Source organism: Bombyx mori, chromosome 17, assembly GCF_030269925.1.
Source record: "Bombyx mori chromosome 17, ASM3026992v2".
Classification (NCBI taxonomy): Eukaryota; Metazoa; Arthropoda; class Insecta; order Lepidoptera; family Bombycidae; genus Bombyx; species Bombyx mori.
This window is the reverse complement of record NC_085123.1, coordinates 6,130,441-6,707,156: the sequence shown is the minus strand read 5'-3', so window position 1 is coordinate 6,707,156 and position 576,716 is coordinate 6,130,441. Positions and strand designations below refer to the sequence as shown.

Below are 576,716 nucleotides of genomic sequence, written 5' to 3'. Positions count from 1 at the left end.
CCAATGGCCATGCTAGCATCTCAAGAAAATTTCTTGGACAGCTCTTTTTTATTTTCATTTTAGTATCATTTTAGTAAACTTTGTTGTCACCACCAGAAATAGTGGCCAGGTTCCTACATGTCAGTTAGTAATTAAACGCATTTCTAATATAATTCAATGCGCATAAAGCGAGTTGCAGACTTGGCAGTTAATAGGGCTAAGTCCACTCACATTTGCAGTAATGTATTGCAATTTGTATGTTTTATTAATGTCGCCGTGCTGACATGACAGGGCTGACCCACTTCCTATACTCTTAGATAATAGAGAAATTATGAACGTAATTACATTCATGAATTTAATCGTTCTTAAATGTTTTCGTAAGGCTGAGAGGTTGATTTGAATATCGTTTAAAATTATTTTATTTATTTCATCATTACTTTAGCATGTTAAATGCTAAAAAAAAGGATAAAATAAAATTAAAAGATATCTGTATGGAAATAAAAATGGCGGATGTATCATACACATTAAAAAAAAAGTGGAAATGGATAGGTCATTTATTAAGAATAGAACAGAATAGTAAAGTTTAAAAAAACTAAAAAAATACGCTTTTATAGAAACGTGGTTTTCAGGATATTATCGAAATAACCCTTCTAACTTATATCTGTTCATAAAATATTTGTAACTATTGATACCATACACCCCGCGCTTTTTTGACAATAAAATCATTTTTTCTTACACTATTTGTAATTCAAATTTATTAGTTGGATTTTCTATAAAAGCGTATTTTTTACATTTTTTAAACTATTATTTATTTTTCATTTTTTAGTTGAATTTAAAATTTTTTAATGAATCAGTCGGTAACTTATCCGAGAAATAGGTGATCGGCGCGCCTGGTAGTGTCCATTCTTGGTCTTGACGCAGACACTCCGGATCTCAGAAAAAATCATGTTCAAAGATTCCGTTACATATTAACATACGTGTGAAGCTAATAAAAGCGTATTAAAAATGGGCTAATTTAGTAACTTACCTCCCTCAAGAGGGAGGTAAGTTAAGAGGACGACCGTTCCAAGGGTGGGTAGACGACATAGAGGTCGTTGCGGGCTCTACGTGGAAGAAGAAATGCCACGACCGGGACTTATGGCAGGTTTTGGGGGAGGTGCATTCGAAAGCAAAACAATCTTTGCCGAGGTCAAATGTTTAGAATTTTTTTTTTTTTTTATTTATTGCTTATATGGGTGGACGAGCTCACAGCCTATCTGGTTTTAAGTGGTTACTGGAGCCCACAACCACCTACAACGCAGATGTGTTACCCACCCTGAGATATAAGTTCTAAGGTCTCAAGTATAATTACGACGGCTGCCCGACCCTTCAAACCGAAACGCATTATTGCTTCACGGCAGAAATAGGCAGGGTGGTGGTATCTACCCGCGCGGACTCACAAGAGGTCCTACCACCAGTAAACATTAATATTATGTACCTAAATATGAATTAAGATTATTAATATAGACTTCTTTATCTTATAAACTTTTTTACCTACATTTCAAACGGAAACGCATAATGGATTCGCAGTAGAACTGCTAAGGATTTTGGTTCTCACTTTTACGGGCTTCTAACAAACCGCTATTTTTGGGGCAGAAAGAAATCGTCGATCTTCCACCTATGCAGGGTAGGGTATGTTGGGATTGAACCGACTAAAGCCCCAAGTTTGCTCAACAACCCTAGTTAGTGCGTCAGTTAAGGCAGAACACATTCGTGGCAGGCTGGGGGTAGAATAAATCATTTCGCAAAGCACATATCTCCCCTTTACTTCGCCTCAACAGGACGTCGAAGCGGTGGTCTTTGGGGAGTACGGTCAACCATCACACGGTTGCTCGCAAGACACATGTACAGCATACGTGTCGTCTTCTTAGCTCTCCTCGCCAATCCCGAAACCGATATACGGAGGGGAACCGGTTTTTTTACAAAAGTCCTAGCTAATAACTACGACAAGAACTAGGCTTAGAAACTAAGGAGCTAAGTTCTAAAATAGGTGATAATATTGATACTGTGCTCGCTGATGACAAGCTATTAATAGCTGATAAGGCGACTGTAACTAAGTTTCTCGGCCAAAAACTTTGGCAATCACTTTAAGAAACCATTTCACAGTACACTTCGTGTGCGTCCGTGACCTAAAAGATAAGAAGTCCGTTGTCCTCGTATCGAACGATGGGCTTGTGCCTATGTTCAAATCCTATAGTCTACGTTTAAGGAACCGATTTCTAAGAAATACTACTTAACTAACGAACAACTTCCGAGATCAAAGATTAACTTTTTTTTTTAAAACAAAAAACCCTTAGTGTTTGCGAAACGACGTTAGATAGGGCATATTGTAGACAACCACGATTATCTACCACAATTCAATATTTTTCTGCCGTATAGCAGTGCGTTCCGGTTCCATGGGTGGGGTTATGAAGAGTGAAGTCATGGATTAAAAGTATTGTCGTTCTATTCGTAAAGAAAAAGAAAAAGAAATTACCCATAAACAACGAGATGATGCGAAAGGATAATCAATTAAAAAATACTTACGCGAGCGACATAACAATAACATGAAATACAATTACGTCACATAAACAAATACACTTAAGAACACTGAACTTGACCGCTTACATAAATGTCAAAATGTGCGCTGGTTATAAAGTTTCGTTTGACTAGAAAACTGACATTGTATGAAACTGGCATTTTCTGGAATAGGCAAAAGTAATCTATACATATAAATAAAATTGGAGTGTCTGTTTGTAATATTGAAATAACCGCTTTTTACTACATGCGTATGATTATATAATATACGGTACATACACCAAAATAACATTTTTTACAATTTTTGTCTGTCTGTCTGTCTGTCTGTTTGTTCCGGCTAATCTCTGGAACGGCTGGACCGATTTTGACGGGACTGTCACTGACAGGTAGCTGATGATATAAGGAGAAACTTAGGCTACTTTTTTTAGACTAGCTTCGCCCCGCGGCATCACCTGCGGCGCGACAATAATCGCGGGTAGCATAGCGAGACTCAGCTATTACTAATAAAATTTAATGTTTCCGAAGCGAAGCGAGGGCGGGTCGCTAGTCTTAGATAAAGATATGAAACATGCGTGATACCAAATCAAAGTAATATAAAAATTAACATTTAATAAAACTCTGAATGAAGTTGATGAAATAAAAATCTCTATTTCTTAACATTACGACCATGTTTCATCCAAGCTCTGGTCATTTAATCTGGTCATAAATCTTCATACAGACCGCTTTTTTTGCTGCTATCTTAAATAGACGAAATGTCCCTTAAGAGCAGAGAATCTGTATACCGAAACGTATCCCCTTCAAGGCACAAGATTCTGAGCACTGACAAGAAGAGTCATTGATCTGAGGGAACGCCAGTTCACTGTACAACATGATTTAATACTCATGAGGAAAATATAGCTCTGGAGACGCACTATATTTGAAAAGGTTTCAGACAGTCAGATGATGACGATGAACTCAAATCAAGTGACAAGTAATAAAAGTGAAGTATACTTACAATATAATACAATAATATAATTTGGACAAAAGAATGAGATCTTTTAGTTATAAATTGTTATGGTGGACGAGGTTCAAGACGCTACTGGTGATCCAGTTTATCTGATGCGATGTGGTTACCATTTCGAGTTAAATTGTCTGTCCCACAAGGAACGCATGACTGCTTCCGGCAGAAATCGGCAAAATAGCGGTGCCAATACAGCCTAACAATACGCCCTACCACCATTAATTGACAAACCTCATTCATGTGTATCGCACTAAATCAATCAGGCAGTCATGTCAAATAAAATAAGTTTGGTATTTCCGGATAGGCGAGAACAAAGTAGACACTTTTACCGTATAATTAATTATAATATATTAATAATTACCATTAATTACAAAGGAAAATTAACGAAAACTAAACTAAAAAATCCGAGAGGTACATATGGAATACATACATAAAAAAGGTATAAGCAATAAAATCATGTAAGTAGACAGGTAAAATAACAAAGAGCTAAACACGTTATTTAATTATTCAAATGAATACTAGGCGTTAGTAATCTTTGGTTATATTTAATTATGAGTAGAGACACTTGATCACCGCACCACACTAGAGATTTTCACTGGTGGTAGGACCTCTTGGGAGTCCGCACGGGTAGGTAGCACCACCCCGCCTATTTCCGCCGTGAAGCAGCAATGTGTTTCGGTTCGAAGGGTGGGGTAGCCGTTGTAACTATACTTGAGACCTTAGAACTTGTATCTCGAGGTGGGTGGCGCATTTACGTTGTAGATGTCTATGGGCTCCAGTAACCACTTAACACCAGGTGGGCGGTGCGCTCGTCCATCCATCTAAGCAATAAAAAAAAAAAAGATCCCATTCCACGACGCCCTTCATGCGGCCAATGATCGGAGGCGCTGGCGGGACATTACAAGGAGCAAAATCCTGTCGACATATAATGGTCACGACCCTCAGCAGTGTGGAAACGACGCGAGGAGGAGGAGAGACACTTGAGTCCTAACTACTAATCCGTTACTGAACACTATTTGTAATCCCTTAAAAAGACACCAGAAAGTCTAAGAAAATATTAAAGAATACAGACAGAATTATCAATAATAACAAAAAAAACAATTACATAGGTATAAGAGCACAAAAAGAAACACGGTAAAATTCAGTGTATTACAGATCTCTAGATATGTACTAAAGAAATCCTAAAATAAATTTCCTTTGCTTAGCCCCATACCCTGCACCAGGACATCGAACGAAACAGGTAGTCCAAGCTAGATTTCGCCGGTGGACACTATATAGACGGGCAACAAGTCCGCGGGCGCCTTATTGCAAGCCGTACCGCGTGTCTCGCAGTACGCAAACTCCCGCGCTAAAGCCTTCACAAAAACACGCGTACAAACTCTGTGACTTACACATACCTATGGTTCATAGTGGTTATTGTGGATTAGTGAAACAAACAAAATGTTGAGCGGGTGGCGGTTAATATTGTCTAAACGTGAGTTTTACATAATTTTATTGTATTCGCTGGTTTTAATGGTAGAGGTTATAAACGCCGCTTTTAATAATAGAATGACAGTAAATTGGCTATAAAAACAAAACCGGGTCCAAAATGAAATTTGAAGTTCTCATGTGTTTATATCATATACATAATTACTAACTAAAATTAGAACTCCGCTGTAATTAAAAAAAACATTAATATGTGCGAGTTAATTTAATTGTTAATGAATTATTTTACTATCTTAAAATTAAATAATAAACGCGAGATTAAACTGGAAAAGCAGTTTCAATTATATCTTAAAGTGGTCATTTATCTAAAAACCAAATGACACGTTTAATTTTGTAACTAAAATTATTTTACTTTAGTCTTGACTTGAGTGTAGCTACGAACTCAAAAAAAGTAAATCTAAGTTGAAAATTTTACTACTATATTGATAAACTAATTCAGGAAGAGACTATTAGCGATAAGGAAGGCCAAATTACGAAAGTTGCAGGCTTGAAACGATGAACTAAAACATTTGATCTGTGTCAGTAGATCACTTCCTAAAGTAACAATGTTACTGCATATATCGCGCGCAGTAATCAAACTTTTTTCTTTGCATTCTCCGACAGCCAAATCACATGGAAAACCGTATTTTTAAATAAAATTTTAAAGTAAGGATCTAATTACGGTTACTCAATATGTATATTAAATAAGTAGACATTAGTTTTACTAAGCACCACTGCAGATAATTTGAATGACTTGAAACAGCATGTTTCGTGAATTCAATCACGCCCTTAACCTGAATTATATAATTTCGGTTCATAAATATTCAGTACAGAAATATCATTGTTAAATATGAACCTAATTATTTAAATTAATGATCGTAGAACTTATTCTATTGTCTACTTTTTGTTTAGACAACTCTATTTACAAATATTGAAAACGTGTTGTGATCTGACGAGCATTAGGCATGATTTCGTGACTTTTATTGTAATCAATGTTGTTAATCAATAAATTAAAATACAATATAAACGCTAAAATTTTGAGTAATATATAATTAACTGACATTTTTACAACAAGCCTTAAGTAATTTGTTTTAATGAAACCAAGAATAACTTAAATCAGCTACAATCTATTGGATGATAGGATGTACTGTCAAAAAATATTCTGCAAGCCGTTTTTACTATTTGTATTGTAATCTTCGACTATCACAGTCCTAATTTTGTATTGCTTTATGAATTATTCTATTTTATTAATACAAACCTGTATACCTGTATAATATATTTTTTTTATATCATTATTGACATTCATGAGCTAACTATAAAAAAAATAATTGTATCTACATATTTACAGAGCAAAAAACTTTATCATTTACTACTGTTTATAAATAGTACGCCTCGTTACAATAATATCTGTAAGTAAACAAAAAAATAATTATTTAATTTAAATTCCCGCCGATCATTGTGCTCTATTCACATTTTAATTCAAACTGAGATCTAGAGATAGGTTTTTTTTATTAATTGAAATACATAATAAAGTTGAAATAGAAATAAATTATAATGAATTTCGAAAAGAAAAAGTTAATTGATTATACGGTCAAATTGTAGTATTCATGGTGAAGACTCTTAAATAATAAAAATATGTTACTCAATGAGGAGTGCTCTGAGGAATTGTTCGAGATGATACCGGCATCTCGTTTTTACCATCGCACCGCCCGCCACCGGAGTAGAGTTCATCCGTACTACCTGGAGCCACTGCGGTCATCCACAGTGCGTTTCCAGAGATCTTTTTTGCCACGTACCATCCGGCTATGGAATGAGCTCCCCTCCACGGTGTTTCCCGAGCGCTATGACATGTCCTTCTTCAAACGAGGCTTGTGGAGAGTATTAAGCGGTAGGCAGCGGCTTGGCTCTGCCCCTGGCATTGCTGAAGTCCATGGGCAACGGTAACCACTCACCATCAGGTGGGCCGTATGCTCGTCTGCCTCCAAGGGCAATAAAAAAAAAAATCAATGTCCTGGGAATACCTAGAATTAAATGTTATGGATTATTGATGTATGACTGAGTAATATTTGTTACTCAGTCATACATCATTTTTTTAATAATTATATTAAAATTAAGTATGTTTTTGAAATGGATTAAATCATTATTTTATTCTTGTTTGTGCCGTAATATGCATTATTGCAACAGCATGCCATTATATCGCATCATAACCAAAATCAGTTACTTATTTGGGCAACAGAAAATTGATTTTACTGTTTTTTCTTTAAGAGAATTGTAATAAAACAATTTAAGAATTATAATTTGGTATACAAACACTTCCTATTGAAATAATTTGATTGGAGCCGACACCTTTAATTCGACCAAATCATTTCCTATAATGTAGAACGTGATCATTTATGAATGCGCAACGAATGATAATTGCCGTTTGCGATAGAAAACCGCCCTTATCATGATTTATTAAAGAAGATAGTGGATATTTTAGAGAAAAAAAAAATTCTATATTGCTACTGTATTTTTATCTCTGCTGCGGTTTCCGGCTGAGAGTATAATTTTTCAGTTTGCAGAAGAAAAAAAAACACAAATACCCTTTGATACACGCTTTTAATTTCATGTTCATTTTAATTTTTTTATTAAAGTGGTAATTATTGCAAAACGTAGGATAGTTAACTAAAATAAACATGTAGAGACAATATGAGTTTAAGTCTTAATTAAGTGCTAAAACAAAAATAATTGAAGTTCATTACTTATATAATACTTACATACGTATACTTACAAGTTGGTCTCAATCAAAGAAGTAATAGTAGTAGTAATAGTAAAGGAATAGAATAAAGATAAGTTAGTACAGCATTTAGCGCTGATTCTTCACATGGGTATGGGATCTCTTTTGGAAACTGTGGTCTACTTAAGATTCTACAAGTGTATGAATTTTAAACCTTGGCTGTGGCTAGTAAAATCATATACCTGGTGATACAACGTCGTCTGGTGCGGCGGCGGGTCGAAATGCGCCCCCAATGATATTTCCACCAGTGCGTGGTAGGTGGTAAAATGCTATAATTTTGCGAAAACATTCTGCATACAATTTATAGTATATAGTTGTCGGTGTCAAATCATAATATGAAGTAACCGGTTGGCACCGGCGAGAAGGATATAGTTTTCTTCGTTCGCCCCAGCTGAAAGTACCGGGGTGGGTCGATATGGGCCTATTCCGCACTGAAGGTGTTAAGTTGAGGTAAATAGTAATTCATTGAAATATCTCTGAAATCGGCGATTTTCATATAGGCAATATTTGATGTAGATAGTTAGCGTTTCTGGTTTCAACAGTAAATTTATTTATCTATATTATGATTTTTAATGTCGTCCTCGGACGGATAAGATACCCCGTAAAGTTCATATTAAGCGATAGTACTATGCCGGTTTACAAACGTCACACGGAGTTACCAAGTTTTCTAAGAAAATATTATATACTTAACACGTGCTCATCAAAATACTTCCACAACGATTAAAGAAATGCCATTGTCAATACTGTTTTTCTCATTAACTTTTGTTTTTCGCCCGTAAACACGAAAACTGTAATGGATTCCAAACTTCCAAAATGATATAATAACAATAAAAAAATGCAAAAAAAAAGATGTGTGGTGTCGTGGAACACCGGATAGGAACGAAGTTCCTTATTATAAAAATATTAATTTTAAGTTCTATTCGAGGTATAAAAAAACAGTTTTATTTTCTTTCTTGGAGGTTTCGCAACAACCCACGGTCATTCGGCAACGTGCGAACTTATTGTGGTACACTTCAGTCACGGTTGTTTGCATACGAGTTAGTGTATTGCGCAAACGAACGTTCTGAGATCGTGGTCAATGAATGATAAAAAAATTGTTATTTTTTGTACGTTATTACAAAGTTAAGTCGTACACTATGTGCATTACTAATAAAAATCTTGCGTTACGGACGTTTTTTCCCGGTTAGGGTACCCCTCCGCATCGTCCCATAAGGAACTTCGTTCCAAAATTACTACATAACATTGTGTTAAAATCAAACCCGCAAATTTATAAAGTGCAATTATGCTGATATTATGGTTTATTTTGGTAAGGCTTAGGGTGGACATCACTATCCCGTTCATGTATATGGCGAAGCAGTTATGCGTTGCTGTTCAAACGGTGGAACAGCCAGTATATACGTGTATAACAAGATTCATTTACTAATGTCTATGGGTTGTCTATGGTAAACGTCGTGTGCACAGATAATGATCAATTTTTTTTTGGTATAACCGGAAACTTTGACTGAAAAGAATGGCGTTTAGTTCTGTTTGAACATTTCTTGGTCTTTACACAACTGCGTTTTGGAATCAGGCAATATTAATAGCCTGATAATAGACAATTATTGATAGGCAATGCCAAAAATTTGAAAATAGCATGAAAAAGTTCCCCGTTTAAAAAAGTTAAACTAGTGTATTCCCCTAGGTTATTGTTCCTTCCTAGGTCCAGGAACTTCGCGACATTAACCGTCAATATTCGTTGTAGTCAATACCCGACTGGAAATCTTCCGTCACTAATCTTACAAAGATAAATTGAAAAACATATAATACTTATCCGGATACCTACATTTTACGTACAATTTGTCCTCATAAGAAACAGCATTCTACTTGTTTAGTATGAGCAGCCAAAATGGCGTGGCTCGCATTTAAAAGAGCGTTCGTGGCCAAAGCACGCATGCCTCCTATGTGACAAGCAACGGGTTCCACTATGCTGATGCCGCTTCGGCTCGGCCGCCATTGCGGGCTTTTTTTTTTATAAAGTATTCTGTTAATATAATCTGCTTCTCATTGTTACATCGCTTTGTATTAGGTACGATTATTTAAATTAACAGTTAACAGGTGTTTCTGCAAAGCGTCACATTCATAATAAACAACGTAGGTAATACAAAACATTTCCACAATTTTCCGTCAATGGGCCGACGCGACGTGCTCTGTTGTGAAATGCAATGCTTATTATTATTGTTTATTACATTAGGCTGAAGTAACAGCTGTAGTGATATCTGTCGGCGATAAATCAATCTAGGGACAGCCTGTATGATGTTAATTTAATAATATCGAAAATCTTGCTAAAATACAAACAAAACACAAACATTTCAAACAAAACGGAGTATCGCTCTATGACAGCCGCTGGATGGAAGGAAGATCTTCCCTTTAGTATTACGAAACGCCGCATTAACGTTTTCTAAAGCACATGTTTAACTATTCAAACCGGATATCATTAACGCATTGCAGTAGAAATAGTCAGGATGGTGGTAAACCGTGCGTGCTATCTAATATAATTCTAGTTTCCTGACCATAATAAAGAAATATCTCTCGATACGCTATTCACGCGTTGTTAACATGATTTAAAAAAATATATAAATGTTGTAAACATTAAAATAAAATTTGCTTCGATATTCGAACGATTTGATCGCGTTCTAAGCATGCATTTTGATGTTTGACATTTGCACTGTATTCAATCTGTGCGCGTTATAATAATTGTAAAGAATGACATTAATTGATATCACGTTTACTGCGAAACGATATACGAACACGTGAGCTGTGCAAAGTATTACGTAACTATAGCAATATACTATTTCGTAGCCGCCTTTAGCGTCTTCCGAATCGCCTATAATTTTGATTCACACCCTGTGGTCCACTTACACACTTGTTTCAATGGAAGAACTATTTAGAAATATGTAAGTGCTACTCACGCTCAAGATTTGACCGTGACCATCAATGAAAGTTCAAAAGGAACAGCTTGGACTGTTTGTTTTATAGCACAAAAAAAACTTTTTAGAGTTCCGCGATGAAATGGCAAAAACAAAATCATGAGAATTTTGTCCTATGCGTTTATCAACCGCTCACAGTACAGTTTATTAAATGTATCGAAATTTAAAAGATAAGCCAGGGATGACCACCTGGACATATAGCTGAACTGAAATTTTTCGATAAGCATTAACGTCAAAGCATTAAAATTAAAATCTCCGACGACAATGATGTAGTTTACGGCGCTTATGGACATCAGTAGTGTCAGGAGCATAACCAAGTTGTTGCGTACTGTTACTTAGTTACTTCGTTTGAATGAATTTCCCTGTAACATCTCCTTCGTAGTTTCTTCTTCCACAAGACACTAGTCTAATGTTAGCTGGAAAAATTTGTCTTTAAAGATTTACCGGTTACCAGCCTTACTCCGTCTGAAGCATCGTCACATCATTCCTCATAGTACATCCCACGGAATCTACGGTAGTATAGTACGGTACGGTATGAAAGACCGACGTAGAATCAAATTTTAACGATGTTCATTCACGCGTCCGTTTACGGAACCCTTTTTTTGTGTAATCTAAAGTACATACATACTTGCCCAGTTTTTTTTTGTTTTCATAGTGATTTCGGCTGCATTCCGGTTTCCGGAATCCGGTTTTGGCAAGATTATTTAAATTGACTCGTTTGCTCGTTTATTGTAACAAAACTTAATCAGGTTTTATAGCACCAAAAAGGCCAGGAGTAAAATTATGGAAAATTTTCTGTCGCGTCTTATTCGTTTGTAAAGGTGAATATTAGTAGCTTTTAACGTTTACACTTATCTTATGCATGTTTCAGCTTAATCGGATGGTTGGAATGATTTTTTTGAGCTAATGTTGGAAAAGGAAGACCTAAAATTAAGTAGTATCAAGTTACGATAGGCGACGTGTGTGTAGATTTAAAATAAATATTTCAAAAAACTACATCGCGTTAGTGAAACGTGACGTCTTACTAGTAAACAATTTTGTACTTAATTTTTTTGTTGGCTATGTTTTCGGGCCTCACGTACAAATAATCCTAGCTAGCACCGTTTCTATTTCTTCCATATGTATTTAAAGCTCAGCTCTATCTACATTAGTCAACGGCTGAACAAAAGTCGCTCTCAATTAGTATTCATAAGCCGGATTCGACTCTGCTCGACAATTTCTGTTCACGAAAAAAATATAATAATATATGTATACTAGCTGACCCGGCAGACTTCGTAGTGCCTCAATCGATAAATAAAAGACCTCAACTTATGTATAAAATAAACTTAAAACAAACAAAGAAATCCGTCCGACGGGGGACACATCAAAAGAAAAACAAAATTGTTGTTATTTTTATTTAATTCCGACCATTTTTATATTTATCTACCTTTTAAACCTTCTCTGGACTTCCACAAATAATTCAAGACCAAAATTAGCCAAAACGGTCCAGCCGTTCTCGAGTTTTAGCGAGACTAACGAACAGCAATTCATTTTTATATATATAGATAGATTTTAATGTGTCCTTGCCTATTAAATTGCAGTGAAGACGCTCGTAAATGATAAATTAATTTGAAAACATGCACAAGCGGATGAAACACGTTGTTCTTAAACTTAAATTGTGTTGTAACACAATGGACGGTACATAGGTATCGACATAAATAAAATTGTTTATAGTAAATTTAATGAATACATATTGCTTCAGTATTATGCCCACAGCCGTAAATTGAGTAAGCTATGCTAGATTCCGCCGTCCCAGGAGTACTTTAAATTTACATTAAATTTTTTTTCATGCACCAGGTGATTTGGTATACTCACGCCCGGCTCAACGTTAAGTGAACTTTGAAAAGTGAGTTAGAAGTCTCGATTGTATCTTTTGTGTAACGGATATCCCACGCTTTAACTAATTTAAATCGTAACGTGAGACTGAGCAGGAATCGACAAAATTGTGGTAAATATCAGCGACTTATTCATCCTGCTAGTGCGCTGTATCTGCGGCTATATACTGCTAGTACGCAAATACAAAAATTCTGCAGGCTTAGTTTTTATTAGACCATGTTTTTCTTTCATCTTGGCAGTCTTTCGTGACTTTTTAGGTATGTACCAATTTTTTTTTGGGTATGTACGAGAGGCGTACGTACTAAATACGTATACATTTTATAGAATAAAAAAAAACTATTTGCGGAATTTGAGTGCAATTCAACTTCGCTCAGGCAGTCAATAAGTTTTCTATTTTAGCGTGTTAATGTTCCAAATAATTAATTCGCCAAAAACCAATCGGTTTTCATCATTCAATTGAAACTGTGAAATCCAAAATTATTCACGCTTTGAACTTTAATTCATCGGCGTATTTCGAACAATATCAACGTAAATCACACTTAGGAAATATGAAGTAGCATAGTTAAAAATACTTTAAGTAAATGTTGTGGATCTGCACTTGAACATCTTAAGGTTGGATGAATTGAAATTAATAGAAACGACATTTTTTAATAGTTTAACAAATCGAAGAAGAACGAATCATTATTGTAAAACATGTGTATTTTGAATACATTCTAGTTCATTTGATCCATCTATCTGAGTAACACAATATTTCAATCTAGTTTATAGCAACTTAAAGAAGTTCAGTTGTCTTGAAATTATGCACGAGTTGGATGAAAATATAATAATTTCATTATTTTGACGTAATAATAAATAAACTGAGTGAATTACCAGGAAAAAAATAACTATAAAACTTAGTTCGGTTTGCTATTAAAGTGTATTTTTAGTTAGTTAGCATTCGTGTTTTTAGTGTAGTTTAAATCTTTAGTTCGGTATCTACGAAGAGATAGTAAGGTGTTTTCGAATAAAAATGGTTAAATCATAATTATTAGAGACTGGCACATTACTTTGATTTTAAAATAGAAACTGTTGATTCACTGACACTTGGTTTTACTGTTTCTAAATTGTAAGTAAGCTATAAAAATGTAAAATATAATAGTAACTTGACATCATCTTTTACCAAGGATAATTACAGCTTAATGCCATAGTTAAACACGATTGACGTGCAACTTAGCTGAGTCTGATAAACAGCGGCCGTCCAATAATTTATAATTGGCAATTAAATGTTGAAACTGAGCTTGCGACAACTTTTGCGATTCCTGTACTTTTCTATAAAATAGGTATAGTCGTTTATAGATTGTTAGCGATCATAGTGAAAGGGCTCAGTTATCGGTGGGATCAGATAGATTACTTGAAACTTTGTAACGAATACGGGAAATTGCGAGTAATATAAGTTGGAGAGGTACGAGCTAAGGAACTGTAATACGGAACTAATAATCTCTAACAGTATTTTTATTTTACAATAGCGATTCCTGTTAGTTTCTTTCATATAAACATAAATATATAACAGAACGAATTTAATTAGGTTTTTCACAGTGAATTTTTACGACATGTTTTTTTCACACATAAGATATTTGTTCTGAAAATAAAGTTTATGTAGTACCTACTTAATTTGTTTTTGGTAGAGAATGCCTGAGAATAAATCGAAACAGTCCATTACATACTCTCAATTACAAACGCGATTGCAGTTCTTACGAGTTTTCTGGGAACGGCACATTGATTATACCTTGAGCAACGCGGCACCGATGCGAAATTACCGCCAGCTTGTCTGGCGTTGACACCGAGAACTGGTTCAGTCATTGGACGGCGAGGATCGTACGACACTGGAATGCACAACCAATCGACCAGTCCAATAGAAATCTTTTCGCCAACAGCCACAAAAACTGTCAGTTCTAACGAGTTTCTCGATTCCAATGCCAAATTAGGTAACCTACGTTGTTGCGCGGGACTGGCGTCTTGCATTTATCATATACATTTTTATGGCGGATTCAATTTATTCGGCCTATACTGCATGCATTTCAGTTTGATGTGTTTGAACGGGAAATTTAACGGGTCACTCGCATTCATATCGTATATGTATTCTATTAGCGATGAAAGAACGGAAATAATAAAACCGCTTTCGGAAAGCCGTAATTATGATTCATTTCAATTGTTTACAATATGCAGCATTGTTATATAATTATTTTAGTTAAATTTTAAAAGGCTTAATATCTTTAGATATTTCACTGAGCAATGGAAAGTATATAAGTCTTTGATTATTCAAAACAGTTGCGAGCAAAGCGCTCAGTGCTTGTAATTAGTGTGTCAATAGAAACACTAAGTTTAACACAGCTGGAGGCACTTAGCTCATTAGCTGTTCATTAAAATACAGAAAGTATCTGCGTAACATCTCAAATAAATGTTCAAAATACGAATCACTTTCTCGGTTTCTTTCAACTTCAGAGTATCAAATTTAATGTTCCCGAAATGTAGTAAAGCGATTAACATTCTGTAAGCCTGACAGATTTAAGTTATAATCAAAATGACGTCACTTGAATCTGAACCAGGCCGGATTAATCGACAATAGGTATCTTCAACACTCCCAACTTCCGTTACGGTCGCCGCACAGCAATGTGGATGACAAAAAAATCACCACAAATTATTATCCATACAAATGCTTGATTTGATATGCAAAATACCTTGTATATGTATTGTGTGTGAGAATGAAACGTAGTGTGTGTAATTACGTTGACACATCAGTGTTTTGTTGCAAAAAAAAATGCATTGTGTACGGAAATAATGTTCGGTTTTTAATTGTCACACGATCGTCGGTAGTGCCGGGTAAAGTACAAATTAAATATGAATACAATGTACAAATGTGTACGAGTAAAAGTTCTTCAGCTTCTCACATAAAATAAAATGTGCCAAGTATCTCTTTGTTCTAGAAATTTCTTGTATATTTTGAATTATACTCCAAAATAAGAACTCTCAGCACTGTCTGGACCATTAGAACTAATTTGAAATTTAAATGATGCTACTTGTATCAGTTTTTTTTTAAATACCTACCTTTTTATCGTTTGCCTACTAATGAATAAATACATTCTTTGAAACATCTCGGTAGCACCATGACACAGATCTTCTTTGAAGCGCCTAAATCAACCCGTAACAACTGTTTAGTTTCAATTCAATCAGATTTACGGCGCATTTTAGCACATAAAAAATGAACTCTTCTTTTTCTCCACCTTATCCCACTAGGTGGGGTCGGCACAGCTAATTTTTCTCTTCCATTCTCTTCTATCAGCCGTCATCTCAACACTCACTCCATATAATCTCTCTCTCTCATATCGTCATTCACACACTCCATCCATGTCTTCTTCGGTCGACCTCTTCCCCCTCTACCTTGCACTACCATTTCCATACATCTCCTAGTCACATGCAAAATATAAACATAAAAAATGAACAACAAAATGTATCCTTTGACTTGGAATATCTATACTTTATAAAATACGAAAGCAAAATAGTTCGTCATTTATAAACGATACTTACTGAATTATAATGAAGGAAGTTTGTAATTATCTCCTAGATATATTATTGTGATATCTATAATTAGATAGTTTGTTAGGCCTTAACGGTCAGTAAATCCGAGGTCCTGTACTCGTTTATATGTACATATATATCTGATTTGTTTGTATTTTGTACAAAAAGAACCCATTGTGAATATACGTACAAAGAAACATTCAATAAACACACTAAATAATCAGCAAAATTCAGTTTTGGCTGCCCGTTGAAGGTAATTCCTTTATAGTTTTCAAGGAAATCACAATCATTGGATGTTTTGATTGAATTTATTTCGTGGGGTACGACTTTGGCTTCATTGAGAAACCATTATCAAAGGTTATTAGATTTACGTATGATTGTACACAGCGTAGATTTTTCAAGGGGACGTGAAATTTCCTTAAAAGAATATTCATTAAAATTTGATTCAAGTCAAAGTGCCCTGACTAACAATTCGACTTAATTTTTAGAATTATACCCATAGACAAAGCCCAGGAGTCTTGATGTACTTGTTCGCGACCCATATAAATTACACTTCGATAAAGCGGCACGACACGAGAACCCTCTCATCGTGGCCGCCGGCAACTACATTCCCGATCCTGCGGAAAGAATGGAAAGCAGTCGATGTCGCCCAAAAAACGTCATTTCGGATCCTCCCGATCCATTAACGATGCTTTTAGGTTCTTCAAGCACCGGTCACCATTCGAGCCCTTCGTCGCAAGCGACGGGTTCGACGAGTAAATTAACCTTCAGACAGCCCACTGAGTTTCTCGCCGGATCTTCTCAGTGCGTCGCGTTTCCGATCCGGTGGTAGATTCTGTGTAGCACGGCTCTTGCTAGGGATCGTGTTAGCAACGTCGTCAGGTTTGAGCCCCGTGAGCTCACCTACTAGTTAAGGTTACGCTGGAATAGCCTCTCAAGGCTACCAGCTTAGGTAGGAAAAAAAAAAAACAAATATAAATTACAAAAAAATGCTTTTGAAAAGTTTGTGAAATCTGTTAAGCCTTGAACGCTTTAAATCATTTTACAATCGGTTTCTGAAAAGACATCGGGCGCATTTTTAACAATTCACCGCCTGTTAACTAAAGAGAGTTTAAGAGTTTTTTTGCCGTAACTAGTATTAATTTTCGTAAATTTCATATAAACGTTGATCACTTTTTTTATTGCTTAGATGGATGGGCGAGCTCACAGCCCCCCTAGTGTTAAGTAGTTACTGGAGCCCATAGACATCCACAACGTAAATGCGCCACCCACCTTTAGATATAAGTTCTAAGGTCTCAAGTATAGTTACAACGGCTGCTCCACCCTTCAAACCGAAACGCATTACCGCTTCACGGCAGAAATAGGCAGGGTGGTGGTACCCACCCGCGCGGACTAACAAGAGGTCCTACCACCAGGACGATACTAGAAGAATTCCGTTTTATCAGTTGATATAATGAAATAGCTACTACAACATAATACTAGAATGAGATCGGTTATGTGATTTCGACTAGCAAATAGAAAATCCTTCAAAAGCGAAAAATTGTTTCCGTTCCGGCAGAAATAAGACTGTGATAACAACATGAGCGTGCTCCAGTAGCTAAAAACTCAAATTACTAGTTTCCTTTTATTATGCAGCGGTGTTCTTTTATTGCTATTGCATGGCTATAAAATCAGAACCAGTTTCAGGACTAGATTCGCGTTGGCCTCCCATGATTGATGATGACTATAATAATCCCGCAATGGTTTGAAATATTAACTACTGCGGAAATACGTGCTGGAAAAAAAAACTCGGTGGTACTTTCAGTAATTAAGATTGTCTGCATCAACAATAATTAGTCAAAGCATTTCCTCGTTCAGCGATAACACCTTAGGATAACAATGGTAGTTTCAAAATCGCAACGACGAACTAAGTCTTTCACGATGACTCAATTGCATTCTTCACGCAGTATTGTACAACAAAGTCAAGGTCATTGACACGTTGTTACTTATGATAATAACTAAGGAAATTGCTCGATGCAAATTGGTTAGACCCTTAGTTCTATTATTCAATGTTTCTTTTTTATGTTTAGTATCTACTAGGTTATGTTTTTAATGTTATACATTGGATATTGAAGATTTTTTAAAACACCTATTTAAAAATCTTCAAGATGAATCTCTTAAGGTTTTTATTGCATAAAAAAGTCAATGCCCTTGACGCCATAGTCAAACTCTTAAATATTCTCCTTTACCTGATTTAATGAAACACGCCGTAGCGTTAAGAAAAAGCTGCGGAGAGAAGTTAATTCCAAAGAAGACTTATATATTTTTTCAAGCTTCTTTTTTCTTTAATGACCGAATCAGTTATCTTATCGGTTATTCTATTCCAGTATTCTTCATACCACAAAGATGGGTGATGGCAATAATGGGTTTCCTGGCGGTAGCCAACGCGTACACGATGCGAGTGTGTCTGAACATCGCCATAACGCAAATGGTGAGGAGGCACGCAGAGTCCAGAGAATACGAAGAAGGGTCCTGTCCGGGTGAAGCTCATGACATGGCTTCTGAAGCCGCGGTAAGTTACCTTACAATTAGCACTTCGTTTAAGTAAGCCGAATTTTAATTTTCTTCTAGAGGGGTGGACAAGCTCACGGTCCATTTTTTTTCCTACCTAAGCTGATGGCCTTGAGAGGCTATTTCAGCGTAACCTTAACCTTAATCGGTTACCGGCGGCCTCGATGAGAGGGTTCTCGTGTCGTGCCGCTTTGTCGAAGTGGGATACGACGGTCTATGTTGAAAAGTGGTTATCGGTACCCACAAAAAACAAAGTCCTAGTCTCAATTGTATTGTAGAACGGTTATCAGAAATAGAGAGGAATGTAGTAACAGTCCATGCAGGCTTACAATATTCCGTACCACATATAAAATACAGTGCATTTTAAAGATGTTAAATAATTTATTAATTAAAGAATACGAATAAAAAATTTAATTTAATTAAAATTACGGGATTTTTTAAATAATGTTTTCGTTTCTAGAGTTATTGGTATTTTTGCAAACGCGAAACGCCGAACAGTTTGATGACGCTGACGCAGCCAAGTATACCAAATTTATTTATGTTAAAATATTTTAGGAAGTTACGGGCTTCGACTGGGACGAGGAGACACAAGGCATAATTTTAAGCTCGTTTTATTACGGGTACATAGTTACTCATCTGCCTGGAGGCATGCTAGCAGAAAGATTCGGCGGAAAATACTCTCTAGGATTTGGTGTGCTTAGTACTGCTGTGTTCACTTTGTTCACTCCCTGGGCAGTCAGTGCCGGTGGTGCTACTGGACTAATTATCTTAAGAGTACTGGAAGGTCTTGGAGAAGTAAGTTTTAATGAAATGGAAAAACAAACTTCGACTATATAATCATCGTGAAACACAACTTCTATATGGATATTTATTTTCTAGGGCACGACCTTCCCAGCCTTAAACGCGATGTTAGCCAGATGGGCTCCCGTATCTGAACGAGGTCGTATGGGCTCTCTCGTGTTTGGTGGTTCGCAAATTGGAAACATTGCCGGCACATATCTTTCTGGGTTGGTGATCAAGGAAACCGGAGAGTGGGAATGTGTGTTTTACCTTTTCGGGGCCATTGGAATCTTGTGGTTTATTTTATGGGTGAGTCGCACTGAAATAATTGTTTTATAGGAAATCTTTGTTTTTCGAAATTGTAATGGTACCTGACCGATAGTTAATAGAGATTAATAGATACCTCCTTGAAGATTAGTTGGTAAATAATTTTATAAAGCATCTTTTCTTTTCAGGCATTGTTATGTTACAACGATCCAGAATCGCATCCGTTTATCTCGGACAAAGAAAAAAAATATTTAGAAGAGGCTCTCGGTAGGCATCATTCCAGTCAACCATCAGCCATTCCCTGGAAACCGATCTTTATGTCCGTACCGCTGTGGGCGTTAGTTTGTGCGCAGGTATTTTCTATACGATTTCTACTTTTTTTGTGTTCAAAATATATTTCGGTATGGCAATCTTACTCTTCTTCTTATCTTACTGTGATCGCACCAGGTAGGCTCAGAATAAAATGGATCCTTGCTACAGTTTAATTTGGCTAAGAATGGCCACAGGAAATTGCACGCAAGGGTGGCTGTTTTTCAAAAAGCTACAGCTATTACTACTACTACCGAATTAAATGTTTGGCTTCAAATAAAAATTTAGGTAAACCGCTCAGTAAATCTGTTGAGTTGAGTACTCACAAAATAATACATTCCTAGCATAATACTAGGGTATTAAAATAAATACGTTTATCTGATGATTTCAGAGTTATTGACTAAATCATTAAGGATGGCTCATTTAGATACCAAAATTATTTGAACAACAGTATTATCTCTTGACTCATTTCTCATCGCTCATCTATGGACTCATTCGTTTTTATTCACAGATTGGACACGATTATGGATATTTTACAATGGTAACAGACCTGCCTAAATACATGACAGGTGTTTTGAAATTCGACATCCATCGCACGGGTACATTGGCAGCCTTGCCTTACGCTGTAATGTGGATAAGTTCTATCGTATTCGGTTGGATCTGTGACAAAATGGTGAAAAGGAACTGGTTGACTGTTACTAACGCTAGAAAGACGTTCACCACTATCGGTGAGGATTTTATAGAGATACACTTAAATAACACCTAGCTTAACAAATACCTATAGTTAGTAGCACGGACGGGAGTTCCAAGACAAATTGAATGTTGTCCACTCGATTGACTTAATTGGTCCATTTAACTAACTTGGATTAACTATTAAATTCTATTCGAGCAGGATCGTGATGTTCCTGACATACTGGGCAGATTGAGATATTTCTAAGCTATTGCATAGCTTTTATCGCGGTCTTCGAGCGCGGCAACCGAATCAAGAAATTCCGTAACGAAAATAAAACCTAACACCCCCACTCCGCCTACCATGTAGCTCGCGTACAACACATTCACACGTTGCACTTGTATAGTGTTTGTGAATAAGCACGCGGCGTGACGTCACAGTGCATGCGCATCATGAAAAGTCTGTTCATCTCGCTCTCGCGCGGTCTATCTTATGAAGGGGACAGTTAATGTTTTGCTTTTGTTGATGTTTATAAATATAGCGTGGTCTTATTTTATTATTGTTTTAATATTAAATTATTATTGTCTAATTATATTTGCATAAGTTGATAAAAAATGCTATGCAATAGCTTTACCGCGGCAGTCCCCGAGTGTCACGCGTGTTTTTTTAATTTGTAATTCTTTGATTTTAACGTCGAGTGGTTGTTGTCGCTGATGGACTTCAATAATGCCAAGGGCACGATCCACTGCCTTTTTTTTTTTTTTTTTTTTTTTTTTTTTTTTAACGCTATGGGTTAAGACGATCCACTGCCTATCGCTGCTGTTGTTATCGTAATTAGTGAACAACAAATAAAAATTATATTTTTTTGCAGCTTCCGTTGGTCCTGGGATATGCATGATTTTCGCTTCATATTCAGGCTGCAATACAGAAGCGGTAGTGATTCTGTTCACTGCCTCTATGGGCCTGATGGGCGCCTTCTATCCAGGAATGAAAGTAAATGCTCTAGACCTGAGCTGCAACTACGCGGGCACTATAATGGCGATCGTGAACGGTATCGGGGCCATAACAGGCATCATCGCGCCGTATTTAGTGGGCCTTCTGACACCTGATGTAAGTGACATGTTTTGTGTTGATTGATGGCCTGTGATTCGCAACTTGGCTTGTAGTTTTGTAGGTTACTCGGTTATGTTGTCACTTGTCGGTCATGTGGGTAATAATAATGTTATGTTAACACCTGTAACACTTTTAATTCACTGAAATCAAAATCTGAGAATTCAGGTTAGGTTGATTTTGTACCAAATATCGTACCAGAGATTTAGTTCTCATTCTTAGTGATTATGTGGGGTCGTGAAAATAAAATTACGTACATTCTTAAATATTCAATAATGGCTTTGAAGTTTTTATTTGTCATTTTTATTTTATTACGATTGATCTGCCCATCTCGCTACTATTATGATTTTAAGTTATTGTATAAATGCCGCCATTGACCCTAAAACATTACGTGTCAATTTTAATGAATAATCAAACGAGCGTGCGATGGTTTCGCTGCAAAAATAGGCAGGATGGTGGAAAGTACCTGCGTACTGACAATACTCCGGACGACCATTTATTGCTGAGTTCTTTTTTATCACATTATGTAATTCATTCATCATGTAATTGTCACTTGTCAATACGTGATAACTAATTCTAAGGAAGAATCTACGTGCTCGCTTAATTTGAATTAGACAGTCAGATCTCTCGACACGAATGTACCGATGGTCATATTCTTTAAGCCACGGACGTTTAAAATAAGTAGGTTGTTGCATTAATTATAAGAAAAAACATACTTTCTTTTTCAGAGTACCTTAGTGCAATGGCGATTGGTGTTTTGGATAGCTCTCGCCGTATTCATTGTAACAAATCTAGTATTCGTTGCCTGGGCGTCAGGCGATGAGCAGTGGTGGAACAATACTGCTCAAGATCCAAAGAAGCAGCAAGAAGTCGAAGCAAATACTAATCAAACGGTCACTGCCGAAGTAAAGTTATAATTAGGAAACTATTTGTTTATACGAATAGAGGCTGTTGTTGTTGGTTCCATGTGGAATTCAACTAGATCCATTTCTAATTTCGAGTGCAGGACAAAATGGCGCACGCATTGTTTAGAATGATTTACGTAAACGCTTTATGGAAAAATCAGACGTGCGTTTTTTTAATATTTTTAAGTATAGACTCCTAAGCCACAGATTACCTAGTTTAATTTAGGACTGATATTACTAATGAACTCGCTTCTTAAACTTTATGTAGGCAGACCTACCTACATTAGAGTTAAAGTGCGTTTTTTTGTAAATAGTTTTTGGTCTTTTATTATTTATAAATATACATCTAGTAGGTACCTACATAAACGTTGTTAGAAATATTATTGTGAATTGGTGATCATATTCTAGATGACCAGCCAGTGTTATGTGATAGTAAAAATATTTAAGTATTAATTTAAGTAATTCATAATATTTTAATCATACTCTGTTATAATAGATAGTTATTAACAACTTTTCATATTTAATTCAAGGCCACGAAATATGTTCTTTTTTGTTTTGGATACAGGAAATATCCACAAATCCGGGAATCAAAGCCGGATGCAATAGTCAATAAGGTCACACTAGATCAACGAATTAATCAAAATAGATTTTATTTATATACATTTATTTAGAGACAATTATGTAATCCACTTGAAAATCGATTTCAATGAAGTAAAATAGGAAAATAAGCGATATCATTTAAAAAAATATCTGAAATCTATTAAAGAGAAATATTTTTATAAAATAAATATCGTTCAAGTTTTTTTTTTATTCAATCGAAAATAAAAACGGCTGTGAACAATAATTAACTGTTAAGTATTATTCTCGTATATTTCAAGGTGCACTTGTGCCATTTGAACATGTCTCTTTGAGGAATTATTTGTTGAAAGTACGTAGTAGTATACATTATCAATTTTTAAAGCATATTAAACTGTACGCAAGTGTTATTTTTATAATGCTATTATTAACGCAGCATTGTTAAAAGACATAAACAGTTTTTAAATTGTTTGATGTTTTATATGCGTTTTAAGTACGCGTGTCTTATCAAGAAATTTGTTTTGGATTTTTTTTTTTTTATTGCCTTAGTAGGCAGACGAGCATACGGCCCACCCGATGGTGAGTGGTTACCGTCGCCCATGGACTTCAGCAATGCCAAGGGCAGAGCCAAGCCGCTGCCTACCGCTTAATACTCTCCACAAGCCTCGTTTGGTTATTTCATTTAATGAAGTACATTCACTTTGTGTAACAATCAATCTTTTAAATAACGTATTCATACGATTCATGTTTAGTTTAGTGACGCTGTTACAAATTAAAATATATTTTTTTTATTGTTGTGCACATTGGAACGGTACGCGCCAATTTTTTTTTTTTAAATTTAATCAGGTATATTCGCGGGACAAGTAAAAGACATAATATAAAATAATTTAAAAATAGAATAATGATCTTAACACAAACGAAGCATTTCATTTTTGAGAATAATGAATACGTTTTGTCTACGTATGTACATACTTTCATTTTCCGTCAACAAAAAAAAAAAAATCTAAAGCAATAGGTAGCTGCTGTTTGCTAGGTCCACACCGCTATGAGTCGCAGGAGCTTTAAAATAAGTATCACAATATAAATAATCACAATAAAAAAATTAATATATTTTGTGTGACTAGCTTTGCGCAAGTAAACTGAATCAGACTAAACTGAAACATTGGTAGTTTTCCAATTACAGAGCATAATGCGACTCGGTGACGCACAATGCCGAATTATGCTGAAGCTTAATTGGAACGTGAATTAGTTTTCAAATGCATCAGCAGAGTGCGCTAAGTTAGCACAGTTTTAAATAACATTGATTATTTCTAAGAAACTACGACGAATCGAAAGCCTTAAAATTTTTTTCAACATTAAATAACATTACTAACGATAATATAAACAAAATTTCGATCAATGCCAACTTAAAGAAAAAACACTTGTCAATTTTCTGTCACTGAGTCGGTATCGATCGCGAGTATCACGCGAGAGCAGTACTTTTGAGTGTGCTCGATTGTGCGAAGCGTTGCTGTAGTTGGAACATTCAACGTTGAGCATTATGCCGCATAATGCGCTCTTGTGCTGTAATTGGAAAACTACCATTAGGTACTATCTAAATAAGCATGGCAACATTATTTTACAAAAGTGATATTAGCAACTGTTACATCGCTTGCTGTATTTAATGAAAAACTCAAGAACTATCAGAATGATGATTCCTTTCGTATGTGTGTGTTACAATAGTTTTGTTAGTCGAGAATTAATTGTGAATTTTTTCGTTTTTATCTATGGTACGTTTTTAACTTGACTTGAAAAAAAACTACGCCATATATGTATCTTTTTATTATTTTATTCCCCTGCCTAACCTCGGTAGTCTAAGAGTCTATTCCAACTACTCACGGACCGATACGTGTGCTCACGGGCTCAACCTGAGAGAATTTGATAACACCGGCACTAGCGAGATCAGTGCGTCACTGAATCTACCATAGGATAGGAATAAAAATTCTTAAAAATCTGAAAATAATCATCCCAACGTTAAAAATATTAAACTTTTTTGTTTTTCTGTATTAAACTTAAGAATCAATATTATTTGAATTTAAGTTTTGTTGACGAATCACAGTTTACAGTTAATATATTGTAGTTACTATGTTGGTTAAATTTTGTATGTAATTTCATTTTAATTTTTGTACAAAATAAATATGTTGTTTAATATAATAAAAAGACATCTCTTGTTTATATCCTTATTTATTTCGAACAATAATTACCATTTTACGAAGTTCATGCTTTAAATGCGAATATTTTAATATAAATAAAACCTAGGTCACATTTCTCTTAATAAAATCACAGAATATAAACAAAGTATAATTAATTTCATTGCATACTTTAAAAAAAAAAAAAACAATAACAACAGCAATATTAACAGATTATCATGCACTTAGCTTAAATATTTCAATGATCAAATATTACATATCTCACGCTTCAAATCGGAAATCTACTACAGCTATTCCTTATCAGCTACAATTATTAATTCTTAAATCCAGAAAAAAGACGAAGAAATGCCCAAACCCCCCTCTGAAAATTCAATATCATTCACAAGGATACAAATTCCAAGTAAGAATCGAACTCTGACCCCGTGAACCAGTAGTCGCAGTCACTCGCCACTCGACCAACGATCCAATTCGACATACCCCACGGTTTTACCCGCTTTATATCTGTAATTCAGGACGAGTGAAACATGCTGCAAGTTCCAGACAACATATTAGTCATATAAAATAACTGCATAGCAAACATTGCTAGCGTTGCCCGGGCCATGTCTTTCGCCACGCCAAAAATAGTACATTGTGCACCGCGGGAGAAAAGTAGGACATTTCCTCCCACGCGGGATGAGATGTCCTACTTTTTCCCGCGGTGCACATACTATTTTTCTCCTAGCAGGCCGAAAGTTCGTGGAGTACCGAGCCGGGGTCCAGGAGCGAAGCCCTGGCCGGAGGTAGGGGGGGGCGGAGCCCCCCTTTCTCATAATAAAACAATTTAACTGTTTTAATTTAATTTTTAAATAAACTACTACTAATTGAATAAGAACTGTCTGATCAACTCATCTTTACAGCCGGTGTTTATGGATTTATAAGACGTTATCACGTCAAAAATATAAATTAGCTTTGTGCGACAAACGTTTGAGGAGTAGGAAGTGTTTTTATTGATTCAACAATTATTCTAACAAATTCAATGCTTCATTTTGTAATAAATGAGTGTACTCCAATAACCGAAACCGACACCGAAACATTAACAGCATGCATTTATTGTTATGATTATTACAATTATCTTTTAAGCAGGAATCTTGTTTGCTCGAATCTTCAATTCGACATAAATATTATCTGAATAAAACTAAAAAAAGACGACATAAATTTCAAATGAAGAAAAATCGAGCTGAATAGATATACTTTGTTGGTTTTAGTAAAGAAGTCGCCGTGGCCTAACAGCCTGGCCACGGGACATTCGCCGATGCGAATATTCGCGCGGTGCGAACGGCGAAGCGTCTAGCGACTAAAACAAGCGCATAGAAATGTACCTAACAAGCCACGCGCACCGGCGACCGGCGAAGCGACCGGCGAAATGTACCGAGCGAATCGCGCGATGCGGCGGGCGAGCAAAACAAATGCATGAATACGGACGGCGCGAGCCACGGAGTCGAGCGGTAGTCGCGGCGAATAGTGCAGTGATTAAATGAGTTTAGTTGTTTTCGCCGCGAAAAATTAACGCCGAAATTTTTATATTTTTTATTTATTTTTTATTTTATATTTTTAAAGTCGTCGTGGCCTAACGGACGTCCGGTGCAATCGTGTTGAGCGATGCACCGGTGTTCGAATATCAGGCGGGTACCAATTTTTGTAATGAAATACGTACTCAACAACACTCAACGTTCACGATTGATTTCCACGGTGAAGGAATAACATCGTGTGATAAAAATGAAATCTTCAAAATAATAATTTGCGTAATTACTGGTGGTAGGACCTCTTGTGAGTCTACACGGGTGGGTACTACCACCCTGCCTATTTCTGCCGTGAAGTAGTAATGCGTTTCGGTTTGAAGGGTGAGGCAGCCATTATAACTATACTTGAGACCTTAGAACTTATATCTCAAGGTGGGTGGCGCATTTACGTTGTGGATGTCTATAGGCTCCAGTAACCACTTAACACAAGGTGGGCTGTGAGCTCGTCCACCCATCTAAGCAATAAAAAAATAAAATAGCTGAAATACTAGCTAGACCAGCTATTTGGAAGTCTAGCCACCCAAAGTATTTCTCGTACTTCTTGTGGAATTCTCCATCTATAGGTATACTCCGATTCTTATTCAAATCATGTACTTCACAATCTTTTCCAAATAATAGGTCCTGAACCAAAAAACTATTAATTTGTAAGCAATATCGAGATAATTTCGATATAGACATTTCGCTGTCGGACTTCCTTACTAGTCGCGGCGGCGAACGTGAGTACCCGTGGCCTGCAAACGGTGCTGCGCGAATGGTCGCCTCGCCCACCGCTTCGCTGTTCGCACCGCCGATCCCCGTGGCCAGGCCGTAAAGGATAAGACGCTCAGTGCATTCGTATCAAGCGAAGTGACTGAGCCGGCGTTCGAATGCCACAGGCAGGTACTAAACTTTCTATTGAAATACGTACTAATCAAATATTGACGAATGAATTCCACGATAAAGGAATAACTTCGTGTAATAAAAATCAAACCCGCGAAAAATATATTTCCGTAATTACTGGCGGTAGGACGTCATGTGAGTCCGCACGGGTAGGTACCACCACCCTGCCTATTTCTGCCGTGAAGCAGTAATGCGTTTTAGATCGAAGGGTAAAGCAGCCGCTGTACTTTAAAATCGATACTTAGAAGTAATTTCTTAACGTGGGTGGCATTTATGTAGTTAATATCTATGGACTCTGGCAATCACTTAATGATGAGTCGTTCCACTAGTCTAAGTAAAAAATACATAAATAAAATTCATTTTTAATTGATTCAATATTTTTAAAACACAATAGAATCCAGAAAACCAAATTGGTACGTCGATTACTATTGGTTGCTTTACCGGTATCCTCTCTCGAACTCTCAGAATAGTTCCAGCACAGAAGCTGCGCTGTTAGTGTCGCACAGGTCCGTTCTCTGGTTCAGTATCTGTAGTGCTTCCATCCCTGTGATCGAGGTAATGCCCTGGTTGCCCAGAAAGTCTCTTGCCAGCTCCGGCTTCCTCTCCAGCATGTCGCGGAGACGTCGAGCGTCCTCGTAGTCCTGGTTCAGGAGTTTACAGGACTCGAGCAACCTACGACAAATTCAAAGCAGCTTTGTCTCCTTATTTGCTTTAGATTGGAAGGGCTCTCGGATCATGTGGTATTTAGTGATCACAGCCAAAATTAATTAAAACGAAGCAATTACGAGTTGCACAGAAGACATAATACAGCAGACGCACGAGTTCATGTCCATCCTGAGCAATGCGGTAGTGCTGTGACCTAGTTAATTATGGTAATGTCGATAATAACTACCGATTTAGTCAACAGCTGTCAATTTGGTTTAATGTAACTTAAGGTAATCTTGCAAATTATGAAATAAAATAAATGTGGCAAGTAATTACTTATTAGTACTTAGTAATTACTTAATAGAGAAAAATATTTTTTAAATTCCAATTCAATCACTATCAAATGAAAAGACAACCGACAGATCAGAGTCGGAATCAGTATGTATCTTTTTTCAGTAGGTTTTTCGTTTCTACCTGAACTTGTTGGAAGCGGAGTAGTTATGGTTAAATTACACAATACCGTTTGCGTAAATTTTCGATATCGATAAGCGCGCGTCACAACCGTCAAGGACAACACTCGACGTCAGACAAATGCGGGGAGGTGGGGCGAGCTGTCCCCCGCGCGTCGCCTCTGGCCCCGATGGACATGAACTCGCGCGCATACTGTAGATACTAGTGGACTTACAGACGGTGTTCTGCATTGAAAATAGAACTAAACTTAAAGCCTGTTTTTTTTATTGCTTAGATGTTTGGACGAGCTCACAGCCCATCTGGTGTTAAGTGGTTACCGGAGCCCATAGACATCTACAACATAAATGCACCACCCACCTTGAGACATAAGTTCTAAGGTCGCAGTATAGTTACAGCGGCTGCCCCACCCTTCAACCCGAAACGCATTACTGCTTCACGGCAGAAATAGGCAGGGTGGTGGTAACTACCCGTGCGGACTCATAAGAGGTCCTGCCACCAGTAATTACGCAAATTATAATTTTGCAGCATTACTGGCAGAGTCCAATTGTAACCAAAAACTAGACAGCGACCCACACAAATGCAGACAAAAATTTCATTAAAATCGCTCCAGCAATTTAGGAAGAATTCGCTGACAAACCTACGTATAGAAGCATTATATATGTATATATATAGCCTTCAACATTTCTTCGATCCAGCTTGTGAAGAGCCTACCCATGTGAAAAATAATTATAAAATATTAGATGACAATTACTCAGATCTGATATCTCAAGGCTGGCAACGGCATTTACGTTGTTGATGTCTGTGGGCCTCCTGTAATCACTTAATACGAGGTGAGCCGTGAGCTCGTCCATCCTTCTCCATCTTGACAATAATAAAAAAAATATGAAAACTTACTTGGGCAATTGGTTCATTTGCGAGGCCACTTTGCTCGGCGGAGCGAACGTAGGGACTAAATTTCGTTTCACGTCAAACGTGAATTGCATAGTGCCGCCGGTGTTGAACCAATTCTCTAGTACCACCGTCTATAAAGAGTATTATTATATTATTATTGTTTTTGATACGAGGTTTTTTCTTTAATTTACTTAATGTAATAATCTTATAAAGTTTATTTAATTCTGTGACACTTGACGCTTTATCTAACGCACCTGAATGTCTGTAAAACCCATTCACGGACCGAGCCGTGAGCTCGTCCATCCATCTTAAGTTTTTATTGAAGTTATACTTCTTTAGGCGCATTATGAAAAATTGATGAGAGTGAAATTTTACGATGCGCGCGCACTGTGACACAAAATTAACAGAATGAAGTCGCCCACTAAATCGATCATTACAATATGACCAACGTAACTTGGCGAGTCTGAATATAGGCGCAGGTGAACTTTCCGAACCGTACCGAGAACTACCGAATTTATACGATGTCAAGAAAAGGGATGTCCAATATGCGTGTTTCAATATGTTGTTTAATCGATTTTTTTTCAAATTGATAATATTTAAATAAAAAAAAGAAATAAATTTAATAAAAATAAAGTATAACTTCTTACGCGCGTACATAAGTACACGCACCCTTTTTTTTTAAAAAGCATTAGAATGCCGCCCCAGAAATATCAGTAAAACCCAAGAAATTATGTTCAAAATTCGATTCAAATGGGTAAGTTTGATTAAACCCATTGCGGTCATATTCATTCACTCGTACTTGTCTAAATTGATTTGCGTTTAACAATTTGAACATTATATTACACAGTGTACGTTCATTATGTCCGGAGTACCCACATTCTATTATTATTTTACTGTACACTTTTGAAGTTATACTTCTTTAGGCGCGTTATGAAAAATTAATGAGAGTGAAATTTTACGATGCGCGCGCACCGTGACACAAAATTAACAGAAATGAAGTTGCCCACTAAATCGGTCATTACAATACGACCGACGTAACTTGGCGAGTTTGAATGTAGCCGCAGGTGAACTTTCGCGCATGTACACTCGTAAAAAAAGTGTTATTAGCATTCATTATTTAGTAATATAAATGACAAAATTATTATTTAATATAATTCATACTAAATATTATTAAATTATTAACGTTAAATATTTATTATTAATTATTTAATATTTAAAAAAAAGAAATAAATTTCATAAAAATAAAGTATAGCTTCGCTTACGCGCGTACATAAGTACACGCACCCTTTTTTATATATAACTAGCTGTACCCGTCTGCTTCGCTGGGCATTTAAAATTAATATTATTATTTCTCATCCCCACAAAGATTCTCATCATTAACGCCCCCCAACTGGTGTAGGGAGTCCAACACTTATATAAATATTAGCCTATCCATTAAGTATATGTATTTTCTAAATGGATACCATGTTTCAAGTCAAACGGATGCATGGTTCAGTAGTTATAACGGAACAACCGTAAAACCACTGTAGATTTATATACATATTAGTATAGATTAGTTCGCTTTATAAAATAAAGATTAAGAACAATAGTAGATAGATAACTGGTAACCTTTTACTGGTGGTAGGACCTCTTGTGACTCTGCACGGGTAGGTACCACCACCCGGCCTACTTCTGCCGTGAAGCGGTAATTCGTTTCGGTTTGAAGGGTGGAGCAGCCGTTGTAACTATACTTGTGACCTTAGAACTTATATCTCAAGGTGGGTGGCGCATTTACGTTGTAGATGTCTATGGGCTCCAGTAACCACTTAACACCAGGTGGGCTTTGAGCTCGTCCACCCATCTAACTAATAAAAAAAACATAAAAAATATTAACCTCAAACAAACATCGGTCGACGTTAGTGGCTAATTGCGCTCGGAGTCTCACGGCGAGGCAGGGAGCCAGCCGCGCGCTCACGGACGACAGCCGCGCGCTCAGCCCGGACAGCGGCGCGCACAGAGCCGGCGACACCGTCAGCGCCAGCTCCTCGACTACGGGCAGATTGTGCCACCTGTCCGACAAACAAAGCAGAATTAAACATTTCTTATTCTTATATGTTTAAACGAGCAATCTATACTAATATATGTCGTGGATAACGACTTTAGTAATATTAAGACATTGTTTTGAGTATTATTTTAAATGATAAAATGTTGTTTTGATAAATATCACAAAAATGTAGGGTAGACGGCGTAACGCCAGAGTATAAAATGGCGGTACGTGGACAGTCAGTCAGTCTCAGGCAGTCCGTCAGTCGCAGTCAGTCAGCCTGTCAGTCGGTCAGTTGAAACGAAACTGTCGGTTTACCCTGTCATTGCGAAAATGATTTGGTGAGAGTTTCAATAATTATATTTCAAAAAGTTTTATTGATTTTTATTGCAATAAACTAAGTTCAACCGAAAACGAGTGATAACGGAATCTGCCGCTCAGCCATCCCTGACGCCGTCATATATAAATCTACAGTGGTTTTTGGATGGATGTTCCGTTATAACTACTGAGCCATGCATCCGATTGACTTGAACCTTGGTATCCATGTAGAAAATACATGTACTTAATGGATAGGCTTATATTTATATGAGTGTTGGACTCCTTACACCAGTTGCGGGGGCGTTAATGAAGAGGATCTTTGTGGGGGTGAAAAATAATAATGTTAATTTTAAATGCCCAGCGAACCAGACGGGTACAGCTAGTTCTTGTATATAAATATATATAAAATTTGAAACTCGGAAACGGCTCCAACGATTTTCATAAAATTTAGTGTACAGGAGATTTCGGGGGCGATAAATCGATCTAGCTACGATTTATTTTCAGAAAATATTATCAGAAAATATTGTTTTATTCGTGTTTTAAATAATCAACTTTATCGATAATCAACTTAAACATAAACGTTTTTATTGAAAGAACATAACAAATAACATTAATATCAATATTATTTAAATATAATTTCTAAAATAACACAATTTATAAAAAAAAAAACGAACAAAGCTAGGTCATCCTGTAGTATTTATGAAACGCGTTATTTTTATCAACTTTACTTTTTATTTTGATTGATGATACAACCTACGATTTTGAAGTGAAACTTCTTTGCGCGCGTGATGGTATTTTTTTTACGGATGCAACGCAATAATAATAATATTAGTGACACGAAAATGTGGGACGTTTTTGTCCAAGAAAAGGGAAAGAGCGATCGAGACCGATTGAGAGAGAGTGAGATAGAGCGAACGTCGCATCCCGCAGTGCCATGGAGCGAGAGGAGGCGGAAATCGCGAGAGAGAAAGGGATATCGAAAAAAAAAATACACGCTATTGGTTGATGTATTCGTTTAGTAGTTAGAACTTTAGATGGCAATTCTATCGCATAAAGTCTTGTACTATAGTAAACGCAGATATTTTTTTATTTATTTACATTATCATTACTATGTATACAGTGTGTTAACATTGAGTTACATTTATAAATCTTTCACTTCTGACATGTGAACTTTGTACAGACGCACTTCTTTTTTTTTGGATTCATTTACATGTTTAACTTAAATCCATTTCGTTTCATTGTATTAAGATATCGATCAACTTACCGATGAAACAAACATACATGGTGCGACCGTGAATTATATCAACTGTTTTTAATCTAAAAATAAAATTTCAACATATGGTTACTCACTTTTGTTTCTTGTAGTCCCTTATACTGGCCTTGAATTCTAATGTTATGTGTTCAGAAATCGCGTCTAAGGCTGCATTAAGTAATCGAGATAGTAAGGCTGGTGCTTCGGCGAATACTCCTGCTTCTTCCATATCCTCGTCACCTGACAGAGGTTCGGTGACGGCGAGGTTTGCTATCGGAGCAGTCTATGGAACGATACACACACGTTTGGTATATTGTAAAAAAAATTGGACATTTATAATGATGTTCCTTGATATTGTTTATTGCTTTCCAGACAGACGAGCATAGGGCGGGCCCGATGGTGAACTGTAACCGTGGTTCATGGATGTCAGCAATGCCGTGGGGTGCAGCTAATCTGCTGCCTATGTTGTGATAACTAACTATTATCTATATTTTAATACGTGAAGCCAACATTTCGAATATATTATTATAGTGAAGGAGTGCAGAACGCATTTTTTTTTAAATTATGCATTAATAATACATTAAATCAATAAAATAAACAAAACATTACACACACTACCATGTATTTGACATACACACGCATGCATACTATTTAATTTTGTTTATTGTCAAATTTTTTCTTATTGCATAGTCTGTGGTTAAATTGAGAATAGATTAAATATTGTTTGTCTTTATTAATATTTGTCTAGTTCAGTCTTGGCGAAATCTGTGATTATAGAAATAGGTATCATAGTTTTTTTTTTCTTAGTTGGGTGGACGAGCTCACCTGGTGTTAAGTGGTTACTGGAGCTTATATACATCTACAACGTAAATGCGCCACCCACCTTGAGATATAAGTTCTAAGGTCTCAGTATAGATACAATGGTCCTACCACCAGATCATAATAGTGTACAAACTTATAATTTCAATTAATTGTAGTCGAATTTCGACTACTGCGGGACCACTAGTTATTTTAAATTACGCACGAAAACAGTCTTAGCTCCAATGTTAATCATTGCTAAATATAGAATCAAATTGGTATTTCGGTTTTGATTTAATTGCCTTTAATATGCCTCGTCTTCCAGCTAATAAGTCGATAATAACGTCATGGTACTCACGATGTCGTACAGTTGCTCGTGTATCATCGAATCCCTCCGGATCATTTCATTCAGCGCGAGCTTCTTCGCTCGCAGTTCGACTTCTTTTAAGGACATCGTTTCGTCTGTTTAATAAAAATCATAAAAACGTTTATTAGTTCGTTACAATGATAACCAGTCGAACTGTCTTGTGACAAAATAACGTCAGATTTTAATTGCTAATAACTAAAAGAGTAATAAGGAATTAAAATTGTTTAAGGGCGCAAAGAATGGACCTTTAATAACTAAAAGAGTAATAAGGAATTAAAATTGTTTAAGGGCGCAAAGAATGGACCTTGCATGTACGTGTTTGTCTAATTCTTGTTTTGTTGGTTTTGCGAATTTGGATGTCAATGTAAAGAGCTCAAAGTGCAACCACGAACTAAAGCGAGACAGCGAAAACTGCCCAGGGATAAGTAATATTAACAAATAACAGTAATCAGTGAAACTTTTATAAAATAATTAAATTGATATGTTTCGTAAATCTTAGCAGTTCAAACGAAATGTCGGTTAAAATTCAGGGCCGATCGAAAGGGGGCGGTTTATTATATTTATGTAATTTTAGTATTAATTAAACTTATAAAATTATTCAATTTATAAAATTTCGATAAAACAAAATTTAGCCCATAAAAACAAGGTAGTTTTTCTTATTAAAAGCATAAATCACTTCACACACACACATCCAATTTACATTATTTCCTGAAAATACCACCAAAAGCAATTTAAATGTGCAATTTAAAGAGTTTAATTTAAGTGCACTATTTAATAAAGAAGACGTCTTTGTAGTTTTTTTTTGTCGAAAACCGCAAAAAAAGCGGGTTTATTGGGTGATAAACCTTTTTTTTTTAATTTTTGATAAATAAATTTGATATAGGTCTCCTTTCTCAAGAAATTCATCAATTACTTCCAAATTTACAAAACTTTCAGACCTTATCAAAAATTGCTTTAGCAAAAAAGTCAATTGAAATGAATTTTGCTTTGGTGAATACATGGGGTACCTGCTCTAGAAGCTTTCTTAGTGTGTCCTTCGCTGCTGTCGTCATCGTCATCATCATCATCAGAGCTTGAAGACGAAATCGAGCTATCTTCATGATGCTGCTGCTGTGTGAAGTGCTGGAACTGCCGCCTGTAGTAGTGCAACTGGAGGTAATGCTGTTAAATAATTAATTTTATTAATTAGACTGGAAGTTGTTTCGATGCACTTACATTTAAGGAGAAGTTTGTGTGCATTATTTCAGTGAACCGTACTCAATGCAACTTCAAGCAATACCAAATGATTAGAATTTTTAATCTATTGATTGTTATTGACATGCCAACACATTTTGATATATGAAACGCTTGATAGCAATAGAGAATATGTTGGTACCAAACCATACGAATTCTACCGGTATAGTACAATAAAGATGGGACCCACATTGTGCTGATTCTGCTTAATCGGATAAGGGCAAGAGAAAATTACCTAAGGTATTAAAGTAAGCGTTAAGTTATTAACGCTTACTTTAAGTAACTAAAAGTAAGCGTTAAGTTAGTAAGGCGTTTTTGTTGTTGTTGATGAAAGCAAATATATACTTTTATTAAATTTCGATGCTATTAACTACATTGAAATTTAACAAGATGCATTTGTAAATATTTGAATATAACTATTATAATGAGAAGTAAGATAACTTATGACAAAGAGGTTTTGAGTAGAACAGTACCTATATAAATATAATATATAACTTTATATGTAAATGAAAGCAAATAAGATGTCACGTGTATTTGTAAAAATGTAAATTTGTTAATTGTTAGTATACAGTGAATATCGGTTATAACGACGGCGGAAGGGGCACTTTAATGTCGTCGCTATATTCAAAATAATAAAAAAGCATGTACTTAAGTATTTACTTATCATTTATTTAATTATGGTATACACGGGTGTTATTGAAAATACGTGTTATAGTGCACTGTTTAAGTTTAGTTTTTTCTGCACGCTGGAAGGTGTATTCCATTGTCATAATTCTTAATAGTTTTATGAATGACTCTTTGTGCCTTTGCCTCAATAGAAATATGCGTAAGGGATTTCTGCGAATTTCATAAATGATTCATAAATACAACTCGCTATACCCGAAATTGACGCTATATTCAAAGTCGCTATAACCGAATGAATTTCTTAGGAAACTATGCTTTAAATTCAAGGGATGTAAGTTTGACGTCACTATAACCAAAAAGTCGTTATAATCGAGGTCGTTATTAACGAAATCCACTGTAATTGTAAGTTACCAATGAGTTAGCCCACTGCAGCAGCACGATCCGCGAGTGATGGGCCGTATTGGTGACCGCTATGAGAGGATGCGACGTGGGTCCTGGCGACAGGAACGTTTCAGGCACCAGCGAGTCCATGGCCGCACTGAGCAGCTGCGTTAAACGGATGCGCCACTCCTCCAGCAGTTCTAGCTGAAGTTCTAGAAACTGTAATCTGAAATAATCAAAAGTTCCAGTTCATATAAGGTTCCCCCGACATTACATACCCCCGACATACAACCTTCAGATATTAGTTCTAAGGTCTCAGTATAGTTGCAACGGCTGCTCCACCCTTCAAACTGAAACGCATTACTGCTTTACGCCAGAAATAAGCAGGGCGGTGGGACCTACCCGTGCGGATTTACAAGAGGTACCAGTAATTACGCAAATTATAAGCTTGCGGGTTTGATTTTCATTACACGATGTTATTCCTTCACCGTGGAAGTCAATTGTGAACATTTGTCAAGTACGTATTTCATTTGAAAAGTTGGTACCCGATTGCGGGATTCGAACACCGTTGCAACGCTAGATAATATTGCACTGGACATCTTATCCTTTAGGCCACGACGACTTCATAAACTTCTCTGTATTGTACAATACTGACCTGTGTCCAGGCTGTGGCAACACAGCGTATCTGTCCTCGATAGTCTTTAGTAGTGTGACGAACCAGTCGGCAGCCCGCGGCACCCACAAGATGGCGCCCGTAGCCACGCCCGTCCCCGTCACCACGGGCTCGGTCCACTGGTCGCTGCCCAATATCTCATCCATTTTACTTAGTGCATCTGTAATCATCATATCGTTGTTAACATGTATCAACTATCACTAGATCAAATAATAGATCCCAATATAAATTAATGAAGTCGTCGTAGCCTAAAGGATAAGACGTCCGGTGTTCGGATCCCGCTGGCACGTACCAATTTTTCTAATGAAATACATACTCACCAAATGTTCACGATTGACTTTCACAGTGAAGGAATAACATCGTGTAGTAATAATCAAACCCGAAAAAATATAATTTGCGTAATTACTGGTGGTAGGTCGTTTTGTAAGTCTACACGGGTAGGTACCACCACCCTGCCTATTTCTGCCGTGAAGCAGTAATGCGTTTCGGTTTAAAAGGTGGGGCAGCCGTTGTAACTATACTTGAGACCTTAGAACTTATATCTCAAGGTAGGTAGCGGCATTTACGTTGTATATGTATATGGGCTCCGGTAGCCGCTTAACACCATGTGGGCCGTGAGCTCGTCCACCAGCCTAAGCAAAAAAGTTACTCTTACTTCGCTTAAAACTGCTGCCTTTTACGATAAACCAATCAAAATACCAATTACGTCCGTTTTCTTAGCAATAAAAACCTAATCACTCACATTTCTTCTCAACAGCCAACCACCTTACAAAAGTCTCCGCCTTAGTCAGCACCGAGAGTATACTATTTATTTCTTTTCCGGTCAGTGTACTCAGTTCTCTATTAAATCCTAGTATTTCGTCGACAGCATGTGCGAAAGCGGCATCTGCATCGACTACCTCCCTTTTGGTGCCTTGTGTATGATACAAAGCTATAATTGTGTGAAGTCTTTCTGCAGCTAGCGATATTAGACCAGCATTGAATTGATCCTTAAATAATATTGTCGATTACAAACAAAGAACATAATATATTAAAGCAGCAAATTCCATAACTTTAAATTTAAATAAATTTTTAATTCATATAATCATTTTTACTTCAACAATTTCACTTAAACAGTTTTGTTATATTTTTAACAGCTTATAAGGCTAAATTTAATGCTATTTCTAACAATAACTTTCTTGGTGACAAATCTGACATGAAAAAACAATAAAACGTAGACAAAGCAATGTAATTAAATTTATAAAAATACTCTATGGTTAACTTAAGCTGAATAGAATTTCGAAAAGTATTCTATTTTTAGCAAAATAATGCCAAAGGAGCAAATAAAAAATTTAAGAAGTGTCAAAGTACTTGATATTTCTATGTTAATTTTTTTTATTCCCAAGCGAACTTTGTTTATGGCTACAGATGTATATAAGGAGCAATAAATCTTGGTAGGATAGAAAATAAACACACCACTGCATTAACATTGTCCAGTTCAAGTTTATCAGCAACTGGTTGTACATTATTTTGAACAAAGTTCTGATGGTCCTTTATCCAGGTTAATGTTTGAGTGAGAAACCACTCTGGTCGATCAATGCGAGCTGTCTGTCTGGACCCCATGAAATGAAATGCAAATCTCTTCTTTAACGGCCTTAAGAGAACACGAACAGGCAAACATGGGTTTAGTTCTGTGAAGAAATGGTAAATTAAATTTAATGCTTGTAGAACTTTCATTTGGATATGACATTTAACAAATTTGGTGAATTGAAATTATTGAAAAAAAGATATAGAGAGTAAGCTTTTATGAACACAAAAGCTACAAAATTTAATTAATTAATTTTATGAGATATTTCACATAAGAAAACAAACCTTGACCAAAATCTTGGGCAACAGCAGCATTTATGTTTAAGTCTTCAGGTTCTTCAATCAAAAACAAATATCTAATGAGATTTGTGAACTTAATCATAACTTCTTTGGGAGGTGGGGAATGTTCAGCTCCACTTATAAAAGGCCATTTCAGTAATTTCATTACCTCATCAAAGTGTCTGCGGAAATTGAAATACTTAATAGTATTTAGTATGACAATGTGATAACCATACATTCCATAAATATATTGCCTAAATTGAAGTGAAATAATTAAACTGCATAGATTTTTTGGATTTTAAGTATTATTAAGTATCTTACTGTGTCAGTTTATCTTTTAGCACATTATGCCAATAGTGAGTGTATTCCTTTACATAGTTTCCTCTGTGACCCTTCTGGTATAATTGGCACATATGCTTCAGTTCACCATATAGTAGCACAAGTTGTTCATCATCACTACTCTGTTTCATTTGTCGACTGAAACAACACTAATAATTAATACAAATTCTAATCTCAACAGCCCTAAGCTAGGGTTTTCTCCTGTACTATAATGACCCTGTATTGTATTATGAACTTAAGATGGCATTAAAGACTGAAAAGGTTATCTAAGATTTTAGTGTAGGCATAGACTTAGAAATTAGAACTTTAAGGCGTTCTAAATGATGACTTCAGTCTTCTTATGTTTTGTACTATATGTTTTATAGAGAGTACTTAGTAAAGAATTATTTAAGATGATCCTGTCATCTCATTTTTACCATCGCACCATCCACCACCAGGGCAGAGTTGACTTATGCTACATTTCCAGAGATCTTTTTCTACTTATCTAGATTTGGTGTGAGTTTCCCTCCACAATGATTCCTGAGTACTATGTCATCTCTACCTTTGAATGAGGTTTATGGATTAGCAGACAGACATGGTTGTGTTCCTGACATCACTGACGTCTATAAGGGATGATATCTATTTACCATTAGGCCGTATGCCTACAATAAAAATACATAAAATGTTACAAACCTTAAATCATCTACTTTCTCAAAAGATCTCAAATATTCAATTATTTCATATAACTTATTTATAGCATGAAACTTTCTTTCCATTTCAGCTCGTAATGGTTCTGTCTGCTCCAAGAATACTGCAACTCTTTTTCTCAACTCATTACTTATTACTTTCAAGTTTTGTATTTGCATTGAATTAACTTCAGCATTTTTAATTGCAACTGATAATTTTGTAGGCACCTCATTGTTGGCCACCGTTAGCTGAAATTATATTTTTTTAGGAAGACTAATTTGAACTTTTAAGTCAGATAAATCAACGAAGTCAAACATATGGGTGTAAAAGACGAGACATAGAACTTTAAGTGCGAGTAAACATAAAAAACGTAACAGCTCGATTTGTTTATATATTATGCATTTATTTAAAAACTTTTGGCATCGTATATTGTTTATTTCATAAATTAAATATTGTTTAATTATATAACTTACACAGCTTAAAAGTTTATCTCTTTTATCAGCTAACTCACTTTCCAGAGCAAATGTACTACCCAATTCGTTAATATCACTTCCGATCTTAAAATTAAGTTCTTGAATAATAGCATTTTTCTCATCATCATTCATGATTAAATTTTTAACAAAAAATTGGATTTTGTATGTAGTAGTATGTACACACATTTAAGTACCGTAAAATGGGGCGATTAGGGACAAATTCCAAATTTATGAGCAATTTTAAGGTAGTTGTTGATGTATAAAATGCTATATAAGGATCAAAATGATTGAGTCTTGGGGGCATCTTTGTTGTCTAATTTAAAATTATGCAACTAGCATTCCAGTTTAAGCAAAAAATGCAAAAATAGGTGTAATCCCTATTTACCCGAAAATTGCGGTTAATTGGGACGAAATGAGAAATTTGCTAGGGTTGGCACTACTTTTATTTTTATATATAGTTTTAATTAATTTATTTATTTAGTTGCACCAACAAAGCGACCATCAATAAAAAAAATTGAAAAACTGACAAAAGTACATGGCAGACATCACCTCAATTATAGGTGCAATCGACAGTGCTGATATTTCTATCTGGGTTAAGAGATTAGGTGTGTCGGTTATTCCATGGATTAATCAGATGAATACCCCTACTCTGAACAAATATTAAATATTTTATTATGTATTACTTAGACATTTTTGTCCACCTTGAGATTTCATTGATCTTGTTACATGTCTCTGCAAAATCGACTTACTTATATTAAATTGCTTATCTATTTCAACTAAAGACTTATTCCCAATTTCGCTTCGAATAAACCAGATTTTTACCAACAAATTTAAAAAATATTGTTATAACTACATAGACAACCCTACAAACCTGTACCTATTTATACTTAGGTCGTTTCCATTTCACGTATTCTCATCCCAATTGACCCCTTTTTCGTTGTTATTTGTACCTAAGACGTCCCCAATATCCCCAAAAACAACAGATTTTTACATGTATTTTTATTTAATCAAATACATTAAAACCAATAACAACTGAGACTTACCTTTAATATATATGCTGGTTCAAACACTAAATAACGTTTATAAATCATAGTCGTCTTCTATTATTATCAAATAAATCAAAGAGAGCAAAGTTTCTAGCACTAAAATAATTACCACCACAGGAAGTTAATTTGAAACGCGATTTTTTATAAGTTAGCAGCTATTATCATGCATGTTCAGAGTTGTTTTGTGAACTTTCAACATTCTACTATTAAACTACAAAAAATGGAAGATTTTGCAACGAATATAAAACTTATATTGAGCATCGAAAGATTTTCCCGGTTTTTTCCCGATTCGCCTCTCAATCCCTAATCGCCCCATTTTACCGGTACAGTAGTAGTAGTTTTATTTTTCCAAATGGAAAGGCAAAGGTATCGACCATACAGCCTAATCTTATATATATATTTTTATGAAATATTACATGAAATGAAATGAAATGCAATGAACTGAGATGATATGATATGGGATACTTTTTATGAGAAATGATAATATGGAGTGAAATGAAACGAAGATGATTAATTTGAAACATTAGTCAACTGGGATGAAATTAAATGATGATATTTAATATGAGATGATATTTAAGGGATGAAATATAATCCCAGTAAAATTGTGGTCTCTGGTGGTTTCTTCAGGTTTAAATGTGTAATAACCGTGGTTTAATAACTGTTTAATATCTGTGAAAGTGCACAATTGTGGGAAAATGAAAGAAAGCCGTTGGACGTAACTTCTCTGGATCCTCCAAAAAGTCCACTGAAAAAATCTCAATAAATGATCACCATTTTACTGAGATTATATTTCATCCCTTAACATCTCATCTCATTTCATGCCATATTTCATAATATTAATCAACTTCATTTCATTTCACTTCATATTATCATTTGCAGAGTTAACTACTATTAAATTACTTTTTCAACCTAATTTATCTGTATCGTCCCACGATAATTTAATTCATAATTACACTGATATTAATAATGGCCAACACGGACAATTTCCTTCGTTTTTTATTATCCATAAACTGTAAATAATTAAAAAGGCGAAAAAATCTTCTTATTACTTGACCCTAGGTTTCGTACTTCAGTGCTTGACACTGGCTAATGCACAAACCGTGCGAGCTACATTAAAAAAAAACACATAATATTTGACTTGACTGATGCTGCTAAATCACAAATAATTAAATAAATTTAATGTAATATTATTTCTGAATTGTGGTTTAATGCATCACCACCAAACTAGTGTTTTTTTACTTTCTAGGCGCTCTGTTTCGATATTGTTAAAGGTTTCAAAATAATAAATTAATCTCACCTTCAGCAATCTAGATATTTACTTGCTATCGGACCGTGCTATTCTCTGATCTTCCAATAAATTTAAATAACAATGATTGGATTCATAACAAAAAACATTAATGATATTATATACCTATCCCTTCTGTTATCCAGTGTTGTAGTCGGACCTTATTATAGAAGTATATCTACAATCCTATTAAAGAAATGGACAGGTACATTATTAGGGCTAATTCTAATAGTGACTGTGTCAGGATACAGTGCTATTCACCCTATTCTGTCAGCAACAATAGGAATTTTAGCAATAAAAGCAAGTACTGTAAGGTAATTGATTATAAACTAATTTACTTTAATGAATATTACTTATATACAAATTTTCAAGTGTTAAGTCAAGGGCTATTAACACTACAAAATAGTAAGCACTAAAAAATTAGGAGTTCATTTACAGTTGGCCTCAAATTTAATTATGGCATCATTTGAAGCATGATTCCTGGGGTACATACTTTAAGTGCGTTCTTTGTTCCATAATTATGGTATACAACATTTTCTAAGTCAATATGTATCCAATGTTTGTGTTCATAATTGACTACTACAAACAGAATTTATGATTTAAAGTAAACCATACCAGTTGTGGGGAAATGCTGTCAGCTTACGTAGTTCAATAAAAAAATAAACATTTGTTGTCAGTAGATATAATTGATTACTATTTTATTAATTTCAAATATGTATTGTTACAGGTTTTGTCACATAGTCACTTTTTTTTTCATGTTTGGCTATTTAGTCTTCTTTCGATTGGCTGATAAATTTGGTTTCTCACTGTCATCTGGTCAAACTAATTTAATAGAAATGATAATAGTATTGAGAGTTGTGGGAGTAGCATTTGAAATTAATGGTTCCTGGCTTGCGATGAAGAATAAAAAAGAAGAAAGTATCAAAAATGAGAAAGAGAAAGATGATGATTTTGTGGAAATTATAAATCCAGATCTTTCGGACTTGTTTCATTATTCATTTAATTATATTGGTCTCTTGACAGGTTTGTATTAAGTTGTATTTCCTTAAAATTTATATTTAACTTCATTGTAGTGGTTATAGAATACAATTAAGTACTATTAAATACTATCAATTACTATTCATTATTTGGCAATAAAAATATACTATTTATTGAAATGTCAAGTGCTACCTATCATTAATTGAAGGTATGTTATAAATCTTCACTGGCACACCAACAGTTAGGATGTTTCAACTCGATTAGATCAATAATGTAAATGCATAGAATAAAAACATACAAATTAACAATGCTCTATCTTACATAATTGGAATATAAACAAATCTTTTATTACATTAGTAGAAAGAATAATATTCTTAGAGTTCTAAACTCTCTGATACTTGATTATATAGAGATAGAGCAATTTTCTTATAAATGTTGTTATTTTTTGGCTTACTTTATACGTTTCTAAATTATCCTATTACACACACCGAAAATTTATAATTATATTCGCATTTTAATTTTATTTTCAGGACCATATTACAGATACAGGACATTTGATGACTATTTCTATTTGCCATTCAGTAAGAATGCTGATTGTTTTGGTGCAACAATCAACACTTTGAAAGCTGTTCCGTTATACATTTCACTGTATTTGGCATTTTCGAATATATGGCCTTTAGAGGTGAGAAACTTTTATTAGAATTTCATAAAAATAGGATATGACTTTTTGGAAAATAGGTTTTAAAGTTTGAGATTTTAAGTATTTTACGCTCATATGAATATAATATTAGAGTGGTATGGACATGTGATGCATAGAGAGAAGATGCATGTAACTAGGAAATGTATGGAAATGGTAGTGCAACGTAGAGGGGGAAGAGGGCGACCGAAGAAGACATGGATGGCATGTGTAAATGACGATATGAGAGAGAGAGAGGAGTGAGTGTTGAGATGAAGGCTGATAGAAGAGAATGGAAGAGAAAAATTAGCTGTCCCGACCCCATCTAGTGAGATAAGGTTGAGAAAAAGAAGAGAAGATGAATGTAATATATTCAGATAATGTAAACTGGTTAATATGAACTGACCCTTAGCTATGACACTCCATATAGTCTACTTTTTAGATGCTCTTTAGATTCTTTGGTTTTTGGTCAAAGAATCTTAAACAACAGTCTGTTAGGTACATGTTTGTTAAGGAAATGGTAGTATATTAATTAGCAGAAATAAACACTATTATGTTAGTCTTTTGGCCTGTACATTTGTTATGTACAATAATTGTAAGAATGTAAAAGTAAATGTTTAAACATTTTTTTTTAGTATGTCTTAACCGAAGAACATAATAGCAGACATATCATATACAGAATGCTATATCCGTGGGCTCTGTTCGCTGCATTCCGCCAACGTATATACGCAGGTATGACTTTAGCTGAAAGTGTCTGCAATTCAGCTGGGCTGGGTGCATATCCTGTACAAGGTCGAAATAGGACTGGTCATGGACCAACTGTGGGATACATGAAATTAAAGCAGATGTAAGTATACAGAGTGTAATTGGATGGCCATTTCCCGAAGACAGTGCCTGAGTGACTACTCCAATGCAAAAAGCAATGATTTGCTAAATAATGCATAAAACTTTTAGTTTTACTAACCTCCTTTATTAAATAACCAGTAATGTAACATGAAGATAGCTCAGTCACCCCCAACATTCTCTTGAGGACCTTTATCCAATTTTATTAGTAGATTTTAATTTAATTACTTTATGAGTATCATTCTCAAACGTATGTTAATATGTTAAGAATCGCTAATACGACTACCATCGTTATGAGGAAGACATCAAGAGTAGACAAGTAGGTCTCAATATGAATAAAACACAGAAGTCTCCTTAATAAATATACTCTTGGTGTTGGTAGGGAGTATTGTAAGCCCATATGGGATGGAGATACCGTCAACCTGCTTATAACTTAACGCGAAGCGGTGTTGAGTATTGCCGCCAGCCATTTCAGTTCAGTGTGTCGACTCAGATACAGCAATAAAATGTACATATTATGAATGCTAATTATGTTTATAATTAGATTAATGTTTAATTTTAATGAACATTATTAAATCTTCAGGTCCGAAGAAGAAGCCAAGAATTCATTGTACGATTTTAATACAGTTGAGTCTATGGACGTATGGGGTTGTGAGTCAGTCGTAACTTTGCGTGATTCTATGAAAGTTTGGAACAAAGCAGTGCAGTATTGGGTAGCAATGTTTGTATACAAGAGATTCCCGATAAAACCTTTGAAGTGAGTATTTATTATTTGTCTATAGTCTGTTGAATATAGTAGATATTATATTTTGTCATAGTTGGTCAAGTCAAGTTATTTAAACATTTGTAATAACGAATAACAAAAAATATAAATACATTCAAAATTATTGAATAGACTTTCTAGTTCTAGCTTTCTAAATGTTGTTCTAGAAATTTTAGTGATGAGTTTCCTTGTTCAAATTTCTGTATGTTGTCTAAGGAATTCAGAGAACAAGACTTTATTTATATATGTTTATTTCTTTACAGAATCCACGCGGCATTATTTATATCTGTGATATGGCATGGTTTCCATGCTGGATACTTTTTCTGTATATACTTCTGTCCGTTCTACTTGATGGCCGAAGATATCTATTACAAACTGTACTACAAGAATGCTACAGGAATGGTGAGCATTAATAATTAATAAGGCTTAAGAGATTGAATATTTTCTGGCATCCATCAGAGAGACACCGTTAGTAGGAAAACGGAAAAGACGAATCAATTCGATAAGCTTAAAGAATCGATATTTTTTTTGTTTAGACGGGTGGACTGACTCACAGCTCACTCAATGTTAACTGGTTACCAGAGCTCATAGATATCAACAACGTAAATGTCGCCACTCACCTTGAGATATGAGTTCTAAGTCTCAGTTTTACAGTTGCTCGACCCTTCAAGCCGAAACTAATTACTGCTTTACAGCAGAAATAGGCAGGGTAGTGGTTCCTACCTGTGCATTCTCACAACCGTCCCTAAGACAGTTCCAATTACAATTTTTTTTTTCCATCATATTGCTATCACTGTGAGTTTTATGACACAACATTTCGGATCCTTACGATCTATTAACGGTGCTTTTAGGTACCTTAAGCACCGGTCACCGTTCTCGTCGAACTCATCACTTACGACGAAGAGCTCAGCGAGTAAACTAACCCACAGACACAGCAGACTGATTTTCTCGCCGGATCTTCTCAGTAGGTCGCGTTTCCAATCCGGTGGTAGATTCTGCGAAGCACTGCTCTTGCTAGGGCTAATGTTAGCAACGTCGTCAGGTTCGGTTACGCTGACATAGCCCTCTAAGACTACCAGCTTAGGTAAAAAAAAAAGTTATGTTGTTCCACTTTTATTTAGTTTTCTGTTAAGTAACATTACTTGTCACATTTTTTTAGGAAGGCAGAGTTATTGTCGGGAGGAGAAATAGATTAATAATTGTTATAACTACTGTTTTTTTTTCTTTCAGAAAAGGAACGTGATCGGTTTCGTAATGTGGTTTCTACGTTCGCATTCGGAGTCTTACCAGGCGGCCGCGTTCCTGCTCTTGACTTTTGATCGTATATGGATATACTATTCATCCGTTTATCATTATTGGTACGGCGTTTGGCTGGTCTTTTTATTAATAGGAATTGCGTTGAATCAGTTTCATAAAACAAATAGACCGAAAAACTCTAATGAAAAAAAAGTAGATCAAATAAAAACGGAATAGTTTAATTTAGTCAAGACTATAATGTGCAAGGTAAATAATTAATGTTGCTCAATTGATGTGTCTTCGAACCATGAATTTATTTGGGAATCAATACCTCTTTCAAGATATTGTTTAAAATTTCATATACATTACCATTCAGTACAGAGACCTGAACTTGTATTTATATTATATAGTAGCGATCCGCCATCGCTTCGCTTCGGAAACATTAAATTTTATCATTAATGATAGCTGAGTATCGCGGGGCGAAGCTAGTATAAATAAGTCTAAGTTACTCCTTATATCACCAGCTACCTATCAGTGAAAGTACCTTTAAAATCGGTCTAGCCGTTCCAGAGATTATCCGGAACAAACAGACAAACAAACAAAAATTGTAAAAAATGTTATTTGGTGTATGTACCGTATATATATTCATATGCATGTACCTAGTAAGAAGCAGTTATTTCAATATTACAAACAGACACTCCAATTTTATTTATATGTATAGATAAAGATAGATAGAGATAATTATACGGAGATGTTAAAATAGTTTCATTGGTTTATAATATTGAAATTATACTTTTTTTCTATTGTATTTGTGAATATAATTTTAATGATAACAGTCGCACTTTATTGGAGTCATAAATATTCGACAATGTTATGAACCAAACACAAATTTAGTTTCCTGCTGTGGCCGGTGAAGTAGTAGTCCAAAATTGAGTTGAAATTGTGATCGGACAGAGATCTGGAGTTTATTTTTTATGCGGGAAAAGGTTCTTAGTTTCAGGTCATGGACTTCGTGGTCTACTCTCATCTGAATATATTACTGAAGTAGCAAACTGTTGAGTATAATGGCTAAATAAAGATCTAGATAGATTATTGTCAATTCTGAGATTTGTGTGATATGAATAAGTTTTTATTATTATTTTGTATTGGGTTCTAGTCTTATGTAAGTGGACTAAAATAAATTAGGTACATAACTGAAATTAATTTCTCGTTTTCTTCAAAATGCTCAATTTTATTTTAAAATCCTTTTTCTTTATATTTATTATATATTATTGTTGTATTATTTATATTTTAATTTGTATATTTTTGCAATAAAATATTGAATATAATGTAGGTACTCATATACTTGGTGGGAAAAACAGATAATATACTACAGATTAAGTACCAATTTTTATGTTGGATGTTAAGTTGTTAGACACAAAAAGTTTCACTGAAATGGGTATTTAGTGTAATTAACTGCAGTTACAGTTGTTTTAGTAATTACATTGGAAAGGCGTTGAAAACGAAATTTAAATACGGCTGTATCTTTCTTACATTTTCGATGTTAGAGTACGTTCACTGTCACACCTTTATAATTCAAAGCGCTCGTGGTCAGTTACTCGTGGTAGGGAATTTCCTGAACCCGTGCTGGTGGGTTTTTTTGGTAATTAGTCGCCGCTGCTCATGGACTTCAGTAATTCCAGGGGTACATTCAAGCCACTGTTATACTATACACGACTTTTTTTTTTTTTTTTTTTTTTTTTTTCCTACCTAAGCTGATAGCCCTAGCGGCTATTTCAGCGTAGCCTAACTTTAGTAGGTGAGCTCACGGGGCTCAAACCTGACGATGTTGCTAACACGAACCCTAGCAAGAGTCGTGCTTCGCAGAATCTACCACCGGATCGGAAACGCGACCCACTGAGAAGATCCGGCGAGAAACTCAGTGGGCTGTGTCTGAGAGTTAATTTACTCGTCGAGCCCTTCGTCGAGCAAGCGACGGGTTCGACGAGAACGGTGACCGGTGCTTGAAGTACCTAAAAGCACCGTTAGTGGATCGGGAGGATCCGAGATGACGTGTTTTGGGCGACGTCGACTGCTTTCCATTCTGTCGACCTGGGTACTATTACTCTGCACGTCTGACACAAAGCACTTTTTACTGGTGGTAGGACCTCATGTGAATCCGCACGGGTAGGCACCACCGCCCCGCCTATTTCTGCCGTGAAGCAGTAATCCGTTTCGGTTTGAAGGGTGGGGCAGCCGTTGTAACTATACTGAGACCTTAGAACTTATATCTCAAGGTGTGTGGTGCATTTTACGTTGTAGATGTCTATGGGCTCCAGTAACCACTTAACACCAGGTGAGCTGTAAGCTCGTCCACACATCTAAGAAATAAAAAAAATAAAAAAAGCAGTCGTGCGTTGTGTAAAAACAAACCGCACATATTGGTTCAAAGTCGTGATAGCCTTTATTTAAATGAGAATAAAGATTATTACGGTCTGGAACTGGAACGCACAATGCTTCACAATAGAACATAAATTTAATTTTTGTTTAAGCTGTAAGACCCAAAATGTATGGAGCGTTTATTTAGAATTATGTACTCTTTTCTAATCAGCTACAATATTCAGAAGACAGTACTTCTACTTTGTCATATTTGCACGCTCATTCATAGTTCTCGGCATTAGTTAAATCTACTTTTTGCTGGATCTTAGAATTGTAAGTAGTTTTTTTTGTCTTTTTATCAGTGTCTTGACTGCCAGACTAAAATTTTTAGAATAATTATAACTATATATGTCTCAAATTAAAAGAAGTGTGTGAATGTGAATTTATAGTAGTTATACCGGTCTTAAAAATAATTAGTACCTAATGGAGGAAAAGGAGTCTTAGAGATTGCAAGAGCGTAAATATTTATCGATAGTTTGGTATAACAATTTTAATTATTAACTTTCATCACTTTGAATAAAATTGTCAAATTATAGATACCTTACGATTACATGCGATCTTATGAAGTCTCAATAAAAACTCAGAACTGTTAGTAAAAATACTATATTTTAACATAAATATCGAATTGAATTGAATAACAAAAAAATATATACAACATACATTTCTAGTCGAAAAAAAAAACAGATCTGTTATTGCTTTCAAAAACAAGCATATAATATAATAAACTATATATTCATAAAATTATGTCCGTATAATATTTTGAACATATTGATGTATCAGGTACGTCAAGACCACAGTCACACTGAAAATAGAAATTAAATTCAAAATATATAATGTTTAATTCGATGTGTTAATGCGTAAAATAACGAAAACATTGGGATTATAATGAGTATTATTATTAAATTGTTTGATCAGCTGGTTTATAAGATATAAGACAAAATGTTAATAAATTGACTATTTTGCTGACTGTATATTATACAAATTGAATATTAGGAAAAAATAGAAATTAAATTCAAAATATATTATGTTTAATTCGATGTCTTAATGCGTAAAATAACGAAAACATACGAATTATAATGAGTATTGTTATTAAATTGTTTGATCAGCTGGTTTATAAGCTATTAGACAAAATGTTAACAAATTAACTATTTTGCTGACTGTACGCCGTATACGGCATATATTCTATTAGGAACATTTGACCTGGGTTGAAAAATAATTTTGCCTTTCCTAATAGCGTCACTAGAAACACTTTATTTAAAAAGAAAAAGAAAAGCATTAACTTCGATTGGACTCGCTTCACTTTGTATGATATTCGTTCCAATCTGATTAAATTCGACTAAAAGCAAAGGTTTGCTTTTGCAAAGTACATATAAACGTGTGCATACGCTTATGAAAGCTTTAGCATAAATTGAGATGAAGGGTAATATATTATAGCATTTTACTGGATGTGTAATTTGATTGTAGTATAGCTTCATCTGTTTACCATCACAGATAACAAACAGTCACCACATGCATGTTATAGTGCCAAGTTATATACATTTTAAATACATTAATTTAGCCTCTAAAACGTTCACCATTCACAAAATATTTACAATACGTTATTTATTATGTATACATTTTGGTTAATATTTTTTTTATACATTTAAGATATTTTTTGGCTGTAGTTTTTTTGAGTTAGTGATTTAAAAGTTAATGGAAAACAGTGAAGGTAGTTCAAAAAAAAGCGAGGTGCTTGTGTGCCAGCACAGTAGAAATCCAACGAAGCTCAGCACTACATATGTTAAGACTGTTTGCTTTATTTACCTAACGGTCCACCCGTAGCTGACGGGCTTACGAGTGGTAGCCCAGTTGTGTTGCGCATACGTTTGTCTATAATTTTTGTTCTGATCCTGCGCATGGTTCTGTTGATAGCCTGACGGATAAGTTTGCGGATTAGAACTCCTCGAATTGGAGCTGTACGAGGAGTAGTTTGGATTCTCCATTATCGGTCTCGTATTGACAAAGCCACTGAGACCATTCTTAGAGAGATTGGTGAGGAGATTGCCGAATATGTTGCCAAGTCCTCCGCCGCCACCGCCACTGCTTCCTGGCGTACCACCTCCGATACCCCCAGCGTAATTAGTCAATGTATTAAATATGTTGTCGAGTGGGCTCTTGCCGCCTGATCCACCAGTGCTAGGCGCGTATGGGTTGGATCCGCCGTGAGAATTACTTGCGTAAGGACTGTTGCCACCTCCGTAGTGTGAGTTTCCACCGTGAGGCGAATTTCCGCCATACGACGAACTTCCTCCGTAATTGTTATTGCCGCCGTAGGGGTTATGCCCTCCTGACGATCCACCTGGATATTGATTGCCTCCATATGGATTGCTACCTCCATAGGGGGATCCTCCGCCTGTTGAACCTCCATAGGGGGATCCTCCGCCTGTTGAACCTCCATAGGGGGATCCTCCACCTGATGAACCTCCGTAGGGGGAACCTCCATGTGAGGACGTGCCGTCATATGGTGAGTTACCGCCAAAAGAAACTCCGTTGCTGGGCGGAACCGGGGGTTTGTAGTTAGGGGGCGAGTCGAAATCAAGAGTTGGTGTTTGCGGTTTTGGAGCCATTGGCTTAGGTTGCGTCGGTTCTGCTGCATGCGATCCTAAAAATAGTAACCGAAAACCGTGTCAATTTAACTAGAGAAAAAGCCTAGATATTCTACCAATAATAAATTTAAAGATTTATTTTATTGTCCTTGCAGGCATACGAGCATACGGCCTACCTGATGGTGAGTGGTTACCGTCGCCCATGGACTTCAGCAATGTCAGAGGCAGAGCCAACCCGCTGCCTACCATCGAAACCATTGAAACCAAACCGTTTATGTCATTGTTTATTTTATACCTTCGACAAGGGACTTCTTCTTGCATGTAGGATATGTGCCGCAGTTGCTTGTGTGGCCAAACGTGCACGGATCTTCGGCAAGCACGCAGACTTCGCTGTTAAGGCATCCTATATCTCTGCACGTACGCCCGTATTCTAAAAAAAAACATTATTCACCATAAACGTAAAACTATTTTTTAATTTATTCACCGCGTGGATCTAGCCGTAAATTTCTGGTGCTTAGTGAGTTTGATCGCTGAACGTTGGAGTACGGAACCTCTTAACGGTTTTTTCTAAAAAAAACTACCCTCGGGATTTTAAATGGAAAACTTTTTGTTAAAGTTCATATATTTTAAATGTTATGTTTTATGAGATTAAATTTCAATGACAGGATTTAGCTAATGGCAATAGATTTAATCTTTATTGAATTGAATAGTAAAAAATTAAAAGCGAACGCTATAAGAATTATAACAATAGTCTATCCGGGTATTATGAAAGGTATGCATGCGACTTGCGACTACGACCACTTGCAATTGATTTAACTGAAGAGACTTCCAATTCATCTCTTAAGGCGAGGGGCAGGATTGAAATTGTGACATCTGGTAACCACTACATTTTTTATTTATTTATTGCTTAAATGGGTCAGTGAGTTCACGGTCCTCTTGGTGTTAAGTGGTTAACGGAGCCCATAGATATGTACTACGTAAATGCCGCCACCCACCTTGAGAAATGAGTTCTAAGGTCTTAGTTTATTTACAATGCCACCCATCAAACCGAACCGCATTTCTTCACGACAGAAATAGGCAAGGCGATAGTACCTATCCGTGCTGACTCAAGACATCTTACCACCAGTAATTAATTACGCCAATTATTTTTGGGGGTTTGCGTTTTATCACACGATATTATTCCTTCACCGTGGAAGTCAATCGTGAAAATTTGTTATGTATGTATTTCATTAGAAAAAATGGTCTGCCTGCGGGATTCGAAAAGCGTTGCATCGCTTAATACGCTTAAGCGAATGTACCCGTCGTCTTATGTTTTAGGCCACCACGACTTCAATAAAAAACAAGATTTTTATGTTTTTTAGGTCGTACAAACGGCTGCCATTTGCACAGGCCTGCTCTAGTAAATACAGTGCTCTAGTAAGTTCTTACGATCTCAGTGTGTTATGTCAAACAAATTCGTATAAAACATTTTCAGATATCTAAGGACGTCCCAGCTTAGCCTTACAATCGTTCTGCACCCATTTTACGGAATAATAAAAAGGATTCGCGCAGGCAAAAAACGTGTCCGACAATGAAAAAAAAACCTCTTTAATAACGTATGAATATATTTTATTCAACCGTGTCTCCGTGAATTGCGCCGTTTCCATAACCGAAAAGGCGTGACGGAGTAAGAATTCGGCTGTAAGGGAACAAGGATAATTTGCATATACAAGATTATATACTTAGATTGGATTCTCCGCCTACGAGAGTCAATATCACACGTAATAGAAGCCCAGTGAGCCGCGAAACTTTTTGCCCTCGAATTGTTTTCCACTACATAGACTTTGGTTATCTATCATAAGACTTCTCATGTGTCAAAACGTGGAAAATAAACGAGACAAAAACGAGAATCTAACTTTAGATAATTGGGTCAACCATAGAAGCCGCGACGTTTTAAATCTAGCGTAATATTGAAACGAATAACAATTCAACATTTAGGGGTGCCTCGTACCAGATGTGACGTTAATCATTTCTTAAATGAAAATGAATTCCGAAGACGGTAAAACTTCGTGGTGGCATTTGAATATTCCGTGGCGTAACTCCAAAATTAGTTCAATTCAGTAAGTATCCTCTTTTCGTATATTCGTAGAAATAAGACCATGACAGACAAACCAGACCAGAAGACCAATGACATGAATGTGGTGAAATCGAATTATATATATATATACTCAACACCTATGATACCATAAAACTCTTAAATATTCCTTTACATTGACTGATTGATAACAAAAACTGTTACTAGCTTCAAACTATACACTGGTGGTAGGACCTCTTGTGAGTCCGCAAGGGTAGATACCACCACCCTGCCTATTTCTGCCGTGAAGCAGTAATGCGTTTCGATTTGAAGGGCGGGGCAGCCGTTGTAGCTATACTTAGAACTTATTATATCTCAAGGTGGGTGGCGCATTTACGTTTGTAGATGTCTATGGGCTCCAGTAACCACTTAATACTAGGTGAGCTGTGAGCTCGTCCACCCAACTAAGCCATAAAAAAAAACACGTGTGGCACTCGGGGACTGCTGCGATCAAGCTATTGCAAAGCATTTTTTATCAACTTATGCAATTACAATTCGACAATAATAATTTAATATGAAAACAACAATAAAAATAAGACCACGCTATATTTATAAACATTAACAAAAGCAAAACATTAACTGTCCCCTTCACACTCATAAGCTAGACCCCGTGAGAGAGAGATGGGCAGATTTTTCATGATCTCATGCAGCATTATTTTACTTTGTTACGATATCCAAAGCCGTATTGATGAAAAAAACAAAAACTGTATTTATAACCGAAGCATCTGACCGTTATAATCACAAAAAGACGTACATAAAATACTATGCCTAGGATGCATTGGTAGTTTGGTTATTTCAGGATAATTGACGAACAAGGTTCGATAGAGAAGACTGTCAATTCGATGCTAAACTATGTATAGAATGCCTATGCATTAGGAAAGTTTAAAACACATCTGAGTATTTTATTGTTAAAATAAATTCCAAGGCGACATTTAAGTTGGACCGAGGACTTAAAATTACGTAGTATAAAACCCATGTCTTGCGAAGGGTTGAAGTTAACTATGCTGCATCACAACATATTACCTTTTAATGTCTGCTTAGATAACATGGGTAAAGGGAAAATTTATTTAGATCCTAAAATTTTAACAAAAAAATAAATAACATAATATTTTATTTATTTATTTTTTATTGCTTGTATGGGTGGACGAGCTCACAACCCACTTAGTGTTAAGTGGTTACTGGAGCCCACAGACATCCACAACATAAATGCGCCACCCACCTTGAGATACAAGTTCTAAGGTCTTAAGTATAGTTACAACGGCTGTCCCACCCTTCAAATCGAAACGCATTACTGCTTCACGGTAGAAATAGGCAGGGTGGTGGTACCCACCCGCGCGAACTCATAAGAGGTCCTACCACAAGTACAAAATAAAGAAATACTTTTGTTATTTGCAATTTATTATGACTCTGAGTAGTAAGTACTCTGACGAAGAGGGTTCGTTTATACTGGATATACATTAGAAGTTACATAGCAAATAATATTGATAATACTATACCGGTTCTTTATTTCTTAGATATTTCTTTTAACTTTATTGGGTCGCTTTATTCATTACAGTAATAAATTGTTTGAGGATTCTCAGCATCACTAGTTTACGATAGTGTATTTAATATCTGTAAAATCTATATGTATTTTAGATTGAAATCGTAATATCGTACTGTTATAAAGACGGCTCTGCATCCTTTACTGCTGATGCACCACTGTGACCCTGCTCAGTCAGCATTTTCAGTGGCATGCAGTAAACCATAGTTCCTAATAGTCCGCAGTCCGCAGTCCAATTTCGATCTCCGTCGCGACAACACGCTTGTTGGTTTAACAATTAATTACAAAGCCAATAAAAATCTTATTTTGTGAAAACTTCTTTTTTTTTTAAAAGGGATAATCCTGAACCCTTGTAACAGTACGTTAGTAACATAAGTCATTAACTGTTTATTTTACTATCCGTTTTTATATCTTGTTGTCTATGACGACTGAATTTATTCGAATGTATTTTAAGTGATGCATGGACGGGCAATGACTTGGGTTAGCCTTTGTTTCACATATCATTGGGTGGACGAGCTCACAGCCCACCTTGTGTTAAGTGGTTACTGGAGCCCATAGACACCCACAACGTAAATGCGCCACCCACCTTGAGATATAAGTTCTAAGGTTTCAAGTATAGTTACAACGGCTGGCCCACCCTTCAAACCGAAGCGCATTACTGCTTCACGGCAGAAATAGGCAGGGTGGTGGTACCTACCCGCGCGGACTCACAAGGGGTCCTACCACCAGTAATTACGCAAATTATAATTTTGCGGGTCTGATTTTTATTACACGATGTTATTCGTTTATCGTGGAAGTCAATCGTGAACATTTGTTGAGTACGTATTTCATTAGAAAAATTGGTACCGGCCTGGGATTCGAACACCGGTGCATCGCTCAACACGAATGCACCGGACGTCTTATCCCTTAGGCCACGACGACTTTGAGTATGTAACTTAAATAAATAAAAAATACTTGAAAACATTTCAGGATTGTTTATGTTTGATAATGTAGAATAATTTGTGATTCCATACATCTGTGTTTAGAGGTAATAAAATCACACACACAAAAAAAAAAAAACGTATCATAACTTCGGATCATAACTCATTGTTTTGTTACTCTCTCGGAGGGTGCTTCGTTTTATGCGAACATTAGGTAATGGATTCGAGCCATATCTTACGGCAATCTGCTTGCTCCGTACGTGCCTTCAGGCAGTACTCGTCTGAAGTCAAGAGGTTCCCGAGATGGATCGTTACGAATGGGCATGCCAAGTTATAGAATAATGTAATTTATGGTGGGCACGCTGAATTTAGGCACACACGAATACAGTGTAACTCACTTAACAGGAAATGTTTAAATGTGACCTCGCTGTTAGACGCGCGAATTTGTACATTGTGATCATTATTAACGGCGCCTATATATTTTAGAGAGAATTAAGTTCGTGTACCTCAAGTGTACTTACTTACTGGTTGAACTTGGAATACACAGGATAATTTGTAATCTCATTCTCGTAGCGAAATAAAATATTACTTTGTTGTCTTTTTTATTGCTTAGATGGGTGGACGAGCTCACAGCCCACCTGGTGTTAAGTGGCTACTGGAGCCCATAGACATATACGACGTAAATGCGTCACCCACCTTGAGATATAACTTCTAAAGTTTCAAGTATAGTTACAACGGCTGCCCCACCCTTCAAACCGAAACGCATTACTGCTTCACGGCAGAAATAGGCGGGGTGGTGGTACTTACCCGTGCGGACTCACAAGAGGTCCTAACACAGGTAAAAATAAAAAAAAATCAAAAGAAACAAATCGCCAATATCTATCGGATAGTTTGTTATAGGATGTTCGAAAAATACATAGCACACAGAGAAAACAAAAAAGTTCAGTACCAATTTGATCCAATTGAAGCTTTTTTTGGAATTATCTCCTATAAACACCAACATATATTAAGATGTTATTTTATATTTAATTAAGAATAAGATAATTTATAAACCTGCTCAGTAACCTGTTTATTGGTACTATAAAAACTTGTTTCTCTTCACAATTTACAACTTATCGCTTTATTTTCGATTCTTCGGTCTAATTTTTACTTACTTGAGTATCCATCGGCGTAGTATATTATGGCGAAAAGAAGAACAGCAGTCTTCCAATCCATATTTATCTGGAAACAAGAATAGGATTTTAATTGTAATTATTACAAATCTATATATATAAAAATGAATTGCTGTTCGTTAGTCTCGCTAAAACTCGAGAACGGTTGATCAATTTGGCTAATTTTGGTCTTGAATTATTTGTAGAAGTCCAGAGAAGACTTGAAAGGTAGATAAATGTGAAAATGGTCGGAATTAAATAAAAATAACAGTTTTGTTTTTCCTTTGATGTGTCGGACGGATTCCTTTTGTTTGTTTTAAGTTTATTTTATACAAAAGTTTAGGTCTTTTATTTATCGATTGAGGCACTACGAAGTCTGTCAGGTCAACTAGTTACAAATATTTTATATTAAACATTCTTAATTTATTTAGTTACTTGGATGTGATGATTTTACATAATTATGTTGTTCACAGTTCGTAATCAAATAAGATGGTCGTCTGGCACTTTCGGGTATCGTTTATTAACTACGTGTCGACATTCTGCAAAACGTTAACAAAGTCCGAGATGAAACAACCCGAGTATTTCAACGCTGCACACGTCTCATATGGTCGACAGCGTTTCTCAAAGTTTATGACACCTAGCTGACACACCCTGAGCAATTTCGCCTGAAACTGTTCTGTATAACCTCGTTACCAACTACAGCGCTGCCAATGTACGAGAGTAAACGTTTTGCGGGAAACGACAGGAGTTGTTTCTCTTTATTGAAAACACTTCGCCTTCTGGAGTTGCATGTATTCTTACTTCTGCTTCGTACAAGTTTCGATATTGCCACTGTTCCGTATTTCGCAAATTTCGACTAGAACTAGACTGGAAATATTGTCTTCTAGCATTAAAACTGTATAATCTCAAAACTTACTAATTTTACATGAGTGTTTTAAATGTTTAACATGTAATATTTTTAATTTTAATCTTAATTGCAACATTTATTTTTTACCAGTTGCATTATCTGTCTTTTAAAGTAAGATAAAACTATGTATTAATTTTGTTAATAGTAGTCAAAACATAGGTATATGTATAAAAAAAAAACACTAAATTACGCTGTTTTGACAGTAATTATGAGAAAAATATTGGTGATACCAAATGTTTACGCATATTAACTCAATTGCGAACATTTATGGAAATTGTTTTTTACTTACACTTTTAATGCAAAAAAGGCGGTATATTACAATAATTGGCAATTGGTTTTTTTATGGTTTATTTGTTATCTAGAGAACTAACCTCACATTTACGATGGACTGGCCGACTATCATTCACCGACTTACCAACTGAATATGTCAGATTGTTAGTATCGCCCCCACAATAGCGTAACTATCAACGCAATAGACTGATTCGAGACCCCTGTGTGTTATATCAGCAAGAACTTATTGGTTTGACCTTTACATCAAACTAATGTCACACAGTTGTAGCTTCACTACGCTGCAATTTTACTACACTTCAATTACCTAGTTTCATGTAATGAAATACGAAGAAAATATCCGACTAATGGAAAACCTGTGAGTCAACTAACGGATTTATAGGGGATGGATTGGGTTCACCCCTATAGAAGGCGTTATTTGAAGGTCGCCGGGGTCGAGGGTTGGGCTAGTCACGCAACTAAAGTTCAAATAACTTGATACAAGCATAGTTTGTACGAGATAAATAAGTTTAGTTCTTGTAGGTTGGTGAATTTTAAATTTATTATCTAATAAGTCCCTACTGTTAAATTACCTTTAATTACCTTTAAATCTTACAAATCAAAAGTGTCCGCAATGCTAGACATGTAAATTATTATTTTTTATTTATTTGGGAAACAAAAAGTACAATACAGACATATAATATTTTAAAAAATAGCTAAACAATCACCAAATATGTTTCCACAATCAAAATCACATAAGTGGAAAGTGAACAGAGAAGAGAAATTTAGAAATTTAGGTTACAAAAAAACAAAAGCAACACAATACGCACTTATTATTATGTACATCAACTTACACTATAAAACTATAATACTCATCGGACTAAATCACCTTATAAATATTTTAAAATAGCTTTTCTATATGCTACAAGTGACAAGCAAAAGATGTCAGCATTAGAGAAATTAGCATCATACAACCTACAAGATCTACGGACAAAAGAGTTAGAGGCATATTTCGTTCGAGCCATAAAAAAGATAAATGTAAGCATTTAGGTGGGTGGCCCATTTACGTTGTAGATGTCTATGGGCTCCAGTAACCACTTAACACCAGGTGGGCTGTGAGCTCGTGCACCCATCTACGCAATAAAAAAAATTAAAACTCTCTACATACAGTCTACGGGCGCAGCAGAGTCAACGCAGCATCAATCGCGTTTGAGTGGCAACCGCTTGGCACGAGAAGGCCTGGTCGCCCTGTACATACTTGGCGACGCACCGTGGTGAGTGAGATGAGGACTGCCAACGTGCCCTAGAGTGATGTCAAGGAGCAAGCGTAAGACAGGGTCAAGTGGAGACAACTTGTGAGGGCCCTATGTACCAGCGGGGTACCCTAGGACAACAACAACAACATTTAAAACTATGAAAAATTCTTATAGCTTTTGGTGGTAGGACCTCTTGTGAGTCCGCGCGGGTAGGTACCACCACCGCCCTGCCTATTTCTGCCGTGAAGCAGTAATGCGTTTCGGTTTGAAGGGTGGGGCAGCCGTTGTAACTATACTGAGATCTTAGAACTAATATCTCAAGGTGGGTGGCGCATTTACGTTGTAGATGTCTATGGGCACCACTTAACACCAGGTGGGCCGTGAGCTCGTCCACCCAACTAAGCAACAAAAAAAAACTTCAGAGGTGTCAAGGGACACCCGGATGGAACGAAGTTCCTTTCGATTAATTAGTGAAGGAATTGTAATATTTTTTTTTAAGTTATAATAATAAATTACGGCATTATGAAGAAGAAAAAAACAATACTATGAACTAAATTACTATTGTTGAAACGCTATCTCGAGAAACTGTACTCATTACGCGGACCAATCGGATACGAGCAATGTCACGCGATAAGCGCCTACACGTTGATTGGTCAGAATGACGGATCTAAAGTGTCGTGACAACTTTTCGTAAGAATTTTTTCCGTCTAGCCCCCTTTCACAACGCGCGATAAGGAACTTCGTTCCAAAAAAAAAAGAAGGATTAGAAAATTAAAAGACTCTCCATGGGGATATTACAAGCCATAAAGCAGAAATTGGATAGCGATACGAGAGATATATTGTCAGACATAAAGCCGTGCTCGGTAACTTTCTACCCATTTCCGCCAGCCCACTTGTGAATCGTATTTCGGTATCCGTTTTTATCTTTTTGCGGACGCCGAGCGGCAGCGGAACCGTGAAGTGACAGCGGCACCAAGCCACTTCGCAGCTCATATATCACTTGAGCCTGTTACGGCCCTGTTAACGGTCCGCCTGTCACCTCCGCGTTTCAGCCGTCCACTGCCATCTCCCTCGCTGTCTATTGTCTGTTTAATGGATTTCTAATTCTCCTTGTCTCTTTTCACCGGTAAAGTTCATTGGTCAAGACATATATATGAAAATCTTATTGTCATAAAAAAATATATAGGTGTGTTGCTTTAAATTTTAGTTCAGGAAGTGTGACATTTAGCCGTGTTATATACTTTTGTTCGGCACGTATCGAAACTTAGTATTGAAATTATAGTTACATCTATACTAATATTATAAAGCTGAAGAGTTTGTTTGTTTGAACGCGCTAATCTCAGGAACTACTGGTCCGATTTGAAAAATTATAGCCCATTTATCGAGGAAGATTATAGGCTATATAACATCACGCTAAGATCAACACAAGCGGAGCACCGATAAAGCGTGTTTCAAAATCGGGGTTGTTTTTACCTTTTGAGAGCTTCCGCTGCGTGCGCTGCAGAAACGGTTAAAGTTTCGCTAAAATAATGTATGTCAGAATTGTTCCCCTTTAAAAGATATAAAAAAAAGTCTGCGACAGCATATGTCTATATGTTAAAGTTGGCTCACTATAACGTTTTTTATGCTAACCAAATTTGTTCTAAAATAAAGCATTATTTGTGAACTATTCCACGCGGACGAAGTCGCGGGCAAAAGCTAGTAAAATATAACCTTAAATGTAAGATGGTTTATGTTTCTTTCAAACACTGCATCTATAAGATTATCTTATTAATATTAAAAAAGTCAGATATCGGCTACTTTTATCGCGAAAAAAGTCAAATGTGCATACATAGCAGATCTCCTATATTCGTTGATTCATGATTCCTAAATAGTTTCGTATCCATTTTTCAGTCGAGTATTGTGCCTACATTCATACAATTAAATATTGACCGAGAAAATTGTATATATGCGTCTGGCCTAAGGCTTGAGAGTTGAGGGTTGTTGTTTCAAAAATTTGGAACTCACAATGCTCTACTCCCGGACATGTAATAACTTTGGAACACGATCTCAAAATTCATTGTTCTTGGGATCCGACCGCCGCGCCGAGTTTAAAGCAACGATGTTTGTTGGATGTCTGGATATATCGATGGATATTCTGTGGTGTTTGCAATTCTTGTTTGCTGAGTTTCGTATAAGAGTTGGATTCTCAGAGCACCTTTTTAAATTAAGTTCATTTCTGGTTCGTAAGCCGTCACGCGTTGCTATATGAATAGTAAGACAGACGTTGTTGTATTTGAACCTTTCTTGACCTTATGTCTGAAATTATGTTATGTTTTATGATGAAGTTAAAAGGGGTATTTTTTTGCTTACACAGATGAACGAGCTCACTGGGCACTTGGTGTTAAATAATTATCAGAGTCCACAGTCATCAACAACGTAAATGCCGCCATCGACCTTGAGACATGAGTTCTAAGTCTCAATTCTATAGTACAACCCCTTCCTTAAAACCGGACCGCATTACTGCTTCACGGAAGAAATGGGTGTAGTGTTGCTCATTCGGGCTCACAAGATGCCCTACCGTCAGTGATTACGCAAATTAAATTTTTTAGGGATTAATGTTACGATGCTTATCATTGATTGTGGAAGTCGTTAGTCAACATGTATTTTAAGCATGTACTTCATTGAAAATTTTGGAATCTGCCTGCAGGATTCGAACATCGACACAGTCACATTGTTCAGTACCAATGAATCCGGGCGTCTTATCCCTTAGTCTACGACGTTTTCGACCAAAATTCATCACGTAACAATTATTAGGAATAGATTTTTTTTTTATTGCTTTGATAGTTGGACGAGGCTTACAGCCCACCTGGTGTTAAGTGGTTACTGGAGCCCATAGACATCTACGACGTAAATGCGCCACCCACCTTGAGATATAAGTTCTAAGGTCTCAGTATAGGTACAACGGCTGCCCCACCCTTCAAACCGAAACGCATGGCTGCTTCACGGCAGAAATAGGCGGAGTGGTGGTACCTATCCGTGCGGACTTACAAGAGGTCCTATCACTAGTAATTACGCAAATTATAATTTTGCGGGTTTGATTTTGATTACACGATGTTATTCCTTCACCGTGGAAGTCAATCGTGAACATTTGTTGAGTACGTATTTCATTAGAAAAATTGGTACCCGTCTGGGATTCGAACACCGGTGCATCGCTACATAGGAATACACCGGACGTCTTATCCTTTAGGCCACGACGACTTCTAATAGAGGGTCCAAATGCATTGGAAGACCATACATACAGAAGGAAGGAAGACTGAACTGATTATTTTGGAAATGGTCAGCTATCACCTGTTATGTACGCTTCGTCTTTGTCTGAATTATTTCCAAATATACTCAAGTAGTATATTGCTCACGATTTCGTTTCTAAATATAGCACGTGACCTGTTCATGAAGATTTTGATTTTCTGGAAGGTATGACGATCTGTGAAAAAAATGTCTAAAGCAACAACGTAGTCGGTTTACACAGTCAGCGATAATGATTTTAGTACTGACGTAATGCGTGGTGAGACTTAAATTACTCACACGTGTTTGCAGAAAAGTAATAGTAAAGTAAAGTGCGAAATATTTTACATCAACAATGTTGGCAAAAATATTTGTTATAATTCTTACATACGTACTGTTTTCAATCTATATATTAATACGTGAAGCAAAAACTTTGTATCCCTTTTTACGAAAATTGCTCGGACGGACGAGTATGAAATTTTCCACACTTATAGAGAATATAGAGATGAAGTGCATAATGCTAATATTTTTTTAAAATAATGCTTAAAAGATACATTAAATCAATAAAGAAAACATTAAACACACTACATACCATGTATTTGACGCACACACGCATGCATCTATTTATTGTCAAACTTTTGTTCTTGACGTCTGTTGTCAAATTGAGATTAAATATTGTTTGTCTTTGTTAATATTTTTTATAGTGTAGTCTTGGCGAAGATTATAGATGTATAAAATACAATCATAGTAGTGTAGGTACAAACTTACAATTCCAATTAATTATAGTCGAATTTCGACTACTGCGGGACCTCTAGTATTGAATTGAATGTCATATGATAAAAGAAGTTCAGTGTGTTTGCGAATCGATAAGAATCATTATATTGCTATTATAGGTTAATATCCAAAATTTCTTATCATTTTTAGTATTGATTTACAGAAGAGGAGAAATTAACCTTAAATAATTTGAAGTGTACAGTGCTATGCATATGTGCTGCATAAAAGAAAAATCATTTCTCCTTATGATATTTCAGAGTAAATAAGAACTTGATTTCTAAGCTACAAGCAGATTGTTTTGTTAAAACAGTGAACGTCCTAAGAAACTTAACGAATAAACACTTTTAGGATAAGACCTACCTCACACATGCAGTTTCCATATACGGAATATCGTGTTCGTACGTGATCTCCGATACGCGTTTCATAAAATTCATAATTTGTTCTGTACGCGGTAAACTTACATGATCACAGATTTTCGGAAACCGTGAACTAAAAACTACAATTACTGATATGAAACTTTCGATCTAAGGAACGCTAAAATCGTCGTGTACCTAAAAAAATATATATATACATTGCATTCTTAATTTTATTTTAGTATCTTACTGGTGGTAGGACCTCTTGTGAATCCGCGTGGGTGGGTACCACCGCCCTGCCTATTTCTGCCGTGAAGCAGTAATGCGTTTCGGTTTGAAGGGTGGGGCAGCCGTTGTAACTATACTTGAGACCTTAGAACTTATATCTCAAGGTGGGTGGCGCATTTACGTTGTGGATGTCCATGGGCTCCAGTAACCACTTAATACCAGGTGGGCTGTGAGCTCGTCCACCCATCTAATAAAAAAAATAAAAAAAAACTACTTACGGCTGGGGTAGATAGGTGATCGTGCAAATAGATATGAAGCATCGATCGAAATAGAGCTTATACTAAAACAGTATTTCATTTATCGTTAAAGTAGAAGATAAATTTTAACTATTTATAGACGATTCTGACTGTTTCTGGATTACATAACAGCACGCTTGAGGCAATTACTGTCCAAACTTTCGCAGTTAACTGACACTACAGACAGATTAATATTCCATAAACAGGGCTAAATTATTATCGAGCGTAATACAAGTTATCGAAACTCGGTCAAAGGGCGTGAGGTCGTAAAACACAAACCGATCCAAGTTATCCCACATTTTAAATACGCCGTCTTTATAAAGTATTATGGTTTTGCACGTTGCGTACTTTGGGATTATATACAAGAGAGCATTAGTGCAGTTAAAATGAAGACAACAAACAATACATTAAGCTATCCTCCTAAATACTATTAACTAATCGTGCGAGAATTGCATTCAAATCATGCTGGCCTTTCCATTTAAATTAGAGTCTTCGATCACAGTACTATTATTGATCGAAGATTAGAGTATTATAATTTAGTTACATTCGTTGCGATACGGTAGGCAGCGGCTTGGCTCTGCCCCTGGCATTGCTGAAGTCCATGGGCGACGGTAACCACTCACCATCAGGTGGGCCGTATGCGTGTCTGCCTGCAAAGGCAATAAAAAAAAAATGCCTTTCTTGTAACGAGGCTTAAGAAGAGTTTTGAGGGGGTTAGTGACGCGTCTATGTCGGTGGTGTATTTGATGTCCAAGGGCGACAGTATCGTTTGTTTACTGAGGCGATGAAAAAAAACTAAGCGAACTTATCTTCGATTATATTAACTAATGAACATTAATAGCTCTCTAAATTCTTTGGCATTTTGCAAAATCTTTAAACGCTTTGCTACCAGTCACAGTTTTACGTTTCAAGGTGCAAATACAACGTTCACTTTAAGATCAATGAGCTGCGCTTACCATCAAGAGAGCATCTATCTATGCTATACCTATCAACACTAAAATGAGATTTAAATGTGTGTCTTTTTACCGAGTAGTGCAATGAAGAATTTCCAACGGCCGGTCATTTAAATCAATTTTATTTTCAAGCGCTTTATCGCAATTATTGTGAATTCCCGTGGCGTGAGAAAACCGGTTGTTAGTAGAAACCACATGATGTAAACATCCTTGAAATCGGTCATTGGTTAAGATAAAGAACGATTGTATTCTAAGAGTTCTTCGCTAGGGTTTTTAATTATGTTTAATTTCAATCAAAATAGTTGTATTTACCGAAACTTAAAATAGAACTGTCCTAGAATAAGAACCATTGATGGGGTAAATTCCATAAACAATTAAATAATAGATGCACATGCATAATGACGTCACCCTTCAAATTACGAGCGTGCGAAAGAGATAGCCACATGTCTTTAGTTTTATATTTAATCGTTTTTAATTTTAGTGTTTAAAATGAATTTCGCTCTTTTTCACAAATACGTTTCTCTTTAAAAGTATTTACTGTTGCATAAAAAAATAAAGTACATAATTATTTAACTGCATGTAATGATTTATTTTGCTTATTTTATTTGTGTTTGATTATAGCTTTAGTGATAAGAATGTTCCAACATTGTGATCGAATCTTTGTTTTGGTGTTTTCATTACTACCTGACATATAATTATATCGTTTATTTAACCTGGTTTCCTTCATAGTGCCAAAGCCAATAGATATGTGCTATATTTGTCAAATGAATTAAAACAAAAACAGGGCTTTATCTTAACTCAACTTACTGTTAATAACACACTGATCGACCAGTGATGCGTAATTTCCTACCGTAGATACAAGTAAGGCTCGTATACTGGGAATTTTCCGAATTCTTAGGATCAATGTAGTGTGAGTAATAATAAAATTTATTTAGCTTCCTGTTGTTGAATTTGGTTTTCATTGTCTCTGATGAAACTTTGTGTAACACGTAGGTACGTAATGTGAATATTAGAACATCACGAATTAAATACGACAGACAACAGAAATTGTATAAAGTACCTATCTACTTTTTTGCACGTTTAAGAATCGGACTGTGTTGATCTCAAATAGTACTTCTTTTTCTCCTTGAATATTAATACATTGAAGCATATTTGCTCCATTTCTTCCCTCGCCATGTAGGATACCAATATGATACTTAATTAAACCTACTTTTACGGTTCAATCTTGCGTTTATTATTTCCATTCGTTGGAACTAATATTATATAATGTAAAATAAAAACAATGCGAGATTAAGTCGTAAAAGTAGTTTTAATAATGTTTATGATTCGGAAAACCGAAGAAAATACTATAATTTAATGAAAACTTTTTAGTCAGTAAACTACGAACGTATTTTATGAGTCAATAACATAAATATTAGTGTTTATTAAATTATTTAAAAAAAAATGCTGGCTGATACAGGTGATTACGAAATTTCGAACGAGACTCTTTTAAAAGGTAATTTCAGTTTGGCCGCTGTTGGATCTTTCGCGAACTTTCAGATACTTGAGGACGAAATTACAAGAAAGTCATTTTTAAAACCTATTCTTTTTTTTTAATGTTTTGATGGGTGGACGAGCTCACAGCCCAACCTAGTGTTAAGTGGTTACTGGAGCCCATAGACATCTACGACGTAAATGCGCCACTCACCTTGAGATATAAGTTCTAAGGTCTTAAGTATAGTTACAACGGCTGCCCCACCCTTCAAACCGAAACGCATTACTGCTTCACGGCAGAAATAGGCAGGATGGTGGTACCTACCCGTACGGACTTCCAAGAGGTCCTACCACCAGGGATTACGCAAATTATAATTTTTGCGGGTTTGATTTTTATTACACGATGTTATTCCTTCACCGTGGAAGTCAATCGTGGACATTTGTTGAGTTCGTATTTCATTAGAAAAATTGGTACCCATCTGCGGGATTCGAACACCGGTGCATCGCTACATACGAATGCACCGGACGTCTTATCCTTTAGGCCACGACGACTTCTACGACGTAAATGCGCCACTCACCTTGAGATATAAGTTCTAAGGTATCAAGTATAGTTACAACGGCTGCTCCACCCTTCAAACTGTAACGCATTACTGCTTCACGGCAGAAATACGCAGGATGGTGGTACCTACCCGCGCGGACTCACAAGAGGTCCTACTACCAGCAATTACGCAACATATATCTCAACATATATCTTTTTTATCATGTTTATTATCATTTAATGATCTTGATTGTTTGCTAATATAAGCTACTAAATCAGCAAAAAAGCCTAACATACTTTTACAATACACATTACTTTTTGCGTTTAAAATTTCTTCGCAAATACAAAACTGTTCACGCAAATTAGAAATAGAACGAACATTTTCTTCTGATTATAAAGCATCTAGTCTAAACAAATGGACGATGAAAATACTATACGATCAAATGCCAATAACTTGTTCACAAAGTCGCGTCCTTGCCGTTAATGATGAATTTCCGGAGCAATTCACATGGGTACTGTCTATGTTTACACAATATCTCTATCACTAGGTGCAGCTTCATAAAACGTGACTTACAGGTATAATGGCATATATGTATGTATCTTATTTATTTTATTTTTAAGCAAAGGATTAAATACAATAAGTACATATTTCATACTCATGCTAACAGTTGAATTTTAGAATAAACTATCTGTTAGTTCTACCTGTAACTTCGCTCGCGTTTTTCCCGTGGGAATGAGATGTTTCTTCGTCATAATATATGAGTCGTCTATTATCAAAGGCGGCAATCTGTACATTTGGACAAAAATTTTTTATTGATATGTCAATACAGATTTATTTGAATATAATCGTCTCCTTCAAAGAATACGGTTCAAAACCTGCATTAAATAAAGGTTAATAGTTAACCTGTTTTGTGTTGTCCAGCTGGAGCACTGGGTATGAATACTCCAGAGGGTCCCACAAACAAGTTCGAAAAGGAATGGTAGCGAGCGAGGTGCGGACGTATTCTCGTGTGTATGCTTCGGTGGTTGCGGGTGAACTGTCGGCGCCAGTAAAGGCGCACGCGCGGCTTGCCAAAAGGAAAGCCCCTCGGTCGCTACTCTTTGAATCGCGCCGGGAGCCGACAACGAGAGTCCCTGATTGGTCGCGGCGCGCGATCAGACGCGGCTGCCGACGCGGCAGGCGTTAGGGTTGTTATATACTCCCCCTCTAGTCCTGGAGAACGCCCTCGCTCCTGGACTAGGACATCTACAGCTTTAACTGGGCGTCCACGTTTCCTCTTAGGAATCACAGGTTTGGGTAAGGAGTCTTTGTTACCGTGGTAACAGGTAAGGTCTTGGGTATGGTATTTCCCTAATATAATATCAGGCGGTTTCTTCGAAGGATTTAAACAGTATGGGAGTACTGATATTGGTGTATGCTCACCTGTTTCGATGCGATGCTCAGCAAACGGAGTTGGACCTCCCCCTGCTCTGAAGATGTGTGCGTGCCTGTCCAGTACGTCAGCGAGCGCTTGCCGCTCAGCTGGCGTAAGGTGAGTACCTTCGTCATCCCTAAGGATGTCTGTAGCGGCGCAGGAAACTTTGCGCGACTTAGGTTCGAAACACAGATTATATTTTACCATCGCATCATCACTGAAGAACCAAACCTCTTCTTTGAAGTCGATTACTACTCCAGCTGCGGTAATAAAATCTATTCCTAATAACGTTTCATTATTGGTGGATTCAGGAAATATGAGGAATGGAGTGGAAATAATTGTCGTCTCTAGGCGTACATCGAGTGTGGTGGTAAAAACGTCCATAATGCGCACCACACCGTCGGCAAGTCTGACTCGTTGAGAGGAAACGCGGAGAGGGTGGTTGTTCTGCTGGAGGAGAGCGTATAGCGTATGACCCGCGATGCAGTGTTTTGCAGCTGTGTCTATTAAAGCGGTGCCGTCAAAACCCAGTATATTTATGTTAAAAATCGGCCGTACGTCACGACCAATAGGGGGTCCCGTAAGATCATCATCTCCGCCGCAACCATAAAAACAATCAAATCCCATTACATCACGCTTATTCCCATATTTCGGAAAATTCGGGTTTATCCCGTTTTTATCACAATAATTTTCAACTAATGGTGTACAAATATTACTGTCGCCCGGACATCTTTGATGAACAAAATTTGAATCCTCTGCGACCGCGCAGGTTACTGTTTGACATTGCCAGTTTGCATTGGCATTGCAGCAAAGATGTCCGTCGACGCCAGAAAACATATCTAAATGAATACTTTTGTTTAAAAAAAAATTATCATTTTTAGGTTCGACAACCAAAGAGTTAACATTTTCAGTTGTGGCGGCTGAAGGGTTAACATGAGTAATGTTTTCGCTCAGACTATTATTATTTTTGCGATCGTCACTCGATCGATTACATGTTATGAATTTCGTGTTGCATGCAGTGATATTGTGGTTCTTTTCTCGAGAAGAACCTGGGCGATCAATACGAGCTCGATCGGCATTATCACTGTTATCAGTAACCTTAAACCGCGAACGATTTGAATTATGGGCAGCAAAATTATAATTTTGTGGAATTCGCCGCTGTTTATACTGTGTGTAGGTATCAGTGCATGCATCACTATTTGGCAAAATAGGTATACAAGTTTCATGCACTAAATTAGAACTATGAATACGGTCTTTTACTGATTTGTCGTTTTCAAATTTAAAACACACTTTTGAATCGACACAATAAAATGACTGATCACTTTTAATTTCACTTTCACTAGATTTTGAGTGAGTTTTATTTTTAGATAAGTTAGTATGAGATTGATCACCTTGTTTTGAATCTAACTTACGACACTGGTTCTTCTCGTGACCGAAGAAATGGCAATACGAACATTTCGGGCGTCGCTTCCTTTCGACGGAGTCAAATACACGCGGCGTTCCGGGAACGAGCGGCGGCTGCGTCGCGGGCTCGTGGCCGGGGGCGGCGCCGCTCGGAGCGCACGCGGCCGTGCGCGCTGCTACTGCTGGCGGAGGGCGGGTGCGTCCGGTGCCGGTCGTCGACTCGTATGGTTTTCTTGCTAATTCTCCCGTCGGTCTTGAGGCATCGTGCTCGTAGCGAAGTTCGTCCGTCGCGACTTCAATTTGGCGCGCTCTTTGCAAGAGCACGTCGAATGAACTTACTTCGTCGCGGCGAAGTCTCTCCCGTACGCGGCGGCTGAGGAGTCCGTAGATCATGTCCAGCTGGACTTTCTCGCTTAGGTCGCCGGCAGGTAGCTTCGCGAGAAGAGCGCGCGTCGCAGCGATGAAACGGTCCGTTCTTTCGTTGTTTTGTTGACTTCGTTTGAATAGTTGAGCGTATATACGGTGTGGAGGTCTGCGATCACCGAAAGCGTCTCGTAGGGCTGATACGGCATCGCACCACGAAGATATGGAGGACTTCACACCCAGCCACCAGACGGCGGCGTCGCCGCACAACATCATGGACAATCCCCGGACGGCGTTCTCATCCGAGATGTCGGAGCAGTCGCGATACGCCTCAGCCGCATCCAGGAAGGCATCAAGCGACTCATCTGCAGTCCCACTAAAGCGCGCGGTACATCGGGCGAAGTTCGCGTGTGCATGTGATGCGGGCACTGGTGTTGATGTGTTGTGCCGTATCGTTTCAAATAATGATTTCAAAACCTCTGTTTGGCTCCGCTGTAGTGCCTCTACTATTGTTGACACGTGCTCGCTGGAGAAGGTGGCTTCGGCGGGGGCCACGTGGCTGTCGCCGGATCGGTTGTGGTGATTGGAGCGCGAGGCGTCAGCAGCGCCGATTTCGCAGGCGGGAGACGCGCTCGTAGATGCTTCTCGAAAGGACTCGTAGATTATGCGCGAGGCGTCGCCGGCGCCATTTTCTTGGGCGGCGGACGCGCTCGGGGAGACCGATCGCGGGACGCGGACAGACGATGGGTCCGTTGCATCATCATCCCTGCGATTTCGGCTAGCACGGTTATCACTTCGAGTGTTCACCATGATCATGAGTTCACAATTTTATTGGCAAAACCGGTACGATTCGTCGACTCACCGCTAGATTTTCCTTACCACGTTGAGGCGCCAGTTTTGTGTTGTCCTCTTTACCACGTTGAGGCGCCAGTTTTGTGTTGTCCAGCTGGAGCACTGGGTATGAATACTCCAGAGGGTCCCACAAACAAGTTCGAAAAGGAATGGTAGCGAGCGAGGTGCGGACGTATTCTCGTGTGTATGCTTCGGTGGTTGCGGGTGAACTGTCGGCGCCAGTAAAGGCGCACGCGCGGCTTGCCAAAAGGAAAGCCCCTCGGTCGCTACTCTTTGAATCGCGCCGGGAGCCGACAACGAGAGTCCCTGATTGGTCGCGGCGCGCGATCAGACGCGGCTGCCGACGCGGCAGGCGTTAGGGTTGCTATACCTGTTATTTATCTAAGATGTCGTTCCGAAGAGTTTTGTGACTGCCAATGGAATACAAAGTCAATAATTCGTTTTTCTGATTTACCTTTTTTTTTTTTTTTTTTTTCCTACCTAAGCTGATAGCCCTAGCGGCTATTTCAGCGTAGCCTAACTTTAGTAGGTGAGCTCACGGGGCTCAAACCTGACGATGTTGCTAACACGAACCCTAGCAAGAGTCGTGCTTCGCAGAATCTACCACCGGATCGGAAACGCGACCCACTGAGAAGATCCGGCGAGAAACTCAGTGGGCTGTGTCTGAGAGTTAATTTACTCGTCGAGCCCTTCGTCGCAAGCGACGGGTTCGACGAGAACGGTGACCGGTGCTTGAAGTACCTAAAAGCACCGTTAGTGGATCGGGAGGATCCGAGATGACGTGTTTTGGGCGACGTCGACTGCTTTCCATTCTGTCCGCAGGATCGGGAATGTGATTTACCAATCATTGTCCAAAAGTCAGATTGCCGCCTTTGATAATAATCGACTCATATAGTCTATTTCACTCTACTGACATAACAATATCACTTTAAAAAAACAATGCCCAATCTTTGTTTCATTTTGATTCGAAAGAAGGATACTTAACTTGTTATTCACTAAACACACTTCTATATTTTACTTTATTTGTAAAAGTATGGAGTATCGATAATTGAGCCAACAAGTTAACACCATACAAAAAAGTATATTATATTAATGAGCGGTTTTCCTTGTCGACGTAATTTCAGAGGTTTTGATTCTCATAGTCATTATTGTAAATACTAACAAACCAGCGTTAAAAGCAACTAGGGGAATTCTAATTTTAGAATGTTGGCAAAATGCCATAGCAGCACCATCGGGGCTCAGAATTGGAAGGGAGTCGTATCTCACATGTATTATGGCTTACTGTGGGAACCATGATTTAAAATAACCAGATCATTTGAAAAATTCATCTGAATCAACAATATAATTTTAATTAGGTATATCTGTTATATACATTATGGGTGCTTTTAAAAAAGTGGTAACTGCAGGCTGCAACTTGGCTGTGCTACTAGTTTTGTTGATGTCCATCAGTGACAGTGATTACTTACAAGAAAAAATGGGTAGGATCCGGTCCATTTGACGGTTGGTGATCACCACCACTCATGGCCAAGCCTTGCTTACAGGCTACCATTAAGACCCAAGTCCTAATTATTAGGTTTAAATTTTCTGAAGAAATTAACTCCCTGTCATTCCATAGTTTAATTTTTTTTAATTATAGATATGTCGAAACTTGTTTTATTCTGCCTCTCCTCTCTCTGCCTTGAAAGTTTTGTTAAGAATAATTTCCTTCATTTCCTTCTTCAAGTGGTATTCCCATATTTCAAATAACTGATTATTTTTGAGTTCTTTGATAAGACTCATAAAGCTTTCTTATAGCTTTAATTAAGCAATTCAGTTACACAGCAGCTCAAAGTCAGAACTAGTGTAAAGCTGTTAACTTATTCTGAAATTGCACTAATCTGGACGACATTGCTTAACAAATTTGCTCCACCACATTAACTGCAACAAATTGCAGGATATTTCAATTTTCCACTTGGAAATATCACCACTATACATCCTTGTCATGGAAGTGATCCAATCACATCTTATTATTGGTTTTAATTGGTCAAACTCTCAGAAAGAAATATTCTTTGATTACGATATTTTAATTTATAAATACTGGGAGTAAATAATAGTATTTCTGAAGATGAACTACTATACTAATATAAACAAAAAACAATATTAGTTTATCAAGCTAATCATAAATAGTTATATTCTTAGTAAGTCGTCTTTTGTTATCTCTTAATGGTGGTACTCTTTGCTGGATATCAAAATTGTTAAACCTTAAGGTTCCAAGATCCCAATAGGCCTTATGTTACAGGCAAACAATACATGCAATTAAAACTACTTTCAGAGTTTCATTTTCCATTTTTATTCTGCTAATATTATTTCTGATGTCTGAAATACTTTAGTTTTCGTGGACCAACAGAATTAAGTGTTTATTGTCGACATTCAAATATTGTATTTTTATTTTACTAGTAATAATGAAACAATGACAAAAATTAACACAAGTTTAAACTGTAAAGGTTGCTTTTTTACTGGTGGTAGGACCTCTTATGAGTCCGCATGGGTAGGTACCACCACCCTGCCAATTTCCGTCGTGAAGCAGTAATGCGTTTCGGTTTGAACGGTGGGGCAACCGTTGTAACTATACTGAGTCCCTAAGAACTTATATCTCAAGGTGGATGGCGCATTTACATCATAGATGTCTATGAGCTCCAGTAACCACTTAACACCAGGTGGGCTGTAAGCTCGTTCACCCTTTTAAGCAATAAAAAAAAGCTTTACTTATGTCTGTGACTGACAAAAATTAGGAAACTACTATAAAATGCATACAAAAACTATTACAAACATACAATGCAGGGCATATTGTGAGCTTGGATATGTCTTGTGATTTAAAGTCTATGATGCCATGCACAAATACAGACAAGACCTCAATTTCAATCTGAAGGTACCGGTTGTTGAATCAAACCTACTTTATAGTTTTTATACACAACTCTGTTTTATTCTTTTACTTGTCACTTCAACTTTGTCAATTCTCTCCCCATAAAAATAAAATGTTAATTGTTTTACTTTAATTATCGTTTATTTTAAAATCCACAACACCGGTCACCAAATATTAATACATAGTCTCGTAATATTGTCACTGGGCCTAATTACTACTATTTTATTATTTTAATAGTTAATCTCGTTTTTAAAATATTCTGTTTGTGATAAAATAAATTGTTGCCGAGTTATAATGAAAATAAGGAATTCGTGTGAGTCACTTCCTTTAGTAATTTTATTATAACATGGTAATGTTGCAAAAAATTTCCTATTCAATAAAACTTGATTTAAGAGTAGGTACGTTTACACATTTATGTTATTTGTAAGCTTAAATAGAAAAAAAAAAGTAAAAGCACAAAATTGAACACTTACCTTGTGACAAGATCCCTTTAAGACGAAACGTGAACTTCCAAATCCAATATTTCAACAATCTACTTTTGTTTCTAATCTACAAACAAGGTCAATCTGAATTGTCAGTTCATCAGGAAAGGATACTTGTAAGGAAAACGTACCTAATCACTGAACTGGCGTAACGTTAACGTTTATCATGTTCATTAGTCTGTTCGAAGTGAACAAACTGCGAAAAAAACATGAATGTAATAATTGCGATTTAATGTTTTGAATGAATGTTTTGATATTAAGATAAAACTGGTTGACATTTGACTGCAGGATAGCTTATTACTTTACTTGTAGGATAGACAGAGATGGCTAAATTAGTCGGAAAACATGTGTCAGGGTAGGTTTAAAAAAAAACTCAGCGACAGATTTGCATTTTTTAAACTTATTTTTGGCCTGGGAATAAGTCTTTTGAGCCATTTGCCCTTAATTATAACAGAAAATATACTGACAAGAAGTCTAAGACAAGAATAATTGAAAATAGGACATATTATTGAAAAAATTTAGCAAAGGAGTTGCCTAAGCTGTTGCACCTAGAGTCGAGAGTTCAATTCCCACATCGGACAAACATTAATTGTCTGGGTGTTTATTCTCTATGTATATATTCTTATATATTATAATATTAGTATGTATGTCAGTCTCTGGCACCTATAACTCAGAGAATTCTAATTTGAGGCCGGATGACCGAGTGTGACTGTTTCCCGGATATAAAAAAAGAGACGAAGATATTTAATTTGAGATTTTTATGAATTGGGATACAATTATTAAATTTTAATGAAACGAGAATAAAGTCTTAGTAAATTGTGGTTATATATTGAGACGTTTTAGAAGAACTCGTGGAGCTCCATCTAGTGCGGATTGTTTCATTTTTCCGTATCTGTGCATTTTCATTAAGCAGCTAACAAACAACTGTTATTACATATTTAAACCTGAAGAAACACTAAATAACAAAATAATTCACACAACTATGTTCCTTGCGTTTCTATTAAAAAGTTTCCTCTTTTTGCAATGAAATGACAACATTGTCATTTAACATATACCTACACTTTTTTAAATTTTAATTTGCATTATACTTTTTTTTAATGCAATTCAGCAAATGTAATTGATGCTCACTTGATGGGAAATGGTTATTTGGATTAATTATAAGTTATAATAAGTTATAAGATATAATAAAAGACACTCCATTCATTTATTGTTTTAGATGGTTTCATGATTTAACGGCCTACTTGGTGGTAATTCGTTCCTAGAGCTTACAGCATCAAAATATTCTGGAACTTAAGATGAAACCTGCATTAAAGAATCGCCGAATGAGCACCTCATGTGTTGGGACTGTGGACTGACACGTTGATGTTGAACCTACTAAGTATGAAGGTTAGAAGCAAGGAGCACCATCACACTGTATTAAAAAGTATTCGCTGAAAGGGAGGCAATTAAAGTGGCACCATAGTAGCAACTGGAAAGATTTAAAAACAATGCTTTAACCTAAAGTAGGATATAACATTAAGAAGGAAAGAAACACTTTATTTTAATTCTCTTTATATACTCTACTGGTGATAAAGCGAGTGATTTGCAATTACATATATGCCACACATATTACGATTCGACAGTACATCTTTTTTTAAATTTCTGTTTGAATGGGTGAACGATCTTCCGGCCCATCTGATATCTGATGTTTAGTGGTTACTGAAGCTTAGTGACGTCACGACATGAATTTCGCCACCAACTTTGAGACGTGAGCCTCAGTTGTATAGTATTTAAGACGGTTGTCCCACCCTTTCATGCTAAACACGTTACTGCGTTAGAAACAGCAGGGTGTTGTTAGCAATCAATGCGAGCTCATATTATTATGAAACCATATCACCAGTAGTTATGCAAATTTTAATTTTTATAATTACGTTTTTTCTTTCCTGATTTTCATCATTAGGATTGTGGCGGGTGGCTACCATACATCATACAACGCAAGATAATTGACAGATGTTCGATGAGTGTCACTTCCTTTAGTAATTTTATTATAACATGGTAATGTTGCAAAAAATTTCCTATTCAATAAAACTTGATTTAAGAGTAGGTACGTTTACACATTTATGTTATTTGTAAGCTTAAATAGAAAAAAAAAAGTAAAAGCACAAAATTGAACACTTACCTTGTGACAAGATCCCTTTAAGACGAAACGTGAACTTCCAAATCCAATATTTCAACAATCTACTTTTGTTTCTAATCTACAAACAAGGTCAATCTGAATTGTCAGTTCATCAGGAAAGGATACTTGTAAGGAAAACGTACCTAATCACTGAACTGGCGTAACGTTAACGTTTATCATGTTCATTAGTCTGTTCGAAGTGAACAAACTGCGAAAAAAACATGAATGTAATAATTGCGATTTAATGTTTTGAATGAATGTTTTGATATTAAGATAAAACTGGTTGACATTTGACTGCAGGATAGCTTATTACTTTACTTGTAGGATAGACAGAGATGGCTAAATTAGTCGGAAAACATGTGTCAGGGTAGGTTTAAAAAAAAACTCAGCGACAGATTTGCATTTTTTAAACTTATTTTTGGCACACAGGAAGTGACACGATGCAGGATCTCGCTTACGACATTTTCAAGATAAAGCGCATATATACAAGTTCCGAACAACAACATTAGGACCGTGAGTCTACCGAGCAATATCACCCGCTCGGTGAAAGATCTTCCCTTTGTCGTTAAACTTTCCAAACTGGTGACCTGCGACGGAACAATTGCAGCCTCCACACTTCATCATCAGCGCATCAAGAACTTCGGCTACCACAATTCCCGCATTCTCGCAGATAAAAGCAAGTTATCGACAGGCGTCCCACAGCAAACCAGCATCGCAGCCTTAACAGGACCATCGCAGCCGACTCACGGCGCTTCCTGGTCCTACGGCACGCACCTACACTGCCTCATCACGCAGCATTCAAGCTCAGTCTCGACTCACCGCAGACGTCGAGTAGCACTGGCGACAATCACGCAGCATTCAAGCTCAGTTTCACTCACCTTTTTTTTTTTTTTTTTTTTTTTTTTTTTTCCTACCTAAGCTGAGAGCCTTGAGAGGCTATGTCAGCGTAACCCTAACTTTTGTAGGTGAGCTCACGGGGCTCAAACCTGATGACGTTGCTAACACGAACCCTAGCAAGAGTCGTGCTTCGCAGAATCTACCACCGGATCGGAAACGCGACCCACTGAGAGATCCGGCGAGAAACTCAGTGGGCTGTGTCTGGGAGTTAATTTACTCGTCGAGCCCTTCGTCGCAAGCGACGGGTTCGACGAGAACGGTGACCGGTGCTTGAAGTACCTAGAAGCACCGTTAGTGGATCGGGAGGATCCGAGATGACGTGTTTTGGGCGACGTCGACTGCTTTCCATACTGTCCGCAGGATCGGGAATGATCACTCACCGTAAACTTCGAGCAGCACTGGCACTTGCATGCTAATCCCAGCACGAACAACGCTAACTAAAATGACATGACCTCCGGTCTCGGAGGAGAGTGATGTAGCGGGTACTTAGCCATCATACAACGCAAGATAATTGACAGATGCATGAATCTCGCTTACGACATTTTCAAGATAAAGCGCATACATATTTACAAGTTCCGAACAACAACAATATTAGGGCCGTCGGTCTACCGAGCAATATCACCCGCTCGGTGGAAAATCTTCCCTTTGTCGTTAAACTTTCCAAAAGGATCATTACAGGTTTAAGCTTCTCAATTCTAATGATCATTAATATCCAAATTTGCCTAAATTTAATCCGATCTCTGTTAATTTACCTACTTAGTTAAAACATTCATTTAAAAAATCACACAAGTAGGTACACTACTAATTAGATAATAAGTTTTTTATAAATCGACGTGGCAATTAAAATTTACTTTTAACTATAATTTTCTTTTTGGCTGGCAAGGTGGATATTAGTAGGTACTAAAATATGTACATACATATTAAACATGGCTGCCTTTGAGCTGTTTGGTGTTTACACAAACTTGTGTGCCAGAGTCAAGTGAGGCAAAGAGTTTAAAAGGATCCATATTCTTTGAGCAGGAGGTTACGATCGATCTCGAAAAAACATTTTCGTTTTAAGCGAGAAACGCTTATTTCAAAATGTTTTTCGCTAGTTCTAATTACATGTGATCAATCTCAGTGTCGTAAGAAGTCTTATAGAGATTGGTCTGTATAAAGATACACACAAACATCTGTTATATTTGCTGTAGAATATGATATTATATACAATACAATGTAATATATCAAGCTTAGATGGAGAAAGCTTTATTTATAAACGTGGATAATACAGGATCTATTTTCCGTGTGTTGCCTTTATGCCTTTACGTAAAACGTCTTATGAGCCCGCACGGTTACATACCACCCTGCCTATTTCTGCCGCGAAGCATTAAAGCGTTTCGGTCTGAAGGGTGGGGCAATCGTTGTGCTATAGAACTGAAACTTCGAACTAATGTCTCAAGGTGGGTAGCGGCATTTACGTTTTTGGTAATTATAAGCTTCAGTGACCACTTAACACCGTATTATCGGCCGTGAGACGAGTGAACGATAGTACTATGCAATTAAAAAAAAATCAGTAATACCTACGTATGACACATCATGTTCCCGCGGCCTTCCAACAGTGGAAATATATGATGGCTCCTCTTCACAATCGGCCATGATGGGCGATTATAAATACTCACGATAGTGTAGAGGGTATAAATGTCTGTGATCGGCCATCATCGTGTATGATCGTGCACAATCGGCGTTGTGTCGGTAGATCAAAGGAACGATGGCCCATGATTGTGTGCGTGTCCACACCATCTCCTCGATTTCCATCTTCGATACCCAGACGTCTTAACATATCAGTAGACAGTCAGTAAATGAACGTTCACGATTGTGTGAAGAGTTGCCCGATCATGGCGGCCATGATGGACGATCATTTGTCGGCCCATCATGGCCGATTGTGAAGAGGAGCCGTGATGCCAATGTTGACATTGTCACACACAGCTCAGTGCTTACCATAGATTAAACACTTATAGGTAGTATGTACTAGGCACCGACATTATCGTTTGAGCCTTCGTCACTCAGAGGTGTCGTCAAGAATTTCGTCAACCTGTACAAAAAAGTATTAGTGACAGCCAACTTAGTAAAAAGTCCTATTTTCAATAATTGTGCTGAAAAATTATTTATTTTAAATATAAGAAAAGTAAAAAAATAATTCATCAATACTTTCTGTTGTTTTTTTAATGTTATATAACATAATTTTTATGTTATGTTAAAACAGCTTTATTCTTGCTGATTCATAAGTTTCTATTGGGAAAGCGTAATACCATAGTTTCTTTAATAATGTGTCAGGTATTAATTAACAATATCTTTGGACGGCACCATTCATCATTCTGTTTGATATCATAGCTTAGTCATCGTTAGAAATACGATTTGGTTCCCTTTAATTTAGTTTCTTTCTTTCGGCTCGCAGCATAATATTATTAATATCCTATATTATTATATTATATATATATATATATATATATATATATATATATATATATATGTATATATATTTATTAATTTATTATATAAATAATTTATTACTGGTGGTAGGACATCTTGTGAGTCTGCACTGGTAGGTACCACCACCCCGCCTATTTCTGTCGTGAAGCAGTAATGCGTTTCGGTTTGAAGGGTGGGGCAGCCGTTGTAACTATACTGAGACTTTAGAACTTATATCTCAAGGTGGTTGGCGCATTTACGTTGTAGATGTCTATGGGCTCCAGTAATAATTTAACATCAGGTGGGCTGTGAGCTCTTCCACCCATCTAAGCAATAAAAAAATAATATTGCATAGCATAATAATTCATTCAATAGTAAATAATTTAATATAATATGAATATGTATATAGTTTGCGTTTAAAAAAAAAACATTGGGCCGCTGGAACTGAGTTCAGCAGATTACGTGGTGTGAGCTTCGAAGAGAGGTTTATTCTCATGAGAAATTAACCGTTCCATTAGTTTTAATTCACACGCCGTCTCAGAAGGACGTTTTTATCCGATATATATTTTATAAGAAAAAACACGAAAAAATTGCAATCATAAATTGCAAGAACAATTAGGTATTTAGGACTGTAAATTTAAGAATTAATCTAGTTCAAGTTTTTTTTTTTTTTTTTTTCTTTTTTTTTTTCCACAGGAGAAAATCGCCGGATCCCCACCCGCGCGGCAGGTGGGGTATGTGGGAGTTGAACCTCACTAAAAACTCCTGCCGCTCACAACCGGCGCCCTACCTCGGACCGGGCCAGAGCCCAGTCGGGGCTATTGAAACGGCGGGACAGGGTTGACGCAGAGCACATTACATCCATCCCACCGTCCCACGGACGCCGGACCGGTGGCCGCCAGCGAAACGACCACCGGTTCCCTCGTTCAGCGGGCCGAGAGCCCGCTTTGATGGCGCCGCGTTACACCTTCCCCCAGAGCGGTCGGGGGAACGCGGTCTACCATCACCCGGCTTCCTATTGCGGGTGAGCGTGCAGAGCACGCCACCCCTCGTCTGGGTCCCTCCCCGCACAAAACGGGTGGGACCCCTAGCTCTTAGGGGGCCAGGTCACGGATACGACCCCGGTCCCGACCCCCTGCTCGGCGGCGGCGGGTTTCTGCGTAGTGAGGAGAGCTTTCCCTCACTCGCCCCGCCGCCTCCTTCTGCGAGATGGTGCACTCGCAGAAGTCGAGCATAGCCTTCCATGACTCATCGCTGCCAAGCATCGACGCCACGACGCCAGGCAGCGACAAGTCAGGTCCTATCTTTGCGACCAGGACACGGCGCTGCACCTCCCAAGCGGGGCAGACAGCGAGCGTATGCTCCGCCGTGTCCAGGTCGTGTCCACAATGGTGACACCTCGTCGTCGGCTCAGCCCCTATCCGGCGCAGGTACTTCCCGAAGCATCCGTGCCCGGTCAGCACCTGCACCAGACGAAAGGTGAGACGTCCTTCGCCACGATTCACCCAGTCATCAAAGACCGGGTAAACCGCCTCGACGGTCCGTAGCCCCCACGTGGGGTTGGCCAATCGCCTCGACCACGACTCGAGCACGGACCGCCGAGAATGGGCCTTCCGCGCCCGCAGCTCACTCTCGGGGACACGCGCCACGCCCCGAGCACGGAGCTCGCTGCGCCACCGATAGTCGGCAGCGAGCGACTCCGCCTCCAGCTCCCATGGCGGCGTCCCCGCCAAAACACACGCCGCCTCGAAGGAGACGGTGCGATATCCGCGGATGACCCTGATGGCAACGGTGCGCTGCGGCCGGCGCAGGAACCGAGCCATAGTGGCCCGGTTGCGCGGCTCAGCCCACACAGGTGCACCGTACAGGGCCATCGATCGCACCACCCCCGCGTAGAGGCGGCGCACAACCTGATCCGGTCCCCCAATATTCGGGAGCAGCCGGCTCAAAGAACCGGCCGTCCCCATCAATCGGGGGACCAGCTCCGCAAAGTGAGCACGAAAAGCCCACCGGCTGTCCAACACGAGGCCGAGGTACTTCAACTGCACCCCGACCCCTATCCGGACGCCTCCAACCACGATGTGGGTGTCAACTGGTGGCGCCCTCCGCGGCCCGTGAAACCACAGAGCCTCGGATTTACTGAGCGCCACGTCGAGACCCAGACTCCTTATCCTTCCGACGACGAGGGCCACTCCCGCTGTGGCGAGACGGGCAGACTCCCTAAAATCGTCCCCCCGGGCCACGACCAACGTGTCGTCCGCGTAACAAATAACGCGGAGGCCCGGGAGGAGGGCGCCCCTCAGCACCCAGTCGTACCCGATATTCCACAAGAGGGGGCCGAGAACCGACCCCTGCGGAACACCACGCACGACCGGAAAACGATGAAGGGTCCCACCGTACCCGGTACATACGACCGACCTGGCCGCCAAATAGGACCCAACCAGCCGGCGGAGGTAGAGGGGCACTCCATGCCTCTCCAGTGCCCCCCCTATCACGGTCCAGGGCAGAGTGTTAAATGCGTTGGCGATGTCAAGAGACACCGCCAGCGCCACCCCACCCCGAGAAACGGCCTCGTCCGAGAGGGACCGCACGCGAAGAATTGCATCCACGGTCGAACGGCCCTCCCGGAAGCCATACTGCTCCGCCGACAGGTCAGGCCCCACCCCGACCAGGTGCCGAACGATGCGGGCAGCCAGAATACGTTCCAGCAATTTTCCCGCCTCGTCCAGCAGCACGATAGGACGATACCCAGCGGCTGTATCCACCGGGCGCCCCTCCTTCCTCAACAACACAAGTCTACCCGTCCGCCAGAGCGACGGAAACCGTCCCGACTCCAAGCAGCCATTGTATAGCTCAAGGAGCCGGTCCCCCAGGGCACCGAGGGCCAAGGCCAATACCCGGCCGTGTACTCCGTCCGGGCCGGGGGCCGTGTCTTTCGCAGTCATCTTGACAACGGCCACCCGGAGCTCTGCCTCGGTAATACGGGGCACCTCAGCAGGAGCTTGGCCGTCGACGGTGTCAGACGGCCCGCCCATAGCGGGAGGGACAAAACCCTCCCGCTCCTGCGGGAACAACGCCGAAACGATGTCCCGCAGCTGCTGGGGCTGGAGACGCTCAGTCATAGAGGGGGCCCACGGGCGCAACTTGCCGCGTACCAATTTGTATGGGCTCCCCCACGGATCCGCCTCGAGCGCCTCCAAGAGTCTCTCCATGTTCTGCTCCTTGGCCCGCCTGATGGCCAGCCGCAGGGCGTCCTTCGCAGCGCGATATTCGCGGTGCAGCCGAGCTTCCTCCTCTGCGAACGCGACGGGCTCGTCGCGCCGCAGGCGGCGGCGACGGCGGTGTCTAGTGCACCGGCGGCTCGCCCGAATGGAGACCGCACGCAGTCTTGCAATTTCGGGCGACCACCAGGGCGACTGTCGCCGTCCAGAGTGCCGAGAGCCGACCCGGGGCATCGAAGCATCACATATGCGGTGCATCGCGCCCCGGAACCATTCGGCCTCGGTTTCCACATCAACAGGTTGTGGGCGCTTGGGCGCCCACGCCGCCACCATAGAGGCCTCCACCAGGAGCTCCCTGTTCAGGAGCTTCAGTGCCCACCTAGGGAATGACCGGGATGCACTCTGCGGGGGGTCAACCCCGCGGGCACCTGCAGCCGGCGTCGGCGCAGGGGCAGAAAGATCGTACCGGATATACCGGTGATCGGACAACGATTCCGCCCCCACCACCACTCTCCAGCCGAGGATGCGCCGTGCGACGGGCGAGCTCGCGAACGTCAGGTCCACGATAGACTCGCCCGCCCACCGCACGCAAGTCGCGATCGAGCCCCTATTAACGATACAGAGACCGACCGCGACCGCCCACTCCTCCAGCAGCCTACCACGAGCGTCCGTGAATGGGGAACCCCAAGCGACAGACTTCGCATTGAAGTCCCCCGCCAGTATCACTGAACGGGGAGCGAGGTGACGAGCGATCACCTCTAGCCCGTCCAGGAACCGCTCGAACTCGACGGTAGGCCGATTCGGAGAAAAGTACACCCCGATCACGACGATATTTTCTAACTGTACCGCGACGATCCCGGGGCCCCTGGTCACCATCGCCAGGGGGGGGACCATCGCGGTTCTTCTGATATGTATGGCCGTCAAGCCATCAACGTCCCCAAACCAACAGTCATCCGCTGGGGGAACGAAGTATGGCTCGGCGACCACAGCCACGTCAATTGACCACTCCGCCATGGTCTGGAGCAACATGTCCTGAGCCCCAGCGGAGTGGTTCAAGTTTCCCTGCAGGAAGCGATAGGTGTGATCCATTAAGGCTGAACCACATCCATCGCTCCCTCCCCTACTCCATTGCCCCCGCTATCGGGCGCGAACGCCTCAGCGGGGGACAAAGTGCCGGCCGGTGCTCCCCCGGCCAACCGCTTCTTTTGACGCCGCTTAGCTTGGCGGCGCCGATTTCGTTCAGCATTCTTGCTGGCCGGAGGGCAGGCCTTGCCCCCGGCCCGGTGGTCAGCCTTGCGCCCGGCCGCCGCACACAATAAGCAATGCGGCGCAGCCGAGCACACGGCCGCCTTGTGTCCCGGCTGACCACAGCGAAAGCACAATCCGCTGCGGTCAACCGCACTCGCGCATTTTGCGAGGCAGTGCCCAGTGCTGAAGCATCTGAGGCACCGCCAGGCGCGTGGTTCGAGAAGGCGCACGCGGGCCGCTATCCAGCCCACGCGCAACCTGCCCGGTTCCCCCGACGGTCTCCCGGGCGGAGGAGCAGCCAAGGAGGTGGCCGCCTCTACCGGGCAACGCACCCAAACAGAGCCAGCCCCGGTATAACCGAGGCGCAGCTCGCCTACAGTTATATTCTCCAGGGCGCAGTTGCCCCGGGCGGCAATAGCCGCCGCCACCTCATCCTTAGTGGTGCAGTCGTCCAGGCCGGTCACTCTCAATTCAGCCATTTTGACCGGCCTGTGCACTCGAACCTCCTCCTCAGGCAGAACCGTACGGAGCTTCGCCGCCAGACGCTCCGCGATGCCGGAACTATCGGCACCGGGACACTCCAGCAGCTTGGCCCCATTGGCCGTCAGCCTACAGCGGAGGCCCTCCCCCGCCCCGATCTCGTCCAGATCAATAGCCGCGCGCGCCCGGGAGACTACATCTCCGTATGACACGCCCTTGGCCTCGGCGGCCGGCAGCAGCGTTAAGACCACTGCCGCCGACCGCGGCGCGCGCGACGACTTCTTCTTCGTCTTCTTTTTCTTGTTGGCGGCCACAGGCGCTCGACCCTGTTGGGGAGCAGCCTGAGACGCCGCAGTGGCCGGTGCTCCACCCACTTGGGGAGCTGTCGGTACGGCCCTCTTGGCACCCCGCCGGGCCACCACATTCCACCCCTCGTCCATGTTAGACGGGGGCGGGGGCAGCGGACGGGGTTGAGGCGCTTGCGATGTGCACTTCGCGTTAGCGCCGCCCCCCCGCTTGGCTCTGTCTCGCCCCGGGCCCGCCCTAGTGGCTGGAGCCTGTACGGGGGTGGAGCGGGTCACTGCAGCACCCGACACCGCGGCATGTGTAGACGCAGGTCGTTCAGCGTCACTAGCGACAATACGTTTCGCTTCGAGTGCCGCCAGCCCGCCACCCAGCCTTTCCATTACAGCCTGGACGGTGCGATCGATAATCTCGTCCAGGCTGTAGCAATTCGGTTCCGGCAGGCCCACGATCCGTGGCCCCGCGGATCCCTGCTGCCGCTCGACGGCCGTCGCCTCCCTAGACCGCGGCGACGGGAGACGCGAACGCCGCTGTACCGCGCGCGATGGTGGCAGCACGGGCCACGGGTCGCCAGCCGCCGCTGAGGGACAGGGACCCCGAGGGACCCCGGAGACCAGCGGCGACACCGCCGGCACAGATGCCGGAGGAGTCCGCGACCCAGCGGCACGCGGCAACGCGGGCGACGACCTCGTCGCGGCTACCCGCTTGGTAGCAGCAACCTTGTCATCGGGCCGCCGCTGCGCCTGTAGCTGTGCTCGGAGTCTCAAATTCTCCGCCATCAGCTGCACCACCTGGTCATTGGCGGAAGCAACCGAAGGCAGAACCTTCGAGACTCGCGAGACGACTTCCCGCAGCCTGCGGCCAGCAGCTTTGGTTTTGGCACTGGTCGCCGCATACGACTTGACGGTCTTCATGGCCCTGCCTATGACCAAGGCAGGGTCCCGAAGACCGCCCTCCTCCTCTTCTGTCGTCCGCCCGTCCAGCGAGGCGACAGACATCGACGCCGATGACGGCGCCGGTGACGGTGCGCCCTTCCCCCGAGCGGGTCTCCCTTTAGGGGGCGGCATCTCCTCCGCGGCAGAGGCCGAATCGGAGACTACCACCACTTTCTCCGGTGGGGCATCCGTGTCAGAGGACGACGTTAGCCCCCCCTTCCCTTCGCGGGAAGAAACTCCCCTCGATTTCCTCTTCCGCCTGACTTTCCCTTTCGGGCCAGCCGCCTCGCAGTCGCTGACGAGCGCAGAGCGCGTCGAGCCAGCGCTGGCACACCTCGGTTCGACGGGTTTTCCGCTGCCCGTCGCACAGCCCCCTTCATCGTGGCATGCTTTGCCCCCCCCAGAATACGTGGGGCAGCATGCTCCCACCGAAGTGGAAGCACGGAGGGATTCTCCACCTAGAGTGGTACCCTCCTGGGGTAATGTTTTTTGTAAGTTTGCCATCATTCATTTTGTTCCTTTGTTATTTAACCAGGGGTCGGTCCCCTGGGACGGCCCTCACGACTGGACACCCTCCAGCCACTCATCCCATCACCGGGCACGTCACAGGCTTAGGATTAGGGCATTTTTTATAGAGGTTTGCATCCTCGCGGCCCCTACTAGGCAGCGGCCCCCGCCCCCCACCAAGTGGGGATTACGGTATGGGACAACCCTTGGGACTAGACTCCCTCCAGCCATTCATCCCATCGTCAGGTGTCAAAAACTTGGGATTGGGGCATTTTTTATAGAGGTTCGCATCCTCACGGCTCCTGCTAGGCAGCAGCCCCCGTCCCCTACTCGGTAGGGATTGCGGTGTGCTTCTTCGAAGCCACGCCGGTAAACCGGTACCCCCCTTTGGGGGGCCTTCCCCTGTAGCCGCCAAGAGGCAGCCGGGGACATGGCAACCAGCGACCGGAAGGGAGTGCCCTCCGGTTCACTTCTCATCCACGTGGGGTCTACCATTACTGACAGACCCACACGTCTGACCACGGTGTGGCCACGCCGGCGTACCGGTACCCTCCTCTGGAGGGCCTTCCCCTTTAGCAGCCAAAAAGCTGCCGGGGACATGGCCTAGCATTCAAGAGGGCTCCAGAAGGGAGCCATCTCCCGCTTCACGCACCCTTTGTCCAGCAAAGGTGGGAAAACGGGAACACGGTGTGCAGTCCTCTTTGTTCACGGCACCCCTGTGCAGACAACGCTGCTCCACGGTATCGGGGTGCACGCTTAAGCCCCACCGCCGCGACAAGGCGAGACCACGTTCGGTGGGGAATCTAGTTCAAGTTGGCTATTTGTTTACTTGGTTTGGTTTTTTTTATTGCCCTTGTAGGCAGACGAGCATACGGCCCACCTGATGGTGAGTGGTTACCGTCACCCATGGACTTCAACAATGCCAGGGTCAGAGGCAAGCCGCTGTCTACCTTACAAATGTTTTATTTTTATATTTATTTTTTATACGCCTAAGAATTCAATTATAAAATTAAATTAAAACCCAGGTAATTTACGTTTTCTATCCAAATTCAATGTTCACGATCATAAAAACAATTAAGGCCACTCGTCGAAGTAACCGTTAAAACCAAGCATTAAGGTCAAGTTACGCCGGCAGTTAGAGTAACCTAATATCTGGATCAGGAAAACGGAACTGAACTTCTCTCATTTCATTAAACGTATAATTTTTCCCGTAGCCTCATTACTTCGGTCAGGCGAGAACGGGCAGCGACCGGCACCTCGGTCCGTGTTTACGACCAGCCAGCAATATTGTGCGTGGCAACTTAATGAAAAGGAAACACTACCCTCTGTTATACATACATACATGCGCTAAAACAACCTTCGAACAATACTAATATGCGGAGATTATTTGGTTATGCAACAAGAAAACATAAGTGCTCGGGCTCTGGCAATTGCTTGACTCTTGTTTGTTTTTCGCGTATTTAATATACTTATGATGAATAATAAAGATTGTTGCGTTTGGGACACGACGTCAATTTTTTTTATTGGACTGGAATAACGGCCATCTTACTTTGGCCACATCGTTTGGCCAAACGCATCACAAAAGAACGAAGTCGCATTTTGATTTATACCTACCTGTGTGGCCTCAGAAGATGCCCTATTATGAATTTAATTAAGATGAATAAAAAAAAAAAGTAAACGTTCCAGACCTCGAACTACAGCGTAGCTGTAGGTATGCCTCAATACGACCGCTTCTAGAACTTTTTAGACGATGTTAAATCTTCATCGTGAAAGTTTTCTGAATATTTTATATGTACTAGTAGTACATAATAATATGTTTAAGATTTATGCAATTACAGTAAAAGATGGATGGATTTCGTTTCCTGCGAGTCGTCCACTGTAAGTTACTGAGCCGGATCAGCAAAACCGTTTATTTACTTTTGTAGTTGCTTAAGAATCTACTGTATTAAAATTACTAGGGCAGAGTGGGCAGACATTTTCAATTCTTGTGTCAAGTTGATAGCATGCTATTCAATTTTTAGTGTACGCCATATTGCAATTTACCTACTTATATACAATAATGGCATACCTATAAGTTTGCATAATTACCGTGAACTCATTCATGAGACTAATAAAACTAGTGTTTCAACGTGTGCTTATAATTTATTTTGTGAGTTGCGATGTTTTAATTGTACGGCCGCGGCAGTTCGCAGATACTGCTACCAATGATCGTATTTTCAGTTTTTTTTTATTGCTTAGATGGGTGGACGAGCTCACAGCCCACCTGGTGTTAAGTGGTTACTAGAGCCCATAGACATCCACAGCGTAAATGCGCTACCCACCTTGAGATATAAGTTATAAGGTCTCAGGTATACCTAGTTACAACGGCTACCCCACGCTTCAAACTGAAATGCATTACTGCTTCACGGCAGAAATAGGCAGGGTGGTGGTACCCACCCGCGCGGACTCACAAGTGGTCCTACCACCAGTAAACGAAAACCGAATGAATTGTAAAGTTAAAAAGCAAAATAATCTCCTGCCAAAGCAAACAGAAGCGTTTCAAACGAAATCTTTTTATAAAGTAAAGTAAGTCCAATAATTCAACACTTCGTCGCTCTTTAGCGGTCGAGAGATATAAAATGAAGAAAAACGCTCCTAATTCAGTTTGCCCGAGCAACGGTGTGCGCCGAAGCCGGGCCTTTACGTTGAGTGGAAGAGGAAATAATATCTGTCGATGAAAAGAGACTTTAAGTACATTTGGCGCGCGAAAACGACGAACTCGCTTATTCACTATAATGGTAGCGATCGTACCGGTATATAACTTCGATCAGCCTTTTTTTTGTTCCGTTACAATGTTTGATGGTTCCATTTCGATCCTCGTTGCTGCGACGGTTTGGGGTGCCGTAAAATTAAGTTTCTGCGAGCCGCCACTGTGTCGTGTTCGGTCGTAAATTAATCTTTTTCGGAACGAGACAAACTTTTCGCAAGAATAAATAATGCGAAGCGGTACCTGTCTAGCGACGTGGTTGAATAAACAATGGAAGACAGACGTGATGCGTCTTCATTTTATTTGAAGCTTTTTTTGGTCAAACTGGCTCTGGTGTTTTAAATTCAAGAGGAATAGAGTACATATTTACATTGTCTATTAATTGTACTTGGCTTAACTCATTGTTCAAAGGCGTAATTTATCTGTGTGCGTTCAGTAAGATGAGGGAGAGCATTGGAGTGATTTTTATGCATCCGCCGCCACGGAAAAGGTAGCGACAGACAACGCTTCTAGACTGATTGCAGACCCCATAGGTGCCTCAGGGTTTTTGTTTGGAATTTAAGTTTAGGTGATGTGAAAATTTACATAAGAAAATCGTTTAAAATTTGAAAAAAATTTATCTGGTATGCTTGTGTTGCGTGCAACGAAACCGCGTGTATTAACTTAAAGTTTGATTATTCAAAATCAAACAATTTTGAGTTTTTTTAAGAGGGTACGTTTGTCTGGGGTTTGTTGTGTTATTTAATGTAAGCATTCTATCGAGGTGAAATCGATTTTTGAGAAATCGGCACATGCCATTTTAACATCATCATTCGAGAAGCATAAGTGTGAAAGTGCTTAGAATTCAGTTTTATTACAATTTACATAGCCATAGCTTTTAATCTAGATCCATGCATCCTATGAGATAAGTGTAACTCTAATTCCTTATTTTCAAATGGAATTTTGTTTATGCTCAAAGCTACATTCCGAGATCATTATAAAAGTTATGAACTTATTAGTGTACCACAGTGTATCTGTAACAGATTGTTGTTTGTCGAAATTTCGGTATACTTATTCCAAATACGTGTACCCACAACACAGAGTAAATCTTAGTCTCTTGATATTTTTATATCAAAACTTTATAAATATACATAGGTGCGCGGTCCCACAAGAAATTTGGCCTAAAATTTAGTAAATACAAAAGCAATTTAGTCTTTACATACGACCGAAAAGTTAGTTTCGGTACTTTCGGTATCCATTATTCGCTGGGAAGTTTGGTTCAGTCGCGTGGCGCATCGCTCCTAATCTCTGCGATTACAGTTTGCTCAACTTTAAAACTGACCACTGTGAACTAGCTCTTCCCTCGTAAAGGTATTATAATTTGAATACAAAGTGCATCAAATACATTTTAGAAGTCGTCGTGGCCTAAAGGATAAGTCTTCCGGTGCATTCATATATAGCGATACACCGGTGTTCGAATCCCGCAGGCAGGTTCCAATTTTTCTAATGAAATACGTACTTAACATTTGTTCACGATTGACTTCCACGGTGAAGGAATAACATCGTGTAATAAAAATTAAACCCGCAAAATTATAATTTGCGTAATTACTGGTAGACCTCTTGTGAGTCCGCACGGGTAGGCACCACCGCCCCGCCTATTTCTGCCGTGAAGCAGTAATGCGTTTCGGTTAGAAGGGTGGGGCAGCCGTTGTAACTATACTGAGACCTTAGAACTTATATCTCAAGGTGTGTGGCGCATTTACATCGTAGATGTCTATGGGTTCCAGTAACTACTTAGCACCAGGTGGGCTGTGAGCTCGTCCACACATCTAGGCAATCAATAAAAAAAAAGGAATACATACGGCATTTTGTTTTCGCTGGAACACATTGATCGTTATTTAACAGGCCTTAAAGAATTTTGTGGTTCATTAAATTTTAGCGTATGTCCAAAGAAACGATTACTAACAAATGTAACTTCTATTCAAAAGTAATTCACCGATGGGCCGTACGCGCATCTGCTTAAGAGGGTAAAAAAAAAGCTATACGTAATCTGTCTTTAATAAATGTTCCGAAGAAAAAAAGGTTTCATTTTAAGATTGTCTAATATTGTTATGAACGATTTTTCAACACTGTAAGTCATTCATGATTTAGGTTCAAAATAAAAATACTAAATTAGTTCGATCGCGAAACGAAACGAAATATTTGCTTAAAAATTATAATTGATGACCGAAAGGCTTATTCCTTCTGAAATTACGCTCTCCAACTTAAAGGAATTATGATAGTTGTTATCCGAATGCAACTGAAACATTAATCTTTGATCTAGTTTTGAAGTCGCCGTCGCCTAAAGGATAACACGTCCGGTGCATTCGTATCAAGCGATGCACCGGTGTTCGAATCCCGTAGGCGGGTACCAATTTTTCTAATTAAATACGTACTTAACAAGTGTTCACGATTGACTTCCACGGTGAAGGAATAGCATTGTGTAATAAATATCAAACCCAAAATTATAATTTGCGTAATTACTGGTGGTAGGATCTCTTTTGAGTCCGCACGGGTAGGTTATTTCTCCCGCCTATATCTCCCGTGAAGCAGTAATACGTTTCGGTTTGAAATGTGGGGTAGCCGTTGTAACTATACTGAGACCTTAGAACTTATATCTCAAGGTGGGTGGCGCAATTGCGTTGTAAATGTCTATAGGCTACAGTACAGTCAACATCAGGTAAGCTGTGAGCTCGCCTACCCAATTAAACAATAAAAAAAATCTCATTTCTAAAAGTTGGGATTCGTGTTGTGTTTTTATATAAAAAAATGCACCGACACGGTTTTCCCGTCAACGCAAATAAAAAATGCGTAAACATATTTTGTTGGAGAGTAATAGTAAATAAATTACGTAATGAAAACACACACGAATATTTATTTGCTTCAAACGAAGGCCCGACGGGTTGTTCTTTTAGAGATCCTTAATCAATAATAAATCGATCCGGCTTTACTGCACTTATTGAGCATCTGTTTTTTTTTTTCTAATAAAATGTATAATTTTCGGTATAATGTAACCAAATCGATGAAGATGTGTTTGAAATCAGAACTTACCATTGCTTCTATTGATTGTGAAATTCCTGATCAATCCGGTGACTTATCATTTGGCAGGTACCAACCATCTTGTCAACCGAGACTTCGTTACATGTATTAATGATTTTCACGATGTAGGTAATAACAGTACCGCTTAAACAAAATATAGAAATAAATAAATAATAATAATAATAAATAAATATTTACTAACAATCACGCCACGTTAACTGGTCCCGTGAAAAGTCCGTAAAGAACTTGTGTTACAGGTACCAGATAACGGATATAAATGTAAGATTTTTATTATACACATACATATATTTAATATACATCCATAACCCTGGAAAAGACATTTATATTTATCATACAAATATCTTCCCTTGGCGGGATTCGAACCCACGACCCCCTTGTGTAGTGACCATGTCACTTACCACTACACCAGACCACCATTTATAGTAGATTTTTTTGTTGCCTTTGTAGGCAAACGATTAATCGAGCCTGTACGGAAAGGAGTAACGTTGTGCATTGCAATTTCAATAGAGCAGGGGTTATACAAAATAACTTGAGTCATTGATCTTGGCTTGATCGGTAACGGTATTCATGTCCTTTCATCCATGAGCTCAAGTAACCACTGGAAATATAGTGGCCAATTCTTAATGAAACTAAAAAGTTATATATTTTTTTATTATTCTTGGAGATAGACGTGGATACAGCCAAATTTATTGTGAGCGAAAACTGTCATGGACGTTCGCAATGCCAGGGACACAGACAAGCTACTGTGCACGAATAGCCATTATGTTTATATGTCTGTTGTATGACACCTACAACATATGCAGCTATCGCGCTTAGATTCTATTTCAAGTTGTTTTTTACGTGATATTAGAAAAACTTTAAATTTATAAATTTGAAGAAAAGAAAACAAGATTATTCCGTTTTTTGTGTCCCTTGTCCCCTGAAAATGGCACGACCGGATTCGAGAGGAGTTGTTGAGTTTAGAAAGGAAAAATAACGACTAATTGCTATATTAAAACATTTTGCAAAACTACAGAACCCTTCGGAATGTTACAACACACGTTTGTTCTAAGTTCAGAACGACTCAACGTCCCATTACAGGATTCTTGAACGAAAGCTGACTCCCGTTCGTTCCGTATATTTCTGTTTTCCCGGATCTCACGTTTCCTGCTTCGACACAAACATTATGTAACGTTATTTTTCATGATAATGCTATATAGATATGCGGTATTATTGGTTTTAGGGTCCGGTATATTTAATTTTGATTATGGTTTCACTGGTGGTAGGACCTCTTGTGAGTCCACGCGGGTGGGCACCACCACCCTGCCTATTTCTGCCGTGAAGCAGTAATGCGTTTCGGTTTGAAGGGTGGGGCAGCCGTTGTAACTATACCTGAGACCTTAGAACTTATATCTCAAGGTGGGTGGCGCATTTACGTTGTGGATGTCTATGGGCTCCAGTAACCACTTAACACTAGGTGGGCTGTGAGCTCGTCCAACCATCTAAGCAATAAATAAAAAAAAGCTTGAGTTATTCTAGTTTCAAATACAATTTTGTGTTCTGTTTCTGTTGGCAAAAACATGTATAAAATTTGAGAATATATGACATGTGTATAGAGTAGATAGCTTGGAGTTGGATAGTGAGAGAGAAATAAAAAATTAAAACATGTTATATGCAAAACAATTTGAATAACTTGAAACACTTGATGATAATCATATTAAATTCCTAACTTTCTAACAAATTACGCCCAATTAGAACTATCATTTGTACATATTTTACTGTCCATAGAGAATATTTTCCGGGAACTGTGAGATCTCTGCGTCCATTTATCATCATATTAGTCGCCAGAGTTTGGATGTACATACTTGTTTTACCTGATGTCTACAACTATTCACTTCGGCTATATATTATTTTTTCTAAGAATTTTCTCGCACGCACATATGTTGGAGCTTTGGAACGAAGTCTTCTTTGTAAGATTAATGGCCATATACATCTTTGTTCAAATGAGACTTGAGAAGGATTTTTATGTAGTATAAAGTGATGAGGTGGTATACCTAATATAGTTCCTGTTCGCGGCCTGAAGCATTTGTGTTGCATTATGTAGGTCACCTGTTTATATACCTTAAAAAAGGCTGCTTGCTAATCGTAGGTACTCGTAAATCAATGACATATCGCGTACAACAAAAATAAAAGTTTTTCGATAAACTTCATTTTATTTTATTTTATTATTATGCGTGTTGTCAGTACCCTGTATTAGAAAGAAGATTCAAGTATCATACCATCAGTTCGGACATCTTTAATTTTTCTTCATTTAAGCATTCGAGCACACAAAAATATTTTTTTACGTTGAGGGTAAAAATAGAAAATACACCAAACCTCAAAGTTGGAAAACAAAAAAATCAGGCAGGCACAGTGTCGGATAGTAGCCGGTTGGCTCCCGACATATTCCCTATATTTCCGTTGCGGCCGTCAGACCCACCGACAGTCGGTTAAAAGCCGCTAATCCATTTGCCTTTTATGCCGCAGCTTGGAAAATGCACAGAAATGTTTCACGGCATATGCGTCGTCAGTAAAAGCGTTGCCCCGATTGTATTTTACTCATTTTGGTTGGGCGCTTTCAAATAGCATACGACGCGAAACAACATTCAGTGTTTCAAAACATTCGGTATTTTAAAAGTTTACTTGAGATAATGATAAGCCAATAATGACGATACTGAAATGAGAAAAAAATAGGAGAGAAAAAGAACAAAAAAAAATGTGTGCGTGTACTAGTGTACACACGTAAGAAGTGAAACTTATTTATGGCCTTATTTTTCGAAAAATGATCTACATGCAACTTTCTAGAAATTGGTTAAATAAAGTTAAATTAGATAAAGTTTAAACAAAAGGATTTTATTATCATAGACATGAATACAAAAAAGTTAAATTAGATAAAGTTTAAACAAAAGGATTTTATTATCATAGACATGAATACAAAACAGATGGCGCGTAACGGAAAAATGTGACGCGTAACCGAAAAACGTGACGGTAAATTTTTTTCCAACGCCGATAAGGAAGTTTCACTTCAAAAAGCTGTTCAATATATAAATACTGTTTCATGAAATCATAATGGGATTTCGTTTTTTACGCTTGAACCACAAACGTGGCAAAGCAGTCAAACAATGTCACAAAAAAAGCATGGAATTTTAAGATAGGTCAACAAGAAAAGGGGGATAAAATAAGATTCTAAAATCCATTATCATAGGCAGTCGCTTTTGTATTCACGCACAGCGATCCACTTACAACGAAACCAAGACGACGACAGTTTACTGGATCCAATATAGCCCGTTTTTATTATTCACTCTCACTCTCCATATTTCATGATGTTGGCGTTCTTCACGGTTAACTTAAAATGAGCGAACGAAATGAGACACGTCTTCTAATAGACACTTTATTATGTCATGAACGTAATCGTGTATGGCAATTGTAATTGTATTAACTAGAGGTCCCGCAGTAGTCGAAATTCGATTATAATTAATTGGAATTGTAAGTTTGTACACTATTATGATTGTATTTTATATTTCTATAATCACAAATTTCGCAAAGGTTACACACTATACAAAATATTATTAAAGACAAACAATATTTAATCTATTCTCAATTTGACCACAGACGTCAAGAACAAAAGTTTGACAATAAATAGTATGCATGCGTGTGTGCGTCAAATACATTGTATGTTGTGTGTGTAATGTTTTCTTTATTGATTTCATGTATCTTGTATGCATTATTTTAAAAAAAATATCAGCATTGTGCACTTCTTCTCTATATTCTGTATAAGTGTGGAAAATTTCATACTCCACCGTCCACGCAATTTTCGTAAAAAGGGATAGAAAGTTTTTGCTTCACGTATCAATACATTGATATCGAATTAAGGCAATTTTTGCAAATTAAAAAAAACCATTATATTGGTATTTAAGTTTCTCTAAATAATTTGTCATTGAGATTAGGTCTATAACTTTTTTTGTATACAATTATTTGGAGGATATTCTTTCTTTATCCCAAAGAAATCCCCAAAGCCCCTAATTCTGGTCTTCATGGTAAAGAATACCGATAAACAGATAAGGCCCCTATGTTCGTTACTTAACGCCCTTCAGCTCGCATGGGATTAGCCCATTGGACAATGGGAGGTTACAGAGTAACTTTCCCGTTAACTCACCAACTTTGACTCCCACAATGAGAGGAAATATTTATTTGGTTTGCTATAAATCAGGATATTTTCTTGTCAGACGCCCTCTTGCCTTTTGACATAAGGCCGTTTCGAAGATTAAAGGTCAGTTTCAGATAATAATATATTGGTCTACTGTTGTGAATAGTTTGGCTGTTAGTTATTCGGTTCCAGACTATTGTTTAGATTGCTCGGCTGAAATCTTTATGAAAAAATGTAGTAAGTGTTATAGATGCATGTAAGTAAGTGTTTGCACTTATAGTTTCTGTTAAGTTTTTAGGCTTTAAAGTGATTCAAGGTTATGTAGTTGTATCCTGTATAATTAACAATTAAATTTATACTTTTAAGAACTAGTTTTCTATAAAATTAGACGAGGGCCTTTTACAAGCTGTTTTTTAATACTAAATTTATTTTTAAATGTTATTTAAATAAACTTTTGTTATATTTTATATCTGACTGGTAAATACCGTTCAGGTTGCGGTGTGATTCTGTCTAATTACATGAAATATATCAATTTGATGAAACGAATCCCATAATAGCAATCGTTCCTGGATGATACTGTAGTTATAACTTCTATAGCACTTTTCTATGGGGCTTTTATAGTGCTGTGAAATTTCTGGGTATTATACCAGTGTCTTGTTATATTATCAAATTGTCATTTCTGGTCGTATTGCAAATTGTCAGCCTGCACGGGTAGACATCCTGTCAATTTCTGCCACAAAGCAGACATGCCTTTGGGCTTAAAGGGTGCGATAGCCGTTAAACAATAAAAAATATTGAAACTTTGATGTCGTGTCATAAGGTGTCATAAGGCTTTGGTAACGATTTGGTTGGATTGAGGAGGACCGTGACCTCGTTCCAACCTCGATCATTAAGGTATATACAATAAAGACGGCAGTAGTATGATTTAATAATTTTGGTACCTACGTCCGAACGATATCATAATATCCTATCACAATATCCAATTGAAACACATTTTTTTCCCGGCCTATGCTGATAGTCTTGAGAGGCTATTTCAGCTTCGCCTTAACGTGTAGGTGAGCTCACGGGGCTCAAACCGGAAGTGTTGCTAACACTGGCCCTAGCAAAAGCAGTGCTTCGCAGAATCTACCACCGGATCGGAAACGCGACCCACTGAGAAGATAGAGCGAGATACTCAGTTGGCTGTGTCTATAGGTTAGTTTACTCGTCTAGCCCTTCGTCGCAAACGACAGGTTCGGCGAGGACGGTGACCGGGAAACACTATTGCTTGCACCTAGTACCTAGTTGTTGTTGGTAACAATTAATGATTCAGAAAATTTCTGTTTTATATTAGTCTGAATTTTTATTTGATTTAATAATTAATTTAATGGTTGATAGTAATGTTCACATTATGGAGTTTTCGTTTATAACTCAAGTAAATTTTTCCCAGCACTAACCAAAGTTCATACATCGCCCACGTGTTTACAAAATTTTATGAAAATTATGAACATAATAAATTTAATGTACGTTCCAGAAGTTTGAAAGCAGTCGTAGATCCAATTTGAGGCGGTACAAGAACACGTAGGGTTGCCCTGCGCGACATATCTTTTCATTATTACAGCACAACACCAACCGCGGAATTTATAGCAGTTCCCGCTACCTTCGTTGTCTGCTATTATTAAGTTGTGGTAATGCTGAAATATTTTGTTAGAGCTTTTTAAGCATATTTAGTTTACTGTGCCTCTGCATTTTTATGTTAGTTGTGTATTTTTATTACTTTAGTGTAACATTAGTGTTGCACTAAATTCGTGCGGTCGTAAAATCAGCGAAGTTTATAACGACTCCCTGAAACCACAAAAGTAGTGGGATGCAAATATGATTGTAAGTAGAGTAGATTTATGGGTTATAATAGCTTAAGCGTGATTGTGTTTTGTATGGAGTTTGACGAATCTAAAAACGAGGCTCTCTTCATATGAGGCTTGAAGAGAGCTCTAAAGCTATAGGCATTAAGCCATTGCCATTGCTGATATCATCATCATCATCATCATCATCATCAACAGCCCACAGTCGTCCACTGCTGGACATAGGCCTCTCCCAATGCACACCACTGAGCCCGGTCTGCGGCTCTCCTCATCCACTTCTTGCCGGCCACCGTGCGGAGGTCATCGCACCACCTAGCCATATTTATGCTATGATATGATTGCTATATGATTGCTGATATGCTCGAATGATATCTCACCATGAAGTAGTTATGCTCATCTGCTATAGAACGAACAAAAAAAAAAACGCGATTTACGATGTTATAATAAATATGGTAGCTTCATTCATTAAAAAAAAAATGTCAATGTCAATGTCTCTCACCAAACCTGAAAGGAAAACTTTAATCTATCGTCCTTTATACATAAAATTGAAACATTTTACGTGAATTCGTGGTCTCTGTAATTTTAAATAAGCTTCAAGTCAAGACAAAGCACTCGCATGTCTCAGGCATAGAATAACGTTGCCTAATATTATGCGGAGCGTGTCAGATGAAATGAGAATAGATTCAGTGTAAGTACATGAAAAGGATCTCATTTATAAGTGGTTACACGAGCGGGCGGTTTGTACATCGTCCGCCTTCTTATAATCTGTCATGTCACGCCTCTGTTCCAGAACGATATAACGTATACAAAACTTTTAAATATGAATTTATATTTTAAATCTTTGCCGAGTTCGACGAGTATGATTACCTGGGTCCCTAAGCCTAGTGTTAGAGCTCCTATTGTTAGAGAGTCTAATGCAAGACTCATTGGGTCGGTCATGTGTCGCGTCGATAGTGACTGACTCCTGCGCGATCAGGATTCGTGGAGTAATCAATAGAGTAATAAATTAGAATGCTTATCTGATAAAGTGCTTGGTCTTATTATTCTTTATTGTACACACAGTTGATACAATACAATAATTGCGAAAAGTTATAAAAATGGCGAGCTTAACTCAACAATTGAGCTATCTACCAGCTAACCGTTCTTAAACAGGGTGAGCTTTACATAGGTGGGTAGAAAATAATGTTTAAAAATAATGTGTAATGATTAAAGTGTTAAGATTAAAGAGATAGTTCAGGGTTATTGTAGTTGTTGCAATTTTCTTATTGCACTCAAGGGTTCCCTTGCTGAAAAATGCAGAGTCCATTCCGATTACAAAATGTGAGTTCTGTCTTTCTTTAAACGTGCATTTGAAATCTCAATTTTATTGTGAAAGACTGCCTTATCTTTCAAATATGAACGCATGGCTGTTTTGTGGCAAAACTATATGTGGCTATAGCCATTAGACAATGCAATATATTTGACAGATGCCTGAATTTCGCTTATGAAATTTTCAAGATAAGCTTACATATATACAAGTTCCGAATAACAACATTAGGACCATCGGTCTACTGAGCAATATCAGCCGCTCCGTGGAAGTACTTCCCTTTGTCGTTATCCCCAAACTATACAAAACTGTCGTACTTACACGTTACTACCAGTAGAGTAGACTAATGGTAATACCAATATCATCCCTTGTTTTCCCATTAAATTTTCTCATTTATAAACGTCGTGGCTCTTACTTATACTCTTATAAGTACAGGTTTTAAGTAGCAACTTCATAAGTACTGGTTGGTTACAAATGATCATTCTAAAGCACAGTTTAGAACCGAAAATAAATAAATTGGTAGTATGCGTGGTCATCACCATCCTGCTTATTTCTGTGTGAAGGACAACAACTGCCTTTATTTAACTGTAACTCATGTTTCGAATGAGCGGCGGTTCTAATATATAGTACATAGTTAACATCATTTGTATACCTTTTTTTATTTTTATTGCTTAGATGAGTTGACGAGCTCACAGCCCACCTGGTGTTAAGTGGTTACTGAAGCCCATAGACATCTATAACGTAAATGCGCCACCCACCTTGAGATATAAGTTCTAAGGTCTCAGTATAGTTACAACGGCTGCCCCACCCTTCAAACCGAAACGCATTACTGCTTCACGGCAGAAATAGGCAGGGCGGTGGTAGCTCCCTTGTGAAGTCAAGTGGGCCTGTCCAACGCAGCTATATGAATAAATAACTAAACAATAAAAATGAAAGTCGATTTCAATGTTTGATACGGCAACAAGTAGGACATAAAATACCGATGACCATTTGTAGGGACAGAGAAGTACGAACGAACGTTGCGAGGGATTTGTGAAATAAACATAAATAATTTCGAAGCGGGCGTGAATCGTTGTGTTAAAAATGATAAATTTGTACACGCAACACGTCCGCGAGCCCGTCGTATCGTCTGAACAAAACGCCGCAACGCTCCTAATTGCAGTAATTATGAAACTCTTCGCCCGTTGATGAAAGTAATTTTTCTGTAGCGACTACCAATTAGGCGTTACCAATTAGTGCGGAGAAGCGTAATTTGTAACATGAATTCAAATTTTGCGGCACAAATATTTATGTTCAATTTTATCGCCTCAGGAGAATGTCTTCATTTTTGTTTTGTATCGAATTTGAGCAGAAACAACGATACTTTCAGGCGTATTTATGCTTCAAAGTTCCCGATACGATCTTGTTCGGGAGTTCAACCTTTTAATATCTAATGTCACAGTTTAATTAATACTTAAATTTTTAAGGAGGAAGAAAATTCCTGACCTCCTCCTCCTATACAAACGCAGATTTTTATGTTTGAATATAAAAAAAAAATCCATTATGTGAATTATACGAATGAATGAATTATATGAAAGTGAATTAAGGCTCTGTTGAAAATGTCCACGTTTCTACAGAGTTTTAATTCAAATAGTTCGAAACGTGGAATTACTGCCGTCCTATAGCGCAATATATCTTTTTGCGTCACGTATTTATCTCAGACTAGCGGACCGCTCCGGCTCCGCTCGGGTCTTTAACAAAAATTTTAACGATATTTGACGTTGTTGTTGACACTTATTGCGGCATAACTATAATAGTTAGACATAAAACAAAACAAAACAAAACAAAACAGTGTTCAGCGAGTGGGCCACCACCGGAGTGTACAAAAGTAGAAAAAAGTTATATGATCTGTACTCTGAAAAAGCCTATAATAATGATGAAACATTTCATCAATATGTCAGGAACTATTCAAAAGTATTTAGAAAATTTTGTTTAGCGGCAAAATCTTTACATTTAAGTGATTTAATAAAAAATGCCCCTGACAAGATAAAGATGACTTGGAACATCATTGGTAGAGAAAGTGGAAAAGTCAGAAATAGCCACCAAGAATTCTCATTAAAAATAGATGATAAATTGGTAACTAGTCATATAGATGTGGCTAATGCTTTTGAAAAGTTTTTCTCTGACATTCCAGTTTCAACTACCACTTCTCTAAATTCATCCCCCACAGCAGCTGAAATATTATTGCATAAACATGTCAACAAATGTAATGAAATTTTTAAATTTAAGGAAATTAATTCAAGCAATATAATAAAAAGTTTTAATAGCCTTAATGTAAAAAATACAGCTGACTTGTGGGGAATATCAGTAAAGGTTTTGAAGTCTGTAATAGACATTATTGCTCCTCATCTTGCTAATATTTTTAATGATTGTATTAGGTGTGGTGTATTTCCTGACTTAATGAAACATAGTAAAGTGATTCCTCTTTTTAAATCTGGTAGTACTGATGACCCCTCTAACTATAGACCTATTTCAGTACTCCCTACGTTGAGTAAAATCTTTGAAAAAATAATTTTGACACAACTTTTAGAACATTTTAATTCAAATAACCTGCTTCATAATAAACAATTTGGGTTTACCAGGGGTCGCTCTACAACTGATGCAGGTGCTTATCTAGTCAAAAATATTTTTAAATCTTGGGAGGAATCACATGATTGTCTTGGAATTTTCTGTGACTTATCCAAAGCATTTGACTGTGTTGAACATGAAACATTGGTGAGGAAACTACATCACTATGGTATTAGGGATGGTGCATTGGAACTTATTACTTCCTATTTATCAGGACGGATACAAACAGTAGATGTGAAAGGTTTTCAACAAGGTCTTCAGGTACCTTGTTGAAAATGGGTGTACCTCAGGGTTCCATTTTGGGTCCTTTTTTATTTCTAATATATATAAACGATTTACCTAGTTTTATTGAGTCCCGACACGAGGTCGTATTATTCGCAGATGATACATCTTTATTATTTAAAATTAAACGACAATTACAAGTCTATGACGAAGTGAATGATGCGATTTCGTGTGTGGTTCATTGGTTCCGTATCAATAACCTATTATTGAATAGTAAGAAAACTAAATGTATTAAATTTACTTTAAAATGTATTAAACCATCTTTAAATGTGAGACAAGTGGATAGTGATGTAATTGTTTCTGAGGAATCATTGGAGCTTGTTGAGTCAACCGTATTTCTTGGTATAACAGTGGACTCCAAACTGCAATGGGGACCTCATATTCATAAATTGGCGAGTAAGCTCAGCACTGCAGCATACGCAGTAAAAAAAATTAGAATGTTAACAAACGCGGACACGGCTCGTTTAGTTTACTTTAGTTACTTCCACAGTGTCATGTCCTATGGCATTTTGCTATGGGGCAATGCGGCCGATGTAGAAACGATATTTATTCTGCAGAAAAGAGCTATACGCGCTATTTATAACATGCACTCAAGGGAATCCCTGAGGGAGAAATTTAAAGAAATTAAAGTTCTCACTATGCCATCCCAGTACATTTTTGAAAATTTGATGTATGTTCGTAAACATATTGAGGAGTTTCCTAAAAAGTCGGACATACATAATAGAAATACTAGGAACAAACACAAGCTTGTTGTGCCGATGAGTAGGTTACATAAGATACGAAATTCATTCGGGTGTTTGTCTGTGCGCCTGTACAACAAAATCCCACAAGATGTTCAGAACCTACATATACATAGGTTTAAGAAAACTGTTAAAGAACATCTGTGCAATAAAGCTTACTATAAAGTCAATGATTATCTAGAAGATTGCACAAAGTGGGAATGAGTTGCTCGCTCCGGGCATTTCAATATTGTAGTAATTGTTACGTTATAATACTCATTGTAAAAAACTCATATTTAAAAAAAATAATGTAATATTAAAAAATTAATAAATAATAATTTATTAAAAAAAAAAAAAAAACATGCCCGCTGAGTTTCTTGCCAATTCTTCTCAGGACGGAGGCTAGTTCTTGTGAATTGGCGGTAGTTCTTTTGACGTTCAACAAGTATGTACTTTCATTTATGTTGAACAAAAAATTTTTTGATTTGATTTGATTTGATTTGATACGCTGTTGCGACACTTTTTTTAAATAATAATATGTTCTACAAAGTCGTAGCACATTATTTTATTCTATCATCAATAGTTTTCGCAGGGCACGCGATGTAAATAATATTTTAGGTAATTTTTTTACACTTTGGGTTACATTATTGGAGTTTCAGTAAGGATCCCTAATTTTTTTCAAAAAATCGTTTCAGTAGTTTCACAGCCTATTCAATTCAATCAAACAGACAAATCTTTCCTCTTTATAATATTAGTAGAGATAGTAGAGACAATGCACTTCTGTGCGCTTGTTACTACTCGCCCGGGAATACCGGAATACGAACTGAATTGCTTTTCGTTATCGAGCTTGAGACATGTTACACTATTGATTTCCAATAAAATATAATGAAAACAAAGACTAAACAATCAGCCGAATCGTCTTAGTTAGAAATATGTTTAGTGCATTAAAATTGATATTTATGGTGTGCATGATGTTGTATAATGTTAGTTTATGTTCTTTGCTCGTTATTTAACAGATTTTCTTGATTTTGCATTTCATTTAACTGTTCTAGATATTCTAGGAATTCTAGGCTAATAAGTCAATGTATTTTTCCTTGTCTCCGGCCGGATTTCACTAGTGTAATTAAATATGGTCTCATGAGAATAATTAACGAGAACATATATTTTCTGCGTCTGTTAGACGAATGTTCTGAAGGCTATGCGCATTATTAGGATATTGCCCACAATTTTCTAAATCTAAACACTTTCTAACGTATTTGAAGATAGAAAACTTAATAAGACTGTAACTTTACTGAGACCTTAGAACTCGTATCTCAAGGTGGGTGGCGGCATTTACTTTGTAGATGTGTATGGGCTCCAGTAACCACTTAACACCAGGTGGGCTGTGAGGTCATCCGTTTTTTATTGCTTAGATGGGTAAGCAATAAAAAACTAGTATAAGAGTTACGTAAGGTAGGCACCACCTTACTTCCTATTTCAACTGCTTCTACAATGAAATGAAGACTTCAGCTTATGTCTCAATTTACGTGGCTGCTTTCCCGTTCAGATTCTAATGAGCTTCGGTAATCAGTCAATACCACAGGGACCCTAAACCCAATCACTCATCTAGTGCAAAAATCAAAACTCCTTGACTATTTAATGAAATGGTCGGCGCATATACTCAAATACTGATTAAATAATTTCGTTGATCTGAATAAATTTATTAGAAAAATAGCCGTGGCAAATCATTTCCTTCTTAATAAAAAAAATAAGTTTACTTCATACGCCTATTATGTATCTCAAATAAATTAAAAGGTAGGCATTAATTTGTGAAGCTGAATAATAGTGACAATGACAAGGCAATGTAAGTATGGATTCAAATAACTTTATCATATGGAGATTCCAATGAGCTTCAGTAATCAGTCAATACCACAGGGTCCCTGAACTCAATCACTCATCTAGTGCAAAAATCAAAACTCCTTGACTATTCAATAAAATGGTCGTCTCTCATACTCAAATACTGATAAGATAATTTCGTTGATCTGAATAGATTTATTAGAAAAATAGCCGTGACAAATCATTTCCTACTTAATAAAAAACAAATAAGTTTACTTCATACGCCTTATGAACCTGAACAATACTGACAACAACATGGCAATGTAAGTATGTTTTCAAATAGCTTTATCATATGGATGTTTCCCTTTCATATTGCCATCAATTTCCAAGACCCTAGGTCCAGTCTAGTCTGGGAGACATCTGGACAATGAATATTCATGTCTTGTAATATTGCCTTGAATGTTTCGTCGGACATAATGTTGATATTGGAGTTTACTCCTTTAGAATCGATTTACATATATAGGCCCGGTGTATGAAAATTATGGGGACCAAAATCGTACTAGCATGTCACACGAAATGCGTTATGCGCCTGCGCCGGCAGTCCGCCACAAAGCCTCGTACTGATCGCGCGTTTCTCTCATTATTGTATTTTCATATATTTGTTAGTCGTTTGTTTTGTGTCTCGTTAATTTGTTAATAATCTGTAGTGTATCGTGTTGTCGTAATATAGAACTATTTCTCGTATTGTTTCGTTTAATTTTTTATATCCAGTAAACTCCAGTCGTGCGTCGGAGCGGACACACACACTTTTTTTTTTTTTATCAAACCGATTGTTATTGTGATTTATATATTGGGCATCTTGTCTGGTGCTAATTTCTTTGACTAGAAATACCGCTGGGTTAAAATACAAATATATTTGACTAGCAACCCGCCCTCGCTTCGCTTCGGAAACTGTAATTTATTATTGATTTCTCCACTATTTAATGGATGTTATTATACATATAAACCTTCCTCTTCAATCACTCTATCTATTAAAAAAAACCGCATCAAAATCCGTTGCGTAGTTTTAAAGATTTAAGCATACATAGGGATATAGGGACAGAGAAAGCGACTTTGTTTTATACTATGTAGTGATTGATCAAGCGCCTAGACGGGCATCACCTTTTTTTTTATTGCCGTATAGGCAGACGAGCATACGGCCCACCTGATGGTGAGTGGTTACCGTCGCTCATGGACGTCAGCAATGCCAGGGGCAGAGCCAAGCCGCTGCCTACCGTTTAAACCTGTATTCCTATTCCATTATATAGTGGTGTTTGTGATTTTTGCCTACTTTCTTTTTATTTAATTTAAAATACAATAATTACTGGTAGGACCTCTTGTGAGTCCGCGCGGGTCGGTACCACAACTCTGCCTATTTCTGCCGTGAAGCAGTAATGCGTTTCGTTTTGAAGCGCGGGGCAGCCGTTGTAACTAAACTGAGACCTTAGAACTTATATCTCAAGGTGGGTGGCGCATTTACGTTGTAGATGTCTATGGGCTCCAGTAACCACTTAACACCAGCTGTTAGCTCATCCACCCACCTAAGCAATAAAATTTTTTACAATAATTACAAAATTGTATTTGTTGTGTTGACTGTAATAATCTTGCAATGATTCCGAACGTCATGTAATGAAACAAAACCGTATTGTAATGGTGAAGGCGTGATAATTCGTCGAAGTTAATTTAAATTTGACAAAGAAGTTTTAGGTACTTATGTAGGTTTTTCATTATGTCGACAATTTCTTTTATTGAGCGGCGAGTCTCTGCAAAGCGACGACAAGGGACATGTCCGCCGAGGGCCGGCCATTAAGTTAAAACGCTTCTCGTCCTTTGTCTTTAATGTAATTTCTCGCAAACTTGCTCCTAATTCGATAAGGGCCACGGAATAAACAATGGATGGCCTGGCTTAATGTTATACGGTTCGACATTAATAGCCGGAAGGTAATTACGAGTTTGCGCTTGTTTGACTTGCTCGTTGCTGGCTTTGATTCCTTGATTCCTTACTGAAAACATTTCAAGTATTATGTGGCCAATGTATGGAGCAATTCTATAAACCCCTATCTAGACTATCGATAGACTATATATATCTTAAAGTATATTTCCCGCAATAAATTCCTTCCTTAGCATAAAACCCCCTTCGGTTGCTGCGCGCAAGTGACTAATGTGTCACATTTTTCCGAGTAGTAGACATTTATAAGGATTTTGTCGTTGTTTACTATCAGCATCCATTGAAGGAAGGATCAATTCGTATGTCTTAAATTGAATAAAATGACGCTCGGAAGAAGTTTGATATCGAGATTGGTGAGAAAGCTTATGGCTATCATGAAGTTAAGTGGTTTCCGGGTAACATTTTTTTTTATTGCTGAAATGGGTGAACGTGCTCAGAGCTCACCTGGTGTTAAGTGGTTACTGGTGCCTATAGACATTTACAGCGCAAATGCGCCACCCATCTTGAGATATAAGTTCTAAGGTCTCAGTATATATTACAACAGCTGGCCCACCCTTTAAACCGAAACGCATTACTGCCTCACGGTAGAAATAGGCGGGGTGGTGGTACCTACCCGTGCGGACTCACAAGAGATCCTACCATCAGTGTGTTACATAGAGATCAGGAGACAAGGTGAATGCCGATAACCACCTTGAGACATGAGGGTCTCAGTAAGTCAGTTGTAAGGAACAATGACTGTCCTACGCTTCAAATCAGAACACATTACAAGTTTAAGGCAGAAATAGGCAGGACGGTTGATCTTACCCGAACCCACTCAGAAGAAGAATGGTATCTAACTGCGAGATTCGACGGTCGCTATAGACACATCGCTCAATTCGAATGCACCTTGCGTCTTATCCTTTAGGCCATTAGGTCGTTGAAAAATTAGTGCCTGCTTGCAATATTTGAACACTCGCATAGTCTCATCTTATCTAATAATATTAAATCCTTCAAAGACGCGTCTACAATCCATAACATAAATTTTCATACAGATCATAGAATGGTCCGAGCTACCTTGATAAGCACCCGCCCAAAAAGGAATAGAAGATGGCAAAGCGCCAGCCCCGCCCTAACGTGTATTGATAACAACGATATCATTATCTCAAACTTAAAACTACTAGTTGAACAATTTCGGAGCAAAAACATAAATATTGGGGAAAAATACAAAAATACTATTAACATACTAAAAACAGAAATAAAAAAGAAAATAAACATAGCAGACAAACGAACAATTTCTATTGAAACGAAACAGCTGCTACATGAACGGAAGATACTGCTACAAGGAACACAGGACAAAGATAGCCGTGCAAAAATAGCAGAAATTAGTAAGAGGATAAATGAAAAGATCAGGAAAGACAAGAAAACAAAAAGACAAAACACCTTAAAAAAACACATTCAGAGAACCGGCGGAATAAAGAAGGCAATAAAGGAATTAAAAATTAAAAAGGACTGGATGCCACGCGTAAAAACTAAAAGTGGACACGTAACAAGTAAAAGACCTGAGATCCTAAAAACAGCTTCAGACTATTATCGCAACTTATATAAAAATATCGATCCTTGTCGAAGTCTTAATCCATGCAAACTAAGTGATATCGAGCCCGTACCGAAAATATTGACAGAAGAAACAGCAACAGCAATTAAGACGCAAAAGGCTGATAAAACACCCGGTTCAGATCAAATAACGAATGAACTTCTCAAATCTATTTTACCGACTATCGCGCCTATATTAACAAATATATTTAATGAAATTTTGGAGACCGAAGACATCCCAGATGACTGGACAAGATCGACGATAATACTACTGCACAAAAAAGGGGATAAAAGCGAAATCGGGAACTATCGACCAATTAGCTTAATGTCGAATATATATAAAATTTTTTCAAAAATAATATTAGCTCGTGTAACAATAAAACTAGATGAAAATCAGTCAAAGGAGCAAGCTGGATTTAGAAGCAAATTCTCGACAATAGACCACATTCATGTTCTAAGACAAATTTTACAAAAATATCAGGAATACAATAAAATCTATTATCTAGGATTCGTAGATTTCAACAAAGCTTTCGATTCCTTAGAACATGAATATATATGGAGAGCTTTACACAGTCAGGGAATAGAAGAAAAATATATAAGTATTCTCAAAAAGGTATACTCCCGGAGTACCGCACAAATTAGATTCGAAAGAACTGGTGAGGAATTCCCAATTGAACGAGGCGTTAGACAAGGAGATCCCATATCACCTAAGCTATTTTCAGCAGTTCTGGAGATGATATTCAGGGATCTCGAATGGAATGCAAATAATGGACTCAATATAAATGGGGAAAATTTAAACCACCTTCGCTTTGCTGACGACCTGATTCTATTTTCAGAGTGCCCGAAAAGATTAGAGGAAATGCTACAGCAATTATCAGATCAAAGTGCCAAAGCCGGGCTCTCAATAAATCCCACAAAAACGAAGCTTATGACAAATTCTTCAAAGGCATACAACGTAAAATTAAACTCTAAACACATAGAATACGTTGACGAGTATGTCTACTTAGGACAGTTGATCTCTACCACTGACAACATGCAAAAGGAAATTGATAGAAGAATTGCCAACACATGGAAGAGGTATTGGTCCCTTAGTGAAGTTATGAAGGACAAAGAGATGTCCATAAAAGATAAAAGAAAAATCTTTAACTCGTGCATCCTACCCTGTTTGACGTACGGTTGCCAGACATGGGCGTTAACCGAAAAATTAACAAATAAAATACAGGTATGTCAGAACAGCATAGAAAGAAGTGTCATTGGTGTCAAGAGAAGAGACAAAGTAAGATTATCGGAAATAAAAAGACTTACTAAATTTAAAAACGCTATCCAAATAAGTAGAACGCTGAAGTGGAGATGGACAGGACATATCTTAAGAGAGAAATACGAGAAATGGACCAAAATAATTACAGAGTGGTACCCACGGGATGGCTGTAGAAAAAAAGGAAGACAGCCAAAACGTTGGGAAGATGAAATAAGGAGTGTCGCCGGCCCGCATTGGAGTCGAATGGCCAAAAATCGAGAATATTGGCAATCTTTAGAGGAGGCCTTTGTCGAGAGACAAGCTGTTTTTTAAAACCACACCGAACGCCGAACGGAATAATTGATATTGATTATAAGTTGCACTTAAATTTAATTTATTATTAAGTAATGTATTAAGCTAGTAAAACAGCAATAAAGGCTTATTATTATTATATTATTATATTATTATAGTCTCATCATAGAGCAAATCTTAAACGAGCTGGTGTCGGAAACTGGAAGGAGAAAGTCATGAATAGAGGAGTCTGGAGAGACATAGCGCACCAGGCTGTAAGTCGTCGTGGCCTAAGGGATAGGATGTCCGGTGCATTCGTGTTGAGCGATGCACCGGCATTCGAATCCCAGGCGGGTACCAATTTTTCTAATGAATTACGTATTCAACAAATGTTCACGATTGACTTCCACGGTGAAGGAATAACATCATGTAATAAAAATGAAACCAGCAAAACTATACTGAGATCTTTAGAACTTATATCTCAAGGTAGGTGGCGCATTTACGTTGTAGATGTCTATGGGCTCCAGTAACCACTTAACACCAGGTGGTCTGTGAGCTCGTCCATCCGTCTAAGCAATAAAAAAAGTGCTGTAAGGCCTAAAATGATGATGATGATGATAGTCTCACCGGAGGACATTAGTACACACGGCATCTTATAAAGCTGGAACACATAAAAGCGGTAGAAACAGGCAGGATTGTGGTAATTAACCAAACCGGTTCAGAGTAAGCCATACCATTAGGTTATTTACGGAGCCAGTTACAAGTGAAGCTAATAAATGTCAGTTACAAACACAATTTATTTAAAACGAATAGGTACTTAGACACATAAATATACCGTAAGCAAGTATATGCGCCGCTGAAAAAGTGAAGAATTCTAAGATTAATGGAATGCAATAAGGAAACGTCGTGCGTTCGCATTTCATTACGAACCGCAGAGAACATTGATCTCATCGGCTGACAATGGTAAATAAACGTCATGTTACCCAATGTTTATGTATCTTATGTACTCACAATCAATAGCTATGATTAATCAACGTTAATTTGATGAATAGTTCAGTTAGATATTAATTTGATTGGAACAACGCGCCTAAATCACCATGTAGGTACGTGTATTTGTATTTGTAGGAACAATCTGGAGGTCTTTTCGGTGGCTAGTGCTTGAGCTGATTTCTTGGAGAATCAGTTACCATTCTACCTAGTGATAGGGAGATAAAAATGCCGTAAAGTTAATGGAGACTGGATATTCTTACAAGTTACTTACAAATATTAAAGCTTCTAAATCTAAGTTTAAGTCTTACTTTTCTATTAGAGATAGTTAATATCTTGTATTTACGTTTGGTGACTGATACATTTGATATGAAAAACTATAACGGTAACATTGGGTTTTGAAGAAATTTTTAATTTAAAGTTTTTTTTTTACTATTAATAACTTCATTTAATTTGCTTTTTTTTATCGTTGTGATGTAATAATAAATATTCTCCTTTCAAATTTAGCTTATGAAGAAGAGACAGAGTTGCGCGTTTTCTTATCCATGCTTACAATTTACTCAACTTAAAACTTTCGGGCGAAAGTTGGGAGTAAAATATGGTTTCATTAAACTGTTCTCCTAGCTTTGAGGAGGGCTCCTGTTTAAATTTCAGACGTAGCTATTTTATTGTTTCATACCTTCTAGTTTACTTGGATATTGGATTACCCATTTGTTTTACGTTAATTTGTCTGAAATTCCATCGTAGCGATTAAACAAGATATTAGATGAAATTTCTACTAAGAATCTTATTTAAAACAATCATTTTCTAAGTACAAGAATAGCAGAAAACTAATGGAGCAGTTTTTCAGACGTTGATGTTTTAAGGAATTTTAAATTATCATCATTAGAATAAGCCATAAAAGTAGTTATAATTTTATCTGCGACTTGCGAAAACCAAAAGACACTATTATTATACTCTATTCCAATTACGAAGTCCCATGAAACAGATGCTATTATTATGTTATTGTGTGTGTGAATTAATTGTATAATGATTTAGATCGATTGCGTATTTTTTTAAATGATCTTTACGACCATCAACAAAAAATGATTGTTATTTCAAATGATGCGAAACGTGAAGAGTTACGTTCTAAGAAGTGTCAAAAGGGACTTCGTAATTGGAATAGGGTATAATAATAATATTTATTATTACCAATTATTAAAAAATTGTAGTAAATACTGACAGATAATCCATTTTTTCAGTAAAATAATCGGCTTAAATCAATATGGCAACGATTCAAGAAAATAGATCGTGAAAATCGCACAAGTATAGAAGTAAGTCTATCACAATTACAATAAAATGTAAAATAATGAGGATAGACAACCCACAGCTCGCTAACTCCTCGGCTGCGGCTCTTCCGCGAAATGTTTAGTTCAGCACGGAATTACTTATAACTTTAATTTGTAAGAGACGGCTAAATACGTATGTTTGAAACACAAAGCTATAAAATATAAGTTAAAAAATGGCTCTTCGGATAAATTCATTTGTGTGTTATCTATATTTGGCTCTTTTGGTTGACCTGGTTGCCAACCACTGGCGTAGATTTAAAAAAAATATAGGGTTTGAATACCAATATCAGATACATAATAATATAGTGAGATCATAGATATTAGTTATTTTTAAGCGATAAATTCTTACATGTCTTTTTTTCTATCAAAAAGGTTATGTTATGCAAATGCATTTTTTTTTACCAACACTTCGTATGAGGTACGTTACTGGAGGTTAGCGTGCTGGTACCTCATAATTTTATAATTCAGCGCTACTACGTTAGCAAATTCTCTCAAGTTGAGCCTGTGATTCTTACCTTTCCGTTCGAGCGTAGTTGGAATAGAGATGAACGATTAACGAATTTAATGAAGTTAGGGCAAAAAATCGATAATAAAATTTCAGAAGCAAATCAGAACCTGTGTTTACTAATCGATGGACCGCTCGGCAAAGTACTCTTACTAAGAAGCTGTAAAGCCGTTGGAATATAGATTTTAACCATTTTTTCTAAAAACCTATAAAATGATTTTAATTGTAGAATAAAAAATGTACGCATCGCTTGGGCATTTTAAAAAAACAATTCGTAATGTATAAATAACACAATATTTTAAAATGTATATGAAATTAATAAACATTGAGTCATATAAAATTTGTCAATATGCTTCAGTGAATTACAATCGTGTAAAAACATAATTATCTTCCATTTATTTATTATAAAAAAAGAACACAATATTCCTAACCTAAAAGTACATGTTATTATCCGCAACATGCTTCGTCAGATTACAGAAATAAAGTTATCAGCAACAAATCGTGTAAAATGCTGTGAAAAAACTTAAGTTATTTTAACAACTTAGAAAATTTAAAAGCTAAGATATTGTTTTCTGATTTACAAGGTACAAGTGAAGTCATGTATTAGACAGGGTCAGTTGTTTCGCAATCACCAACTGAAATCACAAGTCGGCCAATATCTGGAAATGTATCTAAAACAAAGGCAGAGAGTTAAATGAGTGCCATTTTATCTGTGTCCCACGACGCTGGGCATAAGGGCAACAAATTGAATAATTATACCCGGGTATTGTCCTCGCTGCGTCGGTAATCGTGGGTCACCCGTGTCTTTTGTTGGGAAGTACTTGTGCACAGTGAGCCGATGTGATTTCAGTGACCCTTAAGCTAAATTGAACGGCTGCCATTGATCGATAGCTATGAGTCTCAGTTAAATAAAGGTGACGAATATTATGAATTTAGTTTAGAAATTATTGGATACATTGACATAACAGTATTCCAGTCACACACAAAATTAGGGTAATTAACTCCAGGGTAACCGTTTAAAAGAATTCGTAGCATGTTCCCATATCCCTAATTTTACAGGTAGCTTCATTGTTTCACGAAAATTAATTTCTTTTGAAAGGTAAGTTGTAAGCCTACCTAATATGTGCAAATATTAACTATGGTGTCTGGAATAGACATCCTTTTCTTGGATATAAATGTAGGGCAATGTCGAATGACTTCTTTAATTAATTCTCCATAATTAGAGACGATGGAAACGTGCTAGCTGCAGTTATGAATTAGATGATCACGTTTTTATAATCAGAGTATCTTTATCTTTTCTTTAGGGTATTTCTTTTTTTTCTCTATCCTTAGACTTCTTTATTTTTTCTTCATAATTCTCGAGTACCTTTAGTGAAAGATGCCTCTTTTATTTTATTTTATTGCTTAGATGGGTGGACGAACTCACAGCCCACCTGGTGTTAAGTGGTTACTGGAGCCCATAGATTGTAGATTACAACGTAAATGCGCCACCCATCTTGAGATATAAGTTCTAAGTTTCTCAAGTATAGCTATAACGGCTGCCCCACCCTTCAAACCGAAACGCATTATTGCTTCACGGCAGAAATAGGCGGGGTGGTGGTACCTACCCGCGCGGACTCACAAGAGGTCCTACCATCATACTGACCCATATTTAGCTATGTAACAATGGAATCATTCAACGTAATTTTTAGAGATTCAGATTTAAAACAGAAATACATGGTACATACTTCGAAAATAGTGTTATGTTTTGCAATATGGAAAATTGCACGTTAGAGCGATGTCACGAGCGCGCCAGTCTCAGCCACATGCAATCGACTTCGTTTTATTAAACTAATCTCGTTTGAATATCTCTTGGCTTGTGAAAATAGCTATCGTAAAAGTTGGAAGCAAGAAGACTGCATCTGAAAGCTATAACTGAAAGTAGTTCTGAAAAAAATAATTTTTTTCTTCTACATGAGCTTTGAGAGCATAAATCATTTTTGGAATTTTAAATAAACTTGTGGTCCCACGGTAGTCGAAATTCGACTGTAATTAATTGAAGTTATAGTTTGTACACTATTATGATTCTATTGTCAAAGAATTATTATACTTTTATAATCGCAGATTTCGCCAAGACTACACTTTAGTAAATATTAATAAAAACAAACAATATTTAATCTATTCTCAATTTGACCACATACGTCAAGAACAAAAGTTTGACAATAAATAAATAGTATGCATGCGTGTGTGTGTCAAATACATGGTAGTGTGTGTAATGTTTTTTTTTATTGATTTAATGTATTTTTTAGGCATAATTTTAAAAATTATTAACATTCTGCACTCCTTCTCTATATTCTCTAGAAGTGTGGGAAATTTCATACTCCTCTCTCCGCGCAATTTTCGTAAAAAGGAATACAAAGTTTTTCCTTCACGTATTAATATATAGATTATAATGTGTCAGGTGCATTGCGTGATCATATTTATTTCAATACTAGCGGCCCGCTCCGGCTCCGCTCGGGACTTTAACAAAAATTTCAACAATAAAAATAATACTTATTGCGGTATAACTATAATAGTTAGATATACGCTGTCGTGACACTTTTTATAAATAATAATGTGTTCTACAAAGTCGTAGTACATTATTTTATTCTACCATCAATAGTTTTCGCAGGGCACGCGCTGTAAAGAATATTTTAGGTAATTTTTTTACACCTTGGGTTACATTATAGGAGTTTTAGTAAGGATCCCTAATTTTGTTTAAAAAAATTTATAGCCTTTGTCACTCGGGAATAGTGTAGCTTTCAAATAGTGAATGAATTTTTCAAATCGGTTAAGTAGTTTCGGAGCCTATTCAATACAAACAAACAAACAAATCTTTCCTCTTTATATTACTAGTATAGAAGTATAGATATACTCGCTTGGTTTTCAACATACTTTAATGTGTATAAATGTTGATTAGGGAACAAAATACTTGTTTTAAAAGTTACTGTTGTTTAGTTTCAAAGACCAACAGACGGATAGAATGGTAATATGATCAGTATCACCATTCTCAAACTGGAGCGTATATCTACTTTGTTTCAAAATAGACAGAGCGATGGCACCGACGCGTGAGGACCGTAATTTAACATTATCGTACAAGTCCACTCACTCTAAAACGCCAAGCGGTGTATATTTTGCTAATAGTCAGAAAAAAGACTGTTGTATATTCCCAAAAATTCTATGTTTGGGAACTATTTTTGTTCAGACATTGTACTCGTTCTAAGTTTGTTAAACATTAGGCTTATTTTTTATTCATTTTAAAAATGTCGTCGGGTACACGAAAATCCCTTCTAAAAATGTTTTTTAAACTTACAAAATCAAATTTCACGAGACCTGTAAATGCTCTGAATGAAATGTAAATTGCGGGTCCTGTTAAGCCGGATCATCTGGATGCTAACCGGTGTTTACTCAGGATGGTTGTTCATATTTTTTGACCAGATTTGAACAAACAGTGAAATAGACTTGTCTTTGAAGATGAGTGAACCAGTTTTATAATTGGATTTCATATTATGGACCATTTTTAACGTAATAGTTGGGTATAAAAATTGAAGTGTCAATTTATTTGAATTATTTAGTAAATTATAAACCGACACAAAAAAAATTACCTACAGCTTACAATCACTATTCTTTAAAATCATTGTAAATCACGTAATATGAGTCCATTCACAATAAAATCCATGTAAGTCCATGTAGGGAAAATGGTTAATTATTCTCATACTTTGCATTTGAAATGTATTTAATTGTTCGTACTTTGAACTTTAAATAGCATAAACTGTAAGTATGTTTGTATTATTAATAAGGTGATGGATGCAAAAATTGCTTTCAGTCAGAAATCGTTTTGACTTAACTTGTATGACGTAAGTTTTTTTTTTCCGCAGGAGAAAATCGCCGGATTTCCCCCACCCCCGAGCACGAAGATCGCTGCGCCACCTATAATTGGCAGCGAGCGACTCCACCTCCAGCTCCCATGAACACACACGCCGCCTCGAAGGAAACGCTGCGATATCCGCGGATGACCCTGATGGCAAGGGTGCGCTGCGGCCAGTGCAGAAACCGAGCCATAGCGGCCTGGTTGCGCGGCTCAGCCCAAACAGGTGCACCTTACAGGACCATCGATCGCACCACACCTGCGTCTCGCGTAGAGGCGGCGCACAACCCGATCCGGCCCCCCGATATTCAGGAGCAGCCGATGACGTAGCACGTAGTTTTTTCTTTTTACACCCAGTTAGTTTCAAATGCATAGTTTCGTTCTCGTAAAAGAGGACCTAAGACAATACTAATTTTCTTCAATTAACGAAATAAACGGCTGATTGCCATCACGGCCCGGGTCAGTACTGGATAATCGTTCATAAATAACAAAATAAATGACACGACCTATTCTTTGTCTCGAAAATATGCAACCTGTTTCAATCTTTCTGAATTACTAAATTAACGCTGGTGGTAATATAAGCAATAAAAAAAAAAACGCGGTATGCGTCTAGCGCTTAAAAACAAAAGTGAAATCTTCGCATCCTACTACAAATTACTTTGACGATGTATTGTTATGTCACTCTAGTACATACCGAGAAGGGATTGGCATCATCTATCATTTCACGTCATCCCTCATCACGCGACAATCTTTCAATCTCAATCCAATATCGCTGAAAGTGTCGTTCATAATTCTTTCTAAAAGTAGTGGCGTATGTCCTACGTATCTTGAACTAAAAATACATTTTAACGCAAATGTGTTTTTGTTTATTGTGGGATTACTAATGTACAGTATTATTATGTGATGTGCTAGTGGCCTATGAATAAAGCACCCGGTGTGTTTGTATAGAAGATCTATGTAACTATATCAGAGTTCGCATGTTGCAGGCAAAGGAAATGTGCACCTGCCTAAAGCGTGTTCATGAGAAACTTCCACGATGAAGCAATGAAATCGGGAAATCTGAGTGAAATGTGCAAAATAAATTTGCATAATTACTGGTACGGGCGTACTACGAGCTCGCGCGAGTAAGTACAATGATCCGATAAATTTCTGCCGCGTAGCAGTCATTTTGCTAAACAATTGAGACTTCAATATGATATCTAACTGCAGGGCGGCATTCACGTTTGTCACCGCTACAGACATCAATAATTATTCAACACCAAATGGGCCATGAGCACTGAGTGCAAAAAAATTTTCATCATAGTGTTGCTTCATAAACTTACGTAACGTAGAAGAGCTATACAAGCCGGATGTCAAAAGCATTTTTTATCCTCAAAATTAGTTTTGTTACCAACTTCAATAAGCTCTATCGCCTTACAAAATCAATATCGAACGTTCATCAGTCTTCCAAAAACAAGCGAACTTTGCCAAAATTCCTCCAATATACATGACACATCGGCATCGGAGCCACTTTATAGGAAAGCCAGCTACCGCAACGCGTGGATTGACTAACAATGTACATCTGACCAAGACTACGCAAGCAATATCAAATTATGCGCGTTAAGCATCATAACGAGCTACAGAGCAGCTGACTTCTACAAACTGGATTATACTGATGAAAATGTATCGTCGCGCCTTGATCCGGATAAGGACTCCCTCGGAATGCTTTGGCTGAATAATTTTGTCACTAAACAAAGAGTGACGGATTATCTCCTTGATCTACTTAAGGCATCTTCTGTCTTTTTATAACGATCCGCGATCGTTGTGTTAGATTAAGGACGTGAAATTATGTTAGATTATATTAAAGAATGCTACAGTTGTAGGTACGTTCGCTCTAAGAAAATGAGCAAATAATAAGACGTATTATAATATTTTTATTAAATACGCGCATCTTCTTTAGGATAGATTTTGTTCATTATTACGGAGATTTCGTCGTCATGTCTAAAAGTGGTGGAGTTGGATATTGTTTTTTTTTTGAATTGCGTAAGTGTTTGAACGAGTCCACGTAGAGTTAAGTGGATACATAAATAATTCGGTTGGGGCTTAGACCTCATCTCTTAAAGTCAATGGCGGCATTCACGTTTATTTATTTATTTTATTTATTTATTTATTGTTAACATAGAAGTAGAAACACAATCATAATTGGCATCTATGCTTGAACTAGGTGACAAAACCTGGATCTCAAGCAGCAGTGCTCCTCGCACAAAGAATACAACAGCTTTACTTCAGATACAAAAAAATACATTATTACTCGAAAAAAAATAAACTGAAATTCATGAACGTTGTGATATCTTTGTACTCCGGTAACCATCTAACAGAAAGTGTGCTGTAAGCTCAATCATCCATCTAAGCAATAAAAAAAATCATTTACATTGCTGTGCTAACTACTGTTGTTATTCGATTTCCAGTCCCAACCTGGATATATATATATGTATGTTTTTTTTTATTGACAAATCCTAAGTCCTATCCTAATTGATAGACACGGTTGACATAGTCGAGCAGTCTCGATGGAGATTTTGATCTGACCGCCTAACAGTTCTCAACGCATCTGCTCATAGTCTAGCTGACTGATTGCAAGATAAAGAAAAGAAAAAAAAGACAAAATCGCTTAGATGGGTGGACGAGCTCATAGCCCTCCTGGTGTTAAGTGATTACTGGAGCCCATAGACATCCACAACGTAAATGTGCCATCCACCTTGAGATATAAGTTCAAGGTCTCAAGTATAGTTCCAACGGCTGCCCCACCCTTTAAACCGAAACGCATTATGTACTGCTTCACGGCAGAAATAGACAGGGCTACGGGACTACTGCCGTTGTTCGATTTCCAGTCGCAGTCTGCATATATATATATATATATATATATGTATGTTAAAGGTAATTCACATACAAGATATGATTTCGGGATCGATATTATCGATTACGGATTAATTCGAATGTAAAATAATTTAAGAAATTCTCACAACGTGAATGTTGTCCCATGTTTTTATGTACTGTATTTTATCAATGTTTTATTATTGTCTCGATATCTATTCAATAGAAATTATTTGGTGAAACGTCGATTTATCTCATTTCCCGAATCGGTGTATACAATGGAAAGTTTCGAACTGTGGCTGGCCAAGATTCACTTCGACAAATTCTTTTTTACGCTCTATTTTCTGATACGATTGCCACTCAAGTACTTTTTCCACTTCAACTTTTATTTGTCTCGAGAATACTCTTATATTTTTGTCGTGCACAATTTAATGTACCAGTATTACGAATTGTATTTCTTTATGTTTTTATACTATTCTAAATATTTAGTAGCCACTAATAAACATGAGTCCAGTTTAAGGTAGTAAAATGTGTTTTTTTTTTTTAAATCTCGCTTTTATCATGCTAATTCTATTTTAGTTTATTTCTGTGTCCAATCTATACATACATATAAATAAAATTGGAGTGTCTGTTTATATATTGAAATAGCCGCTTTTTACTACATGCTTATGAATATGTGTTACGGTACATACACCAAAATATTGTAAAAAACATTATTTACAATATTTGTCTGTCTGTCTGTCTGCTAATTTCTGGAATAGCTGGACCGATTTTGACGGGACTTTAACTGATAGGTAGCTGATGCTATAAGGAGTAACTTAGGCTACTTTTTTAGGATAGCTTCGCCCCGCGGCGTCACTCGCGGTACGATAATAGTCGCGGGTAGCTTCGTGGGACTCAGCTAGTACTTAATAAATGCTGAAGTTAGCATAATATTCAAATATCGACGAATAAAACATTAGTTTTCCACATGACCACGAGAAATGTAAATATTCGGAACGTCGCAAATAATTAAACGAAAAAACGATAAACGCCAAGTTAAATTTAAAAAGTAGGATAATGATGTCTACGGTACGTCAAAACCACAGAATTGTGAAATAATTCAAATGTTTGAAGGAATTGTAAATTTTTTGATCTTTATTGAGCTTGACTGCTGTAGTGGCAACATATAGAAAACAAATGACAATTGGCTAACCTACTTGCTTCAAGCCGAAGAACTCGAGACACAATAGTGAAATGTATTTGATGATTCCCGTAATAGATACATGATAGTATGCAAACACAAATCGGGATCTAAAATATTGATTTATATCTTACTCTTGTGATATAAATCAAACCCGCAAAAATTATAATTTGTGTAATCACTGGTGGTAGGACCTCTTGGGAGTCCGCACGGGTGGGGGTAGCCGTTGTAACTGTACTGAGACCTTAGAACTTATATCTCGAGGTGGGTGGCGCATTTACGTTGTAGATGTCTATGGGCTCCAGTAACCACTTAACACCAGGTGGGCTGTGAGCTCGTCCATCCATGAATGCAATAAAAAAAATATATATATAAGACTTTTATCTCAAATAGGTTCAAGCATAAACTGGAAATCGGTAATTTATGAATTTTGGTGGCCGCGCTGGTCACATCTGGTTTTCGTTCTTGAGTATTACGACCGCAGTTTGCATGTTCATCGTAATATCAAACGTGAATGCAGGCCACTTGCATAATACAAGCTTTCGACAGGTGATACGAAATGTAGGTATCTATCTACTCTGGCATCGCACAAGATCGGGCGCGTGATGTCCTGAATGCTAAAACAGGTGGAGCGGAATTTCAGCTTATTTGCACGAGTATATTATAAAATGGTAAGACAGTATTTTAGTAAAGTATTCCTATGTAGCGATGCACCGGTGTTCGAATCCCAGACGGGTGGGTACCAATTTTTCTAATGAAATACGTACTCAACAAATGTTCACGATTGACTTCCACGGTGAAGGAATAACATCGTGTAATAAAAATCAAACCCGCAAAATTATAATTTGCGTAATTACTGGTGGTAGGACCTCTTGTGAGTCCGCACGGGTAGGTACCACCGCCCTGCCTATTTCTGCCGTGAAGCAGTAATGCGTTTCGGTTTGAAGGGTGGGGCAGCCGTTGTAACTATGCTGAGACCTTACAACTTATATCTCAAGGTGGGTGGCGCACTTACGTTGTAGATGTCTATGGGCTCCAGTAACCACTTAACACCAGGTGGGCTGTGAGCTCGTCCACCCATCTAAGCAATTAAAAAAAAACATACTAATAAAAGTAACAAACATTGTTTTATCGGAATGGTGTAGTTGATCAAATAGTTATATATAACTTAATATTCTGATGATGAAGCGATTACTCAATTTTGTTTCGGCTCGATACTATTCTTTGTGGTAAAAAAGAAATAAATGTATCTAATTTATTGTTAATTAATTGATTTATTAATGATATATATTTCAGGGAAATGTTAATATCAAATTATCAAATTAAACGCTTTTAATAATGTGAAATAATGAATAGCAAAGCAAAGCAAACCTTATTCTATATAATAAATAATACCTATATATACCTAGCATTAGTGTTGATTCACTTTTTTCCTAAATCGTTGTCATTATTTTTGTTTACTGTTTTCTTGTATGAATTTTGTAAAATAATCAAATAAACATTTCTACACAATCATCAAGAACTTCAAAACTGTTTGTAAAGGCTACGATTTTTGTCTATGTCTTAAACGATTGTCTTTTATTCTCTAAAATAAAAGACTGAGGCATTATTATCCGTTAACTAATGCATTTTAATAAAAACATTATTGTTGCCAGTGCTGATTAATATGTTCATGCAATGAATTAGTAAAGTATCAGCTCGCTGAGTTTCTCGCCGGATCTTCTCAGCGGGTCGCGATTCCGATCCGGTAGTAGATTAATTCGCGAAGCAGCTGCTCTTGAGTTGTTAGGCCTCCTTGGGAGGCGCTCGGGTAGCTGTTAGCAAATTCCACCCCTCCTGGCTGAGCCTTTACTCGCCCACCTGTCTTGGTGAAACTGGAAAGGCCTCAGGGCCACCAGTAAACTCTCAATCATAAAAAAAGTAAAGTACTTAGTGTTCGATTAAGATTGAAAAAAAAAACATTGAGTTAGATTGATTTAAATGACAAAATAAAAAACAAATAAGAGCTTCGAGTGGGTATTAGACCGACTAAGCATCAAGTTTTATTTTATTTTTTATTGCTTAGATAGGTGGATGTGCTCACAGCCCACCTGGTGTTAAGTGGTCACCGTAGCACATAGACATCTACAACGTAAATGCGCCACCCATCTCGAGATATAAGCTCTAAGGTCTCAGTATAGTTACAACGGCTGTCCCGCCCTTTAAACCGAAACGCATTACTGCTTCACGGCAGAAATAGGCGAGGCTGTGGTATCTACCCGTGTGGACTCATAAGAGGTCTTACAAGTAAAAAGTATATTTATTAAGTTGTGATACTGTTATCTCTACGTAAACGGTACCCAGAAGTCTCGTATAAGGTTACAGCAGCGCAGAGGCTTGTCTGCATCTGAATAAGCCTCGCCATAACTGAATACTGGATACTATCCAGTTCCAGTTGGATTGAACCAGTTAAATTATATCGATTCTCGTGGTTTTTATGTTGAACGAACGAAGACATTTTAATTTTCTTTTTGAATTCGATTTTTAAATTAACTTTAAATTGTGTATACTCACTATGTATTGCTTGTTCTCGCCTCAACAACAACTTCTGTAGAAATTCTCAAGCGAATTGCTGTAACGCGAGTGTATGGCACACGAACAAACAAACATACTCTGCCAAGTTTTTTTGTAATCGAAGTTTAACTTTAGCATGATTGTGGTGATACTTAATAGTTAGACAAGGGTTATGTATAAAATCGATAATCGAAATATCTACGATGTAGACTTTATGGATTTTTCAACATATTGTTTATTTTTTTATTTACCCATTTGAGTGAATAAGTTCCCAGCACACCTAGTGTGAAGTTAGATCTGGATCCCAGAGATATCACAATGAGAATGCCACTTTAAAAAAAGTTTTAATTGTATAGCATAACGGCTAGCCGACCCTTCAAACTGGACCGCAAGACTCCTTCGCGGTAACTATTCGAGTGGACGTACAACATGCCCTACCAAGAGATAGGGTATGGTATATTTCTAGGTGACACAGTAGCTAGTTTACTAAGCAAGTTTTGGTACCCTTTTGCGCAAAGCAGATATCGGGAACCAAGAAAATACCTAGTTCCCGAGAACTCATTATTGATTTTTGGTAAAACAGTACCCATTTTGCGCAAAGCACATACCTATCGGCAACCAAGAAAATACCTAGTTCCCGAGAATTGAGTATTGATTTTTGGTAACAGATTAAATATTCGAAGGTAAATTTCGCAGAACATTCGTGAGCTTAAGATTTCCCAGAAACAGATACAAGCCGGCCTTCAATTATTTTTGTAATTCAGTAGACACCCAATTAATTGAACATCGTTAAGTATCGGTTTCCTAAAACACCATCTCGTTTTCTTTACAATGGCGCAGTCGATTTCCGTGTCAGTTCACAATACGAATATTTTAATTAATGGTAATTAAGGAATACAACAGTGGAATTGTGATAAATTATTGTTTTAGGCGTTTCGGGCTCACGGTCCCTTGGGACGTTAAGTAATTTATTTGTCTACTGTTTCGATAGGTTGTTTTTATATTGGGAAAGATGGACCGACGAACTCGCGACCTACCTGATTTTAAACGGTTACTGGAGTTTATATACTAACTACCGTCTCTGCTCTTTTAATCGGAAAGTAGTAATGTTTCGCGGAATTAGTGAAGGAGGTAGAATTTAAGATATAAAGTACGCAATTACCTCCGTTTTTTTGTCTTGAATGACTATCGAAGCTTGAGACCTGGGGTCAATTTTATAATAGTTGTCTCACCCAAAATACTAGTGGCTGTACGGGTGGACTATTTTACATCTCCACTAAAAAAATTAAGGTTAGAAGAGTACGCGTTGATGTATTTGTATCCCCACAAGGATGAAGTACTGGGTGTGTGTAAATATAATTATTTCAAATTATTTAGTTTGTAGAATCGGAGCTATTTTTATTTTTTATTTCTTAGATGTGTTTAGGGCAATCTTAAATTTGAAGTTTTGTATGATTGTTTTTGAATGTGGGAACATACTAAGAAGTGTGGCAATACTGTTAGTAAGTGACAATAAAAAATTCTGGTCGTACGTGCACGTGTTGTACCTTAAAGAAAATAAAAATCCTTCGCTCTGAATATAGCTTTATTGAAGCGACCAGTCCAAAATACAGTCCACGCACAAGATGCATGGACAGGAAGGGATGAAGGAACATAGTCCTAACAAAGGTGCTCCGTAAAGGTCACGACCCTCAGCACTGGGGAACACGACGCACGGAGGATGAGGAAATTGATGGTTGAGCTCACGGCCCAACTGGTGTTAAAGGATTAATTACCCTTTAGATATTAACAGCGTAAATTCCAATTAAAAAATAATTCTAGTATTCATATGAGCAGATTTAGCAATCATTGCCGTGCGTTAAGCTTTAAGTGCTTGTTCACGTAGAACGCGCGGGCGCGGCGGCGGGTGCGAGTAGAGTAGCGAGTTCGTGTTCACATTGGCCGCCAGGCGATTGTGACTGATTTCAGAGATTGAAAACATGGACTACGATCTTTTATATTTATAACCGAAAAATCATTTTTACTGATGGTAGGACCTCTCGTGAGTCCATACGGGTAGGTACCACCATCCCGCCTATTTCTGCCGTGAAGCAGTTTCGGTTTGAAGGGTGGGGGTAGACGTTGTAACTATACTGAGACCTTAGAACTTATATCTCAAGGTGGGTGGCGCATTTACGTTGTAGATGTCTATGGGCTCTAGTAACCACATAACACGAGGTAGGCTGTGAGCTCCTCCACCCATCTAAGCAATAAAAAAAACCTAGAGTGGGAGATGATAAAAAATAGAATTGGTGTGCATGAAATTAGTAAAGAAAGAGAACGATATGGTGAATTTCATACTTTATTCATATTTCTTCTGTATACATGATACCGTTTCCAGCGACAAGTTCAAACTGATTGAACTTACCTCACGTCGCGAATGAATCGCGCGCTTCGCCGCTAGTTCGACGTGAACACACCCATACAACTCGCGCGTTTGATATTGCCGCGAGCGCATCGCGGGCGCCAATCGCTAGCTTGCCCGCTACTTAGACCGCGCGTGCGTTTCGTACGTGAACACTCGTTTATTTCTGACGTCTCTAGTACGTTACAATTTTCTTGGTCACTGACGACTCGGGTGTTAGTCGTCGACATTTGAATATTGTACAATCTACCATCTAGTTTAGTAAAAAAATATATTTAGACTTTTACCTTTTATTTCATACAGAACAAACTAACAGCATTAACTTGAGCTCGGGCAGTTTGCTTGACTTGGATTTTCATCTTCACGATAAAAGAAACAGGTCTTAATATTACGGCATTTGTTTGATATTTCGTGACCGCGATCGCCACCTCGCCCGCGAGTCAACGTGAACAAGCACTAAGCTATCACGATATTGAGACCCGAGCCGAATCACAGTAGGCTAGTGAATAAATGATCCTCCATGGACGCGTTTATCTCCGAACCGGTCTGAGTGCGGTATAGGATTACCTCTGATCTACCGGATAGGTACTTCAATACTTATCATACCTGATTTGCGTACGCTTTGGCTGAATAGAAAGACCACTTAGCGGTCGATATCATAGGTAGGAGGCGAACTGGTGATTTAGGAATAGGATCATGGATAAATTGACGAATAGATGCACTTAGTTAGATGGTTACTTCGAGGTTATTTAAATATAATTTTAAAGTTTGACTTCAAGGCTTGTTTTATTTACTAAAGGCTCATGTGCGTGTTTGTAAAAATCAAAATCGTGATTTCAGTAGAAAATAAAACGAATGATTACATATATTCGAAGCGCAAATATTTTGACCTTAAATGTTTAATATTGTTTGTCCTAAATTTTTTTTTATTGCTTAGATGTGTGGACGAGCTCCTAGCCCACCTGGTGTTAAGTGGTTACTGGAGCCCATAGACATCTACAACGTAAATGCGCCACACACCTTGAGATATAGTTCTAAGGTCTCAGTATAGTCACAACGGCTGCCCCACCCTTCAAACCGAAACGCATTACTGCTTCACGGCAGAAATAGGCGGGGCGGTGGTACCTACCCGTGCGGACTCACAAGAGGTCCTACCACCAGTAATTACGCAAATTATAATTTTGCGGGTTTGATTTTTATTGCAGGATGTTATTCCTTCACCGTGGAAGTCAATCGTGAACATTTGCTGAGTACATATTATTATTTCATTAGAAAAATTGGTACCCGCTAGCGGGATTCGAACACCGGTGCATCGCTCGATACGAATGCCCCGGACGTCTTATCCTTTAGGCCACGACGACTTTGTTTCATAAAATATCAGCAGTAGATATAACTATAACTATAGTACGCTGGATGCATTAGCATATTCGTTCGGTTTTTGTTAAATTTAACTTTTAAACGATAGGATTCATAAAGCCTATTATTGAAAATCAAAAACTTAGTGATTTAATAACAGATTCCAGTGTAAACTATAGTTATCTATGCTACACTCCAACATTCGGAAAACGAATAAGAGTAGTAGGTTATTAATCCCTAATCGATTTTTTTTTAATAAATTAATTGCATGAGTGTCATCATATGTCAATAATATATATTCAATACAGTATTATATTTAGAGTTTATAATTTTGTGACATCGCCTTTTTGGAATCTAATTAATCCTTCTTAGAAGGCGTAGGAAATTCAAATATAGATTACTAAAGAACATCATTTTGAATTTGGAACTCATGCCCGCCACATTCGCATTGCTGCTTCTTAACGCGCAACACGTAACAATAAACTAAATTAATAAAATCGAAATTAAGCCCACTTATTTTCACATCTATTGCATTATATGAGAAATAATATTGTGAAGTGTTCGTCTCTCGTTCGCCGCTGAGAAACCATTAAGGAGCCCTACCGCTGGAGAAGAGGAAGCCTTTGAGAACATTAGGTGAGTCGCGCGTATTATATTCTCTGATGTCTTTGTTGTGTTGCTCAGGCTGTGTTTTCCCAACTTCACCGCGCTCCAAAATATAACTACCGCATGCGCATCGCATCGCATTGCATAATTCTGTACCATCCGCACACATGGTGTAGCTATTCACACGCCACAATTAGTACGGATTTACGTTAAGCGAAGTATGTTATACTAGCGGCTCGCTCCGGCTCCGCTCGGGTCTTTAACAAAAATTTCAACGATATTTGACATTGTTTTATTTTTTTAAATTAAAAAACACTTATTGCGTTATAACTAATAGTTAGACATTCGTTGTCGCGACACGTTTTGTAAATAATAATGTGCAAAGACGTAGTACTTTTTTTTTTTTTTTCCTACCTATGCTGATAGCCTTGAGAGGCTATTTCAGCTTCGCCCTAACGTTTGTAGGTGAGCTCACGGGGCTCAAACCTGACTATGATGCTAACACGAACCCTAGCAAGAGTCGTGCTTCGCAGAATCTACCACCGGATCGGAAACGCGACCCACTGAGAAGATCCGGCGAGAAACTCAGTGGGCTGTGTCTGAGAGTTAATTTACTCGTCGAGCCCTTGTTCTCGTTCGACGAGAACGGTGGCCGGTGCTTGAAGTACCTAAAAGCACCGTTAGTGGATCGGGAGGATCCGAGATGACGTGTTTTGGGCGACGTCGACTGCTTTCCGTTCTGTCCGCAGGATCGGGAATGTAGTTACCGGCGGCCACGATGAGAGGGTTCTCGTGTCGTGCCGCTTTATCGAAGTGGATTATTTTGTTCTATCATCAATAGTTTTCGCAGGGCACGCGATCTAAAGAATATTTTAGGTAATTTTTTTCACCTTGGGTTACAATATTGGAGTTTTAGTAAGGATCCCTAATTTTTTTCCATAAAAGATTATAATAACCTATGTCTCTCGGGAATAGTGTAGCTTCTAAAGAGGGAAAAAATTTTTCAAATCGGTTCAGTAGTTTCGAAGCCTATTCAATACAAACACACAAACAAATCTTTCCTCTTTATAATATTAAGTATAGAAGTATAGATATAGATTATAGCTTTAATATAATTGTTGTGTAAGAGCTCACGTCACAGGATTAACTTTAAAGTTGAATTGGTTTGGCGGGTAAGTTTAAACGAATTCATTTTGGAGTTGCAGGTGTGCTGTCAGTTGCACCCGAGATAGGAAACCAGCGTAAAGACGTTGTTTCAAATAAAAGAAACAAAAATAAGTTTCTTAAATTTTATACCAATGAAGATAAAAGATGATATTAAAAGAATACATTTTTGAAAATGAACTTCATTGTTCTGATAACGAAACTAGATACAATAAAAAGCTACAGAATCATTTTTTTAGTAATAGCAATTTTTTTTTGGGAAATAAATGAGTATATCTTAAAACGTATATATGATACTCCGACAATTCTCCAGTGAATCCCTTAGTCACTTTTACGACACCCACGGAAAGAGATGCGATGGTAGTGTTCTTATCATTAAACTGTTGGAATGCTGCGAATGCTGTTGGAAAAGTTAGCGGAATCGTCATGAACTTGATGAAGTTATTTGTTAAGGAAATTTATTAATATATTCCTTTTAATACTGTATAAACTATTATATGTATGTATGTGTGTATATATGTATGTATGTATATGTATATGTGATTTTGTATGTATGTAGATATACTTTTTTTGTATGTATTCGTTACCTAATATAAATTTCATTGCACCTACCACTATTTACTCTGCACTACCTTTGGTTGACTGGTAGAGAATGCCTTAGGCATTAAGTCCGCCAATGTAAATTTTACATGAAGTGTAATAAATAAATAAATAAAATAAACTGGTATATAAAATTATATTTCGTAACGTAAAGCTGTGAGGACTGAACAAATAAGCACATTAGTATAGCCAGTAGAATTATGTTGTGTTTCATTTTGCCGGCTACTTTGCTATCGTAGATCTCTTGATCTCGCGTTATGTTGGTTTAGGATGACTTATCTACCCGACTTCGACAAAATATTATTCAGTACGGGGCTTTGCTTGGACCCGCGATCTTCCAAAAATTCGATTAGGTACTTTTTTACTAGTCTTTTGTTTGTACGGGAACAAGTATTTGGTTTTTGGTATAAAATCGATCTTATGATAGCTTACAGTGTGAAAAATAATCGATGTTTATGCCCCTAAAGCAAATCATAAGATTTTAATAACGACTTTTACTCGATTTGGAAGGTTTGCTGAAAATTAAAAACTATTTTGCTTTTGCAATATTTTGGTTTATTGGTTTAATTCGATGTCAAATCGTATATGTGCTATCTAGAATAGTACTATATTGTCTCGTTCCGCTGGAGTCGTAAAGGTCACTAAAGTTTTCACCACAGAACAGGTAGCAGAATTTTCAGGACATTACACGAGCGTACTGTGCGGTATTTACTCGTAGTAGGTAGCGGCTTGGCTCTGCCCCCGGCATTGCTGACGTCCATGAGCGACAGAGACCACTTACCATCAGGTGGGCCGTATGCTCGTCTGCCTACAAAGGCAATAAAAAAAAAATTGTAAGCCGTTTGGGAAGTTGCTTATGTAAGTAGTATCATCCAGTCTGCCACGAAGTACTCAGATGGTGAAGAGTTGGGACAGTCTTAATGTAATACGATTGAGGTTTCGACCTCAAGTTTTAAGATGGGTGATCTCATTTACTCAGTCTCGTCTATGGACTACGGTAATAACACCGTGTAGGCCGGGATTTCCTTCATTCATTTGCCCAAAACAGAAAGAAAGTGTGGCGTGAAAGAGTTACAATTCTATTTTGTAATTGAAAATAAAACAAAATAGTAACTCCGATAAGAAATTCCACTCGATATTTGACAATTGACAGGACTCGAACGAAATCACTAAAAATTCCAAGGCCAAACGTAATTCAATAAACGGGAGGCAATCAACAATAAATAGCTTCAGTTCCATCAACGAAACAATTTTTCTGTTGCTCACCCTTCAGTGGGGCTTCAGTGGAAAAATGCTATTACCCGACCCCTTTGGGCAACAGCACTCCGTAGCCGACGTTTCAATCCAATTGAACGTGGCTCACTCGTGATAGACTCCGTTCTGAGAAGACAGCCTTGCAAAAGATACATTTGTATTGGGGTACCGTTCATCAACGGCTGAATCCTTTAAGTAAACCACAATGACGTTTACAACAAGCACCCCTTGTTGAAACTCAGTTGCTCTTTTCTATTAACCGTGACTCCGTTTTCTATCAATTCACTTTTGTTTGTGCAATAATATAGCCTAGCATACGAAATTGTAGATAGGAAGCAGTTTAGATGTTCACATATAAAGGATTTGGAACAATTAATATTTTTGGAATGTTTCCTCTATTCAAAGACAGATAAAAAGGTATGTATTTTATCTTTCGATTTAAACAATAGGGCAATTAACTGTTTTAAATAAATTTGTTTGTTTTGTATGGTAGCTCGTTTCGGTATAGTTGTTTGGAAAGTCTGTATTTAACTGGAATTTTTAATCACAATTCAGTTTCGGGTAGGCCACGAAAACTTCTTCATTGTCTTGTGACGTCACAAACTAGTTAATTCACTGAGATTGTGTACGATTCGTATTTAGAAATCGTTATCGTAATGAAATATTAAATAATTATTAATGAGCAATTTGAAAGATTACCATAAAACAATCAGATTTAAATTATGAAGGGTATTATAGAAACTTTGTTGAAAATGAGAGTCGGTGTACTCGGTGGTAGAGTTGAGAGTTACTGAGACAATTATCACGAAAATATCGATTGTAAAATTTATCTCTAAAAGTTTATTTGCGTAGCACGTAGTGTCATAAATAATTACATCAACTGGAGGCACTCGGGCTGTCTTCACAAAGAAAGCGTGGTTTGATCTTAACAAACAGAGCTTAGTAGCTACACATAGAGGATTTTTATAGTGCATTTAAAGTCATCATTTCAGATGACGAGTGATCCTATAGTACAATACATATTGTTTTCATTGCCCAAATAAGCGAAGAAGAAAAGTCGGTCTATTTTATCATCATTGTAATTTTGCCTGACTGGGTAATGCAGTAATTAGCCCACTTGACAGCTGGGCCGAGAATCGTGGGTCCGATTTGGGAACTCGCAGTGGGCAGCAGGCAAACATTCGAGTGATGAACAGACTTGTTAGCTTTACAACTTTTATTTTTTTATTTTTTTATTGCTTAGATGTGTGGACAAGCTCACAGCCCACCTGGTGTTTAGTAGTTACTGGAGCCCATAGACACCTACAACTTAAATGCGCCACCCAACCTTGAGATATAAGTTCTAAGGTCTCAGTATAGTTACAGTCTGGGTGTTTAATATCTATATATGTATGTATATATTTGAACGTATATAACTAATTATTTCAGATTACAGTTCATAGTAGGAATCCTAGTTTAGAGCCAGATGGCCGTGTGTGTGTGATTTGAACCCGACTATTATTGCTTTAAGGCAATGCCGTATCGCCCATACAACGAATCACCTTAAGCGGTTTGTCAGAGCAATAAAGAGTAACACCTAATAACAGTTTAAAACTGAAAATTTCCTACAGATCCTTATACAATAGAAATAAAACTTACACACACACACATCGCTTTTAGTTGTAAGGCAATGGACGAATTCGTCCCTAATTATATTTGTCTGCGTGGGCAGCGAGACGGAGATACTTTTTTCCTATGGAAACCTTTTTCAGGCGAAATTCCGATGTTTTGTCTTGTAAATTACATTACCAGATTATGTTAAGCCAAAGGACACGGTGGTGTCCGCAATACAATAATAGAAAGTAATAAAGGAAACAAAACAGTATTGTCGAGGTTCACATGACATTACTTTGTTAATTTGTTTTCACCATGTGCGCATGGGTTTTGTTTTAATTTTGAATGTAAAAAAAAAACTAGGGCGTGACAAAAACCGAACGTTAAAAATCCCGGCGTTTTATTCGTTTGAGTAATAGGCACACAATTCTAATTTTTAAATGTCGTTTTTGTTAAAAAAATAATCAACCTATATACTAATATACTTAGTCTGGCCATATATACTGCTACAATTAAAAATAAACAAAATATTACATTTGAATTTGGAATCTGTCATTTTTATATGATTGCTCATTGAGTTTTTTCATTTTGGTGCCAATACATTGTACAATATTTTGCGATATATGGAGTGGGGTGATAAAGAGAACCGAATCGCTGAATTTTTAAAACTCTCCATACGCTGTATTAGTAAAATGTTTTTGTACCGGGCTATTAATAGGTGCAATGAAACCTCCTCTGTTTGTGACAGAAAAAGATCTGGCCGTCCACATAGTGTTCGTACGAAAAAGGTGGTCAAAGCAGTAAAGGAAAGAATTCGAAGAAATCCTGTCCGAAAGCAAAAGATTTTATCTCGGGAGATGAAGATAGCACCTAGAACCATGTCGCGTATTTTAAAAGATGACTTAGGACTTGCAGCCTATAAGAGACGTACTGGTCATTTCTTAAATGATAATGTAAAAGAGAATAGGGTGGTAAAATCGAAACAACTACTGAAGCGGTACGCAAAGGGAGGTCATAGGAAAATTTTGTTTACGGATGAGAACATTTTTACAATTGAGCAACATTTTAACAAACTAAATGACCGTATTTATGCTCAAAGCTCTAAGGAAGCTTCCCAATTAGTCGACAGAGTGCAACGTGGGCACTATCCGACTTCAGTGATGGTTTGGTGGGGTATTAGCTATGAAGGAGTGACTGAGCCATACTTTTATGAAAAAGGTATCAAAACATCGGCACAAGTGTATCAAGATACCATTCTTGAGAAGGTAGTGAAGCCCCTTAACAACACCATGTTCAATAATCAAGAATGGTCCTTCTAGCAAGACTCGGCGCCAGGTCATGAAGCTCGGTCTACGCAGTCTTGGTTGGAAACGAACGTTTCGGACTTCATCAGATCTGAAGACTGGCGTCGTCTAGTCCCGATCTTAATCCGCTGGATTATGATTTATGGTCAGTTTTAGAGAGTACGGCTTGCTGTAAACGCCATGATAATTTGGAGTCCCTAAAACAATCCGTACGATTGGCAGTGAAACATTTTCCCATGGAAAGAGTGCGTGCTTCTATTGATAACTGGTCTCAACGTTTAAAGGACTGTATTGCAGCCAATGGAGACCACTTTGAATAAGCTTTTAATACTTTAAATTGTTTTATATTTATGTATTAAACTAACACACTGTAAAAGTAATAAATGTTATTTGCAATAGATTTTTTTGGAGTTTACTCCTTAAGAATCGATTTACATATATAGGCCCGGGGTATGAAAATTATGGGGACCAAAATCGTACTAGAGAGTATAGCATGTCACACGAAATGCGTTATGCGCCTGATTGGCCATGGTGATGCGTGCGCGCGCCAATCAGGAGCCAACGCGCGGCCGCGTTATCGCAGGTGACGCCGGGCTGCTGCGCCGGCAGTCCGCCACAAAGCCTCGTACTGATCGCGCGTTTCTCTCATTATTGTATTTTCATATATTTTGTATTTTCATATATTTGTTAGTCGTTTGTTTTGTGTCTCGTTAATTTGTTAATAATCTGTAGTGTATCGTGTTGTCGTAATATAGAACTATTTCTCGTATTGTTTCGTTTAATTTACCGACATCGTTTTGCTTGTGGCCGGACGCCGTTCGGGTTCGATTCCTGAACGTATCAACTGTTAGTGGGTTGATACCCGAATATAACCCGCTACAAATCATTTATTAATAAAGCTTATTAAATATAAACAATTCCTTCTATCAGTGAATGGACAACTTATATATTAATTGTAAAAGTGAATTATATAGATTTACTTAATTACCGCATCCACGTGTTCCGCAACTCCCGGATCATTCTCACTAGAATACGTAACTTCCATATTTTACTGTATTCAACTGACACAAATTTATATTTATATCCAGTAAACTCCAGTCGTGCGTCGGAGCGGACACACACACTTTTTTTATTTTTTATTGTAGCAGTATTTATGGCAAGGTATATAAATTTACAGTGGTTTTTACGGATGTTCCGTTATAACTACTGAACCATGCATCCGATTGACTTGAAACTTAGTATCCATGTAGAAAATACATGTACTTAATGGATATGCTAATATGTGTTGGACTCCCTAATAATAAGGACAATAAATAATAATGTTAATTTTAAATGCCCAGTGAAGCGAGCAAGTACGGCTAGTCACCTAAATGTATAATAATTTACTTACGCCGGCGACTTGTCTGGCGGAACCGAGCTCTTTGCATTTCGGATTATCTAATGTTCAGTATACAAACCGTCTAGAATCGCCAAAACTCGCCTACAAAATTAATTCAATTTTTGAAATTCAAGCACGGATATAACGATATTTTGCGCGAACGAAATCGGACCTGCACGGTATGTAACTTAATAACATATTATCCTATTTCTTTATTACGATTTATATATATTTTTTCTGAATAAGCGTTCATTTATAATATTTGATGTTATAATAATTTTCATTATTGTCAGATCTATTGCTTTAAGGTTTTAGACGGCATACAAGACCACGGCCTATCTGCTTTAAAATAATTATCCAAGTCTATAGATAACACTACGTAAATGCCACCACGGGCCGTGATGGGCCTATATTCTAAGCAATAAAAAAAGACGAGAATAATTAAAATTAAAAATGAAATCCTTATATGATGGACGAAACAAAGCAAAGAAAACGTTTATGTATCTTGTGAGAGTGGCAAACCATTTTTTGTCCAACATTAGGGAAATCTTCACGAGCCCTATTTAGGAAATTGCCTTCTTTATCGCGCTCGTGGCTAACGTTGCTCGTTCGACCTCGATGTTACGAGTGTTCGCTTTAACCTACTTAAAAACTGAGGGATCATTGAATTGAGAAAATTTTAACTTATCCTCGTGTATGCCATATGTAATCCAGTACTCTTTGGGGAGATGAATCAGAATTAATATTTCTTCTTCTTCGTCGCTTCCTCATTACTGAGGGTCGTGAGCACCTTGGTCTAGTTTTGGCACCAGCTTCCTCCAATGTTGCTTGCATTCGGCAATTAAATATTAATTAGTTAATTCAATATTTAAATGACCTTAAAAGCTAAAATTTTTCATGTTATGGCTGCCAGAAACTTCCACATGCCTATAAAGTGTATTCCACCCGGAATATGCGCCCGGACTCTGTGGTGTAGAAATAAGAATAAATTACCCTCTAAATTAACTAAACTAAAAACGGAGAACGAATTTCGCACAAAGATAATTTGCAACCGAGATGCGTTCTGAAATAATTTGTAATCAAACTTGTTGTTGTTCTAATGAAAAACTGAAATCAGCTGAAATTTATAAGCGTCTGCGCGCATCTGTCAATAAATCGATCTAAAAATAAACGACGGTTTTCGTTTCTATTACTCTAGCGCTTATATGCGTTTTAGGATTTTTATAATATATACTAAACTAAAATCGGGAGCACCCGAAGGATAGGTTTATACGTGAAAACTTGTATTTAAGCTATTGAAGTTTAATTGTATTTTAAAGCTAGTTAGGAAAACTTTTTGAAAGCTTCAATAATTAGTCTCCAGTTAAGATTTAGTTACAAAAAAGTAGAATAGCGTACGTATTATTTTAGACCACCTGAAAACTGCTGGGTAGATTCTAATTTTAAAGAGTTTGTTTCAGTATAAATACTTTTTTTTTTCGTTTTCCTATTTTTATTCAAAAATTTGTGATCATATACCAAACAGACCAATAGATGTGTCTATTTAATCATTTTATTTAACTAGTCCTACACTATTTTCGTGAGAACAATACTTACTTATGCAGTTACATATAACCTTTTTTTGCCCAGAATAAATAATTTTCAATCTCATTTAGCTGTTTCCATTATAAAAATACATTTAATTGTTTATTGAAAATAAATTTGAAAATTAAACGTTCATTGTATCATTGCCATTTTTTATTATTTTTTTATTATTTGGTGTTCCGTTTCCTATTAAATGAAAAGTGAACGAAAATGAAAACAAATCTCCAATACTACCACGCTTAACCTCTAAAACTGAGACGGAAAGAGACAGTTCAATGAATTACTTATTATAGTAGTTATAAGATTTTCCGTCGATATGACTTTGACAAGTTTGATTTAAGAACTTTTGAAAATTTTGAATTACTTCTGAGATTGGACAAAACCCATTTAACCCTTTATTGATGATTGAGCAATTGGTTCAAAAAATTTACGGGCGTTCCAGCCACAATGGACTCTGCAGTGATAGGAAAATTTTACACAAAATTGTAAATGCAGAAATTAACTTTTTAAACGTCAAACATCCTTTATTTATTAATAGGCAAATTAAATTGTCATTGATGCCTAATATAACTTGGCTTACATGTAGTACACAATCAATTTATTGTAATTCTATCCTACTGTAAGAATTACCTTGGATCTTCCTCGACCTCGACTCAATGGAATGGAAATTGGATTGTGGAAATATCACAACTATTCCAGTCTATCTCAATAATCGGCTCTTTACATGAATTTACACAATAAGTTTTTTGAAGTTACTTAAGGTATTAGAGTTCTAAATTCTAAAATTGTCATACGCCCTGATTGTATGTCCCTTACGTTGTTGCCTGACCTCGACTGAGGAAAGATATTGAACGATGACAAGGGAATACTTTTATTTTTAAGAATAAGAGTTGCCTTGGATTTGCTTAACTATTAAAAAAAACTTCCTTAGCACCGAGGAAGTTTTGAGATAAATCTTTAGAATACGACTGCTAGTAATTGAAGATTACAAAAACTATAGAGCAATCGAAACCTATTCCTAATAAAACTTTTGTTCAAAAAATTAAATCAAATCCTCGTAATCTGCTAACTTCAGCTTATCTCCTATGTGTATTGAACATTGGAAGTATCTTTTATATGTTTACAATGTTTCTTATAATTATTTATTGCGTCATAAAACTACCGAACGACTTTTTTCCCTGTGATAAAATAATAAAGTAGAATGTTTCAACAATAAAACAGAGATAACGGCTTTTCTCATGTTTTTGTGTACCACAACAAATGTGATTGGTTCAAAAGTGTACGTCATTTTAAACGCGATCATAAGCGGTAACTTCCATTAAAAAAAAAATTGATGATGATCAAGAATAACTCTATTAAACTTTTTGTTGCTGTAAACGAATAATTTAAGGTCTACTTAATGTTAAGTGGAGAGGCAAATATGATTTAAAAAAAACCCATTAATGTTAATAAAACCCGCATTTCCGATGCGGGTTGTTGGACGATAGGGAATTTTAGTCCCCAACACGTACACCCAAATCTGTCGATTTTCTCCAAAAAAACACATTCTTCTTCTTCTATATTGCTCCCTCACTACTGAAGATCGCGACCACATGTGACGTTCTTCCACTGTGTTCGATCATGGCTGGCATGGACCGCATGGTACAGACTACCACCAAGTGTTTCTCTGACTAGATCTGGCCATACGGCTGGTGTTCTGTTCACTAGCTCCTTCCTAAAGAACTGATAAGTATCAGGCAGCAACTTGCAAGGCAATTTATAGCAACAGATGCGATAATATTGTTACGCTGGTAAGAGCAACAACGAATCTGTCATCGAATAGGAGAAACGAATATCAAAAGGACTAGTAAAATCGAGAACGCGAGAGAAGTACAACGTCATCTATTGTCAAATAGTGGAAACACATATCGAAGCTACTCGACCTGTCAGGAATGTTCTCGATATTCCTAAGGATGTCGCATCGACTAGAAAAGCGTTGCAGTGATGACACGAAGGTAGTTAATAATCGGATCTACTCCAAGCGAAACAACGAACGGATCACCTGAAGCGAAGCGGAAGAAGTGAATTACGAAGTGTAAAGTGTTCTGTGTTTTAAGTATGTATTAAATAGAGTTTTAATTTTTACTTCGGTGAAAGTTTTATTTATCCCGAACCCGAGTGCGTAACAATAGAATTTTTTTAAGACATGCTTGACACCTATTAGTGAACGACTTTTACTAAGGCCCGTAATATCAATCGGAGTTTAAACAGCAATCGCAAGTTTAAACGGTCATTGGCGATCAACTCGTAATTTCAATCATAGTTGAACTATCTTTTGAGTTTAAACTATCTCCAAAGTTTAAGGGGCCACGAAGGAGCAGTTCAATTATGAGATTGGTTTCAAACTGTTCTTTTCAAAGTAGTGATATCTATGAACACCTTTTCATGCTTTTTATTTTTTAATATATTCGCGTATTGTCTCACAAAATTAGCTAACAACTAGTATCTTTGCAGAATTAGTAGTCTTTGTACATTAAATCTCTTTAGTTAATCGTTAAGAACATACATAATTTTATGAAAATATAGCAAACGAATAAATCTGATTTTGTAAGTCAGTTAAGCTTCTGTGAATAATAGTTTAATGCAATAATAAGTGAATGCAAGCGATACAGGCTATAAATTGTTATATTTGCAACGCTGTCAACGTGTTTTGCTTTATCATAATGTATAGCGCTTATTCTGTGATTTACATTTGCAACTGTAATTAAAAATAACCTTATTTTTTTTGCAATTACATTCATTTCTAATAGAATAATGCCATTGAAAATACAATTCAACTTTATTGAAAATGATCAAGTATTTTCAACACCTTTTGGAATATTAGAGGTATGTACTTACCTTAAATTATAACGAAAACTCTTATTTGATACAATCTTTTATTTAATTTAATTAATACGCATTGCATGGAAATAATTTAAATCAGCTTATAAATTTCTCACCAAAGGCTTGATAGTTTTTGGAGAGAATCGACCGAGAATCAAATACCTATCAGATCTAATTCCATTTCAAGGAATTAATCATGAATAAGAAATTTGGACAACAACTCGAGTTTTGACGTTTGAGGTAAAAATTGATCAGATGTACATATTAAAATATTTCTATATATTCTCTCGGATCGTTTGGAACCTCTGGGTCTGCGGAGAGACTTCGGTTCCCTCTGTATTTTGTACCGTATGTTCTATGGGGAGTGCTTTGAGGAATTGTTCGAGATGATACCAGCATCTCGTTTTTATCATCGCACCGCCCGCCACCGGAGTAGAGTTCATCCCTACTACCTGGAGCCACTGTGGTCATCCACAGTGCGTTTCCAGAGGTCTTTTTTGCCACGTACCATCCGGCTATGGAATGAGCTCCCCTCCACGGTGTTTCCCGAGCGCTATGACATGTCCTTCTTCAACCGAGGCTTGTGGAGAGTATTAAGCGGTCGGCAGCGGCTTGGCTCTGCCCCTGGCATTGCTGAAGTCCATGGGCGACAGTAACCACTCACCATCAGGTGGGCCGTATGCCCGTCTGCCTACAAAGGCAATAAAAATAATAATAATAATAAACGGCTTAGATTGGTGATTGGTATAAAAATAATAAGTTGTTAAATCGAGTTACTCAAAATAAAATAACATGGTTCCTTCTTCTTCTTCTTTTTATTTTTCCCACATTATTTGTGGTTGGTACAGCGTATCTTCTTTTTCCATTTATCATAACCACATACAGGGATTTTGCGTAAGTTTACGACCGGCCGCTTGCCTGATGTCAACCCTACATGGGAATGATATCGTTGGCCTACGACGGTAGCCAAAGGAAGTTAATATAATACAGTTTATCAGTGAATATTCCTCAATAGTTGATCGTTTGGATATTACCCGAACACCCTTATGGGATGAAATCGTGGGCTTACTTGGGTTCGAAAAGAGGGCTAAAACCTTTTATACAGTCACGGTAGGGTGTTGAAAATATTATTTATACGTAATTTAAGAAATATTCAGTACATTATCGAAAATGTTCAGTGATTTACCTAGAACTCTTTTGATAGAGTAACTTTTTAGGCAGTTATGGTGTTTGTTAAATACCGTTAAACTTAGAAAATGTTGTTGTTTTTACAAATCTGCTTTTGGTTGGCGTGTTCTTGTCTTGATTGCGTGCATTTTTGATGACCAATAATTACACAAGTAAAAATAGTTTAGAAAAATATTTAAAAAGTTTACCCTTATTATAAACTTTATCGGCTCGCTTGTATTCACTAGCGGTTGATATTCTAAGTCGTATATTTGACGAGTAGCCATTTCCCTATATCATGGATTCAAATTGACATTTGCTTGTTATATATCGTGCAAGGAAATCTCAGTGAAACTACGAGGATATTTTATTGCTGTCAACCGTCAGTGTGGTAAAATTGGCAGCTGGCATAGGCATTGTGGTGGTATCGACTGATGTGGCTTCACAGTAAGCTCCGTCATAAAGTCACTTGATACTTGTCAGTTGAGTCACATGACTGTTAGATGGGCTCACGTTACACCTGATGGACACTGGTGGTAGGACCTCTTGTGAGTCCGCGCGGATAGGTACCACCACCCTGCCTATTTCTACCGTGAAGCAGTTTTGGTTTGAAGGGTGGGGCAGCCGTTGTAACTATACTGAGACCCTTAGAACTTATATCTCAAGGTGGGTGGTGCATTTACGTTGTAGATGTCTATGGGTTCCAGTAACCACTTAACACCAGGTGGGCTGTGAGCTCGTCCAACCATCTAAGCAATTAAAAAAAAAAAACGCGGTTGCACCTAAATATTTTTATACTTATGGTTACCGTTCATACGTTACTGAAATAGGCAGAGGTGTGTGCTCACTATATGCACTATAACTAGTAAGCTTCTGCTACATGTTGCCGATTTTGACACCTGCCATCATTTTACTTGTTTCACTTCCAATCATGTTATATTGAGCAGGGATCCCTTGGCTTAGTGAGCCAAACGTAACGTCTATCTTCATCGAATTGCTGACGGTATCCAATGAGAAAGTCCTTCTCAATTAATACAAAACGCTCTGTCTCAATCACAGTGTGAGAAATGGGCTGACAAAGGACCTTTACAACAAGAGTCTCGGTTGGTAACTTCGAAAAATAAAATTGCCCGCTACGGACTTTCCCCCGATTTCATTACACGATCTCGCGAAAAGTTGAAACTTTTGACAACTCAGCTCATGTTTTCCGACGTAGATTGATGTTAAACTTAGCATAAGAAATAAATATTAATCAGGGAACACATTTTTTGCTGGCAACTTTCTTAATTTGCGTTTTATTCCTGAGTTCTTTTGAATATGGCTCAAGTGGTTGGTCGGATTTTACTTTTGTATAAAAATTATATCTAATGCTGGTCTAGTCATAAACAAAAGTTATTAGGAAATAAGTCGCACTGAATTTTGCTGTTGTATTTTGAGGATCAAAGTTCACAACATTCTATAGCGTAAAATAATTTACTAGATACGATTATGTTTTTCCGAAAACACCCGCAGAAAAAATGGGTTTTATTTGACACGCGCAAAAATTCACTTTAACGATCGCTGGAGATTCGACGTCAGCACGAATAAAATAAAATTGTGAGTGTGGTGATTTTCACTCATGTTGAAATTGCATGAAAACGATCGGTCATCTCTTATTTTGTCGGGTGCACATCCCATCACTTTGTAATGAACGCTGCGGGCATAAGGATCAAAGTCCACCAACGAGGCGCAGCGTGATCGTGAAAACAAGGTCTTACTAAATCCGTTGAAAGTTCCGTTCCGATCCGTTATATGTACTAGTAGTCCCCTGGTAGTCAAAATACGACTATAATTAATTGAAATTATAAGTTTGTACACTATTGTGATTTTATTGTCAAAGACTATTTATTATACTTCTATAATCACATATTTCGCCAAGACTGCACTTTAGACAAATATTAATAAAGACAAACAATATTACTCTATTCTCAATTTGACCACAGACTTTAAGCAAAAAGAAAAGTTTGACATTAAACAATTATTATGCATTTGTGTGCGTGTCAAATACATGGTAGTGTGTGTAATGCTTTTTTTAATTGATTTAATGTATTATTTATGCATAATTTAAAAAAAAAATTAATATTCTGCACTCCTTCTCTATATTCTCTATAAGTGTGGAAAATTTCATACTCCTCCGTCCGCGCAATTTTCGTATTAATATAAAGATATATTTGGCATTTCTGAGTAATTTAGTCCTCGCAGTTTATTCCATTATTTGCACACAGCCAACCTGAGCACTAAAATATATAAATATTTATAGCATGGTTTATACGTTCTGAACACAGTTGGGTATAGGTATAACCGACTGGCGGTGAGTTAGGGCCTTTCTCTCTTACCAAAGTTTTTAGGGTTCTTCGCCTTGAATGTATAAGGTGTTTGACTGTGCTCAGGCGGTCTTTGTAATCAATTGTACAAAGTGCGAAGTCAATTAACTTATAAATGCAACACTTGTCACAGGTCACATGATTATTAATGTTATTATATTCTTATCTTCAATAATAATGACATTTGCAGTTGTATTCTTTGAAGATAAATAGAGAATTTTGGTCTGATTGGTTTGTTCTGTTAAATATATGTGCCAATAAATAATTAAACAAAAGTTGCGTTGCAAAATATGTTTTACCATTCTGTCGTGAAGCAGCAATGCGTTCCGGTTAGAAGGGTGGGGTAGTCGTTGTATGGAATTGCTCATGTCTCGAGGTGGGTGGCTGCATTTACGTTGTTGTTGTCCATGGGCTCCGGTAACCACTTAAGACCAGATGAACTGTGAGCTCGCTCACCTATCTAAGCGATAAAAAATACAGTAAGTTGTCTTTTATAGACCTATAAAAGCGATCGAAAGAGACAAAGCATACGCTTCTTAGACTATGTTATGTATTATTTCATATTGAAAACGTTTTTCACTTTAAGTTGTTAGTGGAAGTTGAGTCTAAGCCAAACGGCACACGTCCGTGCAGGTTATACATCATGACGTCACCTGGTATTAACCCTACGTGATTCGCATGGAAAAAATTCTATCCAATTAATTAGGTACTTTGAAGGGATTCCATCCGGTTCCGGTTATTACCCGGAAAATTAAGGGAAGCTCGATTGATTGTTATTGTATAGGTAAACGATTAGTTAGATTGACGGTCTGATGTACCAGGATCGATACTAACATATTATTTTAGATAGGTATACTGGTAGGCGAGAAATGATCAGGATTAGACATAAAAATACTAGCCTTGCGCATGTTTTTCCAGAATTGGAAAATAATAAAGATACTTTGGGAATTGGTGCTCGATTTATCAAAAAATATATGAATAGTTTTACGAGTTCCAAAATAAAAACGACGTATTATTGACAACGTTTACACATTGATTTTAACAATGACATTAATGACTAATATTTTATTTAATTATGATACATAAACTATGAGGTTTTCAATTCAATTACTTTCAATTAAATTTTACATTTCGGTCCATTTCGGAATAAAAACGTTATTCGCGGAGCTCTAATACTTACAGCGGTCACTCTAATTTCTGGAAATACCCTTAAGCCAAATACTCAATAAAAATCACTAAAACCCTGGGCCGAGAGAGGGTGTCCCTATCGCTTCGTTAAATCGACCTCGTACAACTCTATTTGACACCTAAATACTATGAAGCGAAATCCTTCGCCCGGCCGGAAAGTCGGTAAATGCTGAATAAATCGCAACGTAACACAACGTAATGGTTCTGAGGGGTACAACGAAAAACTTCCAGAGGGCTATTAACTTTATTTAATGGTGTTATAAAGCGTTTTCAACGTTATCAGGATCCCTTGAGCCTGGTTCGGTATGTCCTTCGGTCCTTAGAGATTTGGAGTATGACAATGCACGAATCTACGAGAATACTTTTACTGGTGATAGCATCTCTTGTGAGTCCGCACGGGTAGGTACCACCTTGCTTATTTCTGCCGTGAAGCAGTAATGCGTTTCGGCTTGAACGGTGGGGCAGCCGTTGTAACTATACTGGGACCTTAGAAATTATATCTCAAGATGGGTAACGCATTTACATTGTAGATGGTAACTACCTAACACCAGGTCGGCTGTGAGCTCGTCCACCAATCTAAGCAAAAAAAAAATTACAATTAAGCTGTTGATATACTAATGTTTCAGTGCTATTTATTTTAGGTCCTTGCTCAATTATGTTGCTATATGTACGCTTACATGTAATCGTAGATTTTTAGCTTCAATGTAGCCAAAAAGTATCTAAACAAAAACATGTTTCACTAGCAAACAAGTTGTGAACAAGTTATTGCATATTTTCGAACCAGAATATGATTTGTTCATTGATACGAAAGCATGTAACATATTTTGTAAATGTGTTTTGTTGGGTTGTCCCTTTTTTTACGGAGCATGGACCAACGTATCAACATTATTATTTGCATAGAAATAGTTTATGGAGGCGAAGACTGACATAGCTGATAATTCAGCGTACCTATCTTATTATTTTCGAATTGCATATTTGACGAGGTTGTTGTTGTTGTACCAGGGAACATATCTAATGATTAATATGCTACCTTCTCCAATTTTTGTTTATGTAATACCTACTCTATGGTATTAGTAATATTACCCATTTATCCCTCGGTCGGTCACTGGCGAGCGTTTTCGATTTTCTATTACCGAAAGTAGTAAAGGTCAATAGAACGAAAGCGGAGGACAATCTTAATTCACTTTTGTCCCGAATGGGGGCCGGACATCATAGGTACCCGGAAACGATGGGAGGTAGAAGAAAATTTAATGCCTACAGGGCAGGCTGACAACAAATGCAAGGAAATGAGGGACTTCCTACTATTGGCACCTCGATTCAATTTACTTTGAACGCGTGGAGACCTTCATTATGCCTGTTTATGTCCCTTGCTTGTTGCGTAATAAAGTTACGGGAGCATGTGAGTTTCGTATGTTCCAAGTTTTTATAGCGTCATGATTTACAGCCACTTCAACGTTCTAGGTAAATTAAAACACACTTGAGATCGTGAGAATAAAGCCGGAAAACAACAAAAGAGACAGTAAAACGACATGATTATTAAAAGATAAGTGCAATTATGGTGTTTTAATATAACGCGAGGAAGTTTAAACGTAATAACTTGTCTTTTAAATATTTTTTTAATGAAATGGCAACTTAAAAACGTATTTGATTGCTGAATACAAAAAAGGAATGAAAATTATTGACCTTAATATTTGTAAAGAGGGGACCCGTGAAATCTGGTTTGAAGAGTTGTTAGAATTAAGAAACAAGGGTAAAAGACAATAAATATTACCGTTTAGACGCTTTTAATTTTCTAAGTGAATTGCTTTTTTTGGAGTACTCTTAGGAGCATTGGTTCTTTTACATAGTTTCGATTTGTTTATTAAGTGTATAAGTAAATGCAAGAGAATTGTTCTTTTAGTGGATAAAAGGAAAACAATCATTTTCCAAGCTTATTCTGTGATCGCACGTGCATTAACCACTATCATATCAATGTCTATCGCGAAATTTTATGTTCCAATTTAAAGTAAGCATCGTTATAAAATACAATTGAGACACCGGCCTCATGTTTCAAGGTGGATGACGGCTTTAACGTTGTGGTTTCTATGGGCACCGGTGAATGCTTGTGAACTGTGAAATCGATTGAATAGTGCCATAAAAATTCAGTAAAGACCTTTAGGATGTTGGCTTGACTCTACCTCTGGCATTGCTGAAGTCCATACGCGACGGTAACTGTTCACCATCAGGTGGACCGTATGCTCGTCTACTACAAAGGTAATATAAAATAAAATAAAAATTTTTAGGATATTTTCTTATTTTTTATCATACGCGTCATTGATGGTCGCCGCATGATATCGACGTTGGCATGAACATGATGTATACAAGATATGTTAATTATTCCCGATATGCAGCTCATCCTGCCACCGTCGAGATTTGCAGGCACGCCCATATCTATAGTTTTGTAAGTGTCAGTAGCCACTTTTCAGAAACTCTGGAGTTGTTACGATAATAAATATTTCTATAACACCAGTCTCACGAAATGTCGATTATATTTTTCTAAGAAAATAAAAAAAAAAGTATATCGAAACAACGTTTATAATGGCAGCCTTAATCCCGAACCTAATAACACAGTTTACGAGAGAACATTTTCAATATCCTATAAAGAAAATATAGAAGAACGTCTTAGTGATATGGGTTACCCTCGAATTGACGTAACAGGAAACGGTGGGAGGAAACGCAATCAAAGGGACATTTCTTAACAAAAACCTATTTTCGACATAGAGTTATTACTTTTTAATCCCAAACCTTTAGTTAATTCTATATTTGTATTGGTGTATTTATTTTATGGAATCCCTTGACTAGCATCCAAAACTTCTACTTATAACATAGTTGTTCTAAATTTAAAGTATACAAAGTAAAACTAAACTAGGCAGTTTGAATAAAAACTATTTTTACGTTTAATTTACCGCTTTGTTTTTTAACTCATTTTTGGACGTTTAATCATTCATTTTATTATCAATTGGATTAAATTAATTATATTACGTGGAAAATAATAAACAGAGAATAATTAATGTGCGATTAAATCGTAATATAGTTTTAGTTGTATATCTACGACTCGTGAAAAGCAAATAGACTAATATATATTATACAGTTTTATATACATTATCTAAGTAACAAAAAAAAAATACAGCTTTATTTAGACGTTTGGGTTAAATATTTCGGTAGGCAGCAGCTTGGTTCTGCCATGGGCGACGGTAACCACTCACCATCAGGTGGGCCGTATGCCCGTCTGCCTACAAGGGCAATAAAAAATAATTTTTTTTTTTCAAAACTCTAAACTATCATTAAACATTGCAGACAATTATACAAACATTACAATGTAACCGAGATCAAAAATATATTCAATTATTTAAAACTTTTCAGCTTATTTTCGCGGCTTCTATGATCATTAGGCTTACTTAATTACGCACTAAATACGTTTGCGAGATCAAAATTATTTAATTAATCCGCTACTGTTTGCGAGTACTGCCAAAGAAGGGTCGGGATCTTGGAATGATAGGAAATGTTTAGGAATATTAAGCCCCGAACACAATGAAGGAAAGTAAACAGTATTTAACAATTGAATGTAATTAAAACGTCGTTCAAGTTTTACACAATGGGTGGGACTTTACTTCATTCCAATAAAGATAAATTGTTTTGTAATTGAATTGTGTTAGTAGATGTATCGTGTATTTAAATAATAATGTGTCCACTCCATCAGCTTATTTAATGTGATGTATAATGTACATCCTGACTGCGACAGGGAATCTAATACAGATATGTACATAAAGGTAGCAATAAAAATTTAAACTAAAAATTATTAGCTATTAAAATTAAAACAAAATTATAACTTTTACGGTTTATGGTACGGCTTTTTGAAGTTATACTTCTTTAGGCGCGTTATGAAAAATTGATGAGAGTGAAATTTTACGATGCGCGCGCACCGTGACACAAAATTAACAGAAATGAAGTTGCCCACTAAATCGCTCATTACAATACGACCGACGTAACTTGGTCAGTCTGAATACAGCCGCAGGGGAACTTTCACGTATGTACACTCGTAAAAAAAGTGTTATTAGCATTCATTTTTTAGTAACATAAATGACAAAATTATTATTTAATATAATTCATACTAAATGCTGTAAAAATTTTAACGTTAAATATTTATTATTAATTATTTAATATTTAAAAAAAAGAAATAAAGTTAATAAAAATAAAGTATAACTTCTTACGCGCCTACATAAGTACACGCACCCTTTTTTTTAAGCTTCATAGTTTTAATTATTCCTAGATGTCTCACTTGTTTTAAACAGCTTATCGAGACACATTGACATAACAGCAAAAATACAGCTGCCGTTTCTGAGACAAAGGATAAAACTTTAAATTGTATAAAAAAGAGGTCTCTAGGTATGAAGTTGGCGTTTTACAATACTGGCTATTTGAAACTAATTTATGTAATAAATTCTAAATTCAAATGAATTTTATTTAAAAAATGGAATGAAATGTAATCTATTTTCATATTCAGTCATTTGTTTATTGATTAATGTTTTGTTTTCGCTACATTTGCATCTCTTTCACCATTACGGACACAAAAAATACGAGTAATTATGGAACGCGAGTTCCGTCGCAGTATCAATGCTGCATAAATGGCTCACACCATGACATAGGTATACGGACTGAACACTACTAACGCACGCACGGTACGTTATTGGTTTGAACGCTTTGGGTATGAAAATATTGATATAAAAATGAAACCCGTGGTTGCCCAAAAACTAAAGTCAACAACAACAAATTATTAGCGGAAAGTGGAAGATGACGCTAGATGATCTATTGCTGAGAAAGCAGCTAATTTTAAAGTAAGCATCAAAACAATATTGGTCCACGCCGGTCAAATTGGCAAACTTGATAAGCAACAGAGATAAGATTTTATGAAGTCGAAAGCCAATTATCTCTTTCTAAATGTTTAATATTGTAATGCAATATTTATCGTCGATACTGCATTTAATATATAAATTTATTTATTCCACTTTTAAATGTATGAATACATTCACGTTTATTGCGTATGTAAGTACTCATATACATCACTTCGAGTAGTACTGGTTAGTCGACAGGGTAGTCGCATTTCAAATTTTTTGTTGTCCTAAATACTGTTTTACTTATATTTTAGCTTATAGCTTATTCCTGCTTCAGCACAATCCCTTTACACCCTTCATTCGTTTACGATTGCGGTACTGAAACTCCTTCACAAGTGGCATGTAATATTTGAGAGCACACATTACTGCGAGGGAACTCATGACGACCGAGGTATTTCAGAGCGGCTGTTGATCTTTCGCACCCAATCTACCGCGGCGCGAACTTGTCATATTACAACGATTCATTGTTTACTCGCTGGAGACGTGCAAGTCACGGAATCTTTTATTTATGAAAGGATCTTTTTTTTTTTTTTTTTTTTTATGATTGAAAGTTTACTGGTGGCCCGAAGGCCTTTCCAGTTTCACCAGGACAGGTGGGCGAGCAAAGGCTCAGCCAAGAGGGGTGGGATTTGCTAACAACTGCCCGAGCGCCTCCGAAGGAGACCTAACAACTCAAGAGCAATTGTTTCGCGAATGAATCTACTACCGGATCGGAATCGCGACCCGCTGAGAAGATCCGGCGAGAAACTCAGCGGGCTGATGCATGGGTTAGGTTGCACGTCGACCTCTTTGTCGAGTTCGACGAGTACGGTTACCGGGGTCCCTAAGCCTGCCCCTAGTATTAGAGCTGAAGGCATCTAATGCAAAGGTTATTGGATCTGATGGATCCGTAAGGACGTGTCTAGGGCGTCGACGGTGACTGGCTCCTGCATGATCAGGATTCGGGGAGTAGTCAGCGGCGGCAACGATAAGGCGATTATCATGACGCATAGCCTTATCGAAGTATCGTTCCGACGCTGACTTCATGTATTTCCGAATTGATTCGAGGCCCAGGTCGTCGTGTAGGTCAACGTTCCTCACGAACCACGGAGCCCCGACAGCTAACCTGCAAAAGCGGGATTGTAGGGATTGGAGGGTGTCTATGTGTGTGCGGGCCGCGTGAGCGAACACCACACTCGCGTAAGTCATGACGGGCCTTATGCAAGTTTTGTAAAGTGTCACCTTGTTCCGAAGGGACATTTTACTCCGCTTACAGATCATGGGGTAGAGTCTACCGAGAATAAACGCGGCACGGTCACGGACTGATTTTATATGCGGGCGGAATGTCATCGATGCATCCAGGGTAACGCCCAGGTACTTGACCTTCCTGGCCCAGGGTATGGGTTGTCTAAAGAGAGTAATCGGGGGTGTGAGATTCCTCCTCCTAATCCGGGAGGAAATCCGTGTGGAGCTTCCCCTCTGAAATAGCACCGCAGTACTTTTCGCTGGGTTGATGTCTATGCGCCATTTTCGGAACCACTGTCCTAGGGCTAGGGCTGCGCTCTGAAGCTTCTTCGCGATTAGGGACTTATTTCTACTAGAATAGTAAACAGTCGTGTCGTCGGCGAATAAAGCTAAATGGGTCGGCGGCGACCGGGGAATATCGTTGACGAATAAGCTAAATAGGAGGGGTGAGAGGACAGAGCCTTGCGGGACTCCAGCTGTGAGAGGTCGTGGGGAGGAGCGGGTTCCCTCGACTCGATATCGAAAAGAGCGGTTCGACAAGAAGTCCCGTATGATGAGCACGAGACTATCCGGCACGCCCATGTTGAATAGTTTGAAAATCAAACCATTGTGCCAGACTTTGTCGAACGCTTTTGCGACGTCGAAGAAGAGAGCTCCCGTGTATAACGGTTTTGGTCGATTAAGCCCCACAAGAATGTGCTCCGTGAGGCGGTGCACCTGTTGAACGCATGAGTGATTTGTACGGAATCCGAATTGTTCATCGATAAGAATGCCCTTGGATGAGACGAAGTCTCTGAGGCGTTTGTAGAGCAGACGCTCATACAGTTTGCCTAGAGACATGAGGAGGCTAATCGGGCGGTAGCTCGTCGGATGATTTTTTGGTTTACCGGGTTTATGTATGCCGATAACGTCCGCTTCTTTCCACACCGCGGGAAAGATACAGTTCGCCATAGCGGCATTGAAAATAGATGCCAACATCACGATGAGTTGGACGGGTAGAAGTTTAATAACGCGGTTGGATATACCGTCGGAACCGGGAGCCTTGCGAGGACGTAGGTCTTTGATCAAGTCTTTAACTTCCATCGGGGTGACGGGTGGTAACGCATCAGAGGGTGGCAAGGAGGCTCTGCGTTCTACCTCACTGTCTACTAATTCTACATGAACAGGGTCCACGGATTGAGTGCTGGGCGTGCACTGGGTTTGCAATGTATCGGCCAGCAGCTCTGCTTTTTCGTCATCATCGAACGCCGCGAGTCGGCCTGAGGGGCCTACGAGGGGGGGCATAGTTACTACCGTATCCGATTTGAGAGTACGAGCTAAGCGGTAGTAAGACCTTTGAGAGGGCGCGAGTCCTTCTAAGAAATCAGACCATCTGGCATCTCGGACTTTGGTGATGCGAGACTTTACGTCGCGTTGTAGGGCACGCATTCGAATACGATTTTCCGCGGTAGGATACCTATCGTACGCACGGATCGAGGCGTTCTTAGCTCTAAGGAGTTCCCTAATATCGTCGGGCAATTTGAAGCGGTGAAGGAAGTCCTCCGCTACAACTTGCTTCGATGACCTATCTAATGTCGAGGTGATGTGTGACGTTACGATGTCTATGGCTTCAGCGGTATCCTGAGTAGACGGGATAGAGTCCGGACTAAACGGAAGCGATGGTGGATCAGATTCAGCCAGGCTGATGCCCAGCGTGTGCCAATCCACCACAGTCCTCGTGACGGGAACGGAATCGGGAGCGCGACCGAGCTTCATAACGACGGGACGGTGGTCTGAATCTAACTCTGAAACTACTTCGATCGAGTGTAAGCGCAGAGTTACGTTTTTTAATAACGCTATGTCGAGTATATCCGGGCGATGCGCGATATTTAGCGGGTAGTGAGTCGGGGTTAGCGGAGCGACGATATCGAAGGCGAGATCATCGACTAACGCGTCAAGCCGCCTGCCATTCGGGGTTGTGGTGTGTGAGTTCCACCTGATGTGTTTACAATTTAGGTCGCCCGCCAGAATGACAGAGCTCCCCATACCGAGCAGCGCCTCGATATCACTGCTTAGAACGATCTTATCCGGTGGAAGATAAACGGACGCGATAACGATCGGCGCGTGTCCCGTCAGTGAGATTCGGCACACTGATGCTTCGATATTAGCGAGCGCGGGAGGATCGAGCGGGACGCAATGCAGGGCTCTTCTATAGTAAATGACGGTACCACCACCACGGGCAGAGAGCCTGTCGTTCCTGACCATGTTATAGTTCGCGATTTTAGGGTCACGGCGCGCGGGCTTAAGTAGGGTCTCCTGCACTAAAAAGATATCAATTTGGTGGTCACGCAAAAAGTCAGAAACCTGATCACGTTGATTTGCGAGACCGTAAGCGTTAAAAAATCCTATCGTTACGGATAGGGGCTTTATTCTACTTATATACGCCATTGATTACCGGCGGAGTGAGGGGAGGACGTACGTATTTAATGACGCGTATACGTCGGCGTATTCCTGCACAACGGCGATAAAGTGTTGTGCAGTCGAGGCAGCGCGAATGGCGTCGCCCAAAGCGTTAACGCGCTCAAAGTTGATCGACTGAAAGAAGTCGATCGCTAAAGCGAGATTGTCGGACGCGGTCGGAGGGCAAGTCGCGGGAGAGGGACGAGTCGCGGGGGCGGGACGAATCGCGGAGGAGGGAGTTGTAGCCGTGTTCGTGTACGGCAGCGGTTTTGCCCAGGCCGAGACACTGGGCACCGCCGCCGGAACGAACGCTGGCTTAGCCTGCGACGCAGAGGGTGCCGAGGCTTTGATGTCTGGGCCGGAAGCTCGGAGGCGGTTTTGGCGGGCGACGCGGCGATTTATTTTAGGGGCTCGGGGGCAACCACGGTAATTCGCGGGGTGACCCTGTGTTCGACATAGGACGCAGCTAGGCGGTTCCGTCGCGGTTTTTTGGTCGCGAACGCAGAGGGCCGTGGCGTGATCGCCCAAACACTTAACACATCGGGGGCGCGCGTGACAGTTACGGGAAGAGTGCCCGTACAATTGACAGTTATGGCACTGGCTAGGAGTGCCTTTTTTATGGGGGGCTTCGACAGCGATACCAGAGAGCCTACAGACGGTCTGTGTGTTAAAGATTTTCTTACCCTCGGGGGTAGGCTGGAGAGCGACTAGAACCATATTATATGGCTCCCTACCGCGACCGGTGTGCATACGGTGCACAGAATTCACTGGTAGGCCTTGTTCTAACAGGTCGGCTTTTACGAGCTCTACATCTAACTCTTTAGGGATTCCGCGTATTACAACGCGGAGTTCGCGCTCCTCCTGGAGCGTATACGTATGGAAACTTATACGCTCCTTACGGAGGTAAGAAGAGAGGGCCCTATGGTCGTCGGGTGTTTGAACCTTAATTTGAATGCCGTTCGCGAGGTTACGGGCATTCGTGAAATTTATATTTTTGGCCTTAAGGGCCAGGCAAACTCGATCCCAAGCTGCCTTCTCCTGAAGGATAACCGGGGGAGGGGTCTGGGTTTTATTTTGTGCCACCGGACGCGGCGACGGAGTGGCACGGGCTGGGGGCGCAACGGGAGTCTGAGGGCGGGGGCGCGACGCGTTCACGGCTTTGCTAATTTTAGCGGCCGCGGGAGCTCGAGACTCCGCGGCACGCTTCTTACCCTTCTGTACCAGGGTGAATCCATCCGTCGATGAGGCGGGGGCGAGGTCGACCTCCATGTCCGAGTCAGAGTCGGAGCACGAGGAGGCGGGTGCAGGCGACCTACGAGCAAGTGTAGGTGTTTTAGAGGGCGCGACGGAGGCCGCGGATGATCGCTCAGCTGAAACGATGGTCACGGCGGACGACGCAGCAGCTTTTCTCGCCAGTATAGGCGACACGGGAGCGGCAGGCACGACAGAGGCTGCGGTGCTCAATGCAGAAGCTCTGCACGCAGGTACAGGCGACGCAGGAGCAGCGAGCGCGGCGGAGTCCTCGAGAGGGCTCGCAGTGTGATTGGCCTTGAAGGCCAAAAACTCCGAGGCGAGCTGTGGGTGGCGAAGTCGGAGGAATTCCGCGAATACAGCGTCCATGATCGCTGAGTACCCAGGTGGGGCGGCCCCGGGTCTTGAAAACACTCGCCTTGCGGCGAGGCCCCAACTTCTCGGACCTGAGCGGTTCTATTGAACACAGGTGGCAATGCGGCGCGATTACTACAGGACAAAGAAAAAGCACAACAAAACAGAAATTACGAAAAGAAACAAAACAAATAAATACTTGCAGGAAACCACTTTGTCGGCAGATGTACCACGAACACAGAAACAACAAAAGGAAACAAAACAAATAAAAACTTCCAGAAAGAGCACTTAGTCGGCAGATGTACCACAAACACAGGCCGCGCGAACAATGGCCGGGCTAACAAAAGCCGGGCGAACAAAGACCGGGCGATCGAGTGGACGATGAGCACGTCCGCACGTGACGGGTGCCTCTATCGGAATGAAAGGATCTTATTTACGCAACGATAAATATATTGCGCGATCATGTTTTGACAGTACATATTTTGATTTATTGTTACGATTATTTTAAATTTCGTGCTGAGTTGTAATTTGTGTTATCATGTAATTTAAGCAAAAAAATAACGAACAATCTGAATGTTAGATATTACTTGAGCACTTTTAAAAAAGTAATGATTTTCTTTTCATAACGTATGCAGACTTTAGAACTATAGACATTACAATGCCATGACGAACGAGCCCTAATATGTTGACTATTTAAGCCTCCAGACCGAAATGTATGATTACATAATGGCAGCAATAAACATGATGGCGTGACCTACTCGTTTAGTTTATATGTACACAGTGTATCTCACCATCAGTAAAATTAACAACAAAGCTTAAATTATATTTTAGCATTTAAGTATAAAACACTATATAATGAATAATGAAGCCAATTAAACATCTGCCTCTCACTTTTGTTTTTTAGTTACGATAAGGCAAATGTGTCACTGAAATTTGGATCTGTCGCATTTATTACCCGGAGGAATAAAAAACAAAACTTTTATGAGAGCTAGAGAGAGACTACTAAGTTATTTTATGAAATTAAATATGTATATACATAATTACTTTTACGGACTTTTGATCACGAGCGACCGGTTCATTAACACGGAAACTGTATTTGAAATGGAGGAACTAATTGAAAGACAGTTAAAAAAATTCGATAATAAATTATAACTTAGAGAGAGAGAGAGAGAGAATACACTTTATTGTACACCAACACAATTTACATTAAAAAAAACAGTCAAAAAGCATTTGTACAATAAGCGGTCTTATCTCTAAAAGCGATCTCTTCCAGACAGCCGTTTAATTTACAGAAATTCTGAAAAATATAAAAATATAGCAGGTATGTTGCGGTTAACTTTATTTATTTATTCAAACTATTGATTCAGCAACTTTGGGTGCATGCAAACTTGAGCATGTATACGAAAGGCTCGTGGTAAGCGGTGTGAACTATCGCCTTTTTAGTGTAGTCGAGTGAACAGGACAGGATAACACGACACATCGACACGAGCCATTAAGCAGAGCACACCTTTGAGGCGGGTCAGGCGCCGCTGGCTCAAAGGGCCACTCCATTCGTCGTCTTTTCATCTCCCCTCGCACGTCATCACACAAATTATCCCTCCTAGAAGGCAATGATAACGAATAATCATAAAGCTACGTTCAGTTTATTTTGAAATAACATTATATTAATTAACATTATTAAGAAGTCGTCGTGGCCTAAAAGATAAGACGTCCGGTGCATTCGTGTTGAAGCGATGCACCGGTGTTCGAATCCCGCAAGCGGGTACCAATTTTTCTAATGAAATACGTACTCAATAAATGTTCACGATTGACTTCCACGGTGAAGGAATAACATCGTGTAATAAAAGTGAAACCCGCAAAATTATAATTTGCGTAATTACTGGTGGTAGGACCTGTTGTGAGTCCGCGCGCGTAGGTACCACCGCCCTGCCTATTTCTGCCGTGAAGCAGTAATGCGTTTCGGTTAGAAGGGTGGGGCAGCCGTTGTAACTATACTGAGACCTTACAGCTTATATCTCAAGGTGGGTGGCGCATTTACGTTGTAGATGTCTATGGGCTCCAGTAACCACTTAACACCAGGTGGGCTGTGAGCTCGTCCACCCATCTAAGCGATAAAAAAAATAAAAAAAAATGGTCCCGGTTGTCCGTATACAAGACAACGTATTTACATCCACTTGGAGACCAAACAAATTTAATATGTATTAATAAGAGTGGTTCGATTTGCGAGGGCTCCATCTGACAATTAATGCGCTTAAAAATGAGGTAAATAAGTTGCTATTATGAATGGATGATGCGGAGATGGTGCTTTTTATTTTATTACGTAGATGGGTGAACGAGCCGTGGTGCAATGGTGTTAAGTGGTTACCGGAGCCTATACATTATAATGTGGACGTTGCCACCCACTTTGGACTTTTTTTTTAAATTTTTTTTATTGCTTAGATGTGTGGACGAGCTCACAGCCCACCTGGTGTTAAGTGGTTACTGGAGCCCATAGACATCTACAACGTAAATGCGCCACACACCTTGAGATATAGTTCTAAGGTCTCAGTTTAGTCACAACGGCTGCCCCACCCTTCAAACCGAAACGCATTACTGCTTCACGGCAGAAATAGGCGGGGCGGTGGTACCTACCCGTGCGGACTCACAAGAGGTCCTACCACCAGTAACTACGCAAATTATAATTTTGCAGGTTTGATTTTTACTGCACGATGTTATTCCCTTACCGTGGAAGTCAATCGTGAACATTTGTTGAGTACGTATTTCATTAGAAAAATTGGTACCCGCCAGCGAGATTCGAACACCGGTGCATCGCTCGATACGAATGCACCGGACGTCTTATCCTTTAGGCCACGACGATTTCAAACGACGGACATTTTTATTTCGTTTGCAGACAGACGAACATGTATGTAAATTTCAATTTTATTATACATATAACGGGAGTCTCACCCTTCAAATCGGAATTCATCAATGTTTTGTGGCTTTAATAGACAAGTACTTACCGTGTGGGCTTACAGATACGTCCACCAGTAAGTAGCTCTACAGTCATCTCTTATTCACGTCCGGGAAAACCACTATTATCTAAGATCCTCTGGATTGTGGTGGGTTCTAAGCCGCAGATTTTAGAATGGTCGCATCCTCTACTGCCACGCGTACAATTAGTAAAACGTCATCGTCACTGTTGACTTCATACAGAATTAGCGCGTGTTTATATCGCGCTCTCTTACATATACACAGCTATGTTAAAATCGTTTGCCCGGTGCGCTGCGTGTAAACTTTGAGAAGGCGGCACGACACGAAAACCCTCTTGTCGTGGCTAAAGGAAACTACATACCTGATCCTGTGGACCGAATAGTAAACAGTCGATGTCACCCTAAACACGTCATTACGGATCCTCCCAATCCCAGTGCTTTTAGGTACCTCAAGCACCAGTCACCGTCCTCGCCGATCCCGTCGTTTGTGACGAAGGCCTCGGCGAGTAAATTAACCCATAGACACAGCCCACTGAGTTTCTCTCCGGATCTTCTCAGTGGGTCGCTTTTCCGATCCGGTGGTAGATTCTGCGAAGCACTGCTCTTGCCAGGGCCAGTGTTAGCAACACCTCCGGTTTTATCCTCGAGACCTCGCCTACATGCTAGGGTAAAGCTGAATAGCCTCTCAAGGCTATCAGCATAGGTAGGAAAAATAAAGAGAAAAAAAGCTGCGTGCTCAGTAGCTATGCCGCATTTATCCTATTCTACACCTGCCCATTCATCTCGCTCGTCTAGCTGCTGCGTTTTATAGTGATGACTAGTTCTATTTTGAGTTCGAAAGTCCTTAAAATAGTTTAATACCTATGTATATACAGTCAAAATCTGTTATAACGACATCGAAGGGACTTCTCATATTCAGTCGTAAAAACCGATAGTCGTAACAACCGGTGATGTTTAATGTGTATCGTGCAAGTACAAACAAATCGATAGGGAATTATGTATTGGAAAAATATATTTATATAATACGCGCTTTTTCTTCAATATTAATTTGTTTTATTTTTCTTTGCGACATTTTGAAAGTTTCACGAATAACTCCACAAAGTTTTGGTGCGTCTTGTGTATAGATAAGTAACAAACTAACTGAAGAGATATGAAGAAGCGGGCTTTGACTACCTACCGCATGCACGTGTTTTGTTTCTAAGAATTAGAAAAGACCCTACACTACTACACAAACTAAATCCTATTGTTTTTTTTCCTGATTTTAAAAGCCATTGAAGACAAATGTGGATACCTATTCAAATTGTTTACAATACAGCTTAGCCGGTCGTTCTAACAGATCTAATTCTCCGAAATATTAGTTAAATGTGGTCGTTTTATGAGGTATGTCGTTATTACCAATGTCGTAGAAAGCAATATTTTTAATAAGGCGGTCATATGGCATTCAGCCGGGACCTTTGTTCTTGGTTATTATAACCGGTATGTTGTATTAAACGATGTTGCAGTAAACGGTTTTGACTGTTGAATGATGTAATTAGAGTTCAATTTGGTTTGCGTACTATCCGTAAAGAAAAACTGTGTGTGGTTGCAACGACATTTATTGTGCGACTGACTTCACTTTTGACAAGTAAAAATATCGTAATTAGCAAAGAGTATAAGGTTAGTAACAACATACCGCCCACCATAGGACTACTAAGTTCTTTCTAAATCTATTGCACTAATTACAACGTCAAGGTGACTTCAAAACAATATTCTACAAAACGAAATAAAGGTTGCTTAAATACTAGACATCATAATACAATATGCTTAACTTGCGACTTAGTATAATATTGCTACAGTGACATTGGTAGAGAATCTTGACAAAATTACAAGATGACCTTTCACCGAGTGGAATCCACCGGCAAACGACATAATTTTGTTATTGATTTTGCCCTTAGGATCCAATATTTTGATCTGAGATAACATAGCATTAACTGAACCCCTCCATGTAGTGTCTTGATATGGGCGTCAGCAACGATCAAGTGTACTAGGGTGTTCTTGTTTCCAAGAATAATTGGGTGTTTTCGGTTATCAGGTAAGTTAGTATGTTTAAGGCGACCGCCCACCCTGAGGATATGATTCTCATCCAGGTATGGGTTTAGCGATCGTAATTTACTTTTTCTTCTAACTTGTTTCTTATCTCTTAGCCGATCTATTTCTTCTTTGAATTCTTGTTGTACTAACTTAATGCATGTGATAAGCGCCTCTTCAAATTCTTGTGTAGTTATTTCCTTGCTCGTACTTAAATTACTTTTGTATCTTAAAAATCTTTTACAGTAAATAATCGTTTTTAGTAATTCTGGTAACGTATCAAAATCTTCAAACTGAGCGGTTAAAGGTTTTAGTTCTTCTGCATTGTGGTAAGTATTTAATTTTATTGGTTTCATTTCCAATTCTGTTTCTGTTATTCCTGGCTTACTGTATATTATTTCTTTTTTGCATAACCACTTAGGCCCTGTCCACCACAAGTCTTTCTGTTTCAAGTCCGCCAGCAGCATGCCCCGCGACCCAATGTCTGCAGGATTCTCTTCCGAAGCTACATGGAACCATCGGTGTGTGTTTACATTCTCTACAATTTCTACGACCCGGTTCGCCACGAATGTCTTCCATCTATGAGGATCACCAGATAGCCATGCAAGAACAATTGAAGAATCTGTCCATGCATAGATGTTAGAAGTAGGTATACGCATTGCATTTTCTATTTGCTTAAGTAACCTTGCTAATAACAGCGCCCCACATAACTCCAGGCGTGGTAGAGACACGGTACGGAGTGGTGCCACTCTAGTACGGGCAGCTAATAGATTGGTGAATACTGAAGCATCTTCCCTCTTCAAACGAATGTAAGCCACCGCGGCATAGGCTTTCATGGAAGCATCACTGAAACCATGAACCTCGATGTTTTCCATCTGTGTGCTTACTGTGTTTAGCCATCTTGGAATACCTATCTCTTTTACATGTTCAAAGTCTTCTCTTATTGTCAGCCAATTGTGTAACAGCGATTGGTTAATCTCGTCATCCCAGCCAATCGGTTCTAGCCATAGCTTTTGTATGAGTATCTTAGCCAAAATTAAGCTAGGGGCGATCCATCCCAGTGGGTCAAAAAGTCTTTGAATATCAGATAGTATGCCTCTCTTTGTAATACTCTCTTTGTAATAATCACCCAATTTAAAATCCAACTGTGCTCGAGATGTACGTTTGTTTGGTTCGATAGATTTCAAAAATTCAGCAGAATTGGATGACCATTTTGATAAAACAAATCCACCTTTCTGTAGAATATTATCTATTTCTTGTGCTCTCTTTATGGCTTCAGGAGCACTGCTCTCCCCTGACATTAAGTCGTCCATGTAAAAATCTTCTTTAATAATTCGAACAGCCATTGGATGATTTCGACCCTCATCGTCAGCTACCTGGTGAAGCGTTCTTACAGCCAGGTGAGGGGCCGCCGCTGTACCAAATGTAACACGAAGCATACGATATTCTTTAATCGGGTCTGTATCATTCTCTCTCCACAAAAGGCGTTGATATCGATCGGCGTCTTCTTCATAAAGTAATATTTGCAGGTACATCTTTTGTATATCACTTGCATAGCAAACACGATGTAATCTCGATCTCATAAGTATGTTCCTTAAGTCCTCTTGCAGTTGCGGACCTACAAGCAATTCATCGTTTAGAGAAACGCAGTTAGAGCCCTTCGCTGAAGCATCAAATACTACGCGTGTCTTAGAAGTTTCTCTGTCTGCGTGTACCACGGCGTGATGAGGTAAGTATACTGATTTTCTCTCATTTATTTCATTCTTAGTTATTTCTTCCATGTAGTTAGCTTTTATGTATTCTTGCATGACCTTTGTATAATCTTCTTTCAGTTTAGTTTCTTTCTTAAATCTTCTTTCTAGTTGAAGTAACCTTTTTCTAGCTATTTCCTTCGTATTTCCTTCAATCGAAATTGGATTATTTGTATTAAATGGCAGCCTTACTAGATATCTTCCTTCACTATTTCTCGTATGTGTGCTTTCATATATTGTTTCACATAGCTTTTCTTCCTTTGTTAATATTCTCTTTTTATCATTGTCAATTTCCCAGAGGGATTTCAACATATGATCTATATGGACTTGATGATGAAGGACCAGAAATGATTCATTTTCACGGTTATTATCGATTTCTCCGAAGAGGATCCACCCCAGGTTGGTTTCTTGGGCACATGGAGAACCTGGAGGGCCCTTAATAAGTGTTGGTTGCACAATCTGTGCATACTCTTTAACACCAAGAAGTAAGTCTATAGAACCTGGTTGGAAGTAGTCTGGATCTGCCAGGTTGAGTCCTTCTAGATGTGGCCAATGTGTGACAGTTACAGCTTTGGAGGGGATCTTCGTGGTCAACTGTTTACTCATAACATATGCTTGTATGTTGATTTCGAAGCTTGGGTTCCAGCGGGAGCCAATCTTAAGTTGAACCACGTGATCAACATTAGTCCTAGTAGATCCCACCCCGATAATATTTCCTCTCGCTGATTGCCTGGTAAGTTTGAGCATTTGAGCCGCCTTCTCGCTTAAAAATGAAGCCTGCGAACCTTGGTCTACTAGCGCACGAAGAACAACGGTTTGGTTATGCTCGTTCCTCGCTAAAACCATCGCTGTGGCTAGTAGTGCTGTGCTTTGCTTAGTACTGTGATGTGACGCCACCATGCTATTAATAACCTCTTCTTTCTCTTCTACCCCGTGGTGAGATGCACTCGGTTGATTCCTTTCCTCAGTTTGTGCCGATTCTTGATGGCGGTGGAGAAGAGTGTGATGCCGTCTTCTACATAAGCGACAGGACATTTGTAACTTACACTGGTAAGCAGAATGCCCAGGTACCAAACAGTTAAAACACAGATTATTGGTCTTGACATAATCAGATCTTTCTTTAGGTTGCAGTTTGGTAAAATTCTTACAATGACATAATGTATGTTTTTCTTTACAGAGCACGCAAGTTCTTTCATTTGGCTGTGACGTGGTGGCTGTGGCAGTTACTAAGTGTGAACGTTCTCTTACAGGTTTGTCACGGCTGCTACAAGTCCCTGACACGGACAATACAAGTTCTAAGGTACGGTATCTTGACTGCAGGAAATCTTTTAAATTCTCCCAAGTTGGTAGTTCGTCCTCTGATTTTGAATAAGCTGTCTGCTCCCATTCTTTGTGAGACTCCGGGTCTAACTTTTGTATCACAAGGAATATCATTATAGGATCCCAGGAGCTCGTAGGTATGTTTAAATTTTCTAAATTATTCAAATAATCTGTCGTGACGTCTAATAAATTTTTTAATTGATTTGCAGACTGAGAACTAATTTTCTTCTGATTAAATAATTTCTTCAACACTGAGTTAATTATTAATCGTTTATTTCCATACCTTGACTTCAAAATATTCCATGCTTTTTTATAATTGTTTTCCGTGACTTGAATAGGTTTTAATAATGTTTCTGCCTCGCAGCTGACTGTACTCTTAAGGTAATGTAACTTTTGTACGTCACTTAAAGCCGGGTTCTTATCCACTAAGGAGGTAAACAAATCTTGAAACGTAGGCCAATCTTCATAGTTTCCAGTGAATTTCGGTAATTCGATTCTCGGTAGCCGAACAAGGTTTTCGGTATCCGCAATAATCGTAGAATTATTTGGTGAGGACGTTGAAGTACTCGGCGCGGCTGCTTGTGTGAAAGATTGCAAAAGATCTTTTAAATCGGCTAACAAGACGAGATACAAATCTTCGAACACGAAGTAATCTTCATTTTGAAAATATGGTAACTCTTGTCTTTGTTCTTTCGGTGTTATTTTTACCAATTGTAGATGCGTTTGCTTAAATGTAGTCCAATATTCTTCGATACATTTGATTCTTGCTTCTACATAACCTCTTGTCAATCTAGCTTTTGGACATTTCTTTAAATTAATTTGAGTTTTGTTTAAGAGCGCAGCGGTATCTTCTAAAACGTTCAAAAGTTCATCCATAGTACCGTCCAACCAGAAAACGGAATAAAATTGTAATATTTATAAATTATGTATAAATTATTTGTCTTTAAATCACTGGAATGTGGTTTACGGCTTACTGGAAAACAATATTTTCACTGACCGGCGTCCATCTTCGATAGCTTGTATGTTCAAAAAAATCCGCTCGAATTTGACCAATATGATTAATGTAATTAAGGTTCAATTTGGTTTGCGTACTATCCGTAAAGAAAAACTGTGTGTGGTTGCAACGATATTTATTGTGCGACTGACTTCACTTTTGACAAGTAAAAATATCGTAATTAGCAAAGAGTATAAGGTTAGTAACAACAACTGTAGTTTTAATATAAAATATAATACGCATACAGAATATACTCCTACTGAAAATGACTTTCACCCAAAAATGCGCTGTGAAATCTTTGGCCCTGTCGAGTGTCCCCAAAGTCGCATGTAGAATTTTTGCGAACTTTTCAGACTTAGTCATTGTCGCTAAGGGTGTCACATAATACCAATATAGAGAGAACTCGGCTGATGTTTAGAAATGTGCCAACGAAAACTTCGATTGTATTATTCTGAAATATAAAGTAGAATCGTTAGCTTAAGTTAGTTCTTAGTGTTATCTATACTAATATTATAAAGCTGAAGAGTTTGTTTGTTTGAACGCGCTAATCTCAGGAACTACTGGTCGGAATTGAAAAATTCAAATTTCAGTGTTATATAGTCCATTTATCGAGAAAGGCTATAGGCTATATAACATCACGCTAAGACCAATACAAACGGAGCACCAATAAAGAAGAATGTTGCAAAATCGGGGGTTTTTCCTTTTTGAGAGATTCCGCTGCGTGCGCTGCGGAAACAGTTAAAGTTTCGCTAAAATAATGTATGAGAGAATTGTTCCCCTTTAAAAGATCTAAAAAAAATCCGCGACAGCAATTGTCTATATGTTCAAGATTGCCTCACTATAACGTTTTTTATGCTGACCAAATTTGTTCTAAAATAAAGCATTATTTGTGAACTATTATTCCACGCGGACGAAGTCTCGGTTCTGGCCTTCAAGGCCGATCACACCGCGAGCCCTCTCGTGGACTCCGCCGAGCTCGCTGCTCCTGCGTCGCCTGTACCTGCGTGCAAAGCTTCTGCATCGAGCACCGCAGCCTCCGTCGTGCCTGCCGTTCCCGCGTCGCCTATACTGGCGAGTAAAACTGCTGCGTCGTCCGCCGTGGCCACCGTTCCAGCAGCGCGATCATCCGCAGCCTCCGTCGTGCCCTCCAAAACACCTGCTCGTAGGTCACCTGCGCCCGCCTCCTCGTCCTCCGACTCTGACTCGGAGATGGAGGTCGACCTCGCTCCCGCCTCATCGACGGATGGATTCACCCTGGTACAAAAGGGTAAGAAGCGTGCCGCGGAGTCTCGAGCTCCCGCGGCCGCTAAAATTAGTAAAGCCGCGAACGCGTCGCGCCCCCGCCCTCAGACCCCCGTTGCGCCTCCAGCCCGTGCCACTCCGTCGCCGCGTCCGGTGGCACAAAATAAAACCCAGACCCCTCCCCCGGTTATCCTTCAAGAGAAGGCAGCTTGGGATCGAGTTTCTCTGGCCCTTAAGGCCAAAAATATCAACTTCACGAATGCCCGTAACCTCGCGAACGGCATTCAAATTAAGGTTCGAACACCCGACGACCATAGGGCCCTCTCTTCTTACCTCCGTAAGGAACGTATAAGTTTCCACACGTATACGCTCCAGGAGGAGCGCGAACTCCGTGCCGTCATACGTGGCATCCCTAAAGAGTTGGATGCCGAGCTAGTCAAGGCCGACCTTCTCGAACAAGGCCTACCGGTTAACTCCGTACACCGCATGCACACAGGTCGCGGAAGGGAGCCATATAACATTGTTCTCGTCGCCCTCCAGCCTACCCCCGAGGGTAAGCAAATATTCAACATCCGAACGGTCTGTAGCCTTTCCGGAATCGCCGTCGAAACCCCACACAAGAAAGGCACACCTAGCCAGTGCCATAACTGCCAATTATACGGGCATTCTTCCCGTAACTGTCACGCGCGCCCCCGATGCGTCAAGTGTTTAGGAGATCACGCCACGGCCCTCTGCACTCGCGATCAAAAAACCGCGACGGAACCGCCTAGCTGCGTCCTGTGTCGTACACAGGGTCACCCCGCAAATTACCGCGGATGCCCCCGAGCCCCGAAAATAAATCGCCGCGTCGCCCGCCAAAACCGCCTCCGAGCTTCCGGCCCAGACATCAAAACCTCGGCACCCTCTGTGTCGCAGGCTAAGCCAGCGTTCGATCCGGCGCCGGTGCCCAGTGTCTCGGCTTGGGCGAAACCGCTGCCGTACACGAACACGGTTACAACTCCCTCCTCCGCGATTCGTCCCGCCCCCGCAACTCGTCCCTCTCCCGCGACTTGCCCTCCGACCGCGTCCGACAATCTCGCTTTAGCGATCGACTTCTTTCAGTCGATCAACTTTGAGCGCGTTAACGCTTTGGGCGACGCCATTCGCGCTGCCTCCACTGCACAACACTTTATCGCCGTTGTGCAAGAATACGCCGACGTATACGCGTCATTAAATACGTACGTCCTCCCCTCACTCCGCCGGTAATCAATGGCGTATATAAGTAGAATAAAGCCCCTATCCGTAACGATAGGATTTTTTAACGCTTACGGTCTCGCAAATCAACGTGATCAGGTTTCTGACTTTTTGCGTGACCATCAAATTTATATCTTTTTAGTGCAGGAGACCCTACTTAAGCCCGCGCGCCGTGACCCTAAAATCGCGAACTATAACATGGTCAGGAACGACAGGCTCTCTGCTCGTGGTGGTGGTACCGTCATTTACTATAGAAGAGCCCTGCATTGCGTCCCGCTCGATCCTCCCGCGCTCGCTAATATCGAAGCATCAGTGTGCCGAATCTCACTGACGGGACACGCGCCGATCGTTATCGCGTCCGTTTATCTTCCACCGGATAAGATCGTTCTAAGCAGTGATATCGAGGCGCTGCTCGGCATGGGGAGCTCTGTCATTCTGGCGGGCGACCTAAATTGTAAACACATCAGGTGGAACTCACACACCACAACCCCGAATGGCAGGCGGCTTGACGCGTTAGTCGATGATCTCGCCTTCGATATCGTCGCTCCGCTAACACCGACTCACTACCCGCTAAACATCGCGCATCGCCCGGATATACTCGACATAGCGTTATTAAAAAACGTAACTCTGCGATTACATTCGATTGAAGTAGTTTCAGAGTTAGATTCAGACCATCGTCCCGTCATTATGAAGCTCGGTCGCGCTCCCGACTCCGTTCCCGTCACGAGGACTGTGGTGGATTGGCACACGCTGGGCATCAGCCTGGCTGAATCTGATCCACCATCGCTCCCGTTTAACCCGGACTCTACCCCGTCTCCTCAGGATACCGCTGAAGCTATAGACATCTTAACGTCACACATCACCTCAACATTAGATAGATCATCGAAACAAGTTGTAGCGGAGGACTTCCTTCACCGCTTCAAATTGTCCGATGATATTAGGGAACTCCTTAGAGCTAAGAACGCCTCGATACGCGCCTACGACAGGTATCCTACCGCGGAAAATCGTATTCGAATGCGTGCCCTACAACGCGACGTAAAGTCTCGCATCGCCGAAGTCCGAGATGCCAGATGGTCTGATTTCTTAGAAGGACTCGCGCCCTCACAAAGGTCTTACTACCGCTTAGCTCGTACTCTCAAATCGGATACGGTAGTAACTATGCCCCCCCTCGTAGGCCCCTCAGGCCGACTCGCGGCGTTCGATGATGACGAAAAAGCAGAGCTGCTGGCCGATACATTGCAAACCCAGTGCACGCCCAGCACTCAATCCGTGGACCCTGTTCATGTAGAATTAGTAGACAGTGAGGTAGAACGCAGAGCCTCCTTGCCACCCTCGGATGCGTTACCACCCGTCACCCCGATGGAAGTTAAAGACTTGATCAAAGACCTACGTCCTCGCAAGGCTCCCGGTTCCGACGTTATATCTAACCGCGTTATTAAACTTCTACCCGTCCAACTCATCGTGATGTTGGCATCTATTTTCAATGCCGCTATGGCGAACTGTATCTTTCCCGCGGTGTGGAAAGAAGCGGACGTTATCGGCATACATAAACCCGGTAAACCAAAAAATCATCCGACGAGCTACCGCCCGATTAGCCTCCTCATGTCTCTAGGCAAACTGTATGAGCGTCTGCTCTACAAACGCCTCAGAGACTTCGTCTCATCCAAGGGCATTCTCATCGATGAACAATTCGGATTCCGTACAAATCACTCATGCGTTCAACAGGTGCACCGCCTCACGGAGCACATTCTTGTGGGGCTTAATCGATCAAAACCGTTATACACAGGAGCTCTCTTCTTCGACGTCGCAAAAGCGTTCGACAAAGTCTGGCACAATGCTTTGATTTTCAAACTATTCAACATGGGCGTGCCGGATAGTCTCGTGCTCATCATACGGGACTTCTTGTCGAACCGCTCTTTTCGATATCGAGTCGAGGGAACCCGCTCCTCCCCACGACCTCTCACAGCTGGAGTCCCGCAAGGCTCTGTCCTCTCACCCCTCCTATTTAGCTTATTCGTCAACGATATTCCCCGGTCGCCGCCGACCCATTTAGCTTTATTCGCCGACGACACGACTGTTTACTATTCTAGTAGAAATAAGTCCCTAATCGCGAAGAAGCTTCAGAGCGCAGCCCTAGCCCTAGGACAGTGGTTCCGAAAATGGCGCATAGACATCAACCCATCGAAAAGTACTGCGGTGCTATTTCAGAGGGGAAGCTCCACACGGATTTCCTCCCGGATTAGGAGGAGGAATCTCACACCCCCGATTACTCTCTTTAGACAACCCATACCCTGGGCCAGGAAGGTCAAGTACCTGGGCGTTACCCTGGATGCATCGATGACATTCCGCCCGCATATAAAATCAGTCCGTGACCGTGCCGCGTTTATTCTCGGTAGACTCTACCCCATGATCTGTAAGCGGAGTAAAATGTCCCTTCGGAACAAGGTGACACTTTACAAAACTTGCATAAGGCCCGTCATGACTTACGCGAGTGTGGTGTTCGCTCACGCGGCCCGCACACACATAGACACCCTCCAATCCCTACAATCCCGCTTTTGCAGGTTAGCTGTCGGGGCTCCGTGGTTCGTGAGGAACGTTGACCTACACGACGACCTGGGCCTCGAATCAATTCGGAAATACATGAAGTCAGCGTCGGAACGATACTTCGATAAGGCTATGCGTCATGATAATCGCCTTATCGTTGCCGCCGCTGACTACTCCCCGAATCCTGATCATGCAGGAGCCAGTCACCGTCGACGCCCTAGACACGTCCTTACGGATCCATCAGATCCAATAACCTTTGCATTAGATGCCTTCAGCTCTAATACTAGGGGCAGGCTTAGGGACCCCGGTAACCGTACTCGTCGAACTCGACAAAGAGGTCGACGTGCAACCTAACCCATGCATCAGCCCGCTGAGTTTCTCGCCGGATCTTCTCAGCGGGTCGCGATTCCGATCCGGTAGTAGATTCATTCGCGAAACAATTGCTCTTGAGTGGTTAGGTCTCCTTCGGAGGCGCTCAGGCAGTTGTTAGCAAATCCCACCCCTCTTGGCTGAGCCTTTGCTCGCCCACCTGTCCTGGTGAAACTGGAAAGGCCTTCGGGCCACCAGTAAACTTTCAATCATAAAAAAAAAAAAAAAAAAAAAAAAAAAAACGAAGTCTCGGGCAAAAGCTAGTCTGTAAAATAAATCTATAATTCATTTGTTCGTACGATTTTATTGGATACATTGACGAAGGAGTGGATTGTAACTTTTGTTGCGTGAAAAGACATTTTAAACAGTTCCACAGGCTTGGCTTCTTATTTAAATACGTATATTATGTTTCTTTTTTACAAGCCTTAAAACAAGCCTTCGAACTTTGTTGATTTAACATTTTGCTAACATAAAATGAGACTGGATCGTTTCGTGACTTCATTTGTAAAATAATTAAAACGAAATTATCTTGAATACCAAAGGAAGGCACAACTCAATGAGTTTAATGAATTAAAATTAAATAAACGTAACCTGGACGCCGAGTTCGAGCGAAGTCAAAATCGATAAGGTCTCCGCACATGATCTGAAAAACATTCTTTTTGAACGTCCACTTTTCAAAAATTGCAAGAATTGGAATATATTTATGTATTTATGTACGGTACGCTAAGCTGTAAGCAATGAATACTACTATGAATTTCAGATATACTTAGTCTGGCAAATAAATACTGTTACAAATACTGTTACCGGTAGGCAGCGGCTTGGTTCTGCCCCTGGCATTGCTGAAGTCCATGGGCAACGGTAACCACTCACCATCAGGTGGGCCGTATGCTCGTCTGCCTACAAGGGCAATAAAAAAAAAAAAAAAAAAAACAATTAAAAATAAACAAAATATTACATTTGAATTTGGACTCTGTCATATTTATATGATTGCTCACTGAGTTTTCTCATTTTGGCGCCAATACATTGTGCAATAATTTGCGATATTAAAATGGAGTGGGGTGATAAAGAGAACCGAATCGCTGTGATTGCATTACATAAAGTAGGTATGGAGCCAAATGCAATTTTTAAAACTCTCCATACGCTTGGTATTAGTAAAATGTTTGTGTACCGGGCTATTAATAGGTGCAATGAGACCTCCTCTGTTTGTGACAGAAAAGATCTGGCCGTCAACGTAGTGTTCGTACGAAAAAGGTGGTCAAAGAAGTAAGGGAAAGAATTCGAAGAAATCCTGTCCGAAAGCAAAAGATTTTATCTCGGGAGATGAAGATAGCACCTAGAGCCATGTCGCGTATTTTAAAAGATGACTTAGGACTTGCAGCCTATAAGAGACATACTGGTCATTTCTTAACTGATAATTTAAAAGAGAATAGGGTGGTAAAATCGAAACAACTACTGAAGTGGTACGCAAAGGGAGGTCATAGAATTTTTTTGTTTACGGATGAGAAAAATTTTACAATTGAGCAACATTTTAACAAAGAAAATGACCGTATTTATGCTCAAAGCTAAAAGGAAGCTTCCCAATTAGTCGACAGAGTGCAACGTGAGCACTATCCGACTTTAGTGATGGTTTGGTGGAGTATTAGCTATGAAGGAGTGACTGAGCCATACTTTTGTGAAAAAGGTATCAAAACATCGGCACAAGTGTATCAAGATACCATTCTTGAGAAGGTCCAATGTTCAATAATCATTATGTTCAATAATCAAGAATGGTCCTTCCAGCAAGACTCGGCGCCAGGTCATAAAGCTCGGTCTACGCAGTCTTGGTTGGAAACGAACGTTTCGGACTTCATCAGAGCTGAAGACTAGCCGTCGTCTAGTCCCGATCTTAATCCGCTGGATTATGATTTATGGTCAGTTTTAGAGAGTACGGCTTGCTCTAAGCGCCATGATAATTTGGAGTCCCTAAAACAATCCGTACGATTGGCAGTGAAAATTTTTCCCATGGAAAGAGTGCGTGCTTCTATTGATAACTGGCCTCAACGTTTAAAGGACTGTATTGCAGCCAATGGAGACCACTTCGAATAAGCTTTTAATACTTTAAATTGTTTTATATTTATGTATTTAACTAACACACTGTAAAAGTAATAAATGTAATTTGCAATAGATTTTTTTTTCCTTTGTCTCTGTATTTATCGCAAGACTACGTATAACACTTGTGTTGAACGCTAATGTCATTTATATTAGCGGTGTTGCTCCGTTAGCAAAAATAGAAGCACTTAATATTTGCAAATATTTGAAATTATTTTAAGGGTTATAAAAATTGCGAAAAAACGTGTTTCCACGAGCAGTATGGAGCGCTTGTCAGAATTAGGAGCGGTAGGGGTTAGCAACGAATTAGCAATTCAATTTATATTCGAAGAAAGTTTTCTTAGTGTTCAAGATCGGATGAGTAATTTGCAACTGAGAAGTAGCGATGAGACCGCGTCGATATTATGCAAACTTTGTCAGTTCGAGATTGATTAAGTTCACAGAGATTAAGCACTTCGCTTGTTTTGATACTGACAAAAACGAATATGGCTGCCTCATAACGCATAGTCTAGAAGTTTTATGGGTACTACGTCATTAGACTGCTGATACTCTAATGGTTTAAAAAAAACAATATTTATTTCTATTTTTTAACTATAGGGTGACGGTTATTACTAGTGGTAGGACTTCTTGCGAGTCTGCACGGGTAGGTACTACCACCCTGCCTATTTCTGCCGTAAAGCAGTAATGCTTTTCGGTTTGAAGGGTGGGGCAGCTGTTGTAACTATACTTGAGACTTTAGAACTTATATCTCAAGGTTGGTGATGCATTTACGTTGTAGATGTCTATGGGTTCCGGTAACCACTTAACACCAGGTGGGCTGTGAGATCGTCCACCCATCTACGCAATAAAAAAAATATCTAATGCGTTTCGATTTGAAGAGTGGGTCAGCTGTTGCACTGTAAAAAACATAAGCATGTCTCAAAGTTGGCGGCGGCATTTACAATGCTCATGTCTATGGGCACCGGTTACCACTTAATATCAGGTGGGCCGTCATCTCGTCCACCCATATTAACAATTAAAATAAAGTATGCTTTAAAATAACAATTTGAGAATCTTACTCTTGTTAGCTCTATCCCTTAGTACCTACATACGCCGAGGAACTGTTGTGGTGGAAAAGAGCTGTGGTTTTCATTACATACACAATGCTTAGCGAATATCAAACAACCATTACCTTAATAGAAAGAAAAGTTAAAATAATACACGTATGTATGTAAACACACCCTTGTAATAAGCTTTTTAAAATAGACTTCAATTATTGGTTGTTATTGTTAATGTTTGACCTCTAAATGGAAATACTTTATGTTAAATTGAAACAGTGCATTTAGATAGTGATTAGTATCGCTAGTTTTAATTTTGATGATATATCAATGACAGGTTTTTATTGCAGACGAAAACAATAATGGATAACTATAAAAAAGCATTTTCAAAAATAACCTTATCATAAAACAACAGTTCCCTCTCATATTGGGCGTAATCCGATAGCAGCGCGATCATTTCCTTTTGCGAAATTCGTCCTCAGAGAGCCATTGTCCGGGCTTGCATTAAACCCTTTCATAGTAACAGTTATTCTGAACCACTTGTGCACGGATTTCGAACGTCAGCGGAAGTTTTATGAAAATAGGAACTTAGAATTCGCTCGGAATTCAAAAGGATTTTAATTTATTTATGATCTCTTGGCGTTTCATAGCAATTTTTAGGTGGAGAATTATAATATGTTTTTTGTGTTTACCGTTTTTAATGTAACTGAAACCTTATTTTGTCAATTAAATTTAATATTGTTGCTATTATGTTTGATTATGATACGATCATGATATTATGTATGATTTATTGGTGGTAGGATGTCTTGTGAGCCCGCACAGGCAGAGATATCACCATCCCTTCTATTTCAAATGTTAAGCGTTTAGGTTTGATCGGTGGGAGAGCCTTTTGCTATAAATTTTTTTTCCTACCTATTCTAGTAACGCCGAGGGGTTATTCTAGATTCACCGAGCTAGTAGGTGAGCTCAAGGGCTCAAACCGGGAGTGTTGTTAACACTGGCTCTAGCAAGAGCCGTGCTTCGCAAAATCTACCACCGGATCGGAAACGCGACCCACTGAGAAGATACAGCGAGAAACTCAGTGGGCTGTGTCTATGGAACATTTGCTATAGAAATTGAAACTTGAATTCTGTGAATTCTGTCTCAAAGTGGGTAGTGGCATTTACACTGTTGTTATTTATTCGTTCCGGTAAGCACTTTGCATTAGGTGGACAACAACATCGTTCATATCTCTACGGAATAATAATAAACAAATTTAAAGTTATATAGAACCAGAATTGAAATGAACCCTTTGTTTATTGATGAGTGCATAGACATTGCAGCGTCGCAATTATAAGTCAAGAACTCTCAATTATATTGTATAACGTCTGTCCCACACTTCAAATCGGTAGTATGACTGTTTCGGGGCATAAATCCCAGTTCTTTACGATACTCACGAGAAGAGATGGTATGGTATTATTCTAGGCACACACCACAAAGGCAAACATATACTCGTACATCACTACACAGTATAAAACAAAGTCGCTTTCTCTGTCCCTATATCCTTATGTATGCTTAAATCTTTATAACTACGCAACGGATTTTGATGCGGTTTTCTTTAATAAATAGAGTGATTGAAGAGGAAGGTTTATATGTATATAATAACATCCATTAAATAGTGGAGAAATCAGTAATAAATTACAGTTTCCGAAGCGATCGCTAGTGTAATATATTATTTTACAAATATTATTCAGTGTTCAGCAACAAGTGTACAATAGAGTGATCCTGGCTAGTTAATATTTTTAGCTAGTGTAATATAGTATGCTAGTATAGTATGTATTTTATCACTAGCAGATAGATCATGAATATAAACATAATAAAATTAATTACATTTCTTAGTTGTTACACTCTTTACAGAGCGGTCGTGATTGTCATGTAGCATTAGGGGGGCCGATTTCGACGCCTCACGGTGTACCTCACGATGTCCCACCACCTCTTTTTCTCTTTGCACTCTTTTAAAGAACTTCCCATTGCAAACTTGCTCAGTCCAAGGAATCAAAATCTTCATAACGATACACAAACAAATATTGTATATGTGTAACGTATGAATATAATAATCGATTCTTCACTACTTTTCCCTTTTTGATATGATTGATGGAGTAGGTAGGCTGACTATTAAGAACTAGCGCCCCGGGTAAATCGTTCCCGAGTCTCTCATAACTATGAAAGCCACAATAAATTTTGCAGTCTGCTTCAACTATTTATATCTCATGCTATTTATTAATTAGATCTTATTATTACTTATAGCTATGATTTTTTTTATTGCAAACGTAACAGTGACATTACAGGAATTGATTTTTGTTATTGAGAGATTACGACCGCGTGCTTACAGATTATTTTGAAAATGAAGCTACATAATTAATGATTGTCAATTTAAAATGAAAACTATAAGCGTGCGTGAATATAGAATGCGACAAGGATATTCACGTGTGAAAAACGGTTATCCTTTCCTTGAGTCGGGAATTAATAACGGCTTCGATGCAATTATTAGTAGTATGGTTCTTTCTGTCTGACCATATATAGAATACATCTATGACGACGATCAATTAGTATTGTATTATTACGTCTGAATTTGAAGTAACGATTTTAATCAAAATTTGAATTCGACTTTTACCTCTATTTTGGAAATAAATAAAAAATTACTTACAGAAACAAAGTAAATAAACGAACTTCATGCGTGTTATGTACCCTAGTTCTATGTAATATGCCGATATGCAACAGGAATTTTAACCACACACATACATTGGCGTCGTGAACGCTGAGACAGCATTGCAACACTCTAGAAACTATGCAATAACGTACACGGCACATTGACGCGGGGGACGCCGATTCAGCACCTTTACCTCATGAAGCTTTGAAGCCAGCCACAAGGCTCGCGTCTTTGGACTCGCATTGTCCGTAGACAGACCAGTAGCATTCATTAAGTTTAATTGTAACCATTTTAATTTTCAATAAGCTTTAAATTCATTTTTTTTTTAAGACCTTAGGCTGCGACTTCCGTAATTTGCGTAAAGATGACTTACTTATTTATATTTAATTTTTTGTATCAAACTTCCGATAACATGTATGGGTTGAACCAACTAAAATTTCCTATTACTCAACAACCTCTGTCCAGACCATGACAGATGACATCTGTTCGTCGATACATATTTCTTCCTATCACCGATATGACCACCAGCCCATTCTACACGATCCCACTAACTTATTGCTCCGCGGTACAAAAAAGCGCGATACTTGACTATCCCGTAGCTTTGTTTCAAAGCGCATGCAGAACTAAGCCTGATTGATTTGTCTCCCACGCTGGTTTCCAAGCAGCCATGCGACGAGGACCTTGTCCAGTTCCCTGCACGATGGTGGCGGGCTGAAAATGAAAGAAAAGAGCTCTCTCTCGCTCTCACCTGATGCTCCTTTTACAAGATCATCTAAAAATAAGCATACCTCTTCAACACAGAGACCAACTACGACCATGAATTGAATAATAAATAACGATTAAAATGTTCAATTTGTAAACTTGATTCTCAGTTAACACGTTGACGCAAGCATAACGAGTATAAAAGGAATAATCTGCTACTCTCATCCGGCCCCGCACTGATATTCCCCACATTTTCCTGGCTGTAACGACGGTATTGTTTGTTTAGTACACTAATTACCATTAAGTGGATGAGTGCTGAGCGCCCGCAGTGCTAGGGCCAGCTGCGTCGCAAATAACTTCAACTATAATTAAGGGTTAGTTGTGTTTAGATAAATTAGTGACCCTTTTCTGAAACGTCAGCGTTGCGCATTAAGGTCGGCCTTGAAAAGGGTGATATGTTGACCAGTTGAAGTTCAACGGCGTCCTGTTGATCAATGTGTGGTACATTAGTTGTAAGTATCGTTGAATGTTAGTCTAACGTGTTCTTCTTATGAGGCCATTCAAATCTGCACTATTCTAGTACGCTAGTAATATAGTTCGATGGCACTAATCAAGTTTTTGGATTTACCGTACTTTCGTGATTAATTTCATTTTGGTGTACAATAAATTATAAGTATTTTGTTCTTCTCTGAATTGTGAGGAATCGTATTTCGAATGTATAATAAACTTCGTCTTAGAAGTTTCGATGTATTTTCTGGGAAATTTCGAGAGGATAGAGATAATTTAATATAGCCAAACATTCTTGAAGAAGGATTACTTAATTTAAATGTGAGAGATATTTTTTGACGTGATAATTTTACTGTTCTATTATTATTATTTTATTTTATTTTCTTTACTACATCACCAACGTAGACCCGTAACACATTTTGATACAATTGAAAAGTTTTATGAATTTCATAACGCATTTCACTTGAAATACAATGTCCTGCACAATAGTTTGTAGCTTACACGTAAAACTAAAGTTTATGGCTCACTGAAATAGGGTAAAGTATACTCGAGAACACTGGGAATTAGACGACGGTAATCTCAACGACTAACTGGTAACTTCCCCGCGTAATATCTACTTCATCTAGTCAGCGGTTAGGGGTGTCTACTGCCTCATAATAATATATTGAAACTTTAAACTGGTGTTCATGAAGGATTATTGTGACTTGGATACCTTGCAGCTTTAAAGCATCTGCTTCGCTAATATATCTACCATCAAATCGTAATCGTCACCCGCTGAGAAGATCCGGTAATCAAATGGCTTTGCACTAGCGACAAAACATTATTGTAGTTTCATTTTTACAAAATCGAGCACAAAGTATTTTACTGATAATAAGGCGTAATCAGGAAGGAAGAGATTCGCAAAATAATCAAAATTGAAGTGGCACTGGGCAGGACACATTTTTCGAACAACATATGGCCGTTGAGGCCGAAATATTCTTTTTTTTTTCTTCCTACCTATTCTAGTAGTCTCGAGGAGTTATTCTAGATTCGCCGAGCTAGTAGGTGAGCTCACGGGGCTCAAATCTGAAACGTTGCTAAGACGAACCCTAGCAAGAGCCGTGCTTCGCAGAATCTACCAACGGATCGGAAACGCGACCCACTGAAAAGATCCGGTGAGAAACTGAGTGGGCTGTGTCTGTGGGTTAATCTACTCGTCAAGCGCTTCGTCGCAAGCGACGGGTTCGACGAGAACGATGACCGGTGCTTGAGGTACCTAAAAGCATCGTTAGTGGATTGGGAGGATCCGAAATGACGTGTTTTGGGCGACGTCGACTGCTTTCCATTCGGTCGGCAGGATCGGGAATGCAGTTACAAGCGGCCACGATGAGAGGGTTCTCGTGTCATGCCGCTTTCTCGAAATGGGGCACTGATGCCGACTGTAGATATTTACTGATGGACTCTAGGTCCAGGTCGTCATGCAGCTCGATGTTCCTGACGAACCACGGGACGCCGACGGCTATCCTGCAAAAACGGTACTGAATAATTTGAAGGTGTTTTAAGTTAGTGCGGGCCGCGTGAGCGAACTCTACTACACTTGCATAGGTCTTGACGGCGCGTATGAAAGTTTTGTAGATCGTCACCTTATTTCTAAGGGACAATTTACTTCGCTTGCAAATCATCGGATAGAAAATATTCTCGAGGGGCGACCGTAAACCGGAAAACACAGCGTGGGTAAGCCTTTCATGAGAAGGACCGAGGACTTGCTAAAGATCGTGGGAATCCACTGGCTGCAGGCTGCACAGGTCCGGTCATTGTGGCGTCCTTGAGGGAGCCCTACGTCCAGCACTGGACGTCTGTGAGCTAATGAAGGTGTATTGTGCGTACACGTGAGTGGGTACAACTACTAGGTTTATTTCTATGAAGCAGTAATGTATATCGGTTTGACGTGTGAGACAGCCTTTATACTATAAAAACTGAGACTCGGGGATTATATCTTGAGGTAGGCGGCGGCAAATTGTTAATGTCTATAGTCTCCAGTCACCACTTGCCACAAAGTTGGCCGTCAGCTCCTACCTCCATCTAAACATAAAATATCGTTATTATGTTTTGAATCGTGATTATAATTAAATTATCATTTTGTTTTTTATTATTAAAATAAGTGGATTCACCATTTATTTGATCTCAAAATTAGCTGCTGCGCAGTTTAAATTGAATATTAGACTTGTAGCTAGTAGCAACCCTAGAAGCGCTCTGGGTGCTTTCCACCACACCATAAAACTTGGTCCATGTAAAAGTTTTCATTCAAAGGGCAGAGTTAAAGTAAATATATCTATGAAATGACGAAATATTATTAAACCGCAATGTAATTACGTGGTTTCGTAAAAGCAATTTTCTGTTATGAAGCGAACAAGGGGTAGAGTGTTTACTTAATAATTATATAACGGGATCTTAATTATCGGAAGTTTTAAATTGAACTACGTTTGTTTGTAGATGTTTTGAAGTAAAATTCAAAGAGCAGCTTCTTTCTCCATGTACTCGATGTATCTACGTGTCAGGTCATTCATGAAATTATAATTACTAGAGGTCCCGCAGTAGTGGAATTTCGACTATAATTAATTGGAATTGTAAGTTTGTACACTATTATGATTCTATTTTATACTTCTATAATCACAAATTTCGCCAAGACTACACTATAAAAAATATTAACAAAGACAAACGATATTTAATCTATTCTCAATTTGACAACAGACGTCAAGAACAAAAGTTTGACAATAAATAGTATGCATGCGTGTGTGCGTCAAACACATGGAATGAGTGTGTGTAATGTTTTCTTTATTGATTTAATGTATCTTTTATGCTTAATTTTTAAAAAAATATTAGCATTGTACACTTCTTCTCTATATTCTCTATAAGTGTGGAAAATTTCATACTCCTCGGTCCGCGCAATTTTCGTAAAAAGGGATACAAAGTTTTTGCTTCACGTATTAATATATAGATTTTTACGTTTTAGTCTCGTTTTTATTATTTTCAATCTAGTACTCCGACGTTGAATATTGTACAGTTTTCATAATCACGAATAAAACTATATGTATAGTTATATATAACTAGCTGACCTGGCAAACTTCGTAGTGCCTCAATCGATAAATAAAAGACCTAAACTTTTGTATAAAATAAACTTAAAACAAACAAAAGGAATCCGTCCGACGGGGGACACATCAAAGGGAAAACAAAATTGTTATTTTTATTTAATTCCGACCATTTTCATATTTATCTACCTTTTAAACCTTCTCTGGACTTCCACAAATAATTCAAGACTAAAATTAGCCAAATCGGTCCAGCCGTTCTCGAGTTTTAGCGAGACTAACGAACAGCAATTTATTTTTATATATAAGTATATAGATAGAAGATAGATTATATGTGGAATTCGTTCTTTAAAAAATACCATTTTATTTTTCAAATCGCTTGCTGTACCGTTATTTTCCATAAAAAAAATTATTGTTTAGTTTCGTGGACAAGCTCATAGCCCACACGGTGTTAAGTCAATGGAGCTCATAGACCTCAACAACAATGTAAATGCCACCAACCACCTTGAGACATGAGTTCTAAGTCTCGGCTTGTATAGTATAGCGGCAGTCCCACTGTTCAAACCGAAACGCATTACTGCTTTACGGCTGAAACGGAAGGGTAGTGGTACCTACCCTTACGAACTCATAAAACGTCCTCCCACCAGTAAAAAATGGAAGATTTCTTTTAAAGCGATTGTCGAAATTCAAAACAACGGAATATGTGTGTGTTTTCATGTGTTCGTTCGTCTGTGTGTGTATGTGTTCATTTGGAACCTCTGGGTCTGCGGAGGGACTTCGGTTCCCTCTGTATTTTGTACCGTATGTTCCATGGGGAGTGCTCTGAGGAATTGTTCGAGATGATACCGGCATCTCGTTTTTACCATCGCACCTCCCGCCACCGGAGTAGAGTTCATCCTTACTACCTGGAGCCACTGCGGTCATCCACAGTGCGTTTCCAGAGGTCTTTTTTGCCACGTACCATCCGGCTATGGAATGAGCTCCCCTCCACGGTGTTTCCCGAGCGCTATGACATGTCCTTCTTCAAACGAGGCTTGTGGAGAGTATTAAACGGTAGGCAGCGGCTCGGCTCTGCCCCTGGCATTGCTGAAGTCCATGGGCGGTAACCACTCACCATCAGGTGGGCCGTATGCTCGTCTGCCTACAAAGGCAATAAAAAAAATAGTGATGATAGATATCAAATTTAAAAAAGTAACATAATTCTCAATGTAAATATCAATTACAAGAGGCTACAATTATTTTTTATTTGCTTTAAGACTACGAATAAATAGACTTATTATTTATTCGTAGCTTTAAAACCCTTTTTCTTGAACTTATAGGAACTATGTTTTGTTCTTTAGCTCGGTGGAAGATCTCTCTTTCGTCGTATAAACCTACAAGCTATTCAAAATAAAAGAGTGCCCATGACAGAAATTATTTATTTGCGAAAACTGTTTTTTCCAAAACCAATTAGAACTTTAAAATACATTAATTTAATTAATTTTAGTCTTTTTTCTTCATCACTATTTTGTCATCTAAAGCGTAAATCATGCTACCGTCCGCGGCAAAAGCTACACCCCAAATAGATTCACCTTCTTGCACCCTGATGACTCGATCCAATGTGCCTGCATCTTCATTTATGTAAAAAATATCATTCGGAGTTGAAAAGTATAATTTACCATTAATGTCACTTGCGAATCCATTAACAATAAAAGTTTCTAAATGTATTTTATACAAGACTCCATCGATAGTTTTCAGTACAAATATACCAGCGGAGTTAGCAAAATATATATCGTGTTTTTGGCCGACAGCAATCAATCTTGTTTTGATGTCGGTGAGTTCAGGTACAGGTCCTACTTGACCGTAAGAATAGACAAACGCTTTTTCGTCAGGATTGAAAGTCGTGAAGTAGAGGCCGTGGACGGGACAATGGAACATTTGCCAGATGCTGTAACTTGTCACACGCAAATTCTTTGCAGATTTCGTTGTGTAATCAAATGTATATATCCCATCCTGTCCACCGAGGTACACAACGTGTTTGCTTCTATCATATGCAGTAGCTATACCCGAATTGATGCCAGAAATTTCTCCGAACTCTTTAGTGTTAAGATTCAAGTAAACGGATTTAAGAACTGTTTTCCCTTCGAACAAAGAAGAGTGACTGAAGAACAGTGTGCTGGTTTGGTAGTCGACTACGAGTTGGGATGGATTGTGCACATTATCTTTTAGTACTTCCACTTCTTGGTTTCCGTGAACGAAAGCAATTATAGTTATCAAAATTATCAGCTTCATCTGTAAGCAAAAAATATATTTAAACTTATAGAAGTTTACTGGTATTTTATTATATTACACTAGCTGAGTCCCGCGATGTTACTCGCGGTTATTGTCGTACCGCGGGTGACACCGCGAGGCGAAGCTAGTCAAAAAAAGTTAGCCTAAGTTACTCCTTATATAATCAGCTACCTATCAGTGAAAGTCCCGTCAAAATCGTTCCAGCCGATCCAGAGATTAGCCGGAACAAACAGACAGACAGACAGACAGACAAAAATTGTAAAAAATGTTATTTTGGTGTAGGTATATAATAATATATTCATATGTATGTAGTAAAAAGCGGTTATTTCAATATTACAAACTCACTCCAATTTTATTTATATACTAGCGACCCGCCCTCGCTTCGCTTCGGAAACATTAAAACACACATGAAACCAAAAAAATCAAATAATTTTTTTTTTTTTAAAAGTAGCCTACGTTCATCAGGGACAATATCGGCTTCTAATGGCAAAAGAATTTTTCAAATCGGTCCAGTAGTTTCGGAGCCTATTCGAAACAAACAAACAAACAAATCTTTCCTCTTTATAATATTATTATATTATATCTATATAGATTATAGTATACATTGAGTTGGATTGAGAAAACATTTATTTTATTTAACGTGTAATGAGCAAAGCTTTGAAAGCTGTTATTCCGCTCGAAAGCTTAGCGTTATTTGTCGAATTAACGATGACTTTCGCTTATATACATATGTACAAGGTACAGTAATATAACGTGTCTTCGGTATAGACGGAATTAAATTCAATTATCTATAAATAGGCTAGATTAAGTATAGGGTGTTTCATTGTCAAATCAGTCAGAAACTAAGGAAACTACAGGCTCTTAACGGGAATAGGTAGGCTTAACCAGCGTGCTTAGTGCGAGTTTCTTAACGTTCTCGATAGCGTAAGATTTAAGCCAATTTAGTATGCAGTTGCAACAGCGCCTCTAGAGGCAAACGTACGTAAACGATCCCACTCCATACAAATATGAGCTAACTTTACGCTATCGATTTTCCGGTCACCGTTCTCGTCGAACCCGTCGCTTGCGACGAAGGGCTCGACGAGTAAATTAACCCTCAGACACAGCCCACTGAGTTTCTCGCCGGATCTTCTCAGTGGGTCGCGTTTCCGATCCGGTGGTAGATTCTGCGAAGCACGGCTCTTGTTAGGGTTCGTGTTAGCAATGTCGGCAGGTTTGAGCCCCGCGAGCTCACCTACAAACGTTAGGGTGAAGCTGAAGTAGCCTCTCAAGGCTATCAGCATAGATAGAAAAAAAAAAACGCTATAAAAAACTCGCACTAAGCACACTGAAACTGTATATCAACGAACGAACGCAACGCACGAATTACTTCCACGTTGAAGGAATAGCATCGTGTAATAAAAATCAACTCCGCAAACATTACGATTTGCGTAATTCCTGGTAGAACATCTAGTAAGCCCCCACTTGTAATTACCATCCACCTATTACTGTCGTGAACCAGTGATACGGTTCGGTTTGAAGGCCTTTCGGGCTAGTAGTGGTACTGTAAAAACTAAAACTTACAATTCATGTCTCAACGTGGGTGGGGGAATTTACCTTTTTGGATGTCTATAGGCTCTGGTAATGACTAAATTTAATGTCTTTACGTACATATTATGAAGTTGCCGTATTACGACAATGGTCAAACGAGGTCATACTCATAAATCAAAACAACTTTTTTTAAATTTTTAATTAAACTACTACTAATTGAATAAGAACTGTCTGATGAACTCATCTTTGTTAAATACTTCACTATTAAATTATATTGCCTTTTGTTTATTTCACTTTTACACTAAACACAATATTGCAAATTACCCGAGCACAACAATGGCGGAGAATTTTAGGTGCGTGAGAGCAGACGTAGACACTAACGCGCATGCGCACTTGCAAATGCACCCAGGGAGAAAAAGTTAGACTTTCTTCCCTGTGCAGCGGGACGAAAATCGAACTTTCGGCGTAGGTAGGAGAAAAAGTAATTTTAATTATGGATCCGATTCGTATTCGAAGACTACAGCTGTTAATTAAATTACATATATAATATATTACTTAAAAAGAGTTTTGAAGGAATCATACTCACTGTTTGTTATTCTCACAACGTTAAGAAAAGCACTAAACACAATCTGAATAATTGCTTCTTTATATACTTGTACCTAAGTAATGCTCTGTACGAGGTCGATAACTGTTATCATTGGATTCTCTTCTTTTGACTTACGATATTTTTGTATAATGAAAACAAGATAAGGTGACACGGTCCATTTGTTGTAAATAAAATTAAACTTTACATTTCGCGAGACGCATCTCAATTCATTTATAATATTCAGCAAATAAAATATTTTTATTTTTAATGATTTACATATGTATCTCATTTAAAACAATACTTTAAACGAAATATTTTATCGGTGATAAGACGTCTTGTGAGTCTGCACGGGTAGATATCACCACCCTGTCTTGTCTGTCACCTCTTATCTTGAGAAACTGTGGTTAACTTGAGAATTTGTGAGGAGAAAATTCTACGTAGGTAGTTTTTCGAACGCTGCCCATCCAACTTGGTTCGGTGATCGACCCCTTTTTCAAAGTTAGACCTACCTGGCTGGACCGTAGGTCTCAGGTAAATATACTCGTTAATAACTTCGAGCATAGATCTTCCGATCTTTACTGGAATGGCCGCTACATGGACATTCATCGTAATTTTCGTTTTTCCATGTTCATATTCACGCTCACTCGGTTAGAAGCTCTAGACTATTGAGCCATTGTACTGAGGTCCGACAAGGTTTAGGCTATAATCACAATAACGTCAGCAAGTCGAAAGTGAAGTATGTACTCGCCGCTGATGTTGAAGCCTTGTCATTTCCATTCCAGAACCTTAAAAACGTCTCCAAACCAGCGGTAAGCCGTTTCGGGGAAATAACGGTAGGTTAGCGGTAGGCAGCGGCTTGGCTCTACCCCTGGCATTGCTGAAGTCCATGTGCGACGGTAACCACTGACCATCAGGTGGGCCGTATGCTCATCTGTCTGCAAAGGCAATAAAAGAAAAAAACAATTCTTAGCCTCACGCTACTCTGCAGAAGGATGAGTTCCGAAGTCCGGTTCTGTAATCGGACTGACTTCGTAGCCTTTTTAAACAAACACTTCAACACTTCGATGTACCGGTAATCTATTTGGGACCATTGGATAGACTGAAATCAAAGGTTTTCTTGTACTTTACAAACGCTAAGCAAAGTATTTAAAAAAAAAAAAACGGATAGACCCGTGCTTCGTTTTGACGTGAAAGAGGAACAAACAAACAATGACGCTTTCACATTTGCAATCTTAATTAATATAGAATATTGACACTCATAATTTATTAGCATACTTGGCTTTTCCCTAAGTGTTGGTTAATACCTATTTAAAAGGTTATCACTCGAAGTCAAGAGTCAATGTTCATAAATACTGAAGCTCTGGTTTGATAGCGCTAGTAGCCGACATCTTGATTGATGTGCATATATTTTATTTTACTAAGCATAAAGTAAGTCCACGTAATATGAACGTACTGTGTACTTGTCTGATTCTAGTGTGGACTTGATTATGAGTTAGAATGTTTCCAAAATATATTCACGAGTAGTCACGATAAACAAAGAAGTTAATCCAAAAAAACAAATAAAACCTAAATACGTCATATAAACGAAAGTACAAATGTTTGCAGTTTTTTCGAATTATAAAGGAACGTGGTGACTAAGCAATCTATGTATTTATTGGGCTTAATAGCTAAAAAAAATGTTTAATTTACTTTTTAAATTTGTCCATTTGGATGAATAACTAATATAACACTATTGAGTATAATAGATCTTTTCTCGGTACTTTATTGACAGTAGTACACATGTTGCTATTAATAATAGGCGTCGCTGGTTAGTGCCAAGCGCAACTTGCCACGCGGATATCGAGGTCATTGGTGATGCGAACTGATAAGTTTTCTCTTAAAGATCGTTCAACGCAGGCAGCTAAGTAAGTTTTTACCAAAAAAACGATTTTATTCTTTCCGCGGCTTACTCAAGATTATTCGAAAACGGCTGACGTTAATAATATAATTATATATGTAGTTTAAAGACTAGACATTCAAAGGTACAATTTAATACAAAAAAATCTTTAACTTACAGGTAGTTTTATTTGTTCGTTACCTTTTTTCATTTTATTATATTTTATTTATACATAATAAAAACAGTGCTCATGAAAGAAATATATTTATTTATTTGCAAAACTGTTTATTTCTAAAACTAATTATTAGAACTATAAAATATATACTTTTGAATTTTATTATTTTTTTTTCATCATTATTTTGTCATCTAAAGCGTAGATCATATTACCGTCTGCGGTAAAAGCTAGTCCCAAAATAGTTTCACTTTCTTCCACCCTGAAGACTTCTTCCAATATTCCGCCATTTTCATTGATGAAAAAAATAGCATTCGGAGTTGAAAAGTACAATCTATCGTCAAAATCACTTGCGAATCCATTAACAGGAATAACATGTAAATGTACTTTGAACAAGACTCCATTGATATTTGTCAGCACAAAGATGCCAGCGGAATTAGCAAAATATATATTGTATTTTTTGCTGTCTGCAATTAAACTTGTTTTGATGTCGGTCAGTTCAGGTACAATATCTCCTACTTGACCGTAGGAGTAGACAAACGCTTTTTCTTCAGGATTGAAAGTCGTGAAGAAAAGACCGTGGGTGGGACTATGAAACATTTGCCTTATGCTGTAATTTGTGATACGCAAATTCTTTGCAGATTTCGTTGCGTGATTAAATTTATATATCCCATCCTGTCCACCAAGGTACACAACGTTTTTGCTTCTATCATATGCAGTAGCTACGCCCGAATTGATGCCGGATATTTCTCCGAACTCTTTAGTGTTAAGGTTCAAGTAAGCGGATTTAAGAACTGTTTTCCCTTCGAACAAAGAAGAGTGACTGAAAAACAGTGTGTTGGTTTGGTAGTCGACTACGAGTTGGGATGCATTGTGCACATTATCTTTTAGTACTTCCACTTCTTGGTTTCCGTGAACGAAAGCAATTATAGTTATCAATATTATCAGCTTCATCTGTAAGCAAAAAATATATTTAGAATTATAGAACTTTACTGGTATTTTATTATATACTAGCTGAATCCCGCGATGTTACTCGCCGTTATTGTCGTACCGCGGGTGACACCGCAAGGCGAAGCTAGTCTAAAAAAAGTTAGCCTAAGTTACTCCTTATATCATCAGCTACATATTAGTGAAAGTCCCGTCAAAATCGTTCCAGCCGATCCAGAGATTAGCCGGAACAAACAGACAGACAGACAGACAGACAAAAATTGTAAAAAATGTTATTTTGGTGTAGGTATATAATAATATATTCATATGTATATAGTAAAAAGCGGTTATTTCAATATTACAACTCACTCCAATTTTATTTATATGTATTGAAAAAATTCAATGTAAAATGATTTTGAAGAGTTGGTTGGCTCCTGAACATCTGATTACTTTAAGAAGGGCAAATAAAAATTACCAATGCGAAATAAAAAATTGCGGAAACCGAATACTACACTACAGCTATTAATAATTAAATTACATAGATTATAATACTTAAAAGGAATTTTGAAGGGATCATACTCACAGTTGGTTATTCGCACAACTTTAAGAAAAATACTAAATACAATCTGAATCATTTCGCCTTTATATACCTAAGAAATGCTTTATACGAGGTCACGAACTGTTATCATTGGGTTCTCCAGATTGACTTAATATTTTTATCGATACATACCTCTTATATTATGAGAACAGGATAAAGTGACATGCTACATTTGTTGTATCTAAAATTAAACTCGCGTTCTGCGCAATGGTGGCACTGCGCCGTTGGTTCCCTTTCGGCTATCTTAAATAGGTACCGGCCAAAGCACCCATGGCCGGTCAACATTTGGGTAAGCCGGAAGGTGAGACATCCACGGTCGCGGCCCACCCAGTCCGCGAGAACCGGGCAGACCGCCTCAACGGTACGGAGCCCGCCCGACGGGTCCACTAAACGACGAGACCACGCCTCCAGCACGGACCGCCAAGATTGGAGCCTCCGCGCTCTAATCACCCCTTCGCCAGGGCGCCCTTCTCCCCAAGAGTGAAGGTCGCTACGCCACCTGTAATCGGCAGCGAGCGCCTCCGCCTCCAGGTCCCAGGGTGGCGCCCCGGCGAGCAAGCACGCCGCCTCGTAGGAGACGGTGCGGTATCCTCGGATGGCCCTGACCGCGATCGCACGCTGCGGACGTCGCAGCGCGACGATGTTCTTGCGGGTCAGGGCCTGGCACCATACCAGAGCACCGTATAGTGCCATCGACCGCACCACCCTCATGTATAGGCAGCGTGTCACCACATCGGGACCCTCGACGTTAGGAAGAAGCCGGCTCAAAGAGCCGGCCGTTGCCATCAGCCGAGGACCCAATTTCTCAAGGTGAGCGCGGAAGCTCCAACGACCATCCATCCATTTAACGGCCGTCTGGTGTAGTGGTAAGTGACATGGTCACTACACAAGGGGGTCGCGGGTTCGAATCCCGCCAAGGGGAGATATTTGTATGATAAATATAAATGTCTTTTCCAGGGTTATGGATGTATATTAAATATACCTAGTCAGGTCATAAATTCTGTCACATGTTTAATGTAAAATAATTGAAACAAGTTTATTCATTATGTAACCATTCAAATACCAAAATGAACTTAACAAAACATAGATTCTTATGACACTAAAGTTTATTCAAAATGACCTCCGTGATTTTGAATACAGGCCTTCAATCTGCGCGGCCAGTCGTCTATCGCAGCACGAACGAGGTCCATGTCAATATCGGCGGCTGCCTTAATCAAGGATGTCTTGAGTGACTCCAAATTGGGATGAGGCTTTGAGCACGCCTTTTCCTTCAAGTGTTGCCATATCTTGTAATCTAACGGATTCAAATCTGGACTGGAGGAGGGCCAGTCTTCGTGCCGGATGAAGTCGATTTCACGCGCCGCCAGCCAGTCTTGTGTGCTCTTCGCTCTATGAGCTGGCGCCGAATCTTGTTGGAATACCCAGTGCCTGTTATTGAACATGGTATGAGAAACAGGTTCCACAAGGTTCGTCAGGACTGTATTTTGATACACAACTGCATTCGTTTTTACACCTTTCTCACAAAAATGTACCTCTGTTAAGCCCCAATAAGAAACTCCCAACCATACCATTAGCGAGGATGGAAGATGACCTCGTTGGACACGCGGAATACGGTTGCTCGCTTCTTCACTACTGTGTGCGTACACCTTATCATTTTGTTTGTTGTAGCTCTCTTCTACGGTTAAAATTTTTTCATCCGAAAAAAGAATTTCCCGATATTTTTTTCCCGCGTACCGCTTCAACAAAGCGCGGCATCTCTTCAGTCTCAGGTCCATTAGACGAGCATTCAAACGATGTCCTGTTTTTCTTCGATATGCCCGAAGCCCTAAGTCTTCATTTAACACCCTTTTCACCGTGGTTCTGCTTAACCCCTGAATCCCTAATCTGAAGGGCCAACAGTTTCTGCTTACGTTTGGGATTTCTTTGAATTCGCGCCTTCACAGCTTTTATCACTGCTGGAGTCCTAACAGACCGAGGGCGATCACTTCTTGACCTGTCATCTACACTAGAGTCTTCATTGTATCCTTTGATGGTACGATAAACGAATCTTTTGGTTATATTAAATTTTTTCAGTATGTTAAAAATTTGCATTGGCGCGTAACCGCAACGATGCAACGCAATAACTGCAACACGGTCTTCTTTAAGCGTCCACTCCATATTTAAAAATGAGTAAAATTCTAAAAGTATACATTTTTATTTTCATGAACAATTCGTAATTCGAATTCAATAAACTTTTTTGTGGCCAGCATTCTAAAAGAAAAGTTTTTACTGTGTGACAATATTTATGACCTGACTAGTTATGTATGTGTATAATAAAAATCTTACATTTATTTCCGTTATCTGGTACCTGTAACACAAGTTCTTTACGAACTTATCACGGGACCAGTTAACGTGGCGTGATAAAAAAAAAAAAAATTCGAGACCGAGGTTTTTTTTTTTTTTTTTTTTTTTTATTGCCTTTGTAGGCAGACGAGCGTACGGCCCACCTGATGGTAAGTGGTTACCGTCGCCCATGGACTTCAGCAATGCCAGGAGCAGAGCCAAGCCGCTGCCTACTGCTTAATACTCTCCACAAGCCTCGTTTGAAGAAGGACATGTCATAGCGCTCGGGAAACACCGTGGAGGGGAGCTCATTCCATAGCCGGATGGTACGTGGCAAAAAAGACCTCTGGAAACGCACTGTGGATGACCGCAGTGGCTCCAGGTAGTATGGATGAACTCTACTCCGGTGGCGGGCGGTGCGATGGTAAAAACGAGACGTTGGTATCATCTCGAACAATTCCTCAGAGCACTCCCCATGGAACATGCGGTACAAAATACAGAGGGACCCGAAGTCCCTCCGCAGACCCAGAGGCTCCAAGCGATCCGTGAGAATGGGATTATCGACAATCCGAACGGCTCTCTTCTGTATGGAGTCAAATGGAAGAAGCTGGTATTTGGGAGCCCCGGCCCAGAGATGGGAGCAGTACTCCACGCGAGGCCGGACTTGTGCTTTATAGAGCAAAAGTCTTTGTCCAGGCGTGAAGTACCGCTTCGCTCTGTTGAGGACTCCCAGCATTTTGGACGCCAACTTGGCTTTGCCTTCCAAATGACTCCGAAATTGGACATCGCTCGAAATGTCGACCCCAAGTATCCCGATACTCTCGGAAGCTTGCAGGGATACTCCTTGGAATTGCGGCGCCATGACAAAGGGGTCCTTCTTCGCAGTGAACGCGCAAACTTGTGTCTTTGTCGGGTTGAATTGAACCAAGTTCAATTCACCCCATTCGGAGACTCGCCCCAGAGAGTTCTCCACTTCAGACACAAGTTTTGATCGTCTCTCTTGCACCACGCTCCGAGAGAGACTCTGATGGCCGATATATCGCGCATCCCCCGTGCTGTCATCCGCATAGCAATGCATGCCATCAATAGACAGCATGTCATTGATATACAGGATGAAAGGCGTGGGGGAGAGCACCGAACCTTGTGGAACGCCAGCGTTAATGGTCATGGTATCAGAGCAGTCACCGTCTACAACGACAGTGATGCTCCGCCCATCCAAAAAGCTAGCGATCCACTTGCAGAGACCCTCGGGGATTCCGTAAGATGGTAACTTCGATAGAAGTGCCCTATGCCAGACCCTGTCGAAGGCCTTCGCGATATCAAGGCTCACAGCAAGAGCCTCGCCCTTGCTCTCCAAGGCTTCAGCCCACCTGTGAGTAAGGTATACAAGAAGATCGCCAGCTGAGCGACCGTGACGGAAACCGTACTGTCGGTCACTGATCAGCTGGCGATCCTCCAGATACTTCAGGAGTTGTATATTTATTATTCGCTCCATCACCTTGGAAAGCAAGGAAGTTATCGCGATAGGCCTATAACTCGATGGGTCCGACCGGTCAGCCTTCTTGGGGATAGGGTGGACGTGGGCGGTCTTCCATGAAGACGGAACCCTATTAGTGCAATAAGAGAGGCGATACAAACGCGTTAGCGCAGGCGTCAGCTCAGGGGCGCACGTTTTCAAAACCACTGCGGGGATGCCGTCTGGCCCACTCGACTTATGGACGTCCAGGAGTCGGAGCTCCCGCCTGACTGCACACTGCGTGAAGCAGATCTCAGGCAGGGAGCTATCACACCGGGGGATGTTCGGTGGTGTAGCACCCCCGTCGTCCACAGTCGAGTTCGAGGCAAAGAGTTTGACCAGAAGGTCATTTTTTTTTTTTTTTTACTACCCGAGCGCCTCCGAAGGAGACCTAACAGCTCAAGAGCAGCTGCTTCGCGAATGAATCTACTACCGGATCGGAATCGCGACCCGCTGAGAAGATCCGGCGAGAAACTCAGCGAGCTGATTCATGGGTTAGGTTGCACGGCGAACTCTTTGTCGAGTTCGACGAGTACGGTTACCGAGGTCCCTAAGCCTGCTCCTAGAGCTGAAGGCGTCTAGTGCGAAGGTTATTGGATCTGATGGATCCGTAAGGACGTGTCTAGGGCGTCGACGGTGACTGGCTCCTGCATGATCAGGATTCGGGGAGTAGTCAGCGGCGGCTACGATAAGGCGATTATCATGACGCATAGCCTTATCGAAATACCGTTCCGACGCTGACTTCATGTATTTCTGTATAGATTCGAGGCCCAGGTCGTCGTGTAGGTCAACGTTCCTCACGAACCACGGAGCTCCGACGGCTAACCTGCAAAAGCGGGATTGTAGAGATTGAAGGGTGTCTATGTGCGTGCGGGCCGCGTGAGCGAACACCACACTCGCGTAAGTCATGACGGGCCTTATGCAAGTTTTGTAAAGTGTCACCTTGTTCCGAAGGGACATTTTACTCCGCTTACAAATCATGGGGTAGAGTCTACCGAGAATAAACGCGGCACGGTCACGGACTGATTTTATATGCGGGCGGAATGTCATCGATGCATCCAGGGTAACGCCCAGGTACTTGACCTTCCTGGCCCAGGGTATGGATTGACTAAAGAGAGTAATCGGGGGTGTGAGATTCCTCCTCCTAATACGGGAGGAAATCCGTGTGGAGCTTCCCCTCTGAAAGAGCACCGCAGTACTTTTCGCTGGGTTGATGTCTATGCGCCATTTTCGGAACCACTGTCCTAGGGCTAGGGCTGCGCTCTGAAGCTTCTTCGCGATTAGGGACTTGTTTCTACTGGAATAGTAAACAGTCGTGTCGTCGGCGAATAAAGCTAAATGGGTCGGCGGCGACCGGGGAATATCGTTAACGAATAAGCTAAATAGTAGGGGTGAGAGGACAGAGCCTTGCGGGACTCCAGCTGTGAGAGGTCGTGGGGAGGAGCGGGTTCCCTCGACTCGATATCGAAAAGAGCGGTTCGACAAGAAGTCCCGTATGATGAGCACGAGACTATCCGGCACACCCATGTTGAATAGTTTGAAAATCAAACCGTTGTGCCAGACTTTGTCGAACGCTTTTGCGACGTCGAAGAAGAGAGCTCCCGTGTATAACGGTTTTGGTCGATTAAGCCCCACAAGAATGTGCTCCGTGAGGCGGTGCACCTGTTGAACGCATGAGTGATTTGTACGGAATCCGAATTGTTCATCGATGAGAATGCCCTTGGATGAGACGAAGTCTCTGAGGCGTTTGTAGAGCAGACGCTCATACAGTTTGCCTAGAGACATGAGGAGGCTAATCGGGCGGTAGCTCGTCGGATGATTTTTTGGTTTACCGGGTTTATGTATGCCGATAACGTCCGCTTCTTTCCACACCGCGGGAAAGATACAGTTCGCCATAGCGGCATTGAAAATAGATGCCAACATCACGATGAGTTGGACGGGTAGAAGTTTAATAACGCGGTTGGATATACCGTCGGAACCGGGAGCCTTGCGAGGACGTAGGTCTTTGATCAAGTCTTTAACTTCCATCGGGGTGACGGGTGGTAACACATCAGAGGGTGGCAAGGAGGCTCTGCGTTCTACCTCACTGTCTACTAATTCTACATGCACAGGGTCCACGGATTGAGTGCTGGGCGTGCACTGGGTTTGCAATGTATCGGCCAGCAGCTCTGCTTTTTCGTCATCATCGAACGCCGTGAGTCGGCCTGAGGGGCCTACGAGGGGGGGCATAGTTACTACCGTATCCGATTTGAGAGTACGAGCTAAGCGGTAGTAAGACCTTTGGGAGGGCGCGAGTCCTTCTAAGAAATCAGACCATCTGGCATCTCGGACTTCGGCGATGCGAGACTTTACGTCGCGTTGTAGGGCACGCATTCGAATACGATTTTCCGCGGTAGGATACCTGTCGTAGGCGCGTATCGAGGCGTTCTTAGCTCTAAGGAGTTCCCTAATATCGTCGGACAATTTGAAGCGGTGAAGGAAGTCCTCCGCTACAACTTGTTTCGATGACCTATCTAATGTCGAGGTGATGTGTGACGTTAAGATGTCTATGGCTTCAGCGGTATCCTGAGGAGACGGGGTAGAGTCCGGGCTAAACGGTAGCGATGGTGGATCAGATTCAGCCAGGCTGATGCCCAGCGTGTGCCAATCCACCACAGTCCTCGTGACGGGAACGGAATCGGGAGCGCGACCGAGCTTCATAACGACGGGACGGTGGTCTGAATCTAACTCTGAAACTACTTCGATCGAGTGTAAGCGCAGAGTTACGTTTTTTAATAACGCTATGTCGAGTATATCCGGGCGATGCGCGATATTTAGCGGGTAGTGAGTCGGGATTAGCGGAGCGACGATATCGAAGGCGAGATTATCGACTAACGCGTCAAGCCGCCTGCCATTCGGGGTTGTGGTGTGTGAGTTCCACCTAATGTGTTTACAATTTAGGTCGCCCGCCAGAATGACAGAGCTCCCCATGCCGAGCAGCGCCTCGATATCACTGCTTAGAACGATCTTATCCGGTGGAAGATAAACGGACGCGATAACGATCGGCGCGTGTCCCGTCAGTGAGATTCGGCACACTGATGCTTCGATATTAGCGAGCGCGGGAGGATCGAGTGGGACGCAATGCAGGGCTCTTCTATAGTAAATGACGGTACCACCACCACGAGCAGAGAGCCTGTCGTTCCTGACCATGTTATAGTTCGCGATTTTAGGGTCACGGCGCGCGGGCTTAAGTAGGGTCTCCTGCACTAAAAAGATATCAATTTGATGGTCACGCAAAAAGTCAGAAACCTGATCACGCTGATTTGCGAGACCGTAAGCGTTAAAAAATCCTATCGTTACGGATAGGGGCTTTACTCTACTTATATACGCCATTGATTACCGGCGGAGTGAGGGGAGGACGTACGTATTTAATGACGCGTATACGTCGGCGTATTCTTGCACAACGGCGATAAAGTGTTGTGCAGTGGAGGCAGAGCGAATGGCGTCGCCCAAAGCGTTAACGCGCTCAAAGTTGATCGACTGAAAGAAGTCGATCGCTAAAGCGAGATTGTCGGACGCGGTCGGAGGGCAAGTCGCGGGAGAGGGACGAGTCGCGGGGGTGGGACGAATCGCGGAGGAGGGAGTTGTAGCCGTGTTCATGTACGGCAGCGGTTTCGCCCAGGCCGAGACACTGGGCACCGGCGCCGGAACGAACGCTGGCTTAGCCTGCGACACAGAGGGTGCCGAGGCTTTGATGTCTGGGCCGGAAGCTCGGAGGCGGTTTTGGCGGGCGACGCGGCGATTTATTTTCGGGGCTCGGGGGCATCCGCGGTAATTTGCGGGGTGACCCTGTGTTCGACACAGGACGCAGCTAGGCGGTTCTGTCGCGGTTTTTTGATTGCGAGTGCATAGGGCCGTGGCGTGATCGCCTAAGCACTTGACGCATCGGGGGCGCGCGTGACAGTGACGGGAAGAATGCCCGTATAATTGGCAGTTATGGCACTGGCTAGGTGTGCCTTTCTTGTGTGGGGTTTCGACTGCGATTCCGGAAAGGCTACAGACCGTTCGGATGTTGAATATTTGCTTACCCTCGGGGGTAGGCTGGAGGGCGACGAGAACCATATTATATGGCTCCCTTCCGCGGCCTGTGTGCATGCGGTGTACGGAGTTAACCGGTAGGCCTTGTTCGAGAAGGTCGGCCTTGACGAGCTCGGCATCCAACTCTTTAGGGATGCCACGTATAACGGCACGAAGTTCGCGCTCCTCCTGGAGCGTATATGTGTGGAAACTTATACGCTCCTTACGGAGGTAAGAAGAGAGGGCCCTATGGTCGTCGGATGTTCGAACCTTAATTTGAATGCCGTTCGCGAGGTTACGGGCATTCGTAAAATTGATATTTTTGGCCTTAAGGGCCAGGGAAACTCGTTCCCAAGCTGCCTTCTCTTGAAGGATTACCGGGGGAGGGGTCTGGGCTTTATTTTGTGCCACCGGACGCGGCGACGGAGTGGCAAGGGCTGGAGGCGCAACGGGAGTCTGAGGGCGGGGGCGCGACGCGTTCGCGGCTTTGCTAATTTTAGCGGCCGCGGGACCTCGAGACTCCGCGGCACGCTTCTTACCCTTTTGCACCAGGGTGAATCCATCCGTCGATGAGGCGGGAGCGAGGTCGACCTCCATCTCCGAGTCAGAGTCGGAGGACGAGGAGGCGGGCGCAGGTGACCTACGAGTAGGTGTTTTGGACGGCGCGACGGAGGCCGCGGATGATCGCGCTGCTGGAACGGTGACCACGGCGGACGACGCAGCAGTTTTACTCGCCAGTATAGGCGACGCGGGAACGGCAGGCACGACGGAGGCTGCGGTGCTCGATGCAGAAGCTTTGCACGCAGGTACAGGCGACGCAGGAGCAGCGAGCTCGGTGGAGTCCACGAGCGGGCTCGCAGTGTGATCGGCCTTGAAGGCCTGAAACTCGGAAGTGAGCTTTGGGTAGCGAAGCCGGAGAAATTCCGCAAATACAGCGTCCATGATGTCTACGTGCCCAGGTGGGGCCACCCTGGGTCTTAGAAAACACTCGCCTTGCGGCGAGGCCCCAACTTCTCGGACCTGAGCGGTTCTATTGAACACAGGTGGCGATGCGGCACGATTACTGCAGGACAAAGAAAAATCACAACAAAACGGAAATAACAAAAAGAAACAAAACAATTAAACACTTCCAGGAAGACAGTTTGTCGGCAGATGTACCACGAACACAGAAATAACAAAAGGAAACAAAACAAATAAAAACTTCCAGGAAGAGCACTTAGTCGGCAGATGTACCACGAACACAGGCCGCGCGAACAATGGCCGGGCTAACAAAAGCCGGGCGAACAAAGGCCGGGCGATCGAGTGGTCGATGAGCACGTCCGCGCGTGACGGGTGCCTCTATCGGAATGACCAGAAGGTCAGCCTTCTCTTTCGCACTATGGGCCAAACTGTCATCGGACTTGCGCAGTGGTGGGAGACTAGACCTGCAAAAGTTTCCTTCTGCAGCTTTGGCGAGCGACCAAAAAGCACGGCTCCCAGAGGGATAGCTATTTAGCCGCTCGCCAACTCAGGTAACTGAGAGCGGTCATCCCAACCCCGATGCGAACGCCTCCGATCACGAGGTGGGCATCCGCAAGCGGCGCCAGTCCCAGCCCGTGAAATAACAGGGCCTAGGATTTTTCGAGCGCCACCTCGAGCCCCAACCGTCGGATCCTTGCGACGATATTTGCCACGCCTGCGCAAGCCAGTCGGGCAGATCCCGGTAGTCCCTCCCCGGGGCTACGACCAACGTGTCGTCGGCATAGCAGACGACAGCTAGCCCGGGGAGGGAATCCCGTAGGGCGCCCCGTAGGCTCTAGACGTAGCCGATGTTCCAAAGCAGGGGACCCAGGACAGACTCCTGCGGAACACCGCGCTCGACGGGGAAGCGGTAAACCGCCATACCGTGTCCGACGCATACGATTGACCTGTCCCCAAGATAGGAGCCGATCAGCCGGCGGAGGTATGCGGGGACGGTATGATACTCCAGCGCCCCCGCGATCACCGACCAGGGCAGGGTGTTGAATGCGTTCCTTATATCTAAGGACACCGCCATTGCCACCCCGCCCCGGGTCACGCCTTCGTCGGATAGGGCACACACGCACAAAATCGTGTCGATCGTTGAGCGGACCTTTCTGAAGCCGTACTGCTCCGCCGAAAGATCGGGACCCCTCCCGGTCAGGTGCCGGATGATGCGGGCAGCCACGATCCTCTCCAACATTTTGCCCGCCTCATCCAGCAACACGACGGGGCGATAGCCTGCGGGTGAGTCCGCAGGGCGCCCGTCCTTCCTCAACAGGACCAGTCTGCCCGTCTTCCATGTCGACGGGAACCGTCCGGACTCGAGGCACGATTCAAAAAGCCCCCCGAGCCGGTCCCTTAGGGCCTCGACGGCCAAGTTCCAGACCCGGCCGTGAACGCCGTCAGGGTCGGCAGCCTCGTCCCTCGCTCTCATTTTGAACACGGCCGCATGGATCTCCACCCCGGTGATAGGAGGAGGGGGCACCTCGGCAGCGGGAACGCTCGGGGGACGCGGCGGCGTGCCCCACGTTGCGTCCCCCCGCCGCCGGCGGGAAAAGCGCTAAAACTATTTCCCGCAGCTGTCGAGGCTGAAGCCGCTCGGTCACCGGGAGCGCCGACGGTTGCAGTTTCCTGTGCAGTATCTTATATGGACGCCCTCAGGGATCATCGTCAAGCGACTCCAGGAGAGTCTTCATGCTCTGTCTCTTGGCCTCGCCGATGGCTAGCTGCAATGCCGCGTGCTTTTGGCGACAGTCAGCGTGCAGCCGGGCCGCCGTGTCCGCGAATGTAGCATCGCGACGACGGCAGCGGCGGTGGCGTGCGCTCTAGCGGCGTGCCCTTACACGCTCCTCGCGGAGTCTCGCGATCTCGGGCGACCACCAGAAAGCACCCCCATGTGGTGCACGGGGGCCGAGCCAGGGCATGGCGGCGTCACAAATTCTTGCCATAGTGCCCCGGAACCAATCGACCTCCACATCCACATCCGCAAGCCGCGCGGTTTTTGGCTCCCAGGCAGCAACAGCGGCCGCCTTCATCAGCAACCCCTTATCCATTCGTTTCAAGGCCCATCCGGGGAACGAACGGGGCGCACCTTGCGGGAGCTCCTCCTCACCGTGGGCGCCCGCAGCTGACGCCGAAGATGACGACCACGACGACAAGGAGGAGCCGGAGAGCTTGAATCGGACATATCTATGATCCAAGAGCGTCTCCGCCCCCTCGAGTACGCGCCAGCCGCGGGTCCGGCATGCGGTGGACGGGGACGTGAATGTCACATCCTCGTGAGACTCCCCGTTCCACCGCATGCAAATCGCGACCGTACCTCTGTTTAGGAGACAGAGGCTGGTCGCAATCGCCCACTCCGAAAGGGACTCGCCTCGCGCATCGATGCGGGGGAGCCCCAAGCCATACATTTGGCATTGAGCTCCCCCGCGACCTTCGATCAACAATATTGTTGATCGAAGCCCGCGACGATGACAGGGCGAGACCCGAAGCGGTGTAAAAGCGCCTCGAGCCTGCCCAAGAACTGTTCGAATTCGGCGAGGCTCCTGTTCGGAGAAAAGTACGCCCCGGTCACGATGGTCCCGTCGATCGTAGCCGCGACGTATCCGGATCCCCTGGCCACCATATCCAAGGGGGGTAACGCCGCGGACTGTCTTATTAGTATGACCACGGAGCCGTCGACGTCCCCGATCCAGCAGTCCTGGTCGATGGTGACGAAGTACGGCTCCGCGGCGACAACGACGTCGATAGACCACTCCGCCATGGTGTGGACGAGGAAATCTTGTGCCCTGGCGGAGTGATTCAAATTACACTGGAGGAAGCGATGGACGCAACCCACATTCGACCGACCTGGCCTTCAAGTAGGAGCCAACCAGCCGGCAGAGATAGAGGGCCACTCCATGCCTCTCCAGTGCTCTTCCTATCATGGTCCAGGGCAGGATATTAGTGCGTTGGCGATGTTAAAAGACACCTTCAGCACCACCCCACCCCCTGAGACGGCCTCGTCCGAGAGGGCCCGCACGCGAAAAATCGCATCCACGGTCGAACGGTTCTACCAGAAGCCGTACTGCTCCGCCGACAGATCAGCTCCAACCCCAACCAGGCACTGAACGATGCGGAAAGCCAGGATACGTTCCAGTAATTTGCCCGCCTCGTCCAGCAGTACGCTAGGACGATACTCGGCGACTGTATCCACCGGGCGCCCTTCCTTCCTCAACAACACGACTCTGCCCGTCCGCCAGAGCGACGGAAACCGTCCCGACTCCAGGCAGCCATTATATAGCTCCAGGAGCCGGTCCTCTAGGACACCGAGTGCCAAGGCCATTACCCGGCCGTGGACTCCATCCGGGCCGGGGCCGTGTCCTTTGCAGTCATCCTAACAACGGCCACACGGATCTCTGCCCCGGATTTTGCCGTAATCATGACGCTTAATATCTGGGTTGGCGATCGCACTGTGCTCTTATGATACTCGGAGAACGCTGCTGCCCATTCTCTGGATAATCCCTTACGACACCCACGAAGGAAGACCCCGCGTGTAACACCTCTCGTGTTATTCTTTTTATCTTATTATTTGATATTATTTTTATATAAAGAGAGATAAACAAACAACATTTACAATGTTAATTATATTTATTGTTGACACTCACAATTTATTAGCATTCTTGGCTTTTCCCGAAGGGTTCCGTTATCAGTAGTAGTCAGCGTCAATCGTAATAGTATTTATTAATGTCTGGCTTGATTACCCTAGTAGCTGACATCTTGAGAGATGTGCGTATTTTCTATTTTACTGAACGTAATGTAAGTACCCCAATATAAACGTACTATGAGCTCGCCTGATTCTACTGTGGACCCGTTGTTATTTTGCATCTTCCTAAAACATGTTTACGAGTGTTCACGGTCAATAAATCAGTCAAGTCAAAAATTTATACAAAATCGAAATATAAACACAAGTACAAATGTTTGCAAATTTTTCGAAGTACCTATAAAGGAATGTGCTAATTAAGTAATCTATCAGGCTCAATGGAAATGTAACTGGAATATAATTTTATTTTTACTTTTTAAATTTGTCCATTAATGCACATGCCTTCAAGACATCGCGTGTAAAAATTTAATTAAAATAATATAAGAATACAAAAATCTTCAGATCAAAGCGTAGCCTTTTATATGCATCGCTTAGTTAATGTGGTCAGCAAAACTGTTTCTATTTATCTTTTCTTTTCACTTGTCCTTTAGCAAAAATGAAAATTTATTGTCTCTGTAACTGGAACGAGTCGGCTGACCGCTAATGAAATGTTATATAGCTTTGCTTCAAGTAAGACTAAGCTCCGAGGGAGCAGTGATATATTTTTGCTGTTCAACTAACTTCTCAGACAGCCGGGACTAACTTTTTATTGTTTCTTTTATACTAAAAATATGATACTACAAATATTTAATGGGCTCTCTCTCTGGTAGCTAGGCTTACTTTTGTAACGGACTTACGTCGAAAGGGGGCTTTTAACTTAAAAAAATATCCTCTTACATTACCACAAGTGAAACGGGATTGTTTTTGTCGAGTAAGTGGTTCGGTAAGAACCGTGACAGAATACGTTTTATGAGAAAACACAAGAGCTTTATTTTGAGTAAATTACGAACACTTAGAATTATAGTAATACATTATTTGTAACATAAATTGGTATAATAAAAATCCTTTTACTCAGAAAACAGCTCGTTTTTAAGGTTTTGTAATCATTACGTAAATCCTCAAAATTCTCTGGCGGCTTATTTTGATGCTCTACTAAATAGGCAAATTGTTCGAATCTTGAAACGTGTTCTGATAGCTCACATCGTTGGACACCAAATGCCTATTCACTCAAGTCCACTAAGATGAAGGACAATCAACGATACCCTCACAATTTATAAATTTGTATAATAAATGGTATTAGAGTTAGAGCATTATGCGATCCTGTGCCGATAGGTAAATACACCCTGTCTGTTTCTGTCACAAACCAGTCTTGCGTTCCTGTATGAAAGGTTAGCCGTTATAAAATACAATTGAGGCTTCGATCTCATGTTTCAAGGAGCAGTTTTTTATTTATCACGAAGAAGCTATGAAGAAGATGAAGAATAAAGCAAGCTACGCGTAAAATCGTTACGCATTGGACTACATTTGTCGAAAATAGGTTGGTTTCTAGCTGGCATAGGGAATCCAGAATGAAACTTGAGTGGTTTGTTTGTAGGTGAACAGTCGATGGGAGTTTCGGGTAATCCTTCCAAACTATAACCCGGTAATCTGTGCCCGGGGCGCAAGTCCTTTGGGACGCGTTGAACCGATTTCAGCCGCTTCTATACTAATCCTCATAAGATTTTCTCTTTCGAAGTTTGCCTTAATTATTAGCATACAGGGTGTTTATTACATTGTAGAGTGATTTGAAATATATAAAAAAAAAACAAATATTTGCCCATTGTTCTATTTCAAACCTATTTTCTGTACATATTTCCTAGTATTGCTGATATTGTAAAATTAATCTCAAAAAAATCATGTTTACTTAAATGGTGTTACATTAATTTTGGCTCACTTACGTAAATTCAAATTGCAAATTTCATAAGGTCATATTTGTTTAATTATTTGATTAATAATCACGGGATACAAACACGTTATGAATATATAAGCAACTCATTAGCGATTAATATTTAACTATATTGCTTCTAAAACATATTTCGGATCTTTAATACGAGAGCGGACTATTCGTATTCGCATATGCAGTAATTGCGTTTCGAATCTTGATTAAAAAAATTTTTTTTTTTATTGCTTAGATGGCTGGACGAGCTCACAGCCTACCTGGTGTTAAGTGGTTACTGGAGCCCATAGACATCTACAATGTAAATGCGCCACCCACCTTGAGATTTAAGTTCTAAGGTCTCAGTATAGTTACAACGGCTACCCCACCCTTCGAACCTTCAATATGTGTCTATGATGAATAATACATAAATCGATTTGATCACACGCGTAACAGGTCACAGTTACGTTGACCTCATGTCGAAGCGGGCCTTCAATTTATTCTGTTTACACGAAAACGATGTTTCGGCAACATCATTATCTGGCACGTATGAACTGAGCTTTGAAGCCGATAAATTTCAATAAGCCGCCATTCGAGGGCTGTAAACAACAATTTTTGAGCAATACAGCGCGATATCAAGTACAGGGGCGGGATCAGAAAAAAAAAAAACGCGGTACAATGGCGGATGAAAAAAATAAAAGTTTCAAAATCTCTTTTATTTCTAATGCAGCGAAATCTTTTTTATTTGAAATGTCTGCAAAATTTGCACTAAACTTTTTTTTTTATTGCCCTTGTAGGCAGACTAGCACACGGCCCACCTGATGGTGAGTGGTTACCGTCGCCCATGGACTTTAGCAATGCCAGAGGCAGAGCCAAGCCGCTGCCTACCGCTTAATAGTGTTCTAACTATTCTTAATTAGTGTTAAGTGACTTAGTATTGAATAACTACACTTAGGGACATTAAAAAGCTGAAGTCATACTAAAAAAATTGTGTATATTTTCATAATTAATTATATCGTTTTCAGTCGGAGAGCGTCTACGTTGAAGTTGGAAGAGTTCTCAAGCAGAACGTTCTGGACCCATTGTCATCAAATAAATTATGTTTATGCATACTTATGTCAAAAGGCTTGTCTTTTAAACGCAATTGTAATCGATTTGTTTGATGATGCGTATATTATTAAGTTGCATTTTAAATTGCATTAACAAAAATATGTCCACCGAAATTGATTTATATACGTGTATATGGGCGCAAACGCCACTATTGGCAATATAATATAATATATAATAATAATATAATATAATATATTTTATAAATATTTACTAACAATCACGCCACGTTAACTGGTCCCGTGATAAGTTCGTAAAGAACTTGTGTTACAGATACCAGATAACGGAAATAAATGTAAGATTTTTATTATACACATACATATATTTAATATACATCCATAACCCTGGAAAACACATTTATATTTATCATACAAATATCTTCCCTTGGCGGGATTCGAACCCGCGACCCCCTTGTGTAGTGACTATGTCACTTACCACTACACCAGACGGCCGTTATAAACAGTAATAAACAGTAATAACCGTAATAAAGAGAATAATATTATAGAGTTTAGATTACTTATTCTACGTTATTATTTATTTATTATTAGGAAGATGAAACTCTTATTCTACCATGCTTAATATTTAGCAGACACTGTTTTGATGTGAAAATGCTCACAATATAATAATATATAATTTATATTATAATTAACAGTAATAATTTAATTAAGCATTGCAATTGTTATGCAAATTATGTTGTTGGCGCCATCTATTATTGTTATTTTATATTAGTTAAAAGTAATTTAGGTAAAATAAATTAATGTCATAGTCATGTAAAAATCATTAAAATATGTATTGTGAATATTAAGTGATATTTTGTGAATTAATTCGCAGTAATTACATTTGTTTGTATAAAAGAAGTTATAGTTGCTATAACCAAGACGCAATGGCTAATTTTGTAAAAACTAAGACGTAGCTTTTTTGTAATAAGCAAGGGTAGGTGGTGGTAGATCTGGTGGTAGGACCTCTTGTGAGTCCGCGCGGGTAGGTACCACCACCCTGTCTATTTCTGCCGTGAAGCAGTAATGCGTTTCGGTTTGAAGGGTAAGGCAGCCGTTGTAACTATACTTGAGACCTAAGAACTTATATCTGAAGGTGGGTGGCGCATTTACGTTGTTGATGTCTATGGGCTCCAGTAACCACTTAACACTAGGTGGGCTGTGAGCTCGTCCACTCATCTAAGCAATAAAAAAGGTGTAATATTTTTTTTTTATATAATTGTATTGTATTTTCATTGTAATAGATCTTATGTGTGAAAACCCGACATGTGCGTATCCAAAACAGTGCCGCATAGATATTTGCTATTCAATCTCATAAATGATTCAAAGGAATCACAATGCAACGGGATATCGCTGCAGGTTCATATTTCACGAGCTGGTTGGACGGAGTAATTAATGTCGAGTCGCACAGTGTGCATGACTTTGGCAGGACATTCCCGACGATCGCTGCTCTTGTACGCTACGTATCCTGATTTAAAGCGCCGTATAAAAAGACTTAATGTGAAAGGCGTAGGACCGTTCATTGTGGCGGACTATGGGCGAGGCCTATTTCTGCCGCAGTAATGCCTTTTGGTTTGAAGGGTGGGGTGGCCGTTGTAACTATACTGAGACCTTAGAATTGATATCTCAAGGTGGGTGGCGCATATACCTCGTAGATGTCTATGGGCTCCAGTAACCACTTAACACCAGGTGGGCTGTGAGCTCGTGTATTCGCCTTTACTTCGTAGTTGTAGACTTTAGTTTTCAAGTGACCACGAGGTTCATTTTTTGATCAAAATTACCATGTCAGCAGCTTTCAAACCAATAATGAGCTATGCACATAAGTTTATGGCGTTCACTTTGTACACGTCATTCATGTTGTGAACCGTTCATGCGCCATTGCGACCGCGACCCCTATTCCATGATTACTCGTGTTTTTTTCGTGTCCTTATTGATGAAAAACATACAAATGTAGTGAAAAACAAAACATTACGCAATAAAAAAATTACTACATTTGAAAATAGAATATCATGTCTTTAAAATACTTGTAGGCTTAACGACAAAGGGAAGATCTTCCACCGAGCGGGTGATATTGCTCGGTAGACCGACGGTCCGAATGTTGTTGTTCGGAACTTGTATATAGGCGCTTTATCTTGAAAATGTCGTAAGCGAGATTCACGCATCTGTCAATTATCTTGCATTGTATGATGGCTACCCGCCACATACTCTTAATTTGAATTTAGAATTTACCAGTCATAGATAAATTTCGTTGCAAATGGCCAGTTATAAAATGACAATTTCATAAGTAAAGACTAACTTTCATAAAAATTAAAACGTTTTACACATATTATATATTTACACATTTACACATATTATGTTTTATATTTATATATTAATAACTTTCACATACTAAATATTAAGAATAGTTCTCAACAAAATACAGCGTTATATTTTATCAATTGTTCCTAGCATAACATAACCATATTCTCAAGCCATCAATCTCATAAGGAAACGAATAGTACATTGTTTTGTTGAACACGTCCCGGCTATATTTCTGCTGGCTTTCTTCGTCCGAAATAATGTTCCGCATTAGCCGCAGTAACAGTGATTAAATGTTTGTGTGGTGTGAGAGAACTAATAATGTGTGGTGTACAAACCAGAGATTATAACGTAATGTTCGCGAGAAGGGTAGTCCACCGTGAACTTTGTCGGATTATACTATTATAAATTTAATTAACTTCAGATGGTTCCATTTAATCATCAATTTTTAATTTAGGATTATATTTGGGTCATATTAATTGGTTGCTTAATTAAAAACGGGTAGAATAGGTACTAGTATTCTTTGTGTATCATACTAGCGTATTGAGATCACCAATTTGGATTTATTGACCACAAGTTCTGATTTGAAGGGTGGTTAAGACAATTGACAACTAAGACATTGATCTCATGTCTCAATCGGTGGCCGGTAGCAGGTTTACACTAAGAAGAAAGTGAGCTCGTTGATAAGTGTAATAAATAACTTTCTGTTGAGAAGTTTTGAGTTGCATTGAGAAGTTTTAGACCACTGAGTTTCTCGCTGGATTTTCTCAGTGGATCGCGATTCCGATTTTGTGGCAGATTCTGTGAAGCATTGCTCTTCTTTAGACTAGTGTTATTAAGCTCTCAAGTTGAGTCCGCAAACTCACTAATTCGTCCAGGTGTACCTAACTGGAATAGCCTCCTGAGATACCAGTAAATAGATAGAGAAAAAAAAGAAGTTAAAAAGAAAAGAGTGTAAACATTTCCGACTGCAAACTTAGGAATGAAAATAGGTTTTAAGCTTTCAAGGCATTTCAATGTAACATCTTCAGAGGAACCATACTCTCATGTAAATAAAATTCATATCGAAACCGTCTCGTAAAATAAACCAAACAAACGTAAAATATCGTATGGGAAAACACACGCCCAGAATAAAGTTACTACTATACTGAGTCTAGAAAGCGATGGAAAATATTAATCAAAATATATTGCTTACTCTATAACATAACACAAACTCTTCCATTTGATTAACGAATGATTTTAATGTTACTTTTAGATTAAAAATTCACTACTTAGCTATTGCTAAATTACACACAATATTTTTTTTTTCTAGCTCACAGCCCACCTGGTGTTAAGTGGTTACTGGAGCCCATAGGCATCTACAACGTAAAAGAGAGATTCGAACACCGGTGCATCGCTCGATACGAAAGCACCGGACGTCTTATCCTATGATATATGTTTATGAGGCCACGACGACATCATAAACACATTATATTATATTGAAGCGACTGTGATCATTGTCATCTACATTGACAGGCTGGCAGATTAGAAACTGTATTTATTGTGCGAACTACCACTGTGATTTAAAATTAATGAATAAGCTCTGTCACGAAAACAAGCAGTGAAAGAAAAATCATACAAAAAGTCATTTTTAAATATTGTACATTGTTTTTCGATTACAAAATTGTACTATCCTTGGCTAACTTAACTAAGCCCCATTAAATAATAGTTTATAACTATTGATGTGGCTCAGCCTTATATTCACCGTTCAAGCGATAAAACATTCTTTTTTTCAATCCGCGAAAATAGTTCCGTCACGAGTATTATTGCGACCTCAGATACGTGTATCTGACTGTAATATTTTTTTCGGTCCATATAAATCAGTATATCTGTATGAGCTACTTATCGTGGAAGCCGTGAGATGTATTGTCCCTCGGGTGAAATATACTCGCGCCCTGTGACTCGAGACGCGAGGGATGCGTCCCAATGTTTTCGTTCAGAAACCTTGGCCGAGTTTTTTTTTTTTTTTTGTATTTTCGGAGGAAATACGACGAGAATGTTTGTTGATTTATTACGTTCAGTTATAGAAAAAAGATCGTTGGTGGTAAGGCGTATTGTAAGTTCGGGTAGGTTACTACTTGAGCGAACACGGTCAGCGCAGTTTTGCACGTGCAAGAATAATGTATCCGTGTGCTAATTGATATGAAAGAAAAGGTCACGGTAGTGTCAACTTTTTGATGATACACTTGGTATACAAACATTCCTTTAGAATTTAACATAATTAAAAAGATCTCAGGTAGAGTCTATTCTATCATAGACTATTAACAACAAGACATGGGTACAAGATCCTGTCGAACTCCGGTTTTTTTCACACTTGCACCATTTTACTAGTTGTAGGGCACATTTGTAAGACCCATGGAATAGATAAATAAGGTGTAAGACCGCACATATAAAAAACACTGTTCTATCTATTTCTGCCGCGAAACAGTTAAGGCTTTCGATTTGAAGAGTGGATTAGCCGTTATATTATAGCACAAATGAGACTCCCGTCGCATGTGTCAACATAGACTATGATTTATGTAGTCTATCGGCTCCTGTAACCGATTATCAAAAAAGGGGTCGTGAGATCGTTCACTCATAACCGCAAATGATACTATTCATTGCTACTAAATATTATTGTTTATTACCTATTTTAGGTATTTATTAAAATTGACTTTCATAATGGCAATGTTCTTAAATTTCTGGCGTGTAAAACACGCAGAACGCTGGTCATATGGCCACAATAACTGTAAATGATTCGATTAGCATTTAGGTACTATGGTTTTCGCGATTCGTAGATATAATTAAAACTACTTTTACGGTTTAATCTTACAATTTTTGTGGTCAATATTATTGCTGACGTTTCGAGTATTTTACAGTTTTCGTGGTCACGGGCTAGGTACTGGATTGATAGACTGTTTGATCAGAATCATCATAAGAACAAGATGAGCACAAGATTACCTGTAAGTACTTTTTGTTGGCGTCTGTGAAAGCTACGAAACTAAAACTGAATTTATTTGAAAAGAACATCGTTAGATATCGGTTAAAAGAGAAAATCTTTTTTCGAAGATTCGACTTCGGCAAAACCAATCAAAGTTGCTGCTATCAAGTTGATAAAATACGACTTTTATCGGGACGTATTTCTAATCGGTGATCAAGCGAGCGTGTCTGCTGTACCCACAGTAAAGTTGTAAATCAAGTCGCCCACTAGAGCTCTTTGCCTATATCCGGTACATTTCCGGCTAATATACGATGAAGGCATATTCCTTAATCAATTCAGATATCGTTGCTGTGATCTTCGTAAAACGAATAATAATACAGTATCATTCATAAGCTTATTCTAAGCGTTTTCATTTTAAGATGAAACTTGTCAAGGCTTCTTTCTGCAGTTCAATTTTGAAATTATATACGCTATCTCTAATATATGCATTTCCAAATCTGTGTAGTTAATTCGCATCGATGTTATTCTTTTTCCTTTCTCATCTGTATCAGTGCCCATTACGCATTTATTAAACCTATCTCACCAGACATTAACAGATTTTTTTATGTAATTGACTTTAGAATCCTGCCTGAAAGAGTTCTGGTGACATCTAACAGAAATTGTTCGATTCGAACCTAGCGACCTCGTGGCAGCCTAGGGCTACGGAAACCAGCACGAGGTGCGCGTCGAACATGTGCCGCGATTCGCGGCGCCGTATGTACTATTTTAACAAAATATCATGCAATCACTCACCGGAACCGATGCCTTCGTCTTCTCACGCCGTATCACTTAGGGAGAAGGGTATAGGGCAGGAATGGATAAGGATTAGCGATGATACACAACTTTAGCGTAGACCGTCAATATACAGGTACCGTCCCATTCGAGAAGCAAGACAAAGTGACAGATGACAAATCGCGACGGCACCGTCAAATCGCGACCCGTGTTGCCGTGGTAAGAATTCAAAAACTAACGGATTGGTTTCGAACAGTCACCCGCCCGGACAGGTCCCCTACCTGTCCCTAATCAACTGGCAGCCGGGACAACGTTGTGACCGCTCGTTTGAGAACCGAGTCCCCGACCAGAACCTCTGCAGACCGAGGGGTCCCATCCTTACCGGGAAACAGATTAACAATGCGCCCCCTACGCCAACGCAGTGGCGGCAGGTTAGCATCCTTAACCAACACAAGGTCACCGACGTGAGGGGGACTGGTTCTATCCGTCCACTTAAAGCGCTGCTGGAGCAGATGTAAATACTCAAGGGACCAACGTTTCCAAAAATCTTGGGACATCTGCTGCAACATTTGGTATCGCCTCAACCGTCCAGGCTTGATATCCGAGAGGGGATACTCCGGCAACGCATTGAGTGGCTGTCCTATCAAGAAATGGCCTGGAGTTAACGACTCCAAGTCATTCGGGTCTGAACTGAGCGGGCACAACGGCCGTGAATTAAGTACCGCTTCAATTTTACAAAATACCGTGGTTAACTCCTCAAAGGTGAGCGAGGTTTGCCCTATCACGCGCATCAAGTGAGTCTTAGCCGATTTTACTACTGCCTCGAAAATTCCACCCCAGTGGGGGCATCCTGGAGGACTGAAGGTCCACCGAATACCGCGACGAGAGAGGGCCGTTTCAATATCCACCTGGTTATTGTTCAAGAAATTTACTACATCCCGCAAGTAACGGTCCGCACCTACAAAATTCGTTCCGTTATCGGAGCGTATCAATTCGGGTAAGCCTCGACGGGACACAAATCTATCCAAGCTCGCAATAAAGGCTTCAGTTGTAAGGTCGGCAACAACTTCAAGATGTACAGCTTTGGTTGAAAGGCAGACAAAGACGCACAGATAAGCCTTAATTAACCTAACATTCCGCAAACGTGAAGCCTTGATCATGAAAGGCCCAGCGAAGTCCGTACCAACTCCAGAAAACGGCCTCATTTTCTTCACTCTGTCTGGAGGCAGATCTCCCATCTGAGGCTGCATCGTAGACGCCTTAAGCCGATAACAGGGTAAACACCGGAAAAGGACGCTCCGAACCGTACGACGCCCTGACAGAATCCAAAATTCCCTCTGGAGGGATGCCAACAGCGCATTGCAACCGGAATGCGAATTTGCGATGTGGCGATCCATCACCAACAGGTCAACAAACTGGCTCTTCTTGGGAAGTAAAAGAGGATGGCGCGCCGAATAAGGTAAATTGGAGTTACTTAATCTACCTCCCACTCGAATCAACCCCTGGCCGTCTACAAAGGGGCTAAGACGAGCGATAGCTCCACGAAGCTTAGGGCGCTCAGTCCTTAGCGCCTTCAATTCTGAATGAAAGCTGGTGGCTTGCACAACTTCAATTAATTTCAGCAGCGCCTTCTTCCGCTCGATGGGACACACAACAGGTGTCATATTGCGTTGAGACACCGACAAACGACAATTCCGAATAAACCTCAAAATCCAGGCGGTAACCTTAACCAGCTTGTCCAAGGAGCTATAACGGTTGATGAGCAGATCCATATCCAACCCCTGAATCACTCCTCGATCCTCGAACTGCGCCGGTGCAGCCACGAGACCTGGAGGAACTTCTATGCGAGAGGGAGGCCACTGAGAAGCCTTCATGGTGAGCCACTGGGGACCCCACCATAACTGATGATCAACTATTTCCGATGCTAAGCATCCCCGAGAAGCGCAGTCCGCCGGATTGAGCTCACCAGGCACGTGTCTCCATGTTAGAGGGACCTCAGAACCTTGAATCTGGGAGACACGGTTGGCCACGAAAACTTCAAGTGTATGAACCGAAGCCTTCAACCAGCACAACACTATCTGGCTGTCTGTCCAAGCATAGACAGTGTTTTCTAAATCAATAACCGACCGTAAACTAGTAGCTGTATGGTTTAACAACCTAGTCAACAGAGCGGCACCCGACAACTCGAGTTTCGGAATCGTCATGCGTGTCCGAAGCGGAGCGACCTTACTCTTAGCTAACACCAACCGTATATCAACCCTTCCAGTTGAAGAAACCGTTCGCAAGTATACCGCAGTTGCGAATCCGCGTTCCGAGGCATCCGAAAACCCGTGGAGAGACGCCTTGTATTTGCCCACAGGAACCAGCTTCCGAGGTATTGACACGTGGTTAATATCAGGCAGAGACGAGAAAAAGTTCAACCAATCCTTCAATAGGTCACCAGCAATCCCCTCGTCCCATGACAGGTTAGCAGACCACAGTCGCTGCATGAAGCACTTTAAGAGAAAGGTGACAGGAGCGATCCAACCGTTTGGATCGAAGGTTCGAGCAATTGTGGAAAGCACCGTTCGCTTAGACCATACCTTTGGATTTTCCAACTCCACCCGATAGGTAAATTCGTCTTGAATCGGACGATATTGAATCCCTAGGACCGACAGCATGTTAGGGTTATCGACATTCTCGAAAAGATGGGGATCCTGTTGAAACTCCGTTGGCAAACCAGTCAACAACTCAGGACAGTTAGACAGCCATTTTCTCAACTCGTACCCGCCCCTGCTCAAAAGGCGGATCAGTTCATCCTTGCGTGATAAGGCCTCTTCGACACTGTCGGCGCCCGTACATACGTCATCGACATATAGGTCCCGTTCCAAAATGTCCGCAGCACAAGGGTAGTGCAACCGTTCCCTCACTGCCAGCTCCCGCAAAGAACGAACCGCCAAATATGGACTCGACCGCAACCCGTAAGTGTTCGTGTTCAGTTCATAAATTTTTATGGGCTCATCTGAGCTTTCACGCCAGAGAATGAGTTGATACCGCCTATCCTCCGGATGAATCACCGTTTGCCTGAACATCATACGGATGTCTGCCACGAAAACGATCTGGTGCCTACGGAAGCTCGTCAGTATGTCTGAAATGTCCCGGTTCAGCTTTGGACCCGAATGGAGACACTGATTTAACGAGACGCCGGAGGAGGTCGTGACCGAACCGTCAAACACGACCCTAATTTTACCGTTAGGAGTTTTCAAAACCGCATGATGAGGCAGGAAACAGTGCTCCGTAGCACTCCAATCTACCTTGGAAACCGACATGTGACCTAAGGATTCATACTCCCGCATAAACTCTACATATTTCTGCCGGAACACCGCGTCGCGCCTCATGCGTCTCTCCATTGACAAAAGTCTAGTCTCTGCTGCCTTCCTCGAACTGCCTAGCAGTGGGCGATTCGCCCGAAAAGGAAGTCTTAACAAGAACCGGCCCGAATAGAGACGACCCGTATTATTCTGGTAAAACAGCTCACACTTCATTTATTTTCTCATCGAATCCTAACCCTCGCTTACAGTTTAGAGTCTCAGCTTTGGTGATGCCTGAGGTGATAGGTCGTCATCCTCCGGTGAAGGTAAACAGTTACATACGGTCATTGACTTCAGACTTACGGCTAGCGGACCCCAAGTTTGACACACCGGGGCCAGTAGACGTACTACTTGGGGCGGATGTACTAGGGAAGCTGCTCCTGACTGGGAAGCGCGTTCTTCATGCGGAGGGTTTGGTTGCAATGGACACAAAATTAGGGCATGTATTGTTGGGTCCTGCGTTCCGGCCGGTCGCTGCGAGGAAATCGGACAATTTTCTGGTCGGGTCTACGCTTTCGGAAGTAGTCCAACGGTTTTGGGAACTAGAAGAACCTCCTACAGCTTATCGAGTTAACCCGGATGAGGAGGAATGTGAGCTGTTTTACCAGAATAATACGGGTCGTCTCTATTCGGGCCGGTTCTTGTTAAGACTTCCTTTTCGGGCGAATCGCCCACTGCTAGGCAGTTCGAGGAAGGCAGCAGAAACTAGACTTTTGTCAATGGAGAGACGCATGAGGCGCGACGCGGTGTTCCGGCAGAAATATGTAGAGTTTATGCGGGAGTATGAATCTTTAGGTCACATGTCGGTTTCCAAGGTAGATTGGAGTACTACGGAGCACTGTTTCCTGCCTCATCATGCGGTTTTGAAAACTCCTAACGGTAAAATTAGGGTCGTGTTTGACGGTTCGGTCACGACCTCCTCCGGCGTCTCGTTAAATCAGTGTCTCCATTCGGGTCCAAAGCTGAACCGGGACATTTCAGACATACTGACGAGCTTCCGCAGGCACCAGATCGTTTTCGTGACAGACATCCGTATGATGTTCAGGCAAACGGTGATTCATCCGGAGGATAGGCGGTATCAACTCATTCTCTGGCGTGAAAGCTCAGATGAGCCCATAAAAATTTATGAACTGAACACGAACACTTACGGGTTGCGGTCGAGTCCATATTTGGCGGTTCGTTCTTTGCGGGAGCTGGCAGTGAGGGAACGGTTGCACTACCCTCGTGCTGCGGACATTTTGGAACGGGACCTATATGTCGATGACGTATGTACGGGCGCCGACAGTGTCGAAGAGGCCTTATCACGCAAGGATGAACTGATCCGCCTTTTGAGCAGGGGCGGGTACGAGTTGAGAAAATGGCTGTCTAACTGTCCTGAGTTGTTGACTGGTTTGCCAACGGAGTTTCAACAGGATCCCCATCTTTTCGAGAATGTCGATAACCCTAACATGCTGTCGGTCCTAGGGATTCAATATCGTCCGATTCAAGACGAATTTACCTATCGGGTGGAGTTGGAAAATCCAAAGGTATGGTCTAAGCGAACGGTGCTTTCCACAATTGCTCGAACCTTCGATCCAAACGGTTGGATCGCTCCTGTCACTTTTCTCTTAAAGTGCTTCATGCAGCGACTGTGGTCTGCTAACCTGTCATGGGACGAGGGGATTGCTGGTGACCTATTGAAGGATTGGTTGAACTTTTTCTCGTCTCTTCCTGATATTAACCACGTGTCAATACCTCGGAAGCTGGTTCCCGCGGGCAAATACAAGGCGTCTCTCCACGGGTTTTCGGATGCCTCGAAACGCGGATTCGCAGCTGCGGTATACTTGCGAACGGTTTCTTCAACTGGAAGGGTTGATATACGGTTGGTGTTAGCTAAGAGTAAGGTCGCTCCGCTTCGGACACGCATGACGATTCCGAAGCTCGAGTTGTCTGGTGCCGCTCTACTGACTAGGTTGTTAAACCATACAGCTACTAGTTTACGGTCGGTTATTGATTTAGAAAACACTGTGTATGCTTGGACAGACAGCCAGATAGTGTTGTGCTGGTTGAAGGCTTCGGTTCATACACTTGAAGTTTTCGTGGCCAACCGTGTCTCCCAGATTCAAGGTTCTGAGGTCCCTCTAACCTGGAGACACGTGCCTGGTGAGCTCAATCCGGCGGACTGCGCTTCTCGGGGATGCTTAGCATCGGAAATAGTTGATCATCAGTTATGGTGGGGTCCCCAGTGGCTCACCATGAAGGCTTCTCAGTGGCCTCCCTCTCGCACAGGAGTTCCTCCAGGTCTCGTCGCTGCACCGGCGCAGTTCGAGGATCGAGGAGTGATTCAGGGGTTGGATTTGGATCTGCTCATCAACCGTTATAGCTCCTTGGACAAGCTGGTTAAGGTTACCGCCTGGATTTTGAGGTTTATTCGGAATTGTCGTTTGTCGGTGTCTCAACGCAATATGACACCTGTTGTGTGTCCCATCGAGCGGAAGAAGGCACTGCTGAAATTAATTGAAGTTGTGCAAGCCACCAGCTTTCATTCAGAATTGAAGGCGCTAAGGACTGAGCGCCCTAAGCTTCGTGGAGCTATCGCTCGTCTTAGCCCCTTTGTAGACGGCCAGGGGTTGATTCGAGTGGGAGGTAGATTAAGTAACTCCAATTTACCTTATTCGGCGCGCCATCCTCTTTTACTTCCCAAGAAGAGCCAGTTAGTTGACCTGTTGGTGATGGATCGCCACATCGCAAATTCGCATTCCGGTTGCAATGCGCTGCTGGCATCCCTCCAGAGGGAATTTTGGATTCTGTCAGGGCGTCGTACGGTTCGGAGCGTCCTTTTCCGGTGTTTACCCTGTTATCGGCTTAAGGCGTCTACGATGCAGCCTCAGATGGGAGATCTGCCTCCAGACAGAGTGAAGAAGATGAGGCCGTTTTCTGGAGTTGGTACGGACTTCGCTGGGCCTTTCATGATCAAGGCTTCACGTTTGCGGAATGTTAGGTTAATTAAGGCTTATCTGTGCGTCTTTGTCTGCCTTTCAACCAAAGCTGTACATCTTGAAGTTGTTGCCGACCTTACAACTGAAGCCTTTATTGCGAGCTTGGATAGATTTGTGTCCCGTCGAGGCTTACCCGAATTGATACGCTCCGATAACGGAACGAATTTTGTAGGTGCGGACCGTTACTTGCTTGGGATGTAGTAAATTTCTTGAACAATAACCAGGTGGATATTGAAACGGCCCTCTCTCGTCGCGGTATTCGGTGGACCTTCAGTCCTCCAGGATGCCCCCACTGGGGTGGAATTTTCGAGGCAGTAGTAAAATTGGCTAAGACTCACTTGATGCGCGTGATAGGGCAAACCTCGCTCACCTTTGAGGAGTTAACTACGGTATTTTGTAAAATTGAAGCGGTACTTAATTCACGGCCGTTGTGCCCGCTCAGTTCAGACCCGAATGACTTGGAGTCGTTAACTCCAGGCCATTTCTTGATAGGACAGCCACTCAATGCGTTGCCGGAGTATCCCCTCTCGGATATCAAGCCTGGACGGTTGAGGCGATACCAGATGTTGCAGCAGATGTCCCAAGACTTTTGGAAACGTTGGTCCCTTGAGTATTTACATCTGCTCCAGCAGCGCTTTAAGTGGACGGATAGAACCAGTCCCCCTCACGTCGGTGACCTTGTGTTGGTTAAGGATGCTAACCTGCCGCCACTGCGTTGGCGTAGGGGGCGCATTGTTAATCTGTTTCCCGGTAAGGATGGGACCCCTCGGTCTGCAGAGGTTCTGGTCGGGGACTCGGTTCTCAAACGAGCGGTCACAATGTTGTCCCGGCTGCCAGTTGATTAGGGACAGGTAGGGGACCTGTCCGGGCGGGTGACTGTTCGAAACCAATCCGTTAGTTTTTGAATTCTTACCACGGCAACACGGGGCGCGATTTGACGGTGCCGTCGCGATTTGACATCTGTCACTTTGTCTTGCTTCTCGAACGGGACCGTACCTGTATATTGACGGTCTACGCTAAAGTTGTGTATCATCGCTAATCCTTATCCATTCCTGCCCCATACCCTTCTCCCTAAGTGATACGGCGTGAGAAGACGAAGGCATCGGTTCCGGTGAGTGATTGCATGATATTTTGTTAAAATAGTACACACGGCGCCGCGAATCGCGGCACATGTTCGACGCGCACCTCGTGCTGGTTTCCGTAGCCCTAGGCTGCCACGAGGTCGCTGGGTTCGAATCGAACAATTTCTGGTAGCAGAGCGTGGTTAGATTTGTGAAATCTATATAAATTACCACGAAGTAAAAATTTTTACGTCTGACCTCACTTAATTTTGTTACTAGTCAGCAGAAGTAGTGTAGGCATAGGGTTCGGTTCTGTTTAAACTATCATTCTGCTGACCTAGGTCAGGTCGTTTAGTGTGTTTCTATCAACCTGGTTAAGAAAATTAGTGAGTAGTAATAGTTAGTAATAGTAAGACTGATTTATTAGCTTCCACTGCGCATAGCTGACTAATTGTACGTGAGTTGGACAGCTGTGCTGGCTGAGTTTATGACCTAGCACACAGCTGCTACAGTGGTCAGCTATTTTCATACTATTACTACAGATTTATGTTAATTCTGCTCATCATAGCAGTAGATTACCACATCTAATTAAGCATAGTTGTGTGTAACAATCTGAATGTTATTACAGTTGGGGTTTATAATTTATTATTAATTTGTGTATGATTGTAGCTCACTTCCTACTTATATTTTAGTATAATTGAGCTGCAACACATTTGTAATTGAATATAACTGGAGTACTTGTTGAACTTGTAGTAGTAGATTGCTGGTTGGGCCCTGTTTGGAGACTAGCTTAGTTATAGTCCAGAGGCCAACGGTGTATGAGTGTCATTTCAAAACTTATACCAGCAATTTGCTATTATATATATTTTTTGTTATTTGTTTTAATTTGTTCTAAATTTAAATTACTTGTTTGAATTTGTGGTAGTGGATTGCTGACTGTGGGCCCTGCTTGGTGACTGGCTTTGGTATAGTCCTGAGGCCATCAGTGTTTGAAAATTAATTCACAAATTTTTATCAGCAATTTGCTATCATATAATTAATTTTTAATTTTAATTTTGTTATTTGACTTACTCGTTGAACGGTGTGAATACTTTGTGATAGTAAATTGTTGATTGGGTCTTGCTTGGTGACTAGCTTCTAGTTATAGTCTAGAGGCCAGGTGTGCTTGAGTTTAGTTTGCAACTCAAAACCTGGTATCAGCAATTTTCTATCTTATAACTTTTAATTTTAAGTTTGTTCTTATTTGTTGGGGTGTCCTTGGTACAGTGGTGAGGTGTAGGTTACCTAAATACTTAGGAGTAGGAATATTTTGGTGGGCTCACTCGTACACTCCTTTAAATAATTCCTTTGATTTTTTTTTGAATTTTTATTTTGAATTTTTTTTTGATTTTTTTTAAATTTTTTTTTGATTTTTTTTTGAATTTTTTTTTGAGTTTTTTTTTGTTCTGGTTGTAAACTGCAAGTAACATGTCGGTGTCCTACATTCGCGGGAAGGTGACTAGTGAGCTCCGATGGTTCGCATCAGCTCATGCTTTGGTTGACAGAACAGATAGGGATGCGGCATTGCTCGATAGGGCGTCTCAGGTGCACGAACGGTTGGAGGTAGTGTACGATCGGTTGTCTGACCTCGTTGCTTTGGGGTCCGAAGTGGAGAAGGAGGTGATCCATGCCATCGGTCTTGACGTGGACCAGTGTCAGGAGTACGCTGATGCCATTCTGCAACGGGTGGCCGATGTTAAGAAGCAGTCGTCATCCGGTGGTAATGGAGGTTCGGGAACTTCGTCAGGCGTCATATCACGCCTCCCCTCCATCGACCTGCCGATCTTCCACGGTGATCTGAACGAGTGGGTCGGCTTTATCAATTTGTTTGACAGCCTGGTCCATGGTCGGTCGGACTTGACTGCCTCTTATAAGATGGCTCAGCTTCGGGGTGCTCTGCGAGGTGAACCTGGTGAATTGGTGGCACACTTGCCTATCACCAACGACAATTATGCGGTCGCACGCCAGATCCTGTTCGACCGATATCAAAATCAACGACGGTTGGTGGACGCTCAGCTGGCCAGGCTGTTTGCGATACCCAAACTTTCTCGGGCTTCCGATATCAGAGCCGAGGTACTGAATCCAGTTACGGTGGCCACTAAGGCCTTGGGCAATTTGGGTCTACCAGTAGACCAATGGTCATATCTGCTCTTTTATATTGTTGCAGGTAGGCTGCCGGTTGAGGTGCTCACTCGATTCGAGCAGCAGGACAACGCAGGTAGGGACGAACTGCCTACCCTGGCCAGTCTGCTGGCGTTTTTAGAAGCCGAAAGTCGCAGACACGAGATTATGCCACCGCCCTCCTCCTCTGGGTCGCGTGTGCCGGCTTCCGGCCACGCCGTTTCGGTTGCTCAGAGGGGAGGGGGAGGGGATAAGAGGGGGCCGTCTCAACGACTGACTGCGCTCATGGCAGCGGTGGGAGGCCCACGGTGTGCCTTCTGTCATGAGAGCGGACACGACGTAGCCGCCTGTCCGAGGTTCCGGTCGACGCGCATCAGGTGACGCAACATCGTTGCCCAGCGGCGATGGTGCTTTTTTTGTTTTGGGCCGCACACGGCGAGTGTCTGTCCACAGCCACAATTGTGCCCTAATTGCGACGGTCGGCACCATGCCCTCCTGTGTCTGGAGTCTGCCGCCACTCCGAGGTCATCCGGACGCAGTCATCCAGCCTCGCCGACCGGTGAGCGCACCGGTCGTAGCCCTCGCCAATTCGGCGGCGTGGACCCTCGGGAAGAGGCTTCGCAGGGAGGCGCCGGGTTAGGTACTGCGGGCGGGTGCCAGCGGATGCCCACTAGCTACGCCGGGGTGGCCACGTTGTCCCCCCGTGCGGGGCCGTGTTCGCCTGCTGGATCGAGTAGCCCTGCTCACTCGTCTCCCCTTCCCTCAGAAGTACGGTTTTCCCCTCCGCTGAGGGAGCGGCCGACGCTGGAGCGACTCCCTCCAGTGTTTGGCCCGTTTGGCCATCGTACACGGAGATATATGAGGCGGGACGGGAAACGAGGGCCTTATGTGGGAGCGTGGGATCCGCTGGCACGCTACGACCTTCCGTCGCGCGCCGATCGGGATAGCGGGGACCCGGGCCCCCGCTAGGAAATTGCCGCTCACTGCAGTGTTGCCCCAGCCCCAGAAGCTGTTTTACTTCCTACCGCTTCTGTTCGGGTGTTGGATTCGGATGGCAACACTGTGTTTGCTCGAGCTCTGTTGGATTCCGGCGCACAGGGCAGTATTATGTCGAGCAACCTTGCAGTACGGTTGGGCAATCCTATTTACAAGTCTTCTTATTCTATTCGTGGAGTGGGCAATGTTAGAATTTCGGACGTGATCGGTCACACTTCATTTATTTTCTCATCGAATCCTAACCCTCGCTTACAGTTTAGAGTCTCAGCTTTGGTGATGCCTGAGGTGATAGGTCGTCACCCTCCGGTGAAGGTAAACAGTTACATACGGTCATTGACTTCAGACTTACGGCTAGCGGACCCCAAGTTTGACACACCGGGGCCAGTAGACGTACTACTTGGGGCGGATGTACTAGGGAAGCTGCTCCTGACTGGGAAGCGCGTTCTTCATGCGGAGGGTTTGGTTGCAATGGACACAAAATTAGGGCATGTATTGTTGGGTCCTGCGTTCCGGCCGGTCGCTGCGAGGAAATCGGACAATTTTCTGGTCGGGTCTACGCTTTCGGAAGTAGTCCAACGGTTTTGGGAACTAGAAGAACCTCCTACAGCTTATCGAGTTAACCCGGATGAGGAGGAATGTGAGCTGTTTTACCAGAATAATACGGGTCGTCTCTATTCGGGCCGGTTCTTGTTAAGACTTCCTTTTCGGGCGAATCGCCCACTGCTAGGCAGTTCGAGGAAGGCAGCAGAGACTAGACTTTTATCAATGGAGAGACGCATGAGGCGCGACGCGGTGTTCCGGCAGAAATATGTAGAGTTTATGCGGGAGTATGAATCCTTAGGTCACATGTCGGTTTCCAAGGTAGATTGGAGTGCTACGGAGCACTGTTTCCTGCCTCATCATGCGGTTTTGAGAACTCCTAACGGTAAAATTAGGGTCGTGTTTGACGGTTCGGTTACGACCTCCTCCGGCGTCTCGTTAAATCAGTGTCTCCATTCGGGTCCAAAGCTGAACCGGGACATTTCAGACATACTGACGAGCTTCCGCAGGCACCAGATCGTTTTCGTGGCAGACATCCGTATGATGTTCAGGCAAACGGTGATTCATCCGGAGGATAGGCGGTATCAACTCATTCTCTGGCGTGAAAGCTCAGATGAGCCCATAAAAATTTATGAACTGAACACGAACACTTACGGGTTGCGGTCGAGTCCATATTTGGCGGTTCGTTCTTTGCGGGAGCTGGCAGTGAGGGAACGGTTGCACTACCCTCGTGCTGCGGACATTTTGGAACGGGACCTATATGTCGATGACGTATGTACGGGCGCCGACAGTGTCGAAGAGGCCTTATCACGCAAGGATGAACTGATCCGCCTTTTGAGCAGGGGCGGGTACGAGTTGAGAAAATGGCTGTCTAACTGTCCTGAGTTGTTGACTGGTTTGCCAACGGAGTTTCAACAGGATCCCCATCTTTTCGAGAATGTCGATAACCCTAACATGCTGTCGGTCCTAGGGATTCAATATCGTCCGATTCAAGACGAATTTACCTATCGGGTGGAGTTGGAAAATCCAAAGGTATGGTCTAAGCGAACGGTGCTTTCCACAATTGCTCGAACCTTCGATCCAAACGGTTGGATCGCTCCTGTCACTTTTCTCTTAAAGTGCTTCATGCAGCGACTGTGGTCTGCTAACCTTTCATGGGACGAGGGGATTGCTGGTGACCTATTGAAGGATTGGTTGAACTTTTTCTCGTCTCTCCCTGATATTAGCCACGTGTCAATACCTCGGAAGCTGGTTCCTGCGGGCAAATACAAGGCGTCTCTCCACGGGTTTTCGGATGCCTCGGAACGCGGATTCGCAGCTGCGGTATACTTGCGAACGGTTTCTTCAACTGGAAGGGTTGATATACGGTTGGTGTTAGCTAAGAGTAAGGTCGCTCCGCTTCGGACACGCATGACGATTCCGAAGCTCGAGTTGTCTGGTGCCGCTCTGTTGACTAGGTTGTTAAACCATACAGCTACTAGTTTACGGTCGGTTATTGATTTAGAAAACACTGTCTATGCTTGGACAGACAGCCAGATAGTGTTGTGCTGGTTGAAGGCTTCGGTTCATACACTTGAAGTTTTCGTGGCCAACCGTGTCTCCCAAATTCAAGGTTCTGAGGTCCCTCTAACATGGAGACACGTGCCTGGTGAGCTCAATCCGGCGGACTGCGCTTCTCGGGGATGCTTAGCATCGGAAATAGTTGATCATCAGTTATGGTGGGGTCCCCAGTGGCTCACCAAGAAAGCTTCTCAGTGGCCTCCCTCTCGCATAGAAGTTCCTCCAGGTCTCATGGCTGCACCGGCGCAGTTCGAGGATCGAGGAGTGATTCAGGGGTTGGATTTGGATCTGCTCATCAACCGTTATAGCTCCTTGGACAAGCTGGTTAAGGTTACCGCCTGGATTTTGAGGTTTATTCGGAATTGTCGTTTGCCGGTGTCTCAACGCAATATGACACCTGTTGTGTGTCCCATCGAGCGGAAGAAGGCGCTGCTGAAATTAATTGAAGTTGTGCAAGCCACCAGTTTTCATTCAGAATTGAAGGCGCTAAGGACTGAGCGCCCTAAGCTTCGTGGAGCTATCGCTCGTCTTAGCCCCTTTGTAGACGGCCAGGGGTTGATTCGAGTGGGAGGTAGATTAAGTAACTCCAATTTACCTTATTCGGCGCGCCATCCTCTTTTACTTCCCAAGAAGAGCCAGTTAGTTGACCTGTTGGTGATGGATCGCCACATCGCAAATTCGCATTCCGGTTGCAATGCGCTGCTGGCATCCCTCCAGAGGGAATTTTGGATTCTGTCAGGGCGTCGTACGGTTCGGAGCGTCCTTTTCCGGTGTTTACCCTGTTATCGGCTTAAGGCGTCTACGATGCAGCCTCAGATGGGAGATCTGCCTCCAGACAGAGTGAAGAAGATGAGGCCATTTTCTGGAGTTGGTACGGACTTCGCTGGGCCCTTCATGATCAAGGCTTCACGTTTGCGGAATGTTAGGTTAATTAAGGCTTATCTGTGCGTCTTTGTCTGTCTTTCAACCAAAGCTGTACATCTTGAAGTTGTTGCCGACCTTACAACTGAAGCCTTTATTGCGAGCTTGGATAGATTTGTGTCCCGTCGAGGTTTACCCGAATTGATACGCTCCGATAACGGAACGAATTTTGTAGTTGCGGACCGTTACTTGCGGGATGTAGTAAATTTCTTGAACAATAACCAGGTGGATATTGAAACGGCCCTCTCTCGTCGCGGTATTCGGTGGACCTTCAGTCCTCCAGGATGCCCCCACTGGGGTGGAATTTTCGAGGCAGTAGTAAAATCGGCTAAGACTCACTTGATGCGCGTGATAGGGCAAACCTCGCTCACCTTTGAGGAGTTAACTACGGTATTTTGTAAAATTGAAGCGGTACTTAATTCACGGCCGTTGTGCCCGCTCAGTTCAGACCCGAATGACTTGGAGTCGTTAACTCCAGGCCATTTCTTGATAGGACAGCCACTCAATGCGTTGCCGGAGTATCCCCTCTCGGATATCAAGCCTGGACGGTTGAGGCGATACCAGATGTTGCAGCAGATGTCCCAAGATTTTTGGAAACGTTGGTCCCTTGAGTATTTACATCTGCTCCAGCAGCGCTTTAAGTGGACGGATAGAACCAGTCCCCCTCACGTCGGTGACCTTGTGTTGGTTAAGGATGCTAACCTGCCGCCACTGCGTTGGCGTAGGGGGCGCATTGTTAATCTGTTTCCCGGTAAGGATGGGACCCCTCGGTCTGCAGAGGTTCTGGTCGGGGACTCGGTTCTCAAACGAGCGGTCACAACGTTGTCCCGGCTGCCAGTTGATTAGGGACAGGTAGGGGACCTGTCCGGGCGGGTGACTGTTCGAAACCAATCCGTTAGTTTTTGAATTCTTACCACGGCAACACGGGTCGCGATTTGACGGTGCCGTCGCGATTTGACATCTGTCACTTTGTCTTGCTTCTCGAACGGGACGGTACCTGTATATTGACGGTCTACGCTAAAGTTGTGTATCATCGCTAATCCTTATCCATTCCTGCCCCATACCCTTCTCCCTAAGTGATACGGCGTGAGAAGACGAAGGCATCGGTTCCGGTGAGTGATTGCATGATATTTTGTTAAAATAGTACACACGGCGCCGCGAATCGCGGCACATGTTCGACGCGCACCTCGTGCTGGTTTCCGTAGCCCTAGGCTGCCACGAGGTCGCTGGGTTCGAATCGAACACTAAGCTTTCAAAATTTGTGATTTGGAGACCAATTAATGGTTTTTGGACATATAACGTATACATCAAGTTGTTTTAGAAGTGATAAAAGAGTGACGATTCAAGCAAGAGTAGTATTGAGTAAACATAAAAATGAAGACAGATCAACGGTACATGCCTACCCTTACCACCGCCTACAAAATATTTCATTCCTGTATTTGTTCGATCGATTGTATTCTAAATATCATTTAAAGAATTACAAACACTAGAGGTCCCGCAGTAGTCGAAATTTGACTATAATTAATTGGAATAATAAGTACACTATTATGATTGTCTTTTATACTTCTATAATCACAAATTTCGCCCAGACTACACTATAGAACAATAATAATAAAGACAAACAATATGTAATCTATTCTCAATTTGACCACAGACGTCAAGAACAAAAGTTTGACAATAAATAGTATGCATGCGTGTGTGCGTCAAATACATGGTATGTAGTGTGTGTAATGTTTTCTTTATTGATTTAATGTATCTTATATGCATTATTTAAAAAAAATATTAGCATTGTGCAATTCTTCTCTATATTCTCTATAAGTGTGGAAAATTTCATAGTCCTCCGTCCGCGCAATTTTCGTAAAAAGGGATACAAAGTTTTTGCTTCACTTATTAATATATAGATAATAAAATACCAAGTGATAACATTAACGTAAAAGAGAAACAACTATTCAGTATCAATTTAAACGTAAAATAGAAAGTGTTGCAGCACGATAACCCCATTATCGTAGCCGTCACAAAGATGCGATCCCGACGACGCGACTGGGCAACCTACAGCCGCCGTCGTTATAAACATGGCCTTTCCGACCTTTAACGTTCCACTCTCGGGGTTTTTAAAATTCGCTAGCACCTAATGTTATTAGCAAAATCTTTCAGGTCGAGCCGCGTGAGACCGCTCACCAGTCGAGGTGAAGCTGGAATAGCCCATAGATGCTACTGGCAGATAAGTCGGAGAAATAAAACATCTAAAAAATGTTGCACAACAAGAAATATTTCGGTGGATGTTTCGAAGGTTCCATATCCGGTCTTATGTTTGCCTGGCTTAAACTTCGTTTTAATACCCAGTTATGGTTTCAGATTACTAATATAAACTAGAGTTCCACCACATAGCAAATAATATACAGACTACAGTAGTTTACCTAATTCTGGACTGATTTATTTGTAATTCCACTATTACAAATTTTTAGGTCCTCACTATAAAGTACACAGCTTCCAACGTATTTTTTCAACTACTCCATTTACTTCGTTCTCTGCCGGTTTTTGTTCTTTTTCATTTCTCCCACCAACACCGTTGCCACATGGCAATCCGAATGAAGTTTTAGTTTTAACATGTAAAATTTTATATTATAGTTATTTTACAAAAAAGCTTACACGACCGTTTGATCTTAATTACAAAAAAAAAAAAAAAACTATGGCCATTATATGTAACATTCCGTATTGAAGCTAGGCATACAATTCTGGTTTTAACCTTTAATGAATAATTCATTTCAGCGTTTTGTTGTTGGATTAAATGGCGCCAGTTTGTGGCTGTTTGTTTGTTTTTACAATTTACAGAAATTATACAAATCCGGTGGGCATGTTAAAACAATGTTTGATATTTTGAATGTCCCTTTGTGATGGCAGCTTGTGTAAGTTGTTTATTTACGTGTTCATATTAATAATGAAAAAGAGATCTTGTGCAATGAATAAAGTTGAGTATTTCAACAAATCTCACTAAATCGCTCTGTCGCGCTACGACTGTGATCTCTGGTCAGTTTTTATGTACATTCTTATTTTACACACTGGGCAACTGATTAATGCCCAAGCGAGGACTTTTTTCAGGTTTCTTACATGAGGTAAACAGAGAAAAAGAGTGGATTTTTTGTTAATTTCCGCGAATACAAAATTAAGCTTATTTTTTATTATGAAGTTGCTTCCTAGGTAGCCATGACGTAGAATAGATGTACGTCCCAGATAGACGTACTCGTCTACGGATACAAAATCTGCATTCAAAGAGCAATGGACTATGATTGGAGCTCAACTGGTGGTAGCTCGTCTTGTGAGTCCGCAGGAGTAGGTACCACCACCCTGTCTATTTCTGCCGCGAAGCAGTAATGCGTTTCGGGACCGACGATTTGCCAAAGGTCGCGGGAATCTGCTGGATGCAGGTTGTACAGGACTGATCATAATGGCGAGCAGTGGACGTCTCTGGACTGATGCTGTTGAAGCTGCTACGAATTATTTTCCAACATCATTCGACTGCAAAACAAATAATAATCGCATTACATACACGCTAAAGTTGTATTAAACTCAATCCCATTTGATCCATAATCTCTTAAAGATTTTGTATCTGAATATTTTTATACAAATAGATTTTCGTTATCCCGCGTCGACTTTTCCCCGTGGACCAGTAAGATGGATAGACCTTTTCGTAAAAGTATTTTCGGAGTTTCGATATTATAATGCAACATCTACATGTGCACGTAGGTATTGAGTAGTATGTTTATGAATATCTCACTTAGTTACCTCAGCAAGTAAACACTTATTTATTTATTTAAGGATTACCGACAGGGTTTACAGTAAGACATAAAATAACATTGACATGTATAGAGCAATTGATAACTGCAACTCCAATTAGAGGCAATCACAGCATGCATTACATTAATATATTAATAGAGATTTAACAATACTATAAATAAAGATAAAAAATTAAAAACAAAAGAAAGACAACAAGGACAGTAATAATACCCGAGTACTCAGACCAAAGCTGAGGCTGAGGTTCAACAACAACTTTTTATAATTTTGTTCTTAAATATTGAAAGGGAATCGCCAAATATGTCAAGGTTTTCAACTTTTCTAACTAGATTATTATAAAGGTTAGTTAGACGAGGAGTAGGTGAGTGCTTGCCTAGATTGGTTCTGCTAAAGCGGGTGCTGAAAAGAGCAACGGGGCGACGAGGTAACCTAGATGGCACCTTCATAGAGAATTTATTGAGGATGGATTGGGAGTCGACAGTACCGCTCATAACTTGATGTAAAAAACATAAGCCTAACATATCGCGGCGATCACTCAATGTTTGCATTTTAAAATATTTAGCCCTTATATATTAAAATTATTTATATATTAAAATTACGAGCTTATCAATAGATAGATAGAAAATATTCTCAAACAATACACGAACAACCTCAAAATACTATTGTATATCGGTCCTCACTATAGCGTTATGGATATTTCTACGTCTGAGCATGAAAGCCGTTGGTAATAAATATAATAATATTAATTTATGTAATATTCAGTATAGTTTATTTAAATGAACTATATTATAAGATAATTTATCAAACGTATGTGTAAATTAGCAGAAAAATACGGTGTATACCCCAGGAAATATTTACGGCGTATTGCCATGCCTAAGAGTATTTTTGTTCCTTTGTCTTCAAAATAAATTTCACCAAATCTAAATATCCATTTTTGAATAAATAATGGACGTTAAACTCGATTCCGCAACAAATTTCACAGTTAGAAAAGTTCAAGTAAATGCTTCATCTACGTTGTCGCGCTTAACCGTAAGAAATATAAAGTGACGTAGACACAATCATCACCTTACAGAAGGATCGTTTTAAAGTCATTCGAGTTTTAGAGATCGCGAACCAAAACATAATTATTAATCAAACACAGTAAAGGGGTGCATCATTTTCACCTTTTTAAATACTTAAATATTCACAGCCCACCTGGTGTTAAGTGGTTACTGGAGCCCATAGACATCTACAACGTAAATGCGTCACCCACATTGGGATATAAGTTCTAAGGTCTCAGAATAGTTACAACGACTGTCTCACCCTTCAAACCGAAACGCATTAATGCTTCATGGCAAAAATAGACAAGGTGGTGGTAACTCATGGGTGGTAACCCATGCGGACTCATAAGAGGTCCTACCACCAGTATAAACGAGTAAATAAGAGTATATAGTTTTTTAACTATTTTATAACGTAATGTAAACAATTAATCGTTTACTATATCCATGTTTATTTTTTCTGTGTACCTCTGCCCTCTATCTGGATTTTAAGAAGCATACATCTGTTCACTAATCCATACCATTCTAATGTGCTAAGACTAATAAATTAGGCTATACTAATATTGTGATTATGAATGTAGCCGTTACAATTTTCCACGTACAACCTGTTGATTATTGAACAAATTTTAATGAAATTCAGTCTGGATTGTTTTAAAACTGAAAAATAAATTGGGTACTTTGATAGATAGTTTACAATGTAAATTAATTCCAATAAATTTTATTTTATCATAAATTTTATAAGCGATACGATAACCCTCGCGAAGAAGATTTCTCTTATAGTTAATACGATAGACAATAGAAACATGGAACGCGTCTACTGTTTTTCTTAAAAAATAAAGTCATGGATCTTTTTCAGTAACATCTTTTTTTTAATTATTATAAATTTTTTAAATACGTTTTTTTTTTTTTTTTTTTTTATAGTTATTTATTAAGGCGTGCAAGATCATCTTAATCTTAATGTGTTGTTATTATGTCATCAATAATTTTCGACTTTTTTAATTGGCTTCGACTTATGGACAGACTAACAGTGTCTGGTCTCTGGAATTGGCTATGGGATCACAAGAAGAAATTCAATTGTAAAACAAAGTAAAGTACAGTGCACGTGTATATCAACATCGAAATGTAATGAATAAATATTTGAGGCTTCTGCAAATCAATGTCTTGTGCGAAAATTTTAAAAGAACACAATTCAACTTCCGAATACACTTAGAAACCGTAAAACATTTTTTAACTGAGATGAATGAGCGCCTCGATTCCTAAGTTGAAAAAGTAATTACGAAGGTCGATGGTCAGCCGTTTTAACTTTTTGGCTCAATGCTAATAAATAGTGTCTTCAAACTTTTCCTTTAAAATTTGAAAGCCGAATCATCTTGCCAAGAGTAATAACTTTATATAAATTGTTTTAGTTCTTTGGATTGATGTTTTGAAGATGAGCGATGTTAACAAGTTTTTTTTTTAAATAAATAATTTATCAAAATCTAGAGTCAAAATAAAACTTATAAATTGGTTCTCTAATAAGATTTTTACTGGTGGTAGGGCACGGGTAGGTACTTGGCTAACGGTAGGCAGGGCTTAAGACGGTAGGCAATGGCTTGGTTAACGGTAGGCAGCGACTGGGCTCTGTCCCTGCCATTGCTGAAGTCCATGGGCGATGATAGCAACTCACCATGAGATGGCCCGGGCTGCCTACAAGGGCAATAAGTAATTCTCCTCATGTGAACTAAGCACATTTCGTAGGACGATGCTGGCAGTGATTAGGGTTATGTACTAGCTCCCTTTATATCTTAAATTTAATAATTTTATCCTCATACATATAATGTGCCAATTGATTTATTGAATGAATCAGTATTCAGTTTTCAGATGTTTAATTTAAGGTGAAAATTAAATTACTGTTATAATCATCATTAGTCCATATCTGCAAATCATTACCATAATACTGTTCTACCTGCGTAAATCTGATAAGGCTATTATTATATTTAAACGGAATTCCAAGGTAGTTTTGAGACAACGACTTCAATGAGACCTATTGTGGTCTGCGCCATTTGCTTCTATTAGTTCAACACTAGACATTGCACCAAAGTGACAAAAAACATGAAAATAATAATATATTACTACAACACTAGCGATTAATGGGCCCGGCTCTAGTCTGGTTTACCATTACAATTGAATAGTATATTTTTTTTCTTTTCGATGCATGAGATTATTGATCGTCTTTTTTGTTGGGTTTGAGTTCGGTTTTTTTTTGGTGAAATAGAAAACGGAGCTCCTTCGTAGCTACATCCACCTAAGACAATAAACAAAAACTTATGATTTGATATTATCACATTATTTTTCATCCGTGGAAAAGGTCTGCGGATCCGGAAGAAGGAAAATGTCGTTGTAACTTACGAAGACCTTGGTATTAACATACTTTTATCATGATAATATTTTCTAAGGTATTCTTACGGACTTACTTAGTGTTTTCTTTGCGAAAATCTCAAACTTTTGAACACAGGGTCCAAGTGAAACCAAATATTTATAGAAGCCACCAAGCCAATCTTAGTTTTAATGCCTTTTTAATTTTAATTGATAAAAAAAAGAAATATACATTAATTATCACGGTGGAGTATGGAAAACCTTTAATGTAGCAATTTACGTTGCTAAAGGATTAATATATCAAATGAAACCCCAGCTTCTAATTGTTTCCTCATTACTGACATGTCCTTCTTCATACAAGGTTTTCTTTTTGGAATACTCTGCAATATTTTGTCAAACTTTATCCTCAAATTTGGTTTTGCGATCATTTCCTCGATCGATCGATATCGATCGAGGAAATTATGACCGATGCTTTGTATTAGACTGATCTGATCATATATCATATTACATACTATTTATGTCTACATATGTGTTACAATGTAATGATATCTTACAATTGATTTATATCATCTGAAACTGAAACTTGGCATATGACGTACTTCTTCTGATGTCGTTATGAAGCTGGGTCGCGCTCCCGATTCCGTTACCGTCACGAGGACTGTGGTGGATTGGCACACGCTGGGCATCAACCTGGCTGAATCTGATCCACCATCGCTCCCGTTTAGCCCGGACTCTACCTCGTCTCCTCAGGATACCGCTGAAGCCATAGACATCGTAACGTCACACATCACCTCGACATTAGATAGGTCATCGAAGCAAGTTGTGGCGGAGGACTTCCTTCACCGCTTCGAATTGCCCGACGATATTAGGGAGCTCCTTAGAGCTAAGAACGCCTCGATCCGTGCCTACGATAGGTATCCTACCGCGGAAAATCGTATTCGAATGCGTGCCCTACAACGCGACGTAAAGTCTCGCATCACCGAAGTCCGAGATGCCAGGTGGTCTGATTTCTTAGAAGGACTCGCGCCCTCCCAAAGGTCTTACTACCGCTTAACTCGTGCTCTCAAATCGGATACAGTAGTAACTATGCCCCCCCTCGTAGGCCCCTCAGGCCGACTCGCGGCGTTCGATGATGACGAAAAAGGAGAGCTGCTGGCCGATTCATTGCAAACCCAGTGCACGCCCAGCACTCAATCTGTGGACCCTGTTCATGTAGAATTAGTAGACAGTGAGGTAGAACGCAGAGCCTCCTTGCCACCCTCGGATGCGTTACCACCCGTCACCCCGATGGAAGTTAAAGACTTGATCAAAGACCTACGTCCTCGCAAGGCTCCCGGTTCCGACGGTATATCTAACCGCGTTATTAAGCTTCTACCCGTCCAACTCATCGTGATGTTGGCATCTATTTTCAATGCCGCTATGGCGAACTGTATCTTTCCCGCGGTGTGGAAAGAAGCGGACGTTATCGGCATACATAAACCCGGTAAACCAAAAAATCATCCGACGAGCTATCGCCCGATTAGCCTCCTCATGTCTCTAGGCAAACTGTATGAGCGTCTGCTCTACAAACGCCTTAGAGACTTCGTCTCATCCAAGGGCATTCTCATCGATGAACAATTCGGATTCCGTGCAAATCACTCATGCGTACAACAGGTGCACCGCCTCACGGAGCACATTCTCGTAGGACTTAACCGACCAAAACCGATCTACACGGGAGCTCTCTTCTTCGACGTCGCAAAAGCGTTCGACAAAGTCTGGCACAACGGTTTGATTTTCAAACTTTTCAACATGGGCGTACCGGACAGTCTCGTGCTCATCATACGGGACTTCTTGTCGAACCGCTCTTTTCGATATCGAGTAGAGGGAACCCGCTCCTCCCCGCGACCACTCACGGCTGGAGTCCCGCAAGGCTCTGTTCTTTCTCCGCTCCTATTTAGTTTATTTGTCAATGATATTCCCCGGTCGCCGCCGACCCAGCTAGCCTTATTCGCTGATGACACAACCGTTTACTACTCAAGTAGAAACAAGTCCCTAATCGCGAGTAAACTCCAGAGTGCAGCGTTAACCCTCGGACAGTGGTTCCGAAAATGGCGCATAGACATCAACCCAGCGAAAAGCACAGCAGTGTTATTTCAAAGGGGAAACTCACCGCTTATTTCCTCCCGCATTAGGAGGAGAAATATCACACCCCCGATCACCCTCTTCGGCCAACCTATACCCTGGGCCAGGAAGGTCAAGTACCTGGGAGTTACCCTGGATGCATCCATGACATTCCGCCCGCATATAAAAACAGTCCGCGACCGTGCCGCATTTATTCTCGGCAGACTCTATCCCATGATCTGTAAGCGGAGTAAAATGTCCCTTCGTAACAAGGTGACACTTTACAAAACTTGCATAAGGCCCGTCATGACTTACGCGAGTGTGGTGTTCGCTCACGCGGCCCGCACACACATAGACACCCTCCAATCCTTACAATCCCGCTTTTGCAGGTTAGCCGTTGGGGCTCCGTGGTTCGTGAGGAACATCGACTTACACGATGACCTGGGCCTCGAATCGATCCGCAAACACATGAAGTCAATGTCGGAACGTTACTTCGATAAGGCTATGCGTCATAATAATCGCCTTATCGTTGCCACCGCTGATTACTCCCCGAATCCTGATCACGCAGGAACAAGTCACCGTCGTCGCCCTAGACACGTCCTTACGGATCCATCAGATCCAATAACTCTTGCATTAGATACCTTCAGCTCTAACACTAGGAGCAGGCTGAGGAACCCCGGTAACCGTACTCGTCGAACTCGACAAAGAGGTCGACGTGCAACCTAACCCATGCATCAGCCCGCTGAGTTTCTCGCCGGATCTTCTCAGTGGGTCGCGATTCCGATCCGGTAGTAGATTCATTCGCGAAGCAATTGCTCTTGAGTTGTTAGGTCTCCTTCGGAGGCGCTCGGGCAGTTGTTAGCAAATCCCACCTCTCCTGGCTGAGCCTTTGCTCGCCCACCTGTCCTGGTGAAGCTGGAAAGGCCTCCGGGCCACCAGTAATCTTTCAATCATAAAAAAAAAAAAAAAAAAACTTCTTCTGATGGAAGGTGTACCTGTCTATTGGTGGTAGAACCTCTTGTGAGTCCGCACGGGTAGGTACCACCGCTCCGCCTATTTCTGCCGTGAAGCAGTAATGCGTTTCGGTTTGAAGGGTGGGGCAGCCGTTGTAACTATACTGAGACCTTAGAACTTATATCTCAAGGTGTGTGGCGCATTAACGTCGTAGATGTCTATGGGTTCCAGTAACCACTTAATACCTCGTCCACAGGCTGTGGCTCGTCCACACATCTAGACAATAAAAAACAAAAAAAAAAACCTGTAAGTTCCCCCTTTAAGATATCAAGGTTCATTGGATTCTGATATCGTAATTGTTTGTCGGGATACTTAATCATAGAAACAGCCAGTGATTCTAGCCATAACGAGCTACAATGATTACTGGAGAAGTAATTAATTATCTGTAGTGGTAATTCTCTGCCTGTACTTATATTTCCTACCTGACTACTACTACCTAAACTTCTACTTTGAGCTCTTTGTTATGGCCATTTGCTGTAAGCCCATATTACTTATAGTCTTGTTTAATAAACCGCCCTTATATTATAAAAATAATCTAAGGATTACATTATCACATTATTTATATTGGCCTCAGCTTGTCTATACAACTACAGACATATAAAATAAAACAGAGGTTAAGGCTTAAGGCATATACTAAGGTTTGTAAGCTTTGATTGTCTTGTTGCCGAGTAATGGGTTTTTTTTCCGCCCTCCATTGTGGATGGTGTGCGGAGCATGTTGGAGTCCAACCGACTAAAACTTCCTGCCGTTCAACAACGTCCAAAACTCGCATGAGACAGAACTCACGAAAGGGCAAACGGGGGAAAGTAAAGCGTTTAGTGCGGAGATCATCTCTCCCATCACCCCCTCGGAACGCCGGACCGGCGGTCGTCGGCGCCACGACCACCAGCCCTCTCGGTCGGCAGGCTATCCGAAGCCCGCCTAGATGGCGCCGGTTAGAGTGAGTGACTAATGCGATAAGGTAAGTTCAAAATTCATATTTCGGTTTTAAGTCTGTATTGTTAGGCGAATATAACGGGTTCTGTTCAGTCCATCCGGTGGCTCGCTGTGCGTCCTTAGTTCAAATACACAAGGAACGTAATTGTATCCGGTTAGACAGAATGGAATTAGAGCAGAGCTGCCTATAACCCAAAGCTTTAGGACATGTATGCTTCTTACACCAGAAGCATAAGGTTTATTTACATAAGGCTCATTAGGCCCAAGAAGGCGAAGGTTTTAAGGATTTGTCATCCATAAACAGCACTTTCTAATATACTTAGTGTTAAGGATCTCTAAATCCCCCTCCAAACATGTTTTATTCTCGCCCACCACCGAGCTTCACTTCATCGAGCGATCGCGAACGCATGCACATACATTTTAACGATTACATACTATACATTATCTACTCCAATATATAACCTCATTATTATTTGTTCTTCAGTTGTTTATCTTTAATAAACCTGTAAATACGAGCCAAATCGTTTCATTGAAGAGAACAAGACATCCAGCAAAGAACATTGGTGACCTCGACGTGATGAACGTGATCAACATCAAACAGCAGGGAAGTGTCCATTCCTGATTTATATCTATTCTCATCATAAATCATCCATTAATTCATCCATAGGCCTTAGACTCGAACGAAAGTTAGCTTAATGTACTTTAAACTTTAACAAACTACCTCCATCAGTCAAAGCTTGATTATTACACATTAATAAAGTCAAATATCATTTCGTAATCAATACTTCATTAAATACAGCAAATTATTATAATATTACATTTTGTTAACGCTGAGATTGCAGTACAACGAGTTGTTACAATACATTTCGAAATAATTCTTTAATAACAAGCGTAAAATTTAACATTTAATTATTCATCATACGCATTCATTTAATCATAACATTTGTTTTGAATAGTTCAATTTCTGCATTCCAGTAAACGCTTCGTGTCGCACTACGTGTGTCATTTCAAAGCCGTTCGTTCCCGCATCTGGCCGACTACAGTTTATAAGACACTGCGCTGACCTTGACCCATTGTTAATTGAGGGCATTGACCGGATTGCATAATTTACGTAACATTCTATTTTAATTTTATTTATTTTTCTCGTTTGCTTTCAATTTTGTATTGCTCATTCCTTTGCCATTATGTCTCACACTGAGAGATCTATCTCGCCAATCGGGAGTCTTAAACTAGATGTCCCCAGTGCAAGCACAGTAAGCACATTAAAAGAACTCAACGCTCGTCGTAGTTCCGTCAGGGGTCGCATTACTAAATATAAAAATTTCTTTAATAAGATCTCAGAAACGCAGCCGACCTTGCAGGTTGATTTGTGTATGCTTAATCAAAGATATGAAAGTTTGAGAGAAATGTTTTCCAAGTTTGATGAATTGCAGACGCAGATAGAAATAATGAACACTGCTAATCTAGAAGCTGAACTAGATATAAGAGATGATATTGAGACAGATTTTTCATCACTTATCGCAAAAACTCAATTATTTTTGGAGGCTAATCAGACGCAACGCGAGGACTTTAGGCCCGCGAATTCTGAGATTTGTTCCAATTGTTCAAACCCAAGTCAACATATATCAGGCTTCAAATTGCCTACTATAAAAATTGCGAACTTTGACGGCACTTACTTTAAATGGCTAGAATTTCGAGACACTTTTACTTCATTGATCCACAGCAACAACAAAATTGAATCAGTACATAAATTTCATTACCTCAACTCTTATCTTGAAGGAGAGGCTGCTCACGTCATCAGCAATCTCGAAGTTAGCTCTGCCAATTATGATGAAGCCTGGCAACTTCTTTGCGAGAGATACAACAACGAAAAGCAACTGATAAGCAATCATTTAAACTCGCTCTGTAACCTTCAGCCCGTGTCTCGCGATTCATCTAAAGATTTAAAATTTTTAATCGATCACATTTCGAAAAACTTACGGGCTCTCAACACCCTGGGCGAACCAACGGCGTCGTGGGATACGCTAGTAATACATCTGGTCACTTCAAAACTCGATAGTAGCACTAATTTTAAGTGGGAGGAGCACAGGAGCAATTTCAAGAGATCACCTTCTCTTAAAGATTTTTTTTGTTTCCTGAAAGCTCGAGCCGATATTTTGGAATCAATACAATTGAATAGGACAGAGCGTGCTTCAATTAATAAACGTCCGCTAAATTCCTTCGATTTGAGCAAAGGTCAACGGCCTCAAACAAGATCATTTGTGATTTCAGCTGGCCAATCCTCCTCCTCGTCGACTTCCATATGCGTCCTGTGCGGTGGTGATCATCGCTTATATGATTGTGCGACCTTCTTGGCAAAATCAATCGCTGACAGGACCGCCGAGGTGGTGAGGTTAAGACTATGTTTTAACTGCCTACGCAAGGGGCATTCAGTACAACAATGTAGGTTAGGTCCTTGTTACATTTGCAAATTATTTCACAACACCCTACTACATAGGGATAATTCTCAGGCTGCAAATATATCCAACGTTCAAGCACAAAGCTCGACAACCGAGGCGGGGTCTGAGGGTGAGCAGGCTACGTGCAATAGCGCTGTCAGTATGTCAGTGGGTTCCAAATCAAATGTACTTCTTTCAACGGCGATGGTCGAAATATACAATCCAAACACAAGACATCATGTCACGGCTCGTGCACTTCTAGACAGCGGCAGTCAGTCGTCCATTATTACAGAAAATTTAAAATTGAAATTACAGTTAAGTTCTTTACCGACTAAATTAAACATTATAGGGATTGGTAATCAAAACACATGCTTGAAGTCGTTGAATCGTTGCAACATAGTGTTGGCCTCAAAGTGTAACGATTATAATATTGAAACTTCATGTTTAGTGCTGCCTCAAATTACAACCAACCTACCTAATAAGACAGTAGATATTTCAGAAATACAACTTCCATCTCATTTAAAACTCGCAGATCCTAAATTCAATCATTCGGCACCTATTGATTTACTAATAGGAGCCGATATTTTTTGGACTTTAATTGAACCGCGACAAATTTCTTTAGGAACCAACAAGCCCGTTATGCATAAATCCAAACTAGGCTGGATATTATCCGGTCCAATCTCAACCAGTCAAAACAATCACAAGAATTCTATACATTGTAATTATGCTTTTATTCAATCGCGCGAGTCGAGAGTTTCAAATAGGTATCTTAATGAGCAACTAGCTAAGTTTTGGGAAATTGAGCAAGTACCTCAATACGATTCCCTCAAAACAGAAGAAGAAATAGAATGTGAAAATCATTACGTTGCTAACACATATCGTAATGACGAAGGCAGGTTTTGTGTGAGATTGCCATTAGTTTCAGAGCCCACTTGCTTAGGCGACTCATTCACACTAGCTAGAAACCAGTTCTTGTCATTGGAGAGACGTTTGTCAAAAAACAGTGACCTTAAAAATTTATATTCGCAGTTTATACATGAATACTCTGTGCTAGGCCACTTGTCTGAGTCGGAGATATTGATTCCTCGGCAATCTTATTTTATACCTCACCACGCGGTACTGAAACCATCTAGCGAATCAACCAAGCTGCGCGTCGTATTTAATGGTAGTGCGAAGACAACATCTGGATTTTCCATAAACGATTTATTAATGGTTGGCCCAAATATACAAGATAAACTTTTTAACATTTTGCTTCGATTTCGTCAATACACCTACGTAATATCAGCTGATATAGAAAAGATGTACCGACAAGTACAAATACAAAACAATGACCGCGATTTGCAAATGATACTTTGGCGTGATACAAGTACGGAGGCACTGAGATCACTGCGGCTCAATACAGTTACCTATGGCCTTTCTAGTTCAAGTTTCCTGAGCACACGTTGTCTGTGGCAGTTGGGCGAGGACTCTTGTGAACCTAAAATTAAAAATATTATTCAGAACGACTTCCTGGTGGACGACATGCTCACCGGAAGTGACAGTGAGACTGAGCTACATTATATTAAAAAAACCGTAGAGAGTACATTAGCAGCCGGCTGTTTCAATCTACGTAAGTACCGTTCCAATATACCATCTCTCTTGATCGAGCCGCAGTCTGTTCAACGTGAACTCATAATTAGTTCATCATCACATACCTTAGGGATAGGTTGGAACCCCAACGAAGATTACATTAGCTTTCCTAGCAATTACAAAATTACAGAAAATATTCCTACCAAAAGACCAATTTTATCAGATTCATGTAAAGTTTTCGATCCTCTTGGATTGCTGAGTTTATTCACAATTAAACCTAAAATCATACTGCAAAGACTTTGGCTGACTAAAATCGATTGGGATGAACCTGTTCCCGCCGACATAAGTAGAGCCTGGCAATCATTTCTTTGCAGCGTGTCTGAAATCCAACACTTGCGAATTCCTAGACATGTCTTATGTCCCGAGTCGATTAACACAGAGCTGCATTGCTTCTGCGATGCTTCGCAGTCTGCATACGCAGCATGCATTTATCTCAGATCTCACGACGCGCAAGGCAACGTGCGCGTTATGTTCCAAAGCTCGAGTAGCTTCTGTGAATCCGATGACTATTCCAAGACTCGAGCTATGCGCGTGCGTCCTGGGCGCACAGTTGGTGAGTGCTGTGTGTCGCGCATTGCGATGCGCAATTTCCCACAAAATATTTTGGACTGACTCATCTATTGTGCTGACCTGGTTGAGTATGAGATGTGATAGACTGAAAACCTTTGTGGCAAACAGGGTAGGTACCATTTTGGAATCGACTGACATTTCTGAGTGGCGTCATGTGCCAACGTCGTGTAATCCTGCAGATTTAGCTTCACGTGGTTTGGATGTGTCTGCACCTCCTCAGATGGACCTTTGGTGGAACGGCCCAAAGTTCTTGAAAGAAAGCAAAAATGAGTGGCCAGCATTGTTTAACCACCGCCATCCCACTGATGATTTGCCGGAAATAAAGATTAATTTAGTGAACACATCTAAAAACATGATACAGACATTAATACATTTTGATAGGTATTCTAATTTGCGCATATTGCAAAGAGCTTGTGCATATATTTTAAGATTCGTTTTAAATTGCAGAAACAAACCCAATAAAAAGAATGGTATATTGCAGCCTGATGAGTTCATCAATTCATTTGAAACTTTAGTGAGATTAGCTCAGAAGGATAGTTTTAGTAGTGAACTAGCCACAATCGATAATAAAGGCGTGCTGAGTCCGAACAATCCTTTAATTTCCTTAAGCCCGTTTATTGATGATAAGGGTATATTACGTGTAGGTGGTCGTTTAAACTATTCTTGTCAGATTTACGACAAACGTCATCCTATGCTACTACATGCGAAGCATAAATTGACAAAACTATTGTTCCAGCAAGAACATTTACGTCTTCTGCACGCTGGCCCACAGTTACTACTGTCCACTGTCAGAGAGTTCGTCTGGCCCATAGCGGGCAGAGATCTGGCACGTGCTACTGTGAGACAATGCATTGTATGCAGGCGGGCAAGTGCTAAGATGCTTGCACCTATGATGGGCGCATTACCCAGTCAACGCGTTGATCCTGACTTCCCCTTTATAAGTGCTGGTATTGATTTTTGTGGACCTTTCTTAATAACTGATAGGAAGGGTAGAGGGTGTAAGATATCGAAATGTTATATGTGCGTTTTTGTCTGCCTCAGATACAAATGTTTGCATTTAGAAGCCGTAAGCGACCTCACCAAAGAGGCATTCATATTATCGTTGCGTCGTTTTATCTCTCGCCGAGGTAAGCCGAAGGAGATTTTCTGCGATAATGGCAGAAACTTCGTATCTGCATCCAAAGAGATTACAGAATCTGTGAACTCTCATGCTGATGGCGTCGGTGGATTCCTTTCTAGTGAAGGGATTGATTTTAAATTTCAACCGGCATATGCACCACACTTCGGGGGTCTATGGGAGGCGTCAGTCAAATCAGCCAAATTTCATTTGAAAAGAATTCTCGATAACACTCACTGCACATTTGAAGAATTAGCTACTTTGTTTAATCAAATCGAAGCCATACTCAATAGCAGGCCTTTATGTCCCTTATCTTCCTCTCCTGATGACCTTGCTCCTCTGACTCCCGGACACTTCCTCATTGGAAGACCTTTGACGTCGTTGCCATCACCTAACTACATGCAACTTAGTACCTCTAGATTGAGCCGATACCAACACTTGGAGCAGATTCGTCAACATTTTTGGAATCGATGGCAGCTAGAGTACTTGAACGAATTACAGCAAAGACACAAATGGCGCGTACCAGCAAGATCAATCCAGAATGGTGACTTAGTTCTACTGAAGGACGAGAATATTCCACCGATGCAATGGCGGACGGGTCGAGTCATCAACCTATTTCCAGGAAAGGACAATATCGTGCGAGTAGCCGAAATCAAAACTTCGACTGGCGTTTATCGGCGTGGACTTCGATATCTTTGTCCTCTATTGGATACTGCAGAAGATTCTTCATTGGAAGCAAATGCTTCCAAGGCCCCGGAGGATGTTAAGGATCTCTAAATCCCCCTCCAAACAAGTTTTATTCTCGCCCACCACCGAGCTTCACTTCATCGAGCGATCGCGAACGCATGCACATACATTTTAACGATTACATACTATACATTATCTACTCCAATATATAACCTCATTATTATTTGTTCTTCAGTTGTTTATCTTTAATAAACCTGTAAATACGAGCCAAATCGTTTCATTGAAGAGAACAAGACATCCAGCAAAGAACACTTAGTCTGGCCATAAATACTGTTTCAATTAAAAATAAACAAAATATTACATTTCAATTTGGAATCTGTCATTTTTATATGATTGCTCATTGAGTTTTCTCATTTTGGCGCCAATACATTGTACAATAATTTGCGATATTAAAATGGAGTGAGGTGATAAAGAGAATCGAATCGCTGTGATTGCATTACACAAAGTAGGTATGGAGCCAAATGCAATTTTTAAAACTCTCCATACGCTTGGTATTAGTAAAATGTTTATGTACCGGGCTATTAATAGGTGCAATGAGACATCCTCTGTTGGTGACAGAAAAAGATCTGGCCGTCCACGTAGTGTTCGTACGAAAAAGGTGGTCAAAGCAGTAAGGGAAAGAATTCGAAGAAATCCTGTCCGAAAGCAAAAGATTTTATCTCGGGAGATGAAGATAGTACCTAGAACCATGTCGCGTATTTTAAAAGATGACTTAGGACTTGTAGCCTATAAGAGACGTACTGGTTATTTCTTAACTGATAATTTAAAAGAAAATAGGATGGTAAAATCGAAACAACTACTGAAGCGGTACGCAAAGGGAGGTCATAGAAAAATTTTGTTTACGGATGAGAAAAGTTTTACAATTGAGCAACATTTTAACAAACAAAATGAACGTATTTATGCTCAAAGCTCTAAGGAAGCTTCCCAATTAGTCGACAGAGTGCAACGTGGGCATTATCCGACTTCAGTGACTGAGCCATACTTTAATGAAAAAGGTATCAAAACATCGGCACAAGTGTATCAAGATACCATTCTTGAGAAGATAGTGAAGCCCCTTTACAATACCATGTTCAATAATCAAGAATGGTCCTTCCAGCAAGACTCGGCACCAGGTCATAAAGCTCGGTCTACGCAGTCTTGGTTGGAAACGAGCGTTTCGGACTTCATCAGAGCTGAAGACTGGCCGTCGTCTAGTTCCGATCTTAATCCGCTGGATTATAATTTATGGTCAGTTTTAGAGAGTATGACTTGCTCTAAACGCCATGATAATTTGGAGTTCCTAAAACAATCCGTACGATTGGCAGTGAAAATTTTTCCCATGGAAAGAGTGCCTGCTTCTATTGATAACTGGCCTCAACGTTTAAAGGACTGTATTGCAGCCAATGGAGACCACTTCGAATAAGCTTTTTATACTTTAAATTGTTTATATTTATGTATTAAACTAACACCCTGTAAAAGTAATAAATGTTTTTGCAATAGATTTTTTTTCCTTTGTCTCAGTATTTATGGCAAGACTAGTTATAATATACTAAAAACCAATAATTTGGACTTTTAAAAGTAAAAAATAAGACAGCGATATGGTAAAAGTTTGAAGGACACCTGTAGTCCTTCAAATAAGCTGTCGTTGTAATATTACCAAAAAACATGAAATACAATAATAAGTTACGGGATGGTAAACTCACGCGAAGCCTCAATAGAGTATTACTTTCTTCTTGATCGATCGGGTACACCTGAGTCTCGTTGTGAACTCGACTGATTAACTGCCGCTTTTTATACAGGGCTTGTTTGTACTACGAGTAGTATTAATTAATTAACTTACTGGCGGAAAATAATATGAATACTTTGAAAGTAATAGACCGGAGATTTTTCAGTTTCTTTTATGTTTTTTCTTCTGAGCTAATCACCGCTTGATGATAACTAGTTGCATGCATGTGACTGAGGATTCTTCTCAAGGTTCGGTTGAATTAGGATCTGTAAGTGAATAATAACTTGGCCTCGCTCGGTGGAGCACGAGCTGGGTGTCTTGGGCATGACGTGGGAGGAGCTAGAACAGACTGCCCAAGACCGATGTAAATGGAAAGATTTGATTCGAGCCTTACACCCTAGCAGATGGTAATAGGAAAGAATGATGAATGATGAAGTGAATAATGACCACAAAACACCCTGCAGGTAAGTTTATTTTGGTACTATACATCTTAAAAATGACTATGAACTCTATTATCTCAACTATGAATTGATGCACCGATTCCGGTAAAATGTGGAATGTAAAATTTCGGCCCAATCAATTGCTTACAAATTTTTTTTTTATATCTAATATTTTTACCAAATTTTTACTGATACCATAACTAACGTAAACTCCATCACATGTTCATAAATGGTTTGTGGTGTAGTCAAGACAAGCTGACTGTAGCTCTTAGTTTCTGGCTAAGTGCCATTTCAGAAGTCATTCATCCCAATTTACAGGGAAGTAAGTCAAAATTTTGTGATTAAGTTGTTTGGAAATCCAAAAAAAAAAAAGCTTTCCTTTCGGTTCCTTGAAAATCATCTTCAGCCTTTTCTTGTTGTCTGATCCGAGAACTGACTACGCAGTAGTTACAGTGGAGATGAGTGGTCAACATTTTTCGAAAATATTTTCTTTAAAACATATTCTGTGTATGTTAATACCCTCATGAATATTAGGAATATCATCGTATCTTATATGGTTCGATACAGTTAATTGAACTTATTACTGGCATATTGTACGAATATTGTATTATAATATCGGAGAGGCAGAAGCGAGCTCTAAAAGGCAGACAGGTTGAATTAACGATTAATTTATGAAGACTGCCTCCTGATTCAATTTACGTCACAAAGGATGTTGCTCTTATGAGGTGTGCATTTTTCGCTTTAGTTCCTCTTTGGCTAATATAAAAATATATAGTACTAGCTGTACCCGTCCGCTTCGCTGGGCATTTAAAATTAAGATTATTATTTCTCACCCCCACAAAGATTCTCATCATTAACGCCCCCGCAACTGGTGTAGGGAGTCCAACATTCATATAAATATTAGCCTATCCATTAAGTACATGTATTTTCTACATGGATACCAAGTTTCAAGTCAATCGGATGCATGGTTCAGTAGATATAACGGAACATAGATTTATATATTAGTACACATACATAAAATCATATAATATAGTGATCATATTGAATGAGTGAGTCATAATATCATGACTCAACATGATACTCAAAGCAATGTGATTTAAAAATTGCATTCGATTAATGAAAACCGGGATGGTAGATATTAAAACGGGCTAAGATGTTCAATAAACTACTAGTATATAGAACATTGTGTCCTAGTCGTGACCTAAGAACAAATTTGCCAAGTGCTCTAATAAGTTTTTATACTGAAAAGACCAGATAAATTTGAGATAATTAAAAATTTCTAATATAATCAGTGAAATCCACGGCAGTGATTTGGTTTTGGCCCTGATGTTGCCAACGACCACCAACGACGGTAACCACCATTAGTCGGACTGAATTCTCGTTTGTCTACGAAGGCAAATAAATTTTTTTTTTTTTTTTTTTTTTTATTGCCTTTGTAGGCAGACGGGCATACGGCCCACCTGATGGTGAGTGGTTACCGTCGCCCATGGACTTCAGCAATGCCAGGGGCAGAGCCAAGCCGCTGCCTACCGCTAAAAATATATAATAAAATACATATATTGATATGGAATATTCCAAAACAACATTTAAAGCAATCCTTAATCTCTTTAAAAATTAATATTTTAAACAGTATACAAAATTGAGCTCTCTTTTCACTGAATGACAGACAGGTGAGTGATTCCGTCTAAGAAAAAGCTTTTTTTTTTAAACTAAAGAGTTTTAAAGCTTTTTCTTTACATAATATATTATTATAGAATACTTTTAAGGTCAAATGAGATTCAGTATTTAACTCTTACGCTATTTAAATTAAGAGTTCGATCGCTCTGAGCCTAATGGGTATGATGCCCAGTACCTATTAATTGCGTGATGTGACGACGAGGAGGTGTAATCCTGCAGGTAAGTTTTAATTTTTCTAAATAATACTAAAGATTATTTTAGTTTGTCTATTTTAAGCTATTGCATAGCTTTTATCACGGACTTCGAGCGCGGTGACCGAATCAAGAAATTCCGTAACGAAAATAAAACCTAACACCTCTACACCGCCTACCATGTAGCTCGCGTTCAACACATTCACACGTTGCGCTTGTGTAGTGTTTGTGAATAAACGTTTGGCGTGACGTCGCACTGCATGCGCATCACGATAAGCCTGTCTATCTATATTGGTTTCGGAGTCCCGCCGTTATAGAGAAACAATATTTTGGTTATCTTTATCTTTGCCAAATTCGCAAAAACCGAAGAAAATAGCACACAAATAAAATTTTAAATAAAGTTATAAATTTTTTTTCGGCAATTGACTCGTGCAATATTCAATCATTGAAGCTTTTACGAAGGCGTCTCTTTAACAATTTTGATAATCATCGGTACGGGCCCTCCTAATGGCTCCTTATTCAATTTGGCGCCTCTCAGATATACAGCTAGTGCTGTTAATTTCACGTTCCATTCGGTCTGAGCCCCTCAATAATGAAGGTATGCACAATATGCCTTTGAAGACCGATTGGGTAGCAGAATAATTATAATGTGGTTCGGGAGCAGGAGGCATTGTTTCGTAATTGAAAATTTTGTCATTCAAAATTCATTTTTATGGCAAAACAAGAGAATGTGTTAATGTACATGCAAATGCGATCTGTGAAATGGAACTTATCTGTTTACAATGTAATACTTAAATATTATGTTGTTTACGGACATGTATTCTTCTTTACGTTGTAGGAGTTTATATCTGCGTCAAAACTAATTTTGTTAAAAAAGAAAAAATGCATGACTTAGAGAAATAATAATAATAATAAATATTAATAAATATTTACTAACAATCACACCACGTTATCTGGTCCCCTGATAAGTTCGTAAAGAATTTGTGTTACAGGTACCAGATAACGGAAATAAATGTAAGATTTTTATTATACACATACATATATTTAAGATACATCCATAACCCTGGAAAATACATTAATATTTATCACACAAATACCTTCCCTTGGCGGGATTCGAACCCGCGACTTGTGTAGTGACCAGGTCACTTACCACTACACCAGACGGCTGTTAAAGAAAATTACAAAAAATACCATCAACAAATAAACGGATTGTGTGATTGTAACAATAGCGGCGAAATTATGAGCAACCGGTCTCCAAAAGGTTAAATACAAAAGAATTGAGCCGTCAATCCGAATACACCACGCAAAAAACTCATCAGAGCGAATATTTTAAATACCGCGAAGCTCGAAAGTTTTATCTCAATATCTGCTAGAAAAATAAATATGATTAAATATTTCACTATTATCTTCAACGTTATCCCGACGGTAGAGCGGGAAGGAAACTTTTTTGAGCGAAAAAGTTCCATCATATAGTTAACACGGCTTAATGAAGCCACTGAGTACAACCGGAGACCGCTCAAGTCTCAAAAGAAAAGAACGAAAAGCAGTAAAACACGAAAGGATATTAGGTTGCAAATTTATACGGAACGATCTGAAATTTAAATGTAGACTCATCAAAGTTTCCGCGTTGGGAGTTACATGTAATATGTGATTGCTTTACATCTTAAAAGGGCGCTGCCTTCATACGGGCAAAATAATTTTCTCAACTTGTACAAAATTCTCAACACTTTTAAAGTGTATTAAGATGTTTTGTTGACTGTGTCAGCCCATAAGATATAAGCCCATAATCCGTGTAGCAGTACATAGTTACCTACTAGCCCCAATAGACCCGCAAAATGAAGCAGTATTCGCTTGAGAAGGCTCGGAGTCGTGTCATATAAAAGTTAAAATTAAAAAAGAAAATGAAATAGACACGTTAAACACAAAGCTAGTTGTATGGGTATGATTTTGTTGCCAAATACTAAAGTACATGTCAATCAAATGACAAACAGAAGAAAGAATTTTCAAGATGCTACTGGTGGTAGGACCTCTTGTGAGACCTTAGAACTTATATCTCAAGGTGGGTGGCGCATTTGCGTCGTAGATGTCTATGGGCTCCAGTAACCACTTAACACCAGGTGGGCTGTTAGCTCGTCCACCCACCATAAAATATTAAATTCGTTATCTGAACACGTTACGTCTAATTATTAATTCATGTTCTAGTTAACGTTCATTTTCTAGTTCTATACATAAAAAAGTAAGTTTTTTTTTATTGCTCAGATGGGTGGACGAGCTAACAGCCCACCTGGTGTTAAGTGGTTACTGGAGCCCATAGACATCTACGACGCAAATGCGCCACCCACCTTGAGATATAAGTTTTAAGGTCTCACAAGAGGTCCTACCACCAGTAAAATTATGAGACATTGCTCCATAAGATTGGCAGCTCTCTTAAAGATCTTCGAAGCCAATACCAATCGAATGGCTTCGACGTCATTATAAAATATTAATACTAATATTAAGTATAAAACGAACTCTTGACTTTACCGAAAAGATAATTAATGTATCATATATTTAAATGAAATATTAGTATTTAATATATTAAATTATATTAAAAAATAATTAACAAAAAACCGCTTGGATAGTATACATAACTAGCATTTATTTATTTATTTTTAATCCTTTTTTTTTTATGATTGAAGGATTACTGGTGGCCCGGAGGCCTTTCCAGTTTCACCAGGACAGGTGGGCGAGCAAATGCTCAGCCAGGAGGGGTGGGATTTGCTAACAGCTACCCGAGCGCCTCCGAAGGAGACCTAACAACTCAAGAGTAGCTGCTTCGCGAATGAATCTACTACCGGATCGGAATCGCGACCCGCTGAGAAGATCCGGCGAGAAACTCAGCGAGCTGATTCATGGGTTAGGTTGCACGGCGAACTCTTTGTCGAGTTCGACGAGTACGGTTACCGAGGTCCCTAAGCCTGCTCCTAGAGCTGAAGGCGTCTAGTGCAAAGGTTATTGGATCTGATGGATCCGTAAGGACGTGTCTAGGGCATCGACGGTGACTGGCTCCTGCATGATCAGGATTCGGGGAGTAGTCAGCGGCGGCTACGATAAGGCGATTATCATGACGCATAGCCTTATCGAAGTACCGTTCCGACGCTGACTTCATGTATTTCTGTATAGATTCGTCGTGTAGGTCAACGTTCCTCACGAACCACGGAGCTCCGACGGCTAACCTGCAAAAGCGGGATTGTAGAGATTGAAGGGTGTCTATGTGTGTGCGGGCCGCGTGAGCGAACACCACACTCGCGTAAGTCATGACGGGCCTTATGCAAGTTTTGTAAAGTGTCACCTTGTTCCGAAGGGACATTTTACTCCGCTTACAGATCATGGGGTAGAGTCTACCGAGAATAAACGCGGCACGGTCACGGACTGATTTTATATGCGGGCGGAATGTCATCGATGCATCCAGGGTAACGCCCAGGTACTTGACCTTCCTGACCCAGGGTATGGATTGACTAAAGAGAGTAATCGGGGGTGTGAGATTCCTCCTCCTAATACGGGAGGAAATCCGTGTGGAGCTTCCCCTCTGAAATAGCACCGCAGTACTTTTCGCTGGGTTGATGTCTATGCGCCATTTTCGGAACCACTGTCCTAGGGCTAGGGCTGCGCTCTGAAGCTTCTTCGCGATTAGGGACTTGTTTCTACTGGAATAGTAAACAGTCGTGTCGTCGGCGATTTTTAATCCTATTGTTACTGGTCATCATATTAGAATTAGTAAAATAATTGTACTATGGGTTCTTGATGCATGTGTCGATTTTCAAGCGAAACGGACATCTTGAAATCTTAAAGAAAACGTTGAGAGTGCTAAAACAATAAAAGCGTGTTAAAAATTCTTCTTCTGACTCGGACTCTTCTCTTCTAGTGCCGTGTCTAGTCTGTTGCTAAAAAAATGTTTGTGTATTTATCGTATCTGTATTCTTCAAACATTCACTCGATTGTGATGATACTTGGTCCTCGGCTTTAACACTCCGAATAAAGTTTCTGACTTAGTACCATAGAGAGGTGGCTCACGAGTGGTTTCAAGAAATCGATGTTTTTCATACAGTTATCGATAGTCACAGCGGGGCTTGATCGGGCTCACTAGCTATGAATTAAATTATGATGTAGATGAAAATATTTTAGAAGAACACTTTCCAAAGAATTCCTTAGAGAAATCAATGAAGTTAGTATTCTTGTTACGTGGAATTGAAAGTGAAATCAGACAAGTTACGTTCTTAGCGGCTTTTTCATGTTTGATTTTCATTATATTAGTATATCATTCATGGACATGTGCTAGACACGTGTCGCATTACATTAAATAAATTAGTACCTATCTGTGGCATTTGAATATTGGTATAGTCAAATCGCTCGATCGAATACAATTTGCAAATTCTTCGACTATGAAATATAAATATTAAATGGTCAAGCTTTTTGAGTAGGTACGGAACAATAAAATTAAATTATAGGTGTTAAGTTGGTGGTAGAATTTTAAGAAGATAATTATTTTTAAATCATAATGCAATGTCAAATGAAATAAAATTAAGTCAAAGTTGATACACAAGGTGCTACTGTGACTGATAATAATGTCATAATTACTTCAGTACTTCTTGGCATTGTGAGGTGATTGTAACACGAATATGTTTTTGAACGACAATAGCGTTTGGAAAAAAGCCCAAGAGCGCCGGTCGGCTCAACATTTCCTAATTGTAAACAACAAATTGTGAATTTGAGTCCTATTTATCAAATCAAAATAAACAATCACCTTTAAAACCACTAGTCGTACAAGAAACCAGGGCAGACTCATACCATACACTAGGCACACTTCCCCTACATATTAAGGTACGCGTCACTACAAATAATCTAAATTTATTAGATAGGTTGTAAACTAGAACTATCCTTTTAAAAAACCAAAAGTCAATAAAAATACACCAAAATCAATAATAATATAGAATTGAAATATCCCGTCATAATGCTTAAAATAATGCCTGTTTTTAAATTAAATGGGCTAATGTATTATTGGTCTCTTTAAGACCAAGTCAAATTCTTAATTGTATTACCATTTGGTTACACTGTTCTCTATATAGGGACGCGCGAATTCTTCACAGCAGAAAAATGGTATAATTTTTCTATTGTATGTGCAGTTGAGCACATTTTCACCGTATTACACTGTCAGATCTTCTAGTCTCTGGGCACATGATACTAATCACTATATCTATCGTCTAATTTTATATTGAAGTTAGGTCATTTTCGTTAAACGACAGCTTCGCCTGTTAAAGCAGGAAATCTAACAACTAAACATAATATATTTATAAACAAAAAAAATCATATTCGACAGCCCTAACTTAAGATTCTTTCCATGTTATGATTTTGTAGTTTCCTAAGTCTGAATTTTATTTGTTTCGTATAGAAATTGTAAAAGTAAAACTTTCAAGAAAAGCTTGTAATGCCTTAACAGAAACACTATTTTATTTATACCACGTAACTGCTTTATTTATCACCCTGAATGCCTATGTAATAACTTAGATTAGTTAAAAATATTGAAATTGTCCAATTAGTATCGTTGTTGGGTTTTCCGTGACGTAGATATAATCCAAATTGCTTTTATGATTAAATGCCACTTTTGTTAATTGTATTTAGCTTCGTCCATTGCGAATACCTTACAGTTTTCGGCTTAATAGACTTTAAAGCTTAGGTTTAATAATTGAATCGTTGCCCTCTGAATGTGAGGTATTGGAAGCACTTGGTGGTAGGGCCTCTTGTGAGTCCGCACGGGTAGGTACCACCACCCCGCCTATTTCTGCCGTGAAGCAGTAATGCGTTTCGGTTTGAAAGGTGGGGCAGCCGTTGTAACAATACTGAGACCATTAGAACTTATATCTCAAGATGGATGGCGCATTTAGGTTGTAGATGTCTATGGGCTCCAGTAACCACTTAGCACCAGGTGGGCTGTGAGCTCGTCCACCTATCTAAGCAACAAAAAAAAGCTTTTTAAAATATCAAGTACCGCTTCGGAAAAATCGCCACCGTCCCTTTTATATACCATAAATTGAAAATCAGTCATTTCGTCTTGTAACCAAAACCTTTTTAATACGCGAAGCAAATATTTAATTGTTACATAATGGCTCAATATGTGGAACGAAGGGAACAACTAAAACAATCGTAATAAATCTTACAATTGCGCGCTCTGTAACCGAATGCTTCATAATTACACGAGCGAGGTGCGCTGAATAAAATTAACAATGCAAATTCTCGAGTTAATTTAGCACTGATGAATTCCGCGGGGCATTTTAATCATACTTTTAATTTTGTTTGTCGGCTTTTAAAATTTGACTTAAGCGTCTTAAGACGGTTTGTATTTACAGTATGTTATGTTTCTGGTCCATACACCGTCCCTTTAGTGTGAGAAGTCATTCATAAATATATTCGATTAGCATATACCATACTTTTCCAGATTAGAATATGTCTCGTAGTTAATCCTACTTTGTAGAAGTGAGTAAGAGGTGTCCTAAGGAATTATTCAAGATGATCCCAATAACTCTTTTTTTTACCTTTTTTTCGCCTGGAATAGAAAATACCGAAACATTATGTGAATATTTTGTAATCGTACAGTTCAAATATAATCTTTAGAATGAATAATAATAATAATTAAATTTCATTCAGAATCAATGAAAAAAAAAAGTTTGAGTACCTCAAGATATTAGGTTAGGTCCGTCCTATTCCTAATGTACTATGGTGCTTCCCGAGTGCTGTCGTTTTAAAAATAGTCCTGATTAATCGACTTGACTATGCCATTGCAGTCAGTCTCCTTACGCACGAATAAAAATCGACGAATTTTCATGAAGATGGAATATCGTTTTAAAAATTGATTCAAATTAAGATAATGCTAATGATTGTATATGTAATGTATTTGGTAAAAATTAAGAAGTTAAAATTTTTTCAAATAAGTTACAAGTGTTTTTTTTACTAGTTATACTTTTCGCCATTACTTATTTTTCATTATAACTTGATCACTTCACCAGATATCATTAGGAAGTAAATGAGTGAGCATTAATTTCAGACAGTTTAATTGCTTTTTATCGATTTCAAAGTTGACATTTCAAATTCGATGAATAGAAAGTACTTTCTCGTTTCCATAGACGTTGAATGAGTTGTTATTACTGCTTTGATGGGGAAAAGTTTCCCAATTTTGGTATTCAACATTTCCCAATAATGGATTTTTAGCGGAAATTAGGTAAACTTTATAAACTGGTAACTCCATCAAAATATTATTATTATTTTAAAATAAGCGAGTGAAATTTAATGATTATTACATTCGTATTGTAATTCATTATTCGTGTTTATTTTATTATAAATTTTAAAATAGATTATTTTGTCTTATTTACATTTTGTATGATTATACATTATTGTTTCATTTTTAACATAAATAAGAAAAAATAGCCTAACGAATATGATGAAATTTCGTACAAAGATAGTTTATGACTTGAATATAGTTTATGAGAATGTAGGGAACTTTTGATCATGGTAAATGTTATAACCTGGCAATACCGGTATTTGCTATTATTAATACGACAGCGTATTCGCTAGTTCGTGATTTTATATGACAATGAATCTATAAATCTACTGGTAGTATAAGGTAAGGTAGTACATGCACAAACAATGCGTTAGCCTGAAAAAAGGCAACATCTTTCATTCTTTTTAAGTTGCAAATTTAGCACGTATGACAAAGCAGAGTAATTCTAGTTAAGTCTGTCGAATCTAAATTTACGACACGACGACGGTTAATAATTCTGTGCAAGCTAAGCGGATTTTACCATTGTCATTATTTTTTTTGGATCAGAAGAGCAGATTAGCCCATACCGTGTAGATATGAAGATGTTTCTGAAACTAACAACGCATTTCACACCGCTGTGTACCTTTAGACATGAGGCCGAAGCCTTTAGGAAACGGATAACCTTATTGTTATTATTCTTGTATGTCATTTGGGTTCAAAATAAGTACGGAATTTAGAAAAAGGTAATAGAAAACTCGATATATTTGCAAAGCTACAAATCCACTATCCAGGCCTATCCAGGCGTCTCAGATAGATCAGTCGTTTCCAATTTCTGTCATACAAGTTAACGAAAAATTAAATGTCTTTTTTAATTTATTAATTACATCCCAAGTATTCAAAATACATATTTTTTAACCGATATCACGTATTTTAAAAAGTGGATGCTTACTACGGTTTTTTTTGTATAACTCATTCAATTATCTACTGAGTGTCAAGTGTATTCAGCTCCTGATTAGCTGTAGCCGTTGTTAGTGATGTATTAATATTGTTTGTTTGCGGCAGGTATTGTATATTGTGTTTTGTCGAAATTATACGCGAACGAGTTTAGAGAATGAATTACACTTGCGCCCATGATGCTTCACGAACTGGCTCGGGCACACAATATGGGCTAGAGTTTAATCCTCATTTACTTTTATTTATTTTCTTTTTCTCTTTATGACATTCTTTTAATCGGCTATTTGATAGACTTGTGCATGATTCCACAACCAGGTGTTAAGGGGTTACCGGAGCCAATAGATGTCTTAACGTCAACATCACCATCCAACTTGAGACATTTCAAGAAACCATAAGATATTCGAGCGACGATAATCGTAGGATAAAGAAAATAAATATTAATATTATAAAGTAATAAAAATATCAGTTTATGTTTTCTTTATATTAATTTCTCAGAATACATATTTGCCGCTTGATGATTTTTATACATACCTACATAAATGTATATTTACGCCATTCCTTTATACGTAAGTGAAAGGTAATCATTTTAAATTTATTGCTGACTTGTACTTATATTAGACCTAAGAATAAAAATAACAAAAAAATCCTCTTGTTCAATTATACAACCTGGTTTTAATCCCAAACTCAATATTACTTCTTGAGTGTTCGTTAATCGCAAAATAATACGTTTGAACTTGATTTACTACTATAATATTTATATTGCGTTATTATCTAGTGTTGGCGGAACCTAAGCAAACTTCTCTAATACTAAGTAAACTCACCGGGCAGACCCTTCGAGAATTACCTTTACTCGATACGAAAACTTTCGAAACTCTAATTGCCTTTTTCTTTACGAATTCTACGCTGAAACGGAAAGGGACACTCAAAATACGTGTTTTTTTGCGCTTGTTTGAGATAAAACTATTTGACAGTCGAAATAGTCTAAGAACAAAGAACACTTTGAAGTTAATATTAGGTTTCTTACGTAATGAAATTGGCGTTTTGTACGGAAGAAGTATAAAGTCCATATTTTTTTTGTAAAATATATTTAATTAATCAAAGTACCTATGCATCGTTGTTATCTATGCACTTTTGCCATCTCATATGTAGTTCATTGATCCCTTTATTAAAAAAACCATGGGGGCGAGAGTCAATAAATTCTTTGAAGGCGGTTTGGACTGCCGCTTCGGAGTTGAATTTTTTTTCCTTGTAAGAAGTTGTCCGAATTCCGGAAAAACTGGTAATCTGTTGGAGCAAGATCCGGGGAGTTGTCGTGAAGCAGCAGTGGCCTAGAGCGATTGACCAATCGCGGTTGTTTAGCAGCTAGTTTTTCCTTCATGGTTTGCAGTTGCTGATACTGAGCTGAATGTTTGTCCAGATTTTAGAAAGCTGTAGTAAATGACACCGGTGCTAGTTCACCAAAGACTCACAAGTAACTGTTTCTGAGTCAATTTTCGTTTAGGGCAGGATTTGGCTGGTCTCCAGGGTTCACCCATTGCGACGAGAGCTTCCGATTATCGTACAATATTTACTTTTCATCACAAGTAATGACCCGATTTGACCCGGCAAGAACTCATCCTTGGAAATATACCGATATTTCATGTTTTCCATTGTGCGGCAATAAGCGACACCAATGAAAAAAATAATGAGAAAAAAACAAATGAATGAATGTTTTCAAAACTCAAATGTACCAGCTAAAATAATTTATAAAATTTAATTTAGAATTCTTAACCAAAGAGGAGATATTTCAGACCAAAGTGGTCAGTACGACAAAACGCTAATTTCATATGTAAGGACCTAATAGCTAATAGCTAGAACTGAAGTATTGTTGGAGCTGTGTCTTTGAAAACATGTAACGGTACTATTCTTTTGTGTACTGTAATTTTAGAAAGGAGAAGAAAATTCGTGGTCTCGTAGAGTCTCAAGAATAGTTGGACAGAATACGAAGTTCGCAAAATCCACTCAAGGCAAAGTCAAGTTTTATATCGAAATAGTTGAGCAAAGTAATTATTCCCTCCGGATTCGAAGCCGACGAACTCTTAATTCCATTACGATTTCAATTTGTAACTATTTGAAGTTGAAAAGTTGTTTCTTTCAAATTGAATTATCGTAAATAATATTTTTCATTTGGCTCAAATTAAACGCTAAGAAGTACAGTGTAACAAAATCGTCATTGATCGATTAATAATTAAAAGTAGTTTTTTGATATTGGTAAGATTAAGTTTAAAATTAGTATCGATTTTAATTTTATAGTATCCGTTGGTTCTGGTACAGTTTCCGTTATCACGAATGGTTGAGGTTTTATTAAGCAACGTGATGAGACGGGAGACTGAACTTTGTCTCGCTAAGCCGATGACAATACTTTATCTAAGGTTCATAATTGTAAAAGTATAATGTTTAATGTTCCGTTACACGCTCGGTGTCACTTGTACAGTTTTAACTGGGAACAACATATAATATGTAGTTGTCACTATTAAAATAAGCCAGTGCAAAACAAATCTATACCATCTTGTGTGTTTCCATCATAATAGATTCACTTTATAATAAGTAACGGGAGAAACAGCGACTATTAACACTACCGAAAATAAAATATTTGGAAATAACTTTGATTTGTTGTTTGTTATCTTCGTTCCCTACCTACACTAATTTATTTTTATTTTTATTGCTTCGATGGTTTGACGAGCTCACAGCCACCTGATGTTAAGTGGTTACTGGAGCCCATAGATTTCCACAACTTAAATGCGCTACCCACCTTGAGATATAAGTTCTAAGGTTCTAAGTTCTACACTAATATCTGTCACCTCTTAAGAGTACGGATGTAGTCAATGTCAATAAAAACTAGATACGTTAAGAATGCGGTACACTGCTATTACGGCAGATTTGGTTTTAAGCTTGTGTTTTAAATTTTAATTTAAATTTTTATTTTATTATTATTTAATTTAAATTTTAAACTGCTTGATTAACAAAAAAAAACATTAGCCGAAAATGGGAAAAATCACAGCCAATCACACACACAAAATATCAATGAGATACTTTTTATATCCTTTGGTTAAATACAAGTGAAGTCGTAATAATAGCAGTAAGTAATAGTAAGTAATGAAGTAGTCGTGGCCTAAAGGATAAGACGTCCGGAGCGTATCTAGCGATGCAACTGTATTGGAATCCCGCAGGCGGGTACAAATTTTTCTGATGAAATACGTACTTAACAAATGTTCACGATTGACTTCCACGGTGAAGGAATAACATCGTGTAATTAAAATCAATCCCGCAATATTATGATTTGCGTAATTATTGATGGTAGGACCTTTTGTGAGTCCGCACGGGTAGGTACCACCACCTTGCCTACTTCTGCTGTGAAGCAGTAATGCGTTTCGGTTTGAAGAGTAGGGCAGCCGTTGTAACCATACGGAGACCTTAGGACTTATATCTCAAGCTGGGTGGCGCATTTACGTTGTAGATGTCTATGGGCTCCAGTAACCACTTAACACCAGGTGGGCTGTGAGCTCGTGCACACAACTAAGCAATAAAAAATAAAAAATCAAAAACATATAATTTAGTTAGAAAAAAATTCAAAATACTATATAATAGCCACCACAAACAAGGCCCCCGACATATTAAATTATTTCAAGTCTTAGGAATGTCAGCAGAAAGCTGTGGGTCGTCTTGAATTTTCAACTTTGAAAGCCAATACGGAAACAATGCTGGCACTCGCGCCTTGTGAAGTTTGCCTTCCCTTTATCAAAGCGAAGAACTAAGTTTCGCTTGTTCTATATCACATAAACAACTATAGCTGTACAAAGATAATGCACTCCCTCGAATAACTATAAGAAACAGATAGTATTGTTATGTTTGTCTCAATTGAATATAATCGTAGATACCAAAGTGCTATTTCGAGCTCTATTTTGTGAATGATTGATGTTTTATCGGCAGGAAAACGGGTATGTAATATAACGAGACTGTAGTCGCCTACCCTGGTACATGAGGCTAAAATGTAATTGGACAAAATGAAAGAATTTACCTAAATTATCACATATTGAACTCTGTCGACAAAGAATTATAAAAATTAATAAAATTTGTGATTTTGCCTTTAAATTACGCTGGTATTTTCGCCGTGAAAATTGCTGACGATCACCTTTTTTTCCCGAGATAAAAAATCTAGCTCTCTGTTAATTTGTCCCGAGCTTTGATAGTTGGATGAAGCTAAACAAAGCTTTAAGACTACTTTATTAGTAGAACTAGAAAGAAAAGGTCAGCCATAGGTCCATCCGGAGAAATAAATTCATGAATGAAGAAAATAAAAATGACATATTTTTTGACGTAGGTAACGCGCTGTTTGAATTCTTATTTTTTTTTAGTGTAAATGTTTTTAGGTGACATTCCAAGTTATTTGAATAAATCTTGATTTGAAATCTCTAGAAGACGAACAAAATATATACAAAAAATATGACAAAAAATATATAATTTACCATTTCATTTTTTCTCTAGCCTTTTTTTTTCTAAAATGTGAGCAATATATTCGAACAATCATGTTTGCCCATATGTACATATATCCGTGTTTTCTGGCCTCGAGATACGAGACTAGTGTGCTTAGTGCGCGTTTTTTAACATTCTCGATAGCGTAAAAGTTAGCTCATATTTGTATGGAATGGGAACGTTTGCCGTTAGGGGCGCTGTTTCAACTGCATACAAAATTGACTTAACTTTTACGCTATCAACAACGTTAAGAAACTCGCACTAAGCACACTGATAAAAGCAAACTTCGTGACAAGTGAAACAAGCAGTCGTTGAAGGGTAGCTGACGTAGTAATAATGTTCTAGGTCTGTTTATGGCTTCTGTAAATCACCATCTTGACCCTTAACCGACCGATACGAAGCGGGCATTAAAAGGGTATGATTTATAACGGAACTTGGGACGTTGTAGCCAGCTGTTCGGTACACGCTGCGAAATAGTTTATTATCAAGGTGCAGCCGGACTTTCGACTTGTTTGATGTAGTGTTTCGCACGGGTTCACTTAATTGTCGAAGTTCTCAAAAATATTAATGGAGCTCAAAAGTACCTACATAAATAACACCAATTTTGTATTAAATTTGCTTTCAATTTCTAGTCAGAATGAAATTGTATTTGAAAACGAAGTTCATGAGTATGAATGACCAAACTAAATCTAAAGTAACCGTAGGTTTTTAAACCATCTACAAAGAAATGGGTTGACCGTTATGCAAAAATAAGTACATAGAAATGTATCTTCATGAATTCCAATCAATAATTAACTTTATTTTATAAAGGAATGAGTTTTATTTTATAAACACCTTAAAAAGCCAGTAAATGTGAAGCGTAACAACACAAGTACGTGATTTTACTTGAAAACTACGAACTTCATTAAAATCGCACTAAGTTCATATTAATAGGCTAAATAATTCATTTTTTTCAATCGAAACTTAGCCAGTTTGGCCAATCATTGATTTGAATTGGATCCAATTGCTAACCAAACTCCATAGGATCACCCGCTTGTAATAATAAGGAACACACGGAACACACACCCATACATATGGTAACTTCGAATTTTATATATTTTATATATACTGGTGGTAGGACCTCTTGTGAGTCCGCACGGGTAGGTACCACCACCCTGCTTATTTCTGCCGTGAAGCAGTAATGCGTTTCGGTTTGAAGGGTGGGGCAGCCGTTGTAACTATACTGAGATCTTAGAACTTATATCTCAAGGTGGGTGGCGCATTTACGTTGTAGATGTCTATGGGCTCCAGTAACCACTTAACACCAGGTGGGCTGTGAGCTCGTCCACCCATCTAAGCAATAAAAAAAAAGATAAATAAAAATCATGTAAACTTTGAAAATATATGGTAAAATATCGCTATAGCCAATATTATTCATGTCAGTCATTTCGCAACTATTGAAAAGTTCTTAAAGTTGGAAATCAAAGTATATTCGATTCGGAATGGTCAAGTTCCCACTTTTTAAGCGGCTTAGGTTGATTCGCTATCTTTGTGGCGCAGCGCTTGCCGAGAAGAGTTTTAAATCGGATACATTTCATGGAAACAAATAAAGTTATTCATTGGAATAAATTAATTTGCCAGAGTCACACGGCTTGGTTGTTTCTTAAAATTAATTATAGAGGTTTGGTTTTGATATAATATGTGTGATGAGTATTAGCTATGTAAAATTCTGATTAATTATTTACTGAAATTTAATTTATTATGTAGGTATCGATAAATTATGAGACTTAAAAATATTAATATCTGCAAAGCACAATTGCAACACAAAGCACAAACAAATTTCTCATTCCAATACAGTACCCGGCGATAAATATTGCACATCGACCGCGGGAAAGAGACGGTTAATTTTTGCTTCGTAGAGCGTTATTTCTGTCACACGTTACCTAGTTGACATTTAGTGTCCATAGACACCAGATCGTTAGTGTTTCGTCGCATACAGGTAACGCTCTACAACAAAAACAAAATTAGACGGCTGTCTCTTTCTAAATATCGATGTGCACTATTTATTGCCTGGTACTGTACTTGGGTTATATTTTTTTTTTATTATTATTTTTATTTATTTTTTAATTTATTCTATACAGTAAGCTGTCGTAAGACATTCAACCGTAGTTTTGATAAAAACAATTTCGGCGGTGCATGCACAATGTCCATTGACATGTCCATATCAATTAATCTACTTAATCTACAGTAAATCTAGTAGATCTTGAGGCACTCTTCTTCCGAGTCTTCTTTTAGTGGGTTATTAATGAACAACATATCGAGTATTTAACTATACTAAACAACCGAAATGTGCTCAGGGAAGATCCTTTGTTTTATGCGTACAATAAGAACGGGTACAGAGAAAGACGTTTCCTTGTGGTGTCGTCGTGGGTACTCATTTCGTCGACCCCGCATCCATAATGCTCATGTTTCATTCATTATAACCTCACGTACAGGGTTATGTGTGTTTAAATATAACAACTGTCTCATTTTAACATCTTGTACTTGAGTTTCCAGCTCTCTTATGGAATGTAAGGTAGAATTTTTAAGCGTTTGCGTAAATTATGATTTTCATCACTGAAGCCTTTTTGTTATTCACGCTATGACGTTTGAAAATGCTTTTTTAAAATTCCATAGATGGGTAAATAAGCTCACGGTCAGTGGGGTGTTAAATGGTCACAAAGCCTTTGAGACTTGAGGTTATGAGACGATGTCACTTTGAGACTTGGAGATCTGTACGCTGTTATTTTTTCATCGTGGAAGTGATTCGTGAACTTGAGTAAAGAACGCTTTTCTTTAGAAAAATTGGGGCTTGCCCGCTGGATTTGAGCATCGACATAGTCGGATCAGTCGATACGAGTACCCCAGACGTCTTATATTTTAGGCCAAAACGACTTCATTTGTGCGGTGGAACGTATGAGTTTGGAGCCCATAAAATATATGAAACTACCGCTGCCTTGCTTACTTTTCCTGGGAAGGAAAACTATTGAACTAGAGCTACATATCATGCAAAGTCTTAAGGCGAATTATAGCATTTAACAATGTCTTCTTAACGATCTATTCTACGCTATTAATGTTTATCGGAGACGGTCATTAGTTTGGTACTTTTGGTAGCTAAACGAAACGCAGCACGATTCCCGAGAGATGGCAGCACGATTGCGGTATCGTCGGAAATTGGCTAACTTTGTGCTATGATAGAGCCTAGCCGATGGAGGCGCGTAGACGCCATCACACATACCTACCAGCCTTCTAGAAGAGCGGTGCCTCCGTCCTAAGAACTGTCATACTTTTCGTCTGCTAAGCTCGATCACCCTATTGGCCCCTATGATGTCTGATGATGGTGTTAATAATTGCGGTTTCACCGACATATTCATATTATTATGTATATATACATATATGTATAATTATAATGTAAAGAATTTGTCAAGTCATTCATCAGATTAAGTGCAAATTCTATCAATATTATGATGAGCGATGAGTATATATTAACTAAATGTTTCCAAATTTGAATACTTTCAACAATGAGTCAATTCAATGCAATTCAATAGCGAATTAATTAACCAAGCGACATTCATTGAACAGATGCGGTTGTAGTCGGTTGAACGTTGGTCTGGTTTTTAGTCGTTTGTATAGGAACTTCTTGCTTTGATCAAGAAAATAGTTTCTTCGAATTATAATTATTATTAAACTAGCCGTACTCGTCTGCTTCGCTGGGCATTTAAAATTGACATTATTATTTATTGTCATTATTATTAGGGAGTCCAACACTCATATAAATATTAGCCTATCCATTAAGGACATGTATTTTCTACATGGATACCAAGTTTCAAGACAATCGGATGCATAGTTCAGTAGTTATAACGGAACATCCGTAAGAAAACACTGTAGATTTATATATAGGTATTAGTATAGATTACCGTGCGATGGTGAAACAAAACGGTGGTCATGACCCTCAGCAATGAGGAATACGACGCAAGGAGGAGGAGATTACCAAGGCCAAATTCCCTAATGATTTTGAATTATTACACGAACGTCATTCGTAAAGTGAACTATTAGCTTACGATTTATTTTGCAGAGACGGGTGAACTAACTAGCAGTCTATCTAAAGTTCAGTGTTTACCGGAGTTCATAGAAATTACAACGCGAGCATTCACACATATGAGAAATGAGCTTGTATGAGGTATTTCTTTCAGAGACATAATTGATGCTGCCTTTACGGTTTCATTGTTACCACGAAAATTGTACAGTATTCGAAGCTTTGCAAATACCGAAACCAGTAAACCCGAGATTAAATCATAAACGTAGTTTATTACGTGGTTTTAGTAATGTCTCAATTGTGTGTTGGCCGTGCCGGATAATATAACCATTCATTTTAACATAAACAATTTGCATTTTTGTATTTTATTCCATGAACGATCTACATTTTATAAATGCTAATGAAATACGCCTTTAGTTAATTACAAATGTAATGTAATGTTGGTCACAAAATAAAACTGAAGGCTTTCATAAGGCGATGGACACAAATCTAAGTTTATCGTATGAATAATTCTATTTTTAGACATTCGATTTTTGTTAATAACGATACCCGAATGTGAGCGTTTCATACAAGAAGCGCCGCATATGGAAATTTTCAGGAAGGAAACGTGAATTGAAAAATTACCGAATATCTGACACGGGAGCTTAATGAGGAATATGACGTACGCGACCAGGCTAAATAGATTTCAGTCGGATTTTCCCCATTTAGATAAAAAAAAACACAAAGCTTCCTGTTAAATGGTTTTTTTTCCTACCTATGCTGATAGCCTCAGCTATTTCAGATTCACCCTACTGCTAAATATGAACAAATAAATTGTAATATTTTTCGGGGGCTAGTTTTGACAAAACGCTTTATATATTTTTTTATCAACGAAACAATTTTCGTAATTCCGGACGGGTTCCTCAACATGGTTAGAATAACAATTTTACAATCTCCCGTTGTCACGTTCTTGGACCCCCGAAGGAGAAAAGTAATCATTTCTGGCAATCGAGGATGTCTAAATTTATATTCAGTGTTCGTCAATCCAAATCTATATACCCTTAAAATCTTTAAAGCGGATAAGGGGATAACTCAATTTTTTTTTTCGAATGCAAAAGTATGCGCAGAAATTAGTGGAATTTTTTCATTAAATATAAACGGTGTTAGGAAAATATCGATCAGATTGTTTGAATTCTTTGAATTTCCGTTTTTTTAGGCGCGTTACAAAGCTTTTAAATTTTCCAATAGCATTCTGGAGCTCGAAGTGGATAGGCAAACTGAATTTTTTTGTTTTAACATTATAAAACGGCATTATTTACTAAGCGTTCGCACGATATCTTTCAAAATTAAAACGCCTTTAACACCTGCAATTTTAATTAAGGAAAATCTGTATGAGGCTGCCGTGTATATATTAGGGTATTAAATACCCGGGACACAGGTTAGATCGTCCGAATTTCCGATAATCCTCTAAACTTTTTACTCACCCGTAAAAAGTTAAACCCATTGGAAAAAAATGTCTGTAACGAATTACACTTTTTCAATTTCGGTACTTCGAAACGTACCCGATTGCTCTGATACCCTTTGCTTTGAAGTTCTGAGCTTTGCAAAAGCGATTAATTAAAAGGAGAAAATTCGCAAGGGATCCAATATCAATCCTTCATTCGGATTTCGGCTTCATGCTATCTCTGAAACGAATGAACATTTAATAAATGTAGCATGTATTGTTTGTATTGAAGATCAAAGTGCGAAATGAGAATTGTTCATGTTGTCAAAATTTTAGGGAAAAAATAAAGAGATATTGTTGTGTCAGTTAAAATTTTTAAATCGGTTTCATTCCAACGCGATGATCGTAAAAACTTGAATAGCCATAAACAACGTTCAAAAAATTCACAAGCCAATTCTGAATCCGACATTCAATCATCATTATGTCGACGATGCAACATCAAAAGATACTTACTCTCTTTTTACAATGTTCTTAACACAGTTGTTACGTTTTCAGTTGTAAAACATCGAGATGTTACAAATTATATCATCGTTGTGCACACTGCGTGAAAGCTCACAAACGTGACCGGGGAAACGCCGGTTCAACTGCGATAGTCGCATTTTTACGCGACTATTAAATCGGCAACACCCCCTCCTCCGGCAATAAAACGCTGCCGAATTTTCTTGGGCCGTATTTCCGAATGGCTCTAACCCGCTTCGAATGTTTGTTTTGATATATTTAAGAGCCTTTACATTCACCTTGACTTATGTGACGAGAAGTTTTGCTACGGTATTTTCGGTAAATATTTTAGCTTCGCAAACTCGGAGCAGGTGGGCTGGGTCAATCAACGAATTTTATAGCTATCGATCGATACGGAGCGATACCCAAGTGATACAATGAGAAAACGTAGCTTTCACGTTCGAGAGATAAACTCATGTGAGAAGATAGGATAAGTGTATATTGTTTCTTATTCGATTTTCTTGACCTGCGTCTTATGCTGCTACATTCAATTAGTGTCCAGTTTTTAGAAACAACTCTTTATTCGGTAACTTTTATTTGTTGTGACTCTTCCAGACTGTTCTAATTTAGCTAAATAATCTTTTATGACAGTTTTGATGGCAACGTTTCTTCTTTATTTTTTGCTTACGAAGTAATACGATAGTAAAGCTCACTTGAATGTGAGTTATCTTATTAACTTTCGTAGTTCCTGATATTTAGGTGTGTCATTGTGTGGTTAGATCCCTATACGATTAGTTTCGGTGTTATAGTAAGTAGTTTTAAGATCTGATTTGAAGGATAAGACAGCCGTTATTGCAATAAGAATGTAGTTTCGAAATTGGGTCTCAAGATCGCATTAATGTTGTCATTTCTATGGATTTCGGTAATTACTAAATACGAAATAGTCTATGAGCTCATCGGCCAATGTGTGTCAATGCAAAAACAAATCTACCCTAGTATTTAAGTAATTCGAATACTTTCCATTATAGCCCTGAACAATGTATCAGTAAATGTTGTGTTGTAAGTATCAATTTCTTGAAATTATTCGGGCGCTACCGTATTTCGGTAGTAAGACAAAACCTTTTTAGGAAACCAATAAATAACAACTGTAACAAGGTTAATTATAATCGGATAAGTCTTTTAGAAACGCAAAATTGCAACTATACGTAAAAATATGTTTTTTTATTAATTTACATAGTGCATAATGAATATGTAAGTAATAAAATAAATCGAATATACAATATTTCAAATGCTCAGTGTCAGGAAAATCGTTATTTCTTAATTTTCACTGTTCCATTTTTTTTTTTTTTCTGATAGTAAAAATAATATCTGCCGTAAAATAAATTCATGGACCACAATCAATAATATTTATTTATTTAAAAAAAACTGCCACATCACAAACATTTAACATTGAAAATAATTTAAACTATTTAATTTATGGCCTGATGCATGTGACAATAATGGCGTACATAACATTGGCAATGCATCGGCTCGAAGATGGAATAAAATAATAATAATTAAAAAAAGAGAATACCTAATAAAAACATACTTTGAGATTCAAATTTAACTAGTAAAACAGTAATAATTGTTGAAATATTAATTTGAATGTCTAATAAATGTCATGTCATATAATACTCTAATAGCTAACCCAATTGTGTGATGAAACAATAAAGTTTAGAATATAGATCCACCTATCGTTTATTAACAAGGGCACCTTTAACTATACATGTCCACACATCCACTGGGATAAGTTAACATCCCGCACTATCGCTCTCGGCGGGCTAACCCTACCGATATAAATCATTCCAACAGTTTCCTATAACTTTGGCGTTCCCGCTTGTAATTTGAATTACGTGTTTAGTATATGTTATTGGTTTTGGTATATACTCGTACGATGTTACTATATATAGCAGATAAATATAAGGGTATTAAATGAAAACACGCTTGCATTAGTCTCTATGCTACTTCTAATCAAATTTATTTTGATTTTGGGAAACGAATTGTACGTACGTGATCGTGAAATATTTTGTAGTCTTTTTAGAAATAGGTTAGTAATCTCGTCGAAATCTGTAGAATTTTTTTTTTGGTCAGGTGGAAATCGCCGGACTTCCGCCCTCCACTGGGGATGGTGGGCGGAGCATGTCGAAGTCGAACCGCCTAAAACCCTTGTCGCTCGACAACCAACGTCCGAACCTCGTATGAGTCCGAAGTCATGAAAAGGCAATAGGGGGAAAGTGAAGTGTTTAGTGCGGAGCACATCTCTTCCATCACCCTCTCCCTCGGGACGCCGGACTGGCGGTCGTCGGCGCCATGACCACCAGCCCTCTCGGTCGGCAGGCTGTCCGAGGCCCACCTAGATGGCGCCGTTTAGAGTGAGTAAAGTAAATCTGTAGCATGCGTGAAATTTGCAAACCTAAAATGTGTCATTGTATCTAAACAATCGAATTTATCCGAAATGTTTCTCGAGTGCGAGGTTGAATCATAACATACCGTCGTCCGTACTCTTTAAAATACTTTCTTTTTTTAGTTCAATTTCTTTGAAGACATTTAAAGGCCTATAATAATTTACGGTAGGCAGCGGCTTGGCTCTGCCCCTGGCATTAATGAAGTCCATGGTCGACGGTAACCACTCACCATCAGGTGCTGCTCGTCTGCCTACAAGGACAATAAAAAAATATAGTTTTTAGCATCAATTAAGTAAGCTTCCTGACCGGCATGATAAATTCGCGGCTATAAAATAAGAATGAAAAACGTTAATTACGCTCTCGGAATTTATTTAAATACGCAGCTCCTAACTAGTCCTCATTTATTCGGCCCACATTGAACATCACTTGTAGTCTCATTAAAAGCATTGTAAGACCGTTGATTATACCGTAAAGGCGGTTACATGTTTGCGGAACGAACCGACACAAGATCCGGCGAGGCAAAGTTCGAAGGTCCACCTATTATTGTGGCCACCAAACAAAGCCTTACACCATGCAAACAACATATTGAGTTTAAGGGTTTGTATTCACAATCAAATAAACGACCAGCTGAATATCATAATGTTTAGTGTAGGTACACATTAAATGTAAATCCAAAATTCCATGTAAGGTTTACCTAGTGTTATGTTCTTCCAGGCAACAGCAAGATAGACTGGCGCTCAATATAATGTTGCAAGAATGTGCCAATGTCCAGACAAAATGACTATCAGGACCCTCTATACTAAGTACATATCGTCCACTGTCCGTAGTGGGATGCAAGTGATGAGGTTGTTTCAATTGAGATTACGATAAAAGGGATAAAACAATATAAGTCCTAAATAAAAATTTACAAAAAATATATCTACAAAATACTATTGAATAATATGATGCGAATATGCAACCTTGGCTTTTTTAAACAAGATACTTTACTTACAATTCGTCCACGGTAGTCGTCTCTTAATAGACTGTTCGCCCTTCCATGTAGATCTGACTGACTAGACTTGTTCTGCCTAATTCAGCTTATTCGTTATTGGCCTATTTCGCCAATTAGATAATGCGGCTAGAAAGGTAGAACCACTGTTATTCCAAGGTAACTTAGACTTTGAAATCATGTCTCTTTTTTATGTTTGAGAGATTACTGGTGGCCCGGAGGCCTTTTTAGTTTTACCAGGGTTGGTGGGCGAGCAAGTGCTCAGCCAGGAGGGGTGGGAATTGCTAACAGCTACCCGAGCGCCTCCAAAGGAGACCTAACAACTCAAGAGTAGCTGCTTCACGAATTAATCTACTACCGGATCGGATCATTCCTCATGTGACATTCACGTTGTCGTGACAGCAAATACCTGTCTGTACATATATTTGTAATTTTCAAAGTCCGTCAAGCGTTTGAGTTGAAAGGTTTCATAGTATCGAGCGTGTCGTTTGTTTGTAGCTAATTTGTCACGAGTACACCCGACCCTAATTACAAGTAACGAGCTTCCAGAAAGATCCAGTGCGTCATGTAATTAACATTCGATCAAGTTAACGTGATTTCGGCTGACTACCCCGACAATGGCGACGATCCGAATACAAAGAGCTGTTAAAGTTAATCGAAAACATTGAATTAATTTTTCGCAAGTTCCTGTCTGTTGACTAAGATGAGTTTATCATAAAATTCAGCTTCGGCAATGGTCTGAACGATGCATAAGCTGAATTAATGTATAGTTCAGATATAGCGTAAAAAAGTCAAGGTATTTTATGTAGTAATAATGAATCAAAAAATTAGGTTTGGTGTTGGTAAGTGATAGACATTTTCATAACAATACATGGTTAGATGCCACGACCCTCCTTACGATAACTCATGGACATCTTATCATATAAATGTCGGCACCTCCTTTAATGAAATAATAACGAATAAGTGCTTTGAATAGCGGTTGAAGTAATCAGGGGACAAATCGCATGCGGACATCTGACCCAAACTACGTTTCTCTGTACTAAAAACCAGGGGCTGATATGCATAATTAATTACAGCTAAATATATACATATTATATAGATCGTAAGCACCGAAATATAGAAAACAAATAAACCTATTCACCACACGAATATTTGGTTGCAGTGGAAATGGAATGTGCGATATTTCCAGCTATCAGGCTATCCAGCTATCAGAAGCGCTAATTACTGAACTACGAAGTAAGCCTTCTCCGGCAGGCGTAAAAGTATGATTTCTTTGCTACAAAATAGGGTGAGTGGCAGTACCAACCCGCGCGAGTTCATAAAGTGACCAAACCGCATCAAAACTATGGAATATGACACACCGGTAAATCCTCCACTTGTGTTCAGGAAAAACAAACACAATTTTTATCATGTTAAATATCACGTTATATTATTCACAGTACGTATTATTCAATAAGGACATTTCTCGTTGGTACGCGAATTTCTCCTATACCAAAAACGTGAGCGACCTTACTGCTGAAATTAGAGTTAACAAACTGAAGCGTTTCGCCCTCTACTTGCTCAACTTTTCCATGTACAACTAAATCGATACTCTCAATGTTCGAGTTCAGTATTCTAGTTAATTTTACGATGTAATTCGAACCGTTTTTGTGAGCCTTATTGTTATGGGAGCTTTTATTAAATCTTCAAGTGAAGGCCGTTGTTAGCTTTGAGCCAGTAAAAATGTAAAAAGGTATTAAATGCAATTAATTGCAAATGCAATTTGGTCATTTTGTCTCGTTACTGGTGGTAGGACCTCTTGTGAGTCCGCACTGATAGGTACCACCACCCCGCCTATTTCTGCCGTGAAACAGTAATGTGTTTCGGTTTGAAGTGTGGGGCAGCCGTTGTAACTATACTGAGACCTTAGAACTGATATCTTAAGGTGGGTGGCGCATTTACGTTGTAGATGTCTATGGGCTCCGGTAACCACTTAAAACCAGGTGGACTGTGAGCTCGTCCACCCACCTAAGCAATAAAAAAATTAGTAAAGAAAGATCTTATTTTATAGAAAAGAGTGAATAGTATTACTAAAAGATTTCCAGATTAAAATTAAAAGGAGAAAGAAATACGGCATTTTCTGAACAACTTGACATTTGATCAAAGGTCAAGAGTCTATCTTATTACTGGCCTAATTGGCGTGAACATAATGTAAATTGAGGTTATTTTTACGTTGAAGATAAAGTAAAGATATGGTACGCTTCAAAACCCAATTAAAAATCTTTCGTCACAGGCACCCACTTATTGTTCACTAAGGACTATGGGCGAACAATTCGTCTTTGAAATATATTTTAAGGAACAGAAATCTTTGAGACATGTATCTAGGGAGAGTCGCTGCAGCATCAATTTCATTTGTGTCGACTCACAAAAGAACAAATACAAAATAACAAAAAGACGTCAGTGAAGATGTCAAATGACAACCGAGAACCGTAGCCGTAACAGATAAAAAAAAACTATGTTGATTGTATCTATAATACTGTTACGCCGGTAAGAGTAACGCCATCTATCGTCGAATAGTCGAACGAATATAGAAGGATCTAGTAGCATCTAGAACGCTCGAGAAGTACAGCGCCATCTGTTGTCAGATAGCGGAAACACACAATACTAGACTTTTGTGGATTATTCTCGACGATTCTAGGGATTTCGTCTTGACTATAAAAGTGTTGCAGAAATGGCACGCAGTAAGTCGGAACGACTTTAAGCGAAACAGCGAATGGGTCAGCTGAAGCTAAGCGGAAGAAGCGAATTGAGAATTTTAAAGTGTTTGTGAGTGTTTTAAGTGTTCTAAGTGTTGAATACAGTTTTCAATTTGTATTTCGGTAGAATTTTATTTATCCCGAACGTAGCAATACAATAATTATCTTAATTAAAGTATTTTCGTCTATTCGATTCACAGCAAAATACATAATAATAGCGATAAAGTCCACGAGTCCATTGTCGAATTATTCGCGTCAAAAACCAAAACCACACTGACATCGGACGAATATTCGTGTTCAGTATCGAAAACACTCGAATAAAATGCGTACATTTCGCATTCGTGCCTATTCAACCAATACCTAATATGTAGGCGCGAAAATACAATTAAAATTGAACGACTATTTAGGTGTATACAAAAAGCTTATAGGAATGTGGTTAATGCGCATATTATATCTTATTCGACTTTAATTGTTCGACAAAAAAAAACCCAACTTCGATTGCTTTTTGATTCATAAGTCGAAGAGCTGTCTTGACTTATGAATTGACTTATGAATAGTTCGATATATTTAAATGTGTACATGCTCGACTAAGTAGACTTATAGTGATGAGTTACAACGAAGATAACGAGAAAGTTAACGAAACACAAAAAAACAACATGAACAAATCTATAAGAAATGCGGACCACGTAATCATGAGTATCGGCGCTCACTGTAGAAGTTGTCGACAAGAATGCCCTGACAGAACGTTTTAAATGCTCTCGCAAATACATAAAACATAAGAAGATCGCGGTCCCGAGAATCGGGTATAGTCTAAGGGCGAATCAAAAAAATTAAATTTTTATTTTTTACTAAACACTCTCGCGCTTCTAAAGTCATTAATCAGGCTTCACTTTGGCAGTGACCCAACGTCCTTGCTTCCCTCTCATTTGTATTTAGTGAAAGAGTTTCAAGCTATAAATCATACTGTATTGATAAATGAATTCATACAACTTTTTTTCGGAATCTGCAATTCCACGTTCGGAGGCTTAAAACCGAAATAATCAAGCTACTAAATGCTTTGAGTTATTCAAACGACAATATTACAGATAAGTTAATGACCTCATTTATTTTTCGTAGCAAATTTATTATTCTGAGGTCCGTTTAGGTTCTTTCTTAAAGATGTCGGTGCTATAACAGATTCATGTAAATGTAAATTAGGAAAAGAGGAATAGTAAATTTTACAAATGGTTGTGGTAAAAACGGTTATTTTTTTACGAGTTGATTCCTAAATTGTTACAATACGCTAGATAAGACTAAAACAATATCCCCAAACTCAGACCACTAATCGATTCAAACGTTTTTTTTTTTTAAGTGATTTTATGACCTGGTAACTGAGACCTTTAAGTCATGTCTTATTTTAATTTTAAATTCATATTTTTATGAAAAATGATAATATGGAGTGAAATGAAATGAAGATGATTAATTTGAGACATTAATCAACTGGGATGAAATTAAATGAAATGAAATGAGATGATATGGGATGAAATATAATCTCAGTAAAATGGTGGTCATTTACTAAGATTTTTTCAGTGGACTTTTTGGAGGATCCCGAGAAATTACGTCCAGCGGCTTTGTTTCATTTTCCCACATTTGTGCACTTTCACGGATATTAAACAGTTAATAAACCACCATTATTACGCATTTAAACCCGAAGACACACTAAATAGACAAAATAAAACAAATCACACAACTTCACTCCTCGCGTTCCCGCCAAAAAGTCACCGATTCAAACGCTCATCAAAATTGTTGCCAGATTTGCAGACAAATCGTCTTCTCGCATCAAAACTGTATAATATCAAAACTTACTAATTTGACACGAGAGTGTTTTAAACGTTTAACATGTGATATTTTTAATATTAATCATCCCTGCAACATAATTTTATTAATTTTTTACCAGTTACATTATCTGTCTTTTAAAGTACTTAAGATAAAATTATGTGTTAATAGTAGTCAAAACATAGGTAAACTAAAAAAATATATCTAAAACTAAACTATGCTCTTTTGACAGTATTTATGAGAAACACTACTGGTGATACCAAATGATTACGCATATTAACTCAAATTCCAATATTTTTGGAAATTGTACACTTTTAATGCGAAAAGACGAAATGTTATATATCTGGGACACGTAATATTTCATCTTACGAATAAAAGTAAATCTCTTCGGACTTCCGTTTCTTTTTCGGCTCGAAAACGTCGAGTTTGCACGAACCGTACGTAGATGTCGATGGGCGATGAATGGGCCATCTCCGGCGGCCGAGGATAGTGCCGGAAACATGGTCGGCGCACCCCGTGCTGCCTTTTAAGATATCGTGTATTTTTAAACAAGACATCAGAAGGGACACGATTTCGACCATATTTTTCTTAAGATAAAAGCTCCTGTCAATCTGAGTGAAGCCGAGAAAGCGACGTAATCTATTTATGTAGTCCTAAGCAAAATTTGTGTTTGTGTGTACCTATTAATTATTTTAGTAAATTTCAATATGTACTCCTTGACATTTCTAAATTCACTTCAAAATAGAAATCCAGGTGTTGGTTGAGGTTGGGTCTTCAGTTCTTTTATAAATAATAGTTATTATAGATTCAGTAATCAAAATCGTATCAAAGCTTGAATGATCACGATTTAATAACGTGACCGCCATATTTTAATTCCGATTTTCTAAACTGTTTTTTAGCTTTTATTGCATCCTTTTTGAAACGCTTCCGTAATGGTTACACTAATCAACAATTGTTGGACAAAAGTACATTGTCTTTTTTTAATGCAAGCACATTTTTATTTAGTTGGAGAGAATATAGTATTTTACATATTATTATATAGAAGGACTTAAAGTTGTTTGTTTTGTTTAAAGTTGAAACAATCGATTTATTGTTTTTTTATGTAATGTTACATGAAATATCTACACATCTAAAAATACATATGAAATATCGCTAACGTTAGGTATAAAATTTGTCGATACACATAAATTTTATTGGACATGATTTATATGATTATAACATTAAGTTACTAGAGCACGATATTCGATTGACTGATTCAACTGATGATGAAGAACAAAATCGAATTTCACGGCAGTGCATTTCAGTGCTAAAATACTACGTAAGAACTGTAAGAAAATGATAACAAACCTAGTCCACTTTTCTGTGTTCTTATTAAATTCTCTTTAGAAATTAAGCAAATGTTGCGTAATACTTGACCCTTGGAATCTTCTGTGTTTCCGTACCCTCTACTTTTCGTCGCCAAATACAGCTCATACGAATTTTCTGACAACGCCTGTTTTTTCTGTAGTATAAGATGTTAATTCCTCTCTCTGCTAAACATCCTTCCACCCGGATCAATCTTTTTTACCCTGGGCCGCGAAGGTCAAGTACCTAGGAGCCATCCTCGGTAAAGGGAAGATTGCATCCCTACATTAAATCAGTCCGTGATTGAACCACGTTCATTCAGGCTAGATTTCATCCATTGATCGACTAGTAAATTGTAGGAAAAAATTGCCACCATATGTAAGGAACGTAGATCTTCAGGGCGACTTTAACTTAGAACCGATCCGTAAGTATCTGAAGACGGCGTCAGAATGTTTCTCTGAGAAACTGGCGCGACACGATCACCCTCTTATCGTAGCCGCCGCAAATTACATTCCCGACCCATACGACAGGACAACGAACAGCTGCCGTCGCTCTAGACATGTCCATTTGGATCCTCGATCCACTCAGAGCTTCTAGATATTCCAAATACCGTTCTCGTCCAGCTCGTTAAATGCGACTAAGAGTTCTTAAAGAGTTGATTTAGACACTTAAACATATATAACATAACTAGCGGCACGCTCCGGCTCCGCTTAGCAAAAATTTCAACGAGGTTTGACGTTGTTTTTTTTTTTTTAAATAAAAGAACACTTATTGCGGCATAACTATAATAGTTAGACATATGCTGTCGCGACACTTTTTGTAAATAATAATGTGTTCTACAAAGTCGTAGTAAATTATTTTATTCTATCATCAATAGTTTTTGCAGGGCACGCGATCTAAATAATATTTAAGGTAATTTTTTACACCTTGGGTTATTGGAGTTTTAGGAGGGATCCCTATTTTTTTTCAAAAAAGATTATAGCCTATTTCACTCCGGAATAGTGTAGCTTCCAAACAGTGAAAGAATTTTTCAAATCGGTTCAGTAGTTTCGGAGCCTATTCAATACAAACAAACAAACAATTCTTTCCTCTTTATAATATTAAGTATAGACATACGAAACCTTTTAAACAAGATTAATATTATCTAATAGTTTTAGTAAATGTACTTAGTGCGTTGAACAGAAACATTGTTTCTACATTGTTATTAAACACAAAGATTAATTGTCAAGTAGAATTACGATTTGTGGCTAGAAGCCGCCTTGTTAGCTTACATTTTGACATTAACGAGCGGCCCAGACATACCGCAAGACGCTGTTTCCAACCTCTTACATCATAAATCAGATATACACATTATATATATAAAACAACGTAATAGTATAGCAAATGCGATAAATGTTTTTATGTACTTTTTTATTACTTACTAGCTGATCCGGCAGACTTCGTAGTGCCTCAATCGATAAATAAAAGACCTAAACTTTCGTATAAAATAAACTTAAAACAAACAAAAGAAATCTGTCCGACGGGAGACACATCAAAGGAAAAACAAACTTGTTATTTTTAATTAAATCCGAGCATTTTCATATTTATCTATCTTTTAAACCATCTCTGGACTTCCAAAAATAATTCAAGACCAAAATTAGCCAAATCGGTCCAGCCGTTCTCGAGTTTTAGCGAGACTAATGAACAGAAATTCATTTTTATATATATAGAAGATAGAAGATAGATAATCTATTGCCTTTCACTGCTTAATACGTTTTAGTGTGATTGATATCCTTTTAACTATAAAAAAAGAAGGTTTTTATTAATAAGACTAATGATTGTCTAGTAAGGGTGAGCTTCGCGTGCTTGAAGAACAAAATAGAAGGATTCGGACAGAGCATAAAGCGAGTTAATGCGAGCGAGTATGAGTTAATCAATCAAAGAACGAATAATCAGAGAGCGTTGCTAAAATAATAGGTTAAAACTTCTTGGACTGAAGAAGTACATGCGCAAACTACTTGCAACTCTTCTCGGCACAATGTCGACAACATTTAATTTTATAGCTTTTTTTTACGATTATACGTTGACGTCATATCCGTGGATACGAGATCAGTCTTAATACTAAAACATGGTCGCTAAAGTATTAGGTGCCCACGCTTCTTAGAAAATTTATTATATTACGTCGTCGTGTGCTGGGTTTTACCCTACGTTGATTTTGTGAAAGTTAATTAACGTAGAAATACTTTGAATATATTTTACTTCCCACCAGGTTTTGTAGATAATCGATCAAGTTTAGTTTTTTTAATATTGAATTACAAAATAGAGCTGACTATTTGCTTGTACCCTGGGAATCGAAACGAAGCTATCAAGTACTTTGACATTAATTAGTAGTACTATAATAATGACTACTAGATGATGACCGATTTTTTTTTTTGATAACGCCATCTTGTTTTGTCTTTAAAGCGGTTAGTTGCCCTCAATTAAGAAAAATAGTATTGTTATTCGCCAATAGATGTCGGGAAGAGTTGATTGTTGAAAACACGAATAAAACAGCATTTTCTGAAAATAAATCGTAGCTAGATCGATTTATCGCCCCCGAAATCCCCTGTATACTAAATTTTATGAAAATCGTTGGAGCCGTTTCCGAGATTCAGATTATATATATATATTAATATACAAAAATTGCTCGCTTAAAGGTATAAGATAAGATAATAGTATTTGTTTTATATGTATTTTAATTTAAGAAACGAAAGTCGGGTTCGAAATTTAGGATGTTTGGTAGAGAATACAAAAGTTAGGATATTGGAATTTTTGTCGTCGTAGTCAGATCCCGGAAGGGGTCACCGCAGGCCACTCCAGCTCTGGCATTAAGCCTCTCGAGAAACTAACTTAACAAAAGTATCCCACAAAGGATCGGGTGTCGGACTTGTTTACAACAACTTTAACAGACAAAAGACGTAAAGTTGGATGCATTTCAGACTCAGACGCAAACACTTTTAACACATTTTGTAACTGAATGCGGAATTGGCGCAGAAAGTGCGGGGGTACGTGGGAGTTTTCTTCACGCTTATACTCGTCCTATCATTGTTACACTTTAAAATATATCTTGTTTTTTCATTTCATTACAAGAGTTTCAATTACATTTTATTATTATGTGAACCGTTATTTTTTGGTTTAAAAAACAAAATATCACTATATTTAATTTAATTAATTAGGATTTTGGTTTCGTCCTTACTGGGATCCTACAAATACCTTGAGGTTAATTGTGCAACTGCTCAGCAAATCAAGCTGCTCAGAAAATAGACGGCATCTTGGTTGTCAATGATATAATTTGACTAAATTTACAAATTAAATAACAAATTTGAAGTCAGTAGCCACAATCCTATTGATATAACACATAAAAGGCTGTGAAATTGTTAAGTCGAGTATGTAATTTCGAAAACTAGTCTTACGCTGCTTCTGGCATTATTGCCGTGAAGAAGGGTAATCACCGTTACCTACATAAAACCATCAACAGAGACTACAAGCTCTTATCTGCCAAAGAATTTAAAAAAAAAAACTTTGGATTTCCAGCATTAAAACCAAAACTTAACGTCCCATTACGTGTAAACCCTGAATAAATAGTAGAAGCGTATCACAAGTATTCACGAGCCTTTTCTCGGAAGGCGTTCCTCACTTATTCTTTTGGGGTTACGCCGTCACGGGCGCGGCCGCACCGAGCTCATCATTTGCATCCAAATAGCTCCTATAAATTCGCTACCCCGAATTTTCACCATTCTCTCCGTTTCTTGGGAGCAATTAAATACTTTTTTCTCTCCTACTTTAGACCTCGATTTTTTCGGTGTGAATAAATTCACTCCGGGCAGATTGCAGTCAACACCGGGAAGCTTCATTAGGTAAATTATTTCGACACATTTTGTGTTCGTTAACTTGACGTAAGACGAAATTTTGCAGGGAATTTTTCGTTACACTTTGCACACGTCAGGAATACGCCTCTAGGAGGAACTTCTTATAATTATTTATTTATGAAAATCCAGAAGCGTATCAAAATTAACAACAATGAATTGTAATAGATAGTATAATAATATATGACACAGTATTTTACAACCTTAATTACACAAAACAAGTTGTGAAAGGTCGTGTAATGACTGTTTATGATGGGTTTTCCTTTTTTCTTTTGTCTTTTGGACCGGGAGTCACAACCTCGCACGGATCCCCGCGCTGAAGGGACGAGCAGGATATATGGTCACCCCACACCATCACTGGGGAATCCTGCAGTTTATATGTTTTTAGTGTGTGTCTGTTTGTTTTACGTAGGTTGAGAATGAGTTTATGATTCACGTAATGATTTAATTGTTTGCTGCACCTCATATACATCACAACGTGAATATCACCACCTCCTCCCAAGGCGTATGTCTGAAATGTGTAACAGTTGTTCTACTCTTGAAGTTGGAATACACGACTGATTTGCGACACAAAGAGGAAGAGTGTTGGTACTCACTTCTACAGGTTTACAAGCCCCTCTGCCACCAGTATTTACCCAAGTTATAGTGTTTTATCTCTGTACACCTTATGTCTGACCGAATTTGCGAACGCGTGGAATGGTATGAAAAATGAATAATGAGATTGTTTCTAAGATACTAATCATTGAGATTCACAAATCTGGATTTTGTAATGATTCTGAGGATTAGTCATTCAGTACACCTACGTGATGTACAATACAGATACGATATAATTGATTGATAGAAATGATAAACTCGAAAACGTGTATATACATGCAAATATTCGCGCATCTAAAAAAATGGTACGCTCACATGAGTGAGCATAGCCCTTGATTTCAAGTTATTCGCATAGAAGCACGTACGGCAATCCAAAGAAAAAATCATTATATTGGAGAAACCGTTGAAAGAAAATTATTGGTTGTAAGTCGTACCCGCTGATGCGGCCAGCTTTTTGGCTTAGAGCCAGAAGTCGCACCAAACTTGTAATTTACTCATGTGAAATAAGATTAAAATGACATCTGCCCTGTATTAAGTAGATTTAACACCAACAATTCCTGATGATGATATATTATGAGAATTTAGTATACTGTCATAATGAATTTCAATTCATACAGTTCTTTTTTTTTTTGTTATTGTGTTAGGAATTCAGTAGATCAGTTTTTTATTTGGGTCTGTTAACTTTACTGCAGACTTCTAACGTTATTTTTGTACATTATGATTTACCAAACTAATTTTTCTGCCGCGGAACAAATCTCCCCATGAGGGCCTTGCGTCGAATATCAGTGAGGTATGTAGTTATGTCCTTAGGGCACCTTATTTAATATGTAAAATATTCCAGCAGATCAATTTGGAAGGTCGTGAACAAAATTATAACAGTAATTTCAAATTTATCAATATATTAAAATAGTATGCCGTACATAGCCCAAATAACAATGTACCTCAGTATAAATTTAAAATTTAACACGAAAAGTAATAGTATTGAAAAACATTATTGATTTTCGATGTTGAAAAATTACTCTAAGAACTATAAACATTCCAGCGTCCCAAAGGCGTATTATTTCAATGTACTTTATCGAACTTTTTTAAGGGCTATTAAATCAGAACACAAGCCGGGCTTGTACCCCATGCCGCGTGCTAATAACGTTACTGTCAAAGTGCTCTATACCTTTGACACGGGTCAGAAAGGGTTCAATAGTTCCCTATCAAGTAGCCGGCAGTATTTCACCTGTTAGAGAGAAAACAGAACCAATATGTTTTTTATTGTGCAAAAAAACGTGTAGCAAGGATTGCTTTGACAGAAACATTGTGTAGAACATTTGATTGCTGCTGTTATTGGCAGATTCGATTCCAAATCAAAGTATTAATACGTTGAATGGAGGTTTTTTTTTAGAAGCGTTGTTTCATTGGTGGTGTTATTTTATTTCCTACATGTTTATGTGAGTTGAGTTTTGAGTATCCTATTGTTATATGTATTCCGAAGGCTGTGAATTCTTTAATGAACATATCTTTAATCTAGAATAATAGAGTAACTTAACGCTTTTTAGTGGTGGTAGGACCTTTTGTGAGTCCGCGCGGGTAGGTACCACCACCCTGCCTATTTCTGCCGTGAAGCAGTAATGCGTTTCGGTTTGAAGGGCGGGGCAGCCGTTGTAACTATACTGAGACTTTAGAATTTATGTCTCAAGGTGGGTGGCGCATTTACGTTGTAGATGTCTATGGGCTCTAGTAACCACTTAACACCAGGTGGGCTGTGAGCTAGTCCGTTATCTAAGCAATAAAAAAATAAAAATAAAACTGGAGTTTTGTATTCATGAAGTTCATTCGTAATTAAAAATAGTTTTTTTTTTTTGTCAGGAGGAAATCGCCGGACTTCCGCCCTCCACTGGGGATTGGGGATGGAGGGCGGGGCATGTCGGAGTTGAACCGACTAAAACCTCTTGTCGCTGAACAATCAGCATCCAAACCTCGCATGAGACAGAACTCATGAAAAGGCAAAGGGGGGAAGGTGAAGCGTTTAGTGCGGAGCACATCTCTCCCATCACTCTCCCCCTCGGGACGCCGGACTGGCGGTCGTCGGCGCCATGACCACCAGTCCTCTCGGTCGGCAGGCTATCCGAAGCCCGCCCAGATGGCACCGGTTAGAATGGTCTATCCTACGGAATACCCCGCTGGGTCAGAACCAGCGTGGGTCGAGGATGGCCGGCCTTCCATCAGCCAGATGCTCTTGCATAAAACGCATGCAGAGCAGCTTGCACGTCGTCTTCTTAGGCCCCCTTCGCCGGTCCCCAGGCCGACATGTGAGGGAGACCCGAAACACTTAGAGGGCCAGGGCTTGGGCGAAATCCGCCTCCCTGGCCCCCGCTCGACGGCGGCGGGTCTGTGTGTCTCTCACGCGCCCCGCCGCCTCCTTTTGCGAGATGGTGCACTCGCAGAAGTCGAGCATCGCCTTCCACGACTCGTCGTCACCGAGCATCGATGCCACAACACTCGGCAACGACAAGTCGTTTCCTATTTTTGCGACGAGGACACGGCGCCACCCCTCCCATGCGGGGCAGGCGACGAGCGTGTGCTCCACCGTGTCCAAGTCGCAACCACAATGGTGGCACTCTGCCGTCGGCTCGGCTCCGATCCGGTGCAGGAACTCACCGAAGCAACCATGCCCAGTGAGCACCTGCGTGAGCCGGAAAGTGAGGCGTCCTCTATCACGATTCACCCAATTCACAAAAACCGGGCGAATCGCCTCGACGGTCCTACGACCAGCCGAAAGATCGGCCAGCCGTCTGGACCATGACTCCAGCACGGACCGCCGAGATTGGGCCCTCCGCGCTCTGACCACACTGGGGCTGGGACGTGCCACGCCCCGGACACGAAGGTCAGCCCGCCACTGATAGTCAGCAGCGAGTGCCTCCGCCTCCGGGACCCAAAAAAAAAAAAGTAGTAACTTTAATGTTATAAAATTGCAATTCGTTATTTATTTAGTAACATTTTTTCTTTGAAGTCGTTCTCAGCACGTCGATCTGATATACCGATGCTTAAAGATAGTTTTTGTTATACCCCAAATCTTTAATCTACTCGAGTCTGACGATGCGCATACAAGATCTCATAGTGAATGTGTGAATAGTAAATAGTATTTAAATCCCACCCTTCCTGACAGAGCTTTTGCTCGCCCACCTGTCCTGGTGAAACTGGAAAGGCCTCCGGGCCACGAGTAATCCCTTAGTCACAAAAATAAAAGTATTTAAACGCAAAACAAAATATTTTATCGTTATAAAATTCTGAAATAACGTACTAAAAGCAAATTTCGATGTTTCTAAAGCTGTACTACGGATTTTTTTTTAAATTAATTTAGTACTCTAAATTGAATCAATTGCCATTTACTCACTAGTATATTGAATGGTAAATAAAAGAGCATCCACAAAATTAAATGAGGCTATTTTAAAAAAATCCAAAATATATTATTATTAACGTTTTATTTCGTTTTTTACGTTTGAAACATTGGTTTTCATTTCAGTGCGACTGACTTTGGCGGTGAAGAGACGATCTTATTAATGTAATATTAAAATGATTCCTTTATTCAATAATGTCGTAGAGAATTTGCGATAACTCTTTACACCGAGAGATCATTATATCTTGGCAGTTCCCAGAATTGCTGTAAATGACGTCAGATAAATTATGTACGTGACATTTCGTGTAATGAATGTTTTTATGAAGGCTGCCACAGCCCATATTTCATGGAAATGCATTTGACGTCATTATCCCCCCATAAACCGCGGCGTACGTACATCATATATAGGGGCAGCGTCAGTACAATATGATTAAATATTGAATTCATACATTCATTCATAGTTAGTTGTTTAAGCTCAATATTTTATTAATTATGACTGAAAAATAACAAAAGTAGTTTTCCAACGAACAATCGAAATGTTTCAACAAATGTTTGATAATGTTTAGGGCAAGCAACCTTTGATTTTGTTGCGTTTTAAAATTGACATTGAATTAGCGAAGATGGGAGAAGAACTCACGGTCCACCGGATCGGTTACCGGAGCTAGCGTGTGAATACCGCCTTCTCATTGAGATATAAGAAATGCATTGGTACATCGTCGACGTCATAGATGATACTATGATATGATAATCATACATAGATGAGGTTGCGGGAAATTTTACTAGTTACCGGAGCTATTATACTACTAAAAGCTAATATACTACTATCCAGCGAAAGACATGAGCTGGAAATTTAATGTATTCAAAAATGAAATAACAATCGCGAAGTTCTGTTCACGAATCGCGAATACTAAACAAAAACTCATATACCTATACAATAGAAAATACTATGCTCTTGTGTATATTAAAGAGCTAGAAAATATCGCGAATTTGAGCGATAAGATAGGCTCTCAACGTGCCCTACGAACAACTTGCGCAGTTTGGTGCGCGAGGCATCCTTTAAACCATAAAACTAAGACTTCGACTTTATATTTCAATAGCATCAGACAATTATTTAAGACTAGATGAGCCATATCTTATTAAATCAACAAAAGAATGGGATGTAGACGCTAATTACATAACTGAAAAGCTTAATTTCTTTTTAAAGCTTAATTACTTACTGATTCGTCATGCAGATTTAGTTTGGAAAGAAAACAAAGACTATTTGCTAGTAGTTTTAAATCGAGATCGCATAATCTTTCATTTACCTACTTGAGGCAGTAAAAGGTTAATTATTCTCTACTTATATTATTATTAAAATAATAATAAATAAATAAATATTTACTAACAATCACGCCACGTTAACTGGTCCCGTGCTAAGCTCGTAAAGAACTTGTGTTAGAGGTACCAGATAACGGAAATAAATGTAAGGTTTTTATTATACACATTATGTATATTTAATATACATCCATAACCCTGGAAAAGTCATTTTATATTTATCATGCAAATATCTTCCCTTGGCGGGATTCGAATCCGCGATCCCCTTGTGTAGTGACCATGTTACTAACCACTACACCAGACGGCCGTTAAGAATAAATGACTAATTAGTTAGATAAATGATGGGATAATCATTAAACCAAAATACTTTGAACGTCGACTAAGCCTCCATGTCTAGTTAACTTGGGAGGTAATCTCCAAGAGGGTGTTAAACATGTTCCCGTTACAAAATAGCTCGGCGGTTTCACGGCTGATTATGCCGGCTATCTCGATCCAGTGCCTCGGATATAAATAACAATTTAGAATGCCTATATTAATGGCGTTTTAAAATTTAATGCACATTTAAAATTGTGAAGATGATGATGCCAATCTGTAGATAGTATGTTGATGGGCGGTTATAGTGTAATTTGGTGATATTAGGAAGGACTACAAATGAATTCGTAGTAAATAAAGTGTTTGAATTTAATTTACAATTATCAGATTTTCGGTGATTAGGATATTATTTTAATGGTTTTTGGAGTACTGATATAAAACTATATTACTGGTGATAGGCTGCCTTATGAGCCCGCACGGGTAGGTACCACCACCCACCCATTTCGGCTGGATGTAAATGTATATACTTGTCGGTGTAAAGAATAGGGCAGCAGTTATACTATAGAACCGAAGCTTAGAACTTCTGTCTCAATGTGGTTGACGGCATTTACATTATGGATATTTATGTGCTTTGGTAACCATTCCACACCAGGTGGGCCGTGAACTCGTTCACCAATCTAAGCGAAAAAAATCTGAATTTTGAAGATATAAAAACTGCGGTCTCAGACGATGTACTTGATCTCTGAGAACTAAAAAAAAAACGCATTTCTAAAGAACAAAGCGTACAAATCAAACTTTAAAATCAATTGAGAAGAACGCTAAGAAACAATAGAAAAATCCTTTAAATTTAAGCCGTATTCTTACTTCACATCCTTTGGAGAACAACGTAAAGAAAGACAATCCAATAGTGAAGGCTGCTCTGCTGAAAGCAAACACCAAATTGCTCGCTAACTTGAGATTACACGGCGTGTCGTTGCAGCAACGTAGACAGGGTTGCTCGTACTCAGAACTCAGAAAATATTTGTCAAGAACAAAGTAGGTAAGCATTTATATAATGCATATCTCTTTCAACGTTTAAATAAAAGTTTTTCTTTTACTACGAGCAAAGGTGGTATGTAGTTTCTATTACGTATGTACATATATACCAATCAACGCCTTGTATGGACGTAAGCCTGGTATGCCAGACCGATGTGTACCGCTAAGAATATTCTATCTAAACATTGTTTTGTGTGATTTAGGTCTAGGTCTCTTTTTTCTCTCTTTCAGAAAAAATATATTGTAATCCGTCTATCTTAGTTTTGCTTTGTTTATTTGAGTAGGTATTGAGATGTTGTCGTGTTCGAATATTAATATGTAGTAGTTTATATCTGCATTTGATGGGTATTCGACGACAGAAATTACTTTATTATTGCTGGCATTGTTTTCTCTTTTAGTAGTAATTTTTACAATGGTACTTACTATCTTTTAGTGGGCCACAAATTGTGAGGAATCATGCACGCTTGCGATATTTACCAAAAAGACTATACGATATGAAAATTCACTCGGCGATTCTATATTTCGGTAATATTAACATTAAAATTAAACTTATACTTTATAATATGTAAAAAAAAATTAATGTCACAAAATCCAATATTAGGTATTTTACAAAAAAATATCATAGTAAATTGGGCGTATTAGAATTGCTACAAAAATATATGACTATTACTGAAACATCAATTTATTAAATTTTGTAATCTAAAACCATTTTGAATACAACCCGAAATAACTGTTGGGCACCAACCATTTTTAATTCAACATTATTCTTCTTTTTATGTTTGGACAGCCCTGTTGTGGTACCACCTAGTACTCTGCCCCCTTCTCTTACGGCCCCAATTCCATTCTCGTGTTACTAAAGCCCAGGAAAAACTAACGCAACTTGACCGGAACGTGTTCTAGCTAAGAGCTGTCCTCTCAACTATGGATTCTTCAACAATGTTATCTAAGTGTTTTCATTACCTTCTGTGCTACACACACTAATATTGTTATACTCGTAGAAGCTTGTTTCATTGTTCATTTGATTTGAAATACAACCGTTGTTGGAACAATTACTGCCGCTATTAATCAGCTTCGGTTTTCCTATTATTCTTATTATATTCATATTAACTACTGTATTATTGACGTAGAATATAACCAACCACACAGTTTATGGAAACCCGTTCCTATAAAGTTTCAATCTACAATCTTGGCAACCAAATCATTGTTCCGGCTTAGTGAATTCTGGGATATATATATCAACGATTTTGTGAATGTTCATAAATGTATATGAAACTGTTTCTTTAGGAAATAGCAAATAGTGGTGCTTTTGTAAATTTATGATTTACGGGAAAAACTAAGGTGACTGGGTAATGATATTTCTGCTACTATTTTTATTCGTTGGTTGAAAATATAGTAGATATAGATCTTCTATTTTACTATGAATAGGATATTAATTTAAAAAAAACATTATGAAGTATTCTTAAGATAGATAAATAAAGCCAAACAGCCGGTTTGTTTACAACATACAACATACTCACTCTTTACCTCAAAGCTATTGTGGCTCATATTCGTAATTCAATTTCAACATCAACAAAACAAAAAGAAATTTGTGTGTTCATTTCAAATCAGCAAATTTAATAAGTTCTTTGTTCTTTTCCTGTAAATTGTACTATAGAGGCAGCGCTACGCTCTCTGAGCGAGAATGCACTCGAAGAATTTTTCAAGTAATTTGGATTCTATTCACAACAGGCAAGCGTCGAAAGGCAAGGCGCGGCAAATGAACCGGACCGGGCTGCATTATACCAGCTGTGGATAAAGTGGAGCACTCATTGAAATTCCGAGAATTGTTTTGAACCTGACCCAAGAGTAGATTCTATAATTTACTATTCACCTTTCTATTACTTGTATTGTTTATAGACATATATGCGCTAATGAGCTCATGACGTACTTACTAAGTGCGGGGTTCTTATACATCACCAGATAAAAATCCCCCGTTTCATCTTTTGAGTATACTAGATCGGAGCTTTAATTATATTATAGTAATATCTATCTGAGCCTTTAAGCTGGAAAGCATGAATGTATACAATTTTAAATCTTTTTTTTATTTTATTTTTTTTATTTCTTAGATGGGTGGACGAGCTCACAGCCCACCTGGTGTTAAATGGTTACCGGAGCCCATAGACATCTACGACGTAAATGCGCCACCCACCTTGAGATATAAGTTCTAAGGTCTCAAGTATAGTTACAACGGCTACCCCACCCTTCAAACCGAAACGCATTACTGCTTCACGGCAGAAATAGGCAGGTAGGTCGTACCTACCCGTGCGGACTCACAAGAGGTCTTTACCACCAGTAAAGAAATCATTCTATGAATATAAATTGTAAAATTGAAAAATGTATAGATTTGTCAGTAACGAGCTCTATGATTCGACAGGGTGAAAAAGCTCAATTTATGCGCATTAACTATGCTTTTATTGCGTTTCTGATTCGCGAGATTTCATAAGGATGTTTTTGTTGCATTAGATTTGTGGATGTGGTAAAACCGTTTTTGCTTTCATAAACATCTCAGCGTAAATATTGCCATCCACCTTAAGATAAGGAATTGAAGTTCCCACGAATCCTTCCTTCAACCTACAAACTGGAATTTTTGAAAGAGACAAACATATTTTACGAGTATTTACCCATGCAAGTAATATGACTGTCACAGAGAAGGTTAGGGAGTAACGGCTACCAAATCATTAAAACAATTGTAAGAAAATTAAATAGTACACTTTATATTACTTAATCCTGTTAATACAATTTTTGTCGTAAAATATTTATGTTTTTACTTGACCAGAAGAAGCAAACAGGCGCCGTGGTAATGAAGAAAAAGGTGCACTAAGGCTTATGTTGCCAAAACCTTTAGCCATTTGAGTTAATTAACTCCAAATTAGAGGTAGTAAATTGTAACAAGATTCCTAATTAATGTTTGATGGTATTGAGATTGTTATTGTTGCTACAGATTTAGTGTATTTAGTTAAAACACTTGGGGCCTAAGAGTTTTCTTCGTAAATTCAAAGATTTTAGACAACGGTTTTTAATTTGTTGTTTGAGCTTATTTTGTTAGAATAATAAATACGTCAAAAGTGGCAGCAATTAATGGAAAGAAATATTTCAATTAAAGGTAATATTTTTTTAAATTCATATAGGTACTAATGACATACTACAAAGATAGTGAAATATGAATAGTCCACCTACTATTGAATATCATTGTTCAGTCCCAAGTCCAGCATAAACTAGATTAACCTTCATCGAAAGATATTTCTAAGCTTCTCGGGGTAGGAAATGTGCTCTCAAAGTATTATTGCATTCCAAAACAGATTCTATATAGTATGCAAAAAGTGGTTTCTTTAACCTACTTATAGTACTAGTAGACTCGGTAGGCAGCGGCTTGGCTCTGCCCCTGGCATTGCTGAAGTCCACGAGCGACGGTAACCACTCACCATCAGGTGGGCCGTATGCTCGTCTGCCTACAAGGGCAATAAAAAAAAAAGACTGAATCTACTGCGAGGCTTATCTTTTTAATATGCAGTGTCTCGTTTCCCAATTATGATTGGTTTTGTTTTAGATTTGACCTATATGATTATTATAAGTATACTTTTTCATCGAAGTTTATTCACTATGCAAAAATAATAAAATCCTGTATTAAAAATTGAGTTTGATGACATCAGTTCCATCCACAGCATCAGTGTTAGTGTCGTCTCAAATCTGTATATTTACAACGACAACATTTAAAGCCAACGAAACAAAGCCACATTCACGAACCTCCGACGCGACGGCGTAAAATAAACGGGTAATTGTTCGAGGACCGTCGACAAAATGCAAAAATACCGTAGTACAGTTTCGCTGGGATAAAATGTGGACTATCTGTATGCAAATCACGGCGTCGGTGTCGCACGCGCACGATAACGCCTCGACCAGTTTTCGACAATCAGCATTGCGGTTCTCTTTCTGCTGCCAACGAGTTAGGGCTTACATATAAAGCGGCTAAAACTGCGCAACGATAAAATTTTAATGCAGATCGACAACACGCATGAAATTGTTAAAATCGTTCTTAAATGCTTACCGTTAACTTAATTAGAACATTTTTTAGCAATGTTGTTAAATTCATTTTCATCTATATCTATAGTAAGGGTATACTTAACTGTTGGGTGTATTTTGGAAGGTGGATGTTAACTCACATGGGCTGTTAACAAACTTATTGATTTTTTGTTCTTTGGATTATAGCAAGTATGTATATTCCATTAGCGTGTTGTTTTTTTTTTGTTTTTAACCGTCAATCTTTTCTACATTTTCTATTATTTTATGTAGGTTTTATAGTCCAGCGTTTATAAATTCCGAGGCTGAAAAACATTCTGTAAGTACTTCGAGGAAAAGCCGTATGCAATGTTTGTGTTTAATAACTCCCTGTATATAGCATTTCTATATATTTAGAGAATAGGAATTTCGAGTAAAATATACCAGTAGTATTCTTAAGTGATGCCTATACAAATTGAAACATAATTACAGAAATTAGCGGTGATAAAATTTGAATTTTCATAACCCCTAATATATTAAGCGTTACGTAAAATATTTTTGAATTCTAATAAAATCAATAAGGCGGCAAGGTGGAAATTCCCAATAAAGTTAAAAAAGTAGATGAGCAGTAAGGCTTAAAACAATTTTATAAGGGATGTGTTGTAAACAAATCCATCACCACTTTTTTACATCCATTCTTTAAATATTTTACGTTTTATATTTATGTCTTCATGTGTCTAGACCCCAACGATGACGTATTGAAAAACGATAAAAGTTGTTAGACACTCATAAAATTGTATCATTACAGGTTTACGTGAGTTTTATATATGGAACAGAACTAGTTTAAAATTAGTTTGTTTGTGGCTTTTGTGATGCGTCAGCTGTATGTTTGAAAGTAAACTTATGAGATATTCTATTGATTCGATTGTATATTTAATTTTAATTGATTTGATATAAAATAAAATGCTTCTTCCAGAGCGTTTTGTCGCATGCCTAGCTACTAGTATCATGGTGATTTTTACAAATAATTCTTGCTTTCAAGTGTGTAAAGCATTTTCTAAGCTTAATTAAACTTCAAATCCCAAGTTGGCGCTTATATTGTAGTACCCTGTATTTGCCAGATTTTTTTTCAGCTTATAAGGGTCAAATGCTCAAATAGGCAAAAAATATAGGAATTTAGTTTTTTACATGGGACAAATAAAAAACAAAATTATATAGTGACGTTCTCTTTTTTTTGATATTTCTCCGAGGAGCAAGTCAGTTTTAACATATATTAATCGGTTTTAAAAGAATGATAAAAATCAATACAATAATAATCGTACGGTTCGAATACGGGACAGAGTCAGTCCCGCCGGGAGATTTTAAACTAAGCCTAAAATACGGGACGTCCCGGGAAATACGGGACGTCTGGCAGCCCTAGTAGTATCCCTGGCCCTCCACATTTACATTACAGCAGATGGCTCTAGTGGCCCTCAGTGAAAAAAGAAAAAAAGCGTTTAAACTATACATAAGTTTAACAACATTTTTAAGCTACTGCATAGATTTTATCGCGGGCCTTGAGCGTGGCGACCGAATCATGAAATTCCGTAACGAAAATAACCTGACACCCCCACTACGCCTACTATGTTTCTCGCGTTCAACACATTCACACGTTGCGCTGGTGTAGTGTTTGTGAATAAGCGCGCGGCGTGACGTCGCACTGCATGAGCATCATGAAAAGTCATCATCATCATAAGTTGATAAAAAATGCTTTGCAATAGCTTTACCGCGGCAGTCCCCGAGTGCCACACGCCTTTTTTTAGCTTTGCCGATATCGTATCAATGTATTGGTCCTATTGTTTGTACCGCTATGAGTGCTTTGAGATGATGCTGTTATCTCATTAATATGCTTCTATTAGCTTCAGACGTATGTATGTTAGTATGTAACGGAATCTTTGAATATGATTTTGACCCCTTTCAAATAGTCGGATTAACTCGAAATTTGGTATACTTATTAAGGATCGATAACAATTCAATATTAAAAAATATATATTAACAAAATTGAAATTCGACTAAAAACTGAAAAATAAATAATAGTATAAAAAAACTAAAAAAATAGGCACGCTTTTATAGAAGATCCAACTAAAAAATAGAAAATTTACGGTAGGCAGCGGCTTGGCTCTGCCCCTGGCATTGCTGAAGTCCTTGGGCGACGGTAACCACTCACCATCAGTCCGTATGCTCGTCTGCCTACAAGGGCAATAAAAAAAATATTTATATTCTTATTTTTTAAATCTTAAAACTACCTACTACGTTCTTCAATAATTCGTGTTCAGATATAACGTTTGCCACATCTCATTTGACTGTAAAGAAGCTCGCTTCAGATAGTCTTTTTGGCCGTGACATATTTTTCTTCGAATGAAGTTTGAGAAGAACAGTAAGCATGAACGATATATGAGTAACAGTAAGTAACCACTCACTATCAGGTAAGCCGTACGTACGCGTCTCTGCTCTAGTAGGCAACAAAAACAACATTTCCAAATTTATTTTTGACTAGCTGACCCGATAGACTTCGTAGTGCCTCAATCGATAAATAAAGACCTAAGCTTTTGTATAAAATAAACTTAAAACAAACAAAAGGAATCCGTCCGACGGGGACACATAAAAAAACAAAAAATTGTTATTTTTATTTAATTCCGAGCATCTTTATCTACCTTATAAACCTTCTCTGGACTTGCACAAATAATTCAAGACCAAAGTTAGCTAAATCGGTCCAGCCGTTCTCGAGTTCTAGCGAGACTAACGAACAGCAATTCATTTTTATATATATACAGATTACTATATTTTTAACGTCACAATATGGACATTGTGGGTAGATTGTTCTGTAAAAGAATCTTTTGAAATTTTTTAACAAGAAAATGATCGCTTCATTTGAGGGAAGTCCAATGAGCGTAAAAATATCGTACACGGAATTTACTTGTCAAAGTAATATTTCTTTGTAGGAGAGGCCCCGGATAATCGTTAATGCTCTGCCCCGGGCGAAATCCCTTGTATAGATTGCGGTATCACCATAAATAACTGCGTAACTGTTTTTATGGAGGAGAAAATTACTCTTTTCACTCAATGCCTTTTTATATACACAGGATTTTTGTTTACGATTTGGCGTACTACTTGCGAACGAAGTCAAGTGGCCTCGAAAATTTCTCTACACTTGTAAATAGTCTGTTATGTCACTTGTTTTTCGTGTTTTTTGGCTATCACGGAGCGAAGTACATTATTTTGTTTAGGTATATTGTATTGAAAGCCAATTAACATAAAATCAATAGCCCTACGATGTTTTCAAACAATCTGCCTGTGGGTCACTTCCAAAGAATACTTTCTTACTTAAGCTTTTACTTAAGCTTTCCTGAAGTTAGGAGATTACGCGAGTCCATAGTCAGTCAGTACAATGTGAATACCACCACTTATATTGCGAGTTTAAGCCGAAAACACAATAGTAATAAAGCACAGTATTTATCTCACTTTTATTTATCTGATGAGATCAGAACCCACGATTGTTTTAAATATAGGAAAGACGAAGTATTCAGAGAGAGACGGATGTCCAATTATGAATACCGCTTTTTTTTTTAGAACTAAAACAGAAATGCGCATTTTTAATTAAATAGATCAAATTTAAATATTACCAACATATTCTGCAAACAAAACTGTTATCATGAAATAAGCATGTAGTTTTATCTACAGCTAACCAAGAAAACTTTTCAAGAATTCTTTACTTTCAATCTTCTGTAATAGTTTGCCGCCAACTAAAGCAAACAACTATCAGCACAAAGCGTAAAGCTCTCACAATATGCGGGCTAGCAGCTCTCAGTGTGAACGAGCTAATATTTGTACAGCAGAACTAATCAAAATACATTCAAGTAGCATCGTTTTAAAACCAAAGAATTATACTTATGTGGCAATATAGAAGGTTGCTAAGTGTGTAAGACAGAATTATAGTTAAAGATTTTAATAATCCATAGATTTTTTTGGGATACCTTTTAAATTTATCTAGATGATTCGTGTGTATTCGTGAGCATTCGTCTGTAGCGATGCACCGGTGTTCGAATCCCAGGCGGGTACCAATTTTTCTAATGAAATACGTACCTACTCAACAAATGTTCACGATTGACTTCCACGGTGAAGGAATAACATCGTGTAATAAAAATCAAACTTGCAAAATTATAACTTACGTAATTACTGGTGGTAGGACCTGTTGTGAGTTTGCACGGTTAGGCACCACCACCCTGCCTATTTCTGCCGACAAGCAGTAATGCGTTTCGGTTTGATGGGTGGGGCAGCCGTTGTAACTATACTGAGACCATAGAATATAGATGTCTATGGGGTCCAGTAACCACAACAACAAGCAATAAAAAAAAAGAAAAAAAAGATGAATAGACGTGTTTGCTACCCCAGTCCATTAACCACTAATTTATAAATGTATAACTATATATATATAAATGCTTCTGTTAAATGTGCGTTATTTTTTAACAGGACAAGCCCCGAGTTTTTTGCCAATTGTTTTCTGCGTTGAGACCGAGCTTCCAATCGGTGATATAGATATTTGAAAGCGGCTAATAAGTCTTTGTTGGATAAAGAAATTTATTTTGATTTTTTATTTTATTCTTACTTTTACAAGAACGCGAACCCATTTTTACACTTTGAGAAATTAGTTACGTGCAGAATGTAATCATATGTGAAGGCATACGATTCTTTCTTCTATCAGCAAAAACTGCTTTACTAGCACACGGTTATTCAGTTTTCAATTTCATCGCTAGAATTGAGAGCACCCTGTTAGTGTTACAGAAATTGATGGGTATCACAGATAAATGGTGGCTAGGTTACCCGAGCTTGCACGGAACTGCAATTAGTGTGTTGTTTGGTTCAACATGGCCACAGCATGTTGGCAGGATTTTTAAATACGGATCGAATTTTACTGATATAGTGAGGGGTAGGTCTCAGGGTATTATTTAATAAAACTATGGGTTAGTCACTAATATCAAATGTCTAATTCTAGTCTTGTTACACAAACAATTTGCGATTTAAAGCAATAACTAGATGATGACCGTTTTTTTTTTTTGTTTGTTAACGCCGTCTTGTTGTGTCTTTAAAGCGGTTAATTGCCCTCAATTAAGAAAAATAGTATTATTATTCGTCAATAGATGTCGGGAAGAATTGATTATTGACAACACGAATAAAACAACATTTTCTGAAAATAAATCGTAGGTAGATCGATTTATCGCCCCCGAAATCCCCTGTATACTACATTTTATGAAAATCGTTGGTACCGTTTCCGAGATTCAGATTATATATATACAAGCATTGCTCGTTTAAAGGTATAAGATTACAATATGACGCGGACGCACGCAACTCACACTTAAAACGGAAGCCCGTAAAACAATCTTAATTATCTGTCAAAAGACGGACATAGATAATAAAAACTATGTATAGCGAGCGGGAATACGGCCGCGAGAGTGACGTACAGGTCGGTTTGCTATACTGATAGATTGAAATTTCAAAAGAGACGCTTTTCTAAGGTGCACAACAGATATTGAAGTCTAGTGTAATATGTGCTGCTCGTAAAGCGTATTCTAATGCTGAGGCGGTAGATGACATCTTTTTGCTTATTTCTGACGCGGAACAACCATGACTTTCAATTTAAAGGATAGGACAACCATTATATTATGAAAAAGAGAGTTCCAACTCATATCTTAAAGGTATTTAAGGCGGCATTTACGTATTGATTTCTATAAGCTAAGGTAGTCACTGACAACTTTTTTTTTTTATTGCCCTTGTACGCAGACGAGCATACGGCCCACCTGATGGTGAGTGGTTACCGTCGCCCATGGACTTTAGCAATGCCAGGGGCAGAGCCAAGCCACTGCCTACCGAAAATTAGCGGATTGCAAGCTCGTGGATACTGGAACTATGGTATTGTTCCACCATCGATACGATAACATAGGGCGTCATATCCTTTAGACTACGGCGGCTTCATTAGCTTATTATTATGCCAGCAGGTGATTACGGGCTAAACTCGTTGTTGACGACATCAACACTAAATATATGAGCAATTATAAGCATTTAGATGTACTGACTACCCGCGTACTTGATATGCAAAGTCTTCAGAAAAAAACGATAGGACCTATTTCAAACTTGTAGCATACGGTATTAACAGCATTCATAAAACAATTGTCGCATTGGGCACTTTAAATTTAAATTAAATTAAGTTTGTTTAAATTTTATTGTGTGTTTAATTAACGGTACAGTAAAATTTTTCAAAATCTAATAATAAATTTAAAAGTGTCACGATGAAGACGACGATTATCTTTAATAAAATTTAATAAAATTTCTACTCGCATTTTATGATAAAAATCCAAGAATGTTTTCCTGAAATGTCAACGATAAGTATTTAAGTTTCAAATATAATTGACACGCGAGCGAATGTATATATAATAAACAAACAAACCAACAAACATATTTTATTTATAAATTGTACATTTTGGTTTATGTCTTCACACCTCAATTTATGCAAATTTTTTTCTACAAAAACATTACAAATAACAGTAACAAACTTGCCATGATACACCCGATGACAAAGTGAAAGAATTTTTTGAAAAGAAGCGAGAAATGTTTTACATTTAACGATGTCTTCGCGTTTAAAACTCGCATAATTTGTGTTAAATGGTCCGCGTTTTTATCTGTTCTTAATACTGTGCTTGTTCCCTACGCGATATCTTCGAGAATTGAATGTAGTAGATGGGACACGAAAGGAATTGCTCATGTGAAAATGAGTTCGTTGCCAAACTCACGAACGCTATGTGCCTCACGTATTTCACCCTAAGAATAGGTGTTGTATTTTCTTTAAATTATTGTTACAAGGTAACATGGGAAAGAACGTCGAATTTACGTATAATTTAATATGACGGGCAAATGTAGGAGAGCGCGTCTGCTCTTGGATGTCGCTTGTGAATTAATATGATTCATTGTGACATAATTTGTGAAGGTTTTTTTATATGAATGTGAGTTTTTATTAAAAAACTAGCTGTGCCCGCGACTCCGTCCGCGTGGAATAGCGACTTTGGGCAGCAGTTTTAGGTCATATCTTTTGGTTTATAAGCACCGTCATTTAGGTATTTAGAAACATCTAATTTATTTATTTATTTATGAACCGATTGACATGAAACAAACACTAAATGTTAAGTAAAGTTTACCACAATATATTAGTGAAAACCACATTTAAATCGGCAGAGCTGTTTCTGAGATTAGCGTGCACAAACGCACAGACAAACAGATAAACAGACAAAAATTCTAAAAATAACTTTTTTGGGTTCTATTGCGTTCATAAAGCCCCCTATAACAGTTTTCCTGAGATATCTTCCATGTACAGACAGCGACCAGTTACGATTTTATTAGATGTATTGATAACTTTCAAGACTAGGTAGCTACTAGAATAATAATCCATAATTCTATTATCTATTTTCAATCATTAATTTTGGATCTCGTAAAAATACAAATGAAAGAGAAAAATATCTTTTTAAACTATTATGCTTTTATACTGTCTGTTTAAAATGTTTATTTACAGTATCTCGGCAAAATTTTAGGCCACATTATACATTATACCTTTAGTTTGCATTTTGGCTAGGAGCTGTGTGTTTGCGGTGCACTTAACATGTTTAAAACCGTGTTTTGCAATTATTAATGTTCTGAATCTACACATTAAAAGGTACAAGATTCATTGAAGTGCTTTTTGAAGTTTTATCATTATAGCCTTGTTCACGGATGTCATACCTGATCCGGTGGACCGAATGGTAAAGTGGTAAATACTGGTGGTAGGACCTCTTGTGAGTCCACGCGGGTAGGTACCACCGCCCTGCTTATTTCTGCCATGAAGCAGTAATGCATTTCGGTTTGAAGGGTGGGGCAGCCATTGTAACTTTACCTGAGACCTTAGAACTTATATATCAAGGTGGGTGGCGCATTTACGTTGTAGACGTCCATGGGCTCCAGTAACCATTTAACACCAGGTGAGCTGTAAGCTCGTCCACTCATGTAAGCAATAAAAAAAAGATATATATTTTAGAACAGATAGGTGATCCATCTGATGATTACTGGAGCCCGCAAATATCACAGCGTGAATGTCATTTGCCTTGAGATATGCAGTTGAAGATCTAATTGTATTGTGTAACGACTATAGTCTCTTCACAGTCTAAATACGCAGGGAGATACAGTGTGGATTTTATCTCATCATCATGTTTTAGGTAGGCAGCAGTTGGCTTTGCTGCTGGCATTGCTGAAGTCCATGGGCGACGGTAACCATTCACCATCAGATGGACCGTATGCTCGTCTGCCTACAAGGGCAAAAAACGGTAGGCAGTGGCTTGGTTCTGCCCCTGGCATGGCTGAAATCCATGGGCAATGGTAACCACTCATTATCAGGTGGGCCATATACTCGCGTATCTACAACAAAAAAGGATGCAGTTAGCAAATCGAGATGGTAGCTCGGGAATTACTCTATATCTCATTCTTATGTGAGTGATCGCAAAAGCTAATTTAGTTAAACTTCCGTTATTCAAAAACTGGTTTGAAAATCTGCATAATGTAACCATTTTACAACAGTGTAGACAAAAACTTCACAAATCAAGGACGCAATTATGGGGCGCTCTCTTTAAGCATTTGTAACCGACTAAATCATGTGGGTTAGTGTAATTATACTACTAGCGTTGGCAAGCCCCTCTAAAATGATTGGTAACTGAGGCTCACACAACGTAAATACTATCTACTTTCAGACATGAGGCTTGTCACATTTTTATTGTTACTAGAGGTCCCGCAGTAGTCGAAATTCGACTATAATTAATTGGAATTGTAAGTTTGTACACTATTATGATTGTATTTTATACTTCTATAATCACAAATTTCGCCAAGACTACATTAGAAAAAATATTAATAAAGACAAACAATCTTTTTAATCTATTCTCAATTTGACAACAGACGTCAAGAACAAAAGCTTGACAATAAATTAAATAGTATACATGCGTGTGTGCGTCAAATACATGGTATGTAGTGTGTGTAATGTTTTCTTTATTGATTTAATGTATCTTTTATGCATTATTTAAAAAAATATTAGCATTGTGCACTTCTTCTCTATATTCGCTTTAAGTGTGCGAAATTTCATACACCTCCGTCCGCGCAATTCTCGTAAAAAGGGGTACAAAGTTTTTGCTTGACGTATTAATATATAGATAATAAAATAAAATTATAAAAATAAAAATTTAATTTCGAAATAAAAATAAATAAAAATTTACCCATTCACGCAAATAAATGTGATTAAGAACACTCACGGGTCTAAATACATCACTGCATGCTCGGATTTCATAAAATTTCAAAGTTTTACAATATTTCACCGGAAATTATGGCGGTAGGTACTCAATATGAAAAAAAAGAGACTAGAAAAGAGGATCTTTTCGCCATATTGTATGAAAAGCTTTTACGAAGCGCCTTCTTTGCTGATGAGATCGTAATGCTAATTTGAAACAAGTTTCTGAAAGGGCTATAAATTTTTTGATGTTCATGGGAAAACATGCTCACCGCCAACCGGGCCTAAGCATATTGTCGGAATCCATATTGCGCTATTTAAAGGCTTCGGTTTTTGAAAGGTAAGTCCCAAATATGGGATGGGACTTCACTTTTTTCTTTCCGTAGAACGAGTTGATGAGAGATGAGTTCATAGTTCATTTGGAATTGAGTGACGTCCGAAGCTTTCATATTATCGTATCATTGCATTGTTTTTTATACACTGTTGTTAGTTTGATCTATCTGTGTGGTGATATATCTGTGTATCTGCTATATATCTGTGTAAAGGAATCTTATAACTTAATTTTCACAATTTTCAAAACGTGCGTTTGACTTGAAATTTTCCAACATATTTTGTATACTTTCCGAAAACTTTTTTCGCTTGATATTCTGGTTAGGGTAACCAGGATTGAAAGAAAATTACTTAAATTTTTAGTTCAGCTTGTTATTCGATCGTGTAGCTTTGTACTTAACTAATCTTATTTTTCCAACAGTTCATTTTTCAAAGTTAGTTCTTGCTGTAGCGCTGCTAAATGTGCTTAATAACTGTGTTAGTGTATGTTTATTAAATTGTTTCAATAATTGCTATAAATAGACAGAAAACTTTACAGCAAATCGAACCGCTGCCCATTCAGGACACGCGAGGACATATTATCTGGTTAATGAGATGAAAAATGATGGTCGTTCAACTGTACTGACCCCTTTCGCACCCCTTGCCCCTTTGCTCGTTCACTTTAAATAAAATCCATTGTATTATCTTTAGAGCGCGTACCGACGCGTTATTCCAGAGTTTTATTGATCTTTTTTTATTGCTAGAGGGAATTTCGGATGCAAATACCCGGGCAGAGTTTCAAGTAGGTAAGTGGTTACGCTACCATTTAGTTGAAGTTTATTTTTATTGTGACCAGCGACAAGTAAACGTATTTCTCTTTAGAATATTAATTTGAAATTTCGAAAATTGTTAGTTTTGTAATTTGGACAGACTTACAGATTAGATAATTATATTGATTACTAGTAAATTTTGATGCCAAAGTAACTGAATAAAAAGTAAATTTATTCTATTTCATCGTATTGTGTGTGGTAATTTAAATTTTTGCACTCTATTCGTTCCTAAGCCATTCTTCTGATAGTGCTTTGTGATCATTAAAATTTTGTAAAGTTGTCGTTAGCAGCAGCGGCTTTCGTAATAAAATTATAAGGATGCGGTAAGTGGGTGGTGAGTCATATGTACTCGTATAAGGAAATTGATATTTTCATACAATTAGTGATAGTAGTCACAACGTGATAGATAGTATTCACTAGTATTATTATAAAGTTTTATAATATTATTTATTATTTAATCTAAGCAGTATTTTATTTATTTATTTTTTATTGCTTAGATGGGTGGACGAGCTCACAGCCCACCTGGTGTTAAGTGGTTACTGGAGCCCATAGACATCCACAGCGTAAATACGCCACCCACCTTGAGATACAAGTTCTAAGGTCTCAAGTATAGTTACCAGGGCTGCCCCACCCTTCAAACCGAAACGCATTACTGCTTCACGGCAGAAATAGGCAGGGTGGTGGTACCCACCCGCGGGGACTCACAAGAGGTCCTACCACCAGTAACATACAGTATGTATACTAAATAAAAATATCTTCGGTGGGAAAGTAATCATCTCGTTGATTTGAAGTCGGAATCAATATTCTGTTGTTAAACAGAACATAGTTGATGAACAGAGGTCTGCATAAACAAGTTTTTGTCTCGTATCTGTTTAAAATAACCGTAAGGGATAGAAAGTACAGTCTTGCCTTTAAATGTCAAACGTTTAATGAACTCTAGCTAATCCTAAATTAAACAGTGAAGAATTCCACAAAATAAATATTCAGGACAGTGCTATGTTAGGCTATATTGTACAGGGTGGCCCATAAGTCCTTTGAAAAGTAAAATTTGAATAAAACGAACAGGGCGCGCGTGAGCGGTGCAGGGGAAGCGGGGGGAGTAACTTCGGTTTCTGGGAATTTAGTCGCGATGGAGCGTTTTACCGGAGCGGACCGTGCGTTTTGTGTGCGCGAGTTTTATAAAAACGACAATTCGGCAACCGTTGCGCGGCGTAAATTTCGAGAACACAAAGGTTTACACAACTTTGACGACACTCCAACTCTTCAAACGATTAAGAACTGGGTTGCTAAGTTCGAGGAGACCGGTTCGACGTTAGATAAACCGCGGTTGGGTCGCCCAAGGACGTCACGTACGGAACAAAACATAGACACAGTGACACAGTCTATTCGCGAAAATCCGACACAGTCAACTCGTAAGCGCGCCAGAGCATTAAACGTATCCAGGACATCGTTACAACGGATTTTGTAGAAAGATTTACATATGCACCCTTACAAAATTCAGTTGGTTCAAGAATTAAAGGAAACTGACGGTATTCAAAGACAAAATTATGCGAATGAAATGTTGAATCGGTTTACTTCCTTCAATAACATAATGTTCTCTGACGAGGCTCATTTCCATCTTAACGGGCATGTTAGTAAACAAAATTGCCGCTATTGGAGCCCCATCAATCCAAAACTTAAGCATCAGAAGCCCTTACATAGTCCGAAAGTGACTGTTTGGGCCGCTATGTCAGCCCATGGTATCCTAGGGCCTTACTTCTTTGAGGATGGCAGAGGGCGCGCAGTTACTGTTACGTCGGAGCGATATGTGGCTATGATCGAAGAGTTTTTCATACCAGAATTGCAAAACTTTTCAGGCTTTAATGCCAGGACGTGGTTTCAACAGGATGGGGCCACTTCTCACACCTCTAACACTGCTATGCCCGTTATCCGTCAACTTTTTCCTGGCAAAGTTATCTCTAAGAGAGGAGACATTTCCTGGCCTCCACGTAGTCCAGATCTGACCCCGATGGATTTTTTTTTGTGGGGCTACCTTAAGGCTAAAGTATACGATACAAACCCGCGGTCAATTGAGGCCCTAAAAGAAAACATCCGCAGAGAAATGACAAGCATTTCAGCAGTGACGTGCCGCGCAGTCATCGACAATTTTAGACGTCGTTTGCAAGAGTGCCGTGATCGCAACGGATTACATTTAGGAGATGTTATTTTCAAAAAATAATTCCCGTTTTTTAAGCTTTTTATGTAAATAAAAATCTAATTCATAATGTAATTAGTTTTATTTTAATAAATTTTTTTTCATATCAAAGGACTTATGGGCCACCCTGTATTTTCGGATCTACACGCGATTCGTCAAACATAATTAGGCTGTATGAAGCACAGTGAAAATGGTAGGAAAAAAAAACTACGATATTATTTATGACTAGCGACCCGCCCTCGCTTCGCTTCGGAAACATTAAATTTTATTATTGATAGGCGAGTCCCGCCATGTTGCGCGCGGTACGACAATAACTCCGGGTGACGCCGCGGGGCAAAGCTAGTCTAAAAAAAGTAACCTAAGTTACTCCTTATATCATCAGCTACCTATTAGTGAAAGTCTCATCAAAATCGGACCAGCTGTTCCAGAGATTAGAAGGAACAAACAGACAGACAGACAATAATTGTAAAAAATGCTATTTTGGTGTATGTACAGTATATATATCCATATGCATGTAGTAAAAAGCGGTTATTTCAATATTACAAACAGACACTCTAATTTTATTTATATGTATAGATTAAACGAAATATTAAACGGTATAAGTCGTTTTAATTATATTTGTGCTAAGTGATTTCCGTAATGAATACCGCTTTCCGTTCACTTTATTCTAGCAGCTGTATTAATCTTTTGTCGAAGAGAAGTCTCCAAAGGCCCTGGACAGATACAGTGAGGAAGCCAGGCCATACCCGAATCCCCTGATAAATAACGGGATAGGCTATTACCATGAAGAATCCTCCGTACTAAAATCTACGTACTATCGAATAGAAAATTCTATTGGAACTTTTTCGGTTACAGACGTACTCTGAATGCACTATTTTGCTTGTGCCCTGCCGTTACGTGACGTGGGGCGTGACATTTTAATTCGGTCTGTAAAAAATCTCGTTTGGAAAAGCTTGGGCTCGCCGGGAAAATATTGAATGTGGGCATTTATTTATTTTAAAGTATGACGTACGCATCTCAAAACTCCGCATCATTTCAAATCAATGTTAAGAAATTTAAATGTGGCAGTTTTCTTGAAAAAACTGAAGTATTAAGTAAGGAATCTAATTTTCCCATGATCTGCTCTCAAATGTGTCTTGATTATTTTGGATACATTGCCCATCGGCAACCAGGCAGCCTTTATAAATTGGCTCAGGCGAGCAATGTGGAAAGAAAAGGGCGGCCAATCGCTTTATGTTTGACTTTCTGTTACCGCCTTTCACGATGCCGAAGACCGAAATGTAATTGAAGTATCGGGATACGACTTTTAGTAATTACGTATAAAATCAGGATGAATAATGTTGGTAATAATGAACGTGGATTTGAATAATCTTTTTATTTTACTCTAGATTGGTAGATGAGCTCATGACTCAGAAGGTGTTATGTGGTTATAGGATATAGGACTCCATAGATATGAAAAGGACATTGGTGGGACAAAGGAATGACTACCCATTTCGGAAAATCCTCTATAATTGGGTCCTTAAAAATGTAATGTATCAATCAGCACACAGTAAATAGTTAAATAATATCTTGCAAAATTACTAATGGGTTTCATCAAAATAATTTGTCTCTTATCTCATAATAAACAGAGGGTTTTACAAAATTAAATAATAAATTAAACTCTTACATATATAGGTATAAATATTTGGTTTTGTCTCTATTTTTTTAACAAATTTAAAAGCTAGATAATGTTCAAGGTTTTTAACAAAATTTTCTTGACTATTTGTTAATGTGCGTAATTTTACTTTAAGTAAATTATTTGATACAACTTTAAAACTATATTTTTTTTCAGTATAGTGAATATCCTAACCCAACTATAATTAACAATTTATAATTAACCACTCTAATTACGAAGGAACCAGTAAAATATATAGTCTACGTTTTCCAAAAAGTATATTATGACACATTCGTACAATAGCTGGCAGTAATCTCAGCAGTTGTAAGCACTTAGGACACTTATCGCGGCATTTAATTGGCACTTAAGCAATGCCGAGAGCATAGTGCCCGCCTCGTGTTTATGGCGAAAGCATTAGTGTAAATGATCTACGTATTCACGATAATTTCATTAATTATTTAGAACTTATTTATTTGGGCATATTCGTCCAGATCAAGGTCGATCATTTTTCTTTTTTTTATTGCTTAGATGGGTGGACGAGCTCACAGTTCACCTGGTGTTAAGTAGTTACTGGAGCCCATAGACATCTACAACGTAAATGCGCCACCCACCTTGAGATATAAGTTTTAAGGTCTTAAGTATAGTTACAACGGCTGCTCCACCCTTCAAACCGAAAAGCATTACTGCTTCACGGCAGAAATAGGCAGGGTGATGGTACCTACCCGTACGGACTCACAAGAGGTCCTACCACCAGTGATTACGCAAATTATAATTTGCGGGATTGATTTTTATTACACGATGTTATTCCTTCAACGTCGAAACCAATCGTGAACATTTGTTGAGTACGTATTTCATTAGAAAAATTGGTACCCGCCTGGGAGTCGGACACCGGTGCGTCACTAGATACGAATGCACCGGACGTCTTATCCTTTAGGCCCCTACGACTTCAATGCTATGATTATGGCAGTGTGTTAGACTGTCAACAGGCGAATGTAGTGATTGGAGAGTGGAATTGTGCTTTACTAACTTTAATAAGACACCTAAAATTACCACTTTGAGAAATACACTCATAATCGTACAATACTACAGTGTTCGTGACAATCTAACTATCAATACGAAATAACACGTTAATCGCGGCTTTTGATTTAAAAACGTATTGTGTAGTTTAAAGATAAATTTAATTCGTCTCATTAGTTTCATGAAAAAAATATCGTACCAGATTCTTTTACTAGTCTTAGATTCGATGATCCGGCGATTAAACCTATGGCCACATAAAAAGGTCACTCTATCTCTACCTACTGTCCACTGCATTTATGCATTTGAGTAGCCCCTCATATCTTGAAATTACGAAAACAGGACGATAAAGCAATGTAAATGCCTTTCCAATAGATCGCGAATAAAACTTTGGAACCAAAAAAAAAAAACAAAGGGATTGTTGGCCAAAAATGAGAAAGTGATTATACAAAATAAACACACCGGTAGTGTGCACATGCGAAGCGCGGATGTGCAGATGACATCACTCCAAGCTTCGTGAAAATGTTCGATGTCACACTGGATTTCAATTCCGGTTCGCGCCCCATACAAACGAAGCTTTGTATGATCATCATTTTGACATAACCAATTTTTCCTAAAATATTTATGGAAGTCAATAATGACTACGGAGTATACTCGCGTAAAAATTAACACGCTCATAATCAAATAAAACCTTATATTTCAGTAAAACGATTTTAAGGTAGTAATTGGATCCGAGCTAGCGTGGGTGTACAGAGTTTAACGATAAATTGCCTGAAAGTCTCATGAAATACCTTAATTTATTTTTATCAAACCGGTCGTTAGAAATTTGACGACCTGTTAAATTGCTTAAAATGAAAAAGCTTTTTAGAGTTTGTGTTAGTATACTTTTGATACGAACGATTTTGCAAATTTACATTCACTTGTACTTATCTATCTTTATATAATAAAATATATAAAAGAATTGCTGTTCGTTAGTCTCGCTAAAACTCGAGAACGGCTGGACCGATTTAGCTAATTTTGGTCTTGAATTATTTGTGGAAGTCCAGAGAAGGTTTAAAAGCTAGATAAATATGAAAATGCACGGAATTAAATAAAAATAACAATTTTGTTTTTCCTTTGATGTGTCCTCCGTCGAACGGGTTCCTTTTGCTTGTTTTAAGTTTATTGTAGACAAAAGTTTAGGTCTTTTATTTCTCGATTGGGGCACTAAGAACTCTGCCGGGTCATCTAGTACCTAATACTTATTTTTCTGTATGTTTTTGGATGTATGGATGTTTCGCAACCTACAAAAGTATTTGGATTTAAAAAATATATATTTTATAGAATATTTTATTCCCAAGGAGAAATCAATCCAATTTTTATTTAGTAAATAAAAATTGATTTATTTATTATATTTATTTTATTTAGTAAATAAAAATTGATAATAGAATTGTCGAAAATTCATTATCTATTTGTTTCGCGGATCTTTCGCAAGCAACGTTTGCTGTAATTCTGGAGGTGTTAATATCTTAAAATTTGTACTGGCGATCCTCATTTAGTTACATTGTTTCGATATAAGTATCGAGATGGATGGATTCAAGTTGTTTTCGAGTTACGTTAAACAAACAGTATTTTGAAACCATTTCCTGAACGTTAATAGGCCTTGTGTTGACTGATATTTTTGATTGTCTCATAAACGAGTCAAATTTAGATACAGCCGATAAATATAACAAAACAAACATTTTCAGTAAAGTGTATAGGTACTTTAAGTTCTTCTTGAACACTATTTCGTGCAGTGAAATTAATGTTTCAGAGTGCGATACACAATTATATTCTATAGTGACATTCGTTGCGGGGAAAGGACAGCGAATGCATTTAATCCCCGCTAAAAAAAATCCGATTTTATCAACTTCAGGTACATGTTTTCCATCTGATTATTTTATTCAGCAATCAGCAAAGTTTTTTGGTTGCAGTAAAATAAAAATCGGCAGTCAACCCGATTGTTTTCATTTTTACCACAAACAAATTCATTTGTCTTGCGGCCGTAGTAATAACTAAGAATAAGAAAAATAACATTGATGAAACTAACATTTTATGATCGGCACAACGCTACCCCATCTAACATAGTACCCGCAAAAGGAAATCAAAAGGACAGGCAACATATAAATTGCGCATTTTGAGAACCTAACATATAGTAAGTCCGTTATGGAAATCAATAGACCATCACAACGTGAATTGAGACTTGGGCTCGAAGTCGTGGTCTTGCATTGCACAGCGGCTGTTCCAACAGTCACACCGGAACACGTATTGTAAATTAAAAAGACCATCCCAGAGACTTGAATTACAAAAAACGAAGCAAGACAGTCTGATAAAGCGATTTCTGTATGCATGATGCAAAAATAGATCGGTATAGTGATTTTTTCAGTTTTTTTTTAGAATACAGCTATGTTTTACTAAAAAGAAACTCGCATAACATTATTCACCGTAACTACGAATCGACTAGAGCGGCTCTCTCGGCTATTCGCACGTAAAACTCGCGAATTCGATTTGTTGGCCCACAGAGCGCTATTGAGTGAAAACATTTTTATTAAAATTGAATAAGCAGCGCGGGAGTTGAAACGAAAATAACGCTGCCGCTCGGGAATCGTTCTCTCAGTTTCAAAACGGGGATACTCCGGATGACTCGACTGCTGCTACAGAATTAAAATAAAAAAGAACTTTAAAACGGCAGTATAAGTTAGTGTTTTCATTGAATGAGCTATGTGTTAACTGTGAGTTGTAACTAGTTTGTGAAAAATGTTCAACAGTACTACATCGTACCGCGGCGGATCGGGCTACTCTCCAAAGAATGACACGAAAATAAGTATAGGTAAGTATTAGGGAGGTTTCGTTAGTGAATTTATTCTAATAATATTATCTTTTAACTTTCGAATTCCTGTTTTAATTCACTGAAGTACTCTAGTTATTTTAGATAAAGAAAATTTAAATATTATTGTATTAAATAAATAAGCCTTAATTGCTGTTAGAGTTGAACTTATTTAACTAAACATAAAACTATAACAATAGAGCTAAGAAAACTATAAAATTAACTTATACTAAAATATATCTCGGTATTCGGCTTATCTCTCCTCTTAACAGCTTGTCTTTCGACAAAGGCCTCCTCAAAGGATTTCCTTTTGCTTCTGTCCTTTGCTGTACGTAACCATCCTGGCCCAGCTACTTGCTTCAAGTCGTCTTCCCATCGCTTTGGCTGTCTTTCTCTAGTTCTTCTGTTTTCTTTAGTTTACCATTCCGTTATAATTCTGGTCCATTTCTCTTTCTTTTATCTCATCATATGTCCCGTCCAGCGCCATTTTAATTTTCTGCATATTGATTGAACTTTTCCAAATTTAGTCTCTCCTTTGATCTTTTTTAGTTCTATTTTATCCCTTCTTCTTACTCCCAATACGCTTCTCTCTATTCCATTCTGACATATATTCAATTTATTTTGTTGCTTTTCATTATTGTATTAAAAGTATTTTAAATATTTATGACAATCACCGCAAGTAAATCACAGGTTAACTAACCTGACTGTGACATTGTTCAGTGAAGATTGAAGAAGACGTAATTGATGTAACGCAATTAGTTATTGGAAATTTAAAGCCTTATAAAGAATATCTCAGAAAATACTATCACAGATATATAACCTCGTTTAATGTTAACTTTATATTATGTATTTAGCTGCTTCTATATTTAATACGTGGAATTCTTTGGGTACAGCAAAAATTAAAGCAAATACATTTTTTATTCGGAACTGAACATTTCACGATTCATTGAGCGTATCCGTAGAGACCGCAATTCAATTTGTATTTTTGAAACAAGCCGCTTCGTAATAAGCCTGTAATTTACTTGTAAAACATTACGTTACCTCTTCGCTTTTCATAAAATGTGGACGATTTTTTTTTATTAATTTTTAATGAATTATGAGTAAAATAAATAAAGAGTAAGTAATTTTGTTTCAATATGTGGTTAAGGTAATGTAATAAGATAATAATTAAATTGTTTTATGTACTTTCCAACTTCTATGATCATCAATCAGAACAGAGGTTGTTAAGAAAAAATAAGAAACTACTAAAATTAAGATATTTATAACTTAGCAAAAATAGGGTTCCTGTTTTGAAAAGTTGTTTTTCTATTATTTGGTACAGTTATCTGAAATTATTATGTAATTAGGAAGAGAAATAGAAAAGAAAATTAGGAATCTTTCACTCGTGTTATTCATTGTCATTATATTATTTCCAAATTTCGAATCTTCGCAGATTCCGTATAGTAATAATCATTAACAAAAAAACATTTTATCATTTTCAAATCTCTAAAATACCTTTAATTTAGCTTTACAATGCATAGCAACAAAGAAATAAAACAGCTGCATGATATAACTTAAATGCAAAATAGTAGCTGGGAAGCTTTTATTATGAAAGCTCAAAGCAAGTTTCATCTTTCAGAGCTCTCCCGACGTCGGAGATTAGTACCCTTTCCCAAGTTTTTATAACGTTTTTAGTTTTTATTAAGATTATAAGACAATCTCTGATCGTAAAGATTTTTACGATGAATTTTTGGTCACACGTCGAGAATTTAAGTATATTTAATACTAACCAAACTGTTTATATTCTATAACAGCAAAACCATTAAATTTTAATGATATTACATATTAGAATCAGTGTATTTATTTGTTCCTAGCTCCTATATTATATTTGCCGTCATTTGGCACAGAAACGTCTGAATTACCTCAATGTTTCGTCCTGGAAAAACTTCCGAAAAACACGGCACCTATTTAAAATTGTTATTTATTATTATATTATAATATTATTATTATTGTATTCTTCGATCATCGCCGAAGTTTCTATTTTGGCCGTGAAGTAATCACTTTCTCAGAGCTTACAATTACTGTATATCCACCCATCCATCCGTATCCATCCATCTATGGTCATCCGTAAGGCATATGCGACATGCCCACTGCCACTTTCTCTAAGCTAAGACTTTTTTATGTAGGTTAGATTAATTCTTTTCATCATTCATTTTGTATTTCATCTTGAATATACATACATACATACAACATGAACATACAAATCTAATCCCCGAGTGCCAAATTATCTCTACATGTTTTGAGACATTCAAAACATTTAGAGGTAGGTATTAATTTTGGTAGCTGCTCAACATCAGACAAATGTAAGGTTTCCGACAATCTACGTTCATAAAAAAGTCATTATTATTGGAATAACCAAAGGTAAGTGCCAAATACCCAATAACCAATATATTCTCAAAACAATATGCAATAACTCCGATATAAAGTGTCTTCGTAAATCACGCGTACTATGTATGAGACACAAGACTGTAAAACATTTCCACGACTTCTACATCAAAGTTCCAGCTATTTCGAGGAATGATAAAAATCATAATTTATGTGATCGTGCCACGCAAAATCCTGTTTATACAATAGATTGTGTATAATTATCGCTGTAGTGATCACACAGTTTGCTGTTTTTTGACACAAGTAAATACGTGGGCGAAGTCTGAATTGCAATTTTGAATAAATTAATTTTAAAACATTTTTATAGTGTCTTATTTTTATTGTATTATGTCACAGATTAGGAACTAAACCATGTTTTTGTTCGTGAAACAACTTCGTATAATGTACGACGTCATACGCTTAATCTTAAATTGTGTTCATAATTATTTTGAATATGTATTCAGACGATTTCTCCAATTTGTTTACGAAATCGGCTTAATTTATGTTTATTAGCAAATCATTTCCATTGCATTTAAACACTGTAACCAAGAGATAAAATCAATGAGTTTCTGTAGCAATTAAGATTTTCCATATAGCTTTAATATAAAATATCATTACGAATTTTCTAAATTGTGATATCGTCAGTTGTAAATACGAATCATTCTCGTATTTTTTGCGTAGTAAAATACTCAGAAGAATATTTAGGCTTATCATTTATCAGTCAATAAAGAATGAATCATGCCTTATTTTGTGGATGGAGACAGACAATTTCTGTCCAGGGCCAAGGATACTATGTAAAAAAGCAAACAATTTGTATTCAAGCAATACCGTTAAGAATGATATAGGGCAATGAGGAAACGTTGATGTACCATAAATAATGCAAGAAAGTTTTTTTAACATACTATATCTTTGGTAGTTACAAACAAGAATGATAAAATGTATGAACAAGAGTGAAACACATAGTCCTAAGTATGAGCACGCTGAAGGCTTACTGGTAATAGAGCGTCTTGTGATACGCCTATTTCTGCCGTGGAGTAGCAATGCGTTTCAATTTTAAGAGTAGGGCAGTAGTTGTACTAAAAATTGAGATTTAGAATTCATGTCTCAACGTGGGAGACGGTATTTACGTTGTGGATGGCTATGGGCTCTGGAATTGACCTTATATTTTTTTTTTTATGAAAGTACTTCTTTAACAATGTTAATATTGTAAAATTAATTGTCTTTAAATATTTTTGTGAAATTACCGATAAAATTCTAAAATAATAAAAAATATGTGTGGTGTCGTGGGACACTGGATAGGAACGAAGTTCCTTATTATAAAAATATCAATTTTAAGTTCTATTCGAGGTATAAAGAAAATAAAACTGGAGGTTTCGCAACAGCCCACGGTCATTCGGTAACGTGCGAACTTATTGTGGTACACTTCATTCACGGTTGCTTGCATAAGAGTTAGTGTATCGCGCAAACGAACGCTCTGAGATCGTGGTCAATGAATGATAAAAAAATATGTTATTTTTTGTACGTTATTACAAAGTTAAGTCGTACACTGTGTGCATTACTATTATAATAAAAATCTTACGTTACGGACGTTTTTTCCCGGTTAGGGTACCCCTACGCATCGTCCCATATGGAACTTCGTTCCAAAAAAACCTGCTATTAAAATCCTGAAAAAGAGTATCATTCTAACACAAATATTAGCCGACGAGCGTCCTAAATATTGACACTACATACTTAGAACGAATCGAACCGCAAGAATCTATAAATATTTAGGTAATTACACATTGTAAATATACTAAATAACGTTTTGCTTATAAATGTCGAATCTGCTGAGATATAATAATAAAATATCAAGGAGCCATACACGGCACCTGCACTGAACTGTTGCAATGAACTTTCCCCGGATTATATTCATGAGCGCCGGAGCCAGAAAATTATCAGCCGAGCGAGAAATTAAAGTAGCCGTGAACGGCATAAAATTAACTGAGTCTCCTCCTTGCTAAAGTCTTAAAGGTGTCGACGGATTTCCCCCTCACGTAATAACTCATTCCGTGCAGTCAGATTTGCACACCTAATTAAATTAAAACTTATTAGTGATTTAACACTGATAGGATCATAGCGACCTTTGTGTGGGCGCAATGGTTTGTAAAATAATTTGAGAGATCCCTAGCTCTAGCTACTAAAGTGGAATCTTTTGTGGCTTCTTACCCGATATAAAATCTTGTACGCGTTATCTATCAGATCGATGATTCTAATTAGAAACATTGATATTGTTGTTATCTATACTAATATTATAAAGAGGAAAGGTTTTTTTTTAATATTGCTTAGATGTGTGGACGAGCTCACAGCCCACCTGGTGTTAAGTGGTTACTGGAGCCCATAGACATCTACAACATGCGCCACACACCTTGAGATATAGTTCTAAGGTCTCAGTATAGTCACAACGGCTGCCCCACCCTTCAAACCGAAACGCATTACTGCTTCACGGCAGAAATAGGCGGGGCGGTGGTACCTACCAGTGCGGACTCACAAGAGGTCCATTGTGGAAGTCCAGAGAAGGTTTAAAAGGTAGATAAATATGCAAATGTTCGGAATTAAATAAAGTGTAGGTCTTTTATTTATCGATTGAGGCACTACGAAGTCTGCCGGGTCAGCTAGTGAATTATAAAAATCGCTTATTTAGTATGTTCTTTGCATTTTTTTTTTTTTTTTTTTTTTTTTCTCTATATTTATCTGCAATCGGCTCTATAGCCATAATCAGATGTGTTCCAAGAAGTTCGAGTTGTGGATGACATTACATTAAATGTCATCAATTACAGCAGTAGATTTAGTATCTTTGGTCTAAGTCTAAAATTTGCCATCTTTTTAAACGTTTCACATCTCCAGTTGTGTCTAGCAGGCACCTTGCCAATTCATTTGAGTGCTCATTTAGTCTTTCCTTATATCTCTTGCTGTTCTTGTTGACTTCCTCTCGAACAGTCGGCATTTCTAAGTATTCGTGAATCTCACTATTTCTTACAAACCAATGCGCGTTTGAGATAGTTCTAAGAGCAATGTTCTGGAATCTCTGTAAGATCTCGATATTCGAGTTGCTAGCGGAACCCCACAGTTCTATTCCATAAGTCCAGACAGGTTTTATAATCGCTTTGTAGACCAGGAGTTTGTTACTTAGTGACAGTGGAGACCGGCGTCCCAGTAACCAATTCAAAGAGAGAAATTGCAAGTTCGCTTCTCGTTTTTTTGCTTTTATATGGTTCGCCCAGGTTAATCTTCTGTCGAGGTGTAATCCCAAGTATTTCACAGAGTCGGCATTTGGTAAAGCTTTACCTTCCATGTAAACAGGGCCACAGACACCTTTCCGGAGGGTGAATGTTACCTGCGTTGATTTAGTTACACTAGGTTTTAATCGCCATCTCTGCAGCCAAGCATCTACTTTGTCAAGCTGTACTTGTAGTTGTAATGATGCATTATGTGGATCTATGTCACTTGCCAGACAAGCTGTATCGTCAGCGTAAGTCGCAGTTACAACATCTTGGGATTGAGGCAGGTCTGCAGTATAGATAGAAAACAGGACCGGACCAAGCACTGATCCCTGGGGTACGGAGGCGTTAATATTATACAGCTTCGAACAGTCCTCTCCAAATTTGACTTGGAATTTTCTGTGTTTTAAGTAGGATCTCAGGAGCATGAAAAAAGAATTCGGTAGGAGGGTTTTCAATTTATATAGTAATCCCTTATGCCAGACTTTATCGAAAGCTTGCTTGATGTCAATAAATGCCGCAGAACAGTATTCCTTCTTTTCTAAGGATTGTCGAATTTTATGAACTACTCTGTGTACTTGTTCGACAGTAGAATGCTTCGCCCGAAATCCAAACTGATGATCCGGTATAATCTTTTCCTGGTCAAGAAGCGGCTTCAGTCTTTTTAGAAATACCGTTTCAAACACCTTAGACAACACAGGTAGAAGACTTATGGGCCTATATGAACTTGGATCTGACGCTGGTTTTCCAGGCTTTATAACCATGCAGACTTGTGCTATTTGCCAGAGTTTTGGGTAATAATGTACTCTGAGGATAGCATTGAATAACATTGTTAAAAATATTATTACTTTTTTGGGCAATTTTTTAAGTACCTCACCAGTTATTAAATCAAAACCAGGAGCTTTTTTATTTTTAAGAGACTGTATACATTGCGTAAGTTCCCTGGGGGTGACGGATTTGAGTGGCAGGGATAGCTGCTGGTCACTATTAATCATGACATCAACTTCTTTTTCATAGTCCTCCATTGGTGATAGGTTAGGGGTAAATATTTCATACAAGTAATTTGCAAATAGCTCAGCTTTTTCAGTTGTACTCTTGGCCCAAGGGTCGGTTGGCGATTTCCTCATTGGTGGAATATGGCTTTTAGGTTTTTTGAAGTTTTTGGTGATTTTCCATAAAGAATAATTGTCCTTCTTGTATGCTGAGAGCCCTGATATTTTATGATGAAATGCTGAGTTGACAGATTCATTGATTAGTTCTTTTAGTTCTCTTGAGATTTTATTAAATTCTTTTCTGTCTGTATCGGATCTTGTCATGTGGAGTTGCCTTCTTAGCTTTCTCTTTACTTGAAGTTTGTGGCGTATTTCCATAGGTATATTATTACTAACATTATGATCGCTTAATTTTGGAGTGGAATGCCACGCAGCCACTTGAATGAGGTTTGTGATATAAAATGTTGCCTCATCTATATCTTCTTCTGTTTTAAGTTTAACACTAAGTTTAATTTCTTCCTCTAGATAATCGCTGAATGAGTTCCAGTCTGTTTTATAATTATATAGTACTTCTTTTTGTTCTTTTTGTATAGGTGAGATGCTAAATGTTGCTATGACAGGAGTGTGATCCGACACAGAATCAAGTGATGACTCAACTTCAAAATATACATATGAAAGACCCTTTATTATAAAAAAGTCCACCAGATCTGGAAGTCTATTTGTATCTGTTGGCCAGTAGGTAGGTTCACCTGTTCCAAGGATTGTTAGCTTGCAATCATCAGCACTTTTTTTTAGTTCACGTCCCTTAGTAGTTGTCAACCGTGATCCCCAGAATGTATTCTTGCAGTTCCAATCACCTCCGCTTATAAATTTATTGCCCAAAGTGTTGAAGAATTTATTAAACATATCTTGCTTAGGATTGTGTTTTGGTGGACAGTAGATAGCACTGATGTTAATAGGCCCAAACTTTTCGTTTATAGTTATAGTAGTAGCTTGAAGCCATTCCTCTCGAAAAGCACTGTGTACATTATGCCTTATGTTATTTTTAATAAGAACGGCGGTTCCTCCATGTGAAGTTCCATCAGGATGATTTGTGTTATATACACTATAGTTATCTATCAAAATTGTTCTATTGTCATTAAGATGAGTTTCTGATATTAGCGCAATGTCTATTTTATTAAGCTTGAGCAAGATTTCTAGCTCCTGTTTATTTGGCGCCAATCCATTGATATTCCAGGTAGCGATGCGCAACGAGAACATTATGGAGCTTTACTCACGAGTGTAATGATAAGGTTCATCATTGTGTTTAGCTGTGTTATAAGTTGGTCAATTCTTTCAGATTGTCTTGTTATGACCTTTTCTAACATAAGTATTTGCTCTCGAGTGTCATTGTCGCTATCTATTTTTTTTAATTGTGTTCTCTGTGACATATTGTCATCGTTGTATTTTGTCATAGGTTTTTGTGTTCTTGGCTGATGTCTATTTATGTATGTATCTGATCTCTGTGTTTCTGTACTGTTATCTAAAGGCCATGATGTCTGATGATCCTGCGTATCTTTTTTATATTTGATTGGATCATAAGTATGATTCCTGAGAGATGAATTTTCAAAACCTTTTTTAACAACCTCACTGTATTGTTTTAAACTTTCTTGAACAGTAGCATGCTGTTTCGTGGTTTTTACTTTTCTTTCTTTTTCAGTTTCTATTTGGGTATCGTTATATACTGTTGGATCTTTTGTAGCAAGAGAGTTGATTTTGTATTTCGAGTTAGGTTTATTAGCCATTTTCTTCCTTGTAAGAATTTCTTTGTATACCATACATCCTTTGTAACTAGCAGGATGACTTCCTGAGCAGAGAGTGCACACAGCTGGGGTATTTTTGTCTATAGTGCACAATGTTGTCTTATGTGGACCAGCACATTTTACGCATCTATATGGGCGCATACAATAATTTTTGCTGTGCCCATATTGTTGACATCTTGTACACTGTACTATAGTTGTCTTTCGTTTCGGGTCTTCTATTTTTACTTTTTGGTAGTAAATGAATTTTATATCTTTGACACGTTTATTATTTTCATGGGATGCTACATTGACAAAAAATGTATTTAATGGTTCTTTGGTGCCAGGTTTTCGTGCAGTGACGATCTCTCCTTGTACTTTGTTACCTGTCTTCTCTATTGCATCAATGATGGCATCTTTAGGTGTGCTAAAGTGTAGATGTTTGATTACTATCCGCATACATTTTTGATCCTTTCGTGTGAATGTATGGCCTATTAGCCCTCTAGCTCTGATATGCTCTATAAGGATTTTATACTTGTCAATTGTGGCAGAGGATATGATGAGTTGGTCTTTAGATGATACTTTAAAGGTGTAGTCATTCTTTTCCAACACTTGTTCTATTAATTCTGTTAATTTGGCAAGGTCTTCAATACCATATAGTATAATGGGTGGCGGTTTGGGGGTCTTCTTTGGTAAAGCCGAGTCATCAGCTTCAACATCTAATATTGAGTAACGATTACTTGTTTCTATTTCTGGACTTTGTCTACTTGTAGATTCAGTAATGTCTCTGTTTTGGCTGATCAGTTGGTTTCTTGTATGTAACCTTTTGGCTTCATTAGATTTAGAAAGCGAATTTTCCTCAGGAGAACGGTTCCTTTTTTGGTTTGGCATTCGTTGCCATGGGATATTTGGATTATGTAAATCAGTCACATTGTTTTCCTGCTCGTTGACTTTTTCTTGTTGTTTGTCATTGTGTTTTTTAATTAGTTCTCTGGCATCACTCAATGACGCGGATCGTTGGCGATTAAAAAGACCCGGGTGAAATAACTGTTGGGTCAAAGTTTTTGTTGGTTTTTCCACAGACAGCACTACTTTGCCCCCCCCAGAATACGCGGGGCAGCCTGAGCTAAGCTCAGGGACGGATTCTCCGGCATCGCCGGTACCCTCCTGGGGTAATTTCTCTTTAAGTCTTGCTTCCATGTAGTTTAGTTTTTTTTTTTTTAAGGGTTAACTCCCCGAGCCAGCTTATTCGGTTATAGCGCATTAGTAAGTTCTTTGCATTAGTAAAGAAAAGAAACCCATATAATTTTTATGATTGTCCTTCAATAGTTGATAGACAGTCAAACCGCCATACTGAATTTTACAATTTAATTAAATGCATTGATTTAGTAAATTTTGCTGATTTGAACTGAATTTACAGAAAGTTAAAGGTTTATTGATATATTTTATTTCTATCAATCAAAACATACACCCATCGTATCGATGCATCTCTGACAGCGTAGTGAAAATTTTTAATGCCCACAAACTCTTCAATGACATTTTGTACTGTCTCTCGGGTATTGAATTTTTCTCTGCCAATAAGTTCTTCAAAATTTGGAAAAAGTAGAGTTGAATCTATCGGCTCAAGGTCTTGTGAGTATACTTGATGACACAAAACTTCAAACCATAGCTCTTATTGCTTAGAGACCGTCTATTTTGCCGTATGAGGTGGAGACGAAACAACCCTAGTGATTAACCAAGACTGGCCGGAGATTCGCAAGCTTCTCCGTAATTAAGTCCAGTTTTTTATCCGTTATTTATCATCGGTGAAATTTGTTAAGAAGCTGTAATTAATTATACCGGCACTAGACAACTAAATAGTGACTACGACTTTTTAACAGTGACTTTTCATTTGGGAAATTTATTGCCAGCATAACATAAATTAGGTTTTAAATGTCCAGTATTGTAAAACGGCAATTTCAAAGGCACAAAGACCTTTAATTTTTTTCGTTTTTGCGAGGACATGGACATACTTTTTTTTATTGCTTAGATGAGTAGACGAGCTCACAGCCCACCTTGAGATATAAATTCTTAGGTCTGCCCCAGCTACAACATCTACCACGGCTGCCCCACCCTTTAAATCGAAACACATTACTGCTGCACGGCAGAAATAGGCAGGGTGGTGGTACCTACTCGAGCGGACCCCCAAGAGGACCTACCACCAGTAAGCTTAATACTTAAAGCAATTAAATAATAATAGTTTTAATTATTATTTGAAATAAAGTTTTTATTCAATTTTGCTAACAATATTTGTATTTAATTATTTTGAATACGTGATAAAGCCTCTAGCGATCAGTGGCGATAGAAATATTTTTCTAGTTAATTATGACGTAAAATTTATTAATACACTAAAGAAAAACATGAAAATTCTTTTGCAACTAAGATTCGTATAGCAGAGATTTCACTAAGCGGTAGTTGCTGTTGTCTGGCTCTCACATATTAAATTCTATGGACCGCGTTGCGTTCATACTACGCTCGGTAATGTGAACTGCTCTCGGATTCGTGCTCTTTGGATAACAAAATAGCGACGGAAATTCCGGGCACGAAACACAACAATGTGTTTATTTAGCTACTTATTTCATATTACTGTAAATTTTGTGTTGTTCAACTGTCTTTTGGAATCGCAGCATAGATCTGAGTAGATTATGTGAAAAAATACATGATATAAAAACATTTTTTCGCAGATTTATCATGAAATTTATGTCTCAATCGCCATAATAGCGGTGATTGGTTTTACATTTGTCTTAAAGTTTTTTTATAACAAGGCAAAGGCAAGAGAATACAGAAAATTTAAGATAATCATTACGTCCAGGATTCATCATAGTTGACAGTTTGTAGACAATATTAATACTTTTTTAAGCGCGTGTGAACTTTAGGCCTCATTATTAAGTCTTGAAGAAACAATCTTTCATTGTAATCAAACATAATTGTATAACATTCACTTCAAGCCTTTATGTTTTACGTAACTATTCTAGCTTTAAAAAAAGATTAGGGTAGGAAATAATGACTTTGGCTAACAAGTTATCTTAGAACTTGTTTAAAATAAAATAAAAGATTGTATTAATTTTCATTCACAATAAGAGAGGTTTATTGTTTGCAAAGATTTCTAATAGCTTGTGCCACGGAACGTCTTATCTCCCCACGTCCCCCCACCTTATCACTCAGTCCTCTTTATTGCGATAGTCAGAGACTTTGTAAAGATCGCAATTGTATTCAAACCTGCTTTCTTTTAGTTCAAGGTATTACCTTAAGCGGAATAAATTAGAACAAGAGTTATTTTTAAGATTAGACCGACCATTGTATTTATTATACAAAATAATTTGTTTTTATAAGTTTCGGGTCAACTAAACTCATTCTTAGTTACACATCTTTTAAATCGGTAGACGCATGGCTCTGTTCCTGTGTAAACAGTAACTAAGCCTAATTTCCTATAAGCTATCTGAAAATGGGTTTGCTAGTGCAAAAAGGTTTTGGTACTAGCAAAAACCGAATATCAATGATTTTTTTTAAATTTATTTTTATTACTTAGTTAGGTGGACGAGCTCACAGCCCACTTGGTGTTAAGTGGTTACTGGAGCCCATAGACATCCACAACGTAAATGCGCCACCCACCTTGAGATATAAGTTCTAAGGTTTCGAGTATAGTTACAACGGCTGCCCCCCAACCTTCAAACCGAAACGCATTACTGCTTCACGGCAGAAATAGGCAGGGTGGTGGTACCCACCCGCGTGGACTCACAAGAGGTCCTACCACCAGTAAAAAACGCACACGACATAACCATATTATAATGTCACTAAAACCCATAATTCATTTAACGAAGGACTTGTTATCAAACTTGCACCATAGCATAAGGATTTGTCAGAGACGTACTAAGGTGTGCTTGTTATTACAGTTTGTTTGGCAGATAGGACCGCGGTCGTTAGTCTGGCGCGACTCAAAAGGCTTTATCTGTACTGATTGCAGACCTTTTTGCAAATTTCGAATTGCCAGACAAAGGCTGTGAGGATGCTATGATCGTCATTCCAACATTACGTATAAAGTTGAGCGGAGCCGTTCATTATCGTGAGCATTTGATCGCGGTTTCGAATTATCATTAGAATAAATTCATCTGTATCAAATATAACTAAAATTGTACTTCGGAATTGTTACTTTTATTGTAGTGAAAAAAAGTTAATACCAATTTTAAAGAATTCGTATATTACCAAAATTGGAAGCTATGTATTGTCGCTTCACTCCACACTGGCCCACTGGGCTATAAGCAAATTTGCTTCCTGGCTTATGTTGTCAATCATTAATTAAGCCTTTCACGTTTTTTTTTGTTTTTTTTTATTGCCCTTGTAGGCAGACGACTACACGACCCATTTGGTGGTGAGTGGTTACTGGTTACCGTCGCCCATGGACTTCAGCAATGCCAGGGGCATAGCAAAGCCGCTGTCTACCGCTCACGCGATAAGCCCATATTAAATTTTATGTATTTCTAATACAGAACAACTGTTTGTAATCAACGGATGTTTCATATCCATAGTTTTTTGCATTACATCATACACACATCTTATTATATTCTTGGGAAAAAATACAACTTGACCTATTACGAAGATTGATATCTGACCGGGATATTTCAATTTCTAAATAATCTCTACCGACTTATTAGAATGAATACAATTACATTTTCGGCATGCGTATTTCGGCTTTCATGAAAACATTACCTCGGGCGTGCTTGTTACGAAACCTTTCAGTAATAAGGGTAATTAGAGCCATTCCGCAAATAATATTAAGCCATTCAGAAATTATATATGGGATTCAATTAGTAGGTAATTGAAATATACAATCTAAACCTGTTTTGTGATTTTGTCGAGTCTTTTTGTTAGTAACAACTATTGCTGTATAATATTTAACTAAATAATTGCAATTCAAAATATGCTTCAAGAAACGGATTTGTTTTAGTATTTATTTAATTCTTCATTTATCATAGTTATTTTATCATACTTGTTAATAATATGACGAGCTGTCAGTGAACCTGATGAAGTTGCTACAAGAACACAGGGCAACAACGATTTGTAAAGTTTATAAAAAAAAACAATAAAACGTGGAGGCCAATTCCTTGCATCATTTTTTATTGTTAGTATTTAATGCATATAGATGTATTTAAAAAAAAACATATTTATTTGTTAAGCTTAGGAGCAATTCGCTGTGGTTGGCATGGGGATAAACCAGTTATTAACTGCTCAATTATAATTGCTATATATTACTATAACTATTCTTTTCTACGTCCATAACTAACACATCATCTTCGAAGTTCTAAAGGGACCCACGTCACCGCTCAACGTTTTAGATAAACGTTACGACCTAGATACCTCCATCACGGCATACGTCAAAATTCAAATGAAAGCTTCCAACGAGGACGGCCCATCAAAATGTCGTTTGGCAACATATAAAGATTTGGATACATTAAAAAGATCTATGTTTGCGATCGATTCGGATATGATGCGGGCATAAAACAAAATTGGAAGTAATAAAACTGTAATACCTGGTGCTGCGGCTGTGGCATAACGTATTTCAGGAGCCCGAGCTGGGGCCATAAAAAGTTTAAACTCAAACATCCGCGATGATTATTCAGGTGAATTTCAGTGAAACAAAGACGCGAATAACGAATTCTGAGTGTTAAGTCTTGCCGAATTCGTGACGAATGAGTTTCTGGATTTTCACGGAAAACATTTCAACTAAGAAGGCCATATCGACGCTTGAAAGGCAAACGTGACTAAGCGACAATGCGTGAACTTTACAGTAGACTAATTTAAAGTTGAAATACCTGAAAAAAAAAGGTATTTTAACGAATCTAGCTGTAGGATTGAAATGATTTTAATAAGCCTAGAAATATATTATATTTTTTGCGCATCGAATATGGTTATTGCCTATCATTTATGTACAAAGCAGTTATTGTCGCTTAGTCACGTTTGCCTTTTAAGCGTCGATATATTTAATAGCTTGGTAAGCAATATTATGTTTTTTTTTAGCCATTCACTCATTCAGAGCAAATCAGAGCTGAGAAATGAGGTTGAAGAGTGAATTGTATTGTAGCTGCCTCACTTTTCAAATCAGGATGTATGATTGCTTCGCAAAAAAAATCTTCTAATAAAAGCATTACTATCCTTCGTAAAAGCCTCTGTTAAAAAGCTTGTATTTACCTATCAATATTATAATATATGTTTATTCTTAAACCGTTCTTACAAATTAAACTTCGCAGATCATAAATACGAAGCGACGACTGAATTTTAATTTAATCTAATTTACGACCTCAATGACCAATACGACCTACATATAGATCGCTAAACGCGTTTTCAGTGGCCCATCTGTAACCGTTAGATTCACAGAGACGGCATAGCTATACCCACGGCCCTACTTCCCAGGTTTATATATCGTTAGGTGCTCACTCGAGCATTATTCCCAATCCGAATGAATCGTTTTATTATGTGAATCTACCTTTTTTCGCTGTCTCACTGCTGCATATGTAAATAATGTAACAACACGCAACGTATGTGTTTTTACAGGCTGATTCTTGATTTGCATATCTCCACGAGAATTTCCTTTCAGATTTCTTGGGGTTGGTGAAAATAAAAACTCCAAATCTACTTTCATTTTCTCTTTGTTGTGGCTTTTTTACTACCGATGATTTTTTATCATTGCTATCTTACTTGAAAGAACAAAGTTAATATTTCTATGTAAAAATTGCGTATTCAGATTTCATAGATAAATAAAATGATATTTAAAAAAAGTAAAATCTGGCCTAAATCCAGATAGACAATTTAAGGGGCTATATTTATTCTTTCAATTTCATTATATTCATTTAAAAAAAAGCATTGAGATAAAGCTCACAAAATCCTGAATCGGATATCAATTATTTATGTGTGAGTTTCATTCGTGAAGCATTTCAGTGTTCCGGAATTTGATTTTATCTTGTAGGAATGGTGGTGGCATTCGCGTTATTATGTGTTATGATGAGTTCGGGCTCCAAAAACACCTAACAGCAGGTGGGCTAGGAACTCATTTAATAAGGAACTAAAAAACCACTTTCATTAAAATCTCAGTGCAATTCGTTCTACTTAAGTAATCATTTGCATTATTTAATTGAGAGTTTAAAGCTGATTTATGGAAATGACGTCTCACAGTCTATGTCTTTATAAAACAATTCCTTTTTAAACATTAATTTATTATTAACCTTTCTATTTGGAATCGAGTAATTAAATCAAATAATTATTTATTAAAACGGACATTAAACAGTTTTAGCGTAATTTCGATTCTCTATGCTAATGCTATGTATTAGTGAACGTCCCGAAATAGTGAACAGTTCGCTGTTTTATAGGAGGCCAGTTAACGTAGAAATTAAAAACTCGTTTATTTGCTATTGAATCTTGCTGAAGTTTGGGTTTGTGCAAAATATCCGATTTTTGGGGATTTTATTCATAGCTAGCTCACCCGGCAGACTTCGTAGTGCCTCAATTGATAAATAAAAGAACTAAAATTTTGTATAAAATAAACTTACAACAAAAGGAACCGACGGACGGGGGACACATCAAAGGAAAAACAAAATTTGTTATTTTTATTTAATTCCGAGCTTTTTGGATATTTATCTACCTTTTAAACCTTCTTTGGACTTCCAAAAATAATTCAAGACCAAAATTAGCCATATCGGTCCAGTCGTTCTCGAATTTTAGCAATACTAACGAACAGCAATTCATTTTTATATATTTTTATATAGATAGATAGATGATCAATGACTTGTGTTGATTCGTGATGTTGTTAGTCGGCACGTATAGTTAAAAAAACTATTATGTATATGGGTTTTGTCGTGTTATATTATTTCATTCAATCATAATGGTACAATTCAATGAACACTACGTTATTTCTCAATCCGGATGACATCATTCAACTTTTGATGTCTGTGAGTTCTAGTAATCACTTGTGCCATCACCTGTACCAGTAAGCTTGCTTGCCTGTCCTTAATATTAAAAAAATAGTGATTAAAATCAATTCATCCACCAAGGGATTCCGAATCATAGCATTCATGAAATTATTGCATATCGCACATCAGTCAGTCACTGAAACTCTCTAGAGAGATAAACAACGATTGTAAATTTAATAACCACATATCACGGGTTTCGCAGATACAATTACTGGAATATTAAACACGGGTTATGCGGACGACGTAATCCTAGTTGGGCTTGTGCTATTTAAAATATCATATTTCACTGTCTGTGACCTGTTTGTGTTTAATTAGCATACATTAATTGGTGTTAATTTACACTCACAACATAATGATACAATTTAATAATTCTTGTAGGTCATTTTATCATTTTTTTATTGCTCTAGATGCGGATTTTAACCCGACGGGATCGCGAACTTCTTTTGTTAGTGGTGACCGAAGTTCATAATACGTAATTATTATGTGAATGCCCTATTATAAGACGTGAGATTCAAATTTCAATTGGACTGGATCAAGACTGTCCGAGACCTCGAACTGAAACCCATAACCGCTTCATAGCAGATTTAAGCCGGATCGTGTAACTTACACTTGGGTGCTCTCAATATGATTATTAATTCGTTTATAAAAACGTCTTGAATACAGAACTTCGTCGAGAACTAGTGACAATAACTAAAAATCTAGTTGATATTTCAATTGTCTGCGACCTGTCATTTGTAAGCAATAAAAAGTTGTACGAAGAGGCGTGTGTGTTACACGTAAATGAAATTTGATTGATTGATTTAACAATGATTATACTAGTTCCTGTCTAGAGGAATGTCTAGCTTTCCGCTTATAGGTCGTGGGTGATAGCCGGGGCTAGTCCTAGTTGAATCGACTTAAAGCTCGTCGTTTCATATCACAAAGATAGCAAGATTTATTATAATTAATTATTTGATATTATAATTTAAAAGCTTCCTCAAACTAACACAGCCTACAGTAATAGTATATATGTAGCTACATCTATTACCTAAAATAAGTTAATAACAGCTTACTAGTAATATTATAAACGTGAAAGTCTGTAAGAATGTATGGCTTTTTTTTTTATTGCTTAAATGGGTGGACGAGCTCACAGCCCACCTGGTGTTAAGTGGTTACTGGAGCCCATAGACATCTACAACGTAAATGCGCCACCCACCTTGAGATATAAGTTCTAAGGTCTCAGTATAGTTACAACGGCTACCCCACCCTTCAAACCGAAACGCATTACTGCTTCACGGCAGAAATAGGCAGGGCGGTGGTACCTACCCGTGCGGACTCACAATAGGTCCTACCACCAGGCTGCATGTTTGTTACTCTTTCACGCAAAAACTATTGGATGGATTTTGATGAGACTTTACAATAATGTAGATTACACATCAGAATAATACGTAGGCTATAATTTATGAAGATATAGTGTGAATTACCCAAAATATAACGATTAGTGTCATGCAAGTTAGAAAAAATCTGTCATCTGCGAGCTATTATGGCGTACGCCGCAAAAACCTTTGGAGTTACACGTATTTAATGTATCATGTAAATGTTTATCTGAAATAGTCCTACAAAAAAGTCCGCAACAGCGTATGTGTATATTTTATGTTTAAACAATTATCGCCAAAATAGTGAACAATAAATATAATAATAAATTACTATTTATTTCTGACGCACATTTGGTAGTAACAAATTGATCCTGATGTCAAAATACTTTTATTGCATCTGGTATTTAAAGTAGATAAACTTTGTCTTTTACAATTCATAATTTGGACAAATATTTGAGTAACTATGACTATAAACAACCAAGTGTGCGATATTATCTATAGTCTGAAGTCGTCGTGGCCTAACGGATAGGACGTCCAGTGCATTCGTGTTGAAGCGATGCACCGGTGTTCGAATCCCGCAGGCGGGTACCAATTTTTCTAATGAAATACGTACTCAACAAATGTTCACGATTGACTTCCACGGTGAAGGAATAACATCGTGTAATAAAAATGAAACCCGCAAAATTATAATTTGCGTAATTACTGGTGGTAGGACCTCGTGTGAGTCCGCGCGGGTGGGTACCACCACCCTGCCTATTTCTGCCGTGAAGCAGTAATGCGTTTCGGTTTGAAGGGTGGGGCAGCCGTTGTAACTATACATGAGACCTTAGAACTTGTATCTCAAGGTGGGTGGCGCATTTACGTTGTGGATGTCTATGGGCTCCAGTAACCACTTAACACCAGGTGGGCTGTGAGCTCGTCCACCCATCTAAGCAATAAAAAAAAAAAAAAAAAAAACTTCTATACTATAATATCATAAAGAGGAAAGATTTGTTTGTTTGTATTGAATAGGCTCCGAAACTACTGAACCGATTTGAAAATTTCTTTCACTGTTTGGAAGCTTCACTATTCCCGAGTGACATAGGATATAATCTTTTTTGAAAAAATCTCGAGATCCTTGCTAAAACTCCAATAATGTAACCCAAGGTGTAAAAAAATTACCTAAAATATTCTTTACATCGCGTGCCTTGTGAAAATGATTGATGATAGCATATGTCTAACTATTATAGTTATGCCGCAATAAGTGTTCTTTTATTTAAAAAAATAAAACAACGTCAAATATCCTTGAAATTTTTGTTAAAGACCCGAGCGGAGCCGGAGCGGGCCGCTAGTGAAAGGTAAAAATCAATAGCGTGATAATAAAAAGATTAATAATATATTAGTTCCCGAAGCGAAACGAGGGCGGGTCCCTTGTATCAAATATCATTTCTTCTACTCGTGACGTTTATTTATTTAATTATTGTCTGTTTTTGAAATTCGGACCCAAATTATACAGAAAATCTTTTTGGCTTTGTTTACTTTGATCGTCTCAACGATTATTTGGTTAGTGAACGTATACAGCACCGCGGGATCCGGTTTCAAATTACGGTCATAGTCAGTTTTTTACCAAACGTTTGTTTTTAGGGGTTGGGTGTACGTGTTTTTTTTTAACTTGTGTTACGAGTCGCCGGTATGAAATTAATTAAGTTGGATTCGAACACCGGCTCAGTTGCATCGCTCGATACACATACACCAGGCGTCTTATCCTTTAGACCACGACTATTCCTTAAAAGGCGACGACTGTTGATTAAAAGATATAGGTAACAAATTTTATATTATGTTTCTGTCTCCTCAATCTTTTCTTATTATTTTTTTTGCTTAAATTTGTGGACGAGCTCACGGTCCATCGGTCGTTAAGCGCTGACCGGAGCCCTTACACATATACAACGTAAATGCCGCCACCTGCCTCGAGACATTAGTTGTAAGGTCTCACTTTTAACAGTACACCAGCTGCTCCACCCTTCAAACCGAAACGCAATACTGCTTCACGGCAGAAATAGGCAGGATGGTGGTGCCTACCCGTGCGGACTCACAAAACGTCCTACTACCAGTAAAAACTACTGTTCCTAGCTATCTATTTCGTAATTTCGGTTCATGACGATCGTATCCTTAGTTTCTTTTCTTAACGAACTCTTCTTTTAATTCCTACTTTAAGTAGTGGTGATAAGGTATATTGTGAGTAATCATACTTTTATGTACGATACAAAAATCGAGCATATTTTTGATGGGTTGCTATAATAGCGTTTCGATCTAAAAGGGTAAAATCCCGTTATTCCAACAGAATTGAGACCAAAGGCGATGCCGTTAACTCTGTTGTGTTTACGGGCTCTTGCAGCTCACATAACCGTCTAAACACATATGTACATGTCGTGTGCCTGTCTGCCTTTCTTGCTAAAATGCACATGATGTCTTCAGTAAACATCTCTAGTGCATAACTTAGCGATTTATATAAACTTACTTCCTTCCAATAATTGCTGAGATTTCGAGTTTTATATTAATTTTAGGTTTAAAATTTATTATTTGGTTAATGCAATTGATGTTTTGAAGAAAGAAAAACAAAAGCTTTACTTTCAAAAAATGTACATTGGTAACACTAACAGATCTAAGTTCGTCACCGTAACACTAAGTTCGTCAACAGCAAAACAAGAACAGATTCATAAATGGAATAGAAAATGGCATTTAACTGTTTTATCTTTTTGTGTATAGATTTAATTATTTTCCTTAAATAATTCATTTAGATTAACAATACTTTAGATTTAATTTATAAGTTAATGTAATACTAAATTTGAAGAACATAAACTGAACAGAAATTCGAATACATCCGGAAGCTACACTCAATATCTAATAGAGCTAAGATAAGCTAATCGAAACCTATTCACTGAATGGAAACATCGAGCTTAGCTTAAATAATAAAATTTACATCCCTTCAACCGGTTTTAGTTCTACAAAAGATATTATGCAAAGGACACTATTCTACCATCGTTGCTATGACGACAAAAAATTGTAATCCTTAATACAAAGAGCTCTCTGGAACTACTCGTTTCTCACATTTCATTTGATATCAATCACGGCTTACAATGTCTCGGCCATTCTCGGTTGTGCTCGGCCAAGTTCGGAGCAATTGTTCGTTGCGACTGTACCCCAGTGTAGACCGTACGCTACGGAGGTCGCACGTGACGTAGCGTTCCGTAGCCTCGCAGTGAGAACCTTCGATGATATTGGATGAAGCGAGTTTACACCAACTATTTTAGTGAGAAAGGTTTTGTGAAAGAATCGTGTTATGTTTGTGGGTTTTTGATTCGAGGATCTATAGTATTTGCTCTCGTTTTTTAACATTTATTGTATGGTAAGTGAATAATACTGTTTTGTTTTTTTTTAATTATTTTTTCGACTACGGAAACTATTACCGTTCTTTACCTATTTTTTCACAGGATAATTTATTTGTAGGTGACGTAAGAACAAGTTGTTGTGGGTTGACATTTGACGTGGATCTTTTTTTGATCAGACTTTTCTTTTTGTTCTATAATGCGACATTTAGTAATATTTCGCATTACTTTCGTAGCAAAAGAATTAAACATTATTCCGTATGTTTGTAAATGTAAATACTGAATGAAAAATATTTAAAATACTAACTAATGAAACCGGCCTGGTGGAAATACGCATAAGATAATTTGTAAATTCTAAACAATAATTTTCGAGGTTTAATTTTCGGCATTTTTCACTGAAATCAAATTAACGTAAATTTAAACAAATTAAATTTTATCAAATCTTAAAATAGTAATAGGTAATTAATTAAAATTAATACGTAGTAGGGAATATAATTTTAATACTTGTAGTTGCAACAATCCATTGTTTCGATGAACATCTACAAATGTCCAAAGTTTTATTAATAAAACTCCCTTAGAGTAATATGTAAATGATTATAGACCCAAATTATATGATCTCAATATTAGAAGCAGCTTATTCTGAAGCTTTAATTGGTTTTTAGATGGAATGTTTCATTAATTTTTATTTTGTTGTAAAAACTATTCAATGTTTGGTTGCACATGTTATAAAGTGGCAACCAATCCACCAACCTCAGTAACTTCACCTTGAGATGTAGACAGATATATTTTTATTGTTTTACTTGCAGAAAAGCTGTAACATACTTAGGTTTGATAAACACTTATAGTGTAAATGATATTTTTTTTACTTGATGTTATTTCTTCAATGTGATATCTGATAGATACTTCTAGGTATTATTTAAAACTAAGGTTTGGTTGTATAGCTCGAAAAGCGGACACGGGGCGGCTTACTTGTTAGACCACGTACGGGTTAGTAATCTAGGATGCGTATTCAAGAATATCTGCTCCACTGCACCACGCGTCATGGTATTAAAGTTCACCCACGCAATCTGTAACTGTTATATTTACGTATTAACTCTTCTCCCATGGGGTCCAAAGAAAATCGTGGTACTTTTAGTGACATAATAAAGACCCTGTTCACAAACGCTCAACTTTTACGGTTGGACGGCTTAAAAGTAATCTAGGATGCGTATTCAAGAATATCTGCTGCACTGCACCACGCATCATGGTATTAAAGTTCACCCACGCAATCTGTAACTGTTATATTTACGTATTAACTCTTCTCCCAGGGGGTCCAAAGAAAATCGTGGTACTTTTAGTGACATAATAAAGACCCTGCTCACAAACGCTCAACTTTTACGGTTGGACGGCTTAAAAGTAATCTAGGATGCGTATTCAAGAATATCTGCTCCACTGCACCACGCGTCATGGTATTAAAGTTCACCCACGCAATCTGTAACTGTTATATTTACGTATTAACTCTTCTCCCAGGGGGTCCAAAGAAAATCGTGGTACTTTTAGTGACATAATAAAGATCCTGTTCACAAACGCTCAACTTTTACGGTTTTAGTACATTAATTTGAATTAGATTGCGTATACGGTTTGGCCATGGGGCTTTTAGGAGAATTTTAATTGGCTGTGGTCAAAAAAAGCAAAAGGTTCCTAATTCGGATATTTTTTTTTTTATGTTTTACCTCTGTACTTTTTTCTATGGAGAACCGATTTTCAGCCAAACTATCAATATCTCACCGGTAATTATTTATTTATTCATTATAATGCATATTTAATTGATTTTGACTAGATTGATGATGATTTTATTACTTGTAAATTTTAATGTAAAATGTACAAAAGAAAACTGTGTAGAGGCGTTAAAAGTGTATTAGTAGTAAAATTAGAACTCATCATCATCAACAGCCCACAGTCGTCCACTACTGGACATAGGCCTCTGACTGTGGCCTCCACACCACTGAGCTCGGTCTACGGCTCTCCTCATCCATTTCTTGCCGGCCACCGTTTGGAGGTCATCGCACCACCTAGCCAGGAGGCGTCCCACGTTACGTCTTCCGCTGCGCGGTCTCCACTCGAGAACACGTCTGCTCCAGCGATCGTCAGTCCTACGGCATATATAGCCAGCCCACTGCCACTTCAGCTTGCTCACTCTTTCTCTTAAATTAGGACTCATACACATCTAATCTTTGAATGCATTCACTATATTATAATTGTCCATAAACATATAAATAGGGCATCGTTGTATTTTAACTGTAAGGCCGTAGTAGCGCTAAAACATCCCTTAAATTTCTAGAATATCCTAGACAACCTAAAATCAGGGCACTCTCTTGGGCCGAAGGTATTCGAGTCCCTAACCGCAAGCATCCAAGGTAACTTGAGTAGTAAGTTTTAGTTTCCAAATAATTCAAATAGGGTCGTTCAGTATTCGGACAGCAAGGAATTTACGGGTTATATATGTATATATTATGTATGTATGTATGTATGTATGTATGCTATAAATAAACCGAAAGTAAATTATGGGACTGCATTATGTATATGTGTAAATTATTCTGTGCTTAGGGATTTGTGTATTAATTTTAGTCGATGGCAGTTATAGTGTCTAGATAACATACATTACTGGAAATCTTAGATTTTAATGTCACGCATTAGTAATGCAGTTCAATTTAGAAAGTGTGATAGTACTGGTAAGACCTCTTGTGAGTCCGTGCGGGCAGGTACCACCACCCTGCCTATTTCTGCCGTGAAGCAATAATGCGTTTCGGTTTGAAGAGTGGGGCAGCCATTGTAACTATACTTGAGACCTTAGAACTTATAGCTCAAGGTGGGTGGCGCATTTATGTCGTAGATGTCTATGGGCTCCAGTAACCACTTAACGACAGGTGGGCTGTGAGTTCGTTCACCCATCTAAGCAATAAAAAAAAAGTTCAAGTCGTGGCGTCAAAGGTGCAACTATACAGGGGTTTAAGTCCTATAAGCACAAAATACTTTCTAAGGAGATACAAATTTTGCACGTGTTCACGAACTTTTACAATCTAGGGATAGTGTTGTAGTATGATCAAGTAAGCTTGCAAATTTATAAGCCTGGGTAATTATTGGTGGTAGAGAGTGCAGTGAACCGCTATTGTGAATTCGATACCTACTATCGCGATTCTACCCTTCTTGTAGAGCACAGTAAACTTTTACTCGTATATGTATGTGTGTGTGTGTGTGTGCATAAACCCATCTCGTGCAAGAGAATTAATTTTATGCAAGTGAGGCTTTGATCTCATAAATCAAGTTGAAAGACAACGTTGTAGTGTAAAGGCGTTCTTGGATGTGCTCATCTATATATGTATTTGCATTAATAATTAATTCAAACAATGAGGAGTATCTTTTATTGTGTTCTAAAGGAATTTTAAAACGACGGATGATTAGTCCGTGGGCGATGGCTTGGCTGTGCCTCAAGCGTTGCTGATGTCGATGATCGACGATGACCACTCACCATCAGATGGGCCCTAGGCTACTCTGCCTACAAAGGCAAAACAAAACATTTTTTGCTTTTGTCTTTTATTTGTTGTGTAGGTGACTGGACCAGGTCACGCTCCTTCTGGTTTTAAGTGGCCCATGACATGAAAATGAGAATGGTGCTGTCCACCTTAAGACATGAGGTCAAATATGCAATTATCTTGTGTAACTAATATGGGTATCTCAAAGGAATTTCAGAAGCTACAATTGTTTCACGTCAGAAACAACTAGAACACCTACCAGTGAAGGTCTACATTCAGTCCCGCTACAACTATCAAAACCTTAAGTGCCAAAATTCAAATAAACAATTAAAACAATAATTTTAATCTTCTTTTGTTTAATTACAACAAAATTGATTACGTATTCCGTTAATTTATTGAAAACATTAACAATGAGTGGTAATTAAAATACATTTTAAATAGGTTTAATTAAATTTTCTTCTGTCAACGCAATAAATTTTGATTGGGTTCATTGGGTAAAATTAATACAGGACTTGTGAGTTGAAATTGTTATTTCTTAATCCGTTAGCTGCCTATTGGGATTGGGTCATTGAAGTAAATACAACCTTAAAAATAAGCGCGTTTACTAATGGATTTGGAAAATAGAGTATACATTTTATGTAAAGTTTCTGAATGTTAAGTTAGTTAAGTCTAGATCGATTCAAACAAGTTTTTCTTATTTATCGATTTAACATAATTTATGTAGTTGGATAATTTCGGAAACCTTCAATTAATCTCTAGCAAATTGTTTCGGTCCCTTTTCACTCAGTTCGAGTACTGAACTATTTACCGGTTTTGTAAGAAGAAGCAAATGTTATTTGCGTCAACAAAGAAAGATGGGTATTAGCTATAGCATATTATAGCTATAGTGTTGCTATATAGCAAAATGTGTATGTGATGTATGTATGTACATGGTATCCGGTAACCACATAACACCAGGGGTGCGGTGAGCTCATCCACCCATCTAACCAATAAAAAAAGGGAACTGACTGACGTCTTAATTGCATTATTAATATGAATAATGACTATCCCATCCTTCAAATTACATTCCAATGCAGCAGAGTTTATCCTTATGTCTGAACATAAAATAGCAGTGAGTTTGGTTAAACAGCTATGCTAATAAAACATATACTTAATCATTATCATTTTTGGCTCTGTAGTCCTATACGACTCATGGCCTACTAGAACAATATTTTTCTTTTGTTTTTCAGCTAAATAACGTTTTAGTTACTTGCTATAACGTCTTTCATTTTATACTCCTATTAACACCATCTAACCGCTTAGCGATCGTACGTCCTCGGATTCTTTAGCTGTCTTTCTGACTCCACAGAATTATTTTTATGACTGCTTAATGGTCCATCCACTTTACATGATCGCCCTTTAATGCATTTTGCAATGCGCCAAAAATTCATATATTATGAACCTTTTTTTTTTCTTTTTTATTGCTTAGATGGGAGGACGAGCTCACACAGCCTACATGGTGCTAAGGTGGTTACTGGAGCCCATAGACATCTACAACGTAAATGCGCCACCCACCTTGAGATATAAGTTCTAAGGTCTCAAGTATAGTTACAACGGCTGCCCCACCCTTCAAACCGAAACGCATTACTGCTTCACGGCAGAAATAGGCAGGGCGATGGTACCTACCCGTGCGGACTCACAAGAGGTCCTATGACCAGTAATTACGCAAATTATAATTTTGCGGGTTTGATTTTTATTACACGATGTTATTCCTTCAACGTGTTCTTGAAGATCAGCAGAGTGTTTTGATCTTCTATGCCAAATGTTTCCAATCCAATCGCTATCAGAACGATCTTCTGTTCGAGTTAATAACTGCGTTCGATATCTCGCACGTTTCATAGCGGTGCACTAGAATAGCCTCCCGGATGTGTAATATCCGTGAAATATGCGTTTGACCACACACAAAGCAAAATACCAAACTCTGTTTGCAGGGAGCCTCGAAATATTTCAATACCGTGAAAGTGTACTTTATTTTTTAATCAAAACGAGTGTGAATCATTTCTATACCAATGAAAAATATTTACTAGAATCATTTTACATGGGTATAGTGTATGTATGTAGAATAGGGATCGCAGCGCATAAAATAAAACTTTCACTGTTCCAAAATCTTCTGTTATAATAATAATTTAGAAATTAATTTACACTTTCATTACGCCTTGCTCATTTTTTTTAACCGTCTTCGCCATCTTCCTTTTCTCTGTCATTCTCTTCTCCCTTTCTTTCTGTTTTCTCTCACTCACATCTTAACGCTCCGTTCCACACTCTTTTCACACGTTCCGTTCTTACCAATCCAAGGTGTATTATATGTTTACCATATTCTTAGCATATCGAATGCTCTCAAGCGTAGAAACCTCCGCGCAAGAAAATTGTAATGCTATGACCAGTCAGCTTTGATACTATTTTTAGTTAAGATCGTTAAATAAAGACTCTTAATATCGTGTCTTAATAATTTTTTTATTGATTAAATTGGTGAACGAGTTCACAGCGCACCTGGTGTTAAGTGGTCACTGGAGCCCATAGACATCTACAAGGTAAATGCTCCACCTACCTTGAGATATAAGTTCTAAGGTCTCAGTATAGTTTCAACGGCTGCCCCACCCTTCAACCTGAAAAATGCATTACTACTTCACGGCAGAAACAGGCAGGGTGGTGGCACCTACCCTTGCGGACTCAGAGGTCCTGCCACCAGTAAAATGTGTCTTTTGGTCTGACTATTAAAGAATTACTTGACGTTACTGAGATGTCTTTTTATAAATTTTCTATTGACATTATTAGTACATATTTTAATATCCGCAATACTTGAAAAATCGGAGTCCAGAAGATCGTTGGCGCTCGCAAGTTTCGGACACGAGGAATCGATCAAGAAAAATAATAATTACAAGCATAAGAATTAATTTACCGGAATCTAACTATCTAGTAACCACTTAACACCAGGCGGGCTGTGACCTCGTCCAGCAATTAAAGCAATAAAAAAAATCATGTATAGTAAAACAACTATATACCATTATGCATAATAAATCACGAATTCATAGTAATACTAGCTGTACCCGTCCGCTTCGCTGGGCATTTAAAATTAACATTATTATTTCTCACCCCCACAAAGATTCTCATCATTAACGCCCCCGCAACTGGTGTAGGGAGTCCAACACTCATATAAATATTAGCCTATCCATTAACTACGTGTATTTTCTACGTGGATACCAAGTTTCAAGTCAATCAGATGCATGGTTCAGTAGTTATAACGGAACATCCGTAAAAACCACTGTAGATTTATATATTAGTAAAGACATCCAACATCATAAACGATAACAGTGTATTTCTCCATACATTTACGAAACAGCTCCAAGTTTTGGAGCCACAAAGACAGAATAAACGAAATTAGCGAAACGTGATTTTCTCCTTAGCAAAAATATTTGAGATAAAAGTGTCATGGCTTCTCGTATTTCGGAGCGCGCACGTACAATTTGCTCAAATTCGATTCCCGCTCACTACTCGCATCCTCTTCGAGCTTAACCGTCCAAATGGATACCATTGTTTCCTTCGAAGGCACAGCGCCGAAACAAGAAATAAAGAAGTGAATACGTAACGATGTACAGAAACCGCTCGTCGTGAAGCAAGTTGAGCGGGTACAATGTGTCTCCATAAAATTTCCATACATTCTTGAGCTTCTCACGTGATCGGATACCTCCAGCAGTGATGCGTGACGTGTGAAATTCTTTTTCGCGCTTCTGTCTCTTTATGCGAATTCACTTACTGCGTTGAGCATTGACGTCTTGTACGATGTATTCGAGTCTCTCTAGTGTTAGATTGATTGGTGCTGTCAACTTTTATTGTCGTCATCTAGAAAAATGAAGTCGAGTTCAGACTGTGTGAATGTCTTTGTTGTATTTGACTGGAGAACAAAAATCTATTATTGTGACAATTTAATGTGGTATCACATGTGGTTATTTTTTGTCATGCCGCAGGGATAAGATTTTCGGGATAGAGGTATTTTATAACACCGTGATGACGATTGTCAAATAAAACATAATTGACATGAGCAAACCCTGTAATTTTTTTTGTAAAATCTATGTTTTATTAGAAGTAGAAAACGAAATGAAATAGTATAAATGAGAAATGTTTCAGTGGCAAAAACCAAATCCACTCTAATTATATTTAAATAATTAATTGCATTAAACCCACACAAAGCGTTAGGAGCTGCTTTTTCTATGGTTCTATTAATATTAAGTTAATATCAGGGACATGGGTAACATATTACCATACATTTTTAATGAATATTAATATCGTCCTACATTCAATGTTAATATGTAATAAAACATGGATATTATAAGTTGAAAACCTTATTTTAGGGCTGTTAAGCTTTTGGACGATAGCCAAGTGCTACTGAAGTACGTTGTTGGTACAAAATAATATTTGAATGAATTGCTCAAAGGGCTTATGATTTGTTATTTTCTAAATCTTTAAAAATTTTTCTAAATTCAGGCTGCGAAAGAAAGATATTAAAATATTTAAATTTCAAAAACATTTATTGTCTAAAATTTTACGAACATTTTCAAGAAATTTTAATTAAAAATCGACTTCAAGCTGAAATAATAATTTTTTTGTTGATTCTTTTTTGTATTTCCCCAGATGGCTCAACGCGACGATTCGTCTGATGTCAAGTGGTTACTGGATTTATAACTAGATCAAGTCACAATTAAATTTCTGATATTTTATAACTGAGAGAGACATCGTTCTATTTACAAGGTATATACTCCTATGTACAGGGTGAATAATTCTGCCCATTTCAATTCTGAAGGACATTTGATTGATATATTTTGTGCAAATCTAATAGTGCCTTGCAAACAGACGGATCTTTGGCCTTATAACGATTTGCACCTGGATGAGAATCAAGCCACAAAAATACTGCATTGTTTTTTATGTGTACACTTTTAAATTATTGCATCTATCTATACGAGATTCGTCTACAGTTCTAAAGTAAAGTAAGTACAGTCGGTGGCGCGTCGGTTTCAAATGGTCTCATTTCGTGAAGTCTGCAGTAACTCCGCGTCATCTCACCGAGTGGCAATTTGGCCGGAACACCGTCAAGTACCCAACTAGGCTTCCTACCAGGAAATTAGAAAACAAAACAACGCCTTGTATTCAGACGCTCTAAAATACTCCAGGGCTTCCGAATAGAGGCACTTGGAAAGTGAACAAAGCGTGCTAAATGTTAATGTAACTGCTTCATTTTGAATTGAAATCACGATGCATAGTGGTTGGGGTTTGGAATATTGTTAATGATTAAGATTGTAGATTTTATTTGACAATAAAAAAACCGGCCACGCTCCGCTGTGATTATCGCTAATTATTTGAGAAACATAGATTCCTTTAAATTACTCTCGCCACTTATGTTACATAATATGAATATACCAAGTTTCATACAATCAAATGAGTTATGGACCCAAAAAATAAAAAAGTCAAAGTAGGAAAATCATATTTTCTAAAAGTATATCAATGTGTTACATAATTAGAAGAAATACCTTTAAGATCCTGAAGTTGGCGATATTACTTGAAAAAATACTTTTGTTAAATTAAGGTTTAATTACACTGATTCAACTATTAAAGCTATCTGATCGCAATAATTAAGAGTAAGACTTACAAAGACCAATTTAAAGCTGGTATAAAATCCGGTCAATGTATATTTTTGGGAACTTGTGTCTGGTGCTGCTAATCCTCACGGGGGTGTACCATCATATTGCACTTTTCTAAAATGAAAGTCTGTTGTTTTGGTCATTATGAAAATAAAAAAATAGTAATGATTTCCTGATTTTTATCATTTTCATCTCATTTAGCCGACTTAACCTAATAGGTATATGCCTCTTTAAAAAATTAAAAAAAGGCTCATTTCGGCCGATGAAACGTTTTCCCCGAAATATTTTGATTGACATGACAAGATTTCCGGTTCACTTCTCTAGGTGGAGCTAGAATTTAATTTATCAATTTAATCTGTATGCTCTTAATGAAATCATGCTGTTTATAGGGTTCCGTAAATCTGATGGAGCAGTGTCATCGCGTTAACCCACGTTAACTCAACTACGTTAACTACGTTACCTCTTCTGTCAGTCTTTCACAGCCTATGCGAGTATATTCATCCTATGAAACTAAAATAGATTGAAATGAAACAAGATTTATATAACCCGATCTTGAATGCTGAATATACATAATAACATATTTTGGGGATGTTTTCGAAAATGAATATACAGTGACAGGACGATGCGGAGGGGTACCCTAACCGGGAAAAAACGTCTGTAACGTAAGATTTTGATTAGTAATGCACACAGTGTACGACTTAACTTTGTAATAACGTACAAAAAATAGCATATTTTTTTATTATATATTTTTTATAAATCATTGTGAATAAAATAAAGTTGATAACTTTGGTTTTTTTATGAACGAGGGATTAGGATGAGGTAGAACAGACTGCCCAAGACCGATGTAAATGGAAGGATTTGATTCGAGCCTACACCCCAGGAGAGGGTAATAGGAAAGAAAGAAGAAGAGGGATTACTACTGGCCCGGAGGTCTCTCCAGTTTCTCGAGGACAGATGGGCGGGCAAAGGCTCAGCCAGGAAGAGTGGGATTTGTTATCAGCTTCCCGAGCGCCTCCAAAGGAGACCTAGCAACTCAAGGAGAGCTGCTTCGCGAATGAATCTACTACCGGATTGGAATCGCAACCCGCTGAGAAGATCCGGCGGAAAACTAAACGGGTTAATGCATGGGTTAGGTTGCATGTCGAACTCCTTGGCGAGCTCGACGAGTACGGTTACCGGGGTCCCTAAGCCTGCTCATAGTGTTAGAGTTGAAGGCAACTAATGCAAAAGTTATTGGATCTGATGGATCGGTAAGGACGTTATTTGTAATAGCCTTAAAAGGCCAACAGTATAACAAATAGAGTACACAAATTACAACATAGAGCCATTGAAACTTATTTTAAAATTCTATAACCAAGGAATAAACAACCATAATTTACTAACGACGCCCCAAGGTTTTAGCCACGAGTTTATTATAACTAAATCGGATGTTTATAATAAATGATTTGAACGTTGGATTTTAGTGTTATTTTTTACAAGAAAATCTGCTTTAATTAAATCGGTATTAATTCAGGCTTTAAGTGACTCACATTGATTACCTATCAAAAAACAATTCAAAGTTTAACAAACAAAAAAAACGGTAAAATAAGATAGTAAAAGTCACTTATGGCACTATAATATTTTATATGTGTTATTTGATAGGTTCGCTTCGCATGTTGACTATGCATCGCCTTGAAAGTACTGTAAGCAAGGACAGTGACAAGTATTTCAAATCACGTTCTTTTAAACGCATCGATGCAATTTCTTATATTCGGAATAACAACATTAGAATGTATTTGTGTACTGCAAAGAGTATTGATTTAAATTATTGTTTGGGTATTTGCAGTTCTTCGCCGTCATGTACCTACATCAATTAGGTACTCATTAGGTACTATAAGTTCTATCGTGTGTGGTTTGAAAATAACCAATGCAACTACTCCAGTAATAGGTGCACGCTTTATTATCATGGCTCTTGGTTGGAGTCTAAATACTTAATTAAACTGTTATTTGAGGCCATTGTACCTAATGCGTTGGAATAATTGCTATCCTACTTTACAAACTGGAAGGCATGAGAACTTGGGTCCAAAATAAGGAGAGCCGTAATGGGTGCTGCGACAAGAAGAGAATTGATAGGGTAGGTAGTAGTCCAAATTTGCTGATTCATAATTGAACGGCTTATTGCAAATCAATACGAGTTGATCTTGTCCAAATCTTAAGCCTAAGTCTTCTAATGTTGAGGGAGCGTCACTCTGTCCTAAATTTGGTCCGAAATGGGGAGAATTTGTTCTATGGTATTCGTTGTATTTTGTATTGCACTAGATTCTTGAACAGTTCACTGTCCATGTTGGGTACGCAGCACGTCACCCGTGTCGATAAGGCGAGTGACGCTAACCCAGGTTGGACGGGTTTATGAATCTTATAAGATTTCTTGAAATCCTATAAGACGCCGGATGCCCGTCTCGTGGCGATTATTCGTGTCGATCTGAAGCAGTCGATGTAGGGTCCTGAGGTGTACGATATCGTACAAGCTCACTCGAAATTAAAACTCAAAACTTTACTAATTAACGTAAACCGAGCCGACCGATCTGTCAATACAACCGAATTCAATAACCGACGATCTTTTCAATGGTCTTCGAGTCTTCAATAAATATCTTCGAGGCGCTGATGTCTTTACTCGTGCTTTTTTTTTTGTAATCTTCGTTCGGAGGGTCGGCGGCCGGCGGTTGGCAGGTAGTCGGTCGAGGGTCGGTCGGTAGGTCGGCAGGTAGTCGGTCGAGGGTCGGTCGGTAGGTCGGCAGGTAGTCGGTCGGCAAGTCGGCAGGGTCGCTTAACTACCTCGGAATGTTACCCTACAGAGATCTCGTGTAAAATACGGCTCTCGTCGAGATCATTTTCACTATGATCGGCTCGGTTTATTCGTTATATCTATTTATTTAATAAATGTATATACTAATGCCTTATACTTAACTATTCTATGTTGTAATCCCTATCGATACATATAACTTATTCTATGCTTAATCTATATGACGCGCCCGTATAAACAAAATACCCGGTCCTGAACACAGATAAATGCTGTTTGTTACATCGTTTCGGGACGCGGGCCGGGCGCGTGTTCATTTAAGTTAATATGCTAATCTTAAAACTATCGGGAATAATAAAGCATAAGTGTATACTATTTATTTCAAAGCACGTTATCTATATCCTTATCTATCTATATGCACTCTATATAATTTATCTATTTGTTATTTATCTATTTGTTATAACTCTATGTCTATGTACGTATCTATATAAATCTATTATTCTATTCTATATTCTATTATATTCTTCAACTTATTCTATAATTATGGGGCGACGCCGCTGTCGCCAACATCCTCCCCCTCGTGCGTAGCACCGACTCCTTGTCGTGGCGACTCTATGGGCGTGGGCTCGTCGCTCGTTGCAGGCACCAGCAGGATCATCTTGGAGGCAGGTCTCTTAAGCAGACCGCCGCTCGTTCTGACGTCGACGGTTCGTACACGGTTGTCGGGGCCTGGGTAGGTGTGGACAACTTGCCCGCGCGGCCATGTGTTGCGTGGCAGCGTGGAGTCCACTATGAGGACGGTATCCCCACACTGCAAGTCCTCGCCAGCTGCTCTCCCGTCGATCTTCCTGGGCAGCAGCGTAGGCAGGTATTCCTTGACCCACCTACTCCAGAAGTGGTCCGCCATACGCTGCGCCACTCTCCATGTCCTTTTGCCGGTCAGGTCTTCGTCTCTGTAGTCGCCGATGCTTGGAGCTCCGCAGGACCTCCCTATGAGGAAGTGATTCGGCGTGAGTGCTTCTGACTCCCAACTCTCTTCCCTGGCGACGAGCGGTCGCGAGTTGACGACGTGCTCCGCCTCCAACAGAAGAGTGTGCAGAACTTCTTCCCTCGGGTGTCTTTCCTTCAGTGTGACCGCCAGCGCGGTCTTCACGGACCGCACCAAACGTTCCCACGCGCCTCCCATGTTCGGCGCTCCTGGCGGGATGAACTTCCATTTTATGTTCATCTGAGCGGCCCGTGACACGACGTCTGCTTCCCTTGCATTCTCGATTGCCTGCTTAAGCTCCTTGTTGGCGCCGACGAAGTTAGTCCCATTGTCGCTGTAAATGACTTTGGGCGTTCCTCGCCGGGCGGCCATCCTGCGCAGCGCTAACAGCATTGAGTCTGCCGTCAGTGACGCTGCTAGCTCCATGTGGACTGCTCTCGTGGTGAGGCATGTGAACAGCACGCCCCACCTCTTCTCGTGACGTCGTCCTACAGTCACCGTCATGGGCCCGAAGTAATCGACGGCAGCACAGGTGAACGGCGGCTCTCCATGTCGTAGCCGCTCTATCGGCAGGTTTCCGGTGGGCGGTAGGCGTGGTGTACTCCGATAGACCTTGCACCACTGGCATCGGACGGCCGTCGCTCGAAGGATCGATCTTAGACCTAGGATCCAGTAGCGCTGCCGCACCTCGTTTATCACCGTTGCGTGGTTACCGTGCTGGAACGCCTCGTGATAGTGTTTGATCAATAATCTCGCTATCACGTGCTTCCCGTCCAGCACGATCGGTCGCTTGCAGCCTGCATCTATGTATTGCGCTGCGTCGATACGTCCGCGCAGGCGCAACAGGCCATCTTCCATCACGACGTCGAGCCGTCGCAACTTGGGGTGACGTTCGGGATCTTTTTCACCGAAGCTCTCTCCTTGGCTGCTTCTCAGTAGGATCTTCTCCGCTTCCTTCAAGTGGATTCGATCAAGCAGCAGCCACGCTTCTTTAGGTGCTTCCGGGGTCCTTAACTTCCATGTGGATCGGGGTTGCTTCGTTCGTGTCGTCCTCCACGTGGGATCTTGCTGCTCCAATTGTCTGGACACGCAGGCGCTCTCCTTCCGAGGTCGACACAGCTCGATAAATTGGAGGACCCTGGCTGTTGCTCTCAATAACTTGACCCAGCTTGAGAATCTGTGCGGATCGGGCGTGGGTCGAGCGTCAGCGGTCCTCGCCGTGGCGACCAGGAAGGCCTCTTTCTTTTCTCCAGACGGTTCTTGCTTGAATGTTCGCGGCTTGGGCCAGCGCGATCCATCCCACGTCAGGAACTTGGGTCCATTAAACCACCGATGCGTGTGGTCGAAATCCGCCGGCGCCTCCCTAGTTGCGTCGTCTGCTGGGTTTTGCGAGCCAGGCACCCATCGCCATTCTTGGGGCTTCGTTGACTCTTCTATCTCGGCGAGTCGGTGCGCGATGAAAGGTTTGAACGTGCGTGGGTCGGTCTTTATCCATGTCAGGACTGTACTGGAGTCAGTCCAGTACGTCCTTACACCGACTGCGATGTCCAATTCGTCCGCTATTGCCTGCGCCATCCTTGTCCCCAGCAGCGCAGCTTGCAGCTCCAGCCTTGGGATGGAGACTGGTCTCAGTGGGGTCACCCTGGCTTTCCCTGCTAGAAGCGTGATGCGGTAGGTGCTCTCGTCTGTCTTCTGACGCCAATAGACTGCACACGCGTAGGCCTTCTCGCTGGCGTCGGTGAACGTGTGCAGCTCCCCCTCAGTGCTGCAGCACGAGAAGCACCTTGCTATTCGGAGGCCTTGCAACATGCGGAGGTTCTCCATGTAGCGTTTCCACGCCACCTCGTCCTTTTCCAGGATGACGTCGTCCCAGTCGATCCCGCTCCGCCAAATGCTCTGAATGAGCGCTTTCCCTTCTATTAGCACGGGTGATGCCAGCCCCATAGGGTCGAAGGTTGACATTACCGCGCTAGTCACTTCTCGTTTGGTCGGGGTCCGTGCTTCTATATCCTTTGGGTCTCGTGGACGTGTCCGGAATCCCACCTCGTCCGACTCGTAGAATCACCGCAGGCCCAGGGTCTTTTCTTCCTTCGACCCCAGCTCTATGTCTCCTGGGGTCACACCGCCTGCGAGGCTCGCCAGAATGCAGCACCTTCTATTGCCCGCGCGGCTTCTGGATATCGATGTCTGTAATCCTTGGCATTCTTATTTGTAACGAACGATGCCGCGCTCGGTGAACAGGCCGCTCCGAATATGACCGACGTCATTCTATACTCTTTTGGAGCGGCCTCGCATCAATCTTCTCTATAGAGGAATCTCAGGCTGTCGCGGTCCTCGTCCCTGATCCTTATCTGCAGGAACCTCTCCTTGATGTCCGCGACAACCATGACGAGCCTTTTTCGGAACCGCAACAACGCTTCGAACAGGGATTGTAGGTCCGAGCTTCGAAGCGGCCGTCATCGCGTCTCCAACCACTGTCGTCCTCCTTCTACAAGATGTCAAACGCCTTCGCCTCCATATCCGTGCTCGGACGATTGGGTGGGACTCTATCGTGAAGTGCTCCTTCACCAGTCTGTCCAAGGCCTCTTCGCGCATCGATACATGGGCGCAGGTGAGGAAGTTGACCTCTTTTGCGTTGTTGCCGTCGAGACCATGTAGCACCCATCCCAATTGGGTGAATGAGGCTACCGGCTGGTTCCTCCTGCCCCTGCGCGTCGTCTTGGCGGCGATGAGTCCCCAGTTGTCCTGCCCGATCAAGAGTTGGGGGGATTGTTCATCGTAACATAACTGGTCCGCCAGGCTTTTCAGGTGCGCGTAGCCTTCGATGGTTTCCCTCTTTAGTCGCTGGGGTGCAAGGCTCATGTCATCCATTGTGCGCGCTCCGACGATCGTCCTCTTCTGCCGCTGGTGAAGCCCTCGAACTCGGATGTCAAACTTCATCGAGTCCTTCTTCGTTAGGGTCTTCCCGCCCACGGTCTCAAGGCGGAGCGTCTCCTTGGGTCCCTTCAGGCCGATCTGCTTCGCCACGCTCGAGTCCAGGAGAGTTACCGTGGAGCCTTCGTCCAGCAGGGCCAGCACCGTCGTCGATCCCGATGGCCCGTAGACTTCAACGGGCACCATCTTCAAGTACGCCCTGCTGATCCGTGTGCAGTTGATGGGAAGTCGCACGTTGTTCGCGATTTCCCTGTTCTCTGCTGGCTCTGTCTCCGGCTTCTCGTTGTGTAGCGAGTAGTGGTGCCAGCGCTTGCACGTGCGGCATGGCGGTCGTTGACATGTTTCCTTCCGGTGCTTACCGTCGAGGCACTTATAACACAGGCGCGACTCCTTTGCCATTCTCCATCGTTCCTGCACCGTAGCATCCTTGTACCTCGGACAGTCGTATAGTGGGTGTCCATCCTTGCATTGCGGGCACGCCGGCTTGTCCCTCATTGCTCTGTCCGAAGTTGCACGCTCGGTGCAGTCGGTTGTGGCGTGCGTCGCCTGTCGCCTCGATGGTTGTCTTTTCGTTGCTACTTCAACCACGGCGTGTGGCCCGCATCGGTCCGCCATCTTGTTCAGGAAGCCGCACATCGTGTTGAGGTCCGGGTCTCCTTCAGTCTTTTCGATAATGTGATCGTACCACCGGAACCTCAGGATGGTCGGCATCTTGTCGACGATGCTCTTCAGCAGTTCGGGCGACATCAAATATTGGGGTTTCCGCAGTCCCCTGATCGCTGCGACGGTATTGTTAACATTGCTCGCCAGTGAGCAAATGTCGTAGGCGGAGTCACTTATCGTTGGAAGCCTTCGTATGCGGTCTAGCTCCGCTAAGACTAAAGCGTCCGCCCTTCCATAGCACCGCCGCAGTGATTCCATTACTTCCTCCGGTGTGCTCTCGGAGTACAGCTGGCTGCGGACTCCTTCCCTGGCTTGTCCCTTCAGCGCTCTTCTCAGCCGCGCCATGTTTTGAGCGCTTGAGAAGAGTGGAGCGGTATCTTCGTAGACAGCCTTGAAGGCCACCCACTCCCTGCAGTCGCCTTCGAACGTCGGCAACTGGTGCATGTAGTCGGGTTGTGGCGGCAGCTCCTTGGTCGTTGCGCTCCTTACTGCTTCCACTATCGCCTTAGCCAGGTCCCTGTTGCCGCACTCTTCCATGTTGGCCTTGCTGACGGGACGGTTCTCAATGTGCTCGCCTGCGGGCTCCTTGTCCATACTGCCCACCGACGTCTGGACCCAGGCCCTGACCTGGTCCTCCCGGTCCTTTGGCTCTTCTATAATGGAATCATCGTCGTCTTCGCTTTCGGCCTGAATCAATTGCAGGCGGAGTCTGGCGGCTATGGTGGCTGCTTGTGCTTCTATCAATTCTTTTTCCGCCAGCTCCGCTCTCGCTGCCAGTTCCTTACGTCGTAGCGATTTCTTCGACGCGGGTCTATTTTTACCACGTGTCCGCGTCGTTGCCTCTTCAAGTTTTGTGTTCTGGGTCGTACCGGTCGCGGAGCTCTCGTATGTTTCGTACGACGTCGCTTCTGTTGCCTCCGGACTGGATTCTTGAACCGCAGGTTCGAGTGGCTGTTCCCTCGATGATCCCTTGTTGCTCCTGGTGATCGGCATCGTTGAATAATCGCTGGATCCGGCTCGAAGGACCAGCTGTTGGGTACGCAGCACGTCACCCGTATCAATAAGGCGAGTGACGTCAACCCGGGTTGGACGGGTTTATGAATCTTATAAGATTTCTTGAAATCCTATAAGACGCCGGATGCCCGTCTCGTGGCGATTATTCGTGTCGATCTGAAGCAGTCGATGTAGGGTCCTGAGGTGTACGATATCGTACAAGCTCACTCGAAATTAAAACTCAAAACTTTACTAATTAACGTAAACCGAGCCGACCGATCTGCCAATACAACCGAATTCAATAACCGACGATCTTTTCAATGGTCTTCGAGTCTTCAATAAATATCTTCGAGGCGCTGATGTCTTTACTCGTGCGTTTTTTTTGTAATCTTCGTTCGGAGGGTCGGCGGCCGGCGGTTGGCAGGTAGTCGGTCGAGGGTCGGTCGGTAGGTCGGCAGGTAGTCGGTCGAGGGTCGGTCGGTAGGTCGGCAGGTAGTCGGTCGGCAAGTCGGCAGGGTCGCTTAACTACCTCGGAATGTTACCCTACAGAGATCTCGTGTAAAATACGGCTCTCGTCGAGATCATTTTCACTATGATCGGCTCGGTTTATTCGTTATATCTATTTATTTAATAAATGTATATACTAATGCCTTATACTTAACTATTCTATGTTGTAATCCCTATCGATACATATAACTTATTCTATGCTTAATCTATATGACGCGCCCGTATAAACAAAATACCCGGTCCTGAACACAGATAAATGCTGTTTGTTACATCGTTTCGGGACGCGGGCCGGGCGCGTGTTCATTTAAGTTAATATGCTAATCTTAAAACTATCGGGAATAATAAAGCAAAAGTGTATACTATTTATTTCAAAGCACGTTATCTATATCCTTATCTATCTATATGCACTCTATATAATTTATCTATTTGTTATTTATCTATTTGTTATAACTCTATGTCTATGTACGTATCTATATAAATCTATTATTCTATTCTATATTCTATTATATTCTTCAACTTATTCTATAATTATGGGGCGACGCCGCTGTCGCCAACAGTCCACTATAATCAAAAATCGAGATCACGGCCTTGAGACATGAGGCGGTTGACTCAAATGTATTGTACAATGGCTGTTTTCCATCTTTTAAAGTATATGTCTGGTTTGCAGCAAAAACATAATAGGAAGATTTACTAAAATTCGTTGGTTAGATTTTTTTCTGTGCGAGGTTATCAAGGTCTCAGTTTTAACAATACAACGGCTGCCCCGCCCTTCAGACCGAAACGCATTACTGCTTTGCGGCAGAAATAGGTGGGGTGGTGGTACCTACTCGTGCGGACTCACAAGACGTTCTACCACCAGTAATTGCGCAAATTATAATTTTGCTTGTTTCATTTTTATAACACGATGTTATCCTATTTTATCATCATTAACCTATTATCCTGCATCCTATATTATCCTATTAACATCTAAGTAATAAATAAAAAAATATCCCTTCACCGTGGAAGTCAGTCATGAACAATTGTAAAGACTTATCATCATCGACGATCTTATCCATTTAAGGTACGCAGCACTATTGCAGCTATAAAGTTAAAGCTAATTCTATTTTATAATAATTCAATAAATTGTTACAGTAACTTTTATTGTGCTCTTAGTACACCTGAGACTTCGTCAGAATCAATTAACTACTAGACTTGAGCTAACATTAAAATTTGTTTCAAATTTCTTGATCAAATTACATTAGAATTTCATTGTATCTTTACTGTATTTTATATTTTTCTCAGACATGCTAAAGACGGTGTCCTAACTAAACTTTCTTTCCAAATTTCATTTTGTAGGTAATAATTATACATAGAAATATAATTTATACAAAGAAATATTTTTAGTAGTTTGATAATAGTATTTTGTAATGGCGATTTATAAAGTTTTAACTCGTACCAGTTTCCTAAAATTAGCAACAATGCGAGCATCTTAGGGATTTACGTGCTGGGGCTATAAAAATGTTTTTGGTAACAATCGCAGTTTATCCAAGGAAAATAAAAAAACCAAGCCGTTAGAACCATTTTCGAGATAAACAAAATATATTTGCAATATGTATAAACAAAAAACAAAAAAAAAGATCACTTATGCTTATGCTAATTTATTTTTACGCGGCTAAAATGTTTAAATAAAAGATCGTAATTTGTAGACTCATAAATAAACTCATGGCAAAAAAAATATAAGAAAAAAAGCATACCGAAAATTATCTATTCGCAACTCATGACTATGAATGAGCCAACTCTGAAAATATTCTGAATGATGTTCGAAGTGTAAAAGTCTTCAACTTGCTACATTAGGCTTGTTGTTCGCTCCGTATTAACATGAATAGTGACGTTTAGTAAACAACAAGCATTTGCAAAAGTGTTTATCTCTTAAATAAACATAAACATATCCGTTTTTGTTGTTCACGGTTGTTTTGTTTAAGTACGAGGGTACGCTTGCAATGTAAGGAGTACGCATTGTTCTAGATGTGAAACGTTTGTGTGAACAATGAAAATTAATGGAACGTTAAATGTCTTTTAAGACTGCACATTGTTGAAACAATTCGATGGTTTGAAATTTATATACTTTGAGTTGATATTTTGTGTAGAAAATTCGAATGGTATTATTTTAATGATGTCATTACATCTCCACAATATACTTTGGACATATTATGATCATAAGATCTTAATCTTAACAAGATCTTAATTAAAATGTTTGTCTGGCTGTTAACGAAACGATACGACTATCTGGCATTAAAAACTAGTAATGGAAATCCCTCGTACCAGAAATTAAAAGCTGCCTAAAGGCGAATAGTGATATGGTGAAAACATAAGAAGAAGCATCCGTCTAGGTCTGCTGATTAGTAACTAAACAGCTTCTTGTAAAAGTTTTTATTTTATTTATTAGATGGATAAATGGGTTTTCGATCTGTTTCGATGGTGTTTAGTGGTTAGTGGAAACTATCGACAGCACATTTTTCAGTTGTGTGATGTAATGAGTGTTCCATCCTTCATACTGCTTCGAAGCTGACTTCACTGGTGGTAGGACCTCTTGGGAGTCCGCAAGGGTAGGTACCACCCCCCCGCCTATTTCCGCCGTGAAGCAGTAATGCGTTTCGGTTCGAAGGGTGGGGTAGCCGTTGTAACTATATTGAGACCTTAGAACTTATATCTCGAGGTGGGTGGTGCATTTACGTCGATGGGCTCCAGTAACCACTTAATACCAGGTAGGCTGTGAGCTCGTCCATCCATCTAATCGATAAAAAAACAAAAAAAAAAGAAATGAAAAAGATGTGAAATTATCTTTTAAGGAGAGTCCGATAAAAACATTAATTTCTTATCAATAACAAACAATCTTAATTAGTGAGTTATCCTCGTTCATTTAATAAATATGTAAAAACGGATCGAACATCCGAAGATTTCGATTTGACAAAGAAAACAAATTTGAAGTCAAGAACAAGACAGAAGAAAAACCAATTATGGAAAAAAAACATGATCTCTCGAACGAAACCAAAATAAAAACTTTCACATAATATTTTTCACTTTCATTTTCAAGTGAACATATTTTTGGTTAGTTTAATATTACCTATTATCTATCTATCTATCTATATATATATAAAAATAAATTGCTGTTCGTTAGTCTCGCTGAAACTCGAGAACGGCTGGACCGATTTGGCTAATTTTGGTCTTGAATTATTTGTGGAAGTCCAGAGAAGGTTTAAAAGGTAGATAAATAAAAAAATGCTCGGAATCAAATAAAAATAACAATTTTGTTTTTCCTTTGATGTGTCCCCCGTCGGACGGATTCCTTTTGTTTGTTTTAAGTTTATTTTATACAAAAGTTTTGGTCTTTTATTTATCGATTGAGGCACTAAGAAGTCTGCCGGGTCAGCTAGTATCATAATATTAATTTCAGAGATTTAAGCACACCATAGAGTAATGAACAAACCCACGGCTTACTTGGTGTTAATTGGGTACCGCAATTCTTGCATAGCGGCTGTCCAACTATGCAAACCGAAACGCATTACGCAAATGCAGTGACTGGTACTCACTTGGACGAATTCGCAAGACTGGGAGACTAAATTTTTTGTGTAAAAAGGGAAATTCTAAAACACACATAGCCCCAATAGATTCCACATACAGGGCCACAAATCTTCACAGCACATTAATGATACAGCTAATATATGAAGTGACGCTAAGAATCACGACGTCAGTGTCGACTAAGCTTATGACCCGTAGGCACGTCGAGTTTTTGCCAATATTTAAAGATAGTTTTAAATTCAAATAATATTAAAAATGGACTCCTGTGCAATAAAATGGTGGTTATCTGTGTTCTAAAAGAATAAAAAAGTATTGATGCGTTCAGTTACAAATTATTGTATGGTTGAAGTGTTTTTTAGCGTCGTAATATTTAGGGAGTAGCCAACGTAGCAATTTCCTTTAGCACAAAAAATATTATCCACCTGTACTTTATGATAAGGTCGAAACGGACGTTACTTCTGAGACAGCACATATTTTATGAGTAACCGTGTTTGACAGTAAAATGTTGACGGACTCTATACGTTAAGGAGGTCTTAAAAATTGCTGTAATAGTGAATTTATGAATCGACTGTGACCTAAAATCGAGATACCCGATGTATCAATATCTAGCAATGCGACTATGCCGAGCCCGACAAGCAGATACCAAATTTTGTAAGGACCCCTAGCACGTATTCACTTACGGCTCATAAAATAAAATAAAAAAAATTATTCGTAATTACTAATATTTGGACGTCATGTAAACCCGCACAAATGGGTGCTGCCTAGGGGTATACGTCATGTCAATTTTGCTGTGAAGCAATCGTAAAATTCACAGATTGAGACAGATGTATTTTAACCTTTGATGAGCTGTTCTGTTTCTCTTTCTTGTCCTTGTTTCAGTAAGTAGGGTTGGTACATCAAATTTACTTTAAAAATTAATTTCAATACTTTTCAGTATTTTGAGGAAGTTAGTAAGGTTAGGCTCAAATTAGTAAAGAAAAGGATACAACGTTTGCGGATGCAAAATAGGGATGTCCCTATAAAACGTGACGAGTGTTGAAATATATTTAACTCTGAAAGTGAATGTAAAAATATAAAACTCATGAACGAAGTGCTGACAAAAAGACCTGGACAACAAAGATCCAAAATTTCTGAGTCACCTTGTATTCGAATTCACGTTCAATAGTCCATATTTCATTTTATTCCGCAACATGAATACGAAATTAGTTGAACACCATGAATACTAACTAGAAAACAGTTTACTTTATTAATCGTGCAAACAAGAACTTTCGGCTTGTGTTGTTTATCCGATAACGGAGTAAAGCTGGCGAGATAGCGTTTTTGGAAATTGAAATTATAGAAATGTCTTACAACAAGAATGTTGATATGAGTACTGTGTTTAAAAGAAATGCTATTTTTAGCGTTACATCTGCCGCTAGTGTCCCGGAATACCCTGCTGAACCAAAAACCAGTCTTCCGAGTCCAACGCTGGACCCGCCAACCGGCCGTTCTTTTTTCGTCAGAGATCACAACTACATCTTAAATAATATACATAAATTAGTTATAGATAAGCAACTCAAGCACTCAACAAAAATTTTTACGGGCGTCGGCCACTAGATGGCTTCGCTTCGATTCGTTTCTCATTGCTCCTGTAGATAGCCGTAACATATTACCAATCCTATATTTTATTTTTAATGAAGGATTTTGTAAATTTTCAGAAGCCACAAATTGATAAAATTCCATCAATTTGTCTTTATCTAATAGATACTTCTATGTTTTATAATTTTTTTATTTACTGTGTTTAGCTATACAATAGTTAGATGTCTTAACTTAACAACAACATAACAAGTTTAGGGGCATCCGCTACAAGATGTCACTAGTTTCCATACAAACAAAATATTTGTCTTAAAGTATCGTAGTTTCAGGGCCTACGAGTGGGTCGCCGCGCGCTCTCTTATCTCCTCTAGTCATCTTATGAACATCACCGGGGTAGGCCGCTTCTTACTGCGGCCGGAGCTCAACTAAATCTCTCTTCCGGTCTCCGGTTCGGCGGCGGTGAATCAGTGTGTAAACGGAAGAGCTTTCTCTCTCTCTTTCGCTCCATCACCTCCTTTTACAAGAGTGTGGAGGGATCGCTTCCGAGTTTATTTGCTGCGATAGTCGATAGTGACAAGCTGCCCATTCCAGGCGGGGCAGTCCGAGAGTATGTGCTGCTCCACTTTGACTTCATCGAAGCTACAATGGAGGAACATCGTCGTTGATATCCTCTCGGGGAAACCGAAGAGCCTGAGATTTACGGAATTCCGTGGTCGAATCCAATCTTGTAATCTTACCGACGACGATTGCCACGACAACGAATACTACCCGCGTTTCTGCCATGGGAGCATCGAAGGCCTGTTCTGGAGAAACAGCACAGATACTAGTACAATGATCCGAAGCTCTTGAAGCTGAGCCTGAAGTTATTGAATAGTAAAGGGGTGCCCACAAAGTCCCTCAATGTGCGCTGCACCCCTGAATATACTTAGTTACAGTTATTGATTTAAATTCATGTTTATCATGCTATTAAAAACTGTTCATATCATTAATAAATTTCATCAAAACCGTTTCATTTTGATATTTCAATTTTGAAAGAAGCTAGGTTGTTTGTATGGATTTTGTGATTTTTTGATTGAATTTTTCCTTGTATTTTTATCGTTCGGATTCAAATTTTCTCGATGGGAGCGTTGTACGCTGGAATACTCGAAGGCGAAATAAAGATGAGAGTTCGCGGTGCGGTTTGAGCCTAATTAAAATTTGTTGAAGAAACAGAGACCGAGAAACTCGTTTCACGCCTATTAAGTACCACAAGAGCCTCGGATTTTTCTGTTAACGGTTTTTAAAAACGCGGGCTGTCCAATTTTACATAATTTGATTATAACGAGGAAACATTTTATGGTTTCCATATATTATATTTTTTCATGCGTTCTCTTTTTAACGGTTAGGACAGCCGCAATTTTTTACCCTTAGGCGCGTACAACGAGCATCTCGTTGGAGATTAGGACCCTGGCCCAAAACAAAGGTTTGTTTCGGAGATTCGTTCGGGCTTCTTCTTAGTTTGACACTCTTGTGAAAGTGGCTGTGGTTGCGCTGACAATGTATACGCAGAAGAATCCGTTGGGTCAACCATGCTTCATGCTTCCGAGGATTGCCTTCCTAGCGATATGCTTCCATTTCTGGCGGTTCGATGCGTTTCGAGGACATTGGATCATGGTAAGCTTAGCCAGCTTCTAGCAAATCCCACCTATCCTTGTTGGGCCTTAGGAACATCAGTGGTCCTATGATCCCAAAAAAATCGGTCACTATTTTGACGAACTCTCATCACGTATTGCATAGCTCAAATACTCTGGTATAACATTATAGAAAGATCATAAAATCCCATTTATCATAAAACCATTCATATTATCATATTTCCTTAGGTTTTCTTTTATTGCTTTGACGGGTAGACAAGCTCACAGCCCACCTGGTGTTAAGTGGTCACTGGAGTCCATAGACATCCACAACGTAAATGCGCCACCCACCATGAGATATAAGTTCTAAGGTCTCAACTATAGTTACAGCGGCTACCCCACTCTTCAAACCGAAACGCATTACTGCTTCACGGCAGAAATAGGCAGGGCGGTGGTACCCACCCGCGCGGACTCACAAGAGGCCCTACCACCAGTAATAAATTATTATGTAATGTTATTATTATTTATTACCGTTTTGGTCAAGTGTATCTATGCAATGTTATTTTAAAATGGTTTTTGTACCTGCATCAATAATGTGCATGGGTTCATCAAGTTTCTGGCATAAAGCTTTACTTCAATATTCTATAAAATAATTAAGAATCATCTTGGAAGGGATTAAAAAACAACAACAGAAAACTGTCTGTTAATATTTTATTATCTATTCTTTTACTAAGATTTTTATTGGCGCGAAGTTGTTATTAAATTTACAGTACTGAAATCTACGTTCTGTAAAGAATCACATCTCGTAATGTAGGACATCGTGAACTCCACGTGTTACGATGCTCACGAGCTCAATAAAAATTGATATTTTTCTTCTTTACTTTTAAAACAAACTGTCTTCGTTTTCGGGAGCGGTTCCTAGCATTATAATGAAATGTTTTTAAGTTAAGCCACATTAAATTTTACCGAGTAAAAAATATGTCCGTGAACTTGATTGTTTTCATCACGGAAGACAATAGCCACTTAGTGATCAAAGTAAAAAGTAATTTTCCGGACGATGAGCTTCAAAAACGTGAAACGATTAAGCTTAATTTTTGGAGATCCTATTTTACAAACCAGAACCGCGTGGTTGACGTCATTTAAAAAACCACAAATAATATTCAATAATATTTCGAAATTTATAATACCTTGAGCCTCAAAACATTTGTGAATTAAATTGTCGTAAATTAATGACAATGTTTCCAGGTTTTTTTTCAATAATCGGAGATGGTTGGTTCCAGATATCTTTTTTCCTTAAAGAATTGTAACTACGAATTGAGATAAAAATTTTAATGGTCTCTCAGTTCTACTATCTGTAAATTTATCTATCGATGGTGTCTGTAGTTTTAGATTATGTATCTTTTCGAAACTTCATAAAGCATTACGAATATATATATATTTATTACTTAGATGGGTGGTCGAGCTCACAGCCCACCTGGTGTTAAGTGGTTACTGGAGCCCGTAGACATCCACAACGTAAATACGCCACCCACCTTGAGATACAAGTTCTAAGGTCTTGAGTATAGTTACAACGGCTGCCCCACCCTTCAAACCGAAACGCATTACTGCTTCACGGCAGAAATAGGCAGGGTGGTGGTGCCCACTCGCGCGGACTCACAAGAGGTCCTACCACCAGTAAAAACAACACACAACGAAAATACATAATGAACTGTAAATTTATTTTGTCCAACTTTCGCAGATGAATTATTATTTTCTGTAGACGAACATTACAGAACCGTATCGTTTCCACATTAAATATACATTTGTTATATTGCGTCTTCGTGCGTTCATTTTGCAAATTTCTTCACGAGTGCCCTCGTCATTGTTATTGTCAGGATTTCAACGCGGTTTTGATTGATGAGAGGTAGCGTCTATTACATGGGCGCAACCTACCAATAATCTCTCACAATTGCTGGATTATAACCGTGCTATTAATCGTTCTAAAGTCAGCAACGAGTCCCGTCTTTTTATGGCTCTTATTTTATACTTTCTCCAAATTGTAGACATTCCAGATTACTTAACGAAATTGAAACTGGATAGTATTTTGCGGTAATATGTCTTTGTCTTCTCTTTAATGACCCATTGCTTTGAGTTTCTTTAAGGATTTATTTTTTTCTTGGCTTCAATTCGACTTGACAATTGAAATCTTCATTAGCATTTTGAAAGTGATTAACGTAGTAGACAAGGATGTCGAGTTTTATGTGAACACCACAGTCGTATTTATTTAGGTCGTTAATTACTCAACAGTATCTAGGTTCGATAGTCGTAGCTCTGATAAAAGTGAAACTAAAGGCCTCATGCCTAAGGCCATATTATACACGACTTGTTTGTGCATTATGGGACCTGCTAAAGCACTGAGGACGGATTGGATTGGACTGGAATGATACATTGAAAATGTCCAATTAAATTCGTCTGACGATACTGATTGGAAAGTATATGACTTAAAAGGCGGTCGGCAATACTCAGCCTGTTATATTTATCCTACAGTAACCGCTTAACACCAAGAGGTGAATTCCTATCTTTGTAATACGCTTTTCTTTTATTTACACTTTTCTTATTGCCCTTGTAGGCAGACGAGCATACCCACCTGATGGTGAGTGGTTACCGTCGCCCATGGACTTCAGCAGTGCCAGGGGCAGAGTCAAGCCGCTGCCTACCGTTAAGTTGGTAGGCCACCTATATATATTTACATGTTGTCCGATAAAACTTGGAAATCTACACACGCAATAAGAACCGATGATAATGAATTAAGTCGATAACTTCGCTCTAAGATCTCAACCAGTATGATAAAGATAAAAAAATCTGTTAGTTCGTTTTCCGGCTTAAGCTTATTTCATCAGTTTTTTTTTTAAATCACCTATATAATTTAATAATTAAACTAAGTTAATTGCTAATTTTTAAATCTGTTTTTGTAAAAAAAATATTTTTGTTGAAAATACCTTAATATATAATTCGTCGATTTTTTAGTTAACAAAATTATTCTCTTCTATTACGATTTAATTAAAGACCACAAGATCTTCGGGGGCGATCATATAACACAGTAAGAAGGGTTTCCTCGAAACGACATCAGCATCCATCAAAGTTTGCGCTTAATCGTCTTACCGATATCCTTATGAGTTGCCAAATACGTAACTCCCTTAATATTCTAATCCTGAAAGAGGATCGCTCGATTCTCTCTAACCTCCATTTTTAATACAAATTCAATGATTAAATTTTTGATAAACGATTTTGAGAAAATAACTTCTAATGATATTTAATTGCACTTGGTTGGCAGTTGAGCTCTTCTCTTAAGGGGAGAGTCCATAAAAAGTACTACGTGAATGGTGAAACCTACCTTATGGATATAAGATCAAAGTCTCTATTGTATAATGGCTGCCCAACCCTTCAAACTAGAAAACATGATTGTTTCGCAGCAGAAATAGGCTATATACTGGTGGTTGGACCTCTTGTGAGTCCGCACGGGTAGGTACCACCGCCCCGCTTATTTCTGCCGTGAACCAGTAATGCGTTTCGGCTTGAAGGCTGGGGCAGCCGTTGTAACTGTACTGAGACCTTAGAACTTATATCTTGAGGTGGGTGGCGCATTTACGTTGTAGATGTCTATGGGCTCTGGTAACCACTTAACCCCAAGTGGGCTGTGAGCTCGTCCACCCATATAAGCAATTAAAAAAAAACACTTTTCACAAATAAATTTCACTGTCACAAATCTAGTTAAATTTATAATTGAATTGTTTTACTTGAAAAACAAAATAATGAATAAGTTATACATATTATTTTGAAAATTAAATTGATATATTATTGTAAATTTGAAATATAACAACATTTTATCAACGACATAAAATAAATAGAAATTCTATTTGCTTCACATAATAACAAAATTTTTGTTATACCCACACTATTTTATCGTACGTAGACCTAAGCAAACAGAAACCCTATTTTTGGTTAATTTTGTAATTGTATAGAGCATTAAAGTCCCATATTTATTAAAAAGTTCGAGGTGAACATTACAAAGTCATTTAATTGAATACGCCGAAACGTAATAATGCAATAAATAATATAATATATTAATATACTGCCCTACTAATCTTTAAATCGTTAGTGGTATGAGTTAATCTAACATTTCGAATTAAATTGTGAGTTACTGAAGATCTCGGAACTATATAGTACTTCTCATCAAAGTTTGAGTATAATCGTCTTATGTCCTAATAACTTCAACGAGGTAATCACATTGTCTCAGCGATAGAACAAGTTTAATTCTACTAACTCTGATAAATAATGTGTCGCTATTAGTGTTATTTAACAAAAAATATCCGAATCGTTTTAACCCTATTTGATTAGTAGTAAAATGTTTTGCTGTGCTAAGAACAAAATGTCATCAATAAGTTTGTAATTAAATAAATGCGTCAGCAGAAATTTCAAAAAAGCCGAATTATTCGGGTTTGGGGTCTTCTTATTCTTTTTTGCCTTTCGCGGTTGAGACGATGAGCTCTTGGGGGCCTGAAGCAAAGATTTTTTTGTCAGAAATCTCCAAACGCTTGAAGGAGGCTACACGTGATGCTAAGGCTGGCTGATACTTTGCACAGAGAGTGAGTCTGGCTGTTCAATGAGATAACGCAGCCAGTATCTCGGGAACTGTGCCTCCTTCAAGCCCATTGGAAGATTTGTTCTACTGTATGAATTGATTTATGTTAAATAAATGCGTTAATTTCAAGATTTTATTTTACGGCCCCATTATTCGAAATGGTGATTTAACACGAATCACTTTTTAATTTACAGATCAGTCTATATTTATACTTAAATACAGTATACGGCTTACTTGTTACAGCTATTCGAAATCTTTTCAAGTCGACTCTGCGATGAGTTTCGCTGCCATTTACAAATGATAATAGGAAACAAAACCAAGAGATTCGAAATTGGGATATCAATCAATTAGCACTTGTGAAAATCTTCATCGGCTGTACCTCAGAAGTTCGGGAATAATTTAATATAAAGAGGCCAAGTTTATCTACCGGAAAGTTATCAAGAAGTTAATCTTGCTCGCTGTAACTGTAGAGGCTCGGTATTCTACTTAAGCCATAATTTCAATAAAGATGGCCAAGTTTATAGTGACTCCATTCATTTATTACTTTGTAGGGAAAGTACAATTTTTTTATAGTTTCTAATGTAATGGAAACGCTTTATGTATCTATCTATAATTTCTAATTTTAGCGTTGAAAATAAGAAGCATAAAAAGCTTGCAAACTAGAAATCAAACAATAGAAGATATGGATCACATGATTCCGAAGATAATAGTCTGGTTGCGACTTAGTACTGTTGTAAAACTGCACGTCCTAAGAAATGTTTGTATACCCCAGCATCATCTCGTCAAGGCTTTTCTTTTACTTATTACCATATTTCAAACACCCCAGTTGTCATTTTTGATACTGCTAGTAGGAGATGGTGTGTGGCCGTTGGTATTTCTACCGTAGAGCAGTCATATAGTTCTGATAAAAGGATAGCACAATCATTATACGTGTAACGAAACATCAGTATTGCCTTAGGTTGAACAGGGTCATTCAGTGGTAATTAGTATATAATTCAGCTGGCTAGTTACATTACCTTCATTCAATTTTGCAAAATGATTATCATGCTCTCATATTCATCTGCCTCGAAGCTATTTTCCTAGGCATCATTTAAAATAAGTTAACGAAACGAAATAACACCTACACGGGTTGGTAATGATCAATCTAATGGGCGCATTCAAGCACGTGGTTTGGATGGGGAGAGCTCTTGCTGATTGATTAGTAAATGCTTCACTAGCTTCCCATTGTTTTTGCACAAATCCCAGGAGAATCACTTATTGTATATCATTTGATTTTGCACGACCAAAAGCTTTGTACAGGCATATTACTCTCAACTAAAAATGCAATTATTATTTTCTGAAAAATATATTAAACTTTTTTTATTTCGGAATCCTATATGATCTTAAGAAAAGGAATTATAAACGTAGAAGATTTTCCTCTTCTGATAAGCGCTACATGGTTTATCAGAAATTTATTTTAACCAAAAAAAATATTTTAAAACCCGAGCAAAATAGTTGAATCCAATTTTATGTCAAAATGAAGTGCACATTTTCTTCTAACATATTTTAATGTAAAATGTAATCTCTTCGTAAATTCATCACATGAGTCCATTCATTTTATAGATTTTAAGCGTTATACTCGTATAAGATACGTTTTCTTCTATGAATTATGTTGGTAGTGTAAATTTTACAACAATAATACAATTCAACCGAGATTTCAATTTCATGTTTTTAGTTACGTGGTGGCATTCACGTTACGATATTTATGGGCTCCTATCTAATGCAATAAAAAAAAGTAAAATTAGAGGTAAATGTTTTTTTTTATGATTGAAGGATTAATGGTGGCCCGGAGGCCTTTCCAGTTTCACCAGGACAGGTGGGCGAGCAAAGGCTCAGCCAGGAGGGGTGGGATTTGCTAACAGCTGCCCGAGCGCTTCGGATAGCGACCTAACAAGTCAACTGCTTTGCGAATGAATCTACTACCGGATCGGAATCGCGACGCGCTGAGAAGATCCGGCGAGAAACTCAGCGAGCTAATGCCTGGGTTGGGTTGCACGTTGACTTCTTTATCGAGTTCGATGAGTACGGTTACCGGAAAGGTAAATGTAAAAATGTTTAAAACAATTTACTATGATATTACAATTTCAACTCTATTATTTGACGATTAGTGACGACTAACTTCTATATGTGTAACTATCAAAAATCTACGCCATATTTTACTCGCTTATGCGCTGTCATTTTAGCTGATTCCCGATTTCTTATAACACGTGTATCTACTTAAATTTCCGCGCAATGATCATCGATCAAAGTCTAAAGAGAGCGCCTTGTATGCGTGCCGCTTAGGTCGCTTCTTCCTTGCTTGTAATATTTAATCCCAGCTTAACTAGGATCAAGCGATTATCGGCAAGGAATGATTGAACGTTTAACGTCAGATAAAAAATTCAAATTTATATAATACTCGTAGAATTTAGAATCGAATTTTTTGGCAAGACAACGTTTGCCGGGTCAGCTAGTATGAAATATAAAAATCTTCTTGAAACTAAAACAAATCGTAACATTAGAATTGTTTGGAATTTAAGAATTTTTTGTCGTCGTGACCTAAAGGATAAGCCGTCCGGTGCATTCGTATCGAGCGATGCACTGGTGTTCGAATCTCGCTGGCGGGTACCAATTTTTCTAATGAAATACGTACTGAACAAATGTTCACGATTTACTTCCACGGTGAAGGAATAACATCGTGCAATAAAAATCAAACCCGCAAAATTATAATTTGCGTAATTACTGGTGGTAGGACCTCTTGTGAGTCCGCACGGGTAGGTACCACCGCCCCGCCTATTTCTGCCGTGAAGCAGTAATGTGTTTCGGTTTGAAGGGTGGGGCAGCCGTTGTGACTATACTGAGACCTTAGAACTATATCTCAAGGTCTGTGGCGCATTTACGTTGTAGATGTCTATGGGCTCCAGTAACCACTTAAAACTAGGTGGGCTGTGAGCTCGTCCACCCATCTAAGCAATATAATTAATAATTTAACAAATTATTAAAATGAAAAATGAACATTCATAGATCTGTAGTTGCATGAAAGAGGAACAAATCGACAGAAACAATTACGTAATCATAATATTATTATAATATAATTGTAACAGTGAAAATTCAAGCGAAAAATTGGGTATACCCGAAGTAATGAGCCTTATTTTTTGAGCCGGTGAAATACGAAAACGCAGACGAAATAAAAACAATAACAAATTCGCTGGATTTGCGGTACATTAGATAACAAAAACTCGAAAGGAATTGATCTGTTACGACATAGCAGTAACTGTAATTTTCTACTTCGGTAAACAACAATAACTGAGCTCAAGAAAACTTTTGCGACCTCTCAATAGTAAAATATTATTTGTCAGGAATCTAAATCACTTGTTTTTCAAAATCCAATTCTTTGTTCAATGATTTTAGGCTCTTTCTTGATTGTCACTTTTCATCGTTATAGAAATTGTGTTATTCCGTTGATTATGTCATTGAGTAGCAATAATAAAATTTATTTGAAAGTAATAAAAGTTGTTTACATCTATAAAACGAGCTTGTAAGATGAACGAAAACAGTCTAGGTACTACTAAATTAAAAGGTAAATGCTGACACCAATAGCTTTCTGAAAGAAATCGTTATGTTTCTGAAGCACAAAAAATGTGTTTCGGTATAATTCTGTGATCTATTTTGCAACAGCTGAGCTTGACGCCTATAGAAGAGTGTTTCTGCTGGTATTGAACATGTGAATATTATTTAATCTCAAATAATTCGGAACTATTTAATCTCGTAGAGGGAAATTAAAACTGATTTCTGTGAATGATTTTAGCGTTGTTGATTAGATATTACTAGATTATTCGGTTGCTGGTGACACTATGATAAATATAATTATGATGGGATAAATTCCATCAGAAAATCCTCCGGCTTCGAAAATTTTAAGTAGTTGGTTAGTAGAGCAGTTAAAAAGCACGCACCATTCAATGACACTGCTTCCTCTGCGGGTATGTTTTTCGATAATTGTAATACTCCAGATTCAGAATGTATCAGATTTATTGTTCCTCAATTTAATAAAAGACTTCATAAATAGCCAGATTTATAGACCATCATTATATATTATACCTTTAAATGAGCAATTCTTGTATATTAATATATATATATAATCTGATTCTCGGAAACGGCTCCAACGATTTTCATAAAATTTAGTATACAGGGGATTTCGGGGGCGATAAATCGATATAGCTACGATTTATTTTCAGAAAATGTTGTTTTAATCGTGTTTTCAATAATCCTCTTCCAGACATCTATTGGCGAATAATAATTCTATTTTTAAAGACACAATAACACTAAAGGTATTTCAGCAGATGGCGTTGTTAAGACACCCGAAAAACGCAATTTATCAACAAAAAAAAAATACCGGTCATCCACTTGTTTTATTTATTGAAAAAGGTGTCAAAAATTTTATTATATCATACAGACTGTATGGAGCGTTAATATTAGCAGAGGCATCGGTTCGTTTCGTTTTTCTGATCATCCCCTAAGGGCTATAAACAGAAGGCGGTCCTGAGCAAATGTCGGTTAGATCAGACGAGATCAAAAGATTAGATATTGTGATTACTTTTCGTGTATTTAATAACTTTTAGATACATTTCCATTGTTTCAAACAATATCTGTTTTTGTTATAAACAGAGAAAATTACAACTCTTCCACAATGTGTGTTTACTTTTTTAATAAATTGTTTTTTACAAGGCTCACTGAGCATTTATGAAATTAATGTTATGTTTAGTTGGTCTTTGTTTTTGAGTTAATTAATATTGTTCATCTATATAAAGCATAGCTAATTTAACCCCATGAAGTCGCTTATTGTTTTCCTCATAATATTGATTATAATTTATATATTATATTATAGAATATTGTAATAAATATAAGTTTTATTTATTCCATATACTTATAATACATTTGTCTTAATTACTGCAACGAATTATAATGTGAATTATTTACATAAAAAAAAAACTCAAAACAATTGAATAATCTACTGAAATAGAACCTAAGATTTCGATTTACTATAAAACCAACAAAATTTTGATGTGCATTGAGATGCAAACGACGTTCGTCTCAAAAAGTTTAAAGTTTACGTTTTCCTTAGATAATAATGTAATTCACTCCAACCAATTCCCTCATTAAGCATTCAGTTCGTCGACATCTTGTCATAAAAGCAGGAATGTTTTTATTGTCCGCATCAAAAGCAGAAAGACTGTTCGTTTTAAATAAACGCTCTCTGAGAGCTGTGAAGCACCGTCACTTAATAAAAGATCTCCTCGGGGATGTGGAGCGAACGGCTCAATAAGATGAGGTGGTATCATCTCGGTAAAAAACGCCGTAAAATGTAGGCGGAGTCGCATTAAATAAATTGCAGGCGCCTACCGCCCGCCGCGACATCTGTGTCAACTCGCTAACTTAAAAACTCTAGGAGCCAGTGGACTTCAAATTTTCAGTATACAATTTTATAAGCCAGTTGCATGAAAAAAACATTGAATAATTCGATATTCAGAACTTTATTAACGTGTATCGGGTAGACTTTAATAATGTTCAGAGGTGCATTAACATTAACATCTATATATTAATACGTGAAGCAAAAGTTTTGTTGGTATCCCTTTTTACAAAAACTGCGCGGACGAAGTAGTATGAAATTTTCCACAGTTATAGAGAATATAGAGAAGAAGTGCACAATGCTAATATTTTTTTAAAATAATGCATAAAAGATACATTAAATCAATAAAGAAAACATTACACACACCATTACATTACCATGTCTTTGACGCACACACGCATGCATACTATTTATTGTCAAACTTTTGTTCTTGACGTCTGTTGTCAAATCGAGATTAAATATTGTTTGTCTTTGATAATATTTTTTATAGTGTAGTCTTGGCGAAATTTGTGATTATAGAAGTATAAAATACAATCATAATAGTGTACAAACTTACAATTCCAATTAATTATAGTTGAATTTCGACTACTGCGGGACCTCTAGTTTATTTTATTTTGTCAACTGATTTGGATTGTATAAATTAGTAAAAAATTCAAATTATACACACGTTTGTACAAATTTCCACGAATCACTTCCACGATGAAGGTACAGCATCTTATAATAAATAATAATTATAAGATTACCGTTTGTGTAGTTACTAGTGATAATACGTATTATAAGCTCGCAGGTGTAGGTACCGCCACCCTGCCTGGTTCTACCCCAGGAAGTGACGCCTTCTGGCTTGGGGGAGGGGTATCGAAACTAGCAGACTATAGTACTCACGGTTGACTTTCACAGTAAATCGTTATTTATCTATAAAATTCTGCTATAAAAAACATTGAAAAAAATATAGTCGTTGAAAAATATATCGTTGATATTATATTCCATACAAAAACATTTGAATAGAAGCTAAAATACTTAATCTTAGGAATCGTTTCTTGATTAAAGGCATCTATCTATACTCATATATAAATCTACAGTGGTTTTTACGGATGTTCCGTTATAACTACTGAACCATGCATCCGATGGACTTGAAGCCTGGTATGTAGAAAATACATGTACACTAATATTTATAGGAGTATTGGACTCCCTACACCAGTTGCGGGAGCGTTAATGATGAGAATCTTTGTGGGGGTGAGATATAATAATGTTAATTTTAAATGCCCAGCGAAGCGGACGAGTACAGCTAGTACGCTTATAAAAGCATCATCTATTAATTACACTCCATAAAAAAATAGGGAAATATTTTACATAACCGAGCATATACTAGAACAGTATTAAAACTTAAAAAAAACTTTGTAATACAGTATATTTAGTGTTACGTATTTAGTTTTATGATATAACTGATTGATCAAAACATTATTTTATATTTCTACCAATTTATTTTAACTACAATCAGTTTCCAGAACTATGTTATATAGGTTCTGAGTGAGATGTTGTTGTATGAGTGTTTACATAACTGTGCAACTTGAATTTTGCAAAAAATTAACTGGCTCTAGGACTAAGAAAATTCGTTTTATTTAACTACGAGTCTGAACCTACTAAGTCACGATAAAATGCTTGAGTAAGATTGATTCGAAAGAAAAATGCTCTTAGGTAACTACTAGATCCTGTCTTTATGAAAATAAGTCAGAAAATGATGAAAAAATAAATACAGCAAATCATCAGTATATAATTGAACACATTAATTGGAAAGAGGTGCTGAAAGAAGACGGCATCATGTAAGAGGAGCATCTATTTTATAGACAGGAGAACGAGATCATGGTGCATCTAGTGTTAAGTGATTCTTAGCAGAAATTGAAGGATTGTGTAAGCTACCGGTTTGGTCTCACAGTATGTCCTATTAGAGCAAAATTCCTATTAGTTGATAAAGTCAGATAATTTCGTATGTCATTTTCGAAAGGAATCGTTCCATTTATCTTGTCCCTTAGGAACGAACCGGGACAGTCTAATTTCCGTACATGACTCAAGTTTTAAAATTACATTTGTGAACACTATTAATCTTCATATTCCCCGATTGGTTTTCTATTTTACGATGTCATTTCACAATTCGATTTTCGTCTGATTATTTAATGTTACATATACTCTCTCTCTCTTCCCAGCTATTTATCCCACATGGTGGTGGGGTCAGCTTTCCTAACTTTACTCCTCCACTTCGCTCTGTCTTCGACATCCTCGTCAGCAACATTGCATTCTCTCTTGTCCTTCAGCACTACGTCCCTCCACCTTGTCTTGGGTCCACCTCTAGGTCTCCCACCGGGGAGGTCGAGCAGTAGCGCCAAATTTCCGACGTAGTCAGGCGGCTTCCTTTTCACGTGACCATACCATCTCAGCCTACTCTCCTGCATCTTGTCAGCGATGTCCCGTACACCTAGACTTCCACGCACGTACTCGTTGCGAATTTTATCGAGCCTAGTCACGCCGCACATCCACCTCAGCATCTTCATTTCAGCAACTTGAATGGTATGCACGTTCCTTTTGGTTGCCGCCCATGTTTCGCTGCCATACATAAGAACAGGCCTTATTATGGTCTTATAGATCATACCCTTGAGCTTAACGGGCATCCTCCTATCGCAGGTAACACCACTTACTTCTCGCTATTTTAGCCACGCTGCGGCTATTCGGTGTTGAATGTTGCATTTTAAATTTCCAGATCTAAGCATCATACTTCCCAGATACTTGTATTGATCGCACATGTTTACAAGTTGACCGTCAATGGAAATCGGACTGTTGTCACCTGGATCTGGGTCATTAAAAGACATGTAATGTGTCTTCGCAACACTCAATATTAGACCACCGGCCTGTAACTGCTGTTTCCACAACAGGAGTGCCTCTCGTAGCTCTGTGCGGCTCTCGGTGCAGATAGCAACGTCGTCTGCATAGATGAAAGTCCACGTGGCTGAGGACTGCGCCACCTCAGTGAGTGAGTCTATAACCATGCCGAACAGAAAGGGACTCAGTACTGAACCTTGATGCAGACCTTCTGCAACTGCTATTGGTTTTGTCTGACCCACTACTGTCCGTACCATTGACCTCGCATCCCTGTACATGTCAACTATGACGTTAACATAATGTTCGGGTACATTCTTCTTGCGAAGGCTCCACCAGATCGTATCTCTTGGCACACGGTCAAATGCCTTTTCCATATCTAAGAATGCGACATACAATGGCCGAAGTTTCGCACGATACTCCTCAGCGATCGTATTTAGAGCAAAAATAGGGTCGGTGATAGATAAGCCCTGTACAAAACCATAGTGATTTTTGGATAGTGAACACTCTGATCTTAGGCGGCTGTCAATCACTCTTTCATACAGTTTCATAGTATGGCTTAACAGCTTTATCCCGCGATAGTTGTTACATTCGTACTCACTGCCCTTCCCCTTATAAATAGGAACTATGGTGCTCAATCTCCACGCCGCTGGCATTTTGGAAGAGCGCAACACACAGTTGAAAAGTTTGGTGAGCGTTTCGATTCCGTGCTCGCGAAGGCACTTCCAAGCTTCCACTGGAATACCGTCCGGTCCCGTGGCTTTCTTGTTGGCCAACTTTTCTAACGCCATTTTGACCTCATTGGGTCGTATTGGAGGTATAAGTCCAATGTTTGTTACCTGTATAGCAGCTTGAGTAGGGCTCAGTAGCTGTTCATAATATTGATGCCAAGCTGATAGTACATAATTATCCTTATACAGTAGCTCACCACTTGGATCTTTAACAGCCCGACATCTAGTGGAATCCCTCGTGCTCCAGGAACGCTGTTTAGCGAGCTTAAATATACATTTTTGACCTTCTTTTGTTTCCAATTGCTCGTACATGGTCTTTAGGGCAACTGCACGCTCCACTGCCACTATTTTCTTAGTCTCCTTCTTTATTCTTTTATATCTTTCTTGGTCTTCAGAAGTTTGGGTAGACTGCCAAGTCTTAATGTTACATATTATTATACATACTATTATATTATTTTATATTCTACAAGCTCCTAGATTCTTACTTGAGTGTAATAACGAGGTCTCACGACTAATTAATCTAGTATGAAAAATGATCCATACTCACCAGAACTTGAATGCTACTACCGCATCTCGAGCCATTTGGGGAAGCCATAGCATAGAGCGCGGAGGGCCCAATCTCGGCGATCCGTGCTGGAGTCATGATCCAGACGGCTGGACGAACCTTCGGCTGAAACGACTTGTTGATGCTGAGTGTTATGGCATCGATGCTCGGCGATGACGAGTCGTGGAAGACGATGCTCGACTTCTGCGAGTCTGCACCATCCCGCAGAAGGAGGTGGCGGGGTGTGTGAGGCGGATCTCGTCCAAGCCCTGGCCCTCATCTTAATACGCATCCAATAAGCATCTCATTTAAGTCTAGAAGATCCTATACCATACTATAATAATATGAAGAAACATGTGCCCATTATAATCGCAATGAAAATTGATAGTGATAAAATATGTAAAACATGGTAGAAGCGGCTCTAAGCAATTTGTCCTTGGGGCAATTCGTGTTGAATAATTGGTTGCCTGAGGTTTCGTAGACCCAAACATATAATCAAGCTATTAATTAGGGTTACTGACTTCAGTACCGATAAAAGTTGTATTATGTTGTTTTTTTATTTCTCTATATTGGCTGACGAGTCCATAGCTCACCTGTTTTTAAGCGGTTACCGGACTCGATAGCCATCTCAGCTTAAATTGAAATGCCCAACCTTGAGAAGTGTAATCTAAATTATTTGACTCCCTAAAGGATAAAAGTAGATTGAGATAGCTGGTTAACTAAACAGTAAATTTGAGGTATAGGTTACGTAGTAATAGTTTTTTAATAAATAATATTTTAACAAACATTTTTTTTAATGCAAATCGCACACAGCATTACCAAGCATTATTTTAAAATATTCTATAAAATTACAATTTAAAACAATAATATGCTCCACTGGCTGTGCATACTAATTATGCGAATGACAACCCTTAAACCACTATTATGCTTTTCAATTCCGATAGCCATAACCACAATTACAGTGATCCAAGCAACGCTACTAATTATAATCACCGCAAATACCAAGCTTCATGTAACGTCCCTTCGATATTGTTCCCTGTAATCATTATCAACATAACTTCGCTTTTCTCTTTGTTAGTGCGATCGATTGGTTAATAATAATAATAATAATAATATAATAATAATATAAATAAAAAAAAGAAATAAAAAAGAAAAAGAAAACTAAAAAGAAAACTTGAAGAAAACCAAACTTACTACACGCAATAAAAACTAGCATAATTATTAACTCATAACTAAAGTATATTACTTGGCCAAAAGCCCGTATATACAGTTCCACCGGCTCTGTCGACAGACTGAACTGAGAAAGGGGAAACATATGAAAATATAAATAATAATAATAGTAATAAGCATATATTTTTCAGGGGTTTTCAATTGCTGTCGTTTTTAATTTTGAAACTTAGTAACGTAGTAGGTAAGTCTGGTAAGCTTGGGACTAGGAAGTGGTTTGTTGATCTTGCCGTACCAATTTCTATGAGATAAGTAGTAATTATTTTAGCGAGATTACCGTTAAATACCAAACAGTTCATTCGTAATTCGGAGGGTTTGGTAAAAAATGTAAAATCACTCGTAGCTGTACTTTTGGAATGCAGTCGCCTAAGCCTATTTTGGGGTCTAGGACATGTTTTTGGTTCATTTGACTTCGTGGTGTCGGTTCGCCAATACAACCAGCCAGCAAATAAATATCACATCTTTCTATGGGTGTCGTAGAACACGACTAATAGATTCAGTTGAGTATGAGCAGCAGATTTCACTGAGTACACCAACATTTGCGTATACAGGCGTTCACGTTTTAGCGTCTATGGGTTCCCGTAACTACTTTATACCAGGCGGGCCGTGGACTCTATCATCCAACTCAGCAATAATTATTTTTAATCGACCTTGACAAACAACATTATAAAATAATACTATTTGTTTATTTAACGCTTAGATGGGTTGACGAGGTCATGGCTTACCTGGTGTTAAGTGGTTAGCGGAGCACATAGACATTAACAACGTAATGTTGGCAGCTTGACCCACCTTGAGACATAAGTTGCGAGTTCTTTATAATAGAACAGCTACCCCACCCTTTCAACCGATACACGTTACAGCTTCACGCCGGAAACAAGCAGGGTGGTGGAATCTATCCATCTGAGCTTACAAGGCGCCTTATCACCAGTAGTTTTAATATAAATTTTTGATACCCATCGCAATTATAAACTTACTTGTATAAATTCAAATAAATATGAATGCGTAATGAAATAAATAAAATATTGTTGTAGCGAAGGTATTTTCTGTTAAAGATAATTAAGAAACATTCTCAAGAATTGTGCAAAAATTAAATACGAAAGTGGGTATTTGCATTAGTTTTAATGAATTGATAGTAACATAAAGAAATTCCAGACTCATTTAGAACTCAATTAGTAAATGTAAAATTAAGAAGTGCCTTAGCTCTATTCAACGAATAGGAAATTCTGAGAAAAACTAATTGCTATTAATTTAAGTTCTAAACAGAAAACTATTTTCTTGAATTCATGAAAATCATCAGCTGTTTTTACTTCATTATCTACGTTACTAATTTTATTACGTATAGCATTTTGTTTAGGTTTTCGCTTCGACATAATTTAGGATTAGCACCACCCTCGATTCCACCGTCCATGATGCTATTAGATTAGCCGAAGACAGGAGGAGATGGCACAACATCATGAGGACGAAACTCACGAATGGAAGTAATTTTTACTGGTGGTAGGACCTCTTGTGAGTCCGCACGGGTAGGTACCACCACCCTGCCTATTTCTGATGTGAAGCAGTAATGCGTTTCGGTTTGAAGGGTGGGGCAGTCGATGTAACTATACTTGAGACCTTAGAACTTATATCTCAAGGTGGGGTGACACTTACGTTGTAGATGTCTATGGACTCCAGTACCTGCTTAATATCAGGTCGGCTGTGAGCTCGTCCATCCAACTAAGCAACAATAAAAAAATCATGACCCACAGATGCGAGAAGCACGGTGGAAGAGAGACATTATTAAAATTACGTTGTAAGTGTATATTAATTCAACATTTGACGTCACACATCTCCGGCGTGGCAGTTTTGCATTACACGGACTGTTCACGGAACTGACGTAGCATTCAACCTCAGTTTCGACTCAACGCAGACTTCGAGCAGCAATGGCACTTGTAAGCTAATCTCAACACGGACAACGCTAATTTAATAGCACGACCTCCGGTCTCGGAAGGGAGTATGTGGTGGTAGCTATCATACAACACAATATATTTGACAGATGCCTGAATCTCGCTTCGGATATTTTCAAGATAAGCTTGCATATATACAGGTTCCGAAAATCAACATTCAGACGTCGGTCAAAAGATATAGCGCTCGGTGGAAGGTTTTCCTTTAGTCCTTAAACCTCCCAAAGGTTTATGGATTAATCTCACCTTTCTAACTGGCATCTATAGCTATACTAATATATAAATCTACAGTGGTTTTTACGGATGTTCCGTTATAACTACTGAACCATGTATCCGAACGACTTGAAACTTTGTATCCATGTTGAAACTACATGTACTTAATGGATAGGCTAATATTTATATGAGTGTTGGACTCCCTACACCAGTTACGAGGGCGTCAATGATGAGAATCTTTGTGGGGGTGAGTAATAATAATGTTAATTTTAAATGCAAAGCGAAGCGGACGGGTACAGCTATATATATATTATTATTATTATTATTATATATATTATTTCTGACGTTCCGAATACTTTACACCTTAGTCGTCCGTGACTATGAAAATACTGAATAAAAAGCATTTACATTCCTAAATCGATACTTGTAAAGTTTATCTGTTTAATTACGGATAAGAATTACTTTAATAGACAGATTCGCAAATAGCATTTACTGGTGGTAGGACCTCTTGTGAGTCCGCACGGGTAGATACCACCGCCCTGCCTATTTCTGCCGTGAAGCAGTAATGTGTTTCGGTCTGAAGGGTAGGTAGGGCAGCCGTCGTAACTACTGAGATCTTAGAACTTATATCTCAAGGTCGGTGGCGCATTTAATTTGTAGATGTCTATGGGCTCCAGTAATCAATTAAGACCAGGTGGGCTGTGAGCTCGTCCACCCATCTAAGTAATAAAAAAAAAACAGCATCTCCCAGTTCATCCAATGCTATTACCGGAACTTACATCGGAAGCTATATGATGAATATCGTCGCCCACCGGACAGGTTCGAAGTCTCAATCATATTGATACAGCTTTTTTTAATTACTAGTCGGAACACCTGATTACTTCGAGTATACGCCGTTTGTCATTATAATACCACATATTATAATTTGTGTCCGCTTAGAGGTCAAAGGGAAAGTCAATACATCACGTGTGCGATTCCAATGACAGACCATATGTCAATGTCAAGACAACGTTATCTAGATAACTAATTGTTGAGCAAGTAATTGATGACGGGCTTTTTGGGAAATATAAATAGTTCACAACTATAACAATATACAACAAAAAAACTTTTGTTTCATTGTAATTATTTGTCATTTATAAATTACTAGCGACCCGCCCTCGCTTCGCTTCGGAAACATTAAAACACACATGAAACCAAAAAAAAAATAAAAAAAAAAATTATAAAAAGTAGCCTATGTTCATCAGGGACAATGTCGGCTTCTAATGGAAAAATAATTTTTCAAATCGGTCCAGTAGTTTCGGAGCCTATTCGAAACAAACAAACAAACAAATCTTTCCTCTTTATAATATTATATATAGTATAGAGTATAGATGTATTTGTCATTCATAAATGTCGTGAGTAATGCTGATATCAAATTGTATTTCTTTTTATTTAACATGGTTTGTGGATGAGCTTAAAGAGTAAATACGGTTACCCAAGTCAAGTCAAGTCTTCCAAAGTAGCAGTTTCTACTATATTGTGTGGTGGCAGTCCCACAAAAAGCGGCAGAAATAGTTAAAATGGTGGTACCTATCATTATAGGCTTACAATATGCCCCGACACAAAAAAAAAATCGAGGTTCAGTTCATTTTCATTAAATATAATCCTTATTCTGCGGTTACAAGTAGTTCACAATATTTATACATTAACTAGCTGACCTGGCAGACTTCGTAGTGCCTCAATCGATAAATAAAATACCTAAAATTTAATTAATTCCGAGTATTTTCATATTTATCTAATATATATCTAATAAAAATTGTTACTTTTATTTATATTCCGAGCATTTTTTATATATACCTTTTAAACCTTCTCTGGAAGCAAGCAAGAAACAAGCAATTCAAGACCAAAATTAGCCAAATCGGTTCAGCCGTACTCGAGTTTTAGCGAGACTAACCAACAGCAATTCATTTTTATAGGTATATAGATTTGTTTTGTTATTCTATACTTATTTAAATACAGATAATACCTATAATTTTTACAACTAGACTTTGTTTTAAATATGTTTACATTTAGGAGAATTTTTGTTCATTCAGATAAAAATAATTGACCATTCAAATATTTTATAAGCCTTAAGAAAGTTCTTGCAATTAAAAATTTTATAATCGTCTTTTCGATCGAACCAATACGACTAATGACGATATCGTTTCTGACCCACAGAGCGAACGAAGATACGCATTGTTCCCTCAGAACGCAAATTTGACAGACGAAAGTTTCTAATAGTGACGACGGGCGATAAACGGCGCCATTAACCATAATCACAGACGCGATGTTCCACTAAAGACAAGCGAAAGTCATTCCGAGGACAACTTGTAAAAGTTATGAAACTCATTTCGTGTGCCCTCGCAACGACGCGAACGTTCTCGCACGCTGTTTTTCACAATCTGTATTTAATATCTGGGCAGAATTTTGTTCGTTGGATGAACGAAATGTAATGTGACCTTCCTAACTTTAAATTGGGCTCGGCTCGTGTCTGGCGTAGTTCGTGAGGAGGACTCTGATGAATATTGTATTATATGATTTCGTTTTTACTTTTTAATTTTCGGTTATTCTATTTCGCTTCTTTTGTTTTGTTTTATTGTGGACAATCTTTTTGGTGGGACACTCTTTTTAAATGTTGAATGGCAGCCATCACTTAGGTAGCTTGAGACACTTTTCTAATTTTATTATTTTATAAATTTTAAAGTACTAGTTTGACGAAGACACTGATTACGAGCAGTACATGGGGTTCTCTTGGGTTTTCCGGATTCGTAAGACTTATTTTTGCGTTTATTAATTATATTTTATTATTTTCGTCGTTTCGCATATTATTAACCGTAAAATTAAACCGTGAAACTAATTTTAATTATAAGCTGCTCAGAATGATGTATCAGAATATAACTATTGAAATATTAGACTTTTATTTCATTACTTTTATTCGTTTTAAAAAAAAGTTCTATAACTTCTTAGTGGTCGTAGTATGGATTAAAAGTCTTCCGGATAATGCAGGTGAAAAGGGGTCATAGCTCCCGTCTTTGCGGTTGCTACGCGACGGAGTATAATATAGTCACAGTCCACTTCGATGTGAACGTAATTTCCGTTTTCTTGTAGCCCAAAAAAGCTCAATTTTGTAGATGCTCATCGTCGTTAGTACGACCTTCGGCAGAGGTGCTTAGGTTTGTTGCGCATCTGGTTCTAATATAAAACAAAGTCGCCCGATGTAAAGGCTTCGTCAAACAGAACGCGTACTTAGCGCTGCGTAATAGCGTTGTAGCAAGGCGTTTTAACGACGCGCTCTTTACATGTCACACAAATTGACTAGATGAGTCCAACGCTCCTTGACGCAACGTAACGCCAAATCATAGTGCCTTTAGATAGCAGTGTGAAAATTTAAAGGTATTGAGATGTCGAGTGATTCAGATGTGGCATTGTATAAGCATGGGTATTTCCTAACTAATTCTATCAAATTTTCTTGCATTATCCAGTATTTTAATACACATTCACTCGGACGCTAAAATAAAATTTGTAAAAAATAACAACGCCTGACGTCAAAGCGTCCTAACGCCGCCACAGAGCGTTGCGTACTTATAGCGCTGGGGCTCAGTTTGACGGTATATTACCATAGTATTACAATACATCTCGGCGTCATAGCGCGGCGTTAGTTTAGCGCTCTGACGCGCGCTAATTACGTGTTCTGTTTGACGAAGGCTTAACTCTCTCAGGTTTTATCCTGGGCTAGTCTTGAAAGCTTTGACGTTAAATGGGTATCAAAAAAATATGAGTAAAATAATTTTCTTGGGGATGACATTGAAAATAAATGGATTTTTAATTATTAGTTGAATTATGGATGAATGAATGGTAAATTATATAATGTTATAACTATGCACTGCACTAAAATTCGCATGTCAAATAATGACAAAGCATACACGCTGCTTTTAATTTATGTAATAACTCATTTTCACTATGCTTGGCGAATAAATGATTTCTTTCTTTCTTTCTTTCTTTCAATCTTTTACTAGTATAGAACGGTGTTTTTTTTTTACATCATAAATAAAGATTAATATAATGATTGAAAAACTTATTACTGTGTTCAGTTTTGAATAAACTTTTCTGCTTTTTTTTTCATTTCATTTCTGGATAAACATTTTCTGCCCAGTGCCATCCAGCTCTAGCCCTCCACAGTGATTCCCTTTTTTTTATCCTAACTATGCTGATAGCCTTGAGAGGCTATATTAGCGTCACCCTAGCGTGTAGGTGAGCTCTCGGGGCCCAAAACAGGAGGTGTTGCTAACACTGGCCCTAGCAAGAAAAGTGCTTGGCAGAATATATCACCGGATCGGAAACGCGACCTACTGAGAAGATCCGGTGAGAAAATCAGTGGGCTGATGATTCCCGAGCGCTATTCCAAGTCTTTCTTCGACCGAGGCTTGCGGAGAGTACTCAGTGGTAGACAGCGACTTGGCTGTGCCCCTGGCATTGCTGATGTCAATGAGCGATGATAACCACTTACTATCACGTGGACCGTGTGTATGCTTGTCTGCGTAAAAAAATATATTTTACATATTAGTTTTGATATTATGGAAAGGAAACAAAAGTGACACTTCATAAGATGATCTCCACCTAAACAGTTCCGTCAAATCACATTCATAAGTAACTACGTAATATTAAAACTTTGAGTAGCAAAAAAATGATTTCCTTTTGTACTGTAATGAATCACATACGTAGGTATTATTAGAGTACAATTTGAATAAGATCAGTAACATTGGCTTAAACAATATTAATTAAAAAGAAATGTGTTATTAGAACGGAAATCCGTATAGCGTATTACAAAGGTTTTAATAAAAATGAGCAAACAAAGCTTTACAAAAAGTCAAAGAAATTCCCCTAGGGAACATTTAGTCCGTATTAAAAGAATTAACATAACAAAGACAGACCTCAACACAATGCAGTACAGATATGAAACAAAGGGTTTTATTGCGAAAGGGCGGAGGAAACGACGGAAATGCACAAATATGTATTTTTAAATAACTAAATATAATATATTTTAAAATAAAATGTTAAATTAGTAATATGCCGATTTACCAATCCAAATTATAAATTTGGGCAATTACTGGCATTCTGAGGTATTGTAAGCCACGCGGTATAACCGTGCCATTAGTAGTTATTATGTATATGCATAATAATATGTATCATTTGTAGTCGTCGTGGCCTAAAGGGTAAGACGTCCGGTGCATTCGTGTTGAGCGATGTACCGATGTTCGAACCCAGGCGGGTACCAATTTTTCTAATGAAATACGTACGCAACAAATCTTCACGATTGACTTCCACGGTGAAGGAATAACATCGTGTAATAAAAATCAAACTCGCAAAATTATAATATGCGTAATTACTGCTGGTAGGAAGTCTTGTAAGTCCGCGCGGGTAGGCACTACCACCCTGCCTATTTCTGCCGTGAAGCAGTAATGCGTTTCGGTCTGAAGGGTAGGGCAGCCGTTGTAACTATACAGAGATTTTAGAACTTATATCTCAAGGTGGGTGGCGCAAATACGTTGTAGATGTCTATGGGCTGCAATAACCACTTAACACCAGGTGGGCTGTGAGATCCTCCGCTCATATAAGCAATAAAAAATAATACTGCAAGCTCGACCATGAAACAAAAAAATTAATATTTTATAGGTTTGCCTGTGTGTTGTAATATGGACATGAGTAACTTTAAAAACCTACTAAAGTATCAAAATATACTTTTTTCTTTAAAATGACCCATAATCAATTAAAAATGCCTTACTGTAATTTACTGAAATACAACAAGAAACAGCAACGTGAAAGAGAAATGCAAATAAATACTAAAGAGCGCTCGTGGATTGTTTGCCATACAAACAATAAAGCTGCCTCTTTTGCGGTCATCGGTTACTGGTTGTACAGCTCGATTCAAAGTTTGCCTGGAAACATCAGGTATTGCAGTATTACCGAATTGATCTATTGAAAATATTATGCATATTTTATACCTGACTAACTGACCCGACAGACTTCGTTGTGCCTCAATCGATAAATAAAAGACCTAAGCTTTTGTGTAAAATAAACTTAAAACAAACAAAAGCAATCCGTTCGACGGGGACAAGATGTGCCCAAGGGAAAACAAAATTGTTACTTTTATTTATATTCCGAGCATTTTTATATTTATATACCTTTTAAACCTTCTCTGGACTTCCACAAATAATTAAAGAACAAAATTAGTCAAATCGGTCCAACCGTTCTCTAGTTTTAGCGAGACAAACGAACAGCAATTCATTTTTATATACATATATATAGGTAGATTTGATAAAAGTTCACTTGCAAATATGCAAACTGAAATCCTGTAGTGGAGCAATTTAATTATAAGTTTAATTATTCATATCGACGCTTGAAAGGCAAACGTGACTAAGCGACAATGGGTGAACTTTACAGTAGACTAATTTAAAATTGAAATACCTGAAAACAAAATTTATTTTAACGAATCTAGCTGTAGTAGAATCTAGCTAGTAGCTGTAGGATTGAAATTATTTTAATAGACCTAGAAATATATATTTTTTGCGCATCGAATATGGTTATTGCCTATCATTTATGTACAAAGTAGTTATTGTCGCTTAGTCATGTTTGCCTTTCAAGCGTCGATATGCTAAATATTATGCTTATGACTTGTTCACTTCTTTAGGTATGAGAATAACGCATTATCTTAAAATCTACAAGTCAAAGAGACAATTAAATGGTCTCTTTAAGATCAAAAGCATTTGTACGTTGGTAATTAAGGCTGACAAAGCACGGAGGTGAATACTGTTGGTTTGCTGTTTTAAAGCTTTGGTTTGCAATGCTTTCTTTGATTGACTGCCTAAGTGGACTAGTTCCAATTCCCAGTCGAATACAGTTTTGTGATAGACTCAAGAGAAAATTTTAGGTTTGGGTCATTGGAGGTGGAAAATGTATTTATGCATTTAATAATATATTTTTTAAATGAACTTTCATTTGCTCAATTCCTACCGCAAATCGCGTGACTAGTGGTAAGAGTTGACTAATAAAAATCGTCACATAAATAATAATTATGCAATATGCTATTAACTCATTAATAATTTATTTTTCTCGACCGGCGTCGACTGCGATGATTAGGTACCATCTGTCGCGACGTGTCAATATGTTACGGAACAGGGACCTTTAAAATTGAGACTTATGCCTCATGTGCAATATATACCTCTTTGTATATATTACTACACCAAAATGACACTCGAAGTGTGTAGGACTTTCGAAGCTACCCTATTAAATGAATGCACCTAACTCTTAACTTAATCATTAACAAATGTGAACTTGAAATAACCTAAAAGTACCTAAAGACAAGATTCCTCTAAAAATGATTTTCACTATTCACTGTAAACTTGCGTTTATAAATTTCGATCCTATGTTATAGCGTTAAAGATGAAATTTAAAAGATCAAATGCAATTGGATACTTTTAAATTTTGAGTTTTAAATTTAATATTTGTGTTAATAAAGAAGTTTGTACGTAGGTGCGGTCAATCCAACTAATATGATTATTTTCGATAGAAATATAAATAGAAGGAGATAGAACAAAAAAAAATATTGAAAAGGGATTGTGAATTGTAAGTCAACTCGTGTTCCATTGCGAAAATCTATTTTCCATCTAGAGAAAAACCTAAACAAATTCTATCCTATAAACCCTTTGGTCATTACTATTCAGGAATCGTTTTTGGCACAAGTCGAAGAATTTTTTTCGTCGACCGAAGCTAGACATTTTCTTCACAAGTGTACCCTTACAAACAATATAAGGAATAATGTGCAATTATTTTGAGTCTATTTCTCGTTGAACATTGTTAGATTTTGTCACGTTTCAATGTTATCGCTTCTAACTAATTTGTTCATACGATGTTTCTAACGTATTTACGAGAGCCAACGAAAGCCCCTACATACTTCGTAATCGCTATTGAAGTTTATTATGGCTATATACTATAATGCTTCGACGACTATAATGAATTGTGTGTTATAATCTTATAATTTTTTATATAAATTTAATTTTTTAGAACGCAATTTTTGATAGAAAGAAAAAAGTTCTTTCAAATCGAAAATCCAAATTATAGTTAATAGTGGCCGAACGCCAAAATGAACCAACACTTAGTACAATTTAAATACACGCTTAGAACTTTACTATTTGTTAGATGTAATATGAGGCCGTAAGGGAATATTCATCATCATGTATGTTGTTGTTACGGTGAACGCTTTTTGTGTCCAAATTTTTTATTTATTAAGCATAGCTTTTATCACGGGTTTTGAGCGTGGCGACAGAATCAAGAAATTCCGTAACGAAAATAAAACCTAACACCCCCACTCTGCCTACGATGTAGCTCGCGTTCAACACATTGACACGTTGCGCTTGTGTAGTGTTTGTGAATAAGCGCACGGCGTGACGTCACACTGGATGCGCATCATGAAAAGTCTGCCCATCTTCTCTCGCGCGGTCTAGCTTATGAATGGGAAGGGGACAGTTAATGTTTTGCTTTTGTTAATCTTTAAAAATATAGTGTGGTCTTATTTTATTGTTATTTTAATATTAAATTATTATTGTAAAATGCTATGCAATAACTTTACCGCGGCAGTCCCCGAGTGCCACACGTGTTTTTTTTTATTGCTTACATGAATGGACAAGCTCATGGCCCACCTGGTGTTAGCGGAGCCCATAGATATCTACAACGTAAATGCTATTCCACTACCTCGAGACACGAGTTGTAAGGTCTCAGTTTGAACAGTACAACGGCTTCCCCACCCATCAAACGGAAACGCATTACTGCTTCACGGCAGAAATGGGCAGGGTGGTGGTACCTACCCGTGCGGACTAACAACACGTTCTGCCACCAGTAATATACAATACAATCTAGACTTCTTAAGATGGATGTCAACCTTGTTGTAGTATACGCGGGCTATAGCAGTAGTAACACACTGTAGCAGCTGCGCCGTGAAGTCCTTCACTCGTCTATGAAAAAAATAAAAACATTTTAAACAGAGAAAGAAAGGTTCTTGAACTTTAGTCCAATCACAAATATAGCATAAAGGCCTAACACAAGAAAAACAGGCCGTACCCAAAAAAATCAAATGATTTCATAATGATTAAAGGCATGCTTAAGTTTCGAGGATGCCAGTGACCTATGTACCTCTAAGAAAATACTACGAAACAAATTAGGTTATTTATTTTACGCTGTAAACAGCGGCTATGTTTTTGACAAATAACTTACTATCTTACTATCAAGTATCATATGCATTTGCTCGGCATTAGACACATTTGCTTATTACGAAAAAAAAGTGATACTGTCATTCAACTGTTTACAAATTCAAAGAACAAGATTGAAACCGATGGATTACCGATTTAATACTATGCAGTTGTTCTATACGTGTGTGTATGTGGAGGTGGTAATGGTAATGGTAAAGTGCGTCGTTATTTGTTGCAGTGAAATCAAAGAGAGGGATGTGGGGCGGCGGTGCGCAGTGCGTGCACGCGTCGTTGCCTAGGGGTGCGCGAGCTCAACCCGCGCCTACACTCAGCGGCGCGATCGCCAGCCGCCGCCCGCCCAGGTAAATGACCTCTTGATTTAAGTTGCGACTTGGATTACTGTACTAAGCTCGATACGTTGGCGAAAGTCGGAGTTTTTATTTGTAAACTAGCTGACTTCGTAGTGCCTCAATCGATATCGAATCCGTCCGACGGGTGACACGTCAAAGAATCATATTTTTATCTACCTTTAAACCTTCTCTGGACTTCCACAAATAATTCACCTTCGAGTTTTAGCGTGACTAACGAACAGCAATTCATTTACATGTATATAACTAGCTGACCCGGCAGACTTCGTAGTGCCTCAATCGATAAATAAAAGATCTAAACTTTTGTATAAAATAAACTTAAAACAAACAAAAGGAATCCGTCCGACAGGGGGACACGTCAAAGGAAAAACAAAATTGTTATTTTTATTTAATTCCGAGAATTTTCATATTTATTTACCTTTTAAGCCTTCTCTGGACTTTCACAAATAATTCAAGACCAAAATTTGCCAAACCGGTCCAGCGGTTCTCGAGTTTTAGCGAGACTAACGAACAGCAATTCATTTTTATCTAATATATAGATAGAAGATAGATATAGATAGACAGATAGGACATTTGGTATTCGAGGTCCGGGTATGTTTTTTAAATTGCTTGTTTTAGGCGAATGTCATGTGGGTATGGAAGTCAATAAGTATCGCATCATAACGTAAACAACATCACCCACTTTGAGATTAATAATAATAATTCATTTATTTATTAAATAATAATAATTCAATAAAAAGAACATAAAAGAAAAAAGAAATAAACAAAGAATAATAACAAACCAGTAGGCCTTAATAATTAAGATTATAATATTTTTTCTAAGCATTATTTACAAATTCTACCTACCTATTATTTTTGATAGTCCGCAAGTGGTACAATAGTTCAAGTACTGACAGTCATAGCGGCCTGCTAATCTTCAAGATGCTGTTAGGGCACACCCCGACCCGGCGAATCAGGGATGTGCACCGTTTCCACATGGTCGTATAGAAACAATCGACTGGTGCCTCAAAAAGGTCGACGTCTCGATGTACCTTATAATGATGTCGCGCTATTTCCCACTTCAAACCGGAACGCATAACCTGTGTACGCGATCGTAATACACTGTACTGCAAGTCATTATCATGGAATATAAAAACTCGATCACTATTTTTCGGCACAAAATTTAATCCATATTTTTATCGTAAACAAAAGGACGGTGTTATAAGGTATTTTATGTTCGTGCGTACGCCATAGCGGACAAAGCTTTATCTACCCTCGAAGCCTTGGTCAGAAAGCTGTGATTTATGGAGCCCTGCCCATAAAATATACAGTCCAAAACAGTTTTTATGTTATATTTATTCAAAACATATGTTGCTCATTTCTTTATATACAGAAATTGGATGGGCAATATTGTTGATGGTGACATTTTTATAGATGAATAAACATAATTTGTGCCTGACCGATGGCCATTTAGTGCTTGATATTATTTATGTATCCAATTTACGAAAAAATAGGCAATTCAAATATTCTGAATCGCATTTAATACTTAAGTGGTTAGGAACGATACTCTGAAAGTAAAAACGTATTTCTTATTTTAATCGCACTACCGACACATTCGAATGGATATTTAAATTATACTAATTGGGGTTGACCATTTCCAATTTTGGTCTAATACCTATTCATAAAATTATCCTTTTTACGCTGAAAAATAAGACTAAGTAATGAATTCAAAAAGTAATCACCATATCAATATTATATTTGTCCATCGTATTTTTTTGTGGACAAGTTTGGGTGGATAATCTTAGAATCCACCTGTGGTTACGAATTGATTACCGATATCATTACATCATCAAATGTTCCCAAAGTTATAAATATGCTCATGCTATTCTTTTTGGTGTAGATTCATTTCGAATTACAATTGAACCACGCTCGATAATTTTTTTCGAATACATTCCAGACCCACACCCCCTTCTCCAACACTCGTCGCCCAGATAGATTCCTCAGTGGCCTGCCTCTGGCTACTCACTCCTCTCTCGGCTGGGACTGCGGTTGTAGCGGTCCTCGTTGCGGTATCGACGAACAACTGGCTCCACACACAAGAAAATATGCTCAACCCTTCCTTCAACGGAACAGGCAAATACGATTTGGTTGCGAAACAAACAGTTTCTGGACTCTGGCGACTTTGCCATACTGACCGTAAGTATATGTTTTGTTTCATATTTTTCAATATTAATTGTGTACAAATAAAATCTGTTGACGTTTCGTTGTTTCTACCAAAAAAATATAAAATAAATAATAGTTTAAAAAAACTAACAAAATTCGCTTTTATAGAAAATCCAACTAAAAAATAGAAAATAAATTTGAATAAATTTGAATTAAAAATAGTGTAAGAAAAAATGATTTTATTGTAAAAAAGCGTGGGGTGCATGGTATAAGTAGCTATAAATATTTTATGAACAGATATGAGTAGAAGGGTTATTTTGATAATATCCCGAAAAGCAGTCTAGTTGGATTTTCTATAAAAGCGAATTTTGTTATTTTTTTTTAAACTATTATTTATTTTTTAGTTGAATTTCAATTTTTCCAATTATTTTTTAAATTTTGAATTGTCATCGGTCCTTAATAAGTATACCAAATTTTTAGTTAATCCGACGTTTTGAAGGGTGTCAAAATAATATTCAAAGATTCCGTTACAAACATACCTACATACATACCTGCGTCTGAAGCTAATAAAAGCGTATTAAAAATACAATTGGTTCAAAAGGCAAAACAACTACAACTGCACTTGATTTAACAAAAACCACTTCTATTACGTTTAGTTCAAGGCTTAATTTATAAATGTCACAGCGTACGTAGACAGGAAAGTATCACCTACATATTTCTGTCACGAAGCAGTCATACGTTCCTGTTTGTAGGGCGGGGGAGTCGTAATACAATACAATTAGGGCATCAACCTCATTTCTCAACGTACGCAGCATTCTCATTATCCTTGTGATCTATTCTAGTTATCGTTTAACACGAGATAAACAAAAACTTACGCCCAAACCCACTTTGATCACATCTTATTAATGACAACTTTGACTCTGACTTACAGAGTATCATATAAAAAGGAATCAAATCCTATTATAGATCTATAATCCTATGCGTGTTTTAAAATTATCTTGTCAAGATTATAAGTAACCAAGTTTTTTAGTTTACAACTAATAAAAAACTTCTTTTACGTCATGTTATTTAAAATAAGTTTTTTAGTGTGGATTACAACTAGGCCAACACCGAGAAAATGACGAGTTTTTAAATGTTTTTCCTTAGTGTACATACCAGAGTATTGATTTTAAGTTTATTCAGTAAGAGTTTTCAGCCCACCGTACTACTATTTATTTATATGAAACTGTTAGAGCGGTACAAGCATCAGAAGCAAATATATTACAATTCATAAGATTGAAATCAATCGCATGAATTAAAATATATTTTGTTTTCTTAGTATGAATGAAATAAATGAATGATTCGACTACGCCTTTCATTTTACGATACAGCGGCATCGAACGATATATTCCATAAAATTCAAGCCATTAAAAAACTGAATCAACATGTTTTACGATTTGTGGGTCCGTACCTACCTATAGTTGGATCGCTGGTAGTAACTTTTACAATGGGGACAGAACTTATATGTGTTGCTCGGTTACAATGCTTCGACGTTTCCCCTGTGAGCGAAGCGTGGAAATTCATTGTGCTCACGATCTATTGTCTTTCCACTTCTATTGCGTATTGTAAGGCTTGCGTCCGCAGCTGTCCGTCTATTTGTTGCGAGTCTGTTTCCTTCATTAAAAGCAACTATACCATTGTTTTACACGTCCCAGATTGTCTTTAGTCTGATCTATTTTGCTTGTTGCTGTTTATATAACAAAGAAATTTAGTCTATACAATCCATATCCATATCATAATCATATTAATGAACATTCAATTCTGTGTTTATATTATAATATCTTAGATCGTTGTTTAAACAATAGAAATCGATTCAACAAAATGTCGGTTCCCCTGTAATTGGATTTTATGTCTTATGTTTTAAGTAATCATTTTATATTTTCATTTCAGCTGGGAGTACAATATTCCGTTGTAAGGATATCCCGTACTTCCCATTATCTCAGTACATGCCTGACACCAGCGATTCGACAAATGCAATTCCATGTAAGTTTTAATTTAAATTTCCCTACGTTTGTTATATTATAAGTCTTTTAGTTATATTGACTAGTTAATATTAACTGGGTAAGATCTCTTTGCCCTTGGTGAAAAATAAAAGATTCCTTTTAAAAACCATTTCAGATGTGGTGACCCGTTCGGCTGCTCCTTTGTTGCTTGCGGTATTCACGCAAGCTGTGGGCGCGTTGTGTTGCGTCCTCGGGCACTGTGTCAAGGGACGTAGGCTTTGCACCTTCATCGCCGGAGTTATGTTCATCATTTCAGGCAAGTGCTCATAATCGTATGGTCAAATCTCTGAACACGCGACTCCTATATTCTTATCATTTCTCATTTATTTCAGGTTTAATAATGTTGACCGGAATAATTATGTACATATCGGTTTTTAAATCGCAATTAGGACACAAACTACGATACATGACATTCTTCGATGCACCCAGAATGTCTTACAGCTACGGGTATTCGTTCGGGCTATACATTGGCGGTTTTGTCGCAGCAGAGTTGGCCGGGACATCAGCGATATTTTTGTTTCTTCAGTGGTATCAAAAAGACTGGGTAACAGAGCTCACGGAAAAGGCAAAGGCTGATTGTCGTGCTTGGGATAGAGAGTATGCATTCTCAGAATTCAGAGAACGTGACTCTACAATTTTAGAAAGACGCATGATGAAGAGAGACACGTATCCTCCGTCGGGTTCGTCAGCGGCTACACCGCGTGAAGGCCGCCGCTTCATATTTGATGGCGACGAGCTCCCTCACTGTTCTATACATAAGAATAGAAGAACTAATTTAAGTTCAGCATCGCTGAAGGACTTATCGTCGTCTACCTTATACGGGTTCCCTGCAGCACCACGACCGACAGCCTGCGATAATTATTTCGAAGAATTTAAAGAAGTACCGCAGAGTGCCAATACTTTAAGTGGGTTGCGAAGCGTATCGATATTCCAATCTCAAGCGTCTGTAGCCAGCGGGAGATTTTTGGATACATCTGCTGTAGAGCCACCACCATCTCAGGAGGAAGAACTAGTGACTTTTGGAGTTGGCGCAAGAAATAACAATGGCTTGGACGAACAACAGGCTATGCGTCTTGATCGTGGCGTACACGACCGTGCTGTTGGCACCGATCCCTATCGTAGGACAACGCCCGTTTGATCCGAGATGTCGGGTTACCCACCCCCATCATAAAGCATATCGAGAAGTGATAAGTGACAATTACGTTCGTGTGCTACTACTAATTGTATTGGATTTATGTAGCAACATGAACTACGGTTGAAAGTGTCTTTCGAATTTAAGAACGTAATACGTGCATTGTGTTGATGATCTTTAATTGTTATGATTCCTTAAAATAAACACTGCCATTTGTCTATTTGTTATTTTGAGATCATGTGAAAGTAAAACTCTTTTTTTTAATAAAAATGTAAACCCTTGATTTCACCTGAGCCTACTTGAATAAGTGGCAAAAGTTTAAACAAAATATTTACCAGGTCTTTATTATACGGAGTGAAAAAGATCTGATTTCGCAATGGATAATACTGCGAAAGATAGCGATGTTAGCATACAAAACACGGATGAAGATAGTGAAGCTCTGTAAGTAAATAATTGTATCAATAAAAGGAATTTCTATTCAATGGCTTTAATTTTGTTCGGTAAAAGCAAGTCGAACTCATCTTATTAGGTGGATAAATTCTAAGAATGTTGTTTTTATTAGTCAATCTACGCACTATTGTCTAACACGAGAGCAGTTAGGGTGATCAAGATCCAGGGTTCCCAAAATAATCACAATGTGAAGATTTCCTTTAGATCAAAATAATAAATTATAAAGGACTAATAACCATAATTTTGACAGATACCATGACCCGCCAGTTACTATCTCAGAAAAGGCTATTCTGTTCTTTACTTCATCATGGCGTGGCTTAATTACGATTATAGTGCCACTAATATTGATACCGATATTGATACCGTTTCCACCAGAGGTAATGTTTTTACCATCTCTCTATACAAGATTCTACACAAGTTCTTCAAAAACGTATAAAATAGTACAAATAATTATGTAAACGACTAAAAAAAATTTTCGCTGATGCTGGGGTAGTAGTCTCGGTAGTTTTAAGTGACATCAACTGTGCTGACGTTAGTGCTGACAATAGATGGTGAGCTGGTCAATTTTAGCTGAACACCGATCGATGTTTATAAGTTACTAGTCCAACTCGACTGGTCTTTCTTGCCCATCTTTGATTTGACTACGGACACTACCAAACTTCACAGGATCGTAGTATTTTCGTCTGTCTTTGTGAGTCATAGATATTATAAAAAGTAATTTTGTGGTTTAACCTCGTGTCTTTTTACTGTAATATAATATTTTCGACGTTTTGAATAAATTGCAGTTTTCGAAGTAACGGAGGAGAGAATCAATTACTAGGCCAGTTTTCTTCGAAATCGTTTCAGAAGTTTCAGCGTCTATAGGAAACATAAACACATCGAGTTTGCTATAAAGATTATACAACCATTTATTTTTGTGATTTTCACGGCAACCTCCCATTTATTATCTTGAAACAACTAATATTTAATAGATATAAATATTATATGATTTTAATAATTTTTACTTAAGTTTATAAACTAAACGTTGTTGGATGCTTTTGCGTTGAGTTATGTTATATTTATACAAACAAATAGTTGACAGACGATGCAGTTCAGATAGGTTTTCTGTTAAAAACAAGCTTTTCTAGGAATTGTTTTAAAGTGTTGAAAAAATGTGTGAAATTTTAAAACGTTTAAGGAATTTAATTATGATTCTTAGAAATATCAATGGTGTGCATACACCCTGATGTTGATGGCTATATTTTGGGTAACGGAATGTATCCCACTACCGGTGACATCATTTTTGCCGATTCTTATCTTTCCTATGTCTGGCGTCATGGATACTGCTAAAACGTGCCGCTGCTATATGAATGTAAGCAACATTTTGAAATTGCCAATAACTATTTATAACATATAACTGCTCTGCATTGACAATAATTAATTGGAAATCAATGAAGTAATGGTTTCAGTAAGTTAAATCCTTAATCTACACAAACATAGTTCAATTGCCAACAGTGTCAGATAAGGTCGAATTCACTTCATGCAGATTATTGACAGCGGCAATGTTACGAATGTAATTTTGTCTGTCTTGAAATGTCTTCAAAATTTCGTTTGAAGAAAGATCTGCGATGGCATCTGGAATTAACCAAGAATGAAGTTCTTTCCATAGCTTAAGAAAGAAGGAACTTGATAAAACGCAACGGACGCAAGGCAAGGCGCGTAATTTTAAAGAAAACAGTTTTACTATTGATTAGCAATAGAATGGAGATGATGATTATCTTGCAGGCCGGTTTTGTACTTTTTGATACTGATTACTAACTTTTTTGCTCTAAACAACGTATTTTCCATAGGACACTATTATAATGTTTCTTGGGAGCATGATGCTGGCTGCTGCTGTCGAGCAATCTGGACTTCATAAACGATTGGCACTTTGGACCATAAGAGCTATTGGCTTATCGCATTACAAGTACATTTTGCAATATAAACTTATTATTTGTTTTATTTTTAAAACAAATCCTTCTCAAGTATCGATATTTTGTATATAATAATAAATATACTTATAGTGTTCAAGATTTAAAATAATTGTGCAAAAATTATGTAATTACTTAGGCCAATAACTGTTTTCTTGCGCAAGTAGTAATCACATTTAGTACAGAATTATACAGTAAGTATGCATTCATTTTATTACTTCTGTGTTATTTTACACAAATCGATTCCAAACTTTACAGATTGTTATTTGCAATTTCATTCATTACTATGTTCGTCTCGATGTGGATAACCAACACAGCTGCTACAACGATGATGGTCCCAATCAATAGTGCCTTATTAAAAGTTTTTGAAGACGTAAGCATAATTAATTACAAAATAACATCAACATGACATGTTTTTGCTATGTGAAGTTTTCAATCGGCATTTATTCACTTTTAGCAAAACTCTTTAAAAATGTATGAACCCAATAAGAACGGTGATATGGTTGCGACAGATTTTTCATCATGCTATTTTTGCGCTATCACATTTTCTGCGACTATAGGTAAGTAATAAATTAAATGTATCTTTATTAATACTGCAAACACGACGAACAACTAAAATACTAATAAACATACTAACGAAAAAATTTAAACATTAATAATTATCTGCTTCGTGATCCTAATAAGCATCTAAGTTTTTGATAATGGTGCCATTTATTAAAAAGTGCACTGCTTAGTACTTTTGTCCCATAATTTACATCTTCAGCAAGTCTGTGGCAAGCCCTTCCATTTGTTAACCATGTAAATAATCATAGCGGCTAAAATAGGTTTGTACTGATTACACCTGTATGTCTGTTTAGTAATTTACCTCTTTATCTATTTTATTTAGTAAATCAGAAGAAGTATTTGCTCTTGTTATAGGTGGTATTGGAACTTTAGTAGGAACAGCTACTAATCTAGTGTTTAAAGGACTGTTTTCAAGGTACCATAAAAAATCCATTCAAATTTCAAACATTCGTAAGTTTTTACAATAGAAATTTGTTCATAACGCTGGAACCTTAGGAAATTTCGACATAAGCAGTATCATGTCACATTTATAATATTAAAGAGATATAATAATAAAAATGTTCTAATCATACATTGTAGTTTAGGCTAATAGTAAATATTGTACATTAAAGTTCTAAATTTGAATTGAATTTGATTGGAATTGAATAATTCAAATTGTAATTTGAAATAATCAAATATTATTATTAGAAATATTTAATTTAAAGGCTTATATTACGGATATCATCACAAATATCCATCCAGATATATAAATAAATATATTCCAATGAGTAGTTTTCGTTTACTGTTTCTTCGTTTTTCAGAGCATTTCCACTGGCCCCAGAATATTTATCTTTCCCAAAGTTTTCTGCGTTTTCTGTACCATATATGTTACTTATGGAGTTAGCTATGTATTTTTATTTGATTATCGTGTACTTCGGATTTTTAAGGTAAGTGTTATTTGAGATATCAGTCTTTGCAAAATTTTAATTAACTAGCTAAATCTATAAAAAATGTAGAATATCTTACAAACTGTAAATATAAAAGAATACCAAATTTTCAGACCCAATAGCCAAGCTGCTAAAGATTCTGTGATCACCCCAGAAAGTATCGAAGCAGCAAAAAAGACCGTTGATAAAGATTGGGTAAATTTGGGAAAAGTAACATTTTGGGAATATGTAAGTAAAATTTGTAGTAAAGTATAATAGCTTTCTGAATAATATAAATAAATAAACATCTGTTGCTGAATACAAGTTTATTGTTCAGTACTACACCAACTACAGTGCAGTCTCAAAATTTACGATTCGTTTATTGACTGTTACTTACATAGTTTTAGTAAGTTTTGTAATTTGTCATTATTGTTACAGATGGTAATCATATTATTTGGTGGAGCAATGGTATTATTCTTTGCAAGATCCCCTCAAATTTTTCAAGGTTGGGGCGATAAAACCATCAGTTATTTCGGGATTAAAAATAACAAATTGTAAGTTATATTAATAAAACTCATCATGTTAGATTTGAAATATTATCTATATGAAATTATTTGAAATGATTATCTAATATACATTGTGTTTCTTGAATGGTTCATCCAACTTCAACGTCCGTACGTTGCTAATTGGTAATATGAGTCCATATACTTTATAACGTAAATGCTGCTCACCATATTGGCAGATCAGCTTGATGTCTTAATTGTATTGAATAACGCCTGTTGCATCGTTCAAAATAAATAAATAAAATATTATTATAGTTATAACAAATAAATAACATCAATAATACTAGAGTAGTTATTAACTAACAACATTTTAACGCTTTTAATTATTGGTAAAATTCATCACAAGTGAAACATCCTTTTAATGGAAAACACTTATTAATTTTAGCATTGGAGATTCTGTTCCCGCTATGCTAGTTTGCACTTTGATGCTTCTTCTCCCATCAAATTTAAATATTTTTAAGAACTTTAGGGCAAAATGTAAGCTACTTTTCATCTATAACTAAGATCCCCTTAAAATAGCAAGTAATTAATTATGGACTTTTATTACTTTTAGCTTACGGGGATTTAACAAAGGCACCTATATCGTCTGTATTAAACTGGAAAATAGTAAATGATACATTGCCATACAGTTTTATGTTTCTTTTAGGTAAGACGACGTAACTAATTTGAATAAGACTGTTCAGTAAAAAATCGAAATTATAAGCGGAGCAATATTAAGATTACATTACATTGCAGGAGGTGGATTTGCTCTCTCTGAAGCAGCAAAAGAAGAGTATTCAGACCTCAACGGACGAATCGGAGATGTCTTGCAAAACTTAAAGACACTACCAAATTCATTCATAATTTTTCTTATCATTACTTTTACTATTTTCATTACCAATTTTGCTTCAAACGTTGTTGTCTGCAATGTTTTGGCTCCAATAGCTATGCAGTTGGTACGACTATCACAGAGAAAACACACTTTTCTTCTTAGTTGGGCGAAGGAGCTGACAGCTAACGCGGCATTAAATGGTTACCGAAGCTAATAGACAATCACTACGTGAATGTGCCTGCCACCTTAAAACATGAGGTCTAAATCATAATTCTAATCATAACGGCTGTCTCACTATTGATAGCAAAAAGCATTGCTACTTCGTGACAGAAAGAGGAAGTGTGCAGACGCAAAAAATGCCCTAGCATCAGTAATAAATACATTTCTAACTGATCTGTCAGATCAAAATTTTTAAAAAGTAATCAAGCTTATTAATCATTTGCTGCGGTATTAGTTTAATTGAAGTGTTGATTTTTTAGGGTCAATTCTCTATTAACTTTAAACCTTTATTTTTTATAGCATGTTTTAATTATTTTGCGATAGAAACAAAAAAATGGTATTTAACTCTAAAATAAATAGCAGTTTACTATCCAATTTTGCACCTGACTCAATCACCAACTTTTACGAACTATATGAAAAATAATGGAAAAATATTTTTCATTTCAGGCCAAGCAAGTAAAGGTTAATCCGCTCTGGTATAACATAGCAGCTGGATTTTCTGCATCTTATTGCTTTTGTTTACCTGTTGGAACTCCGGGTAATCTGATAGTTCAAGGTGCTGCAGATATCCCTACTTCTAAAATGGTAGGCATTATTCTACAGCTTGGTATAATTTAGACCCAGCTCTCGTTTGGTGATTGAATTGAATTTAATTTTTATGTTATATGTACTTTAAAATAATTAAGATTGTATCTCACAAATATTATCAGTAAATATTTGTGAGATATTGGGTTAGGCGTTAAATGTGCAATAATAAATTTTAAATAATGAAGTACGACTGTAACCAAGAATAGTTATCTCAGACGTATTGTTTCTGCAGTAAGATATTATTAGTCTATACAGAAATGTATCCATAGCGTGTGAACTATAACCATGTAACTTATATTCCACCGTGTTTAAATGATATTAGTAGCTATCATAAAGATAAAATACATTAAGTTGAAAATTTATCTTCTTTTAGATGAAAGCAGGCATAGGACCAACGATTTCAACTTTAATCCTCACTTGGTTTGCTATTTACTTCTGGGCTCCAGTTATATGGCCAGATTTACATGAATATCCTTCATGGATAGGTTCCTAGTGCGAAATAAATAAAAAAAACAATTTGTAATACTGAATATTTATTTAAAACCTTAGTTACAATGCGATTACAAAATGAAACTTGTCAGTTAAACTAAAAATAAATATCCCGTTCTTCTCGAACATATTGACGAAATAACTGATAAAAAGTAGTTCACATGGGCAAGTAGCTTTTTGACAAACGTTTTATGGGCATTTAAATATTGAATATGTGACTTTGAACAAATTCAATAAATGGTTTAAACTATCAGTCCTTTATATATAAGAACAATGAAATTGCAACAAAAAAAACCTTTTCCGTCCGTTTGTTTTTCATAACGTTTACGGTTTCTTCGCTGGCGGTTTTGCTGGTCCCGGAGGAGGTGGTGTCGGCTTTGCTGCTGGTCCTGCTCCTGCGTGGGTAGTTCCATTTCCAGATGGAGAAACAGTGGCCGTGGCTACAGGCGTTATACCCTTGTCAGTGGGATCCCATAAATACGGTGCCCAATAGACCAATGCCAACCATAACACGATCAGACTGATAATAACACTACCTATAGAATATTTAGCCTAAAAAAGAAAGAAAAAAATAAACAGACGTGATTTAGTTACAAAATAGATTACACTGTCAAGAATCCCATTACTTGGTAAAATTAGCTTGGTAAAAATTTACATACACTTAAAATATTATTAACTCTTCATTGAAATATTATTAAAATAAAAATATTATTAAAATATTATTAACTCTTCATATTTATAAGTAAAATATTATATTTGATAGATAATTGTATAGTTTGGTTAAGCTCTGTTAAGTTTTAAGCTTTTGCTGCATCATTAAAATTGTCATGATACTTACTCATAAAGAACTTTTTACTTCGGACATAAGCTTCGTCAATGTTAAGAAATTTTATCAAAATTATGTATTTTGTAACATGTGTTTGTAGTGTTACTACATAGTTACACAGGTAACCCACATTACCGTAATTGTAATGTAGTGAAATAAACTATCTAATATCGCTGTTTAAAATTTTACATCCTTATTAGAAATTATATTAATTTTAAATATTGTTTTGGTGACAAACATTTATCCTTTTATATAGTTAGCTAGCTATGACGCACTGTACGGAGGCGCTACGCGTGGCTCCTTATTTATTAATTTAATATATCAAGAATACGAGATCAATACATACCATTTTTTTAACTGGAACTTTCCCAGTGTAGTGACAAAAGTAAGCAGGTGTATACATAAAAGGGAACATGTAACCAAACGAACAACCAACACCAACGCCTAGCGCACCAACATACACCTTAGACGGCCATGGATGGCTCCGGAAAACCTTTGCCTTAGGTTCAACAGCCTGAAGGAAAATTTTAAAATCATTTTATTATTTATACTACTACAATGTAGATTAACAGAAGCATTAAATCTCTGGCATAAACACATTTATTCATTTGAATGCTTTGAAGACCAACGTGGTGAAGAACAACAGTGGTAATTAATATTCAGGTATCAATGTTTATGAGGTTTGGTAGTAAGTGCTGTATTGTGGGTTGAGCTGATTTTATATGTATTATTATTATTATTCATTTTCCAAAAAAATAATAATATAATAATCATCATCATCATCATCATCATCCTTTATCTGCCCACTGCTGGACATAGGCCTTCCCCAATGTCTTCCACATAATGCGGTCCTCCGCCTTCCGCATCCAACGACTTCCCGCCGTGCGCACTAAGTCGTCAGTCCACCTGGTTGGAGGACGCCCCATGCTCCTTGTACCCATCCGTGGCCTCCATTCGAGAACTTTCCTCCCCCACCTGGCGTCGCTGGCTCGACAGATGTGACCGGCCCATTGCCACTTCAGCCTGCTAGCTTTGAGAGCTATGTCGTCGACTTTCGTTCTCCGTTGAATTTCTTCGTTCCGGATTTTGTCCCTTAGAGAAATACCTAGCATAGCTCTTTCCATCGCCCGCTGTGCGACTCTTAACTTATGGGCCAGCCCTGCCGTCAGTGTCCAGGTTTCCGCGCCGTAGGTCATAGCGGGGAGAATGCACTGGTTAAAGACTTTTGTCTTCAGGCATTGAGGAATTTGCGAGGTGAGGATTGCACGGAATTTCCCAAATGCCGACCAACCCAGTCGTATGCGTCTCTCAATCTCTGTATTGAAGTTACCCCAATTAATTAAAAAAAATAATCAGCAGCTTTAAATTATCTCACTTTTTACTAACAATCTCCATATCTATATATCAGCCTACAGATGTCCACTATTAGACACAGGCCTTCCTAACGCGCGCAACAACGATCGGCCCTGCGGTGCCTTGATCCAGTGGATAATGGCCCATTTTTTTAATTGTGGTTTAGTCAACCAAATCGTTGTTATTACCTAATTTTTTGATGAAAGTTTACAGTGACCGAGTAATGTGTAACGAGTAATCAATTTGTAACAAAATATTTTTCACAAAAATTGACTCAATAATATTATAAAAAGTCTACAAAAACGTACCATACTCAAAACAAATGGTAGAAAAGAAACACAGGCAGCTACACCAGTCATGACATTCGCAAATATGACAGTCACTAAACATACAAGGAACAATGATGTATTCCAGGATCGACCCGTAAAAGCTTTGCCAAAATGTGCACCTATAATCTTGTCTAATCCAGTATCTTGAATTGCTGCTTGTAAAGCAACACCAGACCCTAAAACAATATAAGTTTGGACGAAATTGCAATAGCGAAGACTAAAATCTTAAACGTTATATGACATCTAATAATTAGTTTGAAAGACCAAAATAAAGGGCATCGGCTAATAATTCCTATTTTCCCATAGCAGATATAAGCTAATATTTAATTACAAAATGAGATAATTACTGATAGTTTGACTATTGATAATTACTATATGGGTTTTTTGGTAAGATGGATGGATGAACTAACGGCCCACTTCGTGTTAAATAGTTACTGGAGCCCATAAGTATCAATCACGTAAATGCCAACACCGACCTTGAGACATGAGTTCTAAGTCTCAGTTTGCAACGAAGTCGTCTTGGCCTATAGGAAAAGACGCCCGGTGCCTTCCTATCGAACGATACCATGGTGTCTCGATCCCTGCGGGCAGGTATCAATTTTTCTCATGAAATACGTACATAACAAATGCTCACGATTCACTTCCACGATGAATGAATAACATCGCATAATAAAAATCAAACGTGCAAAATTATAATTTATGTAATTAGTCCTGAGTTGTAAGTGACAGTTTTTTTTTTAAGTACAACGGCTAGGCTGCCCGCCCTTCAAACCGAAACGCATATCGATGACGTCACGTTTCGAGGTATCTATGGTATTAATATCACATCGAGGTGTCTTCGAAGGTATTTACTATGAGGTAATCCTTATAGCTAATACCCAGTGTATTTTAAGGTCATTTGTTTAATTATACATTTGAAAATAAACGTAGTTTTATATAATAAGAAAAAAAACGCAGTAAAACAATGTTCTTACCAATGAGAAACATGTAGCCGTAGTTCAAATTTTTATCGACAAATCGCCACCAAAGTATGGCTGATTCTGGTTTGTTCGGTGGCAGTTCACTTCTCTCTAAAAAAATTGTAAATTATTAACAAGCTATCCATGATTTACAAAAAAAATCGGTACCTAATGCGAGTGAATTAAAAATTATATAACTGATAATATTAGGTAATATAATATATTTTAATAATACGTGAAGCAAAAACTTTGTATACCTTTTTACGAAAATTGCGCGTAGAATATAGAGAAAAAGTGCACAATGCTAATATTGTTTAAAAATAATGCATAAAAGATATGTACATTAAATCAATAAAGAAAACATTACGCACACTGCATACCGTGTATTTGACGCACACACGCATGCACACTATTTATTGTCAAACTTTTGTTCTTGACGTCTGTTGTCAAATTGAGATTAAATATTGTTTGTCTTTAGTGTAGTCTTGGCGAAATTTGTGATTATAGAAGTATAAAATACAATCATAATAGTGTAAACTTACAATTCCAATTAATTATAGTCGAATTTCGACTACTGCGGGACCTCTAGTATATTTTAATACACGACCCACCTGATGGTAAGCAGTCACTGTGGTTCATGGACATCAGCAATACCACAGCGGCTGCTTACTGCTACATAATTAAACTACACTGTTGAATTTTAGTATTCAGATTGTACTTACTTTCAGCAATTAAGAGCTTAACAAATCCAAAGCTTTTCGGTAGTATATGTAAAGCAATTACAAATAAGGCAGCAACAGTAGCGTCTTTCAAGCTGAAAACGACAATTATAAGATCATCTGATAATTGTTATAAGAAAATGGAAAATATAATATAACCTTTAATAATAATTAGCCGCGGGATATAAATTAAATTCAAAATCAAATCTATTTGTTCTACTTATATGCCAGTTAAAATAAACTTGCTTATTGTCAATATATACGACCGGATCCAAATAAAAGCTATCGTTAAGTCCAGAAAGGCTAAACAAATTCAATTTGTATGTATTTTTTTTAATTACCACTCCCCACATCATCTGTTTGTTTGATGAGTATTCATTAACTTTAATATATTCAACGTTTTGAAATATTGCTGTAAAAACACATCATAAAAGCCTAAAGTATAGGTATAATAATATCATGTTTCGTAAGGTACAACAGAGAATTTTTTTTAAATTTATGTACAGCGTATGGTGACTCGTAGAGAACATACGTGATATTATTATGTGTATTATTGTTATTACGGTAGGTGATGTAAGCAGTCTATTACATATATCACTCAAATATATAGTATATACAGATATCACTCAAATTTGACGGTTGCTCATAGATCTAAAGCTGCTGTCTGTATTCTGAAATACACTAATGCATCAAGCTTTTTAAAAACTTTCCTTGTGTATGTATCAACTATTTAATAACGTGTAATTGTTAATAAAATGCTTATATGATCTACAATAAATAATGATAAATAATAAAAATATTTAGGCAGCACCGCATATAAACATTTCAGCAATAATTTTTATCCTACCGTTAATGTGTTCTGCTAGTAATTATAAAAGATAAATTTAATACGACAAACTGGTTTTTCTAAATATAATTAAGAAGATATTTTTACCCCGGTATTTCTGGTGCCCCTTTTTCTTTACTAAAAGCAGCCCAGCCCATGTGCTCGAGAAAGCTACTCCACCGGAAGAAAAATACTATCAGAGCCAAAATCGAAAAAAATACTGTGAGCTGAAAAAAAAATTCTACGATATTATACAAATATTAATAATAATATAATGAATTAATTAATTATTGAAAAAGAAATAGTAGAATCATTTTTGCTCTCCGTAAATCGACGGGTTCAATGTTCGGAATTTGTAATACCTACATATAAAAGTACTTAAGCGATTATCTTTTAATTAAAATTTAGAACTTCACGAGTCGCAGACACAATAAAAACTACATTTACGGCATAATCTTGGGATTATGATTACCTTAATGTAAAAGTTCATTCTTCTTCACATTGTACGCACACACACACACAACATCACTGTACTTTGAAATTATCATTTTTTTTTTATTGTGACAGATAGGCATCAACAACATTGATCTTCTATTGATATAAAAATTGCTAGGTCACTTGAAATTGATTGATTTAAAATTCTTCATAATTTTTTTTAAATGAGGTCTTTTAAATTAAGTCGTGGCTAAACTAATTCAGTCATAATTGAAATTTATTCCATATTTACCTTTTCATGAACTGTAACTGATGGTGGCAATGAACTTTTATGTTTCAAAAGAGATTTTCGTAGTTCATTCATACTGTTCGAACTCATCGGCTTTCCCACAAACCTGTACATTTTAATGAAAAAAATACAGTTTTGAAATAGGAAAATGTTTAAAACCTATAGATTTTATAAGACATAACGTCTTCTCGCATTAAAACTGTATAATCTCAAAACTTACTAAAATTTACAGGAGAGTGTTTTAAGGTTTAACATGTGATATTTTTAATATTAATCATCTTTGCAACATTTATTTTTTACCAGTTGCATTATATGTCTTTTGAAGTAAGATAAAATTATGTATTAATTTTGTTAATGGTAGTCAAAATATCTCTTTTGACAATATTTATGAGAAAAATACTGGTGATACCAAATTATTCCGCATATTAATTCAATTTCGAATATTTTTGGAAATTGTACAATTTTAATGCGAAAAGACGATAAAATTAAGGGTTAAATACTATTTTAATCCTCCTAGCATATCATGCGGACTATAAAGTTCAAATGCTATAGACCAAAAATGTATTACATATACGTGCCAGGCTATAATACACCTTACCACAAGCAAATGTACCAATAAATTAGCGGTAAAAGCAGGAAGAATTTGGACACAAGAAACAAATTAAGGAATGTATCGTAGTATCAACAGCTAAAAGCGATTGGATTTGCTTACTCATGCCCCCTAATAAATATCCGGACAGACATGTATCAGTGGAAGAGCCCCCAAACTAAATAATTATGTAAACATGTAAAGAGAAAAACTGTTCAGTATCTTTTACTTTATTTGTTAACCAATGGTCTTTTTTGTTTGCTCAGTAGCTATAATGAGATTTTAGTGCTGTGGTGCTATGCTATAAAAAATTGAGGTTTTTTTTGTTTCTTTACATAAACAAAAAAATAATATTATAAGTAAATTTAATCTAAATTGTAAGGTTTTAGTGATTATTGTCGAATTTCAATAAATCATCGAACACTGGTACACATAAATATTGAATCTCACGTACCTATCTATATCCAGCATTTTGTAATAAATTCAATTACCTATTGATAAGCATCATGTGGTATGCAAAATTTAGTATGTGAATTAGCAGAGCAACCGGAAACGCAAAAGCAGAGTATTGCATGTAATTGAAAATATCCGGATATTCCGTTCCTTTTGGTGCACTCCTGAAAATGGAATTCAGCAAATGTAATCGCACATCAATTGAAATCATTCGCACAATAGTCTAGAATTATAATTCGGAATCTTACTGGCACCAGATTGCTTTAAAGCAAAGTGTAGCATACGCCGAATGCAGGATAGCCGTGCTACCTGTGAAGTAATTAGCGTAAAGTGAAATTAAAATTATTATTATTATTATTTATTGCTTAGATGGGTGGACGATTTCACAGCCCATCTGGTGTTAGGTGGTTACTGAAGCCCATAGACATCTACAACCGTAAATTCGCCACCCACCTTGAGATATAAGTTCTAAGGTCTCACTACAGTTACAACGGCTGCCCCACCCTTCAAACCGAAACGCATTACTGCTTCACGGCAGAAATAGGCAGGGTGGTGATACCTACCCGCGCGGACTCACAAGAGATCCTACCACCAGTAAATTTTATGAACAAACCGTGTTATAAATATTAGGTTCCGGTACTCATTATTAAGGGTCAAACAGGTGTCGGTTCTAACACATACGCAGAAAAAACAATTATTCTTATATACAAAATGCCAATTGTCTATCTATAAAGGTAAATATATATAATCTGAGAAGGGGAAGAAGAACAGAGATCGAGTAATATGCATGTAGAATAGGGTTCGCAGCGTATAAAATAAAATTGTCACTGTTCCAAAATCTTCGGTTATAATAATAAAGATTGATTAACACCTTTGTTACGCCTTACACATTTTTAACCGTCTTCGCCATCTTACTTTTCTCTGTAATTCTGTCTGTTACTCTCTTTTCCCTTTCTTTCCGGTTTTCTCTCACTCACATCTTAACGCTCCGTTCCACTCTTTTCATACGTTCCGTTCTTACAAAATACATAAGATCAAAGTCCAAGTAATACTGCTTAAAGACCTGTCGCATTTTTATAGCGAAGTACACATCATATATTTGCGGCAGTAATAAATATAGTAGTGGTGTAGGCTCACAAGTTTGCCGTGAAGGACAAAATCCCTTCGAAATACTGATGTGGAAGGACGTGGGAGCCCACCACAATTACATCCCAAGAGAGTCATGGACAGAGAAACATTTAAGCTGTTTCAAGGCCATGACCATGACTCTCAGTAATGAGGAAACCGACGCAAGGAGGAGGCTCACAAGATGCCCTAATACCAATTATCTTGTACTTTATATTAAAATACATTAAACCAACAGCAGCTTGTTCTTAATCAGATATTTTGGATTGAACCAAGACATGGATGTAGTATGTTGTACAGAGTCTACTTTAATCGTCACTCTAATGGGAAGTAACGTTTAGAAACTGAAGTAAAATTTAATTTTGATATTCGATAGTTACCGATAGCTGACGCGGTTTGAATGGCGTTGTTAATGATGTACCTCATCTCATCATAATCAGGCTCGCTGTCTCTATATCTTGATGTTGCAGACTAAAAAAATTTTACAGGTAAGGCATACAAAAATCTGGTTAGAAAAATTCAATTACGGTTTTTTGAAAGCCCAAGCTGGATACTCGTTTTTTTAATAATACAATTTTTTTTTATTGCTTAGGTGGGTGGATGAGCTCACAGTCCACTTGGCGTTAATTGGTTACTGGAGCCCATAGACATCTACAACGTAGACGCGCCACCCACCTTGAGATACAAGTTCTAAAGTCTCAGTATAGATATTTCATCAGTGCTTTGGGATATTGTTAACATCACAATGTTCTTTAGTAATTTTTGATGGGAATATGTGAAACTGAAAATCCGAACACGACATCAAATCGAACGTACCTGTAAATCCATAAGAGCAGGCGTTACCATTTGCGTAATCATGGATGAAGTAATCAATCTGCTACTAAACATGGATAAGAAGAAAGCCGCTGTGCTACATTTAAATACCAATCTGAAAACAAATTGTAACTCACCAATTATATTGATAACGTAAACGTAGAAAAATAGTTTAAAATTATAATATTACAAACCTTTTACCGGAAAACTGACAAGCGTCTCCAGAACACAAAAGCTTAAGCGCTATGCGACGATCCACCCCCGAATTGTTGAGCAATAAAAGCAACATTCCCGTTAGTATAAATAGCACTATATTTTCCTTTAAAATAAATATACAAAAATTAAACAGATATGTTTGGTACATAATCATGTTTCATTTGAATTATAAAACAAAAGCCCTTTGATTCAATGAACGAACGAATGCAACTTGGTTTCGGTCATACTTTTTTAAATTTACCACAATAAAATAATAATTGAATTGTTTTAAGCGGTGTAATATGTTGTGTTTTTTTTACTGGCGGTAGGACCGCACGGGTAGGTACCAACACCTTGCCTATTTCTGCCGTGAAGTAGTAATGCGTTTCGATTTGAAGGACGGGACAGCCGTTGTAACTATACTGAGACCTTAGAACTTATATCTCAAGGTGGGTGGCGCATTTACTTTAGTAACCACTTAACACCAGGTGGGCTGTGAGCTCGTCCACCCATCTAGGCAATAAAAAAAATTTAACGATATATGTAGGTGCAGTAATATTACTACGCAAATTTACAAGGCAAGCAAATAGGTGACGTAATGTGAATTAGCATGATTCAAATTTATTTAGATATAGACAATATATCCGGAATGTATTCCATATGATTAACACAATGTCAGATCGTTTTAGTGATGAGCTTCAAGCGTTATGAAATAGGAAAAATACATTTCTGGAAAAGTTAAACAGTCACACTGACGTAAAAGTAAATAAATTAAATTATGATAGTAAAACATAGGCTGTCTTTTTGATTGATAAAAATATAAACTCACATTCATATAGCAGACACAAGTCTCAATAGTGGGCATAACACCAGCCATTGGTAGAATGAAAATTGGAATCAATCCAGTTGCGGGTATGGCCACTGGCTGCAGCAGAAAGAACCACAACATCCAAAGCCACATGCATTGAACTGTGATCGAATTCTTAAAAAGAAGAGCAGTGTATAAGATATATCATTTAAAAACATTTTGTCAAATAAAACCAGTTCATAGTCTAAACTTACTAATTAGGCATCTTCTCAAGCCTTTAAATAACGCTCCAATAACAAAAAAATCTTTGACGGCTGTTCACGTATTTACATAAATAATTACAAGATTTATAACACCAAGTACATCACAAAATATAAAAGCTCAAAATCAGGAAAATAAAGTAAAATTACAAAACATCAAAACGTGGGCACAGCTAAGTAATGAACTTATTTGCCAATTCATCATCATCATCATCATCATCATTTCAGCCTATCGCCATCCACTGCTGAACATAGGCCTCTCCAATAGATTTCCAGTGCGACCGGTCCATTGCCACCTGCATCCAACGAGACCCAGCGCTTTTTACTAGGTCGTCGGTCCATCTAGTAGGTGGTAGGTGATTTTTAGACTTCTTGCCAATTCAGCTTACATCAATACGACAGATATGGTATTCGTAAATATGTAACAAAATCAATCACTTACCACTCCTTTTTTTCCCTGCCACGTTAAAGCACATATCGGTACCAGCATCCCAAAGATTCCTCTAAAGTGCATCAGCACCACGTTTTTAATTCTAGGTGCGACGCCCTTAACCGGAGTTCTAGGGTCTTTTCCACGGCTAAATAATGTTTATTTAGGTTTAAAATTTTATTTATTTACTTCACCAAGAAATGTAACTGCTTATTTAAATTTCTTTTTTCTATTTAAATCATAATATGGAAACAAAAAAAATACTTACAAAAACGACTTGATTCTGAAACAAAATTAATTAAATTAGATAGGTATTGTAAAGTTAAAAAACAAATTGATTAGGGGACTGTTTCCGTTCCAATTGCTATTACAGGGCTTTTTGAAAAGGAACACCAATTGCTCCTTACAATATTATTAAATTAAGAACTCTTTGTAAAGCACAGGAAAGTTTTTGGGAGAATGTTATAAAAATAACCAAAAATTTGCAGTCTTATAGCCAATACATATTACTTTTGGATATTTAAAACTTTCGTGACTCCTATTTTATTAAGATATCCACCCAAGAATACCCAATCTCTGAAACAATCAATGTTAACTGATACCAAAAGAACACTATGTAATCTATATAATAATACGTGAAGCAAAAACTTTGTATCCCTTTTTACGAAAATTGCGCGGACGGAGGAGTATGAAATTTTCTACACTTATAGAGAATATAGAGAAGAAGTGCACAATTCTAATATTTGTTAAAAATAATGCATAAAATATACATTAAATCAATAAAGAAAACATTACACACACTACGTATCATGTATTTGACGCACACACGCATGCATACTATTTATTGTCAAGCTTTTGTTCTTGACGCTGTGGTAAAATTGAGAATATATTAAATATTGTTTGTCTTTATTAATATTTTTTTATAGTGTAGCCTTAGCGAAATTTGTGATTATAGAAGTATAAAATACAAACATAGTACAAACTTACAATTCCAATTAATTATAGTCGAATTTCGACTGCTACGGGACCTCTATTTAATTTAGTTTTATAAAATGGTCCTGATACATCGAATTGTGAAGGGAACTAGGTTAACGAAGAAACAAATAAGAGTGGTGTAAGAAATGCAGAAGCGTGACTTTTTGAATTATTCTCATTGCATGCCATAATAATTTTTTTTTTTTTGCTTTGTTCGGTAGACGATCTCACCGCCCACCTGGTGTTAAGTGGTTACTGGACCCATAGACATCTACAACGTAAATGCGCCACCCACCTTAAGATATAAGTTGTAAGATCTCAGTATAGTTACAACGGCTGCCCCACCCTTCAAACCGAAACGCATTACTGCTTCACGGCAGAAATAGGCGGGGTGGTGGTACCTACCCGTGCGGACACACAAGAGGTCCTACCACCAGTAATTACGCAAATTATAATTTTGCGGGTTTGATTTTAATTACACGATGTTATTACTTCACCGTGGAAGCTTGAGTTTCCACGGTGACTTGAAAATGTCTTTTCTGTTTTTATTCTTCGTTATAACAAATGATTTCACTGTATCCTCGAAAATTAAAATTCAATAATTTACCATTACTTTTTCTACAAACAAAATTTTACTCACGTATCAACAATCCCTTTCCCTTCATCATCTTTATTTTTTCCACTTTTACCTTTTGCGTCGGATTTTGGAGTTTCCTTGCCCATTTTTGGTGTTTAAATCACACTCAATAATATATTTAAGGTCAGGTATATTATTATGTCACCCATCAAAAAATGCGCCATTAAAATAATAACGACGCGACATAATTTTGAAATTTCGAATTTGGTTACTGATTTCGTTTATACTTTTTGTATCAAAAAAGTTTGTACGTGATTTATATATTTTTAATCATAAACAAAATATATTCATAGGAATAAAGACCATAGAGTCCCATGACCTAGGTGGACCTTCGTAAACCTATTAGGATTTAGTTTTATTGTTATTTGGGCGATTTAAGAAATAAAAAAAATCTTACTTTGATATTTAATAAGTACATTACATAACGTCCAAGTTGAAATAAAGAGTCTGATAGACTTTTTAGCTTAAATGTGTAACAGTTAGGCCTTGAGCTAATCCACCCATCTAAGCAATAATTTTTTTATAACACAGCCCACCGAGTTTCTTACCGGATGTCAGTGGATCGCGATTCCGATCTGGTGGTAGATTCAGCCAAGCACTTGCCAGGGCAGATGTTGAAATCTCTCAGGCTAAGCCCGCTCACCAAAGCGTAAACAGTGGCACGTAAAAATACGGTTTTAATTTATAGACTCGTGCAACGGCAACTATTACTAAGCCATGACAATATTTTTAAGACTTATCCAAGCTCAAAGACATCAGGTGAATCTAATATCAAGATATTAGATATTAGAAGAAGTCCGGCTCAACAAAAGCTTACCTGTATGAGCGTGGGACAATTTTTGAAAGTAGCATGCCATTTTCTAAGTTGAAATTAGAAGATTCACAAGAAAAAAATCTATAACACAACTTAACATGGTCATCCTTTCATGCTGCTACTCATTTTTGTAAGTAGAAAGGCCTTTGAACTTTTAGCATACCATAGCAATATGTACCAATGCCAATATTCAATAAGATTCAGATTACAGAAAACCACATTTTCTGGAACTACATAAATGTTAATGTGACATAAAGGTTGAGTCATAACGGTGCCTTTCATTTTTATTATTAGACTAGCTGACCTGGCAGACTTCGTAGTGCTTCAATCGATAAATAAAAGACCTAAACTTTTGTATAAAATAAACTAAAAACAAACAAAAGGAATCCGTCCGACAGGGAACACATCAAAGGAAAAACAAAATTGTTATTTTTATTTAATTCCGAGCGTTTTCATATTTATCTACCTTTTAAAACTTCTCTGGACTTCCACAAATAATTCAAGACCAAAATTAGCCAAATCGGTCCAGCCGTTCTCGAGTTTCAGCGAGACTAACGAACAGCAATTCATTTTTATATATATAGATTGGACTAAAACAACGAAAATGCCATACGTGGTTTGATTATAAACGTATATTTCTTTAGCACATTAATTAGGCTGTAATTTAACATTTGTTTCACACTCCTAAATTCATCCAGCAATTTCATTCTACCCATCGCTGCCGCAAAGAAAGTAACGTACATTTGGATCATAAGATATCAAAGGCAAGTACAAAAAAACACGTTCCGAGAGTTAACTCCGACCTTTAATATCAATGCACATTTTTTGTCTTACACAAATAAAACATTTCTTTTTTGTTATAAAACAAAATGAAATTAAAATAAATGTTATTGAAATCTGAATAAAAAAATAAGGTTTCAAGTTAAGGTTTTGCATCTTTAATCCATTTTGGCATCTGATGTAAGTCCGGCCAAATAACAGGACCCCAGAAATAAATGCACAACCAAGATATGATGACCGTCGATACAGTGGGACCGAAACCTGCTTTTATCTGCAATATTATAAAAAAACAAAGTACTGTTCCAATATTAAATAATATTATTAGAATTGATAAATATTTTTTTAAAGGCGTGGCAACAGTAAGTAGTAGAAACTTGATCAATGCATAGTTCTCGACATAGGGGCTATAGTTTAATTTCATTACTTTTTACATTGTGTATTAAAAAAAGAGACATTAGACTGAGCAGGCAGAGTTCAGAAGAGTTCAAAAACCGAAGTTTCATTTAGTACTTAATAATTTATTACCATTTTCTGCATAGGCATATTCACAGCACTTTGCACAATTAAATTACCAGGTGTGCCAACTGGGATCATGAAACAGTACGAAGCCGCGAAGCCTGCCGCTATGTCGTACCACAATGGATTCTGGTTTATTTCTTTAGCCTAAAAGTAAAAAAAAAAAACTTTCGAACAGGTTCCAAGTTTACAAAAACAAAACAGTTATCCGATAGCCTCACCAGTTGCATAGCAATAGGAGCGAAAACATTACAAACGGCCACGTTAGATGCAAAGTTCGTGACGAAAACTACAACTATAATAATCAAAAGCAAATTTATGAAATTCGGCAGCACTTTCAGCCCCTGAAGATAGTTTCCAATTTTCTCGTTCAAGCCCGATGATTTTGCTGCCATGGAAAGAGCAAAGCCGCCACCTATAAAAATAAAATTTTAGAATTGTATCTTAAGCAAGTGTATACTTCAGAATTATATAAAAGCTTTTACCCAAGAGGAACATGTAGCTAAACGGCATGTGAGCCCTTAGTTCTGGCCAATCAAGTACTGAAGAAACTCGAGACTTTGGAAGATCCTCGTGAACTAAAATTGTTTTTTTAAATTCAGTTATAATATGATAAGCACGAAGAAAGGACTAAACATTATAAAATACATCTTAATATTAGATAGAAAAAAAAATGAGTGAAAAAGTCAGCATCATGATCACATTTATTATCTGTTCGTTAATGAATTAACCTAATCAAATACAACGAATATGGGTATAAAAATATTTTTGAAAATTTCAATTTCATACTATGTACATATATAGAAAGTCACATAAGATTTCTGTGACAGGTATACGAATGTGTTTTTGATAGCACCAAGAATTTCAAAACCGTAAGCCATTCAAATACCATCATAATTATATAAGCGAAAAAAAAAAAACTTCAAATGCAACTTACATTTTGCTTTCCAATTTTGAAAGAAAGTGAGCGTTGATGGAAGTAGAAACATAAGGAATGTAACAAGCATAGCTAGGGCTGAGTCTCGAACACTGAAAAATAAAAATTAATTCTTGTATATTTGATTTCATAGATGTCTGAACGAGCTCATGGTCCACCTGGTCCTAATTGGTTACTGGAGCACGCATGTCAACAACGCAAATGCCGTCATCCACCTTGAAACACGAGTTGCAAATTCTTAGTTTTTACAGCACAACAGCTGCACCACGTTTCAAACCGAAACATATTCACGGCAGAAATAGGCAGAGTGGGGGGTATCTAATTCCCAGCTTACAGTCACGGTAATAATAATTGTTATGGTTGTAACATCTCTATATTATACAATGACATTATTCATTTTGCCATTAAACTAAACAATAAAGTTCCATAACAATGGATATGAAAATGCACTCTTTTATTACGATCATTCATTGACAGTTTGGGTGTCATCGTATTCCGATAAAGATCGAGTTTTCCCGAAGGAAATTAATTTCTCACTACATCTGTACAGATTTCTACTTTTAATTGTAATTTTTTAAATAGAGTTTTTTTAACCAAAGACACGCTCAAAATAAATATGTACTGAAATGGAACCAGTAATATGGTTTTTGATAACGTAGATTGGTAATCAATATTTGTCTGCTGTAATGATTTTCAAAGTTATTGAAATTCATAACGAAAGAAATAAAGAAAATGGACTACTTACTGTTCAATATATGTAACTACATATAAAGTGGCAACGTATTTTTAGTAAAATTGGTGATATTAATGCATAACGACTCCCAATTACAAAGTGATAAAATTTAGTGTGAAAAATCTATACTAATATTATAAAGAGGAAAGATTTGTTTGTTTGTTTGTTTCGAATAGGCTCCTAAACTACTGGACCGATTTGAAAAATTCTTTTGCCATTAGAAGCCGACATTGTCCCTGATGAACATAGGCTACTTTTTTTATTTATTTTTTTATTTTATTTTTTTGGTTTCATGTGAGTTTTAATGTTTCCGAAGCGAAGCGAGGGCGGGTCGCTAGTATGTAATAAACTCAACAAGTGTTACATTTTCGAATAAATTAAAAATATGCTAAAAATGTTATGCATGAACTAACAAATTAATATTATTATGATTATTACGAACAATTTGCTCTCCACGCCAAAATGTGCTGCAATCTTATCACCCCATCCGGGAAATACTTGCGGAGATCGACAGAAGAAACATATCATGGCACCTCCAAATAATAGCACAACCATCTGAAATTAATTGATGGTCTTAGAATAAATTTCATTATTTATTTATATTACCACTAATAGCTATCGATAGATATTAAAATTTTATTTAGTAGTAGTCCTTGGAAATACTACTTAAACAGTAAAAAAAGTTTTTAGAAGATTCTTGCTACTCAGTACTGATGTATTATTGCTGATGGCAATGTTAGGACTGCTACGCATTAAAAAATATTAAAGTCAAAAACATCAGTGTATTATTCCAAGATATCTAAGCCCACGTCATGTAATAATCGTAAAGCTGTACAACTGCAGGACACTGTAATTGCTATAGACAATATTGATGTATTTTTGAAAATGTTATATTAATTTCGATCTTACGATTTCCCAAAACGTGATAGTCCCAATTCTCTTGCAATCTTCCTCGATAGCATTTCTTGCAGCCTCCTTGGCTTTTTCCGTAATTTGAGCAGCCTTAGCCGCAGCACTATTTGGCCTGAATTTTCAAATTATTTTTACCTCCCTGTCACGAGCGTGAATTATGAAGTGTAAACAAGCAATGATATTCGTACCCATAATATTAAGTATGTATAGTATGTAAAATTAAATGATTTCAGACTATTTTGAGAGTTTCTATCAAGTGTAATTTACCAATTTACCAATAACCTTTGTTTTTTTTAAATAGCTTAACAATTTCAACTACAGATACTAACCATATATGAGCAAAAGCACAGGATATATTTTAATACAAATTAAATTCAATCAGTTAAAAATAAATAAATATAATACCTTAGGAAGCCGAAGTAAACAATAGTCAAATATAAGTAAGTAGAGGCTTCTAGTAGTATCATCATTGGTATTGAGAAAGCAGAGAACAATGGAAATGACAAATACTCCGGAGCGGTAGGATACGCACTGAAATTTAGATATTTTATTATTTAAGATATTTTATTCGAGGTAGTAACAAAAAAGCCATCTTGGAAGTCAGGCTTTTTCCGAGCAATTACAATAACTTATAAATTGACGTGAATGGGTGAGACTTGCCTTCTATTGAACAATTACTGAAGCCAACAACATTCTAAACGCAAATGCTAGTAGCTAAATTAAGACACGAGGTGAAAATCTCAAATGTAGAAAAACGATCAGTAAATTTTTGGTCTTCAGTTACGTACATAATAATATGTAAATAGCTTCTAATAGCAAGCATCACGGATCGTGTATTTTTGCTCGGCACTATACAGAAGCACTTACTGATGATAGCTTACGAAAAGCCTGAGCACTAGTAAAGTAAGTTAAAGTTGAGCCGAAAAAATAGGCGAAGATACTGTTACAGAGAAGCTACACTAGCTGGAGGAGATCAAAGTCTTAATAAGCCAGTCTCTACTGATTAAATGTTGAACAGATTTTCATATGAAATGTTCCGTTTTACGTTACGGATCAGGATCACGAGAATAAATATTTATTACGTCATAAATAGTCCTTTGAAAACCAAATTAGTAGCTGTGCCCACCAAAGTGCCGATACCTCCTGAAATAAAAAAGTAAACGTACAATTAATTGTGTAATGTTTTTTATTTTCATTTTGTATGTGAATTCGTTAAAATTTGTAATTATGAAAGAATATCGTCCGAAGATAAATGAAGAAATTGAAAAAGAGATTTCTCAAGACTCCTTGAACCATGGACGAAGCAATAATTTATGTAACCTAGAACCAAGTTATAGTATATTGATTAAAATATTGTACAAAATGATTTTTGACTTTGGCAGGCAACGCGGCAAGTTAAGTCGTGTTTTTTGATGGATAATATCGTCGATGTCACTTGGTCTATGTTCGGTTCGGATATTAGAAACCGTTAAATATTAATTGTAAATTAGCTTAATATGTAATTACTTCAATACTGTATTCAAATAATGGAAAACTAAGAAAGTTTACAATTTGTACTTTTCGATCAGAAGTGAATCTTTACCTATCGTAGCTGAAAAGGTAGCAGCACAAAAATAGCACGTTGTTAGGTCACTTGCTACTTTTTCACCTTCAGCATTTGTATCAAACATATTCAATATTTTTTGCTGAAAAAGAGGTATATTTATTATAAATTATGAAATTACCCAAGTTTTCGGATGGATTTTTTAATGTTAATTTTATAGTCTGGAGGAGGATTTTATAGGAGTGCTTTGAGGAATTGTTCGAGATGATACCGGCATCTCGTTTTTACTATCGCACCGCCCGCCACCGGAGTAGAGTTCATCCATACTACCTGGAGCCACTGCGGTCATCCACAGTGCGTTTCCAGAGGTATTTTTTGCCACGTACAATCCGGCTATGGAATGAGCTCCCCTCCACGGTGTTTCCCGAGCGCTATGACATGTCCTTCTTCAAACGAGGCTTGTGGAGAGTATTAAACGGTAGGCAGCGGCTTTGCTCTGCTCCTGGAATTGCTGAGGTCCATGGGTGCCGGTAACCACTCACCATCAGGTGGGCCGTATACTCGTCTGCCAACAAGGGCAATAAAAAAAAATAAAAACTGTCAAAAATGAAGCATATCACTGATGCGCAGCATGGCAGTATGGTCGTACCGTCATCTATTCCTGTCTACTTGGTGAAGACCTGGTGTGATTAAATTTAAGGCCACCAGAGCTTATTGTTATCTCAATCTTAAATATCTTGAGCTTCAGGTAAATGTCTAACTTCTGTTGTATATACATATAATTATACTATATTGTAGCGTGTCTCACCCTACAGATCGAAGTCATGCTCTTCGTACGCCTGCTTCGCGACAGAAGTATGCAAGACTACGCGTTTACCCACGGTTTGTTCCACGACCAAACATTTGTATTTTCCTTAATGTTAATACACTAAATACCAAGCAATACACATTACTAAAACTTGTTGAAATAAACTAACTTACTAAAAAACTAAACTTATTAAAATAGTACGCACGTCTTCAAAAACTTTTAATATCGCAAAGTTTATTGGCACCATCATAGTTGTTGTAGCAGTGTTTGATATCCAGAGCGATACAAAAGTAGTTACGATGCACATAGCTAGAAGGAGCCTAAAAGTGAAATAAAAAGATAAAGATAAAGATAGGAGAAACTCTCGCTCATGATTGCAAGATGAATCATTATCAGAATCTAAGCATTGACTGAAACGATACCGATTACAAGATGTTTCATTATTTCCGGAATTAAAGAACAAGATGCAATCGCAGAAAAATAAAAATAAAAAAGGCATCTCTCTTTTGATAGTTTCAAGTTTGATAAGAAACTTTGTAAATCTTACTTGTAATGAGAATAACCAATTGCTTTGATTGCACAATAAGCCAAACGCTTGTGTAAGCCACATTGCTCGACAGCGTAAGCTAACATAATACTTCCAAGAAACATCATTATGGAATCCTAAAAAAGAATGTCACAAAAAAACTAAAAAATACTGTTTAAAAAAAAAACCTCTGAATCATTTTTTTGCAATTGGATATTTACGATTCCAATTAAAACGAGTGAGATAGAGAGAGAACACATTGTGTAATTTATTAAAAAAATACTGATCAAACAAATGTCACATTGTCATATTTATTGGTTGACAAATAAGTTAAAACTAACTCTGAATACATTTTTAGCACGATAGTAATATGTAACTTTTATGATAAAAACTCATGATCTAATCCCATGAAGTGATTACTGGAATCAATATTTTAAAGTGAATTCAGCCACGCACTTTGAAAAACGATCTGGAAGTTTCAATAGCGTTTGGGCTTACTTTCAAAACAATACACGTGACGTCTTCTTCGCGATTAAGAGTAATAGTTTAGTCTCGTCTGTATACCTTTTTATTTATTAAGTCACACATCATTGAAAACCTTTTTTAAATATTCTAAATTGACTTACATTAATGTACGCTCTGCACGTTTCATTAGTGGTTGCGACGCCTGTCATCGGAAATATCATGACCGGCAAAAAAGCCGTTATAGCTAAAGGAATGCATTCCGTCACCCAATAAATACCCATAAGACATAATGTGTAAGCGCACCATTGATGCTTCTGAAAGAAGATGAAGATTAATAAATAACAAGCTTCAATGCATTAACCGATATAAGTTGTGCATTGATCGAGTTATCTATTTCATACCATAAATGCTAGCTTTGATCAACTAGTTTTCTTTTGAGACTAATGAACATTTAAAAGACAGATCAAAAACATTTCCTTTAATTTTAATGCCAAATTATGTTATATCACTTTCATATTATTCTAATAATAGTCACGATTATAATAGGTTGGGGAAAAAGCTTCTTCGCATTTTTTAAGAAAATACACAACATTTTTTATTACAGTTTATTTACATTTAACTAAAGTATGTAGCTGCTATAGCATGCTATAGAAATTTTGCGATCAAAATACCGCGACAATTGGTTTTGGCAGTCCTCTCGTGATGTTAACCTGACACTGCCAGAAGAATTCTGAAGAGACCGAAACAGGTGGAAATCTGAAGGTGCAAGGTCAGGACTATACGGCGGATGCATTAACACCTCCAAGCCAAGCTCTCTTAATTTTTGCTGAGTGGCTAAAGATGTGTGAGGTCTAGCGTTATCATGATGAAAAACCACACCCCTTCTGTTGATTAATTCCGGCTGCTTTCTCTCAACTTCTTGCTTTAACCTCATCAGTTGTTTCGCAATTCGCAGTTCGCAGTTCGCAGAGCTCAGAATTGATGGTCCTGCCTGGTGGTAACAGCTCATAATGAATAATGCCCTTCCAATCCCGCCACACACACAGCATCACCTTGTTGCGAGTTAACCCGGGTTTCGCCATAGTCTGTGAAGCCTGACTGCCCTTTGACCACCACCTTTTTCGCACGTTCTTGTCGTACGTAATCCACCTTCATCACCATTTATCAGCTTCTTCAAAAATGGTTCGGTTTCATTACGTCGTAATAAAGAATAACAAATGAGTACACGGTTCATTAGGTTTATTTCAGTGAGCTCGTGAGGTACCCAAATATCGAGCTTTTTTGTGTACCCAGTTTTTTCAAATGCGCCCAAACTGTTTTGTGGTCAATTCCCAGTTCTTCAGCTACGTCGTCGTATACTACTGATATGCCGATCTTGCTCCACTTTTACAAAAATGGCATCCATTTTATCCGTAATAGGGCAACCAGAGCGACATGCATCTTTGACATCAAAATTTCCGGATTGAAAACGCTTAAACCAAATTTGTTCTACTTTCACAAACTGCACTAGGTCCATAAACATCGCAAATTTTTTTCGCGGCTTGCATTTCATTTTTAGGTTTTTTGTAATAAAATTTCAAAATGTACCGAATTTCTTCATTAGATTCACTCATCTTGACAGTACAAAAAATAAATAAAAATCACAAATTTTCCTAATTTGAATTTGGAATTATCTGCCTTAAAATTTAAACTTTTCATGATACCAAAACCAGCCAGATACAAATAGATTTTAGAGATTTTATTACAAGTCCATACATACTATATTGCGATTTTTTTTTATTTTTATTGCTTAGATGGGTGGACGAGCTCACAGCCCACCTGGTGTTAAGTAGTTACTGGAACCCATAGACATCTACAACGTAAATGCGCCACCCACCTTGAGATATAAGTTCGAAGAGTCTCAGTATAGTTACAACGGCTGCCCCACCCTTCAAACCGAAACGCATTAGTATTTCACGGCAGAAATAAGCAGGATGGTGGTACCTATCCGCGCGTACTCACAAGAGGTCCTACCACCAGTAATTACGCAAATTATAATTTTGCGGGTTTGATTTTTATTATACGATGTTATTCCTTCACCGTGGAAGTCAAACGTGAACATTTGTTGAGTACGTATTTCATTAGAAAAATTGGTACCCGCCAGAGATTCGAACACCGGTGCATCGCTCAACACGAATGCACCGGACGTCTTATCGCTTAGGCCACGACGACTTGAAATAACTTTTTTCCCAACCTATTACAAAAAAATCAGAATTTATTACGTATATATTCCTAAATAGGTATGTATATAGTACATATAAAGATTTTCTGAAAGAAAACTCATGAACACGTTTGAACTTTGAAACGACTAGACGTGTTATTGTAGTTCTAACCGATTTTATTTCTTATATGGTGTCAAGGTTGTCTATACCAAGCCTTAAGTTACACTATCTTAATCAGTGAATCATAAGCTGTGAAACTGTGTAAATTTTTTTGTTTGATATTGTGTTAAAACAGTGAATAAACCAAAAAACAATTTCAAAATTATATATTGATATAATAAAAAGAGGGTATGAAGAAGGTTTGAAGAACAAAAGATTGGACATTGAACTAACACAAAATTTAAACTTGAGTATATTCAATAAATTGGCACACAAGATTAAGGTCGCTGCGGTCAGGAGGTTAGTCAAGCGAGTTTTATGCACCCGTCAGCTGCTCAGGCCTCAAGATCGAATCCTGCAAAGCACATATTTTTTTCCTTTTTTTCTTTTTGGCAAATACATTTATAATTTTTATACATAGAACTAGTAATTAATTTCGACAATAAGAATATAATTTGGGAAGATAAAAGAAAGGAAAAATGTCATCAGTCCCAAAGATTTGTTCTGGATGTAAAAATAAACTTTCTAGGAAGGAATACATGATATGCTCCGCATGTGGCTTAGGTTATGATTTGTTATGTGCTAATATAACACCTAAATCTTACTTTCTTATGGATCAAGACCGTAAGAATAACTGGAGTTGTCAGGAATGTCGTAATAAGATACCGAAATCTGACAACACAAATACTCCTGCTAGAGCAGTGAGTCGATCCGCCACTTCTGATGAAGATAACGGTCTTGGAGAAGAAAGAAATATTACTTTGCGAACAAAAAAACAGAGCTCGAAATGTGACAGCGATGGATCCTACGTTACTGAAGGACATTTACGTATCATTATTAAACAGGAGATAACAAAAACTATCAAACAACTAGTTTCTGAACACTTATCGAATATTTCCCAACAAATAGCTGACTTCCACGAATCCTTAACATTTTTTAATAAACAATACGAGGAACTCAAGCAAATGGTAAGCGAGAGGGACGATACAATTTCTGATTTAGTTTCTAAAAACAATAATTTAACAATACAAGTGAAGAATTTGACAAATAGACTGGGGCAAGTAGAACAAAGCATGCGTTCCCCAAATATTGAGATCAATGGTATCCCTGAAAATAAATCAGAAAATTTAATAACGACTATTGAGCAGCTGGGTAGAATTGTCGGAAATCCTTTTGGCGACAGCGACATTCTCCACGTAACACGTATTGCCAAACTTAATAAGGAGAATGACCGTCCTCGCTCCGTGATTATTAAACTACGTAGTCAGCGCCGTCGCGATGAGTTGCTGGCTGCAGTTACCAAGTTCAATAAGAAGAATTTAGACAACAAATTGAATTCAGAGCATCTAGGAATCGGGGGACGTCGTGTGCCAGTATTTGTATCTGAACATCTAACGCCGATAAATAAACACTTACATGCGGCCGCTCGTAAGAAGACAAAAGATACTGGTTTTAAGTTTATATGGGTGAGGGATGGTAAAATTTTCGTAAGGAAAAATGAGCAGAGTCACGTTATATATATTAAAGACGAAGAAAGCTTAAAATTAATTGCCTAGTGTGATAAAATAAATTTGATCAACTGATTTATAATAGATTTCTTTTAAAGATGTCTGTAAATATATATTACCAAAACGTGCGCGGCTTGAGAACTAAGACAGAAGATATACTTAGGAATATAGCTGTTAATAAATTTGATCTAATAGTATTCACCGAAACTTGGTTAAATTGTAATGTTTTAAGTAGTGAATTTATGGACAAACGTTATGTTGTATATAGGAAGGATCGATCGTGTTCGACGAGTTCCAAGGCAGATGGAGGGGGTGTTATGATCGCAATATCTAAACATATCCCATCTTATAGGCACTTAGGTTGGGAAAGTACTGCTGAAGATCTATGGGTGTCAATCGATATCAAAACTAACAACTTGATCAAGAAAGTTTCTATTTGCGCTGTTTACCTTCCCCCTCCAGTTTCCTTGGAGCACTTGTCTAGTTTTCTGGAAAACTCTACAAATGTTATCGAGCAATCTGATCAAGTGATAATTTTGGGTGATTTTAATTTGAGTCATATTGGTTGGTCTCAAAAGTCGGAAAGCTCTCCATGTAGTGCAATGAATTATGGATCTAAATTGGGACTTTCTCTTATTGATTTCATGTCAGTTAATAATTTATCACAATTTAATAACGTGAATAATGTAGATGGTAAAATATTGGATCTTGTTCTTACTGATTTCAACGGATTGGAAGTTACTGAATCCAATAATGTATTGAGCAAAATCGACCAAAAGCATCCTCCTCTGTTAGTTTCCTTACCACAACATAGTCCCCATTTCCTCAAACCTATATTGAGACCCCGATACAACTATTTTCGAGCAGATTATAGTCAAATCGTATCCTACTTAATAAATGTTAATTGGAGTGAAAAGTTAGAGGGGTGTCAAAATGTAAATGAAATGACTGACATATTTTATGATTTCATTTATACGGCTATTGATTTATTTACTCCACGAACGAAGCCTGTGTCTACTAAATTTCCCCCATGGTTTACCAACTCTTTAATAAAGACTATTTCCGAGAAAAATAAAGTGAGGTATCGATTTAAGAAATATAAAAATCCGCGCGACCAATTAGAATTTGAGCTCCTTCGAGAGCGTGTTCACAAATTGAGCGAGCAATGTCTTCATGTATATAAGAAGAGAATTGAAGTTGATATTTGTAGGAATCCTAAAAGCTTTTGGCGCTTCATCAAAGATAGACGAAATGGTGAGACCACTGTACCAGCAATTATGTATCGGGGAAACCAGATCGCATCTACCGGACCGCAAATCGCACAGATGTTCGCAAGTTGCTTTTCGTCAGTATTTAACAGAGATTCCCTAGCTGATTATGTAGACTTTTCTTTTAATACAACTCCTTTAAGTCGTATTAACATATCAGAACGTGACATTCAACGCGCAATTAAAAAGCTAGACATGTATAAAGGTGCTGGACCAGATGATATACCCCCGGTTTTTGTTAGACGTTGCGGCTCTGCTTTGGCTTTACCTTTGTCAATTATCTTCAACAGATCCTTGAATGATGGTGTATTTCCAGACATCTGGAAGAGCTCTAAAGTAGTCCCAGTATTTAAGAAAGGCGCCACAAGCAATGTTAGTAACTACAGACCAATTTCCATACTTTCATGCATTCCAAAGCTCTTCGAGTCACTTGTCTGTCCTTTTATTACACAGCATCTAAATAACTTTATTTCTGAACATCAACACGGGTTTAGAAAAGGTCACTCTGTTGAAACTAATTTAGTCTCATTTACGTCTTACCTCTGCCGAGAAATTGATAGAGGTCTGGAAGTAGATACAATTTATATGGACTTTTCCAGTGCCTTCGATAAGGTCTGTCATTCTCGTTTAATAAATAAATTACGAGGCTTTGGGATTGGTGGGTCGTTGTTGGAATGGTTTCGTTCGTATCTTGCAAAAAGACTCCAGTTTGTAGTGGTGAATGGTCATAAATCACAGGACTACATAGCCATTTCAGGCGTACCACAAGGCTCCCATCTCGGTCCTGTATTGTTTTCGGCTTTTATTAATGATATAACTTCAGAAATACGCGACAGTCAATTTTGTCTTTTTGCTGACGATTTAAAAATATACAGAACAGTTACTTTACCAACAGACTCAGAACTTATACAATGCGATCTAGATAGAATAAATGTATGGTGTAATTTAAATGGAATTACATTAAATACAAAAAAATCCTATTACATAAAATTCTCTAAAAAACTAATCCCTATGACATCCTGTTATGTACTGAATGGTGACATTTTGCAGCAAGTCAATGAAATTCGAGATTTGGGCGTGATGATGGATAACAAATTAACATTCAAAGCACATATTGATACAATTGTTATTAAAGCTGCCAGAATGCTGGGATTCCTAAAAAGAAATACTAAGGGATTTATGTCCTCAAACACTAAAATAATATTATATAACTCGCTGGTTCGCAGTCAACTTGAGTTCGCATCAGTAGTTTGGGGTCCCCATTACGCTACTTACTCGCAACGTATTGAGAGCGTACAGCGTGCATTCACTAGGCATTTGGCATTCCATTCTTCTAGCATATCTTACCGTACCACATATGATCTACGTCTTAAACATTTTAAAATGATATCGCTCGGCAACCGTCGTAGAATAATTAATATCATGTTCCTAAAAAAACTAATTTCCGGAAGCATAGATTGTAGCCACTTACTTCAGAAAATCAACTTTAGCGTTCCATACCACTGCCCACGGCATCCTATTACTGAAATTTTCCATATTCCCGCGAGTAGAACAAACCTCCTTAGATATTCCCCTTTATCAAAGATATGTAGTGAATTTAACCAAATATGTGCATTAATTGACGGCATTGACATTTTTAACGACACGTGTCCTGGTCTCAAAAACAAACTAGTATCCAAGTTCCTTGCTTATAATTGATGAGAGAATGTCATTCTGATTACATTGCGCAGTCTGTTCTATGTATTTATATTTTTTGCATTGCCGCGCTCGACTTTTTTAATTTTTTTTATAGTTTTATAATTTTTATTTATAATTTTTTACTATATAAATATGTGCATTATTTCTTATTTAGTAATCTGTGAAGTTAGTAGTGTGTGTAGTTAGCTCTTGTTTTCGTGTTGTTTTCAAATATATATATTGCTGTAACATGTCATAGTGTGTTATAAGAGATTGCTGTACATGCCTGTAACTGGCTTACATACCAGTACTTAATTTTATATATGTTAATTTTAAGCTTGAATGTTTTGTGTGTATTGCTGTTGGTGTGTCTAAATAAATAAATAAATAAATAAACACAGGATCGTCTTTGCTAATATCAATGTAGATTTTTAATTATATAAAAAGAGATTAAAATCATCAATTGCTTCTTTTCAAATTATTCTTTATCTAATTATACTCTTCTCTCAGGCTTATCGTTATTAGTTACAAGAGTTTATGGACATGCTAAAAAAAATGCTAAAAAGCCCAATTGTTTTCTAAAAATAAGCAGGCTGGAGGTGCCTAATTCTTAATTTTTTTATGCCCTGATTAATTAGTTCATAATTTGTCTAGAATTTCATGTTTATTCTCCTGGCTGAGTCCTTACTCGCCGACCTGTCCTGGTGAAACTGAAAAGGCCTCTGGACCAACAGTAATCACTCAACCAAAAAAAAAATTATTGTTGTTATTATGATCACGATTGCCTTTTCTTAGAAAATATAAGTGAGCAACTAGATAAATAAAGCGTGACAATTAAAACAATCCTCATTGTATTATGGTGCTCTTACTATTTGAAATTGTGTTAATGTTAAATCTTATATAAACCCAGCTGACCTCTCCTGGAAATGGTGTAACCAATGGTATCAGAATGATGGGCACAATTAAACAGACGAAACCTTTCCAATGCGCCGTAAAAAACAGCTTGGCTTTCTCCTTACTCTCTAACACGTCATCAGGTCTGAAACATGAAAAAAGGTGATTAAATTTATGTCAAGTAAAATAAAAACCAAAACCCTAAAAATATGGTGTGGAGCACAGTGTACGGGAGTCGTTACACAATACAGGGCTGTCAATTAATTCTCACAAAAAAAAAAAACAATGAATAAGGAGTAACGCATGGAAGGAAGAAAAGTAAGGAATTAGTAGGAAAGATTTAGTTGGCAGTTACAATTTTCTAAGCAATCCCTATGATCACTTTTGAATATGTATTTTACGGGGGAATCGAATGAGTTTTCTGTGGTTGATATTGTGACGAAGATGACAATTAATATTATTATAAGTATTCATCTCTAACTCGATTCCTTAGATCGTTTCAAATCATGCTTGTAAAGTCCTTATTCTCAAAGAGGCCAGCTATTATATCACTATGTACGATAAACAACCAATTGGAACAGTAGGTATTGTAATAAACAATAGGTATTGTAATAAACAATTATGTAACATGACTTTGTACAGCGGGGTCCTAGTAGTAATGCGTTTCGGTTCGAAGGATGGGGTAGCCGTTGTAACTATACTTATACCTTAGAACTTATATCTCGAGATGGGTGGCGCATTTACGTTGTAGATGTCTATGGGCTCCAGTAACCACTTAACACCAGGTGGGCTGTGAACTCGTCCATCCATATAAGCAATAAAAAATAAAAAAAGTCGTAAGGCATTCCTTAGATTTTTTTTGTCAGGAGGTAATCGCCGGACTTCCGCCCTCCACTGGGGTTAGGGGGCGGGGTATGTCAGAGTCGAACTGAAACCTCCTGTCGCTGAACAACTTACGTCCAAACAGCATTGCCTTCCACGACACGTCGACACCGAGCATCGATGTCGTGAGCGTGTGCTCAGCCGTGTCCAAGTCACAACCACAATGGTGGCACCCTGTCGTCGGCCCGGCACTGATCCGGTGCAGGAACTCAACGAAGCAACCATGCCCAGTAAGCACCTGCATGAGCCGGAAAGTGAGGCGTCCTCTGTCACGATTCACACAACCCACAAGGACCGATCGAATCGTCTTGACAGTCCTACGACCAGCTGAAGGATCGGCCAGCCGCCTGGACCATGACTCCAACACGGACCGTCAAGATTGGGCCCTCGGCACTATGACCACACTGGGGCTGGGACGCGCCACGCCCCGGGCACGAAGGTCAGCCCGCCACTGATAGTCAGCGGCGAGCGCCTCCGCCTCCAGGACTCAAGGTGACCTCGACCGCGTTGGTGCGTTGCGGCTGTTGCAGCAGCTTCGCCACCCCCACGGCCAGGGACTGGCTTCACACGGGCGCTCCGTATAGGGCCATGGATTTCACCACCCCCCGTTCTGAAAGTGAGCACAAGGCCCAACGACTGTCTATAATACCGAGGTACTTCAACTGCACCCCGACCCCGATACGGACGCTTCCAACCACGATATGGGTATTGACAGGTGGCGCTGTCCGGGGCCTGTGGAACCCAGTCATACCCAGTATTCCATAAAAGGGGGCCGAGCACCGACCCCTGAAGGCATTCCTTAGATTAGGAACTGTTTGAAAATACGTTCCAAAGAATATCATACATCAAAATAACAATTTTTAATTAAATACTCAATTAGCTATTTTTCATTCCTTAAAACAACATAGCATTTTAAATATCTATCCAAATATTATGTCCGTGTTTGGAGTTTGAATTTTAAACAATATTAGCATGAGACTTAAGGCTATCCGTTGTTTCAGAAAATATGAATACTGATATTAAAGCCCTTCTATATATTTTAAAGCAAACCGTAATGTTTTCAAAATTTTAGACACGATTATTTTGAGTGTACATTGAACGTTTCTTTCATCCAATGTATGTGTAAATTACCTATTAACATGTCAGTTGGCTAAATCCGTCTATTCTTTACACGTGCAGCAATTATACGCCCCCTCGAACAATCTGTCTTAACCACTTCAAAGAAGTTATTTAAAATGGTTATTTACTAACGGCATTTTAACTCCTCCTCGTGGGTTCCTCTCAAATCGTGCCTATGTCCTGATGTGCCTTTGTTGTCAAACTTTTAATATTTTAGTTGAGTTTTTGCGTCCTTACTTTCTTCTGTAATTAATTCAAATGTCAAACGATTCGCTTTTAATTTGAAATCTTCTTTATTTTTTAAGAGAATTGTTCCAAAAAGTTTACATGCATTTTATTTATGCAATTAAACTTTTTCCAAACCTTATTAAAAATCTTCCAATAAAAAAATTTGGAATTAGTTAGATTAATTAATTAATATCGTATTATATGTTGAAACATTATGATTTTTAATAATACAGAAATTTTTAATATTGGTTAAATCTTAAATCGACATTTACCAAAAAAAAAAAGCTACTTCGACAAATTATTAAGTCGAATAACATAGTTCGCTTTAGCGAAACCATTAAGCGGGTATCCGACGAAAGTTTCTTAGATATGAATACGAATTTGTGACGACATCGACGTTTCATTATTGGACGGTTTGTTGTACGTAACCCAGCAACAGGCCGCGCAGACTTGCCCAGTCTCTGAGCCGCTGTTCACGTGCGAGCACTTTCGTTTCAGTTCCCGCCCAACGCTTGGGCGATCCGAAAGTACGACCGCGCGTCTATCCGCATCACGCGTACTCTAAACTACGGAAACACCACAAAAAAACTTCCAAAACTCTGCGTTCTTGTCGCGATAGCCCTCCGAATAACATGTAAACGGGTTGATGTGTGTTAACTAACTAAATGATTAGCGTAATCGTCATGAAGGATGTTCGCAGTCGTTAAATATTCATGATTGTATCTCAACACTACTCGAGATCTGGCAGCGTATTCGCCTCAATCAACAGGTCTGTCTTTATTTTAACATTTAGTTGATTAACACCTGGTGCATAATATATTTTTAAAATAATCAGCGTTGTCATTTCTGTCGACTAATGTATTAACACCAAAACCTTATTTAATTAGTACGAAAATTGGATAGTTACTGTTTGAAAAAGTTACAGCTGCAGTTTTATAACTATGCGAATGATTTTATTCGATTGCGGTGAATGAACTTCAGGCGTTAAAACGAATTAGGGTTACTCTTTGAATTAGGTTAATTGTCTGAAATGTGGCAATTAGGTACTTTATGTAATTTTAAAATATCTTGTATCCTGATCGAGATCACAAATAGTAAAATGTCTGAAGCATCGAAAATGAGAATAATAAGTTGGAGATGAAGCAGTAAACTGGATTTGGAAAAACAAAACAGAATGTTCTGTAAGGCTAAATCAAAAGATAAAGTTATAGGAACTTCAAGAAAAGTATTGAAAGAGGTCTACCTATATTTGCCTAGCCAGCTCATAATATAGTACTACTAGTGCTTTTTTCCAAATAAATAGCAATAATTACAGTTAAAATAAAAAATTTAAACAAGTACCAGATTTGTGGTACCCTCATTGCAGTTTATAATATTGAAAATTCTCATCTTGCAAATAGTATAATGCCAAATATCCAGCCAAAACTTTAGGCCAATAACTTTGATATAATATGTTAATCCTCAATCGAAATATCGTGACGGGGAGGACCATTTGACGTTTAAATTGTTTGCTTAGGCCTTTGAATATTTGAGGAACGTGCTAAAGGTTTGAGAGACATTAAGCCCTCTCTCGACCCTTACTGGGGATTTTCAAAGGCTTATTCAACTTTGCTTGTCCTTGGAATTGTGAATTCCAAACAGAGCTTAATCATGTTTTGTGCGTTAAATTAAGTAATCGTTAGATTAACATTAAGTGTTGTTATTTTATTTATTAAACTGTACTGGCAACTATCGAAATATCCCTACTACCTAAAGCCTGCGTTCATCCACAGTGCGTTTCCGGATCATTATTATTTTTTACCACGTACAATGCGGATCTAATATGAATTTCCCTTCACGGTGCAAATAAAGCTCTATGACTTATCATTTTTGAAACACGGCTTGATGAGTCAGCAACAGGTAGCGACTGTACCCCCTTTTGATGACCACGATCTCCAGTTTGGTCGTATATTCGATTACATATAAAGGTAATTTAAAAACAATAATGTAACACACGAACGATTTTTTTATTGCCCTTGTAGGCAGACGAGCATATGGCCCACCTGATGGTGAGTGGTTACCGTCGCCCATGGACCTCAGCAATGCCAGGCGCAGAGCAATGCCAAGCTGCTGCCTACCTATTTAATTTGGGTATGGTCTTAACGCTTATGTCCAGCAGTGGACGTCTGTGGGGTGAAATATAACTAGATAGATGTAATGATGATGGTACGATGGTAGAAATGACATAAAAGAATCGTCACAAGAATTTTCTCGGGGCATTACATTCACAAATTATTCATAACTAGAGGTCCCGCAGTAGTCGAAATTTGACTATAATTAATTGGAATTGTAAGTTTGTACACTATTATGATTGTATTTTATACTTTTTAGAAATTTGTGATTAAAGAAGTATGAAATACAATCATAATGGTGTACAAACTTACAATTCCAATAAATTATAGTCGAATTTCGACTACTGCGGGACCTCTAGTAAGATAATAATTTACCAATAACACATAATATATATTATTATGTTTAGAAAATAATAAGCTTATCCAGTGATTCACTACAAAGTTATGTACGCTACCTAGCTTTTATGAGTTGGTTAAAACTGGTGTCACGAATGTCTTTGTTCGTGGCCACGTTCATGAGTACGAGTGTTCATACATATTATTATGTACGATTATATAAAATTTCTTACTACACATATAAAAAACAATATTGTTTGCTGTACGAAATAAAATTATATAATAACTAGCGGCCCGCTCCGGCTCCGCTCGAGTCTTTAACGAAAATTTCAAGGATATTTGACGCTGTTTTATTTTTTATAAATAAAAGAACACTTATTGCGGCATTACTATAATAGTTAGACATATGCTGTCGCGACACTTTTTGTAAATAATAATGTGTTCTACAAAGTCGTAGTACATTATTTTATTCTATCATCAATAGTTTTCGCAGGGCACGCGATGTAAATAATATTTTAGGTAATTTTTTTTACACCTTGGGTTACATTATTGGAGTTATAGTAAGGATCTCTAATTTTTTCAAAAAAAAATTAAGGCTATGTCACTCGGGAATAGTGTAGCTTTCAAACAGTGAAAGAATTTCAAATCGGTTCAGTAGTTTCGGAGCCTATTCAATACAAACAAACAAACAAATCTTTCCTCTTTATAATATTATTATAGATTTATAATATTATTGTAGATATTATGGTTAAATGAGTGGAGCGTCAGCAATGTAAGCAGGTTTAATAAAGTGAATTAAAAATGCTCGGTTTGTAGGATGAAAGAAAACTGTCTATGAATAATTTGGTAATTAATAATTCTGAGCATGTAGTTTGAATTCAATGGAATCTCGAATTGGATACGTTTTAAGTCGTCGTGGCCTAAAGGATAAGACGTCCGGTGTATTCGTTATTGAGCGATACACCGGTGTTCGAATTTCAGGCGGGTACCAATTTTTCTAATGAAATAAGTTCTCAACAAACGTTCACGATTGACTTCCACGGTGAAGGAATAACATCCTGTAATAAAAATCAAACCCGCAAAATTATTATTTGAGTAATTACTGGTGGTGGACCCTCTTGTGGGTCTGTGCGGGTAGGTACCAACACCCTACCTATTTCTGCCGTAAAGCAGTACCTAATGCGTTTTGGTTTGAAGGGTGGGGCAGCCGTTGTAACTATAATGAGACCTTAGAACTTATATCTCAAGGTGGGAGGCACATTTACGTCGTAGACATCTATGGGCTCCAGTAACCACTTAACACTAGGTGTGCAGTCAGATCGTCAACCCATCTAAGCAAAAAAAAAATTTTTTTAAATTAACAATATTTTTTTTGTGTGTATCTCTTTATACCTATTGCTTAGATGAGTGAACGTGCTAACATCCCAATTGAACCCATGTAGTTACCGGAACCCACAGACTTATCAACGTAAATGCTGTCACTCACATTGAGTTGAAATCATCTAAGCGGCTGCACCTTTCAAACCGCAACGCATTATTGCTTCGCGGAAGAAATAGCTGAGGCAGTAGTACTTCCCATTTGTGTCGATCGTAAGTGCGTATTAGTTACGACGTACCACCCTTTTATAAAAACTACTGGCCCCGCAGTAGTCGAGATTCGACTATAGTTAATTGAAATTATAAGTTTAAACATTATTATGGTTCTATTGTCAAACACTATTATATTTCGATAATATAATCACAGTATTCACCAAAACTGCACTATAGATCAATAACATTAAAGACAAACAATATTAATCTATTTTCAATTCGACCACAGACTTTAAACAATAACAAAAATTTCCCAATTGACAGTAAACAAAGAGTATATTTTTTGTATGTGTTGTGTCAAATACATGGTAATTTGCGTAATGTTTTCTTTATTGATTTAAAGTATCTTTTATGCATTATTTAAAAAAAATATTAGCATTGTGCACTCCTTCTCTATATTCTCTATAAGTGTGAGAAATTTCATACTCCTCCGTCCGCGCAATTTTCGTAAAAAGGGGTACAAAGTTTTTGCTTCGCGTATTAATATACAGATTGATACCGTATTTTTTTAGGCTGAACTCTTACGAATTAATTACACATGCAATGTAATTTCAAATTTATATGAACCCAGTCTCCCGGAAAATACAATAAAAAGAGGCATTTTTAATATTCAAATACTGATTTGTGCACGTGGCTTCACTTACGTTATTGTAGAAAATAATCTTGCTTTAGAAATATTAAATGAAAGGTACTTTATGTCGCTATATTACGATTATTTAACGTCAGGATGATCGGTTCAGTGATTAATTCACAACAGAATAAAAAAGTGGCAAAAAAATAAGAATAATATTTTATTGCCCGGCAGTGAAATCTTTGAGGCACGTCTTATATTATTTTATAATATGAAAAATTATATGAAGCAAAATGAGTTTGATAATAGTTAATGGCGCGGGCGTTTACATCATTGGCACATTTACTAGTACAGACAATTCAACTATGAATGCCAGCTGACGTCACGAGACTCCAGGAATCACGTGTGCTTTATTCATATAATATATACAATGTACGCTGAAATGCAAGTGTAGAGCTAAAAGCATTGAATGGAAGCATATTTAAATCAGAAGAGTGGCTTATAGATAGCATTTCAGCCGGGTATTTGCGTTATCTGTGACACAATAAAAGGTATAATATGTGTTAAACGTATTCTGTGTCATATCTATATTTTTGGGTCGTGACGTCATTATTGTCTGTGCTCATCTACTACTGAATATAAGCCTCTTCCAATATACGCCATTGAGTTCGATATTCGACTTTTCTTATCTACAACTCATCGTCCGCCCTTTGCAAGTCATAATTGGGCTTACTTTCGTTTGATTCCTTAAATAGTTTATTTGAGTTTGATATCTTCAATGTTATACGAGCAATCTAAATTCTATAGTGCGTGTAAATATTTATTCAGATACATTTATCGGGTGATATTATCATCGATTTCACAGTAACACTTGATACTTAGCAGCATAATCATTTCAAGTTATTGAATAACGCGTTATTTATCACTAAAATTATCAGTATCCATCGTTACATAAGCATATATGTATAACAGGTGTAAACAGTATATTATAAATACAGTGGTTGAACAGAGTTACATATTTTAGACCCAACGACACCAAGCTGTTATGTGTACCGAAAATGCCCAATTGGTACCAGAATTGAAACTAGTCTATAGTGTCTTTCTACATAACATGTACTTTCTTCTAATATCTTACTACATAATATAATATATATACAAAGCACGAGAGTATATTTTATTTTATTTAATAGCTAGGTTTTCGATACGGAACAGACAATATTAGAATCCCAAAATGTCGGGTTAAAATCAATATAAGAAGACAAAGCTAATAAATAATAAAGATAACGCAATGAAATGGTTGGGGAGTTTAACACCCTCTGACCATCTCATTACCCATTTTCGCTGGAGATCTTAAATAATCTTAAGATCTTCTGAACTGTTGGAATAAATTAAAGTCATATTTTATCGGATGAGTAGAGTATTTTAGTCGACGTGACGAGTTTATCGATTTGTGTGTGAACATTGTAGAACGGCCTGATGTTGCAGAAAACATCATCATCATCATTATCCTGCCCTTCTCCCAGTCACCTGGGGTCAGCGCAACATGTTTTCTTCTTCCATACTCTTCTATCATATACCATTTCTTCGCTCACTCCCCTCTTACCCATATCGTCTATTACGCAATCCATCCATTTCTTCTTAGGTCTACCTCTTCCTCTATATCCTTCCACATTCATAGTTAACACTCTCTTACCAACCTCATTTTCAGAAAACAGTATTTTTAAGAGACTTATTTAGACATATTTTATCGGACGAGTAAAAGATCTGTGTGGCCATTAATGATGACGATGCAGACAATTTTTTATGTCATTTTTGGTTACCTACTACGATTTGGTAGTGAGCAGAGTCATTTGCGTTGCTTGTAGCGTTCACAGAAGCCGATTTTAAGAGTACGTGAACGATTAGATATGGATAGCGGGTTTGAAGTCCATCGGTGTTAAGAGGCGATCGAAGGATCTTATCTCATCTGCCGCAATTACTAGAAATAATAAAAGAAATGAGATTTTTAAAGAAAGCCTATTAAGAAAACAGTAGAGATTGGACCTAATTTGAATAAATCACAGATTCAAACACAAACCACTTATTTAAAAGAAACAGAAACTATAAAAAGTGATTTGTGCTATTTAAAGACCGGAAATCAAAACGTTTGTATCGTTTTATTGATAAATTTAAGTCAATTCATATTTACTGAAGCATAGAGAAATTATTAATTAATTATCCGGAAAATATCTATAATCTCTCTAGGCACTTGTTGAACTGTTAGAATGTCAGAACGGTAAAAGATGACTAACGTAGCGTAACAATATCGCACTTTTTTCTGTTACAATTCATTTGGCTAGCTTCCATAATGACCTCGAGATATACAGAGTATAATGAACTGTTTTACTGTCATAATAATGTTCGGGGACAACTTGATAACAAATATCTGTTTTCTATAATACTTTTTTTTGTGTATGGTATAATTTTATTTTGTGTGATTATAACTTTACCTTTACAATTCAAGCAATTGCGTTTTATGTTTACAATTCAAGCAATGGCGTTTTATGATACTCTGATATTGAAACTTCGTAGTATTAGTACCTATGTCTGATTACCAATATATTCCTGTAAAGTAGAATAAAGTGCTGGTAGAGTGTATTGTAAACCCGCACGGGTAAGTAGAATTACCCTGTCTATTTCTGCCGTGAAGCATTTGTACATTACGTTTTGAAGGGTGTGATAGCCAAATTATATACTATTGCAACTTTTACGTCATGTTTCATTTACTTGTAATGTTTTTAGGATTCGGTTACTATTGAACACCAGGTGATCCGAGAGCTTGTTCACTCATCTAAGCAATAAAAAAACTTGTTTTGTCATAATCGGAAACACTGTAATCCTAACTTGAGAACTGGTAATATGAGATGTTTTTATACTATAATGGGTATTTTTTGCCTGCTTATTCACTGGTAGCTTAAAGGGGGCTATTCCAGTTACAGTGTGATTGGTAGGTGAGCTCACGGTGCTCAACCTGAGAAAATGGGCTAACATTGGCCCTAGCGAGAGTGCTTCGTGCATCGTCTTTTCCCTAATTCTATCACAAAGAAATCACGTGTTCTGATTATGACAAAAAGTGCTATCCCACCCGGATAGAGCTTTTTATTAAAACTGAAATTTATTGTCTCAAAAACAGGTCTATGACCTACAATAACCATAAAACGTCCAGTAAACTGTGAGCGCGTCTTCCCATACATTTTTATTAATCACTAATTTCACTACCACTATTTTAATTGTTTTCATGAATTCAAAATTTAACTGACATAAGAAAACTCAAAGACCACTAACTTAATATAAACAGTGTTATTGTATTAATTATTTTATAATGTACACGAGAAAATGATGCAGTGGGAGAGTCGCGAACCTCAGTAAAGAGGATAGCGACGCAAGGAGAAGAATTGATTAATTAAATTAATAAGCTAATGTTCAACGAATAATAAACTGATGCTACGAAATTATTTTCTATTGCTTAAAGTATTTTGAACTGTGATAGCGTAAAAAAAATGTAATTTAAAATAAGATTAAGCGACGCCCCGTCGTCGAGTTTGCGTTGGTATGTCCAGTAGTTTCCTGTCAGCGTTAATTCAAGCCATCTTGAACTACGTAATAAAAATGTTGCGCTAACATTTTTTTATTTTTTAATCCATATTAATAATCCAATAAATTATATGTTTCGTCCAACACATGTAAATATAAGAAGTTAAGACGCATCTGTCTCCAAACTGATATAGTATTTGTTTTTGTATCATTAGAACTATAAGAACCAAAATACAAGCTTTATTAACGAAATCGATCTAAAAATCGAACTAATAATTAATTTCACAATTTTTTTTATCCTTTCGATACTGGTCAGGATAAGAGAGAGCGAAGTTATAAAATTGCATTCGGCAATCCTTTATGCAAATTTAATTAATCGGACGTCTACAAGTCTGTCACAATGACGTGCAATGATTCCATAAGATACTCGTACATCCATACCAAAGTTAGTTGTACTGGATAGACGGTGCGATGACCTCCGCACGCGGTGCGTGGCCGGCAAGAAGTGGATGAGGAGAGCCGCAGACCGGGTTCGGTGGTGTAAATTGGGAGAGGCCTATGTGAACGACTGTGGGCTGTTGATGATGATGTTGATGATGATGAGCTGGATTTCAAAGGTTTAATGAATAATTTTTTCCAGTAAGCAACAGTATCCGATTAGCTAATACCTTTTCTAGCAGCAATCTTATTCATTTTGATAACGAGCGATGTTAGAGCGTATTATAAGCTGGCAGGGATAGTGGTGTCATCATCTTGTTTATTTCTGCCGTGAAGTAGTCATGTGTTCCTGGTTGCAGGGTGGGATACGTTGTACAATCCAATTGAGATTTCAATTTCTCGTCACAAAATGAGTACCCGTAATCAAGTTTTTATATCTATGGTTTCCATTAACTATTTAACACAAAGTGAGCCATGAACCCATTCACCCAAATATGTAATAAAAAAACGAACTCCCCAATGCGTATCGCTCTCTATATGAACTATCCCATCTCAATTATGGTATATTCCAAGCCCGCAAGATAAAGTACGCCTGAATGCCTACATTTACCGTTAAGACTTTTACCGTCAAAATTTAACGAGTAACGCACTCATTGTACGAATGTAACTTTTATCATTATTCATTGTACCTATATCTCAAGGTGCTTTTACTGCTTTTGGGAAAATAGCTAATTAAAAAAATAACCAATTTATTGCAATAATTGCATCTATAATTAAACTAGCCTTTCATCGAACTACTATCCAATAATGAATTACGGACAAGACATGCAACTTTGTAGAGATATAATGAACATCATGTAAGCATTGGTAGGCAGTGAGCCAACCATTGCGTAGTCTTGACACCAAAATCATAAAGTTAAATCTACTTTTATAAAATCAAAAGGTCACATAGATATTATTATGATGTATGTATCAACAGTAACAATGGAACCAAAATAAATATATATATTTTATTTTAAAACATATTCGACTGAATATATGTACTGACTAAAGGAGATGTGTCGAATGGATATAACAGTCTGTTTATTTGATACAAATTTTCCAGCTTTCGAATTCCGCAGCCGATATCAATTAAATCTAAATAATATGTACCTAATTTACGCTCATGAAAGAAATACGTCGTATAATAAAAATTCGCATCACTTAAAAGATTGCTTATTTGCTGGTGAAAAGACGCCTTCTCCCGCGAAGCAGTCACGTTTTTTTTTTATTCCCCTTGTAGGCAGACGAGCGTACGGCCCACTTGATGGTGAGTGGTTACCGTCGCCTATGGACTTCAGCAATGCCAGGGGCAGAGCCAAGCCGCTGCCTATAAAATATGTTTTCATTTTGACGGATGGTATCGCCTTGTCACACTAAAATTGAAATTTCTACCTTATGTCTTTTATCGCTTTAGCTTTCCGTTCATCATAAAAGCTTTTATTATTAAAATCCAAATTAAAAAAAAAAAAAAACAACATGTACTTTTTGAATTCTGAACGCTCTCTTCCAAAAACATGCCGGAGAATAATCGGCGAAACTCAAGAGGACTTCTCCCTTCCTTATATTAAACAAGATTCATATAAATATGATTGTTATTAAATTGTTAACTATAATAATAAGACTGGTATCGAGTCTCTGTTTGTTGAGTGTGGCGTCTTTATAATGTACATGCCGCCAGTCTTCCTGACGCCGAGTCATCCTCCCCTCGATAAGGGTCCGTCAGACGCGTCTAATTAACGATGCTTAAATCTGGCGTTAAGAGTTTATGTCAATGCTTATGAGGAAATGCGTTTTAATGCTAGACGACTTTAATGTTTAGTCTTTAAAATCATGAGATTTAATTTAAATGATTCATTATTTCTAAGGTGATCTTAACCCGATCAGGGATTTAGGCGGTGGTAAAATACAAAAAACTACTAACATCTAGAAAAAAGGAAGAAAAACAATAGACGTATGTAAAATTATACATTATAATATTCATTATGCATAATAAAATGTACGATGTAATTGAACCACCATTAATTCAAATTCAACGAATGATTAAAATTTGAAGGTTAAATTTATTTATTTGCTTAGATTAGTAAATCAGTTCACGGGACACCTAATTAACAATCATTTTAGTCCATAGACAGCATCTATCGCGAAAAACTATCATTCAACACTGTTAGTGATTAGTCGTTTTCGACATAATAATATTGGCAATTCCGTTAACACTATCAAGACTGACAAAGTACAGTCAATCTTAGTTACTAGATAAATGAGGCCGAGATACTATAATTTGTACGGATAATACCAATTGTACTACGATGCGGTCATCACCCTTGTTACTACAGAGCCTAGGAATTATCAAGTCCCATGATAAGGTCAAACGACAAAATCGACTCCAACAGTGGCAAAACAAAAAATATACTCTCGTTACATTTCCAGAATACAGTTTTGGGTATGAAACCGCTAATTCGTTATAGTCATAATAATAAAATGTTGAAATGGGTACTACCTCAAATGTAGATCCAATTCACCATCTAATGCGATGCGATTTACAATTACGATTTTGCGGCCCAGCATTTTTATAGCCAAAAGTAGCAAACTATGAAGTAGATGGTAGAACATTGAACAATGAAATAAGTAGAACGCCTGAATAAAGCGTAGAAACATTCCGTAAAGCAATTAAATGGGATTTTAGTTCAGAGATGATATTAAACACGACGATGGACATCCCATTAGCATGAGCTCGTAAACGACGTGACGTAATTAGAGATAAATCGTTCCCGACTTTACATGCCTGAAGGAAATGACTTCGTCTTTAGTAAAAATTGTTGTTTTTTTTAAATCGAATTCGGAACATAAGATTTCAACTATTAGTTCTAAATTTGTAGTTGTTAGTTGATATATGGATGTAGCATACGTATGCCTTAGGAAATCTTGAATAACAAAATCATGCTATGCAAAAATATCAGCTTAAAATTTGAAGCTCCTAATTTTAATAAAGTAAGTATTTCAATTAGATGCATTTTGCAGTGAGAAACTTTACGGAGAAGACTCAAACAATTCTATCCTGAAATATAAAATGAGAAACTCTTTTCATGTGTTTAAATGAGACCGAGGGATGAGAACGAAAAACGTCAGACTTTGTGATTTACGGAGTTGATTATACAGTCCGTATCGCAAAAGTATCCCGTAATAATTTTAGCTTTAATTCAACGAATGAAGACAGATGCTCGGAAAATATATAAAATTGTATATCTTTATTGCTGCAATTATCTCCCGAAGTTAAAAAGAATACATGAGAGCTTCGTTAGGTGTTATCTTAATATCCGCTCAATGGTTAAAAGCTATGGGGTCGTCGCTCAAGGGGGAAGGAACAGTCCCCAGGGAAACCCCTCTGCCCATAGAGAATCTCCCCATGTTTTTTTAAAAAGGAAATTATGATAATTTTTATACAAAATGTTTACATAGATGCAACCGTTGCTAGGCGGGAATGTAGGTATCGCTGCGACCCACAGGGGCAGTTCGACTGTATCTTTCTTCTTCGTTTTTATTTCTTCTTTCTTCTGTTTCGTTCTTCGCTCTTCATACTCTAGTGATCTGGTAATCTGGATAAAATATTCTCCCGTTATATAGGTACTTATATACGTTCCAAGTGAACTGACTATTTATAAGAAGTTATGTAAACGTGTTTATGAAGGACCATTAATTAATGTCGTGTAATCAAACTCGTATTTTTTTAATTTACATAATTGCTGCTAAAGAGATATTTCTGATCCTGTACACCTGAGTCCTATGCTGCATATTTCCATCCTGAAGCAGTTAGTGGATAAGGCTTCAATCTTGTGTCTGTAGGAGTCTCAATTTATAAGATCTTAAGGTTTTGTCAAGAATTTACTGCCAGGTGGGTATTCACCTACAGCTATAAAAATACTCCACACACGCACATTCCAGAGGATTCATGTATTCGGAGTACTCAATAAGAGTAATGGGCATTCACATACAGCTACCTATAAAAATACTACACACATGCACATTCCGAAGGATTCATGTGTTCGGAATACTCAGAGTAATTGTTTGATGCTATCATTGCAGATATCATACATTTTGTGTCTCAAAGTTCGATGAAGAAATTTGTTTTAAGGTTCAACTATACTATGACCATTCTATGCAAGCCTTGAACGTATTTATTGGCACATCTTAAATAGTATAAAACAAAGTCGCTTTCTCTGTCCCTATACCCCTATGTATGCTTAAATCTTTAAAACTACGCAACGGATTTTGATGCGGTTTTTTTTAATAGATAGAGTAATTGAAGAGGAAGGTTTAATGTATAATAACATCCATTAAATAGTGGAGAAATCAACAATAAATTACAGTTTCCGAAGCGAAGCGAGGGCGGGACGGTAGTTATGAACAAAAAAAGGACCATGGTATCTTAATGTTTCATTATCACCGACATTTTTAATAAATAATATTTTTTTAATCCTCATAATTTCATTGACTCATACAATGACCATGACATTGGACAGCTAAATAAAGACGATATTACGTACATATTTTTTACGTTTAAAGCTTCAAAATACGTCTACTGCGACAATAAATAATGATCACAGCGCTCTTTCCGCGGTATATTCAGATTTATGACTTTCGATGTTACTCTTTGACGAAATTGCTTTGTGAAAAAAATATTTCGGTTTAATAAATAATTTTAAAATAATGTGAGATCGGTGAATACTATTGCCGTTGACGTTTATATTCTTAAACATAACTAGAGGTCCCGCAGTAGTCTAAATTCGACTATAATTAATTGGAGTTGTAAGTTTGCACACTATTATGATTTACTTCTATAATCACAAATTTCGCCAAGACTACACTATAAAAATATTAACAAAGACAAACAATATTTAATCTATTCTCATTTTCACAACAGACGTCAAGAGCAAAAGCTTGACAATAAATAGTATGCATGCGTGTGTGCGTCAAATACATGGTATGTAGTGTGTGTAATGTTTTCTTTATTGATTTAATGTATCTTTTATGCATTATTTAAAAAAAATATTAGCATTGTGCACTTCTTTTCTATATTCTCTATAAGTGTGGAAGATTTCATACTCCTCCGTCCGCGCAATTTTCGTAAAAAGGGATACAAAGTTTTTGCTTCACGTATTAATATATAAGATTATTAGTTTCGTGTTATTATCCAGTTATGACTTTAATCTTTGGTTGACATCTGTTAGCCGTAAACTGTATTTTATTTTTGTTTCAAATTAAATAGCTATTTAAATGTGATTAATTTAAATATTATATTTTTATAAATTAGAGATTTTACTATCGTAAAACCTAATTTCACTAAGATGAGTAGCCATTCAGTTAAACTGAATTTTTTTTTTTTTTTTATACAACTAATAGGCAAACGAGCAAGACGGGTCACCTGATGGTAAGTGATTCACCGCCGCCCACGGTCACCAGCGTTTACGCCAGTGCGTTGCCTACCCTTCAGATAAGAATATGCTCTTTTCTTGAATAACCCAATGAAATGCGGCATTAAATATTGTGACTCTTGTATTGTTAAAGAAAGACATGAAATTTTCGGAGGTTGTACTTATTCATATTATATTAGCATTTAATGCGTTAGCTGTGTAACAAGCTCGCTTGCTGTTCAATAGTCTCCGAAACCTTCAAACATCGCATCAGACAAGCACAAAGATCTCTCTGAACCTGACGCGAGATCTAAGTCTTCATAATTATATAAATGTTGTTTCGCTATTCGCCCACAAAAATTACTGCTTCACGAAATAATCTTTCGGAACAGTAGTACCGGCCTTTAAGAACTCAAAATACACCTCAAAACTTATAAAACTAGTAAATATAATAGTTAATTATAATGCATATAAACTGAGATATTTTGTAAATGATTATTACTACGAAGCTGATCAGACTAAGCTTTAAGCTATCAAACATCTCTTAAGGGGTATTCCAGTGTAAGACAGCGTAAGGACACACTTGAGTTAGCGACGAATGTCAGGCGATGGAGATAAAACACGCCGTGGGCGTATTTACGAGATATAATCTGAAATTAAAATTCTAACTAAAAATCTTTTGTGAAACTCCCGCAAAAACTAGATTTGCAATCACAGGGTAGATGAACAAATGTAATTCATTTTTATTTATTTCATGCTTAAATGGGTGAACGAGCTCACAGCCCACCTGGTATTAAGTGGTTACAGGAGCCCATAGCCACCACCCACCTTGAGACATAAGTTCTAAGGTCTCAGTATAGTTACAACGGCTGCCCCGCCCTTCAAACCGAAACGCATTACTGCTTCGCGGCAGAAATAGGCGGGGCGGTGGTACCTACCCGTGCGGACTCACAAGACGTCCTACCACCAGTAAAAATTTAATTTCATTTCAATTCAACCAATTATTTCAAAGACCTATTACGTTTGAATAGCATGTTTTGAGATAGTTTAAAATAAAGCCTTCTTAAAGTTTTCGCAGAGCTCTTAATGAATCACAAAGGTCTCAAGGATTCATTCAAGTGGGAAAATAAAATGATGGAATTAAAATCATATTTAACGCAGGCTGAGTTCTGAAGAATAAATAGCTTGTATTTTCAGTTACATAATCGATTAAATCGAATGTTATGGTGGCCATAAATATCTTTAATTTTAGGAATTCGTTTTTTTTAATTCAAAAGGAAACTGCAGGAAATAATTTCTTATTTGCTAAGGATACATAGCCTAGTCGTTATCTGGATGGTGTTTGATTGGACCTCCATCAAAAACTGAACGAGCTCAATTCACTTATACCTAGTCAGGTCATAAATTCTGTCACATATTTAATTTAAAATAATTGAAACAAGTTTATTCATTATGTAACCATTCATATACCAAAATGAACTTAACAAAACATAGATTCTTATGACACTAAAGTTTATTCAAAATGACCTCCGTGATTTTGGATACAGGCCTTCAATCTGCGCGGTCAGTCGTCTATCGCAGCACGAACGAGGTCCATGTCAATATCGGCGGCTGCCTTAATCAAGGATGTCTTGAGTGACTCCGAATTGGGATGAGGCTTTGAGCACGCCTTTTCCTCCAAGTGTTGCCATATCTTGTAATCTAACGGATTCAAATCTGGACTGGAGGAGGGCCAGTCTTCGTGCCGGATGAAGTCAATTTCATGCGCCGCCAGCCAGTCTTGTGTGCTCTTCGCTCTATGAGCTGGCGCCGAATCTTGTTGAAATACCCAGTGCCTGTTATTAAACATGGTATGAGAAACAGGTTCCACAAGGATCGTCAGGACTGTATTTTGATACACAACTGCATTCGTTTTTACACCTTTCTCACAAAAATGTACCTCTGTTAAGCCCCAATAAGAAACTCCCAACCATACCATGAGCGAGGATGGAAAATGACCTCGTTGAACACGCGGAATACGGTTGCTCGCTTCTTCACTACTGTGTGCGTACACCTTATCATTTTGTTTGTTGTAGCTGTCTTCTACGGTAAAAATTTTTTCATCCGAAAAAAGAATTTCCCGACATTTTTTTCCCGTGTACCGCTTCAACAAAGCGCGGCATCTCTTCAGTCTCAGGTCCATTAGACGAGCATTCAAACGATGTCCTGTTTTTCTTCGATATGCCCGAAGCCCTAAGTCTTCATTTAACACCCTTTTCACCGTGGTTCTGCTTAACCTCATCTGAAGGGCCAACAGTTTCTGCTTACGTTTGGGATTTCTTTGAATTCGCGCCGTCACAGCTTTTATCACTGCTGGAGTCCTAACAGACCGAGGGCGACTACTTCTTGACCTGTCATCTACACTAGAGTCTTCATTGTATCGTTTGATGGTACGATAAACGAATCTTTTGGTTATATTAAAATTTTTCAATATGTTAAAAATGTGAATTGGCGCGTAACCGCAACGATGCAACGCAATAACTGCAACACGGTCTTCTTTAAGCGTCCACTCCATGTTTAAAAATGAATAAAATTCTAAAAGTATACCTTTTTTATTTTCATGAACAATTCGAAATTCGAATTCAATAAACTTTTTTGTGGCCAGCATTCTAAAAGAAAAGTTTTTACTGTGTGACAATACTTATGACCTGACTAGTTACTAACAGCATGGCGGTTGTGGGTTTCTGTGGGGAAAAGGTAGTTCACTCTGCTACCTCTTTTAGTGATGTGGGGCATTAGCAGAAAGAAATTATCCACTGCCACGAGAAGTAGCAAAAAAAATTGGGATCTTACTTGCGGCTGAAATATAACCAGAATATCCCAGTGACTGCCACTAAAGTAAAACACTGGTGTCGGTCTCTTTACGGCGACAGTCTTAAAGTCTCTAAAGCTATTCCATAAATCACATTTAGTGATTAGAGCAACATATATTTGCAAGGTACCTATATGTTTGAACAGATGAATGTCTGTCTTTAAAAATACGGTAGATCACAAATCAATGATGAGACCACAGCTAACCCACTGCCTAGATACTCTAAGCTATGTTCAAAAAATTTCGAAAAATACCGTAGACCGAATTTAAGTCTAAGCCGGATTTTACATGATAAAAATAGGATCTGTAAACGCACTATGGATTAACGCGGTTGCAGGTATAAGGTATCAACTATGCTCCTGTGGCGAGCGATGCGTTTGTAAATAGCAGGTGATAGGAAATGTTTTCATTTGCGTATTACTTTCATGAAGAATTTCGAAAATTTTGTTTACTGCAAAAATAGTTTTGCTGGAACAAACTTGGCTTAGAACCAGCGACTAAACGAGAAACAAAAAGAATTGGAAAAAAAAAATCCTTGAACAAAATTAGTTTGCACGTCAAAAAACATAATTTTTGTTATCAATGCTTACTGAAAACCTTTTCTTTGTTACAGTGATTGATAAGATGGAGACGGATAAAATGTCGACGGCCTCATCTGTAGGCGCTGAGAGACGGCCTCTCCTGCAGGCGCTGGTGATTGAGAGACGAATCCTATTTGGCTGCACAGTATTCTCAGGACTGTGCACATTTTTATGGATAACTGCCGTCTGTACTTCAAAATGGGTTCACATAGATGCAGGAAACGGTAAGATTTCTAATGAGTACTTTATTGAATTTTAAGTTTTTACAACTACTGCTTACGAATATATTTTTAGTTGTTTAATTTTTATTTATTCACGAACTTATGGTTGTAATGCTTGGGGTTGATAACTGAAGCATGACTTAATTGTAATTAATTCAGTTCGTATTTAAGGTGTGTTTTACTAATTTTATCATTTTAAGAAGTTTTATATTTTGGTATAAATAAATAAAGCGTTCCCGAACTCTAAACGTAAATTGTTTTAACGTAAATTTATAAAGAAACAACAGTTCACCTATGTATTGTTTCCGCTGCTGGTGAACCGATTTTAATACTACTAGATGATGACCGAGCTTTGCTCGGTTTTTTTTTGATAACGCCATCTTGGTTAGTTGCCCTCAATTAAGAAAAATAGTATTATTATTCGTCAATAGATGTCGGGAAGAGTTGATTATTGAAAACACGAATAAAACAACATTTTCTGAAAATAAATCGTAACTAGATGGATTTATCGCCCCCGAAATTCCATGTATACTAAATATTATGAAAATCGTTGGAGCCGTTTCTGAGATTCAGATTATATATATCTATACAAGAATTTCTCGTTTAAAGGTATAAGAATAATATCAGACATAAAAATATTTCGAATACCACATTTCATGACAAATTATATTATGAGTAATAGCTCTCACAAATCATCAAATTAATTACGCCATTTATTAATACGGGCCGTGATCATGCAATTAAACGTCGTAAATTCAATTTGACACTTGAGTTGCTCCTACGAGTACAATTCAAAATTAGTTTTTAAAGTAATTAAAATAACATGAGATTAATCTAAAATATTTCACACTTTATTTTTACAAATTTAATTAAAGTATGTTGAGGTTGTTTCGCCAGCGACAGTGAATTTTAAGTTCAAATTAGGAATGTCTTATTATCGACGTCAACGAAAATAATTTGACATTAATAGGTTGTGGCAGTTTTATAGCTTCTTGCGGTTCAATTTTTGCTGTTGTATAGACACAAATAATCTGTTCATATATGAAAATATTCTATTAATCTTTATATATAAAAATGAATTGCTGTTCGTTAGTCTCGCTAAAACTCGAGAGCTGCTGGATCGATTTGGCTAATTTTGGTCTTGAATTATTTGTAGAAGTCCAGAGAAGCTAAAAGGTAGATAATTAAGAAAATGCTCGGAGTTAAATAAAAATAACAATTTTGTTTTCCCTTTGATGTGGCCCTCGTCGGACGGATTCCTTTTTTTTATCTATTGAGGCACTACGAAGTCTGCCGGGTCAGCTAGTATATAAATACATATTATGTTAAATGAAAGATAAAATGAAAAAAGGCCACGAAGTCTTTCAGGTCCAGTTTTCATTTTCTCATACTTGCGTAATTTCACAGATGCTAAACGTTTAATAATCCACTATTCTTCATTTCGTTACAACCCAAAGAAACGCTAAATAAATAAAATAAAACACATCTTCGCTCCTCGCATCGCCACCATTTATATCACTTAAAGCGACCTACATATATTTATTTGTTTCACTCATTTCTGAACTTAACGTAATCTAAATCAATCATCGCGGAATATTCAAAATTGAGAGAAATATTTTAAAATGTACTGATTTTTTTATTGATAATTATAAAGATACTAGAAGCCCTAGTACTATAGAATAGAGCTAAATCAATCAAGCCTTTTTTATTTATTGCTTAAGTGAGTAAACGAGCTCACGGTCCAACTGACGTTAAGTGGTTACCGAAAACCGTAGATAGACATCTACAAAGTAAATTAGGCGGAATGCCTACTTTGAGACATGAATTCTAAGGTCTCAGTTTTTGCTGTACGACGGCTGCCCCACCCTTCAAGCCCAAACGCATTACTGCTTCACGGCAGAAATAGACGGGGTGGTGGTACCTATCCGTGCGGACTCACAAGACGTCATACCTCCAGCCTATTTGTATATGCAATTTTTTTTATTAATAACCAATAAAAAATAATTTGCCGGTTTAAATCGAGCACAGCCCTAAAAACCGTAAAAACTTACTGTTACTTATCTACTTGCTAACTACAACAAAGTCGTTTGACAAACATGTGAAAATAAAATTTGAAAAAAGAATATTATTATTATTATCACAGGTATATCACGGCACTCAAACGGGCAGTGATAAAAATCTGCTAGTATCGATTGAGCTTAATATTTATTGGCATGTCAAATAAATGTCATAACAGTGAGCGCGCACGATAACACATGGTGCTCTGTTTATTTTAAGTACATTGAATGATTTATGCGTATCAACGAAATGTAACATATGCGCTATAATTATTTTTGGAACGTATTCCAAAATTAAAAAGGTTCTTTATCGTTTGTTTCATTCTGAAATTTCAATAGAAGCTAGACAGCCTTTGAAGTTAATACTCGTTTAGTTAATATTATAATAATGTTACGTTGCCACGATAATCTTCGAGAAGCATTGTGGGTTCTTGAACTACCGACATATTTTATAACTTTTTACTTGATCTTTCACGAACATGAGTGACAGAAAGGTCAGCTAGTCGTTAATAGAGTTTTTATATAGCTCATTAATGCCATAGCTAGGGTTGCCAGATTTTAGTTCAGCCTATAAGGGGCAAATGCATAAACAGGCAACAAAATATACGGCAATCTAGTTTTTTACCCGGGACAAATAAAAACAAAATTATATAGTGAAATTCTTTACTTTTTTTTATATTTCTCTGAGGAGCGAGTCAGTTTGAACATATTTATAAAAATCAATACAATTATTTAATCGTATGGTTCGAATACGTGACAGAATCAGTCCCGCCGGGACGTTTTAAACTAAGCCTAAAATACGGGACGTCTCGGAAAATACAGGACGTCTGGCAATCGTAGCCACAACTTATGTATATTTTTCATTATTTGCTCTCATTACAAATTTACCGTCTGTCACCCGATTACTATACCAAAATTTGTTGAATTAAGAAATATATTACTATATTGAGAACGCCTAACAGGGTCAATGGTCGCTTGCCTATTTCTGTTTCGTGTAACACGCGTTCGGTACACACGTGCAAACATAGAGACAGTGCATTGTAATGCATTGTTTTATTTGAATGTATGCCAGGATGGGATCACGATGCCTTTATTTTGAGAACGAGGTTCACATCGATGTGCTTCGTCGTACGTGATATTTTGTACGTGCTCCACGGAAGATAGGATATACGCGTTTTCATTTACTGAATAGAGAAGGAGGGTTGTCATAAGAGACTATATAGGTCTATGATAAGAGATAATAGTTATCTTTATTGTCAAAATAATACGTCACAATTTAGTTTAAAGCATGTTTGATTAATTCATGGACTTAATCTAAAATCATTAATTTAAACCAGGCAAAGGAATCATGTTCAACCTGGTGTTAGGTGGCCAATAAGAAGCCAATAAAATATCGAGCACGAGTGTCGCTAAACAGCTTAAAATATAAGGCCTAACCTTCAATCAAATCGTATAATAGCTGCCCCACCCTTCAAACCGGACTGTTTTGGGGCTGAAGTAGGCTGAACACCACAATCTACCTCTGTCAATCACTAATAGAACAGTTTGTGAACAAGTAGTAAAGTAGTGCAGGTGGGCAGAACGCCAGCCAGATATTCAGATTCGGTTAAGAAAGCGGTTGGTGGTGGTCTATATAATGCGGTCCATGCCACCCATGACCGAACGCTGTGGAGGAAAGTCACATGTGGTCGCGATCCTCAGCATTGAGGGAACGATGGAGAAGAAGAAGTAAAGTATATAGAAAGCTGTGCGATGGTACAAGTAGTATTATCTTAAGTCAAGCAACTGACTACATTGATATAAGGAACTACAGAAAATTTATTAATACTGTATAAACTATTATATATATGTATGTTGTATATATGTATGTATATGTGATTTTGTATATATGTAGATATACTTTTTTTTTATGTATTCGTGACCTAATATAAATTTCATTGCACCTACCACTATTTACTCTGCACTACCTTTGGTTGACTGGTAGAGAATGCCTTAGGCATTAAGTCCGCCATTGTAAATTTTACATGAAGTGTAATAAATAAATAAATAAATAAAAATATAAGATACTTGTATTGCTATAGACTGTTATGACCATTAACAGTAGTAAACTATTAATCGGCGACAGCTGGGCGTAAATCAGTATTTTTTATGTTTCATTATTTAATGTAGTTACATTTTTTGTGGGTAGTTTTGACATTAAACAAAACAGTGGCCAAATAAATATGGGGAAACTACAAAATCCACAATCATGTCTAGGTAGAACGATCTCAACCTATTTGAGAAAGCTGGTATATAGATGACGAAAGAAAACGAAGACTGAAAGATAAACAGAGATATAAGAAATAACATTTAAAGACTTTATATTGTTGTATTCAGATAATAATTTGAAATACTATGTACTACACACCCAAGCGTGATTATTTAAAAAGACCCAAAGTGAAGGCTTTTGAAATGCAACCTTTCTTTCGCAAGAGATGTATTTTTTCCAAATGAAATGTCTACATAAGCCCTTTATAGTTACTGAAAATTATTTACAAAGCTATCGTATAACCCGTGGATGTACGGTAGAAAATCCTGTTGTTTACTATAGAGAATACAATAATAATATATAAGTTGAACAATGTAACGTTTAGTACTAGTGTTTGCTCAATTATCGTAATTCGAGAACAGTTACTCAAACTTCAAGATAATAAATCTTATTAATTATATTTGCTACATTCTCTCTCTTTTATTTTGTTATTTACATTACAAAAACTGTCTATTTCCAAACTTTTTTGTGGGTAACTAAACCTCGTCAGTAGCTGCTAAACATTAAAATGCGGAGGGCAAACACAAGAGACAAAGGGTACTTAACTGTTTTGTTTTCTTTTAGAAAGAACTAGCGACCCACCCTCGCTTCGCTTCGGAAACATTAAAACACACATGAAACCAAAAAAATAAAATTAAAAAAAATATTAAAAAAGTAGCCTATGTTCATCAGGGACAATGTCGGCTTCTAATGGAAAAAGAATTTTTCAAATCGGTCCAGTAGTTTCGGAGCCTATTCGAAACAAACAAACAAACAAATCTTTCCTCTTTATAATATTAGTATAGATAAACAAATTCCGAAGATCACAAAAAAAAAGCTCAATAATAACTGCCAAATAAAAATATAATAAATGAAATAAATTCGGTTGACAAACACAAAACAAAATGATTTTAAACTTAGTTAAAACTACATATATGTTTTCACGGTATACAGCTTTCGTAAACTGTAAAATGTTTGAAACGTCGGAAATAATATAAAGAAAAGAAAACAAAGAAAGTGAGATAAAACCGTAAAGAAATGATAAATTATGTCTAAGTCTCACGAAAACGGAAGTAAACAATATAATGCTTAATTGTTCTGTGTTTGTCTATTTATATATAGAAACATTTGTTTTTTACAAAAAACTATATCGCGAATATTTCTGATTAAAATTCATCCAACTAGAATTTAGTATGTCATCACTATTTTTTGTGTTATCACTACATAGTATAATACAAAGTCGCTTTCTCTGTACCTACATCTGTCTGTCCCTATGTATGCTTAAATCTTTAAAACTACGCAACGGATTTTGATGCGGTTTTTTTAATAGATAGAATGATTGAAGAGGAAGGTTTATATGTATAATAACATCCATTAAATAGTGGGAAAATCAATAATAAATTACAGTTTCCGAAGCGAAGCGAGGGCGGGTCGCTAGTAGATAATGAAACACAAATACATGCATACGATATAAAAATAAAAATACCCAGTACTCAAATACCGAATGTCTTTAACAAAAGTAGCTCAGATTGGATCGAAGCCGAACGATGTAGCAAAGTAATTAGGATCACACAAGATTAACGAAAGAGACAATTAAATCATGAAACTTTGTTGATTAAGAAAACTAACTAAATGAAGCCCAATATATTTTTAGGTAGCCGTTCGAATATAGAATCAAATAAATGCAGCTAAGCCGCTGTCTGAAACTTGTTTAAAAGAGTTGCGATACTTTTATAAATTACTAGCGACCCGCCCTCGCTTCGCTTCGGAAACATTAAAACACACATGAAACAAAAAAAAAAAAATTAAAAAAAGTAGCCTATGTTCATCAGGGACAATGTCGGCTTCTAATGGAAAAAGAATTTTTCAAATCGGTCCAGTAGTTTCGGAGCCTATTCGAAACAAACAAACAAACAAATCTTTCCTCTTTATAATATTAGTATAGAAATAATTTATCTTTATAATTAAGACGTCTTCGTTTCTAATCATTAATATTAGACGCTTATTTTTGAATACGGTACAGAGAAACAATTTAGTTAACAAGCGAATCGTTTAGTTGCAATTGTTTTTATCGGTTTTCCTTTTCAAAAAACCAATTAGCTCCGTTCCTACATACAAAGAGTTCAAACGAAAACTCATTTGGCAATACAAACACCGGAACAGCTTGGGCGGTTATTAATATTGCTTCAAGACTTTTTGGAGACGAGCCAGTAACAACCAATTATGTTGAAGTCATTAGCATTGACAATTGTTTCTGTTTTCGAATTCTGAAATAGTGCCGCGAAATGAATTGTGTAGTAATCTACGGAATTTGTTTATATGTGTCTGTGCAAGTTCGATAACACGTCACGTGCCGTGGCGACATTCCCGAACCTGATTCCCGAATGATAGTTTTTTTTTTATTGCCCTTGTAGGCATACGAGCTTACGGCCCACCTGATGTTGAGTGCTTACCGTCGCCCATGGACGTCAGCAATGCCAAAGCAGAGACAAGCGTACCGTTGTAATGGAACGGAAATTTGATAACGGAACTAACAAACGCCATTTTCTAAATTTTCTATTCTCCCGCTCTATGCAAAAGAATGTGAAATGTCGAAAGCCATCTCAATAAGTAATATCAACTTTAGCGCTCCAGAGCTAATATTGGTTATTTGGCCACGATCTGATGTGGCTGTCGCGAGCTAATACACAATATAGTATTATTATTTGAAACGGCCGTGTCTTACATCCCGTTATGTTAAAACGCCCAGTATATTCCTATCGAATAGAATACAGTGTGACTGTGTCAAATTAAAATTAATACTACTATTACGGCATAATTTCGCGTTTTATATTGTCATTTTAATATTACCGACGCTTCGAATACTTTAAAGATTTCGTGGTAGTCACCGTTTAAGATTTTATTCGTCGATTATGACTACTGTGCAGGCTACCGTAAAATTTTCGCAAAACATTTAATATAAAATAACAAAATTAATAAACGCCAAATTATACCGTAAAAATAGGTAGTTTAAATTATGTTTAGGACCCGTGAAACCCGAAAAAAAAACATCCTCCAGCAGATATCATTAAACATATTCATAATGTTTATTGTAATTCATAAAAGTAATGATTCCGAGAATTGCAGTTTGGATGAATCGCATGGTAAAAATATCGTATGAACCAATCATGAATGCAATCGGCTGTAGAAGTTTCAGGATATCTATATTATGATCTTACTAGACAGAATTTCGAAATTTTATAATGTCAAGAAAAACCGTATCGAGAATTTGTTTATTAAATCAGAAAAACTATAAATAAAGCTATTTTACTCATTTTTACTCTTAATAGTTAAAAGGAAAATATCAACATTTTGTAGATATTGTCATTACAAAAACATATTATATTTTTCTCATATATCACCTAAACATGATAAAACCCTACGATTCTAGATTTAATCTAGTACAAATAGAAGATTACTGCTAAAATTTATGACTATTACAAATCATCATAATACTAAATGTTAAGTGCATGTAAATTTAATTATACATTATTTGTATGAGAAATATATTTATTGAGGCATATAATTGCACGGTTTAGAATAAACCGGTCATTCTGTAAAACACAATTTTTTTTCGGGCTACACTTTCTGCGAGGCTCCATCGCCTAGGGGCAGCGGGACAAGGTGGCTGGAGATAATAAAGAAATGATTCCCCTGCACTCTCGCTCAAAGCCCAATCACCGCCCAAGCAGAACCTGAGCAAGATAAGGGGGCTACTCACGGTCAATCCTACCAGACGCGCAGCTCACCCCAAGCACGCTCTACCGGTTAAGTCGTCGAAAATCTAAGTCAGCCGTCACGTTAAGGCAGCCGGACTGGCCACCCCAGGCGTTACCGGTAACGTCTCGAGTTACCCCGATGGGCCAGAACTTGACTGTCGGGTCAGAACGCGATACGCCGTCATTCGGTCGCTTCTCTACAGCAGTTCCGTAGAACTTCAGTTTCGTATAACTGCTGACATGCAGCCTGCTGGAGTGCTCGTAGTGCTTTGCCTAGTCTTACACCCTCAGATCACCCCTTAGCCTTCACCGGGGGAGGACGCCTCCTACAAGAGTTCATAGGATTATAGAGTTGAAGGTATCCATAAAATATACGAGTAGTAACGAAAAGTAATATTTATTGCTAACATAGATAGAATAACTTCTCCTCGTTTTAGGAAGTTAATGTTTCATAAACCCTCAATCGTTTATAGGTCTGCTGAAACCATGGCCTTCGTTTTGTGTTTGTTCGGCCCTAAAATATTATTTAAAAATAGTAACGCACTAGAGAGAAAAGGAAATTCACAAATGTGTTTGTAATAAAGATCATATTTCAACATAACTATCCATGTTTTTTTCCTTGAAGCTTTCAATTTATGTGGCCCGCCTGTTCATGTCGTATTTTTGTTTTAGCAACGCAACCCTGATTTAAAGCGTTAAACGATTCCATATCAAGATATTATAATTATTTGGCTAGGATTTTTTATATGTCAGTAATCACCAGTCCAGTCTTTTATAGAATACTAATTACCAATCGTAATTTGTAATCGGATGTGGCAACTAATTAGGTAACTAATTATTCAACTGAAATTTATTTAGAAATTTTACTACACAAAATTTCATTTATAATTTGGAAAGTTTCACGTTACAATATTCAACCGATCCTGAATTTAAAACAAACTTTTTCAACTCCAAATATCCACGCGTGGATGAAGTTGTAGGTTTCGTTAAAAAAAATTTAATTCCGACGGTATACTTTGTTTGTGTGATCCTCGTTAGCCAGAGGTCGAAATGTGTTTTTCCTGTTTTTGACATAAAATATCCTACACCTAACTTGTCCTGTCCGTTCGTCATTATAATTCTATCACTGTTTACATAGCTCAGTACGTATCTGGTATTAGGTGCATAGTTATGAAAGCCCAAGTCTAAGTACTGTTCTACTTTTCAAACTGGATTGGACTGCTTCGGTGCAGAATTTGACAGAATCGTAGTTCTACTTCGAGAAAGCGGCAGAACACGATAACCCTCTTATCGTGGCCACCACTAATTATACATCCGACTAAGGCGACGGGGCAACGCAAAGCCGAAACATGTCTTGTTGAATAACTTGAAATAGTGAGGGATAGATTCTTCTGTTACTGTAGCAATATTTGCACTATTAATTTTTATATACTTTGCTCGGTCTACTTGTTTACAAGCTAATAGTTTTAAACTTTTTTTCCTTAAAATCTTCATTATTCGTGTTTCAATCGATACCGCTATCTCCTGAGCTTAGGCCTGCAAAAACTATACATTCCCATCGAAAATCCTAGAAAGATATAGGAGCCACTACACCAAAGAAATGAGCTATAGAATTACCGTTATCATGTAAAAGAATTAAGCTGCCAGTATGTCCATCTACGGATAACCTTATTAAAATGAATTAAGTAAAAGATAAACAGTATTAAAGCCCATCGACACAAAAATAACAATATTATTTTGCCATATAAAAGGGGCTTCTCTAAAGCAAATTCATCATTAAAAGTATCTTTTTCAGGTATTCCCTTACCAGGCAGAGGTGGTTACCTAATGTGGAGTGATTCTGGAGTTTGGGCGATTTGCCGATATGTGTTCCATCCTAATATTACTACGGTTAACCACACCGTGATAACTACACCCAAACCTCAAGATATTGGTAGCTTGACGGGATCGTATTCTACATGTAAGTAGAGTTTGCGCTTCTTAATCTTAATCTTAATATAAATAACTATATGTCTTTTGTTTTGGAAAACGATTTATTGACTGAAATTATAATATTAAGTTTTGGAGACATACCACCACCTAAGATGTCCAGAAAATGTGTAACATACTTTGTGTTTGGATGGACAGCGGTTTTTTTGATATACTGGTTTTTTGTTACATTGCACGAATAGTTTTCCAATGTTTAATAAGGTTGGAAAGAAAAATGTACGTAACTGGTTTTGTTTTATCAATGTATGAATATGTAATCGTAGAAAACATAAAACCATTTTATGAACTTGTTGAACAATTTAAACCTAATCGTACAAAACGTAATATTATAATAACGGCTACTGGAATCATTTAAGATAATAGGATTGGTTCTGAGACCACTTTCCTGACTATGATGATTTATAACAAAAAAATTAACAAAAAGAAAATCTACTTCAACGAAACAAATTAAAATAAGAACTAATAAACGTAGTCGGAGTCAACTAAATATGAATTATTAAGAGTAACTCTAAAACAACTAGTCGGAACTTGATAAAACTATTTAATGAAAACCACATGAGAAGCACGAACTTTGAAATAAATAAACAAATCATCAAAATCGGTTCATATAGAACAGGGTTCTGACGTAACACACATAAAAAGGTCGAATCGAAAACCTTCCTTGAAGTCGGTTAATAAAATAATAAATTTTCTATAATAATATATATAAATAAACCAAAGATTAAGTAAGGCTTTGGTATCATGGAAACAAATTTGTTTCTTTGTTCTGCAAGGGCTCGCATTCTCAAGTGAAGAGGGGATTGACAAGTACTTAAGCCATTATTTTGGAATACTTGTAAATTGGAAAATTGCCAACACAGATACAATGCTTTTACGTTCTTATAAACTCTCATTTCAGAATTATTTTATTTTTAACATTGTTTTGTGGTAATATAAATGTGTTTGTAAATTAATAGTGTAAAATGTGAAATTAAAGAAAAGCATAATAGTTTGTAAAACCTTGTAATTTGTTTTTTAAATATCTCACCCACAATTTTTTTTTATTAACACGATAGTACCCACCCATATGGGCTTTATACAGTATGGGCGTCACCACTCGTATTCATGCGAATTTATTTTGCGGGCTACATTTATTTCTTACGTACGATGTTAGTTAGTCATTATATGAGTCGCTCGTCCGCGCGGGTAGGTACCACCACCTTGCCTATTTCTGCCGTGAAGCGGTAATGCGTTTCGGTTTGAAGGGTGGGGCAGCGTTGTAGCTATACTTGAGACTTTATACTTGAGAACTTATATCTCAAGGTGGGTGGCGCATTTACGTCTTAGACGTCTATGGGCTCCAGTAACCGCTTAACACCAGGCGGGCTGTGAGTTCGTCCACCCATCTAAGCAATAAAAAATAAAAAAAAACACGCAATTTTTTCAGTATTTCCTTTATACAAGCGCAGTATTCTTGTTGCGATCCGTTAGGAACTGAGAAATAGGTGCGGTGTTCCTAATTTTATAGCACCGACTAAACGTAAACGACTAATGAACGGCCACTGTATATACGTGAAAACGTGAAATGTTTGAACATTCACGCGAATCTTCACGCCGAACTAAATTTTCGTTTATTTTTTTCTATGGCATCTTCTGTTTTAGCTCACTCAGTTTATCCATTAACTAGCGTTGGTTTACTTTACTACCGCACTGTTTTCTTTTTCTAGCTAAAGCTGGTGATGTTTAAAATTTAATTAATAATAAATTTCATCTTATTACGGACTACAGAAACATAAACGATCTCGGTTAATCGGAGGCTGCACGAAAATTTAAAATAGCTTTGATTTTGTGTGTCCTACACGCAGAATTTGTATTATCTGCGTGAATAATGTGCGCGATTTATATAAATACTAGATAATGACCGAGCTTTGCGCGGAATGTTTTTGTTGGTATATTGTTTTTTAAAATTTATATTTAAATACGAATTACATATTGATAAAATAATGAAATATAAATAATAATTTTAGATCTTACCGACAGAATAATAAAAAAAATATGAACTGGTTATTTAAAGAATAAAATCAAAATTATCGATAAAGTTGATTATTGAAAACACGAATAAAACAAAATTTTCTGAAAATAAATTGTAGCTAGATCGATTTATCGCCCCCGAAATTCCCTGTATACAAAATTTTATGAAAATCGTTGGAGCCGTTTCCGAGATTCAGATTATATATATTTAGGTATATTTATATACAAGAATTTCTCGTTTAAAGATATACAATATATATTACAATTTAAAAAAAAACTTAAAATGCCGTTTTGAAATTAGAAATGAAACATTGATACAGATTTGTTATTTTAACATGTAGTGCTTAGCAAACGATTCACAACAAAATTTATCTTCTGTCGTTTTTTTTTATATACTCCTTCATTCAATCATTAATTCAATTCAATTGTAATAAGATTTATTTTGGCGTGTCTCGTTTTAACAAAACGAAGCACGATTACAAAAATTTTTAAGCTTCCATGATTCATTAGAAACCAACCAGATATAATTCAACGTCATAGGATATAATGAGCTATCTCTAGAATCGTTTACCTACCGCCGCCGGCAGACCGGTTGTAGTCAGAAAGTAAATTATTTCATCGTTCCAGCGTGAACATTGTACGTAAACCAAATATTTCACCGGAATGACGTATGCGGTTATGACTTTTCATCGTAAATTTTAGCTGAGACACAGACACGGGCAGTACATCGTTCATTGTGTTTTAACTATCGCAAACGCCTTGTGAATCGTTCGGAATACACATGTATAAAATTTCAAACACATAACTAGAAAAATAAAGGTTTTAATATACCTGGTGCCCGCTCAACAATCGAAATTCGATTATAATCGTTAATATCTCAACGCTTAGATTATATTATTATGTATTACTAGCTGACCCGGCAAACATTGTTTTGCCATATATAAGATTTCTAGGGAATTTCTAGTGTAGAAAAAAACTAACTTATTGTAATTGTGTGAGGATGTGGTAAATAAGTAAGTAAATAAAATAAATAAATGAGTGAAAGAGGTATGTAGTGCTGTGAACGATGAGGGATGAATATATAATAAAAATAACAAAACCTCATTCAACCACATAATACCTCATTATAACAAAAAAAAATGTCCAAATAAAAAAAAATATTAGGGGTGGACAACCCTAATCACTTAGGGTTATAAAAAATAGATAGTAGCCGACTCTCAGACTTACTGAATATGCATAAAAAAATTCATGAGAATCGGTCAAGCGGTTTCGGAGGAGTATGGGAACGAATATTGTGACACGAGAATTTTATATATTAGATTAAAAAAAATGTAAATAAAAGGACCAATTTTCTCACTTTTAATAGATTCAAATAAGAATTAAACTGTTTACGTACCGATGATAAAAAAGGCATTTAACTCTTTTGTCATGGCCCGTTTCTATATATAAAATAATATTCTAATACGAGGCATATTACTGACAACTTACTATAGGTTTTCTTGTAATAATGTTAACAATGCAAATAAGATAATAGCCTCAATTGAAGAGCGAAAATTACGCGATCGAATAAATAAATACAACATAAATATTGAATGAATAAAAAATCAGCATTTATGGGCAGATTAAATCGCCACAAAACAAAATTTATACGGTGGTCGAAAACTTGCTTAATAATAACAAAATCGTACGCTATAATCACTTTGTGATGCACAATTTGAAAGCGTACGATCGTGCGATATGATTTTATGATACAGTAAATTCCCGTTCAGTTGTAGTTAGGTACCATAAATAAGATATTTACAGTTTACGATGCTTTCACAAACTAAGGAACAGTTAAGGATCAACCATCAAACATCATTAAATTAATGTAAATGCTCGCAGTTTTTTTTATAATTAATTGTTTAAAAATTAGGGTAACGGAATGATAACTATACCACGTGATATCTTGATTAAGCAGGCAATGTCAAGCACAATGGCTACAGTGAGCTGCAATATAAAAAAATAGTGGTTGCATCTTCTTAGTGGGTGGCGTTTCCGATCCGGTGGTAGATTCTGCGAAGCACGGCTCTTGCTAGGGTTCGTGTTAGCAGACGTCGTCAGGTTTGAGCCCCGTGAACTTACCTACTAGTTAAGGTTACGCTGAAATAGCCTCTCAAGGCTATCAGTATAGGTAGGGAAAAAAACCCACGCCATATTGATTTTATCAAATCGGAAACCAACGCCACTATATTTCCTTCGTAAGCCCTTTAGGTCCAACCCAGCTTACGATAACGATGACAAGGCAGAGTTACTGGCCGATTTATTGCACGAGCAGTGCTCCACCAGTGCTCAAACCGATGACCCCGAACACATCGAGCTAGTCGACATGGAGGTTGAGCGCAGAGCTTGCCTGCCACTCGCGGACGCGTTACCCCTCATTACCGTTTTTTTTTTTTTTTTTTATGATTGAAGGATTACTGTTGGCCCGGAGGCCTTTCCAGTTTCACCAGGACAGGTGGGCGAGCAAAGGCTCAGCCAGGAGGGGTGGGATTTGCTAACAGCTGCCCGAGCGCCTCCGAAGGAGACCTAACAACTCAAGAGTAGCTGCTTCGCGAATGAATCTACTACCGGATCGGAATCGCGACCCGCTGAGAAGATCCGGCGAGAAACTCAGCGAGCTGATTCATGGGTTAGGTTGCACGGCGAACTCTTTGTCGAGTTCGACGAGTACGGTTACCGAGGTCCCTAAGCCTGCTCCTAGAGCTGAAGGCGTCTAGTGCAAAGGTTATTGGATCTGATGGATCCGTAAGGACGTGTCTAGGGCGTCGACGGTGACTGGCTCCTGCATGATCAGGATTCGGGGAGTAGTCAGCGGCGGCTACGATAAGGCGATTATCATGACGCATAGCCTTATCGAAGTACCGTTCCGACGCTGACTTCATGTATTTCTGTATAGATTCGAGGCCCAGGTCGTCGTGTAGGTCAACGTTCCTCACGAACCACGGAGCTCCGACGGCTAATCTGCAAAAGCGGGATTGTAGAGATTGAAGGGTGTCTATGTGTGTGCGGACCGCGTGAGCGAACACCACACTCGCGTAAGTCATGACGGGCCTTATGCAAGTTTTGTAAAGTGTCACCTTGTTCCGAAGGGACATTTTACTCCGCTTACAGATCATGGGGTAGAGTCTACCGAGAATGGACGCGGCACGGTCACGGACTGATTTTATATGGGGGCGGAATGTCATCGATGCATCCAGGGTAACGCCCAGGTACTTGACCTTCCTGGCCCAGGGTATGGATTGACTAAAGAGAGTAATCGGGGGTGTGAGATTCCTCCTCCTAATACGGGAGGAAATCCGTGTGGAGCTTCCCCTCTGAAATAGCACCGCAGTACTTTTCGCTGGGTTGATGTCTATGCGCCATTTTCGGAACCACTGTCCTAGGGCTAGGGCTGCGCTCTGAAGCTTCTTCGCGATTAGGGACTTGTTTCTACTGGAATAGTAAACAGTCGTGTCGTCGGCGAATAAAGCTAAATGGGTCGGCGGCGACCGGGGAATATCGTTAACGAATAAGCTAAATAGGAGGGGTGAAAGGACAGAGCCTTGCGGGACTCCAGCTGTGAGAGGTCGTGGGGAGGAGCGGGTTCCCTCGACTCGATATCGAAAAGAGCGGTTCGACAAGAAGTCCCGTATGATGAGCACGAGACTATCCGGCACACCCATGTTGAATAGTTTGAAAATCAAACCGTTGTGCCAGACTTTGTCGAACGCTTTTGCGACGTCGAAGAAGAGAGCTCCCGTGTATAACGGTTTTGGTCGATTAAGCCCCACAAGAATGTGCTCCCTGAGGCGGTGCACCTGTTGAACGCATGAGTGATTTGTACGGAATCCGAATTGTTCATCGATGAGAATGCCCTTGGATGAGACGAAGTCTCTGAGGCGTTTGTAGAGCAGACGCTCATACAGTTTGCCTAGAGACATGAGGAGGCTAATCGGGCGGTAGCTCGTCGGATGATTTTTTGGTTTACCGGGTTTATGTATGCCGATAACGTCCGCTTCTTTCCACACCGCGGGAAAGATACAGTTCGCCATAGCGGCATTGAAAATAGATGCCAACATCACGATGAGTTGGACGGGTAGAAGTTTAATAACGCGGTTGGATATACCGTCGGAACCGGGAGCCTTGCGAGGACGTAGGTCTTTGATCAAGTCTTTAACTTCCATCGGGGTGACGGGTGGTAACGCATCCGAGGGTGGCAAGGAGACTCTGCGTTCTACCTCACTGTCTACTAATTCTACATGAACAGGGTCCACGGATTGAGTGCTGGGCGTGCACTGGGTTTGCAATGTATCGGCCAGCAACTCTGCTTTTTCGTCATCACCAAACGCCGCGAGTCGGCCTGAGGGGCCTACGAGGGGGGGCATAGTTACTACCGTATCCGATTTGAGAGTATGAGCTAAGCGGTAGTAAGACCTTTGGGAGGGCGCGAGTCCTTCTAAGAAATCAGACCATCTGGCATCTCGGACTTCGGCGATGCGAGACTTTACGTCGCGTTGTAGGGCACGCATTCGAATACGATTTTCCGCGGTAGGATACCTGTCGTAGGCGCGTATCGAGGCGTTCTTAGCTCTAAGGAGTTCCCTAATATCATCGGACAATTTGAAGCGGTGAAGGAAGTCCTCCGCTACAACTTGTTTCGATGATCTATCTAATGTTGAGGTGATGTGTGACGTTAAGATGTCTATGGCTTCAGCGGTATCCTGAGGAGACGGGGTAGAGTCCGAGTTAAATGGGAGCGATGGTGGATCAGATTCAGCCAGGCTGATGCCCAGCGTGTGCCAATCCACCACAGTCCTCGTGACGGGAACGGAGTCGGGACATTACCGTTAAGGAATTCAAGGATATATGGAGATATTGCGAACTTGGAAAGCCCTCGGCACCGACGGTTTTTTTTTTTTTATTGCTTATTTGGGTGGACGAGCTCACAGCCCACCTGGTTTTAAGTGGTTACTGGAGCCCATAGACATCAACAACGTAAAGGCCGCCACCCACCTTGAGATATGAGTTCTAAGGTCTCAGTATAGTTACAACCGCTGCCTCACCCTTCAAACCGAAACGCATTACGCACGGCAGAAATAGGCGAGGTGGTGGTATCTACCCAGGCGGACTCACGCGAGGTCCTACCACCAGTAAAAAAACTTGTTTAAACTCGTGTAAAATAAATATATAACTACCCTAAAAATAGTATTTTATTCTCATTTTGACTCTTTCGATCCTGAATAAGTTTATTAACGACATACCGTAATTGGTTTGGCTTGTATCGGATAGAGTGTGGGATCTATTACAAAATGGATTTTCAGTGTATCCACCCGCTGCTGCTGGAGCTACGGATTACGAGATTAACCAAGTTTAGATAAGTTTCCCAGCTTGCGTGGCCGGGGTTGACCTCGTTTAGAGCCGATTTCAAATGATGCCGATTCTATTCGATATATGAACATTAATTTAGGACTTTTTGTCGGGAGCCCGAGAAGTGAAGCTGTATGAATTGTATGTATTTTGTTAATTTAGTATTAAGGTCTCGTTTGTATACTATAATATTTAGTAGAGGCCATTTAAACGATTGTCGCCATTTATTAATGATGATAGGTAAATGAAGTTGCGTACTATACGATGCTAAGCGATCGCCAGTGCACAACAATGACACTTTTTTTCGGACAGGGGGCCGAATCTCCTACGACGTGTCCGCGTCTAGGGAGCCCGCGGGGTTAGTGGAACTTATGGGTAGTCAGCAGATGTGAGCAGCCAGCGGGTCCAAGGATGTTTTTAAGGCACTACGGCACCAAACGACTCCCCTTGCATTCTCTCGGCCGACGTTCTTTTTTTTCTACCTAAGCTGAGAGCCATGAGAGGCTATATCAGCGTAACCTTAACTAGTAGGTGAGCTCACGGGGCTCAAACCTGACAACGTTACTAGCACGAACCCTAGCAGGAGCCAGCAGTGCTTCGCAGAATCTATCACCGGATCGGAAACGCGACCCACTTAAAAGATCCGGCGAGAAACTCATTGGGCTGTTTCTGAAGGTTAATTTACTCGTCGAACCCTTCGTCGCAAGCGACGGGTTCGACGAGAACGATGACCGGTGCTTGAGGTACCTAGAAGCACTGTTAGTGGATCGGAAGGATCTGAAATGACGTGTTTGGGGCGACGTCGACTGCTTTCCATTCTGACCGCAGGATCGGGAATGTAGTTACCGGTGGCCACGATGAGAGGGTTCTCGTGTCGTGTCGCTTTATCGAAGTGGCGCATCGACGCCGACTGCAGATACTTACTGATAGACTCTAAGTCTAAGGTCGTTATGGAAGTCGGCCGACGTTCCATCTACACCCTGGGTCAGTAGGGGATTCCAGCCGTTAACAGTACAAACAGAATCGCGGCGCCACCACGAGGACGCCCGATCGACAGGTCGTCGAGGCGATCGTCGACAACCACGCCACCAACGCCGGTCTCCACAGTAAAAAAAAGCACGTTGAGCTTTTGAAATTTAAGTTTATTTGCACACATAATTTATCAACAGTATCTTGAGATTTATCGTAGAGTTTTTTTTCGATTTATATTTTTAACGATCCACCGATACATTGACTATTTTGTAAAACAAATTTTTTATTGGAATTATTAGCATAACATGTCGCGTCGGATAGCACATACGTAAATATGACTCAAGGCAAATGAAGCTACTCCCAAAAAAAAAATCATCATAATATAACCTGTGTGAATAAAAGAAAACATGTATTTCTGTACTGACTGCAAGCTATCAAACGTAATGATAAAATGTAATTTCATGTTACGATGATTTATAATCGCATTGATTCCTCTAATGTAGTCGTTCAGCGTGCCTAATATAATTTTACGACTTTTGTCACGTCTCCGTTCAATATCATTATTATTCTCAGAGATACGTCAGACCATGTCGCCGCTTTATTAAAATATTTTTGCCTATACTGTCAGAGAACATAGGCCGAGAAAAACCGTTATATAAAACTCGATCTCACTGTTGAGATGTGTTGTATCACTCAAATTATATCTATACTAGCGGCCCGCTCCGGCTCCGCTCGTATCTTTAACAAAAATTTTAACGATATTTGACGTTGTTTTATTTTTTTAAATAAAAGAACGCTTATTGCAATATAACTATAATAGTTAAAAAGATACTATCGCGACACTTTTTGTAAATAATAATGTGTTCTACAAAATCGTAGTACATTATTTTATTCTGTCATCAATAGTTTTCACAGGGCACGCTATGTAAAGAATATTTTAAGTATTTTTTTTACACCTTGGGTTGCGTTATTAGAGTTTTAGTAAGGATACCAATTTTTTTTCCAAAATGATTATAGCCTATGTCATTCGGGAATAGTGTAGCTTCCAAACAGTGAAAGAATTTTTCAAATCGGTTCAGTAGTTTCGGAGCCTATTCAATACAAACAAACAAACAAATCTTTCCTCTTTATAATATTAGTATAGATAAATGTTTCGCGTAGTGATATCTTAATAAGCCCGGGCAGGGGGGATACCGAAGCTTGAATGTTGCTCCGTGAGGGGGACACGAGGACCCAGCTAGTATGCGTGTAAAGAAAAACCTATATTATTTAAAACCCTTTAGTTTTTAAAAAAATTTTTTCTTCAGTGTTATTCAGTGTCATGGAATGAAGTCTGTCATTGAGTAAAATGAGAGTTCAGTTTTGTATAGTTTGTTAATACTGTTTAATTTTCAATATTAATTTTAAAATATATTAAGGGCTTTAAATATTTTTTATCTTATTATACATATACCAGAAAACGCAATTAAGACTTTTATTATTTATTCATTCCGAATTACCCCATACCAAATACCCACCTACATACCAAAAACCTACACTGAAGCTCCAAAAACAACTGTCCAAAGTTTCAAATCATTCAGATAAACTCGCCGCGAACAAAAACAAACACTTTTCAACATATCAAATAACATAGTCATATTTAGACATAGGATAATGTTTTTTTAATCCGTTTCCAAACTTTTTTGTAGAATGCTATTAAATAAGACAAACAAATTTATTCAGAATTTCATGTATTCAGTGATAATCACAGACACAATTGAATATTAATCAATAAAAAAAGAACATAATATTCCTAACCTAAAAGTACATGTTATTATCCGCAAAATACTTCGTCAGATTACAGAAATAGAGTTATCAGCAACATGCCTCGTCAAAAAGTACAATACTTACTTTCAGCTACAGGCGTCGTTATAAGTAACATATTAGATCAGGTTTTCAGTACTAAATAATATTTCCTAGATAAGAGATCCGGCTACCGGCTTTTCAATGCAATCACAAATAATTGTCCTAATAATCTTGAACTTTGAATACAACTTAATTGTTTGTATAAATTCTAATATTTGTGTATCCCTGTAGAAATTTAACGCCCTAGCTTAGATCAGTATTCAACTAGTTCGTCGACAGCTTTAGCAAAGCGATTATTGCATGTAATGAGGTCAGAGTTATAAAAGTTTATTAATGTTATTTACAACACAATTCATAAAGGTTCAATCACATGCCATGAGTCAGTTTTATTGTTTTCTGAGATCCACATAGTAATATGATTGAGATCATCGGAGCCAGAGTGATGGTTATACTTAACGCAAGTGTTGACGAATGAATTTGGCAATGAAAAAATGATTATGGAAAATCAAACTTAAGCCTACAAAGTTTATAAATTTCCATAATTATTAGTGGCCGAGAAAAAAATGTTAGCCAACATGGATAAATGTCTTTATTCGCGACATTTCGGCGGCGAAGCAGATTACGTTTCAGTTTGAAGTATATTCATACTCAGACACATTTAAGCTCATGTATCTAGTTGTGTAGGGGCTCATACGCTGTTGCTCCAGTGATTACTTAAAAACAGAACAGTAGTGAGAAATATGATCGCACCAACTACTCTTAAAAATCAATATTTAATTATTTTTTTAGCGTCAAAAATAGATAAGGTAGTAGTACCAACCCTTGCGGACTCACAACACGTTCTACCATCAGTCAGCTCGTAGTATTAAAATTAAACTAGTGGTCCCGCAGTAGTCGATATTCGATTATAATTCATTGAAATTATAAAGTTTGAACATTATTAACATTCTATTGTCAAAGACTAAACAAACTTCTATAATCACAGATTTCGCCAAGACTACACTATAGACAAATAATATTAACAATTTTTTTTTTTAGGTGATTTTATGACCTGGTAACTAAGACCTTTAAGTCATGTCTTATTTTAATTTATATTCTTATTTTTATGAAAAATGATAATATGGAGTGAAATGAAATGAAAATGATTAATTTGAGACATTAATCAACTGGGATGAAATTAAATGAAATGAGATGATATGGGATGAAATATAATCTTAGTAAAATGGTGGTCATTTACAAAGATTTTTTCAGTGGACTTTTCAGCCGTCCAGCGGCTTTGTTTCGTTTTCCCACATTTATGCACTTTCACAGATATTAAACAGTTAATAAACCACCGTTATTACACATTTAAACCCGAAGAAACACTAAATAGACAAAATAAAACAAATCACACAACTTCACTCCTCGCGTTCCCGCCAAAAAGTCCAATATTAACCTATTCTCAATTTGACCACAGATTATATGCAATAACAAAAGTTTGACAATAAACAAAGAGTAGGTATGTATGTTTGAGTGTGTGTGTGTCAAATACATGGTAGTATGTGTAATGCTTTTTATTGACTGATTGATGTATTATTATTGCATAATTTTTAAAAAATATTAGCATTCTACACTCCTACCTCTAGATTCTCTATAAGTGCGGGAAATTTCATACTCCTCCGTCCGCGCAATTTTCGTAAAAAGGGGTACAAAGGTTTTGCTTCACGTATTAATATAAAGATTTATTTACTTTTATTGGTACCATACAATCACTCTAACATGTTTCTTACAAGCATTTTACTATAGGACAAGCTTAATGTAGTTTCGTTACAGAATCTCTGCTATACACAAACACGGGATCTCCCGTTGAGACACAGCTGGAGCATAATTTAGTCATCACTTCCCCCTGTTGCACAATATGAACGAACATGATTGACCTATTAAAACATTGCGATAACTATAGTCTCTAGCCACTTAACGTCCCATATCCATTCGGTGCGATAAAAAACAAAACACAAAACAAAAAGCAGAATATCTGATCGTTTTCGTCATTGTTTGAATCCCGCAATTATTATCTATAAGCTTTGGCTATTAACGTTAATGCCAGCTATTTATTTTGAGGAAAAAGGTGAAAGCTTCCAGAGCTTAAGCTGAAACGCTTTGCTACGAATCGGAACGTATTATTACGGTGTAACTAGAACATGTGAGACTGATATCGAACGTGGAGGAGTAGATAGATAAATAAAGGAGTATTCAAATAAATTACAATCTATATTTTAAGAATATTCAAATAATATTATACAAATATATATTTTAAGAAATGCTGTAAATGTTTTGGATGGAGACAAAAAGCTTTAAAATTTGATTAAAAATTACCTTTTTTTTTGAGCCCGCCTTTTATTAAGCGCACCAAGGTTGGAGTAACAACTAAGTAATTTATTCAGCTGACATTTATGTATAGATAGATATCAATTGATGAAAGCCGTTGGAGAAACTTACTAGAGCCAATCCCTTTATATATTGGGCACACGCATATTTATTGTTGTGAACATTTTTAAAATTTACTTGTTGGTTTGTTTTGAAATCTGTACACGTTGTTCTCCGAAATAGCTAATCTACTTGGCAATGATACGATGCATTAAAATAAGTTTATGAAACATATATTTTACTGCTTGTTTCATTTATACCGACATTCTGAATGCATTTTATTTTTGAACATAATACTATGAGCATCCTTCTAATTTCAATCAATTGTTTTTTTTTCTCTCATAGAAAGTATAATTTTTTTTATTTTTTATTATTGCTTCGCTGGGTGGACGAGCTCACAGTCCACCTGGTGTTAAATGGCTACTGGAGCCCATAGACATCTACAACGTAAATGGGCCATCCACCTTGAGATATAAGTTCTAAGGTCTCAGTATAGTTACAACGGCTGCCCCACCCTTCAAACCGAAACGCATTAAAGCTTATATAAACTATGTGAATAAAATATAATTATGCATTTTGAAAAATTAGTAACGTTAATTTGAATAAGAAAACATCACACGTAACCCTACGAACACAAAACGCACGTTACAAGACCATTCTTTTTTTTTTATCCCAATAAAAATATTTATTTTCGTTCAACAGGTACGAAGCATAAATTATAGCTTTATGAAATCAAAAACACAACGTTATCTGTGAAATTTCAACGTTATTATTTCAGTGGAAATCGTTAAATCATCATGCTTAGTTACCGAAGAGAAAAAAAAAAAAACTAAACTAACACACAGATCGCTCGGGAGCCACGGGAACCGGCCAGACATGCCGTGAAGAATAAACAGTATTCTATTCTGCCCACACAATAAGATTTATAGTCACGGATAAAAATACCGCATCGGTTCAGTCGTCAACGGGTCGTTTCCGCGGTTAGATATCTAAAACGCATTACCAATCCCGGCTAATAAATAAACAATAGTAAACTGTAAACTAAAGGAAAACAGAACGATAGAGTCGTATTTGCGATAACGATAATATAATAACAACAAATGTGAGTTAGGTTAACATAATTTTCTTTCCTTTGCCTTTTCATGAGTTCTGTCTCATGCGAGGTTTGGATGCTGGTTGTTGAGCGACAGGAGGTTTAGTCGGTTCAACTCCGACATGCCCCGCCCTCCATTCCCAGTGGAGGGCGGAAGTCCGGTGATTTCCTCCTGACAAAAAAAAAGGTTAACATAATTTTATAATTGATACACATATGTACCCAATAATAGCTGTGTATGTTTTTGTTAACAATGATCGTGAGCTAGTTAAGAAACATAATTAAACATAATTATCGCGATGCGTGCCTCTTACTTTTTGCAAGTGCAGAAGGAACTGCCTTGCACTGTCGTATATCTTCGTTCCGAGTTTTCAGAGACGTGAGTATGCTCCGTTGAATATACATTACAGAAACACTGCTCATAAATACGATGTACTCACATGACCACTTTTTTTTTTTATATTGCCCTTGTAGGCTGACGAGCATACGGCCCACCTGATGGTGAGTGGTTACCGTTGCCCATGGACTTCAGCAATGCCAGGGGCAGAGCCAAGCCGCTGCCTACCGCTTAATACTCTCCACAAGCCTCGTTTGAAGAAGAACATGTCATAGCGCTCGGGAAACACCGTGGAGGGGAGCTCATTCCATAGCCGGATGGTACGTGGCAAAAAAGATCTCTGGAAACGCACTGTGGATGACCGCAGTGGCTCCACATAGTACGGATGAACTCTACTCCGATGGCGGGCGGTGCGATGGTAAAAACGAGATGCCGGTATCATCTCGAACAATTCCTCAGAACACTCCCCATGGAACATACGGTATAAAATACAGAGAGAACCGAAGTCCCTCCGCAGACCCAGAGGTTCCAAACGATCCGTCAAAGAACTGAGATTATTTTAGATTAGAGTTTAGTGAATGATACGGATTTACAGCTTTGAACGCAAGACGATAAATAATTCCGTAGCTTAACAACGTGAGCAGTGAAGGTGTACATAATATGTATTGTGGCTAGCAAACTTCAACAACGCACGAAGATACTATCGAGCATCGGGTGGGTGAACACAGCACACAATTACGCATATAGCTAACTGTAAAATAATCATAAAGGGTAGAAGATATATCTATATATTAATACGTGAAGCAAAAACTTTGTATCCCTTTTTACGAAAATTGCGCGGACGGAGGAGTATGAAAATTCCACACTTATAGAGAATATAGAGAAGAAGTGCACAATGCTAATTTTTTTTTTTATATAATGCCTATAAGATTCATTATATCAATAAAGAAAACATTACATACACTACATACCATGTATTTGACGCACACACGCATGCATACTATTTATTGTCAAACTGTTGTTCTTGACGTCAAATTGAGAATAGATTAAATATTGTTTGTCTTTATTAATATTTTTTATAGTGTAGTCTTGGCGAAGTTTGTGATTATAGAAGTATAAAATACAATCATAATAGTGTACAAACTTACAATTCCAATTAATTATAGTCTAATTTAGACTACTGCGGGACCACTAGTTTTTACAAATACGTCATGTAAACCATTTAAATTAATACTATAATTAATAGAGTTTTAGCTTAGGTCGTTGACAAGTGTAGGCCATAATCGATTAGTATTTTTATTTTTTATTGCTTAGATGGGTGGACGATCTCACAGCCCTCCTGGTGTTAAGTGGTTACTGGAGCCCATAAGACATCTACAACGTAAATGCGTCATCCACCTTGCGATATCACAACGCCCCCATTTTTTTTCTGGGTCTCTTACCGCCCCCTTTAGGCCTGCAGCACCCACAAGGGGGTGTTATCGCCTACTTTGGCAAAGGCTGGTCTAGAGCACTGACGGTAGCTAGTTGCCTCTGCTGAGGCAGGCTAGAGTTGTAATTAGCGGCACCTACGACAATTGAAAATATCGTGTCATGAATATTTGCATTTTAAAGAACATCAAAATCTTATAGCTAAAATCAATCACACGCCAAATAGATAATAATCTATATATATATATATATATATATATATATATATATAAATGAATTGCTGTTCGTTAGTCTCGCTAAAACTCGAGAACGGCTGGACCGATTTGGCTAATTTTGGTCTTGAATTATTTGTAGAAGTCCAGAGAAGGTTTAAAAGGTAGATAAATATGAAAATGCTCGGAATTAAATAAAAATTACAATTTTGCTTTTCCTTTGATGTGTCCCCCGTCGGACGGATTCTTTTTGTTTGTTTTAAGTTTATTTTATACAAAAGTTTAGGTCTTTTATTTATTGATTGAGGCACTACGAAGTCTGCCGGGTCAGCTAGTTTTTAATAAATATCGAACGGGTGAAATTTATACTGTTGTAAAATTAAATACTGATGGTGGTTTCTGAGCTCGCACGAGTAGATAATATCATCTGGCATATTTCGTGTTTCTTTAATTGAGCCTTCGACCTCATGCCTTGAGGTGTGTAGCGGCTTTCACGTATTTGGTGTTTATGCACTCTTGTAACCACTTAACATCATTTACAGTATAAGTTCATCTGCGCATATTATGTATAACAAAATAAAAACAGTCACTATACCGTAATAATTAATATTTATTTAGGAAGAGGATTATTAAATTCAATTTAACTGTTTATTAAACATTCAAAATACTTGAATTGAAAAGAAATTTATATTACATGGTCGAGAAACAATAAATTTAATATGAAACGCAGCGTATTATAATCAAGTTCATCTTACACATCCTTCGTTAAAGAGAAGTTGAACTTCCATTGTGTGACGGTAAACTTTTATGAATAGGGTAGAAACTTTTAGTAATAAAATTAGTTGTGGCCTTAGGCTTAAATCTCTGCTTGCTTAGAGAACAAAGTTTACGCAGAACAATGTCGATCAAAACCCATAGGACCAATTAAATGTTCGGAAAATAATTTAAAATATTCATTAGGAAGTTTATTTCTAGATGTCTAATTTAGAAATAAATTTATATATAAGTCATACTTAAAAAAAATATTAACCGTAACGTTAACGTAAAACACGTTAAAATAAAATAAAAATGAAGGAAAGTTGGGAAAATATCGCGAAAACCGAAGAAAATACTATAGTACTTTACTGATATGTCTTCAATATTATGTGACATTTTTATATTTTCACGAACTTTATTTGTACAAGCATATCTACAGTTTGTCATTAGCGTGCAGTGGTACTCAGCTAATAATACAATATAATTCAAACTTCAAGCTTATGCGACCTCGATAACCACTTAACACCAGAAGGACCGTGAACTCATTAGCCTTAAAACTTTACTGAAATATATAGAGTAAAATCACCTTATTAACGCTTCCTTTATCCGCGTTTTTACGACGAGTATTCATGGATTTAAAAAAATGCGAGCCAATTTCGACATTCGCGGCTAAAGATTTCTTTATTGGTGGATCTATTCTGTACATCAGTACAAAATATACACATTGATAAAAAGGATTCTAACATGTAGGTATCCAACCGAATATCCTTTGCAAGCATGTCGTCATCATAAAAAAAGTAAAATAGACCTTATTAAACTATGCCTGAATTATGTTTTTATTTTGTCACCTGAGAACGTAGCCCTATAATCTCAATGTACCTAAATATACCATATTCACGGTCTCTGTATTCGCGGTATATTTAAGGAACATATACCTCGCGAACACAAAGCTTTTACTGTACCACCCACTCACATCGCTTTCCTCATTACTGAGGGTCGTGACCACCCCACTGTAAAATTTTCTCACGTACGATTTCATTCCATCTGCTGCGATCCCTGACACTCGTAAAAGGCAACGTGGAACTTGATGTTCAAAGAAGATCGATTTTGGACCGACTATCTCGTGGGACTGTATCCCTTGGGACGTTTGCTTCTACCTTGCCTGTCACCATCAGCTCTTTATTTATTTATTGCTTAGATGGGTGAACGAGCTCACAGCCCACCTGGTGTTAAGTGGTTACTGGAGCCTATAGACATCTACGTCGTAAATGCGCCACCCGCCTTGAAATATAAGTTGTAAGGTCTCAAGTATAGTTACAACGGCTGCCCAATCGAAACTCATTACTGCTTCACGACAGAAGTAGGCAGGGTGGCGGTACCTAGCCGCGAGGACTCACAAGAGTTCCTACCGCCAGTAAAAAGTTCGACATTATAACTCTCTCTGCAAGCAATGTGTCTAAAGAACTCCAACTCTACGAAGACATATTTAGTGTCCAGAATCTAATAGTTCCACAAATAGCTAAATGTGTATAAATATATACCACCTAGCAGATGCCAATTGATATCTAAAGTTTCACCGCCCCTTTTTATAAATATTTACTTTCTGCTATTCTAAGCTGTATTACGCTATTTTTGTAATACCTATACATGTGTGTAGTGTACGTAACGATAAGCCCGGACCTTTGCGGAAGCGTAAAGCCGCGTATCTGACAGCTAACGACCACGTAAATTTACTCATAATAGGAAACGATTCTCAAAGTTTAACGCTGCAAATGGATACTGTTAAGTAACGTAATACCTTTAACACAATGTTTTCGGGAAATCTTTGGCTTGAATATTTTTTGCATCGTCAGTCTTTTTTCGCTCACTTTGGGATGGAATGAATGTGTAAGCCTATTAAGTCACTTATATAATATTTCCCAATACATAATTGTGTGTTTTAGTTTTTGTTATTTTAGTTAGTTTCTGTAGACGAACTTCAAACTTTTAAGTGAAAGGTAATCGTAGAAAGTATAATATTTTTATTTAAAAAAATTGGTACGACTACAACAAAATGAGAATTTCAGCAATGTATTCAATGTCAATAAAATATGCATAATGCGTATCCAATATGCATAATGCTTATTTAAGGATAAGGATAACACAAAAACTTCAGGTTGTGATGATTTCAATAGAACCATATGAGAAGTAAAAAACATTCCGAGATAACACATAAAAAAATAATGGAATTGAGAGCCTCCTCCTTATTTTGGATGTGGGTAACAAAATTATCACGGCCAAGGAACTCTCCGCCAATCGAGAGGTCCTAGACTTTTTGGATGGAGTGTTTTACTAATGAATTATTGTTTCAGTATGCACAAATTATCTCTCACAGCCAGTTATGGAGAACGGTAGACCGGCTGATCCAGCCTATGACGTGAATATAGCTAGTAAGTATCTATCTTACCTAAACATTTCTTCAGAATTATTTAAAGTTTAATGTTCCATATGAAATCGTCCCCAGATATGATTCAATTATATTAAGTATATGTATATGCTGAAAACACAGACAAAGAAAGACTAACTACAGCCAGACTTTAGAAAACTAAATACCTTTACTAAAAAATCACGAAAAAAATTAAAGGAGAAAATAATAAAAATTTTAGGTTCAAAGACGTTACTTATTTCAATAAGTAGTCTCTTCCAGTGCTTCCACAAATATTTTTGACAAAGCTACCAACTGGCAGCTTTTATTATTTATGCAAACACACAAAAAGTCTGTTATAAATTTTAAGATAAAACAACCAAAAGAGTAAAAGGAAACAAAGATAAAGAAAATACCTACATAGCTGTGACACACAAAAGGAAAACATGAAAAATGTAATTTTTAACTAAATATACAAAACTTTTCAGTAATGTTTCAAGGTTAAATAAGCAGTTATTTTCTCTTTATTGCTTTCTTGCGAAACCACAGTTATGGTGCAAAGCTGACTTTAAATAAAGCAGTCTTAAATACAATCAACTTTTATTGGAAACCCTTTTAAAAGTTAATAACTTAATCTAGCCTATCAATAAATCGAAAACTGTTTGTTTTTTGTTTATCTACGTCACTGTGCACTCTGATCTCATCAATAACAGAGCCAACGTGGATATGATTTCCAGCATTCGTATGAGATAAGCCCGGGAAAACATTGAATGTTTGGTATGTTTAGTGCACAGCGTTGTTTTATGGAGTTTTTTTCAATTCAGAATATTTAATTTTTGCTGGTACTAGGGCGTCTTGTAAGTCCACACGGGTCGGTACCACCTCCCCGCCTATTTCTGCCCTGAAACAGTAATGCGTTTTTCCTTAAAGCTGTTGTACTATAAAACTGAAATTTAGAACTAAACTAGCGGCATTTATTCCGTTGTTTTTTTTTTTATTGCCCTTGTAGCAGACGAGCATACGGCCCACCTGATGGTAAGTGGTTACCGTCGCCCATGGAGTTCAGCAATGCCAGGATCAGAGCCAAGCCGCTGCCTACCGAAGATATCTATCTATGGGACCACTTATTTATATCAAAGGGTCTGTGAGCTCTTCCAACCATTTCAGCAGTAAGAAAAATGTATTCAAGTCCCATTCTCTTCACCAGATTATGTTCGCACGATGATATCCTTCGGTATTATCAGTTTGTTCGTGATGGCGATGGGCTGTGGTTTCTCGACGTACACTTTCCGCAACCCTCGGTATATGTTCAAGCGGTTGGCCGCCGGTATCCATTTCATTAGCAGTGAGTATTACATGCCTCGGCTTGGTCGAGTTAATTAAGATATTGCGTCGTGAGTGCAGCCTGACCTGGTTCAATTCCGAGGCTATCTTACTTAAATGTAGTTGATAGGAAAATTAAGTTAAGAACGGCACTGTGGAGGTTATGAGGTACTGTAAAAAAACAATATTAATGTACCCATGCATTTGAGAACTTTTCGGAAACAATTTATGGTATTTTATTAAAATTAAAATTGTGGATTAATTATAAAAATACCCTTAGTTGGATTAACTGGCGAGAGAACCGTTTTAAAACACAATCATTGTGATTTCACATACGGCATACACGTTTGTGTTGCCTATGGGCCAGATAATGGCACATAATAGCAAGGTTATGTAGGTACCCTGCTTATCTCTGCAAAGCAGAAATGAGCTTCATTTTAAAGAGTTCGACAACGGCTATTGCATTGAAGTTTAGACCTTATGCCTCAAGGTTTTGAGCTCGTCATCAATCCATGCAATAAATAAATAAAAAGGGCAACCACAATCTAACATCTAAAATTATTTCTCCTGTTGATCTCGTACAAATGTCCGAAGCTTTATATTATTATTTCGCATCAAGTGGATTACTGTTTAGGTAGCCAAAAACCTTGTACTGTCACGTAGCTGATGTAAAACAAACACGATTTAAAATATTTGATAATCTGATGTCGGTATTCAATAATTTATTTTGAATTGGTCGACCGACTAATTATTTTGGTGTTCCCAACGATTTTCCTAATCTGGTGATCATCAAATCAGCTATATTCATTGAAACTCTAACAAATGCTGTAGTATTTATAATTCTAGCACTAACCATTAAGAATATTTTAGATTTAAGATTGACTACTGAACTAAAAACAGTTTTGGTATTTTTTTCTTATCAAATTTAAACATAATATTATGTAGGTACCGGGGACTTAAGAATGTTCATTCCAAATTAAATATGTAAAGAGATTTATATCTAGATAAGGATCGTTTAGAGTAGACTCGTTCATCTGTTTACTAAATTTATTATGTCGTACACGACGAATGTGAAAAGCAGATTTTAATTTCAGATTATAATAATATGAGGAGGTTATTAAACCTCCCCCAAAAATACGCAACACAATTTTTTATAGCTTTCGCTCTATTCATAGCACTTTTTTGTTATAATTGACATTTTTTTTATTAATATTCATTAATCTGTGTCTCCTTTACATTATATTTCTGTCTGATATTAGATGGTGTTGTGTAGATTCTTCTGCTCTTTACTGGACGACTTAAAAGTATTGATGCTCTCACTAATCTATGATCGGAAGAGAATTTAAATTTGCTTAGTACTTCGATATTAGTAATATGTTTATGGTGATTTATCATTATAAAATATATTTCATTATTAGTATTTTGGTCTGGTGATAACCACGTCCATCTGCGGCTCTTCTTCTTTTTGAAGTTCATTATTGACAGTTTATGTTGGTAATCATAACTTAAGAGACGTTCACCTCTTTCATTACCTACTCCGTAACCCTATTTTCCCATTACTGGATTGTAGTTTGTTTTTGGGCAACCTATTTTCGCATTGAAATCTCCCATGACTATTACCTTTCCTTCCGTGTTGGTGTGAGCATATTCAATGTCTTCGTAAAATTTTTCAATTTCTCTTCTTGTAACGAAGAAATTTTAATTCGTTTTGGACTTTTTCTTAAAATGTGTTCTTTTGATGTTTTGTAGACCACAGCAAAATATATTATAAAATAAATACACGATTAGATTTTAAGTTGAATATAATAAATACCTAATGAAGGGTTCGATTATTTTCTAACAAAATTCACGCTCTGAATCACTTGAGAAATTCTTAGAAGGCGCCTCGATTTCGTGCCACTCGTTCACTTGAAGTGACATTTATATAAGTTCATGTCAAAACAACTATGCTTGAAGGAGTTAACCCTTTTCGAAATAATTTTATTATATTTTATCGTTGAAAATAGTCGAAGTTCTTTTTATTATAATATTTTTTCGACTTATTTCAGAGGAAATGAAAGGATTTCTTTTTTATGAAAATTGTTATTGCAGCATCGTGTACTTTCGTGGTGGTACAGGTGATGATGTCTTCGGTGGATCACATGAAGAAAAACTTGAAGTATGTGTACCCTGAACGAGCCACCCACAAGTGAGTTGCTACATATTTAAACTCTGTGCTCTGTTTAATCTTTGTGATTTATGTGTCTGAAATGAAATTTTCGAACGCGCTAATGTGGGCCCAAGAGCTGCCTTAAGTTTTGATTCTGAATTAAATAAATAAAATATATATTATACACTTTGATTTTAAGGCATTACATTATTTACTTATCTGAAGTTGTCGTGGTCTAAAAGATAAGACGCCCAGTGTTTTTTTATTTATTGCTTAGATGAGTGGACGAGCTCATAGCCCACCTGGTGTGAAGTGGTTACTGAAGCCCATAGACATCTACGACGTAAATGCGCCACCCAACTTGAGATATAAATTCTAAGGTCTCAAGTATAGTTACAACAGCTGCCCCACCCTTCAAACCGAAACGCATTACTGCTTCACGACAGAAATAGGCAAGGTGGTGATAACTACCCGCGCGGACTCACAAAAGGTCCTATCACCAGTAAGTGTATACGTCTCGAGCAATGTGACCATGTCAGTGTTCAAATACCAAGTGCAGCTACTTTTTTTTTTAAATAAAATACTTAACACATCTCCGCTATTAATTTTCATGACGAAGGAATAACATATTATTGTGATAAAAAAAATTAACCTATTTTACTATATAATTATACCATATTTAACTATACTCGTAGTATAAAATTAGCCAAATTTCATTCAGTAACGTACAACATAATTATTATTCTTTTTCCCACAGCTACCACATCAGTTTCTTTCTTGCCTGGTTCGTGGTTCTCATTAATCTCGCTGCTGCCGGCTCCTTCCTCTGGTACTCAAGGAAGAGAAAAGGCGACAAAGCAGCCACCGATGAACTCGCCATGGCCGACGAACCCACCATCATCGGGCGATGACGTCTTTCTCAACTTCAAGCGAACTGCTTCGCGAGATAGCTTCCTCAACTCTCTACTGAACAGTGCTCAAATGACTAATAGCTGTAACGAAGACCAAGTCTTCGGTGCACGGTATGAGAAACAATCGAGTACGCGTCACTTACATCTCTCAGACAACTGACTGATTCTATTACCTTGGAGTTAATGTAACGTTTATATTACAACGCCTTGTTAATCTTATAAGCGACGGAAATAATAACTTTATTGCGACATTTTTTTTTTTTAATTATCAGCTTGCAATATTTATAATGTAAAATACGTATTTAGATTTTAATGTATTCGCTGTCTTATGGGATTAACGAAGTCAAAACCGACTGCAGTGTTTTTTTTATATTCGTCATAATAATATTGTTTGCATTGTTTGTATCTACACGTACCTAGAATGTAAAACTTTGTGCTGTCATGTACTCGTAAACATATTCGCAAACTGATTCTAGTCATTATTATATTTAACGCATTACAATTTATAGGAATCACTTCCGTAATTAGCATTGAGTAACTATATACTTGTAGTTGAAATATATGAAAAACTAGAATACATTTACAAGCAGGGAAACCAGTTTCATATATTAAGTCAATATATTATCAAAACATTAATTTTGAGACCCGTGATTCACATGGGTAAATATTTTAAAAGAGCATTTAATAATATTCTATGCAAATGCTCACACGTAAGAACAAATCGTAGGGACCAAGTTTCGTTGGGAAATGAAATAATATGTTCAAAGCTTTAGGGATATTTGAATTCGTTAGAAGTTAGAGCCAGCGTAATAAAATCATGTAGGGATGTTATGGAGCTCTTAAATCGATAATTATGGGAAATCTGAAATAATTTAAACCGAAATACATTTACTCTTTAAACAACAAAGCTAAGAAGAAGGATCAAATGAACGTTTTGATTTTATTACAATATCATTCATGCTGTATATTATAAAATATATTATATAAAATATTAATCTCTTTTACGTCTCTATTTTGAGTTGTTATATGCAGTATTGTAATGTATTGTGTTTTAATATCCCTACAAAAGATCACGTAATCAATAAGAAATAAAGATGTATTTGTTGCATTATTTTAAATTATAATCTGTACTCGGAGTAGCTGTTTTTGTTATTGTTATATTATGTTTTCAAATTGTTACCATGTTTAAAAAAATTACGGAAGTTGTCCTAAGAAGTGGTATTGTTTATTCCATTGTATTAGCATTATTGTGTGTGTTGGTGTAACGAATGTACGTTCTTCCTATTTATAAATCTTTTTTATTGAATAAACTCTTGGAAAATAAGTCTCTTTTTATTTGAAAAAGACTATTGCAATCTATAATATCCTTTTCAAAATACAGTTAAAGATTACTTTCAAATTATGGACTAAAAATAGTACGTTCACTAAGGATCCTAAATCTATTTAAAAGAACAAAATCGATACATTATTAAGATTGATAATATTTTAAGTAATTTAATTCTCGGCCATTTCATTCAGTAATCTAACATATGAATTCTTGACATTTAAAACATAAACGACTCCTTTGATGTTTTGACAAAGATGTCAAATTAAAAAAAAGTAAAATTAATTAATATAATATGCCGGACGATAGATTTTCTAGAAAGGGCAAGAAAGTTCTTCACCGGAACCGGCCGCCGGTCTTTAGCGTTTTACAAGACAAAAAAATGTCGAATAAAATTTTCGACCCGGTTATTTTTGGATACGCATTGTCGAATATCTGGCACTGGCCCAGCACTGAGCTGCGACATTGCCAACGTCAACAGAGGTTAGTGTCCTAAAAAAAACTGTTGAACGCGCGGCCGGCTCTGTGATGAACGGTGGCACACCTCCGTAGGGCTCCAAATAGTTTTCCGGTTAGTAATTTTGTTATTCGTCCCTGAAGTGTCGCCGTAAATTTTACATAGACAGTTTGCTAAGTGCTCCGACTTTACAAATAAAAGTATTAAGTGGCTTTTATTGTTCTAATTATGCAGAAGTTGTCTCGGCCCATGTGAATGTCTAGTTTAGTAAATCCAGTCGCTTATCTCAATTCTATTGTACCACAGCTATCCCACCTTTAAACTGACAAGCAGAACAATGATACCTGTGCGGGCTCACACTAAACCCTGCCTCCGATTAGCATACAAGCTAGATCCAACAAAATCCTTTGTGATGGTTTGAAATTATTAAAAAAAAAAACCGTTTTCCTTGCACATTCTAAAATAATCATGTTTGTTTTATTATGGCTATTTCATTTTATGTACGTAAATATCTTTCACATTTTACACAGACTGAAAAAGAAGAATTTTCAAACATTATGATGTCGTTAAATCAATAAATTTATGATACTGCAGCTGTATCATGATGATTCGATTAAAATTTAAATTAAGCTTACTTTAATTCCATTTTGCTCTAAAACATAAGAATTAAATCATCAAACCGCTATTTCTCGTCTAAAATTTTACATCGTTGTCTTATTATCAACAAGTGGTCAGTCGGTGACTTTTTGATATCAGTAATAATAGGCAGGCTTTATCCGATTTTCGAAGGTATACGAAAGAAGACCCAGTGGCAGAAGTCCAATGCGTTGGTCGGACCAGATACGCTCTACTCTCAACACTTCAGTTCAAGATCCCATTTGCGCAGCTGAAGATAGGCAGGGCTGGTGTAGGATAATATAGGAGAAAGTTATTAAAGAAGACCACAGTCCTTAGCATTGAGTATTATCAACGCAAGGAAGAGGAATCAATATTGATGTTTTTTAAAACCGTCTTTTTTACTGGTGGTAGGACCCTTACTGTTGGTAGGACCTCTTGCGAGAACGCACGGGTAGATACCAGCACTAATCACTACCACCTCCATATTATAGTTAGGTAAGTATTTAGAGATATAAATAGAATATGAAAATAGACCGCTATTATATCATATAAACCTATATCATATCATATAAAGCTATCATATAAATACTCGTACGAGTAAGATGTCTTTTCCATGTATTTACATGAAGTTAATGTTTTACAATACTGCCCAGTTGAAACATACTTGGCTGGCAATAACTTCTACTCGTAAATTCAAATGAATTTCATTTTGAAAATATTTGAATTGAATGTTGAATTTCAGTCATTTTCTCTTTGTTTAGTGTTTTGTTTTCACTACGTTTGTATCTTTTTCATCAATATGGGCATGGAAAAAATACAAGTAATTGTGGAAAACGAGTTTTATTGCGGTAGTAATGCTGCTCAAATGCCTCACAGTATTAATAACGTGTACGGAGTGAGCACTACAAGCGAACACACAACTATTTTTTGTTTGAAATATTCCGATATGTAATAATAATAATAATAATAATAATACACATTTATTCCAAACACAAATTAAGTACAAATGTTTATCTAAAAAATGAACACAGTGGTCGCCCAAAAACTAAGCCTAACGACGAACTGAAGATAGTGGAAACTGACGATAATCAATCTACCGCTGAGTTGTCACAGCTTTCAACGTTAGCATCAAAACCACATTGGTCCATTTGCGTCAAATTAACAAGGTAAAAAAACCTGATAAGTGGATGCCGCATTAACTGGATGATCTCCAGTGCGATGAACCTGTTAAGATGTACCTTGTGTTACTTAACAAATACAAAAAAGAAGGGATTTTGAATCGAACTGTTACTTGCGATGAAAAATGGATTCTTTTTGATAATCTTAATCGGTTAAGCCCTGGTTCAGCTGATAGGCTATGGCCCAAACGAAATTTCGCCCCTAAAAATTTATGTTCACTGCCCGATGGTCAGGTCTGGGTACTGGTATTACTCATTACAGCTTCTTACCAAATGGCACCAGCACTATTGCGAATGTGTACAGTGAGGAACTGAACACAATGATGGAGAAGCTCGTGAATCTCCGGCCAGCCTTGTTCGACCCCGCTGCTCCTATATGACTCAACGACTACAACGCTCGACCTCATATGGCACAACACATGATCTCTAGTCTACAAGAGTTAGGGCTCGAAGTTACGTCATCCACCATACTCAATAGTCCTTGTAACCAATATCAAATACCCGAGAGACAGTATTAAATGCCTTTGAAGAGTTTATTGACTCCCGTAGACCTGACCTTCTTAGAAAAGTGCATTGAAAACTTACCACTGTGCTAGCAAAGTTGTATTTAAGCCATATTTTAATCTTCTTCTTCATCTTATTCTTCTTTTTCTCCACCTTATCCCACTAGGTGGGGTCGACACAGCTAATTCTTCTCTTTTATCAGCCGTCGTCTCAACACTCACTCCTCTCTCTCTTATATCGTTATTCATACACTCCATCCATGTTTTCTTCGGTTGACCTCTCTACGCTTCTCTTCTCTTTAATCTAAAGAAACATATTTTTATACAAAAAAAACATGTGTAGCACTCGAAGACTGCCGCGGTAAATCTATTGCATAGCATTTTTTATGATCTTATGCAATTATAATTAGCAAAAATAATAATTTAATATTAAAACAATAATAAAATAAGACCACGCTATCTTTATAAACATTAACAAAAGCAAAACATTAACTGTCCCCTTCACACTCATAAGCTAGACCGCGCGAGAGAGAGATGGGCAGATTTTTCATGATGCGCATGCAGTGGGACGTCACGCCGCGCGCTTATTCACAAATTCAATTAGGTTTTATTTTCGTTACGGATTTTCTTGATTCGGTCACCATGCTCAAAACCCGCTATAAAGGCTGTGCAATAATTTAAAATACTGCAACTTTCTGTACTAAACGGCAAATTCGTAGGTAAGGAAAGAATATTCAATAAAATTAAAAAAGCATGAATCACGGTCAAAATTTAACTTTTGTCACTCAGAATGGCGTATATATTCTCAACTATATCCCGTAAACCCAAATTTCTTCAGACATTTAAAACCAAAATTTATTTTTCAAGTCCAATTATGAACATTAATGCATATTACAAAATCTCGTTACATTAAACGTAGAAACAAAGCAAACCCATTAGCGGTTTGCTACTCTGTAATCATGAGCTTCGAGAGTCGGTTACCCACGGAACGTTGAAAGGGTAAACATACTAAATACAATAATGTTATGTAGCGTTAGGTAGTAAAGCCACATAAAAAAAAGTAACAATATGTGCAAATGGATATTATTAAGCTATTGCATAGATTTTATCGCGGGCCTTGAGCGCGGCTTGAGAGCGGAATCATGAAATTCCGTAACGTAAAAAACCTTCCACCCCTCACTACGCCTACTATGTAGCTCGCGTTCAACACATTCACACGTTGCGCTAGTATAGTGTTTAAAGTAAGAAGTCTCAACACCGATTTATGTACTATAAAAAGATGTGATATAATTTCGTGGGTAACACAACGATAGCGCGATTCAGCTTTTGCGTCAAGCGCCATCTATCGGTGACAAATGGAATTGTAAAATAGAAAATTATATCACATTACAATGAGTTGGGCGTGCCATTTTCTATCGCTTAGTCGAAGAATTTTATTACTACTTCTATCATTCAGTGATTGGAGTGGCATTAAAAATAAATTAGCTAAACCGTTGATTCTGGGCGAATGAGAGTTAGAACTGCATCAAAAGGCGTGTCTCTATCCCATGTAGCGCCCTCTAGTGAGCGCGCGGTCAAAATGGAATACTCACAATGTAGCAGATTCATTAAAAGTTAGCCCACTGAGTTTCTCGCCGGATCTTATTTTATTGTTGTTTTAATATTAAATTATTATTGTCGATTTATAATTGCGTAAGTTGATAAAAAATGCTATGCAATAGCTTTACCGCAGCAGTCTCCGAGTGTCACACGTCTTTTATTATTTTTTTATTTGTCTATTTTAATCGTGTATTTTTCATTACATACATAAGATCCGATCGGATTTGAAGGCACCTTTGAAAGAGTTTTGTTTTTTGTTTTTAAAAGAGTTAGAGAATGTCAAAATTTATTCGACGAAAAATCTAAATCTAGATTCTGTATGTAAACACGTTATAAATAATTTATATTATATTCTATTTCGTTTCCACGTTGCTTCGATTCCAATAAATTTTCGTTTTTATATAATGAAGAGATGTTTCGAATATTATGTACTGTATTTTTTTCTAAGCAGAATTTATTATTTAGTTGTAAGAAAAAACACATGATCGTAATTATCAAACTTATCTCAAATAGAACGTGATCAAAAATCAAATCTATGATTGATAAGTTTACCTACTCGACATATAAAAATGTAGAGAATCTGACCAACAACAAGAACTAACCTAGGGGCTTAGTTTGTATTTTCTCCCGCTTTTACGAGTCGTACACTTAATTTAAAAAATACTTTTACGGCTTTTCGTCGTCTCTGTAAGCTGTAAATTATTCGAAAGGTCAAAAATAGTAATGAAAACAGTACACGCGAGATTAAACCGCAAAAGAAGTTTTAATTCGGCTTAGTTGTTAAGTCAGTTAATCAAATTGAGAATAAATAATTTAACGTCGCATTTAGTTAGGGTTCGTGCAAAAAAAAACTGTGTCGCTGCGAAACTTCGGTAATTTTATTAAATATTTAGTATGTTTTATTGGCTTAAAACATGGGTGACGAGCAAGAAAACGCGATTATCGTCCCTGCCAAAAGCCGATGCCTAAAATTAGCACAAGTATTTACTCTTCCCCATTTTGGATATCAGCACCAGAATTTTGAAATTTGAAAATGCGTATTCTCATTACGACAAAATCTGTAACAGTAATGACACAGTCTGTAGGTACATCAATCGTCAATATATCAGAGAAAATAATAATATTGTGAAATCAATTCACAAGATCACATGATTTGTTACAATAACAACTGCACGTTTTATTACTTATTACAATGGAATTCAAAACTGGCATGTAATGCTTCCAGAGATCGGTTCCAACCAAGAAGGATCCGATGGTTCGATATCTGTTTACGCGTTGCCATAGCAACGGCAGTCTTCGCATGTCGTTACGGTACGTAGATAATGGAGTAAAATAATTTCGGCTGTAACCCTAAGCAGATCAATAAAAGGAGGCTAAATCAAACGGATCACGCGATGGCTGAGTCTAAGGTACTGTTTTTGTCCCTCTTCAATTTAATTAATGGATTCTACGTGACATGCAAGCGGATTGTTACGTAGGTCGACAACGCGCCCCCGAGCGATCCTTTTTACTACCATTAAATGTCTGGGGAATTTATTACAGCAACACGAATTTAAATTCAGAATGCAGTTGAATTTTTTATGGGCCATCATTAATGTTGCTAGCCTTAGTGTTCCAAACAGGAAATAAAAACTTTACATACTTTATTACATAACATGGACATATTATTATATTATATATCTGTGAATTACTTATCATTATGAGTATATTAATTACTATTACGTTTGAGCTGCGGTAAAGTGCATTAAGAGCCCTTACTAATTCTTTTGAACTTTCTCGGCTATGTACACTACGGAAATAACCCGTTAAACAATATTGTGTGATATTTAACTCATGTAACTATTTAAAACCAGTTGGGTAGTAAGTTCGTGCGATTATGACATCACTAATCGCAAGTTATAAAAACAGTCATTTTATATACAAAAAATTTAAGGAAAATTTTCATTCATTTCCGCTCATTCATTTCAGACGCAGCTGAAAAATTCTAAAACGAATAATGAGAACCCAGAAATTGATATTTCGAACAGTTCTCTTGGTGAGTATCTTCAATATACTCGTAGAACAGTTAGGTATAAAATATGTATCTGTAATTTATATAGCTTCAAAAAGTACATTGTGCTACTGTGTTGATGTTTTTGTTGGACAGTTAAATTTGAGGGGATTGGGTTCTATAGGTTGATGAGAGGCTATTTAAAAACACACTGCTTCATTATAATTATATTGCAGATAGCTTGAACACTTTTATACACCATTATAAAATTATTATCTTTATATTTTTTATAAAACTATTACATGTTTCTCTTGCTGTGTCTAGATGAGAAGTACTGGCTTTTTCTTAGGAGAATACAATCATCTGTTTTTTAAACATTTAAAATAATTCTAATATTCGAAATCTGCAATCATGTGTCAAGTGTTGCCTGCCATTACATTTATATTCAAACTCCAACAGTTTTTAATATAAAAACCAAAACGTCATTTAAATTACGAAGCCCAGGAGTAACCAAATATGGTTCGACCATTTTTTTGTATTGCGTAGATAGTTGAAGAGCCTGTGGGCTATCTGATTTTAAGTATTTATCTGACCTCATAAACATCACAATGAGACGTCAAAGTCTCAATTGTATGACGGCTCTGTCACATGTTAAAGCGGAATCTATGACTGTAAGTAGTGCGGTAGGCAGAGGTAAGATGATTATATCTACTCGTTCAGACTATTTTATAAGTTCATCATAGTTTTACCCCTCCTGGCTGAGCTTTTGCTTGCCCACCTATCCTGGTGAAACTGGAGAGGCCCCTAGGCCACCAGTAATCACTCATAAAAAAAAACAATTATGAAAATTTTCTTCTTACGTTTTATTAGTTTAGTAGCGATAAAATATAAAAATGAATTTCTGTTCGTTAGTCTCGCTAAAACTCGAGAAAGGCTGGACCGATTTGGCTAATTTTGGTCTTGAATTATTTGTGGAAGTCCAGAGAAGGTAGATAAATATGAAAATGCTCGGAATTAAATAAAAATAACAATTTTGTTTTTCTTTTGATGTGTCCCCCGTCGGTCGGATTCCTTTTGTTTGTTTTAAGTTTATTTTATACAAAAGTTTAGGTCTTTTATTTATCGATTGAGACACTACGAAGTCTGCCGGGTCAGTTAGTATGTTGTAAAAAGAAAACAGACTCCTTTCGGACAGAGGTTTTCGTAAAATTAGTATTATAATAATGTTCAAGTGATCTAAGTCACAGAGATTTGTGTTTTTTTTGGTCAACGTATTTCTGGTTCATGTATTCTTTTAATTTCAACTACAAATCAAATGTACCTACGTTTTGTGTATAATACCGATGAACGATAAAGCATTTCTGAGGCAAATTCAAATTAATCTCTATCGTTTGCGACGGGAACCCGAGTGCACTTTGAGATACTTGCAACGGAGTATTTACGTTAATAAACTTGTCGAAAACATTGAGCTCGTTACACCTTAGAAGTTTCAAGGAACCTGGAAACTGATTCAGTCTGACTCTAAAGAAGTTTTGTTAATGAATTCAGTTTGTCGAGTTTGACATGCTCGAAACGTAACTAAGCGGAAATTAGAAATTAATTTTATTATTAATTTTATTTAAATGTAATATTTAAAATTTCACAAAGTGAAATGTTTTTCGAGATATTATTCATGGATTACGAGTAAGGACAAATAATTTTTCCTTTTGTGAAAAAGCATTTGTGTTTTTTGTTGATACAATTATTAATTTAAAGTTAGAAGGGGTACTTTCGTTGTTAAGTAAGACTCGTATAGTTTCCATTCACCCGGTTATCGATCTAGAATAACACCACATTATATCTTACCGTGAGCGTCTTAAAACCCAACCAAGGAATGGACCAGAGAATGAGCAGCAGCGTCCTTTGAGGATTACACCAGAATAGTGCCATCTCCAACATCCAACCTTCATCGGTTGTCGTATTGTAAGTGTGGACGTGTAGATATCACCGTCACGCGTATTTCTATACTAAAGGAGATTCGGTTTCAAGCCGTTAAACAATACAACCTAGACTTCAACCTCATGAGTTGGGTAGTTGTAATAATATTATAATATCAATGGACTCCGATAACCAACCAAACAAATTACAATCATTACAGTACATATTAGCTAAATCGTACAAGTAGTACCTAGATCTAATCTGGATTGCAATCTAAATTGTATATGCACTCAGCAAACCCGTATTAATTAATGTACATAGCTTTGGCAAAATTGATAACAAAATTACTAATTACAAATAAAAATTAAAAATTACAATAAACATAAAATTACGAGTCCCAGAAAAAAAAAACAAAAAAAAAAGTGTGAGCCGTCACGGGACGCCTGGCAGATGTGAAACATCGACATTATTTTGTAAAAGTGGCGACGCGTCGTCACGGCATGCGTCGCCACGCCAGAAATCGGTTTTACGTGCGGCTATAGATGTTTCACATCAAAAAAACAGTATCCACATAAGTAGACAACAATACAACTAACACAAACAATATATTGATAACTAGCCTAGATTTTTCAGATCACACATCTGAAAAATCAAATCCCCTGAGAGTCCAAATCAAGTGAGCCGTGAGATTTACGCAATTTACAAAAAAAACAGATGCCGAACCAGTTGAGGATAATGAGGAAACTGGCAGTGAACAAATCGGACAAAATGTAGCCACAGCAGCTGTAACGATAGATCGAGACGAATACTTGCAAGCTCATAGAGACTTGGCCGTGGAACGCAGTCAGCAACTATTGAAAAACAATATACTGCATCGACGATTGGCTGAGTATTATAAGTATGTTTCTTTCAATATAATTTAATAGTGTTATTAGTATTAGTGTTTTTGTTATTAATATTAGTGTCATTATTATTAATATAAAAATAAAAGATTGGGTCTTCGAGTCAGAAATTTGAATCTAAAATGGAAAGTCAAAATTTCTGCATTTGTTTCATAACAATAATCTAAACGAAATTATTTAGGGAAGTGTAACGATTTCCAGTCCCACGTATTGTTTTGGTCATACTGAATTGATCTTTTGGGGTGCACAGAATATAATCTTTTAACAATTGTAATATAAGAGGAATGTCAAACATAATAAACTAAATCTGTATTTTTTAAGATTGCATCTGCGGTGGCTATAAAATTTCAAACTGAAATATAAAAACCGATGTCTGATTTATTTATCTAGCAGTCACGATTTTGGCTCGGTCTTTCGTACGTTTTGTAATGAAAGAAAACATACCAGCCACGTGAAATTTCAACTGAAGTAAACATTGTTGTATAATGATTTGGCATGGTTTTGTAATCGCTTTTGTCATGGACAGAATATCTAAAGTCTGCTTGCTATTTCCTGATTCACGTAATATGTAGTTTTATAACTTACAAATGATTCTATTTACATGAATAGAATTATTGATTTTGGTAATTATTATTGATGTTTCTCAACCCAATAATATTAAATTAATACGTGAATTTTGATATCTCTGTACAGAAAACGTAAACTGGATCATGTTTTAAAACAACTAGACGGAGCTGCAGATTTGGAGGAAAAGTACCAACAAAAGCTATTTTCGTTTGAAGAACTTAAAGAAAAGTCGGAAAGAGAAATAGCGGATGTAAGGAACAGTATTATGTTATAAATAACTAACAAAACACAGTAACAAGCTTAATGTAAGAATATATTGTCAGACGCGAAGAAATAGTTTTAAACTATAAAATAAATAAAATAATTCAAGTCGCCGCCTATTCCTGCCGTGAAGCAGTAATGCGTTTCGGTTTGAAGGGTGGGGCAGCCGCTGTAGATGTCTATGGGCTCTAGTAACCACTTAACGCCAGGTGGCCTGTGAGCTCGTCCACCCATCTAAGCAATAAAAAAAAAGAAAAAACAGTAGCAATAAATTTAGCATGATAAATTTGTCGTTCAATTTTATTTAAGATCAAAGCAAAAGTCCAAACTGTACAGCTGCAATACGCGGATCGTTTAGAACAAGCCGAAAAAAAATTTGACGAATTGGAGAACTACGAGAAGAATACAGGAACAGGCCTAATTTATTCAAAAAAGGGCAAACCCATTGCTGACAAGGTAATTGTATTTTGGGATTAGCTTGGAAAGGGTCATTTTTTAAATATAAATGTCTCAGTTCATCAAAAACAAACCTGTCGAATTATCAAGCTTAGCGATTATCGACGGCAGCCACAAATTGAGGAACACCGTCTTGTCCATCTCTGTCGCTAATTAATCATGTACTCCGATATGAAGGGTGGGTAAGCTGGTTTTTATAAATAAATTGACACTTCAACCTCATCTCCATAAGTAAGTGATGGTTGACTTAGTAATGTATACACGATAAACATCTGTTGAGTTAACAAAACCATTTATAATATTATTATAGATCTATGTAACATTTAGATCTTTGTATATTAAATTGCAGTTGAAAAAAGTAACAAAACCATATAATAATATGTATCTTAATATCGGTAATGATAATTATTGACAATTTCATTTAGTTCGTAACTTCCGAACTACACGACGTTTACAACATCTACGGTAACTTACAATGAAAACGTTAATTTTTACTAAGAATGATAAGTTAGCCTTTAATTACAATACACTTATACACGAATGGAAAAATTAAATAACGCAATGCTTGCTTAAGTTGTTTGTGCATAGGAAGCATGTAGAGTGCGGAATATTACAGTTGTACGAAGGTCCACCGTAAGCGAATGGCAAATTGATTATAGTATCATTTATATAACACTCCAAAAAAGTATAGTAAGCCGGCCAGCAATAGACAATACCGTAGAAATATTCTATGACCGGAATGGTTGGTAGAGGTGTGGTGGCAGTTCCGTGCTTCAATTTCTACATTGGAACTTCCCATTTTATGAGTCATGTGTCTCACAATGCGACAAATGCATTAATATGTATGTTGTTCGTTCAATTCTATGCCAATGCAGTTATTACTTGACGTCGTATTATGAGCGGTATTCCCGTTTGTTTGAAATACGAAACTTGATGTCTTTATTTTAGTATTCATTTTTATCATAATTACTATCTGACCCGGCAGACTTCGTAGTGCCCTAATCGATAAATAAAAGACCTAAGCATTTGTATAAAATAAACTTAAAACAAACAAAAGGAATCCGTCCGACGGGGGACACCTCAAAGGAAAAACAAAATTGTTATTTTTATTTAATTCCGAGCATTTTCATATTTATCTACCTTTTAAACCTTTTCTGGACTTCCACAAATGATGATGATTAGTAATTTTTCATTAATATATTCAATATCCAAAATTTTCTGGTTGTTAATTTATACGAATTTGTCATCAGACAGTTCAGAGGTTTTTAACGCTTCAAAGACGCAAATGCGAGCAGTCCTCAGCACTATGCCTCCGTTATATTCGTGCGAGAAACGCTGTGGCTGAACTTGAAGCTATAGTAAGAAAACTCGAGATGCTCGGGCCCGGCTTATACGTGGCTCAATACGAACAATTGGACATCGACCATCAAAATTATATGACAAAAATCGAAGGTGATATTTGTTAAGCTAGTATCATAAGTCGGTGCATGTTCTCAGAGGTTGTTTGAAATTGACTTTTATTGATATAGTTACGTGGGATAGTTTTGAAGAAGTTCCCCACTTCGATAAAGCGGCACAACACGAGAATCTTCTCATCGTGGCCACCGGAAACTACATAGCCGATCCTGTGGACCAAATGGTAAACAGTCGACGTCGCCTAAAACACGTGATTTCGGATCCTTCCGATCCACTAACGGTGCTTCTAGGTACCCCAAGCACCGATCATCGTTCTCGTCGAACCCGTTGCTTGTGACGAAGAGCTCGACGAGTAAATTAACCCACAGACACAGCCCACTGCGTTTCCGATCCGGTGGTAGATTCTACGAAGCACGGCTCTTGTTAGGGTTCGTGTTTTTTTTTTTTTTTTTTTTTTTTTTTTTTTCCACAGGAGAAAATCGCCGGATCCCCACCCGCGCGGCAGGTGGGGTATGTGGGAGTTGAACCTCACTAAAAACTCCTGCCGCTCACAACCGGCGCCCTACCTCGGACCGGGCCGGAGCCCAGTCGGGGCTATTGAAACGGCGGGACAGGGTTGACGCAGAGCACATTACATCCATCCCACCGTCCCACGGACGCCGGACCGGTGGCCGCCAGCGAAACGACCACCGGTTCCCTCGTTCAGCGGGCCGAGAGCCCGCTTTGATGGCGCCGCGTTACACCTTCCCCCAGAGCGGTCGGGGGAACGCGGTCTACCATCACCCGGCTTCCTATTGCGGGTGAGCGTGCAGAGCACGCCACCCCTCGTCTGGGTCCCTCCCCGCACAAAACGGGTGGGACCCCTAGCTCTTAGGGGGCCAGGTCACGGATACGACCCCGGTCCCGACCCCCTGCTCGGCGGCGGCGGGTTTCTGCGTAGTGAGGAGAGCTTTCCCTCACTCGCCCCGCCGCCTCCTTCTGCGAGATGGTGCACTCGCAGAAGTCGAGCATAGCCTTCCATGACTCATCGCTGCCAAGCATCGACGCCACGACGCCAGGCAGCGACAAGTCAGGTCCTATCTTTGCGACCAGGACACGGCGCTGCACCTCCCAAGCGGGGCAGACAGCGAGCGTATGCTCCGCCGTGTCCAGGTCGTGTCCACAATGGTGACACCTCGTCGTCGGCTCAGCCCCTATCCGGCGCAGGTACTTCTAGGGTTCGTGTTAGCAACATCTTCAGGTTTGAGCCCCGTGACCTCACCTAGTAGTAAGGGTTACGCTGATATGGTATCTTTAGACCATCAGCTTAGGTAGAAAAAAAAAGAAGGAAGTTCCTGTAAAGTTTGATTCTTCAAGCTTTACCGTTGCAGCTTCTGTTTATACCAGCGAAATGGGTAATCTGTAGATTTGTGTTATTTTAATAATAATGCTGAAATATAATAAAAATTGTAATTGTAACCTTAAATGTGTATGCTAGTATAGGAATTCAATTCATACAGATTTATCTGCATTTTACTACTTTAACCACAAATTTAACAAGAAAATAAAACGATTCAGAACGAAATTTCATATGAATATGAAAATAAAATAGCTTATTTCTTCTCATTTAGTTTAGTAAGAACTTCATGCTTTTGGAAAGTAATAAGACCGAAAGCCATAAATTTTAGCGGGATAAATTTGGAATTTTCAACCATGCAAGATTAAAGTTAAAATTTAAAATTCACGAATGGATCATTGAATTTCAGAAAGAGAAGACGAACTCATAAGGAATCGGAGTAAATGCACTGAGCATAATCAGATTTTAGCTCATATTAGAGAGAAAATGCATCACACGGATGACGTTATCGATTTTGCAGAATGCGATCTCGGCGATGCTGAAATTGAATTTTTACGCGCCAGAGAAGATCTTGGTCAGGTCAAAGTAAGACTGCTGACCGGTATAAAATATTTAAATATAAAATAGTTGTTAGAATATACGAGTATATTATATTACTAGCTGTGCCCGTCCGCTTCGCTGGTAATTTAAAATTAACATTATTGTTTTTTACCCCCACAAAGATTCTCATCATTAACGCCCCCGCAACTGGTTTAGTGAGTCTAACACTCATATAAATATTAGCCTATCCATTGAGTATATGTATTTTCTACATGGTTACCAAGTTTCAAGTCAATCGAATGTATGGTTCAGTAGTTATAACGGAACATCCGTAAAAACCACTGTAGATTTATATATTAGTATAGATACAAAATGGAAGAAACCATAATGTTCATTAAACGAATTTTAATGATGATGATGAATTTTATATTTGCAATTGGGCTGGGTGCTCGAATAGCTTAAAATATTAACTACGTTAAAAAAATAGTAATGCAAGGATTGGAAAATGGATGAATTAATATGGTATATTCGTATAATGCTCAGGAATTATTCCTACAGCTATTTGTCTAGATTTACTAATCGCGTTTCATTTTCATCGTCTTTTATCATCATCATTTTCATATATTTTTTACTTGTAGGGAGTTAAAATAAGGAGTTATTTGTTTAATTTTTGGCATTTTTGTGGTTTTAATCAGTCTTAAATTAAAATACAGCTTTTGTGTACATCAGAAATGAATATAAGTCACAATGAATTTAGATTGAGGTACAAAATACGACTATTTACTTTAAACTCTTTTTCAATATCAGAATAGACGCGATAAAATACGATGGTCTCTAGAAGCGGAGAGATTGAAAGCAGGCTTACTGACGAGAAAAGATCTTTTGAGAGATTACCAGGACGCGACAGATCAGGTGAGACAAATACTTTAATTCTATCAATGATTTTAAAAGGCTGAAATCGTGAACAGAAAAAATAAAAACGATATCTTTTTATTATACCTATTATTTTTGTAACCCAGTACATTCCTAATGTAGAGGTGAGATTAAACAGTAAATTTTTTAAGCGAATTTGTGCTTGAAACGTGTTCAAAAGAAAAACAACGTCTAGATAAAATTAATCAAACACGCGGAATTAATTTATTTGCCTAAGTAGCGATGCTAAGATGGTATGAAAAAATTAAATTTTGAATGGGTACCGTGTTTCTGGTTAATGTATCAGAGAGTCAGTAACGCCTTCTAGTTTAAGTTCAAGTCAGGTCAAGCTTAAGTCAGGATATATGTTATCAAAAAATCTATGGGACTTATAATTCATATCTGGAGATGCGTGGTGCCACCTTCCAAAATATATCGAATATGTAGCCTTTAGATTTAATTTACGTTTAAATTCAGATAGATATTGAGTTTGTCCGCTATGTCCCTTACCAAAATACTTCGTTATAAATGTTTTACTAAATTGAAGGTAAAAATTAACATCTCTCTAATTTATTACTTACTTAATGAAAATATTTATTCGTACATACGTATCCACAAAACGGTTCACTACCTCTTTGTATGTCTAGCGATTTATTTAATAGCTGTTTACTAGGTTAATTACAATTAAAATAATATATAAATAGTGTTTTTTTTTTAAATACAAAAACAAAATCTCAGTGTAAAAAAAACCGACTTGGACTATTTAAAATGAGTCTCATAATATCATCCATGTTGTCGAATTAAATATTAATTATTCAGGATAACTCGAAAAGTACTAGTCGCTTCTTGTACAATTTAAATGAGACCACATAATAAGCACCTATTTCTAAATACGGAATCCTTAAAATTGGTACATTTAAAAAACATATTATATATAAAAAATATGTACATAAAAAGACGTATTGAGAATTTTTTTTTAAGGCGGCTAAAAAGAAAATGCTCTAATATTATAGTATATAAAGTTTGGTTATTAAGCTATGAATTGTTTGGGTGTGTTTCGTTCACTTGGCGTACATTTTTAAACTGTAAAGCTCCTATCTGTTTTTAATACACATTACACTGTTAAGGTTATTGCCATAGTTTTGTTAGGCGTTGAATACGTATTGTTTTTTTTATTAATCTGAATATGTTCTCACTACCTTAAATCGTATTCCTGTTTACTGGCATTAATGATGAAAAAAAAACTATCTATACCCCTGAAGACTATGCAAAATTTTATCTTGATCGTTTGTGGAGTTTTTTTTTTGTTATAAACAAATCACGCACGGTCGTCCAACCTCAAATTAGAATTCCCTGTGTTATTGGTACCAGAGACTGAATTACATACTTAAAAACGTTTAAATATATATATATACCTACAGATAATAAACACCCAGACAAAGAGCAAATAAGCCGGTTCATCACACGTATGTTGTCGACGTCGCCCAAAACACGTCATTACGGATCCTCCCGATCCACTAACGGTGTTTTTAGGCACCACAAGCACCGGTAACCGTCCCCGTCAAACCCGTCGCTGGCGACGGGTTCGGCGAGCGAATTAATCCATAGACACAGCCTACTGAGTTTCTCGCCATATCTTCTCAGTGGGTCGTGTTTCCGATCCAGTGGTAGATTCTGCGAAGCACTGCTCTTGCTAGGGCCAGTGTTAGCAACACTTCCAGTTTGAGCCCCGTGAGCTCACCTACATCAGCATGTTTCTCCAATGTAGGAATAGAATCCACGAACCTCGGCGCTAACTAGTGCACAATCGAGTCAGTTGATATTTCACGTATCAAGGACACACGTGACGAACTTTATAGTCGAATTAATAAACTGATGCCTGAAAAATCTATTTGAAATAGTTTGAAACTTAATTATTTATACGTTTTGAACTGGGTCGACGAACACTCTCAGTGAAAATATATTCTTAAAACTGTTTTAGGTGCTGCAATTGAAACAGCAAAAAGCGAACCTTGAAACCTTAATAGCTGACACGAATAAAGAATTGAGAAAAGCTCGTAGTCGAATTCGCATTCAGCATTCGTCTGTTACGGATATATCCAGATTAAAGCGCATGGATAAGCAACCGGACATAAATAACAAAACAATTTAGAAAGAGGCAATACAGGAACTTAATTACTAGTAAATTAAAGCTACAGTTCAACTTCAAGCTACTACTTATTCTTGCTTCGGTTTCCTCAATACTGAGGGTCGTGACCACCTCCTCGCAACAAGAGTTTATTACGGACCATTCCACGCCATTTGCCTTTATCTGCCGCCGAGTGTAGAGCATCAGTCAGGTCAGTCCAACGTGTCGGGCCTCTACCTCGTGGTCTTCTTCCGTTCACCTTGCCAGTCACCATTAGCTTCCCCAAGCTGCCGTGATCCTTTCTTGCAATGTGGCCAAAGTATTCTAGAACTCTACGAGGCAGATGGTAGAAAGCTTCGTCTTTATCTGGAGTTCTTGGAGGATCGACATACACTATATAATTAACTCCGGTAATCACTTAAGATTGTCACTTAAGATCAGGAAGACTGCAAGCTTTTCCACTGACCTAAAGAAAATATACAGATCCGATAGTAAACTAACATAAAGTTAATAAATAGTATGTAATGTAATGACTTTTTATCTACGTGGATGATATTCACGTTGTGATGTCTATGGCTTCCGGCTACAGCTTAACACCAGATGGACCGTAAGCTTGCTTACTTCGTCTATGATGTAAATAGGAAAATCAATAATTAATTATACACCAAAATCTTATAATAATCGCAACGTGCGTGCGTGATAATATTATGTAGCGAATGGTTATGTATGTGTGTTCAGTCTATGCCTATCTTCGATCAATAATACTACTAGATTCGCGATTAGCGCTTCAAAAGCGGCCCGAAAAATAAGACCACAAATAAATTTGTGGTCTTATTTCAAATTAGTATGGTCCAATCATAGCCAACACTAAGACGTCAAAACGCTGCAATGCGCGTTCAAAAACTGAGTAAAAAACCACCGTAACACCAAGGTTTTGGAAGGAATATCTTTTTTTGGTAAATTTATATTATTAAGTGTTTTTCATAAAATAATAAACACAATTATATTGTAAATAAAACACAATTTACGAATATTGTAATTGTTTGGCCAATGTTTGCAACAAGGCACCAACTATTGTAACAAACATCACCTATTCTTGGACAGGGAATGCATAGAGTAGTTTTGTTATTTTATAATGTTATTTTTGTTTGTAGATTTCCTAGTAGCCCCTTGTCGCTGTGCACAATGGATATGTATTGTCGCGAAAGAAAGAGGAGAAGAAATATAGAACTCTTTTAAAAATTCTAGAATTGTTCAATGGTGGTGGCAAATCAATGCAAAAAAGTATTAAAAAAACTTTATATGTATGTGTAAATATTTTAAGCGTATATGCTGAAAAGGATTTGTTTTCTGGGGGAAACGAACACAGCCATAAAATAAGCCTAAATTAAACTGATTATAGAAAAATTCATTGATTTATATTTGTAAAAAAGAAACCGCTCATATAAAAATGACTTCTAAAAGACAGCTTTATAACAAACTGAATCTGTTTAAAGGTAATTAAACCTACATTATTGAAGTGAAACTTCTTTATCGGCGTTGGAAAAAAATTTACCGTCACATTTTTCGGTTACGCGTCACATTTTTCCGTTACGCGCCATCTTTTTCTTCACCATTCATTGTTGCCGTACACAAGTGAAGGTGCCTCTTTACTCGGTAACAATAATTATAAAATACCGATGATTTTAAGTGGAGATTTTAATGTAAATTTTGCATCGGAAAATTCTTTGAAGCTAGTTGAATTTCTGAAAGATAAATTGAATTTATCCATGAAAAACAGTCCTCAAACGTCAACAACAAGATCTGGCACTACAATTGATGGAGTTTTTACTCGGTCACTAAATTTCGTGGAATGTAAACCATATATTTCATATTTCAGTTACCATAAGCCATTAATTACAAAAATATATAATGACAATGACAATGATAGTAATAATTCTATTACAATTAATGAAATGCTGTAATAATCTTAGTAGCAAAAAGGTAAAGTGAAATAATTGTATTATTTGTATTCATGTCTATGATAATAAAATCCTTTTGTTTAAACTTTATCTAATTTAACTTTATTTAACCAATTTCTAGAAAGTTGCATGTAGATCATTTTTCGAAAAATAAGGCCATAAACAAGTTTCACTTCTTACGTGTGTACACTAGTACACGCACACATTTTTGTTTTAATTACTTCTGTATAAAGAATACGTGGAAAACATGTTTCGTGTTTCCTTTCATATTTTTTTTACTTTATTCAATTTTATTTTTTATCACCTATTTGTTGTAATAGCGGCAATGTAAAATATTATCTACAACTTTTTTGAATCGGTCAAAAATAGTTGCGACCATACAAAACAAACCTAAAACAAATATGTATATTCTGCAACTCTATGTCTTTCAATACTTACTGTGTTCTGAGCATTGAAATGTAATACCAAGAACTACATCTTGTTCCACAATACAATAAGCACGAAATTTTAAACAAATATTTTTAACCTTATAAATTAGGCTTTAAGTATCATTTTAGAATAAATATTTTTGTACTGATGACTTTTTATGTTCAAGTGACATTTTAAATTTATTCCATAATATTCTTTTTCTGACGAAAGGACCTAAATACATATATTTTGCAATGGTAATTAAACTTTATGTTTAAGTATTAAGGTTTATAATAAACTGAAGTCGTTAATATTATTAAACTTTTTTCTAAGAAATGAAGATGTTTTCGTGTCTGCAAACGTGGCCACTGGAGCGTCTTATTTTTGTTCCTGATCCGTAATCTAGTACTATTATTGATCGAAGATGCCTATCTCCTTGTTTGGAAGTTGGCCTTGCGGTATAAAATTATATAACTATTCGATTTCCTCTTTCATAAAGTTTTTATTTGCAAAATAATTTGTAACGTTGACAGAACCACAAGAATTTCGTCAGACCGCGAACATAAAATTGCTTATATACAGTTTGTTGTTTATTATTCTTATCGATGTTGGTTGAATAGTGAATTTATTATAATCTAGTTTATTTGTTATAAAAAAACTTATATACGTAATCATTGTGATTTTAATAATTGTATTTTAGCTGCAATATATTTTGATGTGCTATCAATAAATCTGTGTCAGAAATTTGTTATAAATATACTGTTGTTCTATGTTTATTTCGCTTTCCTACTCTATTATATAATTTTAAGGTGGAACTATTGAATCAAAGAAGCGTAGGGAGAACTACGATAAACAAATCTATTAGGACTGGACAATTTTATTGAAAAATTGTTAAAAAATAAAAGGGCATTTTTTTTTTTTTTTGATAGAGTTCACGGGCAATAGACCTCAAGTCCTAAGCTGGGTATAAGCATTAATGTTATGGTGGGTCTATAGACTTCGGTATCCCGTTAACACTAAGTGAGATGGGAGCTTTTTCATTTATCTAAACAATAAAATAAATAAAAAATCTGGGCCATTTATTTACTCGTCTGGCTACAACGGCAATAAAAACAAATTGATAACAAAACTTATGCTAAACATAGTGAATGTAGTTGGCATATTTGTGAAACGCTTGTAACTGATAACACTTGTACGCACACACTCAGTTCGATTGTGTTTGTATATACATATTATTATGTATACATCAGATAAGTAACTGGTTTCTGGTGACTTTCAACGCGGCAGACTGAAAAACGAACAGAATATGATTTTGATATTCTATTTCTCTGAAAATTGTAGATACAGACGTACGTAAAATTATTGATGATTTACCCCAATCTGTGATCTGCATAGTGCGTACAAAAGGCATAATATAGAATCGAAAAAAATAGATCTTTTAGTTGGCTATTTATGTATCTTCTCAATAAGAGCCCAATAAAAATTACCAGCAATTTGTAGATTTATGAAATCAGTCTGAGAACTTTTGTGCGATAGGCCGTGATTTAACTTTCAATTCTCTACTGGTAGTTCCTCGGAAGACCTTTTCATTTATTCATTCACTTCTGGCATCACTGTATTTGTAGTGTAGTTCTACAAGTCTTCTTTTAAAACAATACAAATATTTATCAATAACTGCTGAAATTGATTCACCGGGTTTTCTCAGGATTGTCCATTTTTAATACGCTTTTATTAGCTTCAGACCTATGTATGTTTGTAACGGAATCTTTGAACATGATTTTGATCCCCTTCAAAACGTCGGATTAACTCGAAATTTGGTATACTTATTATGGACCAATGACAATCCAATATTTAAAAAAAGCGTTTGGTGCATGATATCAGCAGCCACGATTTTTTACAATAAAATTATTTTTTCTTACACTATTTTTAATTCAAATTTATTAAAATTTATTTTCTATTCTTTAGTTGGATTTTCTATAAAAGCGTACTTTGTTAGTTTTTTTAAACTATTATTTATTCAATTGGCAGAAATTACTTTGACATTCAGTAAACATGTTACATCCAGTTTGAATTACAAGTAAACATGTTACATCTAGTTTGAAATAATTTGTATTAATACTTCCGTACCAATATTTTAAGCCTTGAATGATCCGTAAATATAAACTAAACGTTTGGACTCAAAATGGTTTTAGTAAAGTATTTGTACTGGTGGCATGTTGGTGATTTTGTGTGACGGCATACCATAATCCTGTTTTTTTTTATTTGAAGCATTCAGCTTTGAGGAGTGGGATGACCGTAAATTACAAATGAAACTCCCACCCCATATCTATGAGGGGGTGTTGTATTGCGCTTTTGTGATTTTCCGGCTATCACTTAACACAAGAAATCCTGTAGGATGGCGTAAAAAAATAATTTGATTGCTTAAGAAATTAAGGCGGTGTACCAAATATTACATTTAACATTGTTTTTTTTCTTCATTTGAATTAATAAAATTATTTTTCTCTCATGTTCTAAACGATTTTGCTGCTAACCGATTTAAATTTATTAGTTTGCGTATCTCAGTAGGTCTTCAATCTATTATTTTATTGGTTGACATGACGTAAATATCATGGATAGTAATTGACCTCAGTTGGCAATTGATAATTTTGTTATCATGACTAACTAGTCTTTGTGATCCGCTGAAGTGTAAAGAGAATATCGCAACGTTAATTAATTGGAGCAGAATTTGTGTGTTGTAATTTTTGGCCCAACTATTACTTAATAACTATTAAAAAAGTGGTCTCGCTGTGAACGTTATTAATTGTAAAAAAAAAAAACATATGCTTGATGACACTTTGGCGTCATCTACCGTACGTTGATCGTATTTTATTTTAGTGCATGTTTCTGATATCACATTGAGAGCTTCCATCAAATTACGTCCAGTAGAATTTTCGTGAAAGATCGGGCAAATTGAAGTCGTCGTGGCCTAAAGGATAAAACGTCCGGTGCATTCGTATTTAGCAATGCACCGGTGTTCGAATCCCGCAGGCGGGTACCAATTTTTCTAATGAAATACGTACTTAACAAATGTTCACGATTGACTTCCACGGTGAAGGAATAACATCGTGTAATAAAAATCAAACCCGCAAAATTATAATTTGCGTAATTACTGGTGGTAGGACCTCTTGTGTGTCCGCACGGGTAGGTACCACCTTCCTGTCTATTTCAGCCGTGAAGCAGTAATGCGTTTCGGTTTGAAGGGTGGGGCAGCCGTTGTAACTATACTGAGACCTTAGAACTTATAGCTCAAGGTGCGTGGCGCGTTTACGTTGTAGATGTCTATGGGCTCCAGTAACCACTTAACACCAGGTGGGCTGTGAGCTCGCCCACTCATGTAGGCAATAAAAATAAAAAAATAAAATACAACTATCTTATTTGTTCCTGCTGCAAAGTTATTTCAATGTACACAAACTTTAGCTGCTGATTAACTATTTTTATAGGCAATAAAAAGCATAATAAATTAAAATTATTATATTACTACTGTAATACAAAATGTGTACACATTGTAACATCGATAACACACGTAACATATTATGTCTTGAATGACTAGTTACACTGGAATAAACATGATGGCAGTGATTTGACAAATATATATATAAATCAAAGTACGAAAATTTATTATTTAAAACAATAATTTTTATGGTAGGTATTTATCAAAATCGAATACAATACAATATTGGCAATGAACAAGAACTATTTAAATTTTCATGTTGGTAATAAACGAAATATGCATTAAATGTTTCATAAAATCACCACTATTACTTGTAGGTGCGGGCTCGCGAAAAAAAGGCAATGTATCTAATTCGCTCCAGTTTTTTAAAAATAATATCAATAGATTTATCAAAAAAAAAATTCGTAATATTTTTTGTTCTGAGTATAATTAATGTACATAATCTAGCGTAGGAATGATTTCTCTAAATTGTGATTCACAAAATCATATTGATTATGTAAAAGTACAGTACAAAATTGAGCTAGCATTATTTTGTTAATTTTTATTATTATACATCCTCTCAACAGTGCTTCAGCTAGAAATGCTGTATAGGACTGCATAGTTTAATAATGACCAACTTGATTTGATACAGATTGGACTTCATAGTTTGTACCTTCATGTTGTATTTTTACTTTTAAATCTTATAAACCTAAGAAACATTGTACCTATTTATACTAGAGATGTCGTTTGGAACGTTATTTAATTTATAACAATTGAATCAGTTTGTACAGCTTACATACTTTTATGACACAATTTTGTTGGCATTAAATGCAGTTAAAGTAACATTGGTTTTTACTAGTTTTCACTGCTTGTCAGATAGCTGAACTGCTTCAGCTTGTTCAGGGTTTTCACGTATGAGGGGTCCATGTTTCCAGCCAGGCGGGTAGCCGTACTGTCTGACGTCATCCCACCACTGTTGCTTTCCGTCGGCCCATATTATGTACACCACATTTGTGCCAACTAACACCGCGAAACACACCCAAAATGCCACTCGCCATTGAGCTATGGTTGACTGAAAATACAAAAGATTACTTTGTTATCAAAGGGTCTTGTCTTCTTGGTCATTAGATAAGGTTAAGTTCAGGATGAATAGTTATGTTGCATAGTTGCATATCACAAAGCTGGACCGCAGCAGAAATAGATAGGGTGGTGGTACCTACCCATCTGGGTCTCATAATGTATCAATGCCATCAGCAAAAACACAGGATGATACGTGAAGTAGGTACGTATAGTGTTATTCACGTTAGAATATCGATGCTACAGAATACACGCTAAAGATAAGTAATTAACTTCAAGTGGCCGGATCGTATACCCGAGTCTTTTCGCAACTGCGAATTTACGGATGAATAAATATTTTTCCTTTCCGTCTTACTGCCAAAATTTAATAATGTTAAGATATTTGATTACTTTCTATCTTCATCGCTCTAATATTAAGTATGTAAGTACCTAAGGCATTTACTTTACTGATTTACATAACAAACATTACGTAATACGATACATCATCACGGAACTCAGCGCTTCCTTGTTCCGCACCTTGACACATATTCATATCAATCACATTGCGTTCAATATATCCGATCATATCAACGTAAGATATCTTTCATTTCGTCAAGGATACTCGCTTCCATTCCAATTTTTCACAAGCGGCTTCACCTCATCAAACCCTGTCGGCTACAGTTGGCCATAGATTTATCACGATATTTTTACGATGATCATTCTACTCGTTAGCTTCGGATTTCGATATCAACTGAGCAATGATTTATCAAGTAGTTGGTTCTCGAAGCGTCTGTCGTTAGGTAGAAGGATTCTCAATAAGCTTGTTTCAATCTGATTTACCGCAATTCGATCGGTAGGAATTATTGGCACTAAATCAATATTGTATCTCATTGATAGTCTCCTACGATTTAGAAGAAATTTGTGAATAAAAAAAACTAAATGCCATAATTTAATGATTTAACATTATTGTTACGTTACTTTGTAGATAGAATAATCTGACATAACTATATCTACCATAAAATAATTAGGATCATTTGAAAGATAGCAAAACCACTGTGCCAAAGTAATTCATGATTAAATCAATTTAAATAATAAACAAAGATAAACATTTATAGCTTACTGGAAGTGCCTAATGATTTCAGTCGTGTTAAAATTGCAATTGAAGAATAATGAAACAGTTGCATTTTTCTGGAATAGGGGAATAACTTTTGTTACTCTTTGTCCTATAAAGTCCAGTCTTTTTGTAAATCCAAAGGTAGGTAAATTCATGAATCAACGAACACACTGCATATATTAGAGGAGATATACCAGGCGCTGCCCTGGTCATGTCTTTTGCCATCTAAAGTATCTTGTCTCAATCCTAGTTTAAACTATTTTTATGCAAAATTTCATCTCAAGGTTTTGTTTTTTTTATTTTTTTTATTTAGTCAAAAAGTAACAAACTTACCAACTTTCACATTTTTAATATTCTTAATTATTAATATTAGTATGAATATTTAGTAATAACTAGTTATATTAGTTGAACTGATACTTACGTCAGGGGTCAATAAACCAATAAGGTATGGCGTTGCGATTCCAGCGAAAGTAGACGTTGTGTTCACCAATGATGTTAGTGTACCAGCGTAGTTTGGTGCCAAATCTAACGCATTAACCTTGGCATAAAAAAAAATACTTGATTATTAATCTTGATACGAGATAATTTAAACGTTTAGTGTTAAGTCTGTGGCCTAATGCTTAAGACACCCAACTTCTTCGAAATTTGCATTTGGGTCACAGCTCCGATCTTGGGGCTAACAATAATTTTCCTGTAAACACTTGATCACGAGGAGGTTCTATACTTCGTATCCTTGGTTGGACCTTTTGTAATGTAACGAATAAAATGACGATGAAAGTCCTTGTTCTAATGTAATTGATATTTCATTATAAGGTCCAGCACCCTTACGAGGGCAACGGGCAAACGGGTCTCGGAGAAAGTTCCTCTATCCGATATTTTGATATTTCAAATGTCAAGGTAGGCATAGGTAGTAAGTAGTATTCACATTGAGGTGTCTATGAGCCTCTTAACACAAGGTAAAATTTAGATCGTTGACCTCTCAATGGTAGGAAACAGCCACTTACTCTTCTGAATTTTGATAGGCGATTGTCATTCTCGTTAATAGTTATTGGATTTTCAAGCTCTATTATAAACATTCAATTTTATATGAATGAATTTGTAAGCCCTCGTGATCCAAGTCACACTCGTACAATGTTTTCTGCCCAATATTTTGTTATTCAATAAACTTTTCTTTGTGAATAAAAAAAGTCATGAGCATTATTCCGTGGATATTGTTTATGTCAACACCTAAATGCCAGCCAATTTGAATTTCCTCTAAAATGCATACCTTCATTCCGCTGTAGAAGCCTCCCATGAGGGCCATAGAGAGGACGAAATAAATAGTGGCCTTGGTAGAGTCACAGCCGGCGTAGGAGGCGAGGATAATGCATATGGCGGGACCAGTTGCAGCTACATACAAAATTAACGGAATACATAACGTAAATTTTACATATTATATGAAACCAACTATGGACATATCGAAGCACTGCTCTTGCTAGGGTTAGTGTTAGCAATGTCGTCCAGTTTTGAGCCCCGTGAGCTCACCTACTTGTTAGGTTACGCTGACAGAGCATATCAAAGCTATCAGCTTAGGTAGAAAAAAAAAGGTACATAATTTAACTTTTTTTTTTAATTGTTGCCTTACTGTTTCTACAACTCGAAACAGTAGTGCAATAATTTGACATGAAAGTTTAAGAGTCCAACTAAACCATAATATGAATTGTAGTTTCGAGCACTGAGGATAAAAGTGAATAAAAAAAGTTATGTCTTGCAAAATGTTTTGATTAGAAGTTATAGTGCAAAGTTTTTTTGTTAAACTATCGATTAGTATCAATATTGTAGTAAGATGATGACCAAAGGAAGGATTTATAACTAAAGTTTTTTTTTTTATCTTGATTACCCAATCCATCATACTTAAAGGTGGATTGCTTAATGTCACGATTTAGCTTAAGATTAAGAACATAAAATAAGGCTACTACGGCTACAGTCAGATTACGCGGAAATATTTCAAAGTAGTCATGCGTTCCGCATTTAAGGACAGAACAGGATCTTCACGCAATATAATTGAGAATCCGATTTAATTGCTGAAGCAGAATAATATTATTCATGTTCTCTACGGACTCTGGAAACCTTTTGATACTTAGCTAAGCCGTTGGATTTTCTATCTCGTTACACCAGCAAAACACACTTACCGATAGTGGTGTGTATGATTCTTCCAGTTTTTATTGTGTGCCAACCTTTTTTGATGCACAAATCGCACACTAGGCCGAATAAGAATGATGAAATCCACATGGCGAGGTAGGGTACTGAAGTTATGATCCCCGTAGTTTCGATTTTGTTTTTAAGAACATCCTGGGAGTACTTCGGTAGATCTGTCACCATTGTATAGTAGCCCCAATCGTGACCGACCTGCGAAAAAGTTATTCATCCATTGCATCGTATAATTTGCATCGCAGACCAACTATATAAGTAATATTTTAACGGAATTTAGTTGAAATAAAACTTCACAGAATTAATTTATCTTGGTTTCGTCTTTTTTGTTATGTAACAAATATCGCATTTAGACTAAAGACCTTGCCAGTTAACTGCGTGGAGTGAGCAAACTCAAGGGGTCAGCTAGGAAGGAAGGTTTGCTTACAACTATCTGAGCGTCCCCAAATTGAGTCCAACAGTTCAAGGGCAACTGCTTCGCGATTGTATATAGCACTGGATTGGAATCGGGACCAACTGAAAAGATTCAGAGAGAATCTCAGCGGGTAAATACTATTTATTGATTAACGTCAAAGAATACTGTATTCGCTGTGTCATTGTGCATTTGTACTATTTAGAAAGTGGTTAAATAGCTTACGGTAGCCGTGTTTATGTAAATTGTATATAAAACTTATTTTGTCGATAGTATAAACAATACTCTATAGCTTATCATTTTATAATGTTTCATTATTATAATAGGTTACAAGATCGAAGAAGAAGAACATTTAGAAGAGGCTAAATGTGAACAATTAATAATTGATAATCACTCACTTGGTCCATCCCGGATTATTAAAATTTGTTAAACCTTCAGAATGATTTATATAATTCTTATCCTTAAAATTTTAGGATAGATTTCTTTGGTTCATTAATAATTACAATTTGATGTGCTTAATTTCACATTTGAAATCCAATTGAATTGACTCCTAATTTTACTTATAGAAAATATATAGCAGCTCTCTGGTCCTATGCGTTTCTAGCCACGCAAGAACACAACATTCGTGTTAATTACATAATATATTTATTCCTCTTTGTTGCTATTTATTATACGCTGCTGCTCATCTATCTATATATATAAAAAAGAATTGCTCTTCATTTGTCTCGCTAAAACTCGAGAACGCTTAACCGATTTGGCTAATTTTGGTTTTGAATTATTTGTGGAAGTCCAGAGAAAGTTTAAAAGGTAGATAAATATGAAACGGCTCGGAATGAAATAAAAATAACAATTTTGTTTTTCCTTTGATGTGTCGGACGAATTCCTTTTGTTTGTTTTAAGTTTATTTTATACAAAAGTTTCGGTCTTTAATTTATCGATTGAGGCACTACGAAGTCTGCCGGGTCAGCTAGTGTAACATAAAAGTCTTCCATGAAAATAATATGAAGGCATCAAAAGCTTTCGAAAAATCGTTAAAGGTAACGTGAATGGTCGTAGGCCTTAAACCCTGACATAGTCGCACCATTCAACACGGGTAAGTCGGGTATCTTATTTTGAGCATGGGCATGTTCAATAGTACAAATTTTATATTTAAAATAAGCACTTAAAATACATTCTGCAAAATGAAGCCAGCTTCTTAGTGAATGGATACATCTGTGATATTACTCATCAACGTATGAATCAGGCGTTTAATTTTAGAATTAATTACTCAATGAATGTAAATGTGGTGATAGCGTTAATGGCTTTTGAAAATTCAAAATTTTGGATTTATTTCAGGCAGGTTAGAAAAAGCCTGGTAAACAAAAAAAAGTCCAATAAAAATACGCCCACGAATTCTGTGTGTTTTGTGAAAGAAATACAGTGATTCAAGTGGCTGATTTCGTGGCGAAATTCGGATGCAGTGTTGTGAGCGACAGAAACCTTTATTTGGTTCAACTCCTACGTGCCTATCACTACGATAGCATAAATGGAATTAAAATGAATCCTCTTAACCTAAAAAAAGGCCTTAGTGTAACTCATGTAATAATAGTTGTTTAGAAATTAAGACCCAAACTGTTTCGACAGTATTCTTATAAAGGTCTTGTAATGCTCCGAAAACTCATTACGAATAAGACCACAAGTATAGATTATCTGAAGCCATATTTACGTTTGATCTTTCTACGATGATGAGATACGAATTATTGTTCTTCTCGATCATGAGGGGTTTTTGCAGCCTGTAAAGACCACATCATAAATTTTTTCACTGCCCGTCTCGAGCCATAAAAACGTACTCGCAACCGTTTCCATTCAACGGCTGCTATGCCAAACTGAGTGGTTTCCTACCCTGTCTTCCATTTTTATCTGAACATTTTTTAGAAGGCTTTGCCATGATAACAAGAAAATGTAACAAAACAAATGTGAAAAATGTCGAAATTTATTTGGTAAATTACATCAAAGCACTGGCCACGCTCTGCTGTGAATAATAATAATTTATTTATTTCTCTCTTAAAGGTATAAGTACAAATACTAATAGAAATTAACCTTATAATATTATTTTGTCAACCTTTGAAAGAGCTGAAGTCTGTATTAGGTTCAAAGACATGTATTAATGATCTCCAGGCTCCCTACTTCTTTAGGTTTTAGGATTAGGTCAGGTTAAATCGTGAACAGACGCTGCGGACAAGTGTTGAGAGATCATTAAGTGCTATCATTTCAGAAGGTAATTATGCGTGAGAGTGTGTTTGTGTGTGAGAGTGTGTGAGTGTGTGTGTGTATCTTTAATGTATGAATTGCACACATTTATCGAAATTAAATACCTGTAAAAAATTAACAAATCGAAAAATACGTTTAAAAAAAGTCTTTTCCAATTTTATTACCTTTTTCACTATTTCCACTATTACTTTTAATAAAAACGGCAAAATTATCTGATTAAAAATACCTTTTTGTTTTGTTTGTTTCGTAAAGTAACTACTCGTTGAATTTTTGTGGAAATATCAAGGACTCTTAAACGCAGTCTACCGTGGTTCCGCCAAAGGGTGATCATTCTTGCGTTAAAAAGAATTGAGCTTATTATGGTACGTTAATTATATATGTATTTTAAAACTAAAAATTACGTTTAAATAACAAACCATGCTGAAAACATTAATGATCATCCTAGTTAGGATTTTAATCTAAAGTAATAAAGTTATTGCATTATCACCAGTCCTTGATAAATTTCAGATTAATTGAACGCCTTAAAGTTAGTGAAAATTATGCTCCAAGATACTATAAAATTATGTTGAAATGTGAAATATTTGACGTACACTATTGAAAGCTAAGTATTTTTGAGAACATCTGTGAGTTTTCCATGATTTTTATGAAGCAACAAGCATCTCATAGTTGACAATCCAATAAAAAAAACACTGAAAAATTATTAATCAGTTACTTTTTTTGTAGTTTTTTTTTAATACATATGGACATATCAATTACTTACACTTTATTGTAAATGGATACTGGAGGGGTACCGATAAAAATATCACCACCCGTTTATATCCCTTATTATTTTTAAAACACAGTGATTAATTCGATTAATTACGTATGTTACGCTCTAATATATGAACTATTTTCCATTTTAATTATATTAAATATTCACTATTCACACATTTAAATATTCACTAATCAGCTTTTTTCAATAGGATTTACTTTTCTGAAACGTTTGACCTTACAAAGAGCTAAGTCGTTTTGGCGATCAGTTGAGCAAGGGTGGATAGACCAAAAAACCATACGCTTAAAAAAGCATGTAGCTTGAAATCAAATACTTCAATTATTTTTTGTAAAGAACTTGTATCGATTAAATTTAATGTATAGCGAATTCGAATCATCGAATTATAAAATTGCAATGTGTTACTTACGGCAGCAAACACTAAAGCCCAGACAGGTGCTGATCGAAGCAAGCCCTTCCAGGGAACCGGATCCTTAATGTTCGCAGTGTCTGCTGTAGTTACTTTCTTGTTCAGATAAGCGAGCTCCTTCTTGGAGATGTACGGATGGCTGTTGGGCGTGCTGTAGCATAAGAAGCTCTGAAAGGTTACAAATTCGATCCTTAATATAAACTCGTTTTTATTTTTGAATTTAAATACATTTTCCGAATAGATATAGCTGCTAAAACTGATGAATTACGTTTCCCCAATTTTTTCACATAAAAATTAATATGCGTTGCGTTTTATGTTTTTGATGGGATGGCTCACATGTTGGTATATTGTAGTCTACAGACATCACAAGGAGAATGTCAATAGCTTTGAGAATCGAGACTGAAATCTCGATTGCATTATCAATAGCCGCTATTATCAAAGGCAATAAAAACGAGGGCTTAGCGCCAAAAATATGAATTCAAAATCAATTGCGTATCCCAAATGAGCGAGTTACATAATATTAGAACTGTGGGCTCCTTATCCATTTACTAGCAAATTAACCAAAGTAATACGATCAAATATCAACTAACCCATAGAATGAACCACAAAATACCAAATCCACCGAAGAAATAAAACACATAGGCCCAGTTTGCTCCGTTTGCTAGCAATATTCCGGACATATATGAACCGAATATATTGCCTATTTGAGCACCACCAAACACCAGGGCACCTTGGAAAGAACGTTCGTTCGGAGGCACCCAGCGCGCTAACATTATCATAAGAGCTGGCATTGTTGGACCCTGAAATGTAAGAAATTACTAAATCATTATTAAAATAAATAACAGTTTAAAAAAAACCTAACAAAATACGCTTCTATAGAAAATCAAACAAGAAAATAGAAAATAAATTTTAATGATTTTGAATTAAAAATTAATGTAAGATAAAATGATTTTATTGTAAAAAAGCGTGGGGTGTTTTTCAAGATATTATCAGAATAACCCTTCTACTCATATCTGTTCATAAATAACTACTGATACTAAAACTCCTAAAATTTATTTTCTATTTTTTAGTTGAATTTCAATTTTTCACAATTTTTTTTTATAAAATATTGAATTGTTCGGTCCTTAATAAGTATGCCAAATTTCAAAATCATGTTCAAAGATTCCTTTACATACATACAACATACATACGTGTGAAGCTAATAAAAGTGTATTAAAAACAAATTTGATTTGTAGCTGGTTTACTGTTACTTCACATTATTCATTTCTATTTTGTGGGTGAACAAGGGATCACCGTACTTTCCTATTCGCTTACGTGTTGGATGCGGTAGATCGGTTGAACCAACTTATATCCCTTGTGGTACAAAAACACGCGTCAGAACCTCTGAGAAATAATACTAACCTGAAGAAAGCCGTGGGTAAGTTAATGAGTTTACATTGCTAATACTTTTTTGATTCAGTTGAATAAGTTACGAAAATTTATCACTAAATTAGGTATCAGGGTCTATCTTCTAGGGTTCTGGGTAAACCTATTAAATTGTCAAATACAAATTAACTTAATATAAAATAGAAACCTTTTAAGTTCAGGTTTGATAAAATTTATCGAATGAAAATTGAGTATACGGATAGTTGAACGTGTGGATGCAGAATTGAATTTTCCATATAAATATAAGTACGTAATATAGAATATTACGTAACCCAACGGAACACCGCTGTATTAAAAGCACTTGTTTCAATATTATCATATGAAAAGACACCGTTCAATGCAGTAATACAATTGGTTTTTGTTTGACAAGTTATTCATATAGAATTGACACTAAGATCTGTCTGTCTATGGAGTCTGCTAATCACTAAATACTAAGTAATCTCCCCTGTCTATGTCTTATTCTGATGAAATTATTATCTTAGGAAAAGAAAATAATTCCTAGGTTCCATGTATTATATTGTTGCGTAGATTGTTTAAAGAGCTCACGGCCCATTTGGTGTAAGACATAACATCCTCTACGGCAAAAATGGGTGGGCTGGTGTTAACTATACGTCTAGGCCGAGAGCACAATCCAACACCCAATAAAATTCTTGAATTGCAAAATATGTTAACGGTAGGGCGTACTGAACATGCATTCGTAAACACCACTATCAATTGTATTTGTGATAGGATATGATTTGTCAATTTAGATCTTGGTATGCGCATTGTAGTCTTAGCTACACATACACAGCAAAATCAAAAACTTACAACTGAAAAGAACAACATACCTCTCCCATTCCTTGCAGCACTCGAAGAATAAACAACCACGTGGCACCTCCTAATCTAGTCACGAACGGTGTCAGAAAGGTAAAAAGCGCTGTGCTCAACAACCCAAGGCCAAGAGTCCATTTACCACCGTATTTTTCCGCTAAATATCCACCAGGTACCTGTGTCGCCGCATATCCAAAGTAAAATCCACCTAAAATTAAGCCCTGCGTTGTTTCGTTCCAATTAAATATGGCGTACTGAAAAAGACGAAAATTAATATGTAGAGTATCTTATACCTTTAACGAGCAATTCTTGTATATTAATATATATATATATATATATATATATATAATCTGAATCTCGGAAACGCCTCCAACGATTTTCATAAAATTTAGTATACAGGGGATTTCAGGAGCGATAAATCGATCTAGCTACGATTTATTTTCAGAAAATGTTGATTTATTCGTGTTTTCAAAAATCAACTCTTCCCGACATCTATTGGCGAATAATAATACTATTTTTCTTAATTGAAGGCAACTAACTGCTTTAAAGACACAACAAGATGGCGTTATCAAAAAAAAAACCGAGCAAAGCTCGGTCATCGTATACTTTTTAATTAAACTAAGCATTAGTACAAAATAATCGTTTGCAATTTATCTTACGTTGGTGATGTGAAATCAGAAACAGAGGTATAAAGTTACAAAGTCTTAATCGAATAATCGGTGAACAAATATGTACAATACAACAGAGAGAGTAGATAGTTACAAGTTTATAATATTCAATACAACTTCAGTTTATTGGAACGTATCGTTGAGTTTTGTTATCTAACAACACACTGAGTTTCTCGCCAGATCTTCTCAGTGGGTCGCAATTTCGATTCGGTGGTAGATTCTGTGAAGCACTGCTCTTGCTAGGGCTAGTGTTAGCAAATTCTCTCAGGTTGAGCCCGTGAGCTCACCTACCCGTCCGCGACAAGCTGGAATAGCCCATTGAGGTAAGAGCGAATAGGTAGGGAAAAAATAATTTAATACTTTATATAAATTGTCACTGTAGCTAAGTAGTAAGTACTGCAGTAAGTTTTCCATGAATTCAATAAATGAATAATGTGTATTTTGATCGCGTCTACAACTCGAGAAATAAATGAGAGTAAATTTTATAGTTTAGCTACAGTATTTTATTGATTTTTTAACATAAATATTTATATAAGTCAAGGAGTAATGTTTTTAAGTCAAAAATTGTTGATAGGGCGTGGGTCAATGCCAGTACAGAAAGTAATTTTACAATCCAGTACGATATTTGGGATAGCAGTAATTCCAATAAGTATAAGAAAATAGAGGATGTGATTTATTGTAGGTTTTAATTGGATCTAATATACTTTTTTGCTCTATATGAGTAGTCTGGTTCTCTTCTGACTTGTGTCGAGTAGTTCCTGGAGCCTATAGGCATAACAACGTGTTTGCCACAATCTACCTTGAGAAATGAGGTCGATCTCGCAATTATATTGAACAACGACTGTTCCACGCATGAATATTTCACGGTAGGATTACATGCGCCTACACGTGTGGAGTCACAATCACAGCCATTAGTAATTATTAAAAGATAATGACAAATTTTCCGGTATCAAAAACCTGATGTAATTAAATACCCTTCACGTCAATTTGACATAGGTAACATCCGGTCAAAGGATTTAAAAATGCTGTAAAAGATTCGATTCTAAACTATGTTCGATTTTCGAATCTTAATAAAAAAAAAAAGAACAAATGGAAAGAAAAGTCGATTATCATTTTTTTAAACAGTTTTATGTACGTTGATTATCAAGTCGTGACAAGTGAGCCAACATAAATATCATTAAACTAGGTCGTGAGAAAAAACTTGCAAAGTATCATTATCATGCTCATAATATGAAGAGTGACAGTTTAAATTGACTAAAATTATTACTTTTAATTAAGACGTGGGTTGTAGGACAAACAAGGGATAATAAATATATTAGAAGAATAAAAATGTATTAATACTTCATGCAAATTAGATAAAAAAAAATTTTGCCTTTGTAGGCAGACGAGCATACGGCCCACCTGATGGTAAGTGGTTACCGTCGCTCATGGACGTCAGCAATGCCAGGGGCAGAGCCAAGCCGCTGCCTACCATAAAATCCATAAAATGTCAAGTGAACTAGCGAATTATTTAAGCTTTAATATTATTTGCACTGCACACTAGGTTAATGCCAATACGTTTTTTGTAATAGAATTCTATTATTTTCTACACTGAAAATTGGCATAAAAGCATTCAGCTAATCAACATTGCACGTAAGCAATAACTGATTTAAAGATGCACTTAAATACATAGATGTGATGAATGATATGACTGGTTTGTAAACATGTTATTCTTAAATTTCTTTATCGTTCGTCTCATTCTTTGTATGTATGTTTCATTATGACCTAGTATCATAACTAGAATGAGGACAGTGAGTTGGTTTAGGTTAAAGGGGCTCTTTATTTAAAATATGCTGAAATGCGGTCTTATGGTGGTTGTTTTGAGCAACTTCAAATTTTAAAGTATTTCCAATTCATAATTGACCAGTTGATCGTTGTAGAAATAAGCAAAATATCCACGGACTTACAATACGTGCTAAAACCAGTAAACAACTGTCGACTAATAATAATAAAAAAAATATTCTATCTATATATATCTGGATTTTATGGGGATTTACGCCAACAAATTTGTATAAAAGTGATCAGTCACCTTCAAAATCTAAACAAGGCTTACGCAGTTTTGTTCTAAACTAATCTGAATATTAGCGGAAGAATTCTACACACGATAAGATAGTCATTGAATAATCGTGACATGTCAATAGAAAAAATATTACATTATTGACATTTAGCTTATCTATATATTAATACGTGAAGCAAAAACTTTGTATCCCTTTTTACGAAAATTGCGCAGACGGAGGAGTATGAAATTTTCAACACTTATGGAGATTATAGAGAAGAAGTGCACAATGCTAATATTTTTTTTAAACAATGCATAAAAGATACATTAAATCAACAAAGAAAACATTACACACACTACATACCATGTATTTGATGCACACACGCATGCATACTATTTATTGTCAAACTTTTGTTCTTTACGTCTGTTGTCAAATTGAGATAAAATATTGTTTGTCTTTGTTAATATTTTTTTATAGTGTGTAGTCTTGGCGAAATTTGTGATTATAGAAGTATAAAATACAATCATAATAGTGTACAAACTTACAATTCCAATTAATTATAGTCGAATTTCGACTACTACGAGACCTCTAGTTATTATTACATTTCATGTGTTATTCAGAACAAAATAATAGGTTTTGTCTGGCGTACACGTCTTCGTTCATGTTTGTTATGACGGTTATGATTGCCATTAATAAAGATAAAAGAGTTTACATCAATTTCTAGGTACTACTGATTTCAATGAGCCGTTGTTGGTATATAGACTAATATTTCATCTGTCTGTCAGTATCAACGTCCACTCTTGATAAAGTTCCAGTCTTCCCAACAGCTAAGCGATTTTTACTTAGCTATTGTATAGTTTGAATTAAATTTAGTTTAGAAATAATTCCGGTGGAGCGTAGGGAGATTTAACTTATCCCAGATATAATATTTTATTTGAATTAATTGATGAAGTTATGATGCGATCAGAGAGGGTTGAATCGAAAGTTGATGCGAACGTCTAAATTTAATGTTATATTCATTGGTTTTGCTGATTTTGAACGCATCGAAATAAATGAAATATTACATTTTTGCTATATAATTTGAAACAATCTATTCATGTTAACGTTCAATTCCACTTACCGGTTTTGGAATCTCAGTTTCATTTCCAGTAACGTCGCCACTGGAGCATGCGTATGGATCGATGGCATGCGTCTCGTTTGTTATAGTTTTATTTACCATCTGAGTAATGGCTAAATTAAGGCAAACCCTCATTGTGTACGCATTACAAACCCCCATTAGCCCCATAACTCCGAGAATGTACCTTTGGGGTATAATGCAACCTGTAAACATTATTTAAAATTATTTTTTCGTATTTAAGAATCTTGATATCGCCTACAAGATGTAGCAGAGTAGGCTGACATGGTATAATTACGAAAAAACGAGGCCACCAGATTACGTCGGAAATTTGGCGCTGCAGCTCAATCTCCCTGATCAGAGACCTAGAGGAAGACCTAAGACAAGATAGAAAGATGTAGTTCTGAAGGACAAGAGACAATGAGATGTTACTGATGGTGATGTCGAAGATAGAGCGAAATGGAGGAGAAAAATAAGGAAAGCTCACCCTATCACTGTGTGGGATGAATAACTAGGACGATAAAAAGAGAGAGTTTTCGTGTTTAACAATCATTTCAATACAGAAAATAATACAAACGTTGATTTGATTAAACCAAATTTTGAAACAAAATAGAAAAGAAATAATGGACGTCAAGATTGCGTCAATATTTGAATTCCATCCAAGATTTAGACAGAGAAAAAGTTTCGGTAAGATCCAAAATATGTAATATAGCGTATTTATTAATATATTCAAAAGGGTCAATTACATAACAGACCTTATACATTACATAACTTGATCTTAAGCCGACCGCACAGTGACCAGCAGGGTATATATCTTATAAATTACGGATTAGCTTAAGTAAAGATTGTTTGTAATGCATAGTTATAGGATACGTATTGTTTTAATATTAGTTATGTCAAAATATCAAAAAAACTACTGATTTAAATTGTTATTCGAACAGTATATCTATTTATACTAATATATAAATCTACAGTGGTTTTTACGGATGTTCCGTTATAACTACTGAATCGTGCATCCGATTGACTTGAAACTTGGTATCCATGTAAAAAATACATGTACTTAATGGATAAGCTAATACTTATATGTGTGTTGGACTCCCTACACCAGTTGCGGGGGCGTTAATGATGAGAATCTTTATGGGGATGAGAAATAATAATGTTAATTTTAAATGTCCAGCGAAGCGGACGGGTATATCTAGTTTCAAATTGTATCTTTATATACGTTTATTATTATTAAGAATGTGTTCAACATCGAGGTCTCTATTCTAGTCTGCTCCTATCAGCTAGTAGTACCATCAAATAAGATGATAAATGATGGAACGTCAATAGCTTTGTTCACGCTTTAGGAGTTCTCGTACAAAATTAAAAATCAAAGTCTTAATAGTATTGATGCTTTATATAAAGCTTGATTCTTGTCTGTTTTGAATCATATGAAATTGTCAGCTATCGGTGTATCACTATTTCTGTCATAACCAGCAAAATATCTTTGCTACTTAAATAAAATCTATATCGTAGTCCATATATCTAATCCATAATAATGTCCTATAGACTTTGTTTTCAGGCTCCACTAGATATCATTTGATATGTTATGGTGCCTTAAATTTGTTGACAAATTGGTAAATATATCATTAGCAGATAATATACCAACAGAATCTCTACGAAATTTTGCGTGGGAAGGAAACGATATGTAAGGCTTGCATTGACTTGGAAAATCGTACAACGGCATCCGATGTTCTTTCTTCCTGTTTTTAAAAAATTACTGTCATTACATTCGAATTTTTCAGAACGATGTTTTGGCAATTTCACCCACTAAATAAAAAAATATATTTTTTTATTGCCCTTGTAGGCAGACGAGCATACGGCCCACCATGGTGAGTGGTTACCGTCGCTTATGGACTTCAGCAATGCCAGGGGCAAAGCCAAGCCGCTGCCTACAAAGATTAAAGCCTATTTCCACATAAAATGCCAATATTACTCCAAATAGTGCCTTAGGCTCCGGTCTAAAAAATGTTTGAACTTTAAACAGGTTTGAAGTATCGTTTCGCCTTTTAGATTCTACAATTTGGTTTGAACAACGTTCAAAATTTCAAGTTTAAGACATCCGAGACACTTGGATGTTTGCAAAAAATACTTCTAACTGTAGCCGCTAGATAAGGAATGGTATGTATCAGTAGACTGTCGCGTAGGATGAAATCATGAAGTTCGGTAACTATGTCAAAAGTTCTCGTAAAATTTAATTAATACATTTTAATAACGCGGTGAGAAAATATGTTAATTCTATACTCCCATAACGCAGAGCAGTCCCGAATGTTAAAAAAAATTGTATAAGTTCAAATAAAATTCTTGTAAATATTGTAAGTGGAATAAGTTTGAAACGTCAAATCGGCCCATCAATTTGTTATTCAGTTCTTGATTTGAAAAAATGTAATGACATCTTATCCGAAACTGTTTTTAAAAGAAAAGAACAAATCGATGTCATATTTACTGTTTTAAACATTTGTCCGCTTACATTGCCATTTGTGATTCCCGAAAAATTATCAAATACATAATAATATAGCAAATATATATTACTAGTGGACCCGGCGAACTTTGTTCCGCCACACGGTTTGTTTCAAACACATCAACCGGTCAACTTCAAAATTCTACTATAATTAACCATAGAATATATTACGTTTAGCTGTCAGTTGCGTTTTGTTATTCCATATCTGTTGCGTTTTGTTATACCACGTTTTATGTCACGGCCCATGGGAACATGATAAAAATTAAGTATCCTATGTCATTCTCCTGGTTCTTAGCTACCTCCTCACCAATTTTCAGTCAAATCAGTTCAGCCGTTCTTGAGTTATAAATAGTGTAACTAACACGACTTTCTTTTATATATATAGATATTCATAATTTAATACAGAAAATCAGTATTTTACGAGCGCTGATTTGAAATTCGATGTCTGTTCCATTTTAAAGGAATATAACAGCGCCACAGTACGAAACAAGTTTACAATATTAAGAGCAATATAATTTAAATGCATAATATATTCTCACGTTATTTTTTCAATATAGAAACTATGATAAAAAATCCTACAAAAAAAAATTCAACAGTAAAACAGTATATACGCCGTCTACTATAAAATGAATTTTATAAAGGCGAGTATCAGTACGAGAAGCAAAAAAGACAAAATTATTGATTGATAGATTAAGTCATTAATAAAATCTAATACTTTTATAATGTCGATTGTGACTAATCTCTGATTTTCTCGTTGATTATTTTAGAGCTAAATGACCATGTTGCGTTCACTCTAAGTTGTGTCGTTTTGGTGACACTTTGGAAAATTGGGGCTATTTGTGTCATTATTCTATGACACGACTTTTCCATGATTCACTGTAGCAGGCTCATTAACCTAAACCACGGGAATAAATATCTGCGTTTATCCGGTGATACATTTTCATATATTCACGATAGACCAAACAAGATAAGTTATTTATACTTACATGATCGTAGACGCTTTGTGAGAAAATTATCTTTTCTTGTTGCTGCAACATTCTTCTGTCCAAGCAACTTGTGAGCTTGTATTTGGGACTCTTCGTTTTCCATTAGTCAAACCAATATGATCTGTAATAAATTATTCTAAAATTATTTTGTATTTCCTTATTTTCGATTTCTGATTGACATTTCGCGTTATCTTTTTGACATTAAATGAATGGTTTTTAAATCGGTAATTGAAACTATGTTTTATGCTCATTGAGATAGATATGTATTTTGATTAAACTTTGTCTGCGGTATGTAGATATGGTGATCTATAAAAACATTACAGTTGCTAGTTACTAAAGTTAAGAATTAATAATTAATAATGTTTGATTAGTAAATTTTATTATAATATATATTATGTTCTGGCTATCTCAAAAACCACGACAGAAGAATTAAAAGTGATTGTATATATAATTATGCAGAGCGTGACTGATAAATTAGATTTTCGTAATTTAACTTTTTGTGGTACGAAATTAAGTGATAAAAATTTAATTTTAAGGATTTATTTTGCGATTTCTTTTGTCCTTATTATGTAACTGACGTTTCGAATACATTGCAGTTTTAGTGGATAATACCGTGTCGTAGTTTAGAACGTAAAAGTATTTTTAATTATTTCTACGACTAGCGATAAGTTCTCGAATAAAATACTGAAATGCTCGATTGTTACTATGCTAATTTTATGATGTAACTGGAACTAATTTATTTTCTTACAGATAATGGAAACCTAGAACGCCAGTTCAAGGCTCCGCTCAGTAAAATCAGGGGTCATCGCGCCACTAATCACTGCTTTGTGAACTTAGTGAAGAATTATCATCTGCTTAGTGAACTTAGTGAAGAATTATCATCTGCTTAGTGACACAGAAACTTATTTTAAATATCGAATATGGAATGAAATTTAAAAATATGAATAAAATTTTATCTTTAACTTTCGCAACATCAACAAATGTAAATTTTCAATAAATTTCTCAGCCATCTCAAAGCAGACGCTTCAAAAAGAAAGCTAAATATTACACTGAGTACCTAAAATAAATATTAAATAAGTCGAATCCATTCATAAGCTCGACATTAAAACCTCAACAAGTCGTTTACCTCGCGCAATATAATCACTGACACGATTTACATGCTAATTAAAAAACCGATTCACAATTACACTGCACGCCTGCGACACGCGGTTACCGGGGGCCACTTCAACGATATTGTTTATCAGTTTTTTTTTTATTTTTTTATTTATTATTATTTTAATATCGCGTGCTGTTATTGAAGTCCGCGAGACGGGTGCTGCGTGTGCGCACTTAGCGAATATTGTCATGAAGCGCCAACTGCCTCGCATTTGCCATAGTTCGCCAGTTCACGGTGGAACCGCGCAGATACGACGCATACTTAAACGTTGACCACAATGAATTTTCTCCGCGCAAAATTTTAAAGTTTTTTTTTTTTATTGCTTAGATAGGTGGACGAGCTCGCAGCCCACCTGGTGTTAAGTGGTTACTGGAGCCCATAGACATCTACGACCTAAATGTGCCACCCACCTTGAGATATCAGTTCTAAGGTCTCAGTATAGTTACAACGGCTGCCCCACCCTTTAAACCGAAACGCATTACTGCTTCACGGCAGAAATAAGCGGGGTGGTGGTACCTACCCGTGCCGACTCACAGTGAAGTGAAATAAATCGATGAGCAATTTTATTATAGTAACAACATGAAATTTTGAAAACAGGTAAAAGTAATTTTAGGTCAACATTAAAAAATGTATTTAATGAATTACACATTGTTCAAAAGTGGTTAGTCATTTTTTTTTATTGCCCTTGTAGGCAGATAGGAGCATATGGCCCACCTGATGGTGAGTGGTTACCGTCGCCCATGGACTTCAGTAATGCCAGGGGCAGAGCCAAGCCGCTGCCTACCGCTTAATACTCGGGAAACACCGTGGAGGAGAGCTCATTCCATAGCCGGATTATAGGTAGATTAGCATACGACCCGTATGCGTCGGCCTATTCCAGAAGCACAACCGAGCCGATGCCTATTAATGAATGAAATTTAGATTTTAACTGGATTTTGTACTGGTGGTAGGACCTGTTGTGAGTCCGCACGGGTAGGTACCACCACCGTGCCAATTTCTGCCGTGAAGCAGTAATGTGTTTCGGTACGAAGGGCGGGGCAGCCTTTGTAACTGTACTGAGACCTTAGAACTCATATCTCAAGGTGGATGGCGGCATTTACGTTGTAGATGTCTATGGGCTCCGGTAACCACATCAGGTGAGCTCGTCCACAAAGCAATAAAAAAAAACGTGTGGCACTCGGGAACTGCCGCGGTAAATCTATTGCATAGCATTTTTTATCAACTTATGCAATTATAATTAGACAATGATAATTTAATATTAAAACAATAATAAAACAAGACCACGCTATATTAAACATTAATAAAAGCAAAACCTTAACTGTCCCCTTCACACTCATAACGTAGACCGCGCGAGAGAGAGATGGGCAGACTTTTCATGATGCGCATGCAGTGTGACGTCACGCCAAGCGCTTATTCACAAACACTACACAAGCGCAACGTGTGAATGTGTTGAACGCGAGCTACATGGTAGGCGGAGTGATAGGTGTTAGGTTTTTTTCGTTACGGTATTTCATGATTCGGTCGCCACGCTCAAGGCCCGCGATAAAAGCTATGCAATAGCTTAAAAAAAAACTTAAGTTATTTCCCGAGTAACATAAATGTGTGGGCACTCCGCTTTAAAAGCACGAGGTAGTCGACCTTGGAATTACAACCATTGAATCCCACACGACTGACTGAGTGTAACCAACAAACAACATCAACAACTGACATAAAACGTACCTACTTGTGATCACAGTTTTAGTACATTTAGTTCATCATTTCAATCGATTCGATTCGATCATCCATAATATGATATTGTCAAATGAAATTTTATTTTTTTTATTTTTAAAGGAATTTAAGAATAGAGTTACGGTTTTAAATTTAATCATTAAAAAAATTACAAATTTAGAAAATCTATTTAAAATAAGTAGATGATATCGTTTTAAATTCAGTCAAAATTTGAATTAAAAGCAATCACTGTTGTATTTAAAAAAAACCCTTTGACTAAGATTCACATGAACTAGATATTACTGTGGTTTCGCATATCACTTTTGAAAAAGATAACCCTTCATAGAAATACGACAAGTAAAATACGAAAGTAAACCTTAAAATAACGGTTAAAAATTAAAGTACCACAGTCGACGGCCTTATGTTAGAGCGAGCCCTTCCTAGCAACTCTGTACGGAGGAGAAGATAGAAATGAAAAGAATGGTGGAAGTGTAGGTACACATATTTTGAATGCCAATGTAGGCAGAGTTTCTTAGACATCAGCAATGTCAGGGGCATAGCTAGCCCGCCGAATTAACTTTTTTTTTATTGCCCTTGTAGGCAGACGAGCATACGGCCCACCTAATGGTGAGTGGTTACCGTCGCCCATGTTCTTCAGCAATGCCAGGGGCAGAGCCAAACCGCTGCCTATTTGATTGATACAAAACTAGACTCTATATGTAAACTATGAATTTCACGACCGAAAGGTATAATACATCAGTGTTTCAAAGAACAAACAGAATAGCGTAAAGCGTATGTAGTATTAAGGACAATAGTATGCTAAATATTCAGTAACAATAAACCCATTCCTACATTGTTTGCATTCATTTGAATCAGTGAAGAGGCGACCTTTGTACATACTAAGCGAACATACGTTGACGTAATAATAACTATTTCATTTAAACCTAGCACGCTACTACGTCTCATATCAATTACGGCTTTATAAATGCGAATTTTAATTGTAACAACTCTCATGCAGCAACCGTACTTTGACGATGTATCTGAAGTGCCAACAAGATCTCTACAAAGAAATTACAAGGTATACAAATAAGTTATGTTAAAAAAACAGATGAAACCTCGTTTTGTGTACTTCTATTAATTGTATGTATTTTCAATAATAATGAGTACATCGCAACCTACCTGCTATTATATATTTTTATCTTTTCTAGAACTTCTGTAAATTAAACGCCAGTCTGGACGAGATCATTTTTAGCGATAAGACCGCCTATTGTACAAATGTATCTGCTTGTTGACTATTTTCTAATGTTAATTGTGTTCTGGTGTGCAATAAAGTGTATTCTCTCTCTCTCTCTCTCTCGCTCTCTTACAGTGGGTATAGGGAAAACAAGAAAAAAGATAGGCACACGTCAGTTCTCGTGCCTAATACACAGTTTCCGTATTCTGGATGATCGTTCGATCAATCGTTCATAATTTAAATAATAAGTTTATCTTTTAGTCAATGAAAATAGTATTATTATTACTGCGGATGGGCAGGATGGTAGGTGAGCTCATCGCTCGCTTGGTATTAAGCGATGATCGGAGCAATGCACATGACAATTGTGACGCCATCCTCCTTAATTCATGAAATCGATCGACTTGCAAATCGAATCGCATAAAATCTCTCCACGCTAGAAACAGGCGGGATCCTGTTACTTTTCCTCACATTACACTCTACCATTAAATACTTAATCCGATAATATGTCAAAAAATAAATAACTTTATAAATTGTCTTTCAACAATGTCTGGTTATATTTCTTTAAAGTTTAACACGTTTTTTACGACTTAGCATGCGTATATCTCAATAAACTATTGACCTAAATAATAATATAATAGATAACGTATTTTATTTTATGTGATAAAAAAAGTTGTTCTCTATATTCAAAGATAGTATCGAACTCTAAAACATAGACAAAAACGAAATTCTTTAAATCGAATGTTATAAAATTACTATGTAGCTGTGAACACCGAAAAATGCAAGCGACAGAACTGCGTCTGTCGTGCCACGAATATTGTTCATAAGACACGTTTGAATAATTTCACAGGGGGGGAAACACGTTCCACAATTTTATCTTTCAATGTGGAAAAGGTTTCTAGAAATCCGCTAAACTAAAGATAAGCTATATCACGTGAAAGGAATAGACTCTTTTCCAGTGTAAGGAACGATGATATTATAATGGATAATACATAATATTTTTTATTCATTTTTTATTGCTTAGATAGGTAGACGAGCGCACAGCCCACCTGATGTCAAGTGGTTACTGGAGCCCATAGACGTCTAGAACGTAAATGCGCCACCCACCTTGAGATATAAGTTCTAAGGTCTCAGTATAGTTACAACAGATACCCCACCCTTCAACCCGAAACGCATTACTGCTTCACGGCAGCAATAAGCGAGGCGGTGGTACCTGCCTGTGCGGATTCACAAGAGGTCCTACCACCAGTAAAAATACATATTTTAATACATATATTGTTCTGTTATTTGACTTAAGAAATGCGCCATGAATTGTTTCCTAACTTAACTATACGGTATAGGTTAGCGTTGCGAATATCCGAATATGAAACTCAATATACCTGTTCCATATAGGAGGTAGGTGTTTCGCCATTTTAAAAAAAAAAATAAGAAAAATCTTATACATTAGTATTAGGAAGGTAATTTTAAGATCATTAGCTACTTTGTTCTAACCAAAAGAATAAAGCGGTTTATCTTAAACACGTCGCATTGTGCTGTACTATTTTTAGCCGCTGACAGGGCCAACCGGTTTGTATCTACTTATCCTTCAAATCACTCATTCTGGTTGTAAATCTAAACAAAGCTTACGAATTAATGAAGGTTAGATGAATTTGAAATTTAGTTGATAAGAAGGGCTTATGTTACATAGGTACCTACATAGTGAAGGTAGGCATTGTCGCAGCGTTGATCTCTATGACCCTTTAGTTTGGTGGTTAGTGTTCGTTCGACTGTAGTAAAAGACTAGGGTTCGATTCTCCGGCTTAGTTAGCTGCGAGATTCCTAGTTTGGGTCCGTTGAAAATCGAATGCTTAGATTAAGTAGAGTTCACCTAGTAGTTTGAAATTTACCATAATCACCACCAGATTTTGATTCAGTTTGTGCAAGAAATATTTCCTTTTGTTATAGTAAATTTCTTGTAGCCATACCACTGGTGGACCGTGAGATTTTGCACCCGTCTCGGCATAAAAAAAACAAATCCACATACTCACTAAATTGAAATGAAATCTGCGGTAAGATTTTACAATCTTTCTCGGTTTATTTGTCTCACAACCGAGTTTGCGTTAAAACTTACAAACGACGATAACGGTGTGATTTCCTGTTATCGTGTTTATCAAGTTTTCAAGGAACGGTACTATTCAACTGGTTATGGATAAAAATAGATGTAAAAACATCATACCATTTAAGAAGATGCTAAAAATAAGTACCTAATAGTTTAAAAAAATGCGCTTTTGTAACTGACCGAAGTAAAGAAAGAAAGAAAGAAAGAAAGAAAGAAAGAAAGAAAGAAAGAAAGAAAGAAAGAAAGAAAGAAAGAAAGAAAGAAAGAAAGAAAGAAAGAAAGAAAGAAAGAAAGAAAGAAAGAAAGAAAGAAAGAAAGAAAGAAAGAAAGAAAGAAAGAAAGAAAGAAAGAAAGAAAGAAAGAAAGAAAGAAAGAAAGAAAGAAAGAAAGAAAGAAAGAAAGAAAGAAAGAAAGAAAGAAAGAAAGAAAGAAAGAAAGAAAGAAAGAAAGAAAGAAAGAAAGAAAGAAAGAAAGAAAGAAAGAAAGAAAGAAAGAAAGAAAGAAAGAAAGAAAGAAAGAAAGAAAGAAAGAAAGAAAGAAAGAAAGAAAGAAAGAAAGAAAGAAAGAAAGAAAGAAAGAAAGAAAGAAAGAAAGAAAGAAGAAAGAAAAAAAATCATTTATTCGCCAAGCATAGTGAAAATGAGTTATTAAATAAAAGCAGCGTGTATGCTTTGTCATTATTTGACATGCGAATTTTAGTGCAGTGCATAGTTATAATATTATATAATTTACCATTCATTACGTAACAAAAACAATTTATGTTTTTTTTTAAATATAGATACGCTATATATCATTCCAGTCACGCAGATTTAGTGGCTTATTATACATAATTCAAACAGCTTTAGAATAAGTATTAAGTTATCGACAACATAATTGATTTGATTTGAAAAAGTGTGTGGTATTTAACATGAAATGCTGCAAACTGCTTAAGAAGGGTTTATGAAATAAGGACTAGGTTTTTTAAATCAAATTATGGTAGTAAGAACCCCACGCTTTTTGTAGTTTTTTGTTGTTGTTGTCTACAAACAAATGTCCTAAATTTCTATTCAATACATCGTTTTAAAATGGCTAAAAATCACATTCAAAGATGATGTTACATACAAACAGGCGAAAGAAATGAAAACATGTTAATATGCATAAATGAATTAATTTTTGATGTCAAAGATAAGATGATGCCAAGCAATTATCAGAGCACGCGAACACTACCTTCAGACCCCAAAGCCTCAGTTTTACTGGACAGATTTTTTGTCTTCCAAAAGCGTCTTTAGAAATAAACTTGAGTTTGTTTTGATGTAGAAATAAACAGAATTATTGTGTCATAATGCAGGTATGATAAAACCCTACAGGCAGTAGCACCCAAGACTTGTTTTAATATGATATTGTAACTTGAGATAACTAAGCCACATGAAATTGATTTCTTACTAAGCCCGTGGACCCACTGCACGCGAATCAGCTAGCGGGGTATATTCTTATCAATCGCCTAGGATTATTGATTAGATATTATGCTACATACTTATATTGAGGAATCATTTGTAATCAGCCCATAAATCATAGAAAAATGTGTATATGTCTGAAGTAGAAATTGGGACATGAATCTCGAACTGTGAATACTTTCTTGAAAATCGACTTCTAATGTATTGTGTGACCAATATTTACAACAGCGGCGACATCTTATCTCTTCCCATAGGTATCGGAAAAGAGGACTAAAGAATTAACAGATTAAAATCGCACTACCTTGCACAATAATATGGCTCCTACGATATAACTGTATAAGTTGCTACTTATTTTGTATTTACTTGCATATTTTTAATATTTATTTATATATTTTAATCGTATGTAAGTCTATGTTATTTTGTATTTATTTTTCACACGTGTATATAAGTATATATTTTTATGTAAGTTTATTAAGATATAACACCGTCCATGCTAGTTTGCTTATTCCTCTGCTTGCAAGGTTGCCTGGAAGAGATCGCTTTCAGCGATAAGGCCGCCAATTTATGTCACCGTCTATTATTTGTTTTATATGCTTACTCTCTACACGTGGTGTCAAATAAAGAGTTATATTATTGGAATTATTATTATTATGTTCATGGGTTTTTCTTTTCTCAGTTCAGTCTGTCGACAGAGCCGGTAGAACTGTATATACGGGCTTTTAGCCAAGTAATATACAGTAGCTATGAGTTAATATTTCATGTAGTAAATTTGGTTTTCTTCAAGCTGCAGGAACTTTCTTACTATTCTGCATGTATTTAGGATAGCTGCCTTTTGTAGTGAAATAAATATGTTATCTTTTAAATCTAGAAGCTTTAAGCTCTTGTGGATGTGGTTTGGGACAACTCCAGTGGTTGAGATTATTATTGGGACTATGTAAACTTTTTTCTGTTTCCAAATTCTATTATTATTATTATTGTATTAATATTAACCGGCAACTGCGCTCTCTGAGTACAGCGTATCGCAGTACCAACTCACATTTATTGCTAGTCGGCTTTTGCTGGTGGTAGTGTCTATTGGAAGTCTGCCCAGATAGGTAGAACCCTTCTGCTTATTTGTACTGTGAATTTAAACAGTCATTTATTCCGATTTGAGGACAGTATGACTGATAAATAGTACAGCCGTATACAATTGATAGTTCGTCCACATGTCTTAAGGTTAGTGACAAGATTCACGTTGCAGTATCTATGGGTTCCTGTAACGCAATAAAAAGCTTCATTTTGTATGAACAAACTTAAATTGAATTTTATTGACCAGCTGTTAACGATTTTTGTTACAAAAATATCTGTCGCGTCTTATACGCGAATATTTTTTTTATTGCCCTTGTAGGCAGACGAGCATACGGCCCACCTGAAGGTGAGTGGTTACCGTTGCCCATGGACTTCAGCAATACTAGGGGCAGAGCCAAGCCGCTGCCTACCGAAAATAGCAAAATAGCAACATATAGCATGTTTAGTAATTCGACTTTTTTTTATTTTTTTTATTGCTTAGATGTGTGGATGAGCTCACAGCCCACCTGGTGTTAAGTGGTTACTGGAGCCCATAGACATCTACAACGTAAATGCGCCACACACCTTGAGATATATAGTTCTAAGGACTCAGTATAGTTACAACGGCTGCCCCACCCTTCAAACCGAAACGCATTACTGCTTCACGGCAGAAATTGGCAGGGCGGTGGTACCCACTCGCGCGGACTCATAAGAGGTCCTACCACCAGTAATTACGCAAATTATAATTTTGCGGGTTTCATTTTTATTACACGATGTTATTCCTTCACCGTGGAAATCAATCGTGAACATTTGCTGAGTACGTATTTCATTAGAAAAATTGGTACCCGCCAGCGGGATTCGAACACCGGTGCATCGCTCGATACGAATGCACCGGACGTCTTATCCTTTAGGCCACGACGACTTCAATAAAATTCTGAAATATATATCATCGATTTGTTTATTCGCATCGAGTGTGCATTCCACCTTACCATCCAATACGATGTAATGTAGGCTAATATTATACAAAATCGTTAACCTTATTAGGAAACGTTCTATCGAGATCAAACCTTATTTTGAATCAATGAATTAAATATGTACGCTCCGAAAAATTTTTGTGCACAAAGCGTTCTTAATAATAATGATTATTTGACCTTCGCTGTTCTTTGAATTAATTTAGAGCATAAACATTGATATATGTATGCTTAACATTTGTAATTTAATTTGTAATATATATATTTTTTTTTAAATAAAGTAGAACAGATCAGTGGCACAGTTCCCAAGATACTGGCTACGTTGCCTCGTTGGACAGCCAGACTCATTCTCTGTGCAAACTACCAGCCAGCCTTAGCATCATGTGTAACCTCCTTCAAGCGTTTGAAGATTTATAATATATTAAATTAGATTTGTAATATATTAAATTTGGTTTAGCTATTTAAATTATACCAGTAATTGATAATTGTCATGCACTAACCTATTCAAAATCTTCGTAGCCGGTTCCTAACTTTTACGCAATATTACAAGACTACATTTCAATATGATTGAATTCCACGCTAAATATTACAAAATATGTTTTACAATACTGCTGAGATTTTCATTTAATTAACACAATAATCATTTTCATTGTTTCAAACTATCACATAATAATTTAAAACTTAACTCTTCAAGAGTCAAAAACAAGTGTCTACCTATAATATGACAGGTTTCTATAGCCATCACGTGATACCATAAAAGTGTGTATTTCATTCTATCACTACTATAAATAGATTTAGTTCGTGAATGACAATATATATTATCCTTTACAAATGACTTGAATTATTCAAACTCGTATCTCAATGATGGCTCGTAACGAAATCCGGTTTTGTAACTTTAGAGACACACACCCGAAACTGTACCCGGTTTATCAGTTACAACTTTAGAACTGAATCAACAAACGCGTGGTCGGCATTCAGATAAACGATTCAGAGAACTAAAGTTAAAGGGCATTAGATTCTCAATTTAGTAATTATTATTCACTTATAGGTTTTCTTTTCCCCTCGTGTATGTATGAAAATTTTGAAAGCGTCTCCTCTGCAAGAGTGTCAGGGACTTGATCCCTTCTAAGGTATTCTTGTAGATGAACAATGTAGATGCTGTTTCAATCACTCTCTAGTAGAGCTTAACAAACCCAAATCAGTTTATACATGAATCTTTCTTCTCTGCATGGAAGTTGCCGTATCAGAAAGCACAGGATTGTGCAAAGCACAGTGTCTTTCTGTTCGTTTTGATACACAGGTGTGTCACCGTGAATCGGGTAGTTTCGAAATCTAACAGTTATCCCGAATTGCTCTACGACCTTCATAATAAGTAGATAAGTCAACTGATCCACTATTGATGCTGTAGGGCGCCACTAAATCTAACCCTAGCAGCAGCTAAAGTCCACGTTTCCAAATTCGTTGAAGACTGCCAATTAGTCCCTTAAGTTCAACTCCCTAAGATTCTCTCCAAATATTCTTAGTGGATTCCAATTATATATATTTAAATAATTTGGATTTAGGAAACTATCAAGTTTTACCGGAAAAATGATCAATTTAAAGTGGCAGCATTTTATGTTTGCTCATAAAATGTCTAGGCAAATTTTAATTTGAAATGTTGATTTTTTATTACTGTGCTTTTTTATGATTGACCTGTATCTGATCGATCTATTCAACGAAATTTTTCAACGTAATTACGTACGTAAGCGTAACACGAACTTCAACACATACGACTAACTTAAAATTTATGTAGAGACGTATGAAAGACCGATGACAGTTACTATATAATTTTTTTTCAAAGGGATGATACTATAGTAATTATTGTTTATTAAAACGATTTTATTTATTTATATTTTAGTTTTTTGTTTACTTTGAATTTATTTTAAGATTTTCATTTTTTGACCACGTAACAACCAGCCGATTTTTCAAATTTTATAATTCAAGAAAAATAACTTTGAAACCGAAATTATGTTACTGAAGTCAGTAAAATTTATTTGCTTTGTTTAGTGTTAGCAGGTGGACGAAGGCTTTAATGCGTAATTAATGTTAAATGCACTCGTTACACACCTGCGCAAAGGTTCGATGACATGATTACATTGCAGAAAGCCTAAATAAGTTTATTTTAAGTGCAGAAAAATAATCTATGACGATTTAAATTGCAATTCAACATTTGTGGTTTTCTTTTCATCGCATATTTAAAAAGAAACCGTTTTCGTGAACAAGCTTCCCTTGAAGACATTGATGAGTGTGTCAACACTATCGAACCGCACTTACTAGTATTATAACATCGAGTGTAATGCAGATGATGATGGTACAACAGATGAAGCCTCTTCTCCCGATGCCTTTCTGCCTTTCTTGCTGCTCAAATAAGTTTTTATTTTTTATTACCCTTGTAGGCAGACGAGCATACAGCTCACCTGATGGTGAGTGATTACCGTCACCCATGGTCTTCAGCAAAGCCAGGGGCAGAGCCAAGTCACTGCCTACCGTTAAGTACTCTTCACAAGCCTCGTTTGAAGAAGGACAAGTCATAGCGCTCGGGAAACACCGTAGAGCTCATTCCAAAGCCGTGGTACGTGGCATAAAGATCTCTGGAAACGCACTGTGGATGAACGCAGTAGCTCCAGGTAGTATGGATGAACTCTACTCCGGTGGCAGGCGGTACGATAGTAAAAACGAGATTATAACGATAAAAAAACGAGATAAAAACGAATCATCTCAAACAATTCCTCAGAGCACTCCTCCTTTCATCTTCATTCTTTCATTATGACGTAAATATTACTTCCTTCCGCGTCAGAAATAATAATCAGTGTATGTCATTGGTATATGTTATATGGTAATTAATTATTATTCTAGTATAAAAGTATATAAAAATGCATTAGGTTGCCGTAAAGAACGTGAAACATATTATCATGATGAGACAGTAGCGACATTGATTGATATTAGCAAACACACCGCTATCAGTCCAGCTCTGATTAGGTCATGTTCATCTTTCGAAATAACAGCTGTCTAAGTGTCGTATTTTATCAGGATCGTATGTAATCATTAACGCTCAATTTGCAGAGGCACGTCAATTTGGCTCACACATACATATGCATTGCTGTTTATCTAATCCTAGTCAAACCCGGCTCGCTTTGCTGGCGGATATTTGATTTGACTTGAATTCGATGGCTACCAAACAGAATTACCCACCCACTAGGCCAATCTAAGGATTTTCTAAAGTCGAGTCCAACCGTCCCGGACTATACAGATAACATACACACATCGACTTTTAATTCATGTAAACAAATATATATGTAGAAAACTTAATATTTTTTCAAGACATCAATGTTATATTTCCAAATAAACATTTCTATCAATGAGCTTTAGTTCCAATGATCCATATATGCTTTAGTTATTTTAAATTTATTTTTAATAAATTTACTTCCAACATCCGATAGTCTATTGCTAAATACATAAAATGACAATCAGAATGCTTCATGTTACAATTGACCGAGTATTTTATAAAATAATTTGATTGATAGCACACACGAAGTTACCATTTCGTACGGTTTATCAACACACGAGTTGCCGCAACTAATTTATCTCAATAAATGCAGACGTAACACGTTTTCTTTAACGAACTTGGCGACAGTAACCCCTTGTCAAAAAAAAATGATCACTTATCTAACTTTGAGACAAAATCACAAACAGATCACTCTTTATTTGGGAGGCACATGACCTTTCAAGACATCGCTTCTTATTACAAACTAGCGACCCGCCCTCGCTTCGCTTCGGAAACATTAAATCAAACATGAAATAAAAAAAAAAAATTAAAAAAAAATTAAAAAAAGTAGTCTATGTTCATCAGGGACAATGTCGGCTTCTAATGGAAAAATAATTTTTCAAATCGGTCCAGTAGTTTCGGAGCCTATTCGAAACAAACAAACAAACAAATCTTTCCTCTTTATAACATTAAGTATAGAAAACATCAAATCCCTTATTACATAAATCATTGTAAAATTTACTCGATTCGCGACTGAAGCCACACGTGCGTAACACGAAACCCACTTACGCACGTTTTCCGTATTGACATGGATACAATTCTACATGATTCATCATGTTTGAAAAATCACTGATTCTCCGATTTATCATTATATGAACTATTTGAATACTAAATAAAGCTTACATATCATTCAATAGGCATAAAAACATTAATTTATGTTTAGTAAACTGGTTCCCCGTAATGTTTTTTGTTTTTCCGATATTAAAAAAAACGCGTCATTCGTCTTTTTGCGTCATAAATCACCGAGAGTGTAAACACGTAAAATGATTCCCTTAACATTACTTTAACTTTGTACTTTGTAATATGCACTTGAATAATGCTTGCAATTATAGCAGGACATAAATATACACAACGCTCTCAGTGTGTACACACCCTTAAGCAGCTATGGTTTACTTTTAATATATGTACATAATTAAGTAGGCACTTACATCATTTTGTGCTTAAACTGACAAAGGCCACGGCCGAACAAATTAACCATGATGTGTAGGAAACAAGCTATCGATGGTTCCGTTAGATCATTATTATGTATTAATACAATAAAACAGTAGAATCTAGTGTTTCTGTCTATCGAAGAAAAGTAAAAAAACAAAGGCGCTAAATAAAGAAATTTAATACAATTTGTTTATATTCGATTTCCGGGGAGTAGCATAGAGTCATCAAAACTTCAAACTAGATACGACCTTCAGCAATGAAGAGATCAACTCAGAAGCAGAAGAAGTTATTCGATTTTGACTAGATTATTTACTGACAATTTTATTTCGCGCTCATCTTCTGAACTATTGGTCGTATTTTCGTGGAGTTTTCATACGTAGACGTAAATTAATTTTCACCTAAACCATTAAATCAACTTTGACGAAATGCTGTCGTATGAAAATAGTTTGAAACCCAGGCTTGAAGAAGCAAGAATATTTTCTACTTTTGTTTCTACTTCGGTTTTCCGCCCACGCTGTATAAAGAGTAGTCCACACAGGCGAAGCCAGATCCTGAAAGCGACTAATACAAAATTAAATATTTTATTATGTAATTGATATATTTCTAATTTTTTGTTTATCCGCTAAATTGTATTATTAATAACGAAATTGAAGGAAGCTCATGAATACTGAAGAATATCATAGAGATAAGTTGAAAATTACATCCCCGAAAATTGTCGAAGAACGCAGACATCATACGCGACTCATACCAACCACCTTAAGACATGACGTCAAAATCATTATAAAATTGCTTCTTCACCCTTAGAACTGGAACGCATTAATGCTATGAGGTAGATGGGGATCATAGTCACACCTAACAATGCGAAACTACAATACGCCCTACCAACTGTAATCATGTTAATTTATATATTAATACGTGAAGCATAAACTTTGTATCCCTTTTTACGAAAATTGCGCGGACGGAGGAGTATGAAATTTTCCACACTTATAGAGAATATAGAGAAGAAGTGCACAATGCTATTTTTTTTTTAAATAATGCATAAATGGTACATTAAATCAATAAAGAAAACATTACGCACACACGCATGCATACTATTTATTTATTGTCAAACTTTTGTTCTTGACGTCTGTGGCCATAGTGAGAATAGATTAAATATTGTTTGTCTTTATTAATATTTTTCTATAGTGTAGTCTTGGCCAAATTCGTAATCTATGTAATAGTCTTTGAAAATAAAATAATAATAGTGTACAAACTTACAATTTCAATTAATTATAGTCGAATTTTGACTACTGCGGGATCACTAGTTTAAAATAAAATTGCAGGATTCGCTTATTTTTCATGATTACCTTTCTCACGTGACTCTTTACGAATACGAACTAGGTACATAGTGCTTATAAAACTTGTATCTGCCTGCGGGATTCGAGCTTCGGCAAAACTTCGTCCTTCGATACGAGAACCGACAAAGAGAATGTTATCCTTTAGGCCTTGGAAGCTCACATTGCTTGCTGGCAGATAAGAAGATATCCTCCGACCGTTTTGTGCAAAATTTGTTATTCAATATACGCTCTGTAAAGTATCTCGTAACAAAAATTGTTGGCAATATTCATTACCGTGCTAAGTAAATACAAACCAACCCGTACGTACATCCGCAGCCGAAACTGTAATTATTTAACAACTCATAGTATTTTAACAGAGATATGTTTGTCTCTTATCGAAGCTAGGTCAAATGTGAGAAATCAGTATAGTAATTCTTTGTATATCGCAATAATGAAATAAGCATTGTTTTTGAATATTATGATATTATTTCTTCAGAAAAACTAATAGTTAAAACGTATTATCAAGTAAACTTCAAACATAATTTTTTTTATCAAGTACATTGCTTTTCCTGTTTGTTAGGGTATTCTGTAAAAAAAGAAGATAAAATATATTGTGGGTCACAATATTGATTACGGCCGAATACAATCATTCACCGTCTTCTTCGTCATAAGCAGCCATCCCTTCCAGCTTGAACGGTCAATGTAAAACAAAATTGATACGACATCTTTATATCTCAAAGTGTAACCATTCCAAAATGCAGCATTCAAATGTTGACGCCTGATGAGTATACCAGCGGGATCTTCTTTTTTATGATTGAAGAATTACTGGTGGCCCTAAGGCCTTTCCAGTTTCACCAGAACAGGTGAGCGAACAAGGGCTCAGCCAGGAGGGCTGAGATTTACTAACAGCTGCCCGAGCGCCTCCGAAGGAGACCTAATAACTCAAGAGCAGTTGCTTCGCGAATGAATCTATTACCGGATCAAGCAAGCAAGAGGGGTCGTCGTATCCCCTGACGGGGGTACGGAACGGGCCTCGGGGCAAACCCCATTGCCCGGGCAGACGCTCCCTGCCACACACGGCAGGGGTGATGTGGGTGCAGGAAGAATTTGGAGGAGGTACGCTGTTCGCAGCGTGTACGGCTGCACTGCATCGACAAAATATAAATACATATATATAATAACGATGGGCTGATGATCTGCGCGGAATGATGCCCGCAGCGGAGTCACCCCGACGCCGGCTGCTGTCCTCTGTATCCTATTCATTTTTTTTTTTTTTTTCTTAAAATTAACTAAAACTAACTACAGCTAACTAAAACTAGACTACACTACTATTTACAGCACAGGGACAACAGTCAGCGAATACGAGGGGCCCGCCACCGGCCCCATGCCGCGGCCCCACCTCTACAAACCAGAGGGGGAGCCGCGGCACTAGTAAGGCGCTCACCCGCTCCGGGCTCCCCAGAAGGGGAAGACCGTCACGGGGAGGGGCCGTGTTACAACACTCCCCAGACGGGGGAGTGGTCCACCCAACGGGGTGGGAAATGGGTCCCCAAAAGGGGGCACCCCAACGATGTGGGGGGAAGTGACGAGTGGGGACAGCTCAGTCCCATGGGGGCAATCATTATGAGCACTCCCATATCACTCCGGTTAAGCCGACTATCTTACCATAGAAGGGGGTTCCAGTAGCTCCCTGGGTAGCGCCCAACCATCAGGTGGTCTGGCGTGCAAGGGAGCTATATTGTGGAGATGCTCGTGGGGTCCACCGTCGGCCCGCTCGTAAAGATTACGAGCTAGCCTCCGGATGAACTCCTCGAGCGACTCCACATCCAGATCCCGGGCAATTACGGCATTTCTGACGTAACGCCCTGCTCCTACTATCGTGCGAAGAGCCAGATTTTGCTGGACCTGTAACCTCTCCCGCATGCCCTGCGGGATGAGGTGATACCAGGCCGCAGCTGCGTACGTGATACGGGAACGGACATACGTCTTATAAATGCCGAGCTTAGTCCTGACCGGCAACCTGGAGGCCAACACCGGCCGGAGGAGGAATCTCGCATAGCGAGCGGCCGCCAACGCCGACATGGCGTGGGCGGTCATCCTCAAATTCCGGTCGATATCGACCTCCAAGTACCGGACGCTGGATCTAAACTCGACATTAGCGTCACGGAGACTGAGCTGTCCCGGGACGACTGTTAAAAATGTGGAACGCTTCACGAATTTGCGTGTCATCCTCGCGCAGGGGCCATGCTAATCTTCTCTGTATCGTTCCAATTTTAGTATATGTACTGCCGAAGCAAGTACTATTACCGGATTGGAATCGTGACCCGCTGAAAAGATCCGACGAGGAACTCAGCGGACTGATGTATAGGTTAGGTTGCACGCCGAACTCTTTGCCGAGTTCGACGCGTTCGGCTACCGGGGTCCCTAAGCCTGCTCCTAGTGTTAGGGCTGAAGGCGTCTAATGCAAAACTTATTGGACCTGATGGATCCGTAAGGACGTGACCAGCGGGATCTTGTCAGCTTATCAATAGCAAAGAATGAGAACAAAATAATGTATTCATGTATTATAAAAATGGATTAATAGAACGTTGACCATATTTAGAACATGTAGACTAAGATGTTGCTAAGATGACAGCTAAATCGATAGTTACACGAACATACTTTATTGTATTTAAATAATTTACTGTGAACAAGGTCTAACGATTGATTGTTATTCAACGAACATGAACGTTGAGTAACATCATTATGGAAATGTTGTCTAATGAATGCTAAAGCGATGTAAGCATTCAAAGCAAAAATATTTTAATGATTATTTTTATTGTGAAGTCGAAGTAAAGGAAGCGGCCCCCGGTGCATTCGTTATCCCCATCATCGTGGTGCAATATGCTCCCATCGCGCAGACTGATACCATTTTGTTTAATCAAATTACGTACTTAATAAGTGTACATGAATAAGCGCCGCGGTGAAGGAATAACACTGTTTTTTTAATACTTTTTTGATACCTTGAGACATAAGTTCTAAGGTCTCGGTATGGTTACAACGGCTGCCCCACCCTTCAAACCGAAACGTATAACTGTTTCACGGCAGAAATAGGCGGCGTGGTGTTACATACCCGTGCGGACTCAAAAGAGGTCCTAACACCAGTAATAAGGTCTTGTTTAATTACATACGAATATATGTGTTGTGATACGCTAACAATTTGAATACAAAATACGTTGATTTAACTTATTACGCTGTCAATGAATGTATTTGAATCATGAACTAGAGGTCCCGCAGTAGTCGAAATTCGACTATAATTAATTGCAACTGTAAGTTTGTACACTATTATGATTGTATTTTATACTTCTATAATCACAAATTTCGCCAAGACTATACTATAAAAAATATTAACAAAGACAAACAATATTTAATCTATTCTCAATTTGACAACAGACGTCAAGAACAAAAGTTTGACAATAAATAGTATGCATGCGTGTGTGCGTCAAATACATGGTATGTAGTGTGTGTAATTTTCTTTATTGATTTAATGTATCTTTTATGCATTATTTTAAAAAAATATTAGCATTATGCACTTCTTCTCTATATTCTCTATCAGTGTGGAAAATTTTATACTCCTCCGTCTGCGTAATTTTCGTAAAAAGGGATACAAAGTTTTTGCTTCACGTATTAATATATAGATATTGATTATTGTTCTTGTCATTCTTAATTTTTTAATCACCCACGGTCATCTACCCTCAGGCTAGGTTTCTCTGTAATATGGTAACCAGGAACTGATATGCTTATTAAATACGTTTAAATATAAACATAGATATGAAACACGGCCAAATAGTTTGTTTAAATTTACATGTTTCATTTACAATGGAAAAGTCGTTCGTGAAAAGTGTACATACATAATTCTTTGGTAAATACGTCTTCATTTGCAAGATACCAACAGAATAGGCTTCTTAATCTAATCATTTAGGTCGCAATGACAAATAATTATTAACAACTAGCTGACCCGGCAGACTTCGTAGTGCCTTAATCAATAAATGAAAGATCTAAACTTTTGTATAAAATAAACTTAAAACAAACAAAAGGAATCCGGCCGACGCCGCGACGTGGGACACATGAAAGGAAAAACAAAATTGTTATTTTTATTTAGTTCCGAGCATTTTCATATTTATCTAATATTATCCTTTTAAGCCTTCTCTGGACTTCCACAAATAATTCAAGACCAAAATTTGCCAAATCGGTCCAGCCGTTCTCGAGTTTTAGCGAGACTAACGAACAGCAATTCATTTTTAAATATACCTATATAGGTATATATAGATAGACAGCTACACGAAAAAAATCATCAATCTTTTCATTAATTGTCGTTTTAAATTAATTATATTATGTAAACTAATCATGTAAGCACATAATAGTACAGAGCATTTAAAAGCGACAGAATAATTTTAAAATTAATATTTCAATGCGTCCTAATCCAGCCGAGTTATAAATACTTATCTATTATGTCAGTTCGGTTGGATAATGCCTTCTCAATATTCAAGCCCACACCGTCGTTAAGTGATTGCCGATTGAATCAGCGAAGGGAATTAAATTTCTAAGTTGAGCAATGAATTGAATCGGAACTTCACGATCGGTCTTATTTAATTGTTATTTATTAACTCAGATAGAAAGTACTTGGTCCGGCCATTTGTAATCCAGTACCTTAATCAAAGTCATTGTCAAGTTATACTGCAAAGGAAAGGCTTTTTAAATAATAGGTGAGGGAAGAATTGTCACTTTAGGTATTTTGTACAAGAGCTCATTGTAACAAAGCAATTTCAAAGTTTCGGTTTTATTAGATTATTTTTATTTTTTTATTGCTTAGATGGGTGGACGAGCTCACAGCCCACCTGGTGTAAAGTGGTTACTGGAGCCCATAGACATAGACATAAATGCGGCACCCACCTTGAGTAGTAAGAAGAATACAAAGGTAATTATTAGATTTCACGCCATTCAATAATCTTACGAAACACCTACTACGTTTTGACTCACATCAAAGCTATTACAGATTTTTATATTCATTTAATGCTATTCAGCATGCGCGCAATATATCTTGTATTTTTATAGCAGAGCTGAGCAAAATGTTAAAATGAGATACTAAAAGGTCATTGGCATTCTAATTTTAATCGCATAGCTATGTTACGAATCACATAATTTGTGTCTGTTAAGCTATTTAAATGTTTGTCTATGCATTTTGGTTTTCTTAGTATTTGTAAGCATGCCTAGAAATAGTTTTGCCGCGTGTATATGATTAGGCGCAATTCACAATTAAAACGGAACATTACGTTTGTGAGATTCAACGTTATTTTAGTACATCATAAAAATCAAACCCGCAAAATTATAATTTGCGTAATTACTGGTGGTAGGACCTCTTGTGAGTCCGCACGGGTAGGTACCACCGCCCCGCCTATTTCTGCCGTGAAGCAGTAATGCGTTTCGGTTTGAAGGGTGGGGCAGCCGTTGTGACTATACTGAGACCTTAAAACTATATCTCAAGGTGTGTGGCGCATTTACGTTGTAGATGTATATGGGCTCCAGTAACCACTTAACACCAGGTGGGCTGTGAGCTCGTCCACACATCTAAGCAATAAAAAAAAAACATCAATATATACAGTAGTCGAAATTCGAATATAATTAATTGGAATTGTAACTTTATACACTATTATGATTATATCACAAATTTCGCCAAGACTACACTATAAAAAATATTAACAAAGACAAACAATATTTAATTTATTCTCAATTTGACAACAGACGTCAAGAACAAAAGTTTGACAATAAATAGTATGCATGCGTGTGTGCGTCAAATACATGGTATGTAGTGTGTGTAATGTTTTCTTTATTGATTCAATGTATCTTTTATGCATTATTTAAAAAAAAATTAGCTTTGTGCACTCCTTCTCTATATTCTCTATAAGTGTGGAAATTTTCAAACTCCTCCGTCCGCGCAATTTTCGTAAAAAGGGATACAAAGTTTTTGCTTCACGTATTAATATATAGATGTATATTCAAAAAAAAACAAGTAAAGGGCGACGAGATCTTTCTGAAGATTAGAAAGTTAATTGATAAATCGATTTGAGGATACTTATTTCTACTACCGAGGTATGATGGCGATGTACTGATTGTAGCTGGGTCAGATCGCCAAACGATTAGGTTTAGCTCATAGACACAACCCACTGAGTTTCATGCCGGATCTTCTCAGTCGGTCGCGATTTTCAGCGAACCACTGCTCTTGGTAGGGTCAGTGTTAGCATTTTTATAAAGTAGAGCCTATGAGCTCACCTCCCAGTCCATGAGTAGTAGGAATAGACCCTTAGTCTTCCGACGATTAGATAGGAAAAAAAACATGTGTGCAATTCACACGTGGTAGAAGTGAAACCTTTAAACCGGAAGGCTTTAAGATAATTCGACGAATATAAAGTTTCAGGAAAAGGATAATTTAAGGTTTAAATAATTATCATAGTGATACAAAGTTTGATAATAATTATTTTACATTTTATTCATAAATATTACATTGATTTATTCAGAATGTATTAAGTACGAATATTAGGTACGAAGCAGAGCCCAAAGAGAACCACGAATATAAGAAGCACTGTATAAAGTTTTCTATCTCATTTTCTCTCACGTTAAATCTTATGAATTTATGTGTCTGTCTCTTTTTACTGTCGCTTTTTCGTTTCGTTGACTTTTGAATCACAACGATGCTAAAAAAGAATGCAAAATTTGTATGGTGAAATGAAAACATGTTTATGTTTTGTAAATTTCACTGTTTATTGTATTACAAATTAAATAGATTGTATCTAATACACTACTTAAACTTTATTTATTCTACACATATCACAATTTTATTATATAGTTGAAAATTTCAAGTCATTCACTGTTCAAATTATAGTCGTTGCCATTTTTGAACTTAGAACTAGTAGTTACTTTGAATTGTATCATTTGATGTTCGTCCCACACGACATCAAGTGTAAGTATCACAACAAGTCATTCACTGTTCAAATAGTCGATGCCATTTTTGAACTTAGAACTAGTAGTTACTTTGAATTGTATCATTTGATGTTCGTCCCACACGACATCAAGTGTAAGTATCACAACAAGTCATTCACTGTTCAAATAGTCGATGCCATTTTTGAACTTAGAACTAGTAGTTACTTTGAATTGTATCATTTGATGTTCATCCCACACGACATCAAGTGTAAGTATCACAACAAGTCATTCACTGTTCAAATAGTCGATGCCATTTTTGAACTTAGAACTAGTAGTTACTTTGAATTGTATCATTTGATGTTCATCCCCACACGACATCAAGTGTAGGTATCACAATTTAGCTAATATATAAAATTGAAGCTAAAATTGAATACAAATAAACACAGATACATATAATAATCACTGCTTTAGAGTAATCATATCATCGATGGCACATTTAATTCGTAATTGCACCTGTATTTTGAAATGGAAATGAAAATTAAAGACAATGAAATAATTAATTGTCGTTAGAATAGTATAATATTCACATAAAACTAAAAATGTTTTCACTATTTCAAGATTAAATTGAAAGAATTTCTACTGATTCTTCGTTAAAATACATTTCGCAAAATTATCAAAAATGTAAACAAACAAAAAACATACTTGCATTTTTTTGTACTTTTATAATTTTATACGTTATAATTTAAATGTTCCCAAACGTAATAATAATAATAATTAAAAAGTATTCTCACTTTGTAGCACAACCATTCACTAAATTGAAGTACAACAAAAATAATATTATATTCGGAATATTTAGTTGTCAATTTCTTAAAATTTCTAATTTCGCAACGCCAAAAAAATATTATTAAAAAATAAACACGGATTTTGTAGGTACTTGCACTTAATTAAAACTTTAGAACCTGCACTTACAGCTTACGCTATACAATCATTTCAATAAGCATGTGACATATATTCTGCAGACGATCATGTAAATTTAGATGTAATGTAGATTGTTCATAGATTGCCAGCAGTGAAAACTGTAAGCTCACTTTGCAACATGTAAATAATGTTTTTGTTATGTTTATGTACACAGAGTTAAACAAAAATAGTGAAACTTGTTCAGTTACATAATGCCGAAAAATGAGGGCGAAACAAAATTAAATTTTATTAAACTATGATGTAATATATTCGAAATGACAATCCGATTTGTTGAAAATTCCACGTTTTCACTTCCCGGAATCATTAGCTTCGGCTTTTTTACTTTTCTCTTTGTCTTCGTCCGCCATTTTCAGGGGACCGTGTTTCCAATCAGCAGGATAACCGTATTGACGCACGTCATCCCACCACTGACGTTTCCCGTCAGCCCAAATTATGTACACGACGTTCGTTCCAACCAGAACGGCGAAACAAACCCAAAACGCGACACGCCACTGTACCAGGGTTGACTGTGAAATAAATTAACAATTAATTTAAGTATTTTTTATTTATTTTTTTTAATGCCCTTGTAGGCAGACGAGCATACGGCCAACCTGATGGTGAGTGGTTACCGTCGCCCATGGACTTCAGCAATGCCAGGGGCAGAGCCAAGCTGCTGCCTACCCCTTAATACTCTCCACAAGCCTCGTTTGAAGAAGGACATGTCATAGCGCTCGGGAAACACCGTGGAGGGGAGCTCATTCCATAGCCGGATGGTACGTGGCAAAAAATATCTCTGGAAACGCACTGTGGATGACCGCAGTGGCTCCAGGTAGTATGGATGAACTCTACTCCGGTGGCAGGCGGTGCGATGGTAAAAACGAGTTGCCGGTATCATCTCGAACAATTCCTCAGAGCACTCCCCATGGAACATACGGTACAAAATACAGAGGGAACCGAATTGTTCATCCTAAACAAATTGCTACTACTACTAATGTGACCACAATCGAGAAATTTCCTGGTGAAAAATCCATTAGTCACCCTGGTCTTAAGAACAAGTAAAACAAATGGTATAAAGTAAAACAGTCACGTTTTTGCATCTAAGAAATAAGAGAAATTGAATTACAGCACGCCTGGTGTATTTGCATAAGTGATGCGCCTCTACAAAGTTTAAAAGTAGGAAGTACCTAATGTCATTTTAAAAAAAAAATACAACTTAATACATATTCACAAATAAATTCTATGGTGATGGAATGAAATCGAGTAAAAAACCATTGAGCATAATCAATACTTATTTACATTTCACTTTCCTTTCACAAGTTCTTAGTGTCAAATCCCTTATCTTTAACTATGATTCTTTAGTAGAAAGCCAGACTTTCTCTTGATATAGCTCAATGTTCACAGTGGTAATAACGTTGAGATGTTTTAGAACTTCGCAAACAAATTAATAGTAGGTGGGCCGTGAGTTTCTCTGCTCATCTATCGCATTTAAATTGAAATAATATTCAATCTATTTCGTGACATAGAATTAATAACGTATTTTACGGGCTGTATACAATCTGGAAGGTTCAGAAACTAATTTTCAAAGGTATTAATCGAACTACTCCGACCGAGGCTAAATTGTTTCATGTCCACAAGTTTTCGCAGCTTGTCGTGAAATAAATAGGAACGGTGACAGCCTTAAATGTAAAACTTTGACACGGAACCCTGAAGTTGATATTTCCGAACCGGATTCGGTCTAAGCCATGAATTTTACCAGTAACAAGGTGCTTCAAATAAAAACTTTGTTAGAACATCGATTGGAGGCGTCATTAAATTTTCCGATTCGAAAATTGAAAGGAATATTATTACGACTGGATATTTTATTATTGAATTTGATAATTAGAAAAGGTTTCAAACGACATTACGATATTGTTATGAAAGAAATTCAATTTTTCCCGCGATAGGTAGGTACTCCTTCGTGAAGTGTCAATCCATCTTGATATATATTGCTTTTGAGTTACTATTAAACCCCCGTCTTTGGTTTCACTTAAAACAATTTACTTTTAAACTCAATTCATCAATAACCATCTAGAACTTCGACTGATCAAAGCAATCCGATATCAACTATATTACATAGCGCTGTCTTTCCCGTTAGTTTACTCCACGCTTTTCATTCGGCATATCATTAATTTTCTGTATCGCCTCTGCCCAGATAGTTCAAAATACGCGATAAATACTGATCGTTACGTATCTCTTAGAGAGGACAATAGAAGAGGAATTCAAAGTTGATACCTGAATGGCATAGCTCTTTCTGGCGGTCTCAAAGCCCAAAAACCGGGACTATGCTAAAATACAAGGAATCTTTTTTTTTATTGCTTAGATAGGTGGACGAGCTCACAACCCACCTGGTGTTAAGTGGTCACTGGAGCCCATACACATCTACGACGTAAATGCGCCACCCATCTTGAGATATAAGCTCTAAGGTTTCAGTATAGCTACAACGGCTACCCAACCCTTTAAACCGAAGCGCATTACTGCTTCACAGCAGAAATAGGCAGGGTGGTAGTACCTACCCACGTCACAAGATGTTCTACCACCAGTAATAACGCAAATTGTAATTTTGCGGGTTTGATTTTTATTACACGATGCTATTCCTTCACTGTGGAAGTCAATCGGGAACAGTTGTTGAATACGTATTTCATTAGAAAAATTGGTACCCGCCTGAAATCCGAACACCGGTGCATCGCTCAACACGAATGCATCGGATGTCTTTATCCTTTAGGCCACGACGACTTAACTCTACATATTTTCAAAATCTTATAGGTTCCAAATTCTTATCAATATTTGCAAATATTGACAGAGACGAGCTACGTTGAGGAACTTCACTGTGCATCGAGTCCAGTTTCAGAGAGAGAGAGAGAGAGAGTATTCTTTATTATACACCATAAAACAAATAAACAGTGCGATACATTAAACACAAATAAGTACAATTGGCGGTCTTATCGCTAAGAGCGATCTCTTCCAGACAACCATCAGGTGGACAAGAATCATTTGGAAACGAACTACGCGCGGTGTACCATTCCAGTGAAATACATATACATGTATGTACACATACATATACATACACATACATACACACATACATATCTCCGAAAATATATATACAATTAATACAAAAATAATTTCAGAGTCAAGTTTGTAACTTGAATTTCCAAACATCTACAATTTTTAGAGACCAATATTCCAATCGTGCTGAACATCTGTTACCGATTCGAATATAGGGCTGTATCTCCAATTTTAAAATGGAGCACACGGAGCCACCGAACAAAACGTGCATGTAAAGCATTTGTATCTTATCACTTATAACTAGTGCGATGATGCCTTGATTTAAAATCCATTTACAAAACTCCACAGCCTTTCCTAGCAATGCGTTTCAGTGTGACACTCACGTAAACATAGCGCTAACCATCAGTGTATAAAAACAGCCACAAGAATCTATATACATACATTCAATTATTATTTTAAAAAAAATCTTATACGATTTAATTTTGAGCCAGTTTTTGGTTTAAATTGATAGAAATAATTAAACGAAATTAATAAACGCGATATTAAAAGCCAGAAAAGTAGTTTTTATCAATCCAACGTTGTGCGAAAAGCAAAGACGGTACATATTATTATAAATAAATTAAAATCTTGCAATCTAATTATTCTAAGTTCCGAACGACAATGTTCGTAACGTCGCTCTATCCATCAATGACATCCGCTTTGGAAATTTCTCTTTGCGTCAGAAAACAATAAGAACCACTAAGAAAACAATTGTATCCAGGCCACTTTAATAAATGAAAATCCGTTTTTTTTTTCTCGTAAGTATACTTACGTCTGGCGTTAATAGCCCAATTAGATACGGCGTGATGATTCCCGATATTGTTGACGTCCCGTTGATCATGGCGGTCAAGGAACCCGCGTAATTCGGTGCCAAGTCTAAAGCATTCACCTGTGCAATTAAAAGGCTTGATACATTTTTAGATTGAAAGCGACTTATTGATTCGTTTGAAATCTTAACTATTATTTACGATACAGAAATCAATTTCAAAGTTTCGGAATTGCTTATTAGGTAAATATAAATATAAATAAAGTAGTTGACCCGGCAGACTTCGTAGTGCCACAATCGATAAATAAAAAACGAAATTTTTTGTATAAAATAAACTTAAAACAAACAAAAGGATACCGTCCGAAGGGGGACACATCATTTTCATTTAATTCCGAGCATTTTCATATTTATTTACCTTTTAAACCTTCTCTGGACTTCAACAAATAATTCAAGACCAAAATTAGCCAAATCGGTCCAGCCGTTCTCGAGTTTTAGCGAGACTAACGAACAGCAATTCATTTATATAATATAGAGATAAATATAAATAAATATAAATTAAATAAAAGTAAATAAAAATATACGCCTTTAGTTTTCAACAATACTGCCAATTAAGATTTTGCCAAGTAATAAGATTTTCAGCATACAGTTTAGACAAAAACATATCATAAATCCATAACTACTTAAGAATGGCTTTCTCTGTAAAACAATGCTAGTTGCTTCAGTTTTTTTTTGTTTATTACAATATTTCAGGCAATACCTTCATTCCACTGTAGAATCCTCCCATGAGAGCCATAGATGCGATGAAATAGGCGACGGCGGCAAAACGGTCACAGCCCGCATATGAAGCCAATATGATACATATTGCGGGCCCCGTCGCAGCTGTCGGCAATGAAATACTACATTGGACTTATGAAACTTGTTTGTTTGCGTATTAAATTTTGGGAACAGCCAACCATTCAGGGCTCTGCAAGTTATTTGTAGCTACCATTATTTTTTATAACATGCCCTATTATATTATTTATGTATTCTGTTGTATATGAATCACATCAAAGACAAACATTATTTAATCTATTCTCAATTTGACCACAGACTATAAGCAAAGCTTGACAATAGTCAAATAGTGTCAAATGTCAATATTGTCAAATAGTGTGCGTAATGTTTTTTTTATTGATTGAATGTATTTTTATGCATAATTCAAAACAATATATAATTTACATTTTGCACTCCTTCTGTATATTTTCTAAAGTGTGGGAAATTTCATACTCCTCCGTCCGCGCAATTTTCGTAAAAAGGGGTACAAAGTTTTTGCTTCACTTATTAATATACAGATAATGATATGGCTAATATTTTTTTTTCTGGTTTGAAGGGTAGAAAAGCCGTTTTAATACACAATTGAGACTTCAACCTTATTTCTTTAGGTGCGTAACTCACACTTAGGGCAGCAACCTATGAACTCATCCACCCAATTAAATTAAAAACAATTGCACTATCTAATTTTACATTTTGTAATTTATAAGACAACACTTTTATTGTGACAAGTGAAATATATAAATGACTTTGATTTGGTGTTTGATCAGTATAAGAATACTTATTCATGTTTCAAGGTTTTCATGATATGAATTATTTACAAATTCAATTTGTAGTAAAATATCAAGTAGACATTTTAGTTATTGAATACAATCGATGAAATTTTTATACGATGCAATTGATGATTAAATCGTATCGTTTGGTAAATTATAATTTTCGATATAGATATATTATGTACATAAGTTCTATTTGAAATAAGGAAAACATAACGCTTTCAAGGAAAGCTCGATTTTAACGCCCATTTAATTCTTGTGTCGGGATCATTGAATAAAAGCAATTCTTGAAGAGTAATCTCGAACAACTTCAAAAATTTGTATGTATATCAACAGAGTAATACAATACCTATAGTCGTATGAATGATCCGGCCGGTCTTAATGGAATGCCAATTCTTTTTCACGCAAAAATCACAGGCCCATCCAAATATAAATGAGCTTATCCACATGGCGAGATACGGAATCGCAGTTAGCGTTCCAGTTGTAGCGATATTGAATTTAAGAACGTCTGTCATGTATTTCGGTAAATCTGTCACCATTGTGTAGTAGCCCCAGTCGTGACCAACCTGAAAATAATGTTAATTGATATTAAAGTGCAAATTTGCAAATGGCCTCTCAGTTATTAAGTGGACAGACAACATACAAAAGCCTATACAAGACGTCAAAATGCTCAGGGTACGTAATAGGTACCCCTATAAATTCATAATACCACCAATAAAATATATTACGTTACCTATAGCAATTTTACTGGTGGTAGAACGTCTTGTGAGCCCGCACGGGTAGGTACCACCACCCTGCGCCTATTTCTGCCGTGAAGTAGTAATGCGTTTCAGTTTGAAGGGTAGGGCAGACGTTGTGTTGTAAAAGCTGGGACTAGGAATCTATGATTCAAGATGGGCGGTGGCATTGACGTGCTTGATGCCTATAGGCTCCGGTAATCAATAACACCAGGGGGGCCGTGAGGTCGTCTACCCATCTAAGCAATAAATAAAATAGCAACGGATGGATTTGACCTGATATGCCAGATGGAATTATGCAAGAAATATCTTACGAAAACGTTATCTAAGGCTTCCTTCAGAATAACGCAAATTATGTCGTTCGTGTAACAGTATCGTGGAGTATTGTGTAACCTATAATTATGAATTCTAATAAACGTTTCTACAGAAATCGAGTCCTCCTCCAAGGTCTCGTATTGTGTAAGAATAAACAATGCGAGTGGGAAACGCAATAACTTTACGTCATTAAAATTTGTTGAGAGTTAATTCTAAATTAATTTGCAACATTCAAATAATTATTGATTGAAACGAAGTACAATGTGGCTGTACTTGTGGCTTACTAACTATGGATGATAATTGGATTGCGATTAAATGACACATTTTGATATATATGTATTTTTATTTATGTATTGCCCTTGTAGATACACGAGCATACGGTCCACCTGATAGTGAGTGGTTACCGTCGCCCATGGACTTCAGCAATGCCAGGGGCAGAGCCAAGCCGCTGCCTAACGTTAAGTGTTAAGTACGCCCCAAAAGTCTCGTTTGATATAATTAAAAATACTTTTACGGTTTAATCTTGCATGTATTATTTTCATTTTATTATTTCTAATGTTTGCGTGATTATGGACAATCTATCGATAATGTGCAAACTGCTCTAATGTAATTACTATTTCAATTGAAACAATTACGAACGGTACATAGATGAATTGACTGTGGTCGAATTGTTAAATTCGCCAGTGTACTCTTGGCCACGCAATTATGATGAGATTTGTTACTAAAATGTACCTAAAAATGTACACGACGATACGATTGACGACGAAATGACAAGGAAGGAACGTCCTAAAAATACTTAAATGCACTGTGTGAAATGTAATATGCGAGAGAAGGCAGTGCAGTGATGACGTATGGTAGGCATGAATGGTCACATGCTGCACCGACTCCATATACTGGGATAAAGACAAGAAAAAGACAGTTCATGAACGACTTGACATTTTTTCAGGTCAGGGTAGCAGGAAATCGCCGTAGCTCCGCCTAAGAGGTACAGGAAGTCGACGGTCAATGTCGGGGCTAAATCGACTTTAGTGCCTTCCGCTTCGGTCGGGTCGGGTCAGGTTCCCTTACATCCCTCCGATGTAAGGGAACCTGACCGATGCAGACTAGGGGAAAGAGACGTATTTGCGTGGAGTGCATCTCTCCGCTACCCTAGTCCCACAGAGCGCCGAAGGGTACTTTATAATATCGATATGCATATTGTCGCGCTTCCATTCACTACTTTTTGTTGTTTGTTTTTGACATTTAATTTTGTTTTTATAAAATTAAGTACTAAATTTCTCTTCTTCTCGTCTTTTTCAATATCTTAAGATTGGCGAATGTGTATTGAGTTGTATATTCACCTATAAGTGCTATACAACAAAATAACAGGTTGAAATTAGTTGACTCACAGCAGCGAACAATAATGCCCAAACAGGCACTGATCTGACAATCGCTTTCCAAGGCACGGGGTCTCTGACGCTTTTTGTATCAGCACTGGTTACTGTTTCATTAAGATAATTCAACTCCTCTTCAGAAATATACGGGTGAGTGTTTGGTGTACTGAAGCAAAGTATACTCTGAAATTAATAAAATTTTATTAATGTTCCGAAGAATTTTTGAGATAATCCCATCATCACATTTTTACCATTGCACTGCCCGCTATCGGAGTAGAGTTCATTCATACTACTTAGACTACGTTCAACCACAGTGCTTTTTTTAAGATTTTTCCTGCCATATCCCAAACCGCTTGGAATGAAAACCCCTCTACGGTGTTTCCCGCGCTACGACATGTCCTTCTTCAAACGAAGCGTATGGAGAGTACTCAGAGTTAGGCAGTGACCTGGCAATGACGGGTCGTATGCTAATCAGCCTACAATCCGGCTATGAGCTCCTCTCCACGGTGTTTCCCGAGCGCTATGTCCTTCGTCAAACGAAGCTTGTGGAGAGTATTAAGCGGTAGGCAGCGGCTTGGCTCTGCCCCTGGCATTGCTGATGTCCATGAGCGATGGTAACCACTCACCATCAGGTAAGCCAAGCGCTCGTCTGCTCTCATGGGCAATAAAATAAAAGAAACCTTCAAACTACACCACTAAAAATATTAAAAAAGTAAAACAATTGGATTTTTATAAAAAACTCATTCTATTTTTATGTATGTTCGCTCTTTAACCTTGTTTGGGTAAATAAATTATAATTCATTAGAAAATGTTTTTACTAGAGAAAATTAGTGTATTTATTTACATGAGAAAAGTTCACAATGTAAAAAAATACATGTATAAATATCAGTCTCATTGCGAACTGGTTAAGCGCTGAAATATGTATTATTTGATTTTTATACTTTATATTTTGATATTTTATTAGTAAGGGCACGCTAACATATTTAAAAATTCCCCATTTTCAGCTCAGTAATTATACACTGATGTTCTTTTCAATTAAATGCTTTCATAATAGATAGATTTTTATATCGACTTACCCAAGCCACGAACCATAGTACACCAAAGCATCCGAAGAAATAAAACACATTAGCCCAATCACCATCTCCAGCCATCAAGAATCCTGACATGAAAGAACCGAATATATTTCCTATTTGTGCTCCACCGAAGACCAAAGCTCCTTGCCGTGATCGTTCATGGGGTGGAACCCATCGAGCCAGTACTATCATCAGAGCCGGCATTGTTGGACCCTGGAAAAGTCATGTAGGTACTACTCTTTAATGACTAGAATTAAAGCAAATATTTTTTGGGTGATTTTTCTTGTTAATCTTAACGAAGCTATAACAAATTACGAAACAAAGAAAAAATCTTAAAAATAAATTTATTTCGCGATCCGTATTTAATTAATATGTCTCGTCGTGAATTACATAATACTATTTACACATATTTCGTTGCATAAACTTTTTATTTAAAACTTATATTACGAGTATCAACTTGCAACGATTTATTGATTTCGCTAATCGTGTCGTACAATGGATTTTTATTACAAAACCTTGAATGTGCGTGAGAGGGAGGGAGCGAACGCATTGGATTGCATTCTTCGAATTCGGCATTGATTTGACTGATTACTTCAAATCGATTCGAATTCTAATTTTAGTTCCAATCATCGCAAAAATCTTCATACATTAAAAATAACTAGTGGTCCCCTGGTAGTCGAAATTCGACTATAATTAATTGAAATTATAAGTTTGTACACTATAATGATTCTATCGTCAAATATTATTATACTTCTATAATCACAGATTTCGCCAAGACTACGCTTTAGACAAATATTAATAAAGACAAACAATATTTAATATATTCTCAATTTGATCACAGACTTTAGATAATAACAAAAATTTGACAATAAGCAAATATGTATGCATTTTTGTGTTTGTGTCAAATACATGGTAGGGTGTGTAATGTGTTTTTTAGGTGATTTAATGTATTTTTTATGCATAATTTAAAAAAATATTAACATTGTGCACTGCTTCTCTATATTCTCTATAAGTGTGGGAAATTTCATACTCCTGCGTCCGCGCAATTTTCGTAAAAAGGGGTACAAAGTTTTTGCTTTACGTATTAATATAGATGTATTATAGATGACACATTACAAGTTAAGCTAAATGAATAATAATAAAACACTCTTTTATGTGTCTTTTTATACGGTCTGCCTTTATAAAACTGTTTTGAATGTCTTTTAAAACTCTAATAATAGTCGGGTAAATGAGTTCACGGTCGAAGTTCTGGTCAACAAGTTTTTTTTTTTTCGAGAATTTCATCGACTTCTTTTGTATAAGTAAAGGCAAATTCTAAAAGAATATAATGATGTCACGGCTAATTCAAGACTTAAGTAGTTGCATTAGTACTTAAATGAGTTACATTATTGCTTATCCGAATTTGTTTAAGTAAGATCCGGTTGAATAGCATTACTCGTGACATTGTCGTATGATAATATACTGTAACAACTTATAGGTGGTGACAAGATTGAAAAGAATGAAAGTACATTGGACCGGTGAAGGGAATGGTAACGCGTTTCCCTTGAAATCAATGTAATTTTGTGAGTAGTTCAATTAATAATATCATGACTTCAAACATACTTTTTTTTCTTTATTTCTTAGATCTTTCTTTTAAAAAAAATATAGTTCGCTTTTTTATGTTCGTTTCATTGTTACTCGGATTTTTTAACATTTACAGTTGGTACATATTACTTTGCAATAATCTAATTATTAGGAAGAAGATATACTCGTAACAAGAAGTCATAATAATAATATTACTTTGTATAAGCTTACGCAAAACAAATCAATATCAAGCGTATTATTACAAATACTATTATTTGTCCCATGTACTGGACTATTTATATCTGTTGCGAAACAGTCAATAATTCCGGCCTCAAAGATGCTAACTTACAATTTCGACTTTATGTCTCAAGGTGAGTGGCGGCATTCGTGCTATGTCTATGTTTTTTTTTTATTGCTTAGGTGGTTGGACGAGCTCACAGAGGACCTGGTGTTAAGTGGTTACTGGAGCCCATAGACATTTAAAACGCCACCACCACCGCCACCCACCTTGAGATATAAGTAGTTACAACGGCTGCCCCGCCCTTCAAGCCGGAACGCATTACTGCTTCACGGCAGAATTGGCGGGGTGGTGGTACCTACCCTTGCGGACTCACATGAGGTCCTACCACCAGTGAGCTTCGGTTAGTATTTAATAGTCGTCTCGTTTAGAACAAACAATGAAACAGCAAAAGTAAATGAAGAATGAAATATTGTCCTTACCTCACCCATTCCTTGTAATACTCTCAAAATGAATAGCCAAGTAGCTCCCCCAGCTTTCACAACTACGGGCGTCATGAGCGTGAAGATAGCTGTACTCAGAAGACCTATTCCCAAAGTCCATTTCCCTCCGTATTTTTCCGCCAAGTATCCTCCAGGGACATGAGTTATAGCGTATCCATAGTAAAACCCGCTGAGTATCAGGCCTTGCGTTGATTCGGACCAATCGAATATAGCGTACTGAAATAAAATATAAATTCTTATATAGAACAATTAATTTGCTTAAACATTTCACAAAAAAATCTTAAGCATTTGGTGGTAGGACCTCTTGTGAGTCCGCGCGGGTAGGTAACACCACCCCGCCTATTTCTGCCGTGAAGCCGTAATGCGTTTCGGCTTGAAGGGTGGGGCAGTGCCGTTGTACCTATACTTGAGGCCTTAGAACTTATATCTCAAGGTGGGTGGCGCATTTACGTTGTTGATGTCTATGGGCTCCAGTAACCACTTAAAACCAGATGGGCTGTGAGCTCGTCCACCCATCTAAGTAATAAAAAAATGCAAAGTCTTATAGTATTTTTTTTAATAATGTATGTACGTGTTGCAGCAAAAAAAAGAAAGAAATCAAACATCACGTAAAATGTTAATTTCAAATAGCTACATTTAGAAGGAATAGTAATTGAGCTAAGATTTTCTAAAAAAAATGTTTTGCATTATTAACGGCCGTCTGGTGTAGTGGTAAGTGACATGGTCACTACACAAGGGGGTCGCGGGTTCGAATCCCGCCAAGGGAAGATATTTGTATGATAAATATAAATGTTTTTTCCAGGGTTATGGATGTATATTAAATAAATGTATGTGTATAATAGAAATCTTACATTTATTTCCGTTATCTGATACCTGTAACACAAGTTCTTTACGAACTTATCACGGGATCAGTTAACGTGGCGTGACTGTTAGTAAATATTTATTTATTTATTTATTTATTATACGAGTATATTTAAATTACAGTTGACGATATGACGTAATCATCAAAGCTTTTTAATTCAATCACAATCTTACTTATGTCATGTACGTTAATTAACCAATTACGTAAACTGTATTAATTTAATTACTCAGTTGTTCCATTATAAAATTTAAAAGTACAGCAATGCTTCGCAGTGTTTCATTAAAATTTTACTGTACAACACTGATTTTAATTAAGCCGTAATGTTAAACACGATAAGCTTTCGGTCCTGGTGTTGACAGGAACGCCGCCAATGAGGTCATTGACACATAAAGTCCAAGTTTTAATAATACAGAGCAAAGATAAAATCCTTGCTCTGTAATATTAAACATCCTACACTTAAAATCAAAACAAATGACTGTTTTGCAGAAATCAATAGGACTGAAGCCACGAATAACACACTATAATAATAACATAGTTATTTATTTATTTATTGCTTTGAAGCCACCTGATGGTAAATCGTTACCATCGCCCATGGACATCAGCAATACTAGGGGCACAGCCAAGTCTCTATCTACCGCTGAGTACCCTTCGCAAGCCTCGTTTGAAGAAGGACATGTCATAGCGCTCTGGAAACACTGTTATTAAGTTATATGTATTTACATTTTTTTCTCTAATGCTTAAATGGGTCACTAAGCTCTAGGCCCTCCTGGTGTTAAATGGTTACTAGAACCCATGAATAACATGAGTCCTGATGTCGATGTCTGGATTGTATTGCATAACAGCTGTTTCACACATCAAACCAAAACGTATTTCACGTCAGATTGTTTTTATGGGATTTTATGACCTGGTAACTCAGACCTTTAGGTCATGTCTTATTTTAATTTATATTTTTATTTTTATGAAAAAAGGATAAAATGGAGTGAAACGAAATGAAGATAATTAATTTGATACATTCATCAACTAGGCCGAAATAAAATGAAATGAGATGAGATTATATGGGATGAAATAATATAATCTCAGTAAAATGGTGATCATTGACTGAGATTTTTTCAGTGGACTTTTTGGACGATACCGAGAAGTTACGTTCAGCGGCTTTGTTTCATTTTCCCACATTTGTGCACTTTCACAGATATTAAACAGTCAATAAACCACCGTTATTACACATTTAAACCTGAAGAAACACTAAATAGACAAAATAAAACAAATCACACAAGTTCACTCCTCGCGTTCGCGCCAAAAAGTCCTCGCGTCAGAAATTGACACGTTTTTGTTATCTACCCACGCTGGCTTACCTACAATACTACTTAACACTAGTCAACTGATCTCAACCTACCGGTTTCAAGCTAACTGTTCCGTTGGTCAGTATTTCGCTGTCGTCAGGACACGCGTCAGGATCAAAATGCGCGTCTTCGTGTTTTGTTGTATTAACCATTTGAGTGACGGCCAGGTTGAGGCAAACTCGCATGGTGTACGCGTTGCACACAGCCAACAGACCCATGATGCCCAAGACATACCGCTGGGGAATTAGGAACACTGGAGGAAATGTTTTTATGTAGTGATTTAGTATTTGTTTTCAGTCAATATTGTGAAATACATAAATATGTAGATTTGCGTGAAATGTATAATGCTTTTCTAAATTATTCACCACTGTGGCTCTTGAAACCTTAATCTATACTACAAAATATTGTTGTACGGTTTTCATTGATTTCTTGGTGAATCAAGTCAGCAATGAAAATTTCACATAAATAGTTTTTCACATTCTAACCGTAAAATTTCATGTATTTTTATTCTCCGATTTATTTTATATCCAATATAAAACTCTCATATAAAAATTTATTGTTATTTTCAATCTTTTATTACTAATACTAATACTAATTACTTGTACAATAAACAAAAATATTCAAAAGAAGCGCATATCTCGGAGCTAATCTAAAGCTATCTATATTTCCTTAATAGTATTATACCAGAAACCTTCAAACGTCAAAAACAGTTTCAATTCCTTCCGATAAATGATGCGAGAAAACATCATCATGATAACATCATATCATGATATATTAAACAACATTTATTTTTATATATTACTAGTTAAAACCGCTGTGACTACGAGTATAGTGTGAGAAATTGGTAATTTTTTTTTGAGAATGCATTACAAAAAACATTAGTCACATCAATCGCGGTTCGATTCTTGGGTGATGTAATTCAGAATAAGAAAGCAACGATGACATCAAAGTATAAATGACACCTTAGTAACATCGAGGATCATTTGAAATTGACATTGGATAAACGAAAATCGAGATAAATCATCAAGATTAAATCTCTGAATTCGATAAGATACTATTGAGATGACATTAGAAGCAAGAAAACTAAACCGCGGATTTGTATGTATATCTAAATTTTTTATATTCAAATGCTTAAGACTCGTTTCATTAACACTAGGCCCAGATTGATCAAAACACCGATTAACATACTTTGTCCTTCTCTAGCGGTACAATCAAACACGAATGTTGATGATAGAGTTTTCTAGAAACATTCATCTGTGTTTAATATTCAGTTATTGTTACGGTATCGTGATTGTCATTGACAAGTAATTAAAACTATAGTTTTTATTTTTTTCTAATTTATTTTACGACTTAGTCAAGATGCACGAATGAGTAACTCTATCGCGATTTAAGCTGGCGCCTTAACTATCTTGTCTTAAGGCGTCTATGAAGATCATTCTTAATGTCTCTAATAGCTTAAGGGAAGGAGTTATTGTTTAATAGTTCTTAAACCACATGACGTATTATCTTTTCTTTACTACATTAGATCGGAGCCCATAGCTCCAATCACGTAGAGTCCCAATTGTGGGCCCTACCTTTCAGACCGCCACACGCTAGCTAGCTAGCGTGACTGCAAAAATATACAAAAGTGGTAACAGTATGTGAGCACACAGTTCAACTCACCAACAGTAATTATGACAATAAAAAAATGGCGTTTATTTTTTCCCTACACAATGTTTTTTTTTTAATCCAAGTCATTGATGATCTATGCAATAAATAAGTGAATAACCGATTGACAACATATCGACGCTTGAAAGGCAAATGTGACTAAGCGACAATAACTGCTTTGTACATAAACGATAGGCAATAACCATATTCGATGCGCAAAAAATATATATTTCTAGGTCTATTAAAATAATTTCAATCCTACAGCTACTAGCTAGATTCTACTACAGCTAGATTCGTTAAAATAGAATTTGGTTTTCAGGTATTTCAACTTTAAATCAGTCTACTGTAAAGTTCACGCATTATCGTTTAGTCACGTTTGCCTTTCAAGCGTTGATATGTACCGTACCACATTAATGTAACTCGAGTGAATAACAAAAAAAATATTTTAATAATAAATACTTACATCTCGATACAGTTTTCCTCCATCGTGGTATCATTTCAGCGTTCTGGTAACACTAGCGTGTTACTTTATTACCTGGAAATTAAAGAAGGGAATTCACATAGGCCATATTATTGCTATATCTTGTTGAGAGTTAAGCAAATACAATAACAGATAAAATGATGATGTACTAAAGATAAGCGTTGTAAGTAGGACTTTGAGTCTTGAGATTAGTTTCTTCATAATACATACAAATGTAACGGATTCAGAGTATGTTATGTTATTTATTAATAAATTTTACGCCATTTCCTAAATGTATTATAATTTTATCGTTTTTTTTTTTTGAGGGACTAGAAGATAATTTACAAACTACACATGCCAAATACATTTAGCTAAGATGCTAACTCCAGCTGGGAATAATTTTGAGCCCCTACGGTACACTAAAAATAATGGCTGAGAAAAGACTTCGTCCATCAAGCATAACTTAGCGTTGCATTATTATTACCTTACAACTAAAACTTCGATATGTTTCAAGAAGACTGACTTGGAGATTTAGTGTCTCCGAGTTTTGGTAATCACTAAACGTGAGCATGATAGGCGTAAAATGTTTTTTTTTTTAATGATGTGTATTGTATTTTATTGAAAGAGTTTTAGGCTTATATAAACTTTATTGTTTTAAATCAGCATAAATTTACGGCAAATACTAATTTGTAGTATTGTATACAATATTTATTTATTTTATAAATTTAAAAATATCTGAAAGCCCTATCTCATTTAGTGGTGATTTTAAACAGTTTTTCTGATTATTTTGTAATATATATTATAGATTTATTAAAACACTTTCAGGATACCTAAAACTTTATATAATCTTGTTGCTTAAAAGCCCGATGTACTGCAATTGAGCGATGCTAGTATGCCGGTATAAATCATTGTTAACGCAAATCCCGTAGGTCCATATCGATATTTCTCGATATTTCCCGATATTATATATCGATATTTCTTCGATACAATACGTATTTAACACATATATGATGTATGGTTCGGAAGTCATTTTATTGCATGATAATCCTTCATCGTAAGCTCGGCAAAAAAAATTATTACAATATTAGGTGGTGGCCTATATAGTGTCCTGTGAGCTCGCACAGGTAGATACCATTATACCAGTTGCTCTGCCACACAATAGTAATGCGTCTATCAGACCCAATAAATCTGGTATTCGAAGCCTTCAGGTCTAACATCAGGAAAAGGCTTAGGGACCCCTGTAGCCGTGTTCGTCGAACTCGGCAAAGAATCCGACGTGCAACCTAACCCATGCGTCAGCCTGCTGATTTTTCCGCCGGATCTTCTCAGCGGGCCGCGATTCCGATCCGGTAGCAAATTCATTCGCGAAGCAGCTGCTTTTGAGTTGTAAGGTAGTCCTTTGGAGGCTCGGGTAGCTGTTAGCTAATCCCATTCTTTCTGGCTGAGCCTTTCGCCCACCTGTCCTGATGAAACTGGAAAGGCCTACGGGCCACCGTTCCAGTTTGGAGCTCGGGCTAGCCGTAATACAATTGAAACTTAAGGCTCAGGTCTCAAGGTCTTCGATATTTGATGTCCATGAGCCTTGGTAATTATTTACCACCAGATCGGTCATGAGCTTATGAGCACGTTCGTTTACCGTTCAATCTAATGAACTCAGTATTAAATAGCTCATACTTTTTCTTGGTGCTGTAAAATTCCGAAGAAATATGTGAGAATTATTTGCACAATTCGATGCGGTATAGCGCTTTTGTTATCACAATTCGCTTTATCTCACTACGTATTCGAACGTCCGTACAATGCATGATGTACATATGTACGTGTCCATTAAGAAGCCAAATGTATCTAACTGGTCATGGTCAGAGTTTTAAGAGTTCGTCTCAGCGTCTAGATTAGACTAGAGCTCAAAACAAATCTACAAAATTCAGTTGAAATTATTAATTCTAGAATTATTTCTAACTTCATATCCTATGAATCAAGTTCTGTGAAAAATGTATTTGATAAATTGTGACTTCTATTCATATAAAGCAACAAAGGGCTTTACGCGCAATAAAAACACCAACATTGGAATTTTAATTAAATTTCCCAGTTATCTGAAAGCCGCAAAGTAGTTAAATTGAAATGAAAATGATAGTGCATTGTTAAAGAATATCCAATTGTAATCTATGGCAAACAATAAATAAATAAAATAAATAAATATTTACTAACAATCACGCCACGCTAACTGGTCCCGTGATAAGTTCGTAAAGAACTTGTGTTACAGGTACCAGATAACGGATATAAATGTAAGATTTTTATTATACATATATTTAATAGACAACCATAACCCTGGAAAAGACATTTATATTTATCATACAAATATCTTCCCTTGGCGGGTTTCGAACCCGCGACCAGTGTGCAGTGACCATGTCACTTACCACTACACCAGACGGCCGTTAATAATGATTCCTCATTGAAAGTTTTATGTGATTGTATTGTAAGCAGAGAGGAAGTTTTAAGATAGGGCTACGTGATGGGATTAACTCCTTTGCTAACAGATACCTTTTTTTTGGGCCCTGGTTTCAACTACTAAATCATTACCCCACGCGCAGTGGAATGTATGTGATAGTCGAACCCAATATACAACCCCATCAATTTACCATCTAAGCATTCGATTCCCTTGTTGACTAAGAATTCAAAAATGGCAGTTATAATGCGTGCTGGCTTTTGAATGTTAGTCGGCACGTTACGCCGAACCTTCAGGCATCTTTGCGGGTATAGTTGCTAATAGTTATTTTAAGCCCCATTTTGATTGTTTGAATAGTAGGAAAGTCGTTATGACAACTTAACTGATAGACTTCATATTTTAAGGAAAGTGGCAACGTTAATACAAAGGTGTAAATAGTTGTCCATCTACAACATTAAATTATGGAAGCTACTGCAATTAAAATGGTATTTTTTTAATATATATTTTATTAATTGCAAGCTTCAGAAATCTCATTTAATCTATGTTGTCATTATTACTACCTATATGCTATTCATAGATAACTAATTTACATTTTTTTAAAACATTTACGTAAGAAAGACAGTCAGAATTTTCTAGATTTCGCAACATGACTATGCGTCAGGCATAACACATTTTGAGCGAAAATAATTAATTACTTTGTATTTAATTTAGCTTCGTTTTAAAATAAATAATTTTGAAAATGTGTTCATAATTGAAAACTTTTGCGAATTGAACATAGGTTTTTTAAACATAGTTACTAAATGCTGATGTTTTTGATGTCGGTGAGCTCTCGGGGCTCAAACCAGGAGGTGAGGCTAACACTGGCCCTAGCAAGAGCAGTGCTTCGCAGAATCTACCACGCGGATCGGAAACGCGACCCACTGAGAAGATCCGTCGAGAAACTCAGTGGCCTGTGTCAGTGGGCTGGGTTAGTTTACTAACCGAACCCTTCGTCGCAAGCGATATATATCGCCTTCTATAACTTCAATAAATCTGTGATCTAAAGTAAATAAGATAAAATTACTTTACTACAGTTTTTATTACAATATAAACTATGTATGTATATACAAACTCAACACGTATATGGGTCCACTGTATATGGGTCCACTGTACTGCACTTATTTCAAATAATGTGCAACAATCATAATTTCTATCTCTCATTTATAGATCACGTTAGAGTTATCTATTTGTGTTTACAATAGTAGAATCTAAAAGTAGATAGCTACTCGTAGTGTTTTACCCATAGCCCTTAGCTTATACGAAGTATAAAATGACCACGGAAAGAATATGAAGATTAGTACCCTGAAAATACTTATAATTACGTTCAGTAATGTTGTTCGAACTAAATAACATTGTATGCAATGTTACATAATTTAAATCTAATGTACAAGACGCCTTAGTTTCACATTGTTGGTCCATAAAATAGAAAGCTACTTAAGTGACAAGTTGCTTAGCAAATAATGATATGTATTATGTTCCATTTACGTATGGCATTACGTTATTGCCGTATTGGCGTCGAAAACGGTCCCTTGTACGCTCTACAACAGCCGGGAACAAAGCAATCTAACAATATCTAATCACACAATATGAGGTCATTAGCATGACTCAAATTTAATACGACCCGACAACGGCTTACGAAAATTAATTGCAAACACGAGCCTTACAAATTGTAGAGTTACTCATTATTTTCGACCATTCCGTAGATTAAACACGTACGCACTACGTAATTATTTTGGATTTTATAATCAATTAAAAAAATATGTACAATGAGCCTGGGTAAAGTAAACAAAATCTTGGCAAAATCCTACAGTAGGCTGTTACTGTCTAATAGAGTTAAAAAGGTGGCGCCATAGCTTAATTGATGATGTTACAATTCATTGTAAAGCTTTTCGTATTCACTGCGAAAAAGGATCCGTTTGTAATGACACAATGAGTCCAAAGATTTTTCCTGCAGCCTTTCGAGAGTATTGGGATGAATTGAAATGAATGAATGAATGGGATGAATTGAAAGAATAACATCGTGTAATAAAAATCAAACCCGCAAAATTATAATTTGCGTAATTACTGGTGGTAGAACCTCTTGCGAGTCCGCACGGGTAGGTACCACCACCCAGCCTATTTCTGCCGTGAAGCAGTAATGCGTTTCGGTTTGAAGGGTTGGGTAGCCGTTGTAACTATACTGAGAACTTAGAACTTATATCTCAAGGTGGGTGGCGCATTTACGTTGTAAATGTCTATGGGCTCCAGTAACCACTTAACACCAGGTGGGCTGTGAGCTCGACCACACATCTATGCAATAAATAAATAAATAAAAACTCCCGATCGATTCATAATATGCTTTAATTTACAATATTATTAGCATCATTATTGGCTTTAAGAATAGTCTCAAAACTAAGATGCTACTTCAATGATTTTTGAACTAAGAACCGGTCTCAGATTTCTTACGTCATAGAACCAGTTTTCTTAGGTAATAATGCTCCTAAATAAATGCACTATAAAATATTTGCGCTCTTTAATCTTTAAGAATTATATATTTAGAAAATTAACACATTATTGGAACAACAAAAAATACGTCAGAAATTAACGGAACTATATAGTTTCGCTACATCAAATTTTTTTAGAATTTAAAGAAAAAACTTAAAGAAAAAACAAAATTGAATTTAAATAATTACACGCATTTCGTATTCATTCTACAAATAGAACTAAAAATTCAATAATTACTTTCGCTATCGTGATATTCTCAAATGTTGCAAATTTTAATTTTAATTTAAAAATAAAATAATATATGATTTAAATAAAAGTTCAGTAGAAAAATATTTGAGAAAAAATCACACACCATTATCTGACGCCAAATAAAAAAGTTGTTATACGACTCAATATATGGAATACCCAGATATATATTTATATATATATATTTTATTACCTTTGAAGGCAGACGAGCATACGGCCCACCTGATGGTGTGTGGTTACCGTCGCCCATGGACTTCAGCAATGCCAGGGGCAGAGCCAAGCTGCTGCCTACCGCTTAATACTCTCCACAAGCCTCGTTTGAACAAGGACATGTCATAGCGCTCGGGAAACACCGTGGAGGGGAGCTCATTCCATAGCCGGATGGTACGTGGCAAATTATTGTATGATTTGCGGTAGGCAGCGGCTTGGCTCTGCCCCTGGCATTGCTGAAGTCCATGGGCGACGGTAACCACTCACCATCAGGTGGGCCGTATGCTCGTCTGCCTACAAGGGCAATAAAAAAATAAAAAAAATAAAAAAAATTATTATTTTAATAAAAGCGGTTTGAAATTTTCATAGGCGTACGATGTAAACCTCAAGACACTTTTATTTTCAAACATGGGTGAACGAAATCACTGCCCATCTAATGTTAAATTGTTCCTGGAGCCAATAGAAATCACAAGTGAATGCCGCCAAGCATCAACGTGAGGTATATGTCTAGTAGAAAGGATGTTTCGTGCTTCAAATACGATATAATTGCTAAACAGCAGAAATAGGCAGTGGCGGTACGTATTTGTGTGATTAATAACATGCTCTTCGGTTAAGGCTCCTTAAATTCAGTAATAGCATCCAAAATCTACCTATTGGGTCATGAGCGTCTCTACCATTGTACCAAGCATACAAGGTAATAACATCTGCTTGCTTATTTTCATAAGGGGAATACCAAGATTTTTCCTTATAAGAAACGAAGAATGATTTTAAGTACCGACTTTTAAAGTTATCGTTTTTTACAACAGGAAACTTATTTATTTACTAATGTTGTATTAAAGACCTACCCAATAATATTACGAGTTTATTAAATGTCACTTTAAATATTGTATTACTTACATAATAATATGTATAAGAACCAATTCGACAGATTTTATCACGCATAGAAAATACGTCCACTATAGTTGGCCGGAGATTGCGACATTTTTTTTTCGCACTTAGAATATAGACGAGCTCACGATCCATCCGGTGTTAAGAGAGACTGCCTTGAACCATGAGGACGAAATATTAATTGCATTGTAAAATGGCTGACTGACGCTTTAAGCCGAAACTTATGACTATTTCGCAGTAGAAGGATGATGGCACATACACGTGCCGGCTTGCAATATTATATCAGTATTCTGATATCGTGGAGAATTGTTCCACTTTATTTCTAAACAAGCGGCCCGCTCCGGCTCCACTCGGGTCTTTAACAAAAATTTCAACGATATTTGACGTTGTTTTATTTTTTTAAATAAAAGAACACTTATTGCGGCATAAGTATGATAGTTAAGCATATGGTGTCGCGAGACTTTTTGTAAATAATAATGTGTTCTACAAAGTCGCAGTATATTATTTTATTCTATCATCAATAGTTTTCGCAGGGCACGTGATGTAAAGAATATTTTACGTTATTTTTTTACATCTTGGGTTACATTATTGGAGTTTTAGTAAAGCTCCCTATTTTTTTCCAAAAAACATTATAGCCTATGTCATTTGGGAATAGTGTAGCTTCCAAACAGTGAAAGAATTTTTCAAATCGGTTCAGTAGTTTCGGAACCTATTCAATACAAACAAACAAACCAGTCTTTCCTCTTTATAATATTAGTATAAAGTATAAGATATTTGACAGAAAATCCAAGCTATCTCAACTATTCAAAGAAGAAAGATTAATTTGAAACATCCTAACTAAAATTTTCATTGTTACGACCACACGAATTCATGCACGCATGCCCTCGAGAAAACACGGACCTATTCAAAACATCAAACAAAGAACGACGCCAGCTGTTCTCACCGTGAACTTAGATAATGCGGCTCACACGTGGCTATCAACAGTATGTTTCAACGCGAAACACGAAGAAATTGAATCATGTACGAAACGATTAGGTATCAATAAACGAGGCGGCCGTATCCAATGCGTTATGCAAAGCAAGTGGAAGAAACTAATCGCGTCTACTAGGCTGCACTAAAAGTATCGGGAATGGAATATTTCCACTGTTCCTGTCATATTAAAATCTTTTTAATTGAAAACTCTTTGGTTTTAAAAATCGAATACCATTTATTTATTTAAAAAAAGATTCTCGGTCTTGTCACGAGGTTTTGTCAAACTTGTTTAGTCGTTGAGAAAATGGAATTGACTCGAGAAAATTCAAGAGCGATGATTTATTATGACTTTCGAAGTGGTTTAACACAAAAACAGTGTGTTGACCGGATGAATTCTGCATTTGGTGATATAGCCCCATCCAAAACCACAATTTATCGCTGGTTTGCTGAGTTTCAACGTGGACGTGTCAAGCTCAGTGATGATCCCCGTCAAGGTCGTCCAAAAACTGCAGTCACCCAAGAAAACGTTGATGCTGTGCGTAAGCTGATTGAGTAAGAAGATCGACATGTGACATACCGCGAAATTCAGGCAACTTTAGACATTGGCATGAGTTAAATACAAATAATCTTGCATGAACAATTAGGTGTAAAAAAGTTGTTTTCCCGATGGATACCGCATTCGCTCTGTGAAGAGCAAAAAGCGGCTCGCGTTACTTGGTGCGTCAGAACTCTCGAAAGATTCCACGCAGGATCCTCAAATGCTGTATACAACATTGTATCAGGTGACGAATCCTGGATATACGCGTATGAACCCGAAACAAAAAACCAGTCACGAGTTTGGGTGTTCGAAAATGAGTTAAAGCCAAAAAAATTGTTCGTTCACGGAGTGTTGCAAAAAAAATGGTGGCCACGTTTGTCTCCAAAACCGGCCATGTTACGACTATTCCTCTTGAGGGACAAAGAACGGTTAATGCAGAATGGTATGCTAGCATTTGTTTGCCACAGGTCGTTTCTGAACTCCGTAAAGAGAACTGCAACCGCCGCATCATCCTCCATCACGACAATGCGAGTTCTCATACCGCGCACAGAACAAAAGAGTTTTTAGAGCAAGAAAACATAGAATTATTAGACCATCCGCCGTACAGCCCCGATCTAAGCCCTAATGATTTCTATACTTTCCCTAAAATAAAGAATAAATTGCGTGGACAGAGATTTTCATCACCTGAAGAAGCTGTGGACGCCTACAAAACGGCCATTTTGGAGACCCCAACTTCCGAATGGAAGGGTTGCTTCAATGATTGGTTCCATCGTATGGAAAAATGTGTCAAATTTCGCGGAGAATACTTCGAAAAGCAATAAATACATTTTTAAATAGTAATGTTGTGTCACTTCGTTAATTCCCGAAATCTTCAGTGCCGCCCTCGTAGTTACAACGGCTGCCCCGCCCTTCAAACCGAAACGCATTACTACTTCACGGCAGATATAGACATTATTGTCCGCCTCATGGTTTTCTCGAAGAGATCGCTCTTAGTGATGAGATTGCCCATTTTACTCTTTTTGAGATCATTGTATTTGATTCTATTTTAATATTAATGTAGAATCTACTCTATTATTTCTCATCGTTGTTGCTTATGTATTCTTTCTGTGATTCTAAGTTATTCTCAATGTCTCTCAATAGTCGCATTGACTTTAAGCAAACTTCCAAACCAAACCAAAATAGCCCGAAATAGAAAAACAAAATATAAATATTAGGTACGTTTTAACATATTATTATCTGGATATTATTGATAAAGCCAGATTAAAATAGCTCTAAAATTGCGTTGAACAGTTCTTCATATAACTCCTATTTCCTCGTTATGGATTGACTTTACAAGGTCTCTTCTTAATGCATCTCTTCAACCAAGAAATGTCACATTAGTTTATAAAATATATTGCATCTTAAACAATGTGGCAATTACGAATCACTGGTATTTTTATTACTCAACTCTATAAAAATTACTTATGTATAAATATATTCTTCTTATAGGGCAGGTATTTAATGTATTATGCTTGAAAATAAAACATACAATAATCTCAATAAATGACAACTCATTAATAATGTTGAGCTCTTCATTTTGAAACGAACTTTTTGTACGAATATAATCAGTTCTTTGAACTGTATAGTAAGTACAATGAACAGTCAAAGGCAGGTGGTACATACAACGGAAATGAAAGTGGCTTGTGAAAATTGTGATCCTTTTTTATTCTATTAAATATATGTAAACATAATTTTATTTTATATTAAAACCATCTATACTTAATTATAATATTATAAAGCTGAAGAGTTTGTTTGAACGGGCTAATCTCAGAAACTACTTGTCTGATTTGAAAAATTCTTTCAGTGTTAGATATTCCATTTATCGAGGAAGGCTATATGCTATATAACATCACGCTAAGACTAATTAACACAAGCGGAGCACCAATAAAGAATGTTTCAAAATCGGGGATTTTTTTTCCCTTTTGAGAGCTTCCGCTGCGTGCGCTGCAGAAACGGTTAAAGTTTCGCTAAAATAATGTATGACAGAATTGTTCTCCTTTAAAAGATCTAAAAAAAAGTCTGCGACAGCATATGCCCATATGTTAAAGTTGGCTCACTATAATGCTAACCAAATTTGTTCTAAAATAAAGCATTATTTGTGAATATTCCACGCGGACGAAGTCACAGGCAAAAGCTAGTCTGTGAATAAAATTTGATCGCTATTTAGCTATTTGTTAATTAAATAACCCCACTGAGTTTGTCGTCGGATTTTCGGTCTGCGAAGGACTGCTCTTGTTAAGGCTAGTATTAGCAAATTCTCTCAGGTTGAACCCGTGAGCTTACCTACCCACCCAGACGGAGCTGGAATAGCCTCTTAGGCTATAGCTTCTTCTGCTATTCCAGCGAAAGGTAAGGAAAAGAAAATGATAATAATAAAAATAGCTTAAATGCATAGTGCGCTAATATTTACACATTATTTATTTGTTTCATGAGTTGTAGCAACACATTCGAATGTTAAATGTCACCTTAATTACAGATGCACGAATATTTGAACGTCACTTTCTCCGACTTCAAGTGCTCCGATTAAAATGAAACCTTGTGCACACATCATCCTTGATAACATCATCCGATGTTATTAAAATGATTATACTTTACTTAACTCTAATATCCTGTATCTATATATTAATACGTGAAGCAAAAACTTTGTATTCCTTTTTACGAAAATTGCGTGGACGGAGGAGTATGAAATTTTCCACATTTATACAGAATATAGGGAAGAAGTGCACAATGCTAATTTTTTTTTTAAATAATGCATAAAGGATACATTAAATCAATAAAGAAAACATTACACACACTACATACCATGTATTTGACGCACACACGCATGCATACTATTTATTACTTTTGTTCTTGACGTCTGTGGTCAAATTGAGAATAGATTAAATATTGTTTGTCTTTATTAATATTATTTTATAGTGTAGCCTTGGCGAAATTTGTGATTATAGAAGTATAAAATACAATCATAATAGTGTACAAAATTCCAATTCCAATTAATTATTATAGTCGAATTTCGACTACTGCGGGACCTCTAGTAGTATCAAAATGATAAAAAAGATGAAATTAATTCACAGCTCGCTCTGCTTGTTAAGTGTGTTTTGACAAACTGCATAATAACATATGGTATGTCTTGACAAAGAAATGTTAAATTAGCAACGCATTTTAAACAATCGTATGCTTCATTAAAAAACAGAAACCACTCTGGCTTCAGCATGCATAGAAATTAGCTTTGAACTTTAAATAGTTGTTGTTCGTTGCTTGAAGATTAACACAACGAAACCAAAATTCAAATTAACCAACAAAAACTAAACAAGAATATCTTTCAGCGACCATCTATCAGATTTTAAAGCCCAAAAATATCTTAATCTATTTAATTAAGCCAAAGATAGTCGTCAAGTAAGAAGTCATCCGGCCTAAAGGTAAAGACATCTAGTGTGCTTGTCTCAAGGAAAGTGAGTAGTCTAGTGTTCAAATGCCGTAAGCAGGAACTGACTGAGTTTCTCGTCAGACCTTCTCAGTGGGTCTCGATTCCGAACCGGTTGTAGATAAAAATTTTTGATGGGTGGAGGCGCTCACAGCCCACCTGGTATTAAGTGGTTACTGGAGCCCATAGACATCTACAATGTAAATTGAAACTAAACTTAAACCTTGAGATATAAGTTCTAAGGTCTCAGTACAGTTACAACGACTGCCCCACCCCTCAAACCGAAACGCATTACTACTTCACGGCAGAAATAGGCGGGATCGTGGTACCTACCCGTGCGGACTCACAAGAGGTCCTACCACCAGTAAAGACTCAGCGAGGCACTACTCTTGCTGGAGTTAGTGTTATCAATTCTCTCAGATTGAGCCTATCAAGTTACCCAGCAGTTCGGTCGTAACTGAAGACCCACTTAGGCTACCGACGATTAGGTAGCAAAAAAAGGCACAATATTGATCTGATCAAGTACGTAGTATCGTAGTAGTAGATCACGACGGACTTACGCAAAGAAGAACATCGTGTAATAGAAATCGAATTCACAAAAAGAATATTGCATTAATATTCCTGGGGGTAGGATGTCCAGTGAGTGAGCCAGGTATATTACACCACTGTACCTATTTCTGCCGCGACGCAGATAAGGTCTCTGGTTTGAAGGGTGGAGTAGTCATTATACTATGCAATTGAGACTTAGATCTCATGATCTCCAGACCTTAACGAGTTTTAGTAGTGGTTTACTGGTGGTAGGACGATTTGTGAATCCGCACGGGTAGGAACCACCGTCTTGTCTATTTATACCGTGAAGCAGTAATGCGTTTCGGTTTGAAAGGTGAGGCAGCCGTTGTAACTATACTTAGACCTTAGAGCTTAATGTTTCAAGATGGGTGGCGCATCTACGTTGTAGACGTCTGTGAGCTCCGGTAACCACTTACCGTAGATGCATCGTGAGTTCATCCAACCACGAAGCGATAAAAAAACCATAAAAGCATTACTATTATTAGCTTAAAAGTTGAGCAACTAAACTACGAGTAATCGAGTTGTCTAAACACTTAAAATGTTTTTCATTTTATTTAAAAACATATTTTGTGTACACAAGGCACGGATATAAGGACCACGAATTTCTTATTTACATTAATACGCTAATCTATAGTGTAATTTTACATGCTCATACTAATTACGGAGTTAAACATAGTGATTATACAGCAATATTAATACACACCTGAAAGTTCAGGTATGATTTAGTTTCTAGAGAAATCTTTAATATCACGATTTTGTTGACTGTTATATAAAAAAGCAGATTTAGGGGCGAAAGAAAAAATGGCGTATTGAATCCTACATACATTCCTAAACGGAGCGCCAGACCATTTCGTTGTAGAAGTAAGCAGGATGGCAGTACACTTACAGTCCTCCCAATCGTAAGCTGTAGTGAGTACCTATAGTAATTATTAATCTCTTTTACTACCCGAGAGGGAAATGCGGTTAAACTAAAACTCAAGACAATTTTTTGCAGGTCTAAGTTTACCCTATAGTGACGCTTATGCTAAAATAAAATTATCATATTAATTGAGATAAGGCATAGGCTTCCTTAATCAATTTTAAAACTCAACAATCCCTTCAACTTCTATAGTCGTAACCAAATACTTTGAGGAACAAAACTGCTATCATTTACTATGTAATTATATGTATTTTTGTTTACTAATCACCTAAGTAAAAACTGCTATCATTTACTATGTAATTATAATATTTCTTTGTGCTTATTAAATAATTCAAAAAAACCTCTGTATCAAAACTATCCAAATGACTTTTGTTTAAAACGTCAGTGATCCAGGTCATAGAGTTTATAATTTACAAAAAAAAAACTACAGTTTACGAGAAATTTTTAACTAGGTATTAAGTTAATAAAATCTATGTTATTTTCTTTTTGTGTTGCATAAGATCGAGATATCCATCAATTTCCAACTGGATTTTTGTTATCATTATCATTGGAAATATAAACAGGAAATATAAAATATGAACAGCCATGACGTATTTTGTAAATTAGTGTACGATCACAATTTTAACAAATATATTTTTTTAATTATCTTGCGCTGTACCTTGACGAAGCGTGTACCTTAGTATCGTAGCATTGGCATTGTAATTATACTGTAAATGGAAATACAATATAAATACAACAATAAGTAATGTGCAAGTCGTCGACCGTGAGTGATATTGAATCTTTGTGTACTCATATACTGTGACTTTCACAGACGTCAGAACACAAAAGAGCTTCGATCTAATTTATTATTTTGGGAACGAAGTTTTGGAACGAAGTTCCTTATGCGACGATGCGGAGGGGTGCCCTAACCGGGAAAAAACGTCCGTAACGTAAGATTTTTATTAGTAATGCACACAACGTACGACTTAACTTTGTAATAACGTACAAAAAATAATATATTTTTATCATATATTGTTTATAAATCATTGTGAATAAAATAAAGTTGATAACTTTGTACAGTAGTTTTTTTTTTTTTATTAATAAAAAAATCATAATAAAAAATGTATACCCGAATAATTATTTTCTTTATACCTCGAATAAAACTTAAAATTAGTATTTTTATAATAAGGAACTTCATTCCTATCCGGTGTCCCACGACACCACACATCTTTTTTGCCAAATATTTGGTATCATGCTCACAAGCACATTTCAATTATTTTGGTGTTGGGCCATATTGTATGAAACGCTGTTCAGGTCATTTCTGCCTCAAAGTAGTCATGCATTCCAGCTGTCGTTCTCCTATACAGTTGAGTCTTAGGCCTCATGTTTCATTTCCCAATTAAATATAAATTAATCTTAAGCAATCAATCAAATGTAATTTAATCTTAGTTATATATTTTTATTATTTTTGTTGTCAATGCACTGTCGATTGCACCTATAATTGAGATGACGATGAGGCGAATGTTTTGTATTGGTGATCATTTTGTTGGTGCAATTTACTAAATCAATAAATAGTCTCTGGTAACTAGTATAACACCAGTTGCGCCAGAGCTACGTAAAAAAATGCGAGGTATCGGGTTCGCATATTATCGTTTTTGAAGTCTTGTCTTATGATTAATGGCTCTAACCAGAATTGAATATAATTTATGAGCTACGATCGATCGAGGTCAATGAACTTAACTAATGTACGGTTTCCGGATACAAGTCCTCGGTTGGTAAAGCTTATTGCTAGTTGTAAGTTGGTAGTGGATCCCAATAATCCCATAACAACGTGAATGCCGCTAACCACCACGGCCTCATAACCGCAACCTCAAGACATGAGGTCGAATTGTATAATGGCAGTCCTATCTTTCGAGCCGGAATACTTGACTGCTTCGCGGCTGAAATAGGCAGAGCAGTGGTACCTACCTGTATGGGTTTACAATATGCCCCGCACCACTAAATGTATTTCATATGCTGTAATTGATTCAACAGTATAGATTATGTTGACTAATAATTTAGATTAATTTTGTGCATTCTAATTCTAATTTTTTATTTGTAATTGACATAATATCACACTACCTTGCACAATAATATAGCACCTACGATATAACTGTACAAGTTACTATTTATTTTGTATTTACTTGCATATTTTAGTGTTTATTTCTATGTATGTCCATCTTATATTGTATTTAATTTTCACATGTGTCTATAAGTATATATTTTTATGTGAGTTTATTAAGATATAGCATCGTCCAGTTTGCTTATTCCTCTCCCTGTAAGACTGCCTGAAAGAGATCGCTTTCAGCGATAAGCCCGCAAATTTATGTCACCGTCTATTATTTGTTTTATATGCTTACTCTGTACATGCGGTGTTAAATAAAGAGTTATGTTATTATTATTATTTTCTTGAAGCAATTGCAAATATCCAATTATAAAATATCTAAGTAATGTTCCTTTTAATTGTTAAAAAGTTCGTTAACATAAACATGACAAACAGAAAATGAGTACTTAACTATTTTTCTTTGCCTATCCATTTAACGATTATTGCAATTTATTTCTCAACGTAGATGATCGAATTCGCATAATCAAATGTTCTCAAAAAAAAACGTGCTATCAGATTACGCACAAGCATGCGGACCTTTAATTATAATTGGCTGAGAATCTGACATTTTGAGGCGAGTTAAATACCAGTAATTACCGTGCCGTACTTAATATCGCAATAGTCGTTAATGTTGGCCGTAAAGGATTGGTCTGCAGTTTGATTCTGTGCCTAGTCTTGCCGTATTTAATAGACAAAGTTGCAAATATTATGTATGTTAGACCTTTGACGTGTGACAGACGAATTTCGGCCATGGTCCGCAAGTGACTATCGAGAGATATACGCATTTTTGATGCCGCTCGCGTGTCGTATAGCGATGGTACTAAGACTAAACATCTCTTAGTACCGAGTAAAAACTGTCCGAATTGTTAAATAAATTGGTTCAATTACCGAAACCGATCCGAATCGTATTACTTTTAAAAACTTGAGATTAAATTTGAACTGTCTTCATATTTCATTTCTGTCTTCATTTTTCCTCAATAGTGCTGCTATGTTTATCCTGTTTGCACTGTTTTTTATTATTATTTGGAAGAAAAAAAACTGGTTTGCTTATAACTGTCTGTATAAAGAGGCAATGTGCTCACGGCTTCCTTGTACGGACCCCTAACATATTATCAGCAATAACCTAGAGACAATCGAAATAATTATTATGTTGTATTCAAAATAAAAGGGCATAATTATCAAAGTATTAAATAAATTTATAATGACAGTGTGTGATAAAAGCGTAAGTACTTATGAGAATACCATCAGCCTTTAAGTTTTATCTGAAGTAACCATCCGTACCGGTGTGGAATGTAAGACATGTTTTGTTTTGATACCATTGCCGCTTCTCTGCGTGACGACCTTCATGTTGTACTACCTTTAACCTCCGCTGCACACTTGAGAAGCGAATTTAAATCAATCCACTGTCGAAAATAAACAATCATAAATTGTGTCTATTGTAAAATTTGTTTGAGAAGTCGACCTCAAGTTTCAAGTACGGTGGTTGCATACAGTTTTTTTTTTTATTGCTTAGACGGGTGGACGAGCTCACAGCCCACCTGGTGTTAAGTGGTCACTGGAGTCCATGGACATCTACAACGTAAATGCGCCACCCATCTTGAGATATAAGTTCTAAGGTCTCAAGTATAGGTATAGTTACAACGGCTGCCCCACCCTTCAAACCGAAACGCATTACTGATTCACGGCAGAAATAGGCAGGGCGGTGGTACCCACCCGCGCGGACTCACAAGAGGTCCTACCACCAGTAAGAATATAGGGTATGGTCTAATTCGTCTATAGTTTAAAAAAAAACTGCAATTATATGAAAAATGTGAAAATTCACTTGAAAAATTGAACGATTTCTAGGTATTGCTTATCTAATTATCAGCACTAGTCATGCACCAGTTATATTCAACAATTACTTGCTTATTAAGTTATGACGAATGAAGAACGCAATGGAAATGTAACCTTTGAAATACATTGCTACCTTCAATTAATATTTGTTATCTTAAATTGAGCATTTTCTGTGTTTTTTTTTTATATTTCTATTTCCTAAGTATTTTCTAACGAAGGTGAAAACCCGAGACGCAAAGAATAGTGAAACAGTTTAATTTTATCTTAGAATTCGCGTCATTATGACCATGAAAACTATAAAATATTCGGAAGGTCGAAAATTGAAAAATAGAAGTAAGTAATGTTCGGCTAAGCCGCCAAAAGTAGTTTTAATTCCTGCTGAAACTTATTAGATATCATTTATTTTTATTTTAAACATTAAGTAAGTATTGGAGTTTATTTATAAACGAAATCAATATTCTAAATGCTTATGTTGTTTGATGTGCGATTTATTTTGCTTTTTTCGTTCCGTATTCAAAAATAGTTCTTGAATATCTTGACTACTAATGAAAATAGTAGTATTAATAATCTCAACAAATAAGTTTAAAAATATAGATAGATTGAGATTTATTTTATTGTTTAGATGGTTGGACGAGCTCACAGCCCACCTGGTGTTAAGTGGTTACTGGAGCCCATAGACATCTACAACGTAAATGCGCCACCCACATTGACATATTCGTTCTAAAGTCTCAGTATAGTTACAGCGGCTGCCCCACCCTTCAAACCGAAACGCATTACTGCTTCACGCTAGAAATAGGCGGGGGGGTGGTACCTACCCGTGCGGACTCACAAGAGGTCGTACCACCAGTAATTATACAAATTATAATTTTGCGGGTTTGATTTTTATTACACGACTAGCTGACCCGGCAGACTTCGTAGTGCCTCAATCGATAAAATACCTAAACTTTATTTAATTCCGAGAATTTTCATATTTACCTTAAACCTTTTAAACCTTCTCTGGATTTCAACAGATAATTCAAGACCGAAATTAGCCAAATCGGTCCAGTCGTTCTCGAGTTTTAGCGAGACTAACGAACACCAATTCATTTTTATATATATAAGTATAGATGTTATTCTTTCACCGTGGAAGTCCATCGTGAACATTTTGATAAGTACGTATTTCATTAGAAAAATTGGTACCTGCTTGCGGGATTCGAACACCGTTTCATCGCTACATACGAATGCACCGCACGTCTTATCCTTTAGGCCACGACGACTTCAAACGACAAATTCTAAGAAATCGTAAACTACTTAGAGGGTGACTACACAGTAACCTAATTTGTCGAGTGTTATATTTTTCCCCTGTTGTGTTCTATTTGAATAGATAGGCAAAAATAAAAAGAAATGTAAAAGCAACATCCAAAGGCGTCCTCCTATTTTGGATAATATAGATTAATTAAATGAGAATTTAAAAAAACTAGAGGTCCCGCACTAGTCGAAATTCGACTATAATTAATTGGAATTGTATGTTTGTACACTATTATGATTGTATTTTATACTTCTATAATCACAAATGTCGCCAAGGCTACTCTATAAAATATATTAATAAAGACAAACAATATATTTTAATCTATTTTCAATTTGACCACAGACGTCAAGAACAAAAGTTTGACAATAAATAGTATGCATGCGTGTGTGCGTCAAATACATGGTATGGAGTGTGTGTAATGTTTTCTTTAATGTATCTTTCATGCATTGTTTAAAAAAAATATTAGCTTTGTGCACTTCTTCTCTATATTATCTTTAAGTGTGGAAAATTTCATACTCCTTCGTCCGCGCAATTTTCGTAAAAAGGGATACAAAGTTTTGGCTTCACGTATTAATATATAGATAATAAATTGTTTACATTTACGCCACTTTTTTAACGCAAACATAATACAAATTCTAATCTCCTAAATCCTCGGGGTCTTGCTTCTTTTAAGAATACTTTTATTTCTCTAATTATATTAGGTAGAGTCTTTGTTGCCACAATCACTAATATGATCTTTAAATTTGAGTCAATCAAAATTGAGTGACCAATTATATTTTATTAAATATATCATATAGTAGACTACAACAGAAATAAACATTTAAAAGACAGACCATAAATTTGCAATGGACAGCTTAATCACTGAACTGATCTAGAGTAGATTAATTATGCAAGAAAACTTAGGTACCTATAAACAACAATGTCTTTTGGTTGTACAAAAATGGTATTTAATTATTCACCTGTAAGAATTATTTTTCTTTGGCTGGAACTATTCTGTGTAAACGGAGAACTGTCGCAAACACATGTTGCGGGCGATTTCCTCTTTTGTTCATTGAATTCAAAAGACTTGTTAACAGGTAAAGCCAACTTACTTTGCTTAGACATTACATTAGGAATTTTCGAAAATTTCCCTTCCAAGTGACACTGAAAGCTGTTTTTGTTTATTTGAAGAAGCGTAAAAATTTAACTAGTTCGCCACTTTCTTAAGTAAAATTTCTGATTGTTGACATTTTCTACGGTTTTTTTTTTCTTGCGTACATGGATGGACGAGCTCACAGCCCACCTGATGTTAAGTGGTTACTGGAGTCCATAGACATCTACAACGTAAATGCGCCACCCACCTTGATGCGGTGATGCGCCACCACCTTCTACAACGTGAATACCCTACAACCTTTGTTTGTAGCCACTTGGTAATTACTTAATTGTAGGCTCTGAATAAGATATTTACTGCTATCACAAATATAATAATATGCATATGGTCCTATTCGTAGTTTTAAAAAATAGAACTGCAACAAAGTACATGGTCGCATTTAAAATATTTACAAATAAAATTACTGTCGCGCTTACTATTAAATTTTACGCGTATTTCAGCTTTATAAATTATCTTTCGTTGCTAGAGCAAGAAGGTTAATGAATGTTTTGTCTGATGATAAGCGTTATAGACGCTCATAGTTCACCACAAGAGCCTCAGACGACAAAACTAATCTGCTACTGGTTATTTTAAGTGTTATTCTACTATTTTTTGGAGTCCTCCCAAAGCTGACCATTAATAAATGCAACTGCCGCTAAATAGAACAACTTTGTGCCGGATGTGTGCGGCGTGATTGTGAAAGGCAATACTGAGATTATCACACACTTACTCAATTGTATTAGTTTAAAGTATTTAATTCCGAAATTTGACTTTAATCATTAACTGTACTCATTGGGGACATGCAAACGATCAACTCTCCAATATCTTTTTATAAACGGCGACTATACATACGGCTGTGTCTATTTAAGTCAGCGCGAAATTAATTGGCACAATAAATTAACATTCATATTTATCAATTATTTCCACATTAAGCACTTTGGTTGGTAGTTAAGTTAATTTAACGCTTATGTATATCTGATAATGGTAACTATGTCCTATATGGATCCCGATATTAACGATAAACGTACAATGCCTCAATCTCAATTCGGTGTCTCAAAGTATTTGGCCTCAATGTGTTTTATCTATGGATTCGAGATTACAATCATCAGCTTTTTTTTTCATTACCCGCGTAGGCAGACGAGCATACGGCCCACCTGGTGAGTGGTTACCGTCGCCCATGGACTTCAGCAATACCAGAGGCAGAGCCAAGCCGCTACCTACAGTTAACCTGTGAATAAATTTGTGGGCCTATAGTCATAAAATACAAATTTTTTTTTATTCAACATTGTGAAAATCACACACGTCACGAGCATAATTACAAGACCACGTGCTTATTACCGACAAGTCAAACATGTTGATCAACTTGACCCAGTACAAGAATAATTCGTATTCAAAACTATACGCGAATATTTTATGGTAATTCGAAATTTGTGCTTTATCATGCCAAATTTTAAACGGATTCGTGTTGAAAGTTTTTTTTTTACTTAATCAAAATAATCGTGGTTGATCAATTGAAGATTAATTGGAGGAAAAATAATTAAATATGTATGTTTTCCTTCTAAAATTTCCTTAGGATTTCCTATGGCACAAAATAATTTCCTTGTGTTCTAAAATATTAAGATATTTCAAATGTTTAAAACCTGGGCAAGTATTCTTTAGTAAGGTTGAACGATTTAACTGCTCTAAACAGACCCAGCAAACGGTCTGAAGGTTTCGTTAGACTATTTTTATTAAAAAAAAAGACGTGTGGCACTCGGAGACTGCCGCGGTAAAGCTATTGCATAGCATTTTTTATCAACTTATGCAAGTATAAATCGACAATAATAATTTAATATTAAAACAACAATAAAATATAATTTTCTATTTTACAATTCCGTTTGTCGCCGATAGATGGCGCTTGACGCAAAAGCTGATTCGCGCTATCGTTATGTTACCCACGAAATTATATCACATATTTTGATAGTACATAAATCGGTGCTTAGACTACTTACTTTAAACACTACACACGCGCAACGTGTGAATGTGTTGAACGCGAGCTACATAGTAGGCTTAGTGAGGGGTGGAAGGTTTTTTTCGTTACGGAATTTCACGATTCCGCTCTCAAGCCGCGCTCAAGGTCCGCGATAAAATCTATGCAATAGCTTAAAAACTTATAATCTTAAAAAAAAATAGAATTTGTGTCACATGTGTACAAAAAACAACAACAACAAAAACAAAAATTCTACTAGTATAAGATATTAAGTAAAATTTCCATCGCGAGAAGGCTAGCAGATGTGAAACATTGATATTATTTTGTACAGGTATATCGATTAATAAATATATACTAGCATGCATCGCCGCGCTAGCAATCGATTTTATGTGCGCCTATAGATATTTCAAGTCAAAATACTTTCCGTTCCAAACCTTTTCACTAACTTCGAGTTACAAATAACATATTGGTAATTTGGTAAGTCGATGTATCGCGAAACTGTAATCCAAAGCTGTTATAATAGCTGACGGAGGCCAGGATCGTTAATTCGGACTTAATTGTGTAATATCGAGTGTGACACAAAAAAGCGAAAACATTAGCGAAAACCGGTACAATGCAAATATCATTGTAAATGAGACGTAGCAGGAGGAAAATTAACAATGGATTTTAAATGATAACGTGATGGGAAATCAAATTAACTGTTTCATAAAATCCTTAATGTAACTCCTTACGAACAGGAAAGGTCATCGAATTAAAATCATCGACAAGTCATCATTTCATTGCCACAAAGATTACAACGTCTCATTGCGTTGTCATACTAAACGTAAAAGCGGTTATTAAAGGCGACATTGACAGGAATGAAAGTGATAAGGTTATAAAATGTTTTGTCATAACGTTGTTGTCAAACAAGTACCTATTTGCTATTTGCTATGCTATTTGCACTCTTAGATATTTCAGGCTGAAAAATTATTTATTTATTAAGTATAAGAATGAATAACACAATCAATAGCTATCTATGACTATGACTATGACTAGCTATAGACTATGTTGATGAGTTTGATTATCAAAAAACACTAATAATACGATATTTTGTGGTAATTTATTTCTAAGATAGAGCCGTTTGCTTCCCATTCAAAGGATAAGCTTGTTAATTTAATTTCATGCATTTTACATTATATACATTAAATACAATTTTGTATAGTTTATTTTTTAGTAAGCGCATTCATTATATACGTAAAAATTCTATTACTTTTCTTTTCAAAAGTGTAGAAGATAGCTAGAAAATTTTATTTTGTTCAACTTATCGTTAAGTCAATAGTGAAAGATTACGACTGAATTTCATTATTTAATTACACAAATATGACGTTATATATTGGACTTTATTACCCGCAATTAAATTTTCTTATCAAAATAATTGTACTCTTACACAACGCACCTTTACTTTTTGCACGTCGCAGACCTAGTTATAATTTTGACAAATTAATATGACTTTAAAGTAATTAAAGTATATCTAGGCTCAAATGGTAGTGATTTAATTACTAAAATAAAATGAATTATCTGTAATTTAATACCTGGGTGCCCAAATAGATTGAATTCAAAAATTACTTACGTTTTGTATCGTTGGACTCAAGTTATTTCTTAAATAAAATCGTTTTTCGTTTTCCATTCAAATTATGACTTGTTAACACGAGTTAAGGCTACACACAGGTGACTGGCGCGCGGCAACAAGTCGTCTAGCACGTGAAAAGAACGGCGCGCACGCAGCCTCTTGGAGGATCAAAGATCAAAGCGTTATCTCGAAGGCGCAGTTGCCAATGATGCTATATCTGTGTCGAATAATAATAATTGCCTTGCAGACTGTAGTAAATATGACGTTCTGATAGTATTCAATTATGATATGTCACGTACCAGCGTTTCAATATATTTTGTAATGCGTGCGAATGTGTAATGTGTTTGAAATAAAAGTAGAGTAGAGTATGCTTTATTATGTGCCAATATGAAATCAACACCAAGGAAAAACATTAAATACAAAAATTACAATAATATTTGATTTTATTTATACCTTTGCCGATGCGTTCATTTGAATTTAGTGCTTGCCGACTTTTTGTCTATTTACCGGAGCCTATACACAATGTGTAATATTTACTATGTCGCCTAACCTATTTTCCTTAGAAAGCGGCTGAATGATAAAAGCCAGTAAAAACGTCAAAGCTACATAACCAAAACTAATTTCTATATAAAAATAAATCATATGAGTAAAGATTTCAGAGGAAGATAAGATACAAACATTTTTGTGATGCCTCTAATCGATAGAAAAAATAATAATAATATGAAAAAATTCAATTCCTTCAAAACTTCAAAAG

General features: G+C 37.5%; 17 protein-coding genes, 2 long non-coding RNA genes and 2 other non-coding genes across 34 annotated transcripts; 9 read left to right on the top strand and 12 right to left on the bottom strand.

Annotated features, from left to right (window-relative positions):
* Window positions 1-4,819: 4,819 nt before the first annotated feature.
* Window positions 4,820-25,552, top strand: LOC101746286 (putative inorganic phosphate cotransporter). 2 transcript variants are annotated; one of them, XM_004925812.5, is made up of 8 exons: window positions 4,820-5,009; window positions 18,538-18,722; window positions 19,277-19,516; window positions 19,601-19,810; window positions 19,957-20,121; window positions 20,589-20,805; window positions 21,619-21,857; window positions 22,586-25,552. In XM_004925812.5, the coding sequence occupies exons 1-8, from the start codon at window positions 4,976-4,978 to the stop codon at window positions 22,772-22,774; spliced, it is 1,479 nt and encodes a 492-aa protein (XP_004925869.1). In that variant the 5' UTR covers window positions 4,820-4,975; the 3' UTR covers window positions 22,775-25,552. The 2 variants fall into 2 exon arrangements, with proteins under 2 accessions (XP_004925869.1, XP_062529322.1); XM_062673338.1 differs by lacking the exon at window positions 4,820-5,009 and adding an exon at window positions 15,300-15,475.
* On the bottom strand, window positions 25,546-41,303 carry LOC101746141 (RAD50-interacting protein 1). Its single transcript, XM_004925811.5, has 14 exons — window positions 40,965-41,303; window positions 40,498-40,739; window positions 39,808-39,963; window positions 39,493-39,668; window positions 39,097-39,311; window positions 38,384-38,630; window positions 37,624-37,801; window positions 36,999-37,194; window positions 35,738-35,891; window positions 34,722-34,825; window positions 33,664-33,848; window positions 31,846-32,020; window positions 29,976-30,103; window positions 25,546-28,637 (listed from the first exon to the last, which is right to left on the bottom strand). The coding sequence occupies exons 1-14, from the start codon at window positions 41,148-41,150 to the stop codon at window positions 28,427-28,429; spliced, it is 2,553 nt and encodes an 850-aa protein (XP_004925868.1). The 5' UTR covers window positions 41,151-41,303; the 3' UTR covers window positions 25,546-28,426.
* On the top strand, window positions 26,154-26,234 carry Mir2775a (microRNA mir-2775a). The gene has a single exon (NR_107347.1). It is a non-coding gene; the product is annotated as a microRNA mir-2775a (primary transcript).
* A 1,789-nt stretch (window positions 41,304-43,092) lies between the features above and the next one.
* On the top strand, window positions 43,093-48,994 carry LOC101745999 (lysophospholipid acyltransferase 7). Of its 2 annotated transcripts, XR_009975358.1 has the most exons (8): window positions 43,125-43,609; window positions 44,023-44,318; window positions 44,804-44,955; window positions 45,585-45,796; window positions 46,376-46,549; window positions 46,819-46,957; window positions 47,786-48,421; window positions 48,523-48,994. XR_009975358.1 is itself a non-coding variant. In XM_038016933.2 (7 exons), exons 1-7 carry the CDS (start codon window positions 43,380-43,382, stop codon window positions 48,026-48,028), a joined length of 1,446 nt encoding a protein of 481 aa, XP_037872861.1. In that variant the 5' UTR covers window positions 43,093-43,379; the 3' UTR covers window positions 48,029-48,994. The 2 variants fall into 2 exon arrangements, 1 of the variants encoding a protein (XP_037872861.1); XM_038016933.2 differs by having other exon boundaries at window positions 43,093-43,609; window positions 47,786-48,994.
* Window positions 48,995-50,796: 1,802 nt separating this feature from the next.
* Window positions 50,797-76,448, bottom strand: LOC101745664 (keratin, type I cytoskeletal 9). 6 transcript variants are annotated; one of them, XM_062673339.1, is made up of 6 exons: window positions 76,237-76,448; window positions 64,279-64,394; window positions 58,522-58,588; window positions 53,090-53,224; window positions 52,013-52,850; window positions 50,797-51,011 (listed from the first exon to the last, which is right to left on the bottom strand). In XM_062673339.1, exons 3-6 carry the CDS (start codon window positions 58,580-58,582, stop codon window positions 50,951-50,953), a joined length of 1,095 nt encoding a protein of 364 aa, XP_062529323.1. In that variant the 5' UTR covers window positions 58,583-58,588; window positions 64,279-64,394; window positions 76,237-76,448; the 3' UTR covers window positions 50,797-50,950. The 6 variants fall into 6 exon arrangements, with proteins under 6 accessions (XP_062529323.1, XP_037872676.1, XP_037872675.1 ...); XM_038016748.2 differs by having other exon boundaries at window positions 64,279-64,411; window positions 76,237-76,438; XM_038016747.2 differs by lacking the exon at window positions 64,279-64,394 and having other exon boundaries at window positions 76,237-76,437.
* LOC134198649 (uncharacterized) lies at window positions 69,717-76,515 on the bottom strand. The gene is made up of 2 exons (XM_062673337.1): window positions 76,377-76,515; window positions 69,717-74,778 (listed from the first exon to the last, which is right to left on the bottom strand). The coding sequence occupies exon 2, from the start codon at window positions 72,823-72,825 to the stop codon at window positions 69,922-69,924; it is 2,904 nt and encodes a 967-aa protein (XP_062529321.1). The 5' UTR covers window positions 72,826-74,778; window positions 76,377-76,515; the 3' UTR covers window positions 69,717-69,921.
* Window positions 76,516-161,242: 84,727 nt separating this feature from the next.
* Window positions 161,243-164,617, bottom strand: LOC119629790 (uncharacterized). Its single transcript, XM_038016969.1, has one exon. The coding sequence runs from the start codon at window positions 164,615-164,617 to the stop codon at window positions 161,243-161,245; it is 3,375 nt and encodes a 1,124-aa protein (XP_037872897.1).
* Window positions 164,618-182,377: 17,760 nt separating this feature from the next.
* LOC101745519 (ommochrome-binding protein) lies at window positions 182,378-186,574 on the bottom strand. Its single transcript, XM_062673336.1, has 2 exons — window positions 185,361-186,574; window positions 182,378-183,244 (listed from the first exon to the last, which is right to left on the bottom strand). The coding sequence occupies exon 2, from the start codon at window positions 183,242-183,244 to the stop codon at window positions 182,456-182,458; it is 789 nt and encodes a 262-aa protein (XP_062529320.1). The 5' UTR covers window positions 185,361-186,574; the 3' UTR covers window positions 182,378-182,455.
* Window positions 186,575-187,484: 910 nt separating this feature from the next.
* On the bottom strand, window positions 187,485-189,032 carry LOC101745375 (ommochrome-binding protein). The gene is made up of 2 exons (XM_004925805.5): window positions 188,919-189,032; window positions 187,485-188,362 (listed from the first exon to the last, which is right to left on the bottom strand). Exon 2 carries the CDS (start codon window positions 188,360-188,362, stop codon window positions 187,574-187,576), a length of 789 nt encoding a protein of 262 aa, XP_004925862.1. The 5' UTR covers window positions 188,919-189,032; the 3' UTR covers window positions 187,485-187,573.
* Window positions 189,033-225,035: 36,003 nt separating this feature from the next.
* LOC101745225 (probable RNA-directed DNA polymerase from transposon BS) lies at window positions 225,036-385,276 on the top strand. Of its 4 annotated transcripts, none has more exons than XM_062673335.1 (6): window positions 225,036-225,172; window positions 379,611-379,734; window positions 381,677-381,915; window positions 383,812-383,904; window positions 384,040-384,180; window positions 384,257-385,276. In XM_062673335.1, exons 2-6 carry the CDS (start codon window positions 379,628-379,630, stop codon window positions 385,060-385,062), a joined length of 1,386 nt encoding a protein of 461 aa, XP_062529319.1. In that variant the 5' UTR covers window positions 225,036-225,172; window positions 379,611-379,627; the 3' UTR covers window positions 385,063-385,276. The 4 variants fall into 4 exon arrangements, with proteins under 4 accessions (XP_062529319.1, XP_062529318.1, XP_037872753.1 ...); XM_038016825.2 differs by lacking the exon at window positions 225,036-225,172 and adding an exon at window positions 306,208-306,605; XM_038016827.2 differs by lacking the exon at window positions 225,036-225,172 and adding an exon at window positions 327,764-327,772.
* LOC119629802 (uncharacterized) lies at window positions 234,720-242,001 on the top strand. Its single transcript, XM_062673333.1, has 2 exons — window positions 234,720-237,681; window positions 240,668-242,001. Exons 1-2 carry the CDS (start codon window positions 236,479-236,481, stop codon window positions 241,823-241,825), a joined length of 2,361 nt encoding a protein of 786 aa, XP_062529317.1. The 5' UTR covers window positions 234,720-236,478; the 3' UTR covers window positions 241,826-242,001.
* Window positions 385,277-385,744: 468 nt separating the features above from the next.
* LOC101744933 (protein I'm not dead yet) lies at window positions 385,745-391,628 on the top strand. The gene is made up of 14 exons (XM_038016824.2): window positions 385,745-385,883; window positions 386,705-386,857; window positions 387,336-387,451; window positions 387,714-387,828; window positions 387,913-388,015; window positions 388,374-388,434; window positions 388,820-388,945; window positions 389,059-389,173; window positions 389,363-389,478; window positions 389,873-389,964; window positions 390,041-390,133; window positions 390,223-390,422; window positions 390,965-391,102; window positions 391,479-391,628. Exons 2-14 carry the CDS (start codon window positions 386,732-386,734, stop codon window positions 391,596-391,598), a joined length of 1,521 nt encoding a protein of 506 aa, XP_037872752.2. The 5' UTR covers window positions 385,745-385,883; window positions 386,705-386,731; the 3' UTR covers window positions 391,599-391,628.
* LOC101745076 (protein I'm not dead yet) lies at window positions 391,622-404,322 on the bottom strand. Its single transcript, XM_004925803.4, has 16 exons — window positions 403,619-404,322; window positions 402,272-402,286; window positions 402,016-402,151; window positions 401,335-401,487; window positions 400,505-400,629; window positions 400,314-400,425; window positions 399,878-399,968; window positions 398,621-398,681; window positions 398,411-398,536; window positions 397,334-397,436; window positions 396,715-396,833; window positions 395,784-395,875; window positions 395,077-395,172; window positions 394,082-394,278; window positions 392,767-392,934; window positions 391,622-392,146 (listed from the first exon to the last, which is right to left on the bottom strand). Exons 1-16 carry the CDS (start codon window positions 403,699-403,701, stop codon window positions 391,919-391,921), a joined length of 1,905 nt encoding a protein of 634 aa, XP_004925860.1. The 5' UTR covers window positions 403,702-404,322; the 3' UTR covers window positions 391,622-391,918.
* An 894-nt stretch (window positions 404,323-405,216) lies between these two features.
* Window positions 405,217-421,650, bottom strand: LOC101744790 (protein I'm not dead yet). The gene is made up of 15 exons (XM_004925801.4): window positions 421,490-421,650; window positions 419,378-419,501; window positions 411,811-411,963; window positions 411,206-411,321; window positions 410,864-410,978; window positions 409,890-409,992; window positions 409,390-409,450; window positions 408,713-408,838; window positions 408,305-408,419; window positions 407,838-407,950; window positions 406,663-406,754; window positions 406,211-406,303; window positions 405,947-406,140; window positions 405,735-405,872; window positions 405,217-405,480 (listed from the first exon to the last, which is right to left on the bottom strand). Exons 1-15 carry the CDS (start codon window positions 421,492-421,494, stop codon window positions 405,352-405,354), a joined length of 1,677 nt encoding a protein of 558 aa, XP_004925858.1. The 5' UTR covers window positions 421,495-421,650; the 3' UTR covers window positions 405,217-405,351.
* Window positions 421,651-421,955: 305 nt separating this feature from the next.
* LOC101744647 (uncharacterized) lies at window positions 421,956-473,956 on the top strand. The gene is made up of 7 exons (XM_004925800.5): window positions 421,956-422,354; window positions 439,119-439,310; window positions 449,205-449,369; window positions 468,197-468,274; window positions 469,457-469,594; window positions 471,664-471,760; window positions 472,479-473,956. Exons 2-7 carry the CDS (start codon window positions 439,130-439,132, stop codon window positions 472,630-472,632), a joined length of 813 nt encoding a protein of 270 aa, XP_004925857.1. The 5' UTR covers window positions 421,956-422,354; window positions 439,119-439,129; the 3' UTR covers window positions 472,633-473,956.
* On the bottom strand, window positions 467,850-472,485 carry LOC110385140 (uncharacterized). Of its 2 annotated transcripts, none has more exons than XR_002430471.3 (2): window positions 471,193-472,485; window positions 467,850-469,150 (listed from the first exon to the last, which is right to left on the bottom strand). It is a non-coding gene; the product is annotated as an uncharacterized LOC110385140 (long non-coding RNA). The 2 variants fall into 2 exon arrangements; XR_009975357.1 differs by lacking the exon at window positions 467,850-469,150 and adding an exon at window positions 470,394-470,896.
* Window positions 473,957-474,229: 273 nt separating the features above from the next.
* On the top strand, window positions 474,230-490,973 carry LOC101738842 (coiled-coil domain-containing protein 96). Its single transcript, XM_004925843.5, has 10 exons — window positions 474,230-474,527; window positions 479,537-479,720; window positions 480,280-480,346; window positions 482,933-483,116; window positions 483,814-483,937; window positions 484,258-484,404; window positions 485,655-485,856; window positions 487,566-487,741; window positions 488,504-488,608; window positions 490,590-490,973. The coding sequence occupies exons 2-10, from the start codon at window positions 479,706-479,708 to the stop codon at window positions 490,758-490,760; spliced, it is 1,191 nt and encodes a 396-aa protein (XP_004925900.1). The 5' UTR covers window positions 474,230-474,527; window positions 479,537-479,705; the 3' UTR covers window positions 490,761-490,973.
* A 515-nt stretch (window positions 490,974-491,488) lies between these two features.
* LOC134200432 (uncharacterized) lies at window positions 491,489-493,881 on the top strand. The gene is made up of 2 exons (XR_009975356.1): window positions 491,489-491,692; window positions 491,891-493,881. It is a non-coding gene; the product is annotated as an uncharacterized LOC134200432 (long non-coding RNA).
* Window positions 493,882-496,600: 2,719 nt separating this feature from the next.
* Window positions 496,601-515,748, bottom strand: LOC101744405 (putative inorganic phosphate cotransporter). Of its 2 annotated transcripts, none has more exons than XM_004925798.4 (10): window positions 515,440-515,748; window positions 514,314-514,434; window positions 510,834-511,033; window positions 507,027-507,263; window positions 505,365-505,574; window positions 504,775-504,942; window positions 500,916-501,132; window positions 500,012-500,133; window positions 499,166-499,282; window positions 496,601-497,646 (listed from the first exon to the last, which is right to left on the bottom strand). In XM_004925798.4, the coding sequence occupies exons 2-10, from the start codon at window positions 514,414-514,416 to the stop codon at window positions 497,437-497,439; spliced, it is 1,584 nt and encodes a 527-aa protein (XP_004925855.2). In that variant the 5' UTR covers window positions 514,417-514,434; window positions 515,440-515,748; the 3' UTR covers window positions 496,601-497,436. The 2 variants fall into 2 exon arrangements, with proteins under 2 accessions (XP_004925855.2, XP_021203470.2); XM_021347795.3 differs by having other exon boundaries at window positions 515,371-515,666.
* A 16,234-nt stretch (window positions 515,749-531,982) lies between these two features.
* On the bottom strand, window positions 531,983-532,089 carry LOC119629835 (U6 spliceosomal RNA). The gene has a single exon (XR_005245718.1). It is a non-coding gene; the product is annotated as a U6 spliceosomal RNA (small nuclear RNA).
* Window positions 532,090-536,561: 4,472 nt separating this feature from the next.
* LOC101744259 (putative inorganic phosphate cotransporter) lies at window positions 536,562-576,391 on the bottom strand. Of its 2 annotated transcripts, XM_062673332.1 has the most exons (11): window positions 575,963-576,391; window positions 569,416-569,510; window positions 553,247-553,318; window positions 551,190-551,389; window positions 548,914-549,150; window positions 546,634-546,843; window positions 545,573-545,740; window positions 543,482-543,698; window positions 542,310-542,431; window positions 541,559-541,675; window positions 536,562-538,229 (listed from the first exon to the last, which is right to left on the bottom strand). In XM_062673332.1, the coding sequence occupies exons 3-11, from the start codon at window positions 553,278-553,280 to the stop codon at window positions 538,011-538,013; spliced, it is 1,524 nt and encodes a 507-aa protein (XP_062529316.1). In that variant the 5' UTR covers window positions 553,281-553,318; window positions 569,416-569,510; window positions 575,963-576,391; the 3' UTR covers window positions 536,562-538,010. The 2 variants fall into 2 exon arrangements, with proteins under 2 accessions (XP_062529316.1, XP_004925854.2); XM_004925797.5 differs by lacking the exon at window positions 569,416-569,510.
* Between the last annotated feature and the right edge of the window lie 325 nt (window positions 576,392-576,716).

Coding starts and splice junctions, on each gene's coding strand:
- LOC101746286 (XM_062673338.1), top strand. CDS start 15,358: ATGAAACGTAGTGTGTGTAATTACGTTGACACATCAGTGTTTTGTTGC. Junction 15,476..18,537: donor ACGATCGTCGGTAGTGCCGG/GTAAAGTACAAA, acceptor ATTCTATTCCAG/TATTCTTCATACCACAAAGA. Junction 20,122..20,588: donor GGGCGTTAGTTTGTGCGCAG/GTATTTTCTATA, acceptor TTTTATTCACAG/ATTGGACACGATTATGGATA.
- LOC101746141 (XM_004925811.5), bottom strand. CDS start 41,150: ATGTGTGTACATACTACTACATACAAAATCCAATTTTTTGTTAAAAAT. Junction 33,849..34,721: donor ACGAGCAACTGTACGACATC/GTGAGTACCATG, acceptor ATCGTTCCATAG/ACTGCTCCGATAGCAAACCT. Junction 30,104..31,845: donor TCGACCGATGTTTGTTTGAG/GTTAATATTTTT, acceptor TACTCTTTATAG/ACGGTGGTACTAGAGAATTG.
- LOC101745999 (XM_038016933.2), top strand. CDS start 43,380: ATGATTGGATTCATAACAAAAAACATTAATGATATTATATACCTATCC. Junction 44,319..44,803: donor TTATATTGGTCTCTTGACAG/GTTTGTATTAAG, acceptor TTTTATTTTCAG/GACCATATTACAGATACAGG. Junction 46,550..46,818: donor TTCCCGATAAAACCTTTGAA/GTGAGTATTTAT, acceptor ATTTCTTTACAG/AATCCACGCGGCATTATTTA.
- LOC101745664 (XM_012690132.3), bottom strand. CDS start 69,622: ATGTACAGATTGCCGCCTTTGATAATAGACGACTCATATATTATGACG. Junction 53,225..58,521: donor CTACGCCGATGGATACTCAA/GTAAGTAAAAAT, acceptor GTTTTTTTTTAG/AATACGGGCGTACGTGCAGA. Junction 51,012..52,012: donor AGCTACGGGTGGACCGTTAG/GTAAATAAAGCA, acceptor TTCTATTTTCAG/TGTGACTGTGGTCTTGACGT.
- LOC134198649 (XM_062673337.1), bottom strand. CDS start 72,825: ATGATCATGGTGAACACTCGAAGTGATAACCGTGCTAGCCGAAATCGC.
- LOC119629790 (XM_038016969.1), bottom strand. CDS start 164,617: ATGATATTCCTTGTGATACAAAAGTTAGACCCGGAGTCTCACAAAGAA.
- LOC101745519 (XM_062673336.1), bottom strand. CDS start 183,244: ATGAAGCTGATAATTTTGATAACTATAATTGCTTTCGTTCACGGAAAC.
- LOC101745375 (XM_004925805.5), bottom strand. CDS start 188,362: ATGAAGCTGATAATATTGATAACTATAATTGCTTTCGTTCACGGAAAC.
- LOC101745225 (XM_062673334.1), top strand. CDS start 231,860: ATGAAGCTGGGTCGCGCTCCCGATTCCGTTACCGTCACGAGGACTGTG.
- LOC119629802 (XM_062673333.1), top strand. CDS start 236,479: ATGTCTCACACTGAGAGATCTATCTCGCCAATCGGGAGTCTTAAACTA. Junction 237,682..240,667: donor CTGACAGGACCGCCGAGGTG/GTGAGGTTAAGA, acceptor CTATTGTTCCAG/CAAGAACATTTACGTCTTCT.
- LOC101744933 (XM_038016824.2), top strand. CDS start 386,732: ATGTTGATGGCTATATTTTGGGTAACGGAATGTATCCCACTACCGGTG. Junction 386,858..387,335: donor CGTGCCGCTGCTATATGAAT/GTAAGCAACATT, acceptor TATTTTCCATAG/GACACTATTATAATGTTTCT. Junction 389,479..389,872: donor GGGATTAAAAATAACAAATT/GTAAGTTATATT, acceptor TATTAATTTTAG/CATTGGAGATTCTGTTCCCG.
- LOC101745076 (XM_004925803.4), bottom strand. CDS start 403,701: ATGGGCAAGGAAACTCCAAAATCCGACGCAAAAGGTAAAAGTGGAAAA. Junction 398,537..398,620: donor TTTAAAGCAATCTGGTGCCA/GTAAGATTCCGA, acceptor TTCCATTTTCAG/GAGTGCACCAAAAGGAACGG. Junction 396,834..397,333: donor CAGTTACAGTTCATGAAAAG/GTAAATATGGAA, acceptor TTTTTTTTTCAG/CTCACAGTATTTTTTTCGAT.
- LOC101744790 (XM_004925801.4), bottom strand. Junction 411,964..419,377: donor TTACACCATTTCCAGGAGAG/GTCAGCTGGGTT, acceptor ATCTTCTTTCAG/AAGCATCAATGGTGCGCTTA. Junction 405,873..405,946: donor CTCCTATTGCTATGCAACTG/GTGAGGCTATCG, acceptor TTTTACTTTTAG/GCTAAAGAAATAAACCAGAA.
- LOC101744647 (XM_004925800.5), top strand. CDS start 439,130: ATGGAGACGGATAAAATGTCGACGGCCTCATCTGTAGGCGCTGAGAGA. Junction 468,275..469,456: donor CTATGACGTGAATATAGCTA/GTAAGTATCTAT, acceptor TCTCTTCACCAG/ATTATGTTCGCACGATGATA. Junction 471,761..472,478: donor CCTGAACGAGCCACCCACAA/GTGAGTTGCTAC, acceptor TTTTTCCCACAG/CTACCACATCAGTTTCTTTC.
- LOC101738842 (XM_004925843.5), top strand. Junction 480,347..482,932: donor TATTTCGAACAGTTCTCTTG/GTGAGTATCTTC, acceptor CAAAAAAAACAG/ATGCCGAACCAGTTGAGGAT. Junction 483,938..484,257: donor CGGAAAGAGAAATAGCGGAT/GTAAGGAACAGT, acceptor ATTTTATTTAAG/ATCAAAGCAAAAGTCCAAAC.
- LOC101744405 (XM_004925798.4), bottom strand. CDS start 514,416: ATGGAAAACGAAGAGTCCCAAATACAAGCTCACAAGTTGCTTGGACAG. Junction 505,575..507,026: donor TGCTGCAAGGAATGGGAGAG/GTATGTTGTTCT, acceptor CTTACATTTCAG/GGTCCAACAATGCCAGCTCT. Junction 497,647..499,165: donor TTGGTTTATTGACCCCTGAC/GTAAGTATCAGT, acceptor TTGTATTTTCAG/TCAACCATAGCTCAATGGCG.
- LOC101744259 (XM_062673332.1), bottom strand. CDS start 553,280: ATGATACCACGATGGAGGAAAACTGTATCGAGAT. Junction 546,844..548,913: donor TATTACAAGGAATGGGTGAG/GTAAGGACAATA, acceptor TGACTTTTCCAG/GGTCCAACAATGCCGGCTCT. Junction 541,676..542,309: donor GATTCTACAGTGGAATGAAG/GTATTGCCTGAA, acceptor TTAATTGCACAG/GTGAATGCTTTAGACTTGGC.